At 39.1% G+C, this 524,083-nt stretch overlaps 2 protein-coding genes, 2 non-coding genes and 1 pseudogene across 7 annotated transcripts; 2 read left to right on the forward strand and 3 right to left on the reverse strand.

The window, feature by feature from the left end:
- The first annotated feature begins 7,976 nt into the window (after window positions 1-7,976).
- On the forward strand, window positions 7,977-178,208 carry CTTNBP2 (cortactin binding protein 2). Of its 3 annotated transcripts, XM_061414021.1 has the most exons (23): window positions 7,977-8,193; window positions 21,393-21,500; window positions 78,436-78,657; window positions 93,180-94,812; window positions 101,060-101,263; window positions 102,683-102,782; window positions 105,015-105,165; window positions 110,782-111,033; window positions 121,030-121,147; window positions 131,453-131,728; window positions 134,512-134,607; window positions 135,813-135,892; window positions 147,930-148,016; window positions 148,097-148,196; window positions 159,766-159,918; window positions 160,089-160,276; window positions 164,026-164,204; window positions 166,498-166,697; window positions 167,059-167,241; window positions 171,837-171,900; window positions 173,200-173,332; window positions 174,338-174,439; window positions 177,154-178,208. In XM_061414021.1, exons 1-23 carry the CDS (start codon window positions 8,113-8,115, stop codon window positions 177,367-177,369), a joined length of 4,926 nt encoding a protein of 1,641 aa, XP_061270005.1. In that variant the 5' UTR covers window positions 7,977-8,112; the 3' UTR covers window positions 177,370-178,208. The 3 variants fall into 3 exon arrangements, 2 of the variants coding, with proteins under 2 accessions (XP_061270005.1, XP_061270006.1); XR_009735897.1 differs by lacking the exon at window positions 173,200-173,332 and having other exon boundaries at window positions 8,016-8,193; window positions 177,154-177,239; XM_061414022.1 differs by lacking the exons at window positions 7,977-8,193; window positions 21,393-21,500; window positions 78,436-78,657 and having other exon boundaries at window positions 94,566-94,649.
- TRNAW-CCA (transfer RNA tryptophan (anticodon CCA)) lies at window positions 113,410-113,481 on the forward strand. Its single transcript has one exon. It is a non-coding gene; the product is annotated as a tRNA-Trp (tRNA).
- Window positions 162,239-162,318, reverse strand: LOC133246952 (U6 spliceosomal RNA; annotated as a pseudogene).
- On the reverse strand, window positions 164,507-483,240 carry CFTR (CF transmembrane conductance regulator). 2 transcript variants are annotated; one of them, XR_009735898.1, is made up of 29 exons: window positions 483,158-483,240; window positions 443,620-443,730; window positions 437,148-437,256; window positions 418,761-418,976; window positions 414,439-414,528; window positions 413,384-413,547; window positions 412,153-412,278; window positions 408,958-409,204; window positions 404,472-404,564; window positions 397,873-398,052; window positions 392,820-393,011; window positions 366,401-366,495; window positions 362,729-362,815; window positions 360,489-361,215; window positions 358,454-358,582; window positions 345,337-345,374; window positions 344,646-344,896; window positions 341,634-341,713; window positions 335,832-335,982; window positions 334,479-334,706; window positions 332,069-332,169; window positions 316,040-316,291; window positions 296,891-297,046; window positions 283,904-283,993; window positions 272,797-272,969; window positions 272,058-272,163; window positions 236,094-236,209; window positions 175,075-175,191; window positions 164,507-164,630 (listed from the first exon to the last, which is right to left on the reverse strand). XR_009735898.1 is itself a non-coding variant. In XM_061414023.1 (27 exons), exons 1-27 carry the CDS (start codon window positions 483,208-483,210, stop codon window positions 270,464-270,466), a joined length of 4,446 nt encoding a protein of 1,481 aa, XP_061270007.1. In that variant the 5' UTR covers window positions 483,211-483,240; the 3' UTR covers window positions 268,943-270,463. The 2 variants fall into 2 exon arrangements, 1 of the variants encoding a protein (XP_061270007.1); XM_061414023.1 differs by lacking the exons at window positions 164,507-164,630; window positions 175,075-175,191; window positions 236,094-236,209 and adding an exon at window positions 268,943-270,664.
- TRNAC-ACA (transfer RNA cysteine (anticodon ACA)) lies at window positions 254,176-254,248 on the reverse strand. Its single transcript has one exon. It is a non-coding gene; the product is annotated as a tRNA-Cys (tRNA).
- Window positions 483,241-524,083: the final 40,843 nt, after the last annotated feature.

Raw genomic sequence — 524,083 nt, forward strand, 5'->3', positions numbered from 1 at the left:
TCTCACTTCCACTGTATAATCATAAAGGATTTGATTTAGGTCATACTTGAGTGATCTAGTGGTTTTCTCCACTTTCTTCCGTTTAAGTATGAATTTGGCAATAAGAAGTTCATGATCTGAGCCACAGTCAGCTCCCAGTCTTGTTTTTGCTGACTGTATAGAGCTTCTCCATCTTTAGCTGCAAAGAAGATAATCACCAACAGTATTTACTTCAATTATGAATTTAAGCCAAAGACCACAGTACACCTGGTGGTAACTGTGACTTTGTCACAGTAGAAGTTATAGATTATTTAAAATCTTAATACATAAAATTGTTGTAGAACTTTGAAAGTATTATTTATATTCATGGAAAGTTCAAAATTATGTTAATTGTGGGACTACCACTGTATCTTCTTATTTACTGTGAAAGAATGAAGCACATCTGTTTCTGCGTTACAAATTTGTATTTGCAGAATTCTTGAATATAACTAGTTTTCTTCGTTGTTGTTTGGCCTACATTTTGTTTTATGCATTACATTTTCTTTTTTTCTGAGAAGAAATCAGTAAGTTGTACTGCAGTGCCAAAAGGACCATCACATGAAAAAGAAAATAATATTTCATCTGTTTATTCATCTGTCTTCCCATCTATCCACCATTGGTTTTGTTGAATTCATTTGATTAAATATGACTGACTGCACATCATGTGTTGGAGCCTGTGTTAGCTATGCAGGCTTGGAGTAATGTTCTGGCAAACCCACCGATCTTCTTTCGACCCTGAAGTCTGAAAGATCTGCTAAAGGTTCCCAGAAGGTATTGGAATCTTCACATTTGAAATACCTTTGTTCTTTGAAAGGCATTCAATTTCCATCAGTCTCTTAGCTGAGGCAAACCCAAGGCCACCCCTCACTCTGTTCTTCCTCTTCCCTTTAAATCTTTTAACTTTTTTCTTATTTTCTGAAACCTATGTGGGCATGCTACTCCCTAGAAATAAGAGGAACATTGCTACCCTTTAAAGACTAGGATTAGAATTTGTATGTCATATTAGTTCTACTTCTGCAATGTCATCCTTTATTGCCAACACAGTTTTTCATGTCTGACTGTAGATGAGGTAGCAGATCAGTGCCTGGATTCTGTTCGTCATTGGCAACTAGAGAGTCTAAATTGGCTCCACCCCAATCTCTAGACTGAGAAAACAAGTAATACGGTCCTGGAGCAATCCACTTAGGAAAGGGAACACTAGGAAGTTCCATTAATTCGAAACACTCTCTAAAAGTAGGGACATGTGTTTTTCAGTTCCAGTCATGACAGAGTCCCTAATATTGGACCAATCCTCTTACTGAAAATTAAACAAGTGAAACGACATATTGATACATGAAACGACTGTTAGAAGGCCTTGATGTGTAGTGAATACAGGCGGGATTTCCAGAACAATGATTCTTGAGTGAAGTGCTCGGGATGGCATAGAGGTCAGTTGGGGAATAAAGATGAGTTTTACTGGGCTAAAGAGACAGGTCAAGATGTGGGGGTTGCCACAGTGTCTGAGAGATGAAGAACAAAACCCCAGAGAATAAGAAACTTCAGAAAAAGAGTCCAAATATTCTGTATACAATTTCCTCTTAAACATTAGGCTGATTTCTAAGCTGGGCATGTGCATGATGAGGCTTTTAAAAAGCAACAGAAAACAGCATCTGAAAGGGGCAGGAGTTGAACAAAGATTTAATAAACAGGACACAAAACACTAATCAGAGAGGCAAAAAATTGGTAAATTGGATTGTATTAAAAGTAAGGACTTATGTTTTGATTTACAAGTTCATGAAAATATTTCCCTTTCAGAAGCTTTATTGCTTTACTTCTCCCATTTGAATCTATGATTACGTTTTTTTGTTTGGTTCTACGGCTCTAAAAATGATTCTGTAGAGGAAATAGAACCATACAATGTGGTATTTGTAAATGGAGTGCCTTTACCCACTGCTCACATTCAGGGGTTTTGAGCCGATTCTGCTCAAATTTAAAATTTTAAATTTAAATTCCCCATCACTGTCCCCATGGGTATCTGTGGCCACATGGGGTGAGGGTGGAGAGCTGATCAAAGCAGAAAATGTCAAATAAACGTGTCTTGTGACCCAGAGAGCATCATGCCTTTTGGATAGTCTGTGATCAGGAATTGGAAGCTGAACACTGACAAAGTGAGGTCCTTAGCAGATAGTAGGACTTCCCTGGTGACTCAGATGGTAAAGCATCTGCTTACAATGCGGGAGACCTGGGTTCAATCCCTGGGCTGGGAAGAGATGGAAATGGCAATCCACTCCAGTACTCTTGCCTGGAAAATCCCATGGATGGAGGAGTGTGGTAGGCTACAGTCCATGGGGTCACAAAGAGTTGGACACAACTGAGCAACTTCACTTTCACTTTAGCAGATACTACTAAAGGGAAGACATACATCTCAACTGAATTGATTTTTAACAAAGAAGAAGTTAATGCTCAAAGTAATAACTCATGAAAATCAAGTGATGTAATAAAGGGATTTTGACTGATAGTAATGGCTAGTAGGTGGCTATTTCTGTTTTCCATTTAAAAAAAAAAATCTTATTGTTAACAAAATGATTTCAGTGGTTAAATGTCTTTAATTGTTATAGTAAAATCCCAGACTACTTAAACCTTAATGTTGATTTTTCAGATGTATTTTTCTTGATTATTCTATAGGTGACTTCACTTTCCCTAGGATGAAAATAGCAACACCAATGGTTATTTTCTTTAAATTCTTGAATCATAAATAAGACCAAGCCTTCAAGTCTAGCTATGACATTGCTTTATTCATGTTTTGACTTAAATTTTATTTTGTTTGGTTAATTGAATAATGTCTGCTACGTATATTTATAGTATGCCTTTTCAAATAATGACATCATATTTTCAGGCATTTTTAAAAAAGGCCAACAGATTTGAATCAGTTAAAAAAAATGTAGACCAAAAACTATTGTCATAAAGTGAGATTTGGGGCAGTATAAGGTGGAATTTATGTCTCAAAAATTCCCAAAATATTTCAAACTCCATTAACTTGGTATATGACTAATGATGACAATTGTCTGGGAAACAGTGGTGTATTGTTTATTTCACAAGTTTCCATTAGCGAGCTATATACTTACAGCTTTTCTCTTGCATGTTTTTGTTTGTTTTACACATCTTTCCCACCCACTAACCAGCCCCCCCACCCCCCGCCCCATGCACACACAGACTGCGCAGTATGTGGGATCTTATTTCCTAGACCAGGGATTGAACCTGTGCTCTGTGCTCCTTGCAGGAGAAGCACAGAGTCTCAATCACTGAACCGCCAAAGAAGACCCTTGTTTTGCATTTTGTGTCAGAAGTAAATCATCACTAAGTCAATCATATATTCCATCTACATATTTATGAAGATTTAAGGCCATCATCTTTAGTTTCCTTATCAATTCTTCAAGTACTACATTTACCTTTGAATTGAACAATGCACACCCCATAGTGAAAAGAAAATCTCAGTTTTGATTTTAGAGCTAGCTCTGCATTCCTCATCAGAGGAGAAAAGGGTCTGCTCTCATAATCTATTTAAATAGTTTTTAAACTTTCTAAGAAAAATAAAGCTCTCTATAATTAATGCCTAATGGTATAAACACCCCTGCTTTGGTGGTTGCCTAGTAACTACATAAGGCAGGCTTCTGAGGTTGCTAAAGAGGCTGAATAAACGGAAACAGTCAGATTCATTTCCAATTCAGGTGGATGAGGGACAGCAATGGGTTAGATTTCTTTGTTAAAATTGTTTTTCCATAATAGTTTTGCACTAAACTAACTCTTGGAAATGACTTCTGCAGATAAGAGTCCAACCAGCAAATAATAGTTGAAGATTTTAACAATATTAAATGGAAGTGCTTCCCTGGTGGCTCAGACAGTAAAGAATCTACCCACAATGCAGAAGACCTGGGTTTGATCCCTGTGTTGGGAAGATTCCCTGGAGGAAGGAATGGGAACCCACTCCAGTATTCTTGCCTGGAGAATCCCCACGGATGGATGAGCCTGACAGGCTACACAGCCCATGGGGTCACAAAGAGTCGGACACGACTGAGAGACTAAGCACACAAATAGAAGTGAAGCAACACTACTGTATTCTATATTAGCCTGAGTTTCTGTTCTTAGAGTGACCAAACTGGGGAATAATGTTCTTACTAAAACCTTAACTCTTCAAAAAAATCTTGTATTTGGACATTGCTTTAGCGTTGAATGACCAAATGCAGTTCCCAACTAGAGGTGGTGTTAAAAGGGCCTGGGAGTGATTATAATAATATATTTATGTTTAGTTTTGGCTTGCGTCTACCTGGCATGTTTAATTTCCTAATTATATTTTGCTTTTAGTTTAGGTAAAATTAGCTTGCATTCCCTTGGCACACACCAACTGCAGTTGGTGGAGGCGGCCTTCCAAAACCATAGGTTGTTGACAAGAGTGGCTAACTAGATTAGGATTAAATATACTGAGAAATCCACAAAGAGCCTGAGCACATGCAGATAATGACAAGTTGACTAAGAGGGAATGTAGTTAGGTCATATGAAAACTCATTTCTGGCAATGTCTTGGTTTCAAAAACATGTGATAGATACAGGGCAATCAAAGCTCATCTGTGCTCTTTTGTTAGAATTTCTTATGTCAAGATCTGGGGCTTCCCAGGTTGGCCACCGCGGTGTAGACAGGGATAAGTATGGTCTGGAATATTTATATTTCATAACTATAGCCCTATGGATAGAGTCAGAAATGATATGCTACTCAGTAATTTTGTCATTTGGCAACAGTAAGGCATGGTAACATATGGTTTGCTCTTTGGAGTTAGCATAAATGTTGCCATTGACTGAAATTAAGAATTTTCTTATTCTAACAGGGAACCAGTTTTGATACATGTGTAAGTTCTTTCATCTTTTCACGTGGAAGGAAGCACACACTGCATCATTATGTATAAGACTCTGGGGTTTTGGTTTAGTGGGTTGGAGGATGTGGCCAGTGAGGTCAAGGTCATGGTTTAATCAGAAAACCACTTGGTTCCCCAAGCAAAGTCTGCATTTCTAGCTGCAGAAACCCATTTCCTTGGTTTTAAAAGAGAATTCTGAAGAGTGTGCTATGGCTCAGCACAAATACGTTTATTCCAGGATTCAGAAAATAATAATTCAGAAAATAATTCTGAATTCATTTGTCAGTGGATCATCCCTTTTGCTCAAAGGAGAAGACAATGTAACCAATAGTTTTCTCTGTTTGTAAAATATTCAATATCTCTCCTTCCATTTTAATGCTGAAAGAAATTTACTAATTAGAAATCATTATTCATTTTGTTATATATATTCATTGCTTTTCTTCCTGCTTATACTTTCGCCCCTTCTTTTTTCATTTTCCAGAAATGTTCATTCAAACCCTAGGATGTCTTTTTTTTTTTTTTAGTTGGGGGAAAAATTGTTTTGCAATGTTGTGTTGGTTTCTGCAGTACATTTTTTAGCTGTTTAATGAAGCTTCAAAAGATTTAATTTCTAAAGCCATTAAGTCAGTACCCTTTCAGATCTGTTTTAGTTTGACTCTAATTGAGCTTGTCTTTGTGCAAAGAGAAGTATTTCTGAAAGAGTTAATTTGCAATCTCAACAGAGGCTAATTTAGGGGAGAATTTAATCCATCAAATGTCCTCCTGGTGGAGAAGCAACCCCAGCCAGGTGACTAGTGAGGGAGTTAACTCCTGGTGTGCTACTTCTGTGCACTAGGTTGGGACATTCCTTCAACCCTTAGCAGTGTGCAGTGGCAGGTTTAAGGTAGAGACAAAAATGCTGTTTTTCTTCCCAGGTCTTGAATTTTGGCAGTTAGAAAATGCCCTGTGACTTCTTTTTCTTTCTTTCTTCCTTTCCTACTTGTTTATTTTTCATTAAAAACAAAAAATGAGAGAGGAAAGAAAACACTCAGGGATTGATTTCTTTGTGATGTGATAGTTTTAATTTTATTTAGACTAATAGAAGCTATTTATTCCCAATGATGATTTTTTTAAGTTGAGTTTCATGTATAAAATAAATGAGATTTGCTTCCCAGAAATATTGTCATGTCATATTTCTAGTTCTTAACTCCCAAGTGAAGTTTACTCTTATTTTTTCAGAAGTGAGTTGGTTAATTTCTTGGGTAGTAATTCAATTTCAGTACCAAGTATCAGTATCAAGAAAATATATTACCTTATGGTGTGAAAATGTATTTTGAAAAGAACAAGGAATGCTTTTGGTTCCAGCTTAAAATTTTTACTATCAGCTCAGCATCTACGTTTTACCATCAAATGCTTTTCTTTTATCTAATAAGGAGTCTAGTTATTCTAGTATTGAGCAATTTCAAAGAAAATATTTGATAAAAGAAAGTGGTATAATGAATAAGGATGAAAACCATGCAGATAAGAGAGGGAGGAACTACCAGAGAGAAATCAAAAGAAAATAAGTGAACATTTCTGCTTATAGGACATGCTGGAAGTGATTTCTAAACCTGTGACGCTTAACCCAGGATTCCAGGTGAAAGTTCTTTATGGATGTAGCACTCTTCTGGAAGGGAACTTTTTACAATTTATCAATTATCCCCTTTAAGGACCTTTGCAGAAAAGATTTTCTCTGTCCTGTTTTGCCTTATATTTAGATCCAATTTGGAAAGTGAAGCAATTAAAGTGCTTTCATTTAGGAGGCCGCCATTAAAAAAAAATGAACTCTGATCTGTAATCCTCAAACTAGATATTCATCTTCCAGAATTTCAAGTCCAGGATTTGGTTGTGATTTGCTTTTCCTTCTTTGAAACGTAGCTTGAATGCCTCCATTTGATTTTGTGCTTTCAACACATTTTTAGGATCTGGAGATTTGGGAAAGCCTACACCATATGGTCTTGATAAGGTGATAGATTTTCACATCCGAGGAATTGGCAGGAAAGGGTAGCAATCGAAACCGATGTGGGGAGGGAAAATGAAGAGTTTGGGCCTAACTCACACATGAAATACCTTCTGAGACTTTATAATTCCCTAAAATCACTTTTTAGGCAAGCTTTTGCTTTGTCTCGTTCTTGTCCGGTGTGTGTGTCCTCACTTCGTTGTTGTCAGTCTCTAAGTCGTGTCTGACTCTTCTGTGGTCTGATAGACTGTAACCTGCCAGGCTCCTGGGTCCATCGGATTTTCCAGGCAAGAATACTGGAGCAGGTGGCCATTTCCTTCTCCAGGGGATCCTCCCAATGCAGGGATCCAACCCGCCTCTCCTGTGGCTCCATTGGCAGGCAGATTCTTTACCACTGAGCCACTTGGGAAGCCCTACGTGTCCCCACTACATGGGGATAATTCTTTAAATTCTCTTAAGAGTAGAGAGCTGTCTTTTACAAGCAATGACACAACATTTCTTCGTTAGCCTGCTTTCACCTTTTTGGAAAGAGATTGTATAGATAGGTACAGTTGAGGGGCCCGGTAACGCAATAAACGGTAGTAGCAGACATTCTGATGGGGAATTTGATGGTTTTGGAGAATGAGAATCAAACAAAGGCAGGCATATAAACCAAACGGGTAAAAACGTCCTGGCGGCAGTGTTGGGGGAAAAAAATTTTTTTTAAGAAAAAATGAAAAGGGTGCCTTATGTGATTTCTAGACGTGGGCTTGGGGGAACTGAAGAGAAGGACCTTACTTGCTCTAATAGAGAATTCGGATTCGGGAGGCCGGACATTTAATCTGTGTGTCTTTGCACCGCCACTTTCGTGGGGCCGTGTCAGGAGAATCAGCTCCTGGGCTCTTTCTTTTCCTTCACCTCGCCCTGTGGCTTTAATTCTCCTATTTGCGCTCAGGGCCTTAAGCCGGCCTGGGCATGTGCCCAGTTCTCGTACCTCGACGAGCGGGCGGATGGCTGCCGGCCCGGCGCTGGGCGCACGGCGGGGCGGGGACCGGGCGGCGCGCCGGCGCGCAGCGGGTTAAGGCGGCGGGGGCGGCGGCTAGGGGCGGAGGGAGCGCGGCGGCGGCGGCTGCGGCCCGGCTGCGAGCGCCCGCGTCCCCGGCCGGCCGCGGGTTAAGTGCCGCCCGCGCCGGGAGGGCTGAAGCTGGAGCCGCCGCTCCGAGCTCGCCTTCGGATCCGCTAGACCAGGAAGATGGCGACGGACGGCGCGAGCTGCGAGCCCGACTTCTCCCGCGCCGCGGAGGACGCGGCCGGGGCCCCGGCGGAGGCGGCGGTAATCGAGGTCCCAGGGTGGGCATGAGATGCCGGGCTGGGCGCCCCCCGGGGCGCTCTGCACGCCCGGGCGCTTCCCGGTGCCCTCTCCTCGGAGTGCCCCCTCCACGGGGTCGCCTCATCCCCGGAGGCCGGGACGAGGCGGTCGCCTGGTCTGGGGATCTCGTTTGTCCTCTGCGCGCCTCGCGGGTAGCAACCCCGGTCCGCCCGGTTCTCCGGGCTCCATGCGTGCGTCCTGTGCGGCCCCTGCACGCACCCCCTCTGCCGCGGTCGGGTTTGCCCAGGGGCGCGGGCAGGGGTGTGTTTCCTGGCGAACTTGACCCCCTATTGTTCGCCTCTGGCTGCTCGCGTGGTTGTGGACGCGTGTCTCGGGGGTGCCTGGCACCCCTCTACGGACCCGGAAAGCTGCGTGGGGGCGGTGGGTCGGCGCCGATCCGGTGTCGGGATGCCCATTGTGTGTGTGTGTGTGTGTGTGTGGTGTGTGTGTGTGTGTGTGTGGTGTGTATTTCCGTGCCTGAGGCCCCTTGGGAGCGGCCCCATGCCCAGCTGTGGGCGCTGCTGCCGCTGAGCGCGGGCGCTTGGGTCCTAGCTGCCTGCTGCCCCATCACTTGGTGATGGTTGGGGTTGAGGCGGGCGAGATGTCCTCGTTCTTCCCAAGACCCCGGCGGGTTTGAGGCGCAGCACCTGGTATCAACACATTGTTCTTCGCTGGGATCTAGAAGCCAAATGAGCTTCCATCTATTGCTGGTCCCTCCTTTCACCCCCAGAATACCCAGTGCACAGAGGCTCAACGGTTCGTTTCCAGCCCCTACCTTGGGGGAAGGCCAGTCGCACAATACCTGCGTGAAAATGTTTTGGGGGTTTGGGAAACAGCTCGGGAGGAGCTGCAAGGATCTGCAAAGAAAGGCAGCTCTGGGAGCGCCTTCCAACCTTGGCGGGATCCCATGAGCAAGCGTGGACGCCCTGGCGTTTTTCCCACCTGTGACCTGACCAGTGTCGGTGAAGGAGTAGCAGAGGGCATGGCTAGGTGTGAACATCCAGGGCTGCTTTAACTTCCTATCCCTCTGTTTGGAGATATGGCTTTCTGGAGAGGTGAAGGAGAGATGTGGAGGAAAGCTACTTGGCCATGTGAAGAGCTGAGCCTGGGAAGGAAAAGAGAAACAGGGAGAGAAGGAAACACTGAGGCGGAGGACTGCTGTTTTCCACTTGTGAAACTGGCAAGTTTTGATTTGAAACTTTTAGGGAAATTGATGGCTCATTCTTTACGTAGAAAATGTCGTAAGATTTCATATGAAACCTACCTACCTGTGATGCAGAAATCAGTTCCCCTGTGTAAGGTACTAACTATAAAGAAGCTAGCTATTAAGACAAACCTCTGAGAAGTTGAAATGATTGGGTACCTTCATCCCCAAGAGATGGTAAGGGGAGGGGAGTGAGGGAAAAGAGGTGTGTTTCTTGTTTCCCAGAAAGGTTGAATTTGTTTGCTTAATTGACTTAAAATGGGTTTCTTTCTATACACTCAGTATTTTAATCATCAAATAATTAAACAAAAACAGCTGAGTTATGGTCCGTAGCTTCCTACTACCAAATAGTAGCTACCAAATAATCTTATTTGGTAAAATTACAAACAGAGCTTTAGACACAAGCAGATTTTTGTGTTAGGAAGGTCAATGTTCCCTTTCTGCTGTTTAAATTTTCAGGAGTCTGGTATTTTAACTGCTTAGAGGTAGAGGTTTGATCATTTCATCCTGGTGGATTAGAATAGCCATGAAAAACCTGTGAAAGTGAAACTCCTTTTTTATTTCCGTAGACTCCTATAGGGTTCTGAGGAGATGCAATAAGAATTCTTAATCTAATATTTTAAAAATGTTTGGTATTTAGTGAAATTTTAATGATGGCTTCATATGTGGTAAACTGGACATTTATCTTTGAAGTAACGTACAATCTGCGTATAGCTGCCTCTTGATCTATAGACTGATTTTTTAATTAAAGAAAAGCTAGATTAAAGAATATTTGTCATTATAATTGCCTCTAGTCTAATGATTAAAATTTAAAGGCATGATTATGCATTTTAGGTTTATGGCAACTGAGGACTTAATTATTTTAGTGGATAATTTCTTTTTTGAATTTTTGAAATTTATTTCAAGTCAGTTTATATATTATGCATTTTACATGTATATTTGGCAGTAATGAGCCAACAGAGACCCAAAGCGGTAGGCTATTTTTGAAAGTGAATGTTTTCATTAAGTTTTGACTATTTAGATTGTTGCTTAGAGACAAGTTTAATTTATAGTTTTCAGCTTAATATGATTTTCAGTGGAGTGTTTTAAATTTAGTTGTGGTCCTTGTTCTTAGCTGTTTAAATCCTGAAAGCATCCGAAGTATAAGGCTAAGGTAACAACTACATTTTTCAGTAGGATCATATTAATAGTGTTTGCTATGAACCATGCTGGAGACCTGGATTATTTTCAGCGTCTTAGCCAAATGTGATGTCTCTTCGACCATATTGCTATTCTACTTTGAAACTAACTCCTAATGGATAAAGCAGCATGGAAGACAGAAATCTTCCTGCCTTTAATTGTCACCGAAGAATTTAAGAGTAAAAGGAAAACACAGATCTTTTTAGAGCTATGTTTGGGAACTGGACCAACATTCTTATTCTTCTAGGCTTTTCTGGAGCAGTTAATATACAAAATTTTGTTGTCATGGTGATAGTGACAAAAAAAAAAAAAAACTTGAACAATGATTTTGTTAAGAATGCACAATAGTGATGTTAAACAAATTAACAGCTAGCACCTTGAAAATTGTGTTCCCAGGTGACAGTATTGAATATAAACCCAATAGAAAGAACTTTTAAAAGCCAATTTTGCTAAGCTTTCTTTAAAAATTATAGTTATGTGGCAGCTATAGAGTTTTGAGAATCTCAAGGTAATTTAGGTAATGAATTTTCTGGATTTAACACACATTACCAAACACATACAGAGGTGGAGATATTGTAACATCTTTGCTGTTCTAAAGTGAAACATTGCAGTGGTAGAAACTCACAGGCACCAGGGAATCAAATCAAAGACCATGGGGTCATGAGAGGCACAAAAAAAAACTGCAGCAAGAACCTGGGGAAAGAGTCACAGGGAGGATTCCTGGTGGAAAGCTCTGGAAGCATTCCACAGAAGGATGGAGGACTTGGACAGGAAGACTGCAGGTAGCAGCATGAAATTATGACTGGTTTCCAGGATTCCTTGAGAGGAGACTTGGGACAAAGATGAGCATAGAAGTTTCAGTCTCAACTATGTGCTTTAGAAAAAGCACTTAGAAGTTGGGAAAAATGTACGAAAATATTCCCCAAGTAAGAATATACATGATTTTATCAGGGTGCTGCTTTGTTTCTTCTTGAAAAGGTTGTATATTTCTATTTGCATCTGTTTTTTGGACTTCATTATTGTTTTCCTCATTGTTCTATTTCTCACAGGAGTAACTTAGTTGAGAGAAAAATATTTGTCCTCTTCTATGATTGAATCCATGCCTAGATTCCCACTTGGTCTTATCCTCTTGGGCTTCACATAACTTTATGCAGTGAGAAATGTTTCACAGGCTTAGTACTTAGCCGTGTACAGATATCTGCTGTTAATCATATGGACAGCAAGGCTCTCACTGGGATAGAGCAGCCTCCTTCCTCAAGAAAGAGCAGTGTGGATTTTGTTTGTGAAAGCAGAGGTTTCTTAGTACAGTTTCAGGCACATGGTAGATTGTTGTTGTTCAGTCGCTCAGTTTTGTCTCTTTGCAACCCTATGGACGGAAGCACATCAGCCTTCTCTGTCCTTCATGGTCTCCCGGAGTTTGCTTATACGCATGTCCATTGAGTCGGTGATGCCATCCAACCATCTCATCCTCTGTCATCCCCTTCTCATCCTGCCTTCAATCTTTCCCAGCATCAGTGTCTTTTCCAATGAGTTGGCTCTTAACATCAGGTGGCCAAAGTATTAGAACTTCAGCATCAGTCCTTCCAATGAATGAATATTCAGGGTTGAGAATCTGAAGGTAATTTAGGTAACAGATTTTCTGGATTTAACTTCAGGATTAACTGGTTTGATCTCCCTGCTGCCCAGGGGATCCTCAAGAGTCTTCTCCAGTACCACGGTTTGAAAGCATCAATTCTTCAGCACTCAGCATTCTTTATGGTCCAACTCTCATATCCGTACATGACTATGTGGTACATGATAGATATTCCACCAATATTTATTGAATAAAGAAAGTGAACATTCATCAAGAGCCTGGGTCATAATCCTTAATGTTGATGGGCTAACTAGAAATTTTACTTCATGTGTTACAAGATTGTAATGAAGCTGTTGGCCTGTGATTTGCAGTAATTATAGATGTTATCGAGCTCTTCTTGTTTCTTCTTCTTCTGATTCTTGTGGTTGTTAGTTTTCATTTTATATTGTTCCCTTCTAAGCTGCTTTTCTCAATGATATTTCAGCTGCTTTACATTTTTTTTAATTAAATTTCCAACATGGTTAGTTTTCCCTTTAGATTTTCCCTCATCAGAACAATAGTTGAGGCTGGGGATGTGGTGGTGGAGGGATGAAACTGCACCCCTCCCATCCTGAATTCTTCTAATAATAGAGTCAAGGCCAAATCACCCACTAGGGTGTGTGGAGGGGGAGGATGGTTGAGAAGGGGTCAAGAGAGTGCTGGAAAGCTTGGAAACAGGAAGAGGGAGTAGAAGGAAAGATTGGGCAGGAAGGACATTTGGAATTGTCTGCAGATGTCCACAAGTGTGGGACTAGAATTCAAATTTGAACATGCCCAGGAAGGATGGTGCCAGTTTCTCTCCCTCCTTCCCCTGCATACTTTACCACCTAAGCACATCTGAGCATTGCTTTAGAAGGTGGCTTTTCTTTGAATACACTTGGTTGTATTCTCTGTTGGAGCTCCTTTGCAGGACTTATATGGAAAAGGAAACTTGTCTTTGACGATTAGGTAAAGAAATGGAGAACAGGTACAAGAGAGACGATGATGATGACATTGATAGCAGAGGATTTTTAAAATTTTACTTTGTTAAAATAACTTGCTCAAAAATAACAGCATCATATTATTAATGCTGTGCACAGTGTGGTCCCATCCATGTATAAATCTTGATTTTAGAAAAAAAAAATGGGGCTTCCTTGGTGACACTAGTGGTAAAGAACCCACCTGCCAATGCAGGAGGAAAAAAATTGTTCTCTTGAAATAAATTGTTAATAAATAACCAAATACGTTGAACGTGAATGTAAAATGTTGTTACAGTAAGTGCAGTGGAGCGAAGTTAACATTGCTATGTGGAATGGATACTTGTTTGCAAATGATTTGATCCTGACATTTTTATATTTCATTGAAAGGGCAACACGGTGATGCCAAAGGCCTGAGTTCTTCTACAGAAGGGCTTTGTAACTGTAAGACAGTTCATTTAGTTGTCCATGTCTTAGCTCTTCACTTGAAAATCAGTGTGCTGATATTTGCCACCTACAGATAATCGAAGTGATAGTCTTCCATGCATTCTAAGCTTCTTAAAGGACAGTTCCTGGATCTGGGTGCCAGCTCACATGTGAAAATGACCCATGTCCCATGTGAGGTATTGTTAATATTGGAAAAAAATGAGCTACGATGAAAGTAGATGTTTGTTTTATCTGAGATGTGGTCCTTCTTTTCCAGAGTTAAAGTGGAGGTTAGAGGAATTGTGAAAGAGGGAGAAGGGAAGGGAGGTAACTGGCCTTAATTATGAAATGCTGCCACCCCTGGCTGAGCCATATTTGTGCTTTTCATTCCCCTTTTCTCCTACTTAAAATTAATTACATCCTTTACCAGGTTTCCTTCCTGACAGTCAGTCTGTTTACTTGTTGGTTTTACTTCCTTCTAATACATGGAGTTGCTTGTCTTGCATGGCAGACCCCTGGCGGCATGGTTGACTTGAGGTGCATGGCCATGGAGAGCTGAGCCCAAGTTCTCAGCATGTGGCTTTAAAGGCGCATGCCAAGTTGCCCTACTTTAGGTTACTGTAAATGATTTTTGAAAAATGAATGAAAATGACCTATCAGTTACTTAGTTGCCCCTAGAGTGGGCCATCACGCTGTGTCTTAGTAAGATTGGTGTATCTGTTAACTTGCCATTTTACATGCTTTGTGTTTTTATACTGAGCAAAAGAGGCATTTTCATACCAAAAGTGAGAGGCATGTATGTTAGGTAAAATCATTCAAAGATGGAATTGCTCTTGCTGTCCTGACGCATCTAGTAGAGGTGAGAAGATGGAGAGTTAATATGGATAAGTAAGTATAAACCAGTGAAGACACACAGGAAGCAGGGCATGATTACTTGTCAGTAAACTAACAGAACAGACTCTTAAGACTGACTTGAGAGTGAGAGACTTCTGAGTCTGAAAAGACCTAAGGAAGGGAGATTCGAGCTATGTCCTGAAGAAAATGGGATTCAGATAAATTAGAGGAAAAAGGAGAACTAGAAAGAACAAGATCAGAAGTGTGCAACTCTGGTCAGGAATACTCTTACCAGAAAGAAACCAGAAGGAATAATCTCAAAGCAAGACATAACTGCAGAGATACAGTTTTAGACCCTGAACACATGTACTTTTCATCATAAAAATCTTTATAATTGGCTACACATTTTAAAAAGAGTTTAAATATTCTTTGTACCTGGATTTAATTTTTCCATGTTAATGATAGTTTTCACATTTTGATTTTTCTCCTTGAAGTCTCAATATGAGTTTCATTGCTTTCCTCTTCTTTACAACCTTTTACATTCATTCCCAAAGCATAAATCTTGCTTACACAAAAAGTTCTAAATGCATTATTAATTATTAGTGAAAGTGAAGGTCACTCAATCGTGCCTGACTCTTTGCAAACCCATGAACTATAGAGTCCATGGAATTCTCCAGGCCAGAATACTGGAGTGGGTAGTCTTTCCCTCCTCCAGGGGATCTTCCCAACTCAGGGATCGAACCCGGGTCTCCGGCATTGCAGGCAGATTCTTTACCAGCTGAGCCACAAGGGAAGCTCACTATTAAACTGGGAGGAAAACATATTTCTGTACCTTCTAAGCAAAGAGGTAAAAATCAATTTTTCTTCAAATATTTCTCAAAGGCTTCAGGGAATGACCTAAATTTCCACAGCCCAATAATCCAGTTACTCTGATGGTATGTGAAATGAGGACATTTGGGGGCTGGAAAAGATTTCAGAGATCATTTAGTACAGCTTTCTCATTTTACTGCTGAGAAACCTGAGATCCAAAGAGATGAGGTAACGTTCTTTCAATCCATCTGCTTTCTCAGACACCCCCCTTCCTCCCTTGTAAATTCATTGATCAAATGTAGGCACAACCCACTAGATTTGAAATGGAGATGCTCTTGGTATCTGAGAAGAGCCAGAGTGCATGTCTGCCTTTGTGTCTGGTCACTAGATTATCACCATAGCTGATGCATATGGGCAAAGATCTGAGGGGTACTTCTGCCACTGCAGCTCATAATCATAACTTCTAAAGGCTCTTTTTGTACCTATCAATGTGCTGACCCCATTAATTCCTAAAGGGTCTTCTGGCCCTTTTGTGGCTCAGTGGGTTGAGAATCTGCCTGCAATGCAAGAGACACAGGGGATGCGGATTCCATCCCCATCCCTGGGTTGGGAAGATCCCCTGGAGAAGGGAATGGCAACCCACTCCAGTATTTTTGCCTGGAGACTCCCCATGGACAGAGGAGCCTGGCGAGTTATAGTCCAGTGGGTCGTAAAGAGTAGGACACGACTGAATGACCAAGTTTGAATTTCCTGTGTAAACAGAGTATTTAAGATTTGTTCTTTCAGGAAGAGTGTGGGAAGAGTGGTAGTGGAGGAAACTGGGTATTGGCCAGTGTTCAGTTCTGGCAGTTTAAGATGACAGCTCAGCCAGCTTCTATTTTCATGTTTCTCCTTTTTCCTTTTTCTTTGGAAGCTTGTAGGAGAATATTCAGGAGAATGCTGTCCTACACCTGCCCCAGATAAATTAAAGTGTTGCAGACTTTTGTGTTGAACAGTAAGAGTTTGAGGTTGTGTCTGCTTTTCCACGTATATATGTCCCAAAGAAATCTTTCTATCTGATGACCAGACTCAGGATTAGTTTAGGCTGCCTGTGCTGCATTTTCTAAACTAGATGTTAAGAAGTGCTTTTCCTAGAGTCCTTTTTCTGGCAAACATCAAACATGGTAGGCAGGAGAGTGGCCTGTGGAGTTGAAATCTACCAGATTTTTTTCTTCCTTTTCTGTCTGAGTGCCTTGCTGTCATTAAAAAAAAAAAAAAAAAAAATGAGATTTGAATTTTCCCCTGTTAATTAGGAAAAGCTATTGCAGACTTCCCTGGTGGCTCAGACGGTAAAACGTCTGTCTACAATGCGGGAGACCCAGGTTCAGTCCCTGGGTTGGGAAGATCCCCTGGAGAAGGAAATGGCAATCCACTCCAGTACTATTGCCTGGACAGAGGAGCCTGGTAGGCTACAGCCCACAGGGTTGAAAAGAGTCGGACACAACTGAGCGACTTCACTTCACTATTGCAGTGGTAATAAAGTTTAGTCTCTGAACATGTCTGCTCTGGTTTTTGGGCGACAAGGGCATGGGTATCATATTTGCTTAGGGACCTTTATGTAGATCCTGATTATTTTTTATGTGAGTGTGGCATTTAGATCTATCCTGTCTTGTATCTTCTTTTGAAAATTAGGTTTTCAAGTTAGTCTTTTCAAATATTACATGATTTATCACAAAAAAAATAGTAAAGAGGATGAGAGGAAACTTTTGTAGGTGATAGATTTGTTTATGGCATAGATTCTGGTGAAGGTTTCATGGGTGTTTACTTACCTTCAAACTCATCAAATTGTATATATTAAATATGTACAGCATTTTTTGTGTCAGTCATACCTCAAAGCAGTTTAAAGTACAATTTAAAATGATCATTTTACTCTTAAACCAAGAGACTTTAATAACTGCTTTTTCTGTATCTAAGTACTTTTGTACTATAAATGTGTCAGAGCAGATAAATGACACTTTGTATGAGATAGTAATAGAGTTTTTAATGAGTTTTTTTGGTTCTGGGCTTTATTTTTCTAAAAAAACCAAAATTCTTTGAATCTATTTGTGAAATACCTAAGACCTATAACATAATTTCATATACTTTCTTTTCCTCTTATTTTGCCAGTTTAGGAGGTGAAAACATCAAGTATTGGAGAATGACCATTTGGAAATATGCTTATAATATCTTTATTGTTGAAGGTCACAAATTAGAAGTGCCTTCAGTTTGGAAGCAAGGGTGAGAGGTAGAGGACAGAGAAGCAGGCAGATAGATGCACTAGGCTTAAAACAATGCATCACTTAATACATTAAGACAGACTTTTTTTAATATTCTTTGTAACAATTTATTGTTTAGCAAGAATCCTTGTAACATTGTTTCTTTAATGACTTTTCCTTTTTATCAATGGTAATACATTAAAAAGAATAGACATGTTGGTTGCAGGTCACATGTTGCAGTGTTGATGATGATGGAACCAGGGCAAGCTCTTCTGACTCTAATGTGAATCAAATTGTGGCAAAGTCTTTCATAATTTATTAGTTTTTAAAGTGGAGTGCTTTGCTTATGAAGCTTCGGAGAAACAAGGACAATAAAATATACAATTAATTAAAATCTGTAGAACCACTGGCAGCATTAATAAAACATTACCATCTAAAGCACATAAGAATTGCAGCTTGCTTTCCCATCTCAGTGGGAAAAACCAGGATAAACGAGTCTGTCTCTCATCATAGTCAATAAACTGAGTTTATTGGACTTGGGCTGGTAGATTTTCAAAGAAATAGGCTCATAGCCAATATCCCACTCCTCCCTTTTAAAACATCTGGGAGCTCTCAACTTTAATAATAATAACAATCACCTGCCTTTACTTCATTGATGTATTCTTTTTTTAAATTGAAGTTTAGTTAATTTCTACTGTACAGCAAAGTGATTCTGTTATACATGTATATACACACATACACACAAACGTGTGTTAGCCACTCAGTCATGTTCAACTCCTTGCAACCCCATGGACTGTAGCTTGCCAGGCTCCTCTGTCCATGGGGATTCTCCAGGTTGCCATTCCCTCCTCCAGGGGATCTTCCCGCCTGACCCAGGGATTGAACCCAGGTCTTCTGCATTGCAGGCAAATTCTTTACCATCCGAGTCACCAGGGAAGCCTATATGTGTATATATATATGCACAATATGTAGGCATATTGTATACATATGTATACAGTCTTTTTTATATTCTTTTCTATTGTACTTTTTCATAGGATATTGAATATAGTTCTCTCTGCTATACAGTAGGACCTTGTTATTTATCTGTTCCATATGTAATAGTTTACATCTGCTAATCCCACACTCCCACTCCACCTTTCCCCGAGCCCATTCTCTCTCAGCAGCCTCAAAGTCTGTTTTGTAAGCCTGTGAATCTATTGCTGTTTTGTAGGTAGGTTCATTCGTGTCATATTTCAGATTCCACGTATAAGTCATCTCATACGGTGTTTGTCTTTCTCTTAGTATGACTGACTTCACTTAGTATAATAATCTGGTTGCATCCATGTTGCTGCAGATGGTATTATTTCATTCTGTTCTATGGCTGAGTAGTATTCCATTGTACACATATGCGCCACGTCTTCTTTATCCGTTCACCTGTCGATGGACATTTAGGTTGCTTCTGTGTCTTAGCTACTGTGAATAGTGCTGCTGTGAGTGTGGGCGTGCATGTCATTGATACGCTGCTGTTTAATCTTCACCAGAACTTTGTGGGATAGATGTTGGGATTTCTGTTACACCGATGAGAAAACAGACTCAGATAAGTTACAGAATGCTTCTCCAAATGTAGTCCATGGACCAAAACCACCAACAGTAGCAGGAGCACATAGAAAGGCAAATTCACAGCCCCATCTCAGACTTTCTGAATCACACGTCAAGGATGAAGCCCAGTGGCCTGTGTTAACAAAGTCTCCAGGTGATTCTTTTGCTTGAATTTTGAGAATAACTGGGTTATAAAGCTTAAGTGACGCCACTAAGTATTGGGAGCAGAATTTGAGCTCTAATATATTGGATTTTATTTTTCACAATGAACATCTCTAAGTTAATCTTCCAAGCAGAGGTCACCCAGAACTACCCATCCTGTAGGCTTGCTACAGGTTTTCCTTTCTCTTTTTCCCACCTTAGCCCCTACCTTTCCAAATAACTGCTTTGTTGAATGTATGTGCAAAAAGAAACAATTTTAAGGGTACAATCCTTTAAAAATCTTATTCACAGAACCAGTTAGCTCTGGTCTCTGTTCCCCTTCATACCATTATGTCCTCCCAGAAGGTTCTTTTGCAACTGAGAAGTGACCAATTCACCTGGTCATACCTGTTTGGAAGTCCCTGGAGGCATTTATAGGCTTTGCTGTGTTTACTTGTTTGTCATCACAATGATAGTATGGTGTCAGATACACAGTTGCTAAACTAGTTCTCATTGGCTTATTGATAGAATAGCACTGTTTTCGTCTCTAGAATGTTGGCACCATGCTGGCAAAGGATGCAGACAAGTCATAGTTCTTGGTTGCAGTTTTGCCATTTCCTGGTTTTCTGATCTGGGTACGTTATCTGACTCCTGAGTTGCGGTTTTCTAATTTGAAAAATAGAGGGGATGATAGAGATCTAACAGGTTAAATCTGTTTCTTCAGGAGTTCTTTGGATGGTGACTGGGTTTGTCAAATGAGTCGTGACGGGAAGGAGCAGTGGGCTGCATGTTTGGAGGGCGCTGGGGCTGTGGACTCACCCAGGCCCAGAGGTCAGCATGCTAACCCGCCCTCTCTCAGCTTCGTCTGTGAGATGGCTGTCAGGAGACCTGCTTGTAAACGCTGTTGTGAGGAAAGAGGGCAGAGTTGGCAACAAAAGAATGGAAAGCCGTGGTGTGTCAGTGGGATGCAGTCATCAAGGAGGAACGGTAGAGAAGGGCACGGGGCTGCATGGGCATTGGGTAAGGATCGTGACCCCCCAGGGCCATGGTGCCGTCACCTCCTGGGATAACTGGTCTCAGCCTCAGCTCCCTATCAGGCTGGCCTTACAGAATGCAGGAAGTCAAAAGCATTGTAGAAGAAAGCATATAGCGGGGCCTTCAGAAACACCTAACCAGCAGCCCAGATGACTCCATGAGGTGGCAGGCCTGTCCTCTTAAAGTCATATTGCCTGCATGCAGGAGTGTGTGTGTGTGTGTGTGTGTGTGAGAGAGAGAGAGAGAGAGAGAGAGAGAGAGAGAACATGTGTGGTTGTGGGGGTAGCAAAGAGCATGTTCCTTCTAAAGGGGCAGCTGCTACTTGACTCTCTGACTTTTTCCCCTGTGGGAATGTGAATCTGGGGTTACCCGGTCATCTGAGTTTGGAGAAGCCAGTGATCTGGATTTTTTGGTGACATCTTGAGATTTTCTTAGTGCTGACTGGAGAAAACAAAAGGCTTTGTGGCCCAAGTAACACACATCTGTGGGCCAGATTTGGCTGTAGGCTGCTAGCTGGTGGCCTCTGCAGCAGAGTGTTCTATAAACATGACCTGTTATTATTGGATGTTCTGGAATTTATAATAACCTCCCAGGAGCCTTTATGTTGGGGCCCTTCTAGGAATATAGTCATGCTTTCTTTGCTACCCTCGTAACTTCTCCCCAACACAGACTGGGCCTGTTTTGATATAGACTCCAGAGACTTTAAATTTCTGTGGTATAATTTGAAGAGATCCTGAAGCCAGGTGGGCAGTCAGGCTGGGAAAATAGATCTCATTAGTGGAGAGACGTGGAATATTGTCTGTGTGGTTTTTACCTCTCCTCATAAAAAGTGAAAGTGTTAGTCACTCAATCATAGCCCACCAGGCTCCTCTGTCCATGGAATTCTCCAGGCAAGAATATTGGAGTGGGTAGCCATTCCTTTTTCCAGGGGATCTTCCTGACTCAGGGCTTAAATCCAGCTTTTCCTACATTGCAGGCAAATTCTTTACTGTCTGAGCTGCCAGGGAAACCCCTTCTTGTAGAAGGTCAGAACCTATGTTGTCTGCTGCTGAATGGGTCCCCAGTGTCCCCTGGGTTTGTTGAGCCATTGGGATAAATGTGATCCATTGCATACCTTTCTGAATCTTTTTCATTTTTTAAAATTTGTGTTACAGAAAAAAGAGTTTGATGTGGATACCCTCAGTAAATCAGAGCTTCGGATGCTCCTCAGTGTGATGGAAGGGGAGCTGGAGGCCAGAGACCTCGTCATCGAGGCCCTGCGGGTAAGAACCTTCTAGGGCTGAGTCCCATTTCTATGTCACTTTCTTTTCTCAGGTGGCCAATGGCAAAACTGCTGCTTCTTAATTTTTGAGTCATGTAGCTTTAAAATGTTACATCAGGTTAAAATGTGCCCCTGCTTCCGAATACCAACCCATAACCTTGATAACCCCTAACAAACCCTCAGGTCGGATGGACGTTGAAAGAGAGAATGATTCTAAACTGTCTGATTTGAGGAACTTGAGAATTAAAACTCTGTAGCTTCTGAAATTGTTTTATATTTCCCATATTTCTTTGATTAAAGACATAAGTTCTCAGGAAATTGGTAGCTTGGTATCCTACATGTTTGTGAGGCCAGTGAGGAAAAATTAAGCGAATCATTTATAAAAGAAATTGCTGGTAGTAGAGGGTTTTTTCTTCCTATATAAGCTGTAAATGATTTCTTATTTTCAGAAACTCCTGAGTTAAAAACTAAATCTTTATATATACATATGTATCTTTAAATTGTTTTATTACTTTTTTCATCTGATCTTATAGTAATTTTTAATTTTTCATAATTTGCAAAGAATTATCTTCCAGTATGTTAGAATACCTCAACAAAGTTTTGTTTTCTTTAAAAAAATGTTTTTAAACTTTCTTGATGTAGAATTTTCTAATTGGTTACTCCCAAGATTAGGTTTATAAGCCAAACTTGAGGGTTTGTTTTTTTTTTCTGTTTTATATTTAATACTTTGTATGTAAGCAGGTGTTTCCTGATTCTTGGTCATTTAATCAAGAGGGATATATTTATTATACAGGAAGTATGGATGTATTTTTTTCACCAGGAGATAGTTCCTTAAACTTTGTCTTAGGGAGTTTAACATGTGAAACTTTGTGGAATGTATCAGCAGTGTTCCCCATGTGGGTGCTAATATAGTGGGGAAAGAGGTAAGAGAGGTGAATGGTTAGACGTGATGGAGATGGGGCATGTGCTGAGAATCCAGTTGTGTGGGGAAAGGGGCAATAGTTCCTGAAGTAATGACTTAAGTCATTTTCACAGCCTGGAAATTGCTTTTCTGGGGATAATAATGATTCTTCAATCTGATGACAAAAAATGATGGTCTCAGAAAAAAATGGATTGTGGTTATAGCAACTTCATGCCAGTGATGAGTTGAGGGTGTTGAATTTTGAATGATAAGATTTGCTAAGTAAACCTGTACACAGTTCGGTAGTGAGAGGTTTCCATCCTGTTCCACATTTGGAACATTTGCATTGTTTTGTTGTTCAGTTGCTAAGTCACATCCAACTCTTTGCAACCCCGTGGACTGCAGCACGTCAGGCTTCCCTGTCCTTCACCATCTCCCAGGGTTTGCGCAAACTCATGTTCATTGAGTCAGTGATGCAGTGCAGCCATCTCATCCTATGTCGTCCCCTTCTCCTTCTGCCTTCAATCTTTCCCAGCATCAGGGTCTTTTCCAGTGAGTCAGCTCTTTGCATCAGGTGGCCAAAGGATTAGAGCTTCAGCATCAGCCCTTCCAGTGACTATTCAGGGTTGATTTCATTTAGGATTGACTGGGTTGATCTCCTTGCAGTCCAAGGGACTCTCAGGAGTCTTGCATTGTTTGCCAGTGTGTATTTTCTTGAATGAACTTTGTGGGAGAAATGCTAAGGCAGTTCATCACTCAAGGCTATGACTTTCAGCCCAAGGAGAGAATAAGGAACAGTCACCTGTAAGACCAGTTGTGCAGCTTCTTGAGACTGAAGGGATGTGAAGGCTTCAGTTCTCCCTTAGATACTTCTCTCTCCCTCTCGTGCTCAGTCTCTCAATCGTGTCTGACTCTTCTATGACCCCATGGATGGTAGCCCATTAGGCTCCTCTGTCCGTGGGATTTCCTAGGCAAGAATACTGGAGTGGGTTGCTGTTTCCTCCTCCATGGGATATTCTTGACCCAGGGATTTTAATGTGTGTTCCCTGCATTGCAGGCAGGTTCCTTACTACTGAGGGGAAGCCCCTGTCCCTATCTGTTTACCTGTAAAAGTCATCGGCACCGAGGCATTTCCCTCTGCTTCCACCCATGTTGGAGTGTTGAGTGGCGTTTGTGTTTTTATGTGTCACCTTAGCAACCACATGTATTTATCTTTTTAACTTAACTTTCAAACTTATGCAGAGGTAAAGGCTTGTTAATGATCAGGGATTGCCGAACTATAAGTTTTTCATAGAATCAAAGAGTGCTGGAGCTGCAAGGAGCCTTAGATGCTATTCTAGGTCAGGGTTTGCATATCTATCAGACCCAGTTTTTCATTTTTCATGAAATACTTTGTATTCCCCTTTTACTATGTTGCAATGAAATGTATGCTAAATTGCGTATATAAGTAGGCTATGTTAAAAATAGCCAATACATTGCCCTAATTGTGATATAAAGTGACAGGAAAGTAATTTATAATAAAATATTATTCATTTCCATATATAACTGCTGCATGACTATATTGGAAGACAAGATAAATTAGATGGGTATTCCCACCTATTCTCATGACATTGCCACGAATGCAGTCATTGCAAAAGAATCCTGATCCAGGCTTGCCATGTCTTTGACTGGGACACAGGGAACAGATTTGCCATGGGTAAAGTGATTTCTCTGAAATAGTGAATGACTCTTGGTAAAGTTCCAAATGAAAGCACACATTTACATGGGAGTTGACCATGAATAATTTAGTGTTCATTGATGAAAGTGAAAGTGGAGAGTGAAAAAGTTGGCTTAAAGCTCAACATTCAGAAGACGAAGATCATGGCATCCGGTCCCACCACTTCATGGGAAATAGATGGGGAAACAGTGGAAACAGTGTCAGACTTTATTTTTGGGGCTCCAAAATCACTACAGACGGTGACTGCAGCCATGAAATCAAAAGACGCTTACTCCTTGGAAGGAAAGTTATGACCAACCTAGATAGCATATTCAAAAGCAGATACATTACTTTGCCAACAAAGGTTCATCTAGTCAAGGCTATGGTTTTTCCAGTGGTCATGTATGGATGTGAGATTTGGACTGTGAAGAAGGCTGAGTGCCGAAGAATTGATGCTTTTGAACTGTGGTGTTGGAGAAGACTCTTGAGAGGCCCTTGGACTACAAGGAGATCCAACCAGTCCATTCTGAAGGAGATCAGCCCTGGGATTTCTTTGGAAGGAATGATGCTAAAGCTGAAACTCCAGTACTTTGGCCACCTCATGCGAAAAGTTGATTCATTGGAAAAGACCCTGATGCTGGGAGGGATTGGGGGCAGGAGGAGAAGGGGACGACAGAGGATGAGATGGCTGGATGACATCACTGACTCGATGGATGTGAGTCTCAGTGAACTCTGGGAGTTGGTGATAGACAGGGAGGCCTGGCGTGCTGCGATTCATGGGGTCGCAAAGAGTCGGACACGACTGAATGACTGATCTGATCTGATCTGAAAGCTGAATTAAGTACGAGACAGCAAAAGAGACACTGATGTATAGAACAGTCTTATGGACTCTATGGGAGAGGAAGAGGGTGGGAAGATTTGGGAGAATGGCATTGAAACATGTAAAATATCATGTATGAAATGAGATGCCAGTCCAGGTTCGATGCACGATACTGGATGCTTGGGGCTAGAACACTGGGACAACCCAGAGGGATGGTATGGGGAGGGAGGAGGGAGGAGGGTTCAGGATGGGGAACACATGTATACCGGTGGCGGATTCATTTTGATATTTGGCAAAACTAATACAATTATGTAAAGTTTAAAAATAAAAATAAAATAAAAAAAATAAAACAGCTTGTTTATGTGTGGAAAGAAGATCCTCTGTGGGCTCAGAGAGTCATCCTGAAGGTCCTAGTGAAAGGAGTGAGCAGAGGGAAAATTGTGGGGGACTTGGGACAGCTCCTGGATATGTGGCAGGCCCTAGCCCTGCTTCCTAAGTGCCACTCACTGCGACACTGTTTTCACCCGTTTCAAGAATGCCTCCTCGGGTACTAGCCTGTAGAGCACCACCAGTCTCTCTTATATATAGACTCAGACAAAAAGGAAGTCCAAAGAAATTGTGACTTACTTCAAGTTGAAAACGTGGCGTGCTTAAACTTGGTGTGTTTGGAAATTCTTAAGGTTTTTTTTGTCAGTTTTTAAAATTGGGAATCGTGATTGATTTGTGTAGATGATTGAATTTCTAGGAGTAGGTAATAATGTTGTTTTCACATACCTGTTGTAGACTCACTCTGGTGATTTACTGATTGGCTGTTCCCTTGGGGGCATTTGTTAGAGCTGGTGAAACTAGTGAAATATTTACTTGGGTCCAGATGTGTCCTTTAGTTGCCTTTTCTTTTAATAGCGGAGTATAAGTTAGTGACTGGCTAATGCCCCAGAAAGAAACTGGGAAGGAGAGAGAAAGTGAAACTTTGACTTTGTAAGAAATTTATTCCTAAATAAAAAGTCAGAATCTACTCAGTAAGTATTCAGTTGGGAGAAATACATTTTGTTTAAAGATAAAGTCAAAAGTAATTTCTCTGAGAATAGTGAAGATTTTTGAATTAATATATAAATTGTGATTTTTTTTTTAAGGTAGATGTTGCCTAATTTGTACTCTGAACTTTAAGATTTAGAAATGATTCTGTTGTGAGGCATTAAAATTCTTTAGAATTTAACAAATGTTAAAAAGGTATTTCACAAGGCAGTTCTATTTCCAGTTTTTTAAGGAGTCTCCACACTGTTCTCCATAGTGGCTGTACTAGTTTGCATTCCCACCAACAGTGTAAGAGGGTTCCCTTTTCTCCACACCCCCTCCAGCATTTATTGCTTGTAGACTTTTGGATCGCAGCCATTCTGACTGGCGTGAAATGGTACCTCATAGTGGTTTTGATTTGCATTTCTCTGATAATGAGTGATGTTGAGCATCTTTTCATGTGTTTGTTAGCCATATGTATGTCTTCTTTGGAGAAATGCCTATTTAGTTCTTTGGCCCATTTTTTGATTGGGTCATTTATTTTTCTGGAGTTGAGCTGTAGGAGTTGCTTGTATATTTTTGAGATTAGTTGTTTGTCAGTTGCTTCATTTGCTATTATTTTCTCCCATTCTGAAGGCTGCCTTTTCACCTTGCTAATAGTTTCCTTTGATGTGCAGAAGCTTTTAAGTTTAATTAGGTCCCATTTGTTTATTTTTGCTTTTATTTCCAATATTCTGGGAGGTGGGTCATAGAGGATCCTGCTGTGATGTATGTCGGAGAGTGTTTTGCCTATGTTCTACTCGAGGAGTTTTATAGTTTCTGGTCTTACATTTAGATCTTTAATCCATTTTGAGTTTATTTTTGTGTATGGTGTAAGAAAGTGTTCTAGTTTCATTCTTTTACAAGTGGTTGACCAGATTCCCAGCACCACTTGTTAAAGAGATTGTCTTTAATCCATTGTATATTCTTGCCCCCTTTGTCAAAGATAAGGTGTCCATATGTGCGTGGATTTATCTCTGGGCTTTCTATTTTGTTCCATTGATCAATATTTCTGTCTTTGTGCCAGTACCATACTGTCTTGATAACTGTGGCTTTGTAATAGAGCCTGAAGTCAGGTAGGTTGATTCCTCCAGTTCCATTTTTCTTTCTCAAGATCGCTTTGGCTATTCGAGGTTTTTTGTATTTCCATACAAATTGTGAAATTATTTGTTCTAGCTCTGTGAAGAATACTGTTGGTAGCTTGATGGGGATTGCATTGAATCTATAAATTGCTTTGGGTAGTATACTCATTTTCACTATATTGATTCTTCCAATCCATGATCCCACTGCTGGGCATACACACTGAGGAAACCAGAAGGGAAAGAGACATGTGTACCCCAATGTTCATCACAGCACTGTTTATAATAGCCAGGACATGGAAGCAACCTAGATGCCCATCAGCAGATGAATGGGTAAGAAAGCTGTGGTACATATACACAATGGAGTATTACTCAGCCATTAAAAAGAATACATTTGAATCAGTTCTAATGAGGTGGATGAAACTGGAACCTATTATACAGAGTGAAGTAAGCCAGAAAGAAAACCACCAATACAGTATACTAACGCATATATATGGAATTTAGGAAGATGGTAACAATAACCCTGTGTACGAGACAGCAAAAGAGACACTGATGTATAGATCAGTCTATGGACTCTGTGGGAGAGGGAGAGGGTGGGGAGATTTGGGAGAATGGCATTGAAACATGTAAAATATCATGTATGAAACGAGTCACCAGTCCAGGTTCGATGCACGATACTGGATGCTTGGGGCTGGTGCACTGGGATGACCCAGAGGGAGGGTATGGGGAGGGAGGAGGGTTCAGGATGGGGAGCACGGGTATACCTGTGGCGGATTCATTTCGATGTTTGGCAAAACTAATACAATATTGTAAAGTTTAAAAATAAAATAAAATTAAAAAAAAAAAAGAGACATTACTTTGTCAACAACAACAAAAAAACAAGGTATTTCAGACCAAACTGTGTTATATTACTTTTTTAATCATGTTATCCTGATGGCTGTGGATAAGTTATGGTCAAGTTAGATATGGTCAAGATATGGTCAAGTTATAAGATATAGTCAAGTTACCATAAATGTTGCATAAATCATTGAATTAATTGCCTTAGCCTTGTTAGGACAATCCATAAATACAATTTTGGGAGAAAGATGTTAGGAAATTGCAGTATATATTTTGATACTTTTACTGTTTTCATATGTTTAAGGTAAAAATATTTTTCAATAAGCTTATGGCCTTATAACATGTAATATTCAACACATTAATTTTTATTGGGGGAAATTATATTTTAAAAAGCAATATTAATGGAAAATCTGAATTGCATAAAGCTGCTTAACTGAAATGTTATAATTTCATCACATAAGAAATACTTTGTTTCTCAGTGATTTCCCTCTCATTCACATAAAGTAGAAATAAATCATTGAATAAGTATCAGATCAGATCAGATCACTCAGTCGTGTCCGACTCTTCGTGACCCCATGAATCGCAGCATGCCAGGCCTCCCTGTCCATCACCAACTCCCGGAGTTCACTCAAACTCATGTCCATCGAGTCAGTGATGCCATCCAGCCATCTCATCCTCTGTCGTCCCCTTCTCCTCCTGCCCCCAATCCCTCCCAGCATCAGGGTCTTTTCCAATGAATCAACTCTTCTCATGAGGTGGCCAAAGTACTGGAGTTTCAGCTTTAGCATCATTCCTTCCAAAGAAATCCCAGGGCTGATCTCCTTCAGAATGGACTGGTTGGATCTCCTTGCAGTCCAAGGGACTCTCAAGAGTCTTCTCCAACACCACAGTTCAAAAGCATCAATTCTTCGGTGCTCAGCCTTCTTCACAGTCCAAATCTCACATCCATACATGACCACAGGAAAAACCATAGCCTTGACTAGATGGACCTTTGCTGGCAAAGTAATGTATCTGCTTTTGAATATGCCCTCTAGGTTGGTCATAACTTTCCTTCCAAGGAGTAAGCGTCTTTTAATTTTATGGCTGCAGTCACCATCTGTAGTGATTTTGGAGCCCAGAAAAATAAAGTCTGACACTGTTTCCACTGTTTCCCCAAGTATATTCAGTATCAAATCAAGTCTAAAGGAAAATACTTTGAATTTTAATAAAGAAGGGTGCTCAGAGAGAAGCATTTGCATTTTCTGAAAACCAAGATAGACACAGAGCCTTTTGAATAAAATATAATTGAATATTCAAAATTTGAATCTACAACTTAGTCCATAAATCATTGTTTCAATGCTCAGTGTTTAGTTTGTGAATTCTTCTATCCCTTCATTTTCCCTGTTGCTACTGGTATTTTTTACCAGCATCTTAATCAAAGGGGAGACAAACACAGGGAGAAGAAAATGATGAAATTACAAAATTTAAAGAGTGAAAATTGTCTTGTGTGCGTGTTAGCCAGTGTCATTAGCATGTATGTGTTAGTCGCTCAGTGGTGTCCAGCTCTTTGCAATCCCATGGACTGTGTCTAGCCAGGCTCCTCTGTCCATAGAAGTCTCCAGGCAAGAATACTGGAGTGGGTTGCCATTCCCTTCTCCAGGGGATCTTCCCAACCCAGGGATCGAACCTGGGTCTCCTGCGTTGCAGGCAGATCTTTACCATCTGAGCCACCAGAGAAGTATGTTTATGTAAATATCACATCATTGAAACAATGAATTCCTTGGGCAGGAACCGCCAGATTTGCCTTTTTTTTCCACTTAGATTGGATAAATGAGAATTAGCACTATTAATAGACAGAACAGTTCTTCCTCTTAATCTATAGTCACTATAGAGTAACCATATCATCCAGATTTTCAGATATTACTTGCACTGGAACTTTAAAAATTAGCCAGTTTAACATTTCCCTGGATAGAAAGCGTTTGTAGCCCTTAGATCATAGTGGATATCAGATTATAGAATTGACTTGTGCAGGCTGCTGCCACGAAGGGACCTAAAGTATAATTGATTAAGTAAGTGGTTCATTTCTCACCTACAATTCTGCAGATGAATGATTTCTGCTGGAGAGACAGCTTTATGCCAGGGAGTCTTCAACCACTCAGGTGATTTCTAGCTTACTGCTCTCCTTAGGGCATTAGCTTCCTCTGTATGGTTGAAACTTGGGCAGTGCCACCTCTGCATCCCAACCTATGGCAAGGGGTGGGGGCAAGAGAGGAAATGAACAAACAGATTCCTCTAAGCAGTGCACACACATGCATTAGTGAGAACTTTTGTAGACACAGGTAGCTGCATAGGAAACCGGAAAATGGCACTGGCTGGCTACTTGCTAGTGCTAGGGAGGAAGGAGGTTAGATGGCCTCTAACTACCCAATACAGGCTTCCCATGTGGTTCAGTGGCAAAGAATCCACCTGCCAATACAGTAGACATGGGTTCAATCCCTGGGTCAGGAAGATCCCCTGGAAGAGGGCATGGCAACCCACCCCAGTATTCTTGCTAGGAAAATCCCAAGGACAGAGGAGCCTGGTTGGTCTGTAGTCTGTAGAGTTGCAAAGAGTCAGGCAGACTGAGCACAGGACAACAACCCAATACAGAGCATTATCTTGATTTAATGTTATCATATACAGTGTCCTGGGGTACAGTACAAGAAGATCCTTCTTTTTCTACTTCCCTCTGTAAATATTTGTTGAGTGCCTACTTTGTATAAGTGTGAACCGAGTATCAGTGGAGCTTCATTACATACCAAGATTGTGTTCATTTAGAGAATTCTTATATCTGGAGTTTATATAGTTCTGAGTAGTGTCATTTTGGCCTGAGTTATACTTTTCTCGGACTGTGACTCAGTATGTATTTTGTCTAGAAAATATCCCTTTTTGAAAACCTGGTCTTTCCATTGAGTTCAAAACTCAATTAAAAAACAGTTGTAATGGTTTTGCTCTAAAGCATTTTTTCCACCTCAGCATAATTGACATTTGGGACCAGGTGATGGGGATGGGGGTTGCAGGGAGGAAGCTGTCTTCTGCCCTCTAGGATGCTCCGTAGCCTCCCTGGCCTCTGTCTGCTCACCAGATGCCAGCAGCACCTCCCTAGTGTGACAGACAAGAAGGTCTCCATGTCACCCCTCCTTGGGAAACACTGCTGTAAACTAAAACTGGTTAAGGAAATGCCACTTTCAAAACTGTATTTGCTAAAATAAATGTAAGAACTTTAATGATTCAAATATATTTTGTTATGATACAGGGATTTTCCTGGGAGAGATTTTTTTCTCAAAGCTAAATATTAATCTGAAAATGTCCATTTTAACAAATCTCATGACTCTCAAAACACACCAGATAGCATTATAGTTTCTTAGGCAGAACTTAAATGTTTTATTTTTAAAATTCAAAAACCATAATGGCCATCTGGTTCAGTGCTGGGATCTTTACATAGAACAAAGTCAGTCTTTTTAAATAAAATGAAAGCGTTAAATAGAATAATGTTGCCACTCCTTTTGAAAGCAGCTACGCATATACTACAGAGTATTGTGAGGATTGTCCTCAAATGACACGTCTGCGAAATAATGATAAAAGAACAACATTCTGGTTTCAGCTAAGTAAAACATACAGCCTTTTGTATTTCAGAATTCTCCTGTGGTTGCAGGCAATTGATTGACCAAAATGTACCCTTTTTGTGCTGTTTATTTTAATTAACCAGTGAGTTTGCTGAGCAGAGCTGAATTCATGAGACATGAATTGTTTCCTTCCCTGTCTGTGGAGATAACGCCTTTTCTTCTATGTTTAGAAAAAGGAAGCGAGTTGACCAGATGTGTTCTTTTCTGCAAGCAAATGAATTTTCATAATATGTAATAGCTGATGATTTTTAAGTAGCATTGTATTTGGTTTAGTAGGGCAAACAAGAAATACCAATTTTGATTCTTCTGAGAGACTTTACTTTCCCTGATGACCAGTTACTATTAGTGAAAGGAAAAAAAAATAGAAGACTACGAGGCAAAATACTGCTTTTTTTATACTAGGGGTAGGAGATGAGATACAAACTATTAGGTATAAAATAAGCTCTAAGGATAGATTGTACAACATGACAGGGAATATATCATTATTTTATGATGACTATAAATGGAGTATAACCTTAAGAAATTGTGAATCACTGTATTATATACTTGCAACTTACAGAATATTTTACAGCAACTGTACATCAAAAAAATTATATGAGTGGAATCATATGAAAAAAAAAAGAAGGTAAAGATGCCATGAAAGCAGTGTTTTATCACTACCATTTAATAAGCAACTGAAGTCACTCAAGTAACATTTTCTTGCTGATTATTAATAAATGAGCAGGATATTGTGAGAACAAGCTAAAGAGGAAGTTTCCTAGCTCAGTAATGTACCATCTGATCCACACTGTGTGCAGGATAGACTCAAGGTTACAAATGGTATGAAACCAAGAGTGTGTTTTTCTACACTTCGAAGATTATCACAATGTGTGGAACTATCAGTTGAATTAACAGTTCGTTTTTAGAACTAGCTCCTTGAAATCTGAAAATGAAGGGTCTTCCCTTGAGGCAGTCTGATAACATTTCGGCCATCTCATCTTAACCCTCAGTGGCTAAACTACAAGTCGTGGATTCTTGTGGGAATTTGCTTTGCCACATGCATGACTAATTCTGTCTTGATTGTAAGAAGAAAAAAACAAGGGTCTAAAACAGTACTCAAAATTTTGCCCTCCTTCTCTTTGATTGTGGTTATTTGGGGAAGAAAAATGAAGAGGTTTCAGGTTTTGTCATTCAGTTTTCTGAGTTAAAAAATAAATTGTTGTTGAACAAATAAGGAAAGGCTGTATCCCATATTTCTAGTGTACTTGGACAAGGTGGGGGAAGATGAGGAGATCCAGCATCCATTCCTTCAACAGATGTTTATTGTCTTCAGACATGTCCTGGGCTTCCAGGGTGGTGGACAAAGAGATATGATTTCTTTTTCATGAATCTTATTTATTTATTTTTTTTTAATTTTTTAGTGGAGTACAGTTGCTTTCTTCCTCAAGGATCTTAGGGTCTAGTGAGAGAGATTGACATTAAACCAATGAACACAGTATCTAAGTACAAATTATGATTATGAAAGAAAGGAAAGACTATTAGGTGAAGGGTCAGAAAAGGCTTCTCTGAAGAAGTGACAGTCCCTGAGACTTGGAGAGATATTGAGAGTCCAGTTGGAAGAAGAGTGTTCAGGCAAAGGGAGCCTTTGGAGAGGAAGGAGACTGACAGGTGATGGGAGCTTCAGGAGCTCAGAGCAGGAGAGAATGGCACAAGGTCAGATGCAGATCGAGGCTGAGGCCAGACCATGCTGGAGGGTGAGGGTCATATAAAGACTGGATTTCATCCTGGGTCAAGTAGTCAGCTGTTGGTTTGTTTAAGCTTGAGAATGCCAGTGAATTGATGTGCTATGAAAGGCATCTTTTTGGCAAATTCAACATTACTGTGCATTCTATTTTTGCATACATTTTAATTTATTAAATGTAAATATTTAATGTAACTATTTTCGGCTTGTCACCATTTTCAAGGGAAAAAATGACAAAGAACACCCTAACTGCCGGGCAGACAAAAGTCTGCAGGAGAGCCATAGGAAAGGCAGACTGTCAGAGCGGTTGTCTAAGAAATGTGAACACCTCAGATGCTGACAATTATTGCCCTTTAAGAGGGCATGGAAAATGTGCTTCCTCATTAACTTTGTCACTTAGCAATGAACAGTGTTTTTCTTCAAACCGTTAAGATGAGCTGATTACAGTTTTTAGTTAAGGGCTTGTGCACCTAAAATAAGATTGATAAGGTAAATTCCCCACTTGAAATTTTTTGAAAGGCAAAATTCTATCTTCACTTGCATTTTTTCCAATCCAGTTCCCCTCCATTCATGAATTTTGCTAAAAGACCTCTTTCATAGCATAAGAGTCCTATAAATTTCTGAAGACCTGTTATAAAATCAAATTCCTTTTCAACTTTTTCACATAGGGTTGGGTAAAATAGCAAAAGATTGCTTCACATGTACTAAAGGTGACCTGGCAAGAATGTAAAATACATTTCAACATGGTCAGAATTTGTTCTGCTCTAGGACATCTATGTTGGCCTGTTTTAAGTGGACCATTACAGGGCTTATGCTCACATAATTATCCCTTACAAAAATAAAATGCTAGAGTTGAAAAGCCCTCCAGCAGCCCAGAACCCTTTTCATGACATTCTTCCATGGAAAACAGACCATGAACAGTCCTCTCTCAGTGTAGGCACTGCACTAGGCACCTTACTTAAAGTGGAATTGCATCTCCTATGGGTATTAGCCATTATCTCCTAATGGCTGAAATATTGCAAATAGGAAACCCTTGGGAAATCTTAACTTACCAGTAAAGAACATCGGACATGGCTGTGTATATACACAGCGTAGGTTGCTTCTCACCAAGTAAGAAGGAAAGGGCCACCTGTGTGCTGCTCTCTGGGTACTGCGGCTCTTCTGCCTTTATGAAAGACTTTTTTTTAAATCCCAGGTAAATGGGGTTGGATGGATGATTTCATAGCACGTCTCTTTGGCCTTAATACACAGTTGTAGGTTTGCTCGAATTGTAAGGATTAAACAAGATAATATGCTGGCAAAGGATCTGGCACAGAGTAGGTGCTTGAAAAAATTATTTGCATTTGAATCTCAATCTGTGTTGGTATAAAGATTTTCCCCTGCCCTTTCTCCTCCTCCTCACACTTTGAAAGTTATAGGATAGATCTTGGTCACCTGCTTCCTGTCTCATAAAGTGGGCATTGCTTTTTATTTCTCAGGATAGAATTCTGACTCCTGAAGTCAGACTTTGCCAGATGAAAACTAAAGTTAATCTAGTACTCTTGCCTGGAAAATCCTATGGACGGAGGAGCCTGGTAGGCTGCAGTCCATGGGGTCGCAAAGAGTTGGACACGACTGAGCGATTTCACTTTCACTTTTCACTTTCATGCATTGGAGAAGGAAATGGCAACCCACTCCAGTGTTCTTGCCTGGAGAATCCCAGGGACGGGGGAGCCTTGTGGGCTGCCGTCTCTGGGGTCACACAGAGTCGGACACGACTGAAGCGACTTAGCAGCAGCAGCAGGCTACTAATTTATCCTCACGGCAAGCCTAAGGCAGGCAGAAAAATAAGCCGTAGTAGGAAATCAGGTGGATATTTTGAATGATCATACCATAGGCTGAAAGGAGCTGGAGTCAGCATCGTTTCTGGGGGCTCTATGGTGGCCACATGGGTCCTGAGCGGAGAGGAGTTACTTGTCAAGTGTTGTCCAGACAATGTTTTCTAAAGTGGAGTTACCCACCACCACCACCCGCCCCCCTCAACCACCAAAAGAGGGCTTAGGAATTTTGAAAACTTCTGAACTGTTTTGGGAATAGGATAATACATGTTGTTAATTATTTTAAAAAGTCACTTTCTAAGTGTGTAGGAATGGTGTGATAACAGTTAGATCTATGAACTGTTATAAATACTTATCCTGCAGCTTGTCAGTCTGTTCTCCACATCTCCATATTTAGGCAGCATACTCTTTATGTTAAATCTTTGATTTTCAGTGACGTTGTTTTAAACTTGGCATGAATAATTGTTTACAACCGCCTCTGTTCCCAGCCATCTAGAAGTGAAGAGGAGGGAGGTGGTTCAGTCTTTTCAAACTAAAACAATTTCTTTTCTACAACCTCCTTCCTTCACCCCATGATTGTGGTCTAGGCAGTAGGCAAACCAAAATCAAGAAAAGGGTTGATTCCATTTGACTCATTCTTCCAAGGAATCCTGAGGTTTGCTGCAGTTTCCAGCAGGCAAATTTGGAGCAGGACATGGAGATGGAATGGGACTTAACATTATCGAATTTTTATTACATACCAGCACTTCACATATATTATCTCCTGTCATCTCTGTGAAATTGCTTGACCACATTAGGAGTGGTGAAACAGCCTCCAAGGAAAATAAGCCATCTTCTGTTTGACTCCTAACATTGGCTCTCACCATATGCCTCTGCTTCAAAGACAGCATTAATGACACTAATCATTTTACTAGAGCTGGAGGTTGTCATTCATGGAACTTTTATTTTACTTTAAATGCTGTGAATTCCCAGAACATTCCCCACACACCTGTAGTTGATTGTAAATATCAAAAGCTGCACAGAAATTGAAACTACACAGAAATTGTTATTAGAAAGTCTCCTTTTTAATCATGGGTTGTTCCCTCCCAATTGACTGCAGGTAATTATAAACAGAAATAAATCCTGCAAGACTTCTAAGATCTTATTGATTGGCATTTATGATAAGTAGAAGAGCATCATTTTTTTTTTTGAAATGTTTTCTTCTTCTCACTAGTTATCACACCAAATACAGAAAAGTTCTGTAGTAAGGGTATTCTCATCTTCTGCCTGAGAACATTATGAAGCGTGTGTGAATGCCGCGTGACCCAAATTTAAGAAAATGATGGAGATTTCTGAAACAGATGAGGAGGCAGTAGCTAAGGAACTGCTATTTCTGTCCTGATCATCTTCCCACATTTCAGTCATTGTTAAATCTGCCTCTTGTGGTTACATTTCACTTTTTGATATTTTTTTCTGTATTTGATCAACTTGTTTCTTTTTTCATCTGCATCTGAGAAAATGGCAGGTGATAAATTGAGCCTTTAGATAGGAATTTAGTTTGGTTTCCATGAACGGCTGTTATATTGAGTTATTTGACTTATATAATCCTTTGATTTTTTTTTCCAGTTAATAGCAGTTGCAAGGAATTCATAAAATGAAATTATATAGCCAGGTAATGATAGATTCACTCCCAGAGAGGAGTGTAATATTCTTAGTAACTAATGTATTAAAATGCAGATATATCATTGGCCTTGTTAAAAAGTTTAGATTTCCTTTCACAAAGGCTAAGTCAATAGAAAGTAGTTTTAGATTCAGTTCAGTTCAGTCACTCAGTCGTATCCGACTTTTTGCGACCCCATAAATCGCAGCACGCCAGGCCTCCCTGTCCATCGAGATGGGAATATCAGACCACCTGACCTGCCTCTTGAGAAACCTGTATGCAGGTCAGGAAGCAACTGTTAGAACTGGACATGGAACAACAGACTGGTTCCAAATAGGAAAAGGAGTATATCAAGGCTGTATACTGTCACCCTGCTTATTTAACTTCTATGCAGAGTACATCATGAGAAACGCTGGGCTGGAAGAAGCACAAGTTGGAATCAGGATTGCCGGGAGAAATATCAATAACCTCAGATATGCAGATGACACCACCCTTAATGGCAGAAAGTGAAGAAGAACTAGAAAGCCTCTTGATGAAAGTGAAAGAGGAGAGTGAAAAAGTTGGCTTAAAGCTCAACATTCAGAAAACAAAGATCATGGCATCCGGTCTCATCACTTCATGGCAGATAGATGGGCAAACAGTGGAAACAGTGTCAGTTTTAGATTAGATTATTTAAAATAATCCCTAAAAATTAGAGATTGACAAAGATTTTCTATTGCTGTGTCTTTCTCCATGAGTGACTGGGGCATAAGCCTTTCATAGACACTCTGAAAAGTGTGTGTGAGCTTCCTTGTATCGTGTCTTGACAAAATAATGAGACCTCACTGGTGAAATTCTGAACAAACCTTCCATCATCTCTGCTTGGTTAAATCCACAGATTTTGTGCCTATTTGGGGAATGGCAATACAATATGAATTTGGTTTGGAGGGGTGGTAAGTTGGACAATCAATGGAAGAACTTCAGAAACCCTTAATAGGAATTGTTAATACATTCACTTTTTAATAAGTTTAAATGTCAAATAGTTGCCTATTTAGATTAACTTTAGGCTTTGAAATAGGAAATGATATGATAAAAACAGTGTTTAAGGGACATTAAACACTTTTAACCACTTTTGGAAATAGATTGACAGAAAAAGGGAGAGAAGTTATCTGAGGAAGCAATTACAACTGACATTTTTAAAAGTGTGGGTTCTGTAAAACTCTGATTTCTAGGTGATGGCTCTAAATGTAGGTGAAATGCCTCATGAATTAAAGGGACTTGAATAGATGTAGAAGCGATTGTGAATATAAATAACTCTTCCAGCATAATAGAGCATTATTTTCTGACTTATGACAGCAACCAGTTACTGCTAAAGCAATTTCAGTGTCAGGGTATAAACCTTTTTTTTGTAAAAAGGATATTGTGTTTATGCCCCATGTGAATTCATACTCAGGTAAGTAGGCATCAACTCTAGTTCTCCGAACAGCTTTTTAACTGCTAATCATTCAACCTTCACCCAGCAAATACTTACTGAGTATTTTCCGTCATGCCTTGTGCTGGACACTGGAAAGAGTGGAAACTAGCCAGTCCCTTCCTCAAGGGATTTATTGTCTAGGAGAGGAGGTTAACCATAATTAACAAGTAACATTTGTGGTAAATGAAGCAAAGGAGAAATACTGGCCACTAAGATTAGGTACCATAACTGTTAGGTTTTAAGATCCATTTTAGAAGGTTATATGAAAATAGGGTCAAAATAAGAGCACTAACAATAGCAAAATAATAACATTTCTAACATATTTAATGAAAAGGTAAATAACCGTATTTCTCTCGTTTGGTCCATACTTACTATGTGTCACTAGATTTTGTGCAGCTCCCTCCAAAAGTTGTTTCACTTTGTGTATCAACTGCTATGCTCTGTCTCCTTCAGCTCTTTGCTCTCATGCAGATGGTGGCCTCATGAATTTCTTCCTGTTCAAAGTGGATGTTAGACTCCCTTATTTAGCGCTCATTGGGTTACTTGAGATTACAAAGCAGTATTGCTATTTGTACCACTGACTTTATAGAGTTATTAATTTTTAAGTTCCCTTTATAATTATTGAAGCCTCAGTTCCTTAGGGTTCTGCTGCAACTTTAGAGGGGGTTAGTGGAGATGAGGACTGAGGTTGGGTTTTTCTTCGGTTACTTTGAATTCTTTCTCAGGGAGTCCTGTGTTTACTCACAAAGAGTGATCCCCTGGGAGAATTTTCCCTCTAGGAATGTCTGAATCTTGTGATCAGCACCCTCAAAGGTCCTAACCTATGATCCTGTCAGCGGGAGAGGAGAAAGGATGCAAAGATAATACTATGTTCCTGGCTTTGTCATCTGTGGCTATGTTACAAACCACTTGGAGGCTTAATGGTTTTAAAGAATACCAGTCCTTTATTTTGCTCCTATGTCTGCAGTCGAGACTGGGCTGTGTAGGAACATTGCCATCTGCTCCTCATGTGGCAGTGGGAGGAGGAGAGAGGCCGGGACTGGAGAACCTGCTTCAGGATGGCTCCTTCGTGTGCTGGCTGCCTGCTGGGAGGGCAGTGGGACTCTCAGCTCTGGGCTTGGGTTCCTCTCCATGGGTTGCTTCGGCTTCCTTGTCACAGGATAGCTGGGATCCATCAGTAAACATCCTAGCAGACAGGAAGTAGCATCTTCTAGTGCCTTAAACTCTCGGTCACAAAGTCACTTTCCGCTGTATTCTGTCAGGCAGTCACAGGAATCAGATTCAAAGGGAAGAGATGTAGACCTGACCACCTGGCCGGAGTGGCAGAGAATTTGGGGATAATATTTGACCAACTCCAGAAAAGTGATCTTTCCTGAGCCCTGTCTGCCAGGAGTGCTACCTAGGGCTGTATGTAGATTATCTCATTTAATTCTCAGCATTGTCGCTGGAAGGCTATCTATTGTTACCTCACTTTAAGGCTCGTGGTTAAGAAATATGTTCTGTGTCATGCAGCTGACAAGTGTGGAGCCAAAACTTGAACTCTGCCCTCCCTGACTCTAAGTGCATCTTCCTAACCACTCTCCTATATAGTCTGGTGGAAGATAACTCTGCCAAGGCTACTGATTATAATGCATGGCGGGCTTGTAAAGCATAGATGTAAAGCATAGATGAAAGAGTTTTAATGAAGGTGGTTGGTTTATGGGACGAGGTGGTGTTCTAGGAGTCTTCTGAAGAATGATTAATTTCTAGAGCAAGTAATAATTAGAGCAACAAGAAGTGGATGTGAGTCAGACGACATGAGCACAGGATTTGTGTACTCTGGGCAGAGAAGGAATAAGGAGGCCTGGAGCACAGGCTATGCACTTCAGTGGGGCCTAGGACAGGATGCTGCTGGGAAAGACTGAGGGCAGGAGAAGGGGACAACAGAAGATGAGATAGTCCGATGGCATCACTGATTCAATGGATATGAGTTTGAGCAAACTCAGGGAGATAGTGAAGGACAAGGGAAGCTTGATATGCTGCAACAAGAGTTGGACACAACTTAGTGACTGAACGGCAACAAGGACAGGCTCAGTCAATGAGGTTTTGAAGGCCAAGCTGAAACATCTGTGTGACTAATAGAGTACATAGGGCAGAGTCCCTAAAGATGTCTAAGCAGGGAAATGGACTGACCCCAAAGCATTGATTTTCAAAGTGTGGTTTCCAGGCCAGCGCTTTCTGCGTCACCTAGGAACTTGTTTTAAAAGTTAGTGTGTTAATTGAAAAAAATCAGAGAAAGGCAAATACCAAACGATTTTACTCATATGTGAATCTAAAACAGATGAGCAAACAAAAAGAAAAATCTCATAGATTTGGGGACCAGGTGGGTGGGTACCAGAGGAGAAGAAAGACTCTGCTGGGCGAGCAAGATGGGTGAAGGGAGTCAACTAGATGGTGGTGGGTAACAGCTAGATCTGTGATGGCGATCACACTGTTTTGTATACAGATGTTGAATTATAATGCTGTATTCAGTTCAGTTGCTCAGTCATGTAGACTCAGTCGTTCAGGACTCTGTGATCCCATGGACTGCAGCATGCCAGGCTTCGTTGTCCATCACCAACTCCTGGTGCTTGCTCAAACTCATGTCCATTGAGTCAATGATGTCATCCAACCATCTCATCCTCTGTTGTCCCCTTCTCCTGCCTTCAATCTTCCCAGCATCAGGGTCTTTCTAATAAGTCAGATTTTCTCATCAGGTGGCCAAAGTATTGGAGCTTCAACTTCAGCATCAGTCCTTCCAATGAATATTCAGCATTGATTTCCTTTAGGATTGATTGGTTTGATCTTCTTACTGTCCAAGAGACTCTCAAGAGTCTCCTCTAAGTTCAAAAATACTGATTCTTCAGCACTCAGCCTTCTTAGGGTCCAACTCTTGCATCCACACGTGACTACTGAAAAAACATAGCTTTGATACAGACCTTTGTCAGCAAAGTAATGTCTCTGCTTTTTAATATGCTGTCTAGGTTTGGCTATAGAGTTTCTTCCAAGGAGGAAGCATCTTTTAATTTCATAACTCAGTTACCATCTACAGTGATTTGCTGTATACCTGAAATTTATATTAAAAAGGAATGCAAATATTTAGACTTACACTATAGACCAGCTAACTCAGAAACTTTGGGGGTGGAACACAGTCTACTCTGTGGTCTCACAAGCCCTTCGGGTGATTGATTGGTACTCAAGTTTTAGAGCCATTGATCTGACAAATGGTCACTCACTGTAAGGCCAGATGTGTTTTATGTAACATAAAATCAGGGTGCTCTTAAATCCTTGGTCCTGATTGAAATCCCTGGCTGAAGAGGCTTTTTGTGTAGTAAGCAGAATGGCCAGCAAATTAGGGTCTAATGCTTTTTCTAGTTGTGGACAGATTTTGATGAGAAAAAGACAGCCAGTGACTGGTCTCAGGACAGCTTCTCCAAAAACCATCATTAAGTGACTCAACCCAGACATGTTCTCAAAGAAGTTGTGGGAATTGTGCTAAAGAAGCTTTCTAGAATTGTTGGGCTAAAATAAAACATGTTATCGAAACATTAAGAACTGTGTATAAAAATGGATATTCTGTCACAGTCTGTGTGATCATTTTTATTGAAAACTTTTATACCCCTGATTGTTCCACAGAGGATTTAAGGTGGCTTACAAGAATAAAAACAGCAAGATGAAAGATACAAGCATGTGAAAATCAAGATTAGGAGCTAAAACAGGGGCTTACAAACCTTGTAGTCATCAGACCTTTTCTTCTCATGAAATCTTACGTGGGGGCCCAGTACATATAACAGAAGCTGAGCCACCAAGTTGAAGCAAAAGTTGGGGCTCTATGCTTCCTGATGGGAAAAATAAAATAGTAACAGGCAAGTTACATGATTTGTGTTGTTCATAAGAAAAAGTGCCGTGCTGATTACTTCCTCAGGGAAGACAGACTGCTGGTTGCTGGGGTTGAAAATGTCTTTCTTTTCTTTTTTATTAATTAATTATATATTTTGTTTTATGTTTGATTGCCCTGGGTCTTTGTTGCTCCACACGGGCTTTCTCTATTGCGGCAAGCAGGGCCTACTCTTTGTTGCAGTATGAGGGCTTCTCATTGCAGTGGCTTCTTTTGTTGCAGAGCATGGGCTCTGGGACACACCGGCTTCAGTAGTTGCAATGCGTGGGCTTAGTAGTTGTGGCTTATGGGCTTAGTTGCTCTGTGACATGTGGGATCTTCCCCGACCAGGGATTGAACTCATGTCCTGCCATGGTGGGCAAATTCTTACCCACTGTCCCACCAGGAAAGTCCTGAAATTTTCTGTAGTGCACCTTCAAATGGGAGGTGTGTTTATCAATGTCCACATAAAATGTGATAGGAAGAGCAAGTGACTGCTTGTGCCTAGCATCCAGGGCATGAGTAAGAGGCAGAATGCTTAGGTGAGGTAGCCAGGGTGGAAGGGAAGAGGGTCAGGTGGGGGGAGGTGGGCAGGCAGCAGGGGGTTAATGCATAGCTTCCCCCCGGGAGTTGCTTGTGAAGGAGGCAGTCAGATGATCCTCTAAATAAACAGATGGGCTGTGTAACCTTCAAACCATTTGCTAATACGATCTATCATTTACGAATGTTCCTTGTTTAATCAGTTTATTGTACACGTTTTTCAGACATAACAAATCATTTATATTCAAACATGGTTAGACAGAGCAGTAGCTATAAGAATGAATGTGGAACAGAAAAGCATGAAAATAGTTTATGTAAGTGTTTCCAAAAGAAAATGAGAATTCACATTAAATAACTTTGGCTTATAACAGTTTCTAAGAATGTCCAGCGACTGCCTGGAACAAACATTTTTATGTCACAAATTTATGAATATACTTTGTAGTTCAGGAACTGTTGGTTGACATTAAACACTGTATGTACCACATTCTAGCACTGTAATAATTTTGCTGAATATTTCCTCTAATCAACTGACTTCATTTTGGAAGTTCATCAGTTTGCAAGCTTATCAGTTTTCCACATGGTTGGTTTTAGACTTTCCAATTCCCTTTATTGTAACTGTTCATGCTTTGAAAACTAGTTTGTGCCACATTTTTTCCAGCACACCTCAAATGGTTTAAAATGTTACAAGCACTTTGGTAACCCTGCAATCTAGAATTTTGTTACTCATGTGTTTCTTCCTGCCAGTGGACTGTGTATGGATTTTTACAAGGCCTTGTTGCTACTCTCTGCCTGTCTCCAGACAGGATAGCATGTTTTCAAATTGTAACTAACCAAATGTAACTGTTGGTAAATATTCCCTGTCATATCAAGTTAGGCTACCTTACCTAAATTAAACCAACTATAGTAACCAAATTAAAAATTAGTATTTTAAGTGAAACAAAGTAGCTAGCTTTTAAATCTTGACATTTTTAACAACAAAGTGAAGATTCCCCATTAGGAATAATAACAGAACAACTTTTAAAAGGTTTTACTAGTAAAAATATTTATTAGAATTGAAAGTTTATATAAGCTTCATAAAATATGACAATTAATCATTGACCTAACTGTATCAGTAATATTGTATGATGTTTTAAAATCACAGTTTTGTTTTATTTTTGTTTTGTACATATTTGATAGGACCAGTATGGAATCAGTCTTTCTCTCTGACAGTTTTCCTCACTAATAACTGTTTTAATTCTTCAGGTACTAGAAGTTATACTAACTTTTCTTAATAGAAACATATATCATTTGATAAATTCTGACTTTAAAATTCATTGATAATCTTAACTCCATAATGTAACTGTAACCCCGTTATTCAAGATTGTTTTATATTCTTCATTTTTATCAAGCATTTTCAGTAATTTTAGGGCTTATCAATTATAGCCTTTTTGACTGTACTGTATTTTATAGGACTGAAGCAATGAAACCTAATTATTCCTCTATATTCTCTAATCTGCTATTTTTCTTTTAGTGGTAGGCAGAAATGATTTTCAAAATGTTAATAGCATTACAGAGGCCCCAGTAAATCAAGGATTCCTAACTAGCCAAGACATATGACATCCATTACACCATCTTCTGCATACTAGCTGAACAAGAGCCTTTGTGATGGGTATCTTTTAGAAATGTTTTAGCTTGGAAAGCCTTCCAAGGAGATGCACAGTCCAATCAGATACATTTGCTGTGTCATCTTAATGCATCTTGGTAACACCTGTTAATGATTTTAGAATGACCTATTCATATAAACTAAAACCTGTAATTTAAGTGGGTGCAGATTTAAGTGACAATTTACAAAAAATTTTAAGTTATGCTATTTAAAATAGTGTGCCTATTTCGTAATTATTGAAGCAACATATGTTCTTTGTAGAATGTCTTAAAAAGGCATCAAAAATGAAACTCAGCCTTCATTCAGAAGTAACCATTTGTATCTGCATTAATGAGGGTACATTGTATATATCTCTCAAAATGCAATCATGCACTACATAATAATTTGTATAACCTGTTTTTCCCAGCATATTATGTATATGTCACTAGATATTTATCAACATTGTGATTTTTAGTCACCGCATGTCGTTTATTTAATGAAACCTCAACGACTGGAAGTCTCCTTCCACGTGTTAAATTACATGAGGTCTAGCTGCAGTTCCTCCTTTGCAGATCCCCCCAGTTCCCTTGGTCTTCTCAGTTTGCCCCGTTCGCTTAGCAAATCCCCATGCTTGTTGAATTCAATTCTCTGCCGACCTCATGTCCACACCCACAGGGTAGCACAGGCTGGAGCGAAAGCATCCCGCCCTGCTGACTGGACTCACTTTAAATTCCTGACCATTTGTGCCTCACGTTGGCCCTTGGTGCTGGTTGGCGGTGGCAGCACATTTCTTAGTGCTTTCCTCACCTGTTCCTCTAGATGCTTTTGCGCTTGCTTCCCCTGTGGAGACCTGGCTTCAGCACCTCCTCCCTTTGCTTCACTCTGGGCTGCGTTCCGTTTCACTGAGAGTGTAGAGGCAATCAGAAAGAACTGCCATTCTCTCTCACCGGCGCATGGACCAACGCAGGCATCTGTCCCCACGCTCGTTTTTCCTCCTCTCACTGTGGGCAGACTGCCCTTGTTTCTGGCTCAGGCTCTGCTGGCCCATGTGCACCCACTTCCGTGCCTTCTCAAATATTCAGGGACACCTCTTCAGCAATTATTCCCAACCCTTCTGTGTCATCAAATTTTTCCTCAAATTGGCCTTGCCTCCCACTGGTGCTTCATTTCCTTCTGCTGTGTTACAGCAAAACTCCCTGAAATAGTTGTCAGCTAGCTGACGCCATTCCTTTCCTTCCACTCTCCCTCCCTTGGACCTCCTCTAATCAGGCTTTTCCCAGCACTCTCTCTACCAAGAGTCAAGCCCACTTTGTAGTTGCCAGGAAAAAAAAACAAAACAAAATGAATGAAGAAACAACCTCAGAGTAAGACTTGGTTCCTCTCTTTTCTCTCACACTCTGTATCCAGTCTCTCTATAAATCTTATTGACTCTTAACTGTAAGATACACAACCTAACTGCTTCTGCCGTCGCCGCTGATACTTCCCTGTATTAGATCCCAGTCAGAGTGCTCCTGTTAAAACAGGAGTCAGGTCATGTTATCCTTCAGCTATCATCCCTTTAGTTGCCACTTTCTGAGTAAAAGGCCTATCAGGGACCTCAAGACTGAATGATCCCCACCCCCACCCTATCTCGTAGTACCTTTTCCTGACTCTTCTGTGGCTCTACTGGCCCTGTTGCCTGTTCCAGCCTTGGGGCTTTTGCGTTTGCTGTTCTCTCTGCCCAGAAAGCTCTTCTGAATAGACCTGTGGCCTCCTTCCCTTGCCCTTTGAAGGTCTTTGTTGAAATGTCATCCGTCCTGTTCATATTGCCACCCTCTCCACATCAGATTGGTCCTCTTCCTTCTTTCTTGATTCATTTAGGTCTATTACATATATTAGCATTTGATATGGTATATATTTTTACATGTTTAACATATCTCCATGTTTGTTTTCATTTTCCCACTGGAACATAAGCTCCTTGAGAGTAAGGATTTTGTTTTGTTCACTGCTTCATGGCTCCTGGCTTGATAAATATTTGTTGAATGAATGGATTTAGATGGATGTGTACTTTTATATCAAGGGGCTTCCCTGGGGGCTCAGTGGTAAAGAATCTGCCTGCCACGCAGGAGACACAGTAGGACGTGGGATTGATTCCTGGGTTAGGAAGGATCCCCTAGAGGAGGAAATGGCAACCCAACCCATTTACAGTGTACTCGTCAGGAAAATCCCATGGACAGAGGAGCTTCATAGGCTACAGTCCCTGAGGTCACAAGGAGGCTAGATTAATAAATATTGTATAGACATAGACATATTGTATCCTGTTTTTCCTTTTTTCATGGCATACAAAAATGCTCATTTATTTTTGATTTTAGGTTAATGCATTTTTTGCTATCTCTCTCTTCTTCCATAGGTGATAGAGCCAATGGGGAGGATAGCTTTTATGTATTACTTGGTTCTCGGGTGTTGAGTCTACATTTCTAGGGAGCCTGGAGTACTTTCCTACACTGTATAGTACCTTCTTCCTGCTTCTGCCATCATTCTGTGGTAGAGATGAGTTAGTGGTTAGTGTGATTCCTTAAAGCCTGCAAGAAAGAAACTGTGCTCTGATCAGGTGTCCCTTTTACCTTGTTCTCCACCAAGCCAGAGCAGCTGTTGGTTCTTGTGTTTATTCTCTGCTTATAGCATTCATGCCATTTGCTGTCCTAGTTGTGATACTAATGGCAATTACTTCTAAATTGTTACTGTTCTGTTTTTCCTCTTTTATGCCTTGATATTCTATTCTTCTGTACCCCGTCATTTTTCAACCATGATGGAGGGAAAAAGTGATCTTTCATCTAACCACATCAGTTAGTGTCTCTAACTTTCTGCATGTGGCATATAATCATGTATTCATCAAGTTTCTTTTTCCCCATTCTTATACATGTCATTTCTGGTGGAAAGAAGGGGTTCCATGAAAAGTCTGTCTTTTTGTATTTGAGACTTAATTTATCCTTGGAGAAGTATGGAACAGACTATTTTAGGGTCCTGAGGCTACCACCACGTTGCCATTTGATGTTTGGAAGTTGCTCCTGTCTCATTAGTCTTCTGGAACAAGTGTGTCTGTAGAGGGCTCTTCATTCTCTGTAGCAAAACATACAAGTCTGAAATGTTCCAAAGACTTAATGAAAGGGTGAGGATGAAAGGGAAATAAAGACAGAGAGTAGTAGAGTTTGGAGGAGCAGCTATCAAAGTGTGGTTCATTGTCCCCAGAATCCACAAGACCCTTGTAAGTAGTTTAGGAGATCAACACGATTTTCTTAATAATAGAAGACATTTTCTTTTTTCAGTCTCATCCTATCATGAGTATACACTAAGAATTTTTCAGGCTTTATGATGTATGATTTTTGTAATAGATCAAATGAAGAAGCAGGCATGAAAATCTGATTGTTTTCTGTTATACCAGTTGTTTAAGAGGTTTGCAGAAATATAAAACAATGCCACTTTGGTTTGAAAAATACAGTGATTTTTTTTCCCATAAAAATTTATGTTGTGCAGTATGGTTTTATTATTGTTTCAAAATAATGAGTAGACATTAATGTTCTTAGTCTTAATTTCTTTTAAGATAAGTAGCAATAGCTACAGCCTGCATAAGTAGAAGCTCTTTGGGTTTTTAATAATTTTTGAGTATGAAGAGATCCGGAGATTGAAACGTAAAATCACTGGTCAGATAATTTGGGTTTTGAAATACAGCTCGTTCGTGTTTAGCTGTGACCTGTTTAGACCCATTCTTCCTCCAGAGCCCATGCTGAGCAGTCTCTCTTGATTACTTAGGGTTTGCCCACATAGCTCAAATTTCCTGCTGGAAAACATAGCTTTGTCTAATGATGCTCCAAATAATTGCCCACAAGAGAACCTCTCCAAAGAGAGAGAACCATACTCTTTGCAGCTGCAGCAAGCTACAACTGTAGACAATGACGGTGCAGTGTCCCTGGTGTGCTTAGAAGGGATGCCCCTGTGTGGCAGTAGGTTACAGGTGTGGGGAAGACACGGAGAGGGCAGAGGAGAAATCTTTTTTTGATCTTGTGACGTGCCTGACCTCGACTTGACACTGAATACTGACAGGAATCAAAAATACCCCCTCCCCCTTGCGTCTTTGACAGGGGTTGGGATTGCTAAAGGTTCTGCTTTTCACAAAAGAAAAATCTTTCCCCTTCTAGCCTGTTTCTGGAGTTAGAAATGTTTCGAAAGCCTACAGGTTCAAGAAAGCTATGATGTGTAGTGTACTTTTCACTCTTTGAAACCTTTAACATGCACCCTAAATATTTGTGGAATGTGTGAACAGGTGTTTTTTTGTGTGTGTATATGTACTTGTTTGTATACATACATATATGTTAGCATATGTGTATGTGTTTATTAATTTTTATACCCCACAAAAATTAGGATTGACTCTTTCAGAGTTGGGAGAATAATTTGAGTCATACCTTTGAAAGTTTAGACTAATCAGATTTGATTATTTTATAGTAATAAATAGTCATAAAATTTTATAGATAGAGCCTATTTTAAGAAAACATTTTAGGGTGATTTTGTAGAAGTAAAGATGGGTTATTTTGTGGGAACCCTGAGGTAATGATGCTGTAGGTGATAAAGCTGAAGTGTAGGGAGGTGGCCACGTGACCAGGGTCCGGCGGGACTGGAACCAAGTGTTGAACCAAGATCAGACTCTGGATTCCTGCCCTTTTATCATCAGGCTCCTAAAGTCAGAGGCTTGACCTTATTTCTTTTTTAGATAGAAGTAGCATTTTTTAAAACCATGTGGCTGAAAATGCTCACAAGAAGACATTAACAAAAGTGCTTGATCCCATTAACATGAATGATTTCTTAGCATACTGAATATAATCATATGTGTGTTGAAGTTTTTCATTTACTGTGATCCCTTTATCTTTTCTAGAGGATTTTACTAAGCTACAAGATGCATTATTAAGCTGTTTCCATGGTGTTAATGTGGTCTTTGCCTTTATTAGCTGTGTGACTTTAGGAAATGTATTCCCATACCTTCAATCTCAGTTTACCACTCTGACAAATGGGATATGAAACAGCTCTCAATGTGGTTTTCAGGATTTAATGAGGCTATGTGTGCAAACTCCCAATAGTTGTAGCCCTTATGGTGTGCCAGATAGGGAGATGGGGTGAGGGAAACAGACTGTGGGGAAAATTACTATTTGTGACCAGATTTTGTATTAAGAGAATAGTAGGTAGGCTCCTGTTTTAGGCAGGGTAGTTAGGAAAGGCCTGGAAATGAATTTTAATGCTTCTCTGGGAAATGAACTTGTATAAATTGTATTTTGGAGGATTTTTTTTTAAGGACTCCCATTTGTAACATTCATATACATTATTAAACAAGAATGTAGAAACACTTTAAAGAAATTAAGAAATTCTAAATAATAAAATGGTACAGTGGTTCCCAGCTGCTTCATAACTGCTTATTATTAAAAAGATTTATATAAACAAGCCTAGAGAAACTATAGTAAATCCTGAAATCTGTATTCTAGGGCAGTTTCTTTCAGTATTTTATATGTCAGTGTTCTCATGAATGTTTTTGTAAAAGGAGATTCAAAGGTGATATATAAAAGTGGAACCCTATAAATTAAATAGTAGATTTCAGAGAATTTCTGCTTCAAATCTTCCAAGCTAGATCACTTGTTAAATAGCTGGTCATTTGTTAGAAAGTCTGAATTTGAGTATATAAATCCTTTTAATAGCTAGGATAGTTTTCAAAGATTGGGCCTGTGAGCAATGCAGAGTTAATACATGTTAATGATTTTTAAAAATTCTTCTTTCTATTCTTTTTGTAATGATTAACTAATGTCTGAAGAGAAAATTTGCCCATAGCCTTACCCCCAAACAAGGTGGCAGATACGACGTTAAGCTGTTTAATAATATTAGCATTGGAGACCTTGCTTCTGTTTTGTGCCACGTATTCTTTATAACATTCCTGTTTACTCAGTGGGAAACTGTAGTTCAGCGGGTCACGTCTCTTCTGATGTTAATGGCAGATCTCTGATCTTTGGGCTCAGAGTTTGGTTTTTGTCCTTTTCACCATGGCGGTTGCTCACACCAGAGATGGACTCTTGATGCTTGGGAGGGTTTGTAGAAAGCGGTAAACAATTGAGTGTTTGTAGAAAGCATTAAACTAAGCATCTTGTTACACTGTGCTTACCTCTAGGTGGAATGTCTCCCCTTGGGAGATTGTGTCCCTTAGGGCAATATTGGGCTTCTCTGGTAGCTCAGCTGGTAAAGTATCTGCCTGCAATGCAGGAGACTGTGGTTTGATTCCTGGGTCAGGAAGATCCCCTGGAGAAGATAGGTGACCCACTTCAGTATTCTTGGGCTTCCTTGGTGACTCAGGTGGTAAAAAATCTGCCTGCAATGTAGGAGACCTGGGTTCGATCCCTGGGATGGGAAAATCCCCTGGAGGAGGGCATGGCAACCCACTCCAGTATTCTTGCCTGGAGAATCCCCATGGACAGAGGAGCCTGGTGGGCTATAGTCCATGAGGTTGCAAAGAGTCAGATATAACTGAGCGACATAGCACAGCACAGAGCAGTATTACAGTTAACTGTAGCCACATAATAAGCTATACCAACATTTTGTTGTTTTAAACAATGATTTGTTCGTGTCATGATCTGTGTAGGTTGGCTGGGTTGAACTGGGCTAGTTTAGGGGGCAGCACACTAAGGGGTGAGGCTGGAAAGGCAGGCAGAGATCAGTTGATGAGGGACCTTGTGGCTGCAGCTCTAGGTGGATGTCCCTTTCTGGGGCTTTTAGACCATCCTTTTTATAAGGATTATGCCTGATCCTTTACTTGGCATTTTCTTTACTGGAGAGACTGGTTAGGGCCAATGAGGAAGAGTTTAAGAGCAAAGAAGGTAGCCAGGTATATCAACACAAGAGAAGTAGAAATCAGAATCTGGAAGGGACTTCCCTGGTGGTCCAGTTATTTAATACTCTGAGCTTCCAATGCAAGGGGTACAGGTTTGAACTTTGGACAGTTAACTAAGATCCCACATGCTGCACTGGTGTGGCAAAAAAAAAAATCTGGAAAAGATGCTTTCAGAGAAGGTTCATGGTGGTGAGAAAACAAAGTTTATTAGGCCAGCAGATGTTAAAACAGAACATTTTGTTGTTTTATTGTTGGTGGTGGTGTTATGAAAGTGTGGAGCTCAGTGCCTTGTTATTGAGAATTTTTTTTTGTTGTTGTTACAAATGACAGAAACCAGATAATTCCCAAGAAATAGATTGGCTCATATAATTTAACAATTACAGCAGTAAGTCTAGCTTCCAGGTCGGACTGGACACAAAGATGCAAATGATGTTGATCAGAACTCAGTCTTACTCCATTTCTCAATTATGATTTATTCCTTCAGGTTAAGTCTACTCAGGCAAAGACTGGCTCTGGTCTCTCTGAAAAGTACATTGGTAAATTGGAGAATTAGGTTATCTTGTACAAGAGTTACATTTATTAACTCTTTCCATTGTATTCTTAAAGATCACCTTGTTCAGTTTTATAAAGAAAAATATAATGGGGGAAACCCCATGAAATGATACAAGTTTAGCATCATTACACACTATGAGAAGAGCCAAAATCCAAACACTGGCAATACCAAGTGTTGCTGAGGATGTGGAACAACAGGAATGCTCATTTATTGTGATAAGAATGCAAAATGGTACAGCTGCTTTTGGTACTCCACTTTGGAGGTTTCTTACAAAGCTAAACATACTTGTACCTACTCCAGAAATTATGCTCCTTGGTATTTACCCAAAGGAGTTGAAAACTTACATTCACAGAGATTTATTCATAATTTTGAAAACCAGGAGGCAGCCAAGATGCCCTTCAGTGGGTGAATGGAAAAATTGGGATACATCCAAACAATAGAATATTGTTCAGTACTGAAAAGAAATGAGCTGTCAAGCCATAAAAAGACATGGAGGAACCTTAAGTGAGGATTACTTAGTGAAGGAAGCCAGTCTTAAAAGGCTGCATTCTTCATGATTCCAAGTATACCACGAAGTTCTGGAAAAGGCAACACAGAGATGGTCAGAAGATCAGTGGTTGTGGCAGGAATGAGGAGTGGGGAAACAGGTGAAGATGCAGAACACAGAGCGTCAGAACCACTCTATATGATTCTGTAATGATCGATTTATGTCATGCATTTGTCCAAACCCAGAAAACGTACTAGACCAAGAATAACCCCACAGGCAGACCATGTACTTGCCGTCATGTTGTGTCAATACAGATTTATCAGTTGTACCAAATACGCCACTGTGGTGGGACTCGTTGATAATGGGGGAGGCTGTGCGTTCGTAGGTGCAGAAGGTGTATGGGAAATCTCTGCGTGTTCTGCTCAATTTTTCTGTGAATATAAAACTGCTTTAAAAATAATCTTTTGGAAAAACAGTCCAAGAGCATGGCTTGTGTTTAAAACTTGACATAGCAGGAAGAAGTAGAAGCATCACCTTGGTAATGAAGCCTTCTGTAACCAACTACTGGGCCCAGTCTTAGCCTGGGCACTTGGTAAGTGGTATATAAATTCTCCTCTTACTGAGAGCAACAGAACTGAACACTTGTCCTTGTGGCAAGCAACATGCTGGGCAACTGTACATTAATTATCTCTTTAAGACTTAGAGCAGTTCTGTGACTTAGGTGTCATTATCTTTATTGTACACCCGAGAAACCAAGGCTTATAGTGGTTAGCAAGCTAGGAAATGATAGGACCAACATCCAGATCCAGGCAGTTGGAGACCAGAGTCTGTATCCTGGACTGAATTATATGGCTTTCCCTCCCTAGAAGCTTCAGTGTCTGCAGTCTTAGCCAGACCCGCTCGCTTTAAGGAAGAAGAGCAGTGCAGGTTAGCGTGCCCATCTTTCTTGTGGACAAGTCACCCTCACGGTTCACTGTGCTGTCCCTGGGGTTCAGTGGGAGGCTGTCTCCTGCAAACACTGTTCAGACGGAACTTCAGCCATCCCTTGTAGGAGGCTGGGAAGTTACAGCATCCATCCGTGCACAGCAGTTTCTGGCCCTCTTGGTTTCAGAATTCCACCTGAGGATGTGAGCACTGTAAGCTGTTTTTCCTTTTATTAATGCCGGCAATTATCTGGAGAGTGGGAAAATTGGAACACTGTTGTATAACTCTGAGGCATTTCAAAGAGGCACCTCTAAATAAGTAAAACCTTAACCTTTTGCTTGTGTAGCTTTTAAAGGGCCAGAATTATTTGGTTCTGAGAAGATAGGTAGGTATGTGCTTAGTCGCTCAGTCATGTCCGACTCTTTGCCACTCCATGGACCACAGCCTGCCAGGCTCCCCAGTCCATGGGGATTCTCCAGGCAAGAATACTGGGGTGGGTTGCCATGCCCTCCTCCAGGGGAGGAGGAGCTTCCCAACCCAGGGATTGAACTCCAGTCTCCTGCATTGGAGGTGGATTCTTTACCGCCTGAGCCACCAGGGAAGCCCACAAATATTGCAGTGGGTGGCCTATCCCTTCTCTGGGGGATCTTCCTGACCCAGGAAATCAAACCAGGGTTTCCCGCATTGCAGGTGGATTCTTTACCACCTGAGCTATGAGGGAAGATAAGTAAACCCAACTTAACACCTTCCAAGTGGACCAAAGAATTAGTGTATTCCTGTTCCTGTGTTGAAAAGAAAATGGAACAAATTATAAAAGCTCATCATTTCTTGAAAGCAACAGACTTGAATGCTGTAAATGAGACTTCTACAGATGTTAAGATGGAGAAATTTATGATTAGCACTTTAAAAAGTAACACTTGTTCATTTTAAATGTTAATTTCATACTTCTTTAGTATGTTGACATACGTAAATATTCTATCCCTCAAACTATGTACTTATCTTGCATTCTTACAACCCTGCATTGAAATTTTAAATTATCTATCATGAGGAAGAAAAGAGAGATCAGTTTGTTTCACTCTGTGCTTTGTATCAGTTCCTAACTGGAGTGGATTATAAGAATCCTGCTGCTGCTGCTGCTAAGTCGCTTCAGTTGTGTCCGACTCTGTGCGACCCCATAGATGGAAGCCCACCAGGCTCCCCCGTCCCTGGGGTTCTCCAGGCAAGAACACTGGAGTGGGTTGCCATTTCCTTCTCCAATGCATGAAAGTGAAAAGTGAAAGGGAAGTCACTCAGTCGTGTCCAGCTCTTAGCGACCCCATGGACTACGGCCTACCAGGCTCCTCCATCCATGGGATTTTCCAGGCAAGAGTACTGGAGTGGGGTGCCATTGCCTTCTCCATAAGAATCCTAGGTAGGGAGAAAAAAACAAAATTAGCCTAAATTCTCAGGCAGCTCAGAATCAGTTTGTTCTCTCTAGTTTTTAGAGATATTATGATTCTAAATTTGTATCACATACTCTTAGTCAAATGTATGTACAAAATACATTCTAAAGTCCATATATTTGACTAAGCTATGTTAAGATCTGTTGTATCTATCTCTGTCTATATTTCTTTGAATAGTTTATGTGGCTGAGAATAAGCTGTGTACAAAGCTGTTACTGATTAACCTTTTTTCTTCCAGCTGGAAATTCTTAATCAGAAAGCTTTATTTCAAAGGAGCAAAGCTAGTCACTAGCACTACTCAGTACTAACACTATTGATGTTTGTGCTTAGTCACTTCAGTTGAGTCTGACTCTTTGCAACCCTGTGGACTGTAGCCTGCCAGGCTTCTCTGTCCATGGGATTCTCCAGGCAAAAGTATGGGAGTGGGTTGCCATTTCCTACTCCAGAGGATCTTCTCGACCCAGGGATCAAAGCCACTTCTCTTATGTCTCCTGTGTTGGCAGGAGGGCTCTTTACCACTAGTGCCACCTGGGAAACCCTGATGTACATTTAAACTAATTCATAAAGAATTCATTGTTTATTGTGTGCTTAGCTCAGTACTCATGATAAACATGAGGAGGGCCCAGTCTCTTTCTTGTAGTTTATAGCCTAGTCTAGGAGGGGAGTGGAGAAGGCAATGGCACCCCACTCCAGTACTCTTGCCTGGAAAATCCCATGGATGGAGGAGCCCGGTGGGCTGCGGTCCATGGGGTCGATAAGAGTTGGATACGACTGAGCGACTTCACTTTCACTAGGAGGGGAGAGAGGCATTTTTAAGTGAGTAACAGTGTTATGGTGAAATCACGGGTGTTTGGCTGAGAGCTGTATACAAAAGACAATGGCGGCACAGAGAGAAAGGACTGGGCATTGGGGCAGGCGTGGTCACGAAAGCTTTACAGAGAGAGACGAACTAGAAACTCAGTCTCACTGGACAAATACAACAGCAGCTCTGTACACGGTGCTCTGAAACAGCATGGTGAACGGAAAGCCTTGTGAATACTTTTGTGGTTGGAACTTGTTTTAAAATGTACCCAGGATTGGTTTTATTTATTTATTTTTGTCTGCGCTTGGTCTTCAGTACTGCTCGGGCTTTTCTCTAGTTGCAGTGAGCAGGGGCTACCCTCTTGTTGCCGAGCACAGGCTCTAGGGTGCACAGGCTCAGTAGTTGTGGTGCTTGGGCTTCACGTTGCTCCATGGCATGTGGGGTCTTCCTGGAAGGATTGAACCCGTGTCTCCTGCATTGGCAAGTAGATTCTTTATCACTGAGCTGCCAGGGTAGCTCACTACCCCGGATTTGTTTTAATCAGATATGATAAGATGCAGACATGGCAATGACTGCCTTGATAGAAGAAATTTTTTATGCTTAGATCCTGAGATATAGAAAGCACAGCATAGCCATGAAGGGCCATGTGGGGAAGCACCAGGGTCAGTCTGGAGGCAGAAGAGTCAGGAGGGGCAGAAAGTCTTTATTACGGTTTCTGTGGGAAGGAATGTATAAGGTGAGGAAAGTGTTGAGTAGTTGGAATTTTCAAAAAGCTCCAGGAAATAGGGACTGCCACTTGTTGTCCAAACCTGTTCCTGGAGTGATTAGAGTGGGGGATAGTGGGTTTATTAATGAGGGAGGGTTTGATAAAGGAGGTGATAAAGGTGGGGGAGGTGTGGGGTTTGGGCTGCAGATTGGTTGGTTTGCACAGGAAAGTCACATTTGCAGTCATTGGCTCTCTCTACAAACTGACTAGCCCTGAGAGGAACAGTCGTCCCCTCATCGATGAGTTAGATGTTAGAACAGCAAGAATACAGAAAATAAGAAAATATAGTTAACACAAAGCTTAGGAGGTGAAGAGAAGGAAGGTGGGCAATAGAATGTGAAAAATGAGAGGAGAGAGAGAACACGGGTCAGCTCATGGAAGACTTTGATGAGGTTTGGGCTTAATTGTTCAGTAATGAAGAGTTTTGACAGCTCTTGAGCAATACAGTGGTATCTTTGACCTGCATTTCAGGCAATCATTTTGGTCAGCAAAGAGACTGATACTGATTGGTGAGGTATCATCACTGGAGATGTGGAGACCAAGCAGACCATCGTAAGTGTTAGTGAGAAAGATGACAAGCGGCTTGAGTAAGAAAGAGGTGGCTGGGATGGTGTTGCTATTTAGTTGCTAAGTCATGTCTGGCTGTTATGTGACCCCATAGACTGTACCCCATGGATAGGCCTCTCTGTCCATGGGATTTTCCAGGTTAGATTACTGGATTGGGTTGTCATTTCTTTTTCTAGGGGATCTTCCTGACCCAGGGATCAAACCCAAGTCTCCTGCATTGGCCTGTGGATTCTTTACCACTGAGCCATAAAGAACCCGCCTGCCAATGCAGGAGAAGCAGGTTCCATCCCTGGGTCAGGAAGATCCCCTGGAGAAGGAAATGGCAGCCCACTCCAATATTGTTGTCTGGATAATCCCATGCACAGAGGACCCTGGCAGGCTACAGTCCACAGGGTCTTAAAGAGTCGGACATCAGTTAGTAACTAAACAACAACAACGTTAGGTCTTGACTGACCCCTGTGGGAACGAGAGGGATGCAATTACCTGTTGATACTCAGGTTGCATATGAAGTGTGGTGGTGCCATAACCAAAGCAGGGTGTGGTAAGAGGTGCTTGGTGGAGAAGATGAAGACTTCAGTTTGATGCTCACCAATTTTTCTAGGTTTGAAAGACCCAGGGTAAAATTTTTAGTGGCAATTGAATTTACAAGTCTGTAAGAAGTCGTCGTTTTTTTTTTAGCTACAAAGCATGCTGGATCCTAGCTCCCCTACCAGGGATTAAACCCATGCTCCCTGCAGTGGAAGCATGGAGTCTTAACCACTGGACCGCCAGGGAAGTCCTACAAGAAACTGTACTGTTCACAGAGTACTGTTGGTAGCAATTTAGAGATAAAAGGATTTGGAGAGGAAAAGCCAGGCATAGACAGACTACAGAAAAGAAGTGGGAAAAATCAATTGTTTCCTTTGAGAAAGACTGTAAGGGAGGGAACAGAACTTTGAGAGTACTAAGGGAAAAAAATGATCTCCAGCATGAAGAAGAAAGCAAGGCTGAGTGCCATGAGGGGACGAGGATTGGTTAGGAGCACAGAGAAGGTTTGGAATATCCACCATGGAACCAGAGACTCGTGGTGCATAGGCCTGCTCCAAGCTATTTTCATTCACGGAACCTCTAGTAGCCTTGACTCCTTGGGCCCAGGTGAGTTTGGAGACTTCAAGTGTGTATTGGCTTTAAAATAGGCTGTTGATGCTTCAGCACGGCTCAGCCTCCTGAGAGACACAGACGGCAGATTCTGGGTGGAGCCAAGCTGACAGTACTGAGGACTAATGGTCTGAAAAAATAGAAGCATCTGGAGAAACTTGAGCTCTACCCTGGATGGAGAGGAAAAGGGGTGAAGGCTGTTGGAGCCAAAGATATAAGGACATTGTGAGCTCCGACCCTTCTGCTCATCCATACAGTTTAGGGCCTCCTGGATGATGGCAAAGTTCTCAGTGAAGAGGGGCACTAAAATCATTGAGAAGTCATTTTATGTTTTATCTTTCTCTAAGTGTTGGAATTTAAAATGAAAGTGTCCTGTTATTGTTCAGTCATTAAGTTGTTTAATATCTGACTTTTGGTGACCCCCTGGACTGCTGTATGCCAGGCTTCCCTGTCCTTCACTATCTTCCAAAGTTTGCTCAAGTTCATGTCCATTGAGTCGGTGATGCTACCTGAAAGTGTCCTAAGTGACACATATTTCATCCACAGTTAGAATTTTACCTTACCTTACCCTATTAAAAAAAAAGCTTACATTTTGAAACATCATTAACCTTTTCCTAGCCCATAGGATTCTTTGACCATTTGGTAATCTAGGCTGTTCATTTGCAAAAGGTAGTTTAAATATCGGAGAAGGCAATGGCACCCACTCCAGTACTCTTGCCTGGAAAATCCCATGGATGGAGGAGTCTGGTAGGCTGCAGTCCATGGGGTTGCAAGCTCCTGTTACCTTCTTGTGAAACAAAAACAAAAACAATGACTACTTTCTCAGTTTATTTCCTGAGGGGATCAAGCAGCCTCCAGAGTCACTGAGCCAGCAAGGAGTGGTTCTGATGCTGCTGGCATGGCTTTATGGTAAAGGGAGAATTAAGCCAGTGCTATTGGAAAGCCGTTGGAAAGCCATCAGCAGTTTTAGTGACTCTGATGGTTCCCTGGGCCCTTTCTCCCTCCAAATAATGCATCAGCTCTGAGGACAGCATTCCTTCCAGTGGCTCTATACTTCGAGTTCTAATTCTTTACTCTTATTTTCAAATCTAGTTCTTGAAGGGGAAGAAAAGAATAGGAATGCTAGATGCAAAATTAGTTTCACTGTGTCATTGTCCTTTCGCTCAGGTGTGGGTGCACAGGTTTATTAATTGTAGGGTAGATTCTTATTGTATCGTACTGCAGAGAAGGCACTGGCACCCCACTCCAGTACTCTTGCCTGGAAAATCCCGTGGATGGAGGAGCCTGGTGGGCTGCAGTCCATGGGGTCGCTAAGAGTTGGACACGACTGAGCGACTTCACTTTCACTCTTTACTTTCATGCATTGGAGAAGGAAATGGCAACCCACTCCAGTGTTCTTGCTTGGAGAACCCCAGGGACGGTGAAGCCTGGTGGGCTGCCATCTATGGGGTTGTGCAGAGTCGGACACGACTGAAGTGACTTAGCAGCAGCAGCAGCAGCAGCTGATGATTGACCTTAGAAGACATCCATCGAGCATTTGCTCTTGGCCTCCTAGCATGACCTTGACTCAGTAGAATCACAGCAAAACCCTTATAACAGATCACTGTTCTTCCATTATTATCCTCCTGGACATAAAGTGAATTTGATTGCCTGTTTTATGCTCCATATGTGTTCTTTGTGTGTTTAAAAAAATCTGTTGTTTGCAAGGGCCATTTGAACATTGAGAAATAGTAATATTAAGACTGGTGCTAAATCAACTTCAAAAAGAATTACTGTATAAATGGGCTATGAACATTTTTCTTGCATAAATTGATATTCTGGTCATTTTGGTAGGTTTTCCTGTTGGTACAGTTGTTTATATGTAACGGAGTGGAACTGTTTCGTGGATGCTAGGCTTAATCTCAAGTGCATGTTATCATTTACTTCTCAAACACAGCTGTGAGTATCCATGTGCCTGGTACCAATATTTAAAAATAGACTATACAGGCAAAGCTGTCCGTGAGTCTACTGTCAAGCATGATGATATTTTAGAGGGATCTCCTAAATGCACCGCTGCACCGGGTCAGCTCAGACAACTATTGTGATGCCTCAGATGCTCTGAAAGCTCCTGTCTTATAAGTTCTGGTGCTTAGTAAGGTTGGTCATGTTGAAGGTCGGATGGCTATGACCAGTGCTGTGGCTGTGATTCCTATTGGGGGCATTTACTAAAGCACAGAGACAGGTAAATTATACCCAGGTCCTTTCCTGTTGGTTAGCAGCAGTGGTTGAACGAGTGTGTGTGGAAGCCTGTTCCTAGTCCTGTTGCTTCTAGGGATGTGTGTCTTCCGGGAGGTTCATAGCATCATCTGATGTTGTAGTCATCATCAGCTGAGAATGCTTGTCTTCAGCATGAATGATAGTGTTGTCTGCTCTGGCTGAGGGGCTGTGACCACAGGCTTTAGTTCTACTTGAACAGCACTTCTGTCCAATTGACCAGACTTTAAGAACTGACATGTTTTCTGCAGAGGGGGAATGACCTTAATCCCATCCTAACTTTGTTGTTTTTACTGTCCTGGTGTTCTCCAGGAACACTAATAGGAGACTAAGGGTATTAAAGGAGGGAAGCAGATGCCTTCGGCAGTGGCTCCGGGATAGAGGGGGTGGGAATGGCAGGGTCCTGACCCCCTTCCTGCAGCAGATCCCAGCGAGCGCTGCCATGTGCCACCTAGAAGGAGTGTGTCTACTCTGAGGCCCCAGACGCTTTCAGACCAGCACTCACTTTTCACTGAGAAAGTGGGTGGCATAGCTTGGAGAAGAGAAAGTGGATTCTTAGAAGAATAGGCTTTAAAAATAATAGTTTAGGTTTACTCTTTTCAGAAATTGATCACAGCCCATCATAAATCATGTTGGAGACTCAGGAAATGATTACCATTTGTCTTGGCCTAACATCCTTTGGAGGAGACGCCGTACTCTCACTGTTTCATAATGTGTAGCACATGTTTACAGCGTTCTGTAATTTACTCTCTATTACAGACTATTTAAGAAAAGCAGCAACGCTCTCCCCTTTTTGCCCACAAAGCAGAATAAAGAAGGCAGGGGTAGCCAATCGCTAGAGGAAAATGGCCCATGCATAGACGTTGCCTAATGAATTCTCAAGGAATAAATGATGTAAAGCAAAAAGAAAAATCGAGCAGAAACATAAGTAGTTGAACATTTTCATGATGTGAGCTACCACAAACCTGTGATAAATGACCTATTCAACTTTATATTAGTAATACCAAACAACCTGGGCACCATAGTTAGTAGTGTATAAAGTATTTTCACAGCTATTCTTGCATCAAATACAGTGCAGGAAGATGAAATTGTGTGGTCTTAAACAGATTCTTACCCTCTTCCTGCCAGTGAAACTTCTCCTCCTGAGATCTGCCCGTCCCTTGAAGAAGATAAGCTCTTCCCCTCACGTTTTGCCTGCTAGACCCCTGACTCTGACTTAAGAGAAACTAGGAGTGTCTGACGCAAGGTTTGCACATCTGCCACCATCTCAGAGGCACCCCACACCATCTTTCACTGCAGGCATCTGATGAACCTGCCCTCCAGGGACTCTGCTTTCTCCCAGGGCTGCCCAGAGATCTGTGTAGTGAGCCATGTTTTCTGGTTTGCTGCGGGAAGTAGCAGAAGGTACTTTCTTTTAGATTGGGAAACATTTAATGGTGGTCAAATTACTGATAGAGTTTGAATGAAGACTGCCTTCAAATCATCGACTTTCCATTTCCCTTGATGGCTGTTGATATGGAGTGAGTCATCTTCAGCTGGTAGAAGGTGAGAATGTTGAGATCTTTCTGTTTATGTTTTCCAGATGCTCAGCAGGGCTTGCATTAGTGAATTTCTCTCAGTGACCAAGGCTGGATCCATTGGAAAGTGGGAGGGGATGCAGCCCCGAGAGCACATTGTCATCATCATTCTCTCTTTATGTCCTGGGGAATTTTATTTTTAACTGCGCCAGCTTACGTTTCCTGCAGCTATAAAAGGGACCATATTTTAAATTTTTAATCACAACCTCTGCCCACAGAAATTATCTGTTATATTGTCCCTAGGAGAAAACACTGCCTTTCTTTCTTTGTTTTTCACTTTTTAAATTTTTTTGCAAGGGTAAGATTATGTTAACACTGTTCCCATACCCACTACTATTTGCACATTTCTTCACTTGAATCACAAATAAGTAGGCATTTCTGGAATTACCACATTGGTAAACTATATTATTCCAAAAATAATGAAATCCTTCAAGTAAGCTACCTTCCTTTCTCTTGAGGTTGGTCTCTTTTTGTTTGTTTGGGTAACTACTTGTATGTTCATTTTAGACAAGGTGTTTAATGCTGGTTTTGTTTTTCTTATTATGAGTCCAAAGTTCTAGGTGATTGAAGCCAAATCAGAAAATGCTTCAGTGGTCATGATAATGTGAATAACGTGCAAACAGGAGAAAAACCTGTTTGAGAATTTTCAAAACAGGAATTCGGTCCAGCAAACATGAAGGAGAGTAAATGCCAAATTCCTGCCAGTGTGCTTGGTACAGAAATATTCAGTCCCCAGAAGTGGTCACTGCTTCTCTGGATAGTCTCCGACCACTCTACAGAAGTCTTATTTGCAAACGCTTTAATATCAATGATTGAGTAAAATTTTATATTTTTTTAATCACCAGAAACATATTTTCTGACAGATGTTCTTCTAAGCAGTGTTTTCCAGCAGCTGCTGTTTTGCTAGTTCACTGTACGGTAACAAACTTTGATAGGTTTTTGATGGGGTTATATATTTTATTGGAAAAATTCTTTCAATTTATTTAATATCTAGAAACTTGTTGACTCATTGGAAAAGACTCTGATGCTGGGAGGGATTGGGGGCAGAAGGAGAAGGGGACGACAGAGGATGAGATGGCTGGATGGCATCACTGACTTGATGGACGTGAGTCTGAGTGAAATCCGGGAGTTGGTGATGGACAGGGAGGCCTGGCGTGCTGCGATTCAGGGGGTCACAAAGAGTCGGACACGACTGAGTGACTAAACTGAACTGAACTGAGAAACTTTAGAAAACTTAAAGATACGATTTACAGCTTCAGCAAATGAATGGCTAGTATACATTTGTTACTGTAAGGCTACAAATAGAATCTTTACATGTTGACATCTAAATTTACCCTGAGAGTAGAAAAATGCATTCATTAATGAGGGCAAAGCTTATCAAGTCAATAGCTCAACAGTATCTTCTCGCTGTAAATGTGGTGTTTGAGAACACATCATTGAACTTACATTAGAACCAATTTCACGTATTAAAAAGTGGTATTGAAATAGGATTCTATTGTACTTTTTCTAGGTCTTTGTATTTTGCACTGTAATCTTTTAAAAATATCTCAAAGGACTGTATTATCTATGTCTTCTCTATTGCTGGAATGTCATATTCATACGCATTTAAGTGTTGGATGGTGAGTTCATTTCCATCAACTGACATGATAAGTCGCTTTTGCTGCATGTGTAGCATCTCGTGAGCACACCCTCAGTACACGGAGGAGTGTCTAGAATAATGGACCCTTAGGAGCACAGGACATTTGCCTTAAGGATTATGATGCAATTGAAGAGGCAGAATAGTTCTAAAGGTGTGAATGCACACATGAACACAATCACCCAATGTACTAGAAGCTTGATAAATGCCTTGGAGCTATAACTAACATGGTGACTCGACTTGGTACTGGCCTCTGACTCCTAACTTCTCATTTCTCTAAGGAGATAGGCTAAAGGATACAAAAATAAGCAAAAACTTGGAAGCTAGAAAGAATGTTATCATTAGTAAAATGGCATACATTGAAGGTGTCTCAGACCATAAAGAGTCTGCCTGCAGTGTGGGAGACCCAGGTTTGATCCCTGGGTCAGGAAGATCCCTGGAGAAGGAATGGCAACCCACTCCAGTATTCTTGCCTGGAAAATCCCATGGATGGAGGAGCCTGGCAGGCTACAGTCCACAGGGTCTCAGAGTCGGAAATGACTGAGTGACTTCACTTCTTCACTTCACTTCATTATTTATTACACACACGCTATCTTCCGGACACCGAGCCAAGTGTCTTCCCTGCGTTATTTCATTTAATCTTTCAAAAAAACAGTGACGACTTCCTGGGTTAGGTATTCTTTTATGAAACCAGAGAAGACCCAAGGGAGTAAAGTAACCAGCCTGGGTGTATATACCTTGATCGCTGAGCCCACTCTCAACAGATGCACTCCCCATAACCCAAAAAATAAAGGAATATCTGCTTGGTAGAATGTTGAGATGAAGGAGAACTGACTCACTTCCTGGGTCCCTGTGATGCCCTCTCAGGAGGTGGACCTGTAACTTGGAAAGAGCCAGCCCACTCCTACCTCCTAGGATCTGGGGAGGTGAGGGCAGGCTGGGGGATAAGTAGGGAGTTGCCAATTGAAATCCCTTCTGTGACACAAAGGAGAAGTGTCAGAAAGCAAGATTGCTGCAACAACCAGAGAGCTTATCTGGGCGTCCAGGCTACTCCCTGATATTCTCTCAGGACTGAGGATGCCAAAGACATGCCCTCATACCTAGGGAACAAGTTCAGCCAAAGAGACTCCTTGTCCTTAACACGCAGGGTTGGGGCCACGCAACAGGAGCCATATCTCTCGCAGGGGCCGTCACTCTTCTCAACTGAAAGCAGCATTGCAACGTAAATTTGCACCCGTCTGCTCACTGTTCACCATATTCGAGAAGAATTTTAATAGCAGTTCAGATGGAGAGTAAAGATACTCAGGGAGCTTCTACCTACCTGCTTATGGTTAAAAACCAGATCTGGGTTGACTCCCACTGATCCAAAGATGGAGTCAGCAGATACTAGGAAAATAAAAAGAAAAATCTGTAAGGCCTATGAAGAGTTTTGCAGCGTAGAACAAGGAAGATAACACTTGAAATGCAAAGGAACAACCTCCATCTGACAAAAATTAACATGAGAAGTAAATTTTAGAGAGTAATTTTTAGAGAGCATCTGCTTTGTGTCTTAAAATTCAAGGAAATAGAGGCTCTGAAATTAGACTGAATGGTGGGTAAGCCAGATTGTGATGGAGAGACAACTGCTACAAAGCTAAGGGGAAGAAATCTCAGAATGGAGCCTGTATCTTGGAGGCTGGAGAGAGCCCTGGCTGCACCCCTTCTAGCCACACAACCCTGGACAAGCGCCTTGCCCACTCAGTGCTTCATTGTTTTTATCTATAGTGTGAAGACAGCAGTACCTACCTAATATGGTTGTCATGAGAATTTAAAATGTCCTAGGGAAATGAAAATATATGTTAGAAGTGAGAGGGGAACAAAAATTGGCACTATAAAAAAACCTGAATCCAGTTTTGAATTTCCCAGAACCCGGAGGAAGGGATTAAAGGGACAAAATAGAAATGAAGATACATGTATGTGGAGCATAGAGAATGGAGATCTGCTGGAGAAAAATTGATGCTCCTCAGAAAGGGCTCAGCAGTAAAAGTCTCCACCTGCAGTGCAAGAGACGCAGGTTCAGTCCCTGGGTCAGGAAGATCCCCTGAAGGAGGAAAAGGCAACCCACTCCAGTGTTCTTGCCTGGAAAATCCCATGGACAGAGGAGCCTGGCAGGCTGCAGCCCGTAGGGTTGCAGAGAGGTGGACATGGCTGAGCATGCACTCACGCAGAGAAGACTAGAACAAATGAAATGGATGGCTGTAACCAAGATGTAGCGGAGTGTTTAGATGAAAAAGCTACATGCCAGGATAATACCAGCCAACACCAGGAATAATCTTAAATGTTATTTCTTAATTTTAAGGATGGAGAAAGAATCGACTTAATCAGGCAGAAAAACAGGTGGCTTACGTGAAAGGGAGAAAATCCTCCTTGGCTTTGGACTTGCTCCTGTGTACTATTGGATACGGAAGGAATCTTAGGATGGCCCCTTGAGAATGTTTTTACCCAAACAATGTAAATGTAAGAAGGAAGTAGAAATCATCTAAAGACTGGTACAGATAGAAAGCATTCCCATCCAAAAGCTGCTTGAAAAGTAAGTGACCTAGAGATATGCGTAGTAGAGAATAAGCATAAAAATACTTGAAATAATGGTAGAAAAGTGTAGAGATAAGCAAGAAATTGGTTATTCTTATCCTTGACTGGGGCATCAGCATACTTAGGAGAATCTTGGTAGACTTACTGAATGTGTTGGACCAAAACCCAGTGTTTGCAGAGTTATATAGATGATTCTGACGAGCAGCTAGGACTAAGAACTACTGCTTTAGCAATTTTAATCAGTGTATGTACTATGCAGAGATAATTAGAAAAGTGGGAATATTTCCAAAGATTTGTCCAAAGTATCTTTTTATTCTCAAAGTTAGGCTAATCAATTTGAAAATAGAAAACTGTAAGATATAAAAGCAAATTTTAATAAAGGAAAAGATACTTTCCATGGCAAGAGTTAATTTTATGAAAAAGGCCCTCTGTTTTCAAATGTGTTTCTAATTTATACATGATTTCAATCAAAGTTATCATTGTTTTACTTTTTAGAAGTTTATACGTCTCAATCTCATCTGGGACAATAAACTGTTAGCATCGCAAAGAAATTTATAGAAACATATTGTGAAGGAGGCTTGTTCTTTTGGTGGGTGGCACTTAATAATACAAATTAAAACTTTTGTACTGGAGAATTATGGATAGAAAGATAAATGAAATAGAATAAAATATATAAACAAGACCCAGTATTATAAAAGTAAGGCAATTCATAATAATAAAAGGATTTGTTGTTCACTTGCTCCGTCGTGTCCAACTCTTTGCAACCCCACGGACTGTAGCCTGCCAGGCTCCTCTGACCATGGAATTATCCAGGCACGCATACTGGAGTGGGTTACCATTTTCTTCTTCAATATAACTAATAACATACCTCAAAATACATGAAGCAAAAGTTGACAGAATTCAAGAGAGAAATAGAGAATTTCATAATCACAGTAGGTTTTAATATCTCTCAGGGGAAATTCCAAATATATGTAAAGTTTTGGAAAAAAAGAAACTTCTGTGTGACAAAGACAGAATCACAAAATTGGAAAATGAGTGGCATTAAAATACAGCATCAAAATATTTGAAATATAGCTAAAACCATGTTTGTATGAAAATTGAGAGCTTTAAATGCTTGTATTAAAAAGGAGAAAGATATACAAATCGGTGGCCTGAGATTCTACTTTAAGAAACTACAAGGAGGAGAGCAAAATAAACATAAGTAGAAGGAAAATTTTTTGTTGCTAAATAGCAGCAATGAGAAAAGTACAAAATATGCAATAGAAAATTAACAAAGCTAAAAACTGGCTTGTTGAAAAAAATCAACAAAATTGACTTATTCCTGATTAAAATAAGCAAGAACAAGAGAACACAAATAACTAATTTTTGTTCTTGTTCAGTCGCTCATCCATGCCTGACTCTTTACGATCTCATGGACTGTAGCATGCCAGGCTTCCCTGTCCATCACCAACTCCCAGAGCTTACTCAGACTTATGTCCATTGAGTCCATAATGCCATCCAACCATCTCATCCACTGTCGTCCCCTTCTCCTCCTGCCTTCAATCTTTCCCAGCATCAGGCTCTTTTCCAATGAATCGGTCCTTCTCATCAGGTGGCCAAAGAATTGGAGCTTCAGCATCAGTCCTTCCAATAAATATTCAGGACTGATTTCCTTTAGGATGGACTGGTTGGATGTCCTTGCAAGTCCAAGGAACTCTCAAGAGTCTTCTCCAATACCACAATTCAAAAGCATCAATTCTTCAGCACTCAGCCTTCTTTATGGTCCAATTCTCACATCCACACATGACTACTAGGTAAAACATAGCTTTGTCTAGGTTGGTCATAGCTTTTCTTCCAAGGAGCAAGCATCTTTTAATTCCATGGCTGCAGTCACTATCTGCAGTGGTTTTGGAGTCCAAGAAAATAAAATCTGTCACTGTTTCCATTGTTTCTCCATCTATTTGCCATAAAGTGATGGGACCGGATGCCATGATCTTTGTTTTTTGAAAGTTAAGTTTTAAGCCAGCTGTTTCACTCTCCTTTTTCATCCTCAGCAAGAGGCTCTTTAGTTCCTCTTCACTTTCTGCCACGAGGGTGGTGTCATGTGTATATCTGAGGTTACTGGTAGTTCTCGCAGTAGTCTTGATTCCAGCTTGTGCTTCATCCAGCCTGGCATTTCACATGATGTACTCTGCATATAAGTTCAATAAGCAAGGTGAAAGTATATAGCCTTGACGTACTCTTTTCCCAGTTTGGAACCAGTCTGTTGTTCCATGTCCAATTCTAACTGTTGCTTCTTGACCTACATACAGATTTCTTAGGAGGCATGTCAGGTGATCTGTATTCCCATCTCTTTAAGAATTTTCCACAGTTTGCTGTGATCCCCACAAAGATTTTAGTATAGTCAATGAAGCAGATTTTTTTTTTTCAATTCTCTTGCTTTGTCTGTGATCCAACGGATGTTGGCAATTTGATCTCTGGTTTCTCTGCCTTTTCTAAAACCAGCTTGAACATCTGGATGTTCTTGATTCACGTACTGCGGAAGCCCTAACTTGGAGAATTTTGAGCATTACTTTGCTAGCGTGTGAGATGAGTGCAATTGTGCATTAGTTTGAACGTTCTTTGAAATTGCCCTTCTTTGGTATAGTAATGAAAACTGGCCTTTTCCAGTCCTGTGGCCACTGCCGAGTTTTCCAAATTTGCTGGCATATTGAGTGCAACACTTTGACAGCATCATCTTTTAGGATTTGAAATAGTTCAAATGGAATTCCATCACCTCCAGTTGCTTTGTTTGTAGTGATGCTTCCTAAGGCCAACTTCCTTCACCAATATTAGGAATGAAAAAAAGTATTATCACTACAGATCCTACAGACATTAAAGTGATAGTAAGTGAATAAGGTGAAAAACTTCAATACCCCTAGAGGAATTGGTCACATTTCTTGAAAAATAGAACTTACAAAGTTGATATAGGAAGAAATAAAATTCCAAATGGCTGTATATCTGTTTTTATAATTCATTATAAAAAACCTTCTCCTAAAAACAACTCCAAGCTCAAAGGTTGCACTGATAAATGCCATCAAACATTCAACAAATAAACAATACTAATATATACAAAACTTATCAGAAAATGCAAAAGGGAGCATCATGGCCCAAATCATTTTTTTGCAGTTGTTGTTGTTCAGTCACTAAGTCATGTCCGACTCTTTGCAACCCCATGGACTGCAGCACACCAGGCTTCCCTGTCCATCACCAACTCCCAGAGCTTGCTCAAACTCATGTCTGTTGAGTCAGTGATGCCATCCAACCATCTCATCCTCTGCCCTCCCCTTCTCCTCTTGTCTTCAGTCTTTCCCAACATCAGGGTCTTTTCCAATGAGTCAGCTCTTCTCCTCAGGTGGCCAAAGGATTGGAACTTTAGCTTCAGCATCAGTCCTTCCAGTGAATATTCAGGATTGATTTCCTTTAGGGAAAGGAAAAGGAAAAGGATCAAAACAAAGGTTTGATCTCCTTTGTATCCTAGGGACCCTCAAGAGTCTTCTCCAGCACCACAGTTCAAAACCATCAATTATTCAGCACATAGCCTTCTTTATGCTTCCAGCTCTCAGAGATCTGTACGTGATAGCTGGAAAAAACCACAGCTTTGACTGTACAGACCTTTGTCCACAATGTGATGTCTCTGCTTTTTAATATGCTGCCTGGGTTTGTCATAGCCTGTCTTCCAAAGAGCAGGTGTTTTTAATTTCATGTCTGCCGTCACCATCTGCAGTGATTCTGGAGCCCAAGAAAAGAAAATCTGCCACTGTTTCTGCTTTTTCCCCATCTATTTGCCATGAAGTGACAGGACCAAATGTTATGATCTTCATTTTTTGAATGTTGAATTTTAAGCCAGCTTTTTTACTCTCCTCTTTCACCTTCATCAAGAGGCTCTTTATTTCCTCTTTGTTTTCTGCCTTTAAAGTGGTATCATCTGCATATATGAGGTTGTTGGTATTTCACCCAGCAATCTTGATTCCAGCTTGTGAATCATCCAGCCCAGCGTTTTGCGTGATATACTCTGCATATAAGTTAAATATAATATAATATAAATATATATATACTCTGCATATAAGTTAAGATTAGAAGTATCCTAATCCTCAAACTAACAAAGAGTTTTAAAAAATAAAGAAGGAAAATATGGACCAATCTCTGTCATAACTGTAGACACAAAATCACTACTGCTGATGGGAATAAAATTGACAGACTCCCCACTAAAGAGGAATTTGGTAATGTATTTCAAAAGGTCTTCATTATGGTGAGCTATAATACCGCTATAGTACTCTATATAGAAACCTATATAGAATGCTATATAGAAATCTATATGCAGGTCAGGAAGCAACAGTTAGAACTGGATATGGAACAACAGACTGGTTCCAAATAGGAAAAGGAGTACGTCAAGGCTGTATATTGTCACCCTACTTATTTAACCTATATGCAGAGTACATCATGAGACACGCTGGGCTGGAAGAAACACAAGCTGGAATCAAGATTGCCGGGAGAAATATCAATAAACTCAGATATGCAGATGACACCACCCTTATGGCAGAAAGTGAAGATGAACTCAAAAGCCTCTTAATGAAAGTGAAAGTGGAGAGTGAAAAAGTTGGCTTAAAGCTCAACATTCAGAAAACGAAGATCATGGCATCCAGTCCCATCACTTCATGGGAAATAGATGGGGAAACAGTGGACACAGTGTCAGACTTTATTTTTGGGGACTCCAAAATCACTGCAGATGGTGACTGCAGCCATGAAATTAAAAGACACTTACTTCTTAGAAGGAAAGTTATGACCAACCTAGATAGCATATTCAAAAGCAGAGACATTACTTTGCCAACAAAGGCCCATCTAGTCAAGGCTGTGGTTTTTCCAGTAGTCATGTATGGATGAGAGAGCTGGACTGTGAAGAAAGCTGAGTGCTGAAGACTTGATGCTTTTGAACTGTGGTGTTGGAGAAGACTCTTGAGAGTCCCTTGGACTGCAAGGAGATCCAACTAGTCCATTCTGAAGGAGATCAGCCCTGGGATTTCTTTGGAAGGAATGATGCTAAAGCTGAAACTCCAGTACTTTGGCCACCTCATGCAAAGAGTTGACTCATTGGAAAAGACCCTGGGAGGGATTGGGGGCAAGAGGAGACGGGGACAACAGAGGATGAGATGGCTGGATGGCATCACTGACTCGATGGACGTGAGTTTGAGTGAACCCCAGGAGTTGGTGATGGACAGGGAGGCCTGGTGTGCTGCGATTCATGGGGTCACAAAGAGTCAGACACGACTGAGCGACTGCACTGAACTGATAGTACCTCTGTGCCCACTTTCTGGAGAGATTTTTTTTTTTTTTTAATCACAAATGGATGTTGGATTTTGTTAGAAGCTTTTTCTGCATCTATTGAAATGATCATATGGTTTTTATTCAATCTATTGATGAGGGATATCACCTTAGTCGATTTGCAGATATTGAAAAATCCTTTCATACGAAAATGGTTTTATCTTTTAACCCAGTAATTCTATTTCAGTGAATTTAATATTCCCACATTTTACCTGCAGGTATGTTAGAACAGTTGAAAGTAAAGTAAGTGATAAACTAAGATTTTTTTTTAGTATATAAGGATTCATATGTGGAATACTATTAAATATTGATATAGATCATTGAAATAGGAACTGTTTAGCAAACTAAATGAGAAAGTTTACTTGAAACATACTCCCTTAAGTCCTTGATAACTGTTTTCGGTATTAAATACATGCTTGTAAAACATAAATTGTAGAGTACCAGGAAATCTTAATAGTGACTACTTTCTGGTAATTGAATCATGGATCTTTTTGTTCCTTTTTTTTCCTTTTATTATATTTTCCAAAGTTTAGCAAACTGCATTTTAAATCAAAATGTAGAGTATGTCAAGTATGCTTATAGGTTTGGATAAGCACACTTACCTTTTTTTTTTTTTCTATTAACATTGAGTAATAATGCCTCTTTTATAAAATTTAAAATTGTTTTTTGATATGGAAGTTTTATAAGTCATTGTGCATGACTAATCCCAGTAATAGAACCATTATTTCTGCAGCCTTAAATAAATAATTGGTATACATGGGGTTTTAAACTGGTAGCTCATTGTTAGAGACATAAAAGGCATGGTTTTAACTGTCTAGCAGTTGTAGATAATCTGCCTGCCAGTGCAGGAGATCCAGGAGACCCTGATTCATTCCCTGGGTGGGGAAGATCCCCTGGAGTAGGAAATGGCAACCCACTCCAGTTTTCTTGCCTGGAGAATCCCATGGACAGAGGAGTCAGGCAGGCTATATAGTCCATGGTATCGGAAAGAGCTGGACACGGCTGATCAAATGCACAGAGGTAAAGATACAGCAGTTCGCAGCAATTAACTGCCCAGGGCAGAGTTGGCAGGTTGGTTCATCTGTGCTCCAGTTCTGATTGATGGATGGTGACTGCCTGGAGAGATGTATTAAGATAAATAGGATTTATCCTGGATTCGGCTTAAAGTGTGTTGAGAGTGTAATAATGTCTACTCTAAGCAAGAGAGCAGAACAATGAGGCATGATGTGCCATTCTTGACCTAGTTAGGGAATAAGGGTAATCTTATTTTTACAGTTGAATGTGGGCCGTATTTCTAGCTGAGATGAACACTGATGGTTATTTGCAAGGTGGTTAAGTGGCAGGCAGGGTCATAATAAAGGACTGACAGATTACTTCTGGCTCTGGTTTCTATGAAATCAAACCATTTCACAGATACTGTTAGAATGGTCTACTTGCCTGTGAGAAAATAGATCATTTATTGAAGTATGACTTCCAGATTTTAACCTCAGGCACCAGGTGAATCTAAGTCACTCATAATATATGGTTCACAATATTTATTATGTATGTAACTGGCATGACAATTTCTGCACATCCAGATTATTTTGTCCATGAGCAGGTAGGCTGTTGTGGCAGCTCCATGACATCCTCCTCCTGCCTTGCAGGCAAGTTCATGACATGCCTTCCTTTCCTGTGTCCCATGTGTGTCTTGCCACATATCAGTGATGTTTGAAATGTGCTCACTGGACTGATTACTCAGACTTTTTGACATTCTTTAGTCCAGAAAGTTACATTTTGTTCCTGGCTAGTGAATTTCTAAGCCTTTGTAATCACTGAAGGGCAATGAATGTCGTTCTCCAAAAGACTGTAGCTTTCACATGGTTGTTCCACCCTACAGTCCACTCAAGTACTATGTATGCGTGTGTGTGTGTTCACATGCACACACACTGTGTATGAATGTGTAAACTCACTCCTAGAATGACATTTATTTGCAGGTAGGATTTTTTTCCGAGTCGGGCACGACTGAGCGACTTCACTTTCACGTTTCACTTTCATGCATTGGAGAGGGAAGTGGCAACCCACTCCAGTGTTCTTGCCTGGGGAATCCCAGGGACGGGGGAGCCTGGTGGGCTGCCATCTATGGGATCGCACAGAGTTGGACACGACTGAAGCAACTTAGGAGCAGCAGCAGCAGATAAATTCTCATGTTGGCTGCTTGGAAAAAAATTCCATCCCTCTTGATATTGAATAATAGTATTTCAGGGTTTGAGAGGAGTGTAGCAGTTTAGAAGCAGACGGCCTTCTTAATTTTTGAGACTCTGCACCCACCCCATTTCTACCATTTCAGCCGATGTTTGAAACGCTGCCAGACAGATTTCACAAATCCAGTGCAGCCTATTATTACTTTGGAACAGCTTTGACCCTTAAACATTCCTTTTTATAATGGCAATAATTCTATTCCTTGAGAATAATGAAAATAGTTAAATACTTCTGTAAAGATGAAATGACTTCAGATATTGAAAGATTTATCATGCTTCTATAAGTCTTTTGAGCATTCCTGTTTTCTTTTTCTATTCAGTTCTATCTTCAGGTCCTTTTTGTATTGATCATTCTTTAAATATTTCACCCAGAAGTGAGCCCAGTAGTCCAGAGATTGTCTGCTTCTGATTGACAGATCTTTTCTGTTCATGAAGCCTGATGTGGAGTCTGGATTTGCGGTGTGGAGGGGCAGTGTTCATTTCTGGTTCACTCCTGGAAGGTAGTGTTGATTGCAGGCCCAAGTGGGTTTCATACTTGTTTCAGTGTTTCTACTCAAGCACTGCCTCACATTAATCACTGTGAAAGTCCATCTAGTCAGACTGGGCTCATCGTTTGAATCATCCCTTGTGCTTGCGTATCACTGGCACCCTTGGTAGCGGCCCCTGCCTTGTGTAGGCTGGAGCTGAAGACCGAATCCCTCCGCAGTCTTCTTGCACTTAGATCTGTATTAATGCTAGTGGGTTTTGGTGGTTTTTTTTTTTTTTAGTTTTCAGATACTCAGTGCCTTTTGATAATATGCTGCTTTGGGGGAAAAGCATATTTAGGAACCATTTTTTTTAATTGGATTGTATTTTGCACTTATGTAGTACTCTCTGAAGAATGAATCTTGAGGGGAAAAAAAACGTGTAAGTTTGATTACATTATGTTGGTGTATGGTCAGCAACTGTGAAAGTACATATAGAGCATATGGAAAATTTAATTACTTAGAATATTGTCATATTTTTGTCTTTCAAACTTCATTACTATTTCTTTGTATTGATCTGAATAATGTTGTAAGCAGTAATAATTTTTGAAGCCCTTTCTACTATTCCAGAATACTCTAGTCATAAATTACAAAATGCTTCAGAGTAGTCTTTAAAGTAATACTGCCTGGGTTGAATACTAGCTCCTGTTGAAATGACCTTAGGAGAGGAAGTTAATCTTTCTAAGCCTCAGTCTGCTTGTCTATAAAATGTGAATTGGAAAAGTGGTTCTCTCCTGAACTTAATTTTAGGAGAAAATGAATGGGAAACATCTTGCAATAAAAAATAAGCTCTTAGTAAAATTTACCTTTTACTAATACTTTTTAATGTTAACAAAATCATTCCAGCTTTTCAGAAGACAAATAGAACTGCCTTATGATCCAGCAATCCAACTGCTGGGCATACACACTGAGGAAACCAGAATTGAAAGAGACACGTGTACCCCAATGTTCATCGCAGCACTGTTTATAATAGCCAGGACATGGAAGCAACCTAGATGTCCATCAGCAGATGAATGGATAAGAAAGCTATGGTACATATACACAATGGAGTATTACTCAGCCATTAAAAAGAATACATTTGAATCAGTTCTAATGAGGTGGATGAAACTGGAGCCTATTATACAGAGTGAAGTAAGCCAGAAGGAAAAACATAAATACAGTATACTAATGTATATATATGGAATTTAGAAAGATGGTAACAATAACCCTGTATATGAGACAGCAGAAGAGACACTGATGTATAGAACAGTCTTTTGGACTCTGTGGGAGAGGGGGAGGGCGGGATGATTTGGGAGAATGGCATTGAAATACATATAATATCATATATGAAACGAGTCGCCAGTCCAGGTTCGATGCACAATACTGGATGCTTGGGGCTGGTGCACTGGGACGACCCAGAGGGATGGTATGGGGAGGGAGGAGGGAGGAGAATTCAGGATGGGGAACACATGTATACCTGTGGCGGATTCATTTCGATATTTGGCAAAACCAATACAATATTGTAAAGTTTAAAAATAAAATTAAAAATATAAAAAAAATTTTTTAAAGATAAAAAAAGACAAACTAATGTGATGTTTGTCAATATGTTCTAAAATTAATTGGTGATATGTTGTAATTGTGACCTACGATTCAAGTTTTTAGGGTCCCCCCCCCAAGAGGATTATATGCTGTAGAAAAAGCTGAATAGCTAAAGTACTTTTCCTTTTATTTTTGCTAATTGAGTCCAACCTACTTCAGTTGATCTTACAAAACAATGAAAGCCAAAAGTAGGAACTCTGTATGTCAGATCCTCCATTAATAATGGCCATGTTTTTATTTTTTGCTTACAACTTTCTCAGGATTCTATATAACTTCAGATTCTGATGAAATTATGTTTTTATTTATCAGTGGTTTAAGAGTTTGAGTCTGTTTTTATAATTATAGTTAGCACGTGGCTTCATAATGACTCATTTCCCTGAAATGCATTTCATTCTCAAGTAATTCTGATGCATAATCCAAGAAGTTATCTGCACATTCAGCTATTCCTTTTTTTTGGGAAAGGGCTCTTCAAACTCAGTATTATACACATTTCAAGTCCTTTTTATTACACAGTATCCTTAAATATTAATACTTTTATATTGATCTGCCCTTATTAAAAGTAATGTGGTACATTCAAGATTAAGAACTCTGCTACAAAGAAAGATGTACTAAGAAAGGTAGACTTCTTACAATAATGTTAAAAGAAATACTTCCATAGTTGAAAAATGAGAACCCCTGCTTAAAATGTAAGTTTCAGCAGGGGACCTATATAATAATAAATATGGATGCTAAAATGAGGACCAAGATGCCAGATTTTCAGAAGAAATTTGAAATCCACATTTGACTTTTAAACTCCTAACCCACATTGAGGGTATAAAAAATCTAATTGTTGGAGATTCAAGAGAGAAAGGATTTTTATCCAGGGGCATTTCTCTGGAGAGAATGCTGTGCATCCTGCCCCATCTAGTTGCTTTTCCCTTCATCTCAGGAAGAAGTAGTTTAAATTGGTTGTTAAAATGTAAGTTTCAGCCGGTAAGGCCAGTTTATCGACTGAACCATTCAGGTAGAGGGCTCCTGTTCCCCTCACTTCCATCTTCATCCTTTACCTCTGGTCCCTTCCAATCTGGAGAGGATGAAAATAACTAGGAAAGACAGGGAGAAAATTGAATGAAAGAAGACAGGTTTTCTTAAACACTTCCTTCCCAGGTGGTGCAGATCCTAGCTGGGGAAGAGAAGCCATCATACCACTGAAGTTGCATATTCTAAAAACCAAATTGAGATTTTTATATTTTAAAGTGACTATAGGTATTATTGGAGAGGGCAATGGCACCCTACTCCAGTACTCTTGCCTGGAAAATCCCATGGACAGAGGAGCCTGGTAGGCTGCAGTCCATGGGGTCACTAGGAGTCGGACACAACTGAGCGACTTCACTTTCACTTTTCACTTTCATGCATTGGAGAAGGAAATGGCAACCCACTCCAGTGTTCTTGCCTGGAGAATCCCAGGGACGGGGGAGCCTGGTGGGCTGCCGTCCATTGGGTCACACAGAGTTGGACATAACTGGAACGACTTAGCAGCATAGGTACTATATCAGATAGAAATGATTAGAAAAACCGTGGGGACTATCCCAAGTGTTCACTCAGGGGTGGAAGATGAATCACCACATTGAATAAAAATTAAAAGAAAAAAGTTAGGATAAAAGGAAATTGCTTTTGTAATTGCATCTCTAAAATAATACTTATTTAGTGCATTGATTATATAATTGAAGAATCTAGAAATACCAAATGTTTTTTGACTTACAAACCACTTTGATTTTTTAAGTTTAAAATAATCCTCTGAAAGATAGCTTAAATTTTATGGTGAATTGGACTTTTCTTAAATTATATTTTCTAATCTGGTAATAGGAAAAGAAATGTTACGTTTTCTCACTTGTCATTTGCATTCGTGTTTATCTACTTGTTGGCTTGCTGATAGTGGTCTTAAAATGGAAAAGTTGAGTTGGTCAGTGCAGTTGGTTTAAATTAAGGAAATGTATGTAATATTTCTTTAGAAAACATCTTTGACATTTTGGAAAATTAAGCTTGATTTATTGAAAAGTAATTTAGTTTTTCCACTGGCAGTGGCATAGAATAATTTTTTTCTAGTAGCTATTCCGAATGACCTGAGTTAGGAAAACGTTGCTCATTTTCAATATATTCCTAATACTATTTTCCTGCTATTTTCCATTTTATGCAAAGGCCATTGTAGGCTAATTATAGAAAATTGCATTTAGTGCCAAGTGGATGTGAAATTAACTTTGACGCTGATGGACTGACATTTAAAGTAAAATGAGGTTACATTCTTTCCTGGGATTCTATGAACTATATTTTAATGTCCTTCAGTTATGAGAAGACATTTGCATCTTCCTAATTTTCTGGGGTGTTTTTTTTTTTTTTTTGGTAGTTGGTCACATTTCGCAAAATGTGAATGTTGTGATTTTTGACATTAAAAAATTCATGAAATATTTTCTTCAAATATTTATAAAATTCTTTCTGACTATACAAAACTTGGAGATTTATATTTTGTGACTTAACATGGTGAAGATTATGTGAAATATAAGTTCTATAAACATTATTTTGCCTGTTTTTTATTTTTTATTATAAAAATTATTTTAATTGTTGATATTTATTTTACTTTAAATGAGAAAAGACTGCACCTAAAATTCAGAACCTTGAAGGGGTCTGCATCATGAGAAAAAAACTGTTTTTGCATCTTTTGCAATTTAAAAGACTATATTCTTAAAGGAAGAACTTTTGAACATAGCTTGGCAGACTGGCCAGGGTTTGAGGTCACAGTCTCCTTACTTCTCACCACCTGACATCACACGTAAGCCATGACTCATGACGGTTGTGAATACCATTTGGAGCAGTATCTACAAAACTTCATATAAATATTTTTCTGTATATTTTCATTTCTTTTCCTGAATACATTCCTCTGATTTTGTTCTAGGCTCGAAGGAAGGAGGTATTTATCCAGGAACGGTATGGGAGATTTAATTTAAATGACCCATTCCTGGCACTACAGAGAGACTATGAAGCAGGTGCCAGCGATAAAGAGAAGCCAGTTTGTACCAACCCCCTCTCCATCCTCGAAGCAGTCATGGCACACTGCAGAAAAATGCAAGAAAGGATGTCCACACAGCTGGCTGCTGCTGAGAGCAGACAAAAGAAGGTATTGAGACTTTCCAATAGTCTTTCTTCCCATAACACAGTGTAGAATGAGGAGACCACTTCCGAGGTGGTGGTTTTGTTCTTAAATGCTGTATTTTCAGGAATGCAAAATACCGACAAATTATGGAGACCCTTCTCAAATGTAACTCAAAAATAACACTAAATCATAAAAGAAGTATGAAAAATTATGTTTCTTATAATAGTTACTATGATGCTTTCATTAAAATAGGGATTTTTGGAGGGAGAGTCTATTTCCTAATGCCCTAAGGCATGCTTAACTGCTCAATGGGTGATCCAGTAATGCAACCAGGACTGATCATATGGTAGCATCCCCAACTTTCTTTATCTAGCTTCTGTCTCTTATATTTCTTTGCAATTAGAAATTATTATTATTTTTTAATGAAAATAGTATGAGAATAGAATGAAAGTTTGCTTAGTATAATGCAGTCTCACAACATGTCATTTGAAGTTCTGGTTCGTCTCAAACTCGCCTCTGGGGTCTGAGTGTCTGCTGCAGACCTCCAGGCTCCTGCTCACATGTGTTTCATTAAAACCAACCTCCTCCGCCTGCCTCACCTCCCCCAGCAACACAAATACACATTTATTGCACTGAGCACATGCTTCAAAGAGTCCTAAGCGATGAAAGCTTTCTGTGATCAACCATAAGGAAATAGAAGTTTAAATTTTTTGTCCTTCTGATACACTGCTGAGACGACTGATTCCCTTTATTTGAAAAGAGTGAGGAAGAAAGAGAAGGCAATGATGTCTGGTATGATTAGGATTAAAAGTAGTATGTTCTTCCAACCATTATTAAAACATAAAATAAGTCTTCTATTTGTCCTTTTCAGAGAATTTGTTATAGCTCACATTTAACACCTGATTAACAGTTAACCTGAATGCACTATACTATATAAATATTTATGATGCTGTCATTATAAATTAATGACTGTGTGGGCTTTCTCCCTGTAATTATTTCTTTGCAGTAATATATATTTGCTGGTGCTCTGGGATAGGTGTTGAATAAAATCAAACCTTTGCTCAGTATGCACATGGTAGAAAACTAAAGCATGAGTAAATAATAAAGAATAGACGGTCTTCCCTGCATGTGAGACCGAATCACACCGTTTTACTCTGGGCTCTACATACCATCTACAAAGCCCTGCAGACCACCACTGAGATCTCTAGAGCTTTTCAAAAATCCCCACAAACCACATAAGCTAAGAGCCAGTGTGTTTCCGTTGATGTCACTAAGGCTCACTTGTATGTCTTGGATGAGACACATTTCAATTACACTCTTAATGTGTCAAATGAGCTATTTCATAATAAAGTACGTCTGCTGGGGTTGTGCTGTATTATCAAAAATCAAGAAAATATTTTGTTTTTGTTGTAGTTTTCATCCAATACATACAATGCATGCTTTACCAAATTTTACTTCAGTTTTGCATTTTATCTATCATTATAAGAGAGGAAAAAAAGTTGAATCAAAGCTTTGAGTTCAATTCTGAGTTGAATCAAAGCTCTTATTATCTAGTTGATTTTTTTTTTTTTAATCAGCTTACATCCTGTTTGTTTCTGAATGCCTGGGTTATTTCCAACCTGGCTGGAAGTGAAAGGAAATTGTTTCTGTCCTATGGGTCCTGAGAGGCTGGTATGGAATGAGCCAATGATCTGTCTCCCACGTATTACGGAGACACAGAGGTCCTTTATGGCCACATTGACTGGCTGTGCCGTCTCAGTGAAGGGTCTTTCTGAATGGCAGTGCTACCTTTTGTCCCTAAAGGATATTCTATCCAGTAGCCTGTAACGTGTGAGGAGAGTAACTGTTTGTACTCTAATCCTGGATCTTTATTTATGAAGAAAATAAGATAACATAGCGGCTGATAAGACCAGAGTCATTTCAGCAATAAAATTACCTGTCACCTTTACTCTTGAGAGTAAATATAGTAACCAGACATCGTCAGGTCTCTTACATGTAGAATAAATGGCAGCTTTAGAAATCTAAAAGCATTAAGACACAGAAATCCTTTATTTTAAATGAACCCAGGTCATCAAATCACTGCCAGAGCAAAAGTCAGGGAAAGCAAAGGTCCGATTATCTTCAGTTCAAGTATTTATTATCTGACATGGGCAGAGCTCTGTGGTGATTCTAAGACATTTGGCCTGAACACTGCTCTGCTTGGCCTCTCTAGGCGGGAGAAGCTTAGCACTCATTCATGCATTGGTTCCTGCTGAGACTACTAATAGGAGGGTTAACTGGTAATTTGCCTGCCAGGAAAATTTGGGCAAGAGTCAATTTGGCAAATGGACTGAGCCTCAAGCCACTTTGCATAAACTAATGGGTAATCATCATGGGGAAATTTGCCTCTGGTAATATACCAGTTAGAGGCAGTAACCCAGGTGGTTATTATTTGGGTTTTTACTTTTTATCTTGTGCATCATCTGGTGATACAGCTTCTGTTCTAATTTATTTTCAGTCATTTTATTCATACATAGTATAATTTCTAGCCTGGAAATAGAAAACATCTTTTAATTTGAGCAGAGCTTATAAAAGAAAAAAAGCAAAAATAACAACCAGGAAATTCAGAAGGGGGCATTTTTTTTCACCAGAGGAAAAACTCAAAGTAGTTCTGTGTATTAGATAGAGCTCCTTCTAGGTAGGGCTTCCCTGGTGGCTTTGCAGTAAGGAATCTGCCTGCAATGCAGGAGATGCCGGTTCTGTCCCTGGATTGAGAAGATCCCTTAGAAAAGGAAATGGCAAACCACTCCCGTATTCTTGCCTTGGACCTCCCTTGGACAGAGGAGCCTGGCAGGCTGCAGTCCATGGGGTCGTAAAAGAGTTGGATATGACCAAAGCGACTAAAAACGAAACAGAAACAACCTCTTAGGTGGCAGCTCAGCACAGTGAGGTCAGTTGCATAACAGTAGATGCATCAGGCAGAATGTGTAGTCACAAGCAGTTCCAGTATTCATGGAGTTCATCGGAAAGAGCATTTATTTGTTGGCTACCAGCATGGTAGAGCATGGCTGGGGGAACTCGGGGACCAGCTCTTAGCAGCCAGCATCTCTGACAAATGCTCACTGTAGATCTAATCTGCAGTGGCTGATCCTTCTACTGAGCTGGATACTGAAGCTGGCTGATACCAGACGCACCACTGCCATCACTGCTCTGGGTCTTGGGTGGTGCTTCCCCTAGCCCTGCTTCTTTGCGTCACTTGTTTCCTAATTGATGCCTAAGAGTAGGTGCATTTGATTGGCCAAGCTCAGGCCACATGCGTTCTCCTTAGCTACAAGACCAGGAAAGCAACTATTGGCTGTATTTTAACTACTACAGGAGAGAACCATCAGTGCAAAGTTCCCCTGACATAGAAAGGAGTCTCAGCTGTTAGTCAACCAAAGAAATGATGAATGCACCAGAAAAGAGCAATGAAAACATGTTTTATTTCATATGTCTCTTTCTTCACATTGTAAATAATTGTAATTCATTTTGCTATTTGTACTCAGTGTTTTGTGCTTCATGGTTATAACATACAAATATAATTTAATTTTACATTGTTTTCTAGACTTTTGTTCAAGGATAACATGGTAGAGAAACATCTAAAATAACATTTTTAGGAAGAGTATATCAGCTTCTTTGTACATGAGTGATTGTTTTCAACTCCTTCCTGAGTCTGTTTTTGTATAACTCATTATTACAGTTCAAAATGCATTTTGACTCCCCAGGGAGCACTGTAGAGCAAGCATTAAGGGGAGCTGGAGACTGAGATCTGCAGCTTTGAGCCAGGACATGTAGGGGAGAATAGTTTCCCTTATCCATGTCTTCTCTTGAAACTCTAGATCAAGAGGAAGGGGCAGATGAGAAGTGCAGAGCCTAACAGCCGACTGACTGGTTGTTACAGCTCCAATAAGGAAGAAAATCTCCTGCATCTTACTGTTATGTACTTGTTTACCAGGACTGGGCAGTTGCCGGTGGGGGTGACCCTGTAGAAAAGAGGAAGAGGGTGCAGTGAGTGTTAAAAGATTTGAGGGAGCATTAAGAAATATGATTAGATGTCATAAAAGTGTTTTGTGATTGTGACAGACATGCAGTCTGCTTTCTCCTTTTACAAATGACCAGAATTGCTTTCCTCTCTCTTTTCCACTTCGAATTAGAACTAATTGCCTTTACATTGCTGCTCCGCTCCCTCCTACATAGTTTTCCCTTTCATTCTGGAAAAACAATTGTTTGGTGCCTCTTCATTCATGGCTCCCAGTCTGGGTGCTATTCTTGGAGGAACCACCCACTTTCTCACTACCAGTGAAGCTGTGTTGGCTCTTCTAAGCTCTTCCATACAACTTGCTGCTTTTTTGCAAAAGGCTTTGGTGATACTCAGAGAAGGCAATGACACCCCACTCCAGTACTCTTGGCCTGGAAAATCCCATGGATGGAGGAGCCTGGTGGGCTGCAGTCCATGGGGTCACTAAGAGTCAGACACAACTGAGCAACTTCACTTTCACTTTTCACTTTCATGCATTGGAGGAGGAAATGGCAACCCACTCCAGGGTTCTTGCCTGGAGAATCCCAAGGATGGTGGAGCCTGATGGGCTGCCGTCTGTGGGGTTGCACAGAGTCGGACACGACTGAAGCGACTTAGTAGTAGTAGTAGTTGGTGATACTGCTCCATGCAAAATTTCCCCTGAGCCATTACTTGAAAGTGGTTGTGAGTAGATATAAATTGGACAGTAGTATAGCAGAATCAACTGGAACTCGGTAATCTTTATACACAAAGGGCATGGTTCCTTCATAATCACAATTGAATGCAGTTGAATTGGGGAGAAAGTCTGTTCCCAGCCCTAACCATCAGGTCCACAGACCCTGGATCACTGCTCAAAATTGTCCCAGATTTGGCCTTTGAGAGCCCTTTTAAGCTACTCCTTTTGATATATTCCCATAATTCCTATAGCACATTCTTATTACAAAAGGATTTTTTTTTTCTTACAGGCTATCATACACTTGTCTTATCCCAACCCCTGGGATTAGCTATTACATACAGGAGCTGTTATTTTCATTCCTTTCTAATGGAAAGTAGAAGTGAATCTAGAGCTAGGAAATTATGCATACTTATAATATTCATAAACATTTTATATACACACATATCTGTATCTTCATTTATCTGTAGTGAGTTCATACTTACTGACACCTCTGATTTTAATCCAAAGGGTACATTCTTATCCTTTATTTAGAACTAGCTCTTCCAACAGTGAGAAAGCTGTCAGCTATTATACTTCACTATATTACTCATTTACTGCAGCCTAGAACCCACAGGGCTTCCCTGGTACCTTGGCTGGTGAAGAATACGACTTCAATGCAGGAGACCCTGGTTTGATTCCTGGGTCAGGAAGATCCCCTGGAGAAGGGATAGGCTACCCACTCCAGTATTCTTGGGCTTCTTTGGTGACTCAGATTGTAAAGAATCTGCCTACAATATGAGAGACCTGAGTTTGATCCCTGTGTTGGGGAGATGCCTTGAACGAGGGCATGGTAACCCACTTCAGTATTCTTGCCTAGAGAATACCCATGGACAGAGGAGCCTTAAGGGCTGCGGGTCCATGGGGTCACAAAAGGTCAGACACGACTGAGTGACTAAGCACAGCGCAACACAGAACACAGAATCCATAGCACTGTAAAAAAAGCAAAAATGCAAACCTGAAATTCACTATTGTTTATCCCCTTTAAAGAGATATTTACATTAAATCTCACTTTAAAGTAAAATTTGCATAAGTGCACAAATTGATGTTTTAAAAATGCATATACTTGTGTAACCTGTACCTCTTAAAAGATAGAAAATATTTCCATTACCACTGAAAGTTTCCTGGAGTATCTTCTCAATAATTATCTCCACCACTTCAGGCAGCCACTGAACACGCCTCTGATTTTTTTTTTTTTTTTATTGTGGATTAGTCTTATCTCTGTACTGCAACTTTAGGTAAAAAAGATGACTGCAATGAAATAATGAGCCTTCTGTGTACAAACTGTAAGTCTTTCAACTTTGTTTTTATTTATGAAAATTGTCTTGTCTGTTCTAGATTGTTTGCATTTCCATGAAAGTTTTCTTTGAAAGTTTTCAGGGATGAAATTTCATTGACCTTTAAATATGTTGAGAATTGACATCTTTAACAATATTGAGTCTTCCAATCCATGATTATAGTATTTCTCTTGATTTGTTGAGATCTTTGTGGTTTCTTTCAGCAGTGTTTTATTGTTTTTAGTTTAGTAGTATTAAATGTCTTTTGTTAGGCTTATTTCTAAATATTCGGTGCTATAATAAACACATTATTTTTGACAAACATTTGTTGCTAGTGTGCAGGTACTCAATTGATTTTTGCATGTTGACATTGTATCCTGTGATCTTGCTAAACTTGCTTATTAGATTTAGCAGTTGTTGTGTATATTTTATATGATTTTGTAGGTAAATAAGCATGTTATCTGTGAATAAAACCCATTTTAATTCTTCCTTTCCAAATTGCCTACCTGCCTTCCCCTTCTCTTTTCCCCATCATTTCACTGACCAGAGCCCAGAACCATCAGAACAATGTTGATCAGAAGCAGTGAGTGAAGACTTCAAAGGCCTTTCCTTTCCTTAGGGAGAAAACAGGCTGTTTAATGGTTAAGTATGATGCTAGCTGTGCTTTTTTATAGATGTCTTTTATCTCATTGAGGTTTCATTCTATTCTTTATTGAGTAGTTTTTATCATGAATGGGTTTTGAATTTTGTAAAATGGTTTATCTGCATCTATGGCTGTGGTCATGATTTTTCTCTTTATTTTGTTAATGCGATGAATCTTACTAATTGCTTTTCAAATATTAAACCAACTTGGATTCCTGTAGTTAACTTCAGTGGGTAACCTTTTATCATTCTTTTTAAATATTACTGGATTCAGTTTGCCTGTATCTTGCTGCAGAGTTTTGTTTCTGTGTTCACGAGTGGTAATTTTTCTGTGAATTTTAAAATAATTCTTTTGATATGAAAGTAATTCTGGATTCATAAAGGAAATTGGAAGTATTCCCTTCTCTTTTTTGAAAGAGTATATATAGGTTTGGTTTTGATGTTTGGTTGAAGTTACCCTCATATGAGTTGAGGGTTTTCTTTAGGGGAAAATTTTTATTTGTAAATTCAGTTTCTTTTGAAGATATAAAGCTATTCCATTCTTTTACTCCATCTTATGTCAGTTCTGAAAGTTGTATGCTTCAGAGGAATTTGATTTGTTGAATGTTTTGACACAAGGGTTTTCATCATTATCTTTTTAATGTTCATTTCATAGTGTTACCCCATCCTTTATTCCTGTTATTTGTGTTTTTTTATATCTGTTTCTTAATCTGTTTTTTTTTCCTTTTTTTTTTAAATTTTATTTTATTTTTAAACTTTACATAATTGTATTAGTTTTGCCAAATATCAAAATGAATCTGCCACAGATATAAATGTGCTCCCCATCCTGTTTTTTAACAATGTTAATGATATTTTAGATTAAAACCAACTTTTGGCTTTGTAAATTTCTCTCTCGTTTGTTGTCTCTTGTATTTTCATTGATTTCTTACCTGTGCTATTTCTAACCTTTGTTATTTGTTTCTTTTCACTTTGTATTTTGTTCACTTTTCCTAACTTTCTAAGGTAACACTTAGATAATTAATTTGAGACAAAACTTTTAAAAAAAATTTTACTGAAATATAGTTGACTTACAATATTGTGTTTAATTTCTGCTCTATTAGCAAAGTAAAACTCAGTTATACAGTTATATTTTCATTTTCATATGCTTTTCCATTATGATTTTACCACAGGATATTGAATATAGTTCCTTGTGCTGTACAATAGGAATTTGCTTATCCATCCTATATATAATAATTTATATTTGCTGAGGCAACGCTCCCAGCCTCCTCTCCTCCCTCCTTGGCAAGCACAAGTCTGTCCTCTGTGTCTGTGAGTCTGTTTTTGGTTTGTAGATAGGGTCATTTGTGTCGTACTTTAGGTTCCACATGTGAGTGACAGCCTATTGTATGTCTTTTTCTTTCTGACTTCCTTAACTTAATGTGATGATCTGTAGGTCCATCCATCCATGTTGCTGCAAATAGCTGAGGCCTGGCGAGCTGCAATTCATGGGGTTGCAGAGAGTCGGACACGACTGAGCGACTGAACTGAACTGAATAATTAGCAGTAACAAGCATCTTTTCATGTGCCTGTTAGACATCTGTATGTCTTCTTTGGGAGACAACTCTTCTAAAGCAATTATCAATGTAATTTTCTGTGTATTTTCTGCTTTATCTGCCTTTGAGTACTCCTTTTGCACTACATCCAACAAACTTTGATATATTATTTTATTTTCAATTAGTTCAAATGTTTTCTAATTTCCCTTGTGATTTCTTCTTAAACTTCTGTACTATTTAGAAGTGTGTTTTAATTTTGAATTTTGGGGTGTTATTAATATCTTATTGTGATTTATAATTTAATTCTCCTGCGGTCAGAGAGTATATTCTGTAAGATTTTAGTCTTGTAATTTTTTGTTGGTTTTTAATAGTGCAACGAGTGTGTCATCTGTAGTCCTTGGGTGTTCTGTTCCATAGCATCAGTCAGGCCAGGTGTTTTCCATAGTATTATCCACAGCTACTATATTCCTGCTGATATTTCAATCTAGATCTTTAGCAAGATATGATTGTTATTAGAAATTTGTTTATTTCCCCCTTTACTTCTGTCCGATCTCGCTTCATGTATTTTAGAGAATAATTCAGCCATCATCTATAATGTAGTTTCTCTGTATGTAATGTGTGTTTTTCTCTGGCTGCTTCAAGGTTATTTGTTAGTTTTGTTTTCATTGGTTTTACTATGATGTCCTAGTTATGGTTTTCTTTATATTTATCCTGCTTTGGGATTTCTGAGCTTCCTGGATATATATATATATATATTTTTTTTTAAACCAAATTTGTGAATTTTGGCCATATTTTCTTTTAATATAGTTTTATTCTATTTCTGGAAATCCAGTTCTGTGGAATTTAGACCACTTTATATTGTCCTACAGTGAGATGCTCTTCACTTTTTCAGTTCACTTTTATTGTTTCTCAAAATTGGATACTTCCTTTTGCTCTGTTTTCAAATCATCGGTTTTTTTCTGTGCTTTTTTAATTTTCCTCTTTCAAATCTTCTATTAAGCTCATTAAGACATATTTTTTCCATTTTAGATATTATTCTTTTATAGATTTTCCATTTGTTTCTAGTTTCCATTCCTATGCCAAGACTCCCATTTTGTTCCATCACCACGACCGTGTTTTCTTTGAAAATGGCTGCTTTAGGGTTCTTGTCTGCTAATTTCAGTAGAAGTCACCTTAAGCTCAGTTTCTATTTGAGTACATTTATCTTATGGATCACTTAAAACTTTTTTTGCATGTCCAATAATTTTTTAATGCATACTAGACATTGTGGATGATGTGGTACAGAGACTGTGGAGTCTGTTATCTTCCAAAGAGTGTAAGTAGTTAACCTGATTAGATTCATAGTCTAAACTCTGACTTTTTGCAGTTGGCGATAGCTAAAATATTTGCTCATTTCTGTTAGTCGCTCAGTAGTAGCCTCTGTGATTAAGTTTGGACTCTCTCCTGTGCTTGCATGCTAAGTCATGTCCATCTCTTTGTGACCCTGTGGACTGTAGCAGCCAGGCTCCACTGTTCATTGGGTTCTCCAGACAAGAGTACTGGAGTAGGTTGCCATGCCCTCCTCCTGGGGATCTTCCTGGCCCAGGGATCAAGCCCGTGTCTCTTGCATCTCCTGCGCTGGCAGCAGGTTCTTTACCAGTAGTGCCACCTGGGAAGCCTGGACTTTCTCATACAAACGTGTAACTCAAGAGTCTACCGGTGACACTGGTGAGGGTAGTTGCAGCAGCTTTCATTTCATCCTCTGGCTCCTCAGGCCAGCATCAGGGATGCTTTGTGCTTGAGCTCTTGTTGTCAGTGCTGTCAGGACAGGGAATAGCCCTCACCTGAAAAGCTGTCCATGGCACCCCACTCCAGTACTCTTGCCTGGAAAATCCCATGGACAGAGGAGCCTGGTAGGCTGCAGTCCATGGGGTCGCTAAGAGTCGGACACAACTGAGCGACTTCACTTTCACTTTTCACTTTCATGCATTGGAGAAGGAAATGGCAACCCACTCCAGTGTTCTTGCCTGGAGAATCCCAGGGACGGGGAGCCTGGTGAGCTGCCGTCTATGCGGTTGCACAGAGTCGGACACTACTGAAGCGACTTAGCAGCAGCAGCAGAAAAGCTGTCCAAGGGCAAATCTCATCCAGTGCTGTTGGTTTCTTTCTAACGGGAGGGTATACTCCTTTCCTATTTCTGTCAGTTTTATTGCTCTCCAGAGTCTTCAAACAGGTATTTTCTTAATATTGTTTCAAGGGTTTATCATTATTATCTGCATGAGTAGGTAGTCTAATAAAAGTTGTTTCACCATTACTGATAGTGAAACTTTCTCTGATGTACTTTGTATTGTTGTAATTACTGTCTGACTTATAAAGACATCATCTGTGTGTTTAGTACAGTCCATTCTCTAGCTCCTTGTTTGCATGTAAATGTCTTTTCACAGGGAAAACACTGAGCAAAACTGATGTTTTGAAATAGCACAAAGCTAACACTTTTTAGTGCCACACACAATGGTAAATACATGTGTTGCCTTGTTTAATCCTGTAATGTAGTCACTATTTTTCTTCTATTGTGCAGTTAAAAGAACCCTCCTTCAGAGGGAAAACTTACCAAGGTTACACAGCCAAGAAGGTGGGATTAGAACTTAGTATTGTACTTCTTGGCTTCCCAGGTAGCAAGTGGTAAAGAATCAGCCTGCCATTGAGAAGATACAAGAGATGCAAGTTCAGTCCCTGGGTCAGGAAGATCACCTGGAGTAGGAAATAGCAACCCACTCCAGTATTCTTGCCTGGAGATTTCCATGGACAGAGGAGCTTGGTGGGCTACAGCCCATGCAATCACAGAGAGTCAGACATGATTGAGCATGCACGCATGCTGTAACTACACTTCTTACTCTTTAAAACAGAAGAACTTTATTTTTGGGTCAGAATAGTCAAGGACATTTTTTAAATATAAAAATTATTTTTTGAGTTTTGGAGTACATTTATGTGCTTATTGGAAGGAGCAGATAGAGAGGGGGATGTTTAATGTTGATACAGAGCAGTGTGGTCACTAATGGAGCAAGTCAGAGGTGACAGGAATAATGAAGTTAATTGTTGAAGAAAGTCTGACCTTCAGCAGTTGGAAACATCTTTCCCTTAGAGTGAAAGGAAGGATGAATGGATTGATATGGCCATAAAAACGCTTAAGGGAGGAGACAGGATGTGCAGGGAATGAGTTAGTCTGAATGTTCTTGATCAAAGAGTCTGTTAGGGGAGACTGAGAGTCACTTGAGTTGTCATTGGGTGAAGTATTGGGGAGAATGACAGAGGTTTAAATATCCCCTGAAATAGTAAATGGTAGAGGAAGCTAAACAGAGTTAGGTAGAGTGATTGATGATGGGGGCTCAGAACTCAGTTGAGTTGGGAGCCATGTGTAGTAGGCACATCAATTATGTGATTTTCTCTGTGCTCTGCTATCTGTAGTGAGATTAAAAGATGCATGTTTGTCTGAGATAGGATTTATAAGGCACGAATGATGGAAGAACACAGATAAAAAAGACTAATGGCTGCTTTTCTAGAAGTATAGTTTTCTGTTTAGATACCTGAGATTAGTTGAGTTGATTAGATTAGAATTGAATCTTTAATTCGATTCTAAAATGTAAGAGATGGACGTTGTTTCAAAAATAGAGTGAGACGACCCAGTATAGAAATACCATGGGCTGCATGTGTGGTGGGGTGAGGAAAACTTGAAACAGTTGGAGCCGTAAATGAATGCCAGGATCCTGACACTGACCCACTGGACCACGTCAGGGAAATCACTGACTTGTCCTCCATTTGGCTGTTCTGTAAAGTGCAAGTGGCCCTTCAATTCTAGAAGACAATGTTTTTTTTTTCCACATCGAGGTAGGTTATGAAAATCATATATTTTAAAAATAAGATGAAAATTGACCTGATTTGTGCTTTTTTCCTACATTGGTTGCTATAAGAATTTGGAAGGGGGAGTAATACAAAACCTATTGAATATTTTCTCTATACTTCTAACTTTCTGTATGTCTTCCATAGCAACTTACTTTAATGCATTTAGAAGAATTAAAAGTGCTTTAGCTATGAATAAGTTCAACTTTCTGTGAGGCACCCAGATGAATAAAATACAGGTATAAATCAAGTATAGGACAGCACTATTGTTCTTCAAATATTACCTTATCTACTTATGAAGTCAACCCCCAAATTTCATATACAATAGAGTGTATGTGTATGGACAAGTGTCTCTGATTATTCTTGGGGAATTATTTGGATTCCTGATCACCTCTTTATAGGACCTATTGCAGTGCTATTCAGTGACTTCTTCAAAGCCAGAAGGATCCCCAAATAAATGAATAATGCCTCTGACTGTCCACTGGGCAGTGAGCCATTCTTTGCTTTTGGTCTCATGTCTGACTAAGGGGGATGGAGGAGTGGATTTAATGGTGAGGAACAGGAACACATTCTCAACTGATGGGTCATGCGAGCATTTCCTGTCTCTGTTATTGATTACTTAAAGCCAAGTTAAATAATTACTGTCTCTCTTGAGAGTATATTTGTGTTTAACCTCTGAGGATAGGTGAGTTCTTTCCATGTCTTTAATTGGGTAGATCTGCTTTTACCTTGATGATCTGTAAGCCCCTTTATGGGCCACCATGAAGACATTGTCTCTAGTTGGGAAGACAAGGCATGTGGACCCGCTTGGCTGCTGCAGCCCAGCTTGAGATGTATCCCTCACAAGCACTTCATGGTGCATTCCCTGGAGAGAAGTGAGAAACTTGGGTGAAGATGTTAGAATTGTATCTGTGTATCAGAAAGGCCCTCCCTCGGTTGTTTGGAAGATTGATGTTTCTATGAACTGTGTTAATTTCATTAATTCAGACACAGTAGCAAAGAAGACAGAGTCCCTGCCCTCATGAGTCCTGTTCTAGTTGGGGGTAGGCAGGTGCCAACCAAAGGGTGATTCACTAAAGGATGGAAAGGACTGTCTTCCACAGGGTGGTGAGGGCAGCCTCGCTGTGAGGGTGACAGTTGAGCAGAGGGCGGAAGGAGTAAAACAGCCAGGCTTTTGTGCCATTGGGTGTTTTGGTGCTTATTAGAAAAGCCCAGGTGGAGGTAAAAAGGTTTTTAAAATCTCCTTCTCTGTGCTGATCAACTAGGCAAATGTTGTTTTGAGAAGCCTAAATCCTAGGGTTTAAATCCTGCTCAATGAGCAGACAGACCCTCCTCCTGAAGGAAAAAGTGCTCTTCTTTCCAGGCAGATGCAGCCCCAGGCCTGGGCAGACAATGGTGAGAGCTGGATTTTGGTTCCTCTCACCCTTGCAGTACCCTAGTCCAGCATTCTTGCGTGGAGAATCCCATGGATGAGGAGCCTGAGGCCTACAGTCCCTGAGGTCACAGAGTCAGACATGACTGAGCATCTGAGCACCCTTGCAGCCGACCACCCTTGTGCAGTACACAAACTCCTCGGTGCAGGAGCCCTGTGTGATGGGTCATGGTGGAATTTCTATGCAGACAGACAAGACCAAAGACCCTGAGGCAGGATGACGTTCAGGAAACATCAGGGAGACCAGTGTCATGGGACCCAAGTGGGCAAAGGGGAACTGAAAGAAAGGAAGTCAGACTTGGGGTTCACTGATACTGATTATATTTTTTATTTGTTTGGTTGCACCACATGGCATTTGAGATCTTAGTTCCCCCACTACTGTTGGAACCTGTGCCTCCTGCAGTGGAAGCACAAAGTCCTAACCATTGGACAGCCAGGGAAGTCCCATGACTATATTTCTAATATTTCTTATATATGAGTTAAAATAACTTTCATATATGATTTTACATGACTCTTCCAGCAAATCCTCACTTGTAACCTCAAAGTAGATTGCCAAAAAAAAAAAAAGCTAAGTAATATGATTAGCAAGCATAGGAGTTTAGAATTTAACTGAAGTCCTCTGTTTTCAGCACTTTTCATTTTACAGTGCCTCAAAGATTAGTAATTCTAAGGCATTAAACATTAAAAATAAAAAGTTCTCTACCAGAGTTCTGTTTTTACAGAAGCAGACCTTTCTGAACTATGTGTTGTGATTTGAAGCATCAAATTACCCTTCTCCTTTTCTATAGTTAACTTACATTAAAAATTTTTTCTGTTGCTATGATTGAGATGTTTTTTATAAAACCATTAACATCTATTTTATCATTTTAATGAGTCTCTAAAATATTATCCATCATCTCCCAACTCATTTCAGAAATCTCACGCCTTAGCTAACCCAGACCATACAGTTGTTATAAAGTTTAATACAAATCTCTCCCCATCTTTGGCTGAAAAGAATCCTCTGCCTATTAATCAGGGTTGTCCTGTGCATTTCTTTCAGCTGGAGATGGAGAAGCTTCAGCTCCAAGCACTTGAGCAGGAGCACAAGAAGTTGGCTGCCCGCCTGGAGGAGGAGCGAGGCAAGAACAAGCACGTGGTCCTGATGCTGGTCAAGGAGTGCAAGCAGCTCTCCGGGAAAGTCCTAGAGGAGGCCCAGAAGCTGGAAGAGGTAATGGCCAAACTGGAAGAGGAGAAGAAAAAGACCAGCGCGTTAGAGGAGGAACTCGCCACGGAGAAACGAAGAAGCTCAGAAATGGAAGCTCAGATGGAAAAGCAGCTCTCGGAGTTTGACACGGAGCGGGAACAGCTTCGTGCCAAGCTGCACCGAGAAGAAGCACACACCACTGACCTCAAAGAGGAGATAGACAAGATGAAGAAGATGATCGAGCAGCTGAAAAGGGGAAATGACAGCAAACCCAGCCTCTCCCTCCCCCGGAAGACAAAAGATAGACGTTTGGTGTCCATATCTGTGGCAACAGAAGGCCCAATGACAAGATCTGTTGCGTGCCAGACAGACCTAGTGGTGGAGACTGCTGAGCCCCTGAAGAAGTTGCCTTTGACCGTGCCCGTAAAGCCTGCCACGGGGAGCCCCCTAGTCTCCGCCAGTGCCAAGGGGAATGCCTGCCCCAGTGCCGCCTCGGTCAGACAGGGTATCGAGAGGCAGGTTTCCCACGGTGACTTGATAGGCTCCTCTCTGCCCACTGTCCCACCTCCAAGTGCAAACAGAATTGAGGAAAATGGACCGAGCACCGGCTCAACACCAGATTTAACCAGTAGCCCAAGCCCACTACCCAGTGCAGTTTCCCCGGCCTCCGGGCACACGCCCGCACCGCCTCCGCACAGTTTACATTCACCGAGTGCCAGCGCGCCTCTACATCCGGGTCTGAACCCACGCATCCAAGCGGCTCGATTTCGATTTCAGGGCAGTAATGCTAATGACCCAGACCAAAATGGAAACACCACCCAAAGCCCTCCATCCAGAGAAGTCTCTCCTACAAGTCGTGACAACCTAGTGGCCAAACAGCTTGCTCGGAATACTGTGACCCAAGCACTGTCGAGATTTACAAGCCCCCCGGCGGGAGCACCCCCGAGACCTGGAGCGTCCCCGACGGGGGACGTTGGCACCTACCCCCCGGTTGGTCGAACCAGTTTAAAGACTCCTGGTGGGGCCCGAGTTGACAGAGGAAACCCTCCTCCCATCCCTCCAAAAAAGCCAGGGCTCTCCCAAACTCCTTCTCCACCGCACCCCCAACTCAAGGTTATCATGGATAGCAGCAGGGCCTCCAGCACAGGGATCAAAGCTGATAACAAAACTGTGGCTTCGCCTCCTTCCAGTTTGCCACAAGGGAACAGGGTAATAAATGAGGAGAATCTCTCTAAATCTTCCTCCCCTCAGCTGCCACCAAAACCATCCATAGATTTAACTGTGGCACCCGCAGGCTGTGCCGTTTCAGCCCTGGCCACATCTCAGGTGGGTGCCTGGCCTGCTGAAACCCCTGGACTGAACCAACCTGCATGTTCAGAAAGTTCCCTTGTCATTCCCACCACCACTGCCTTTCGCTCTTCCATAAACCCTGTTAGTGCCTCATCCCGTAGAGCAGGTGCCTCTGACAGCCTCCTGGTAACAGCATCAGGTAAAGGGATTGAAATGTTATATCCTTCTTTAAGAATGTGGCCTGTTCTCTCACTTGCCTTCATTTCCTTCACATTGCCTTAAAACTTTTTTTTTTTTTAATCTGATACTTTTTTTTCTATTTCTTTCCCTTCTTTTTTTTTTGTGTGTGATTTTCTTTGAAGGCTCCAGGGTATGGTGATTCATCTTGCTATATGAATTGCGGTTTTGTTATGCTGAGTGCTTTCTTCTTTTAAAAATAACCTGAAAGCAGTGGTTTGGAGCACACGGAGACCATTAATTTAGAGAAACTGAAGCATTTCCATGGGAGGAAAGACTCATCTTTCTTATAAAATATTTATCTCACAAGATTTCACTATTAGCCATCTCCAGACAGCATGTGTTCAATTCTACCCCTTCTGAGATGGCTTATTTGAAAGAATGCTTTCAGGTAGTTATTAACACTACAGTCTACTTTGGGTTATCAAATTGATTAGAGGCGTTCTGTAATTGGTATATTCTGTGTTTTAATATCAGTTTGGTGTTGCCTTTTTTAACCTCAAAAATAGTGTGTGTGCTTATAAACCTCTATTCGAAGTTTACTTCAAAAGTTGTTTTACTTTGTTTAGCGCTAACACTTAAGCACAGATGGGTGACATAGCACGTGCGCTGTATTGGAGGTTTCCATTGCAGATGTGGTTCATAAAGTCACTGAATCTGGGACTCTTGAACAACGAGTTGATGAAGAACTAGATTTTTCCCTTTTTGTTTTATAGTGCTAAAGGAAGCATTGCTTTTTATTGGCATTTCTGGAGAAGGCAATGGCACCCCACTCCAGTACTCTTGCCTGGAGAATCCCATGGACTGAGAAGCCTGGTGGGCTGCAGTCCATGGGGTCGCTAAGAGCCGGACCCGACTGAGCGACTTCCCTTTCACTTTTCACTTTCATGCATTGGAGAAGGCAATGGCAACCCACTCCAGTGTTCTTGTCTGGAGAATCCCAGGGACGGGGGAGCCTGTTGGGCTGCCGTCTATGGGGTCACACAGAGTCGGACACAACTGAAGCGACTTAGCAGCAGCAGCAGCAGGTCTTCACTGACTAAAAGTGGCTCTAAAATAATGTTACAGTGCCAAAGTTTTGATGGAACTTTGCAGGGTCTCTCCTGCCCCAGGATGTTGGTGCTTAGCAGAGGCTGTTGGATCTGAATGAGAGAGAACTTTTAAGAATTAAAGGAAGATTTGAGCTGTGTTTTTTTTTTAAGATTTAGGGAGAAGCATAGAAATAAGAAAAGAAGGTAGCACTGTACTTGCTAATTATCAGGTAGTGAGAGCAGTGTAACAAGACTGCTTGTTACAGTTATAAGCTGTCTCCTAAATAGTCAATTCCTTGAGATGTTAGGTTCATACATTAAGGGGCAAAATTGGAAATTGGAAACAGCATGGATTTGATGTTAGTTAGGTCTGCATTGGAATCTAGGCTCTGGCATTTACAGCTCTGTGTTTTGGGTGATTTTTCTTGAACTGAGCAAATTTTCTCATCCTTCATATGGAGCTTATGCTGTGCATATTGGGGAATGTGGCTGTTAGGATTTAATATCATAACATGCAAAGAATGTGGTATTGAGCTTAGAGCAGCATGACTGATGAATAAATAGAGGTACTATTACTGCTTGTATTTTGAAAATTTGCTTTAGAATTGACTTCAGTGTTGCTTTGTGATATCTTATTTTTTAATCCAAAATGGTACTATTGAACTGGATGGCCTTTCTCACGGCCCTTTTCCAGCAAGTTAAATCTACCCTCAAAGGAGGAATTTTTGCTACTATTCAGGAGCATCAGAGAATGTGCTGTATGGACCTAAGGTACTCACAGAACACAAGTTCCAAAAATGTTTGGAGCCCTGGCAGTGCTGTTGACGTAAATGCATGGACTGTGAAACACAAAACACTACCTGTGATATGTAAATTTTTTCACTTAAAAAAAAAAAAAAAAGCCATCTTTGCTTTGTACCCTGATGCTTTGCCAGTGGCTGCCTGGGTCATTACTGTGCTCCAGGGTTCAGCTCCTAGAGCCCTTTGGTTTCAGTGGAAAAGCTTTAAAATCAGGATCCATGACTGAAGAATGTTTTGTCAGCAGCATGTAAGTTAACCTCTGGAGTCATAGAATTCTAGTCCATTATATATTCACCAAAATGACCTGTCTAGGATTTTGGATAAAAGAATCATAGCTCCTCTGAAAAAAAAAAAAAAAAAGCCCTTGCTCGTGTGTAGAAAGCAAGAGAGAATAAATTGTAGAACCAAAGAAACAGCAGTCACAGAAGATCCACGAAACTGGTTCCTCATTTGCTCTTCTCTGATTTTGCAGTTCGACCACTGCAAGGTTACCTTTGGTGGCATAACAGCCTTCCATGTCATTTGATTAGAAGATGTAGTTTATTAGGAAAAAGGAGGCAGTGGAATTTGTTTAGGTATCAGCAAGCATTTGCCGAACATCCAGTCTACTAGGGGAGATAGAAATGTTATTATAGTTGCATAGTTGGGGTGTTTAACTCAGCTGTGGATGTAGGTCAACAGAAACTTTGTGAATAAGGTAGAAGATTTCAACTCTCTTTCCACTTAGATGCCCCCCTTTTGGCTGCCATGCCCATTGCAACTTGGGAAGCACCAGAGTGCCCTCCATCCTGCTTCTTAATCTGCCTCGCCTGGGTGAGCATGTACCTCTCCAAAGCATAGGCTCATTGAAGGGTTTTCATCTGGTCAACAGTTACTAGTGTCATTATGATCAGAGTAGGAAACGGGGACACATGCACCTCCTAGATACCTGGGGGATGTGTGCTCCAGGGTCAGTGGTGAAAAGAGCACTGGGCTGAGTGTAAAGAGGCAGTGTTAGTCCATTTCTGCTCCTTTCTAGGTATTACCCTAAAGAGCAGATTCTCTCTGAGTCATTAGTTTTTTCATCTAAAAATGAAAGCACTGAACCAAAAAAGTAATAATAGTTCCAAACCAAAAAGATGTGTTAAACTTGCCTGTTGAATTTTTCAAGTAGTAGTTCACTACCTCTCCCTTCTTGGAATTCTGGATCCCATTATCTTTGAAACCCTAAAAATCTACATTTCTACATCCGCTTGTATCTATGATAAACAATTATGATTAAAGCACTGAAGAGAATTGCAATGACAAAGGATATCACTTTGATGAATTGTTTTGTACATTAACTCAGTTAGCCCTTTTAGAGCCAAATGTAAAATTTTTAAAGAACACTTTATGGCCAAGTGTTAACAGTTTTATTATTTAAGTAAAATTTAAATAATTCAAAATGTTTAGAATTTAAAGTTCCAAACAGATTAGAACTTCTTGCTGCTCCTGAACTTGTCACACGGACACATTAATTGTTAGATGAACAGAAGCCTAAACCAAAAATCACTCCGGGCAACTGAGTTTCCATACCCTTGAAATTCTTTTTTTTTTTTCCTTTTTCTTAAAAAAGTTGTTTGATACATTTTATTTGATTTGGTTCAGATTTTTTTCCGTAGGTAAACATGCATTAAAAATATTCTTCTCCATGTTTGATTGGCTTAAAGACTAAGTCAGAAAATGAGATCCCTCTGAGCTATGAATGAGATTAACCTTCTCCACACTCTGAAGCTGATGCCGGAAGCTGTTCTCAACTCCTCTGCTATTGCACGTTCTGTCTGTTCCCTTCATCACTGCATGTTCTGCAAGATGCTCACTTGTACTAATGTTTGCATATGACACTGTAGCTGAATGACATTTTGCTAGGGTCATTAAAGTAGCTATATGACTGCAGGTCTGTTCAGGCATTACTTAACCATTACTTAACCAGTCAACTAAATATTATAATTTTGATCATTGTGGGGAATTTCACATGAACAAAGTCTCATGGTGAAGTTTTATTTTTCCCATATTTATAACAGGATTTATTATAGTAATTTAAGCTTCCTGAGCCTGGAGAAAATTGGAAGTGGTAGTGGAGATAAAAAATGTACTTAAGAATACATTTAAGAATTTTTAACTTTAAGAATACTTGGTATTTATAAAGCGATTTTCATTTTTAAAGACTTTTTCAATATATTTAAAAGAAGAAAATAAGAGAATTGATATATATTCTTCTGGAGTCTTTATATTACAGAACTATAAGATTCTTGGGTGGTCTAAAGATTGAGAAATTTTTGAATAAAATATTTTGTCTTTAAGATAGCTTAGCATTAGAAATCAGATTTCCCAGGAAATTATATCCATAATTGAATATTTCCATAAAAAAACAGTTAAAATATATTTATATTTTAATTGTCCCAAATGGCTAGAATCATCTGAAAAAAAAGAAAAATGAAAACAAAACTCAAAAGAATGGCAAACTATTTAATATGTACCTGTTCATATTCCTAAAAGGATATGGAGAACTGAGGACCGCCCCCACCCCCGGTTTGAGTTGGAGATACTGAGGGAGCGAGGGGACGGGGCTGGAGGTTGGGAGGAAGGAAGGCGGGGGAGCTGGACAAGCAAGAGTGTGGGGTGGTCCCTCCTGTTCACAGAGAAGCACATGCCAGTGCCCTCGGATTGCCTTTGTGCTTGCTTTGCAGTCCAGGTTTCATACCTGGGTATTTATAATTTCTCTGTTTATTATCCATTTCTAATAAGTACTGATTTAATTTTTGTGGGCTTGTTTTTTTGTTTGTTTTTAAGAAAATACAAAAGGTAAAATGTACCAGAGAGGAGCCTTCTTGTAAGTATGAAGTAAAAAATGTTACTTTTGTAAGAAGAGCTAATGAATATCAATGGGAAAATATCATAGAGTTTAGATAAATATCTAATTTTATGAGCATTTGAATTTTAATGTTATTATAGTCTGAGTAAAAGCAATAAATTACCCAGAGATCCAAATAATTGAAGATGTAATATCCAGTTTCTAATAAGCAGTCAGTTTCATTTGTAGAAACTGCTTTGGTGTTTTTCTGAAGAATTTTTAAAGTTCTGAGGAATACTTTGATATTCACCTTTTTAATCTTTACTGAAATAATTTAAGGTCAGTAATTTAAGATTCAATGATAAGTTTATTATGTATTAATATAACACCCATGTACTCAGAATATTATCCTGGTACCGAGGTAGTAAAGATGCATAGTAAAGGAATATCATTGTATCTTAACTACAGAGACTGTTACTAGACAGATGTAGAAAGTGTACCCCAGGAGTGAATATGTGCACACATACCCCCATATACACATCAACTTTACTTTCAGATTTTTGGGGCTTTACTTTCAGATTTTAAGGAAGAAGGAAAAATGACTTATTTTGAAAGTTAACTATATTTAAGCCTAAAATACACTAAATACCTATATATTACATTAAATAAACATTTTTACTTTACTGTTTTTACAGCCTTTTGATCAAGGAAGAATTCAGAAAATTTTCCATGCTATATGCAGCCGACTTCACACACTTAACAGATTCTCTTCTAAAGCTGCTAAATACTGATGAGAAATCCTTACTATGATAACTCTTATGACTTTTGTTAAAATTATATGGTAGAGTGTCCTGTTTTGTTAGCTGATTAAAAGTTTTTGGTACAAAATGTGAAGATGGCCAGATGATATAGTCTTCCTTTGTGTATTGAGTATTTGTGCTGGTATATTCTATGTATGTTGTGCTTCTATTAGTTCTTAATACTTAATAGCTGGCCGCCCACTATTTTTCTTCCCAAATAAGGGAATTCAAAGAATGTAAATATTCCTTCACGGTATTTGGTCCATCTCAATGGTTTATATAAAATTTATAAATTAAGTACCTTGGAAACGTTGTAGAAAAAAGGAAATTTTCTGTTTTTTAGAATTATTTCTGTCTTGTGCCTAAAGATATCTTTCAGTTAATAACAAAACTGAGAAAATCTGTACATAGTTTTAAAATTCAGTTTGTTTTGGAATCCTGAGGAGGAGCTCGAACTTTTAAAACAAGACAGCCTTCTTGTTTCCTGAAACCAATCACCACTTTAACACTTATCTGTACAAGACTGACAACTAAAAATAATTTGTCACTATGTATATTAATTTAACTAGCAACAGATATAAGATTGAAATAACAGTACAGATGTATGCTAAAGTAAATATTAACAGATTGGTCATATTAGAAACCACTTAATCCTCTAGGGGTACGTGTTCATGTGTCTGTGTGTGTGTAATTTGGAAAGGAATGGTTAATATCTGTCTCTTATCCTTGCTCCTACTCTCTAACTAGGGTCACTTTAACCCACAGGCTGGTCACCCTCCCTAACCCCTTTGCTAATGAGTGGTGGTCCTGCCCCCCTGGCTGGCAGGCCCACCCTTCTTCAGCAAGCTGCTGCCCAGGGAAATGTCACTTTATTATCAATGCTGCTTAATGAAGAAGGACTGGACATTAATTACTCCTGTGAAGATGGCCATTCTGCCTTGTATTCTGCTGCTAAGAATGGACATACAGGTAAAGATGGTACCTTCTTACTTCACTGTATCACCCTCTTGCAAAAGGATGATGAGTTAAAAGCACTGTAGCCATTATTATGAGCAAAATTATTATTTCACATTTTCTCTTCCAGGTGAAATAAAAAACTTTTTTTTTATATGATTTAAAGTTTTGTAAACATTTAAAAATCCAATTTGGACAGTTCAGTAACAATGTAAAATTTTGCAGCTAGCAAAAAGTTGTCTTTGTTTTATGCACAGTAAAATGTATTGTGTGCCTAGAAGTTTGGGGTCTAGTAACTGTAAAACACATTTTGAATAAAGCCCCCATCTGTGATCGCTTTGGCCAGGACAAAATAGCCCTAATTTTTCTCTTAGAAATGGCTGATGCCTGTGAAAGTAAAGCCGTAGGGCTTTAGCATATGCTGCAGTGAGGGAAAGTTTTAGTAGTTAGGAAAGATCAGGGGTCTGAAATTGTTCTGTAGTTAGAACCAATTTATAGTTATTTGAATTTTTTAAGAGAACTGAGAGGTTGTGCAACTATACACGACATATTGATGAAGTTGGGGAATTAATCTTGTTCCTTAAAAAGCAAATCTTATAGTCAAATATACTAAAACATAACAATAGTGCAAGTAAAGACATGATCTGATGGCAAATGCAAAGTTAGATAGTAGGCATATATAAGCCATGTGATCCTTGATGAATTCACATAATGTGGCTTTCTTGGAAGTTTCAGAGCTTCAGTGTGTTCCAGTGGGCTGCATAGAAGATTCTAGGGAACTACAGTATGAGAACTCATTATTTTAAAACTGTTTTGGAGTACTTCTTCCAAAGTACAGTAGGAATTTCCTCTAATATAGAGAAATGCAGTCTAGTAAATAACATGTGGAACATAGGTCTAAGTGGTATTCATGCTTGAGTCTGGTGACTTTCTAGAGGTTCTCCTTAATATTCATTCAGGGAGTTAAGTCTAAGATGACCACAACATGAAAGCATTTTAATGATTAAATTAAACACCAGAAAGTAAGATTTAACTATTTAAATACCAAGAATGGTATTTCAGTTTAGTCAAAGAATTTTATTTTCCATCCAGTAACATTTTTTTCTGGGATTGTCTCATGGAAAAACCTGGTAAAACATTCTCTGACATACGACTCTCCTTCCACTCATCAGTCACTCTTCCCCCGGGCGCCCCCCAAAAATGAAAGAAACCTTGTCTTAGTTTATGAGTCTGGGGTATATGATCCTGGGGGAAAGAGGCTTCTTTTCCTTCATAATAGCCTGTGGAATCTTATATCGACCCTGAAAGAAATGTCAGATGAGCTGTGCATGAGAGAGGTCCCTTGGGGTTAGTATCTGTCTACAGCCTGTATAGAATTTGGCTCATGGTGAATCTAAGTGGGAAATTAAAATGGCTTTCTATTAAAATCCATAGACTGTGTGAGATTGCTGCTGAATGCAGAAGCCCAAGTCAATGCTGCTGATAAAAATGGCTTCACACCCTTGTGTGCTGCAGCTGCTCAGGGACATTTCAAGTAAGTGATGCTCTTAATCCCTTTTTTTCCCTCTCATGAAAAGAGCCTCTTTATGATTTGCACATATATTTTAGTTCTGGCTGAATGTGTAAACTAGTACTTAAGATCCTTTGGCAAGTAAATTCAACTAAACATCTTTGAGAATTTAAATGCAAAGGAGGATCCTAAATTTGCTCTTCTTAATAATAGATAGTTGTATATTGGGAAGTGAAGAAGAGGAATATGCTGTTTCCAAACCTCGTGTGAATGAACTTGCTTCCGAAGAGGAAGATTATTTTTAGCCTATCAACATAAAGTCATCCCTCCTGTCTGTGGGGGATTGGTTCCAGGACCACCCACAGATGCCACAATGCGAGAATACTCTGAGTCTGTTATATAAAATGCTGCAGTATTTACATATAATTTACGCACATCCCCCTGTACACTTTAAATCATCTCTGGTTACTTATAATACCTAATACAATGTAAATGCTATGTAAATAGCTGCGAGCATGTGGCAAATTCAGGTTTTGCTTTTTGTAACTTCCTAGGATTTTTTTTCCAAGTATTTTCCATCTGGGGTTGGTTGAACTCACAAATGTGAAACCTGCACATACGGACAGTCAACTGTGTATGTGGTTATGTAATGGATTGTTACACACTTCATTGTTCACTATTTTCCACCACCTCAACACACACACACGTTATTTATTATTATAAATTGTTCGAGTATGCACCTTGCTTTATCATTTTTAAAAAAAATTGAAGCAGGAACTTACATGCTTAAAGAAGTTAGAGCACAAAATCAAAAAGAGCCTGTAATTAGAATATACATAAGTTTAGCAGTGATTTCTTCAGTTGCTTAAATAAGTCAGTTGAATAGAGAGATAACTTTTTGTAATCAAGTGATATTTTAATAATATTGATAGAATATAGCTAAATTGCTTTCTTTGCCTGTGCTGAAATGGTAGTCTGCGGAGGATGAAAGCTGTTTTCAACTTTTAACTCTTACTATCCGGACAGAAATGTTTCATTAACAAACATTAATTAGCATTAAGCAATTAACAAATCTCAGAATTCTTGACATAAGGTTTTTCAGTTTCACACTGCTGTCATTCTTTTGTAAATATGAATTTTTAAAAGTTCAAAATGCATCCTTAATATATGTATTACTTTTTTTCTGCATGTTGAACATATATCTCATCACTCTGAATTTATTATTGCTGATCAGAACTATTGATTTTGCTGCCGCCTTTTTGCATGTATTCTGAGTCCTCCAGGAAAGATTCTTCTTCTGGACTATCCTTTGCCTTTCCTGCCAGTAGGCAATCTGTAGGGCTACTTGCTTGGATAGTGTAGCAGTCATGGGAATGGAGGCACGGATGGATTTGCAAAAAGGGAGAACCCCGGGGAAAGGCAGGGAGACTTGGTTAATTTAAATGTATATGAGATACACATCAATATGTAACTTATTTTTTCTAACGTATAAACAAATAGAATGTTGCCAGAGGAAGCCAAGAGAAAGCTTGCCTCTGAGCAAAAACCCAAAGATGTTCATTGCTTCTTCATTGGGTTATGATTTATTCCTCTTTTCTAAATTTATTCTCATCTAATTTTGCAAACTGTAGTCAGTTCCTAAGTGCCATGAAGTCTTGAATTCACCTCATTGCTGTCCTTCCTGATTCTCGGGGCAATGTATTTCTGCTGAACTGTGTCTTTTTTCCTTGTAAACTAGCCCCATTGCAGGGGGGCAAAACAGCCTTTGCTGCCTTTTCTCCCCCAAATGGCCCTTTCCTCCGTCTCCCTGCCTTTTATAGTGGAGGCACATGGTGCCCTGCTGTCTGCGCTATTTATAATTATTTTCTCAAGTGAAAATCTCAGAATGACTCAGCAGCCTGACTCTTTTCCAGGTTCAAACTATTTTGAACCACAAATAATATATATGTCAAGCACAGTTAAACATATTCCAAGGACTCTACTTTTATAGGTTGTTTACAGAGAAGTGTCAAAGCTTGATCAAAGCTGTTGTTTTAAATTTTCATGGGAGTAATTAAAATATCTTCCAGCCTTCTTAAAATAGTATCTATATAATAAGACCAGTAATAATTGAGATTATATATATATAATAATTCATGTAATAAATAAAGATGCAGAATTCCTCTAGCAGTATTTGCTTTTTTTAATATCTTGGTCAGGTGGTACTTCAGACGTCAAACCGAGTTTGTATATAATTAATCATACTGTTGTGTTTAGGTGTGTAGAATTATTAATTGCATATGATGCTAATATTAATCATGCTGCTGATGGAGGACAGACACCTCTATACCTGGCCTGTAAAAATGGAAATAAAGAATGTATTAAACTCTTGTTGGAAGCTGGAACTGACCGAAGTGTAAAAACCAGAGTGAGTACCTGTATTTTGTATTTTGTCCTCTAATTACAATATGTCTCCAAACTCTGCAGTTCAAAAAATAAAATAAGTTAAAATACAGGTTGCTTTGTTTTGTTTAAAGTTTTGTTTTGCTTTGAATATGTTGGATCCTCATGGTCTGACCTCTGTTTATCTGATTATTCAAAGCTTGTTAGTTAGCCTTTCTTTTTAGAGGTAGTCGGTGTAGTACCAGGGACTTGTAAGCCATCGACAAAGGTCAGCTGTCATTCATTGAGTTGTCGTCATCATCCACAGTAGTGCTCACTTGTAATGTGTATAAACAGGAAGCAGATTTGTGGCAGGACAGTGCCCATTGGCAGGACTTAGAGGAAGGTTATTTGTGCTCACTATTCCTCACAGAGCTGACTTTTGTTTTTGCTGAGATTATGCAGCGTCTCACAGAGTTCAAGGTCATTGTTTAATTTGCCTCAGAACTTGAAGCACTGTGTGTGGAAGTCCAGTATGGAACCTAATAGGTTGAAGTAGCTTTGACTCCGTCCCACACAGTCCTGCTGCCTGCTGTACAGGGTGCACAGGTGAAGCCGGATTTAGAAATTGAAGAAATGTAGAGTCTGATTCACAAGAACAGTCCTTTGATACGACTTCTGCCTCAGCACACAAAAATGCATTTGAAACAAGTTCCTCCATTCGCCCTCCCAAGTTGGCCTTTATCATCCTATCATGATAGACTTGAAGACCAAGAATCAGCCCTTCACACCCTAACATGCATTTCTTCAGTGGGGGCCCATCTAAGGGCTGGCAGGTTTATGGGACCCACTCTTCACTGGGCTCAGGAATTTTTTTCCTGCAGTTTCCCAGGAGGTTAAAAGTATAATAATTACCACCCTATAGCATATTCATGATGAATGACAAGTGTAGACATCTTAATTGCCAAAGATTATCTGAACCTTGGATTTCTTCTGTTAATAGAGAATTAACTATACTGTGCATCCATTTCACAGGAATCACCCTTAAAATTTTCTAGGATAGAAAGGTATATTGTATATTTTAAGGTCACTCTTAGATACTGGATTTTCTTAAGTTTTCAAAAGTAAACTCACAAATAATAGTATAATAGGAATGTAATATAAGCTAGGTATAGACATTTTCCATTGAGTCCTAGGGCTAGAGCTTTTTTTCTTTACTTTCTATTTATTTTTTGAAAATCTGAGAAAATAGTCCAGTGTTACTCTTATTCATGTTGTTTTATATATTTAAGAAATCTGTGGTACTACACATACTTACGGAGGAGGCAATGGCACCCCACTCCAGTACTCTTGCCTGGAGAATCCCATGGATGGAGGAGCCTGGTGGGCTGCAGTCCATGGGGTCACTAAGAGTCAGACACGACTGAGCGACTTCAGTTTCACTTTTCACTTTCATGCACTGGAGAAGGAAATGGCAACCCACTCCAGTGTTCTTGCTTGGACAATCCCAGGGACGGGGGAGCCTGGTGGGCTTCCGTCTGTGGGGTCGCACAGAGTCGGACACGACTGAGGTGACTTAGCAGCAGCAGCAGCACACATACTTATTGTAAAATTCTACCTTATATATGAAAAAGGAATGAATTTTACATCAATATCTGAAAGAAAAGTAAGTAGTGCAACATAAAAATTGAAGTCACATCCTGTAAGTTAGAGAACACAGAAATCCATGCTCTCAAACTAATTGTCGATGAACTGAATGAAATCTTTAGAAGTACAGAGGCTCCAAAGTACAGAGATAAACAGCATAATTGATAAAGGACCTTAAGGGAATAATTAATTATTTCTCACAATTTTTAATAAGAAATCAAAGGGGAATGAAGGATTTTAAGTTTTTCTGAAATGATTACGTGGCCTTTGTAATATAAGGAAGGTCAAGAGCACTTACACTCTATTGCCTGATTAAGGCTGATTCCCAAGGACAGGTATCCACAGCCCAGCAAAGAACAAGCTATGAAACACTTTGCCTGCGTGGGATATTCCCAGGGACTATGTGATGTTCCAGCTACTGCCAGCCATGGTCTTGCCTTAGCCAAGTTGATTCTGATGATGTGAAGTACAGAACCAGAGAAAAAGCCACAACATTCAGGAAGAGCTTTAGCAAATGATCAGATGACTCAGTCTAAATGTAGATTGTTACCATTTATTGTCTCTTTTCCTCTCTGTCTTCTACCCCATTATTTTTTTTTTTTGAAGTGTACTATCAATTCAATTCAGTCCAGTTCAGTCACTCAGTCGTGTCTGACTCTTTGTGACTCCATGGACTGCAGCTTGCCAGGCTCACCTGTCCATTACCAACTCCTGGAGCTTACTCAGACTCACGTCCATCGAGTCGGTGATGCCATCCAACCATCTCATCCTCTGTCATCCCCTTCTCCTCCCAACTTCAGTCTTTCCCAGCGAGTCAGTCCTTTGCATCAGGTGGCCAAAGTATTGGAGTTTCCAGCATCAGTCCTTCCAATGAATATTCAGGACGGATTTCCTTTAGGATGGACTGGTTTGATCTACTTGCAGACAAAGGGACTCTCAAGAGTCTTCTCCAGCACCACAGTTCAAAAGCATCAGTTCTATTCATTGGAAAAAATTTAGTGTAGCAGTATGAAATACCAAATGAAAAAAAAAAAATAGGCTAGAGGGAAAATAAAACCAAAATACATATCACAGAAATAATCATCAATTCTTTTATGATAGTCTTAAAAATCTAATGAAGATGGATACCTGAGTAGAAGGCAGACATCTCTCTATATAAAAATGAGAGACTACAGAGGTTTGTGACATTGTACAGCAGACAGGGATCAAGACCATCCCCATGGAAAAGAAATGCAAAAAAGCAAAATGGCTGTCTGGGGAGGCCTTACAAATAGTTGTGAATAGAAGAGAAGCGAAAAGCAAAGGAGAAAAGGAAAGATACAAGCATCTGAATGCAGAGTTCCAAAGAACAGCAAGAAAAGAAAGCCTTCCTCAGTGATCAATGCAAAGAAATAGAGGAAAACAACAGAATGGGAAAGACTACAGATCTCTTCAAGAAAATTAGAGAGACCAAGGGAACATTTCATGCAAAGATGGGCTCAATAAAGGACAGAAATGGTATGGACCTAACAGAAGCAGAAGATGTTAAGAAGAGGTGGCAAGAATACACAGAAGAACTGTACAAAAAAGATCTTCATGACCCAGATAATTACGATGGTGATCTCACCTAGAGCCAGACATCCTGGAATGTGAAGTCAAGTGGGCCTTAGAAAGCATCACTACGAACAAAGCTAGTGGAGGTGATGGAATTCCAGTTGAGCTATTTCAAATCCTGAAAGATGATGCTGTGAAAGTGCTGCACTTAATATGCCAGCACATTTGGAAAACTCAGCAGTGGCCACAGGACTGGAAAAGGTCAGTTTCCATTCCAATCCCAAAGAAAGGCAATGCCAAAGAATGCTCAAACTACCGCACAATTGCACTCATCTCACACGCTAGTAAAGTAATGCTCAAAATTCTCCAAGCCAGGCTTCAGCAATACGTGAACCGTGAACTTCCAGATGTTCAAGCTGGTTTTAGAAAAGGCAGAGGGACCAGAGATCAAATTGCCAATATCTGCTGGATCATGGAAAAAGCAAGAGAGTTCCAGAAAAACATCTATTTCTGCTTTATTGACTATGCCGAAGCCTTTGACTGTGTGGATCACAATCAACTGTGGAAAATTCTGAAAGAGATGGGGATATCAGACCTCTTGAGAAATCTGTATGCAGGTCAGGAAGCAACAGTTAGAACTGGACATGGAACAACAGACTGGTTCCAAATAGAAAAAGGAGTATGTCAAGGCTGTATATTGTCACCCTGCTTATTTAACTTCTATGCAGAGTACATCATGAGAAACCCTAGACTGGAAGAAACACAAGCTGGAATCAAGATTGCCGGGAGAAATATCAATAATCAAAAGTCTCAGATATGCAGATGATACCACCCTTATGGCAGAAAGTGAAGAGGAACTAAAAAGCCTCTTGATGAAAGTGAAAATGGAGAGTGAAAAAGTTGGCTTAAAGCTCAACATTCAGAAAACGAAGATCATGGCATGTGGTCCCATCACTTCATGGGAAATAGATGGGGAAACAGTGAAAACAGTGTCAGACTTTATTTTGGGGGGCTCCAAAATCACTGCAGATGGTGACTGCAGCCATGAAATTAAAAGACGCTTACTCCTTGGAAGGAAAGTTATGACCAACCTAGATAGCATATTCAAAAGCAGAGACATTACTTTGCCAACAAAAGTCTGTCTAGTCAAGGCTATGGTTTTTCCTGTGGTCATGTATGGATGTGAGAGTTGGACTGTGAAGAAGGCTGAGCGCTGAAGACTTGATGCTTTTGAACTGTGGTGTTGGAGAAGACTCTTGAGAGTCCCTTGGACTACAAGGAGATCCAACCAGTCCATTCTGAAGGAGATCAGCCCTGGGATTTCTTTGGAGGGAATGATGCTGAAGCTGAAACTCCAGTACTTTGGCCACCTCATGCGAAGAGTTGACTCATTGGAAAAGACTCTGGGAGGGATTGGGGGCGGGAGGAGAAGGGGACGACAGAGGATGAGATGGCTGGATGGCATCACTGACTCGATGGACGTGAGTCTGGGTGAACTCCGGGAGTTGGTGATGGACAGGGAGACCTGGCGTGCTACGATTCATGGGGTCGCAAGAGTCGGACACGACTGAGCGACTGAACTGAACTGAACAGAGGGGATCAAGATTTTCCTTAGAATAGAGTTTGTCAAACTTCAGTGCATCAGAGTTGCCCAGACGGCTGGTAAAACAGAATGCAGGGCCCCACCCCTTGAGATTTCTGATTCAGTAGTCTGGGATGAGGCTCAACAATTTACATTTCTAACAAGTTCACAGTTGGTGCTGATGGTGCTGATCAGGGAACCACACTTTGAGAACTGCTACCCTAAAAAAAAAAAAAAATTCTGAGTCTGTTCTAACAACCAGCTAAATGGATGATTGGGGCTTCAAAGTAATATGTTCTAGAGAATGGGCCCAATATTTTAGTTGGAACAGTTTCTAAGCTTGCATTTACCAGTGTCCATCTGCAATCCCAGAGAGGCCCATAGAGACCGATAGATAAAGTTATTTGACTTTGTTTTTCCTTTATGTCTGCCTTTTCCATATTATCTAGAATCTTTCCTTCTGGAATCAGCGGCATAAAATTTTAAGATGACTAGAATTAGCACACTTCCCTATAAGTAGAGTTGGCTTATTATACTTGGATATAAATTTTTAAAAATGTGTATGCTGAAGTTCATTCTTTCATAATATTAAGTTGAGATTTTGTTTTACCATATATAATGCATATTTACCAGGCTGGGTATTACTAACTCACTCCAAATGGTTGAGTGTTAAGAAGAAACTCTTACAAAATAGCAGACATGAGTCAGAGCTATGGAAAAAGCACTAATTGACAGAGGTCTGAGAGAACCTAGCTCATCGATGATATTCAGGATTGGAATGCCTGCTTTTCCTGTCTCAGTGGTCCATGGCCAAGAATATTTAGATGTGAACTTTAAATAACACTGCTCTCAACATTCATGTTGTAATCAACTCTTTCCCCCTGGTTGTTTTATTTTCAGGATGGCTGGACACCAATTCATGCAGCCGTGGACACTGGTAATGTGGACAGCCTCAAGCTTCTTATGTACCACAGAGCCCCAGCCCATGGAAACAAGTTGCAGGAGGAGCCCGGGTTGGCCATCTTAGACTTGGATCAAGAAGAAGAGCATCATGAAGGCATATCCAAGCCTGTTGTTCCTGCAGACCTCATCAACCACGCTGACAGTGAAGGCTGGACTGCTGCCCATATTGCTGCTTCAAAGGGTTTTAAGGTGTGTCTGGTAGCAGCTGGCCTCATTATACAGTTGTAATTTGGTGAGTGGCAAAGTTGGCTGCTGTTGGCTGAGTGTATTTTGCTTGACTAATTGGAGACTGAGCAGCACTATTTTTGGAAATGATCAGCTTCCAGTAAGAACCCACTACATTTTTTGTCCAGCAGATATTTACCATCAAGCGTATATGAGATGTCATAAAAATCAGTTTGGAGTTTGTTAACAAATGTGGGAATAATTCCAGACATTTTATCTCATTAAAATTAGGAAGAGAAATTGGATATTGATTGAGGCCTCAAGATTGTTTGAGTTAGTACCAAGGCCATGCAATAATTTTGAGGGAGAACCAGGATTCAGGTACACATGTTCTGTACTCTCAACTCCCTCACTATGCACTCTCTGTGCTGTCTCATGATTCATAAGAGAGAGTTCTAGATTTCACTCATTAGAGAAAGATTGTGATTATTTTTTTTTGAAGACACGACTCTTTTCTTTATTGAACTATTACATTGATAAGAATCTATCATAATGTGATTATTAAAGAAATAACATGACATAGGAAGCCATCCATTCATGCTTCTTTTTCCATTTAAATCACTTTAGCAATATTGCTTTAACAATGAAAAGCTATCAGGAAGCTGGGTGCAAGGCATTATGGAAGCTAACATTTGTAGGAATCATTTATGTGATTAGGTAACTCCTAGTTCAGTGGCAGGAGTGCAAAATACAAGACAAGCATAGGATAAGAGAAGCACAGAAAATTTAAAACAAGGATAGTAGACATGTATTTGAAACAATACAAAAATGTAAATTCTTATTTTTTGCAAGACAGAATGCATGTATTTCAGGGAGCAGAGCTGTGGAATATTAGGCTCAGAAATGACTCATTCTGGAGGAGATAGAAATGATTTTGGCCTTGCAGGCTGGGTTACATTTGTCACCCATCACTGGGAGAGGAGAGTAGTTCAGATGCAGGGAACAGTAGGAATGGTATGGAAGTAGAGAGGCTCCAGTTGAGCTATGAAGAGTGGTGAGAAGACAAGACTAGGAGTTTCATAGTATGGCACAGGCCTTCGGTGATGCACTGAGTTTTATTTACTAGACAGAGTAAAACTGTTGAAAAGTTTGTACAAAGGAACAAAAGAATCATCTCTATAGTTTAAATTGCTTGATTGAGCAATGACATTTAGAAGATTTGGGATTATGAGAATGTTGATGGCAGGGAGAGAGACTAGGTGAAAGATGATGAGACTGGTAGAAATCATAAGAGAGGTCACAGAGTAGAAATGTCCAAGAACTGCAGACAGATTAGACGCATTGAATGAATGGGATGAATAGAAGGATCATAGTTACGTTCCCAGAAAGAGGAAAGAAGAGGTGTTGTTGTGATCCAGCAGATAGAATGTGGGTTTAGGCATGCTGAATTTAATGCTGGGACGTGTTCATCCAGATGGAGATATCTGGAAATAGCTAGAAATGTGCATTTGGAGCTCCTGGTTGGTAACTTCCTGTGTTATGATCTAGAGCAGAAGCTGTTCATCTTGGACTTGGGTGTTTTTGAAACAAGTGAGAAGCAGGAATGAGTCAGTCCAGTGTGGAGGTATTGCTTGGTAGTAGTAGTTTACTCCCGATTATCCTTTAAAAAAAAAAAAAAAAAAAAACCTACAGTAATTATATGAGCTTGATATTTGTGTATTGATTTGAATGGAATGCAATGACATTTGACATAAAAGTACTTGGAAGGCAAAGATGGGAAATATGAAAGGCTTAAATTTGAATAGGCATAAGTAATCTAGGACAGTGAATCTCATTTGATGGAGAAAATGTGTGTTGCAGTGGTGGTTTTTTACTTACCTCCCTCTTCTAGAAAATCTCAGAGTATAATGTGAAAGGTTACTGACAATGGTAGGCTGTTCATACGCTCAACCTGAAGGCAAGAAAAAAAGAATATGAAACCTGAGCATCACTGAGAGGAGCTCTCCCTCCAGGTTGAGTAACCCTTTAGGGTGGGGGCTTATGGTGCCACTCAGCTCCTCCTTTATGAACTCCTCATTAGGCTTGGTGGTTTCATGGCTGAAGATGGTATCTTCATGGATTCCCAGGCCCTTGGCAACGTGGATGCTCTGTCAAGGGAAATAGAATTTCTCATGTCTAATATGACTCTTCCAATAGTCTCTTATTTTAAGAATTTAAGATAAATTTTGAATAAGAAGAGAGATTTTAGAAAGTAAGCATGGCTGACAACATTGACACACTGCAAAGAAAAATAATAGATTAAAATAACAGGCTTTTTTTTTTTTTTTTTGCCCTGGAGTAGATACTTTGTCTTCCAGGCTTACTTCTTCATTACAATTAGGACATTTAAACTATGGAACTTCCCTGGTGGCTCAGAGGTTAAAGCGTCTGCCTCCAATGCGGAAGACCCGGGTTCGATTCCTGGGTCGGGAAGATCCCCTGGAGAAGGAAATGGTAACCCACTCCAGTACTCTTGCCTGGAGAATCCCATGGACGGAGAAGCCTGGTAGGCTATGGTCCACGAGGTCGCAAAGAGTCAGACACGACTGAACGACTTCACTTCATTTCAAACTATGGAGAGATGAATAGACATTGGGAATGAAGACCAGATTGCCTGGTTTCATTACTCTTCACACGATACCACTCAGCCTGCCTTCCTAGTCATGGGTATTGGAAGATATTTTTGCATCCTTTGCCTAATACAGTGTTTATGTCGTGGCTGAGATAGTTGTCCAGAGAGGTAATCTATTCACAACTAAGTTGCTAAGAGTAGTTTTCAGAAAAAATACATTACAATCCTGAGTTAATCATTGTGTGGGTGAAGAGATTCTACACTGACCACAGTAGGGCTTAAAAGATGTATGTTTTTTTTTTTTCTACCATAGCATACATGTGTCCGATCTACATAAGGTAGTAGCGCATTGTTACCCAAGAATATCACTTCAGTTTCCACATGTTTCTCAACTGACAAATGTGGGATTTTGGAGCTTGAAGACACATAGCTCATCTATTCCAACCCCCTTGCCTTGCAGATGAAAAAGTTTCAGTTTTGGGAAATCGCATAACTAATTCCCCAAAGTCAATTCATAGAAGATCAGGTTCCTCAGTCAGTCCTTTTTCCACTTAGTTCTTGGTCTTTTTCCCAATGACTAAGCAATTTATAATCACCATTTGGTCTTTGGTAACCAGCGTAGCTCTCTCTAAAGCTGGTCTGTGACTACTGCACGGCCGAACTCGTCACTGAGGATAAACTTGTTTTCATCACTCAGTGTGCGTAGATAGAAGAATTTCTTAGTGAAACTCTGTGTTCTGTCATGAGAACTTTGACACATCAAGTTCCTGCAGCAGAAATAGATTAGGGAGAGTATCTGGATTTGAGCATCTGGTTGTCAAAGCTCTCATACAACAGATTCTTAATTTGAGGGACTCTGCATGTTGTAAGTCCAGGAGTAGATTATAACTCTAGCTTACATATTGCCAAAGGCGGAAGCTACCTATCACTCCTGTTCTTACTCAGTCTTTCTGGGTTGTTTAACATGTTGATTCTAATGCAGACCACTCCTTGGCTTCCACAACACTGCCCCTTCCTTGCTTCCCTTCTGAATTTGATGATCAGGCTTTTTCTTTGTTTTTTTTCTGTTTTTTCTTTTTTAACCCTAGGAAACTCCCAAGCCATCCTAGCTGCCTAGTCCTATTTTTAAGAATTTATCCAGTCTTTCAACTTCAACTGTGGCTTCTACAGTAACTCTTCCCAAGCCCAGATCTCCCACCTGGCTTTTTACCTGCTTTCCAGTCATTTATTTTGCACCATCCTAGAGGTCATCCCTAAGCAGGCCCGTGGTCCTCTGGTCAGGCAGTGGTCCTCTTGTTGCCATCTTTATGCTGTTCTCGCATTGTTCTGGGATTGTAGACTGACTGATGCCTTTTTAGCTCTTAACCAGGTGAATCCCAGGCATTTCCTCCCACATTCTAGCATCCGCCCTAAATGGATGGTCTGCATGAGGTGTGTATCTTAAGTGCAGAGGCCCACATAGAGCCCTACAATGTAGATTTTCTCTCCCTAGGTCATGCCTACAAGGAAGAAAAAAAATGATAGGAGTCCTTAAAATTCTTTCTTGTCACAGAGAGTTGGGTACCTGGCTAGAAAAGACAAAGACAGGATAATTTGTGAGGTTGGACCAAATCTTTGGGACTAGATGCTAATCATGGTAAATAGAAATCCAGTCTTTGGAGTCTTTTATTTTTTGTGCTTTTGATTCTCCTTGACTATTTTCCCCTTAATTTTTATAAGATTATTTTTGAAAAGGCCAGATTGACTCAACTGTGTGTAGACAAAGGAAAGGCTCTTTTTTAAAACCTCATTCCAGAATGTCCAGTGCAGAGCGTTGCACACTTGCTTAATTTAACCACCAGTGACTCACTGACAGGATCCTAAAGGATTCTCACATAAACTTGGCCAACCAGAGTTGTGCTCCCACCCCTCACTGAAGAGCTGCACTTCCAGTGTTTTCCAGTGTTTTCCACTGACACCTTTCATGGATCTAATTTGACCCTTTTTCTGCTCTCACTCTATACTTTCCCCCTTGAATGATCTTACTGGTCCCCAGAATATAATCTGTAGAGGTTCCAAAATCTTCTCTCTAGCCACTTATTCACATCGTCAGTCCTTTCAGGAAGATCCTGTGTAGGAAGCCCACGATTTACAGGGCATCTCCTTGATAGCCCAGTTGGCCCAATACAGCCCTTGTGGATGCCCATCATCCCAATGGAACCATTAACAGTGCCCCCTTTTACTCCTAAAAGTGTCTTAGTTCAGACAGATGTACGGTAACCCTATTGATGGCCATTGCTATCTATCTATCGTGGTGATGGTGGTGTTTAGTCACTCAGTTGTGTCCAGCTCTTTGTGACCCCATGGACTGTAGCCCGCCAGGCTCCTCTGTCCATGGGATTTCCCAGGCAAGAATATTGGAGTGGGTTGCCATTTCCTTCTCCAGGGGATCTTCCTGACCAGGGATTGAACCCATATCTCCTGCAAGTCTCATGCATTGCAGGTTGCTTCTTTACTGCTGAGCCATCCAGGAAGCCCTACTGATGGCCATATTCGCATTTATTTCCACCAAACAGCTCCATGAGGATGTGTCCCCAGACTTCTGTGTTTATAATGCATCTCTGTTCCTCCTCTCTTAATCCAGTAACATCATCTGACATTTGTGTCTCTTGCTCCATCTTCCTAAGTTACTGAGTTCAAATGATGGATACAATTCTAGATTTTATTCCTTTATAAATGAGTGCATGAACAAAGAGGAGGCTGTGTTTTTAAACACATTCCAGGATGTCCCTCTGGGAGCCCTCATCACAGGCTGTCTGAACTTGCATAGGCTGCTGTGGTCTCCCCATCTCCAGTCTCACCACCTCCTTTATGCTGCTTTGAGAGGGACCTTTCTAGTTGGTCGTGTATTTTACCCCTCATCTTTCCAAGGATAACTGATCTTTCTGTCACTTCGAAGATGAGTGCCAGCCCTGTACGTGACAGTCAGGTCCCTTCCAGCTCTGGCCTCAGCCTCTTTGCACCAGCACACTCCTGGCTCCTTCTCCCCTGTGCTCTCTGCTCGAATCCTGCAGACATCCTGTGCTGTCTCCTCTCCCTGCCTTTGCATCTGCTGTTCCCATTACCCCAAATGGCCCCTTCTGTCCTGACCCCTCCCTGCCTGGAAAACATCTCAGCTTAGGTCTTGGCTTCCAGGAGTTCATTGCTCCCAGGGTACCTCTTCACACTTCACTTAGGGAGCTTGTTCTTTACTGGAATTATTTATATACCCGCTTCCCTCTCCACTGCCTCCAAAAAAATCACTTTCATCATTGTATATATTGTGCTCAGCAGCCTCTGGCCCACGGGTACTAAACGTTTGTTGAATCAAGGAGTAAATGAGTAAATTTTATGACAGTTCTCTCTTAACCGGTCTCCTTCCTGTCACTTTGTTTTTCAGTATGTCTTCCAAACTCACTAGTTGGTTTTCAGAACTGAGTTGATCACGGCACTTGTCTACCCAGACGTATCCTTCTGTCTCCTGCAAAGAGTCATGCTCCCTCACCCTCAGCCCTTCCTGGCTAACTCCAGCCACCTTCGTCTCCCCCCTAAATCTCTGCTTCCTCAGCTGTTGTTACCCATCGTGTTGTTTCTCCATCTCCCCTGCTCTGCCCAGCAGTGGGCACAGCCACATCCCAAGGTTGTTCCTGACGTGGGTGCTGGACCTCACCTGTGCATTTGCGGACTGAATTCCCTCCCACTCCCTCTGCCCAAGCTCAGTGTCTCAGGTTTCCTGCCCTGAGCTGGATCTTATCTCTAGCTCTTTGGACGTGAGTGTTCTTCTTAGTCTACCTGGCACTGGTACCTTTCTTCTCAGCTCTTAAAGGCCACTGACAGAGGTGGTTCATTGACCCTAAACATCCCTTCTCCCCTCTTCTACAATAACAAACCTCTCAGAGTTCAGCCCCAAATAAAGACTACATTTTCCAGCTTCCTGGAAGATGACCATGGCTGCCTACCTAAGTTCTGGCAATTGGGATGTGAGTGAAAATAGAAGCCGAAACCAAAGCCCACTGTCTTTTAAAGTTTCTGCTCGCTAGAGACATGTATCTATGTTGTGGTTAATAGCACTTTAACTTAGACTTAGTCATCTGGACTACTTGCTCTACATCCCTTGGAATAGTCTGCCCAGTTTAGGTCCCCTGAGAATCCGTGTCCAGAAACAGCAGTTGGCATCACAGCATTTGTTCTCTTCGCTCAGATCCCACCCATCAGTGAGAGAGCTTAGATGTTTTTCTCTACCTTTCCCGCTTCTTCTTCTGCTGAGTAAAACTTTGCCCCTCACTTCCATAGGCCCCCTTTCCTGCATGTTTTCCTCATGACTCTTGACAACATGTCATGTTTCTGCCGGAGAAACAGAACTGTTACCTTATTCATCGTCACAACCCTGGGGTCTTGACACAGCTCCTGGCATGCAGGTGCTTAGTTCCTATTTCATAACGTTGTGAGGTTTGATGAGCACTAAATACACATGCAGTCTTGTAACGGTGCCTGGCGCTTAGCATGTGCTTGAATAGTTTTTGTAGCTGCTGTTGTTAAGTGTCGGTTAGGTAAAGTTCTCATCTTCTTTGTGTTCCCCATGGAGCTCAGCAGAGTGCTGGGAAACTCACAGTTGTGGCCCCATTTGGATATGCCTTATCCTGCTGTCTTTCTGACATTCTGTGCTTCCTTATAGAGAAAGCCACTGCTTAGATTATTGCCTACTGATCTGCCTGACTATAATAATTATACACAACCCACCTTATAGGTGGACTTGAATCTTGCAAATTTTGGTTGCATCTTTTATCATTTCTGTTTCTAATTTGAACTAACATCACCTAGAATTGTGACATTTGTTGATGTGCTATAATTCCTCACCACTTACTTGAATACTTGGGCTGTTTTCTAATTAGTGATGATTATGTTGATTGTAACAAATACAGCAAGCTAATAAATATTGAGAGTGTTCTATGTGCCAAGAATATAAATTACTAGCTTTTCATTTAAATCACCTAACAACCTTTTGAAATATAGATATATGAGACACAGATAAGGAAACTGAAGCAGAAAAATGTTAAATAATTTACCAAAAGTCAGATAAAAATCATTTATATTGGCAGGATAAGACACCAGGTCTGTTTTACCTCTAACCTGTTTTTGCTACAAGTACTAACTTGTGTAATAAATGTATTATTTCTGTCTCTTATCATCTGAGAATTCATGAAGTTTAGTGCTCAGATTTCATTCTGCTTGAATCTTTCATTTGAGTCAATTTCATTAACTCTCATGCATTTACTGATGTTGTACAAATTAGTAATATCAATGGGATAAAAACTATTATTTATTTATTTGGCTTAGTTTTTAGTTCATTTCTTAGCTTAGTGATTTTTTAAAACTTGAACCCCAGATCTATGAAAGCCAGACTTGATTGTTAGAGGAGATTCCTCCAGCCTCGACAGCAGCAGTGATAAACGCTGTCAGTTAATCCCTTTGCAGGCAAACAGATTTTCTTTATTCAAAGGTCCTCTGGCTCAGCTCCTCCATTTTGCAGGTACCGAGGCCTTGTCTCCCATCCCCTCAAGCATCCAAAAAGAGCCCCTATATTAAATCAGCACTGGCTTCCTTTTCATATTTCACTTACTTGGTGATCTCAGCTTACTCTTTTTCTTTCTGACCCTTATGCATTCCTTGTATTTCCTCGTGGACTATGATTGCATTTAAAATATGTTTAGGAGGCAATAGGAAGCAACTGGAACTCAGATATACTCCTGGGGGGAGTGGAGTTTGGTATAGCCACTTTTAAAATCTCTTTGCAGTATACACAGATACAGAATGTGTGCATACCCTGTGCCCCAGCAGACCGACTCTGTATGTATACCCAATAGAAATGTGTACCTGTGTCTGCCAAAGGACACGTATCAGAATGTCCATAGTAGAACCCAAATGCCCACCAACAAGAGTAGAGATGAACTGTGGTATATCCATGTGATACACAGTAATTTTAAAATAGGATGAATTGAATTATAACTATTCCTAATACATGTATGAATTTTATAGTATTATGGTGATTGAAAAGAAGCCAGATATAAAAGTGTACCTGTAATATGGTTCCATTTATATAAAACTCTTAAAACAGGCTAAGTGGACTTCCCATCTTAGAAATCATAATAGTAGCTGCCTTTGTGAGGAGAAAGGAGGGATTAGTGGTTGAGATGGAACATTAAGGGGGCTTCCAGAATACTCCTCCCACAAGTATGTTCACTTTGTGGTAATTCTGCAAGCTTCACACTTATTTATGTACTTTTCTACATAGATATTATGTATGTATTTTCCTTACATCAGTAAGGAAAACATGTTTTATAAAACACACAAAAAAGTATCTTACAGCAAGATTAGGGAAAGCTGTTCAGACTCCTAGTTTACTGTGTTGTCAAAAGTGAAAGTCTGCCCAAAGCCTGTGTGTGTGTGTGTGTGTGTGTGTAAGTGTGTGTGTACGTGTGTGTGTACGTGTAGGGAAGTGATGAAAAGAACAGTGCTTGTTTTGGTTGTTAGTTCCTTTTCATGGTTTCTGGTTTATTCCATTTTGTGCTTACTTTGATGGGAAATCAGGAGACAAATCAGGAAGTAATAGAAGTTGAAATAGCAGAGCTCCTTGATAAATATCCCAATGTAGTATCCTGCCATGCACTTACTTGAAAATGTTTGCATATATATATATTGTCTGTCTACCACTTTGAATCGAAAAACTTTGGAAAACCAAGACCTTTCACCTCAAAGGCTAGTGATACCTTTTGAGTGGAGACTCCCTGGAGCAATACAGAAGAAACTTAAAAAGCAAGGGCACGTAACTTCCATGTCTATTGAGAGTGTTTTTCTAAAACCTCAGTCAATATGGTATTTACATATAATTTTCAAATAAAAAATAAGACAACATAAGATCCAAAATATATTTGTGGTTACAAGGACTCTGGGACAGAATTTGAACTCTGCACTTTTATGACCAGGAAGACAATACCTGGTCTAGAAGACAATGCTGGGCATTCGGTTGTAGCAGAAGTCTTTTTGTATTTCCAGATTACCATAAAAGGATACTGTCTGCCCAAGTCTTTTTTCCTTAATGGCACTCTGCAAACTGAGTGATTAGTCAGCCAGTTTTTCTCTTGGAACCTAAGAGGCTGTTCTAAGAGCAGCAGTGTTTTGATCCTGTGAATCACATGTAAATGAAGCCCTCTTTGCTTTTTACTTGGAGACAGTGTTTAGATTAATCTGTATATTTGGGTTGTTGGAAAAGAAATAAGCTTTCTGATCGAGAATTCCTGATTGGCTTGCCACAGGTCGCTGAATCTTCCCTTGGAGTTTTCACTTGAGTTGATTCATTTGGACAGGAGGTAATGGAGTTCTTGTCTTCACAGAACTGCCTAGAAGTCTTGTGTAGGCACGGAGGGCTGGAGCCGGAAAGAAGAGATAAGTGTAATCGGACCGCACACGATGTTGCTACTGATGACTGCAAGCACCTGCTGGAGAATCTGAGTGAGTGCCTGTGCAGCTGCGCGGCTTGTCCTGCATCCACAATGCAGGGGCCTCTGGGACTGTGGGGAAGATGCTGATGCAGCTTCAGTTTTCTCATTCTCTTCTTAACTTCCATTCAACACTAGCTGCTATAGAAACACTGATTATAAATGGGATACTTTTATTTTTCCATGTAGAATGGCTTTTTACAGAATTACTGAAACAGTGCTAGCTCTTTCTAGTCTTTGACCTTGGACAATATTTAATAATCATTGCTTTTTTTCTTCTGACTTAGATTATCTTTCTAGACACGAGACTAGGAAGGTACAAAAAAAAAAAAAATCATGGCCAACTAGTTTGCTATTAGCTGTCTGTGTGAATGTAGGCAGGTCAGTTATCTCTCAATATCTGGTTGCCTGCCTGTCTAGGAAGATAACCTTTTGATTCCATTGTAGCTCTAAGAGTATATGCTTCTCAGCACATGCTGTGAAAGTTTCACTTGCGGGTGTGTGAATATGGAGTTCTCAGTTCATTTCAGTCGCTCAATTGTGTCCAGCTCTTTGTGACCCCATGAACTGTAGCATTCCATGCATCCCTGTCCATCACCAACTCCCGGAGTCCACCCAAACTCATGTCCATTGAGTCGGTGATGCCATCCAACCATCTCATCCTCTGTCGTCCCCTTCTCCTCCTGCCCTCAATCTTTCCCAACATCAGAGTCTTTTCAAATGAGTCAGCTCTTCCCATCAGGTGGCCAAAGTATTGGAGTTTCAGCTTCAACATCAGTCCTTCCAGTGAACACCCAGGACTGACCTCCTTTAGGATGGACTGGTTGGATTGCCTTGTAGTCCAAGGGACTCTCAAGAGTCTTCTCCAACAGCACAGTTCAAAAGCATCAATACTTCATCGCTCAGCTTTCTTTATACTCCAACTCTCACATCCATACATGACTATTGGAAAAACCATAGCCTTGACTAGACAGACCTTTGTTGGCAAAGTAATGTCTCTGCTTTTGAATATGCTATCTAGGTTGGTCATAACTTTCCTTCCAAGGAGGAAGCGTCTTTTAATTTCATGGCTGCAGTCACCATCTGCAGTGATTTTGGAGCCCCCCAAAAAATAAAGTCAGCCACTGTTTCCACTGTTTCCCCATCTATTTGCCATGAAGTGACGGGACCAGGTGCCATCTTAGTTTTCTGAATGTTGAGTTTGAAGACAACTTTTTCACTCTCCTCTTTCACTTTCATCAGGAGGCTTTTTTTTTTGCATCCAAGTACTGCATTTCAGACTCTCTTGTTGACCATGATGGCCACTCCATTTCTTCTGAGGGATTCCTGCCCACAGTAGTAGATATAATGGTCATCTGAGTTAAATTCACCCATTCCAGTCCATTTTAGTTCGCTGATTCCTAGAATGTCAACGTTCACTCTTGCCACCTCCTGTTTGACCACTTCCAGTTTGCTCTGATTCATGGACCATTCATAGGAACATTCTAGGTTCCTATGCAATAATGCTCTTTACAGCATTGTACCTTGCTTCTCTCACCAGTCATATCCACAACTGGGTGTTGTTTTTGCTTTGGCTCCATCCCTTCATTCTTTCTGAAGTTATTTCTCCACTGATCTTCAGTAGCATATTGGGCACCTACCGACCTGGAGTGCTAGATCAAATGAAATAGTCCGACCTCTTATGTCAGGATGATCACTCACCCCATCCAGTCAGCCAGCCCTCTCAGTAGTTGGTCTTGAGCCTACATTCTAACACTGAGACAGAAAATGAACAATAAACATAAGAAATGATTCATTATATAGTATGTGAGATGATAATATGTGCTACATAAAAGACCAAGAGTGATGGGGAGTGAGAGGGTAGGTTTCAATTTTTAAAATGATAGGCAGGTAGCCTCACCACTAAGACATCTGAGCAAACACTTGGAGGTGAGGAAGGGGTAGCTCTGAGACTCTCTCAGGTAAGAACTTTCCAGGCAGAGTGTCAAATGGACTGATGCCCTAACAAGTAGGAGCCTATCTGTGTGTTTGAGGAACGGCACTCAGGGCTGAATGACCGGGTTGGAATGAGTGAGGGAAGGAAATAGGAAGACAGGTCAAAGAATTTACAGGAGGGCAGGAGGGTGGAGCCATTTGGGGGACTTAAGGTAGCTATTTCAGTGTTTGAGCATAGGAGTGATGGGACCTGGTGTACATTTTTTTTTTAAGAATTTCTGTCCTTTTTTAAATTTAGGAACATTATAAGCAATCCTACCCTATTAAAAAAGATATTTGTTAGCTATTTCATGATAGAATTTGCTTTTATTGACTTAGACATAAGTGAGTTTCTAACTAATAAAACATTGTAAATCAACCATATTCCAAAAAAATTGCTTAAATGGTTACTAAGAAAAGATAAAATCAAAGGAATCTCATAATAATTGTAAAAGCGAATCCTGGCAATGTCCCTAATAAGAATGGTGTACATTATAACGGTGTCTCTAACTGCTTTGTCAACCATCAACTAGGAAGTCACAGGCCTAATATAGCCAGTAATGACGTCTCAGTTCAGGATCGTAGTAGATAAGGACATGTGGGTTCTGGATATAGCTAAGGATAAGCCAACAGAACTTCCTAATCACTGACTGTGAATTACGAGAGAGGGGATTTATGGATAACGCCCAAGATTTTCAGCCTGAACAACTGGCAGTATAGCTTTGCCCTCAGCTGTCAAGGGAAAGGCTGTGGGTGAAGCTGATTTTGTCGACAAAAATCAGGAGTTACATTTTGAATTATGAATTTGAGACATCTTTTAGGGTGTCTCTGTAGGAGGTATCAGATAAGCAAGAATTCTGAAGATGGGTATGAGCTGGGTTTACATATCTGAGAATCAGCAGTCTAGAGATAGTTTTTAAAGTCATGGAACTGGATTAGGTTATGAAGGCAGTGAACACAGATAAAAAAAATAAGAGAAATAAATGAGCCTTGCCAGACTCTTTTATTAAGAAGTCTGCAAAATGGCACCCCACTCCAGTACTCTTGCCTGGAAAATCCCATGGACGGAGGAGCCTGGTAGGCTGGAGTCCATGGGGTTGCGAAGAGTCGAACATGACTGAGCGACTTCACTTTGACTTTTCACTTTCATGCATTGGAGAAGGAAATGGCAACCCACTCCAGTGTTCTTGTCTGGAGAATCCCAGGGACAGCGGAGCCTGGTGGGCTGCTGTCTTATGGGGTTACACAGAGTTGGACACAACTGAAGTGACTGAGCAGCAGCAAACAGGGAAGGGGCCAGCAAAGGAACAACATTAGAGGATGACCAGTGAAATGTGAGGAAATCCATGAGGAGTGAATTGAAGAGCAGAGAGATCAGTTATGTTGGAAGCTGTTGAGTAAAGACTGAAAATAAAATCTAGTAGTTGGTCATTTCCCCTTCATGGATCACAGGCTTCTTGTGGTGAAAGGGCTTGCATAACTCAGTGAAGCCATGAGCCTTGCCATGCAGGGCCACCCAAGATGAATGGGTCATAGTGAAGAGTTAAGATAAAATGTGGTCCACTGCAGGAAGAAGTATTTTTTGCCAAGAGAAGCCAATCAACAGTATGAAGAGGCAAACAGATACAACACCGGAAGAGGAGCCCTCTGTGTGAGAAGGTGTCCAATATGCTACAGAGGAAGAGCAGAGGGCAATTACTAATAGCTCCAGGAAGAATGAAATGTCTGGGCTAAAGCAGAAATGATGCTCAGTTGTGGATGTGTCTGGTGGTGAAAGTAAAGTCTGATGCAGTAAAGAACAATATTGCATAGGAACCTGGAATGTTAGGTCCATGAATCAAGGTAAATTGGACATGGTCAAGCAGGAGATGGCAAGATTGAACATCAACATCTTAGCAATCAGTGACTGAAATGGACAAGAATGGGCAAATTTAATTCAGATGACCATTGCATCTACTACTGTGGGCAAGACTCACTTAGAAAAAATGCATTAGCCCTCATAGAGTCCAATATGCAATACTTCGGTGCAATCTCAAAAATGATAGAATGATCTCAGTTCATTTCCAAAGCAAACCATTCAACATCACAGTAATCCAAGTCAGTGTGCCAACCACTGATGCAGAAGAAGCTGAAGCTGACTGCTTCTATGAAGAATTACAAGACTTTCTAGAACCAACACCAAAAAAAGATGTCTTTTCATCATAGGGGATTTGAATGCAAAAGTAGGAAGTCAAGAGAGACCCAGAATAACAGGCAAGTTTGGCCTCAGAGTACAAAATAAAGAAGCAGGGCAAAGGCTAATAAGAGTTTTCTTAAGAGAACACACTGGTCATAGCAAATACCATTTTCCAACAACCCAAGATATGACTATATGTGGACATCACCAGGTGGTCAATACCAATATCAGATTGATTGTGTTCTTCACAGACCCAGATGGAGAAACTCTATATAGTCAGCAAAAAAACAAGACCTGGAGCTGCCTGTGGCTCACATCATGGGCTTCTTATTGCAAAACTTAGGCTTTAATTAAAGAAAGTAGGGAAAACCATTAGGCCATTCAGGTATGACCTAAATCAAATCCCGTATGATTATACAGTGATGGTGACGACTAGCTTCAAAGGAGTAGATCTGATAGAGTGTCTGAAGAACTATGGACAGAGGTTCATAACATTGTACAGGAGTTAGTGATCAAAACCATACCAAAGAAAAAGAAATGCAGGATGGCAAAGTGGTTGTCTGAGGAGGCTTTACAAATAGCTGAGAAAGAAGAGAAGTGAAGGGCAAAGGAGAAAAGGAAAGATATACCCAACTGAATGCAGAGTTCCAGAGAATAGCAAGGAACGATAAGAAGCCCTTCATAAATGAATAGTGTGAAGAAGTAAACAATAGAATCGGAAATACCAGAGATCACTTCAAGAAACTTGGAAATATCAAGGGAACATTTCATGTGAGGATGGTGCATGATAAAAGACAGAAATGGTAAGGACCTAACAGAAGCAGAAGAGATTAAGAAGAGGGGGCAAGAATACACCAAAGAACTATACAAGAAAGGTCTTAATGACCCAGATAACCACGATGGTGTGGTAACTCACCTACAGCCAGACATCTGGAGTGTGAAATTAAGTGGGCCTTAGGAAGCATTACTACGAGCAAAGCTAGTAGAGGTGAAGGAATTCCAGTTGAGCTATTTAAAATCCTAGAAAATGATGCTGTTGAAGTGCTGCATTCAATATGTCAGCAAATTTGGAAAACTCAGCAGTGGCCATAGGACTAGAAAAGGTTAATTTTCATTCCAGCCCCAGAGAAGAGCAATGCCATAGATATTCAAACTACTGTACAGTTGCCCTCATTTTGCATGTTTGCAAGGTTATGCTCAAAATTCTTCAAGCTAGGCTTTAAGAGTATGTGAACCGAGAACTTCCAGATGTATAAGCTGGATTTAGAAAAGGCAGAGGAACCAGAGACCAAATTGCCAATATCCTTTGGATCACAGAAAAAGCAAGGGAATTCCTGAAAAAGCATCTATTTCTGCTTCATTGAGTATGTTAAGTCTTTGACTGTGTGGATCCCAACAGTTTGTTAAAACTTGTTAAAGAGAGGGGAGTACCAGACTCCCTTACCTGTCTGCTGAGAAACCAGTATGCAGGTCAAGAAGCATGAGTTAGAACCGGACACAGAGTAGTTGACTGGTTCAAAATAGGGAAAGGAGTATATCAAGGCTGTCTACTGTCACCCTGCTTATTTAACTTCTGTTCACAGTACTGGGCCTCCCAAGTGGCGCTAAAGGTAAATAACCTGCCTGCCAATGCAAAAGACATAAGAGGTAGGGTTTCTATCTCTGAAAGAGGGCGTGGCAACCCATTCCAATGTTCTTGCCTGGAGAATCCCATGGACAGAGGTGCCTGGCTGGCTATAGCCCATGCGGTCACAAAGAGTCAGACAAAACTGAAGCACCTTAGCTTGTACACATGCAGAGTACGTCACGCAAAATGCTGGGCTGGATGGATCATAAGCTGGAATCAAGACTGCCAGGAGAAATATCAATAAGCTCAGATATGCAGAGGATAGAACTCTAATGACAATGGCAGAAGGTGGAGAGGAACTAAAGGGCTTCTTGATGAGGGTGAAAGAGGAGAGTGAAAAACCTGGGTTAAAACTCAGCATTCAGAAAACTAAGAGCTTGGCATCTGGTCCTTTTGGAAACAGTGAGAAACTATTTTCTTGGGCTCCAAAATCACTGTAGGCAGTGACTGCAGTCACGAAGATGCTTGCTCCTTGGAAGGGAAGCTGTGACAAACCTAGACAATGTATTAAAAAGCAGAGCCATCACTTTGTCCATAGAGTCAAAGCTAGGGTTTTCCCAAAAGTCATGTATGGATGTGAGAGTTGGACCATAAAAAAGGCTGAGTGTCAAAAAATGGATGCTTTCTAGCTGTGGTCCTGTGGAAGATTCTTGAGAGTCCCTTGGACTGCCCAGAGATGAAACCAGTCAATCCTAAAGGAAATCAGCCCTGAATATTCACTGAAAGGACTGATGCTGAAGCTCCAGTATTTGACCACCTGATGGGAAATGCCGATTCATTGGAAAAGAGCCTGATGCTGGGAAAGTGAAAGTGAAAGTTGTTCAGCCCTGTCTGACTTTTTGCAACCCCATGGACAATCAGTTCAGTTCAATCGCTCAGTCATAGCCGACTCTTTGCGACCCCATGAATTCCAGCACGCCAGGCCTCCCTGTCCATCACCAACTCCCGGAGTTTACCCAAACTCATGTCCATTGAGTCGGTGATGCCATCCAGCCATCTCATCCTGTGTTGTCCCCTTCTCCTCCTGCCCCCAATCCTTCCCAGCATCAGGGTCTTTTCTAATGAGTCAACTCTTTGCATGAGGTGGCCAAAGTACTGGAGTTTCAGCTTCAGCATCAGTCCTTCCAATGAACACCCAGGACTGATCTCCTTTAGGATGGACTGGTTGGATCTCTTTGCAGTCCAAGGGACTCTCAAGAGTCTTCTCCAACACCACAGTTCAAAAGCATCAATTCTTTGGCGCTCAACTTTCTTCACAGTTCAACTCTCAATCCATACATGACCACTGGAAAAACCATAGCCTTGACTAGATGGACCTTTGTTGGCAAAGTAATGTCTCTGCTTTTGAATATGCTATCTAAGTTGGTCATAACTTTCCTTTCAAGGCGTAAGCATCTTTTAATTTCATGGCTGCAGTCACCATCTGCAGTGATTTTGGAGCCCCCCAAAATAAAGTCTGACACTGTTTCCACTGTTTCCTCATCTATTTCCCATGAAGTGATGGGACTGGATGCCATGATCTTAGTTTTCTGAATGTTGAGCTTTAAGCCAACTTTTTCACTCTCCTCTTTTACTTTCATCAAGAGCCTTTTGAGTTCCTCTTCACTTTCTGCCATAAGGGTGGTGTCATCTGCATATTTGAGGTTATTGGTATTTCTCCCGGCAATCTTGATTCCAGCTTGTGCTTCTTCCAGCCCAATGTTTCTCATGATGTACTCTGCATATAAGTTAAATAAACAGGGTGACAATATACAGCCTTGACGTACTCCTTTTCCTATTGGGAACAGGTCTGCTGTTCCATGTCCAGTTGTAACTATTGCTTCCTGACCTGCATACTGGTTTCTCAAGAGGCAGGTCAGGTGGTCTGGTATCCCCATCTCTTTCAGAATTTTCCACAGGATATTGTGATCCATACAGTCAAAGGCTTTGGCATAGTCAATAAAGCAGAAATAGATGTTTTTCTGGAACTCTCTTGCTTTTTCCATGATCCAGCAGATGTTGGCCATTTGATCTCTGGTTCTTCTGCCTTTTCTAAAACCAGCTTGAACATCTGGAAGTTCACAGTTCACATATTGCTGAAGCCTGGCTTGGAGAATTTTGAGCATTACTTTACTAGCATGTGAGATGAGTGCAATTGTGTGGTAGTTTGAGCATTCTTTGGCACTGCCTTTCTTTGGGATTGGAATGAAAACTGACCTTTTCCAGTCCTGTGGCCACTGCTGAGTTTTCCAAATTTGCTGACATATTGAGTGCAGCACTTTCACAGCATCATCTTTTAGGATTTGAAATAGCTCAACTGGAGTTCCATCACCTCCACTAGTTTTGTTCACAGTGATGCTAAGGTCCACTTGACTTCACATTCCAGGATGTCTGGCTCTAGGTGAGTGATCACACCATTGTGATTATCTGGTTTGTGAAGATCTTTTTTGTACAGTTCTTTGTATTCTTGCCACCTCTTCTTAATATCTTCTGCTTCTGTTATGTCCCTACCATTTCTGTCCTTTATTGTACCCATCTTTGCATGAAATGTTCCCTTGGTATCTCTAATTTTCTTGAAGAGATCTCTAGACTTTCCCATTCTGTTGTGTTCATCTATTTCTTTGCATTGATCGCTGAGGAAGGCTTTCTTATCTCTCCTTGCTATTCTTTGGAACTCTGCATTCAGATATCTTTCCTTTTCTCCTTGGTTTTCACTTGGCTTCTATTCACAGCTATTTGTAAGTCCTCCCCAGACAGCCATTTTGCTTTTTTGCATTTCTTTTCCATGGGGATGGTCTTGATCCCTGTCTCCTGTACAGTGTCACGAACCTCCGTCCATAGTTCATCAGGCACTCTGTCTATCAGATCTAGTCCCTTAAATCTATTTCTTACTTCCACTGTATCATCATAAGGGATTTGATTTAGGTCATACCTGAATGGTCTAGTGGTTTCCCCTACTTTCTTCAATTTAAGTCTGAATTTGGTCTATAGAGTCCATGAAATTCTCCAGGCAAGGATACTGGAGTGGATAGCCTTTGCCTTCTCCAGAGGATCTTCCCAACCCAGGGATCGAACCCAAGTCTCCCTCATGCAGGCATATTCTTTACCAGCTGAGCCACAAGAGAAGCCTGATGCTGGAAAAGATTGAAGGCAAACAGAGCAAGCAGTGGCAGAGGATGAGATGTTTAGATAGCATCACTGACTCAACAGACATGAATTTCAGCAAAGTCTGCGAAATAGTTTAGGACAGAGGAGCCTGGCATGCTACAGTCCTTGGGGTCACAATGAGTCAGATAAGACTTAGCAACTGAACAACAGGTTGGTTAGTTAATGGAAAAAGAAGAAAAGTTTAAGAAGGGGATCATAAAAATAACATATTTTTAAACATTTTGTTTTAATTTAAAACACACCAAGTAATTCTTTCATCAACTTCTAGGTGAAGCTCTTCATATTAATATGGTTCTCCTGATTGAAGTGCCATGTATTCTTACTTGAATAGATCACACCTTTAATGTTTCATCTGTGGTTTCTAGTGTTTGAGGAGTTAAACATATTTATGAAGCAAACTAATGACAATATCTGTCTCAAGACATTTAAATTTTTTTCTAATTTTATTTAGACGTCTCATCCATGTCACATTAAAAACTTTTATAGCAGCTCCTTTGTTCAGTTTTAGAAGTGTTCTGATTTTCTAGAAGTAGGAACTCATTTCTTCAGTATCTGGAATATTTAATTTACTAATTAGGGTTTGTGTTCAACAGACATGAAGATTGGGACTAAACACAAGTGGCTTCTGCACATAATTCAGTTCATGGGAACAGAAGTGCATGAGTGCTGCCCACCTGGGGGATACGTCAGCTGGTATCACAGAGAGATTGGAAGGATTATTTTAAAAGCTTCTTCTGTACTGTTCACCGTTTATCAAGTACCTACTAGTTCTTGTAAGATAGTGTGTTAACAGATAATGTGTTATACTAGTAGTGTATTAAAGCCCCTCCAAACACAAATTCATTTACTCTTTATAGCAACTCACTTGTGCCTTCCTTCCATTTTATAGAGAAATTGGGGCATAGAGCACGTAAGGCAAGGGCAGATGACTAGTAGAAGGTGATCCTGAGGCCAAGCCCAAAGCCTGTGAGCCTGAAGCCACTGTCCTCAGCACGCTGACCTATTCAGCAATAACCCCTCTTCTTCATGATGTTTCCAAGGAAGGTGAGGAGAGAGGGCAGTTGAGAGTTCAGGGTCAAGAGAGGGCTCCAATTTTCTCTGACACTTTTTGAAAGAATATGAGAATCTTGCCCAGCAAAGGAATCAGGAAGTAGAACCGGCCAAATAGACAAAGATAAAGAGCTCAAGCAACATGATTCCAAAGAAACTATGAAGAGATTGGGAGACCAAAATTTACTCCAATAAACAAACATTCATTCGATGTTTAAAAAGGACGGCTGTCCTTTGCTTTGTTTTCAAAATGTTTATATCTGTTTCTTTTTTGTGTAAAATTTTTGCTGGTTTGCTTCCTATCAGGATTTCTTTTCCCTAATTTTTTTTTTTTCTTCCAACAGATGCTCTTAAAATACCCTTAAGGATTTCAGTGGGTGAGACTGAACCAGGCAACTGCAGTGCTGATGACTTTGAATGTGAAAGCACAATATGTGCTTTAAATATTCGCAAACAGACATCATGGGATGATTTTTCAAAAGCAGTGAGTCAAGCTCTGACAAACCATTTCCAAGCAATCTCTTCTGATGGATGGTGGAGCCTGGAAGACATGACGTTTAGTAGCACCACCGACTCCAGCATTGGGCTCAGTGCAAGCAGTGTGCGATCCATCACCTTAGGTATCAGCAGTCCTGCAATGAAGGGAAAGTTAAATTTCTGGGTTTATTTATGTTTACGGGCTCCCTAACCTGATTCATAGTTCATTGATTAAATACATTCAGAGCTCACTTGTGGCAGCTGCTGGCGCTGGAAACCTCGAGTGTTCATAATGCAGCCATTACATAATGTTGCCTGTTGGTACAAAAATGCTTTTACACCTCAAATAATACCCAGAGAGTGAAGAATATGAAAGCCCTTGATGAGGCTTTGTGATTGCACTTGCTGTTTTGATAAATGCAAGAAACTAACCACATTGCAGCTGCTTGCTAATGCACAAGCTCTGAACACAGCTCCAAGTTTGTACTTGGACTGCGCCAGAGATGCAGAAGAGCAGGAACACCTTACCTTCAGGCGAGAGTTAGAAGAAGCACTTTAATGAAGAGGTAGTCAAGCCTCCCACTTGGGAGGAGTCGGGGTGATAACTGGTTGTTTCTGTTTGATGGGACTCTGAAGAATTTAAAAAGATAAGATTTGCCTTCTGGTGAGCATAATACATGTACTATAAATGTTAGTTGTCCTGGTTAGTCTCTTTCCTGTTGAACTCGGAGATCTGACATCTATGGGGAACCTCCTGTGGTGTCAGGACTGTGCTGGGAGCTATATTTATATATAGACCTCACTGAGTCCTTACAGCAGGCTCATTTACAGATAACTAGTTACAAGATAACTTGCCTGAGGTCACACGGCTAAGGAACAAAGCAGTTAATTCTCAAATCCCAGTCTGTCTGATAGGAAAGTCTGTGTATTTTCAATAGCACCATGTTGCAAAAGAAGAGTCAAGATTGAGGAAAGGGCAGGTCTCAGCATGTGATTAATGTATCAGCTTGTATTAGAAAGTGTTTCATTCTGTTCAGACATATACCCTACATCACTCTGAAAATATATACATCCACTCATTTTTGAAGCAGATTATTCACCATTTAATTTTATGGATTGTTACGATCTTAAAATGATTATTACAGAATTATTATATCATTTTAGAAGTACATTTAGAAAAGGAAGTCAAATGATTCTCAGGACCTCATTTGCCCACAGGTGCAGTGTTATTTAAAGTGTGGGTCTGCCCAGGGATCTGTGGTTCTTCTGACTTCCAATAAATGAAGTCAGTGCAGCCCTGCTTTGAAGGAAAAGGCCCTCCGTCATCAGCGCTTATCCGGCTAATCCGGAAACTGGGGGAAGGCAGGTGGTTGTTCACCGTCAGATCCATGTACTTCTGTGAGCAGCGGGTGCGAAGGCCAGTCTGTTCTGGTGTTCATTATTATCCCTGAGTACTTGGGAACCCAAGTAGCATTTCGTATCTAAAAAAATCATTGAGTTCAGTGGGCTAGGTCTTTAGTTTGGTACCTGGCTGTGGCCACTTGATGATTGGTGACTACAGGCATACCTCAGGGATACTACAAGTTCAGTTCCAGACCACAGCAATAAAAGTTTCCCAATATAAATCAAGTCACATGTATTTTTTGGTTTCTCAGTGCAAATAAAAATTACTTACAATGTACTGCAGTTTATTAAGTGTACAGTAGCAATGTCTAAAAAACTATACATACTAAATTAAAAACTTTTGCTAAAAAGTGCTTGCCATCATCTGAACCTTCAGCAAGTTATAATCTTTCTGCAGTAGTAACATCAAAGATCACTGATCACAGATCACCATAACATATATAATGAGAGTGAAAACATTTGAAATATTGTGGAAATTACCAAAAATGTGACACAGGCACAAAGTGAGCAAATGGGCTGTTGGAAAAATGGCACTGATAGACTTGATGCATGCAAGATCAAGAACCTTCAGTTTGTAAATAACAATAACTGCAACATGCAAAAAAACAAAGCACAATAAAAGGAGGTATGCCTCCATAATACTGTTATTATGTGTGTATATGAGAAACTGTACTGTATCAATAACCTAAGCTGGATTAAAGGGACCAAGGGCAACAGAGAAACAGTGAGTTACGGGTGAGCTATATATGCATTTTGGGGGCGTGCAGAGGACAGGCATTTAGGAATTGATCTATGGAAGGAAGGGATGAATGTAAGTGCTTATGACTGCTCCCTCCCCAGAATGGACACTTACAGAGCGGGGCCGTTTTTTCTGAGCAAGAGTGAGCAGAGAGCCCAGACTGTGAAAGGTTTGATATATTCTGAGCCCCTGAAGTTGCCTGTGAATCCAAAAATGTGTTGGAAAGGGTGTCAGGGACCAGATCATAAAGGATCTCTGGCCTCATTCAACGTGCTCCAGCTTTGTGAAGCAGGCACTGGAGGAACCATGGAAGGGTGTCATGTCCTTTGTTCTTAAAAACTACACCCTGGACATATTGTTTATATTTGCATTCTCGATTTTGTTCAATCCCTATAGCTTGCAGGCCTCCCACTGACTGTCAGTGAAAGTTATGCTGGAGTTAACCCTTTGTGTGACCCTTTCCATAGTCTGTGTCTCTGACAGTCCAAGCTCTAGAGTCCTCTAGGGTCTCACACAGGAGAGTGTACATTGACTCTTATAAGAATTCCTTTTAAGCGTCTCTTGATATTTCCTTTTACCTTTTTTTTTTTTAATTCAGTTTTAATTAAAAAAAAAATTATACATGTGTTCCCCATCCTGAACCCTCCTCCCTCCTCCCTCCTCATACCATCCCTCTGAGTCGTCCCAGTGCACCAGCCCCAAGCATCCAGCATCGTGCATTGAACCTGGACTGGCATCTCGTTTCATACATGACATTTCACATGTTTCCTTTTTTTGAACTAGGAAATGTGCCATGGTCAGCAGGTCAGAGCTTCACCCAGTCCCCATGGGACTTCATGAGAACGAATAAAGCAGAGCAGGTCACTGTGCTTTTGTCAGGTAAGGGTATTCCAAACTGAGGCGATGTTGAGAGTTTGCATCATGAGTGTTTCATGATTCATGATTTTGTCCTGTGTCCCCAAGCCATGCATGCATGACTCCCATTACTGAGTAGTTAGATATTTTTTGAAATATTTGACTAAGGAGAAGAAAAATCAAAAGCCATGTTTTTGACACCTGTGATGATGTCTGTTCTGATCACTGATTGCTGCAACTCTGATTGCATTTCTCATTAGGAAAAAGCTGATGTGCTGATAAGAAAGTGACAGATACCATGTTAAGAGAAGTGTCTTATTGCTGTCAAGTACAGCATATGACGAATGTGATTATTATGGTACAAGCTAATCTTCAGTGAGCATCTACTGTGTGCTTGGTCCTGCTGTTTACAGAACATGACAAGTATAAGTTCATGTAATCCTTACAACAGCGTAATTAAGATAGGTATCTCTGTTTATCCTCATTTTATGTATAAGGAAGTTGAGGTTCAGAGAGATTGATGTTCTTTTCTGAGTGTGTGCAGCTAGTAAGTAGTATAGGAATTCTCAGTTTCCCAGCCCTTAATGCTAAAAGGCTACTGATTTTATCATGTATTTCCCAGGTTTGGGAATGGAGCTTTTAAAAATTCAGTTTCAACTAATAAAGTTTTATTTGATTATTTGACCTAAGTTTTTTTTTTTTTTTTAAAAAGCCTGAGACCATTCCAGAAAATTCCTTCAGGCTCGAACGCCATGTTGAGAGAGTGGCAGGCAGCACACAGAAGGGGGTGGATGTGGGGGTCAGAATTTGGGAATGCACCTGTACATTGATGCTGGCAAAGCTAGAACTTCTGAGGATTGGTATTATACATGGCTTATAAGCAGTAGAATATTGAATCCAGCAATCAGAGAAGATACAAGCTACAGTGTTGGAACCTGGATGTGAAGGTCCTGGTCGTGATTGACAGGGGATAGGTGGGCTCCCCCTGGGGGAGTTCAGGCCAGCTGAGGAACTCTTGGGAGCCACGGCAGGGGCTGTTTCTCAGCCAGTCCAAGGTGTCAGCATTTTCACGATGGTAAACGCACACTGGTTCCTCTTGGCCACATGTCAGCTCTGCCTACAGAAGTCAATAACCATCTTGTATCTTACATTCGGCTCTGTTAGGTTTTGATCATTCTTACAGTTGACATGAAGAGCCCATCTTCCTTCTGTGTGTTTCCTTTTCTCAGGGCCTCAGGAGGGCTGCCTCAGTAGTGTGACCTACGCGTCTATGATCCCTCTTCAGATGCTGCAGAACTACCTCAGACTGGTAGGTGGACCTGCCAGGTGGAGTCTTACGCTCCTGGCCCCAGTGAGGATTAGTTGGTTGCTCAGTTTTACGTTGAGAGCTGTGTGAGCCCCTCCTTCCCCTGTGCTCTGAGCTCATGACCTTTCCAGGGCCCCCTCCCTGGAAAACTGCTGGTATCTTGCCTGGAAATTGCTGGGACCGAGAGACTGCATGTAACCTGCCAACTTTTATAGTTTGGGCAGGAGGAGGGTGTCTTTTCCTAACAAAGACTTGGCATCAAGTAATTGCTCATTAATATGGAAGAGAATGACTGTAGCTATCAAGATGCCTGGCTGTAAACCTACTCAATTTAAAATTAAGTAAATATGCTAGCGTTAGTATTATATTGGTTTGCCACTTCAACAGAAGCAATTATAGCTTGGACAGTACAGAAGTTTATTTTCTCAAACACAGGAGTCCCAGCATATGTGAGGGGCCCAGGGAGGCAGAAGGTGCAGGGTCTCAGGGTCTCAGTTCCATCTCTCTCCCAAGCTCCTCGCCCTTAGGGGTCATGTGTGGGCTTGGTCAGTCAGTCAGTGCTCCCAGGGTCCAGCCTGAGGGAGGAGAGCCAGGAGGGCAAGTCCCTGCCTTTCAGAGAAGCTGCACACACCCTTCCTGCCCAAGGAATTAGACACGTGTTCACACCAAACTGGGAGTGTGGACTTGCTGGGCAACCAGGCATTCAGCTAAAACTGTTATTAAAAGGAAGTTCTGTTATTAAAAGGAAGAAGGGAATATGATTATTAGGAAAGAGTAGCAAATTCTAGATACAAAATGGATAGATTTAATGCTTTGCATTTGTCCAGTACTTATCATGTGCCAGGCAGTATGAGGTAGCCAACACTGTCCATCTTATAGACCAGGAACCTGAAGAAGCAGAGAGGTAAGAACATGCTCAAGGCCATGAGCCACTTACCACAAACCAGTGAGTGATAAAGCCTTGTGTCAGCAAGTCCCTGACACACACATATGTCTCTGCATGTGAAATGCATCTCAAACTAATATTGAAGGTATAAAACATTGAACCATCATCTTGCCTTAATTTGGAAAGCTTAAAAAAAAAAAAAATGAATGGCTTTGACTCTGACCCTTTACACAAGTTGTTTCCATTAACTGAATTGACGTCTTTGATCCTGATGGAAAGAAGTTTTCAAAATCTTTCCATTGATCTAGCTAGGTTTACCACTGGGATTGACCTTTCTAAAAACAGCATATAAACATTCAAAGGCTTCACAATTTAGGAGACAGAGTGTCTTCTAAATCTGATACTTTCTCCGCCCACCCCACCCCCAGCCCTTCTCTCTCTCTCTCTCTCTTTTTTTTTTTGCTATTTGCTCCTCTCTCTATGAAGGATCAAAGAAAGCCTGAGGGTTACATGGAAACGGGAAAGAAAGCTGTCTTATTCCTTTGCTTCAGTGAAGGTTAAAGTTATGTGACCAACTGGATTTCAGGAATGTGAGTCTAGGCTCTCAGTAATATCAGTGGGTAGAATCAGGGCTTTTCAATCACCTGTTGAGATGATAAAATGACTAGAAAGGTGATGCAACCAGATTACAACTGTACATTAGTCTTGACTGACTGGCTCAGTCAAATGGAATTTCTGCTAGTCATACTGCATGCGTGCTAAGTCACTTCAGTTGTGTCCGACTCTTTGCAGCTCTTTGGACTGTAGCCCACCAGGCTCCTCTGTCCATGGGATTTTCCAGGCAAGAATATTGGAGTGGGTTGCTGTGCCCTCCTCTAGGGGATCTTCCTGACCAAGGGATCGAAGCAATCACTTTAAAATTTAAAGTGACCCTGGTGGCTCAGTTGGTGGAGAATCTGCAAGCCAATGCAGGAGATGTGTGGGTTTGATCCCTGGGTCGGGAAGATCACAGAAGAGTTGGACATGACTTAGCAACTAAATAAAAACAGGCAAGGATAACAAACACATAGTCATTGTGACTGTTTCTCCTTCTTTGCGTACATGCTAAGTCACTGCAGTGGTGTCTAACTCTCTGTGACCCTATGGACTGCAGCCTGCCAGGCTCCCCTGTCCATGTGATTCTCCAGGCAAAAATACTGGAATGGGTTGCTGTGTCCTCCTCGATTCTCCTTCTATAAAAGATTATAAACCCTTTATGGAGATTGGCCATCTGTGATGTATTCTTATATCCTGTTTAGTTATTTAATTTGGTTGTTATTTGTTGAGAAGCTCCTAAATGCAGGCAGTGTTTTAGAAACTTAGGATATAGCTATGTATAAGCTGCATTCCTTGACCTCATGGAGCTTACACTGTAAGCTGTGTAAGTATGTGTACAGTATCTGCCCCAGATGGATAAATACATCTGTAACGTGATATCCAGTACTAATTATAAGTGTAACGAGAAATAGAGCAGATAAGGAGGTAAAGAGCTAATGAAAGGGGTGGCAGAAAGAGCTTTTGAATGGAGTTATTAGGAGAAATCTTTCTATTATGATGCATAGACAGAAAACTAAATGAAGTGAAGGTAGAAGCCTTGAGGAGGGTATCTGAAGCAGAAAGAACAGCTGGTACAGATGTGTCTAGGCTGGCAGTGAGGTTTGAGAGATGACCAGAAGCCAGATCATGCAGGACCAAAGCAGGGACTTTGAATTTTATTCCAGTTATGATAGGAAGCCGCTGGTAGGATTTGAGCTAGAGGAACATACACCACAATAACTGAAGTGTTGACAAGCTATACAGTAGACATGGAAACCTAGTAATACCCGAGTTTTGAGTATTTATTTTAAACATACCTTGTTTTATTGGACTTTGTAGATACTGCTTTATTTTAATTTTTTTTTAACAACAAATTGAAGGTTTGTTGACAGTCCTGTGTGGGGAAGTCTGTTGCCACTATTTTCCACCAGCATTTGCTCATTTCCTGTTTCTTATGGTAATTCTCCCAATATTTCAAATTTTTTTCATTATTAGGTTTGTCATGGTGATCTGTGATCCATGATCTTTGATATTCCTACCACTACTACTGGCTGAAGGCCCAGATGATGGTTAGCATTTTTTAGCAATAAAGTCTTTTTTAATTGGGCTTCCCAGGTGGCACAGTGGATTAGGGTATGCACATTGCTTTTTAAACATTTAATAGATGACAGTATGGTGTAAACATAAATTTTATTTAAAAAAAAAACACATAAATTTTATATTCACTGGCAACCGAGAAAGTCATGTGACTTGCTTTATTGAGATACTTTACTGCAGTGGTCTGGAACCAGACCAGCATGCCTGTGTATGCCAAGCTTTGTTATAAGTATATAGATGGTTTCCTTTAATCCTTCTATGAGATGGCTACTTATACCAGTTACTCTCATTTTAAAGGTGAACAGACCAAGACTATTTGCTCAGGATCCTCAGGGAGAAAGTGGTAGCACCTAAGGAATGGAACCTAGGCTGCCTTCCATTCTTATGCATGTTATCAGAGTTTATACTAGTTATTAATCTATTGGATTAGACATAGTTGTAGTAAACGGTTTTACTGTATGTGTGTGTGGTTAGGGCTTCCCAGGTGGCGCTAGTGGTAGAGAACACGCGTGCCAGTGCAAGTAGACGTAAGAAACACGTCTTCCATCCCTGGGTCCGAAAGATCCCCTGGAGAAGGAAATGGCCGTCCACTCCCGTATTCTTGCCTAGAGAATCCCATGGACAGAGGGGTCTGAAGGGCTACAGTCCATAGAGTCTCAAAGAGTTGGACCTGATTGAAGAAACCTAGCACGTGCTCAGTCACTCAGTTGTGTTCTGCTCTTTGAGACCCCGTGGACTGAAGCCCGCCAGGCTTTTCTGTCCATGGGATTTTTTCCTAGGCAAGAATAGTGGAGTGAGTTGCCATTTCCTCCTCTAGGGGATCTTCCTTACCCAGGGATTGAACCCACGTCTCCTGCACTGGCAGATGGATTCTTTACAGCTGATCCATGTGGGAAGCACAGTATGTGTAAATGAGGTAAATAGAATTCATGTATTGAAGCACTCATGCAGAAAACCAAATGGAGTGAAACCTTTAAATCAGACTTTTTTTTATTTAAATGATGTTAATTTTATATATTGTTCTTTCGCTGAATAGTTAAAGAATACAAGTGCATTTTAAGTCTCCATCCTTGAGTTAATAAGGAGGCATTTAATTTAATTGAGTTTGAATCGCTAATAACTTATTAGTTGAATTTTTTTATCTCAAACTTTTCTCTAAGCCAGTTTGCAACTTTTATTAGCTTGTTAATAACTCCATAATTTAATAATTCAGTGACTGTGAATAACTATTAAAGTAGAAAAATACTTGAGTAGATCAGCCTTATCTGATACCTGTTTTTAAATGTAGAACTCTGAATCCCTATGAACACGATTCTTGAGAATTACATTGACTGTCCACTTCAGTATGTGCCATGCTCATCATCAAGAATCGTCACTAGGAGGTTCTACTTAATCTTCATATAGTCCCAAAATAAATTTGCTATATTCCCATAGAAATGATGCTATAAATGATGGCTATATATCTTAACATTGCCCATAAAAGCTTATCAGCCCCTTTTCAGGGCATGGAGGGACAATACTGGGTCAGGTCCTAGTGGAAAACCTGGGGCAGGAAGAGTTCAGGAGTGCTAGAGGCCAGGTGATAAGGGGGAAATTATATCTAAGAGTTATATCTTACAGTCTTTTTAAATAGTTATATACCCAAGTTACTACTTTTGTGCTAGTGTGTAATGGCCTGTCTTTATTCAAAGTTAGTAACCAGGTCTGATCTTGGCTTTTATGGTTTCCATAAGCTCATTTGTTCATACTGTTCATGGGGTTCTCAAGGCAAGAATACTGAAGTGGTTTGCCATTCCCTTCTCCAGGGGACCACGTTTTGTCAGAACTCTCCACCATGACCCGTCCGTCTTGGATGGCCCTACAAAGCATGGCTCATAGTTTCATTGAGTTAGACAAGGCTGTGGTCCATGTGATCAGTTTGGTTAGTTTTCTGTGATTGTGGTTTTCATTCTATCTGCCCTCTGATGGATAGGGATAAGAGGCTTATGGAAGGTTCCTACTGGGAGAGACTGACTGAGGGGGAAACTGGGTCTTGTTCTGATTGGTGGAGCTGTGTTCAGTAAATGTTTAATCAAATATTCTGTTGATGGGCGAGGCTGTGTTCCCTCCCTGTTGCTTGACCTAAGGCCAAACTATGGTGGAGGTAATGAAGATAACGGCGACTTCCTTCAAAAGATCCCATGCATGCACTGCTGCACTCAGTGCCCCCAACCCTGCAGCAGGCCACTGCTGACCCACACCTCTGCCGGAGACTCCTGGACACTCACGGCAAGTCTGGGGCAGTCTCTTGTGAGGTCACTGCTCCTTTCTCCTTGGTCCTGGTGTATACAAGGTTCTGTTTGTGCCCTCCAAGAGTCTGTTTCCCCAGTCCTGTGTGAGTTCTGGTGGTTCTATGGTGTGGTTAATGGCGACCTCCTCCATGACGGCTTATGCCATACCCAGGTCTCCTGCACCCAGAGCCCCTGCGGCAGGCCACTGCTGACCTGTGCCTCTACAGAAGACACTCAAACGCTTCTGGCTCAGTCTCTGTGGGTTGGGTGTGTGTTTTGTGCCCTTCCCAGGTCTAAGAAGCTCAGGCAACCAGGTGCTTGGCAAATCACCTCCCCAGTCTCGGCCGCTTGGTTTCCCGGACGTGCCGCGAGAGCACCGTCTCAGGTGTGCTGTGTGTCTCCTCTGGAGAGCTGATCTCAGGTTGCGGCCCTCCTGGTGGATGTCAGGCATCCAGGATCTCAGGAAGACAGGTTAGCAGCTGGGAGCCTGCTCACAGTTTGGTGGAAGATGTCACCTCTGGGGCTGAGATTGTAGCAGCCCCTTGCCTTCCAGCTCTGGCTGTCACAAGCCTGCCTCTCTACCTCCTGGCGGGGAGGGGCTGGTATGCAGCCAGCTAGCATGTATGCATATGAGAGTTGGATTATAAAGAAAGTTGAGTGCGGAGGAATTGATGCTTTTGAACTGTGGTGTTGGAGAAGACTTTTGACAGTCCCTTAGACAGCAAGGAGATCCAACCAGTCCATCCTAAAGGAAATCAGTCCTGAATATTCATTGGAAGGACTGATGCTGAAGCTGAAGCTCCAATACTTTGGCCACCTGATATGAAGAACTGACTCATTGGAAAAGACCCTGATGCTAGGAAAGATTGAAGGCAGGAGGAGAAGGGGATGACAGAGGATGAGATGGTTGGATGGCATCACCGACATGATGGGCATGAGTTTGAGTAGGCTCTGGGATTGGTGATGAACAGGGAAGCCTGGCATGCTGCAGTCCCTGGGGTCACAGAGAGTCAGACACAACTGAGTGACTGAACTGAACTGAAGCTCATTTTTGAAAGCATATAGTGTGGGTGTCTCTCTGTATGTGAACTGGAATTTTTCTTGAATTCCATCATTCTTTGTACCTATTCTATAAAGAGAGACCTCAGCAAATGCCTAAAAACACTAGCATGAAAGACCCCCGGCTTTGGTTATGCCTGATGCTGGATGTTCCAGTATTATTTGGGGGGATTCTACATGAGTAAGTTGACAGTAACTGTATTCTCTGTGGCTCTGAAGTCATATATAAATTAGTTCTTTAAAATTAAGTTTTCAGAGAGGTTGTAATGAAAGTCTTAGCTATAAAGCATGACCCTTTAACCTATAGCCATCCCAGTTTCATTAGCTCCGTAAAGACCTTTTATTTTTCGTTCTTTTTTGAGTTCAGCATCTCAGCACAGCTTGGCCTAAAAACTGTCTCAGGTAGTAGAAGCTTTTCCTCAGACAAGTGAAACTCTGACCAAACGTGAAGTTGATTGCTTTAAAATAATGCCACGAGTCTGAAAACACATTGCAGGTGCCACATTGGCTGTAACAGGACGACAGCCCCTCGGGTAAACTCCATTCTGCAGAAAAACACTGTGGAGGGAAACAAAGATAGAGGGATAGATGGGCCTTTGTGAAGGTCATTGTCTCCATTTATCCAGAATTCACTTGCCTCACAAAGCACTAATTGGCATGTGATGAGAGCTTCCTGAATAGGCTCTGAAGACACAAGAATAAAAGGGATTGGTACCAATTGTGATAACAAGCCCTGTGTCCCTTTACTAATAGGCAGAAATGTCACACTGTAAGCACGCACTTAGAAGATAAATCTGGGGACTACAATTCACCTTTTAGAAGTTGGGTTTCAAAAAGCAGATCTCCTTTCAACATAGTTAAAATATTTACTACCCTCGCCTCCCCTAATCTGTTTACCTTCCTGTCTACCTATCTGTCTATCTTTAGAGCTGCCCTCTGCTGGAAGCATGGAGCATGTGTATTTTTTAAACCTCAGGCCTTGCTATTTGGAGAAATAACATGGTAACTCTAAAACAGATAAATATGTTTTCTTGGCATAGTTTTGCATGTTTTCACCAGTTTAAATATAGCAAGGGGCTTCCATAATCAATTTTTCTGTTCAGCTCTTAAATGGTAACCAACACAACTGTATCATTTGATGAGCTAGAACAAAATATCATTCACAAAAAAATAGATAATGCGTGAAATAAGTAGAAACCCACTAATAGGATGCTTGCATTAGAATGTCTGAATGATCTAGAAGTCTTTTACCTTGATTTACTTACTGAATTTATTTATCTATATTCTGGAAAGGATGTAAGACTGTGTGAACAGACATGCTTACTACTAGTGAATGGCCTTTCAGTAAAATTTTTCTGTCTTTCCTGAGAACCAACAGTCTGAGAACAAATGAGGTGCTGGAATTGAAGACGGCTTATCTGTGAAGTTGGGTCTCTTGCTGTTACATGACTTCAAAGTCAATCTTAAGAAAATGTAGGCAGTTTGACAGGATGGCTAAACTTGTTTTCAAAAGTGAGACAAGATTAAATAGCAGTATTGGTTGAAAATCTCAGTGGACTTCCCTGGTAGTTTAGCTGGTAAAGAATTCGCCTGCAATGCAGGAGCCCTGGTTTGATTCCTGGGTCAAGAACATCCACTGGAGAAGAGATAGGCTACCCACTCCAGTATTCTTGGGCTTCCCTGGTGGCTCAGCTGGTAAAGAATCTGCCTGCAATGCAGGAGACCTGGGTTGGGAAGATCCCCTGGAGGAGGGCATGACAACCCACTTCAGTATTCTTGCCAGGAGAATGCCCATGGACAGAGGAGCCTGGCAGACTACAATCCATGGGGTCACAGAGAGTCAGACACGACTGAGCGACTAAGTGCAGCACACAGCACAGACTGTTCAGTAAACCTTGAAAATCTGTGCCTGTTTCACTAGTGTGAAACTATCCATTCTTGGTGAGAGAATTTCTACCCAGTAATTCATGGCAATTTGGGATTAATTTGGAGAGCTCAAGATTTCTGCTTTAAAATTGCACCTGCCAAGCAGCACCTAACACACAATTTCCCACTAAAGTACTTTTAAAAAGGGATAAAGCTTCATAGTAACAGAGAAAAATAGAACTGAGGTCTTCCTTGGGCAAGAATCTAGAAAATTTTTTCACTAACTTGAGGAGCAAGAGATTGTCAGGTTTATTTATTTGAGGCCTACCTGAGATGAGATAGGAAAATATTGTTATCTTTCTCTTATCCATCTTTACTAATGATTCAAAAAAAAAAGCAAGATTTACTAGCAGTTAGAAAATTGAGCATACCTCCTTCACTGCTTCTGCTTTTGGCAGCACCATGATACTTTGCTCCACCCCGGCAGCACAGGTCCTTCCGCAGCTGTTCAGAGGTTGGATCCTAGAAATCCCTGAGCAGAGATCACGGGCTTTGATGAGACTGTGCTGCATCGGGAAGCATATTCTATCTGCACTCTCAATGGGCTGGGTACAGGAGCATCCTGCTTCCCGGGTCTGCAGTTCAGCTCATGCACTTGTCTCCCAAGGGAAACAGCAGGACCTTAGTCCACAGCAGCCAGTGCTGGATCCTGGAGTTTAACTAGAAATGTTAGACACCAGCCTGCCATCCGTCTAGTGACCTAATTCAGCTGGAAGATCAGTGGGCAGTGAGTGAAATCAGTAATGGTCCACACATCCTGCTTTACTGCAGAATTCTTCCTGTCGCTTCACAGTAGATAAATACCCATGACAACTTAACATTATACTATGGAAGAATACTGCAGAAAAGAACAAAACCTTCCTGAAAACTGAGAAGAACACAGCTTAAAAATAACTTTTAAAAAAAGAACAAAGAACTTTGGGCGATTATGTTCATTCTCTAGAGGATGCAAGGAGGTAGATTGTGAAAGCAGAGCAAGAAAGCCATGGTGGAGGGCAGGATAAGATGAAAAGGAAAAGGGTTGGAAAGCAGATGGATGAGGCAAGGAGCTCAACAAAGAACAACCCAAAATGCAATGGCCTCATTGAAATTGTACTTGAGATCATAAAGAGCAGAACAGAGGTGGTACGAGAAAGTTCCATTAAGGGTTGTGAGTGTAGAAGAGAAGGACAGAGTTAGGGTAATGATGAAGGGACAGGTGTCCTCACAGAGCACAGCAAGGGAACTTAAGCCTTACAGGTGTGCCTTAGAACTAGAAGAGGAGAAATTAACAAAAGCATAATGGAAGACAAAATTTCCAAGCTGAAAAAAGTTTGCACATGTCCAAAGGATTTACCCTATTTCATTTAAAATTGGAAGAAAGAGACCGTAACTAGATAAATCTGGGCAATGGGCAACAATTTTTAATGACAAGAACAATCTGTGTATCCCCAAGCTTCCCCCCTATCACATAGGTACAAATGAGAACAGACTGTGCTGTAATAATTCTTCTTTAATAAAAGCTTACCCCTGAAGTCTTGTGGTGCCACGGCCTCACTACCTAGAAGCAGAGCCTCAGCTGAACTCTCTGGGATGTTATCTCTCCTGTGTCGTTGAGGGAGGCCCTGTCCCAGGCTTGGTCCTGGCTGGCACCTTTACCACTGCTTGGTTTTCAGAGTCGCGGTTCCACGGAAAACAGCCCAGGCCAGTCGCTGCTGAGCTCAGCCTCTCATTTTAGGATCCTGATGTTTGTCAGGCAGCTGCAGCCACTGCCATTCTTCTTCCAGACACGCTAGTCTCTCTGTTGCTGCCCTACCCTCACTGTGAATCCAACTCTTCCCTTTTTTATTGAAGGCTTAACAGTGGTAGAATAATATTTAAAATAAGATGAAATCACTGGCGGCTACCAGGTAAATTGTCTTTCAGAGCCTAAAACTCAGTCCCCAGTGCAACCTCAAGGGGCCCCTTTAGGATCACTTCCTTCCTCAGCCCATTGTCTGACACCTAGTGGTCAAGCCTGGTTTCCCTTCCCTTCCTAGGAGTTTGTCTAAACATGTCAGGGTCTCCTGGGAGGCCAAAGCTCAGGTCTTAAAGGCCCCAGGTAAGGAAGGAGTTCCCTTTTCCTTCCATACTAAGGGCTTTCCCTCAAGCCTTCCTTTCATATCTCAGAATCTGCCTTTTCCTGTAGGATCCAGGGGCATAGTCACTGTCTTCACGAAAGTCCACTCTGGTCACCCTCTAGGATGTGACCTTCCCTGTTATATAAAAGGGACAAACTGATCAGAGCACAGCAGAGCAAAGGCAGCACAAGGATACACATCCATGTCCTTACGTCGTCCCATCGCAGATTAAAAAGAGAAAAAAGACCTGTCGTGTCTTAACACATTTCTAAGTCTGGGTGGCTCAATCTTCAGTCCTCGTATGAACTTTGTCAACGGTACTGGTTAGGTTGGTGCTTCACTTGTGTGGGTCCTTTTCTGCCAAACCTTTCTAGGAAGAAACCTCCCCAGCATGGGAGCACAGCGCTGGATTATGGAGGTGTGGGAGGCTGATCTCCACCCCGATTTCACTCTAAACATCATTGCCCTTGTCCTGCGTAAAACATCATTCATTGACTTTCCATCTTAGCACCCACTACATCTCCACCTGTTCTTAATTGAGATATTTTTATACATGGGGATAAAGAGTTTTTAAAATCACTATAGGCTTCCAGGAAGGAGACTTTTTATTTTTTTAACAAAGGAAAAGTGGTCAGCCAGACTCTACCTAGATTTCTGAAATTCAGTGGGATCATATAAAGAGTTGATCCAAGTATTTTATTCTCATGAAGATGTCCTTTATGTAAAAAGTCAACACAAAGGTATTCTCTCATATACAATAGGTGTAAAAAGATGGCACTCCTGTATGCTTAAAAACCAAATACATGCATATCAACTGTGCAGAGAAGAAAACTGGAAGGAAACATGAACCATATTATAGTGGTTGCTTTGGTGATTTTTATTCTGCTTCTTTATTTTTCTTTGTGTTGTCTAAAATTTCCTGAAAAACATTCACTGCGATTTTAACCTCTGAAAAGTAAGAGAAGCATTGGGAAAATTTGAACTAAAGAGCATCTGTAAAGGATAATAATAAAAAAAAATTACAGAATATCTATAAGGGACAAAATACACTAGGAACTGTGTTCCCAGGTAGTATACTGAACCTCAGTGTAGAAAATGGAGGAAAGAAAGGAGTATACTTTTTCAAAGAAGGCCCTCTCTTGCTATAAACATGTAAATACTGTGTAAAATTCAGAGAAGGCAATGGCACCCCACTCCAGGATGGAGGAGCCTGGTAGGCTGCAGTCCATGGGGTCGAGAAGAGTCAGACACGACTGAGTGGCTTCACTTTCACTTTTCACTTTCCTGCATTGGAGAAGGGAATGGCAACCCACTCCAGTGTTCTTGCCTGGAGAATCCCAGGGACGGGGAGCCTGGTGGGCTGCCGGCTGTGGGGTCGCACAGACGACTGAAGTGACTTAGCAGCAGCAGCAACTGTGTAAAGTGTAAAATACTATGTTTGTCAGTGTTCACATTAAAATGAAAGGCTATATGCCCAGTGAATGAAGCCAATCCCTAGAAAAATACTTTTAATCTTTTGAAAGGCGGAAAACAATCAGAAAGGATATTCTACACAGTGTAAATAAACCAATAATTTAATATTTATCTTCTAATAGTTTTACCAAGATCTTCTCTGGGTTTATTAATAGGTCGAGCAATATCATAATGTCATTTTCCATGGCCCAGAAGGGAGCTTGCAAGACTACATCGCCCATCAGCTTGCACTCTGCCTGAAGGTATGGGTTGACCACATACCCTCTCCTTTTCTTTGAAAATTCGAAAGAGTTCAGAACTAACCACACTCTTCTTATCACAGCACAGACAAATGGCTGCAGGATTCCCCTGTGAAATAGTGAGAGCTGAAGTGGATGCTGATTTCTCCAAGGAACAGCTAGTAGATCTGTTCATCAGTAGTGGTAAGACCATCTCAGCAAACTGAATTGTGATAACCAAAAGGCATGTTTTGTCAATTAAGCCATTGCAAGGAAAAAATGTTGTGCTTAGGGATAAATTTAAGTAGACTGTTCAATTATGCCGCAGCTATGGGATGAAAACTGGGAACCCTGGTGACACTTGTAAAAAGACACTTATGTACGTGTCATTGCATCTGTTCTGCATCCTGCATTCTGTTTATAAATTATCTGTTTGAAGTGTAGTATATAACTGGCACTAGAGGATACCAAAGGAGGCAGGGTGGTGGGAGCAGTCCACCTTAGTGAAACTGTTGTATCATTGGTGCAGTTTTGAATTAATTGCACGGTGGTAATAAGCGATCGATTTTTTAGTAAATTTTATTATTCATAAATTCTGTACAACAGAGCACCCCTTGTTGTTGCGCCTGGGGTGCACTGCTTCCTCCACTTCATTCTTAGTATGCCATTAACCAGCACTTTGCTAAACACAAACCACGCATTAACTAACTCATTTGGACTTCCCCGGTGGCTCAGCAGGTAAAGAATCCTCCTGTAATGTGACATGGGTTCCATTCCTGGGTCTGGAAGATCCCCTAGAGTAGGAAATGACAACCTGCTCCAGTATTCTTGAGTGGAAAATTCCATGGACAGAAGAGCCTGACGGGCTACAGTCCAAAGGGTCGCAAAGAGGCAGACATGACTAAGTGAGCACACTCGGTCTCCACAACAGCCCTATGCAAGTTGGGTTTTTTCCCCACTCTGAGAGATTCTAGTTTAGTTTGTCTGAAGTGTGGAATGGGCACCAGCATTTAAAACCTTTTTTTTTTACTGGAGTTATAGTTGATTTACAATGCTGTGTTAGTTTCAGGCGTATAGCAAAGTGACTCTGTTATACGTGTACAGGGACCCACCCTTTTCTTCATTCTTTTTCCCGTGTAGGCCATGATAGAGTACTTACTTATTTTTGGCCGTGCTGGGTCTTCACTGCTGCATGCGCTGTAAATAGTTGCAGTGTGAGGGCTCTCTTGTTGTAGCTCGCAGTCTCTAGGGTGCCCAGGCTTCAGTGGTGGTGGTGCACAGGCTTAGTTGCCTCCTGGCATGTGGGATCTTTCCTGGCCAGAGATCAAACCCATGTCTCCGCATGGGCAGCTGGACTGTCAACCACTGGACCACCAGGGAAGCCCCTTGAGTCGGCATTATTATCTCCATTTCAAAGGTGAGGAAACAGGCATGAAGAGCTTCAGTAACTTGCCACAAACTACACAGCAGCAGAACCGTGATTTAAACATATTAATTAATGCAGCATTTTCGTGAATTCCCCATCTTAGGCTCCAGAGCTTAACACCCCCATCTCCAGCGCAGGCACAGTTAGTATAACCCTGTAGAGTATAAATGACTAGTGAAACAAAACTGCAATGGAGCAGCCTCTGGTCTCTATGGGCTCAAAACCTCAGAGAACCTGGGGATGGGGTGAAGGAGAGAGGTGGTTGTGAGCTGAGTTAGGATGCAATAAAGTGCAAATTCAGGTCTCTTCTTTAGGGGAAGGGGCAATTTTCATCTTTGGACCTGTGATCAAGGGAGATATCCTGTAGCTGGTGACCAGGCTGAGGAAGATGGAAATTACCAGGAGTTCTAAGCCAAGAAATACAATTAAGAGGCAATTTAGAGACAGACTGAGGAGTCCACAGACATAGAAGCACATTTTGGGGACAGGAAAACTCCACCAGAATCTGAATGTTGGTGTAGTGCCCAGGCGATTCTTTGCCAGAAAGTAGTGAGAGTAAGTGACAGAAAACTGTTTTCTCTGACAATACTAATAAAAGCTAATGTTTATTAAGCTTTGTCTCTGGTAAGCCCTATTTGGGGCTTCCCTGGTAGCTCAGACAGTAAAGAATCTGCCTGCAATACAGGAGACCCAGATTCAATCCCTGGGTCAGGAAGATCCCCTGGAGAAGGTAATGGCAACCCAGTCCAGTATTCTTGCCTGGAGTATTCCATGTTTAGAGGAGCCTGGCAGGCTACAGTCCATGGGGTCACATAGAGTCAAACACAACTGAGTGACTAACACACTTAAGCCCTATTCTAACCTCCCTGGTTTATAAACACTTGAGACAAGAGGTTAAGTGCTGGCCCATGGATGCCACAGCGAGGACACAGCAGTGCAGACATAAACCAAGCAGTCAGAATCCTGAACCTGACCTCAATCACTGCCTGCTGCTGCTGCTCCTCAAAAACTCATCTGCGCCCCCCATTTCTCCCCCTTAGTTTTATAGCAAAAACCCCCTACACTTTTTCAATATTCAGTCTTCATTTCAGAGTAAGAAATTAAAATATGGTGTGTCTTGTCCTATCAGGGTAAACAGCAATTAGACTGAACTCTGTTCTAAGCTTAGCTAAAAAAAAAAAAAAAGGCTGAAAACAGTGAGTTAGGTCAAGAAGGATGCTAAGGTGACCAGCTCAGCGTTTCTAAATCTTTGAGGAGCACCTTTCTAAAAATAACTCTTCTTCCTAATTTCCCAATTCAGTGAGTCTCTTGGCCCCCACACTTGGAACTCAGGTCGCGTTGGCAGACCTGAAAACCTAAATGCCCACACGTGCCGTAAGCTACACAAAGGAGTGAAGCAGGCTGGTGGGGGCAGGAGGGAGGGAGGCCTGTCCCTATCTCCATGAGAACAGCAGCTCTCAGCTCTAAGCAGCTGAGTGGAGATGCAATTTCATGGGTTTTGTGACTTGCAGGAAGAAGCAAGAAACCTAAGTTTTATGTGAAAATTTGGGAGTTTGTTCTTCAGTGTTTTCAACTATCTTAATTTTTAAAGCTATGTTAAGACCGTCTAGAACCCCCCAGGTCCTCTGATTCACGAAGCACTCATTCCTGTCACACAGCCAGTCCATGGTCGCGTCCTGCCAAGTGGGCCTCAGTGGGCCTTTTTCATCCATCCCCGTCAGGACCATCGTACTTCATGCCTCCTTTTACTCTGTCTTGTCTACTTACCTGTAAGTGGCTGCTCTGCCCTCCTTTTCTCCTCCCTGAACATCCTTCACAGATCACCAGACCCCTGATTAGAAGCTCTTCGTGATTCCTGTCCATTCTTCCATCGCCCACCGAACAAAGTCAGTGCCACTCTGTCTTCCATTCTAGGACATTGTTCCACTTAATCTGTTCATTTGACCTTTTTTAATTTTTTGAGATATAACAGTAAGTGCAAGGGATACAGGGTGTTGATATGATGCCCAAATATTACAAAATGATTACCACTGTATCATTAGCTAGAATTTCCATCACCTCATATAATTACCATTTCTTTCTTGCAGTGAGAACATTTACTGTCTACTCTCTCAGCAATTTTCAAGTATATAATAAATACAGTATTAACCCCCCCAAACTTACTCATCTTATAACTGAAAGTTTATATCCTCTGACTGTATCCTCCATACTGTTTTCCAGCCTTCATCTAGAATTACTCTGAAATTTCATCTAGAATAAACACACAAACTTTCGTTTTCCCCACCCCCTACACACACACATACCATGACTACCGCATGGCAGGTTCCCAGTAAAGTACTGTGTTGTACATGACTAGTTAAAATAAGACATGGCAGTCCCTGTTTTAAATACTCTGAAGTGAAGTGAAGTCGCTCAGTTGTGTCCGACTCTTTGCGACCCCATGGATTGTAGCCTACCAGGCTTCTCATTCCATGGGATTTTCCAGGCAATAGTAATGGAATGGATTGCCATTTCCTTCTCTAGGGGATCTTCCTGATCCAGGGATTGAACCCGGGTCTCCCACATTGTAGCAGACGCTTGACCGTCTGAGCCACCAGGGAAGTCGTACTCTAAGGACACCCCAAATAAAGGCTTGTCTGATCTCTCCAGATATGACAACTACCTCTGATGAAGAGCAGTAAGCTTTGTTTACCTCTGAGTCCCACCCAGCTATAGTTCAAGGCAGTGAGGCTTATTTGGGCTTTTATGTTCACTGACACATAGTATGAGCTCCTTGAAGGCTAGGAATGTAGCTTTTTCTTCTATTTCACTTTGTACACTGATTGCCAATAATTACTTGTTGAGTGAATGGCTGAATCTCCTAATATAAGAAATAGGCAAAGAAAAATGGAATGTTAATCACACTTAGTTGTCAGCAAGTAGAAGAGCTTGCTTACAGTGAAGCTAGAAAGAAAAAAGAGAGTGTAGGAGTTGTTGAGGCTGTACTTGATGACAGGACATAAAAACAGAATGAATTGGATTTCAGAAAGGTTTTCAAATGATAGACTGAGTCCAAAAAATCTACTCTCTTATGTAGGGAATAGTATAGCATCTCCACGTAGTAAAGGATTTTTATTCTGTATTTGGCTCAATAATTTACAAGTATCAAACATCCTTTTTTTTTTTTTTTAATAGCACAAATAAGACACAAACACAAGACTTCTACCTGCTAAGACCTTGAATGCAGTTACCCGTTAGCAAGCGGAGCATATTGGAGGTTCCTCATTCGCCTTCTTCCCCGCATCTAGTCAGTCCTCGTTCCTCTTGAATCTATTTCCCCTATCTCATCTCCACCTCCTGCTCTCCAGTCCACCTGCCACCTGTCATCTCTTGCTCAAGGGACTGTGGCACTAACCCTTCTTGTTCTTCTGCTCTCTCTCCTTTCAGAAGCCCTCTGCAGGCTTCCAGAAGGTTCACCCTAAAATGTAAAGCTGCTCATGACAATTTCCTACGATTATACTCTAGTGTCCCCAGAATAGACACTGGAGGTCTCTGCATGTCATGTCAGGAACACTGCAGTCTGGCTTCAGATCTCTGCCTCGCTGCTGTCCATCCTCAGCTTCTGAAACTCCATCCATTGTCACCGTCATTTTCACGGCAGCAGGACCCACTGCTCTTGACAGGTGGCCAATGAGGAGATCATGGGGAAGTACATTGTGAGTAGACGGGGACACCAGAAACTCCTGAGGCAGTACCAGGGAATCGCAAGTGAGCCAGAGGGAAGGATCTGGGGACAGTGTGGTGTCACTGTGTGTCGTGCAGAAAGCCCTCAGCAGGGAATTTTCTTTTGTGGTAAAAGAAAGGGTGATGAAAAAGGACAGAGTAAAGAAGGCAGAGATCTGGGTTAGAGAGAAGGAGCTTCAAGGCTATTCTACTTAAGCTTTTAGAATACTAATGGGATAGAAAATATCTATCCCCTAGTCTCTCTTTTTTTAACCAAGAAAGTAAATTGATTGAATAATACAACTGCCATATGAGGATGTGCTGATTCATAAGGTGTTCTAAACATATTCCTAGTTTTTAAACTTATTTTCTAAAAAAAAAAAAAAAAAGTTTAAACTACATAGATTTAGCTGGAGACATTATTTTGCCAACAAAGGTCCGTCTAGTCAAGGCTATGGTTTTTCCAGTGGTCATGTATGGATGTGAGAGTTGAACTGTGAAGAAAGCTGAGCGCCGAACAATTGATGCTTTTGAACTGTGGTGTTGGAGAAGACTCTTGAGAGTCTTCTTGGACTGCAAGGAGATCCAACCAGCCCATCCTAAAGGAGATTGGTCCTGGAAGGAATGATGCTAAAGCTGAAACTCCAGTACTTTGGCCACCTCATGCGAAGAATTGACTCATTGGAAAAGACTCTGATGCTGGGAGGGATTGGGGACAGGAGGAGCAGGGGATGACAGAAGATGAGATGGCTGGATGGCATCACCGACTCGATAGACGTGAATCTGAGTGAACTCCGGGAGTTGGTGATGGATAGGGAGGCCTGGCGTGCTGCAATTCATGGAGTCGCAAAGAGTCGGACACGACTGAGCGACTGAACTGAATTGAGCTGACTGAAGAATGTTGAGCTTTCCTCTTCCAATGGGCATAGCACATACATTTCCATATATGTTCCTGTCTATGATTCTGTAGAAGAAAGCCAGTGAAAAGAGACAGAGAATGAATAAAAGAAGTGTATGAGCAACAAAATACAAGAAGGAAGAGTAGCAGATTTTTAAAAATTACTAGTTTTAAGAATCTAAAACTTACATGGATTCTGAAATGGTACCAGTGAAGACAGGAATGTAGAACAGAAGATCAGTTCAAGAAGAATGACATAGCACTTATACCTGCAATGGATATTTTGTTCATTTTAAATAACATCTTCCTCCTCGTATTGACTTTTGTGAGAAACTGTCATGTCACATGGAGAAGGCGATGGCACCCCACTCCAGTACTCTTGCCTGGAAAATCCCATGGACAGAGGAGCCTGGTGGGCTGAAGTCCATGGGGTCGCTAAGAGTCGGACACGACTGAGCAACTTCACTTTCACTTTTCACTTTCCACTTTCATGCATTGGAGAAGGAAATGGCAGCCCACTCCAGTGTTCTTGCCTGGAGAATCCCAGGGACGGGGGAGCCTGGTGGGCTGCCATCTCTGGGGTCGCATAGAGTAGGACACGACTGAGTGACTTAGCAGCAGCAGCAGCAGTCATGTCACATGGCTCAGTTATTTGGTAAGGAGGGTGTGAATGTGTATTAGAATGGGTCGAACTTCTCCTCAGTATAAGGTATTGAGTTAGGTTAGCAAGACAGATATTTTTTTAAATTACATGTGACAGTAGTAGTAAGAAAAAAAAAAATAAACACTCATTTGGTATTTTAAAACAATGCTTAGAATTCCTGAGAAAACTTTCTACTTCCAAAGAAATAAAGATGGAATTACTGTAATAATATCATATGTAATTGAAGTCTACATAAATGAGATTTCCTCCTTGGACCCTACATTGCTAGAGGCTCTTTGCAGACCTTTCCCTTGCTTCTCCTCTGGACTCAGAGCATCATCCCCACAGAGCCTTGTTTTAAATGGATGGTGTAAAACATGGGCCACGTCCATCCCCAAAGAGGAGAGTGTGGACTTGGCCTCACCTTAGACATGGAGTGATTTGGGTTTAACTATAAATGTGATACATTATTTTTAAACCAGTGAGTCTTGCTCTAGGACTTAGCTATCCAGAACTTTGAAAACAAAGGTGTGCAAAACTGAACTATAGCCCTGAGCCTAGCCCAGGAGATATCTGATTAAGATTATACTGATCTCTGGGGAGGAGCAGAGATGATACACCTATCAAGTTAGAAGAAAGAAGGACTAAAAGAGATAGTTTCAGAAATGGGGTTTTGAATTAGCAGAGGACAAAGGGAATTTAAATGGTCAACTTTCCCACAACAGGCCAGAAGAAATCTCCAGATATAATATGGCATGAGAAGCCATCTTGTGTCTCCTAAACCCTGATCAAAGGCTGAATAATCCTTCAAACCCAAAGGTGTGATGAGTTTTTGCTTCTGTGGTTGGTTAATATTATAGAAATGAATCCATGTTAAATAACTTGAACTAGACATGCTATGCTATGCTATGCTATGCTAAGTCACTTCAGTCGTGTCCGACTCTGTGCGACCCCATAGATGGCAGCCCACCAGGCTCCCCCATCCCTGGGATTCTCCAGGCAAGAACACTGGAGTGGGCTGCCATTTCCTTCTCCAATGCATGAAAGTGAAAAGTGAAAGTGAAGTCGCTCAGTCGTGTCTGACTCTTAGTGACCCCATGGATTGCAGCCTAACAGGCTCCTCCGTCCATGGGATTTTCCAAGCAAGAGTACTGGAGTGGGGTGCCATTGCCTTCTCTGTGAACTAGACATGCTAATTCACAACTAAAGTGAAATTTACATTTGGACGAACTTGTTTTAGGATGTTGAACTTAGTGGTCAGATGGAGAAGGAGGAAAAATTGAACATACGCAATCGGGAGTGTTGAAGACAAAGGTTTTCACCAAAAAACAACCCAGTCTGTTTGACCTGGATCGATACCTTAGGGGAGACCGATATCAACAAAATTGAGATGGAAACCCAACCCAACTGTTGCGAACAGCACCCCATGTACTTTTTGTCTAGGGCACAAGCTGTGCGTTAAATATGGGACAAATTGAGTCACTCGCTATAAATACAATCCTCGCTTATGGACCTGGGAGAATGAGTTGGCTTCTTTTTCCAGGAGTTCTCCTACAATCCTATAAACTCATTTATCTCCAGCTTGAATCCTTCCTTGCTGCCTCCCTCCTCTGGTCCAGCCCCTGCTGGACATCTCAGGAGAGATGCCTCACTCATCAGACACTCAGGCTTGAGACATAGCCCATCACCACCACCTCAAGTGTGCTCCCGCTCATGTGCTCTCTGCCTTCATTCACTGCATGGCTGCTCCTCCAGTGAGAACTTCTGAGTTGCCTCTGATACTCCCTCTCTGCCCCTCTCTCAAGACAGTCAACCACTGAGCTTTGTTATTGTTCAGTCACTGTCGTGTCCAACTCTTTGCAACCACATAACTGCAGGATGCCAGGCTTCCCTGTCCTTCACTGTCTCCCAGAGTTTACTCAAACTCATGTCCATTGAGTTGGTGCTGCCATGCAACCATCTCATCCTGTCACCCCCTTCTCCTCCTGCCCTCAGTCTTTCCCAGCATCAGGGTCTTTTCCACTGAGCTTTGCTCACTCATCTCAGAATACCCTTTTGTTCTGAGCCTTGGCCCTGGAGGAGGCTCCTGTTACCTGCTGTCCTCACGTCAGCAGTAAGAGCCTGTAGATGTGTTCTCTTGTTTCTTTACTCTCCCATCAATTCTACTCACCATAGCAAGATCTCAGAGGAGGAGCCAAATCATGTTTCCCCCCCGCCCTTAAAGATTTCCACTGATTCCCAGAGCTGGTAGTTTCTCCCTTTCAGCATGACATCCCGGGCCTCCCACTTTGCATTTGTGGCTGGCTTCTGAGACTTCATTTCAACCAGTTGCATGCAGGCTGCCCATGAAACGCCAGTGCCCCAGGCCCAGCACTGATCGACTGCATCCCGGCCTCTGGGGATGGATCCCAGGTGACTGCAGAGTGTGGCGCAGAATGAGGACACTGCCTGCCACCCTGCTGCCCACAGATGGGGCTCCTGGATTCCACCACACTGATGTGGCTTTCCCCCGAGCTCCCAGCCCATTCTGGAGGCCTGGGTCAGCTTTGAGCTTGCCTTCATGCCACTCTTGAAACTACTCTAACCTTAGTTTGAGGTTCCAGTCCCTTCAAGGACTGAGCTCTGCCTAGAGTCCATTCTCCCACCTGTGCCATTTCTTAAACCTAGAAAGCCTTCTTCCAATCTATCAAGATGCCATTCTTCATAATGGGTCCAGTTTAAAATGCCGCATTCCCCCAGTTAGAATCAGTCACCTCCAGCACTGTGCCATAGTGCTTAGCACAGTACACAGGCAAGGGGCAGTGGAAGACACTGTTGAGATGCAATTACATGTTCCTGTAGGCACGTTCTAGCTGAACGCACAGCTTCAAAGCTGTTAGAACTAGCCAAACACGTCCCTGGTGGCTCAGTGGTAAAGAATCCGCCTGCCAGTGCAGGAAATGTGGGTTTGATCCCTGTGTCGGGAAGATCCCTGGAGGAGGGCATGGCAGCCCCACTCCAGTATTCTTGCCTGGAGAACCCCATGGACAGAGGAGCCTGATAGGCTACAGTCCACAGGGTCACAGAAGAGTTGGGCATGACTGAGCAACTAAATAACAACAAATTATGTGTTCCTGCAGACACATTCTAGCTGGATGTAGCAGCTTCAAGGCCACTGGAACTAGCTGTACACTTAATCCAGATCAAGGGAAAACTGGAGACCTTCAGTCCTTAGTTACAGAAAGCAGATACATAAGCCATTCAGCCTTTTTTTTTTTTTTAATCAATGGTTATAAAAATTTGTTAGCTTATCATTATTCTTTTTAAAAAAACTATTGGTTTATCATGTGTACTTAGTGGCTCAGTTGTGTCTGACCCTTTGCGACCCCATGGACTGTAGCCTGCCAGGCTTCTCTGTTCGTAGAATGCCCCTATACAAGAATGCTGCAGTGGGTTGCCATGCCCTCCTCCAGGGGATCTTCCTGACCCAGGAATTGAACTAGGTTCTCCTGCATTGCAGGCGGATTCTTTACCAGCTGGGCTGGTAAAGCCATCATACTTCCATAATAAGTGTAGTTCTGAAATAACACGTGACCCTGAGAAGCACAGAATGTGTTCGTGCTCTTTATTGAGGAGCCGCGTTGAGGGGACGTGGCACATGCCAAGTGCTAGTGCACCGCCCCCACAGACAACTCGATGGAGAGGCAGCCCGTTTTGTTTCTGGTCTTTTCGTTTTTAAAGCTTTGTAGCATCCAGAAAAGTTATTTCCATCTCAGAAGAGATTAATTTACAGTGTTCAAGGAGTTCTCTTGAAACTGACAATGCATTTGTGTCTAGAGTAACACAGAGGCGGAGTGGTTATAATGTCCTATCATAAGTGTTTGTGGAAAGTGGAACTACTTGACAGAATCACTGCTGAGTATTCTAAATTGATCTTTTCTCAAGGTTAGTTTAGCTAAGACTCAGGCATCTTAGAATCTTCTAAAATATTAAAAGGTGATATAAATTTTTTATTCTTTGCTATCTAGCAAGTATTATAGATGTATTTCAATTACCGGATTAACATTTGAGTGCTTAGCAGGTGCCCAGGCAATCTTTCAGTTACATTTTATCTACCAATTTGTCTAATACATATAATAATAATACTCCATTTATGCAGTTCAGGCCCCCCGTCTTTAGTGTGAGGACCCCTAAAATAAGAATCACAAGACCCAGATTATGGTCCTTCCTTATCACTGTTTCTGAAGCCTTCGTCAAATCTCCTTAACATCTCTGAGATCTATGAAATGAAAGGAGGGATCTGCTTGTCTCTGAGGTCCTGTCTCCATAATTTTATGAACATTTTACATATGTGTAATTTAAAGGATTAAATTTATTAAAATAAATTTAAAGTGTTCAATCCTCATTGAAGGATTTTGACCCTTTGTATTCTGAAATATCCATCTATAAAATACATACTACCTATTTTTATAGATCAATGAATAATTTAAAATAAAATGATAACTTAGCCACTGACCAGGTCACAAAATAGAACATCTCTAGCTTCCAGAATGGGCCCACGTGCCACACCCTTGTTCACAAACCCTTCCTTCTAGAGGTAGCTGCTAGTCTCGCTTTTGTCATCATTTCTTTGCTTTTTAAAAACAGTTTTACTGTCTACGAATTCCTAAAGTATATGTTCATGTTTTAAAGTGTATGTTTCATGAACTGTAAATGATGGTGTCATATCGTTTGTATCCTTGTGTGATTTGTTTCTTAATATACCGTTTGTGACCGTCTTCCGTGTGGCTGCTTGTAGCTACAGTTTGTTCATTTTCAAATCCATTGTAGGAACGTACTTTCTACTCTGTTGTTGGTGGACATTTGGGTTGATTCCGTTTGGGATCTGTTACGGAACTAGTTAATGTTGGGTCGTTGTGTGCAGGGGTATCCTCAGCTGTATTCAGTAATTTCAAACTGTTTCCCAGAGTCTTTATACTTTCCCAGCTATGTCAGAGCGCCGTGTCACATCTTTGCTAACACATAAACTTTTACAAGTTTGTACATTTCTGTCATTTTATGTTTTAATCATTGATCATTTAATCACTGATACATTTTAATCATTGAATTTCTGTTTTGACCCCAGCGTGTCTGATCCCAGTGAAACAATCTCCTGCTAACAAGAAAATCATCGTCATCTTAGAGAACTTGGAAAAATCTTCATTGTCTGAGTTACTGGGGGACTTTTTGGGACCTCTGGAAAATCACAGCACTGAAAGCCCCTGTACCTTCCAAAAAGGTAAAGATAGTGGAGAGACCACCCCAAGAAGCCAGCTGCTTTAAGAGCTTTCTAATCTCTCTGTCCCCTGGAGCACACGTTACGCTTCATGGCCGTCTTTCCTTCACTTGTTTGGACTTGTTCCCTGCTATGGTTTCCTGATGTTGGACTGCTGCTTTGGTTTGTTTTAGGAAACGGAATGTCTGAATGCTACTACTTTCATGAGAACTGCTTTCTGATGGGAACAATCGCCAAGGCCTGTCTCCAGGGCTCCGACTTGCTGGTGCAGCAGCATTTCCGCTGGGTACAGCTGCGCTGGGACGGCGAGCCCATGCAGGGGCTGCTGCAGAGGTTCCTCAGGAGGAAGGTTGTGAATAAGGTAACAGACCACACACAGCCCATTGTTGGGAGAGGGTCCTTGACATTCCCTGGCATTGCTGTCAGGCAACCTGGGCTTGAGCTCTGCCACTTACTGTGTGGCTTCTGGCAAGTAAAAATCAATCCCTGGGTCAGGAAGATCCCCTGGAGGAGGGCTTGGCAACCCACTCCAGTATTCTTGCCTGGAAAAATCCTTTGGACAGAGGAACCTGGCAGGCTGCAGTCCATGGGGTCATAAAGAGTTGGACACAACTGAGCGACTAACACTTTAAGGGTTAAATAGGATAATGCATGTAAAACTCATAGCAGTACCTATACTATGTCAAGTATTTTTAAAAAAACAAATAGACGTCCCTGATGGTTCAGTGGTTCAGACTCTGAGCTTTGAGTGCAAGGGATGCAGGTTTGATCCTTGTTGGGAAACTAAGATGATGGGGGCCCCCCCTCCAAAATAAGCAGATAGGTTTTACTGTTTTAATTAACCATTCTCAAGGGGTCTCCCTGAGTTTAAATGCTGAGACTAGATTAGAAAATTAATCATTCTTCTTAAGGAAAAGCTACTGTTTCCTTGGAGCCTTCATTATCCATCTACTCAATCTAGTTTTAATATTTGTTACATTGCATTATAGTAACTTTTAAAAAGTCATATGAAAAAATTAGAAATCTCTGTTGACACATTTTTAAGAAGAATAATCACTTTTAGTGATTTTTCATAGTAAATATTCTTCATTCTATCAAAATAACAAAATTAATTTAGTGTACTTACCAAATTGAGCACATTATTCTCTAATGTCGTATTCTTAAATTAGGCCAGTAGCTAAGTGTCTGGGTGGATTTGAAATAAAAGAGCTCGATTTAGCAAGATTTTATTGTTTAATCCTGCACAGTGGGCCACACTGGGAGGACAGGATCTTCATTGTATCAGCAGAGGAGTTTAAGCTGTAGGTAATATGACACCCCACTGTTAGCTGCTTCACACACAAAAAGAGGCTTTTTTCCCTTACATAACCAGATGCCTTGCGGTAGGTGTTGCTGATGTCCATTCACACCGTGATGCCAGGTCCCAGGTCTGGGTGAATCTCTTGGCCTCTCTTCAGGACTGCCTGGTTTCTGCAGGGCTTCGGGCACCACACCCTCACACAGACTTGTTCACAGGTAGGGAGCAGGATGCCGAGCTGTTCGAGAGGGAACTTAGGCTGCTTTTGCCTCCTTCTTATCAGGGGGAACAGCATCTTTTTCTGAAACTCCCAGAATCAGAAGACTTCCCCTTAATGGTTCATTAACCAGAACTGGTTTCATGCCCACCCTTCTGCCATAGACCTTGGCTAGAGCTATCTTCCCAACACCAGAGTGCGCCACCAAGTTCCTGAACGAAATCGCTGTGTCTGTTGTGTTAGAGCATGTGAATGTACATGCAGTCATAGAGGAGGGCTGGGGAGGGTGGTGGAGGGAGAAGGGTGCAGCGGGAATGCTGTTGGTAATTCAGTGACAGTCCCTACTATTGGTGATTTCAATTAGTACCTGAAGTTCCTAATTGAATCAGAAATCGTCTGCCCCAAGCTCTGCTAAAGTCAGTTGCCTGATCATAAATATATGCTTTTGACCAAAGCACATCTATTATATGACCTCAGCCAATAAGAAGAAAGGTGAGGTAAAGACAGTCATGGGTTTTGTAGCTTTTCACATCAGTGATGCTTCCATTAACTTTATCACTATTAATATTTAAATCTTACTGCTAAAAAACTCACCTAAAGAACTGCAAAAGATACCAGTATTTTTCTTAAAGACTTTATTATTTTTAGAGCAATTTTCGGTTTACAATAAAATCGAAAGGGAGATATAGAGATTTCTACCCATTGCTCCTCAAATATGCATAGCCTCCCCCATTCTCACCAGAAGGCTGCATTATTTCATCAAGGAGGAACCTACCCTGACACAGCAAAGTGCCTGGTTTATCTAAGAGAAAAACATGGAATGCTTCACCAATTTCTGTGTCTTTCTTGCGCAGGGGCCATGCTAATCTTCCTTGAAATCTTTCCTAACCCTCTCCCTCTTCCGGCTCTCTGGTAAACATAGTTTGAAAACGATTGATTTTACTTATTTTGAAAAGAAAGTTCTCTTCAAGCTCTACACTTTCCTCCATTGTGCTTGAGGATGGGCAAGTGGGGTGTGCTGTAAGGAACAGAAAGTGGGGAGGAAGGGCAATGTGTTTAATTTACCAGGAGTCACTTCAAGTAGGTTAATAAAATGGATTCCTGGGGTAGGTGTACGGTGGGAATGAAGACAACTGCAAAACAACAGAAATCGTGTAACTGCAGGATGGAGCCAAATAATGGGGGTGCTTAGAAGCACGCTGGCATGTGATCAAAATTTCTTCTTCCAGTTTCTCACAGGAATAAAAATAAACGTATTTTTTGGAGGAGACAAAGCTTCTAGTATTTAATAAAAAATAATTGTACCTTTAGTAGGAAATTGAAAGCGAAAGAAAGCGTTGGTCACTCTTTTGTGTCTGACTCTTTGCAACCCCATGGACTGTAGCCCACCAGGATCCTCTGTCCATGGAATTCTCCAGGCAAGAATACTGGAGTGGATTGCCATTCCCTTCTCCAGGGGATCTTACCCACCCAGGGATTGAACCTGGGCCTCCTGCATTGTGGGCAGATTCTTTACTGTCTGAGCCACCAGAGAAAGCCAAGGAAAGTAATATTCATCTATTAATTGTAGCCATGATCTCATTTTCACTGGAAGACTATCAGAAAAAGTGGGAGAAATATGATCCTCTTTTGAAAAAATGGGATATTATAACAGATCCCAAATCCTCGTGTGACACAGTGATGTTACTTTAATGAAGCTGCTAGAATTACTGAACCACTCTTGCATTTTTTTCTATGCCAAATTCTGTCCCTTGATGTAGGATATACAAACATTCACATATTATCCTCAGTCTTAATATCATAATTCCTTGGTAAAGTAGAGATTTACATGAATGTGTTTCTTATAAAAATAGTTAATTGCTATATCTGACTTCTAAATATTTGAGAGATTTCTCTTCGTAGTTTATAAATCTTTGTCCTTTTGTGAATCCTCTGTAGTACCAAAAAGGGGCTCTTGTATAAGATATAATTCTAAAAAGAGCTGCTCCCATTCAACCGTGTGTTACACAGCATTACTTAAACTCTTCACTTTTAAATCAGAAAACATGTCTTCATGCTAGCATAGTTGTGTGCATTTTAAGGTAGCATTTTAGCTGAGACTTTCCTTCTAGGGAAATTAAAAATAAGACAAAAGTGAACATGCCATAGATTCCAATATGCCATCTTATCACTTATCCATATTAAAATATTTAATGTCATTTTTATGTCATTTATTCAAAATCCTTTTTTGAACACCTACTATTTGCAAGTCCTTGTGAGATATTCTGTACACATGTGAAAAATGATTTCTTCCAGCACTGATGTTTAAGAATTCATCCAAGTGAGACACCTCATCCAGGGTGTCTCGCTTCGCTGTCACGTCTGCATCTTTTCATTTGATGTAACAAACTGCAGATCTGTATTTCACACTAACACACACAACAGGGTATATTATTAACTAATCCCTCTTTCACCCACCCCAAGTGAAGGTAAGACTAGATTTGGCTACAGTTTTGTTTTATAAATTTTTATAGCTTTAATTTCGAATGGTTAGAAACAACAGGACAATGAGCACTGTGCTAACCCAAGCCCCTGTCTTCCTCCTCTCTGTCTCCAGTTCAGAGGTCAGGTGCCCTCTCCCTGCGACCCCGTGTGCAAGACGGTCGACTGGGCCCTGGCCGTGTGGCGCCAGCTCAACTCGTGCCTGGCCCGCCTGGGCACGCCGGAAGCACTTCTCGGGCCACAGCATTTCCTGTCTTGTCCTGTAGTCCCGGGGCACGCCCAAGCAACAGTGAAGTGAGTGTCATCAGTCCTTCTTTGCCTTTAAAGTATTTAAAGTAGAGCCCTGGCCAGGTGGGAGTGTGTGAGAGTGAGAAAGCTATGCCACTGCTATCGTCAACATGGGAAGTGGAGCCCTGCCCTCTTGTCAGAGGACGACCATGACTTGTGTGTTGGGCAGTTCCGAAGGAAACAATTTTTGCTAAGACTAGATAGATCATAGGTTTTGTGGCTTGCTGTGCAGTGTCTCCTGAGGAAGGCCCACATAAGAAATTCAGTCAAGTACCCTGTAACCAAAAAAATAAAACACATTCTACTGATGAATTGAAAAGCTTGCTCTTTTATTAATGATACTTATACACTTACATGAGTAGTAGCTCAGATGGTAAGAATCTGCTTGCAATGCACGAGGCCCGGGTTCAATCCTTGGGTGAGGAAGATCCCCTGGAGAAGGGAATGATACACACTCAAGTATTCTTGCCTGGAGAATTCCATGGACAGAGTAGACTTATAAACTTACTATATTTTCCTTTGTAGCAGCTTATAAAAATAGACATACATATAGGAAGGTTAATGACATAGAATATCAGAAGGAAGTTGAAAGGAGGAAGGAATTTGTCACCGTCCGACTTCCTTAGTAAGGGTTCTGTGATTCGCTGTTAGATTTGATTCTGTATTTTCTGGCATCCTGGGCAGAAATCTATTTTGGAAAGCAAGGGATGCAAGTAAAATGTCTTCTCTATTGTAACACAAACTATCAATTTAATAACAGTTAATTGAGGGAGGAGTACTGTATTAAAAAAATACATAGTAATTTCTTGTTAAAAAGCAGTACATTTATTCATATAATTACCCGATTCTCTCAGTATCATGATTACATCTGAGCCTTTTTTGCCCCTGACATCCAGAATCTCAAGATTCTTAGGAGCCATATTTGGTTTTTCCTGTCTGCAGCACAGTCATTGTCAAAAACTAGAGGCTCTGAGACTTGTACCCTATTTGCAAGCTGACAGGTTAGCCTGCTGGGTGCAGGATGCTGGGTCAGAGGCCCGCTCCTCATCACTCAGAGCCCAGCCGCAGCCCAGCCATCTGAACCGTCTGCAGTGGTTTCCCCGGCTCCTCAGGTCCCACAGGGTGATGCGTAGCAGCCCAGGTGGATGCTGGCTTTAGCAGCAAAATGTGGAATCACCCCATCTTCTAATGGGGGATGCTGGTAAATCTGCCCACCCTTTGCCCTGGAAGGAACCATAACTTTCATCATCCTGGTCAGGAAACAATCTGCCCTCTGCTCCAGAAGGAGACATTATCTCTACTTCCCAAGTCTGTGTACACTGCTAACATCCTTGAAAAGACAATCCAGGAAAACAGCTGACACGAGAATACAGAAATGCCATGGAAACTTATCTCCCAACAGCCGTATTAAGGAACTGCCTTTCTAAAATTTTCTTACTTTTTTTTTTTTTTTTTTAGCCAAAGCTTATATCTTTACCTCCTCAGCACCTTTAGGAGTAACTGTTTGCTTTTCTTTTTTTTTTTTTTCCCGGAATTACATGTCACTCTACATTAACAGAGAAACTTGATACTAGGTAATAGTTTTAACAGTTCCTATTCTAGGTGATATAGTTTTGTCTACAGCTTTTAATGCTAACTGTTTTTTAATACTACAACAAAGTATAATCTTTTTTGAAGGAATTTTGATTGGCATTGAGTGCTCTAAATTTCAATTAAAGCCCTGCAACAGCTACAGCTATTAATGCAGTCCACCTGAGGCAGTGGCTGGTTGACCCCATCCCCTCTCTTTAGGGCTCACCTGCCATGTGTAGACACCAAGCCCCTGCAGAGCAGGAAGATTTAATTTGCCAGTGATCATAAAATGTATCCCAATTTCAGAAATACTAAAAACATATGTATCTTAGTAAGGGAAATGGCAAATAAGTTTAAGCTATTTAGACACAGACTTTCAGGAAATCTTTTTTCCTCCAGATTTCTTTAGTCTGTAAAGTTTTCCATGTATTTTTCCCTTTCCATGTATTTATTTGTGCATTCATTTATTCAGCACTCTAGTGCTCCAGGATCTTACAAAGAAAAACAGAAACAGGTAAACAGTTTCATTAGAAATACATTGTTATTTGTAAAGCACATTCAAACTGTTTTGGTGTTAGATAATTTCACTTATTCTGAAACAACCTGGGAAAGGTAGCCTATCCATAGAAACCCTTAGGCTTTGTTCAGGGTCTTCAGCTCTGTCCCGGGTAGAGTTGTGTGTGATTCCTGGGAGCCTGGGTCCTAACTGTGAACCCTCTCTTGGAAGGTGGATGTCTAAGCTATGGAATGCTGTCATTGCACCCAGAGTTCAAGAAGCAATATTGTCAAGAGCCTCTGTGAAAAGACAGCCCGGCCTTGGGCAAACAACTAAAAACCCCAGCCAAGGGCAGCAGGCTGTTGTTAGAGCTGCTCTCAGCATTTTGCTTAATAAAGCTGTTCTGCATGGCTGTCCCCTCCAGAGAGCAGGTATGTGGGTTTATGCTGGGAGGAGAGGAAATTCGCTATTATGTAATGCTTGCTTGAACTGGCTTTTAGGGAACTCTATTTTCTCTCTTTGTAACCAGTGAGATTATCTCCATGTAATGGATGTTACACAGCACTGCTTTAAAACTAACTCACTTGCTCTCTCTTAATTCCTGGCTCATGTTTAAATACCAGACTTCAAAGTAATGTTTGCTGGTTGACAAACCCCTGCTTGGGTATGATAGGCCCCTGATTTTGAAGAGGCTATTTCTTTAAGTGTTAGACATGTTGGATTTTGCTTGACTCTGTGTAACTGCGCTCTTGCTTCTGTCCTTCTGGCAAAATGTGGTTTATGTTGTTTCAGAGCTGGACCAGCATACAGCTGATTTCAAAGGAGGAAGCTTCCCTCTGTCCATAGTTTCAAGTTACAGCAGTTGCAGCAAGAAGAAAGAGAGTGGTGCCTGGAGAAAGGTGAGCACCAGTCCTCGCAAGAAGTCTGGCCGGTTCTCTTCACCCACCTGGAACAAGCCAGACTTGAGTGAAGAAGGTAAGGGGGGCAGGCATAAGACGTGTGTACCCATGAGGTGGTTTATGAATGCCAGTGTGCTTTATGTGTATTACTATGCATTCAACAAAGCAAAATTTTGAGGATTTCAATGTGTATTTTTCATGGAATAAAGCATGTGGTAGGTACATTCCACAAATAGTTGAGAGTCCCCTACCTGAAAAAAACCATTCATAGTAGAATTCTGAAATTAAATGTATCTTTACCATGTTAATGATCATCTGCTTTTCAGCAATTTGATTTTCTTGGGATCCACACAATTATGTAATAAAAGCTGACACATAAAAAGAAAGAAATAGGCAAATGTGCATTCAGAAGTGAACCTTAAACTTTTAGAAGTATGTGTTATTTGATTATAGACATATTTAATACCAGTTTAAGGTGTTTATAAGTGAGTCAGCTTTACATATTTCTTTCTACATGAGATGTATGCCGTGTACCAAGTTTTCTTCTAAACACTAGAAATAGAGCAGTGAAAACAGGAGATAAAAATCACTCCCCGACAGAATTTCATTCTAATAAATTATTAGACCTGTTCCTTATGGCTTTGATATTAGGATAATCAGTTGTTTAAAATATCCTCCCTCAGTTCAGTTCAGTCATGTCTGACTCTTTGCCACCCCATGGACTGCAGACGCCAGGCTTCCCTGTCCATCACTAACTCCTGGAGCTTACTCAAACTCATGTCCGTTGAGTTGGTGATGCCATCCAACCATCTCATCCTCTGTTGTCCCCTTCATCTCTCGCTTTCAATCATTCCCAGCATCAGGGTCTTTTCAAATGACTCAGTTCTTTGCATCAGGTGGCTAAAGTATGGAAATCAGAGCTTAGCATCAGTCCTTCCAATGAATATTCAGGACTGATTTCCTTTAGATGGACTGGTTGGATCTCCTTGCAGTCCAAGGGACTCTCAAGAGTCTTCTCCAACACCACAGTTCAAAAGCATCAGTTCTTCAGTGCTCAGCTTTCTTTACAGTCCAACTCTCACATCCATACATGACCACTGGAAAAACCAAAGGTTTGACTAGATGGACCTTTTTTGGCAAAGTAATGTCTCTGCTTTTGAATATGCTGTCTAGGTTGGTCATAACTTTTCTTCCAAGGAGCAGGTGTCTTTTCATTTCATGGCTGCAGTCACCATCTGCAGTGATTTTGAGGCCCAAGAAAATACAGTCTGTCACTGTTTCCACTGTTTCCCCATCTATTTGCCATGAAGTGATGGGACCGGATGCCTTGATCTTAGTTTTCTGAATGTTGAGCTTTAAGCCAACTTTTTCACTCTCCTCTTTCATTTTCATCAAGAGCCTTTTTAGTTCTTCTTTACTTTCTGTCATAAGGGTGGTGTCATCTGCGTATCTGAGGATATTGATATTTCTCTTGGCAATCTTGATTCCAGCTTGTGCTTCATCCAGTCTGGCATTTCTCATGATGTACCCTGCATATAAGTTAAATAAGCAGGGTGACAATATAAAGCTTTGATGTACTCCTTTCCTGATTTGGAACCAGTCTGTTATCCATGTCCAGTTCTAAATGTTCCTTCTTAACCTTCATATAGGTTTCTCAGGAGGCAGGTCAGGTGGTCTGGTATTCCCATCTCTTGAAGAATTTTCCACAGTTTGTTGTGATCCACACAGTCAAAGGCTTTGGCATAGTCAATAAAACAGAAACAGATGTTTTTCTGGAACTCTCTTGCTTTTTTGATGATCCAGTGGATGTTGGCAATTTGATCTCTGGTTCGTCTGCCTTTTCTAAATCCAGCTTGAACATCTGGAAGTTCATGCTTCACATATTGTTGAAGCCTGGCTTGGAGAATTTTGAACATTACTAGTGTGAGAGTTGAGTGCAATTGTGCGGTAGTTTGAGCATTCTTTGGCATTTGCCTTTCTTTGGGATTAGAATGAAAAGTGACTGTTTCCAGTTCTGTGGCCACTGCTGAGTTTTCCAAATTTGCTGGCATATTGAGTGCAGCACTTTCACAGCATCATCTTTTAGTGTTTAAAATAGCTCAACTGGAATTCCATCACCTCCACTAGCTTTGTTCACATCCTCCCCTAAAAGATATCATATTTGAGTAAGAATGAAAAGATGTTCCAACCTCATATGCATTATGGATCTCTGATACATGTAACTAACTTTACGTCTTCAGGAGCCCCTTGTACCCCACACTAAATGGCAACTCACTCCAGTATTCTTGCCTGAAGAATCCCCAGGACAGAGTAGCCTGGCGGGGTGCAGTCTATGGGGTCACAAAGAGTCAGACATGACTGAAGAAACTTAGCAGGCACGCACACATGGCAGCTTTACAGCAGTGGGGTTCCTAAGTGAAAGGAATATGATGTCTAAAATCCTAAACAGTTGCTTTTGTTACCATATTTTTCATATGGCAGATTGTATTGATTTTTAATAAAAACTAATGCGATTTTAACTATATCAATACATGCCAGAGTTGTGTGATTACCCTAAGTATGTGATCATAAGTTATGACTTAAAGTCACGTAAGTAATAAGTTTTAAAGTAATTGAATGGATAGTCACTGAAAAATATATGTAAACTCTCATTGTAAAGGTAAGTGTTATTTATACTAGGATACATTTTGATCTCCGAGGCTTGCCCTTACTTCCTAAAGTTAGAGTGTTTGCTCCAGGGAATAAAATCATTAGACTGTAGCCCCCCAATAGAGCAAAGAGACTCCCTCAGCTGGCTTTCTGTAACAAGGATTATACCTGTTTATCCTTGGAAAGTATCCAAAAGAGCTTGACAGTGAGGACTGTCGTCTCCATTTACAGATGGCACAATTGAGACTCAGATCCCTTTGATCACCTGCTCCAAACCACTGCTCCTACAAACGGGGGGTTCTGCAATCCATGTTTTTGTTTCTTATGAGTCCAGTGCTGATTTCTTCAGTCTGTGCCATTCATAATAATCCTGGTACTCAAATAAGGACACCTATGCAGGCTCTTCACTGTGTCACTTCCAAGTTCATTAGAATCCCTGTAGGATTCAGGACCAACTGCTTTCCTGAGCTAAGTGAGTACCTAAACAGTAAGCATTGTCAATATATATTGCAGTACTGTAGATTTGTCAGACAAAATCCATAAGTGAATATGAACTTTAAACAGTATTATGGAGATAAATCTAACTTGTAAATATATAATATTTATTAGTTGCAGAACTAGTGGATATATCAAATGTTCCTTCAAACACAAAAACTTAATTGAAAGGTGAATAAAACTGTATGCAACCATAGTTTGACATCAACATAGAGATTTGCAAAACGCATTGGCCAGGGTTTAGGTGAATAAACCACTGGTTGGTTAACAACCAAAGGTGGACATGCCTCTAGTTTTAATTTTCTTTATAATAGTCACCTTGTCCAATAATTGCACTTCATACAAAATTATTACAACAGTGTTTGGGTTGATATTTTTGGACATCATTGTTTTAAAAAATACCAAAATAGAACTCTCTTGCATTCCATGCAGACCACTAGGGAAGCTCATAAAATTTGATAAAGACACAGCCCTTTTCTGTCCTGACCTAAACCAGGGAGACCTAAACCTGAGATGATGGTCACTGCTTCTGGAGGGCAGAGTCCAAGCTTAGGCACTTCCGTGCTAATTAGGGAAAAGCTACTAATTAATGCTTTCTGACAGTAAGGACAAAAGTGTGGATGAGGAAATGTACAGACCTTCTGATGATCTGCTTTTAATCGGGATATACCAAATTCGACAGACTTCTCAAAATCATTCTTTAATCTATGCTAGCACCATTCATACAATTTTAGAATCTACTCAGAAGCAGCTGTATTAATGCATTTATAAAATGTAGAATATTATAGAAAGACATTTTGAATCTAAAATGGTTTAGTGTTTCTCAAACTTTTGACCATAAGCCACAGTGAGAAATGTATTTTAAAGCTGGACCAGTACACACAGACCTATGCATTTGCATGTCTCTGTAAATGGATACCAACTTATATATTTACTACATACAAGCTGTGCAATCCGGTGTTTCCTATTCTGTTTTTTTTTAAATGGGTTGAAATTTGCAGTTAGAAAAACATTGGTATGATATGCAGCGTTTGTTTTAATGCTGTGACTTTTTGTTTACTTTTCCTATTTAGTTTTCTGTAAAATGCAAAGCAATCAAAAGTTGTTTCTATACCTGCACTGTAATACATCATGGGGCCCACACATCAAAAACTGTGTTGGGTCTACACAGTCAGGATCCCTTGGAAGGCAAACAAAGGGATTACCATCTTCAAAAGGCAGGTATTAACCCTCTTTTAGGCACTTGGAGAACAAAGGCCTAAGGTTGTTGGGACTTGCCTGATTAGAATAGGATGCACTGATGCAAGTGGAGTTTAGGATTCCTGAATTGAGCCTCAGGTGGTGTGAGTTGTATTGATTTTAGTCATAAATATACATGAGGTCTTTGCGCATTCCCTAGGCTTCCACAGGGCCTCAAGAAATGGATTTAATCCAAAAACAATATGAAGAGACTATTTCTTTTAAATACAGAGTTCAAGATCAGCAGGGACAGTCTATGGAAATGACTGCTTTTTTTTCTTTAAACAGGTATCAAAAGTAACACTATATTACAGCTGAATTGTAACAGGAATGCTTCGCTGTCAAACCAAAAGTAAGTTTCCCCTGCAGATTTAACTCATAACAAACAGTACACATTCTCATCGTGTGTGTGCTAAGTCACCTCAGTCGTGTCCAACTCTTTGCCACCCCATGGACTGTAGCCCGCAAGGCTCCTCTCTCCATCGGATTCTCCAGACAAGAATACTGGAGTGGGTCACCCTGCCCTCAGGGGATCTTCCAGACCCAGCAATCCAACCCTCATCTCTTATGTCTCCTGCATTGGCAGGTGGGTTCTTTACCACTAGCGCCCCCTGGGAAGCATTAGTCTGTGCAACTGTTATGCTGTGAATATAATTTTTTAAAAAGCAATAGAGGTAATTCAAATGCTAGTATTAAGCTGAAATCGAATGAATGAAATCTAAAAAAAATACAAAGCCTATTTTGCTTTTAGTTTGGTGAAAGATTAGAAATATCATTGATTTGATTTTGTATCAAGTTTGATATTATTAATACAGTTCACAAAGATATGGTAAAATCCTGTATTTGTGAACTTTTAAACAGGCTTTAGAGGACTGATGATTTTAATGACAGAGTTACAGAAACATAACATGACTTACTTTTTTTCCTCATGCTGCTGCTAGGGAATTGTCAATTATGCTTCCAAATTTATAAACTGAAATAAAGATTTATCATAGAATAAAAATGCTTAGCTAGTTTATAAATAGGGCCTTGTATAGCCAATAAGTTGTGTACCCTGTAACTTGGCAGGTGACATTTAGGACCCTGGTTCACAGAATTACAAGAGGGGTAGGGGGTCAATGAATCTGTCACATGCTTGTTTGTGCCAGGCCCACTGTTAGATCTGTTGCATTCAACAGCCTATACAGTATTTGTAATAACCCTATGATGTAGCACAAGGCATTTGATAGAGAGAAGGGAACCCAGGAACTGAGGTGTTGAGTACAAAAAAGAAACCCAACCCATGGTCACGTTGCCAATAAAAAGTGATAAATTGACATTTACTCCATTGTCACACTGCCCCCCACACCAGCGTGTTTAGTGTCATCCTTGGGGACAGCGAAGGAAAGGGAAGAGTAAGGAGACTGGAATATTGTAAGTCAAAGTGGATTTCTTTGTGTAGTAACATTTTATCCTATTGAGAATTCTGACGGGGAGTTACCAAAATCAGATGGGAATGGGTTGTTGTATAAAGTGACATTTATGGATGCCTTTAAAGGATGTTAAAAACTTTTTTGCTCCACAAATCCCCCAGAAAGGGGTCTAGGTTTCCATATTGGAAGTTGGATGGTTGCTCTGGGTTTGAAAAACTCTTTTCTGAAATCTGTGGTAGGTCTTTAGAGAATGATCTGTCATTGACCTTGAATCTGGATCAAAGACTCTCTCTGGGTTCGGATGATGAAGCAGATCTTGTCAAGGAACTTCAGAGCATGTGCTCTAGCAAATCTGAATCTGATATAAGCAAGGTAAGCAGGACACAGTGCGGAGGGCCTTGAGTGGCTCCCCCAGCAGCAGACAGACTTCTTGGAGCCACATCATAGCTCTTTCCCTGAGAGAAATCCCTTATCAAATAGTATGACTAAAGCTCCAAATCAAAACTTCCATTACCTTGCTTAAAACACTTATACAACAAGGGAGCTCTATTTAGCACAGCTTCTCTGAAAAACCCAAAGTGAAAGCTGCATGTGGTGTGTTACCACAAATTAAACCAATACCACCTTTTCCTTTCCATATCCCTAACTTTGGCCGTCACCAATCAGTAAGAGCACGGCAGCAGACTTGCATTCTGCGGCGGGGAACAACTGTACTTATAAAATAAGAAAAAATAAGTAGCCTGTGTAATTTGCTTAAACTGTGAAATTTGAGATCCAAAGATGGAAATCAGTGACCCAAAATCTTGAAGCATTAACAGCATCAAGTTCAACCTGTTTTTGCACTCTGATATCTGCAGCAGTTTTTTACCACGCTTCCTTGATAAGGGCCTTTTGCTTGAAAGGGAGCAAAAGAAGGTAGTTATAACTTGTGCAGGTTCTACCCCAAAACTCACCTGTTGTATTTGGACAGTCTACTAGGGATAAAGAACTCACTAGCTTATTTAATCTTACTGGAAGTGAGTCGAAATAGTTAACCCTGGAAAAATAAGGTTACAATGAAAAATCTTGCAAACGTTATATCCTTTCATTTTGTGCCAAGTATTTTTTTTTTTTTTAAATAGGGCTTATCTGGTTGTCTTCTTATGACTTTAAAAGACTCTTTTTTTTTTCCCTTAGAAACTGTGTCTCATGCATTTGCTGTTAGTTTCACATGAAAGCTTAAAGTCCTTATGTGAGCATTTTAGGACCTAAGCTTCTGACAGTAAGACAAGGACCACACTTCTCACTGTGGGTTTTCCACAGTGACTTTACATCTTACCTTGAGTATGTCACAGTTTACCTGTGAAAACATGACTTGATAAATTGTGTATTTTCCAGATTGCTGATTCCAGGGATGATTTAAGGAGGTTTGATAGTTCAGGAAACAACCCTGTGTTTTCAGCAACTGTTAATAATCCAAGAATGCCAGTGTCACAAAAGGTAAGTGTCCCTTTTCCCTCCAAAATGGGACAAAGAAGGATTGTTGTAAAATTGACTTTACAAATCTTTCAATGTGCGTTACAAAGTTACTTTTACACTATAGCAGGGATATAATCAGGATAAAGGTGTAAGTGTTCACTAGGTAATCAAGGTTAGAAAAAAGTACTGTTTGTTTGGCTAATAGCTTGAAGGAATCACATAGAAAAGCATTACTTCCCCCTCTTCTATTTGATGCCAAAAAATTGGATTCCAAAATTTTTACTATCTCTTCTATTTGTTTTCACTAGTTTATGCCAAACCTAGAACTAATGTAACGTCTCTCTTCTTTGCTGTATTTTAAAATGGAACATTGAATTTCTTTTGAGTACCATTTTCAAAAACTGGAGTTAATGCTGAGTGATAACAGAAAAATCTACACATACATAAAGATTTACCTCTGATTTACTTGAACTTCCCATACCATGCATGTTTCAGAGACAGAATGTCCTTTGCAAGCAAATCAGAATGAGCCAGGATTCCCATAGAGTTCCTTACCCTCTTGAAATAACTTTTATGATTGGTTAATAAATGCCAAAAGATGAGATGGCCCAGTATGGTACTACTGAGTGAACGGAAACAATAAAAATACTTCTTACCCAGTAGTGCTTTTTTGAGGCGGTCCATTTTGTAAGACGTATTTAATAATGTGTGGTGTGCTCACCAAGCTATGTCCACTGTGGTTCACGTCCCCTCACATGGCAGCTAACACAGACCTGTGGGGAGAGGGAGTGCAAAGAGCAGGATTGAACAGCGAGCGTGGTGAGACTATCCCATTATTAATCCTCCTCTAACAGCCTGGGCTCCTGGCTTCAGTAGCTTTCAGTCCTGACTAGTTTCCTGTGAAGCTGTGTGTGTTGGGGGAAATATTAACAAGGCTGGGGTCTTATATAAAAACATACAACATGACAATCTACAAAGAAGAGCATGGCCTGTGTGGCTTACTCTATATAGTATTTGTTCCTCTCTATGATTCCCCCCACCCCTAATTAGGAATGGCTTAGAAGCACAGCAAAAGCATCGTTGGGAACAGATAAGAATGACTGAGGAGGTGACACCTGGGGTCCCTGCTGATAACTCTGGTTCTGGATGGAATACATTTTTGTTCAGGGGCTGTCCCTGAACTATGGTTCAGAACACGTTCCTTGGGCTCGCCTTCTATTTCTTTGCCCATTGAGCATTCTAAGGACTATTCCCCGATGATCAGTTGTTTTCTTAGAACCTGCCACCAGAGGGCGACGTAGTACTCATTTGGCATTTGCCAGATTCCTGAAGCCTTCACAGGCTCAGGCCTTTTCTATCCTGATAAAGGCAATGAGCATTTCTTGGTTAGATGCCCAGTTTCTTCTGTTATCAGGAAGTAATTCCCTTTAGGAGGAAAAGCTCTCTGTGTTAGCTGAAATCATTTTCTCCTGTGTGGTCAGAGAGGGGCCTGTTAATCAGGCAGCTTGTCAGCCAGCCTTCTTAAACAGAAAAGCCCATATTTACATAAATACATATTTAAGTCATCCATAGAATATATAATAATAAATGTTTTCTTCTTATGGAGATGAAAATTCAGTCCCCTAAAGCAGAAATTCCCATTTTGGTAGCATCATGAAAACTATTTGAGGATTTGTTTTTTAATCCCTTGTACCCAGACCACATGCCCTAGAGGTTCTGATATAATTGGTCTAAAGTACAACCTGGACGTTGGAGTTTTTAAAAGCTTGGTGACTCTCATGTGCAATCAGGGCTTAGACCTGTTCTGTAGCACATACCTTTGATCCATCATTCGCATTTTCTACCCATTTCTTTCCAAATTATGTCCTTGAACTTCACGTAACTTATGTTACATATAACTTACTATTTCAGACCATCCTGTACACCTCCCCATGTCCGTGTCCACCCTTCCTCCTTCCTTACTTCACCACTCACTTGAGTTCTGCAGATTGGTAAACATGAAGGGGGACCTACCCAAGTGAGCTCACGATCAGGGAAAACGCTGTGAGTAAAAGGTCTTATTGCAGCATCATGAGTTGCTCTTACCTGTCCAACTGTGTTTCCTCATGGGCAAAAAGAGGCCTGGACCAGGTGATCAGAAGGGTTCAGAAGTACTCGAAGAATGCTAGCATGCAGTTTCCAAGAATTAAAGATCTTGAGCTCCCTAGTTATAGATGCATCACCAGGAAACAGTTCACTACTGCAGAAGCTCCATTAGCACAAGGATGGTGCCCTTTTACATTCTCTACTGTGAGCCAAGCACCAGGAACAGTGCTTGTCTGATAAACATTCAGAATATGTGAGTAATAGTTCAGTTAGATCTAAAGGCAGAAAAATTCAGTGACACACTCAAGGTATATTGCATTGTAGAACTGCTTACAAATAGTTGGTTGGAGTAGTCCAGTTTGATTTCCTCAGGCCTAAGACTTCATACAACTTCTGTTGAGGAGGAGACTCCAGATTCAGGCACTAGTTTCACTGACTCTTATCTCTGGCACCACAAAGGACCTAGTGGAGATCAGACCGCGAGTCTACAGGACATTAAGCATTCAACTTCTCTCCTGTCTTCCCCCCACCACCCCCCCCATGAGAACCTATGTTAAGAGAGAAACTCATACAGAGAGGAGAAAGTTAGTACCGATCACAGAAGTTGGGAACAATGTCAAATTAAGCTGTTCTGTTTTCCTTTCTTACAGGAGGTCAGTCCTCTCAGCAGCCATCAAACAACCGAATGCAGCAACAGTAAATCAAAGACTGAGTTGGGTGTTTCAAGAGTTAAATCTTTTCTTCCTGTTCCTAGAAGTAAAGTCACCCAGTGTTCCCAGAACACCAAAAGAAGCAGCAGCAGCAGTAATACAAGGCAAATAGAAATAAACAACAACTCAAGAGATTTGGAACCTACACAAAAATGAACAAGTAGAAAAATCTAGCAAATAGGCCTGCCTACAGTATTCTCATTCTTCTGTATATTTCACACAGAAACCAAGGACAACAAGATGTAAATACCTTTAAATGAATCAAATGTTTTCACTGCAATATAAACGATGAGTGCGGGACCACTATTCAATTTTTTGTAAAGAATGTATTTATAACCAACTTTTTTTTTTCAATTCTGTCAAATTGAACTGCAATACCAAGAAGTTATACCCACTTTTCAAGTAGTTTTATAATAGAAAAGTCATAATAGTTTTACTCAAGATGTTCAGGGGTATTAAAACAACTGTGTACTGTATATCTATACATATGTACATATGTACATTTAAGAAAGCTATGCATCATTGCATACTGCATTAAAAATGTGTACAGCATTGGCTTAGATAACATGTATCATTTTAAAGAGATCATAATTTTATGTTCACTTGATGAGAAACGACTAGAACGGGGCAATAACAAATCATTTCTAAACAGTTACTTTTCTTAAAAGCCATATTAAGTATTTTGCCTGTTAAACTCTAGTTTTCAGTTTCAAAACTTTTAATGGTTGCATCATGTATATTTATGCTTATGGGTTTGTGTTATGACTCCTGTAAATATGAACTTATATAATGCAATAAAAGTGTTATCTTTCTTACAAAAGTTTTGTACCTAAGTAGATATAAAAAAGAATAACTGTAAATGCTTCAATAAATAAGTTAACTCCCTCTTCTAGTGGCACAATCGATATTTTCTAGACTTTCTTCTCAAATTACTAATGACATAACTAAAAGTTATATGCCTTGACACCAAATAAAATATTGAATTAGTGAAATAACTTGGCTGTAGTTTTTATTGCTTTTAGTAGTTTATCCATGCAAAAGATATTTGTATTCAATTTAGAGCCATTTAAACTTGTCCTCCATGTTTGTATTTCAGTAGCTATTCAGAGAAGACTTTTGTTACAAAGTATTAGTTGGTTTAAACTAGAATAAACATTTCAGTGGAGCTCTTGGAATGAAGTGCTCATTGAAAACAAATTTTTCATACTTACCAAAAAAAGTATAATTATATACCAACAATCATTTGCTTATCTTAGAGTATTTAAAGTCCTTTCTTAGCCAGAATGGTTATTTAAAGTATATACATGTGCATGAAAACTATATTACATTTTGCAAGTATCTTTAAAAAAATGTATAGTGAAGTGGAGGAAGAATCAAGGAAGAGATCGGTTCCAGTACCTGTCAGCCTAGGCTTCATCTCTGCCATCCTTGGGTGTACAGCATGGACCTTGTAACAGGAAGTAGAACTAGAGCAAGGGACTGAGGGTAAGTAGGAGAGAGAGAGGCTGGAAGAAATAGTCTTAGGCTTGAACACAATAACGCCTTTGAGCTGGACTTAAATTCTTGGTGCCCTGGTGGTATTTGATACTCTCAAGTGTTTCACAGAAAGACATTAATCCTGGGGACAAAACTCAATGCTCTCCATATCATAGATCAACATACCCAGATTGAGGTGGCTCTGGGGCATGTTGTCCTGCTAAAATACACCTTTGATTATATTGAATTTTATTTTTTTAGTGATAAGGCATTGTTTTATATTGGCAATTTTTCTGAAGATATAGATCTCATTATGATAGTCAAGGACCAGAAAAGAGAAAAAACAAATTCGCAATACATTATTAAGATGACATCTAGTAACCTATCCATATAGTTTTGACTGGTTAGTAATTCAACACATATACTTACATAATTGGATAGTAGACTGCAAGATGTCTAAAGAGGGCATTTAGATTAGGAGTTTTCAAAATACACATGAAAACCTGGTAATGGGTCATTTTATCAATTTAGGTAATCACAACTACCATTTTTTGAAAATAGAATAGAAAAGAAAATATCAGAGCACATCATGGTATCACAGTCAATAAAAGAATTTTTTTGTGAAGCTTTTGTTTAATTGTGTAGATACATGGATGTAAGCACTGGACTGTGATGTCAAATATAACTTTCTGTGGGTCATGGCCACAAGTCTTTGAAGCTCCATACCATTAATGGTGACGGTCAGGGTGCTTCAGGGGTAAAAAGGTCTTTGGTGTTATACAGCCTTGTGACTGAATTAAGCACTAACATTTATTAGCTGTGTGACCTAAGACTCTCTGACCCAGATTCCACAATAGTTACGTAGGATCATGACAAGCCTACAAGTTGTCCTTGAGCATTAAATGAGGTAACAATACAATGTTCCTAGTTACCTCCTCGCACATAAAAAGTAATGAATTATGTCCCGTAAGTCTTTGTGGCATTCCAACATCCCATCAAGTTGTAATAAACTCACAAATACTAACAGCTGTATTATGAGCATCAGATTCTACTAGAGTTGTATAAAACACCTAATTAAAAGAAATACCTACTTGGAAATTGATAACTATAACACATTAGCAAATTGTATTTTCCTTTTATGTTAACTTGATGATGAGCTTCTAAATATACCTAACACATTTTGCAGTTGCAAAAAAGAAGTACACATGTCATAAAATCTGATTATTCATGAAAAAAGCCAATTTTTATAGAAAAGGCTGAACTTTCATAATTTTTTTTCCTGTGCAGTCAATACTTAATGCAAATTAAGTTCAGTTGACTAGACATAGCCAACACCTGATTTAGGCATTTATTCCTAACAACTATGAGCTATTACACAAAACTTTCTCTATGAAGTTATGTGATACTTTCTGAATTTGATCCCTTTTGTAATATTTTTCTCAAGAGAACATTCCACAGATGTGAAAGCAATAAATTAGTGAATAGATAATCCTGTTAGTTTGGTTTTTACTACAAATAAATAGTTGTTATAGACCAAGATGCCATTGTTAATTTGAGAAAGAGGACTATGGAAATACATGGAGAAAGGATATCAGGTACATACCTTATCTATTCTGTCCTTAATATAATAGATATTAGAAGATAACATTGACTTATCAAGCCAAGAGCTGCAGTTCTAGCCAGAAGGCTAAGATACCATGTAATATCTTTGGTTTCAATGACTTCATTGGGGAAAAAAAAAAAAAAAATGAGGATTATTCTTGTTCCAGAAAGAAAAGCACAATAGGAAAATCAGAAATCCTGACAGTTGTTCCTACACATTCTGATACTTTAATAACAGTATCAGCTAAATAAATCCCCCTGAAAAAAGTTACTTGGGTTATATTTTAAGGAAATCAGGAATGTATCAGAGAAATTAAGAAATCAATTATTTTACAACTGCCCTAAAAACAACAAAATACCTAGGAATAAATCTAACCAAGGAGGTAAAAGACCTGTACACTGAAAAGACAGTAATGAGAGAAACTGAAAAGGGCACAAATAAGAGAGATTCTGTGTGCTCACAGATTGAAAATTCAATACTGTTAAAATGTCCAACTCATTCTATGAGGCCACCATCACCCTAATACCAAAACCTGACAAAGATCCCACAAAAAAAGAAAACTACAGGCCAATATCACTGATTAACATAGATGCAAAAATCCTTAACAAAATTCTAGCAATCAGAATCCAACAACACATTAAAAAGATCATACACCATGACCAAGTGGGCTTTTCCCAGGGATGCAAGGATTCTTCAATATCTGCAAATCAATCAATGTAATACACCACATTAACAAATTGAAAAATAAAAACCATATGATTATCTCAATAGATACAGAGAAAGCCTTTGATAAAATCCAACATCCATTTATGATAAAAACTCTCCAGAAAGCAGAAATAGAAGAAACATACCTCAACATAATAAAAGCTATATATGACAAACCCACAGCAAACATTATCTTCAATGGTGAAAAACTGAAAGCATTTCCTCTAAAGTCAGGAACAAGACAAGAGTGCCCACTTTCACCATTACTATTCAACATAGTTTTGGAAGTTTTGGCCACAGCAATCAGAGCAGAAAAAGAAATAAAAGGAATCCAAATTGGAAAAGAAGAAGTAAAACTCTCACTATTTGCAGATGACATGATCCTCTACATAGAAAACCCTAAAGACTCCACCAGAAAATTACTAGAACTAATCAATGATTATAGTAAAGTTGCAGGATATAAAATCAACACACAGAAATCCCTTGCATTCCTATACACCTATAATGAGAAAACAGAAAGAGAAATTAGGGAAACAATTCCATTCACCATTGCAAAGGAAAGAATAAAATACTTAGGAATATATCTACCTAAAGAAACTAAAGACCTATATATAGAAAACTATAAAACACTGGTGAAAGAAATCAAAGAGGACACTAATAGATGGAGAAATATACCATGTTCATGGATTGGAAGAATCAATATAGTGAAAATGAGTATACTACCCAAAGCAATTTATAGATTCAATGCAATCCCTATCAAGCTACCAACGGTATTCTTCACAGAGCTAGAACAAATAATTTCACAATTTGTATGGAAATACAAAAAAACCTCGAATAGCCAAAGCGATCTTGAGAAAGAAGAATGGAACTGGAAGAATCAACCTACCTGACTTTAGGCTCTATTACAAAGCCACAGTTATCAAGACAGTATGGTACTGGCACAAAGACAGAAATATAGATCAGTGGAACAAAATAGAAAGCCCAGAGATAAATCCACGCACATATGGACACCTTATCTTTGACAAAGGAGGCAAGAATATACAATGGATTAAAGACAATCTCTTTAACAAGTGGTGCTGGGAAAACTGGTCAACCACTTGTAAAAGAATGAAACTAGAACACTTTGTAACACCATACACAAAAATAAACTCAAAATGGATTAAAGATCTCAACGTAAGACCAGAAACTATAAAACTCCTAGAGGAGAACATAGGCAAAACACTCTCCGACATACATCACAGCAGGATCCTCTATGACCCACCTCCCAGAATATTGGAAATAAAAGCAAAAATAAACAAATGGGACCTAATTAAACTTAAAAGCTTCTGCACAACAAAGGAAACTATCAGCAAGGTGAAAAGACAGCTTTCAGAATGGGAGAAAATAATAGCAAATGAAGCAACTGACAAACAACTAATCTCAAAAATATACAAGCAACTCCTACAGCTCAACTCCAGAAAAATAAATGACCCAATCAAAAAATGGGCCAAAGAACTAAATAGACATTTCTCCAAAGAAGACATACAGATGGCTAACAAACACATGAAAAGATGCTCAACATCACTTATTATCAGAGAAATGCAAATCAAGACCACTATGAGGTACCATTTCACACCAGTCAGAATGGCTGCAATCCAAAAGTCTACAAGCAATAAATGCTGGAGAGGGTGTGGAGAAAAGGGAACCCTCTTACACTGTTGGTGGGAATGCAAACTAGTACAGCCACTATGGAGAACAGTGTGGAGATTCCTTAAAAAACTGGAAATAGAACTGCCTTATGATCCAGCAATCCCACTGCTGGGCATACACACTGAGGAAACCAGAAGGGAAAGAGACACGTGTACCCCAATGTTCATCGCAGCACTGTTTATAATAGCCAGGACATGGAAGCAACCTAGATGTCCATCAGCAGATGAATGGATAAGAAAGCTGTGGTACATATACACAATGGAGTATTACTCAGCCATTAAAAAGAATACATTTGAATCAGTTCTAATGAGATGGATGAAACTGGAACCTATTATACAGAGTGAAGTAAGCCAGAAAGAAAAACACCAATACAGTATACTAACGCATATATATGGAATTTAGAAAGATGGTAACAGTGCTCGCTTCGGCAGCACATATACTAAAATTGGAAAGATGGTAACAATAACCCTGTGTACGAGACAGCAAAAGAGACACTGATGTATAGATCAGTCTTATGGACTCTGTGGGAGAGGAAGAGGGTGGGGAGATTTGGGAGGATGGCATTGAAACATGTATAATATCATGTATGAAACGAGTCACCAGTCCAGGTTCGATGCACGATACTGGATGCTTGGGGCTGGTGCACTGGGACGACCCAGAGGGAGGGTATGGGGAGGGAGGAGGGAGGAGGGTTCAGGATGGGGAACACAGGTATACCTGTGGTGGATTCATTTCGATATTTGGCAAAACTAATACAATATTGTAAAGTTTAAAAATAAAAAAAAAAGAAAACAAATAATGGACACAAGCATAAAAAAAAAAAAAAGAAAAAGAAAAAACACTTGACAAAATTCAACATCCATTCATGATGAAAACTCTTACTGAATGGGTATAGAAAGAACACATGTCAATGTAATAAAAACTATCAATGACAAACCACAGTCAATATAATACTCATTGGTGAAAAGTTGAAAGCCTTCCTGCTAAAATACAGAACAAGCGAAGGACACCCACTCTCACCTCTTCTATTCAAAATATTGAGTTGGCTAAAAAGTTAGTTTGGGTTTTTTCATAACCTCTTCCAATAGTATTGAAAGTCCTAGCCACAGCAATCAGACCACAAAACAAAAATAAAAGATATCCAAGTTATAAGGGAAGAAATAAAATTGTCATTATATGCAGACGATGAGATACTATATATGGAAAAAGCTCTAAAGACTCCACACAAAAACTATTAGAAATGATCAACAATTTCAGCAAGGTAGAAGGATATAAGATTAACACATAAAAACTGGTAGCATTTCTTTACACTAACAATGAAATATCATTAAGGGAATGTAAAAGAACAATACTTTTTAAAATCACACCCACCAAAATAAAGTATTTAGGAATAAACCTAACCAAGAAGGTGAGAGGTGAAAGAATTATAAGAACTATAAAACATTAATAAAAGAAACTGAAGATAATTCAAAGAAATAGAAAGATACCCCATGCTTGTGCATTGGAAGAATTAATATTGTTGAAATAGTCATACTACCCAAAGCAATCCACATATTTAATGAGATCCCTACCCACTCCAGTGATTTGGCCTGCAGAATCCCATGGACTGTGCAGTCCATGCAGTCACAAATAGTCGGACATGACTGAGCGACTTTCACTTTCTTTCTGTCAAATTACCCATAACAGTTTTCAGTGAACTAGAACAAATAATCCTAAAATTTATATTAAACCATAAAAGACCCCCAAAATTGCCAAAGAAATCCTGAAGAAAAAGAGCAAAGCAGGAGGCATAAGCCTCCCAGACTTCAGACAATACTACAAAGCACAATAATCAAAACAGCATGGAATTGGCACAAAAACAGACGTATGGACCAACTTTCTGAGAGCCCAGAAAGAAACCCACTCCCCTATGGACAATTAATCTTTGACAACAGAGGCAAGACTATATAATGGGAAAAACAAAGTCTTTTCAGCAAGTGGTTTTGGGAAAGTTGAACAACTGCATGTAAATCAATAAAATTAGAACACACCTTCACACCATACACAAAAATAAATTCAAAATGACTTAAAGACTTAAACCTAAGATATGACACCATAAAATTCCTAGAAGGGACCATAGGCAAAACATTCTCTGACATACATCATATCAATATTTTCTTAAGTCAGTCTCCGAAGGCAATAGAAATAAAAGCAAAAATAAACTTTCAAACTTTTGCACAGCAAAGGGAACCATAAACAAAATGAAAAGCCAACCTATAGAATGGGACAAAATATTGTGACAAATTGTGAAAATATTGTGCAAATGATGTGACTGACAAGGGATTAATTTCCAAAATATACAAACAGCTCTTACAGCTCAACAAAGAAACAACCCAATCAAAAAATGGGCAGAAGACCTAAATACATATTTATCCAAAAAAGACATACAAATGGCCAATATGCCCATGAAAAGATGTTCAACACTGCTAAATAATATTAGAGCAGTGAAAATCAAAACTACAATGAGGTACCACCTCACCCTGGTCAGTATGGCTATCATTAAAATGTCTTGGTCCACTGGAGAAGGGAATGGCAAGCCACTTTAGTGTTCTTGCTGTGAGAATCCCATGAACAGTATGAAAAGGCAAACAAAATGTGACACCAAGAGATGAGCCCCCCACGTCAGTAGGTGTCCAAAATGCTACTGGGGAAGGGCAGAGAAATAGCTCCAGAAAGAAAGAAGAGGCTAGGCCAAAGTGAAAACGAAGTTCAGTTGTGGATGAGTCTGGTGGTGAAAGTAAAGTCTGATGCTGTAAAGAACAATACTGAATAGGAACCTTGATTCATGTTAGGTAAATCAAGGTAAATGGGATGTGGTCAAGCAGGAGATGGCAAGAGTGAACATCAACATTTTAGGAATCAGTGAACTAAAATGGACAGTAATGGGCGAATTTAATTCAGATGACTATTATATCTACTACTGTGGGCAAGAATCCCTTAGAAGAAATAGAGTAGCCCTCAGTCAACAGAAGAGTTCAAAATGCAGTACTTGGGTGCAATCTCAAAAATGACAGAATGATCTTAGTTTGTTTCCAAGGGAAACCATGCAACATTACAGTAATCCAAGTCTATGCCCCAATGACAAATGCCAATGAAAGTGAAGTTGAACGGTTCTATGAAGACTTACAAGACCTTCTTAAACTAACACCAAAAAATATGTCCTCTTCATTGTAGGGGGTTGTAATGCAAAAGTAGGAAGTCAAGAGATATCCACAATAACGGGCAAATTTGGCCTGGGAGTACAAAATGAAGCATGGCAAAGGCTAATAGAGTTTGGCCAGGAGAATGCACTGGTCATAGCAAACACCCTCTCCCAATAACACAAGAGATAACTCTACGCATGGACATCAACAGATGGTCAACACCAAAATCAGATTAATTATATTCTTTGCAGCTGAAGATAGAAAATCTCTGTATAGTTAGCAAAACAAGAACCAGAGCTGACTGTGGCTCAGATCATGAACTCCTTATTGCAAAATTCAGCCTTAAATTAAAGAAAGTAGGGGAGACAACTAGACCATTAAGGTATGACCTAAATCAAAACTCTTATTATTTTACAGTGGAGGTGGCAAATAGATTCAAGAGATTAGATCTGGTAGACAGAATGCCTGAAGAACCATGGATGGAAGTTCATAACAGTGAGTGGGAGGTGATGACCAAAACCATCCCCAAGAAAAACAAATGCAAGGAGGTTAAGTGGTTGTTTGAGGAGGCCTTACAAATAGCTGAGAATAGAAGAGAAGCAAAAGGCAAAGGATAGAGGGACAGATACACCAACAGAATGCAGAGTTCAAGAAAATAGCAAGGAGAGATAAGAAAGCCTTCCTAAGTGAATAGTGAAAAGAAATATAGGAAAACAATAGAATGGGTAAGACTAGAGATCTGTTCAAGAAAATTGGAGATACAAAGGGGATACATCTTTCATGCAAAGATGGGAATGATAAAGGACAGAAAGGGTAAGGACCTAATAGAAACAGAAGATATTAAGAAGAGGTGCCAAGAGTACACAGGAAAACTATACAAAAAGGTCTTAATGACCTGGATAACCACAATGGTGTGGTTATTCATCTAGAACCAAAAATCCTAGAGTGTGAAGTCAAGTGGGCCTTATGAAACATTACTATGAACAAAGCTAGTGGAGGTGATACAATTCCAGCTGAGCTATTTCAAATCTTAAAAGATGATGCTGTGAAAGTGCTGCATTAAATACATCAGCAAATTTGGAAAACTCAGCAGTGACCACAGGACTGCAAAAGTTAGTTTTTCATTCCAGTCCCAAAGAAGGGCAATGCCAAAAAAAGTTCTAACTACCATACACCTGTGCTCATTTCACATGCTAGCAAGGTAATGCTCAAAATCCTTCAAGCTAGGCTTCAACAGTACATGAACTGAGAACTTCCAGATGCACAAGCTGGATTTAGAAAAGGCAGAGCAACCAGAAATCAAATTGCCAACAACTGCTGGATCATAGAAAAAGCAAAGCAATTACAGACACAAAAATCTACTTCTGCTTCATTTACTACATGAAAGCCTTTGAGTGTGTGGACCACAACAAACTGTGGAAAATTCTTAAAAGAGATGGGACTACCAGACCACCTTACCTGCCTCCTGAGACATCTGTGTGCAGGTCAAGACACAACAGTTAGGACTGGACATAGAACAATGGACTGGTTCAAAATTGAGAAAGGAGTAAGACAAGGTTGTATATTGTCACCCTGTTTATTTGACTTACATGCAGAGTACATCATGCAAAATGCCAGGCTGGATGACTCACAAGATTGAATCAAATTGCCTAGAGACATATCGACAGCCTCGGGTATGCAGATGATACCACTCTAATGGCAGAAAGTGAAGAGGGACTAAGGAGGTTATTGATAAGGGTGAAACAGGAGAGTGAAACAGCTGATTTAAAATTAAACATTCGTAAAACTAAAGCCAAAGAATCGGTGCTTTTGAATTGCGGTGCTGAAGAAGACTCTTGAGAATCCCCTGGGTAGCAAGGAGATCAAATCAGTCTATCCTAAAGAAAATCAATCCCAAATATGCATTGGAAGGACCAATGCTGAAGCTGAAGCTCTAGCACTTTGCCCACCTGATGCAAAGATCCAACTCACTGAAAAAGACCCTGAGGCTGGGAAAGATTGAAGGCAATAGTAGAAGGGGGTGACAGAGGACAAGATGGTTGGATGGCTTCACCGACTCAATGGACATGAGTTAGAGCAAACTCTGGGAGATAGTGAAGGACAGAGAAGCCTGGCGTGGTGCAGTCCATGGGGTCACAAAGAGTCAGACATGACTTAGTGACTGAACAACAACCACGAGGTCTACAAATAAAAAATGCTGGATAGGGTATGGAGATATGGGAACCTTCCTACTCTGAATATGGGAATGTAAGTTGGTACAGCCACTACAGAAAATAGTATGGAAGTTCCTCAGACAACTAAAAATAGAATTACTAGGTGATCCAGCAATCCTATTCCTGTCCATATATCCAGACAAAACTATAATTAAAAAAGATACATGCACCTCCATGTTCATTACATTCACAACAGCCAAGATATAGAAACAACCTAAATGTCCATCAATAGATGAATGGATAAAGAAGATGTGGTCCATATATACAACAAAATACTACTCAGCCAAAACAAAGAATGAAATAATGCCATTTGCAGCAACATGGATGCACCTACAAATATCATAATAATTGAAGTCAAAACCGCTCACATAGAGAAAGACAAATACCATGTATCACTTATGTGTGAAATTTAAATTATGACACAAACGAACCTATCTGTGATTTAGACACATACTCACAGACATACAGAACAGACTTGTGGTTGACTAGGAAGGGGGAATTTGGGGGAAGGATAAAGTGGGAGGTTTAGGTTAGTAGATGTAAATTATTATATACAGAATGGATAAACAAAAAGGTCCTAACGTACAGAGAACTATTCTCAATATTCTATAGTAAATCATAATGTGAACGAATAGTAAAAAAGAAAATATGTATGTATATGTGTATAACTGAATCACTTAGTTGTACAGCAGAAATTAACACAACATTCTAAATCAAGTATGTGTGTGTGCGTGTTAGTCACTCAGTCGTGTCCAACTCTTTGTGACCCCAGACTGTAGCCCACTGGGCTCCTCTGTCCATGGAATTCTCCAGGCAAGAATACTAGGGTGGGTTGCCATTCCCTTCTCCATAAATCAACTATACTTTTAATTAATTAATTAAAAGCAGAACTACTATATGATCCAACAGTTCCAATTCTGGGTATTTACCTGGAGGAAAAGAAAATACTAACTCAAAAAAAGTATCTGTACCTCCATGTTCAGTGCAGCATTATTCACAATAGCCAAGCTGTGGATAACCTAAGTGTCCATCTATGGATGAATGAATCAAAGAAATTGTGGTAGATATAACAATGGAATATCATTCAGCCATAAAAAAAGAAATAAATCTTGCCAAGGCACCATAGATGGACCTTGAGGGCATTCTGGTAAAGGAAATAAGTTGGAGAAGACAAATATTATATACTCTAACTTACATGTGGAATCTACAAAATCAAACTCAGAAAAACAGAAAAAAGGTTGGCAGTTGCCAGAGATAAGAGCTGAGACCTTGGGGAAATAAGTAAAGGGGGTAAAAAAGTACAAACTTCCAGTTATAATATAAATAAGCCCTGGGAAGGTAATGTACAGCATGGTCCTGTAGTTAACAATAATGTATTATATATTTGAAAGCTGCTGAGAGAGTAGATCTTAAAAGTTCTTATCTCTCTCTCTTTAACACATACACAACGTAACTATGTGAGATGAAAAATACGTTAACTAAAGTTATTGTGGTAATTGTTTCAGATTGTGTACATATATCATTGTGTTGACATTAAATTTACACAATATTTTTCATAAATTGTATTTCAAGAAAGCTGGAAAAAATCAACTCAGCATACTTACTAAATATAAAAAAAAAATCAAAAGATCATCTAAATAGATTTAGAAAACTATCTCATAAAATTTAACACCGACCCACGACAGACACTTTCAGGAGACAAGGAACAGAAGGTAACTACCTCAACCTGTGAAAGGACATTTAGGAAAAACCAACAGCCAATATCACACCTAATGGTGAAAAAATCATATACTCCCCTAAAATCAAGAGAAGGTAAAGATACTCTTACCACTTTTACTGAAAATAGGTACATACAAAACAAAGCCCTACATATTGAGATGGAAGAAGTTAAACTGTCATTATTTGCAGATGACATGATCATATACATAGAAAATCCTAAGGAATCTAAAATAGAGCCTCTGTAACTAATAAGTGAATTTAGTAAGCTCCAACATATAAGGTCAGTGTACAAAAAAGTCAATTGTATCTTTATATTTTACAAATAAGCAAAAGGAAAACAATGTCATTTACTATAGCATCAAATATATAGTATACATGTTATATATTATTAATTATATATTTATTATATATAAATATATATTAATTTATTATATATTATATAATAAAATATAGGGATAAATGTAACAAATAAGTATAAATCATATATGCTGAACAATACAAAATATTGTAAAATAAATGTAGAGACACAGCATTTTAGTGGCTAGGAACACAACATTGAGTCAGTTTGTCTCAAATCTATAGATATAATGCAATCAAACAAAAAATCCCAGGAAAAATAAAGAGAGAGAGAGAGAGAAAAGGTGACAAGCTGTTTGAAATATATACCTGCCCTTTTAATCTGGAAAGTTCTGGTGTATACATTTGGCCCTCTGACCTGGAAACAACATACAAATAACTGCCACTGGTTTGGAGAATTTTCTTCTCTAAATTCCTTTGATTTCTGGGCCTCTGTGCCAAGAGGCCATTTACAATCAATGTTCTATTTTCTGCCAGACAAATCCTTCAAGGAGTGTTTACGTCAAAATATATTTTAGCTAAAATATTTTTTAAAAGCAAAAGCAGCTTGAGTTGGTCTTGTCAGATCAGCTTGTTGTTTAGCTCTTTCAGACAATTTATTCACTTTACCCTGGAACGTTCAAGACTGGCCACATAAGGAAACAGGAACCAGCATAAGATGTAGCATAAGTTGCATGGTGTCATTTGAGAGGTGAGGCAAGCTTTGCCTGCTCCACTCTTTCTCATCTCTAAACTGTCTTAAGATGTGATATATATTGTGGCATTTTGTGCTTTAGTAAAGAGAATACCTGAACTGAAGTAAAAAAATTCCTGTTGTACCCCCTTGAGTGACCTGTATCATCAGCCTTGTGACACCTAACTTTCCTTAGCTTAGGCTTTTGATTTGGAATGAAAGTAACTTCTAACTCCAGAAATCTTTGCTTCTATAATTTATCAAGTACCTCAAGTAACCTCAGATTAGTTGTTTTTCTTTTATTCTTCTCAACTGAACACTGAGGGCTGGCACCAGAATCCCTACATTTAGTTGGAAGGAAGCTATCAGATAGGATAAAGGACAAGGGTCCCTCAAAATCAAGTGATGCCCTAGGTGCCCGGTGCTGGGAGGGGAACAGTCAAAGACACCATGCTGGTACAGGAAGTGAGGAAGAAGCAAAAAATCCAAGAAGAAAATACACAAAAGCTAGAAAAGTAGACAGTGAAAAAGAAACACAGGCTGAAGATTGACGTTTTGGTGAAGAGATACTTCATCCAGCTAATCCTAGCTGAGTCCAGGAACTCTAAATGAAAATGAAATGTGACAAATATTTAATATCAACCAAACACAAGGTACTCTGTTTCCTGTAGACAAAGATGATTCATACCTTACTCATTTCTTTTTACCTCCAACACCTAGTACTACTGTATAGTAGAACAATAATAGGCATATAACTATTTCACAAGAACTGATAAAAATATGATATGATGGTGGACTAGACTAACCAGGAAGCCAAGTTCAGTTTAAAATCCTCTTAAGAAAGTATGTAATGGCTTCTTATCCTCACCACCACCACCACCACCATAGATAACAATGTTTTTCATTTGGGATTTTAGAGGTCCTTGAGTTCATGGTATGGATTAGACTGATAATAGTAAGGCAAAGACCAAAGAAAAAGAACTGGCAAGTGGAAAGTGTGAACCATCAGCCTGTAAACACCCTGCTTATCCATGTTCCTAAGCATCCAAATGAGGCCCCTTGCAATGGCTCTTCCCTCTAAACACTGGCTTCTCTTTCCAATCATGTTTCCTAGTGGACCCCCAGTTTTTTGGACTCTGGAGTTCTGCCACCCTTTCTTTGGTCTTTTCTTCCCTACTTCCATCATTTCCTGCCCACCCAAGTTCTTTTCCCTTGCAGAAGAGAAGTCTTTAGTATTTTGCAAAATTTTCATGGCCAATTAGTTTAAACTTCAAAAGCTAAAAAGTATCCATCTAAAATGGCAAAAGAAAAAAGAAAAGATTATTTACTACTAAATTAGATGTTTATTGATCTAAATATATTTATGATGGGTACTGTGTTAAATCTCATATACTATCCCACCTAACAGATTGAGAAACAGTATCATATTTTATTGTATCATATAGTTTATAATATCAAGAGTTTTGACTCTGTATATAGACTTGGGTTTGAGTAACAACTTCTTCATTTACCAAGAATGATGTTGGGGAAATTACTTACATTTCTGACTCCAAGTTCCTTATCTGAATAATGGAGATAATACTTAATTCATAGCATTTTATAAAGATCAAATGAACTGATGAAAAGTAAATACCACTGAGAATCTATTATATGGTCAAAACATTAGAAAGTGTGATCTTAAAGTTCTAGACAAATTCAGCTGAGCAAACAAAAGTCTATGGGTAAACAGATGAAATTTTATCTGCACAGATAAAATTTGTAATAATTAAACCTTACGGTTCAATGGAGAGAACAAAGGATTGATCAGAACTTGAGAGAGATTTCATAGAGGATCTTGATTAATCCTTGGAACAATTAAATCAAAGGTCTAGGGAAAGACAATAACAAATTAAAGGACTATCCTGAATGACACTGAAAGTTTCTTTCAATCATGACCTACCTGACTCTGTGACTTAAGGCTATGACTGAAGTTTTTTGATGTTTCTAAAGATGGATATTGTGGACAGAAAAAAGTTACTTGGGTGATTTCATAGTTTTTAATCTTATTTTCTATTTATACATCTAGTACGTTTTAATAATCATTTTTATAAAGACTGTTAACTACTTTGGAGCCTGTTATAAATCAGTCATGCACAACTCTTAGGTTTTTTGGTAAATACCAATAGCTACCTACAATTAAAGGTGGGTAAGGGATAATCAGGGCTTCCCTGGTGGCTGAGACAGTAAAGGATCCTCTTGCAATGGAGGAGACTTGGGTTTGATCCTTGGGTTGGGAAGATCCCCTGAGGAAGGAAATGGCAACCCACTCCAGTACTCTTGCCTGGAAAATTCCATGGACTGAGGAGCCTGGTAGGCTACAGTCCATGGGGTTGCAAAGAGTCAGACACAACTGAGTGACTTTGCTTTATTTCACTTTCACTTTCAAGGGATAATTACTTTCCTCAACCTCACTATCAGGTGATTATGAAAGAATCTTAGATCAAATTGTGCCTCATATTTAACATGTTTTAAAAAAAACCTTCATTAGAAAGTAAACACCAAGAGTTCACATAACTCCTTTTCAGAAGTTTGGTGACATCTCAGCTTTCTATCACTTGCAGGATCTAAAGTCTTGCACGAAAACATGGCAGGGTACAAGGACATGGAACTCACCTCCTCCCACAAATACATCAACAATGTATTTACAAATGGAACAGCCCTCACAGAACACCTACTGAAACCAGCAGAAGACCTCAAACATTTGAAAGGAAAAGAAAGATCTCCACACAATCAGGTAGGATGAAAGGAAAAAAGGAACAAGAAGAAGGATAGGACCTGCATCTCTGGGAGACAATTGAAAAAGAGGAAATGTTCCTGTACCCTGAGAAGCCCTCTTACTGGCAGGAAGAATGGTCAGTATAGGTCAATATAGACAGGAAGTTTCAGTGGAAAGAGCAACAACTGGTTTACAGTAGGCAGAACAGAGAGAGACCTGTACAAATGGTCCCTGCCACCACCCTGCAAGCTCCAGCTTGAGATGGGTGTGTCCATTGGTACAGGCCAGGGCTGGGTGCTGGAACTCAGGGTTTAGAGGACAGACCCAGGGAGAGAACCGCTACTGGCTGTGCAGAAACAGCCAAAAGGGGCTGGAGAGTGTAGGCCACAACTAGGGGTGTTCACAGAAGAAGCCCAGAACCACCACAGAAGCAAAGCACCATTGTTAAGTGGTGTGTGAAGGGAGGGGAGGGGCTGCCATTATAGCCTCTTTTTCCAAGTACCAGCCCCTGCCACAATGTGGACTCCCCGAGAACTTGCCTCAGCCACCACTTTGGGGCACTCCTGCCTCTGTGGGCTCTCACACCCCAGCTGCCACCTCAGCCAGCTCTGGGAGCAGATGCCAATGGGTTGCCCACTCACAGAGGTGAGGCTGAAACCACAGGTGAGCCCCAGGAGCCACATGACTTAGAAAGCAGGGCTAAAATCTCTCCCAGAAGGTTGCAAATTTACACTTCCAACACCAGCTTTGTAGATTCAACATCTGTAAGACATCCGAGCGGACAATGGGGGCTGCCACAGGGCATGTGCATGGGGGCTGGGCTGGGCCAGAATCTGAACTGCCTCAAGAGCTCCCACAGTGGGTCCAGGTGCTCGACTACTACAGTCCCAGGACATGACTTTAGTGGATCCGTGCTAGTAGACTTGTGAAAACAACAACTGAGGGACACCAAGGCCAACCACTGGCATTCTAAGGTTGAGATGGGGCCAACCGATGGAGCCAACAACGGTGTGCCTCGTGTATCAGCGCAACGAGTGACAGGTGACACAGCAGAGCACACTCGCTGGTAAACAGCTCTAGCAGAGAAACACTCTGGCTCCTCTCCCAGTGGGAGTGCTCTATTCTCATCTGCCTGGCACTGCAGCTCAGAAACAGATCTGGGGGCTTCCACTCCAACAGCTAGGGAACAGATCCAGGCAACCACAGAGCAAAAAGAAGGACCCAGTCAATAACCAGGGCAGGCTCTGATCACCACAACACCAGTCACACCTCCTACAAGGGGATAATGTCCAGCATACACCGAGAAAAGAACTGGCAGGCAAGTACACTAAAACAGTCCTCACACCAAAAAATATTAAACCCACACAGGCTAGGGCTACACAGGATACTCCCACATAAAAACAGCCCTCTAGGACCACAGTGGGAAATTGTTCCTCCTAAACTCATACAGCAAGAGAAATTTAAGTAAAATGAAGAAGCAGAGAAACTATGCCTAATTAAAAGGTCAAGAGAATTCCCCTGAAAGAACAAACAAAACAGATTTCTTCAATTTAAAATTCAATGAACTCAAAAAGGAGATAATGAAAATACTATAGGGACTAAGAAAGTCTGTCAACAGAAATGCAGAGTACTATAAAAAGAAACTAGGAGAAAAAAAAAACAGGAAAAATTTCAGCTGAGATGAAAGCTGAGCTAAAGGCATTGAACAGCAGAATGAATAATGCAAAAGAACAAATAAGGTTCCTGAAAGATAGAATAAGGGAAATCACTCAATCAGAATAGTAGACAGAAAGCCAAATGAAAAAAATGAAAGCAATATAAAAGACCTGTGGGATAATAAAAAGCACGTCAATCTATGCATCACAGTGATTTCAGAAGAAAGAGAAAAGGAGACTGAAAACATATTTGAAGAAATTATGGCCAACAACTTCCTAAACCTTAAGAAGGAAATATATATCCAGGTACAGGAAGCACAGAGGGTCCCAAACAGACCTACACCAACACATATTATAATAAAAATATCAAAAGTTAAAAATAAGAGGATTCTAACCTAGAGGATTGGGATGGGGTGGGAGGTAGAAGGAGGTTCAAGAGAGACGGGACATATGTATACCTGTGGCTGATTCATGTTAATGTGTGGCAGAGACCAGCATAAATTGTACAGCCATTGTACTCCAATAAAAAAAAAAACAAGAAAAATAAATACATTTTTTAAAAGAGAGGATTCTAAAGGCAGCAAGAGAAAAAGAGTTTAAATACAAGGGAACCCTATAAGGCTATAAGCTGATTTACCTACAGAAATGGTTGCAGACCAGAAGGGAGTAGTAAGATATATTCAATGTCCTGAAAGGGGAAAATCTGCAAACTAGGATATTCTAACCAGCAAGATTATGATTCAGAGTAGAGAAAGAGAAAGAATTTCTCAGAAATGCAGAAACTAAAAGAATAAAGTAATACCAAACCTATCCTAAAGGAAATGCTGAAAGGTCTTCCCTAAACAGAAAAGAAGTAAGAATCTATATAGAAAAGAGAAAAATACAACTGGAAAGTAAATCACTTAAATAAGCCAGTAGACAGAAGTGAAAGCAATGATAACCACAATGGGCAACAAAAGGATGAACATGAAGATGTAAAAGAGGACATCAAAGTAAGAAAATGAAGGGCAGAGGAGAATAAGAAAATATAGATTTTTTTTTTCCTAGAATGTGTTTGAGTCTATACAACTACTAGCCTAAGGCAAGTAGATATAGGAAGGTGTAAATGTACCTGAAAAAGAGGCTATCCACAAATCAAAAACATACAACATATTCATAGAAATCAAAAAGAACATAAACATAATACAAAAGAAAAGTAAACTACAAAAGGAAAAAGAAAAGGGCAAAAGAAGAAATATAAAATCAACAGACAAACAAGGTTTAAAATGACAATAAATACATCTCTACCAATAATTACCTTGAATGTCAATGAACCAAATGCTCCAATCAAAAAACACTGAATGGCAGATTGAATTTAAAAAATAAAAAAAGCAAGAGCCTCCAACACGCTGCCTACAAGAGACCCACTTTAGGGCAAAGGACACATGTTGATGAAAAGTGAAAGGGTGGGAAAAGATATTTCATGCAAACAAATAAGAAAGTGGGGGTTGCAATACTCATATCAAACAAAATAAACTGTAAAACAAAGGCTATAAAGAAAGATGAGGGCACTACATAATGAAAAAAGGATGGATACAAGGCAAGGATACTACACTCGTCAATGTAATTACACCCCATACAGGAACACCCAAATATATAAAACAAATATTAAATGACATAAAGGGAGAAATGAACCGAAATAAATCAATAGTAAGTGACTTTAAAACCCCACTTACATCAATGGACAGATCTTTGAGACAGAAAATCAATAAAGCAATAGAGATCCTAAATTATATAATAGAACAGTTATACTTAATTGATATTTTCAAGACATTACATTCAAGAGAAGTAGAATATACATTATTTTCAAGTGCACATACCAGGGCACAAAATAAGCCTCAAAAATTATAAGAATATGGAAATTATTTCAAATATCTTTTCCAACCACAATAGCATAAAACTAGAAATCAATAGAAAAATAAACGAGAAAAAAAATTACATGGAAACTAAACAACATGTTACTAAAACATCAATGAGTCAATGACAAAATCAAAGAAGAAATTTTAACATACCTTGAGGTAAATGACAGTGAAAACACAATCATAAAAGATCTATGGGATGCAGCAAAAACAGTTCTTAGAGGGAAGTTCATAGTGATACAGTCCCTTCTTTAAAAACAAACAAACAAACAAAAAAAAACAAGGAAAAATCTCAAATAAACAACCTAACCCACCACCTAAAAGAATTAGAAAAGGAAGAACAAAGAAAATCTTAAGTCAGCAGAAGAAAGGAGATCATAAAGATCAGAGAGGAAAGTAATAAAATAGAGATTAAGAACAACAGGAAAAAATAAAACCAAGAGCTGGTTCTTTGAAAGGGTAAACAAAACTGACAAACCTCTGTTCAAGCTTACCCAAAAGTAAAAAGTCCCAATTAAACAAAATATTAAATGAAAGAGGAGAAATCACAAGATACAATAGAAATACAAAAATCATAATAGAATACTATGAACAATTATTTGCCAACAGATTTTCAACTTAGAAGAAATGGACCATTTTCTAGAAACATACAGCCCACCAAAACTGAATCAAGAATAACTAAATAACTTGAAAAGAACAATCACTAGAAGAAACAGAATCAGTAATTTAAAAAAACTGCCTACAAACAGAAGTCCAGGGCCTGATAGCTTCACAGGTGAATTCTATCATTCATACAACAAAGAACTTATAACTATCCTTCTCAAATTCTTTCAAAAGGCTGAAGAGGAAGGAATACTCTCAAAGACATCCTATGAAGCCACCATCACCCCAATACCAAAACCAGACAAGGATATTATTAAAAAGATAAAAAAGTGAAGTTGCTTGGTCATGTCCGACTCTTTGCGACCCCATGGACTGTAGCCTAGCAGGCTCCTCCGTCCATGGGATTTTTCAGGCAAGAATACTGGAGTGGGTTGCCATTTCCTTCTCCAGGAGATCTTCCCAACCCAGGGATTGAACCCAGGTCTCCTGGATTGTAGGCATACGCTTTACCCTCTGAGCCACCAGGGAAGTCAAAAAAATAAAATTAGAGACCAACATCTTTGATGAATACAGATTTTAAAATTCTCAACAAAATATCAGCAAACTCAAATCCAACAACACATAAAAAAGATCATATACCACAACCAAGACTCATCCCAAGTTCACAAGGATGGTTCAACATATGCAGATTAGTCAATGTGATACACCACATCAACAAAAGAAAAGGCAAAACCTTTTACACATTCATCTCAACAGATACAGAAAACATTCAATACAATTCAACATCCATTCACAATAAAAACTCTTACCAAAGTAGGTATAGAGGGAACATATCTCAACATAATAAAAGCTATCTATGACAAAAGTGAAGCGAAAGTCACTCAGTCATGTCCAACTCTTTGCGACCCTATGGACTATACAGTCCATGAAACTCTCCAGGCCAGAATACTGGAGTGGGTAGCCATTCCCTTCTCCAGGGGATTGCCAACCCACGGATTGAACCCAGGTCTCCCACATTGCAGGCGGACTCTTTACCAGCTGAGCCACCAGGGAAACCAAATCTATGACAAACACAAGCCCATAAAATATTCAACATGAAAAGCTGAAAACCTTCCCCCAAAAATCTGGAACAAGGGAAGGATGCCTGTTCTCACTACTTCTCATCAACATAGTACTGAAAGTCTTAGACATAGCAATCAGATGAGAAAAAGAAATAAAAGATATTCAAACTGGTACAGAAAATGTAAAATTGTCATTATATGTAGACAATATGATATTATATATAGAAAACCCTAAAGACTTCACACAAAATCTACTAAAACTGACAAATGAATTCAGCAAGGTAGCAGGATCCAAGATTAACACACAGAACTTGGTTGCATCTCTTTATTAACAATGAAGTAACAAAAGGTGAATGTAAACAAGCAATCCTTTAAAAAAGCACACCCTGTCTTACACAAAATTGTAAAGCAATTATCTGCCAATTAAAATTAAAAAAAAATTTTTTTTAAACACCTTCCAAATTAAATACTTAGAAATAAACTTGAAGAAATAAACTCCTTCATCAAGGAGGTGAAAGATATATATGCTAAGAACTGAAAACATTAATAAAGGAAATTGAAGATGATTCATAGAAATGGAAAGATAACCCATACTCTTGTATTGGAAGAATTAATATTGTTGAAATAATCACACTACCCAAAGCAATCTACAGATTTAATGTGATCCCTATCAAATTATCTATGATACTTTTCACTAGAACAAATAATCCTAAAATTTATATAGAACAATAAAAGACTCATAACTGCCAAAGCAATCCTGAGGAGAAAGAACAAAGCAGGAGGTATAACCCTCCTGGACTTCAGGCTATACTACAAGGCTGCTGCTAAGTCACTTCAGTCATGTCCGACTCTGTGCAACCCCAGAGACGGCAGCCCACCAGGCTCCGCCGTCCCTGGGATTCTCCAGGCAAGAACACTGGAGTGGGTTGCCATTTCCTTCTCCAATGTATGAAAGTGAAAAGTGAAAGTGAAGTCGCTCAGTCGTGTCTGTCTCTTAGCGACCCCATGGACTGCAGCCTACCAGGCTCCTCCATCCATGGGATTTTCCAGGCAAGAGTACTGGAGTGGGGTGCCATTGCCTTCTCCAATACTACAAGGCAACAGTAATCAAAAACATGGTGGCATTGGCACAGAAACAGGCATATGCACCCATGGAAAAGAATAGAGGACCCAGAAATAAAGCCACACACCTACGGGCAATTAATCTTTAATAAAGGAGGGAAGAATTCACAAAGGAGAAAAGACAGTTTTTATAGCAAGTGGTGCTAGGAAACCCAAGAGATACCTGGAGTAATAGGAACTCTGGCCTTGGAGTACAAAATGAAGCAGGGCAAAAGCTAACAGAGTTTTGTCAAGAGAACATACTGGTCATAGCAAACTCCCTTTTCTAAGAACACAAGAGACAACTCTACACATGGACATCACCAAATGGTCAATACAGAAATCAGATTGATTATATTCTTTGCCGTCAAAGATGGATAAGATCTATACAGTCAGCAAAAACAAGACCTGGAGCTGACTGTGGCTTAGATCATGAGCTGCTTACGGCAAAATTCAGACTTCAAGGGTAGAAAGTAAGGGAAACCACTGAGCCATTCAGGAAAGCAAACCTCTTATGATTATACAGGGGAGGTGATAAACAGATTCAAGGGGTTAGATCTGGTAGATAGAGTGCCTAAAGAACTATGGACAGAAGTTCATAACACTGTACAGGAGGTGGTGATGAAAACCATCCCAAAGAAAAAGAAATGCAAGAAGGCAAGGTGATTGTCTGGGGAGAGGGAGAAAGGGACAGATATAATAAGACATCCTGAAGTTTGAAAACAAATGAGTCTTAGGAAGAATTATGACAAACAAGGCTAACAGAGGTGATGGAATTCCAGCTGAGCTATTTCAAATCCTAAAAGATGATGCTGTTGAAATGCTGTACTCAATATGTCAGCAAATTTGGAAAATTCAGCAGTGGCCACAAGGTTGGAAAAGGTCAGTTAATATTCCAATCCCAAAGAAGGGCAGTGCCAAAAAATGTTCAAGCTACGATACAACTGGGATCGTTTCACATACTAGTAAGATTATGCTCAAAATCTTTCAAGCTAGCTTCAGTAGTACGTGTACCAAGAACTTCCAAAGGCACAAACTGGGTTTAGAAAAGGCAGAGGAACCAGAGATTGAATTGGCAACATTTGTTGAACCATAGATAAACCAAAGGAATTCCAGAAAAACATCTCCTTCTGCTTCATTGACAACACTGAAACCTTTCACTGTGTGGATCACAACAAACTGTGAAAAGTTCTTAAAGATATAGGAATACCAAACTGCCTTACCTAGAAGCAACAGTTAGAGCCTTACATGTAACAATGGACCAGTTCAAAATTGGGAAGGGAGAATGACCAAGCTGTATATTGTTACCCTGCTTATTTAACTTATATGCAGAGTACATCATGAGAAATGCCAGGCTTGATGAATCACCTGCGGAATCAAGATAGCTGAGAGAAATATCAACAACCTCAGATATATGCAGATGATACTACTCTAATGGCAGAAAGTGAAGAGCCTCTTGATGAGGGTGAAAGAAGACACTAAAAGCTGGCTTAAAACTCAACAAGGAAAAGACTAAGATCATGGCATGCCATCCCTTCATGGCAAACAGATGGGAAAAAGTGGAAGCAGTGACAGATTTTTATTTTCCTGGGCTCCAAAATCACTGTGGATGATGGCTGCAGCCATGAAATTTTTTAAAAGACACTTGCTCCTTGGAAGGAAAGCTATGACAAACTGTAACAGAGCAGGATCAGCACAGCCCTTAGCAGGCAGCCATTGCTGTGCCTGATGACTCCCCACCCTGTTACCAGGCAATAAATCTTGCTCAGCCATTGGTTGCTGCCTCAGTGGGGCCTGCCTACAAGCAACCAATTCTCAATGAGAAACCATTAACTGTTCAGCTCTGTTATTGGTCAGTGACGTAGTGGGCCCTCCCCACAAGTAACTGTCAATGAGGGGCATTTAGAGAAGCGATTCAGCAAAGGGTTAGTGGTGTGGTGGTCATCAGGTAGAGAAGGAAGTAAGAGGCAGATTCAGGCCTCCTCCTGAAGACCCTTCAGCTCACCCAGGCTTGGGTCAGTGCTGGAGGCTCCAGGGACCTCACCGAGGCCCTCCACTAGCCTTGAGGAGCGGTGAACCTCTCCCCCATCCCTGTCTCTGCAACTGAATAGCAGTGGCCATATGCCTTGATCGCAGTCTGTGAGACCTGGTCTCCCCATTTGGGCATCCTGAGAAGACTGAGGGCCAGTTGGGTTGCATGCCTGGCTCCCTCAGGGGTGTCAGCTGGGCAGAATGTGGAAACTTGGTCCTGAAGGAGCTGCCAACTGAGATTTGCCTCCTCTTAGCCAGGCCTGAGATCTTGGAGGGTGAAAGTTGTACATTGGAACCATGCCCTTTCTTGTCAAGAGAGAGAATAACATTCATTTTGTATAGATTTACAGGAACATTGTTACCTGACCATGACCAGACCTCAAGATCAAAGGATCTAACACCATGAAGGTAGCAATAACTAACCATGCCCCTCCCTCACCTTTTGCTTTTAAAATGGCTTGCTGAAAGCTTGCAGTAACTTTGGGGTTCTTAGGGCATGAGCCACCTCTTTGTATGAATCTGTAATAAACTTTCTGTTCCAAAGTCTAATGTTTTAGTATCTGTCAACTACAAATTGGCACTTACCAAGAGCATTGACAATGACTGAACAACAAAGGCATTTGCCACCTGCCTCTAAGGAGATTAAAACCAGTGCCTATAGCTGTGGCCCTTCCACAACCCCTGAGGGAGGTCAGGGTGGAGTGAGGCACTCTGTGCTCCAGGGAATCTGGTGGGACAGGTCTTTAGATAGTTGGATGTTTTTAGGAACAGATTTTATGATCTCAATCCTTGCATCTCCTCATATCTAGAGAGGCACTAAATTTCTTCATGGTGACATCAGATCCTCATGACTAACAAAGAAACTTTTGTAAAACAAGTGCTTCCTGATATTGAACTCCCCCTTCACCAAAACCTTATATATTGACCTTCCCCCACTGCCACTTTGGAGCAGTCTCTCAGAGCTATCTGAGATGCTGCCTCCCGAGCAGCAGTCCTCATTTTGCCCCAGATAAAACTTAACTCGCAACTCTCAAGTTATACATCTTATTTAGTCGACATATCGATGGGCCTCGCTGTGTGTCAGGCACATGGACTTGCAATTCAGTAACAAAACCTAGACAGCATATTAAAAAGCAAAAACATCACTTTGCTGACAAAGGTCCACCTAGTCAAAGCTATGGTTTTTCCAGTAGTCATGTATGGATATTAGAGCTGGACCATAAAGAAGGCTTAGCACTAAAGAATTGATATCTTCAAATTGCAGTGCTGGAGAAGATTCTTGAGAGTCCCTTGGACTGCAAAGAGATCAAACCAGTCAATCCTAAAGGAAATCAACCCTGAATATTCACTGGAAGGACTGAGGCTGAGGCTCCAATACTTTGGCCACCTGATAGGAAGAGCCAACTCACTGGAAAAGACTGATGCTAGGAAAGACTGAAAGCAAAAGGAGGGGGGTGGCAGAGGGTGAGATAGTTACATAGCATCATCAACTCAATGAACACGAAATTGAGCAAACTCTAGGAGATAGTGAAGGATAGGGAAGGCTGGCATGCTGCAGTCCATGGGATCACAAAGAGTCACACACAGCACTGAACAACAACAAAACAAATATTTTCCTATATCAGTCTCCCAAGGTAAAAGAAATAAAAGCAAAAGCAAACAAATGGGACCTAATCTAACTTTTATGCTTTTGCACAGCAAACGAAACCATGAACAAAACAAAAAGACCATCTACCTACTGGAAGAAAATATTTGCAAATGATGTGACCAACAAGCGTTTAATATACAAACAACTCATAAAACCCAATAACTAAAAACCTCAAATAACCTAATTGAAAAATGAGCAGAAGATCTGAATAGACATTTCTCCAAAGACATATAGATGGCCAACAGGCACATGAAAAGATGCTCATCATCACTAATTATTAGAGAAATGCAAATCAAAACAAAAATGATGTAGCATCTCACACTGGTTAGAATGGCCATTATTAAAATGTCTGGTGGTGGTGGTGGTTTGTTGCTAAGTCGTGTTCAACTCTTGTGACCTCATGGACAGAAGAGCCTGGCAGGTTACAGTCCATGGGATTCTCCAGGCAAGAATACTGGAGTGGGTTGCCATTTCCTTCTCCAGGGGATCTTCCAAACCAAGGAATGGAACCTGGGTCTCCTGCATTGTAGTCAGATTCTTTACCACCTGAGCTACAAAGGAAGCTCTTAAAATGTCTACAAATGATAAATATTAGACAGGGTATGAAGAGAAGGAAACCTTCTTATGATGTTGGTGGGAATGTAAATTGGTATGCCATTATGGAAAACAGTATGGAGGTTCCTCACAAAACTAAAAACAGTATGACCATCAGATCAGATCAGATCAGTCGCTCAGTCATGTCCAACTCTTTGCGACCCCATGAATCGCAGCACGCAAGGCCTCCCAGTCCATCACCATCTCCCGGAGTTCACCCAGACTCACGTCCATCGAGTCAGTGATGCCATCCAGCCATCTCATCCTCTGTCGTCCCCTTCTCCTCTTGCCCCCAATTCCTCGCAGCATCAGAGTCTTTTCCAAGGAGTCAACTCTTCGCATGAGGTGGCCAAAGTACTGGAGTTTCAGCTTTAGCATCATTCCCTCCAAAGAAATCCCAGGGCTGATCTCCTTTAGAATGGACTGGTTGGATCTCCTTGCAGTCCAAGGGACTCTCAAGAGTCTTCTCCAACACCACAGTTCAAAAGTATCAATTCTTCGGTGCTCAGCCTTCTTCACAGTCCAACTCTCACATCCATACATGACAGGAAAAACCATAGCCTTGACTAGACGAACCTTTGTTGGCAAAGTAATGTCTCTGCTTTTGAATATGCTATCTAGGTTGGTCATAACTTTCCTTCCAAGGAGTAAGTGCCTTTTAATGTCATGGCTGCAGTCACCATCTCTAGTGATTTTGGAGCCCAGAAAAATAAAGTCTGACACTGTTTCCACTGTTTCCCCATCTATTTCCCATGAAGTGATGGGACCGGATGCCATGATCTTCGTTTTCTGAATGTTGAGCTTTAAGCCAACTTTTTCACTCTCCACTTTCACTTTCATCAAGAGGCTTTTGAGTTCCTCTTCACTTTCTGCCATAAGGGTGGTGTCATCTGCATATCTGAGGTTATTGATATTTCTCCCGGCAATCTTGATTCCAGCTTGTGTTTCTTTCAGTCCAACGTTTCTCATGATGTACTCTGCATAGAAGTTAAATAAACAGGGTGACAATATACAGCCTTGACGTACTCCTTTTCCTATTTGGAACCAGTCTGTTGCTCCATGTCCAGTTCTAACTGGTGCTTCCTGACCTGCATACAAATTTCTCAAGAGGGAGATCAGGTGGTCTGGTATTCCCATCTCTTGAAGAATTTTCCACAGTTTATTGTGATCCACACAGTCAAAGGCTTTGGCATAGTCAATAAAGCAGAAATAGATGCTTTTCTGGAATTCTCTTGCTTTTTTGATGATCCAGCAGATGTTGGCAATTTGATCTCTGGTTCCTCTGCCTTTTCTAAAACCAGCTTGAACATCAGGAAGTTCACGGTTCACATATTGCTGAAGCCTGGCTTGGATCCAGCAATCCTGCGTCTTGGGCATATACCTAGATAAACTCTAATTCAAAAAGATAGATGCATCTGTATATTCATAGCAGCACTATTTACAGTAGCCAAGACATGGAAACAACCTAAATGTCTATCAACCGGTGAACAGATAATTAATATGCGGGGTATGTGTGTGTGTTGTTGTGTGGTATGTGTGAACTACACATTGGCCCTTGCCAAGGGTATTTGTCATCTGCCTCTACAGAGACAATCTGGTGCTGCTGCAGCCATTGACCTTTGACATGCACTGAAGGGAGTTCAGGGTAGAGAATGAGACACATTGTGTTCCAGGAAAACTGGTGGAACAGGTCTTTAGATAGATATTTTCAGGAACTGATTTTATGATCCCAATCCTTTCATCTCCTTGTATCTAGAAAAGCACTGAATCCCTTCATGGTGACATTAGCTCCTTGTGACTAACAGAAAACCTTTTGTAAGGTAAGTGGTTGTGCGAACTCTCCCTTCACCAGAATCATTTATATTGACCTTTCCCCATGACCTCTTTGGAGCAGTTTCTCAGAGGTATCGGAGGTGCTGTCTCCCAACTGCAGTCCTCATTTTGCCCCCAATAAGACTTAACTTGCAACTCTCACGTTGTACATCTTTTTTAGCAGACATGTGTATGTGTATATGTGTGTGTGTGTTTATACACACATATATAATAGAATATATCTATATAATGGAATAAATAGTATATATAACTATTTGGGCTTCCCTGGTGGCTCTGATGGTAAAAAATCTGTCTGCAATGTGGGAGACCTGGGTTCAAACCCTGGTCAGAAGATTCCTTGGAGAAGGGAATGCCTACCAACTCTAGTATTCTTGCCTGGAGAATTGCATGGACAGAATAGCCAGTTCATTGGGTCTCAAAGAGTTGGACATGACTGAGAGACTAACACTTTCACATAAATATTTTATGTTATTCCATTATGTATGTAATGGAATAGCACTCAGCCATTGAAAAGAATGAAATAATGCCATCTGCAGCTACATGGATGGACCCACCGATTATCATACTAAGCAAAATAAGTCAGAAAGAGAAAGACAAATACCATATGATATCATTGGGGGTCTTCCCAATCCAGGGATCAAACCCACCCGTCCCACATATTCAGGCTGGATTTAGAAAAGGCAGAGCAACCAGAGATCAAACTGCCAATATCCCTTGAATCATCAAAAAAGCAGAAGAGTTCCAGAAAAACATCCACTTCTGCTTTACTGACTATGCCAAAGCCTTTGACTGTGTGGACCACAACACACTGTGGAATATTTTTCAAGAGATGGGAATATCAGACCACCTGACCGCCTCCTGAAAAATCTGTATGTAGGTCAAGAAGCAACAGTTAGACTGGATATGGAACAAACAGACTGGTTCAAAATCAGGAAAGGAGTATGTCAAGGCTGTATATTGTCACCCTGCTTATTTAACTTATATGCAGAGTACATCATGAGAAATGCTGGGCTGGATGAAGCACAAGCTGGAATCAAGATTGAGGGGAGAAATATCAATAACCTGAGATAGGCAGATGACACCACCATTATGGCAGAAAGCAAAGAAGAACTAAAGAGCCTCTTGATGAAAGTGAAAGAGGAGAGTGAAAAAGTTGGCTTAAAGCTCAACATTCAGAAAACTAAGATCATGGCATCCAGTCTCATCACTTCATGGCAAATAGATGGGGAAACAATGGACACAGTGATATTTTATTTTTTGGGGCTCCAAAATCACTGCAGATAGTGACTGCAGCCATGAAATTAAAAGACACTTGCTCCTTGAAAGAAAAGTTATGAGCAACCTAGACAGCATATTAAAAAGCACAGACATTACTTTGTCAACAAAGGTCTGTCTAGTCAAAGCCATGGTTTTTCCAGTAGTCATGTATGGATGTGACAGTTGGACTATTAAGAAAGCTGAGCACTGAAGAATTGATGCTTTTTAACTGTGGTGTTGGAGAAGACTCTTGAGAGTCCCTTGGACTGCAAGGAGATCAAACCAGTCCATCCTAAAGGAAATCAGTCCTGAATATTCATTGGAAGGACTGATGCTTAAGCTGAAATTCCAATATTTTGGCCACCTTATGTGAAGAACTGAGTCATTTGAAAAGATCCTGATGCTGGGAAAGATTGAAGGCAGGAGGAGAAGGTGATGACAGGATGAGATTATTGGGTGGCATCACCAACTCAACGGACATGAGTTTGAGTAAACTCTGGGAGTTAGTGATGGACAGGGAGGCCTGGCGTGCTGCAGTCCATGGGGTCAGGAGAGTCGGACACGACTGAGTGACTGAACTGAACTGAAAACTTTAGGCGACACAATCATTCTATGAAAAACTAAAGAATTGCCTTTGCCTCGCAAATATGTAAACCAGGATATGAATACAGGTCGCAAGGACCTAGACTAAGCCCCAGTTAAGCTGACAGGATCTGCAAGATTGAGGTGAAAAAAAGTGCCAGTATTAAATCGAAACTGCTAAAAATGTTTCCTCAGCCAAACCTAACATAGTAAGCCTTAATCATCTGAGCAAGCAACTTTAAGATATTCCAACTGCTAACTAATGAATTTACAACAACATTGTAATACCTGTTTAAAAAAAAAGATACCTTATATATGTAAAGCTCATATCTAAGCTTTAAGTAAAGCCATTAGATCTCATTTGTTTATGTCTGTGTACACATTATACAAACAGATGTGACAGTGAAAGATGAACTCCCCAGTTTAGTAGGTGCCCAATATGCTACTGGAGAAGACCAGAGAAATAGCTCCAGAAAGAATGAAGAGGCTAGGCCGAGGAGGAAACAATGCCCAGTTATGGATGTGTCTGGTGGTGAAAGTAAAATCTGATGCTATAAAGAACAATAGTGTATAGGAATCTGGAATATTAGGTTCACGAATCAAAGTAAATTGGAAGTGGTCAAGGTTCATGAATCAAAGTAAACTGGAAGTGGTCAAACAGGAGATGGCAAGAATGAACATCAAAATTTTGGGAATCAGTGAACTAAAATAGACTGGAATGGGAAATTTTAAATCAGATGACCATTATATCTACTACTGTGGGCAAGAATGCCTTTGAAGAAATGGAGTAGCCCTCACAGTCAACGAACAGTCTGAAATGTAGTCAGGTCAGATCAGATCAGATCAGTCGCTCAGTCATGTCCAACTCCTTGCGACCCCATGAATCGCAGCACGCCAGGCCTCCCTATCCATCACCAACTCCCGGAGTTCACCCAGACTCACGTCCACTGAATCAGTGATGCCATCCAGCCACCTCATCCTCTGTCGCCCCCTTCTCCTCCTGCCCCCAATCCCTCCCAGCATCAGAGTCTTTTCCAATGAGTCAACTCTTCGCATGAGGTGGCCAAAGTACTGGAGTTTCAGCTTTAGCATCATTCCTTCCAAAGAAATCCCAGGGCTGATCTCCTTTAGAATGGACTGGTTGGATCTCCTTGAAGTCCAAGGGACTCTCAAGAGTCTTCTCCAATACCACAGTTCAAAAGCATCAACTCTTTGGCACTCAGCCTTCTTCACAGTCCAACTCTCACATCCATACATGACAGGAAAAACCATAGCCTTGACTAGACGAACCTTTGTTGGCAAAGTAATGTCTCTGCTTTTGAATATGCTATCTAGGTTGGTCATAACTTTCCTTCCAAGGAGTAAGCGTCTTTTAATTTCATGGCTGCAGTCACCATCTGTAGTGATTTTGGAGCCCAGAAAAATAGTCTGACACTGTTTCCCCATCTATTTCCCATGAAGTGATGGGACCGGATGTCATGGTCTTCGTTTTCTGAATGTTGAGCTTTAAGCCAACTTTTTCACTCTCCACTTTCACTTTCATCAAGAGGCTTTTGAGTTCCTCTTCACTTTCTGCCATAAGGGTGGTGTCATCTGCATATCTGAGGTTATTGATATTTCTCCCGGCAATCTTGATTCCAGCTTGTGTTTCTTCCAGTCCAACGTTTCTCATGATGTACTCTGCATAGAAGTTAAATAAACAGGGTGACAATATACAGCCTTGATGAACTCCTTTTCCTATTTGGAACCAGTATGTTGTTCCATGTCCAGTTTTAACTGTTGCTTCCTGACCTGCATACAGATTTCTCAAGAGGCAGGGCAGGTGGTCTGGTATTCCCATCTCTTGAAGAATTTTCCACAGTTTATTGTGATCCACACAGTCAAAGGCTTTGGCATAGTCAATAAAGCAGAAATAGATGCTTTTCTGGAACTCTCTTGCTTTTTCGATGATCCAGCAGATGTTGGCAATTTGATCTCTGGTTCCTCTGCCTTTTCTAAAACCAGCTTGAACATCAGGAAATTCATGGTTCACATATTGCTAAAGCCTGGCTTGGAGAATTTTGAGCATTACTTTACTAGCGTGTGAGATGAGTGCAATTGTGCGGTAGTTTGAGCATTCTTTGGCATTGCCTTTCTTTGGGATTGGAATGAAAACCGACCTTTTCCAGTCCTGTGGCCACTGCTGAGTTTTCCAAATGTGCTGGCATATTGAGTGCAGCACTTTCACAGCATCATCTTTCAGGATTTGGAATAGCTCAACTGGAATTCCATCACCTCCACTAGCTTTGCTTGTAGTGATGCTTTCTAAGGCCCACTTGACTTCACATTCCAGGATGTCTGGCTCTAGGTCAGTGATCACACCATTGTGATTATCTGGGTCATGAAGATCTTTTTTGTACAGTTCTTCTGTGTATTATTGCCATGTCTTCTTAATATCTTCTGCTTCTGTTAGGTCCATACTATTTCTGTCCTTTATCGAGCCCATCTTTGCATGAAATGTTCCTTTGGTATCTCTGATTTTCTTGAAGAGATCCCTAGTCTTTCCCATTCTGTTGTTTTCCTCTATTTCTTTGCATTGATCGCTGAAGAAGGCTTTCTTATCTCTTCTTGCTATTCTTTGGAACTCTGCATTCAGATGTTTATATCTTTCCTTTTCTCCTTTGCTTTTCACTTCTCTTTTCAGCTATTTGTAAGGCCTCCCCAGACAGCCATTTCGCTTTTTTGCATTTCTTTTCCATGGGGATGGTCTTGATCCCTGTCTCCTGTACAATGTCATGAACCTCATTCCATAGTTCATCAGGCACTCTATCTATCAGATCTAGGCCCTTAAATCTATTTCTCACTTCCACTGTATAATCATAAGGGATTTGATTTAGGTCATACCTGAATGGTCTAGTGGTTTTCCCTACTTTCTTCAATTTAAGTCTGAATTTGGCAATAAGGAGTTCATGGTCTGAGCCACAGTCAGCTCCTGGTCTTGTTTTTGCTGACTGTATAGAGCTTCTCCATCTTTGGCTGCAAAGGATATAATCAATCAGATTTCGGTGTTGTTCATCTGGTGATGTCCATGTATAGAGTCTTCTCTTGTGTTGTTGGAAGAGAGTGTTTGTTATGACCAGTGCATTTTCTTGGCAAAATTCTATTAGTCTTTGCCCTGCTTCATTCCGTATTCCAAGGCCAAATTTGCCTCTTACTCCAGGTGTTTCTTGACTTCCTATTTTTGCATTCCAGTCCCCTATCATGAAAAGGACATCTTTTTTGGGGTGTTAGTTCTAAAAGGTCTTGTAGGTCTTCATAGAACCGTTCAACTTCAGCTTCTTCAGCGATACTGGTTGGGGCATAGACTTGGATTACTGTGATATTGAATGGTTTGCCTTGGAAACGAACAGAGATCATTCTGTCGTTTTTGAAATTGCATCCAAGTACTGTATTTCAGACTCTTTTGTTGACCATGATGGCCACTCCATTTCTTCTGAGGGATTCCTGCCCGCAGTAGTAGATATAATGGTCATCTGAGTTAAAGTCACCCATCCAGTCCATTTCAGTTCACTGATTCCTAGAATGTCAACATTCACTCTTGCCATCTCTTGTTTGACCACTTCCAATTTGCCTTGATTCATGGACCTGACATTCCAGGTTCCTATGCAATATTGCTCTTTACAGCATCGGACCTTGCTTCTATCACCAGTCACATCCACAGCTGGGTATTCTTTTTGCTTTGGCTCCATCCCTTCATTCTTTCTGGAGTTATTTCTCCACTGATCTCCAGTAGCATATTAGGCACCTACTGACCTGGGGAGTTTCTCTTTCAGTATCATATCATTTTGCCTTTTCATACTGTTCATGGGGTTCTCAAGGCAAGAATACTGAAGTGGTTTGCCATTCCCTTCTCCAGTGGACCACATTCTGTCAGATCTCTCCACCATGACCCGCCAATCTTGGGTTGCCCCACGGGCATAGCTTAGTTTCATTGAGTTAGACAAGGCTGTGGTCCTAGTGTGATTAGATTGACTAGTTTTCTGTGAGTATGGTTTCAGTGTGTTTGCCCTCTGATGCCCTCTTGCAACACCTACCGTCTTACTTGGGTTTCTCTTACCTTCGGCGTGGGGTATCTCTTCACAGCTGCTCCAGCAAAGCACAGCCATTGCTCCTTACCTTGGATGAGGGGTATCTCCTCACTGCCGCCCTTCTGACCTTCAACGTGGGATAGCTCCTCTAGGCCCTCCTGCGCCTGCGCAGCCACGGCTCCTTGGACGTGGGGTTGGTCCTCCCGCCCACCGCCCCTGGCCTCGGGCATGGGGTTGCTGGTTCGAGAGGAGATACCCAATGTCCGAGGTCAGGGGTGGCGATGAGAGGAGTTACCCCGCATCCGAGGTCAAGGGCAGTAAGGAGAGGAGTTACCTCGTGTCAGAGGTTAGGGGCGGTGGCCAGGAGGAGATACCCCACGCCCCTAAGCCCGAGGCCAAGGGCGGCAGCCGGGAGGATGAAAGGCTATATGATCCTATATTACTTAAGGGAGATACATTATTGCAAGGATTTAATCAAATTATTGACAAGTCATTCTAAAGTTGTTTCTGAAGCTTATCGTAGTAATCTATCCTTAAATGAAGATCAAATGTCCCATATCTTAAAATCAGGAGATTATGTATATTAGAAAAGATCTTTTAAAGGACTCCCTCCAATCTAGATGGAAGGGCCCTTATCAGGTTCTTTTGACTAGCTCATGTGCAGCAAAACTGAAAGCAATTGACTCGACTTCGTATTTCCCAACTAAAAAGGGCCCCTGTACCAGGCTGGTCTGTGAAGAGACCTGCTGACCTCAAACTCACCTTAAAGCAATACTTTGATAATAAGAAAACAGCAATGCCAGGACAAGACGATGACGATATCGGAAACAGACGGCTGTCCCAAGATGCTGGACCTGACCTGTAGGATAGTTCATAACGTTTTCTTCTTGGTTTCTTTGACTCTTACCAGTAAATCAAATGTGTTTCTATCATGGGCATGATCTTATGCAGATTTTAGAAATCAATCAAATTGTTGGGTTTGTGGTCAATCACCTGCTTCCAGTACTTCCATTTTACCTTGATGTGTCAGTACTACTGCTTTACCTTGGTGGGTTTCTCCCCTCCGAGGCTCTGATTAGATGGCTCTTAGAAAGTTTATTTTAGAAGAAAGGAATTATATTTCTGTCTGTCTACCAATGATATCACTAGAGGGGATCTACTCACTTGGCCAATCAAATATGCTTATTCTGACCCTGGACATAAATATGAATTTTCTTTTAAGGTTATTCAAGCTCAATCAGAGCAACCAACAAAATTCCAATTAAAAAAAAATGTAAACTCTAGACTATTAGGAGGGACACTTCCTCAGTTATGGGATAGATTTACCTGGTTAACACCAGGCTATGTCATCTAAGCCTAAAGGCCCCCCTATTCTGGGAACAATTAAATCATACAAATATAACCAGAAAATTAGGATGGGTTCCTTATGAAAACTACCAATGTACCATTTCTCTTAAAGACAGCAACTGGTATGGTACAGATTGGGTCAAATATCCAGAAATATACTGGCTGGCACCTAATGGGATTCAATAGCTTCATGGGATTCAATAGGTGCATGGGTTCAGTCTTTGGCCCTAGCTTCCACCAGGATAGCTGCTGCTGCTGCTGCTAAGTCGCTTCAGTCATGTCCGACTCTGTGCAACCCCATAGACGGCCTCCTACCAGGCTCCTCTGTCCCTGGGATTCTCCAGGCAAGAACACTGGAGTGGTTGCCATTTCCTTCTCCAATGCATGGAAGTGAAAAATGAAAGTGAAGTTGCTCAGTCGTGTCCGACTCTTAGCGACCCCATGGACTGCAGCCTACCAGGCTCCTCCGTCCATGGGATTTTCCAGGCAAGAGTACTGGAGTGGGGTGCCATTGCCTTCTCTGACCAGGATAGCTAGGAAGCTGTACTTTAGGATTTTCTTGGGCTCAAAGCCACTTACATACAAATTTAGATATGACTTCAGCAAATTTACCACCAATATGAGCCCAGTGAGCCAAGAGATGTGTATTTCACTGGTATGATCATTTAGCAGCTACTTTTGTGCCTTCAGTAGAATTAGAAAATGTTATTTCTCACATTGAAACCCTAAAAAAATTCACTCAGAATGCATTAAATGATAGCAACCAGACTATTAGCCTATTAAATTCTGAGGTCTCTATGATGAGAAAAGATGTCTTACAAAATTGTATGGAACTTGATATCCTTACAACATCTTAAGGGGGCACCTGTGCTATAATTCAAATAGAATGCTGTGTTTATGTACCAGATGAATCCTCTAATGTAGCACATTTAATGACTCACATGAAAAATCAGATTGCTGCCCTAGATGATCCACTTCCTAGTCTTGGTGATATTTTAGAAAAGACGGTCTGGTTCTGCAAGCTCATGGCTTAAATCCCTATTTGCAACTTTGTCAGTTATTAGCCATATTACTTGTACTCTGTTTATTTTATGACTGTTGTTTTTTGTATTACATAATGTATAACCAGGCCTCCAGCCAAAATTAATGGTAGCTAAATATCTTAGATCACATTTATAAAATAATAGTAATAGCGTGATTCTAGGTATGGGAAGAGGCAATAAAGAAAGTATCTCCTGGATCCTGTTTGGTTAAAAGGTAGAAGATCCAGAGAATCTTTCATTATTTATCCATGGGCCTAATCTGGAAATTAACACTTGGAGTGACGCATCAACGAGGACCTTTCCCTGACCTGGGATGAGCCTCCCAGTGCCAAAACAAAATGGTCATGAAATGTCTCCCAAATATGGTTGACTTTATGAACATGAAGAGGGACTGTGAAATGAAAATATCTCCTGACATATCAATAAATAAGAAATGTCACAGCCATCATTGATTTCTGGCCTCCAAGTGTGAATAAGGCCTCCCAAAACTGTGATCCAGCAGATGCCACCACCCCTCACAGTGATTGCTGAGGAGCTTGGGGGGATTCAAGAAGCAGCCATCTGTCACTCCTTAAGGTGAACAAGGAAACAGGATTTGGCCCCAGGTAGCTGAGGTGTATATGAAAGGAATGACTTCAGTGAGCCCAGAGACTTGCATCTTCCCATACACAGAATGCCAAATTCTTTAACTTGACACCTGATCTTTGATGTTCAAACTGCCTGCTCCCTTTGTTGCAAACTTATATATAGGCTGACCCCCGACCCTGCCTCTTTGAAGCAGTTTTCTCAGAGCTTCTGAGATGCTGTCCCCCCGGGCTCAGAATCCTAAACATTTCCACTAAATAAAATATCTCTCTGTTCTCAGGTTATGACTAATTTTTAGTCGACAAAGGCACTTAAAAAAGTGAAAACCATGGAGGCCTTTTAAAATGGGGACACAGGAGTTTCCTAAACTATCACCCCTCTCCCCATGGATGCAGTGAATGAACAACTACACATGGAACAATTTCTTCCCAAAGAAATCCAGAAATTAGCTGAGCGATTCCTACACATCAGACAAATGAGAAAAGCCACATGCAAACTGGTAGAAAAGGGAGTGCCATTAACCTTCCCCCAGCAGACTGCCATACAGTTGGGAGGGAGCCCTCAACTCCAAGCTTCTCCCTGAGAAGCAAAGAGTTTAGACCCCAATCTAGTACTTCAATGTTAAGTCTCCCACATGAGTGAGCCCCCAAAATACCTACCTCTGAAACCTAACAGCTCAGGTCCACAAGACCCACAAGACTCTAACAGCACAAGCATTCACTGTAGCTGTCACCAGGGTTAAGCTCTGAGGGAGCAGCAAAAAATGCCCATTTCCTAGTCTTTCCTTGAATAAAATACATTTGCAGACTTTAAAAGCTACTGCCTGAGGGCCAAAATTCTAATTTAACATACACGTAGGGCTGAATGTGGGCTTCCCTGGTGACTCAGACAGTAACGAACCTGCTTGTAATGCAGGAGATCTGGGTTCCATCCCTGGGTCGGGAAGATCCCCTGGAGAAGGGAATGGCTACCCACTCCAGTATTCTTGCCTGGAGAATTCCATGGACAGAAGAGCTTGTCGGGATACAGTCCATGGGATCACAAAGGGTCAGACACAACTGATCAGCTAACACTTTTCTATTTAATGTGGAATTACTACATCAAATAATTTATGTACATATAAATTATATATCATGTTGACTGAGCGCCTTTCACTACTCACTAGGGGTAAGTGCAATCCTTCCCAGAGATGAGAGAGGCCCAGCAGACACCTTACCCACCACCTCCTTCCTGCCTGCCCCATGTAGCTAGTAGTACCCTCGAGGGAACCAGCACACACACCTGTTCCCCAACTTTTGCAGCTGCCACCTAAAAGATGGGTGCCCAAATTGCCTTAGTTCTGATAGCAAGTATTATAGAAAAGGGAACACTTATTCACTATTGATGAGAATGTAAATTGGTACATATAGAAAACAGTATGAAGGTTCCTCAAAAAACTAAAAATAGAATTATCATATGATTTAGCAATTCCACTTGGGGAATCTTATAAAAAAATAAAATTTATGGATACAGCAAACAGGCTGGTGGTTGTCAGAGGTGGCGGGTAGGGTAGGGGATAGGTGGGTGAAATGAGTGAAGGTGGCCAAAAGGTACAAATTTCCAGTTACAAAATAAGTCAGTGCTGGGGGTGCCATGTACAGTATGGTTACTATAATGATACTTGACTATATATTTGAAATTTACTAATAGAATAGTTCTTTAAAATTCTCTCAGAATGAAAATAAATCATCTCAAAAAGCTTTCTGCACCCCCATGTTTACTGAAGTATTAATTATAATAACCAAGATAGGGAGACAACTTAAGTGACCATTAATGAGTAAATGGATAAAGAAACTGTGGCATATATACACAGTGCCACACTATTCAGCCATTAAAAACGAAGGTGATCTGCCATTTGTGACAACGTGGATGGGCCTTGAGAGGATTTTGCTAAATTAAATAAGTCAAATAGAGAAAGACAAATATCGTATGATATCATGTATGTGTGGGATCTTAAAAAAAAAACAAAAAAAAACCTCTCATCAATATAGAAAAGAGATTAGTGGTTGCCATAAGCAGAGTCAGGAAGTGAAACGGGTTAGGGATGTCAAAAGGTATAAAATTCCAGCTATAAAATTAAACAAGACCAGGAAATGTAATGTACAGCATGGGGACTATAATTAATAATACTCTATTATATATTTGAAAGTTACCAATAATTCTTAAAAAGTGCTCATCAAAAGAAAAAAAGTAATTATGTATAGTGATGGGTGTTACCTAAATTTATTGTGGTCATCATTTCACAATATATCAATACATATACATATATTGATTTTTTATGTGTTAAACCTAAAAACTAAATAATGTTATATATCAATTATATTTCAATTTTGAAAAAAAAAGAAAAGAGAAAAAAATCAATAGCAATTTTATATAGTGGCAAATGAAAATTTTAAAAGATACCTTATTTATAACATCATCTAAATGAACAAAAGTTAGAAATACCTCCAATAAAATATGTATGTAAGGCATGTACACTGAAAACTGTAAAGCAATGTGAAAATAAATGAGGACTCAGAAAAATGGAGAGTTATATACTATGCCAGTGGATGAAGAGAGCTAGTATTTTTTAGATATCCATTCTCCCCAAAATTACTCACAGATTCAAAGCAATCTCCACCAAAATCCCCATTGTTGTTGTGGTTGTTATTGTTGTTTTTAAGATTTTACAAGCTGAATATAAAACTTTTATGGAAATAGGACCAAAAAAAAAAGCCAACCTGATTTTGAAAAGTAAGTCAATGGGGAAAAGATCCTCTTTACAATAAATGGTACTGACACAATTTCATATCAATATGTAAAACGCAAAAAGGTAAAAAAAAAAAAAACCTCAATCCTTACTTTACATCATATATAAAAATCAACTCAAATGGGGTATAGACCTAAATCTAAGAAGCAAAAGCACAGAACTTCTAAAAGAAACTCTAGGCAAAAACCTTTAACTTTAGATTAGGTACAGATTTCTCAGGACATATAAAGCACTAACCATTGAATCTGACTGTTGGCTGCTTTCAAGCTCCACCACTCCCCTCTCCCCCTACCCACATCTGGGCAAGCTGATAAGAAAGCTTGGATTCTCCTTCCTTTAGCACTGATGAGAAGTTCAAATCATGTAATCCCCACCCATACAAACAAATCATTAACCATAGCCCCACCACTTCACCACCATATAACCACAAGCCCTCCCTGACTGAAAGCAGGACTTGCTCTGGGACTTGCATGGGAGCCCACCCTACTTTGCGTAGAAGACCTCATCATATAAGTAATAAACCTTTCCTAGTTTCTTGGATGTGTGTGTGTTCATCAGTTTTGATATCCGAGCCAAATTTTGGGTGGAGGGTTCCAACTGTGGAACCCTCTGTGGGGTGACCATACCACCATCTTATCTCTCTCCCTTTGAGGTGCTAATATTAATATACAACTCACTTAATCCTATAAATACTTACACAGTACTTTTACCTTTAAACCTAATGTTTACCCAAAGTACCTGAAGCACGTTACTGTACCAAGTAATTCTTCATACAGTGTTCATGCCTGGGCACTCATGTCAGTCACGGAAATCTTGTAGTATGTTTGTACACACATAAGCATTCCAGCATAAGCCTACATCTAGGTTCACGTCTACCAACTGCCCCACTTACTGGACACTTGCAGTGGCAACATGGATCATTATTTTGCCCCTTCTCACACTTTCCTTGATATATCAATACTTTATAACCACTTTAGATTTTTCAAAAACGTGGCCAAATTCATGGAAGCATATTGTACTTTGAGGGTAGACCTGAGATTGAATGCCTGCTTTTTAACTTCAAATCAAACTGTATTTCCCCTTGGGAATGGCCAACCTGGATATTGTAGAATCTGACAATATAGTGTCTTTAATGAGACACCAATAGACTTATGGACTTCCCTAGTGGCTCAGCTGGTAAAGAATCTGCCTGCAATGTGGGAGACCGGGGTTTGATCCCTGGATTGGGAAGATCCCCGGGAGAAGGGAACAGCTACCCACTCCAGTATTCTGGTCTGGTGAATTCCATGGATGGTATAATCCATGGGGTCACAAATAGTAGGACTTGACTGAGCGACTTTCACTTTCAACAGACTCATGCTTCCACGTACACCATTTATATTGAATTCCATATGAATGGTGCATTCTTTGGATTGTGAAAAATATCTGCCTACCCAGTACCTGCCATTTATGTCCAAGCTAAGAGCCTGTCCTAAATTAAAGATGTGCTTCTTTGAAGCCCCACACAAGTGACTCATTTATATCAAAGTAAAAGCCAAGAAGTTTGTTGCTAGTATTACAGACAGATGAAGCATGTTTCATTGGAATTTTTTAAAGACTCATAATTTTCTTGACTTTTAATTGATACCTGAATCTCAATGATCTAGTATTTCCATTTTTATTGAAAACTTATTTTAAAAAGGACTTTAACACCCAAAGCTAGAACCTCTAGTTGAGAAAATGAATTCATGCGCTACACCCAAACACGAGGACTGTTTCCCCAGCCCACGAAGGTCTTTCCCAGCTCCTCTCATCACATCCTGAGCTGGCCCAGTTGTCGATGCGGACTGCTCATCATGGCTCACACCAATTATTGTAAGACCCTTCTTTTCGGTTCACTCTTTTCTCCAGTTCACTTCTGCAGTTGCTAGCATATGATGATAACTCCTTTTTAAAAAAGCATATTGGAAAGTTCATTTATGCTAGCAACTTTTATCTCATTTTTCTAATTGATTTCTGCTACTTCTAAGACTTTATTGATTCTTTAACACCACAAGGGTTGACATAAACATACAGAAAGCACTGGAAGTAACATGATATCCAGTATGACTTCTAAATAATAAGGGATTAAACTTCCTTAAACTGACTGGAGAGTTCCAAACTGAGTTAGAAACCTTGCATTCCTCTAGTTAACATTCAGTATCAAAGACAGCACACAACCTCATGACTCCAGACAGAACTATGCTTGCTGTAGGCTACATTTCTATTCCGTGAAAGTCACTGTCCTGATTTTATCAAAGAAAATCAGGGTTAGTCATTTAATACCAAAATATCTAGCCAGCTCATCACTGAATTTGAATTTTAAACAGAGATCATTAAAGACTACTTATAGAAGTCTATAATTTTACAAAATTGGGAACCAATGCCTATAGAATAAGTGATGTGCTTCAGATAATAAAACTACTTAGCGACAAATAAGGCTAAAACTCAGATTTTATGAATCATACTGCAGCGGTCTTTAATCATTATCCTTTCATTTTATCTTCCCCAAAAGCATCCCCTTGATCACTTCTGCTTACGCACACAATTTCCCCTAGGAAATAATTCCTTCCCTTTTCTGTCATGTGGACCAGGCAGAGCTGACGCTCCCTCCAGCATCAAGAGTTGGCATGTGACACAGTTCAGGCCAATCAGAGCCAAAGAACACTCAATTCTAGAACAATGTTTCTGGTTCACACAGAGGTATTATCCCCACTACTAAGGTTGCTGAGAGGATATATTGTTAAGTCTGGAGCTACTGGCAGCCACCTTGCCACCTTAAGGAGCAGGTCTGCCTTAGAATGAAGTCAGCAAAGAAAAGCAGAGAGCACAAGACTGAGCCTTGCTAATAGGGTCTAAGCACCTAATATGGCAGCACCTAAGAACCGTAAGCTCACACTAGTCAGTGAATTCTCATTTTCCTCAAGCCAGTATAAGTGAGACTTCTGTCTCTTGAGATTGGGTTCTAATATAACTTGCAACTATACCATGCCAGACACAATCAAGGATCAAGTTTTGTAAAAAGGAAAGAAAGTCTATCTAAAACTAATCAGACATTCTCTACTCATTGCACAGATCTCCCTTTCCTTTTCAGTGTAATTCTTGATATAATATAGAGAGTTGAAAATTATATTTGAGGGACTTCCCAGGTCCCCAGTGGTTAAGAATCCACCTGCCAATGCAGAGAATACAGGTTTGATCCATGGCCCAGGAGAAACGCACATGCCTCACAGCATCTAAGCCCGTGAGCTGCAGCTATCGAAGCACCTGTGCCCTAGAACCTGTGCTCTACAAGAGAAGCCATCACAGTGAGAAGCCCTGCTTGCAGGAACTAGAGAAAGCCTGCATGCAGCATTGGAGACCCACTGCAGCCAGAAAGAACAAAATTGTATTCTGTTTTGCCTTAATTTTGAAATAAATTAGTCTGTTTACTTATGGGTGCTGGGCCAACTGGAGTGCAGAGAACAGGAAGCAGTGTCTGTTTCTCCACACCATGGAATTGAAACAAGGAAATTCAAGCTAGAGAATATAATAAGAAACCATTTTTAATTGTTTTTTAAAAAAGATTTTTAAAATCTTCTTACAAAACACTATGTACTTAAAAAAAAAAACACAACAATATGTAGAGACAGAGTAGATTAGCCGTTGCTTAGGCCTAGGGGAGACAGAAAATTGAGGGAGGTGATAGCTGAAGGTTGTAGGGTTTCTTTTTGAGGTGAAAAAGATATCTCAAGTTGATTTTGGTTATGGTTACAATACAATTATTAATGCACTAAAAATCACTGAATTATAATAGTTTTAAATGGAACAATTGTATGTTATCCTACATATAGGTGCATTGAAAGAAAGTAAAAGTGTTAGTTGCTCAGTCTAATGGACTGTAGTCTGCCAGGCTTCTCTGTCCATGGAATTTTCCAGGGAAACATCCTGGAGTGGGTAGCTTTCTCAACCCAGGGATCGAACCCAGGTCTCCTGCATTGCAGGGAGATTCTTTACTGCTTGTGCCACAGGGAAGGCCATAGGTGTATTATACTTCAGAAAAGTTGTTACCCAAAAAATGAAATAAAAGTTGCAGTCTAAGGATTATACTCTTCATGGACCATATAGCATTTTTTTCCTTTTAATGTGGCAATAATACTATAAATTTTTATATAGAAAAAAAAAGAGAATTCAGTCTTAACTCTACCAGAGTTTTTCAAACTTTATTTTGATTAAGCCTTCCCCAATGGCTAGTGGGTAAAGAATCCATCTGCAATGCAGGAGAAACAGGTTCTATTCCTGGATTGGGAAGATCCCTTGGAGAGGGGCATGGCAACCACTCCAGTATTCTTGCCTGAAGAATCCCATGGACAAAGAAGCCTGGATGGCTACAGCCCAGAGGGTTGCAAAGAGTTGGACACAACTGAGCAACTACACACTCACAATACAAACAAACAAGCTGGATTGAGAAAAGGCAGAGGAACCAGAAACCAAATTGCCAACATCCATTGTATCATAGAAAAAGCAAAAGAATTCCAGAAAAATATCTACTTCTGCTTCACTGACTACACTAAAGCCTTTGACTGTGAGGATAACAACAAACTGTGGAAAATTCTTCAAGAGATGGGAATACCAGACCACCTCATCTGCCTCCTGTGAAACCTATATGCAGGTCAAGAAGCAACAGTTAGAACTAAACATGGAACAATGGGCTGGGTCCAAATTGGGAAAGGAGTACATCAGGACTATATATTGTCACCCTGCTTATTGAACTTATATATGAGGAATGCCAGGCTAGATGAAGCTCAAGCTGGAATCAAGATTGCCAGGAGAAATATCAATAACCTCAGATATTCAGATAACACCACACTAAAGAGCCTCTTCATGAAGGTGAAAGAGGAGAGTGAAAAAGTTGGCTTAAAACTCAACATTCAAAAAATGAAGACCATGGCATCCAGTCCCATCACTTCACGGCAAATAAATTGGGAAGCAATGGAAATAGTGACAGACTTTATCTTCTTGGGCTCCAAAATCACTGAGAATGGTGACTGAAGCCATGAAATTAAAAGATGCTTGTTTCTTGGGGGGAAAGCTATGATCAACCTAGATAGGTATTAAAAAGCAGAGATCTCACTTTGCCAACAACAGTCCATATAGTCAAAGCTATGGTTTTTTCAAGCAGTCATGTACAGATGTGAGAGTTGGGACCATAAAGAAAGTTGAGTGCTGAGGAATTGATGTTTTTGAATTGTAGTGTTGGAGAAGACTCTTGAGAGTCCTTGGACTTCAAGGAGATCAATCCAAGACCAGTCAATACTAAAGGAAGTCAATCCTGAATATTCTTTGGAAGGAATGATGCTGAAGCTGTAGCTTCAATACTTTGGACACCTGATGCAAAGAGCCAACTCTTTGGAAAAGATCCTGAAGCTGGGAAAGATTGAGGGCAGGTAGAGAAGGGGGCGACAGAGGATAAGATGGTTGGATTGCTATGAGTTTGAGCAAACTCCGGGAGATAGTGAAGGACAGGGAAGCCTGGCATGCTACAGTCCATGGGGCTGCAGAGTTGGACACAACTAAGCAACTGAACAACAACTGCTGCTGCTGCTGCTAAGTCGCTTCAGTCGTGTCCGACTCTGTGCGACCCCATAGACGGCAGCCCACCAGGCTCTGCCGTCCCTGGGATTCTCCAGGCAAGAACACTGGAGTGAGTTGCCATTGCCTTCTCCATTGTGTGAAAGTGAAAAGTGAAAGTGAAGTCGCTCATTCTCATCCGACTTGTAGCGACTCCATGGACTGCAGCCTACCAGGCTCCTCCATCCATGGGATTTTCTAGGCAAGAGTACTGGAGTGGCTTGCCATTGCTTTCTCCGCTGAACAACAATATAGACTAAATCATCTCAGGTTCATTGGTAATGCCACGTCTGCAAATTTCTTGCTAAGGTGGTGCTTCTGGCTGTAGGTAGGATGGATAAGATGGTCATATAGGTTAAGCCATGGTGGACTGGCTCAGAAAGCAAAGCAGTGACTCATTCAGATTCTTCTCCTTGGGGCAAAAGACACTGGTTAAGGTCTCCTAGGGTCAAATTTTAGGGGTACAGAGGTAGAACTGGTCTGGGGTCATGAAGGCTTCTGGATAAGTATCCCATATCTCTCATCACATGCTGTAGCTACTGTATATTCTGCAACCACTGAGACAAATGATTGAAGGTTTGGAATGAGTCAATATAAGATAATATCCTCAAACTTAAACTTTATGGTAAATTTCTTTGGCATATTTTTAACCCTAGGCCTGAGAACTAGCCATTTACATAAACTGTAAAAATTTCTAAGAGTGACTCAGAGGAAGGAAAAAGGAAGAGGACCCAGCCACCAAAGTTTATGTTATGATGAAATTCAGGGATGAACTTGGACATGATCCACCAATGGGCTTCAGTGGTCTATAAATTGGTTGTTTTGAGACACTGACCAAGTAATCCTTTTATTATACATTACAGGTAGGAATAATGATGTCTAAAGGTAGGATGCCAGCCCAATGTCACAAGTAACCTAGCAGTCACAAGCAAACAAGAGGTGGTCAAATATTATGTGAACTTCCTATAACCATGGCTTAATCAATCATCCATGTCTTAGATGATTCTTTGTGAAGGCTGCATGGAAAGTGTTTGGCCATGCCTGTCTACCTGGCACTTAATCTAATGAAAAGGATGGTTTTAAACACTGTTTGGAAAATATTTTGAGAAGAATTGTCAAATTCTGGTGCTCTAGAGAATTACTGAATCCAAGATGCCATCATTTGTTGAAATGGAGCTCTGAATGGCCTCTGTGTGTAGACCCAGACAGTCAGAGACTCTACAAATTGAAAGTTAAAAAGGTAATAATCTTAAACCAAGGGAGGATGGCTCACCTCCCCAAACCTCAAAGAATAAAGTGCAAAGAAAAAACTTGAGTTAGACCTATGAAAAATGAAAAGTGAATTTTCATATGGGTTGGAAAAGAATCTCACATGGAAGGATGTACCACATCTAAGAAAGAAGAGCAAACCTCCTTCCAAGCCCTTTCCTCAGCTCCTCTCGGGTCCTAGCTGACTGCATCTTCCTTTCCTTTATGACATTAAGTTTCCGGCCTTTTCTCCAACACTAACAATCTCCACTTTTTGTTCTGCAGTGGCAACAACCCAGCTTGCTACCTGGGAGGAAAAGAGATCTTAATAATCCTTAAAGTAAATACTGCTAATACAAAAGGATTATTAAAATAAATCTACTCTGTGTTCTGTTGACCTTCACAAAGTTTCCTAAAAGAAAATATTTTTTCTCTGAATAAAAGGAACCCTGATAGACCAATGGTAGCTATGTAATGAGTGGAAATTAGAACTGTTAGAACTGAAATCTTGGTCCTCACGGTTTTACCTCTAAATGGAGAGCAAAATATTAACCTTCAGAAATGATGAAAAATCACCAGTTATGAAACATCTAAGCACTGGTCATCTGAGTGCTTGGCCATCAGAAAAGTCTCTTTAAGGGGTTTATGTTGGCAAGGGGTCTATAACTTTAATTTCACTCACAACTATTTACTAATATTTCTGTATGACATTGTGATGCCTAGAGTGAATTTTAATGAAGTGTGAAGAGTCTTAAACATGTTTCCTGGACTGCAGTCTACTGTGTAGCATTAACAATGAAGATAATAAGGCTAGGTACAGCTAGTTGGACTAGCTTAAGCTTAATACAGATGGGCTGTATTAAGCTTCATCTGAAGAACTTAGCAATAGCATTAAACAATCTCCATTCTGATCAGTAAGTACATTTCCCAAAAAAAATGGAGATTCATTTTTACCTTATAAGACAGAGGCCCTGGCTATACACTGTTACATTTGAATCTTGCAGTAGTTTTCATCCCAAGTTACTGAAACAATGTAAGAGGCTTTTTACTGAGGGGTAAAAACTTCAAATAGTTCCACATATCATAATACAGCTATAGTCCATACAGCCATAATCCAGTCATAACTAACTGGAGTCTCAGACACTGGGAAGCAAACACAAGGACCCAAAGTGAAGAAATGCTATAGTCCGAATTTGTGTCTCCTCAGATTCTTACGTTGAAACATAATCCCCAGTGTGATGGTTTTAGGAGGGAGCAATTTGGGAGGTGATTAGGTCTTGAAGTTAGGTTTCTCTTGAATGGGATTAGTGCTCAAATAAGAGATATCAAAGTGCTCCTTTGTCCCTTCTGCCACGTGAGGACACAGGGGTAAAAAACAGCTGTCTACAAACTAGTCCCTCATGAGACATGATTCTGCCAGTGACTTCATCTGGGACTTCCTAGGCTCCAAAACTGACAGAAACAGATTTCTGTTGTTACAAATCACCCACTCTATGGTATTTTTGTTTTGGCTGCCCAAAGGGACAAAGATAAGAACCTACACTCAAGGTAGTGGACTTACTGGTTAAGGTGAATTCGATAATATAGCAGGATTACCTACTTCCCTTCCTCTCCAAACACAGGCCTTGACTGTGATTTACAGACTCACCGGCAGTAAGACAACCAAGGGGATAACTAAGGCCCTGCACCGAGACTACAAGGTACCAAGGGTAGTTTCCTGACCATAAAGTTATCACCGCCGAAGGGAGAGAAACGAGTCGATGGAAGATGGCATTGTGCAAATATGCAAAATGTGAAAATGTGCAGGATGTACAAAATGCAGCAGCATCTGTTAAGCTCAGGAAATAAGGGATGGGAATCTGGTCCCATTATATCACGGCAAATAGAAGGGGGAAAAGTGGAAGCAGTGACAGATTTTATTTTCTTGGGCTCCAAAATCACTGGTGACTGCAGCCATTAAATTAAAAGATGCTTGCTCCTTGGAAGCTATGACAAACCTAGGCAGCATATTAAAAAGAAAAAACATCACTTTGCTGACAAAGCCCCATATAATCAGAGCTATGGTTTATCCAGTAGTTATATATGGATATGAGAGTTGGACCACAAAGAAGGCTGAGAGCCAAAGAATTGATGCTTTTGAATTGTGGTACTGGAGAATACTCTTGAGTGTCCCTGGACTGCAAGGAGATCAAACCAGTCAATCCTAAAGGAAATCAACCCTGAATATTCATTGGAAGGACTAATTCTAAAGCTGAAGCTCCAACAGTTTGGCCACCTGATGCAAAAAGCTGACTCACTGGAAAAGACCCTGATGCTGGGAAAGACTGAATGTAAAAGGAGAAAGAGGGCGGCAGAGGATGAGATGGTTAGTTGGCATCACTGACTCAGCAGACACAAATCTGAGCAAATTCCAGGAGACAGTGAAGGACAGGAAGCCTGGCATGCTGCAGTCCAAGGGGTCACAAAGAGTTGGATACAACTTAGTGACTGAACAACAACAGCAAGTGGAAGAGATCCCCAAAAGCTTGTGGGGTGTATGAACAACAATTTACCCAACTGTGCTGAAATTGGGCATGAGACAGTAGATTTAAAGAGTGAGCAGCTGATTATCAGTCTAGGAATGAGTGGTCACCATTTGGCCCAGCTCAAGTTCCTGAATTAGAAGACTGCAAATGGGGAGAAGGGTCAGCACCCATTACTATTTTAGATACCAAAGATAACAACCCAGCCACAACTCTCTGCATTCCACGAGTCCCAACCCAAAGCCATCTCCACAAATACTTTCTTGATCTACCCACTTGCCCTATTATCTCCCACCCACATGGCTCTGTACCTCTTCTGTAATCCCATAGACTTGACTTGTGCCTCTCCTAGGCCACCTTCATAGTCTCCCTTGTTCAATGTTACACATTCCTTGAGGGCAGAAAACCATCTGTATGTCTCCCTCTGTGCTTTATACACAGGAAATGCTTAATAAATATGTATATATACATACATACATATAAAATATGTATATATATATATAAGGAAATATGTGTGTACATATATAAAAAAATATGTGTGTGTTTGTGTGTGTGTGCACATGTGCTCCATCATATGCAACTCTTTTTGACCCCTTGGACTGTAGCCAGCCAGGCTCCTCTGTCCATGGAATTTTTCAGGCAAGAATACAGGAGTGGGTTGCCATTTTCTCCTCCAAGGGATCTTCCCGATTCAGGGATTGAACCCACATCTCCTACAACTGCATTGGCAAGCAGGTTCTTTACCACTGAGTCACCTGTAAAGATATATATATATATATATATATATATATTTATATTTAATTAAATGAAGGATGAAAAGTGAAAGTGAAGTCACTCAGTCGTGTCGGACTCTTTGCAACCCCATGGACCGTAGCCTACCAGGCTCCTCTGTCCATGGGATTTTCCAGGCAAGAATACTGGAGTGGGTTGTCATTTCGTTCTCCAGGGGATCTTCCCAACCCAGGGATCAAACCCGGGTCTCCCACATTGTAGGCAGACGCTTTACCGTCTGAGCTACAGAGCTCTCTTTTTCTCCTTTGATAACTTACTAATAACTTAAGAAGTCTAAACATGAAGCAGCCTTGGAACCAGAGGTGGTATTAACAGAAAAGGGATCACTCACAAGATCATCTTTCTTTGTTCTACTACATCCCTCCAGAGGAAAGTACATTTATGTCTTGTTAGTTCCACTACCCAGCACAGTCCATTACATTTCCATTCTCAATGACACCTTACTTGGCACAAAATCATTTATCTTCTCCCAGTTTCTGCTATTCTAAACCTTCAGCACACAAGTCCCTTCCCCAGCTCTGTTCGCTCCTCTTTTCTCATTTTAGCCAGTTTAAACCATAAAGCTCCACACTTCAAAGAAAAAAATGAGGCTGCCAGATGAAAATTCCCTTATCTTCCTGTTATCTTTTCTCAACATCCCAATACAGCCACAGCTGTACCAACACTTCACCATGAAAATGCACCGCCCAGGTTCCCCACTGCAGCAAGCAGGATCCCTGAGGACTCCAGCTGCTGCCCCTGGGGGTCCATGCTTGCACTGCTTTGAGGTCACAATGCCCACATGCTGCCTCTCAGGCAGGGAGTAAACTAAGATACTAACCGGCCGGTTCCTATGAGACACAGAACTTCTTTAACTAGCAACTCTGGCACTCTATAGGCTTGCCCAAAGCTTCCTTGGAATTGTGTTAGAGATGAGACACTTCCTACCTAATCCTCCTTCCTTTCACAGGTGTCAGATCACCAAGGTCTGAAAGCTCTCCCCACCTCCACTCGCTCCTCCTTATCCTTCATAAATAAGTGTCTTCCCCAGTGGATCTTACATACCCAATCACATCTTGCTGTCTGATTCTTGGAGAACCCGAACTAACATACTTCTTATCACAAAATAAGGTTTTCCCTCTCACCCATATGACTGCCCAGAACCTAGCTCCTTTCCATGACCTGCTTGGTCTCCTTGATATTCCTTCATTGCTGTTCTTGCCCTTAATCCCACATGTAAGCCAAGAAAAAAAAAAAAAAAAAACACAAACCCTCATTAAAAAAAAAAAAAAAGAACCACCTCTAGCAACTGACATCTCTTCCCATGTCTTTTCATCCAGCTTTTTTCTCCCCTAATTGTGTGCTCTGTGTTCATTCTATTAATGAAATTGCTATTTCCCAAATTGCCTATGATCTAACTCCCAGAACCAATGGGCAGTCTTTAAGCCTTAAATTACTACATTTCCATGGTGTACTTGTCACTACTGGTAATTCCTCTACCTCCTCCTCCTCCCCCACCACTGCCACCACAAAAACACTTTCTCCTTCCAGGGTCCCCCCAAAACACCAAGTTCTTTCAGTCTTCCTTCTACTGTAGTGGTTGCTTCTCAGCTTCCCTTGCTGGAATCTCTATTGATTCAACTCAAAAGTTCAAGCACAACCTCCCTTTGCACTTGCTCTTCTACTCACTAAAATTTTCCTGAAGAATCTTATTCAACTCCCATGGTGTTAACAACCAATATACTTAAAATTACTTACTTAAAATTTTTACCAAAAATTTTAAGCAGAGAAGGTGATGGCACCCCACTCCAGTACTCTTGCCTGGAAAATCCCATGAGTGGAGGAGCCTTGTAGGCCTCAGTCCAGAGGGTCCTGAAGAGTCGGACATGACTGAGCAACTTCACTTTCACTTTTCACTTTTGTGCATTGGAGAAGGAAATGGCAATCCACTCCAGTGTTCTTGCTTGGAGAATCCCAGGGACGGAGGAGCCTGGTGGGCTGCCGTCTATGGGGCCACACAGAGTTGAACACGACTGAAGTGACTTAGCAGCAGCAGCAGCAGCAACCTCAAAGATCTTGCTCTTCCACAGTGTTCCAAGACTGGCTATAAAAGGATTATGACCCTTTGGTTGATGATCCAATCTCTGGCTTATGTTTAATTGCAGTTGACCACCACCATGCCCTCTTCATCTCTCACTTTCTCATTCATGCACAAAATTGTAGAAGGAACATGGGAACTACTTCCTTACTTCAGTTCAGTTCAGTCATTCAGTCATGTTCGACTCTTTGCAACCCCATTGATTGCAGCATGCCAGGCCTCCCTGTCTATCACCAACTCCTGGAGTTTACTCAAACTCATGTCCATTGAGTCGGTGATGCCATCCAACCATCTCATCCTCTGTCATCCCCTTCTCCTCCTGCCTTCAATCTTTTCAAATGAGTCAGTCAAATGAATCAGGGTCTTTTCAAATGAGTCAGTTCTTCACTTCAGGTAGCCAAAGTATTAGAGTTTCAGCTTCAGCATCAGTCCTTCCAATGAATATTCAGGGCTGATTTCCTTTAGGATGGACTGGTTGGATCTCCTTGCAGTCCAAGGGACTCTCAAGAGTCTTCTCCAACACCACAGTTCAAAAGCATCAATTCTTTGGTGCTCAGCGTTCTTTATAGTCCAACTCTCCAATCCATACATGACTACTGGATATTTACCTAGGTCAGCTCTGTTGACAAATCTGCATCTTCACATTAAGATATTTTGGCTTCATAGTGGCTTGAGGCTAAGGCTACTACAAGATTATAGATAGGCATCATCCTCTCCAAATTCATCCCTATGTAAACACTGTAACTTTACTTTCTTCCTTTGTTTATACAAATCTAGTCATTTCAGGATTTTTTAGGAGTGGAATTTTTTTCAATGTTATTGAGGAATAATTTATGTAAAATAAACTGCATTCATTTAAAGTAAAATTCCACAAATTTTAACAGTTGTATATACTCATGAAACCAGCACTATAATTAAGATACAAACATTTCCATCACCATATAATGGGTTTTTAAAAAATCATTTTAGAATGTTACATAGCACTATGCTTTCTATTTACATATTATTTCTACAGGCCAGTCTACCACTTGAAAAAATGTACTGTGAACATTTTTCTAAGTCAGAAAATACAGATCCAATACTTTCTTTTTAATAGCTTCACAGACGTCCATCTTATATATGTACCATAATTTATTCACACATTTCCCTATTGATAGGCTTTATTCAGACTGTTCCAGGGTTTCCTCTCCTCCTCTCCTGTATTTTATCCTGTATTTTATCTCTTACTGTATGTGCCAAAATCATTACTAATATGTGATTTCTCTTTCCTTAAATGAAATTTGGGGTTTGAGTCATGGGTATATTTTCCCCCATATTTACTTTCTTGGGTTGCGTACAAGGAAAGAATTATCATTCAATTGTTCATTTAATCATTTAGTCCACAATATTACCGGCAATCAGAAGAGATCTGTAATTCATGAGCAAAGAAGAGAGCTCTTGATTCACTAAGAAAACAGACAATTTTGTGAAGCTAGCCATTTACCTGTCAAAGTGAACCACAGTGAGAAACCACTATGTACCTTCAATTATTTTCATTTATGTTTTAAAAAAGTTTTCTTTTTTTGTATTGGGTATAAGGTTGATCCATATTTTATTATATTTCAATTAGCTTTTGACAAAACTAAGTATATGAAAATATAATCAAGAGAATTAGAAAAATGAGATTAGAATGCATAGTCAACCCAGATTTTTTTAATGAGAAAAAGTCAGGAATTGAGAAAACAACGAAGGAGACTTTTTTCTTAAAATTTTTTCCCAATGTAATCAAGGACACAGTAAAAATCTTCATATTCTGTATTTGAGTATTACCAATGATGTTTCTGCAGGAGAGATTCCTGGAAATGGTTTGGCTGTGTGAAAGACATAGGTGTTTTAGAATTATGAGTTACAATGCTTTAAAGGGGGACATCCTCTAAATGAATGTATCTCAGAAACTGGTCACTCCTTCTTACATTGAGGAATGCTGCTGTGCCTTGCAATGCAGTGACTCCAAGGGCTCAGGGACAGGATCCTGGTCCTGGAGGCAGTCGCAGAGCCTCGAGCCCCCTCTAGTGCTCTGAGGAAGCTCAGGGAACTAAGACAGGACCCACAGGGCCGGCCTGCCGCTGCCCTGCCTCCTCCCCCTTGAGCCTTAGGGTGTATCTGCTGGCTTTCTAGGCTGCATCTTCCAGCTTCCAGCTGTCTTGTCTATCCTTCAACACACCAGACTTAGAGCCTTCCAATGTCTGATCCCTCAAGATTTTTAGAAGGCTGGCCACTTCGGCTTATTCACATAAGAGCTTAAGACATAAAATCCTCGGGGAGGCCTTCCCTGGCTACTAGTTGCCCAACAGAAATACCTTCCTTCACACCCCTCCTCTCCTTCAGGTCAAGATTATCTCACAGAATTTTCACTACCTGAATCCCATTGGCTCTGTAGTCAAAAATCCACCTGCCTTTCCCACCCATTACTGACACAATAGCCAAGGGGTTTCCCTATCAAATCCAAATCACTCTCCTGCTCAAAAACCCTCAGACTGCTTCTAGCACAACTGCTTTTAGTTGTGCTCTGTGTGTGCTTAGTCATGTCCCACTGTTTGAGATCCCATGAACTGTAGCCCACCAGGTTCCTCTGTCCATGGAATTTCCTGGCAAGAATACTGGAGTGGGCTCACATTTCCTCCTCCAGGGCACTTTCCTGAGCCAAGGTTGGAACCCACATCTCCTGTGTCTCCTGCACTGCCGGTAGAATCTTTTATGTTCTGCGCAATAGTATTTTTTTTTTTTTCTTTTTTAAAAAACTTTGGCTGTATAGCACAGCCTGCCGGATTTTAACTCCCCAACCAGGGATCAAACCCATGGCCCAGTCTTAAACACTGCACCACCAGGGAAGTCCCTAGAGTTATAGTATCTTATGGTCATTTACTGGGCTCTATCTCAGCTCCAGGCTATGGCTCCATTCTTTCTGTTCTTTCCTGAATGACTCCCAGAGGCCACAGTGCCTCCTGCTGTTCCTAAATGTACCAGGAACTTCCTTTACCTCCAGTTCCTCCCACTAGAACACTGAATTAAGACATTCATGAGACTCATACCCTGGCTTCCTTCAGGCTCAGATCAAAAGGACACCCCACACCACTTTTTTTTTTTTTTTTGCTCTGCCTTTTATTTCTTCATGGAATTTATCGCTAGCTAAAATGATTTTGCTTACTTATTATGCATTGTCTCTCTACCAGTAGAAGGTAAGTCCTAGGAGGGCATGGACTTTTATTCTCGTTTCCCTTTTGTCATCCTCAGAGGCCAGCACGTAGTCACTTCCCAATATATACTGCCTGTGAGCACAGTGAAATTACAGTTGTATCTCTCTCCCTCAACTATAACATAAGCTTCTTGGAAACAGGGATACCATGTCTCTGGTTTATCATTGTCTCCCTAGCGTCCATTTCTGTCCATGGCATCTGACAGATTCTAAGCATTTATTAAAAGAATATAACTGACACTTACAGAGCTTGGGATGTAACAGTGATCATTTCTGTCTAGGTATTTATTTGAGCAACATTTAGTTTAAAGGGATTTAGAATATTTAGAAGAATATCTTCAAGATTACCTGTACAAAGTTATGTCCGCCCAAAGTCTACATCCATGTGAGTGAACAAACACGTGAATGTGACCTTATCTGGAAAGAGTATCTTGGCAGGAGAGATCACCTCAAGTTGAGGATGAAGGTGGTGGTACTTAATCCGGTGCCTGGTGCCCTTATAAGAGGGAAATTCCCACACACAAAGATACAGAAGGAGAATGCCATGTGATAACAGTGGCAGAGACTAGAGTGATGCATTTACAAGCCAAGGAACACCCAGGATTGCCGGCGCCTACCAGAAGCTAGGAAGAGGCCAGGAATGATCCCCCCCAGAGCCTTCAGAGAGAGCATGGCCCTGCCAACAACTTGATTTTGGACTTTTAGCATTCTAGAACTGTGACAGAGTAAGTTTCAGTTGTTTGTTCTATTCAGTCTGTTACTTTGTTTTAGCATTCCCAGGAAACTTATAATACATGATCTCTCTTTTTAAAAATCCTGTTAATCAAAAGATACAATGGTATCAATATTAAAAATTTTTGAGAAGAATTTGATAGTGATCTAGAAGCTCTTTCATTTTGAGTGTTGGAGATTCTATTAAAGACAAGATTGTTCAAGGTGGAAACTAATGGCAAATTGGCTTGGCCTGCTAAACATTTGCCTGAAGAAATGAGAAGCTATTTCCCCATGCCAGGGGATAGGTGCTCAGTGTAACACCTGGTGAGGGGATCAAGCACACACTGCTATTAGCTTTACTGACAGAAAGCCAAGAACATAGAAGTAGTTGAGTCAGATGAATATACCCTGAGACACACTCTAGAAAAGCCAAAATTTATGTAGCATGTAACACACCTAGACAGGCACACACTCATTAAACAGCAGCATTATGTAAGGAATGATGCTTGCTTGGCCTACACTCATTATAAAACAATCTTAACTGAAATAAACAGTTAAGGTTATAGATATATATCACTAACAATACTGAAGGAGTTCCATAACCCAAGGCATGAAAAAAAAAAAATTGAGAAAAATAAACTTATCTTACGGAAAAATAATTTTGTACATGTAGAGAAAAACATCAGGAGGTCTGCCCCTACCTCCCTCTATCCCTGCAAATATATGAGGCTTGATTAGGAGAGAAAGTTGAGGCCAGTTGGGATGGAGAAGGCTGGATCCTAAGAGAGAGCCGACATAATGCTGAGATCTCATAGGATACTTCAAGGTATTTTGTGATACTGCAGAGGATGAGGAAGGGAAAAACAATTTCTTGTCTCTCCTGGGAAGAGAGCAAGTTTTACTCCTTGCTGGGAATTTCTGCTCAAGCATATGAGAAAGGAAAAAGTGGAAATGGCCACACTACCTCTTATAGAAGCTTGATTCTCTTGTGTTGAATAATATGAAATTTTTCTTTTTGGGGGGAGCAAAAGTGGTTAATATCAGCAATATCATAAGGTTCATTAAATGCATTCCACCTAGATTTCTTGGGGAGCTAGCTTTCTTCTCTGATCCTTTTGGTGCAAGGAGTAAGTTTCATATTGAGTTTCAAAGTGAAGACTTTCCCAGGGTGCATCACATTATTAAACAAGTCCCCTGATGCAGAGCCTGGGCATTTAACTCTTCCATCTTTCCATGACACATGAACAAAACTCAATAATTTCCTTAATTTCAGGAAAAAGCCTGCTTCATTCAAACCTAGAAGATGGCATTTCTTTATATTTTTCCCTCTGATTTATATATCATTTAAAAAAAAAAAAAAAAAACAAATTGTGAGTGCATGGTTGCTGCTGCTGCTAAGTCGCTTCAGTTGTGTCCGACTCTGTGCGACCCCATAGACAGCAGCCCACCAGGCTCCCCGTCCCTGGGATTCTCCAGGCAAGAACACTGGAGTGGGTTGACATTTCCTTCTCCAACGCAGGAAAGTGAAAAGTGAAAGTGAAGTCGCTCAGTCGTGTCTGACACTTAACGACCCCATGGACTGTATGTAGCCCACCAGGCTCCTCCATCCATGGGATTTTCCAGGCAAGAGTACTGGAGTGGGGTGCCATTGCCTTCTCCGGTGAGTGCATGGTAGTATTTAAATTAAAACAACACTTTATGTTTTAAAAGTACAAGAAAATAGACTCTTTATTCTCTCCAAGTTCCCCTCTAACTAAAAGAGGGGCTGCACTTCAAAGACAGATAACCTAGGGACAGGTGAGGGTCTCATGCGTGCCATTGGCCATGTTAGCCTAATGCAGTGATGCACAGTTGCACTGGCAAGCACTGTTCATTAGAGGAAATAAAACTAGTCACTGAAATAAGGCTTTTTAAAATGATTTTTGTTTTCAGAGCAAAGAAGCTTGAAAGCAATAACCCGTTTGTCCTGAGGGAAATAGCAGACAACTTCCTAGGCTCTGAGAGGATGTACTAAACAGCATGGAAATCATAAGGTAAATACCATCTGAGATGTACCTGCAGGAGAGTTACTTACATCACATTAAGAACATTCTGCCAACCCCTCAGCTTGGTGTCAGTTAGACCCTGAGGCAGCACTTGACATGGCTACTTTAAAGAAAAACCCATCCACTATGCAAGACAATGCACAGGGCAACCTACCTTCTCCCTGCCGCTTCCTGGAGGCAAAGATCTCACTGGATCCAGGAAATACTGTTTCGGGAAGATTGTCACACATTCCTTCAGGGCCTCTCATGTTTGCCATGGGTTCTTATAACCTAGACAACAAGAGCCATGAAAAGAAAATTTGGTGGGAGCTGATGAGATAATTTAGTAGAAGTTCTTCCAACAAATGGGATGTGTGTTCAAATAAAAAGAACCAAGCCCTTTAAAAACTAAACAAACAGCAATATGAAAGGTAGGATCAGCAGCAGAACTACAAAAGTTTTTAAAAGAATGCTGAGAAGATAAAATATAAAGCCAGCTGGCTGTGTTGACCTGTCTTGCCTCAAGGGTTTTCTTTCTTCTTGATTTACTATAAGAATTGTTCTAACCCTTTCCAGCTTCAGGAAGAGAAGTAAAATGTATGTCTTCTCTGCAGCTGTATTCAAGATTTATGTAGAGCATGTTATGGAAATATTGGCTTTTTTCTTTACCTTAATAGAAAATTGTAATAAAAGATTTGATCTTAATAAACATTAAAAATAATCCATCCTCCAAAACATATGCAGAAAATATAAATGAAAGCCCTAAATGCCTTTTAAACTGAAATGAATTTTCATTATTTTTTTAAAAAGACTTCAGGTTTCTTGAAGGATGAAAAGTTAAGAGTATTTATTACAGTTCCATTAATCTTTGCACGAGAAAGTAAAAAGTAAGTGTCAGTCATTCAGTCATGTTCTACTCTTTGTGACCCCATAGACTGTAGCCTGCCAGGCCCCTCTGTGCATTGAATTCTCCAGGTGAGAATATTAGAGTGGGTAGCCATGCCATTATCCAGGGGATCTTCCTAACTCAGGGGTCAAACCCAGGTCTCCTGCCTTCCAGACAGATTCTTTACCATCTAAGCCAGCAGGGAAGCACTTTCAAGAGTAAGGTCCTGCAAAAATTAGCAATGATCACTGATACCAAAGGAATTGAGCACTGACCATACCTGTTATCAACAGATTTTTCTTAAAAATTGGTAAAGACCCTCATAATATTTTCATTTTATCAAGTCCTAAACCTTTTCAGTATCAATGAACTGAAAACTCTGATGAATATATTTTTATTTCCTGGCTTCGGTTAGCTTTGTGAGGTGCTGCTGGTTAAATCACTTACAGAGTTAATGACATCAGATTGAATTTGAACCAGCATGGCGTCACTCCAAAGGAAAACAACACCCAATCTCTTTTCCACTTACTTTAGCAGAGCCCTGGTTGTGAAAGTGATTGTTTACATCCACAGGTAAGTGGAGTTGACTTAGAATAACTGACTAAAAAAACAACATGAGTTCATGTCATCCATGTCATCTTTGTAACTGAAGAAAAGCATTTGGACTTTCGTCTTAGACTCGCTATTCACTTGTTTTGATAACACTGATGATTGGGTCTGAGTAAACATTACCCAGCCATGTGTGTGTGTTCAGTCATGTCCAACTCCATGTGACCCTATGGACTGTGGCCCACCAGGCTCTTCTGTCCATGGGATTTCCCAGGCAAGCATACTGGAGGGGGTTGCCATTTCCTACTCCAGGGGATCTTCCTGACCCAGGGGGTGAATCCATATATCCTGTATCTTCTGCATTGCAGGTGCATTCTTTACCAATGAGCCATTGAGGAAACCTAAGCCAACACCAGATATAATGAAAACCCTGTTGGAGGTAAAAACTTACCTCTGCACAGAGGCATGGGCCAGAGAAACCTTTAGGATTGCCTGGAACTCTCTGTATATACAGCCGTAAAATCTTTACTACAAAGTGTGAGAGGTTGGTATCTAAACTGTCTGTTCTCTATAAAGTGAAAATCCCGGATGGCTTTCACTTATTCAACCTTGATCCTTGGGAGGAAATTAGAACTGAGTGCAGCAACTAGGGAATCCATTGTTAAGGTCATCACACAGCATCTATTTGAACACTGTGAAACTTATTTGCCATAGAATCACAGCTGCCACAGAGCGGCAGCTGCCTGGTGCTGGAGTGGCGACTGTGTGGTGCTGGAGCGACTGTGAAGAGATACCCCATGTCCAAGGGCAAAGAAGAAGCCCCAGCAAGATGGTAGGAGGGGCAAAATGATGTTTAGAATCAAACCCCATACCCGCCAGAGACGCTCAGAGGGCTCAAACAAACCTTGTGCGCACCAGGACCCAGAGACCCCACAGAGACTGAGCCAGAACCGTGTTTGAGTGTCTCCTGTGGAGGTATGGGTCAGCAGTGGCCTGTTGCAGGGGCAGGGGCTCTGGGGCAGCAGACCTGGGTATGGCTTAAGCCCTCTTGGAGGAGGTCGCCATTAACCCCACCACAGAGCCGCCAGAACTTACACAGGACTGGGAAATAGACTCTTGGAGGGCACAAACAAAACAAGGACCCAGGAGAAAGGAGCAGTGACCCCATAAGAGACTGACCCAGACTTGCCCATGAGTGTCCATAGTCTCTGGCAGAGGCCTGGGTCGGCAGGGTCCTGCGGCAGCGTTGGGGCACTGAGTGTTGAAGTGCATGTATGGAAACTTTTGAAGGAAATCCCAATTATTTTCATTACCTCCACCATAGTTTGGCCCCAGGTAAATAACAGGGAGGGAACACGGCCCCACCCATCAACAGAAAACTGGATTAAAGATTTACTGAACATGGCCCCACCCATCAGAACAAGATTGCCCCCTCAGTCAGTCTCTCCCATCAGGAAACTTCCATAAGCTTCTTATCCTTCTCCATCAGAGGGCAGACTGAAAACCACAATCACAGAAAACTAAGCAATCTGATCATATGGACCACAGCCTTGTTTAATTCAATGAAACTAAGAGCCATGCCCTGTAGGGCCACCCAAGATGGGTCATGGTGTCGAGTTCTGACAAAATGTGGTCCACTGGAGAATGCAATGGCAAACCACTTCAGTATTCTTGCCTTGAGAACCCCATGAACATTATGAAAAGGCAAATAGATAGGACACTGAAAGATGAACTTCCCAGGTTGGTAGGTGCCCAATATGCTACTGGAGATCAGTGGAGAAACAACTCCCAAAAGAATGAAGAGACAGAGTCAAAGCAAAAACAACACCCAGTTGTGGATGTGAATGGTGAGGGAAGTAAAGTCTGATGCTGAAAAGAGCAATATTGCATAGGAACCTGGAATGTTAGGCCCATGAATCAAGGCAAATTGGAAGTGGTCAAACAGGAGATGGCAAGAGTGAACATCAACATTTTAGCAGTCAACAAACTAAAATGGACTGGAATAGATGAATTTAACTCAGATGACCATTATATCTACTACTATGGGCAGGAATCCCTTAGAAGAAATGGAGTAGCCATCATAATTAACAAGAGTCCGAAATGCAGTATTTGGATGCAATCTCAAAAATGACAGAATGGTCTCTGTTTCTTTCCAAGGCAAACCATTCAATATCACAGTAATCCAAATCTATGTCCCAACCACTAATGCCGAAGAAGCTGAAGCTGAACAGTTCTATGAAGACCTATAAGACCCTCTAGAACTAACACCCAAAAGAGATGTCCTTTTCATTATAGGGGACTGGAATGCAAAAGTAGGAAGTCAAGAAATACCTGGAGTAAAAGGCAAATTTGGCCTTAAAGTACAGAATGAAGCAGGGCAAAGGCTAATAGAGCTTTGCCAAGAGAATGCAAAGAGTCAGATACAACTGAGCAACTGAACTGAACTGAACTGAAGAGAATGCACTGGTCATAGCAAACACCCTTTTCCAACAAGAAAAGAAAAGACTCTACACATACACATCACCAGATGGCCAACAACAAAATCACATTGATTATATTCTTTGTGGCCAAAGATGGAGAAGCTCTATACAGTCAGCAAAAACAAGACCCAGAGCTGACTGGGGCTAAGATCATAAATTCATTCTTGCCAAAATCAGACTTAAACTGAAGAAAGTAGGGAAACCCACTAGACCATTCAGGTATGACCTAAATCACATCCTTTATGATTATACGGGGCTTCCCTGGTGGCTCAGATGGTAAGGCGTCTGCCTGCAATGTGGGAGACCCGGGTTCAATCCCTGGGTCGGGAAGATCCCCTGGAGAAGGAAATGGCCACCCAGTCCAGTACTCGTGCCTGGAAAATTCCATGGACTGAGAAGCCTGGTAGGCTACAGTCCATGGGGTCACAAAGAGTCAGACATGACTGAGTGACTTCACTTTCACTTATGATTATACAGTGGAAGTGAGAAATAGATTGAAGGGATTAGATCTGATGGACAGAGTGCCTGAAGAAATATGGACAGAGGTTCCTGACATTGTATAGGAGACAGGGATCAAGACCATCCCCAAGGAAAAGAAATGCAAAAATGCAAAATGGCTGTCTGGGGAGGCCTTACAAATAGCTGAGAAAAGAAGAGAAGCTAATGGCAAAGGAGATAAAGAAAGATACACCCATTTGAATGCAGAGTTCCAAAGAATAGCAAGGAGAGATAAGAAAGCCTTCCTCAGTGATCAGTGCAAAGAAATAGAGAAAAATAATAGAATGGGAAATACTAGTGATCTCTTCAAGAATATTAGAGATACCACAGAATATTTCATGCAAGGATGAGCACAATAAAGGACAGAAGTGGTATGGACCTAACAGAAGCAGAAGATATTAAGAAGAGGTGGCAAGAATACCCAGAAGAACTATACTAAAAAGATCTTCATGACTCAGATAATCATGATGGTGTGATCACTCACCTAGAGCCAGATATCTTGGTGTATGAAGTGAAGTGGGCCAAAGGAAGCATAACTATGTACAAAGCTGGTGGAGGTGATGGAATCCCATTTGAGCTATTTCAAATATTAAAGATGATGCTGTGGAAGTGCTGCACTCAATATGCCAGCAGATATGGAAAACTCATCAGTGGCCACAGGACTGGAAAAGGTCAGTTTTCATTCCAATCCCAAAGAAAGGCAATGACAAAGAATGCTCCATGTACTGGAGCATTCATCTCACATGCTAGTAAAGTAATGCTCAAAATTCTTCAAGCCAGGCTTCAATAATACGTGAACTGTGAAATTCCAGATGTTCAAGCTGGATTTAGAAAAGGCAGAGGAACCAGAGATCAAAATGCCCACATCTGTTGGATCATTAAAAAAGCAAGAGACTTCCAGGAAAACATCTACTATTGTTTCATTGACTATACCAAAGTGTTTGACTATGTGGATCACTACAAACTGGGAAAATTCTTCAAGAGATGGGAATACCTGACCACCTGGCCTGCCTCCTGAGAAATTTGTATGTGCATAAAGAAGCAACAGTTAGAACCAGACTTGGAACAACAGACTGGTTCCAAATAGGGAAAAGAGTACGTCAAGGCTGTATATTGTCACCCTGCTTATTTAACTTACATGCAGAGTACATCAAGAGAAATGCTGGGCTGGATGAAGCACAACCTGGAATCAAGATTGTTGGGAGAAATATCAATAACCTCAGATATGTAGATGACACCACCCTTACGGCAGAAAGTGAAGAAGAACAAAAGATCCTCTTGACGAAAGTGAAGGAGGAGAGTGAAAAGTTGGCTTAAAGCTCAACATTCAGAAAACTATGATCATGGCATCTGGTCTCATTCAATCAGTTCAGTTCAGTTGCTCAGTCATGTCCGACTCTTTGTGACCCCACGAATCACAACACGCCATGCTTCCCTGTCCATCACCAACTCCTGGAATTTACCCAAACTCATGTCCATCGAGTTCGTGATGCCATCCAACCATCTCATCCTCGGTCATCCCCTTCTCTGCCTGCCCCCAATGAGGTGGCCAAAGTATTGGGAGTTTCAGCCTCAGCAACAGTCCTTCCAATGAACACCCGGGACTGATTTCCTTTAGGATGGATTGGTTGGATCTCCTTGCAGTCCAAGGGACTCTCAAGAGTCTTCTCCAACACCACAGTTCAAAAGCATCAATTCTTCATCACTCAGCTTTCTTCACAGTCCAACTCTCACATCCATACATGACCACAGGAAAAACCATAGCCTTGACTAGATGAACCTTTGTTGGCAAAGTAATGTCTCTGCTTTTGAATATGCTATCTAGGTTGGTCTTAACATTCCTTCCAAGGAGTAAGCGTCTTTTAATTTCATGGCTGCAGTCACCATCTGCAGTGATTTTGGAGCCCAAAAAGCAAAGTCTGACACTGCTCCCACTGTTTTCCCATCTATTTCCCATGAAGTGATGGGACCAGATGCCATGATCTTCGTTTTCTGAATGTTGAGCTTTAAGCCAACTTTTTCACTCTCCACTTTCACTTTCATCAAGAGGCGTTTTAGTTCCTCTTCACTTTCTGCCATAAGGGTGGTATCATCTGAATATCTGAGGTTATTGATATTTTCCTGGCAATCATGTTTCCAGCTTGTGCTTCTTCCAGCCCAGTGTTTCTCATGATGTATTCTGCATATAAGTTAAATAAGCAGGGTGACAATATATAGCCTTGACATACTCCTTTCCTGATTTGGAACAAGTCTGTTGTTCCATGTCCAGTTCTAACTGTTGCTCCCTGACCTACATATAGATTTCCCAAGAGGCAGGTTAGGTGGTCTGGTATTCCCATCTCTTGAAGAATTTTCCACAGTTTATTGTGATCCACACAGTCAAAGGCTTTGGCATAGTCAATAAAGCAGAAATAGATGCTTTTCTGGAACTCTCTTGCTTTTTCCATGATCCAGCAGATGTTGGCCATTTGATCTCTGGTTCCTCTGCCTTTTCTAAATCCAGCTTGAACATCTGGAAGTTCATGGTTCACGTATTGCTGAAGCCTGGCTTGGAGAATTTTGAGCATTACTAGCGTGAGAGATGAGTGCAATTGTGCGGTAATTTGAACATTCTTTGGCATTGCCTTTCTTTGGGATTGGAATGAAAACTGACCTTTTCCAGTCCTGTGGCCACTGCTGAGTTTTCCAAATGTGCTGGCACATTGAGTGCAGCACTTTCACAGCATCATCTTTCAGGATTTGAAATAGCTCAACTGGGATTCCATCAACTCCACTAGCTTTGTTTGTAGTGATGCTTGCTAAGGCCCACTTCACTTCACATTCCAGGGTGTCTGGCTCTAGGTCAGTGATCACACCATCATGATTATCTTGGTTATGAAGATCTTTTCTGTACAGTTCTTCTGTGTATTCTTGCCACCTCTTCTTAATATCTTCTGCTTCTGTTAGGTGCATACTATTTCTGTCCTTTATTGAGCCCATCTTTGCATGAAATGTTCCCTTGGTATCTCTAATTTTCTTGAAGAGATCTCTAGTCTTTCCCATTCTGTTGTTTTCCTCTATTTCTTTGCATTGATCACTGAGGAAGGCTTTCTTAACTCTCCTTGCTGTTCTTTGGAACTCTGCATTCAGATGCTTATATCTTTCCTTTTCTCCTTTGCTTTTCGCTTCTCTTCTTTTCACAGCTATTTGTCAGGCCTCCCCAGACAGCCATTTCGCTTTTTTGCATTTCTTTTCCATGGGGATGGTCTTGATCCCTGTCTCCTGCAATGTCATAAACCTCTGTCCATAGTTCATCAGGCACTCTGTCTGTGAGATCTGGTCCCTTAAATCTGTTTCTCACTTCCACTGTATAGTCATAAGGGATTTGATTTAGGTCATACCTGAATGGTCTATTTAAGTCTGAATTTGGCAATAACGAGTTCATGATCTGAGCCACAGTCAGCTCCCAGTCTTGTTTTTGCTGACTGTATAGAGCTTCTCCATCTTTGGCTGCAAAAAATATAATCAATCTAATTTCGGTGTTGACCATCTGGTGATGCCCATGTGTAGAGTCTTCTCTTGTGTTGTTGGAAGAGGGTGTTTGCTAAGTTCTCTTGGCAAAGCTCTATTAGCCTTTGCCCTGCTTCATTCCGTGTTCCAAGGCCAAATTTGCCTGTTACTCCAGGTGTTTCTTGACTTCCTACTTTTGCATTCCAGTACCCTATCATGAAAAGGACATCTTTTTTGGGTGTTAGTTCTAAAAGGTCTTGTAGGTCTTCATAGAACTCTTGAATTTCAGCTTATTCAGTGTTACTGGTTGGGGCACAGACTTGGATTACTGTGAATTCAATATCACGGTTTGCCTTGGAAATGAACAGAGACCATTCTGTCGTTTTTGAGATTGCATCCAAGAACTGCATTTCGGACTCTTTTGTTGACCATGATGGCGACTCCATTTTTCCTAAGGGATTCCTGCCGACAGTAGTAGAGATAATGGTCATCTGAATTAAATTCATCCATTCCAGTCCATTTTAGTTCGCTAATTCCTAGAATGTTGACATTCACTCTTGCCATCTCCTGTTTGACCACTTCCAATTTGCCTTGATTCATGGACCTAACATTCCAGGTTCCTATGCAACATTGCTCTTTACAGCATCAGACCTTGCTTCTATCACCAGTCACATCCACAGCTGGGTATTGTTTATGCTTTGGCACCATCCCTTCATTTTTTCTGGAGTTATTTTTCCACTGATCTCCAGTAGCATATTGGGCACCTACCGACCTGGGGAGTTCCTCTTTCAGTATCGTATCATTTTGCCTTTTCATACTGTTCATGGGGTTCTCAAGGCAAGAATACAGAAGTGGTTTGCCATTCCCTTCTCCAATGGACCACATTCTGTCAGACCTCTCCACCACAACCCTCCTGTCTTAGGTGGCCCCACACGGCATGGCTTAGTTTCATTGAGTTAGACAAGGCTGTGGTCAGTGTGATCAGATTGGCTAGTTTTCTGTGATTATGGTTTCAGAAAGCAGCCACCACTTGAGAGTACTTCAGAGGAAGCAGATCTTCAGTGGGGAGCTGGTTTCAGTAGAGCAAGTGTTGAAGGAAATGTTGGGACCTTGATGAAGACTAAACATGGGTGAAAGGGGCAGCAACCAAGAGCACCAGGCTGCAACAGCAGAGGAGCGGCCAAGAGGAGCTACCCCACATTCAAGGTGAGGGCCAGTGGCCGAGATGAGCTACCCCATGGCTGAAGCCAGGGGCAGTGGCCCAGAAGAGCTATCCCACGTCCAGGGTCGGGACGGCGGCTGAGAGGAGCAACCCCACGTCCAAGGAGCGGTGGTTGCACAGGTGCAGGAGCGCCGAGAGGAGCTACTCCAGGTTCAAAGTCAGGAGGGGTGACTTGTCCAAGGTAAGGAGCAGCGGTTGTGCTTTGCTGGAGCAGCCATGAAGAGATACCCAAGTAAGATGGTAGGTGTTGCGAGAGGGCATCAGAGGGCAGACACACTGAAACCATAATCACAGAAAACTAGCCTATTTGATCACATGGACCACAGCCTTATCTGGTCCCATTACTTCATGGCAAATAGATGGGGAAACAGTGAAACAGTGAGAGACTTTATTTTCTTGGGCTACAAAATCACTGCAGATGGTGACTGCAGCCATCAAATTAAAAGATGCCTGTTCCTTAGAAGAAAAGTTATGACCAACCTAGACAGCATATTAAAAAGCAGGGACATTCCTTTGCCAACAAAGGTCTGTCAAGTCAAAGCTATGGTTTTTCCAGTAGTCATGTATGGGTGTGAGAGTTGGACTCTAAAGAAAGCTGAGCACCAAAGAATTGATGCTTTTGAACTGTGGTGTTGGAGAAGACTCTTGACAGTCCGTTGGACTGCAAGGAGATCCAACCAGTCCATCCTGAAGTAAATCAGTCTCGAATATTCGTTGGAAGGACTGATGCTGAAGCTAAAACTCCAATACTTCGGCCACCTGATGGGAAGAACTGAGTCATTTGAAAAGACCCTGATGCTGGAAAAGATTGAAGGCAAGAGGAGAAGGGGACGACAGAGGATGAGATGGTTGGATGGCACCGATTCAATGGAGAGCTTGAGTAAACTCTGGGTGTTGGTGATGGACAGGGAGGCCTGGCGTGCTGCAGTCCATGGGGTCGCTGAGTTGGACACAACTGAGTGACTGAACTGAACTGATAGAACCAGAGAAGAAAAGTTTTCTACATCTGCTTATTGAGTCAGGGGGTGGTGTATGAGAGCATGCAGTCAGAAGGGGGGATTTCTTTGACTAACAGAAAGACTAGAGGAAACATCAGAATCCAGATTAGAGAGGTGAGAGAATTACCTCACACAGCCTATTGTTCTGTGACCAGCTACAGAGGGGTCTCTGAAGCCTCCGGTTGCTGCCATGTCATGGACCCCTATTGAGGGTAAGGATTCCAATGAACTCATTCCTGCCTACATTGTCATGTGCCATGCATAAAGTCCACCAGCCACAGTTAACTGAAGCAAGGATTAAGGGCCCTTTGGAAATAGATTATCATTTCCCAAGAAAATGCACACAGGGACAGACTTTCATTTTGGCCTATAATTCCAGAGGGTTTGTGAATCCCCAAAGCCTCAGGTCAAAAATCCCTAATACTGAAGAAACTGACCAAAGAAGTGAAATATGGGGAACCAGTTCTAGTTGCGGAACCTCCCAGTGAGAAGCTGAAAGCTGACTCGTATTGTGCAAGAGGAGTGAAGACAAGACACATTACCTCTCTGCCCTTTGATTATAGGAAAGAAGTCTATTGTGCTTCCTCATTCCAACACTGAGGCCCTGGGACCAGGAGGAACTGTGCAGCTAATGAGGAAATTTCCCATCTTACCCTAAGTTCTCACATATTCTGACAATAAAATCTCATTACTGAAGGTGATATGCTACATATAGGATTCCTTCTTCTGACCTTGAAAAGCCCAACTAATACACCTACTCAGATGGGAGTTGGGATGCCCCAATAGGATTACTCAATTGCCTGGCTTCTCTCCTCCCATTGCTTTCCTATAGCATCACAGCTAAGATGGGACCACCCCACATGCTAGCCCTTATCCTTGATACTGATTGTCTTTATTGTTTGATTCTTATTGTGGGATTAGAAGAAAGTTTCTGGGTAGTTGAACTTCAAAATGAGTAATCTGGGAACTCGGAAAACAAGTGCTAACAAAAATTGCTCAATGAACGCCTCTGAGGGTGGGGAATTGTTCCTCAACTAAAACTTGGACAGGCTCCTAGAGTTTTTGAGCTGGCCTTTAGTGCAGTGTTTTTGAAAAGAGTATTAGTCAAGATGAGTCACAACCAAAGTCACCAGGTCACAGGAATCAGAAATATCATGAAAGTCCATAGAGATATGATCTAAGGCATTTATGACACCACCTCTCCCACCCTGGCAACACACACTTTCACATACACTGGCATAACCACCCTCACCTACAGAGCAGAGACTTATGTCCTCATATGTAACACTAAGATGGAATGAGGGCTGCTAATTGTTCAAATCAAAAGGGAGACTCAGTAAAGAGGCCTTAAATAGAGTCTTAAAGAAAATGGATCATCACTTTTCTAGAATGAATTAAGGCAGGGAATTAGATAAGATTCATTTCTCATTTCTGGAATTGATAATTTTGAGGAAATTTTCAAGAAAGGGTTAAGGGAAGGCCAAGCGGTTTTCTCAGCTAGATTATGAGACAATATTTTGTCTATGGAAAGAAATACGTTATCTGATAAGTAACATGACATAACCTGCAATTGCTTGGGTAGAAAATTCTGTAGCTGCAGCTACAGGTTATCTAATGTCACTTGGTTGACAAGCTCAGTCTCCCTAGTCACTGCTGTGGTGTTCCACTGGTCTCCTGAGAATCCTAGCTCTTTTGCTTCCTTGACCGCCCAGGATACAAGGTCAATGGTTTTCAGTTGGCTGCACATTAGAATCACCTGAGGAGCCTTTTAGCTATCAACAACCTAACTCCATTCTCCCAAGATTCTTCTTTAATTGGTTTGAAACAGGCTTTGTCTCAGTGTTTCCTCAAATTCTCCAGATTTTTTTTTCATGTTCATCCAGTTTTCACAACCACCACCCTGATAATTATCATTCTCTTAGTTCAAGCTATACAAAAAAATACCACAACAGAAATTTATTTCTTACATTTCGAGAGGCTGGGAAGTCTAAGATAAGGTGCCAGCAGATCTGGGGTCTGGCAAGAGCTGCCTTCTGGTTCATACACAGCCCTCTTCTCACCGCATCCTCATCAGAAAAGGACCAGAGAGCATTCTGGGATCTTGTTTATGTGGGTACTAAGTCTCTTCATGAAGGCTCCACCCTCATGACCTCATCACCTCCCAAAGGCTCCACCTCCTAATAGCATCACATTGAGATTAGAGTTGCAACATATGAATTTATGGGGACACAAACATTCAGATCATAGCAATCATTTTTACCTTAAAGGATAGTGTGTTTTTTAAACTTTAATGTGAATAAGAGTCACCTGAAAGATTTGTTAAAACAGTTTCCTGGGCCAGTGATTCTAATTCAGTAGGTTGGGGAAGTGGAACATGAATGTCTAACAAGCTTATAGTTAATGTATGATGCTACGGGCCTCAGGCCCACATTCTGAGAAACAGTGGTCTAGTTCTTTCAGGTTACCATCTCTGTGAAGAAATGGGGGCTTCCCTGATGGTTCAGTCTGTAAAGAATCTGCCTGCAATAAAGGAGACTGCCTGTAGCACAGGAGACCTGGCTTTGATCCCTGGGTCTGGAAGATCCCCTGGAGAAGGAAATGGCAGCCCACTCCACTATTCTTGCCTGGGAAATCCTACAGACAGAGAAGCCCGGTGGGCTATAGTCCATGGGGTCACAAACAGTCAGACACAACTTAGCGACTAAACCACAACATCTCTGTGGAGACAGTTCCGATAGCTTTGCGGGGACTGGGTCTTTGAGCTCTCGGAAGGACAGAACTTTTTGCAATCCTGGTCAGATCCACCGGGCACTCACATGGGGGGACCAAACAGCAAAGGCTCTTTCATTCTCTCTCCTCAGAACTGATTTCCCTGTTTGCGGAGGGAAGCTAGACTTTGAATTGTGCATTAACTTGGTATTTAAAATATTTATTAAACTCCTATTATGAATAATGCACCCATGCTTGGCACTGGAAGATAGAACAGGGTGTTCTTGTCATGGCAAAGTTAACTACCAGCCCCAAAGTGATTTTCTCCATGTCTTAAGATCAACAGGAAGTCTGGGAGGTTATTTCAGAGTTCTCCACACAGAAATGCAGATTAGGCTTCAACAGGAAGTTGGATATACCCTCACAGAACCCTGCTTACAGCAACTCAAAATTTGCACATATGTTCTCCCTTTGAGACAAAAAGTAGGTACCATCATCCAAAGCAGACTCTAAGGATGGCAGATGGAAATACTGTTGATATGCAAGTATCTTCCAGCCATTGGTAAGGACTTCTCATACCCTTTTCTTACTGAATAAATGTTTTAGGCCAATCTTCCCTCAAAGTGTCAATGGCGTAAGGAAATGGGTCTGCACAACCAAATAAAGTGGGAAATATAGCACATGATATTCTACTCTTAATTGAAAATGCACTTTGCATGTTAAAAGCTTTGTTAAGTTCTTCAGTAACTAGTGTTAAATAACCCGCCTGCCAATGCAGGAGACATAAAAGACATGGGTTCGATCCCTGGGTCAGGAAGATCCCCAGGAGGAGGGCATGGAAACCCATTCCAATATTCCTGAATGGAGAATCCCATGGACAGAGGAGCCTTGTGGGCCAATTCCAAAGGGTCGCAGAGTCAGATATGACTGAAGTGACTTCGCACATACAACATCCCCTTAAACAGACTGAGAAACTATGGATACAAGTCCATCCAAGGCCCTTATTAGTACCTTTGAAGACTCTGGGTTATAGTAGGTAGTTCTGTGTTAATGAGTGAGTGAGTGAGGGAAAGTCGCTCAGTGGTATCCGACTCTTTGCTACCCCAAGGACTATACAGTCCGTGGAATTCTCCAGGCCAGAATACTGAAGTGGGTAGCCTTTCCCTTCTCCAGGGGATCTTCCCAACCCAGGGATTGAACCCAGGTCTCCAGCATTGCAGGCGGATTCTTTACCAGCTGAGCCACAAGGGGAGCCCTCAGGGTTAGTAAAGACTATCACAAATCAGTAATATAGCCACAAGTCTGATCTCGGTAGTGCTAGAAAACATGAGCTTTTTCCTGCTGTGAGCATTCTGTTTTTCTGAAGAGATTTTCAGCAGTTTGGGACTTAGTGGGAAGGAAATGCAGGGCTGGTAAGCTCCCTAAAGTGGAAACTGTAACTAGAAAGTGATTCTCTCTTTCTGTGGTAAACTGTCAGCTGACTTCTCTCTGATTAGAAATGAATCTAAACTTCCAATGGCTCATAATCCAGTCAGATGTGATTTTTGGAAAGACTTGTAACCTCTGAGCCTCACAGAATTATGAACCTCATCCACAGAGATTGTGTGAGGAACAAAATGAGAACTGTCTATGAACAGCACCTGGCACAAATTCAGTGGGAAAATAAGAGTTAACTGAGGGAAGAAAGATCAGAAAAGCTGAAAACCGCAGGAATTAGCATTCAGCTGGAGGACACCTTCTGGAATAGGCAGGTGATGAACTTGTGGACCTGCTCTCAGGGAAACAAAAAGGTACTGGTAAAAATGATCAAACAACCATTTAAAGTCTCTGGACTAATGGTATACAGCAAATGAAGAAACATTTATTCAAGAAAATATAATCAGTCTATTAAGAACAACAAAAGTCCATAGCTATTCAGCCATAACTTGCTCCCATATCCCTTCCTGAGCTTGGTATGACAGAAGCTGTACTCTGGCATGTTGCAGTCAAGAAGCTGGGGTTCCCTTTCCCCCCAGTTCACAGCCTAGGCCTGCAGTATGGCCCACATACCCAGAGGTGTGGGCCAGCACCATTTCACACTCTGCCAGCCTGCAGGTCTGTGTCACAGAGGCTAAATTTGAGATGAGGGCAATGGAGAGGTCAGGGGGCACCCTGCTCCCCTCCCCGCATGGTGCCCATTCTAGGGCAGAGGAGCTTCCCAGATGTGGCAGCCTAGAACCCTCTGGCCCTGAGAGCTCTCCCACTAGCTATTTCAAAGGGCAGAGGTTCTTAATCAGGCAAGGCAAGCTTAGAAGACCAGACTGAGCTCGATAACTTGCTATAAAGCTGGGTCAGTAGGAAACTGCTTGCCCCTAGCTCTGGAGCAGTGACTCAGAGACTTAGCCCAAATGGAGAGGCCACATCACCAAGACAGAACTCTCCCCAAAGGAACAGAAGCTTTGGGAACAGAAGCTCAAGCCTGAAGGCATTTTCAGAAACATCGAAGATTTAGGTGGGAAGCCATTGAGAGCAGCTTGGTAGCTCCTTAAGAACAATGAAGTAGGCAGACTAGTTTACCAGAGAGAACCAGAAAAAAAAAAAAGACAGCAAAGAAAAACCAAAGGAACCTAAACATATCTCCAGCAGGCAGCATAATCACACAGCCAGGAATTATTCCAAGTGACTGTAAAGCAAAGAAAGGTGCCTGCACCTATCTTCTGGAATATACCCTAAGATGAGGAGGAAAAAAAAAAAAAAACTGCAAGGGATAAATAGGAAAAGGAAATTAAAAGTAGTGCTGGTGTGTCTGTGTGCGTGCTCAGTTGCGACCAACTCTGTGACCCCATGGACTGCAGCCCACCAGGCTCCTCTGTCCATGGGATTTTCCAGGCAAGAATAGTGGAGTGGGGTTCCATTTCCTACTCCTGGGGATATTCCCCACCCTAGGATCAAACCCACGTCTCTTGCATCTCCAGCACTGGCAGATGGATTCTTTACCACTGTGCCACCTGGTACTATTATTTTGAAATGGTGAGCCAGAGAATAATTATGTAATACCTTAATTTTTTTTATCACTGCTAGTGTTTTTGAGAAACGGGATTCTTGGCACGGTAGAAACAAAATGTAAACAGAAGATAAAAGAAAGGTAAGTAAAAACCCTACAGTCCTGAAATTGGATGGGAAATAGCAGTATGACCTTATAACATATTTTCATTACAGAAGATATAGAAACAGAGACACAGACATAAACATAGAAAGAGAAACCGAAGTATACAGAGATGTACTTTTTTGCTCAGTTCAACTTCATTATGTATTTTATCTGTATCTATTTCTTAGCTCAACCCACTGAAAGAACCAATCCAGTGACCAATTCTATAGCAAGGAGAAACTCTAGTGACCAAATTTTGGTCTTCAAATACCATTTCCTACTGAAAGGAACCTGGGTTTCTGAAGAACTGGTGAGTCCCATGTCTGCAAGTGAGCTTAGAACATGTACAATTAAGCTGAAGATAGCTCATCACAGCAAAATGCAAGAAAACTATCATACCAATTGTTGTTCAGTCACTAAATCATGTCCGACTCTTTGCAACCGCAAACTGCACCACGCCACACTCCTCTGTCCTTCACTACCTCCCAGAGTTCACGCTAACTCATGTCCATTGAGCCTGTGAAGCCATCCAACCATCTCATCCTCCGTCACCCGCTTCTTATCCTGCCCTCAATCTTTTCCAGCATCAGGGTCTTTTTCAGTGAGTTGGCTCTTCACATCAGGTGGCTGAAATTTGGAGCTTCAGCTTCAGCATCAGTCATTCCAATGAATATTCAGGGCTGATTTCCTTTAGGACTGACTGGTTTGATCTCCTTGTTGTCCAGGGGAAGAGTCTTCTCCAGTACCACAATTCAAAAGCATCAATTCTTTGGCACTCAGTCTTCTTTACGGTCCAACTCACATATATACATGACTGCTGGAAAAACCACAGCTTTGACTTTACAAACCTTTGTTGGCAAAGTGATGTCTCTGTTGACTAGGTTTGTCATAGCTTTTGTTCCAAGGAGCAAGGTCTTTTAATTTCATGGCTGCAGTTACAATCTGCAGTGATTTCAGAACCCAAGAAAATAAAATCTATCATTGTTTCCACTTTTTCCCATCTATTTGCCATGAAGTGATGGGACCAGATGCCATGATCTTCATTTCCTGAATGTTGAGTTTCAAACCAGCTTTTTCATTCTCCTCTTTCACCTTCACCAAGAGACTCTTTAGTTCCTCTTTGCTTTCTGCCATTAAAGTAGTATCATCTGCATATCTGTTGTTGATATTTCTCCTGGCAATCTTGATTTCAGCTTATGAGTCACCCAGCTTGGCATTTCACATGATGTACTCTGCATATAAGTTAAATAAGCAGGATGACAATATACAGCCTTGACGTACTCCTTTCCCAATTTTGAACCAGTCTGTTGTTCCATGTCCGGTTTTAACTATTGCTTCCCGTCCTGTATACAGGTTCTTAGCAGACAGGTAATGTGATCTGGTATTCCCATCTCTTGAAGAATTTTCCACAGTTTGTTGTGATCCACATAGTCAAAGGCTTTAGCATAGTCAATGAGACAGAAGTAGATTTTTTTTTTTTTTAATTCCCTTGCTTTTTCTATGATCCAGCAGATGTTGGCAATTTGATCTCTGGTTCCTCTGCCTTTTCTAAATCCAGCTTGTGCTTCTGGCAGTCCTTGGTTCACATACTGCTGAAGCCTAGCTTGAAGGATTTTTAGCATAATCTTGCTAGCATGTGAAATGAGTGCAATTGTGTGGTAGTTTGAACATTCTCTGACATTGCCTATCTTTGGGATTGAAATGAAAACTGACTTTTTTCAGTCCTGTGGTCACTCCTGAGTCCTTTTTGGAGGTTACCAGTAGCCTTACCATAGAGCCTGTAGACTCCAGGATGGAATCACCTCAGGCCAAACAGCAAACAGAGAGGGAGCACAGCCCCACCCATCAGCTGACAATCAGATTAAAGATTTACTGAGCATGGCCCTGCCCACCAGAGCAAGAACCAATTTTCCCCACAGCCAGTCTCTCCCATCAAGAAGCAAGATCCATAATCCCACGGCCTCCAAAAGGAAAACCATAATCACAGAAAGCTAATCAAACTGATCACATGGATCACAGCCTTGTGTAACTTAAGGAATCTACTAGCCATGCCATGCAGGGGACCCAAGATCAGTGGGTCATGGTGGAGAGTTCAGACAAAACGTGGTCCACTGGACAAGGAATGGCAAACCACTTAATTCTTGCCTCAAAAACCTCAGTAAGTAAGTAGTAAAGTTGCTCAGTCAGTCATGTCCAACTCTTTGCGACCCCATGGACAGTAGCCAACCAGGCTCCTCCGTCCATGGGATTTTCCAGGCAAGAATACTGGAGTGGGTTGCCATTTCCTTCTCCAGGGTATCTTCCCAACCCAGGGATTGAACCTGGGTCTCCTGCATTGTAGGCAGACGCTTTACCATCTGAGCCATCAGGAAGTATGAACAGTATAAAAGGCAAAAAGTTATGACACCAAAAGATGAGCCTCCCAAGTAGGAAGATGTCCAATATGCTACTGGGGAAGAGAGGCAAAATAGCTCCAGAAAGAATGAAGAGGCTGGGCCAAAGTGGAAATGTCTCTCAGCTGTGGATGTGTCTCATGATGAAAGTAAAGTCTAGTGCTATTAAGAACAATATTTAATAGGAACCTGGAATGTTAGGTCCATGAATCAAAATAAATTGCATGTGGTCAAGCAGGAGATGGCAAGAGTGTACATCAACATTTTAGGAATCAGTGAACTAAAGTGGATAGGAATGGGCAAATTTCATTCTGATGACCATTATATATTCTATTGTGGACAAGAATCCCTTAGAAAAAATGGAGTTGCCCTCACAATCAACAAGAGTCCGAAACACAGTGCTTGGGTGCAATCTCAAAATGACAGAATGATCTCTGTTGGTTTCCAAGGCAAACCATTCAACATCACAGTAATCCAAGTCTATGCCCCAACCACTAATTTCAAAGAAGCTGAAGTTGAAAGGCTCTAACGAAGGCCTACAAGACCTAGAACTAATACCAAAAAGATATCCTCTTCATCATAGGGAATTTACAACAACACAAGAGAGGACTCTATGCATGGACAGCATCGGATGGTCAATACCAAAATCAGATTGATTATATTCTTTGCAGCCAAAGATGGAGAAGCTATGTACAGTCAGCAAAAAAGAGACCTGGAGCAGACTGTGGCTCAGATCATGAGCTCCTTATTGCAAAATTCAGACTTAAATTGAAGGAAGTAGGGAAAACCACTAGGCCATTCAGGTATGACTTAAATCAAATCAAAACCTATTACGGTTTTTCAAAAGGGCTTAGGAGCCAGCCTAAAGCCTTTGTTGATCTAACCGCTAGTTTACATGAAATGAGGAGGAGTACAGAAACTTGTTAAACAACTCTGCAGAGAAGAATACAGCAAAATCCAGACTCTGGAAAACTGTAAAAGATAAACAACCTGGTTTCTCCAACCAGCAAATTGCATGAAAAAAAAAAGAAAGAAAATGGAGAGAGAATCTAGAAAGGAACTCATAAGATACATGAACCAATTACAATAAGTAAACCTTAATTGGATCTTCATTCAGACAAACTATCGGCAGTCCTTTTTATACCATTTAGACACAAATAAATTTCCTTCACAAGAGTCTAGTTCAATAATAACAGTCCCTCAGCAGCATGGTTCAAATATCAGTTGACACAGTATATTGATGGTGAATAATTGGATAAAATACAAATATCACTACTAGCTCTTCTGTCTACAACTCTTGAGTCATCCCTCAGTATCTACACGGATCCATTCCAGGAGCCCCTGTGGATACCAAAATCCATGGCTGCTCATGTCCCTTAAGACAAAATGGCGCAGTACAGTGAATGCAGTCAGCCCTCCATATCTGCAGATTTGCATCATGCTCAGTGATCAATCATGCCCCTTCTTTTAAAGTCTGTTGGTAACAGACCTCTGTGCAACTCTTACTCAGTACACTTGAAAACAGTATGGTGTGGAGTGTGTGGTGGTGTGCCTCCTGGTCTCTCAGGGATAAACCTGCATACCACTTTACAAAAATGGAAAAGAGGGCATTGGCCAAAAAAGAGAAAAATGTAGCAGCAACAAAAAGTGATAACATGGAAGTGAAATTTCAATACTTTGTAAATAGGGTTATGGAAGAAACAGCTGACCATGGGAATGTCGAATAGCCATTTAAGAGATTCTAGATATGCAGCCAGAGGAACTTGCTGGGGGCAAACTTAGTGACATAGATGAGGAAAGTGTGATGCTAAGGACTTTATTCTTTTTAGTTGTTGCAATGGTATTGGGATATGTTTATTAAAAAAAAAAAAAGAATGAGAGAGGAAATCCTTGCCTTTTAGAGATAGATACAGTTCAAGTTGTATGATGTCTAGGTTTTGCTTAAAATTATGTAGGAGGGAAATTCAAGGGAGAATAGATAAAATAAGATTGGCAATGAGTTGATATCTATTGAAGCTCAGTGACAGGGATGTGAAGTTTATTATATTATATACCAAACTATAGGGAGGGAACACAGCCCACAGCAGAAAATTGGATTAAAGATTTACTGAGCATGGCACTGCCCACCAGAGCAAGACCCACTTTTCCGAGAGCCAGTCCCTCCCATCAGGAAGCTTCCACAAGCCTCTTATCCTTATTCATCAGAGGGCAGAAAGAATGAAAACCATAATCACAGGAAACTAACCAAACTGACCACATGGATCACAGCCTTGTCTAACTCAAATGAAACTATGAGCCATGCCGTGTAGGGACACCCAAGACGGATGGGTCATGGTGGAGAGTTCTGACAGAATGTGGCCCACTGGAGGATGGAATGGCAAAACCACTTCAGGATTGTCTTGAGAACCCCATGAACAGTATGAAAAGGCAAAAATACATGACACTGAAAGATGAACTCCTCAGGTCAGTAGGTGCCCAGAAGGGTGGAGAAACAGCTACAGAAGGAATGAGGAAGCTGAGCCAAAGTGGAAACAATGCCCAGTTGTGGATATGTCTGGTGCTGAAAGTAAAGTCTGATGCTATTAAGAACAATACTGCATAGGAACCCGGAATGTTGGGTACATGGATCAACATGAGTACATGTTGGGTAAATTGGAAGTGGTCAAATAGGAGATGCCAAGAGTAAACAATGACATTTCAGGAATCAGTGAACTAAAATAGAAAGGAATGGACAAATTTAATTCAGATGACCATTATATCTACTATTGAGGGCAAGAATCCCTTAGAAGAAATGGAGTAGCCCTCATAGTCAACAAAAGTCCAAAATGCAGTGTTTGGGTGCAATCTCAAAAAAACCCAAAATAATTTCTGTTCATTTCCAAGGCAAACCATTCAACATCACAGTAATCCAAGTCTATGCCCCAACCACTAATGCCGAAGAAGCTGAAGTTGAATGGTTCTATAAAGACCTACAAGACCTTGTAGAACTGACACCAAAAAGATGTCTTTTTCATTATAGGGGACTGGAATGCAAAAGTAAGAAATCAAGAAATACCTGGAGTAACAGGCTAGTTTGGCCTTGGAGTACAGAATGAAGCCAGACAAAGGCTAACAGAGCTTTGCCAAGAGAATTCACTGGTCATAGCAAACACACTCTTCCAACAACACAAGAGAAGACTCTGCACATGGACATCACCAGATGGTCAACAACGAAATTAGATGGATTATATTCTTTGTGGCCAAAGATGGAGAAACTCTATACAGTCAGCAAAAACAAGACCTGGAGCTGACTGGCTCAGATCACGAACTCCTTATTGCAAAATTCAGACTTAAACTGAAGAATGTAGGGAAAACCTCTAGGCCATTCAGATATGACCTAAATCAAATTCCTTATGATTATATGGTGGAAATGACATAGATTCAAGGGAGTAAATCTGATAAACTGAGTGCCTGAAGAATTACGGATGGAGGTTTATAACACTGTACAAGAGGTGGTGATCAAAACCATCTCCAAGGAAAAGAAATGCAAAAAGTCAAAATGGTTCTCTGAGAAGGCCTTACAAATAAGCTGAGAAAGTAAGAGAAGGGAAAACAAAGGAGGAAAGGAAATATATATACCCGTCTGAATGCAGAGTTCCAAAAAATAGCAAGGAGAGATAAGAAAGTCTTCCTAAGTGAACAATGCAAAGAAATAGAGGAAAACAATAGAATGGGAAAGACTAGAGATCTCTTTAAGAAAATTAGAGATACCAAGGGAACATTTCATGTAAAGATGGCACAATAAAGGAAAAAAATGGTATGAACCTCACAGAAATAGAAGATATTAAGAAGAGGTGGCAAGAATACACAGAAGAACTATACAAAAAAGATCTTCATGACCCAGATAACCATGATGGTGTGATCACTCACCTAGAGCCAGACATCTTGGAGTGCGAAGTCAAGTGGGCCTTAGGAAGCATCACTACAATCAAAGTTAGTGGAGGTGATGGAATTCCAGTTGAGCTACTTCAAATCTGAAAAAACGATACTGTTAAAGTGCTGCATTCAATATGCCAGCAAATTTGGAAAACTCAGCAGTGGCCACAGGACTGGAAAAGGTCAGTTTTCATTCCAGTTCACAGAAGGGCAATGCTGAATGTTCAAACTACCGCATAACTGCACTCATTTCACATGCTAACAAAGTAATGTTCAAAATTCTCCAAGCCAAGCTTCAACAGTACAGAACTGAGAAGCCCCAGATGTTCAATCTGGATTTAGAAAAGGCAGAGGAACCAGAGATCAAACTGCCAACATCTGCTGGATCATAGAAAAAGCAAAAGAAAAACATGCACTTCTGCTTCACTGACTATACTAAAGCTTTTGACTGTGTGGATCACAACAAACTGTGGAAAATTCTGAAAGAGATGGGAATACCAGACCACCTGACCTGTCTCCTACAAAACCTGCATGCAGGTCAAGAAGCAACAGTTAGAAGCGGACATGGAACAATGGACTGGTTCCAAATTGGGAAAGAAATACGTCAAGGCAGTATATTGTCACTCCTCTTATTGAACTTATATGCAGAGTACATCATGAGAAATGCCCGGTTGGATGAAGCACAAGCTGGAATTAAGATTGCTGGGAGAAATATTGATAACCTCAGATATGCAGATGACACCACCCTTATGGCAGAAAGAGAAGAGAAACTAAAGAACCTCGTGATGAAAGTGAAAGAGGAAAGTGAAAAAGCTGGCTTCAACATTCAAAAAATGAAAATCATGGCATCTGGTCCCATCACTTCATGACAAATAGATGGAGAATCAATGGAAACAGTGACAGACTTTATTTTCTTGGGCTCTAACATCACTGAGATGGTGACTGCAGCCATGAAATTAAAAGACGCTTGCTCCTTGGAAGTAAAGCTATGACAAACCTAGACAGCATATTAAAAAGCAGAGACATTACTTTTCCAACAAAGGTCTGTATAGTCAAAGCTATGGTTTTTCCAGTAGTCATGTATATATGTGAGAGCTGGACCATAAAGAAGGCTGAATGCTGAAGAATTGATGGTCTTGAACTATAGTATTTGAGAAGACTCTTAAGAGTCCCTGGAGAAGGAAATGGCAACCCACTCCAGTGTTCTTGCCTGGAGAATCCCAGGGATGGGGGAGCCTGGTGGGCTGCCATCTATGGGGTCGCACAGAGTCGGACACGACTGAAGTGACTTAGCAGCTTAAAAGTCCCTTGGACTGCAAGGAGATCAAACCAGTCAATCCTATAGGAAATCAAACCTGAATATTCATTGGAAGGACTGACGCGGAAACTGAAGTTGCAATATTTCAGCCACCTGATGTGAAGAGCTGACTCATTAGAAAAGACTCTAATGCTGGGAAAGACTGAAGGTAGGAGGAAAAGGGGACGACAGAGAATGAGATGGTTGGATTGCATCATCGACTCAATGGACATGAGTTTGAGCAAGTTCAGGTAGAGGGTGAAGGACAGGGAAGCTTGCTGTGCTGCTGCAGTCCATGGGGTCGTAAAGAGTCAGACACGACTGAGCAACTGAACAACAACAAATGCCTACTTTTATAGGTATTTAAAATTTCTAAAAATTTCTAAAAACCTAATTGACGAGATAATGTAAAATCATCATCAAATGTCTGGTTAGGATGTTTAATTTTACTCTGTGTCTCCATGGCCAGAGAACAGTCAGGCAACACTGCTAAGTATAAATGCAATGCCTGGTGAGGTCTCCTTAGTAGGAAAGAAGCTTAGTCTGTTCAAGGACACCCTAATGCTTTTTTGGTCCCCCCAAGGACAGTGGAGCATCCGCCCTAAATGAGACAAGACAAAATAAAGATTTCTTCTCCACAAGAGGATTACTTATGAACACAAGTTGATTTATACAACTTTTCCTGTAGAATATTAATAAGCCCCTAGTATCTGCTGTCATTGAAGAGGCAGAAGGGAAAAGAGATGGTTGTTTTGAAAATCGTCTTGTTTTTGTTAGCTTACAGAACTCTGACAAACATGATAGTCAGGCAATGTATTGTGGCTAACTATTTTTTTTTTTTACCACTTAATCTAATTTCCAGCTTTATTGAGATATAATTGCCATGAAGCACTGTGTAAATTTAAGGTGTTGATTTGATATACTTATGTATTACAAAACGATGACCATCATAGTGTTAGTTTGCTGCTGCTACTGCTGCTAAGTTGCTTCAGTCGTGTCCAACTCTGTGCGACCCCATAGATGGCAGCCCACCAGGCTCCCCCATCCCTGGGATTCTCTAGGCAAGAACACTGGAGCGGGTTGCCATTTCCTTCTCCAGTGCTAGCAACTGTCAAGTATATAACACAGTATTGTTAACTGAACTGTATTCAACATGCTGTACATCACACGCCCAGATTTATTCATCTTATTATTGGAAGTTTGCATCCTTTGACTGACATGTCCATATTTATCTTGGTCCCTGGTAACCGCCATTCTACTCTGTATTTTTTTTTAAATAAAACAAATAAAGCCTCCTCTTTATAACTTTTGGTAAATTACAACTTTAATTTCATAGGGGCTAATTGCAAGATAGATTTGTTTTTTTTTTTTTAGCATTTGTGCCAATATTTGCCAATCAAAATACAATTCAGCTCTAGTTCTGTTTATCAGCACATCTGTCATTGCTGTTGAAAATTATTCATTCTATTATTCCATCAGTGTCAAAGGTGAATCGGGAAGAACATAGTTGAAGGATTGTTTATACACCAAAATTATTTAGGCTTAAATTCCAATATTCACTATGTCTTTAGGAGAAAATGTCTTAGAGATTCATTTAAATTAGTGTGTGACCACTACATTTAAAATGGATAGTCAACAGGGACCTAATGTAGTACAGAGAATCTGCTCAATATTCTGGAACAACCAAATTGGGAATATAATTTGAAAAAGAATTAATACATATTTATGTAAATAAATAAGTGTGTGAGTCTGTGTTCGTTTCAGTAACTGGAATTTGTGGGTTTTTGTGGAAAAGCAGTTATCCTAACAATAGAACCAAATCTCTACAAGGGAGTACTGCTGCTAAGTCACTTCAGTCGTGTCCGACTCTGCGACCCCATAGATGCCAGCCCACTAGGCTCCCCCATCTCTGGGATTCTCCAGGCAAGAACACTGGAGTGGGTTGCCATTTCCTTCTCCAATGCATGAAAGTGAAAAGTAAAAGTGAAGTCGCTCAGTCATGTCCGACCCTCAGTGACCCCATGGACTGCAGCCTTCCAGGCTCCTCCGTCCATGGGATTTTCCAGGCAAGAGTACTGGAGTGGGGTGCCATTGCCTTCTCCAACAAGGGAGTACTAGTGGAAGGTTAATCTGTACTTTCTGTATCAATTTTGTACTTTGATGAACTGTGTCTTAACTTTTGATCCAAGTAATTATTTAGCATTATTGCTACATTAACTCATTTTGCTACATGAAATTAAAGGTCAGTATTAGCATATTTACTTAAAAAATTTTAGCTACATTTCTTAATGCACTACATCATTTTACAATTAATGGAAGTGATATCTCAAAAGGCAAATGAGTGGTCCAACTATGATGGATTAAGGATAAAGCCTAAACTTCTGCCAAGAAGTCTCCCTTCCCTGGGAAGGTACATAGATACTGATTCCCCAGTTTCCTGTCAACTGACAGAAAGTGACTGGGGTCTGTTTGGCTCTGAACACTAGAAGTAGCTAATAATTCACCATCTATTGATTTGGAGTTCTCATGGCCAATGCATTTGTCTTGAATTTACAGGTTTTTCTCATTATATCTTTTAATAGGGAATTGTGATTGTCTGCACCTGTTTTAACAGGTCAAACAGGTTTTTACATGGAGCTTTTTAAACCTCATTCTAAACTGTCTTCTACATAATATTTGAGGGTTCTTTCTTTAGCAAACTACTAAAATATTTACATTGGGGGTTTTATTAGCCTTTCATTCTAATACACTGCAATTACCCAATCCTGGAAGGTCTTCGGTTGTTGGAAGGAAATGCACTTGTTTCAAGCCTTAGTTTTTTTCTCATACATAATAAGGAAGAACAAAGTGAAAGGTCTGAGAAATAAATTTTAAAAGTGTAAGTCAGATGGGAGTGGGTGTAGGTTTGGACAACCGAAAGCCTGAACTCCAGACTTATATATAGAAAACAAATAGATAAAAGTAGGTAGTCTGTGGCCAAAATAATTTTTTAATAATTTATTTTGAGAATGAAACAGAAGAGAAAAAGCCAAGTGTTATGTCAGAGCGTGGGTGAACAACACTGATTTTCCCTCTTGTTTCAGTGTTTTTCTTCTTAAAGTGGGCCTTCGGAATTAGGACTTCTTTTGTCACATTTGTTTGTATTTGACTGCTTCTACCTTTGCAAAGTTTTGTTTGTTTTTCACTTAGAATGAACTAGAAAGACTTCTGGTTTCAGATCTGGTATGTAAGGAACTTTGAAGTTGCTACTCCAATGAAGAACTGATGCTTTCAAACTGTGGTGTTAGAGAAGACTCTTAAGAGTTCCTTGGACAATAAGGAGATCAAACCAGTCAAACCTAAAGGAAATCAACCCTGAATGTTTATTGGAAGGACTGATGCTGAAGCTGAAGCTCCAATACTTTGGCCACCTGATGTGAAGAGCTAACTCACTGGAAAAGACCACAGTGCTGGGAAAGACTGAGGGCAGGAGGAGAAGGGGACGACAGAGGATGAGATGGTTGGATGGCATTACCTACTCAATGAACATGAGTTTGAGCAAACTCTGGGAGACAGTGAAGAGCTGGGAAGCCTGGTGTGCTGCAGTCCATGGGGTTGCAAGGAGTTGTACATGACTGAGAGACTGAACAACAATAACTCCAACCTAACAATAAAGAAAGATTTGAGCAAACTGAAAGATCAGCAACTCCTCTAGATCTGTCAGAGAAGTAAGGTCACAGGACAATCTGCTGCTGAAGCAGGGGCTGAGTCTAGGGCGAATGAGGGTGATCCTAGTTGCCCAGCCTTCTGCCAAGAAACTGTCCTGGGATTAGAGCTTCTGTTCCCAGGGAAAGGTGTTGTCTCTCTGAGCCTCTTGTGGGCCCCATGGCATGATGCTGTGTCTGTACAAAGTACGCACAAAGGTACTGTCCTTTACCTTTGTAAACTACATTTGACATCGATTAAACTTGTATAAGGGCTTCCCTGGTAGCTCAGTGGTAAAGAATCTGCCTGCCAATGTAGGAGATGTGGGTTTGATCCCTGGGTCGGGAAGATCCCTGGAGAAGGAAATGGCAACCCACTCCAGTACTTTTGTCTGGGAAATCTCATGGACAGATAAGCCTGGAGGGCTACAGTCAATGGGGTTTCAAAAAAGCTGTACATGACTTAGCAACTTAACAATAACAACAACAACAAACTTGTATAACCAGCTTAAAAAAATTGGAGACACACAGGTATATACAGAGGATCACAACTTACCTAAGTAGAAACTACCAAGCAGAAATTTCCTTAGGGGTCAGTGCTGAGATAGGAAAACCTGACCTGTAACTGATGAGTTCCTAGAAAATCTTCAAGGAGACTCAGTCATCAGAGGAGAGAGACCCACACTTTCATGGGTTTTACCTTCCGAAACTCATTAACAGGGTCTCACAATAAAGATAGATTAAAATTCCCTTTTGCTTCCAGCAGGGGGAGGAGGAAGGTAATCATTTTGAAAAATACTAGAGAATTCTGTTTTTCTTATCAAGGCGTGCCCTCAGAAGAACCTACTATATCAGAGTCTTAACCTATCTGGGGAAACGTGCATGCTCAGTCATTGGAGAAGGAAATGGCAACCCACTCCAGTGTTCTTGCCTGGAGAATCCCAGGGATGGAGGAGCTAGGGGGCTGCTGTCTATGGGGTCACACAGAGTTGGACACGACTGAAGTGACTTAGCAGCAGCAGCAGCATGCTCAGTCACTCATTTGTGTCCAACTCTTTATGACCCCAAGGACTGCAGCCTGCCAGGCCCCTGCATCCATAGGATTATACCAGCAGGCAAATTGGAGGGGGTTGCTATTTCCTACTCAAAGGGATCTTCCTCACCCAGGGTTTGAACCTGTAGCTCCTGCATTGGCAGGCAGATTCTTTACCACTGAGTTGAAAACCCCTATCTGAAGAAGAGAAATACCCAATTCCAACCCATTCTAGCAATCCTGCACCACTAAGGAGAGGGGACAAAAAGCTAAGAAGCACTGGTGAAGTTCACTGGCCAGGGGTACAGGATCATCAGAAGGCTAAAACCAAACCATAGGACTACAGAACTCTTGTTTTCCCCTATATATTACTGTTGTATATCTAACAGCCTATTTACCAAAGCTCCTTCTCCCCAGGACATCATGTTCAGCATCTCCCCAGTATATCCCCAAAAACCACAAAGCATACACAAAGGTGAAAAAAAATAAAATAAAAAGTTAAAGAGACTGAACAGTATCAGAACTAGAGTCAGATATGCCAGGAATTATTAGCCCAGGAATGAATAAAAACATTAGATAATGTAACCAAAAAGGTAGAGATTCTAATAAACAATTAAAAGGAAATGCAGAAATAAAAAACAATATAATAGAAATGAACAATGCCATTGATGGACTGAACGTGGCTGGGATAAGATCTCTCAGCTTGGTGATACAATAGAAACCTCCCAAACTGAAAAACATAGAGGAAAAAACACCCTGAATATTCAAGAACTTAGAGACAACTACAGAAGGTCTAATATATCTGTAGTAGGAATACCAGGAGAAAAAAGAGAGAAATAAACAAAAGAAACATTTGAAGCAATAACAACAGAAAAATTCCCCCAAATTGATGTCAGACACCAAACGGCAGATCCAGGAACCTCAGTGAACACCAAGCAGGATTGATGCCCCCACAAAACCCTACACCTACGCATCATATTCAAACTGCAGAAAATCGAACACAGAGTAAACAACTTGAAAGAAGAGGAAAATACACTATACCTACAAGGAGAAAAGATAAGAATTACATGTGCTCAGAATAAGAATTACTGCTCAGAAACCATGCAGGCAAGAAGAGTGGGGTGAAATATTATCATTTAAAGTATTGACAAAAAAAACCAAACCTAGCATTCAGTACCCTGCAAAATTAACATACAAAAATAAAAGAGAAATGAAAACAGTGTGATACAAACAAAAACTGAGGGATTTGTTGCCAGTAGACCTACCTTGAAAGAAACTTTAAAAGAAGTTCTTCAGAAACTCATGCCAGAAACTCAGATCTACATGAAAAAAGGAAGACCATCAGAGAATGAATAAATAAAGGTAAACATTTGCAAAGACACATCTGATAAAAGACTGTTATCCACAGTATACAAAAAACTCTTAAAACTCACCAATGAGCCCATGAACAACCCAATTTAAAAATGTGCAAAAGACCTGAACAGACAACATACCAAAGAAGATATACAAATGGCAAATAAGCATATGAAAAATTTTCAACATCATATGTCATCAGGAAAATACAAATTAAAACAACAAGATAAAAGTATACATATATTAGAATGGCCAAATTTCCAAACATTGACAGCATCAAATGTTGGTGAGGATTCAGACACACAAGAATTCCTATTCATTACTGGTGGGAATGCAAAATGGTACAGCCTTTTGGAAAACAGTTTAAAGGTTTCTCACAAAATAAAATATACTCTTACCACAAGATCCTTAGTATTTACCCAAAGGACTTGAAAAGTTCTTTCCACACAAAAAGCTGCACAGGAATGCTTATTCATAATTGCCAGAAGTTGGACTCAACCAAGATATCCTTCATTAGGTGAATGGATAAGTAAATGGTGGTAGATCTAGACAATAGAATATTATTCTCTACCAAATGAAATATCAAGCCATGAGAAGATATGGCTTTTATATCTGAAGGAGAAAACAAATACAATTACTAAGTAAGAGAAGTCAATCTGAAAAGGCTACATACTGTATATCATTCCAGTTATGTACCATTCAAGAAAAGGCAAAACTATGGAAAGAATAAAAAGATCAGTGGTTATCAGTGCTTAGTAAGGAGGAAAGAAGAAATAAGGGTTCACCAAGAATGAAACTTAATGTAAACACTGGATTTTGGGTGATAATGTTGTGTTGATTGTAACAAATGTACCACTCTGGTGTAGTATGTTGAGAGTGGGGAAGGCTAAGGAAGGTGGAGTGTGTATTACAGGAACTCTCTGTACTTTCTTCTCAATTTTGCTGTGAATTTAAAACTGTACTAAAAAATAAAGTTTATTAATTTAAATACCTGAACTTGAAAAACTAGAATAGAGCATGCTCTGACACTGCCTTCTTGGGGTCACATGTGAAAATAAAATTTTTTTCTCCCAGTAAGAAAACAGAGTTGGAGGCTGCAGGACTCAGTAGGGATCTACAGCCCATCTATCCTCTAATGGCAACTGCATCTTTCATAATGAAACTCTGCAAAGAAGAAAAGGGGCCCCAAAAAGCCTTGTCAATGAACAACAGGGATTTGGACAAAGAAAGCCACCTAGGTTCTAGTGTAGAAATGCTATTTCTTTAATGAGATTTGCTCACGTGTCAAGAGAGTAGTAAAAATAACTACTGCTCATTGAATAAACTTTCAAAGAAATAAATGAACTCTTATGGAATATATATATATACATTATACATAATTTTTATTCTATAAGCCTACATTTTAAAACAGAAATAAGCTAAGAAGTGTCTTTATTCATGAAAGTGGGGACGTTAAGTAGATATTTGTACAACCATGTTCATAAAAGCATTCATCCAACATAGTCAAAAGATGGAAGCAAGCTAAGGTTCCATTGACAAATGTATGGAGAAGCAAAATGTCATATATATGCTTTGGGTTGGCCAAAAAGTTTGTTTGGGTTTTTCTAGAGATTGGCTCTTTAGTAATGCTTAGTTGTCCTTAACTTCATTTGAAAAAATGTTAAGATTGTATTGCTTCAGCTGTCCTATCAGTGTGCATTTAAAAAACAAAAAAACTTACTATAATTGGTGAATTTTTGAGTAGCCATTTTAATATTGAAGATGGAAGAAAAATGCAATATTTTTAGCATATTATGCTTTATTATTTCAAGAAAGGTAAAAAACACAACTGAGACACAAAGAAAGATTAGTACAGTCTACAGAGATGGTGCCGTGACTGGTCGAACATGGCTGAACTGGTTTGTGAAGTTTTGTGCTGGAGATTTCTTGTTGGATGATGCTCCACAGTTGAGTAGACCAGTTGAAGCTGACAGTGATCAAATTGAGACAGTGAGATCAACGTTATGGCACACAGGAGATAGCCAACATACTCAAAATATCCAAATCAAGCACTGAAAATCTTGTGCACCAGCTTGGTTATGTTCATCACTTTGATGTTTGGGTCTCACATAAGTTAAGTGAAAAAACCTTCTCGCCCATATTTCCATATGCTATTCTCTACTTAAATGTAACAAAAGATTCCTTTGAAAAACAATCTGTGATGGGGGACGAAAAAATGGATACTGTATAATAATGTGGAACAGCAGAGATCATGGGGCAAAATGAACCACCACCAAACACAACAAAGGCCAGTCTTCATCCAAAGAAGATGATCCCAAAGAAGGGATAGGAGGGGAGTCTTCTATAATGAGTTCCTTTGGAAAACAAAACTATTAACTCCAACAGGTACTGCTCCCAATTAGACAAACTGAAAGCAGCATTCAACGTAAAGCGTCTGGAATTAGTCAACAGAAAACACATACCCTTCTACCAGGAAGAAGATGCTAGACTGCATGTTTCTTTGACAACCAGACAAAAACTGTTACAGCTTGACTGGGAATCTATATTCATCCACTGTATTCATCAGACATTGTATCTTCAGATTTCCATTTATTTTGGTCTTTATTCAATTCTCTTAATGGAAAAAAAATTTCAATTCTCTGGAAGACTGTAAAAGGCACCTGGAATAGTTCTTTGCTCAAAAAGATAAAACATTTTGGGAAGACGGAATAATGAAGTTGCCTGAAAAATGGCAGAAGGTAATAGAATGAAACAGTTAATACACTGTTCAATAAAGTTCTTGGTGAAAATGAAAAAAATGTGTCTTATTTTTACTTAAAACTGAAGAAAGTTTTTTTCTTTTTGTCCAACCCAGTAACCTACAATGGAATATTAATCAGCCTTTAAAATTCTGACATATGCTACAACATGACAAACCCTGCTGAAGACATTGTAAGTGAAACAAGCCAGCCATAAAATGACAAATACTAATGATTCCACTCATATGAAGTGCTCAGAGTAGTTAAATTCAGAGAGACCAAAGATAGAATGGTAGCTGCCAGGAGCTGAGAGAAAGGATAAATAGGGAGTTAGGTTTAATGGTTACAGAGCTTCAGTTTTGCAAAATGAAAACATTTCTGTGAATGGATCGTGATGATGATTTCCAACAATGTGAACATACTTAGTTACTGAACTGTACGTTGAGAAATGGTTTTAAAGTAGTAAATTTTAGTTTATGTATATTTCACCACAATTTAAAAACAGAAATAACGTTTTAGACTATCTTACTGCACTTGGGATTCTCAAGAAGCTGTATCTAAAAGAAAGATGAATATTCTGTGTTCTATGACCGTTAGAGACTGAGTAAGAGATCAATGAGACACGACTAATGAACACACCTGAAAACAGCCAAGTTTCACACAAATACATGGATTTTATTGACACATGATATTCCCTTTCCATAATAAATAGAATGCAATCTTAATGGTTAGTCTGGAGTTGAGAAGGCAGTGTATTCTTGATAGGGGTGGTCAGATTTTGTGGTACCATTTTTTTAGAACTGCATCTAAGACGAAACCAGCATGTGGGCTGGGAATCACACAGGTTGTGCAGCAACATAATACATAGACCCTGGTCAATAGCCCCTCAATATTCCCCCAAGGTTTCCTCCCATCCCAGTTTTAATGTAATGTATCATAAAAATAGCTAGTGCCATAAAAAGTCAACATTTCAAATATAAAAATTCTTTTATACAAATATAATTCATAATATAATCATTCTTAAAATACAGCCATTTATATATGTTTGAAACATTATTAAAATAAATATTTCCTAGAGAAAATTTCATTTGCATTGCAAAACTATAAAACAGAAGAATATAAAATTCACGATTGACTCTTCAGTGTTCAGTGTGCCCATTATTTCTCCCGCTCAGTATGTACAGCATGAAGTGCACATAGGTAGCCTGAAAACACACATCACCCTCTCTATACCTAGATCTTTGAATTTCATGTACATCTACATGGAGTGCCCACGGTCTTTCTGCCTGCACACTCTGTACCTGGAACTTCTGTGTTATGAAGGGTTTTCCTGTACCAATATGCATTAAAGCATTTTTCCAGCCATCCTTCAGTTCAGACATCTTATAAGTTTGCTACTTTCTGGAAGCAGAACCGTTCACTGACAAATCAAGGGAGCTATATCTTTGTTCCCTGCATGGGACTGTAATAGCCCGTAGCCCAATTAAGGGATGTTTTCTGATTGTCTAAATTATTTGGAATTGGGTATTGCTGAACAGTACTAAGCCTAATTTCCAGGACTGGGAAGTTCTGTCTCCTGACACTAAGATCTTAGTGTCCCCTGACACTTAGATGTTGCATGGTGCATATTTGATGTGCTGTCTTGAGCCTCTCACAGCATTCCATTCCTTGCTTGGAAATAGGACTGTTTGAATCCTTAGTAGGCAATATATCTGTGTTTTTAAATACCATGGAGAGAGTAGAGAAGAAGGTACATAAACTGATACAAGCCACTCAAGTTCCAGTTAGCACTACTTAATTGTATCTCTAAATAGTATAATTACAGTTCTTCTCTACTATTACAAATGAGTAAGTCTGACTAAACAGTAAGCTGAAGAATTAATCTGGCTGACGTTTACAGCCACTTTTTCAGTGACCACCAAAGGGAAAAGTTTTCAGGAAAGGCTGACTGGTGAACACAAGTGGTAAATCTTCAAGGATTTGAAGTACCTGTCACACAATTTGACCACTGCCAGGAAGCCATGGATCCGGACCCAAAGGAGTGTCCTTAATTCCTCTTACCCCAATTTTTCCTTCTGTTTTCAAAAAAAATCATTCCTCCTTGTTTTCTGAGGCAGAAACTTTTTCCTTCAACTCCCATGTGTGAACGTCCCAGGCAAACGTTTGTTCTGCTCTCTAAAGCTTTGTTTCTTGCACCTCTTCTTCTGTCTCCTCCTTCAGAGCCGCGATGTTGGACCGAGACCTCTGCCTGCTCGAGTTCCGGTGGGGCAAGAGCTTCAAGCGGTCTGCGGGGCTGATGGCCTGCCGGAAGAGGCTCTTCTCGCTCAGCATCCTCTGGATGGAATCATACTGCCGCACCTTGTTCTCCTCTATGACCTAGGGAAGTGGCCATTAGTGAGATCCTGGACAAGGAGGCAGGGCGGGCCACAGTAAGGCAAGAGCAGCACCAGCTCAGAGGAGGAGGAAAGCCAGGAAGAACACAGCATCCAGAGGCTCATGGTTTGAACAGCCAGGGACTGTTCATTTCACTGCTGAGTCCTTTTGCTTTATAGAGCTTCTACCATTTGTGATATTAGCTGTAATTTTCTACTTAGAAGCTGATTTTTTTTTTTTTAATTGGTACGGTACTAAACAATGTGCTTCTTCAGAGAAACTTGGAGGAACTAAGTGGGCTTTGAAATCAAGAATTATTTATGTTAGATCCCTTACGTATTAACCTTAAAAATGAGTATAAGTCCACAGCACCATAATGAGTTGGATGTCTTCAACAGTGGATTTAAAGCTTAATAATTTGGAATTGGTCAGGGTATGCCTGAGTTTGGGCTTCCCTGGTGGCTCAGTCAGTAAAGAATTCACCTGCAATTCAGGAGACCGCCTGCTATAGAGGAGACCCAGGTTTGATCCCTGGGTCAGGAAGATAACCTGGAGAAGGAAATGGCAACCCACCCTAGTATGCTTGCCTGAGAAATTCCATGGACAGAGTAGCCTGGTGGGCTACAGCGCATAGGGTCGCAAAGAGTCAGGCACGACTTAGGGACTCACACATGCGTGAGTTTACTGTGCCTCCTTCACATCTTCAAGCTGAACAAAGAGGTTGTGAGTCGGCCCCCTAATTTGTCACTTGAAGCTTATTAATAATAATGGTAATAACTATCCTTCATTAAGAAAAGCATTTACCTCGAGGAGCCCCAAAATTCTTAATAGAAATGATGTGATATATCATCCCCAGAGTTTCCTTCTGACTAAACCCAAGGAATTTGTACACATCACTTGAAAGAATCTGTGGCAGTTTGGAAAGCACAAAGAGAAGGTGGTTTGAGAGGCACAAAGATGAGCTCCACATAATGGCTAAAAAATGAAATAAACCTTTTGCCAACTGCATTGAAATCATACATCAGATTGCAAGACAATCCAGGCCTGGCCTAGATCACATCCAAGGGAGATTTAGTTTCTGAAAGCATTGGGACTTACTCTTTTTTATGACTTAATTCCCAAATAAAAGACTCAATAAGTATAGATATTCTAATTTATTAATGTAACAGTGATAAGCTGTTATTTTAGATTTGCTGAATTCCAACCTCACCTTGTTGCTCCGATCAAAGTGAGAAACTTGGGCAGGTAGGTATTTTGAGTAAAGCTGGATGGTTGTGTGACATATGTTATAAGGAAGAGCTTGTACATTGCTGTGACTTGCAGGAATGATCACATTGAAGATTGTTATCAAGAATAGAAGGAGAGATGAAATCTAAGGTAAATTATAAACACTCACCAAAAATCGTTGACATTCCAACATTGCTTCTATCCTGTGTTCAGAGAGGATTACTGTGCAATTAGCAAATGCTTGTTTTAGGGTTCTTCGAATGATCTGGTATGTTCTAGAAAAAAAAATATATATATATAACATCACAGAACATTAATAATCTGTCTCTATCCTTGATAACAGACCTATTGTTCTATCAATTTAATTCTTTAAATTACTTCTCTTTTCTTGAATCCTTTTAACATAATATTGAGAGACAGAGTCAGCTACAATCAAGTTTCCAACCATGGCATAGATCCTAAGTTTTCATAAATAAATAGGACAAATATTTGGGAAAAAAATTTCACAAAGTTTGAAAAACATTTCCCAAATAAATGTTTTTAATTATGTATAATCACTAGTAGTTTTTGTTTTGTACTATAAATATTTCCTATGGTATAAATGGGATAGTAAGGAAAACCATAAGGATTCAATTACACCTGCGTAACTAAATATTTCACCATGTGATGATAAAGGGGAAGAAATTCTACAATTACACTTAGAAGAGAAAACACAGCTCTTATACTGGGAAATAAGTACCTGTACTCATGTTAAGTAGTAATTTTTCTACTGGGCAATTATTTTATATCTAGAGGGTGGTCTGCTTGCAGACATGACAGCCTGATGGAAATTTGTGTCAATATGAAATAGGTCTCAATGATTCTTTCTCCTCCCTATATTAGTAAATGACAGGAATTCTGAAACTCACATTGGATCCAAATGAGCACTGGGTTCATCAAGCAGCAAGATCTTTGCTTTACTGAGAACAGATCTGGCCAAGCACATCAACTGCTTGTGGCCGTGGCTTAGAACACAACCCCCATCCACAAGGACAAAATCAAGCTTCCCAGGAAACTGCTCTATCACAGATCTGAGTCCGACCTGCAGAAAAGAGGGAAAACGCTGTGCTTAGGAGGGATAGTTCATGTACTACAGGGTTAAAAACATTTAAGAGGCTGACAATCTGAAAAGACACACAGGAGTTCTAAAAGTTTAAATTTCATACCAATTCCCCTCCACCACCACCATTCTTGCTACTTGGCTTTAATTGAACAAAAGACTGTATAATCTTGGCAGTTCTAAATCACTGGTCTACAGAATATTTCAGTTCTGTACTTTGTCTTTCATGAGATTTTCAATGAGTTCCTATTCTGTGTCAGGTCCTGAAATAGGGTTTAAAGAGATGATGACTGGCAAAGTTCAGGGTTTATAAAGATATACACAGATAAGTTAACACAGTTGAAGGCACGATAATATAACAATAGATAAAGAAAAGATAATATATACAGAATGCAGTTACTCTATCCTAACAGAGTCTTTTATGCCACCTTCCATTCTCTGCTCTGCCATAATAGAAAAATGAAATGTAGCACTAAAAAAATCGGCAAGCCATTGAGGGATGGGGGACACATGTACATCCATGGCTGATTCATGTCAATGTATTGCAAAAACCACTACAATATTGTAAAGTAATTAGCTTCCAATTACAATAAATTAATTAATTAATAAAAACAAAAAAACTGACTTTAAGAAAGTGATCAAACTATGAAGCAAAAGTTACTGGATGTAAAGTAGTGATATATTGGGAATTCACTGGTGTCCAGTGGTTAGGAAACCAACCTTCTACTGCACAGTACAGCTCCCCTCCTCCGCCAAAAACAAACAAACAAACAAACAAAAACTAGCGGTGTATAACTGGAGATTTAAAGGTGCCTAGATATTAGAACAGAATATGAGAATTCTGTTAGGGTCAACGACTTTTTTTAAAGCTAGATAGAAAAAAAATAGGTTGAAAGTGCAAATGAGATACAGAAACCCATTCTTTCAAAATAAAACAAAAATGAAATCTTGCCTCATCATGCCACTTATTCAAATACATGTGAACTGGCATACATATTTTTGCCAAGTGTTGCTGAGTGTTTGAGAGCTAAAGAGATACATAAATTATTATCCTGCCCTTGGGAAGTCTGAGATTTAGTATTGGAAGGTGAGATATGCTCCCACCTACCTGTAATACAGGCAGAAAGAGATAATGGCCTAAGACAGACTTTCATGAGTTCAGTGATGAAGTCAGAGATGGCCCACATCACTGTGTTTTTCAGGAAATATTAACTGTGTGCCCATGATATGTATTGTAGACAATATTCCTTGACTGGATTTCTCATTCAAGCAGCCTCACTCTATGAGAATTCATCAATGTTTGAAAAGTTTCTGAGATGGCAGGGAATGTAAACACATTAATTAGACAAAGGGGATGACTCTGAGGTATTTTGAAGACTCAAACATAAAGCTAATTTGGGATCTGAATAGCTGAGAATGTGAACGAGGGCTCTGGAGTGAGGAGCTGGAGGACTTGTGTTCTTTCTCTCTTCAGCTTGCGCTTTTCATTGGCTTCAGCCTGTGAACCTGCTACATCTCTCCCTTCTTAGAAATAAAACATGCTGGAGAGGGTGTGGAGAAAAGGGAACCCTCTTACACTGTTGGTGGGAATGCAAACTAGTACAGCCACTATGGAGAACAGTGTGGAGATTCCTTAAAAAACTGGAAATAGAACTGCCTTATGATCCAGCAATCCAACTGCTGGGCATACACACTGAGGAAACCAGAAGGGAAAGAGACACGTGTACCCCAATGTTCATTGCAGCACTGTTTATAATAGCCAGGACATGGAAGCAACCTAGATGTCCATCAGCAGATGAATGGATAAGAAAGCTGTGGTACATATACACAATGGAGTATTACTCAGCCATTAAAAAGAATACATTTGAATCAGTTCTAATGAGGTGGATGAAACTGGAGCCTATTATACAGAGTGAAGTAAGCCAGAAGGAAAAACATAAATACAGTATACTAATGCATATATATGGAATTTAGAAAGATGGTAACAATAACCCGGTGTACGAGACAGCAAAAGAGACACTGATGTATAGAACAGTCTTATGGACTCTGTGGGAGAGGGAGAGGGTGGGAAGATTTGGGAGAATGGCATTGAAACATGTAAAATATCATGTAAGAAACGAGTTGCCAGTCCAGGTTCGATGCACGATACTGGATGCTTGGGGCTAGTGCACTGGGACGACCCAGAGGGATGGTATGGGGAGAGAGGAGGGAGGAGGGTTCAGGATGGGGAACACATGTATACCTGTGGCGGATTCATTTTGATATTTGGCAAAACTAATACAATTATGTAAAGTTTAAAAATAAAATAAAATTAGGAAAAAAAAGAAAAAAAACCCTCACTTGGCTCCAGCTTTTCCTTTAGCTATTATTTAATATTTACCCTTTGTCATCTAGAAATCTTAAACAAGGAGTGCGCATCTATTGTCTCTACTGCCTGAGACCACAGAACATTTTTTTTTCCCCTTCTTCAAACATCTAGTCCTTGGCTTATGAGAAACCACACCCTCTACAACCATTCCTTCCTATTATCATGTGTAGGTAACTCTCTCTTCCTGTCCCTTGAATATTAGTTTTCCTCATTGCCAGCTCTCCAAATACTTCTTCCAAGATCTCATTCATTCTTAAGGTCTTGACTACCACTGATAAACGAATGATTTTTCACCTCTATCTCCAGCCCCAGGCCTCTTTCAAATACTTCTTAATCTTATTCATTCTCACTAGCCCCAAACTGAATAACAACTGAATCCAGGCCATTATCATCTCTTAAACTTCATACTATAGATCTCAAGTTGATTGGTCACCCCAAAACCCCACATAGTGAAGTCGCTCAGTCGTGTCTGACTCTTTGCTGACCCCATGGACAGTAGCCAACCAGGCTCCTCCGTCCATGGGATTTTTCAGGCAAGAGTACTGGAGTGGGGTGCCATTTCCTTTTCCACCAAAACCCCACAAGAACCCTTCTAAAATAGAGGTTTGACCCTATTGCTTCTCTGTTTTAAAACCTACAGTGGCTGTTCTGACAGAACAACTGAACTCTCTCACATGGCAGATCCAGCCCTCTCTACCTTTACTTCCAGTAGCACTAAACACACATCTTCTAGCTCCCTCTACACCTTGACCTTCTCAGGTCTGTGCCATAGCTTAGCAAGGGGTATCCTTCCAAATACTCCTGATCAGCTTCTAGGTCAGTCAGGCACATAGTCCCAGAAGCATGGGTGCGAGTTCCCTTGTTAGACTGTCAGCTTCCTGAGCATAAAGACATGTGCTCAGTGACCTCGCTGGACTCATTGCCAGCCTCAACACATCCATCCATTTGTTCAACAATGTGCACTGAGCCCCTAGAATGCTGACCAAACAAGACAAACACAGCTTTGATGAATGATTCTTAAAAATCCAAATTTAAAGACGAATGACAAATGGTAAATGGTGCCTGGTTTAGCTCTGCCACTATAGACCATGACCTAAGACCAGTCACTTCATCTGCATATCTCTGTTTTCTCATTTTTCAGATTCTATAAAACCTCTTTTTAAAAAGTATAAAAGAAGAAGTTTTTTAACACTGTAAGTCAGTATTTTCTTCAGATGAATCAGAAATACTGGGGAATTTTTTATAAGTCAAATTAAGCATCAAGAAAACTACTAATAAAATACTAGAGCTTGGATGTCACACACAAGTAGCTTTCAGTCTGCACTCCACCACTCCTTTGCTGATGATGTCAACTGTATTACTGGAAGTCTCACCTAGCTCATGGGGAAGATATGGGGAAAATAATAGGATAGACTATAATGAGGATTATAATGGGGATTAAATGAGACAACCTGTGGAAAGATCTGGCCACAAAGTGTAGCACAGGGTAAGCACCTAATCCACCCTAACTATTAGTATTGTTAGAACCTGGGGAATTCCAAGTCATAGGCCTGGTCACTGAAACACTTCACAGGTATGACAGCATGATTTGTAAGATTTCCTCTTTGTAAGTTACCGTAGAAAGCAAGTTAACAGGAAGTATTACAATACTAACGATTTACATCATGCCCCTAGTAACAGGGTTAGGATTTTGCTAAGAATGTTTCTCAGTATGTAGTCTCCCTTTTTAGATTCAGATCACTCCTACCCTTATCTATTAAGGCCACACTGGGAAAGCTACTTTAGTGAGTTATACTCTGTACTTTCCTGTGATAAAGAGCTGAACAAAGTCTGTAGTTTTTACCCACATGAAACTTAACACAATAAATAAGTACCTAAATACACAGCACTGTTAATATTTAGAGAACAAAACTATGCAATGAGTGATGGAGAGGCAGACCAATCTAGGGTGCATTTGGCCACATTTCTATCTCTCTGATCAACTCCCTACCAAGTATAGTAAAAATCTTTTAAAACCATATTCACTAGAGAAAGGTAAATATAAGTTAGTAAAACTTTAAATTTGAAGTCGGTGAATATTTAATGTATTAATTACCTATTTCCTGCCTGATATGGTGATAGGCTTTAGAGAGAAAATAGGAAGCAAGACAGACTAGTAATTAGTTTTGAAAAGATAACAAAGCTCTTATTACCAATTCCACGTGCCAATAAGAATGGCTTAAATTAACCTCGTGATTTATTATTTTTTTTTTTTTGGTGCTTAGTAATAGATTCCTTAATAGACTCTTAATGGGAGTTTATTAAATTCTAGGTACTATGGCAGACCTGGGAATTCAACGATGAATTAAACCAGGCTCTGCCCTTAAGGAACTCATGGTTCAGATGTGGAGAAAACTAACAAGTGGGAAATTATTTCTCAAAGTGAAAAGTGCTATTGTAAAAGAAAAAAAAAAAATACTGAAAGGGAACTTGATACAGAAATCATATAATTTAATGATCTTTAACAGCAGAATTTTTAAAAAATAAATAATAAAAATAAAATAAATAAATTTATTTTATTTAAAGAATAAATTCTTTAAAAATAAAATAAATAAATATACATGCATATGCACATATATATGTGTGTGTGTGTGTGTTTATATTCTATGTTATTTGCACTATTGCCACAAACCATTTTTCAATAGATTAAAAACAAATATAAACTTTAGCTTAGTCTGTCCAAACTAAGGTGAATTTTAAATATATGGAATCTCAACTTTCTAATTATTTTCATTCCAACTTAGCATTGCAAATAACTTAAAGCATCCACAGTTTGTAGATATAAAGAACTTTAGGAAAAAAGCATTTGCCAGCTTTCTGTGGCTGAACTGATAAATCATACATACTTCCAAACTGCTATTTACAAAGAACAAATTTTATTTTGTGACATATCAAACTAAAAAAATGTGTTATAGTCTGAAAAGGAAAAGTATTGACTTTTGCAATTGTTGTACTCTGAAATGTTATAGAGCAAGAGTTAGTTCTTGTGACAAGGAAACATGAAAAAAAAAATAAGGAAAGTAAAGTGTTGGACTGGGAAGTCCATTGGCAGGTAGTTACAAAGATAGAGTCTGTCAGCTCCTTCAGACATTTCTTTTGCTACTCTACAGGTTTTCCAGGACAAACTTTCAACCTAAAAGGCCACTATTTCTACTATTTAGCTTGCTCTCTAAAATAGCTCACCTGACTATTGATGTGTAAAGAAAGAAACTATTTTATAAGCAATCTAAGGAGCAAACAATTACCAAAAAGTCTCCATTCTATCAGTTTGGATAACACTGAGTAACACTGAGACTGAGGTGAAGGAGCTTGAGATGATAGACAACATCAGGGCACCTCACTGTGGGGAAAGAGTCTGTGAACCAGAAACCAAGGGAGGGAGCTGCACCCACCCATCCCAGCCAAGCCCCAGCATGCTCTTGACAAACAGTGATACCCGTGTGGATGGATCACAAGGCTGCCTTCACGACACATTACACATGGACAATTTATTTTTTTCATTTACATAAACGAATCAAATCACTCATTCATTCATTCAGTCCATATTCACTGATCACTATCCACATGCCCCACCCTGCTCTAGGCACTGGAAACACCACAGAGACTCATCCCTACCCTCGAGGAACTTACAAGCCCGTGGGGGGAGTGCACAAGTTAAGAGGCGAATCTCTCTCTCGTGTGGAGAAAGCTGTGACAGGCATGGAGGTACAGGAGACACGTAGGAGGGGCTCCTCATACCTGGAGCTTCGGGGCAGGTTTCTGAGAAGAAGTGAAGTGTAAGTAGAGGCCTGAATGATGAGGAGGGGCAGGTAGTGAAGGGCTAGCAGGATGTCCCAGCCACAGAACATGTGAAAAAGCCTCTGCAGAACAGAGAGCACAAGGTGCCTTAGAGGAACCAAATAAATTCAGTGTAGCTGGATCCTGGTAAGCAGGGACAGTTGGGGAGGGAGTTTAGAGACAGGCAGAGACAAAATCACATCAACTATGAGCAGTGTGGACTTTGCCTAAAAGACAATAAGAAGCCATAAGAAGGGGAGAAACAAGCAATCAGATGCAAGGCTGCAAAGGGCAGAATGAGCCAGTAAGAGAGAAACTGGAAAGAGGTCTATTTCAAAAATCCACAGAAGAATTAGGAGTGGTGTGAGATGAGGACAGAGAAAAGTGAATATATTCTAGATATTTGCAGGAAACACCCTTGACAGAACGTAATAGGTGGAGACAGGTGGAGAAATTGGGAGTCAAGGATGAGCCCCAGATCTTGGCTTTGGGCAATAAGAAGCTGGTGATGCCATTCACTAAGACTGGAAATGCAGGGCAACTGTGTGGCTGGTGCAGCTAAGAAACTCACTTATGGACATAAGATGCCTGTCCAGGCTGAAACGTCAGTGAGGGAGCTCTGGGAACAGGTAGATTTGGGAGTCAGTAGCATAGAGGCGGAGGAGCCTAGTAGGCTGCAGTCCATGGGGTTGCTAAGAATCAGATACAACTGAGAGTCTTCACTTTCACTTTCATGCATTGGATAAGGAAATGGCAACCCAGTCCAGTGTTCTTGCCTGGAGAATCCCAGGGACGGGGGAGCCTGGTGGGCTGCCGTCTATGGGGTTGCAGAGTCGGACACGACTGAAGCAACTTAGCAGCAGCAGCAGCAGCACAGAGGAATTAGTTAGAGCTATGAAGATGCATGATATTTTCCAGGAAGAGTAAGTAAAGTAAGACAACAAATAGGATTCTGTCAAACAGCAACATATAAAAGCTGACCAGATAAAGACCACATGAAAACATGACTATAACAGCTAATGTTCACTGACTGTTACTTGCCAGGCCCTAGGCTGGGCCTCTTATACATACTAGCCTGAAAATTGATAGCAACCCTACCAATTTATTAGTCCACAATGCTAGGGGTCTATTTTTTTTTTCTCCCTCAAGACTCAGCCTCCTTTGAAATGCTCTTGGTCTACACAGCTGGTAGTCAGGGCTCCTAGGTAGAAGATATCTGGTCCTCAGTGGTTTAGGGGTGGGGAATTTAGACTTTCATAGTTCCAGGTCATAGACAAAAACTCTTTCTCTCCCTTGGACTTGCTTTAAATTCATCCATTGAATGATAAGGCGTACAATGCCAGGATGAAGGTCTGGGCCAGGGCACAAAGGGTGAAAGAGCTGCTTTGGCCACCAGTTTTGCTCCCAAGTCTTAGAGCTTGTAACTAGGCATGTTCCTCATGGCTTCACATGATCCAGTCCAGATGTGCAAAGGTTCCACACTGTAGTGTAGGACCAAATCCAAGGTAGAAATAGAGTATTTCTTGGCCTGACACTGTCTTCATGAGCTCTTTTGATTTCCCTTTCAGGGAAAGGGGAATTACAAAGAAGGTGCTCTTGGGATAAGATTCAAGTGTTTAACTCTCTGCTATAACTCACTTTATTTCCCTCTAGAGAAACGAGTCACACTAAGGTCACAGAGAGGACCGGATGAGATGACATTCAATCCCAGTTTTCCCTGGCCAGTCCTGGTTGACATCTTTCATCCCAGTCTCCTGTCCAGGTAAGTAATGGACACATCCCCGAATGGTCCTATTTAAGCAAAGTGTATGATCAACCATACAGGATTAAATGCAGACCCCTTAACTTGTAAGCCAATGTATTTTCTGCTTCTCTGGGCTTTTGCTGCTTTGTCTGTGCTCTATTCTCAGGATACTTCAACAAAAATTTATCACTACTCTTCAAATACATGACATTAATAAAAGGACAGCAGCAGTAACTTTATGAACAGCAAATTATTTTAAAAAGACCAGTAAAAAGATATACCTAAATATGAGCTGATCAAATAAAAATCTAAACAGGTAAAATTTTTGCATTATACTGGCATTTAAAGTGCTTGTGCTATGCCCAGGTCTGCTGCATCCAGAGCCTCTGCCCCAGCAGCAGGCCACTGCTGATCCATACCTCCACAGGAGACACTCATACTCAAAGGCAGGTCTGGCGCAGACTCTGTGGCATCTCCTGGTGAGCCCAAGGTTTTGTTTGAGCCCTCCAAGCATCTCTGGCGGGTACGGGGTTTGATTCTAAATGTAATTTCGCCCCTCCACCTGTCTTGCTGGATGTGGGGTATCCTTTTTTGGTGGGATCCTTCATTCTCCTGTCAAAGGTTGTTCAGCAGCGAGTTGTAATTTTGGAGTTCACAGGAGAAGATGAGCCCCTGACCTTCTACTCTGCCATCTTGGGTCTATCATTACAGCTGGGTGTTTATGCAGTGAGTTTTGGGGCATGGGGATACATAGATTGTCTCCATGTCTTCAGATAGTTAGATTCTCATAGGAAAAGATTAGATTGTATACTTTTAACAAAGAAAAATGCCCAAAGGATTTTATTTTTATCTTTAGGAAGAAAGGAAGACATTAAAAGGGAATTGTCATTTAAGTCATATTTTCATAGCTAATATAAAGTAATGGTAATTTTGCTATACTATATAAACGTCCTGGTTGAAAATGTATATGCATATACAAACATATTGTAAATGTATATACACATACATACGTAAAATTAGTTTTAGGGATATAGATAGGATAATTTCTTTTTAAAAATATATTCATTGCTTTACATTTTTTCTTTTTGAAAAAAATACGGAAATGGAATTTCAGCTATGACCTTAATTGTGTATAAACTTGCTTCATTTATATCTAAATGAATGTTAATTTTTATATAAAATGTTTAAGTGGCTATGTATTTTTTTAATGTTTCCATATATACTTCTGTGAGAACAGAATTTCTGTGATTTTGAGTATTTTTTTTTTCTGAGAGCTTTTGAAAATTTTCTGGTGGGTAGTTAAATTTGTATACTATAATCAGTAACCAATGTCAGGAGTATTCTCAGTTGCCTATAATGTAAATAATTATTTACATAATATTACATTACAAATATTACATTACAAAATAATTTGAAGTATCATTAGTATATCTTATTTTGTGTAGCAGTTTGGCAATGACAATCAAAATTTGAATATGTAAAACTTTTAAAATGATACAACTTGCTGATGGGATTTTACCTATTACTGTTCTCAAATTCATAAAGAATAAAATATGTTAGAGATTGTAACATAACTTGAATGTCTGAAATATATATCATTAAAATAAGAATTGTAATGATAAAAAAAATCTTAACCATGTCTTCTAAAACTTTAGACTATTTTTATGACCCTGATTTCCTGTAAATTTTATTGTGACTTGGCAATACTTGCAGATTTTATAAAGTATTCTGTCTTCCTTTCAAAGTTTCTCTCCCACCACATTGTGTTCCTATAGTTCATTCTCTGAAGTCACATCAAAGACATTAAAATGTGTCACTTGCAATTTAGTTAATGTTTTCTTTAAAAACCCTGTTTGTTCAGTAATAAGGAAACTTTGATAATGAAGACGGTTAATCTAAGTGCATTTTATTAGGGGCATGTTAAGGTTAGACATTCAATGGGTAAGTGTTTAAACTCATGGGCATGTCAAAGCTCCTGGCAAGATCCACTCTGAAGGGAGGCAGACAAGGAAAGAAAATTTGGAATAAAAAGGTTTCCAAATATGTTGGAAACAGTGTTCTCTAAGAAGGCCTTTGCATTTAATGTTCTTAAGTCCCATAATTGTAGTCAGGCACCATTCAGATCTTTGGACATAAACCTCAAGTTTAATAAACTAGAACAACTTATGTTCTCCTTTCTTAAATACGATGCCTGTATTTCAAGAATTATTAGTTAACAGCTAGAGTGTCTATCAAGCAAGCCAAGATTTCCATTTACACTCTCCACCAACTCTAAATTCCTCTGTATAATACCTTCAATTATAATGAACCACTTGTTCTTTATAAACAGGCTGTTATTTCATTATGATACAGGTTGTTATTCAGGAATTTAGATTCCATTTCAAACCATGTATTTCCTATGGTGTATTAATGACCTCAAAGAATATAGCATGCCATATCTAGGTCATTTAGTATCATATTTTGCATAGAGATGCTCATGACAAATGCTCCCGAAGGCAATTGACTCCTGGTGACTTCCAGAGAAGACTGTAGCCACCTGTAGGTCCTCTAAAATTATCATCTCCCTTTTGCTAAACCTGTGCTTTCCAGAGAAGTGTATCATACCAAACCAAAGCTTTGTTTTTGTGCTGGGAAACCTTCAGAACCCAGATGGGGAATAGATGAGAAGGTATGGACAGAAGCTTCTCTGGATTGTGAATAATCCTGGTGTGCTGTAGGTGTCTAGGTCTCTCCTAGTTCATGCCTCAGTGATGCACATTCTGGAGGAAGGCTAAAGTAATGCTGGCCCTGGAGCCTGACTGACCACTGAGAAAAAGTCTAATCCAAAGAGGTGGGTGATCCAGGAATATTAGAGTTTTCCATTTGAAATTTATACACACACGTGTACCGACACGCACAAAGGTAAGTAACAAAATGATCTCAGCTATGATAACCAATCGTGTGTATATGAGCAACCCTTTCCAAAACTACTTCAGTTAGCTTCCTTACCTCGTCTGCAACTTTCCATATTTCTTGATCACTCCACTGTCCATAGGGATCCAAGTTTTTTCTAAATGTTCCAGAAAAGATGAATACTTTCTATAGTAACAAAAAAAAAAGAGGAAAGCATGAATAACCTAAACATCTTTGTGTATTTCCCTTATTTTATTGTGAAATATTCGAAACAGAAAAAATATTTTAAAATAATAAAACATCCATGTACTTACCACTCAGTTTTAATTTAAAAAATTTTTATATTTGCTTGGTATCTTTTTTAAAGAAATAAAATATTATAGCTACATCTGAAACCCCTTGTGAATACTTATCTAACTTCCATGTCCTTAGGATAAAGAAACTGAGATCACTTTAAGTTGTGGGAAATTAAAATGTTTTATTCAGAGCAATATTATTATAAGCAAATATAATATAAAATTAAACAGTTAAAAATTATGCTTATGAGAATTTCCCTAGTGGTTCAGTGGTTAAGACTTCATATTTCCACAGCAGGGGACATAAGTCTCATTCCTGGTCAGGGACGTTCCACATACCGTACAGTGTGGCCAAAAAAAAATTATGTTTATGAGTTATAATGAACTTGTTAGAACAAAATTCTTATTTTGTACCGGTATTTTCCTTGGATTTCTTTTATAATCCTACCTTCCTAAGGGATTTTGAAACTGTGTGAATTTACAGACACTCAAACACATATGTTCATATGGTGTATAAACCAAGGCACATGTGTAACTAGACGGGCACAGGAAAGGGTTACAACTTAGAAGTCAGTGAAAGAATGAAAATCAAATATTTGTGTAACTGACTGCATGTCACAGAGGGAAGGAGGGCAGACGAGATGGATGGTGCTGAGGTGGCAAACTGACAATCTAATTTCCTGTTAAGGAACACTACACAGCTATCGCCCTTGCTTGCTACATCACTGTCTACTTAAGTCTGCCTATATGAATAAAAAAAAAATTAAGAAAATCACTGTCTCATTGGGAAATGCAACAACAATAATAATATTTAGGTCTCTCTCTGTATATATGGGTGAACTGAAAAATACTTCTGATGTTAACATTCAGAAAATTTTTTTCTTTACCTTTTTTCTTTTGTCTTTGGTTAATGACACAATCAAGAGAGCTGCTAACTACATTTTTTGAATATTTAATTTTCACTAGCTGCCTTAGACTAAGAGAGAATGCTCAGCACCCATCTGATCTGTGAGGAACTACAGAAGGTAAGTTGGTCCCAGATGAATGGTGTCTGTGCCTTGCCATGGCAGTCAAGTTCAAGGATAGTCCTATTGGAGACCTCATTCCCTGGGGCATAATCTATGGCTTAAGGAACAAGGTTGTTGCCAAATATCTCAGGAACCCTCTGCAGAAGGCAACAAGATTATGCTGGTATTTCTTAATTTGCATCAAATCAGTTCCTAAGGGATGCTTCCACTGCTTTACAGAAGTGAACATAAGAGACAATATATGACTCATGGGCTCATAAGAGGTGATGGATATATTTTTGGTATATCCTCCTCCAAGCTCCCAAGTAAATGAAAGCAATGTCCAAATAAGCTAAAGAGAACAGACAATGTATGCTATTGAGAGATTCTGATGAAGAGAATTAAATAAGAAGTGGCTCTGGGAATGCCAATTTATTACTGAAGCAATCAGGTTTATTTAGTATCTACAGTTCAAAGGCTTGCCAATGGAATTTTGCCATTTACTGTCTTTCACATACTTTCTTTTAATGTTTTCTTTATATGAAAGTTTCTAGCATTACTGAGAAAGATGTGAAATAACAACTGTAAGGGTTTATGAAGTATCAAACAATGCATCACTTCACTAAAGTTATCCTACCAGGAACTCAGAGGCTACAACAGAGTCTATGGCCGGCTTACCACAAGCCAGATAAGACTCTTTACATGTGTTGTCTCTTTTTATCTTCATATAAATGTAATAAGACAGATCTTACTGCTGTTCATGAAGAAATCACACTTGGGACAAGTTAAGTGACTAGCCCAAGGTTACTGAGCTAGTAATTGTAGAGTTGGAATTCAAACCTTTAGAGTGCTCCGCAAATTCATAGCAAAATGCCTCAAGTCCTGGGCAGACCAGTTTTGATTACTGGTCTGGAGCTTAGGAAAGATTAAAGGTTGGGCAGAAGCAGCCCAGTGGGTCCATAAAGAGCCCATTTGCACTCAGCAGCACAGTTGTCAATTCAAGCACTGCTATCCATCCCTCAAGCCACAGGCTCAGTACCCACACTGTGAATTGAGAGTTTAGCTTTCTCTTCCTATGCAAGTCCTGATTCAAAGGCTTTTATTTGGGCTACAGTGTCCTTGTAACTTTCATGGGGACTTACATATCCAATGGAACAGCACAATATGAAATCTTACTTTGGCTAAATGGAAAAATGTCAGTGTTCTGGAGGACCATAGGTAGAGGCTGAAGGTATTATAACATCAAAGCAAACACAGAAGTTTGTTAAGGGCAAGGTGCGTTGCGCAGATGCTGTGACAATGCAGCTCTTGCCCGGCGAGTGTACCTATGAACAAGAACCCAATCTTTTTAAGTTTCAATGTTACCGTAAAATGGGGGAGATGTCACATTTTTTGATTTTCTAAAATCTACTCTATCCCTGGGCTTTTCCATTTTGACAGATAGTACCTTTATTTTGAAAATGAAAGCCACTCAGTCATGTCTGACTCTTTGTGAACCCATGGACTGTAGAACAGTGATCAATGCAAAGAAATAGAGGAAAACAATAGAATGGGAAAGACTAGAGATCTCTTCAAGAAAATTAGAGATACCAAGGGAACATATCATGCAAAGATGGGCACAATAAAGGATAGAAATGGTATGGACCTAACAGAAGCAGAAGATATTAAGAAGAAGTGGCAAGAATACACAGAAGAACTATACAAAAAAGACCTTCACAACCCAGATAATCATGATAGTGTGATCACTCAACTAGAGCCAGACATCCTCGATTGTGAAGTCAAGTGGGACTTAGGAAGCATCACTATGCACAAAGCTAGTGGAGGTGATGGAATTCCAGTTGAGCTATTTCAAATCCTAAAAAATGATGATGTGAAAGTGCTGCACACAATATATCAGCAAATTTGGAAAACTCAGCAGTGGCCACAGGACTGGAAAAGGTCAGTTTTCATTCCAATCCCAAAGAAACGCAATGCCAAAGAATGTTCAAACTACCACACAATTGGAGTTATTTCACATGCTAGTAAAGTAATGGTCAAAATTCTCTAAGCCAGGCTTCAACAATACGTGAACCATGAACTTCCAGATGATCAAGCTGGATTTAGAAACGCAGAGGAACCAGACATCAAATGGCCAATATCTGTTGGATCATTACAAAAGCAAGAGAGTTCCTGAAAAACATCTACTTTTGCTTTACTGACTATGCCAAAGCCTTTGACTGTGTGGATCACAATAAACTGTGGAAAATTCTGAAAGAGATGGGAATACCAGACCACCTGACCTGCCTCTTGAGAAATCTGTATGCAGGTCAGGAAGCAACAGTTAGAACTGGACATGGATAACAGACTGGTTCTAAATAGGAAAAGGAGTATGTCATGGCTGTATATTTTCACCCTGCTTATTTAACTTATATGTAGAGTACATCATGAGAAACAGTGGACTGGAAGAAACACAAGCTGGAATCAAGATTGCCGGGAGAAATATCAATAACCTCAGACATGCAGATGATAAAACACTTATGGCAGAAAGCAAAGAAGAATGAAAGAGTCTCTTGATGAAAGTGAAGGAGGAGAGTGAAAAAGTTGGCTTAAAACTCAACATTCAGAAAATGAAGATTATTGCACTTCATGGCAAATAGATGGGGAAACAATGAGAGACTATTTTTTTGAGCTCCAAAATCACTGCAGATGGTGACTGCAGCCATGAAATTAAAAGGTGCTTGCTCCTTGGAAGAAAAATTATGACCAACATAGATAGCATATTAAAAAGCAGAGAAATTACTTTGCCAACGAAGGTCCATCTAGTCAAAGCTATGGTTTTTCTAGTAGTCATGTATGGATGTGAGAGTTGAACTAAAAGAAAGTTGAGCACCAAAGAATTGATGCTTCTGAACTGTGGTGTTGGAGAAGTCTCTTGAGAGTCCCTTGGATTGCAAAGAGATCCAACCAGTCCATCCTAAAGGAAATCAGTCCTGAATATTCATTGGAAGGACTGATGCTGAAGCTGAAACTCCAATAGTTTGACCACTTGATATGAAGAAATGACTCATTGGAAAAGACCCTAATGCTGGGAAAGATTGAAGGCGTGTGGAGAAGGGGATGACAGAGGATGAGATGGTTGAATAGTTATCACCGACTCAATAGACATGAGTTTGAGTAAACTCCAGGATTTGGACAGGGAGGCCTGGCATACTGCAGTCCATGGGGTCGCAAAGAACCAGACCATAACTCAGCAATTGAACTGAACTGAACTGGACTGTAGCCCTCTAGGCTCCTCTGTCCATGGAATTCTCCATGCCAGAATACTGGAGTGGGTAGCTGGTCCCTTCTCCATGGGATTTTCCCAACCCAGGGATAGAACTCAGGTCTCCCACATTGCAGGTGGAGTTTTAACAATTTAAGCCATCATGGAAGCCCTTCATTTTATCAATCCACAAAATTCAGAGTTATGCATGACTTTTCTTTCTCCCTGATTATCCCAAAAGGAATTAATCATCAGTCCTGTGGATTGTTTACCCAATATATCTCAAAGCCATTTATTTCTTTATCACTTCGGCTACCACATAGTTCAAGCCACCAGCATCTTTCTCTGAACACTGTAAGAATCTCCTATTTCCTTGCTTTAGAAACCAAAGAAATCACAATCAATATAAACTGGATCATGTCATTAACCTTTTAAAAAAACCTTCAGTGGGGACTTCCCTGGTAGGTCCAGTGGTTAAGAATCTGTCTGCCAGTGCAGGGGACATGGGTCCGATCCCTGGTCCAGGAAGATCCCTCAGGGAAAATAAGCCTGTGCACTACAAGCACTGAGCTCCAATACTGGAACTACTGAAGCCTGCATTCCCTAGCTCCTGTGCTCTGCAACAAGAGAAGCCACCTCAATGAGAAGCCCATGAACAGCAGCTAGAGAGTAGCCTCCACTCGCCGCAACTAGAGAAAGCCTGAATGCAATAATGAAGATCCAACAGGGTCAAAAATAAACAAATTTTTTTAATTAAAAAAAAAGAAAACCTTCAATGGTTTTCCATTACATTCAGGGCAAAATGTAAAACCCTTAAGATGACCTACAGATCCACCATTGTACAACCTCTTTCACCTTGTCTGGCTCATCCAGTGCCTTGTCCACTCCACTCCCTTTTTCACTCCAGCCACCTGGCTTTCTTTCAATTCCTCAGTTCACTTCACACGTTCTATCCTTCCTGCATGGGAATCTCATCTCCTGTCTTCTTCCTATGGCCAACTGTATTTTTCAGGTCTCAAGTTCAATGTCACTTCCTCAGAGAATCTCTCTTGATTCTTAAAACCAAATAAGGTCCCTCAATATAGGATATCATAATATCTATACTTTACTTTCACAGCTTACAGTGAATATTATTAATAAAATTAAATATGTATTATGAGCATTTTGTTTTTAACGTCTGACTCTTCTCCTAGACCATGGCTGCTGTGTAACCTGTCATTAGCAAACAGGCTTTACATGGTGTATGCTCAGTAAATATTGTCTGAAGAAATAAATGGGCTGATGGGAACATCAGAAGTAAAATTATGAAAATATCAATAGAGTTCAGCAAATATTATTTTTCTTCCTTATGGAAAAATAGCTAACAAAACCCAGTGTCTTTAAATGAATAATAATAACAGCCCATTAAAGCTTTCATGTTTCTTTGTAACAGCTTGAGAAAAGGTACACCTTTTTCACAGTAGCCTGATAATTTACATGTAATATTTATCAAACATATGGCAACATGTTATATATTAATTACTTTTATGCAAAATAGATACATATTCAAAATTATGAAGGAAGAAAGTTATTTGTTGAAACTAGACTAAGCCTTGGTGGCTCAGTTGGTAAAGAATCTGCTTGCAATGCAGAAGGCCTGGGTTTGATCCCTGGGTCAGGAAGAACCCCTGGAGAAGGGAAAGGCTACCCACTCCAATATTCTTGCCTGGAGAATTCCATGGACAGAAGAGACTGGCGGGCTACTGTCTATGGGATCGCAAAGAGTCAAACACAACGGAGTGACTAACACTTTAACTTTTCAATTTCAGACATCCAAAAATTTTAGATGTAGTGGAATTGATACCATGCTTCCCTAGTGACTCAGATGGTAAAGAACTTGCATGCAATGAGGGAGACCTGGATTCGATCCCTGGAGGAGGAGGAGGGCATGGCAACCCACTCCAGGATTCTTGCCTGGAGAAACCCATGGACAGATGAGCCTGACGGGCTACTGTCCATAGGATCGCAAAGAGTCAGACATGACTAAAGCGACGAAACATGATGTGACATGACAAATTTTATAGGTCTTTTGTTTAAAATTTATAGTCTAGCACTAAAATAGTATCAATACTTTCATTTTAACTTTAAAGAAAAGTTAAGAGTAGTTCAGTCAGAATTCAATTTCATACAGTTAATCAAACATGCCACTCTAGTCTTATAAATAGTATCTGGCACTCACTTGTTTCTGAGGGGTGCCAGTGGGTATCTTATTGTTTTCTATACTACTGAAATTTGTGTTCCAACAAACTCATCTCTAAAGGTGAGATGTCCTTGGAGGTCACTCATGTCCTTTCCCTAGTGTATGAATGAAACAGCCAGAGTCCTGAGAAGTTATATGGTTTGACCAAGGTGGCACAGTCTGTCTGTGCAGCAAAAAAAAAAAAAAAAAAATTGAAACTATAAATCACAATGATCTGCTACCTCTCTTTCAAGAAAGTGTTCAGCAGTAGGAAAATCAGAATGTACAAATATTTGATGTTTATTTAATGTCCTGTATGTACACTTTGGCCACCTTATGCGAAGAGCTGACTCATTGGAAAAGACCCTGATGCTGGGAGGGATTGGAGGCAGGAGGAAAAGGGGACGACAGAGGATGAGATGGCTGGATGGCATCACCGACTCAATGCACGTGAGTTTGAGTGAACTCTGGGAGTTGGCGATGGACAGGGAGGCCTGGAGTGCTGCGATTCATGGGGTCGCTAAGAGTCAGACACGACTGAGCGAGTGAACTGAACTGAACTGATGTACACTACAAAGAGCAATACTTGGGACTCAAGGAAGAACAAAGAGAACACCATCGGTCACCACCTGACTTATCTCTTCCCTGAAGCTCACTCCTCAACCACTCAACTGGAGATGGCAAGCCTGGGTGGAATGCTCGGAGCTGGTCACGCATCACAGCAACAGGTATCATGCTTTAGTCTTGGATGTCAGATGAAAAACAAAAAAGGATTTGGCTTCTGTGGTTACTAAATGTACGATAAATTAAATAAGTGGGAGGAATGACTTATCTTTAAGAATATAGTATTGTTTTGTTTTGGCTCAGAAGGGAAATATGTATATGTATAGTATATGAAGTCATTTCAGCCATGTCTGACTCTATGTGACCCTATGGACTACAGCTCACCAGACTCCTCTATACAAGGGATTCTCCAGGCAAGAATACTGGAGTGGGTTGACATGCCCTCCTCCAGGGAATCTTCCTGACTTAGGGATCAAACCCGAGATTCTTATATCTCCTAAACTGACAGGCAGGTTCTTTACCACTAGTACAAAACTGTGAAGCCTACATATATACATACCTTCATACATATATATATATGTGTATATATACACATATGTACAAAGACCATATATAGCTTCATTAAAATGTGATCCAGATTCTTATAAGCATCACAGTGTCTGTGAGCTCACCTTTTGGCAATGTCTGCAAAACTCCATTATAAGTTAAATTTGTACAATTAAAATCCATCCAATATGAACAAATCAAGATCCTAAGGTGGCATTACAGAATGTCTAAAAATAAATGCTGCTTTGCTTTTAGGAACATCGAGTAACAAAAAGTAGGTGAATTATATTGGTCAAAAGTGTTTAAGGTTGATAAAAATAACTATCATTTTGATTATAAATCATTTATTTGTATATATATGACAACTTATGTTCAAATTATGTTTCTGTAAAGTCATTTTTCACAACATTTTACACTACAGTGTTTTAATATACACTTTCAGAAATAACATCAAAACATGATTTCCAGATCTGACCAAATTACCATAAATTTCCAATTTTTAGGCTCAGAAACAGTACAATTATGTTGTATTAATACCCAGACTAGTCATTTTCCTTATCTCCCTTAAATTCGGCACTCCACGCCCAATGCTCTACGTCCTATTCACTTTAGTTCAGGCTCTTACACATCACAGCTAGGGGGTTTCTGAGCCCATCTCCCTGCTCCCTGTCCTGCCTACTGAAATCCACTGTCCACTAGCTGCTAGCATGGCATACTCTTCTGCTGCCCTTTACCACCTACCTCCCAGCTCAAGAAGACTCAACCCACTCCTCACTAGACCACTTTAGTACGAATCAAGTCTCCCTCTTTCTCCTAATGCTTCCTAACAGATGGTCTTCTCTCCCCATTGTCCCCCAACTCTTATTCTAGTTGTCATTTCTGTAGTGGCTTATAATATGCCTCTCTGGGATCCTGGAATATCCTCTCCACAACTCCCTGCCACACACGTTTCTAAAACCAAGACATTTTATGACCCTTTAAGGCCCACTTTCATCATCATGTTCTCTGTGAAACTGTCAATACTTATTCATTCATTTCCTTTCCAATACATAAATGAAAGAGACATGAATCCCTATTCTTAAGGAACTATAAATAAAAGTAACAACTAGAACAACAGAGTGTATTGTATTGTACTTAACACATGCCAGGAAGTAGTTTAAGTACTTCAACTTATTTGAAGTTGAAGTTCCTTTACTCATTTAATCCTCATAAACCCCCAATAAAGTAGTTACTACCATTATACCCATTTTACAGACAAGGAAATTGAGGCTCGGAGAAATTAAATAACTTGCCAAAGATTATAATACTAGTAAAATACAGATCCAGGCAGAACCACAACCTGTTGGAAATGACAGCAAGCATTTCATGACTCAGCCAAAAAATGTGGGTAATGAGTCCTACCATGCAAGCTATTGTGTGTGCTATATAAGAGATAGAAAAAACAGTAAGAGGAAAAAAAAATCTATGCTTTATTTTGCATTTCTACTACAGCCTTCTTGCTAATCTTCTGACTGCTTATGACTTCATGTTTAAATCTGCTTCCTTAACTAGAATGTCTACAAAGTGTTTACAATACTGGGTGGAAATTAAATAAATACGTAAATAATTCCAATATAAGACATAGAGAAGTGCCAGGAGAGATTTATAAACAAAGTTCTCGATCCCACTTGGGACTGGGATGCGGGAGTGGAGAGTTGGGGTTAGAGTCAGGCTTAAAGGGAGAAGGGAAGGAGCTAGAAAAGGCTACCTGGTAGAGTTAATCTCTGAGATGCCAAAGTGACTCAGCTGAAGAAAGATCATCTCAGACAGAGGAAATGCAGGGACAGAGGAATGAGCGAGAAAACTGAGGTATCTCCCATGGCACAAGTCCTGCTTGACTGAAACTTAAAAGCGCCAGGTGTGAAGAGTGGTGGACCTGACTAGAAAGCTTGTTGAAACCAGATTATCAGGGACCTAAACCGCAAATGGAAAAATCTGGACATTATTCGTGAAGAAAGGGGTGTCCTAGAAGGTTTTTGACTTGACAAAGCACAGAGCTGGAATGGTGCTGTAAAACATTTACTTTGTGTGCAATAGAAAATTTAAGAAGATGAGAAAAGCACAGAGGTGGGAGCAAAAGATGGAAGGATACAGTTTGTGATGGAAGCAGCCATGACAGAGCTTGGAGCTGGATTCTCTCTCAGCATGTGAATGATTCTCTCATTGTTCACCACTACACTTAATTACCTCTATTTATCATTTTGGCTTCTTCCTCTGATCCCTGACTTAAGCAATGAGTTCTCACTGAAAGTTCATGGGCTGGACTGAGACCTCAATATCTTATACTGTAAGTACAGAACCCATGGTACTTATTATCATTTAAAGCATGTGGAAGTAGTTTAATGACTAAGTATTAAATTGTTAATTACTGTGAAATTGAATGAGAAGTGCTGCACATACAATATCATTGTTCAGCTCTACAGATACATGATTTGACCCTATCTGATAGCCCTCATAGCAAAAGATACTATGCTGTGTTGGTATAGATTATTTTCAGATCAAAGAGTCTCACTGCAGGAGTAGGCTGAGTCATCCCCTAATAATAGTTTGCAGCCTTTCAAATTTGTATCTGAAGCTCTAAAAATTAACTTATTTTTCTGCTTTTCTTGAATTAAGTGATTAACAAGGTTCAAGGTGAATGAACAATTTTAAGTCTTGGTATTCAACTGGCTAAGTCAATGGGATCTGACAATAGGCCTCATTGTCTCCTCTTCATGCTCTCAGAGCTTAGAGGTAAAGTAGAACAAATTCAAAAAGGCGCCACCTCAAATGTACACAATGTACTGTTTTCTACGCTGGTACCTTTTCTAAGATTTCTAGCTACAGGAAGAAAGAACACACACACACGCGTGCACACACACACACACAGAGTAACAACTTGCCAAAACTAAAGACATCTTGTGATTCCACAGCTGATATCTCAGGATCACTTTGAGGGAGAGGAAAGTTTCCTGTTCAAAGTTTCCTGTTTCATGTATCTGGATACAAATGACTAACTGACCTAGAGATCTCTGATATCTCAAGTGTCAGAGGTCTTGGGGAACTATGGCCTTGCAAGGTCAAGACGACAGAAGGGGGGAAAAAAGATGGAAAAGCAAAGAAAAATACTTCCTGGATTTTTAATTTCTTCCTGCTGCTTTTTAAAGATCAAACTCTAGGAAAGAAAAAAAAATTGCTTAATTTGAACTTTTAAAGGAAAGTTGGGAAAGTAAAAGCATCTCTTGATTTGGATGTTAAAAAGGTCTGAGGAGTTTGCCCTCTTTCTCTCTTGGGCATTCATTTATCATTCTCAAGATGTCACTATAGAAGAAATAATACTTTCTGTCCTACAGACATCCTTGTGATACTGGAAGACTGTCCCAGAAACCAGGGTTGTAAACATGTATATTGAGAAACATTTATTATTAGCATGATCACACATTTATAAAGGCATAGCTTAAAGTATTTCTTGTTTAGTTTATAATAAAACTTGATGCCATGGAAGAGGGGAAAAGAAGTTTGGAAGATTCATGTTGACAGAAAGTCAAGATAAAAAATTTTCATAACTCTAGCCTTCTTAGTTTTCCTCCATACTTTACATATTTGGGTTCCTAAATAGAACATGTGCGTGCTCAGTAACTCAGTCATGCACAACTCTTTGCAATCCCGTGAACAGGGGCCTGCCAGGCTCTTCTGTCCATGGGATTTCCCAGGCAATAAAACTGGAGTGGGTTGTTATTTCCTTCTCTAGGGGATCCTCCCAGCCTAGGGATGGAACTTGCATCACTTTCGACCCCTGCATTGGCACGCGGATTCTTTCCTACTGTACCACCTGAGAAGCCCTAAATAGAACATACAATAAAACAAAAATCTCTCTATCACAAGTGAGATAAACAAAGGACTCCCAATGAAATGAAATTATTTCTTAGAGCTTTGGTTACTCTAACAAGCAGATCTGTATAAACAAGAACAACAAAGAAGAACAAAAGCTTCACTATTGTCGTTTAAAATTGGATCAGAAAACAGAGAGTCAATTGAATGGCAGTGCTTCTTAGACAACCAGATTCTATCCCCAGCTCTTCAACATTGTTATCTTGCCTAATGCTGTCACCACGGGATACTTGTATTCCCAGGGTTTCTTCATCTTCACACCCACTAACAATCCCTCTTTTTTTCCTGAAGAAACAATACTGTTTTTCAAAAGTTCAACCAGGATGAAGCTTCTGGCACCATGACAAAGTCTAGACAAATGAATTAAAAGCATCTGTCTAGCAGTCACAATATTTAGTGCCTCATTAGATGAAAGGGGAAAATGTTCCACAGAGGTAATCTATCAGGAAATACAAGCCATTTTCTCTGGTTAGATTTGTAGTCCATCTACCCAGAGATGCTCCTGGCATTTTAATTTTGTGTTTAAAGCAGAGAATTGTTAGAACCATGGTAGTGGAATGGACTTAGTGCCCATTAGTACAAAGAGATCATAAAACAGAGACTATATCCATAGAGATGAGAACAAATACTAGTAGACATACAGTTCATGCCTTTCAGACTTGGTCCCAGTAAAGACATTTCTTGGTTTCCATTAAGGTCATTGAAAAATGGAACTATTGCTATTTCTTACATAATTAAAAAGCCCTTTTGCATAATAACACAGATAGAATGATATTAAACCAGTGAGGCTGAAGATCCTTTGTAACCCAAATCAAAGAGTGACATTTTTGAAAAAAAGCTACAGATTAATCCGACATGGTTCATTCTATTCAAAGAACAAAAAACAATCATTACACTTTCTATTTTCAATTACACTATATAATGCTTCCGAGTTTGTTATTTCAGCAGCATACTTCACTTGCAAAACATTTCTCAATCTGCTGTGAGTGCTAACTTGGAGACCATTGAGGCAGGAATAAAAAAAGTTGCTAAGTACAAAAGCCCCATGTTCCTACTCTGGCTTATATCTTCTGAAAAAGCTATCAAAGTTATTAATATTTTAACAACTGTATGTCAGAGAATTCCAAACTTCTAGAAATACTTTTACTCCCTATAAAAAGACTGCATAACAGAAAATAAAGACAGCAATACAAAGGGAATATGTTTTGCAGGGAAATGTGAATTTATTGAGTTCAAGTGTCAAATAATGGGAAAATGTACTTAGTTAGTTTTTTACTAGTTAAGTCTTTCTGTATTGCTTACCTGTGGTATGACTCCAAAGGCCTTCCTCCATTGTTGCAAAGTAATTGAATCCCAAGACACACCATCTATTTGGATTTCTCCTTTGGTATTCAGCAGTCTCAAAAAAGCCAGTAACAAAGTGCTCTTCCCTGATCCAGTTCTTCCCAAGAGGCCCACCTAGAATATTAGAGTGATGGAATTACTCCTGTGACACATAGATACAATACCATAAATGCAATCTGATATTATACATGAATTTTAAAAACCCATGGAAAACATTTTTTTTTAATCATCACCCAGGAAGTCTCACTTATTCATTCAAAACTTTGTACATACTTCCAATTCTGATTAAAACTGATTTGGAACACAGCAACTCTGGAAGACAATATAGAAACTGGCCATAAGGGACTGGATCCCTGATGCCGAGTTCATTTATCTCTGATTTTTACTAATGGCAAAAAGGTTAAAATAAGGTCCATTTCACATCGAAGAAAACAAAGGGTGTCTTAAAGCACATAATTTTTGAGAATGGGATCAAGCCAGAAGCAGAGACCTACAGCTTGATCTGCTGCTGCTGCTAAGTCGCTTCAGTCGTGTCCAACTCTGTGCGACCCCATAGATGGCAGCCCGTGAGGCTCCCCCGTCCCTAGTCAAATGTGAATACAAGCTTGAAGATGAATAAATCCACAGGAGTTCTAACATTCATATACTGTCCATAATAAAATAGGTGAATGCCAAGTTCAGGCCTGACAAGACGGAATAAATTCAGTGAGCTACACATTATCTCAAAAGACAGGTTGGGCCTTGCCACTTCTCAGTGGGTAAGTACCTGGACAGTTGTCAAATCAACTTCTTCCATCCATTCTGATTGGCAAGAACAGAATTTTAGGAAGCAAAAGGGATATTAAGGGAAAGAGAAAAAATAACCTGTTCCTGTGACTTAAAGACTCTACGAACACAGCACGGAACTGAGAAGGCTGTGCACTGCAAGGTGACAGCGAGTGTTTCGGGTGGCCCACACGGAGCCGGCTCTCTGACGCCAGCTCAGACCAGCACTTGGAGGAAGATGCTCAGAGCGAGGCCATTAATGAAGCCCTGAATAAACTGCTCAGCATTTAGTGGCACTGAACAGTTCTTTCTTTCCCCTTGCATTATTGCTATTTCTTTTTTCTCATTTTGCCTTTTTACAAGAGAGCTGAACAGTCTTGTAGAATCAGGCTTTTTACACCATTTGGGGTAAACACTTTCATTTTGTTTGGTGTTTGACTTTCCAATCCATAGCTAAGTATAAAATCAAACATGATTTTCTGAATTCTTACTCTCAGTTTCTATATTTATCTCATTACAGACTAGTAACAGTTTCTAAATCAGAACTAATTAGGGACTACAATAAATGCTTGAGAGCATACACAAATCAACAATAGTAATAACATACTGAATACCAATTAGGAACTTTAACATATTAAATACCAATCAGAAAGGCCTAGGAAGTAAACTAGGACTTTGGGGTAAGCCAATAAACAATTGTGATGCATCTGCCTTTCTGTCCATTATAAGAGCCCTATAATGGGACTTGCACACATGCCTATTTTCTGAGACAACAGAAATCAGATAAACAACATGTTACACATGAACACCCTGTTGAGGTTCTTCATACTATGGATCACAATTGGTAATTATTTTATTTATTCTTTTCTTGATTATTGCTTGTGTTCACCCCAAGAATATCAGTTCAACAGGATAGGGTAATCCATCTTGTTTTCTATTGAGTTCTCAGCACCTGGCATAGTGGTTGGTTCACATAAGTGCTAAATAAAAAACTTATTTGGACTGACTGAGAGACAGTCAGATGAAAGGATGGATGGATGGACAAATTGGGGGGTGAGTAGGTGGCAGATAAATGGAAGAAATGAAAGAAGGGAGGGAAGGAGGAAGACGAAAGAAAGGAAGGAGGAAAAGAAGAGGGAAGGGCAGAATGAATAAACTTATTTAGTAGAATATGAATAAACTTATTATAGTAAATCTAAACAAATAGATATAGTCAATTTTGGTTAACTCAATTTAAAAATCTTGTTGAATTTTATATGCACACTTCTATTTCTGAATCAGCCCATTTTGTACAAACACATTCACCATACTTGATGATTTTCCAAACACAACAGTAAAGCTTTGTAGAAGCAATCTGAGTATGCCTTGTACAGGGAGGCATGAACAAAAAGAAGGTAAGGGAAATTCAAGAGCAGGAAGTGACCTGCTCTAAAGTCATATCAAGAGCTTTTGATGATAAGTTCCTTGAGCTTCAGATTCTTAAATCATTAGCCAGGATTCTAATGATTAGGGTACATGACTACATTCTTTTTCCTTAAGAAGCAAATATTTAAATGTTTAGAAAACCAAGGTTTTATACTAGGATAAAACTGGATTAAGGCAATTTGTAAATCTTTATTTCTATAAAGTTTTAGCTATCTCTCTGGTTTCCTTATATTGCTGGTTTCCTTATATTGCATTAAGTCAGACATGGCTTTCAACAACATGTCTAATTGATTCATGCCTAACAAAGTCTTCTGTTGTGTATATACTTGGCACATAATAATTCTTTTCCAGGATTTGTTTTAAGAAGGCCAGACTACTTCCCGCAAATAAGCCTTTAAGACAGATGCTAATTCTAAGTCAATGTTTTCTAGTAACTTCAATGTACCTCCTCTTTGATAATTTTGGATCAAGATAAATCACAATGTTATGTGGAGAGTTAAACAGTGTTGAATTTGGTGCTAGTTGTAATTCCATTGTACCATGAATAGAACAGTTTCAGTACATTCTTCTCAGAGAGTCTTATTCACAATTTTAATACTGTAATAGATTGAAAACTGTTATAATTATCATCTATCTTCCTGTGGTCTCTATAAATCAAATGTCAAATCAAATGAAATTTAGATCCCTAAAGTTACAATAATTGTAATTTTATATGTTGATTGATCTGTTTATTATTAATAAAACATAATTTATAATGTAATAAGTTCTTGAGACTCTACTCTTCACATAACCGGTATAAGTAACTGAATGATTCCAATACTTCACATCAGTTTTTATCAAGTCAGAATGTCATATGTGTTTAAAAAAATCAAATAGATATTAGGTGCTTATGCTGCTATGATCTGAGCCCTTGATATTATTTGAATTGTTTCTAGCATCTCAGTATTTTAGAGAGACTACAAATGGAGAAAGCAGATAAGCTCACCCAGATTAGGTCTTGAAGTCTGATTAAATATATTTAATCAGAGGACTACCCAGTACTGTAATATATACAATATGTCATCTGAGGCATTTTGATAAATCTAGGTTTATCATGAATGACCTACCTCCAAATTAAAATCCTAGCCTATACTTTGAGATGAAAAAGAAAAGGAAAAAGAAAAGAGAGATACTAGTTAGGGGAAAGTGACGTTAAAAACTTAGGCAAAAATCAAAAGCTTTTAAGAAAAAACTATTTGAGACTGAAAAGAAAAATAAGTTTTCTTTTTTAAAGTTACTCTTTTTAAGTTAAACTTGTGAAATACTTGCTACATTACTCATGCACTGAAAATAAAATTTAAAGTACAGATTCTGTAAAGTAAAAGCCTAAATTAAGAGCCTAAAGAGTAAAAGGATTTCTCAACACTAAAGTAATTTCTATGGACAAAGTGCTTTAATAAGAAGATTGAACAATTTTTCTGCACAAAATATTATTTTGTCTTTTTGCCATGTAATGGGCTGAATATTTGTATCTCTCCTACATTCATATATTGAAATCCTAACCCCTCAATGTGACACTAGTAGAGGTAGGGTGGCTGGGAGGTGATTTGGTCACAAGAGTGGAGCCTTCATGATGGGATTCAGTAAAGTTCAGTTCAGTCACTTAAGTCATGTCTGACTCTTTGTGACCTCATGGACTGCAGCACACCAGGCTTACTGTCCATCACCAATTCCCGGAGCCTGCTCAAACTCATGTTTATCGCGTTGGTGGTGCCATCCAACCATCTCATCTTCTGTCATCACCTTCTTCTCCTCTCACCTTCAATCTTTCCCAGCATTAGGGTCTTTTCCAATGAGTCGGTTCTTCACATCAGGTGGCCAGAGTATTGGAGTTTCAGTTTCAAATTCAGTCCTTCCAATGGATATTCAGGACTGATTTCCTTTAGGATGGACTGGTTGGATCTCTTTGCAGTCCAAGGGACTCTCAAGAGACTTCTCCAACACCACAGCTCAAAAGCAACAATTCTTTGGTGCTCACCTTTCTTTATAGTCCAACTCTCACATCCATACATGACTACTGGAAAAACCATAGCTTTGACTAGATGGACCTTTGTTGGCAAAGTAATGTCTTTGCTTTTTAATATGCTACATATGTTGGTCACAGCTTTTTTTCCAAGGAGCAAGCGTCTTTTAATTTCATGGCTGCAGTCATCATCTGCATGATTTTAGAGCCCCCCAAAATAAAGTCTCTCACTATTTCCATTATTTCCCCATCTATTTGCTATGAAGTAACAGGACTGGATATTGGAGAAGGAAATGGCAACCCACTCCAGTGTTCTTGCCTGGAGAATCCCAGGGACGGCGGAGCCTGGTGGGCTGCCGTCTGTGGGGTTGCACAGAGTCAGACACGACTGAAGCAACTTAGCAGCAGCAGCAGCAACAGGACCGGATGCCATGATCTTAGTTTTCTGACTGTTGAGTTTGAAGCCAATTTTTCACTCTCCTCTTTCACTTTCATCAAGACGCTTTTTAGTTCTTCTTTGCTTTCTGCTATAAAGGTGGTGTCATCTGCATATCTGAGGTTGTTGATATTTCTCCCGGCAATCTTGATTCCAGCTTCTGCTTCATCCAGCCCAGCATTTCTCATGATGTACTCTGCATAGAAGTTAAATAAGCAGGGTGACAATATACAGCCTTGAAGTACTATTTTCCTGATTTGGAACCAGTCTGCTGTTCCATGTCCAGTTCTAACTGTTGCTTCTTGATGTGCATACAGATTTCTCAGGAGGCAGATAAGAAGGTAAGGTATTCCCATCTCTTAAAGAATTTTCCACAGTTTGTGGTGATCCACACAATCAAAGGCTTTGGTGCGGTCAGTAAAGCAGATGTTTTTCTGGAACTGTCTTGCTTTTTTTGATGATCCAACGGATGTTGGCGATTAGATCTCTGTTTCCTCTGCCTTTCTAAATCCAGTTTGAACATCTGGAAGTTCACGGTTCGCGTACTTTTGAAGCCTAGTTTGGAGAATTTTGAGCAATACTTTGCTAGTGTGTGAGATAACCGCAATAGTCTGAACATTCTTTGGCATTGCCTTTCATTAGGATTGGAATGAAAACTGACCTTTTCCAGTCCTGTGGCCACTGCTGAGCTTTCCAAATTTGCTGGCATATTGAGTGCAGCACTTTCACAGCATCATCTTTCAGGATTTGAAATAGCTCAACTGGAATTCCATCACCTCCACTAGCTTTGTTTGTAGTGATGCTTTCTAAGGCCCACTTGACTTCACATTCCAGGATGTCTGGCTCTAGGTGAATGATCACACCATCGTGATTATCTGGGTCACGAAGATCTTTTTTGTACAGTTCTGTGTATTCCTGTCACCTCTTCTTAATATCTTCTGCTTCTGTTAGGTCCATACCATTTTTGTCCTTCATTGTGCCCATCTTTGCAGGAAATGTTTCCTTGGTATCTATTTTTCTTGAAGAGATCCCTAGTCTTTCCCATTCTATTGTTTTCCTCTATTTCCTTCCATTGATCACTGAGGAAGGTTTTCTTATTTCTCCTTGCTATTCTTTGGAACTCTGCATTCAAATGCATGTATCTTTCCTTTTCTCCTTTGTCTTTTGCTTCTTTTCTTTTCTCAGCTATTTGTAAGGCCTCTTCAGACAACCATTTTGCCTTTTTGCATTTCTTTTTCTTGGGGATGGTCTTGATCACTGCCTCCCGAACAATGACACAAACCTCCATCCATAGTTCTTCAGGCAGTTTGTCTATAGGATCTAATCCCTTGAATCTATTGAATATAATCCCTAGAATCAGCCATAGGTGAACCCATGTCCCCACCCTCCCGAACTTCCCTCCCAGGCAGGGAGGTTCTTTACCACTAGTGCCACCTGGGAAGCCCTAGGGAAATCTAAACAAACCGCTGGAGGCTCAGTGTGGTAAAGTCTGAGAGTAAAAAACTCCCAGGGAGCCATTCATAGGGAAGACGCACACACTTTTATAAGTATTACCTCCAAGAGCCCCCTACCAACAGTTAATCTCACAATGAAGTACACAGAAATATTTTCTGATATCCTCAGGAAAAGGTGAGAACAACAATTTTATAATATTCCAGAACATCCTGTTTTTCTTAACAAAGCCTCCTTCAAGAGAAACTATTTTACCAGAACTGAACCTACTGGTTTTTTTTTTTTTTTTTTAAGAACCTAACCGATCAAAGAAAGGAAAATATTCAGCACCAGCCCACACAAGTGTACTACTGCATCTAAAAGGGGAGAAAAATCTGAGAAGCACTTGTGCAGCCCAAGGGCACAGTCTCAGTAAAGGACCGAGACATAATTATAGAGCAATAGAACACTTCCCTTTACCCCAAACCCGACACGAGTGAAGGCCTAATTATTTGAGTTTTTTTTATCTAGAATATAATGCCATTTGTCAACAAAAAATTACAACATATACTAAAAGGCACAAAACACAGCGTGAAGACACTGAGCAAGCACCAAAGCCAGTCAGATATGCCGGAAATGTGACAATTATCAGTCTGGGAATTTAAAACAACAATGAACAATATGTTAAAAGCGCTAAGGAAAAAAGTAGAAAACATGCAGGAACAGGTATTGTAAACAGAGAGGAGGAAATGCTAATAAAATTCAAAAAGAAATGCAAGAGAGAAAATACAACAACACCATGGTAACAGAAAAGAAGAATGCTTATGGTGGGTACAGGAGACAGAACATGGTTAGGGGAAAAAAATCTGTAAGCTTGAGGATATGAGAACAGAAACCTCCAAACCAAAAACAAAGAGAAAAAAGCCTGAAAGGAAAAATTCAAAATATCCAAAAACTATGGGACAATTACAAAAGGTATCATGCGCCAATAATGGAAATACCAGAAAGAAAAGAAAGACAGAAAGGAACAAAAATATTTGAGACAATAATGAATGAGAACTTCTCCAAATTAATGTCAAAGACTAAATCACAGGTCCAGGAAGCTCATAGAACATCAAGCAGAATAAATGCCAAAAACCAAATATCAGATCAGTCGCTCAGTCGTGTCCGACTCTTTGCGACCCCATGAATCGCAGCATGCCAGGCCTCCCTGTCCATCACAAACTCCCGGAGTTCACTCAGACTCACGTCCATCGAGTCAGTGATGCCATCCAGCCATCTCATCCTCTGTCATCCCCTTCTCCTCTTGCCCCCAATCCCTCCCAGCATCAGAGTCTTTTCCAATGAGTCAACTCTTCGCATGAGGTGGCCAAAGTACTGGAGTTTCAGCTTTAGCATCATTCCTTCCAAAGAAATCCCAGGGCTGATCTCCTTCAGAATGGACTGGTTGGATCTCCTTGCAGTCCAAGGGACTCTCAAGAGTCTTCTCCAACACCACAGTTCAAAAGCATCAATTCTTCAGTGCTCAGCCTTCTTCACAGGCCAACTCTCACATCCATACATGACCACAGGAAAAACCATAGCCTTGACTAGACGAACCTTTGTTGGCAAAGTAATGTCTCTGCTTTTGAATATGCTGTCTAGGTGGGTCATAACTTTCCTTCCAAGGAATAAGCATCTTTTAATTTCATGGCTGCAGTCAACATCTGTAGTGATTTTGGAGCCCAGAAAAATAAAGTCTGACACTGTTTCCACTGTTTCCCCATCTATTTCTCATGAAGTGGTGGGACCAGATGCCATGATCTTTGTTTTCTGAATGTTGAGCTTTAAGCCAACTTTTTCACTCTCCTCTTTCACTTTCATCAAGAGGCTTTTGAGTTCCTCTTCACTTTCTGCCATAAGGGTGGTGTCATCTGCATATCTGAGGTTATTGACATTTCTCCCAGCAATCTTGATTCTAGTTTGTGTTTCTTCCAGTCCAACGTTTCTCATGATGTACTCTGCATAGAAGTTAAATAAACAGGGTGACAATATACAGCCTTGACGAACTCCTTTTCCTATTTGGAACCAGTCTATGGTTCCATGTCCAGTTCTAACTGTTGCTTCCTGACCTGCATACAAATTTCTCAAGAGGCAGATCAGGTGGTCTGGTATTCCCATCTCTTGAAGAATTTTCCACAGTTTATTGTGATCCACACAGTCAAAGGCTTCGGCATAGTCAATAAAGCAGAAATAGATGCTTTTCTGGAACTCTCTTGCTTTTTCCATGATCCAGCAGATGTTGGCAATTTGATCTCTGGTTCCTCTGCCTTTTCTAAAACCAGCTTGAACAACAGGAAGTTCACGGTTCACATATTGCTGAAGCCTGGCTTGGAGAATTTTGAGCATTACTTTACTAGCATGTGAGATGAGTGCAATTGTGTGGTAGTTTGAGCATTCTTTGGCATTGCCTTTCTTTGGGATTGGAATGAAAACTGACCTTTTCCAGTCCTGTGGCCACTGCTGAGTTTTCCAAATGTGCTGGCATACTGAGTGCAGCACTTTCACAGCATCATCTTTCAGGATTTGGAATAGCTCAACTGGAATTCCATCACCTCCACTAGCTTTGTTTGTAGTGATGCTTTCTAAGGCACACTTGACTTCACATTCCAGGATGTCTGGCTCTAGGTCAGTGATCACACCATTGTGATTATCTGGGTTGTGAAGATCTTTTTTGTACAGTTCTTCTGTGTATTCTTGCCATCTCTTCTTAATATCTTCTGCTTCTGTTAGGTCCATACCATTTCTGTCCTTTATTGAGCTCATCTTTGCAAGAAATGTTCCTTTGGTATCTGATTTTCTTGAAGAGATCCCTAGTCTTTCCCATTCTGTTGTTTTCCTCTATGATATTCAGATGACAGAAAACCAGAGATAAAGAAAAAAATCTTGAAAGAAGCAAGAGGAAAAAAACACCTTACTTATAAAGTAACAAAAAAAAGAACTAAATCCAACTATTCTTCAGAAAACATTCAAGCCAAAAAAGAATGGAGTGAAATATTTAAAGTGTTGAGAGAAAAGCCACCAACTTAGAATTCTGTACCTTGTGAAATTAGTGAGAAGTAAAGACTTTCTCATTTTCAACTAGTCCAAATCACCTTTTAACAAACAGTACTGGAGTACTTCACAGGTAATAGAAGTATGTTATCATAACAAAATAAAGTTGCCCCTTCAACAGGGTGGGTGTAAGGGGTACCCACCCTCTGTGCAGTCAATAAATATTCGCTCTATTTATCCATAGTCCCTTTGTATCTATGATTCTACATCATCTGATTCAACCACACGTGAAAGTTGTAGCACTGTAGTGTTTACTATTGAACATGATCTGGGTGTAAGTTCAAATGTGTGTTGTTCAAGGGTCAGCTGTATTTCCACTTCCTCCCTCTTGTCCCTTGTATTGTTGCTGCCATTTATTTTACTTATAGAGAAACATAAACATACATAATTGAATACAGTGTTGCCATTATTATTTTGAGCACAATGCTATCAACAGATCTACATAAATGAAGAGTACCAGAAAATGAATAGTAAAGGAGTACCATATAATGATAAATGGGACAATAATAGTCCAGAAAGATATAATAATAATGTTTAATATGTATATATCTAACAGCAGCATGTCAAAATACATGAGGCAAAAACTGACAGAACTGCAAAGAGAAATAGATGAATCCACTGTTATACTTGAAGACTTCAATATACTATCAAAAATGGACAGACACAGAAGTGAAAAAATTATTAGAATTTTACATTCACCAAGATAAATCACATTATGGGCCATAAAACACAATATAAAGAATTTAAGAGAATGCATCTCATATAATGTATGTTCTCAGACCACAGTGGAATTAAACCAGAAATCAAGAACAGAATGACAGTTGGAAAATCCCAAAACATTTGGGCATTAAACAGCACATGGTTTAAAAAAGAAATCTCAAGAGAAACTTAAATATATTTTGAACAGATGAAAATCAAAATGAAATTTATCAGATTGTGTGGTATGTAGAAAAAGCAGTGCAGAGGGAAATTTATAACATTAAATGCTATAGAAAAGAAGAAATACCTAATATAGCTAAGGGGGTGTGTGCTAAGTCACTTCAGTTGTGTCAGACTCTTTGCAACCCCACAGACTGTAGCCTGCCACTCTGTCCATGGGATTATCCTGGTTAGAATACTGGAATGGGTTGCCATGCCCTCCTTCCCAGGATCTTCCCAACCCAGGGATCAAACCCACATCTCTTGCATCTCCTGCATCCACAGGTGGGTTCTTTGCCACAGGTGGCATCCACTAGTGCCACCTGGGGAGCCCAAATATACTAATGCAATAGTAAATATTTATAGTATCATACAAATATCTAGTATAGAAAAGAATATAATATGTAATATAGAGAAGAATATCTAAAATCAATAGTTTAAGCTTCTATCATAGGAAATCAGAAAAAGAAGAGCAAATTTAATTCAAAATAGGCAGACAACAAATAAATAAATAAAAATTAAAGCAGAATCAACCAATTGGATTGAAAACAAAATCAGTAGGGAAAATCAATAAAATATAAAAACTGGTTCTTTGAAAAGACAGTAAATTTTATGTTTCTAGCCAGGCCAACTAAGAAAATGAGAGCGATGACATAAACTACTATTGAAAATGAAAGAATAGTTACATTATTTAGCATAAGGAATACAGTTAATATTGTTATAACTTTGTATAGGGATGGATGGTTTCTAGACTTCTTGTGGTGAACATTTCATAATGTATACAGATGTCAAATCACTATGTAGTACACCTAAACCTTACATAATATTGTATGTCAACTATATTACAATTAAAAATATTTTTAAAGAAACGAAAGAGGAAAAATCATTACATCTGAGCATGTATTATTAAGAGAGTAATAAGGAAATACTATGAACATCTCCATGCCCAGTAGTTTCATAACAGGTGAAATGAACAAATTCCTCGAAACATACAAAATCTGCCAAAACTCATAACAAACAATCTGAATAGGCACATATTTTTAAAAAGAGATTGAACTGCTAATTAATAATCTTCCAAATCAGAAAGGACAAATTCTAGATAGATTCATGGTAAATTCTACAAGATAGTTGAAGCAGTAATTCTACCAGTTCTCTACAATCTCATTCAGAAGATGGAAGCAAAAGTGATACATCCTAAGTCATTCTATGAGAGTAAAAAGTGAAGCTGCTCAGTTGTGTCTGACTCTTTGCCATTCCATGGACTATAGTCTTCCAGGCTCCTCCATCTGTGGGATTTCCCAGGCAAGAATACTGGATTGAGTTGCCATTTCCTTCTCCAGGGTATCTTCCTGACCCAAGGATTGAACCCAGGTCTCCTACATTGCAGGCAGACTCTTTACCATCTGAGCCACCAGTGAAGGCCGAATTGCCATAATACCAAAACTAAAGACATTAGAAATCAATATTTCTCCTAAACTTAGTTGTGAAGTGCTTAAAAATATTAACAAGTCAAATCCAGCAATATATACAGAGAATTATATACTATGAGCAAGTGGGATTTATCCTAGATATGAAAGGTTGGTTCAACATTTGAAAAATCAATGAATAAAATCTATCATATATCAACAGGCATGAAAAATCATATTACCATATTAACAGATGCAGAAAAAACACAAGATAAAATCCACCACCAATTTCTGATTTAAAAAAACTCTTAGCAAAGTAGGAATAGAGGGGGAAGGTCATCAACTTGATAAAGAACATCTACAGAAATCCTACAGTTATTACTTAATGATGAAAAACTTAGCTTTCCTACTAAGATCAACTAAAGGCAAGAATTCTCCTCTTATTACTTTCAACATCCTACTAGTGTGTGTGTGTGTGTGCTAAACCACTTCAGCTGTGTTCAACTATATGCGACCCTATGGACTGTAGCCCCCCAGGCTCTTCTGTCCATGGGGATTCTCCAGGCAAGAATACTGGAGTGGGTTCCATGCCCTCCTCCAGGGAATCTTCCCAATCCAGGGATAGAACCCACATTTCTACGTCTCCTGTAGTCTTAGCTAATGCAACAAGACAAGAAAAGGAAATAAAAGGCATACTGATTGAGAATTAAAAAAATAAAACTGTTCTTCTTTGCAGATGAACTTACCATCTATATAGAAAGTACAAAAGAACAACACTATAAACTCCTAGAACTACTAAGTGATTATAGCAAGGTTGCAGGATACAGGTTTATATACATAAGTCAACTGCTTTCCTACATACCAGCAATGAAGAAGTGGAATTTGAGAACAAAATACAATTTACATTAACACTCCCCAAAATGAAATACTCAGGTATAAATTTGAGAAAATATATACAAGACGAAGATGATAAAAATACAAAACTGATTAATTTAATCAAATAAGACTTAGAGAAATGGAAAGATGTTCCACGTTCATGGATAAGAAACTCAATATGAACCAAGATGTTGGTTCTTTCCAACTTGATCTATAGATTCAATGCAATCCTAATCAAAATCCAAGCAAGTTATTTTATGAATATGGAAAACAGATTCTAAAGTTTATATGGAAGTGCAAAAGAACAGTCAACATATTATTGAAGGAGAAGAACAAAGACAGAGGACCGACACTACTGAACTTCCATGACTTTGGAAGTTGACTGAAAAGACTGCTGCTGCTGCTAAGTCACTTCAGTCGTGTCCGACTCTGTGCGACCCCATAGACGGCAGCCCACCAGGCTCCCCTGTCCCTGGGATTCTCCAGGCAAGAACACTGGACTGGGTTGCCATTTCCTTATCCAATGCATGAAAGTGAAAAGTGAAAATGAAGTCGCTCAGTCACGTCCAACTCCTAGAGACCCCATGGACTGCAGCCTACCAGGCTTCTCCACCCATGGGATTTTCCAGGCAAGAGTACTGGAGTGGGTTGCCATTGCCTTCTTTGCTTGAAAGATTAAGACAGCCTAATAAAAACACCTTCAGTTTTTCAGCTGTTTGCTCAATGGTTCTCTTTAACTTCACTTCTCTTTAATTCCACTTATCTCCTTTCCTCTTGTCTCAAAAACAAAAACAAACAAAACCAAAACCAAACAAACCCAAGTACTCTACAGTACCAAGATAATTCCATCTATGTATCCATCCTCTTAGACAAGTGTTCTTGCTTTCTCTTTCCCACCACTGACATTGTTGTTCTACATGACCCCTCATTTCAGGACTCACCCATTCCCTAAGCCTTTGCAATTAGGCTTCTACTCGCACTCGTCTACACCTAATGACTCAGACCACTGTCCCCACTCCTTGGCCAGTAGGGCTCAAGAACATGCATTTCTCACAAGTACTCAAGTGATACAGGTGATGCTGGTGCAGGAACCACACTTTGTGAACCACTGCTCTCAAAGACCCTGAGATAGAAAATCAATTAGGGTTTTCTGAGTTATCAACTCCCTTCATTGCTTTGGCTCTCAAGATCCATAATCTGCATCATTTGCACAAATCTTGGCTTCGGTTACATCCTTTATGCATCCTCCAGTTACTGAACGACTGAACCAGTCATTGTTTTCTGTACATGCCTTGTGCCTCATGTTATTCCCTCTGCTTATAGCACCCTTCTTCACCCACATTTGATCATTCAAATCACAGTTTAAGTCTTAAGTCTCATTCTAAAGGCCAGTTCCTCTGGAAAACCTTGCCTGAATAGCCCAACTCCCAGCCAAATGGTAACAACTGGCTTTGAAAGTGGCTCAGCCAAATGAAGTCCTTTGAAGCCTCAGCTTTGTTAGCTTCACAGTAAATCTGTTTCAGCTCTTGCTGGATCTAGCATTTTGCCTTTTAGTCTGACATCTTCTGTGACAGATCTCTCTCTCTTTCTCTCCTCTTTCTTCTGCTTTTGCTTCTCATTCTTTTAAGAGAAATGAGTGAAAAAGAACTTTGAGGTCAGAGAGATCTGAGTTTGACATCCTCGCTATGTCACTCAATTGAACATTGTTTCTTCCACTATGCAGAAAAAGGGTAATAACAACTACCTTTGGGGTTATAATCAGACCTAATGTTATAGAAAATAAAGGTTTTTAAACACAATGTTAAACACAATGCTTAAGACACAATGTGCATTTGATAAACATTTACAGTCTTATGTAAATAATTTTCAATTCCCCCAAAGCACCTAGGGAGTGTCTTGCAAATACACACAGCCTGCTTACTGCATAAACATTCCAAGAAGATGGAATGCCTGAACATATTGCTCCTTCCTCATTTTACACTATCTCTGATCACTATTGTCAGATCAAGGAAACTACCTACAGAAATGAGGGCTCTAAAACTCTGTCACTCTATTAGGACTTGTTTGAATTTACTTTAGTGGGCAAGTAAGCACTGGAAAAGCAAATGGATGAAAGGATGCCAGGGAGAGTGAAAGAAAATAATTTACCAAATCTGTCCTTGCTGTGTATCAACCTATCTGTTGCTATTATCATAAAGTCACAGTGCCTTTGGCATCCATCCTGGTGACCGTCAGCTGCCTATGGCATTCAAGATGTGTAAAGCAAAAAAGAGTAACTAATTATGCTTTTCTCAATGGAAAGGAAGAGTGAAGGCAAACCACTAATTTTACTTAGTTTCAAGGTGTAACTTTAAACATTCTCACTCTGATACTAGATAAAAATTCAATCTAAAACCTATTCATTCCATTTATGCCCATTTATACCTGTTTTCTGTAAGAAAAGGAAAAAAATTAATTCTTGATGAACATGAATGTAGGAGAGAGCTAATTTTAGTAGTATGTGAATATATTTTTCCTAACTAGAGTAAAAGTTAAGTCAAAATTTCCACTGTGCCACTGCAAGCCAATTAGCACAATATGTAGAGAATTTTTGCTCACTCTATGTATTTTTCTTCTTAGAACTTTGTCTAATATATCAAATGATCAAATCTTCTAAAGCTACGGGCCAAGGCAAGGGAAAGTAGTCAGTTTTTACGTAGGTGACAGTGACGGTGGACTCTCACCAGTGTAAAAAGCAGTCTGTTTGAAATTAAACCACAAAGAGATGAAGTTTTAAATTTCAGTTTTCATAAAACTTGGCTCAATGGTATTCCATTTCAATTGTAAAGAAAAATAAAATAGTCAAAACAATATACCACTCCTGTCTAGACTTAGAGGGTCGCAGAATAAGGAATCTGGAGAGAATGTAAAATCATATTTACAAAGCATAAAATGTGGGAGAATGACCATCCCCTTCTCAAACAATCAATTCTAGACTCTGTATTTGAGTAACTTCTGCAAATTCAGCCCAGCTGGGATCCATAAGAGACACTTCAAAATAGTGCAAGGTTATTTCTTATTAAATAATAGAAATGCTTGCCTCATAAATAATTATTCCTTAGCAAATTACTGGGGAAAAAAGCTTTACAATCCATACCATGATGAAGACTCCAACCAGAAAAAATGAAAAAAGTGAAGGAAAAAAGTACCACTTGTTTGAAAGACTGTCAAATAGGTAAAATTTTAAGTCTTTAGATGGAGTTAGCAACAAAATATTTCCCTCACCTGAAATGGAGGATAGTTTCAAGATGCAAAATCTAGAACTAAAATTTGGTTTATGTAACAGTTTCTTTAGTTAGTAAAGTAGCAATCAATTAGATATTCTGCAAGTATAACAACACTTAAAATGGTCCCATTATATGCCCAGGAGTGGGACTGCTGGATCATATGGTAGCTCTATTTTTAGATTTTAAGGAACCTCTACACTGTTCTCCATAGTGGCTATATCAATTTATATTCCCACCAACAGTCTAGGAGAGTTTCCTTCTCTCCACACCCTCTTCAGCATTTATAGATTCAGACAGGTGTGAAGTGATACCTCACTGTGTTTTTATTTCAATTTCTATGATAATTAGTGATATTGAACACCTTTTGGTAATCTGTATAACTTCTTTGGCAAAGTATCTATTTAAATCTTCCATCAATTTTCTGATTAGGTTGTTTTTTTCACATTGAGCTGCATGAGCTGTTTGTGTATTTTGGAGATGAATACCTTGTTGCTCACTTCATTTGCAAATATTTTCTCCCACTCAGAAGGTAGACTTCTTGGTTTTGTTTATGGTTTCCTTTGCTATACAAAAGAGAAGCAAAAGACAAATGAGAAAAGGAAACATATACCCATATGAATGAAGAGTTCCAAAGAATAGCAAGGAGAGCTAAGAAAGCTTTCCTAAGTGTAAACACAGCAATGGCCACAGGACTAGAAAAGGCGAGTTTTCATTCCAATCCCAAAGAAAGGCAATGCCCAAAAATCTTCAAACTAATGCACAATTTCACTCATCTCACACGCTAGTAAAGTAATGCTCAAAATTCTCCAAACCAGGCTCAACACTATGTGAAACATGAACTTCCAGATGTTCAAGATGGATTTAGAAAAGACAGAGGACCCAGAGATCAAATTGTCAACACCCACTGGAGGTGGGGATACTTGTTAATTTATGTTGCCTTAGAACCAGCCTCTTAGAGGAGGCTATTAGGAGTAGGAGCGGAGGGTGGGCAGGGGGCTGGAGAGAAGGGCGTCTTGGAAGCCCGCTCTGCTGCGGCCCCACACAGACCCCGCCACCCTGGGGCCCCAGTGTATCCCCTAGAAGTTTAAAAAAAAAAAAAAAAAAAAACATCCACTGGATCACAGAAAACGCAAGAGAATTCCAGAAAAATACCTACTTCTACTTCATTGACTATGCTAAAGCCTTTGACTGTGTGGATCACAATAAACTGTGGAAAATTCTGAGAGAAATGGGAATACCAGACCACCTGACCTGCCTCCTAAGAAATCTGTATGCAGGTCAAGAAGCAACAGTTAGAACTGGATATGGATAACAGACTGGTTCCAAATAGGGAAAAGAGCACATCAAGGCTGTATATTGTCACCCTGCTTATTTAACTTATATGCAGAGTACATCATAAGAAATGCTGGGTTGGCTGAAGCAGAAGCTGGAATCAAGATTGCCAGGAGAAATATCAATAACTTCAGATATGCAGATGACACCACCCTAATGGTAGAAAGTGAAGAAGAACTAAACAGCCTCTTGATGAAAGGAAAAGATGAGAGTGTTGGCTTAAAACTCAACATGGCCAATAGATGGGGAAACAATGGAAAATTGAGAGACTTTATTTTCTTGGGCTCCAAAATCAGTACAGATGGTGACTACAGCCATGAAATTAAAAGATGTTTGCTCCTTGGAAGAAAAGCTATGACCAACCTAGACAGCATATTAAAAAGCAGAGACATTACTTTGCCAACAAAGGTCTGTCTAGTCAAAGCTATGGTTTTTCCAATAATCATGTATGGATGTGAGAGTTGGACCATAAAGAAAGCTAAGCGCCGAAGAATTGATGCTTTTGAACTGTGGTGTTGGAGAAGACTCTTGAGAGTCCCTTGGACTGCAAGGAGATCCAACCAGTCCATCCTAAAGGAGATCAGCCCTGGGTGTTCACTGGAAGGATTGATGCTGAAGCTGAAACTCCAATACTTTGGCCACCTGATGTGAAGAAATGACTCACTGGAAAAGACGCTGATGCTGGGAAAGATTGAAGGAGGGAGGAGAAGGGGACGACAGAGGATCAGATTGTTGGATGGCATCACCAACTCGATGGACATGAGTTTGAGCAAGTTCTAGGAGTTGGTGATAGACAGGGAAGCTTGGCACACTGCAGTCCATGGGGTCGTAAAGAGTAAGATATGACTGAGCAACTGAACTAAACTTGCTATACAAAAGCTTTTAAGAATAATTAGGTTCCATTTGTCCATTTTTGCTGTTATTTTCATTACTTTAGGGGGTGGATCAAAAAAAATCTTGCTCCAACTTATGTCAAAGAATAGTCTGCCTATGTTTTTCTCTGATTTATAGTACATGGCCTTACATTAAGGTCTTTAATCCATTTTGAGTTTATTTTTGTGTATGGTGTTAGGGAGTGTTATAATTTCATTCTTCTGTATAGAAAACCATAATGTGAAAGGATGCACGCACCTCAATGTCACTGTAGCACTATTTACATTAGCTAGGAAATGGAAAAAACCTAAATATCCATCAACAGAGGAATGAATAAAGAAGATGTGTTACAAATATATATGGAATTTTACTCAGCCCTTAAAAAGGAATAAAATAATGCAATCTGTGACAACACAGATGGATCTAGAGATTATTATACAGAGTAAAGTAAGTCAGAAAGAGAAAGACAAATATTGTATAATATCTCTTAAATGTGACTTACTTGCAAAGCAAAAATAGAGTCACAGATGTAGAAAACAAACTTATGGTTACCAAGGGGAGATGGGATGAACTGGTGGATTGAGACTGATATATATACACTGCTGTATATAAAATAGACAGCTAGTGAGAATCTACTGTATAGCACAGGGAACTTTACTCAGTGCTCCGTGGTGACCTAGATGGGAAGGGAATCCAAAAAAGTTGGATATGTGTATGTATGTAACTAATTCACTTAGGTGTACAACAGAAACTAATGCAACATTATAAGGCAACTATACTCCAATAACTTGGAGAAGGAAATGGCAACCTATTCTAGTGTTCTTGCCTAGAGAATCCCGTGGACAGAGGAGCCTGGTGGGCTGCTGTCCATGGGGTTGCACAATCAGAGATGACTGAAGTGCCTTAGCATGCAGGCATGCACTGGAGAAGGAAATGGGAACCCACTCCAGTGTTCTTGCCCAGAGAATCCCAGGGACAGAGGAGCCTGGTGGGCTGCCATCTATGGGTCGCACAGAGTCGGACATGACTGAAGCGACTTAGCAGCAGCAGCATACTCCAATAAAAAAATAAGTAAGATGGTTCCATTATATAGATTCAGGACTCTGCAAAATAAATTTCACATGAAACAATACTGACTCCATATAATAACTTGAAAATATTTGTGTTCAACATCCTAGTCAACAATAAGAGTTACAAATGGATTCTGTCCACACATTGCTTTAGGCTACTGAGATTCACCTACTGAACACAGGTTTAACAAAGCAAGCAATGTTTAAATCTTACCCTCTGGCCGGGACTTATTGAGAAGGATATGTTCTCTAGTATGGCATTCCCTCCATCTGTATACTTTGCTGTGAGGTCTTTGACAGTCATTTGGCCCCCTGAGGGCCAGATGTCATCTTTCTTCACATGTTGATTCTCAATGATCATAACTTTTGAGGGCTGACTATCCTTGGATGGTCTGAATGAATTGTTAGGTTTACCATCTTCTGTTGGCATATCAATAAACTTAAAGACTCGGCTCACAGATCGCATCTGAAATAAAAATAATATTTTATTTTTTAAGAGTTGCAGAGAATGTCAAAATTAGTTTAATGTTTCCTAAAATATAACTGTAGGATGTGATACTAGCTAGTCATCAGTTGGTTATTTGTTAGGTTTCTCAATGAAGTAACAGGAAATAATTGGATAGAACTAAAAGCTTAACCAAGAGAATTAACTAGGATTTCTATAAATGGGCTCTTTATAAACCTGTTTATTTTTGTGATCACTTAACTCTCAGTTATGCAAGCCACACATAAATAGCCAAACTTTATTCAATGGAATAGATGATGTCAAGGGGAAACTTTTTTTCTACCATTGTGTAGTACAATGTTCTACAACTGATAAGTTACTATAAAATGTTTCAAACTTCAAAATCACTATATAAAAGGCTTTCCTTATTCTTGCAGTGCATTAATAACTATCAACAATTCTATGTCAGCTGGGTGGTAAGTGGACTCCTGAGGCTCAGTAAATTTTGAATAACTTCACAGTAATCTTCAAACAAATTTGAAGTCACTGGCATATATCTGTAGTTAAATATTACATTTTTAATCTAAATTACTTAAAGATCCATGTCCACTGCTGAGCAAAATGTGACTGTGTATAAGGGCTGTATTTGAAATTCAACCATTTAAAAAATTAATTTATTTTTAACATTTTATTTTATTGACGTATAGTTGATTTACAATGTTGTGTTAGTTTCTGCTATCACAAAGTGATTCAATTACTCAAATGTATACAAATCCTTTTTCATACTCTTTTCCATTACAGTTTATTGAATACAGTTCCCTGTGCAACAATAGGACCTTGCAGTTTGTCCATTCTGTATATAATAGTTTGCATCTGCTAACCCCGATCTCCCAATCCATCCCTCCCCCTTGGCAACCATAAACCCATTCTCTGTGTCTGTGAGTCTGTTTGTTTTGTAAATAAGTTCACTTATGTCATATTGTATGTCTACATGTGATATCATATGGTGTTTGTCTTCCTCTTTCTGACGTACTTTGCTTAGTGAGATCATCTCTAGTTGCACCCATGTTGCTGCAAATGGCATTATAAAATTCAACTATTTTGCACGAGTGCTTAAATTCTTTAATGACAGCATATTTCTCTGAACAATTATAACTTACAAAATTTGGAAAGTGATTTTTAAAATAGCCTGGCATATAATAGGCATCCAATACATAATTGAAAATATTTAAAGTAAATGTACCTGTGTGCTCAGTTGTGACAAAATCTTTGTGTCCCCATGGACTGTAGCCAAGCAGGCTCCTCTGTCCATCGGATTTCCTAAGCCAGAATACTGGAGTGGGTTGCCATTTCCTTCTCTAAGGGATCTTCCTAACCCAGGGATCGAACCTGCATCTCCTGCATTGGCAGGCAGATTCTTTACCACTGAGCCACCAGGTAGCCCATTAACAGCTTACTAGACAGAAAATTTTTTGTCTTAAAAGTAATTGCTGATTCTGCCTTTACCCAGTTGAGAATTTAACCCTCTTCTTTACAATGTTAATTTATTATCATCGTAGTTATTTAGATATTAGAAATATTTCTTTCAGCAAAAAAAAAAAAAAACTGGTGAGATGAAATGATATGGGTATTCATTTCTATTATTTTTATTTTTCATTATGAAAAGGTGAAATGGGAAGAATTCTTCATCTTTAGTATGAAATGACTCATAGATGAATCAGAGAAGTTCAGATATTTATCCTTAATTGAACATTTAAAGCTTCATCTTAGAAAATCATATAGCATTGCCTGTTTTCACATGCACTGATCAAGACTGATATTTATAAAGAGCTTTATTCTATCTAGTAATTGTGTGCTTCAATTTCCCTCATCTTGAATATATCTTCAAATTATCTTCAATAATTATTCAAGATTCAAAAAGAGAATCCTTTTAAGCCAAAACCCACTAGAAATGGAAGTGAAAAATATCCAAAGCTGATGTCCATCATAAATAACTCAGGAGGAAATAAATGGCATATTATAATTATTCCTCTGACATAATATTTTAAATTCCAAATTATGGGTGATTTTCAGAGTTTATTAAATCCTGACTCAGTTTTTTTATTAAATTTGAATTGAAACACACTATTGACATTTCTGCATGTCAGTGCTGTGAAGAATTTTATACTAGTCTTTGTTAAGTGCTTTAACACGTCAAGGAAGGAACTGTATAACAAAAATCCATCCTATTTCAACACTTTCAAGCATCAAAAAACATTTAAATATTGCTATCAAAACTACTCAAAATTACATGTGTTATTATTAGAAAATGACATCAAAATGACTATTTTGACAGCACTAAAATGCCATGCACAATTTTTCTTTGTAAGCATTTGTCTGAGTACAGCAAATTACATTCTTCATTAGCAAGGGTGAACCCAGGACTTCTTTTGTTGTTGTTTTCTTGTTTTTTGAATTCCGAATTTCTAATGTCAGCTTTGGTATACAGAATGCACCTATCAAATTGAGAAAACACAATTTTCCACTCATCACCTTTCATATAATCTACTTGCTTAAAGTGACCCCGAGACAGGTTATTATAGTTATCCACAGCATGGTCAAATATCCCTGACCAAGAACAAGTTCACCTTAACAACAGGCACTCATCTACAGCCCATGAACTCACTCAACTCAATGGGCTAAAGTATTTTCTGACAGGAAGGAAAGGTGGCCAATGCAGACACTTGCATTATGGTTAGGTTTTCAGCCACTGAAATAGTGAATAGACGATGTGGCCAGATAATATTATGAATTACTAACTCCCTGTGCCTCACAGGCTCTCCAACTCACACATTACTTCCACTGCCTGTCAAAGGAGAAGGGACACAGAACCAGTGCACAGAAAATCATTTCTGGTCTTGCAAGTTGCAGAAAACTGCCTTTGTAGTCAGAGATTGATAGTTCAAAAATTTTGAGCCACAAGAATATTGCCTGTTAAGATTCAAAAACCAAAGCCTGAAGGACAGGGTTTATCTAAAAACCAGTAGTCAAGGATGATCTTCTGATGGACAAGAATCAGCTTCTCTCCTCACCCCACAATCTGACTCACAAATGGGCTGAAGCACCGTTCCTCTAAAAAGAAGCACTGCCTTGCAACTGAACTCTGGTTCTATCCTCAAGTAGATTTGAGTGATTTTAGAACTTCGGAGGCCTGTGCCTCAGTTCTAAGGTGGATACAGGAATGGGGCAGGGCTTAGAGAAGCTTCCAGTGCCTGTATGGCATAGGAGCATAAGAGTGGACATGCCTGCATGGCATGTTGAGACACAGATGACTTGACAGAGCTTTGGATTTTACTTGTGTTTCCAGAATGATGATGAGGGGGAGCCAAATAATCCCAATGCTTTGACCCCCTCGGGGTCTTCCATTCCTCAGGGATGTGGAAGCAGCTGAGAGAGTGCAGGCTCACCAAGGGAGAGCTAACAGTCAGGACCAGAAGGAAGACCCAATGTACCTGGACTGTACACCTCTAGGTCAGAGACAGCCCTGGATCCACTGAGCACAACAAGGGACAACCTAGGGCCAGACACGCCCCACCCCCGCCCCGCCCCCACCCCCGCCACCCCCGCCTCGGTATCTTGGTATCCTGTAAACGCTGCTCACAATTGATTATAGAGTCACTTCTAGTAAGATCTCTGAATTCGCGGAGGTTTCTTCTACTCGGTGGAAGGCATGCTCAAATAGAAAATAAATATGACTATAACACAAGTAGTCGTATATCTTCTACACTTGATTTAACAACCAAAGATTCCTATCTGTAGTCAGGGATGGATCCAGGTGTGGTGGAAAGAGACTTAAGTAATGTGGGAGATTCTTCTTAAGAGAAGGTCTTAAGAAGACATCAATACTATATCAATACAATGAAATATTATTCAGCCATAAAAAGGAGGAAACATGAAATATTGTCATTTGCAACATTGATGAACACAGAGATTATGATACTAAGTGAAATCAGACAGAGAAAGATAAATATTATATGATATCATTTGTATGTGAATTCTAAAAAATCCATTTACAAAACAGAAACAGACTCACAGATACAGAAAACAAACTTATGGTTACTAAAGTGGGGGATAAATTAGGAGCATGGGATTAACAGATACACACTACTATAAATAAAAAGAATAAGCAATAAGGATTTACTGTATAACACAGGTAACAATATTTAAAAAAGAGAAGAAAGAAAAAGAAATAAAATTCTATATAGAAAATTAAGTACAGGATCTTCAAAAGGTTCCATGCAAGTGGCAGAATGTGAGCTTATATCTAAGGGGCTTCAGTTAAACCCACTGTGCCTATTACAGTAAACTTACTCAAGCACTGTTTATATATCTTCCCCACCAAGTGTTTAGCATCATGCAGTCCCTTAATAAATCTCTGTTCATAATGAATTAACCCATTGTTCCACCTCACATGCAGAAAGCGGTTTCTGAGCAGGGAGAATGGCAGTGCTGTAACTTAGTAGGAAATCCAGGCTGCAGTTGTAGCCTCAGCTCTCACCCTAAAAATATACATTGCTATTTGGATCAGAAGGACGTTGTAACCTATCAAATTATTTTTAGTCTCATCTACTTGTTTTCATTAATCTTTTTAACCTAACTGAATCCTATCTCTAATTTGGGATGTCTAAATATTTTAAGGTGATTTATAAAAACTGCTGTGCCATTGTCCAGCTATGTAGCTGGAACTGGATGGAAATTCAGATTTGACCATTTTCTAAGTTCTGTAGATGGAGTTGGGCAAACTCTTTAACCTGAAGCTGCTGCTTCTGTGCATAGAAAAGTGTTTCCTACAGAGGAATGAGGGGGTATCGCTGTTTAGCTCACAAACAGCAAAGTCTCGATGTAGCCATTACCAGCTTAGGTAGGAACACATGTCTTAGATTTTAAGAAGTAAATGATGAAGCCAAAATGAGACTCAGGCACTGAAACATCAAATCATCAATCAAATCATCAAGTTTTCTGGAAAACTTCATATAATTTGCATAGGCTTTCCACAAAATTAGAGCTTAGTCAAAATGAAGTGGGGTTTTTGCTTGAGAAGCATCTCATTTAAAATTTTGGCATGATTATTTATATCATGTATTATACTCAAAAATTCTCCTGAGCCCATCTTTAAAAATCAATTTCATTATCTTTATGATAATGTCTGAATTACTTATCTAAGCATCAGGAGAACAAAGTCTTTTGGAGAAAGACTGCTCCATAGCCTCATCTCAACTTTACTTTGTAACAGATATACTTAGTGAAAGAGAAAATGATTCCTGATTTTCCTTTTCACCTTTTGTTAACAAAGAGGCAAGAAAAGGCTTAAAGACCTCTTTTAGGGCAAGTCAGGAAACCAGACTCTTTTCCCTGCACAAAATATTTGTTCTATTTCCTTTCATCCTTTCGGTTGTTTGGAAACCAGGCCATCAAATTTGTTCATTAACACCTAAACTACATGTAATACCCACAAAGTCACAACAATAGAAAATACATTGCACAAGTCTGAGATCTGGCTGGCAATGTTGTAAAGAGTGTTCATAACTGGTGGTTACAGGAAGATTACAATAAATAAATGTGAAGACAATCATCTATTAATAGAAAACTGACACCATGTGAAAACAGCATACATTTTGCAAGAGAAATTTTCAAAACGTGAAGTACATAAAAGGGAGGATTAAAGTGTTTTAAATCTTAGATTCTTCCTGGTAGGCCCAAACTAGATGCTTTTCATCAAGCAACTGACAAGTGTCAACTGACAGTGACCTGAGACCCAAGGCCATGTTAGAGTGATTAGCATAATCTTTAGGCCATGGATATAGACTTAAGAGATAATGGTTATCATGGAAATAGACTCTCTACCCAAAACATATTTTTGAAACTCTGATCTATCTTTCTGCACCAATTACTTATGCTCCTAGAGCCCTTAACAAGTCAATCAGGACTGTATTGCTATAAATTATTAACAGCATAAGTGAGTTACTTACAGTATACTATAGATTCTAACCCTTTAGAAATTATTATAGCTTGCTACCTAATCTGTGACGAATTATATGGCAAGTCAATTTGACTTTTTCTGACTGCAGGATGTGCAAACACACACACATACACACACACACACACAATTAATGTCAAAAAGGCATATCTTAAATAAACACAGAGGTATCAAATATATTGGTGCCTATTTTCAATAATTAAGAGCTTCAATAATTATGGTACCAAGTACCAATAGGCAAAGGAGGACTCTGATTTATCTATCTAAAAAGGTCTGATATATCACTTATTACATCTACTACTCAAACTTGAATTTAGATGCTTCTGGAGTTACTATTTTCTAAAAGCATATGATAGGCTATCAACAAGTGCTTGGTGAATACAACTGAGCCTATGAGGTGTCCATTAAACATATTTCAAAGGAAATCTCAAGAAGAGGAGATTTACTAGACAAAAAAAAATTAAAACAACAGATCAAAATATTTTCCCAAGGTTTTGACTATTTTAATAAGATTTTTTCTAAGCATCTTAACTTTGAGACAGCACAACTTCCCCAAGTTCTCTATCATTAAGCACCATTCTTTACACATCTTTCAGGCTTATATCTATCACTGGTCGATATACAGGATAAAAATAATTTGCTGATAGTCCATCAGTTCCAAAGTAAATTCTATCCCATAGACCAGAGGTGAGCAAAACTATGGCCCAATGGCCAAATCACACCATATCCATTTGTTTACATTCACTTTGCCCTACAAAAGTTTAGGTTTCCCAGGTGGTTCGGTGGTAAAAAACCCACCTGCCAGTGCTGGAGCTACAGGAGATGCAGGTTCAAACCCTGGGTTGGGAAGATCCCCTGGAGAAGGAAATGGCAATCCACCCCAGTATTCTTGCTTGGGAAATCCCATGGACAGAGGAGCCTGGTGGGCTCACAGAGAGCCCACGTCCATGGCATCACAAAGAGTTGAACAGGACTGAGTGTGTGCACATGTGCACACACACACATACACACACACACACACAAGCTTAGTTGAATAACTGCATAGAGACCACATAGCTCACAATGTTGAAAAAGGTACTACCTAACCCTTTACAGGAAAAATTTGCTGGCTCCCTGCCATGACTCACAGAAAACTGGGGTGAAAATGAACCTTCGAGACCCTCAAATCCAGTGAATCACAAGTCTATATATACCAGAATAACCTGGAGCACTTTTTAAAAGATAGACATCATGCCTGGTCACTTTGCCCTCAACCAAGAGAACTGCTTTAATCAGTCTCAGAGGACCCTGAGTAATCTCTCTTTTTATAAAGGTTCCACATGTGCTGTCAGGTTGGGAACCTCTGACCTAATCCATCCCTTCTTGGTACAAATGAAAAATTTTAAATCCAGGAAGTTTAAGTGATAAGCACACAGCTCCACAAATTTCCCAAACTTTCCTACACTCTCACAATCCCGTCAGGTTCTCATAAGCCTCTCCTACCAATTCAAGACTCAACAACATCTTAATGGAGCTTTCTTTGTCTTTGTTGGTTCCAGTAACACACTGGTTAAGAGTTCTTTGATCAGCTCTGACAACTGCAGTGGTGAGTGACCTAATCACTGGACCGGAGCCTTCAGGGCAGTGGCAGACCCCTGGGACTCCCAAGAGCACCCGGAACAGTGCCTGCATATGTGCCAATGAGGATATCTTGAGATATCTCAGAGATTCAGAAGAGAATGTCACAACTAACAGAACCTTAAAAAATTTCCAACCAAACTATTTCATTTACAAAGGAGGAAAAAGCCCTCATGCAGGTTATGACTTATTTGCCTAAGGCTGCACAACTTCTTGGTGGTGGCTAGAGTGGAACATGGCATAGAAAGCCACTTTATAGGATGGAAATAGAAAGGCTGGGTGAAACGAAGTCTTGGAACAGACGTCATAAGTGGAAAATACACCCCCAAAGACTCATGAGAACAGAAAAACAAAGAAAGGTATTATCAAGAAGCCATTAAAAGGAGGTTAAAAAAATATAAGAAATGAAGCCTCCCCTCAGATTCTCAGGGCAGAAACTATTTTCAATCCAAAAGAATTGGGCATCAGGAGAACTGAGAATTGAAGAAAAGCCAGGTTCCCCACTTCTCCTCGCATCAGGTTTCTCATTGGTCACTGTACAATCAGTCACTTGATCTTTACTGGAACCCAAAATAAACACAGGCAATAAAAGGACAAAGGAGAAACAGAGGGAGTTTCTATTGACAGAAAACTCTTCTCAGATTACATCAACCTTGTAAGAACTTTCTGGAAACTCATTAACTGGAATCTAAATGTGAACCCTGCAGAGGTGCAGTCTTCCTTACTCATCCTGGAGGCTTCCACCCTCTTGTGTTACTAAGAACACACTATGCAACAGGGATGGTTTATTGGCTGCTACGACTGGAGAATTAAGAAAGTGGGTACTAGTCATATGCTCAGATATTTTAGTTTTGCTCACCAGGACGCAGACAGTCCTGAAAATAGATGAATTGTCAACTGCCTCATTCGAACAATGATACTCTTAGCGTGAGCAATTCACCAGTCACCAGATGGCTTGATACAACTAAGTCTGAAACATTACCTTTGGATCCTTTCTAGCTCTCATTTATTTAATTTTCACTCATTCATGGAGGCAAAAATCTAGGTATACACTGACTATTTAAGACAGTGAAGTGAAAGTATCTCACTTGTGTCTGATTCCTTGCGACCCCAGGGACTATACAGTCCATGGAATTCTCCAGGTCGGAATACTGGAGTGGGTAGCCATTCTCCAGGGGACCTTCCCAACCCAGGGACTGAACCCAGGTCTCCCACAATGCAGGCGGATTCTTAACCAGTTAAGCCACCAAGGAAGCCCATTTAAGATATATGAAGTTTAAATAGTTAACAATAGGAGACAGAGAAGCTTTATGTTGTTAAAAATGGCAGGCATCTTATGAATTCATACACAATAAGTACACAACTTTGTTAATTAATAACACAAAATGTTTTAAGATTGAATTTACTTTAATTCATATAGTACTGGAGGAATGGAGCTAAAAAGAATTAATACTTCTCTTTTCATCCCATCTACAGAATAGTATAAGCTTTGCAACTGAAATGAACAGAGAGACATACACATGTGCTGTGCTATGCTTAGTTGTTCAGTCGTGTCCAACTCTCTGTGACCCCATGGTCTGTAGTGTCCTAGGCTCCTCTGTCCATGGGGATTCTCCAGGCAAGAATACTGGAATGGGTTGCCATGCCTTCCTCCAGGGGATCTTCCCAACCCAGGGATCGAACCCAGGTCTCCCTCAGTGCAGGTGGATTCTTTACCATCTGAGCCACCAGGGAAACTCATGAATACTGGAGTGGGTGGCCTATCCCTTCTCCAGGGGCTCTCCCCAACCCAGGAATCAAACCAGGGTCTCCTGCATTGCAGGAGGATTCTTTATCAGCTGACGTACCAGGGAAGCCAGATATACACATAAATTATGTTAAAATTAAGAGAGAATTAGAAGTAATAGTTTTTAAAACACTGTGGTATCAATTGAAATAACTGGAAATCCTCTAACATGGGAGTTTAAATGGGAATTAAGTTGGACTCTGATAATTTTACTATTTTTAAAATCTCTGGAATTACTCATGACCTATTATACTACACTGTTCATAAGGTGACAGATGAATTTTTTCCCAAACTCCTATATAAAGCTAGACAAACTAGTAGGCAGAATAGAAGTTTTGTTCACTTTTAATGGTCTCTTGATACCACAAGTATATTTCCAGGAGATTCCAAATAAGAATTTAAGAACTAAAATGTCAAGTCTACTGGAAGACAGTTTATCACTGTGTTTTATAAATACATGGAGGTGTCAAGTTAGTAGTTGAATATATATAGAGAGAGAAAGAGCAGAGGAGTGGTCTTAACTGGAGATATGAATGTGTGATTCACTGAGAGATGATTTCAGAAGCACGGAGTTAGATTATAACAGCCAAAGAAAGTGTAGATAGAAGAGGGCTAGCATACAGCTAGGAGAAGGCAATGGCACCCCACTCCAGTACTCTTGCCTGCAAAATCCCATGGGTGGAGGAGCCTGGTAGGCTGCAGTCCATGGGGTCGCTAAGAGACAGACACGACTGAGCGACTTCACTTTCACTTTTCACTTTCCTGCATTGGAGAAGGAAATGGCAACCCACTCCAGTGTTCTTGCCTGGAGAATCCCAGGGACAGGGGAGCCTGGTGGGCTGCCGTCTATGGGGTCACACAGAGTCGGACACGACTGAAGCAACTTAGCAGCAGCAGCAGCATACAGCTGGTGTTTAGCAATCTGAAAGAAGATAAGGGGTCAGCAAAGAGAACTAAGCAGGAACCAGTGAGGCAGCAGGAAAACCAGGTGTGAATAACATTACCCTAGTGAAAGAAGAAAGGATAACAAGAAGGATGTGTCCATGGCATGAGTACTACTGAGAGACTGAGAGATATAAAGATGCTGGCTCTGGAAAGATATAGGTTATGAGTCTGAGGGATGATGGAAATAAAATGAAGTAGGGTATGGAAAGAATTTCCATATTTCAAATCCTAAAAGATGTGCTGTTAAAGTGCTTCACTCAAGTTGCCTGCAAATTTGGAAAACTCAGCAGTGGCCACAGAACTGGAAACGGTCACTTTTCATTCCAATCCCAAAGAAAAGCAATGCCAAAGAACATTCAAACTACCACACAATTGCACTCATTTCACATGCTAGCAAAGTAATGCTCAAAATTCTCCAAGCCAGGCTTCAACAGTATGTGAACCATGAACTTCCAGATGTTCAAGCTGGATTTAGAAAAGGCAGAGGAACCAGAGATTAAATTCAACATCCATTGGATCATCAAAAAAGCAAGAGAGTTTCAGAAAAACATCTACTTTTGTTTCATTGATTATACCAAATGGTGTGGATTTTGATGGTGTTGATGGTGGGGATCACAACAAACTGTGGAAAATTCTTCATGAGATGGGAATACCAGACCTCCTTACCTGTCTCCTGAGAAATCTGTATGCTGGTCAAGAGCCAACAGTTAGAACCAGACTTGGAACAACAGACTGGTTCCAAATTGGTAAAGGAGTATGTCAAGGCTGTATATTGTCACCCTGCTTAATTAACTTATATGCAGAGTACATCATGCCAAATGCTGGGCTGGATGAAGCACAAGCTGGAATCAAGACTGTCAGGAGAAATATCAACAACCTCAGATATGCAGATGATACCACCCTTATGGCAGAAAGTGAAGAAGAACTAAAGAGCCTCTTGATGAAAGTGAAAGAGGAGAGTGAAAAAGTTGACTTAAAGCTCAACATTCAGAAAATGAAGATCATGGTGTCCAGTTCATCACTTCATGGCATAATAGATGGGAAAACAGTACGAGACTTTATTTTCTTGAGCTCCAAAATCACTACAGATGGTGACTGCAGCCGTGAAATTAAAAGACACTTGCTCCTTGGAAGAAAAGCTATGACCAACCTAGATAGCATATTAAAAAGCAGAGACATTACTTTGTCAGCAAAGGTCCACCTAGTCAAAGCTATGGTTTTTCCAGTAGTCATGCATGGATGTGAGAGTTGGACTATAAAGAAAGCTGAGTGTCAAAGGATTGATGCTTTTGAACTGTTGTGTTGGAGAAGACTCTTGAGAGTCTCTTTGACTGCAAGGAGATCCAACCAGTCCATCCTAAAGGAGATCAGTCCTGAATGTTCATTGGAAAGACTGATGCTGAAGCTGAAACTCCAATACTTTGGGCACCTGATGCAAAGAACTGACTCATTGGAAAAAACCCTGATGCTGGGAAAGATTGAAGGCAGGAGGAGAAGGGAACAACAGAGGATGAGATGGTTGGATGGCATCACCACCTCGATGGACATGAGTTTAAGCAAGTTCCGAGAGCTGGTGATGGACAGGGAGGCCTGGTGTGCAGCAGTCCATGGGGTCACGAAGAGTCGGAAACAACTCAGTGACTGAACTGACTGACTGATGGAAAGGACTGGGAGGATGACATGGAGTAAAACACTGTTTCAAGAATTTCTTCTGAAAATAGGTCAAAGAAAAGGGGTGTTAGATCAAGGGATGGTATTTTTATGCTAGGGAGAAAGGTACCACAAAGAGGAGTTAATTGCATATACTGGCCTTTACACAGGAGCAAAGACACAGAGGGAACTGGAGCATATGAGCAGTCGTGCAGAATGGTGTTACAACTAGTGGAAAGGAAGGAAGAAATTCTTCCTGGCTCCACCTTTTTTTTTCTATGACATATATAGCAAGATCATTGACTGAAAATGCAAGGCGTAGAATTATTAGAGCACCTGAGAAGAGACAAGAAGGTGATAAAGTGCTATCTTAGGGAATAAAACAGAGAGAACTTATCAGGAAAATGTATTAAAAGGTTTGTTGACCAGTTTTGAGTGCCAACCTCTGAGATGTGTAGTTAGTCATAAATACAAAGCTACCTGAGGCTGTGATGAGGAAGTGTTATCATCCAAATATTATTAATACCTTCACTGGCTGAAAGCTAAGGAAGTCTGGGCACCCGAGTTAATGAATGGATGAGCAGTAAAAGGAAAGTCATATTCTTGTAACTTCATATTTCTATTGATGTTTGATGTTCATGCTTAAACCCAGCCAGATGGGTAAATGAAATATTCTTTCCCAGTCTAAAGATATTTTTTTCCTGGCTATCTGTGTACTAAAAAACAAAAAGTGTTAAACAAAACACCCTGTTTATTGAATTTAAACTCAGCTGGAGGGACGTCCCTGGGTCCAGTGGTTAAGACTCCATGGTTCCAATGGAGGGGGTGCAGGTTCAATCCCTGGTCATGGAACTAAGATCCTACATGCCGCAAGATGTGGCCAAAAAAAAAAAAAAAACATACCTGAGGTCTAAATTCATTTCAGAACTCAATAAAATAAAATGAGTTTTTATTTCAGAGGTTACAAGGACCTTTAGTGTTAACATATATGTAAACATGAAATTTGAGGTTACAGCTCTCTCTCCTCCAACTTTCAACATATGCTAGGTAAAAACTAACAAATCACTGGACAGCTGTAGCAGTTGCAGGGGTGGAAGCAGCAAGATGGAGTTAATAACTAGATAAATGCCAGCAAAGACTCAGGCAAGACCACTTGTGCTATTTGGCAGCGAAATGCAAACTAACATGATCACTTTGATATTCAAACAAAAGAATATAACTTTTAAAAATATGATGAACTCCAAATATTGATACTTTTCACAGACCATATTATAACATAATATTTTATTGCAAAGATCCTCTTATGCCAGGAGATGAAAGAAACAAAGTCAAAGCGCAGGTCACAAAGTCTAGGATGACCATGTGAAAAACTAGCTAAATAAAAAAGCTTGAAAGAAACTTTAATGGAGATTAGACATGCAAAAAAGACAGGCACCAAACAAAGAGAGGCTGTAGAGGCTGTTACATAAACCAAGGAAATTAATACAATAAAGAGAAAAGAATTGTGCATGTACAAGGCGAACAAATGCTTCCAGATAAAGAAAAAGAAGTACATGAGGATTTTAACTGTAATGTCAAAGTTGAGGAAAGTTCGAACAAAGAATTAAATAGCCAGTACAATATTTACTTAGTATTCTCCTGCTATTTTCCAACAGAAACATTTTAAAGTACATTTACAAGACACAACCACAAACGTATACAAGCTAAGAGAGGAGATAAATAGAGTCACTAAAAGAGCTGGTCAAACTAAAATGAAACTCTGCTATAAATCATATTAAGGTTAAATAACCTTTCAATGAATTATTAAAATGCTTTTGTTAAATAAAATATTGTCACAAGGGCAAGAAGAGGGCAGGAAAAAAATTGGTTTTTCCCTAGATGTATATTTTATAATGATATTTATTCTGACAGGAATTGATTATACACATTTCAACAACTGAATGAATATGTGCATTTTGAGAACATGTCAACTGTCTCAGAGAAAAAGAAAAAGACCATAAACCAAAAGGTCAGGAAAGAACCTAAACCAAAAGAGTAATAAATGATGGGGAGGCTGTGGAGAAAAGTGAACCCTCCTACACCCTCCTATTAGTGGGAATGTAAATTTGTGCACCCACTATGGAAAACAGTATGGAGCTTTCTTAAAACAAATTAAAAATAGAGCTACCATCTGATGTAGCAATCCTGCTCCTGGGCATATGTCTGAAAAAGATAAAAACTAATTTAAAAAGATATATGTACCCTAATGTTCACAGTAGCACTATTTACCATAACTAAGACATGGAGGCAACCTAAGTGTTCATGGACAGACGAATGGATAAAGATGTGATTCATACATATAGTAAAATACTACTCAGCCATAAAAAAGAATGAAATAATGCAGTTTCCAGCAACATGGATGGACCTAGAGAATAACATACTAAGTAAGTCAGTAGAGAAATACAAATGCTATATAACACATACATATTCTATATGTGGAATCTAAAAAGCAATACAACTGAATCTATACAAAACAGAATCTAAAAAGAATCTAAAAAGCAATACAACTGAATCTATACAAAACAGAAATGACTCATAGATACAGAAAACAGTTACAGTTACCAAAAAGGAAGGAATGGGGGAGAAATAAAGGAGTTTGGGATTAGCAGATACAAACAACTATATATAAAACAGATGAGCAACAAAGTATCCACAGGGAACTATGTTCAATATCTTATAATAATTAAGAATTGAAAATAATCTGAAAAAATACATACCATTGAATCACTTTGGTATACACCTGAAACTAACACAATATTGTAAATCAACTATACTTCAATTTTTTAAAAAGTCTGACATTATCAAGTGTTGTATATAATACCTATGGACCTCTGAGAATTCTTACACTCTCTCTTTTTTAAAAATACTTATTTATTTGGCTGTACAGGGTCTTGGTTGCAGCATGTGGGATCCAGTTCTCTGATCAGGGATCAAATCCAGGCCTCCCTGCACTGGGAGCGTGGAATCTTGGCCACTGTACCACCAAAGGGAAGTGAAGTGAAGTCACTCAGCCGTGTCCGACTCTTTGCAACCCCATGGACTGTAGCCTACCAGGATCCTCCCTCCATGGGATTTTCCAGACAAGAATACTGGAGTGGGTTGCCATTTCCTTCTCCAGGGGATCTTCCCGACCCAGGGATTGAACCCAGGTCTCCCACACTGTAGGCAAACACTTTACCATCTGAGCTACCAGGAAACCACCAAAGGGAAGTCCCCTCTTATACTCTTGTTGATGGGAGTATAATCTGGTACAATGGATCTTAGAACAATTTGGCACCATCTAGAGACCTCACTTTCACTTTTCACTTTCCTGCATTGGAGAAGGAAATGGCAACCCGTTCCAGTGTTCTTGCCTAGAGAATCCCAGGGACGGGGAGCTTGGTGGGCTGCCGTCTATGGCATCGCACAGAGTTGGACACAACTGAAGCGACTTAGCAGCAGCAGCAAAGTTGAACATGGGTGAATTCTATGACCCACCAATACCACTCTTGGGTGTCTATCCTAGAAAAATCCTAGGCAAGGAACTGCAAGAATGTTCATAGTAGCACTAGATCTTGACTGTGGCTATTTATATGGAAGAAAGAAGAGATATGGGTTTAATAAGAGATACAAACAGTGAACTTCAACTCATCTGCAGTGTTTTATTTCTTAAGCTGGGGTTGGGTATATAGTCATCCCTTATGCTATTATCTATACTTTTTGGTTTGTCTGAATTTTTTTCATAAAAGTTAAAAAAAATACTTACCAAGCTATCCACATCTATGCTAGAGTTTACAGCCCACTGCAATGTACCCATGATATTCATGGCTAAAGTTAGAATAATCCCAACTCTTCCTTCTCCTTCACCTACAGGTGGAAAAAATATATAAACATACTTTAGGCTACTTCTCTTTTCTGTGAACCGCTTTATGTATACTTAGAAGACAGATTATGTTAAACTTACATTTAGATTCTGTGCCAATTTAAACCATTTTTCATCTCAGTTCCCCAAAGCATGCATCACTAGTGATAATATGCCCTGTTAGTATTCAACCAATGTTTTAAATCAAAGAGTGACTGCATATTAGTAAAGAGTTGCCTTTTTTTTTAATGCTTCAGATATTGAAGGCGATGTTGGTGTTGGGTAATATTATTTTTAATGTCTTCTACTATTACTCTGTAAGTAATAATATCTTCAAAGACTACAATGGAAAGACTTTCTGTGTCTGAATAATCTCCTCTACAAAGAAGTCAAAAGCAGGAGAGAGGTGTGTGAGCAGCATCCAAAAGATGTTTAGATGTGCTTCATGTCTTCGTAAGGAGGACTTTTCTCTGTCAATAAGATGCTGTTGGGAAGAACTAAGAGTTTCATGGAGAAGTCAGAACTCATGGGTCTGCCATTTGGAAAAAGAGAAGACTGCCTTTTGAATTAAAAATTGATTAGTTCAGATAGGAAGAACAATACTCAAATGCTTAATTAGAGTAGTTAGTTTTTAAGGGCTAGAAGGGACCCCTAATTAAAATTTACAAATACTCTGTATTCATGGCCCTAAAGTTTTTCTAATAAGAATGTCCTTAAATTGTTATAAATTTATGTTATCAAGTCCTAATTGATAATCAATCCCTGCAGCTGTAATGCATGATAAAACAATTTTAGGGCTCGAAAATTGGGAGAAATAGTCATCCTATTATTATGAATTGAAATTTTTGTTTACATAATTATTCTAATAGAAGATAAACCACAGAAAGCAGGTATGTGGTTTTAGTACTAAATCACTTATTTTAAACAGGTAAAATTTATCCAGGGCCCAATACATTACTCATTCTGAATATTAAGATGAGAGTAAGATAAAATTTTAAAAATAATAACAATAATAAGTAACATAAAATTTTTGGGTACCTACTATGGACTAGGCACTACAGTAAGTGCTTTGCACAAATTATTACATTTAATACTCACCACAAACTTATGAAACAGGCACTATAATGTTTATTTACACATGAGGAAAATGAGGGCTTTAGAGTAGTTGACTAAAGTGTACAAGTCACCACAGCTGAAGACCAGCAGAGGCAGGGTTGATACTAGCTGTGTGGCTAACATTCACTCCGGCTGAGCATCTGATTTCATGGATAGGTCCTGGGCGATACTGGTTCTTGAACGCTCTATCATGCCTAATAAGCCAGGACTCAATCGGATCCTTAATCATTACATTAGAGCACATGATATATTGGTGTGATTTCACTGTTAACAAATCCTTGTTCATTCAGCCCTTTTGGATCCTGTTTCAAATAACTTAATTAAAAAATTGTTTAATTCTGAACCACAAAAGAAACTTTATTTTGTTTTAAGTTTGCCCCAAACTATTGTACTGCTAAGGATTTACTTAAGGATTTGCCTGCCCCCTTGAATCCTTTTGCAGAGTCATTTCCCAAAGCCTTGGGCTGAGGGAACGATGAAGGTGAGGAATCCACTACTCTCTCAGCACCTGTGGGACTGCAGGTGGACCAATATAAGCCTGTTCCCTGTTCTTGTCAATACTTGGTAACTGGACAGAGGAACTCAGCTGTTTACTCAAGGGCCCTGACTGGAAAGGCCATACCAGGTCCTGTTGCACAGCCCTGGCACATTAGCCAAACCAGTCTTTAGAGAAAGAGAAATGAATGAAGTGGCCACAGAAAGGAATGGGTATGGCTGGCATCTGGCCTCCAGAGATGGGAAGCTCTGAGTATGACTCTCCATGACTGTTCCATTTCCCGTGGAGGTGCAGTGTGCCTTCTGCCCACAAGGCCCTCCTGGAACTCTCCAACATTTGCTTCATTTTGTTTGAACAGAATTCTGTTCTGTTTGGCAGTCCCTCGGAATCTTCATCCACTGTAACATATATATCTCAACACTTCTTAAAGCTCAGTAATTCAACTTTTTTCATTAGAAGAGCTCACTTGTCTATATAGGTCTTCATTTTACTTGTGATGAAATATATCTATCTAAGTTTTTCAACTGCATACAGCTCTAATTCAAAGAAATCATTCATTCAACAATAAACAAATTTTTGATTAATAAACTAAAAAAATCTATTTAATGATACCTAAAAATGTTAACTTACATGAATGCAGCATTTTACTGGCTGACAAAGCTTTAAATTAAATGCTTAGCTAAACAGTTGAGTTCATAGTACCTGTTGTTAAAATGGAAATGAAGGTAACAGCAATGAAGAAGATGACAAAAATCATTTCTATTCTCATTTGGAACCAGCGCAGTGTTGACAGATACAAGAACCAGTTGGCAGTATGTAAATTCAGAGCTTTGTGGAATAAAGTTTCAAAGTAAGGCTGCCGTCCAAAGGCACGAAGTGTCCATAGTCCTTTTAAACTTGTAACAAGATGAGTGAAAATTGGACTCCTGCCTGTGAAATATTTCCATAGAGAACAATGTAAGTCATGTAAATACATAATGCAAATTATTACTTTCGAAACATTAACTTAATGAGTAATCAAACAAGTAATCAAACAATGGACATCATTGGAAAGGCTTTTCATTGTGACTCAAACTTTGAATAGATGCAATCTGTTATTTTTTTTAATGAGTTACCTTCCTTTTTAACTTGGTTACCGTGGATGGAAACTTATTATAAAATCGTTGCCATTATTAATTCATATTCCTTGGCTACCACTGGGTATTGTTTATCTGACTAATCCTAAATTAATCACTGCTGAAAATGTTTTTCTTTTGAGACAATTCATTCAATGCCTCAATTAAGAAAGTCCGTGTGACTTAATTTAGCAAATAACCTTCAATGTAGAAGAACACTGGAAATATATCCCCTGAAAATGCACCTAAGCAAAGGCTGTTATTGAACAATGAGCTTTCCAAAGAGCTCAAGCAGTGTTTGGGTGTGCACCAAAAGGCAGATCCCTGGAGAGAAAGCAAAGGTGTCTGGAAAGAACTTTGTCCAGTCTCATTTAGGAACACAGACAAACCTTTAGAAATAGTGGCACTATGGTTTCAATTTTTAATTTATAGAATTAAGAACAGATATCATATACATCCAGCCTCCTAAGACTCCATATACTCGTTTTAAATTCAAAATAAAGTCACATAGTCATTAATTCATAAAAATAATCTACATGTGTTTTATAATTTACTGTTTCCTTTTATATACTTAGATTTTTTTGCAGAGTTTGTGGTTTAACACTACATTTTAAATCTGAAAGAAGGCAATGGTCAAATTCTAAAAAATAATATTTAATAACAGTTTTGTTAATAAATTTGCTATTTATTAATAAATTTGCTATTTGTTAATTACTTGTTATAATAAAAATTATTTATTAACAAAATATAAGAACCAGGAGAGGTATATATGATGAGAATGTACAGAAATGGCCCTGAATCAAAGTTGAAATATACATTTTATAAACTCATTGTCATATCATGCAAGTTTAAAAACAGGAAAAACGTTTTGAAAACTAGATGCATTGCAGATAAATATCCACAGGTAGCTCTTGTGGGCATGTCACTAGCTGTACCATACCTTCAGATTCCAGCTGCTTGAGTTGTTGGGAGGTGTGGAGGAAGTAGGCTCTCAAGAGAATAAAAGCCGCTATCACTGGCACTGTAGCTAGGAAGATGTAGGGCTGTAAAACTGAGACGACCACCACAGCTCCGATCACAATTAATAACAACTGTAGGATCAAAGACAACACAGGGATAAGTAAATATTTCCATGTTGCAAAGGGACAAGGTATGTTACCAATGTTTTCTAAACAAGGTTTTCACGCTCTGTTCCATTTTAAAGACAGGGAAGGTATCTTTCTACTGGGAAAGTGGTCACATTAAAGCACATTTTTCATAAGTTCTATCAAAATTCCAAAAATTGCTTAGGTTGCTCATAATAATATTTTAGAAAACATGGTATTCTTGTATCTTAGTATATTTTCACTTCCTATACCCTTTAAAGTGTTGTATGACAAATTTTAAATGAATGTAATTTTTTCTTGCCTGGGCTTCTTTTATTTTATTTTATTTTATTTTTTTATCTCAGGTATACACGTGGTCCCCATCCTGAACCCTCCTCCCTCCCCCCTCCCCATACCATCCCCCTGGGCCGTCCCAGCGCACCAGCCCCAAGCATCCAGCATCGTGCACTGAACCTGGACTGGCATCTCGTTTCATACATGGCATTTCACATGTTTCAATGCCATTCTCCCAAATCTTCCCACGCTCTCCCTCTCCCACAGAGTCCATAAGACTGTTCTATACATCAGTGTCTCTTTGGGCTTCTTTTAAAATAAACTTTTTATTTTAAAATAATTTTAGTATGAATGGTCATCTAGGTAAGCTACTTGATTTCTCTGAATCCAGATGATTAACATTTAAGATTGAAAAAAATTATACTTGAATTTTACTCCACTTTCTGTTTTTGTTCTTGGCCCTTAAAACAACTGAAGATGACCCTGATGCTCAAAAACAAAAGGAAGATTTTGGGGGTAGGGCTGATTTAATTTGAAATCAGATCATTTTTTCTCTTGTGTATTATCAAATTAATTTTGTGTTTAAGTCAAGCCCATTCACTAGAGATAGTTCTTCACATTATCCACCCCAAAAGTGAAGCCATGTGGGCAGTCTCAGAAACAAGTTGATTACACTGGTGTTCTTCAGATCAAGTTAAAGGCTTAAATTCTATATTTCCAAGTGACACTAAATCCATATGTATAAAAAAGTAAAAAAAAATCTGCCAGCATTTGCTCCCTAATAACCCATGTGAATAAAGTATAAAGTAACTGTCACTATAAGGGTTGAAAAATAAACCTATCATAACATCTATCTGACAATCAGCAATCCAGTTCTCTACCAGCTCCCATGGGTGACACATACACTTTCCAGCTGATGCAGAAATACAGAACATTTTGGCAGATGGAAACATGAATGAGGGTGTAACATCTGCATAAATCTTCTTTGAATGGGTTGCTATTTTCATCTAAAGCCTCAGATGATCATATCTCAATGATAGGTTTAATAGAGAAAATGCCTCTAATGTGTCCATCATCAAATTCTACAGTACCAGCCCTTCACTCATTTTTGTTCAACAAATACTCAGAAAAATCTTTGCTGTGCCAGACCCTGGACCAACTGCATATGACGACAATAATTTAAGGAAAGTAAAAGTGAAAATCACTCAGTCATGTCTGACTCTTTGCAACCCCATGGACTATACAGTCCATGGAATTCTCCAGGCCAGAATACAGGAGTAGGTAGCCAGCCCAGGGATCAAAGCATGGTCTCCTGCATTGCAGGCGGATTATTTACCAACTGAGCTATCAGGAAAGCCAATTTAAGGAAAGTCCTCTCTTCTGCTCTTGCCCTACAAGAGCCACCAGTACAATGAGAAAGCCTCAATCACCCTAGTTATTACACGACAAGACTTCATCAATGCAAAGGATTCAGTTTTTTAACTGAGGATATGCGTTTCTCAGAAAGAGAGTCTTACGGAAAAAAAAAAACAGAAAAATTAACTTCCAAGCATTATTTACTAGGAACTACATTTTAAGTTAAATGGGCCACTGTATTAAACACCAGTATGTCTGAAAGATAAATACTGTTGCATTTGCAGCACAGAAACATTCAGCTGTTTCACTAGGATCAGGCTTTGTTCATCTGTTTACTGTTGACAATTGTAAACAGCACTATGTTCATTTGTCCGCTGCTATTTTTACCGTTAATTCAAATCAGGAGCTTTGTGTTATAACAATGGGTGGGGAAAGTGATCATTGTTTTTTAAATTATTGCTGATATGGTTGATATTCTTAGGAATGAATTGTAACTGTGTTACAATACAACAGGAAGAATTGTGTAGCCGACCCAACCAATACAACAGAAGGTTTGAGAATAATGGAAAAGGTGGGAACAACTGGAAGTGATGAAATAGTCACAAGGTAGACTTCCAGTGATTATAATCATTTGTAATATAGCCCTAACTGAGAAGTGAAAAACTAAGTCTAAGCTTTGAGGAAAACAACTCAATCTGCTCTGTAAGGAGTCATCCTTAGGCACTGAGGTCAGAAGGTAATAATTTAGCACTTATGCAAAACTAAAGGCACTAGTTTAATATGCCTTGGTATTCTAACTACACAAAGAAACTTCAAATTCTGTCCTAGCTTGTAATTCGTAGTGAATAAGAAACAAGTCATACCAGACCAGGGGTATTAAAGAGAGGACAGCAAAATAAATAAATAGATTTAAATACAAGATGGAAATATGAGCACAGATCTTAATTCCCATTCAAGCTTATCAAAGTCCTAAAATTCTAGGGGAAAAAATATCAACAGACTATAAAACCTGCAAGGCACCATTTTCATCCACCAAAAATGGCTTCAAAGTATTCCTGACACAGAAGGGCACATGCTGTTGCCTGCGTAACTGGAGCAGATGATAAGAATGAAGGATCACTTCAAAACCATTTAGAAGGTGCATTAAGTAACTGACTGACTGATAAATATCTATTTAAAACCAGGCAATGAACACCAGATCTGCAATTTAGTTCGTAATTGATAGCCCTTGAGAATTTTTAAGTAACAGATTATTGGAATTAATAGAATGAATAAGGGGGGGAAAGATGTAAAAGACAGCAGAGATCAAAGTAGAAGGGCTCACTGTATTAAGACAGAAGAAATAAAAAAACCTAAAGGTTTTGAGGTTGAAAAGAGAAGATTTGCACATTTTAAGATGTACAGGCTTCTGTTTCATGAAAAAAAATCTGGCACTCAAACATAGAGATAAATTCTACGTGTGCTCAGTTGTGTCCGACTCTTTGTGACCCTATGGACTGTAGCCTGCCAGGCTCCTCCGTCCATGGGGATTCTCCAGGTAAGAACACTGTGGGAGTGGGTTGCCATGCCCTCCTCCAGGGGATCTTCCCAACCCAGGGATCAAACACACGTCCCTTGCATTGCAGGTGAATTCTTTACCCACTGAGCTACCTAGGAAGCTCATAGATATAAATAGGATGCTAGGATACATTTTTTTTCTGTGTGGCTTCAAGTTCAAATTTGTCACATTATGATCCATTTCCAGTATGACAATCTGAAGCATATGACTTTGGTACTGAAAGTGATCATCATCAGACATCTTCCTCATTTTAGAAACCTGAGATCCTTAGAGATTAAGTGTCTTACTCAAGGTAAAATAAATAGTGTTATTTGCAAAACAGAATCTGGATCTTTCATTTTCACTATACAATGTCCAAGCCAGAAAGCAAACTTCCCAGAATATTATCAAATGTTAAGAACTAGAGTTAGTATAAATTATACTTTTTTGGAAAAAAGAAATTCATAGGTGTGCCTTATTCTGTGAAAAACCTGTTTCTGAAATGTGACTAGAAAGGAATTTCATTAACTTGAACATAAGTATAACCAACAGACCTCACAATTTAAAGGACCTCTCTAATGCATGCATTTTTTAATAAAATCAATCAGATTTTTATTGTATTTGATTTCCATATCATGCTTCCATAATGTGAGACCCTCTTCTAAACAAAATAGGGAAATCAACATAAAGGAACCCTGCCCAATCACTTATGAGGCAATGACTAGTGAACCCCAAAACACTAGAAGTTGAGCAGAAACTATTCAAATTGCTGTAAGAGAAAGGATGAGACCATCACATGTGTCAAAAAGTGCTAATTCATAAAATACATGTTCAAAAAGAAACTCTCCCAAAGGATTTCTGAAATCAATCTTACACTGATTCAGAAAATACTCTGCAGGCTACAAAAGTTTTTAAAGAAAAAATTAGCAAGGGCTAACATTCACGAATCGTTTTGCAATCATGTCAGGATGTCCACGTTCCATTTTTTAACTGATTTAATATTATATTTCAGTCCGGTTATTTATAAGCATAGAACAAGGAAGAAATGTCCAGAAATTAAAGACATGGGCAACACTTCTTTACATGATGAACTCAAAGCTTTTTTTTAATGAATTCCAGCAGCAGCTGCTGAGTTATATCCCTAAACAGAGTAACTGAAGGAAACTCAAAATACTAAAGTTCACTTGGAATGGTTAATGTGTTTGGCTGTGCCAATCATTTCAGATGAGGCAAACTGGCAATCTGGTTTTTGTGCACCTGCCAATATTGTTGTATATACAGACAAAAGTGGCAGCCTTTATTTTATTTCACAGGTTCTCAGTGGTGGGATTGGGAGGAGGGATGGGGGATGAGGAGAAAGGGGCCACTCATCCCGAGATGGGTAGCATCCTGTTCCAACTATCTCCAAGGAGGTCACTGAGACTGCTTTGTCGTTTACTCCCTGAGGCTCAACCCAAGCCAGCCAGGAATCTGCTTTCAAACCTGGTTCAATAGCCAAGGTTATCAACTTACAACACTCAAGTTCTATCACTTAATGGAATCCTAATGTGGTTACCCCTAGGTCACCTTTATCTTCTTCCCTGCTCCATTTCACCATCAGTCTTCCCATCCCAGGACACATGCTCAGAGTCAGCCTGTGCTGGAGATGCCTTCAGATCTATAACCCAGGGATAATCCTCACTAATCCTGAATTTTTCCTTCCTCCCTCACCTGCCTGAAAACTTACCTATACTTCTGTCCCAGCATTATGGTCCTTACTGTGAGACTGCTAACTAGCCATCTGTGCCAAAGTTGTTCATGGATGAGCTTGGGTGAAACTATAGCCCACCAGGAAACCAATTGATCGTCATTGTAACCTAGGCCATCTGAATGTAGGTGACTTCTATCAAAGGTGATGCCAGTGTCAAAAACGTCACACTTCATGGACAGTGATTTGGGGGAAAGTAGTCTGTTATAAGTCTTAAATCACTTCTAAGTAGAGAGCTATTATATCTAAATGAGGAATTGCCTTAGGTTCTGGTCAAGTAAGGGCTTCCCAGGTGGCACTAGAGGTAAAGAACACACCTGCCAATGCAGGACGTAAGAGACTTGGGTTCAATCCCTGGGTTGGGAAGATCCCCTGGAGGATGGCATGGCAACCCACTCCAGTGTTCTTGCATGGAGAATCCCATGGACAGAGGAGCCTGGTGGGCTACAGGCCATGGGGTTGCAAAGAGTTGGACATGACTGAAGCAACTTAGCACAACAGCACACATTGGTCAGGTAAACAGTTTTGACTTATTATTGAATTTACTAAATTTATGACTATCTTGAAGATTTTTTTTAATATTGAAAAGATTCATATACTAGACATGGTTCAAACTCTTAACCAAATGAAAAATAAGCAAGAATTTACTCTTTATAATTTTTCTAAATACTTTTAAAAAGTGCAACAAAGTGAAGTCACTTAATAATACTTATTTTTACAAACCTGAACAAAATCAAATATGGTAAGAGGCAGAAGATCATCCAAAACTGCTATATCTTTGGAGAATCTATTAAGAATCCCACCTGCAAGGTAAAGAAACATTCTTCAAAAACTAGTAATCTTAAAAGATATATCAAAATTTGATAAACTTGGATCATAGCAGAAGGACTCAGAACTCAAATACAAATGAACATATAATCAGAAGTATAAGGCTATAGACAATTTCAGTGTTCTACAAGGATTCTCTGATGCTGGGAAAGACTGAGGGCAGGAGGAGGAGGAGGCATCAGAGGATGAGAGGATGGTTGAATGGTAACACTGACTCAATGGACATGAGTTTGTGCAAACTCTGGGAGACAGTGAAGGATGGGAGCCTGATGCATTGCAGTCCGTGCAGTCACAAAGAATCGGACATGATTTAGTGACTGAATGACAACAAACAGCAAGGATTCTAAGAAATTTTTTATACAAAGACTCTAAATAACTCTGTGTTCAAATTTTTGTCTCTACCTGTAAACTTTTATGAAATAAAGATTGCTGTAAGATTCATGCAAAGCCCAACGTCTCTAACAGAGCCCTATCACAAATTACGTCAGGAACAGGCACCCTTCTACTACTGTAATTCCACACTTACAAGCCTGAGTTTTGTGATAATTTTCTGGCTGTGCTTTCATCATTCCCTTATTTCGTAATGTAGAGCCTCCCTAATTTTCAACTTCCACACCTTTCTGACACACCTCAGCACAACCTGTTCTCAAACCCTCCCTGCCCACCATGTGGCCCTCTTTGGCCATGTTCTCCTTTTTTACCGTCTTCACTGACAATTTAACTTCAGCCTGTCTTCTAAATTACAGACTCACATTTGTAAGTCTGATCATTTTTTCCTTCAGTGAAAACAATGTCACACATGGAGTGTCTACAGGGCACTGGGCACAATGCTAGGCACTGAGATAACAGACGTGGATCAGCCAATGCTCCTTGCCCTTAAGGAATTCATCGCCTAGGGGTTAGTTAGACATACAAATAAAGTATAATAATACTGTACAGATTGTTTTTGATAAGATTGAATCTTATCATGTACCCTCCCCCATGAACTGCAGGATAAAGTCGTAATTTCTTAGTTTAATACTTAATAACTTCCATGATTTTGACCTTAAGTCACCCGAGGAACAAGCTTCCTCTTTTCAAACATTCTGTTTCAATCAATCTGGTTTATTCTTTAAACACACTTTACTCTCTCCTATTTCTTTGCACTTTCCATATGGTTCCCTCTGCCTGAAAACCCTTTCCCCTCATCTCTACTTGCTAAAAAATATTGTCTTCTTCATGGCCCTATTCAAAATGCCTCTCTGGCAAGGACACATCAATGTTTGCACCAGTTCAAATTAATCCCTTCCTCCTCTGGGCACACTGAATACCTTTGATATATCTTGTCAGCACTTCTGTGTTATAATAATTATATACACGTTGTATAGTTGCTTGTACACATGTCTTATCTCTTTTTTCTAGATTGCAAATTTTGAGAGGTCACTGGGACCATGTCACATTTATTTTGTGTCAATCTGAGCCCTCAGCAAAAAGCTTTATGTAGGAATTATCCAATGCTTATTTTCTGTCACTATTTCCTAGTCCTTACTAATGATACATTATTTAGCATATTTAATCAATCATATTTGTATACCTTTTCATAAATAAAAAATTGTGGGGGGAGTAGCCTATGGTATTTATTTTGTGTAGAAAATGAAACTCACTTTGGTAAAAAAAAGAAAAACATCATTCTGGTGCTTAGTATATTTCAGATGGGAAACAATAGAAAGGGAATAAGAGTGGGTAATTGGCATTGACCCGATGTTGGCTATGTAATGGCCAGTACGTGATGACCTTGTTTCATTTCACAATGGTCTTTTGAGATAAGAATTCCTTTCTCATTTTACAGATGTGGATGCAAGTCTCAGAAGAGTAACTTGCCCATGATGATCACCCTTAAGAGGACAAGACAGAGCTCAAACAATGCCCATGCTCCTTCCATTATATCTCATTGCCTGTTTCTCACTGCTAGAATCTTGGGTAAAACCCCTACCTTCTCTGGAGCTCAGCTCTCCCATTGAAAAAAAATGAAATCACTGGATGAAGGTAATTGGACATTCCCTTTTAGGTCTAAAACATCTTAGCTCTAAAATGGAAGCATGGTGATGAGTATATCCAAATGGGGCAAGACTTTGGTGACACACGAGGGCTTCAGAATAAATATAAGGAAGATCCTCTTGAATATTAACACTGAAATGTTATTACCCAGAAAAAAAATGATGGTTAATTTTTATCTTGAGGTTTTTAGATACAAATTACTCTAAAACTCTGACTTGGAAATTATTTTTTCCTTTATAATCAAATATTCCAGTTCTTATCAATTATGGTCACCACATTATACACTAGATCTTCAGACCTTACTGATCTTATAACTAAAAGCTTGTACTCCTTTACCAACCTCTATGATAGTGTCAAAAGTATTTTTAAAATATATCTGGGATACCCCAACCCATTTAAAATAAAACCTGGAATGAATTTATGGGATTATCTTTGAACAGTTATATGAAACTAGATTACTCTATCTCATCAAAATACTTCATTAGTAAAAGAATTTTGCTTTTTGGATCTCTTCAAATCATCTCCCCTTTTAAACAGCACTATACATTGACAACAAGATACCTAGAAGGGAGCTAGCTCAAATACCTGAAGAGAGAAGGATATTTGACTCAGAAGGGGCTGCTTCTGCTGCTATAGTCCCATCAGCATCATGTCCTAACAAACTGTGCTACTCTAATAAACAGAAATATGAAGAGTGACAGTACCTGAGAGCCTATAATACCCGAGACAGGCCCACGCCCAACATAAGGAAGCTCAACGAAGGGTAAATGCCTCCATGCAAAAGCCAGTGTTATCACTACAAAATCAACCAACTTATAGGCCCTCTTTGTGGAGGAGCAGCAGCTTCATCTTGTACATCTAGTTAAGTACCTGTTTTCAACGTGTTGAGGGTTGACATAGGGGCTTGAAGAACAGACTGTAGCATTTTGTGGTGTAAAGTTTTTGACACTGTGATTAGAGTATGCACCAGTGGTAAACCTCTGAAGAGTCCTAGAGCAAGCAAAGTGTCAGCCACTCCCACATAAATGTAAAAAATATAATACGAGCTGGTGCTGGTGATGATCACTGCATAACTGTTATTTGCACTCTTAGTACTGTTTCCTTTGTCTTGAAAAAATATTCTGTAAAGCAAAAGGAAATTATTATTTGACAACCAAACTTTTCCAATGAATTACCAATACATGTAAATGATGCTGAATTTGAGTCCAAAGAAATACAACATATTTCATTAGCAGAATTTATGCCTTTAACCTGAAGGACTTACTATTGCAAGAAAGCAGACTAAGCTTTCCACCACTGAAATAGATAAAATTTCAAATACTAACTGTGCAAGGTCATCTCAAACATTGTTATTGCATTTTATGGAAACTAAACACGACTAAATCTTTTAAAAATTGATAATGAGCTACAAAAACTGCACACACAATTTTAAACAAAAGAACTCAATTCTCTACTACATTACTGTGGGGAAATGAAGCAGAGTAGAAATTACAATGTTTAATAAAACCCAAATAATCAACAGAAACAAAATACAATCCACAATAGGACATGGAATACTCACTTCGGAAATAGGCACAACACAACCAAAGAAGCGGCCACCTGGAAGGGAACAACACACACTTGACTTTTTCCATCCTCTTTTCCCATTTTTCCCACACCCACCTCTAATTCCATCATGACCAATATCAAAATACACGCAATTTTATTTTCCTTGGCTTTACTTTCCTGGGTCCAAAAGCTGCCATAATTGTTCTAGGAACTATTTGAGGTGAGACCATGTTAAGCTAATGGAATTCAAATTTCACCGAATAAAATACTTATTCATTTCTCTCCTTCATTCAACAGGAACTATTCATTGAACCTCACAGAAGAGCTAACACTGCAGTTAAATGTTTTAAGTAATAAAGTTTGTTTCTTATGAAGAGATTACTCTCAGCCTGCTGGCAGATAATTGATCTCGTTGGTGGCTATAAATAATTTAATTTGTCATACAATGATTATGAGGGACTCATAACTATAAGTCCAATTAGTTATGAGAAAGGATGAGATACATATTCAGGAAACTTGGTTAACATTTCAAAAGGGCAAAAATTCACAGTGTTTTAATAAAGTGCATTCACATTAAAACATACTACTGGCACTATGTGGGCTTTCTCATGGTGGAAATTTTTGGCTGAGGAACATATATTCTATATCATAACTAAAAAAAATGAACTATCATTTGTTTATTATCTGAACTCTGTTCTATTTCAATTTGGCATTCCAATTTCCTAAAACACTGTGGGGAAACAATCTTGCGATGATACCAACACAATCATAATACTAGAAATATTTACACAATTATAAGACTGATAGTATGCAATTAGGCCAATAATAACTTTAACAAAGAATCAAATAGAAAAATAGGAGAAACTGTAAGCAAAATAAAAAAATTTGAAAATGAACACAGACCAAAAACAAATAGGGGAGAAACAAATATGCTTGCTATAAGAAATCTATGTATTATTTCATAATCAACTTAAGCATTTAACAGTATCACATAAAAACTATGGAGAATAGTTAGCAGTAATTAAGAAATTACATTATGAAGTCTTAGAGTCTAAATAGTATATAGTGGTGGTTTAGTCATTAAGTCGTGTCTGACTCTTTGCAACCCCATGGACGGTAGCCTGCCAGGCTTCTCGGTCCGTGGGATTCTCCAAGCAAGAAGTGGAGTGGGTTGTTATTTCCTTCTCCAGGAGATCTTCCAGACCCAGGAATTGAACCGATGTCTCCTGCATTGCAGGTAGATTCTTTACTGACGAGCTACGAGGGAAGCCCCACTTTACGTAAATTTGCCTATCAGATTGGAGTATCATAATGAAAAAGCTAATGGCATCATTCACAATTTCCTACTTTTTCATTACACATGGCCTCCATGCACCTATTGACAAAAAGTACCTTTGTCTCCTTGAAATTCAAGTGAATTCAAAATGACAAGAAACTGAACAATAATCTTGCTACTTCAAAAGTCTCTATTCCAGTAAAAATGTTTTCTGATTTCCCAATACTAATCAAATTACTAATCAAATCAAAGGGTATATTTCTCAGTTACCCTTTGGTTATTGTAGTCCCTCTTTGTTCCAATGAAAGAAGTGTCAACAATGTTGGCATTCCAACTTCTCTGAATGTGAGTAAATCCAAGAAATAAATATTCTATAATATTTACTATGGAACAACCAAAGCAGTTGTTCAAAGACCCTGGTCTAATCTGTGCAATATAAAGGTATTTCATGGCTCTTGTCAACAGAGACCACTTATGGAACTACCAACCCAAACTGCTTTTACTGACTGGAACACAAACGTTTCCAAGGACTTGACATAATGACTTTAATAAAAATGTCTGGGGCATGTATAAACAATTGAGCAGGCAAGTTCTAGCATTTAATTTCTAAAATGTCTGAGGTTATAAAGTTCATGCAGTTTAAGATAGAATGACAAGTCCTGAAAGACTAAAGAACAAAAGTAAAAAGGTCATTATTTTCAGCTTTGTTAGGGTTTGAAGAAGCATTCCTTATGTTGAAAAGGGTATAGTCTAGATCAGCAATGTCCAACAGAAACTTCCACAAAAATAGAAATGTTCAATATCTGCACTGTTCGGTGTCATTACCACTTAATACAAGTGGCACTTGATCCCTTGAAATGTGGCCAGTGTGGGTGACTGGGGAACTGAATGTTATATTTTGTTTCATTTTAAATAACTTAATTTACATTGTCACACATAGCAGGTGGATACTGTACTGGACAGTGCATGAATAAACTAAGCCTATTAGCTCCGTAGGGTTTTAGCCAGAGTACTTATTCCCAGGTGGCTCAGTGGTAAATAACCTGCCTGCAACATGAGATATGTGGGTTTGATCCCTGGGCTGGGAAGATCCCCTGGAGGAGGAAATGGCAACCCACTCCAGTATTCTTGACTGGAAAAGTCCATGAACAGAGGAGCCTGGTGGGATGCAGTCCATGGGGTCGCAAAGAGTTGGACACACTCACATGCACATGCTCACCACCTGCATACACTTATTCTATACCCGTCTAATCATCAGGAGCCTGATGACAGTGTTCTCTAAGGATAGATCCATGAACAGTCAACATGATCACTCACAGACTTTGCAAGTGACCACAAATGAAAAACTAGTAGTCAGTATTTAGAAGCTAAATCATGATTTAAATTATATAGATGATTTGTCTGTATGATTTAAAAAATAATGGCATGTTGGGACTAGAGGACCATAGTATATATATATTCAAAGAGAAGCCAAGTGCCTATATCTGAAAGACTTATTATGATAAATTAACTAGTAAACATCCTTGGAGATGTGATAGATAAAGGTTGATGATGTATGTAGTAAAACTCCAACAGTATGGTTTCAAAAACAAGATGTGATGGAGAACTAGAGCAAGAATATATTCAAGACATAGGAGGAACCTACCATTACATAACCGGGCCAGTACAAGTCTGACACTCACCACAAAAGAAAATAGGCATGAAAAGAGAACACTGCCAAGATTGGGTATAGAAAAGGTTCAGAAATGTGAATATAACCAAAAGAGGTATAATGATCCAACATTCTATCATGAAGAACTTCAGTTCAGTTCAGTCACTCAGTCATGTCCAACTCTTTCAGACCACATGGACTGCAGCATGCCAGGCTTTGCTATCCATCACCAACTAACAGAGCTTGTTCAAACTTATGTCCATTGAGTAGGTGATGCCATCCAACCATCTCCTCTTCTGCTGTCCCCTTCACCTCCCGCCTTCAATCTTTTCCAGCATCAGGGTCTTTTCTAAGGAGTCAGTTCTTCGCATCTGGTGGCCAAAGTATTGGAGTTTCAGCTTCAGCATCAGTCCTTCCAAAGAATATTCAGGACTGATTTCCTTTGGGATGGACTGGTTGGATGTCCTTGCAAAGGGACTCTCAAGAGTCTTCTCCAACACCACAGTTCAAAAGCATCAATTCTTCAACACTCAGTTTTCTTTATAGTCCAACTCTCACATCCATACACGACTACTGGAAAAACCATGTTTGGCAAAGTGACCTTTGTTGGCAAAGTGACGTCGCTGCTTTTTAATACACTGTCTAGGTTTGTCATGCAAGCATCTTTTAATTTCATGGCTGCAGTCACCATCTGCACTGATTTTGGAGCCCAAGAATATAAAGTCTCTCACTGTTTCCACTGTTTCCCCATCTATTTGCCATGAGGTGATGGGACCAGATGCCATGATCATAGTTTTCTGAATGTTGATATTGAAGCCAGCTTTTTCACTCTCCTCTTTCACCTTCATCAAGAGGCTCTTTAGTTCCTCTTCACTTTCTGCCATAAGGGTGGTGTCATCTGCATATCTGAGGTTATTAATATTTCTCCTGGTAATCTTGATTCCAGCTGGTGTGTCATCCAGCGTGCCCTTTTGTATGATGTACTCTGCATATAAGTTAAATAAGCAGGGTGACAATAAACAGCCTTGACATACTCCTTTCCCAATTTGGAACCAGTCTGTTGTTCCATGTCCAGTACTAACTGTTGGTTCTTGACCTACATACAGATTTCTCAGGAGGCAGGTCAGGTGGTCTGGTGGTCCATCATGAAGAACTTCAATGAACTTCAAAGTAGATACTCTTAAATATTTCACTGAAATATCTGTAGACTTTTAAATATGCCTTAAGGGTCTGAACACTGTGGCTGTTTAGCCTAGTTAATAAGAGCTATCTTTTCCTGTCATAACAGATGTTCCTACCTTCCCTCTTGTCCCTATCCAATCCATTTTCCATATACCACAGTGATCTTTTTTTAAACATAAAAAATCATATCATACCTTGAAAGAAGGCGTTCAAAGTTTTCCTATTGCACTTAAAATAAAACTGAAGTTCTTCAGCGAATGCTTCTGCAGACCTGGCTTTGATTTACTTTTTCAGTGTCACCACATGATATGCCACTCACCACTTTCTCCCATTCCTCCAAATGTGCTGGCCTTCGCTTAGTTTCCACAATTCACCAAACTTCTCCAAGTCCTTTGTATTTGCCCCAGTTTCTGCATGTCTGGAGTACTTTTTATGCTTCAGGTGTCAACTAAATGTCATTTCTTCAGGAAGACCTTCCTGTCCTCTCTGTCCAGCTTTATTTTAGCCCACTATTTATCTCTTTATGGAACTCACTACATTCTGTGATTATTTCCATCAAAACTTATTTACCATCTGTCTTCTCCCTCAGAAAGTGCTTCATAAGATCAAGGAGGAGCCATCTGTCCTCTTTCCCATTGCATGCTTAGCTTAGTGTCTATAACAATATCCAAGAGATAGTAGGCATTCAGTAAATCTATCCTTAATAAACAAAGGAAGGGATGAATAAGAAGATACTTAAAAAACACAAATGTTTTTTATTTTAAAACATTTAAATACAAAATGGAAATTATATAATTTTATTTATAATTATATAAACAGAAAGAAATTATATACTAAACAGAAAGGAATTATATACTAATCACATAAAATATTTTTAAAATGTTTTAAAAACATTTTAAAATGCAGATGACATTTTATGTAGTATAAAGAACCAGAACCAATTCATAAGTTCTGTACATCTATAGAATTCAGAGCTACCTTCCAAGCCACACAAGAAGATCTATGTTTAAATGAAGACCTGTTAAAACAGTATTGGCATTTTGAGCTTTCACCAAAGGAATATAGTATTGTGAATTCTGTTTACACTGTAAACATAAGTACATTGGTGTAATCCATTGGTATGTTCTGTTTTGTCTTCGCTGTAAACAGAGCATATAGAATCATGCTTGGCATATTGAAAGAACTTGAAAAATATGTGTTGAATGAGTAAGTGGCTGAATGAATGAGTAAAGAGTAAGAGGCAGTAAGAGTAAAGTGACACCTTGTCAAGACTTAATCACAGATTTCAATGCTTTGCAGGTTAAATCATGCCCTAAAACATAGACCCTTGCTAAGCAATACTGCCTTGAAAGTATTACTATCAATAAAGGTATAACTATCATTAAGGTATTATGGGAGCATAATATATATTGAGGGATTCCTCATTAAGAAACAAAGAGGACAGACTTTGCTGCAGCACAGCACACAGGCTCTTCCCAGAGCAGGGATTAAACTCCTGTCTCCTACATCACCAGGAGGAATCTTTACCACTGAACCACCAGGGAAGCCCCTACTAAGCCTGTGCTCTAAAGCCCGGGAGCTACAATTACTGAGTCCATGTGCCCTAGAGCCTGCAATCAGCAACAAGAGAAACCACTGCAATGAGAAGCCCATTCGCTGCAACTTAGAGAGCAGTCCCAACTCACCACAGCTATGCACCAAAAAAGCCTCCACACCAATGAAGATGCAGAATGGCCCAAAATTAATAAATTGTAAAAAATAAAAATAACATACTTTTTAAAAAGAAACAGAGAGGAAGTCATTTAAGAATAGTACATAGCAGTTCTCTAACACATTTCTTAAAACACAGGCATAAAAGGACCAAATGTGATCTTTAGTTATTTGAGGCAACAATAATATACTCTGGTTGTTGCAAAAGAAAAGGTGGGCACTGCCTCCTACCTTATTATTTGCATTTCTTTTCTATCTAGTCAATGATGCACTGCCAAATAGAAGCACTAGAAAGACCAACATAATAGAAATTCTAAAGCCTGTATCCTTGGTTCTAATATCTAAGAACTTAACAGAAGATACTATGCTATCATAAAGAAAACAGCACAAAAATATAAAGGTATACTGATTCACTTAATAAATTAACACACTATAGATAATTTGTTGTTGTTCAGTAGCTAAGTCATGTCTGACTGCAACCTCATGAACTGCAGCAAGCCAGGCTTCCCTGTCCTTCACTGTCTGCTGGAGTTTGTTCAAACTCATGTCCATTCAGTGAGTAATGTCATCCAACCATCTCATCCTGTCACACTCTTCTCCCTTATTGCCCTCAATCTTTCCCAGCGTCGGTCTTTTCCAGTGAGCTATCTAATTGTAGTAGGTAGCAAAAGTATTTTGGAGCTTCAGGTTCAGCACCAATCATTACAATGAATATTCAGGTTTCATTTCCTTTAGGATCAATTGATTTATCTCCTTGCTGGAGAATCTTCTCCAGCACAATTTGAAAGCATCAGTTCTTCAGTGCTCAGCCTTCTTAGCAACTCTCACATTCATACATGACTACTGGAAAAACCATAGCTTGGACTACAAAGACCTTTGTTGGCAAAGTGATATCTCTGCTTTTTAATATGCTGTCTAGGTTTGTTTGGCCTTGGAGTACAAAATGAAGAAGGGCTAAGGCTAACAGTTTTGCCAAAGAACATGCTGGTCATAAAAAAACACCCTCTTCCAACAACACAAGAACTGTCTCTGCACATGGACATCACCAGATGGTCAATACCGAAATGAGGCTGTTTACATGCTTTGCAGCCAATGATTGAGAAGCTCTGTACAGTCAGCAAAAACAAGACCGGGAGCTAACTGTGGCTTAGATCATGAACTCCTTATGGCAAAATTAAGACTTAAATTGAAGAACATAGGGAAAACCACTATGCCATTGAAGAACCTAGGGAAAACCACTACGCCACTAAATCAAATCCCTTATGACTATACAGTGGAAGTGACAAATAGATTCAAGGGATTAGATCTGATAGAAAGAGTGCCTGAAGAACTATGGACAGAGGTTTGTAACACTGTACAGGAGGCTGTGATCAAACCCATCCTTAAGAAAAAGAAATGCAGTAAGGCAAAATGGTTTTCTGAGGAGGTCTGACAAATAGCTGAGAAAAGAAGAGAAACTACAGGCAAAGGAGAAAAGGAACTATATGAATGCAGAGTTTCAGAGAATAGCAAGGAGAGAAAAGAAAGCCTTTTAAGTGAAAAATGCAAAGAAATAGAGGAAAACAACAGAATGGGAAAGACTATATGAATGCAGAGTTTCAGAGAATAGCAAGGAGAGAAAAGAAAGCCTTTTAAGTGAAAAATGCAAAGAAATAGAAGAAAACAACAGAATGGGAAAGAAATGGGAAATTTCTTCAAGAAAATTAGAGATACCAAGGGAACATTTCATGCAAGTTTGGGCACAATAAAGGACAGAAACTAAATGGACCTAACAGAAGCAGAAGATAATAAGAAGAGGTGGCAAGAATGCACAGAAGACCCACTTGACTTCATATTCCAGGGTGTCTAGCTCTAGGTGAGCAATCATACCATCGTGATTATCTGGGTCATGAAGATCTTTTTTATACAGTTTGTCTGTGTATTCTTGCCACATCTTCTTAGTATCTTCGGCTTCTGTTAGGTCCATACCATTTCTGTCCTTTACTTTGCATGAAATGTTCCCTGGTATACCTATGGCTGATTCATGTTTATGTATGGCAGAAACCAACACAATATTGTAAAGAAATTATCCTTCAGTTAAAAATAAATACATTAAAACAATAAAACCTCTGCAAAAACCCATTCTATAAAATTATAATTATATATACTACAAATCTACACTGAAGTATGACCCCTGTGAAAATTAAAAATGGATACATCACTTTCACAAAGGAAGAAGTGGATCTTAACTTTTCTCTGGGACTCTGATCATGTTGAATATGAAGCTCTATTAAACAATATTTAAAAGATCTAAACTATCTTCCTGGATTAGTACCTGTACTATGATGCAAAGCACACATGAAATATTTCAGTGGTAATGAGAAAGGGCCCACTAGTATCAAGAAAGGAGCTTAGTCGAACAGAAAAATTATGTAAATTTTGATTCAAAGAATATGAGAGAACTGTGAACATCTGAATGATTTGTTTAGCTGTATAACTATGCACATAATGAAAATGGTCACTATTTGTCTACTATCACTAAGTTTTTGTTATTCAAAATTTTGAGAGTCAGTTAATTGGAAATGCATTCAGGACACTGACCTGAAAAGACTCATCATTTATCTATTATTTCTTGCCTAGAAAATTACGTTATCAATTTTTTCCTACAAAAAGACAAGTTTTTGCAATAATTGTGAGTTCAATTAAAAATGGGAAGTTATACAACATTTACATCCTGTGTTGTAGTTTGGATTCCAGCCTGAAGACAAAGGACCACTGTCATCTTGAGTAAGTGAGCTAATAATATTGTACATATGCTCAGAGGCTCTATGCTCAGTCACTAATTAATTAACTATACACTGTTTTTTTGGGCTCCAAAATCACTGCAGATGGTGACTGCAACCATGAGATTAAAAGACACTTACTCCTTGGAAGGAAAGTTACGACCAACCTAGACAGCATATTCAAAAGCAGAGACATTACTTTGCCAACAAAGGTCCGTCTAGTCAAGGCTATGGTTTTTCCTGTGGTCATGTATGGATGTGAGAGTTGGACTGTGAAGAAGGCTGAGTGCCGAAGAATTGATGCTTTTGAACTGTGGTGTTGGAGAAGACTCTTGAGAGTCCCTTGGACTGCAAGGAGATCCAACCAGTCCATTCTGAAGGAGATCAGCCCTGGGATTTCTTTGGAAGGAATGATGCTAAAGCTGAAACTCCAGTACTCTGGCCACTTCATGCGAAGAGTTGACTAACTGGAAAAGACTCTGATGCTGGGAGGGATTGGGGGTAGGAGGAGAAGGGGACGACAGAGGATGAGATGGCTGGATGGCATCACTGACTCGATGAATGTGAGTCTGAGTGAACTCCGGGAGTTGGTGATGGACAGGGAGACCTGGCGTGCTGTGATTCATGGGGTCGCAAAGAGTCGGACACGACTGAGCGACTGAACTGAACTGAACTGACACTGTTTTGAAAGGTGTATAAGTTCAGCTCTACAGCTTTGCATGGGCAAGGGTCTTATAAGTGAATATAAATCGCTACCACATTCACAGAACCATTTTTTCTCATAAAACTAAAGACATTCAAGCAATGTTGATCTTCAAGGAAGGGGTTCAGATTATTAACAAAGTGCTGGTTTGAGATTAAATGTGACACAGGAATGAGTTTCATTCACATTAATGCTGGTCATTTGGCATAACTGGCAGAGATTAATGAGGTAAATTAAAAATACTTTTCAGTGCAATTTGTTACTCATGTGAGAGTGTCAAGTTACTCAGCCCATATTTTCATTAAAGTATAAAAGGGATTCTTGAAAATTTCATTCTATCTCTGCTGTGGATTTGTTCACTTCAAATTAGCTTGAGCTTTATAATGATGATAGATGTTAAGGATATTAGTCAGAATAGCAACTAACATTGCTCACTATGTGCCAAGCCCTACAGTAAGTGCCTTATAATCATCTCTTCACTCACAGAAATGACCTATGAAATGGGTACAATTACAATCTCCGTTTTATAGATGAGGAAACTGAGGCTTAAAAGAGGTTATCTAACTTGTTCGGTGTAAATGGTGTTAAGAACACAGAAACAAAATTCACAGTCAGGTCAGTCTGATTCCAGAGGTGACACTCTGCTGTATTGTACCTCACATCCAGCCTCCATTTGTTTTATTAATGTAAAAATAATAGGAGAGCAAAAGATAAGATATCATCAAAACTCAAAGACCAATTGGAAACCAACACTTTATAGGTAGAGTGGTATATAAAACTTTTGGTATATACCTTTAGATATTTTCCACTACTTGGTCAGGGAAGAGTGATAAAATTTTATGTAGACTTCTTAACTGAGGTTAGAAACAGCCTAATAAGACAACAGGAACTTCTCTGGTGGCTCAGTGGTAAAGAATCTGCCTGCCAATGCAGGAGATGTGGGTTCAGTCCAGGAGTCAAAAAGATCCCTTCAAGGAGGAAATGACAACCCACTCTAGTATTCTTGCCTGGGAAATCCCATAGACAGAGGAGCCTGGCGGGCTATAGTCCGTGGGGTCGCAAAAGAGTTGGACACGACTTAGTGACTAAACAACAACAAGACAATGACGGAGTTTTAAGCTTGGGTTTCATGTATGCATAGAACTATATGCGCTCAGGAGAGGCAATACTTCACCCAAGTCATATCTCCCCTGAAGGCAACCTGGGTTTTTATGCTGGACTCAGGCTCTGCAGTGGGAGACATCCAGCAGTATCCTCTGAGATTTACCTAGTGTGGTCATACAAGGCCGAATCCAATCCAGATGTGTTTTCTCGTATGCACATAGTGTTCATCTGCTTGTTTTACTTTAACCAACGACCCACATTAAAAAAGTAGAAAATGTTTACAGGAAAAAAAGAAATCTGTATCTTCATCTTATGTTGTTAAATAAGTTTTAGTGAAACTGATCCCAGATTTCCTTATGGGAAGCCATTGACTGGTTTTGAGTTACAATTGCCTCCTTTAGACAATCGAAGGGTATTTTCCATCCTGCCTCAAAGCCACTTTACCACAGACATCCTCTGCCAAGCCTCTTTTAACATTTAAGTGGCTCCTCCTGACCTAGAGAAAAACCTCATCCACCAACCAGATTCGGAAACCTCTTACCTGGTGCTGAACTGGTGATGTACTACCCCCTCTTTTATTTTAACCTAGTGATTTGATGTGTCTCTTTTCCAGGGGCATGGTAAAGAGATCACAGCAGTGGCGTGAAAACAAAAGAATTCTGAAGCAAATGGGTGATCTGAATCTTTGAAAGGCTTGTTTAAAATGGTTGCAAAGCCACTAATATATATTTATTTAATTTTGTGAGGAAGTAGTATTTTAAAGCTGGCGATTCATCATCAGCATATTTAATAAGAGTTAAATGAGTTTAAAATTTAGTACAAATAATTTTCTTTGTTAATTTCAATTCATACAGAGCGTTCTACTTTGAGGTTTTGAATCACTCTATTAAAAACTCTTCATATAGAAGATATGTGCTTAAGTATATTTTATATACTATGTATGAAGTAACAAAATAATTTTATAATATAAAATTACATATATACATATACACTTATATTTATGTATATGTAGTGGGCCTTAGAAAGCATCGCTATGAACAAAGCTAGTGGAGGTGATAGAATTCCAGTTCAGCTATTCCAAATCCTGAAAGATGATGCTGTGAAAGTGCTGCACTCAATATGCCAGCACATTTGGAAAACTCAGCAGTGACCTCAGGACTGGAAAAGGTCAGTTTTCATTCCAATCCCAAAGAAAGGCAATGCCAAAGAATGCTCAAACTACCGCACAATTGCACTCATCTCACATGCTAGTAAAGTAATGGTGAAAATTCTCCAAGCCAGGCTTCAGCAATATGTGAACCGTGAACTTCCAGATGTTCAAGCTGGTTGTAGAAAAGGCAGAGGAACCAGAGATCAAATTGCCAACATCTGCTGGATCATGGAAAAAGCAAGAGAGTTCCAGAAAAACGTCTATTTCTGCTTTATTGACTATGCCAAAGCCTTTGACTGTGTGGATCACAATCAACTGTGGAAAATTCTGAAAGAGATGGGAATACCAGACCACCTGATCTACCTCTTGAGAAATGTGTATGCAGGTCAAGAAGCAACAGTTAGAACTGGACATGGAACAACAGACTGGTTCCAAATAGGAAAAGGAGTAGGTCAAGGCTGTATATTGTCACCCTGTTTATTTAACTTATATGCAGAGTACATAATGAGAAACGCTGGACTGGAAGAAACACAAACTGGAATCAAGATTGCCAGAAGAAATATCAATAACCTCAGATATGCAGATGACGACCCTTATGGCAGAAAGTGAAGAGGAACTCAAAAGCCTCTTGATGAAAGTGAAAGTGGAGAGTGAAAAAGTTGGCTTAAAGCTCAACATTCAGAAAACGAAGATCATGGCATCCGGTCCCATCACTTCATGGCAAATAGATGGGGAAACAGTGGAAACAGTGTCAGACTTTATTTTTCTGGGCTCCAAAATCACTGCAGATGGTGACTGCAGCCATGAAATTAAAAGACGCTTATTCCTTGGAAGGAAAGTTATGACCAACCTAGATAGCATATTGAAAAGCAGAGAGATGACTTTGCCAACAAAGGTCCATCTAGTCAAGGCTATGGTTTTTCCAGGGGTCATGTACAGATGTGAGAGTTGGACTATAAAGAAAGCTGAGTGCCGAAGAATTGATGCTTTTGAACTGTGGTGTTGGAGAAGACTCTTGAGAGTCCCTTGGACTGCCGGGAGATCCAACCAGTCCATTCTGAAGGAGATCAGCCCTGGGATTTCTTTGGAAGGAATGATGCTAAAGCTGAAACTCCAGTACTTTGGCCACCTCATGCAAAGAGTTGACTAATTGGAAAAGACTCTGATGCTGGGAGGGATTGGGGGCAAGAGGAGAAGGGGACGACAGAGGATGAAATGGCTGGATGGCATCACTGACTCGACGGACATGAGTCTCAGTGAACTCCAGGAGTTGGTGATGGACGGGGAGGCCTGGAGTGCTGTGATTCATGGGGTTGCAAAGAGTCGGACACGACTGAGCGACTGATCTGATCTGATGGAGAAGGAAATGGCAACCTACTCCAGTAGTCTTGCCTGGGAAACCCATGGACAGAGAAGCCTGGCGGGCTACAGTCCACAGGGTTGCAAAATGTCAGACACAATTAAAGCAACTTAGCACACATGCACACATACAAGTATACATAAGTATACATGTGTGTACATATATAAGTTCTTCCAAACTATTCCCAAATAACTTTAAATCACATTAATATGTTATAATAGAAAATTCTTACCTCAACCAGAAAAACGACTAAGCACCAAATTAGCACAAACATTAAGCTCTTGTGGACAGTGATATATCGAAGGTATGTGTTCCATGTAGTCACTGCTGGTATGTTCTCCACATCATCAAAAAAGCAATCCTGTAAAAAAAAAAAATCCTGGTTATTACAATGAGGCAATATAATTTCATACAACAATTGTGGTCTTATTTTGAAAGTGAGGAAATAAATATTACTATCTGAAACTAAGTGAATTTCAATGAATATAAACCATTATGAATGACACATGCTATGTCACTTTACAGCCAGTAAAACTGGAGCAAGATAGCTTTTTGCAAAAATGAGAAACACTGCAATTCTTTAAACTGTGAACATAGTATCACTGATAATACAACTGTACTGTTTTTGGACAATTTTACCATCTTAATGCTTAACAGTGTCACACATTTTATCAATAAATGGTACTAGTAAATTGAAGCTTCCCAGAATCCCCCTGATTTAACTCCTTCCTTTGTGGGGGGTGGTCCATGGAAAAATATAGTTTGGAATTTTGCCAGCTCTAGTGGTCTTCCAATAGACCTGAAGGCTGCCTGATGCTTCTACATTCCGTAGTAGCTAGGATTCTCTTTCCCAACTATGACTTAAGTTACATAAATCTAACCCTCAGTCTTCATCTGTTATTTGAGAGCTATAGTTCAATAATTTGAAATAGAGAAATTCCAGATATTTCAAACGGAAAGGATAGTTTTTTATTACCAACAAAATTTACAGATGAAGTGCTAGAACCTCAGAGAAAAGAACCCTATGAAATCAGAATATGGCACTCTGGTTAGGTATAAAGATTTCTAAAGTCAAATAAACCTGGTTTTGATATTGGACTCTACCATTGCCCTCCTAGGAGCTGCTTGAATTCAGGCAGCTAAACTTTCCTAAAATTTAGTTTTCTTATCTGTAAATGAGGATAATGACAGGTCCCTTCTATTCTATGTCATGGCACTAGAAGCAATCAACAAATACTATTATCAGTCAAAGTGATCATCTTTACCATTCAATTTATAGAATCCAGTTTGAGAAATTCAATCAGATTGATAATTACAACCATACAGATAAATTATCTTTTAGGAAACCTTTTTCAAAATTATAGAAACACAAAGTAGGTACTTGAGAGATCACCTATTCTGTTCCCTCATTTAACAAAGAAGAAAACTTTGGCCCTGAGACATTAAATGACATGCGACTTGCCAAAGTTCACACTACTCTTAATTGATCTAAGCTATTAAACATATCAATTGATTATAACACTATTTCATCCAAGGCACTGAAGAAACTCTTCTAGTAAAACTAAAAAATTAAAACTTCCTCTTTCTACTGCTTCCTATTTTAAGAAAGAAAGCATTTTATTCTTTAGAATTTAATATAAAGTACTTTCTACCTGAAAGTTGGCAGTAGTATATGTTGAATTTCACAAACCTTCTTTAAAAGAAACCTGCCCAGAAATCCTATGTATAAAGCCAATTTAAAAGATGAAAAAGCTCAGGTTTAACTAAGTTCAGGCAAGACTGATGTATAAACCAGAAAATTAGTCCTGCTGAGAGACTAGATGTATATATGCCTTGGAGAGGCTACCTGCATACAGAAACATTTTTTAGGCTCTCAATAACTGAAGCTACTATTTGTTTATGTATTTATTTTCACTCCACCTCTTCCTACAGAGGTTTTAAGGGGGTAATGAAACAGATTTATAATAATTTATAATTTTTCTAATTGATAATAATGATTATTACTGCTTAGAAAAGGAACCAATAATAGCCCTTGCTTTGACTTACATCTTATGGTAAGAGACAAAAGGAAATCACAAGGGGAAATAGTTGATTCCTCTACATTTTGAAGTTGCTTACATAATGTACATACTTTGGACTTTGGGAATCTTAAAAATAAACCTCATCCTAAACTCAAATTTAAGTAACTTTTGCTATTTACTCTGTATTTCATTCCACTCTGTGGCCAAAAGAAAAAACCAAACACCACACTGATAATTTATACACACCCTTAAATCTTCTTCATTAATTTCTTCACTTATTTCCAAGCCAGTATCTTGAGATAACCGTCTTGAATATATATCTATTTCGGCTAAGCTTGCCTGAGGAGCCAGTGACATTTTTCTTGTGGATGTCGCTGTCTTTCGATGAATGCTTTGACCTTGGTTCACTGAGGAGCCGGTCATAAGGTTCAGAACGGACTGCCTTCTCCCTCCCAGAAATGTGGGGCCACTGTTGACTGCATTGCTCCGAGGCAGGATCCCCTCTCCAGGTTCAGAATGGGGAACTAAGGATAGTCTTCTCTCTAAAGGCGCATCAGCAGCTCCTTCGATACCATTCATTTGTAATGAAGTCTTTTGTACAACTGAAAATTTCCTTATAGAGTTGATTGAACTGAGAATGGAGTTCTTCCTTTTTTCACCAAACTCTCCAGTCTGTTTAAAAGAAGGCTTTTTCGTTTCATTCCAGGACACAGAAGTATCTCCTTCTAATGAGAAACGCCGTAAAGTCTCAGTTATGATTGAATTTCTTCGTTCTGCAGTAAACTGGTCGAAAGTGTCACATCCCATGAGCTTCGAGCTTAAGTCGGGCCGCTGATTTTGTAATTCAGAAAATGTCCCATAAAAATAGATGCTACCTTCATGTAAAATTAATATTTTGTCAGCTTTCTTTAAGTGCTCCATTTTAGAAGTGACCAAAATCCTAGTTTTGTTAGCCATCAATTTACAGATACAGCTTTAAGAATATAAAAATATATAAATATTAATTTTATAAACATTTTATTACCATAGTATATGTATTATATTTTAACACTTTATTAATGTACTCCTGTATATTACTTCTATTATAAAATGTTATTATTACACTTAAATAATTCTAAAAGTAAATATTCAATAGTAATTAAGTTGGTACTTCTGGATTAATTATGTCATGAAATATTGTGTTATTTAATTATTATAGTATGCTACACCATAAAGTTAAGTGTTAATAGACCTAAAATGAAATTAAATACCAGACATTAAATAAACATTTGACTTTGAACAAACTAGTTACCCTTTGGGCTGTGGCTGATTCATCTAGAAAAGGAGAGAATTGGATGACCTTTAAGATTCCTTAGCGGCTATATTTCTACATGCCTTCTAAAATGTCAGAACTTTCTTGTTCTTTAAGTTTTCTGCTCCTTTTCTTTTATATTTTAAGTTGATCACTAATTTAGACCTCAAAGTTTATACTGTAAGCAGGACCTAACACATCATAAAGTAACTATATGCCAGTAAAAAGTTAATTTTAAAAACCTTAAGACTAATTTACTTGTTAAAAACACAACAATAACCTGAGAATTGTATAAGAAATCTGAACTTCCTCCAACAAAATTTCCCTCTAGTGTAGAATTAAATCCTGACTAGAACCATCTAAGGAAGACCAATTTCTTTTAGGCATTAAAACATTATATATTTTATAGAAAGAGCCATAATTCTAGACTACACTTTAACATACTAATACAACTAGCAAAGTTTATATAGGTAAGAAGGTATTTATAATTACAGGATTGTAAAAACAGTATCACAGGTATTAAATTTAACCAAATTCTAGGAAAGGTGCTTCTAGGAATAATGTGGTAATTTAATACACACATACATCTACATCCTTACTGATTAAACTACTTCATAGTCTACAAAATCATTTTGATACCTTAAAATCAAGTCATATAGCCAACTGTTCCTCTTAGAAACTTCACATACATTGAGCCCTAATGGGAGCTCCAAGAAAACGTACACCCCAAGCTCTGTATGACTGAGAAAGAGGTTCTGAAGGAGGTATTGAGGTAGACGAATAATTAGAGCATTCACCTATATTAAAACATCAAAACATTCAACTTCTTTGGTTCCTTAAGACATTTACTATCTAAGGAGTAAAATACACTAAAAAGTAAATTTAAAAAATTGAGTAAAATAATCAATTAAAATAATATAAGCTGTGTCACAAGACAGTAATACTATCAAAACTCCATAGACAGTGACAGTTAAAGTACCAGCGATGGGAGACATTGGTTCAGCATAAGGTGGACAGAAAAGGGAAGTGATCTTGACCATGGAGGGAAGATCAGATTTAAGCAGCTAAATTACATAATGCCACACTGAGTCACAGTGGTGGACCTATTTCTCAAAGAATAATATGTAGCCTATGGTGGTATAGTCATTCTTTCTTGTCTCTTAGAATGAGTATTATAAATTATTCAAGAACATACCTTTCAAATATTTCTTTCTCTGTTAAAACATCTAGATATCCAAAAGGAGAGTCTAATAGGTACAAATCAGCATCTTTGTATACTGCTCTAAAAAAGAAAAAGAAAATCAAATTAGATTCCTTCAATATTTACCATTTCATTTGGTGTAGATGATTCTAAATAAATTTAAAAAGATAAGTCACATAGGATTTTTACAATTTTGCACAATACTCCAAAAACTTCTGAGGTCATTTTGCTAAGTGTAAGTGACATACACTTGCAAAAGTTACAAACTAAATCACACCATACATAGAATTTTAAATATTGCCTTAAAAAAGAAAAAGGAAGAAAGAAAACCTTTCAACAATAGTACCTATTTTCAGCAAGCACTATGCTACATGCTGGGAATATAATGGTAAAAATTACACAAGCCCTGTTCTCAGCAATTTTGCATTTTGGTGGGGAAACAAGGAAAAGAGAATGTTTCAATCCTGTAAAGTGTCAGAGACAGCAACTAAATCTCAGCACTTAAGTGAAATTATTTTTTTATTTTTTTCACTGTTGACTGTTACCAATAAACCGATAGCAGTACTGTTACAACTGTATGATTGATATTGCTCTTTGCTCATTATAGTCCTAATTTAAGGACCATACTCACAAAAATTCCACAAAAGTGCAGGATGCAAAATTTGTGATAACAATGTATACCCATATTATTTTATATTCTAAGTTAAAAAATAAAATTTTATGAGCAAGTAAAATCTTCATTAAGTTCATCTTAGGGCAGTAATAAAATGAAGATATGGTCCCATACGAATGTAAATGAGGTAATTTCTTCAGAACATCTAAATTTCTCAGCTGCGGTTGTGAGTAACCCTATACCTATACCAACCACATACAACTCAATGTTTACATGTAATTCTGAAAAAAAGAAACTATGTTTAGTCAGCAGGTAACTAAGAGAAATAAAATAATTAAAAACAGAAATAGCAAAAAGTCAAAGCAAAATCTAGAAGGACATTTGCAATGTAAATTATCTTTGAAAACAACATTCAGGAATTAGATAAAAGACCCCCAACAAAATGTACCCTCAAGAGCTTTCTTCCCATACTCAATTCTTCTCTCTCTCTCCTTCACATTTATGACCAGGTGCTCAATCACTTCAATTGTGTCCAACTCCCCGCGGACCTTAGCCTGCCAGGCTTCTCTGTCCATGGGATTCTCCAGGCAAGAATACTGGAGTGGGTTGCCATTTCCTTCTCCAGGGAATATTCCCGACCCAGGGATCAAACCCAGGTCTCCTGAGTCTCCTGCATTGCAAGCAGATTCTTTATCTGCTGAGCCACCAGGGAAGCCCCATTTATGACCACAGTTTCTCAAAAGATTAGAAATAATATACGCATCATCCAAAACTGGTCAACACATGACACATTCAGATCAGAAGAGCAATAAACAACGATTTTCTTTAATGCAGCAAACCATATTTTATAATATATAAATATATATATAATATATATATATAAATATATATAATATAATAAACCTGAATCTTCAACTGGTAAATACAGACTTAATTTTATGCTAAGGTTTGAAGCCGTATAGCATGTTATCCTAAATTTGAAATGAAATATTTAAGACAGTCTTACTTTGGCTCACAGATTAATCAACTTTCCTTTACTTAGAAACCATTATTTTGTTTGTGAATTACTCATGTCTATATATGGGCTATATAGATATATTGGGCTTCCCTGGTGGCTCAGTCGGTAAAGAATCTACCTGCCAATGTAGGAGACACTGGTTCAACCCCTGGATGGGAACGATCCCCTGGAGGAGTAAATGGCAACTCACTCCAGCATTCTTGCACGGAGAATCCCATGGACAGAAGAGTCTGGTGGGCTACAGTCCACGGGTTGCAAAAGAGTTGGACATGACTTAGCAACTACACAACATCATTGATTTATTACTTGATATTGTAATCCCAAAGTTGATTCACGGTTTAGTGTTAAGTCAAGATGACCTGATTCAAACTGTAACTCTACCATTTCCCAGTGTGGCTTTTGGCAAGTTAAGATCTAACCACCTCAATTACCTCATGATCTCTTCCATAAAAAGTGGGGAGAACAATTCTTTTTTGGCAGACTGATATGTGGATTAAGTAAAATTACACATGTACTCACGCACACCCCGCCCAGAATAGTACTAGGCAATTATAGGTGCTCAGTGAGTGAGTTTCCTGTCCCAGCTTTTGGAAACATGAGAAAATAAGGGGGATAAAGGCCAAAATATCAGTAAGTCATTGTGATTTCTTGTTAATAACTTCAGCAACACAGTAAGAAGAATTTTATTCAAATAAACCTGGAGGAACATTTAATATCCCACATCATCAATATTTTTTTAAACTGAATGTTACATTTTAACCACAAATTAACTTATACACACACACACACACACACACACACACTTCTCTTTGACAGCTCAAAATGCTTAGACCAAGAATGTCTCTACTAAGAGACCACCATACCCCGCACAATATTAGATATGCTTGTCCCATTTGTTTTTCTTTGAAGATTACAGACCTTAAGCTTAAGTACATCATCTGCCTTGCTATTTCTGTTGTGAGATTAATTAGTTATGTTGAAAATTTTGAAAATTTATGTTTATCTAAGATGGGGAAACAGTGGAAACAGTGGCTGATTTTATTTTTCTGGGCTCCAAAATCACCGCAGATGGTGACTGCAGCCATGAAATTAAAAGACGCTTATTCCTTGGAAGGAAAGTTATGACCAACCTAGACAGCATATTAAAAAGCAGAGATATTACTTTGTCAACAAAGGTCCGTCTAGTCAAGGCTATGGTTTTTCCAGTGGTCATGTATGGATGTGAGAGTTGGACTGTGAAGAAAGCCGAGCGCCGAAGAATTGATGCTTATGAACTGTGGTGTTGGAGAAGACTCTTGAGAGTCCCTTGGACTGCAAGGAGATGCAACCAGTCCATTCTAAAGGAGATCAGTCCTGGGTGTTCATTGGAAGGACTGATGTTAAAGCTGAAACTCCAGTACTTTGGCCACCTGATGCGAAGAGCTGACTCATTTGATAAGACCCTGATGCTGGGAAAGACTGAAGGCAGGAGGGGAAGGTGACGACAGAGGATGAGATGGTTGGATGACATCACGGACTCAATGGACATGGGTTTGGGTGGACTCTGGGAGTTGGTGATGGACATGGAGGCCTGGCGTGCTGCATTTCATGGGGTCACAAAGAGTCAGACACGACTGAGCGACTGAACTGAACTGAACTGAAACCAAGAAACAAAACCAGAAGCCTAAAGCAGATGTGTACATTTTGGGATAGGGTGAGCAGGCAACTGTCTGAAAGACTAAATAAAAGTATACATATTCTCTTCCCTGTGCTAGGCAGAATATTAGGGTTTTCCATTTGTAGGGAATCATAAAGCAAACAAACATATGCACACTAACAAAAGGGTATGCATTTTAAAAAAGCCATGAGCTTTATCAGATATAAATATTATATCATTATCTATAGTTCCGAAAGGTTAGTCTTAACCTGCTAGCTATAAGATCCTGGGCATTTTTTCAATTACAGAAAGAGGATATAAAGAAACAGAGAACTATCTATAATGTTTTACACTCATTTATACAACAAATGCTTGCTGGACCCATAGGCAGATATTCACCTTGCTAAAGAAATTCTCGCTCGCTGACCTCCACTCAGTGTGATTCCACCTTCTCCGAGAACTACGTTGTCTTTCTCTGCAAACTTGGAGATGTCCTATTATCAAAAATAGAAAGTTAGGAAAAAAAGAAAAACACAGAAAGTTAGGAATTGTCAGAATGTCAGATCTGAATTTAAAAGGTACATTTTCCTTCAAATATAATCATGTATCAGACTTCCACTTTAACCACAGCAGAAACTGTGAACACCGCATCTCAGCTATTTCAAATGCATTTCAGTTGGTCAAAACATTGCTGAAATTTCATAAAGTTTTTCTTTAATATTCCAATTGCTATTTATGATCATTAAATAAGAACTGGAAAATATAAAAAGTAAAGCATATGTAAATCTATGATATGTAAAGATGTGCCATCCACTGACCATTACAAAAACCCAGTGCTATTAACATGCTAATATGCACTTCCTTCCAATCTAAACCCACTCTTTTAAAAGGAAATCTCCAAAGATGAATAAACCTCCTAATAAGGAAACAAAAAGAATATCATTTACATCTCCCTGCAGTATCTAAGCATACTCAGTGGGTGACCATAAGTACAAGGCACCTCCTTTCTACACCTCTCTCACCTACTCCCCTCTGAAACAACACAGCTTTCTTTCTCATCCATCCTCCCATCTCATCCTTCTGTCCTCTCCCCATCTACTCTGCCCCTCCTGTCACCTTCCTGCCACATGTGTCCTTTCTTCAGTTCATGAGATTTTCTGTGGCAACAACCATGCTAGACATTCTAAAAGATTAGAATTTATAAGAAATTGTGTTCAAATTGCTATCATTGTAAGCCTAACTCAGAAGATAAGCCATAATTCTGGAGAAAGCTAGGAAACATCCCAAAGAATCAATTAACCATTTTAAGACAAAACAATACATAATTAATTGGCACATTAATTCTTCTGAATATAGAAGTATTATAAAGTAGGTAGAAAATGCTAGAAGGCTTTCTGGAATAGATGAGGTTTGCCCTGAGACTTGAGAATGAGAAGAGTCAGGTGAATAGTATTCAGGTGCTCAGTGGTAAAGAATCTGCTTGCCAATACAAGAGACACAAGTTCGATCCCAGATTGGGAAGATCCTCTAAAGAAGAAAATGGTAATCCACTTCAGTATTCTTGCTTGGGAAATCCCATGGACAGAGGAGCCTGGCAGGCTACAGTCCAGGGCTGCAAGAGTTGAATACGACTTAGCAACTAACCAACAACAATTCTTTAGTTTAAAACAAGGTCTTTGCCTTTTATTTTCTCATCCCCAAATAAAATCTCTTTTCTTTTGTTACTACCTTCCTCTCTCTTAAAAATACTCTTCCATTTAAGTTTTCTTTTTTCTTTCACAACCCAGAAGTAGTTCATCTGTTCTCCTTGATCTGACACTAGCATTATCTATATTTAAACTGCCAAAATGGTTACTTTTATTGTTTCTGTTATATACCACATGAAAGTTAAATAGAACTTCATATACAGGTATAAATTTATAGCTGGTAAATTAGTAATCATTTATATTATGAACTAGCTTGCAGCTCCTATAGGCTGAAACCATGCCAGCCACTGCCTCCAAGGAACTGCTGTTGTCAATACTCTTGACCTAAGAGGACCAAACATGATTTTTTTTTTTCATGTGGTAAAAAAAAAAAAAAAAAAAAAAACACTGACATGTAAGAGAAGATACAGCAGGACCCAGGGGAGCTGGCTACTCAGGCACTGGAGGAGACCAATGAGACCCATATAGCACTGCAGAGAAGAGGACCTTCCATAGTTAAAGACCCAGGAAAACAAGTGCTTGATTTCTTTCTACTGGACCAAATTGTTTTGGTTCAACTTATGAACCAGACCACATACCTATGATTCCATCCAAATAACAAGGATTGCAGCTGAATTCCACACCCCTGTTTTAAATCTCAGTCTTGCTGAAGGAGCACACCCAGGAGCACCTCTATCTTGAAGCCTTACCTGAGCTGTTCTACGCAGCACATCCTCTGCCCTCGATCTAGAGCAACTGGTAAATCAACTCACAGGTGTATTTCTTCTCTACTGTACCGTCTTTCCCTTACCCATATTCCATTCCCTTTTAGAAAATTAAATATTTTAGAGGAAAAAAATGGATACTTTTTTGTATATGAATAAATTGAGTGTAGGCTTTTGTAAAGGAGACACATTTTCTAACACAATATGAAAAAACCAGAGGTTGCCAAAATTATTGGAGCTTATTTTTTTTCTCCAAATTTGAATTCAATACAGTTTTAGTTAAATCAGATAAATTTTCTAATTTTCAAAATTTAGAAATATCACTAGTTATCTTGATGGTATGATTATAACACAGTTATAGATTTGGAGGGTGCAGAATCCTAGCCCAGTGCAACAATTTAACAAAGATTTGTGGAATGAAGGAAGAAAAGAGGAGAGAATGGAGGAAGGGAAGGTAAACAAATATTAAGCTACAAAGAAAGAGGTATATATAAGAAAAAGAAAATGAAGAAAGGTGTACAACCTAGAGAAAAAAAGAAAATGGGGATAAGAATAATTGTCAGAAGCAGCATAGATCAGTAGGAAAAAGCAGGAAGATAGTGGCAGTATAGAGACAAGAAAAATGAAGGGGAAGATAGGAAATGACAGAAGACAAGGAACCAGAGTTGACACTTCAGCAAATATCCCTGGTGAATTCAAATGTGCAAAGAATACAAATGCAATTTATTACAATAATTTTCTTAAGACAATATATAAGAGATTGTTTCAGCCAAATATCTCTCACAGGAGCCGGTAATACTCATCCTTTCAACAAGCTAAGGAAATAGGAGGGAGAAGGAAACTAAAAAATCTCTTCCTTCTTTCCTACATGAACAGGCTGAAATGTAACACTAGAGAAAGAAATCAGAAGATCCTCAAGTGAGCTCAAGCTTTTTACACTCAGACTGAATGGAATATCATCAAATTCCTCCAAAAAAGACCAGAAATAGCATTTCCTTTGAGTATCACTCCTCAAATCCTGACTTGGAGCTGGTCCAGGGAAAGGAGAAAATGCATTAAGAAAATGAAGATTCAAGGAAGGAACTGCTTGAATGGTTTCTCAGTACCAAGTTAATCTATTTCAACTATAATACAAGCTACTGTTTCCTTTTTATTTTCAGAACAGTATCAAATTTTAAGCTCCTATGACAATGAACTCTGCCCTGTGCCTGGGATGCTCAGCACTCTCAGTCAGTAAGCTATGCCAGCATCCCTGGGATGCCCAGGCCTGCCTGGAATGATGCCTGGTGAGTCAGTCACCTTCTTTGGCCTGGCTTAGACAGAATGGGATTTCTCAGTGTGAAACTTCCACTCATACTTGGGAGAATTTCCAGGTTGGGTGCATTCTTGGAAAATGCCATGAAGAATTGAATCTAAGCATCCTTGCCCCCCAGGTCACTAGTGAGCTGAAATCTGAATGATTTGTGGTACCCATTTAGAAAGCAGTTGGGATGTCATGTAAACCATGCTAGAGGTGACTGTTCAATAAAGAACAAAGCTGGAATACTCAACTGGATGGCATGGGACCCAGGATTTGAACCCTGGTCTATAAGCTATTATGAAATCTCAGTTACTTAAAAGCTTTGTAATTTAATTCTCTTAAGCATAACCTGGGTGCAATTATAGCCCATCTTTTATAAAGGTGCCCAGTATGAGAATTAGAAATATGGTATATACAAAGAAATTCAATAAATATAAATAAAAGAGATGAAATGTGCCGATCTAAATGGAATATTTTTAATTCTAAAATAAAGCTTAAAACAAAATAGAAAATATGAATGGCAACATTGACCACAGAACACAGAGACCTATTTTCCAGCTGTTTCCGTTAATAACTAGATAAGTAGCTTTGGGCAAGTCTCTTCTGGGCTTCAGTTCTCCATCTATAAAAGGGGATAATAGTACCTTCCCTTAACAGGTTCAAAAATTTGACGTAATTTAATATAAAGAGCTTGGTCCATAAATCACACTCAAACATTGGTAATGTACAGTTTTAGAATGAGGTATTTACCAATGATTTGTATACATCATTCATTTCCATTTGGCCTTGAATAAAATGTTCACCTGATGTAATACTATGCCCCACTCTCCTACTAAAGGAAAAGCAAATTCTAATTAGTCTGAAAATATAGCCTTTATTCATATTATCATAAAAAATGTACAAGGGATAATGCAGGGGGAAAGAATTGGACTGAGAATTGGAAGTCCTATGCTCAAGTCCTAACTTTGTATGTCTTCACCAAGTGTACTTTGGTTGAGGTTGCTATGTACACATATTTTGAAACTTACAGTTCAAGGTTCTTAAGAGTGACACCATATTCTTAAGAGTGACACCAGATTAGATCTAGATACTTTCCAAATGCTACCACTTTGAAGATGGCTGTTTAATTTTATTTAACATTTTGTTGTTGTTGTTCAGTCGCTAAGTTATATCCAATTCCCTCACGACCATATGGACTATATAGTCTGCCAGGCTCTTCTGTCCATGGGATTTCTCAGGCAAGAATACTGGAGCAGCTTGCCATTTCCTTCTCCAGGGGATCTATCCATGCTATATTGTGCTATGATAGTTTTATTCATTGTATTATCTCCTCAATATAAAATAATCAAGGGGGGCTTAGGGAAGGCCAATTCTTTACCTTCTATTTTCCAAGAAATGTTTTCACACTTTTAGGATGATTCTGTAGTATTTGATTTGAAATTTCCACTATCATATGTTTTTAGCAGTACAAATAAACAAGAAGACTATTTTTAAATCCCTACATTTTTCTGCTAATTAAGATACTACTGAATGAACACCTAGTTAGACAAATAAATACTTTAGTAATCAACACTACAGTAACCTTCTTCATGAGTCAACATAAGAATTCTATAAGAAAATAGATGGACACAAGCTGCTTTCAAGGAAGCTCTGTGCTCAAATTCACTTCTCCAAATTTTTTTCCAGTCTGGACTAGACTGGACTGGAAGTATAAGATTTTGTATTTCAAATTATATAGTTCTATCAAATGTTCTATGACCTTCCCTGGCATTTAATACCAAAAAAGAAAACACACACACACACACTCTAATAAAACCATTGTACATAAATCATTGAGATTTTGTGATTTTTATTTCTATAAGATATATTCTTATTAGTAGGATAGCTTGGCCATTGGTATGTCTTCTTTCTTTTTAAGAGAGGCTGTTGCCAGAATCCTTACCAAACCACATTTAAAAGTTAGACTTCCAAAGTTGCAGTTTTCCCAGCAAGATCTGAGAGTTCCCTTTTCCTCAAATCATCACCTACAATAGCTATTATATTTATACAAGGTATGAGATAAACATCTAGTCTTATTTTCTTTTACTATTATAGTAAACATGATTTATTAAACAAATGATGTTTCCAATTAATTTACATATCATCTATCATCATCTCACATTTCCAAAGATCTGCTTCAGGACTATTTGGTTCCTTCTATTTCTACAATAATATTCTGCTGAGTTTTTGGTGTTTAGGTGTTTTAATGGCTTTAAGTAAGATTTAATACCTGACAAAGCACAATCCTTCTTCATAAATTGTGGTCTCTTTTTGCTCAGTCTCCTATATAACAATATTAACAATAAAAACAATGTAAGTAAGAATGCTAATAAGAGCTAATATATATTGAGTGTTTACTAGGTAACAGGTACTATTTTAAGTCCTTTATGAGTGTTAACTTTTTTAATGCTCATCACAATTCTATCCCTCTTATAAACATGAGAAAATTCAAAGTTAGAAAAGGTAAATGTCATTCCAAAGATAACACAGCCAAAAAACAATAGAGGCAGGATTCAAACTAAGGCAATTTGTCTACAAAGCGTGGACTCTAAACTCCTTTTGGTATTTCCTCCCACATGAAATATACTTTAGTAAAATTCTGAAAACAATCTTATTCAGATGTATTTGCAGTTTCATTAAATATAAACATAAGTTTGAGTGCAATTTGCATCTTAGAATGCTGCTGGTGCTACTCAGTCGCTTCAGTCATGTCTGACTCTGTGTGACCTACAGACCGGAGCCCACCAGGCTCATCTGTCCGTGGGAGTCTCCAGGCAAGAACAGTGGAGTGGGTTGCCATGCACTCACTCCTCAGGGGATCTTCCCAACCCAGGGCTCGAACTCACAGCTCTTCTGTCTCCTGTACTCTCGGGGCCGGGCAGGGGGTTGGGGGGGTTTCTCACCACTAGCACCACCTGAGAAGACCCTCTTAGGATGCTAACTCTTATTAAAAATCATGATCTTTCCATTAATTCAGTTCTTGTTTTGGATCTTTCAATAAGATTTTCTGATCTTCTATATACATGTTCTGTAAATTTCCTATCAGATTTATCCTTAAGTATTTTATCATTTTCTACTAGTGTGAACTGAAGAGCTTTTTATTTCCATTTCTAGATTGTTATTGCTAACATAGAGAAGAGCTAATTATTTTTATATGTTTATCTACTATTCAGCCATCTTATCATATTCCTTTATCAATCTGGCAGAGTTTTGCTCTCTGCTTTTGCTAGAATCTCTTGGGGGTTTTTTAGGTGAACTTTTTTTTTTCAGAAACATGTAACGTTCTTTTTTTAAGACAAACAATTAAATTTTACCATTTAAAATAATGCTTACTTTGGAATGTTTGGTTAAAAAAGTTACGAAGTTTTTTAAAATGAAGTTTTCTTCTATTCTTACTTTGAATTTTTATTACAAATCACTGCTAAGTTTATGTAAGATTCTTTTAGCATCCACTGACCTTGTTACATGGTTTTTGTTCATTGTCAATATACAAATTATTAATATATCATATTTATAAATTGTTTATATTGAAGCACTCATATTTCTATTCATGAATCTTGCTTGATCATCTTTTCATACCATGCTGAATCCTATTTATTAATACTTCATTTAATAGTATTTTATTTAAATATCTATATTCCTAAGTATGATTAACTGCAGTTTTCTTTTTTATATAACTTTTCAGATTTTGATACAAATAATCTTCTCGCTTTAGAAAATGAAGAGTTTTTCATTTTTGTCTATAATTTGGTATAGTTTAAATAATATAGGAAGTTATGCTATTAAAGGTGAAATATAATCCAGCTATGCAATTTTCTACTGATAGTGTCTTTTTAAGTAATACACATTGAACTATCTTTACAGTGATAATCTGTCTATTCAAGTTTTTTTGTTTCTTTTTTCAATTTTGATCATTTGTATTTCCTTAGTAAATCATCCAGTTCCTCTAAGTTTTAAATCTGTTTCAACAGAATTGCACTAACTTTTAATAATAATTTTAATCTTGCTCATATTTTTGCTAAAGCTTCTTTGTTATTCCTAATATTGTAAGTCTTTTCTTGACTACAAACAAGGATAGATTCAACAATTTTATTGATCTTTTCAAAGAACTGGCTTTAGGAATTATATTGTCTTTCATTTCTCTGTTGGTTTTCTCCTTCATTAAATTAAAATTTGATCATTACTTACTCCATTATAACTTTTTATTTAGTTCCTTCTTTAAAATTCTCAAGAAAAATATAAATGTTGTATATTTTTAGCCTTGTTTCTTAATAATAAAGGTATTTAGAGCTAAAAATCTACTGAGTGCAGTCATGTTCTACAGATTGTTATATGAAGCATTCTAGGTTTCAAATAATTTATAGTCAGTCAGGAGATTTTACCTTTCCAAGTATTTGTCTTCAACTTACCTGGCTTAATTATATCTAAATAGATGTAATTTTTACCAAGCATAACATGTTTTGTCATTCTCATTAGAACCTATGACTTAAGAAGAAGCTAAGCAACTATAAAAAAAAAAAAAGTTTGAGTGGACAAAGAGTAATATTAGAAGGCCTTACATGTATTTCCTAAAATTTTAATGGATTTTTACAGATCTTCAATAGCAAAACTGAAAAAATTGGGGCTTGGGCTAAATTTAGCTTAAGAGGAGAGATCTTCAAACATATTTTAAAAAGATCTAATCTGATATGAAATGTAAAGGTATTGTTTGTTGTTTTAGCAAACTGAAGTTGTTTTAAGTATTAGATAAGACTTTATCCTCTAGCACTACTTTCCTCAATAATATTTTAATGGTATATAAAATATTTTCATTTATTAGTATATCTAACCAGAAGCTATTACAACTGCTATCCAAAATATTCATTATAATGACTGGAGTATAGAAATACACATACATTTGAATATACATACATATATAAACACATATAGATTGCATTTTTACACATCTGTATATATGTGCATATACATGTACATACATGTGCATATAATACATATGTGCCTGTGTATGTATGGCATGCATACAAATATGCAGGTGTTTATTCAGCTTGATCTCTATCATCCACTATTATTGTGCTAAGAAAAGAGAAGTCTGCAATAAGTAAAAGAGGATTATTATTTTATGAATTAGATTACTATTTCTCTCACCAAAAAAAAAATTTTAAATATGTGAAAGATAATGGAGTTCTTAACAAACAAGTTGTCTCACTTTCCAAAGGTTTATTCTCTTCAATCCTATTAATATAACATAATGAGAGCTGACTGACCAAGAAGGCTTATTGTATCCCATGACCCTAAAATACAGAAAAGTTAAATTTTTTCTCACTTGATAGAGGACAGCTTGACCAAAGAACATGTAATCCAAAGTACTCTAAACAATTCAAGTTCATTCAATCCAACTGATCGTGTCACACCCCTGTTTATAACATCACAAAACAAACAAACAAAAAAATATACTGGATCCTTGTGAGCTCCAGAATAAAATCCAAGCTTCAAAAGATGGCATACAAAACGTTTCCCAGCTCACTTCTTCATCCTCACCTCCCAGCACGCTTCCAAATGCATCTTGACCCCTGGCCACACTGAAGTTTTATTGTGCTCCAAATTTACCACCTTCCACCATCTGCACCTGCTGGTTCCTCTATTGAGATGACTTTCCTCTACTTCTTAATCTGGCAAATTCCTTTAAGGTCAATAAAAATTTAATATCCTCCATAAAGTCTTCCATTATGTTAAAAGGCATGTTCCTATGTGTTTTAAGAGCTGTTTATGTTCCTATGAAAGAACTTTCATCTCTTTTCTTATTGTCTGTTTACATTATCTTTATCCTCAAAGACTGCAAGCTTCTCAAGGACAAAGACAGAATTATTATTTGTTCTATGCTTTGGGAACCAGGACAGGTTTAAGATATTATTGGTATATGTTCTAAACAGTGAGTAAAGTATTTTAGGCAACTTAGAGATGGTTAAGATTAATCCTCTGCCTTCAGAAGCTTACAATCTGCAGCCTACCAGGGACAACTTAATGAAAGACCTGGATTTTGAGTTAAGATGTGGCTCCATGCCTGAGAACTTCGTGTCTTCCTCATCCAACTTTACCAAGTCTGCCCCCAACTTACCTCTCTGGCCAGGTTGACAAACTGTAATAAGACACCAGAACACATTCATTAACCCTCAACCCTGAATATTCATTGGAAGGACTGCTGCTGAAGCTCCAACACTTTGGCCACCTGATGTAAAAAGCCAACTCAATGGAAAAGACCCTGATGCTGGGAAAGACTGAAGACAAAGGGAGAAGGGGATGACAGAGGATGAGATGGTTAGATAGCATCACTAACTCAATGAACATGAACTTGAGCAAACTCCAGGAGATGGTACAGGACATAAGAACCTGGCATGCTACAGTCCATGTGGTTGCAAACATTCAGACATGACTTAGCAACTGAACAATGACAATAAATACTGTCATTTTAAAAGTAGATTGTGATGTGAGATTAAACAGATAGATGAATGGAACAGAATAAATATTTCACAAACAAACATGTAGATCAGAACCGAGCATAAAAGTGTCAGAATGACAAATTATAGAGAAAGGAGAAACTGCTCAAAAAATGATCCTGGGACAAATGGATCTCCCTATGGAAGATAAAATTAGACCCCTAGCTCACACCAAATACAAAAATTAATTCCAGCGGTTTTTAGTCCTAAATGTAAAAATTGAAGCTAAAAATATTAAAAATATATAAAAAATATATTTTTATCATTTGTGTTAGAATGTCTTAAAGAAAAGATAAAGAACAAACCATAAAGAAATACACAGATACAATTTGTTATATGAAAATCAAAAGTCTATTTAACAAAAGGCTTAGTGCAAAATATACATTGCATCATCTCCCATCCATAAAGGATAGTAATGCAATGTATTTAACTGTCTTAGTCCAGTCCTTCCAAGCTGTAGATACCAAGAAAGTATTAAACATGAAATTATCTTATTATGGGAAATACTTGTATAACAGAAAATAGGAAGGAAAGCAAGGAAGGCTGGGAGAGGTGTCAGACCTCGATGCAGTTTCAACCCTCCAAGTGAAGGAGAGAAGGACAGAAGCTTGAATGGAAAGACATCAAAACACAATCTAAGCAAGATTTGACAGAGCCGTCTAGAAGTCTCTGAGCCAAAATCCGTTAATAAATAAGTCCCATGTCTTTCAGACACAAGATCTGCTTCAGTATCCATGCCATACTTGATCAATCAGGGAAAGGAGCCTGTGGAAGGAGTAGTCTCAAAACAAACTCTGAAAATGAATGATTTCAACTCACAATGATGGACTCTCATTCAATTACATTCCCTACAACAGTGGTGCATAAGGCACATCTCTCAGCTACTATGAACTTAGCAAAACAATTGACATAGGATATGAAGTCAAACAGCTAACAAATATAACCTCACAAGCAGTCAGGGAATTGCAAATTAGAACAGTAAAGAAATATGGGGACTTCCCTGGTGGCACAGTGGACAAGAATCTGCCTGCCAATGCAGGAAACACAGATCCAATCCCTGGTCCAGGAAGATTCCATATACCATGGAGCAACTAAAGCTCATGCGCCACAACTACTGAGCCCATGCACCACAGCTACTGAAGCCTGAATGCTTTAAGGCCTGCAAGTCACAACCAACGAGCCCCGTAAAGCAACTACTGACACCACGTGCCCTGGAGTCAGCGATCTGCAGCTACTGAGCCCACATTCCACAACTACTGAAGCCATGTGCCTAGAGCCTGTGCTCTGTAACAAGATAAGCCACTGCAATGAGAAGCCCGTGTACCCCAACGAGAAAGTAGCTCCCAATCTCCACAACTAGAGGAAGCATACATGCAGCAACGAAGACCCAGTACAGTCAAAAATACATAAAAGTTAAAAAAAAAAAAGAAAGAAAGACAACTTTTTACAACTTAGAATGGTAAAACTTTAAGTCTCTGTTAGTAAGAAGCATTTTCAAAGATTGAGGAAACAGGAACACTCATAAATGGCTAGTGGTAGTGTAAATCAGAACAGCTGCTTTAAAGTGCAATTTGGCAGTGTCTAGTGATATTGGCAGAAAGTGAAGCGGAACTAAAAAGCCTCTTGATGAAGGTGAAAGTGGAGAGTGAAAAAGTTGGCTTAAAGCTTAACATTCAGAAAACGAAGATCATGGCATCCGGTCCCATCACTTCATGGGAAATAGATGGGGAAACAGTGTCAGACTTTATTTTTCTGGGCTCCAAAATCACTGCAGATGGTGACTTCAGCCATGAAATTAAAAGATGCTTACTCCTTGGAAGGAAAGTTATGACCAACCTAAATAGCATATTGAAAAGCAGAGACATTATTTTGCCAACAAAGGTTCATCTAATCAAGGCTATGGTTTTTCCTGTGGTCATGTATGGATGTGAGAGTTGGACTGTGAAGAAGGCTGAGCGCCAAAGGATTGATGCTTTTCAAGTGTGGTGTTGGAGAAGACTCTTGAGAGTCCCTTGGACTGCAAGGAGATCCAACCAGTCCATTCTGAAGGAGCTCAGCCCTGGGATTTCTTTGGAAGGAATGATGCTAAAGCTGAAACTCCAGTACTTTGGCCACCTCATGCAAAGAGTTGACTCACTGGAAAAGACTCTGATGCTGGGGGGGATTGGGGGCAAGAGGAGAAGGGGACGACAGAGGATGAGATGGCTGGATGGCATCACTGACTCAATGGACGTGAGTCTCAGTGAACTCCAGGAGTTGGTGTTGGACAGGGAGGCCTGGTGTGCTGCGATTCATGGGGTCACAAAGAGTCAGACACGACTGAGCGACTGATCTGATCTGAGTGATATTGGAACTTGCCTGGAGAATCCCAGGGGTGGGGGAGCCTGGTGGGCTACTGTCTCTGGGGTCGCACAGAGTCGGACACAACTGAAGCAACTTAGCAGCAGCAGCAGCAGTGATATTGGAAAGCAAAGACATTACTTTGCCAACAAAGGTCTGTCTAGTCAAGGCTATGGTTTTTCCAGTGGTCATGTATGGATATGAGAGTTGGACTGTGAAGAAGGCTGAGTGCCGAAGAATTGATGCTTTTGAACTGTGGTGTTGGAAAAGCCTCTTGAGAGTCCCTTGGACTGAAAGGATATCCAACCAGTCAATCCTAAAGGAAATCAGCCCTGAATATTCATTGGAAGGACTGATGCTGAAGCTGAAACTCCAATACTTTGGCCACCTGATGCAAAGAACTGATTCATTGGAAAAGACCCTGATGCTGGGAAAGATTGAAGGCAGGAGGAGAAGGGGAAGACAGAAGATGAGATGGTTGAATGGCATCACTGACTCGATGGACATGAGTTTGAGTAAGCTCCAGGAGTTGGTGATGGACAGAAAAGCCTGGTATGCTGCAATCTATGGAGTCACAAAGAGTCAGACACGACTGATCGACTGAACTGGCTTAGTAAAATATTAGAACAACCTAAATGTATGTCAATAACAAGGTGAATAAATAAAATGTTACACATAAGCACTATATAGCAAATGAAAAGAATGAAATAGAATTTCTACATCTAAATAGTATAGCTAGACCTCAAAAAGGTAATAGGAGCAAAGATAGCAAGCTGAAGAATGATGTGTACAAATTATACTATTTACACAAATTTTGAAGCCACACAAAACTATTAAGTATTGTTTATAGATAAATATATTTAGTGTAAATTCATTTAAATGCATTGGAAAAATATGTATCACATTTGTAATAATGACTGCTCGAAGCTTGGGGTTTATGAAGAATGATGTTGAGGATTTAGGGAAATGTTCTTCAAATTCATCCAGAGCTCTAACAATAAAGAAAACAGGGATATTGTCAAATGGATGTTTCCAAATCTAGAACAGATGCTAGTGATACAGATTACATTGTAAAACACAAAACTAAAGATTCCTGCATCTGAAAAAGATTTGATGTTCTCAACCAACACATTTGACCTTCTTTTCTGGAATGAAATCATTTTTGAAGAAAAATGCATCAATGTGGATAATTTAATAAGTATGTCAAAGATTATAATAGAAAGCTGTTCAGATTGAAGTGAAACAAAATAGTCAGGCTAGACTGAAGAGAACTGTGAATAAGCCTTGTCCTTTAAGATCAAATACATTAATAACATCAATATCCTGCTAATGTGAGTACTTATTCTGATTACTTTATTGTTCATTTGTAGAGTTCTTTATTAGTATTTAGCTTCTATTTGATTTAACATAAAACACTTTGTTTTGAATACACTGTTAAACATTTATCTTTGCTGACTACTAAAGGCACTCCAATCTGGTGCTATATTTATCTTAAGGGTGTTGGTTTTCAGCCTTGGTGCTATCATGAGTTTAAAAAGCAGTACAGAGCATGAGCTGCTCAGAGAAGCTTTGTACCCAGAGACAAATGGTTTCTCTTTGCCTGCACTGCAACTTCTCTGGAGTTCTCTTGGAGTTACCCATAAAAACTGTTGGAGGAAATCATTGATTGGAATTAAAGTACAGGGCTGGGCTTCCCAGGTAGCTCTAATGGTAAAGAATCTGCCTGCAATGCAGGAAACCATGGTTCGATCCCTGGGTTGGGAAGATTCCCTGGAGCAGGGCATTGCAACCCACTCCAGTATTCTTGCATGGAAAATCCCATGAACCAGAGGAGCCTGGTGGGCTACAGTCCATGGGGGGTCGCAAACAGTCAGACACGACTGAGCACACACACACACACAAGCTAGAGGACATGATTTGATTACTTATACAAAAATTAGCTATTGAGATTTTTTAAACCTAAGTCAAAATAAATCAAATTTAAAAATTGTGATCAATTAATTTTCTTATTAAAGGAGACCTTGAAAAATATTTCTTTGTAACCACCCTACACTGCCATTTTAATAAATTTCTCAGCAGTTTACCTAAAAATAAAATCAAATATCTGGATCATTGGTTTTCAAAGTTATTTATTTTGACCAATTATTTTCATAATTATTTCAGAATCACCTAGGGAGTTTGTAAAAACTGCTGCACCTATTCTTACTCAGAAGAAATAGACCAGAGCGCAGGAATCTGCATTTTAACATGTGATTTTCATGCCTGCTTGAACCTGTTCTTTTGGCTAACTTCCTTTACAGCATGCTGGTCAGAAAAGCAAATGTCAACTTCAAAGGATTCTGTGCACATAATATATTAAGTCTGCTTGAGATTGTAAAGCACTTGAAAATGCTTCGATAAAGAGTACCAGAGAGGGTCAAAGTAATATTATAATAAAAGTCCAATAAAGATTAACTTATTTTATTATTTAGAAGTACATAACATACCCCATGTTATGGACATACTTTTTACACAAATGTGTATCACTTTATTTTTTTAAATGCATCTAAATTTCATCACCTGATATTATTCAACTGAGGCAGACAAATCAGAAGCTATTAAAAGAGGAACTGCTAATACAAAGCTCATTAACTCTGTCTTGAACATATCAGAGAAACAGTAGAGGGTATTATATTGAGAGAGAAAGAACTTTAAAAAAAGGGTGGAGTGTTACATTAACTGGCCCTGTGCAATTATGCAATATTTGCTGAGTACATTCGAGCTTCCTGTGACTTTGTAGATAGGAAAATACCATAAACCTTGTTTTATACCTGTATTATCACTCTTCAGAACAACCTTGACAATATAGCTGCTTGTGGTAAGGGAGGATGGTAAGAAGCTTGGGTTGACGGAACATGAACTTTAGAAGCAGTGCTATTCAATAAGGAATGTTTGTAACCAATCTTTAGACAGGTAATGCCACTGTTATTAATGTTTAGTAATTATTAAGCACTTGTATCGTGCTTTATGTACAAGGACACTAGGCAAGGAGGAGGAAGGAGAAAAGAAGTGTTGGAGGAACAGAGGAAAGGGGAAGGGAAAGGAGAGGAAGAAGAGAATTTGAGAAAGCCCAAGAGCACACTGTAAAGAGAAAAAGAATGAACTAACCATTTTTGCACAAAGCTGCTGTAAACGTGGATGTAGCTCTGCATGATATGTATCAACACAGGGAAGTTAACTTCTACAGCAGGAAATATACACGAACAAATTCATGAAGTAGCCTGTTCGCCTAAGTCAAACTTGATTACAAATAACTGTGCATACAAATATTGGCTAAAGATTAGTCCTTATCAGAAAGTGTAGGAAGTAAGAACTTTTTATCAACTTGAAATATAAAAGCTCTTCTTTCACTGGGCTTTGGTACTAAGTCATAGCAGAAAACTGAAATAAACTGAAATTCCAATGTATTTGTTATTGGACCCAACACAAGTACAAAAAGCACTATTATAATAGATGTTACAGTCTTTGTCACCAATATTAAACTATTGTTTAATACTCAGAGATATATATATAAACACATACATGGTTTTATATATGAATTTGAAAGTATATACATAATTCTATTAATATCTCTATGCCTTTGATGTCTATTTCTGTATGTGTGTAGGCCTATATTTGTATTTGAAAACTAATAATGTAAGCATTTTTAAAGGAATAGCTTTGAAATGCAGGGCTTTAAGGTATTTCAGGGTAAGTGTTTCCAAGGAAGTAAAGTTAGAAAAGATACTTGAGACAAATAATTTTATTTATTGTATTCTAGCTCTACGTTAGACTCATTTAACCCCAGATTTCTGAACTCCAGATTTCAGATTCTCTGGAATGACCCTTAACAACCTAGTTTTGAAAAGCTCTCTACATGATTTTGATTCAATTGGTCTAAGAATTGGCATTTAAGAATCTACTCATTCCTTAACTATCTCTTCCAGGTCTACCCACCCAAGATGCTGGGACAAATCCAATCTGTGAAAAGCACTCCTTTCTTAGAACTTTGCTGGCACATGACTGTGCTGCCCTGCAGCTGATCCTGCTCTGGAGTTCCTCACAGGTCTCCCAGGTCTCTAGAACTAGGACTCCCCAGGAGCTGAGCTTGTGTACTACCTCACCCATCACCTCTGAAGAAATCCTATGAACATCCTTATTCTTTCTACAGGTGACTTTGGAGAACCAGCTGTTCAACTTGCCCTGATCGGGCTTCCTTCCCAAACTGACTGCCCTTCTACTTGGCCACCTACCGTATTTTAAATTTGAGGTCATGAGGCATGAAGAAAAGATTCTGCCCCAGTGGCAAGAAGAAAAAAGTTTACTTGGGAGAAGATGAAAAAAATTTTCCTGACCTTTAAATTTCAAATGTGTTTTTTTATGTTCTTTATCAAGCCTTTATCAAGTGTAGTAGAAAAGCTTCTGTATACTCCATATATAAATAATATGTATAATATATATTTTAGAAAACTTATGAATCTTTGCCTAACTAAAAAACTTATTACATTTTGATTCCACTTGCTGGACTTAATATGAATAGAATGCTAGATTCTATTTAGAAATCTAGAATCTAGAATGCTAGATTTCTATTTAAAAAAGAAGATATGCATCAAGCAACAAAGGTTTACTGTATAGCACAGTGAACTAGTCAATATTTTATAATACTTTACAAAGGAAAATAATCTCAAAAATAATATATGTGTACATGTATAACTGAATCATCTTGCTGTGCCCTTGAAAAATTGTAAGTCAACTATACTTCAATAATACATATATGTATACATATTAAGAAAAAAATAAAAAATACATTTCAAGTGTTAGGATAGGTGATTTTCCCAAGATCCAGGAGTACAGATTTTATGAATATGGTAGCTTGATACGTCATTTATAGGAAAACAAGTCATAACCTCCTCTTTCACAAAGGCAGCCTTACAATCCCAATGGTTTAATAATACTGTTACAATCATAGTGAGATTAACCAGTCTAAAGTTCTAACTCAAAATCTGCAGTGTTCAATGCAGAAGGCATTAGCGTCTAAGAATTTCTAATACACAATCCTAATCAAGCATAGCAAAAAAAAAAAGGTAAGTCAGAAGATCTGGATTCTCTCACTGGTCTCATCAATTATGAGACATATGATTCCAATAAGTCTCTTAAATTTTCACTTCTTACACTTTAAAATGTGAATAACAATATTTCATAAATGTCTAACCACATCTCCATTATCTCCCTCCAGTTTGTGTGTTACACTGGATAAATCTTCCTAAAACACTGTTTTTATTATGGCACTCCCCCCAGTGAGGGAAGTCACCATGCAAGATACTGTGGACCCACCTGCTCCCTGCCCAGGGTTCCTACCTGTGCTCCCACTAAGCACCATGTTTCGCCAAATCCTCTGCAGCTGGAGTGTTGCATGAGAATTGGATTGCCCCAGGTATATGTAATATGAAAGTCAAGTGTGGAGGACTCTGCCTTTCTGCCTTTTTTGGCTATTTGGTTTCATTGCTGGCAAGTGCAGAGACAGAAATCATGATCTGCGTGTTTTCTCCCAGTTCAGCTCTCACCATAGACCCCTTCTTTTCCAGACTCTACCCTTGCTGCACTGCCTAGAGTTCCCCTTAAAGTGCACTGTTTTTGCTCGACTCCAGCCCATTTCATCCTATACCCCAGCCACACCAAACTGACTCTAGGTACAAAGGTTCAACAAACGTTCTCTGCTAGCTCCAGGTCTTGTACATTCTGTTCTCTTTCTGGAATGTTCTCCTGTTCTTCATTCAGATGATTCTTACTCATCCATCATCTCTCACCTTAGCTGTCACTTCCTTCAGGGAAACCTCATCTACCCATCTAAGACCAGATTAAGTGCTGTTTCCATATACCACATGAGAATCTTACATTAACCAATATCCTAGAACTTAACAAACTGCACTGGCTTTACTTGCTTATCTTCACCAGAATGAAAGACCCTTGAGGACAGGGATTGCTCCTATTCACCAATAATCCCCAGAGTTTGATGTCCTTTGTTCAATAATTGCACTCACAGATATTTACTACACAAGTGAATATATATATGTGTGTGTGTGTTTTGTGTATGTGTATATACATTTTCCCCCAAAATACTGTAAGTCAAAAACTCATAACAAACAGGATCCTTGTTATACTTGCACGCAGTATTCAGAGTGCCTAACATATACTGTGTCCACAGGGGAAACTCAATAAATATTTATTGAGATCAAAATTTTAATTTATGAAATTTGAATCATGGATACTTAAACTTTCTAAATAAAAATTAGGTATTGCAGATTTGGCCTCAAATATATTCTTGATAATACAATTGCTGTTTCAAAGGCTATTTTTGTCTAGAGAATACTTTTACACTCAATTTTTAGAAAAACTAAGTTTCCCTTCCTGGAAAGGCCTTTATGAATATTATTACCAAGTTCTAAGTTTCTAGTAAAGTCTAAAGTTCTCTTAAATATAAGTGTAAGATCTTCTCTCAATCTTGTCTAATTAGCCATTGCTACAAAACAGAAAACTCCAAGGGTGTGGGGTCCAGAATACTAATTCTTCAAGAGGATGAAACATCAGGCTTATCTATAAGATACAGCATGGCTTTGACCTTTGGAAAACTTAGCTAATTTTTTTGTTTGATTTTTAATATGAAAGCCTGGCTTAACTTTCTGAATTTCATTATCTATTCATGAGCTAGCTTGATCCCACACAGTTATAATTAAATTTTTATACGACTGTTCTGTGGATTTGCCCACCTCTTAGGAAGAAGGGCAGTCTTTGGGTTATTCTGGATTTAGAGATGTCAGAACTGTCATTTAAGTTAATAATTAGTTCCAGAATTGCAATCGTAATTCCTAAAAGTTAGTTCATACTTTTAGAATTTAGCACAGGCTCATCTTGATTGCAAACTCTACAGAAAGCTGTCACTAGATAACTAGAAAGTGACAATTCAAAGGACCATGTGTGCAAAAACACTCGGCACAGCACTACTGACTTGAGCCCTCCCAGTGGATGTTAACTAGTATTTATTTTTTAAGTTTCAGGGTTCAAATGATGTGAAATAACAGTCAGTTCAGGAAACACTATGGTGTTCCTGCTTGGTCCTGGTTCCATAGTATTATAAAATAAAGGTATTTGCTTCATATTACAATAAGTAAATGGCAGTGCTTTCAAACTTAATTACCTATCAGTAGAAAATGACAGGTGGATCAAGGTACAGTCACTTGGTGTGGTTTATTCTGGTTTAGGGAACGTAGTTCAGTGTGTTTCAAATATCTGTTTTCAATGTTTATTATATCTTGGCTACTACTGAATGCAAATGTTAATTTGTATGGTATCTTTTTATTTACACATCTCCCAAGTGAACATTCCTGAATTCTCCTACAATTGTGGATTGACCACCCAAAAGTTAAGCCTCTGTTCAATGCAGGTTAGTTTTGGCCACATGTGAAGATCCAGGGGTCAAATTCAAATATAATTAGTCTTGTGGTATGTGTAAGATGGAATTTATTTTCCAGAAGAGTTAACTCATTTCTTTGCTTCCTTCCCTCCCAAGTTTTTCATATTTCTTGCCAATTTCCCTCCCAAGTTTTTTTTCCTCTTAATAATTTCTTGCCAACTTCCCTCCCATTTTTTTTTTCTTCTAGTGACTTAAATATGAAGACTGCATAGTAGAAGGGAAAACACAAACAGATTTTACATCTTCAACTTACACAGTAAATATTTTTATTACAATGTGTATGTAATGGCTGTCTTGACAAATATTTACCTAATGAAGACCATTTTGTGGTTACAAAAGGATTGCAACAACTTTGTGGAAACCAATTACATATACTAAGCCTCTGATCTTTTCTTACACCCCCCACCCCACACAATTATAAAAGCCAATTACTGCTCCAAACCAGGTACTTTTACATAAGAGTGAGTCACTAAATACAGTCCAATTATTTGGTATCCAAATGCTGGCCTGCCTAGAATCTGTTGCTGTCAGTTGTAGGGTAGTATGGTAGGATAAGGTATTGAAGAATTGCAAATGGTTGGTATTCTGGAAATTTTAAGAAGGTAAGAGAATAGTGAGATATTACTCTTACAGTACGAAATATGATTAAACTCTCCTTAACGGAGAAGTAAGTTAATGTGGGGCCAATTACATTAATTCCTCTTTTTGGGCTAGCAAAATCTTCAGTGCTGGTTACAAAAGTCACAAATATTTAGGAGGATTTTAAGGGAAGTTTGGGTACATAGAAAGTAAACAATGGGAGGATAAGTCAATGGACACAAGGATACACAATGGTATTTTAAAAGAACTATTAATTTGTCTAGAAATCCTTTTACTATAATTAAGATTTGAAGTATGACATATAAGCAAGACTTGGAGAAGTTCCTGAAAGAGGAGATCTCAGGGTAAAAAATCTGAGCAGAACTTGCTCACTCGTGTCTGCTCGTTACAACTTTTCTATCAGCATAGCCCTGTCTCCATGCCCTTCCCTGTGATAAAGTCTTCATGCAACTCCACTGACTGAATATTTTCAACCACAGACTGAAATCAGGAAACTATGTGAACTATGTTGTGCGTGCTTTTTCCTATCCAAGAAAATTTACACATACCTGCCTAATCCTATGACACCAAGCATCATTACACACGCAAGTACTTTGTGGGTATTAAAGCTGAAAAGAAACACCAAAATGAGGAAGAAAATACTCCGCCTCATCTCCAGTTCCAGATCTAGATGTAGTATATTAAGAAACAGAACAGCTTTGGCAGTCAAAGTGAAAACATACTGGATCACGTATGTTTGTATTTGCAGATGGGGCTACAAACAGTGCACAGAGGAAGTCTCAGCTGATACCAGCTGTTAACCCTCAAGGACTCTGTAGGTATTTTGTGCTCCTGTGCTCAAAATTCCCCCATGCTTAAACATATAAAACCTTCATTTTTGGAGGTTCTCACTGGCCTTTTTCAAAGGTGTGAAGACTTGCTTAACAATAACAAAAATTGGAAACTCTGAAGTCACTGAAAATAGGAAAAAACTTTCATTTTGACTGTCAGGATTGTCTAGCACTTTTAATTATTTTTATTTGTCCCTCACAACAACAACTTGCTGTTGTATAATCATCTCCTCAAATTCTGAGACTGAGAAGCTCAGAAAAGAACATTTTCTGAGTAAAATTCTTGCAACTGACATGCCTACTTCAAAGCTTATCTCTGAAACAGTCAACCAATAAGAACTTATCCTTATGCCTATCCATGTGCTTGGTAGAGTATCCCAAAATAAAATTTTTAGAATCACCATTCTCAAGAAATTTACCATGTAGTTGGATAGATAACAACATACAGGAAACATTCAGAAGGAGTCATATACTAATGTACTCACCATACTCACTGCGTTTATCAAAGTACAGGAATTTAGGAGATGCTGGATGTTTTTGCCTATCATAAGATGAGTAGGAAGATCTAAATCAGTTGCAAAAGCCAGCAGAACAGTAAGGAGCTGGGACTCGGGGACTATTAAAAATAGAAAACTAAGTGTTTTATTTGATATTTGAAAGCAAAGAGGATGAAGAATGAATTAAATGGTGGTCATCATTGTCATTACAGCTGATCTAGTGGTGTCCTCCACTGGTACTCTGTTAGCAAGACCAGTGGTCCCTCTGCTTGATCAGATATCTCAATTCTATGTAACTGATCTCCACATCCTTCCTTTCTAAACCCATGGCATTTCTACTTGTCCTTCTTTCCAGTTCCTGTTATACAAGGAATCCTTAATCCTAAACCAACTACTCTTCTCTCTTAATTTCTTGAGGAAAAAAAATATTCACTATTTCTCAAAGGCTCATTTTCCCTGATGCCGTTTGTAAGGATGCAAACAGTACACAAAGAGATCCCTATCTTCTCACAATTCCTCTGCTACTTTTGTCTCTTGTCCATCGTTGACATTAGCTGGATTATTGAAATAGCTTCCTATTAGTCTTCGTCCTTCTAGTCACAATAACAAACAGTACAGCTCCTCCGTCCATGGGATTTTCCAGGCAAGAGTACTGGAGTGGGTTGCCATTGCCTTCTCCGAAACAGTACTACAACTACTACTATTAATAATAATCACTGATTTATTTAGTGTTTGCTATGTGCTAGAAGAATCCACAAAACTGTACAAATTAGGTAATAATATCTTCATATTGCAGAGGATAAAACTCAGTATATAGCAAGGTTAAGTAATGTGCATCAGCAACCCACCCTGTTAGATTTCAAAATCTCTTTTCCTTCTGCTACCCCAAAAAAGTGTGAATCATATCCACCTTAATTCTGCTTCACATTTCATAGTCAAAGAGATATATCTAAATTGCAAAGCTGATTACATCACTCCCCTGATTAAACCTCTGCAAGACCAAATTCCTGAGACTTGTACACAAGCTCCCAAGACATGGCCCTCCAGTTTCCTTCCTCCCTACTCACTGTCCCCCAGTTATACCCTCATTCTGTCAAGATGCTTGTGGTTCCCTGCACTAACCAAGTGGTTTCATGTCTGGTATTTCTGCTCATAGTTTTCTCTGTCCAGAATATCTTTTCCATTAACCTTAATGGAAATAGAAATTTTCAATTTTCCGTTAAAATTTCCTTAATTCCTTCTACTTATCCTTCAAGGTGTTTTTAGAGAAAGCCTCCCTGAACTGACCAGGCAGGCTGAAAGTCCTCAACTGGGCTTCTGTAGTGCCGAGAGAGCTTCTATCCCAACATTTGCTATATTATATTGAAATGGTCTCTTGGCATATGTTTTTCACCAATCAGCCTATAAGCTCTTTGAGTGAGGGAATAATCAAGTTTTCATTCTGCACCTACCCTGCCTCCACCACAGTGAAGAGAGTCTGGTAATCACAGAAGTCATGCTGTGAGATCCGAAAGGGAAAGAGAAACTGGAATCACCTCCCAATCCCATGGCCATTTCTGGAGCATGGAACCAATGGGCCAATGCTCCAAACTTTCAGGATTGTATGCCAACTCTTTTCTTCCAGAGAACACTCAAACTTCTGTTACTTTGGTCATACAGACCAACTATAGATGACCACTTTTAAAGTTTTCTCTCAGAACTACTTTTGTCAACATTAAAATTCATACGGATGACTTTTTCATGATTCTGATTCACGGTTCTCTTCAATTATGCCAAACCCCACCTTGTTTCCATAGCACTCACTAACAAGAACTGGCTTTGAGACACATGCCTTGTGTCATGCTCTCTAGCAGTATTCTCTACCTCCAAAGGAAACAGAAGTTAGCTACAGCTCACTGAGTGGCAAATATGCACCAAATGCTGTGTTAGGCACTTTCTATTTATCTCTTTTCTCAACAATCCAGTGACTATCACTTATCAATCTTCACTTCTCATATACCTAACCTTCTCTCTATTTTACTGGCAACTCCAATGTTCTTAATAAAAAAAAATTCCTCCAACACCATAAGTTCCATTCTTGTCACCATTAGAATTCGACAGGGAATCATTCCATCAGAAAAATGGCCTTCTGCCTCCTCTGAAGGTTATTTCATCATTAGCAGACCCAGATTTCTCCTTTTACTCCTTTAGAAATGCCTCTTTTTTTTTCCCTGTTAGAGTTACCTTACATTCTTTATTGATATATTTTCCTATTGGCCCATGAACTTCCAAAGTATATATATTTTATTCTATTCATATTTTCATAAAATGTCTCAATAAATGTTTTCAAAATTAATACCCCCTACTTTCTTCTAGTTTAAAAGCTTAATTAGGCACAGAAAATTATGTTATATGATTACATTTTTGTGAAATATCTAGAATAGGAATATTTTAGAGACAAAAGGTTGCTTACAGTTAGGTAGAGAGGTTAGGGATGAGAGAATGTAAATTGATTGCTAATTGAGGTTTCTTTTAGAGGAATTGAAAATGTGATGGCTATACAACCTTGAGCATATGAAAATAAAAACTACAATGAATTATACACTTTAAAAATAATTTTAAGACTAGTCATGGAATCGGAAAAAAAATAAAATGATTTTACTCTTCCCCTGTTTCTCTTGTTATTTTAGCAGTTTTATCATGGTCCAATTCACATACTATACAACCATTCATTAAAATACAGGTCACTTTATTATGCACTCTTTAGAAAACAGACCACACCCTATTCACCCTGGCATTCTCAGAACCTATTCAGAAGACAGCAAATGTACATTCTATGAATTAAGTACCTATACCTCTGAATTTACTACTACTAACGTAGCTCCGTCATGCATGCCTGCATGCATGCGTGCTAAGTCGCTTCAGTCACGTCTGACTCTTTGTCACCTTTTGGGCTGTAGCCTGCCAGATTCCTCAGTCCAGGCAAGATCACTGGAATGGGTTGCCATACCTTCCTCCAGGGAATCTTTCTGACCTAGGGATCAAAACTACATCTATTATGTCTCCTGCATTGGCAGATGGGTTCTTTTTACCACTAGTGATACCTGAAAAGCCTATAGTTTTGCCATATTTAAATTAAATATATTTTTAAAGGTTTACTTGGGGGAATCAGGACAGCATTTATAAAACTATTTCTATGAGAAAAGATATATTTAAAAGCAATAAATAAAGGTACCAGAAGCTTTCTAACACCTTTGCACTAATAAATAAACAGAGCTCATGCTTTATCTTGCAGGACATTGAGTATCACTCCTACAGCCTAGCCCCTCATAGACAAATACCTACATTCTCTAGAAACATGCAGAATTTTTTTATAACAAATTTAATGAGTGTTCCAACCTCCAGGTTGTGAAATACTATTCTTGGAAGAAGAGCTTTTGAGGAATGAAGAATGTTTTCTTCAAGGTAAATCAAATATTTTTCAGAATAGCTTTTATTTCATTATGCTTTCAGAGTGTGAAAATAAGAGAATTAAGCCTTTAAAAGCAACTGTTGAATGAGTCTGTATATACATAAAGAGTCATTTGTTCAAGCATGTAGCTCTCTTTTATAAGGACTGCAGTTTCTATCTAATCCACAATCAGCCTTTTTTTTTCCTATTTTTCATATGCTGTATATTAAGCTTCATTTTATTCCCAGTGCAATTTTTTTCATAGAAGTTGATTTAAAGGGTACTACTAGTATCAAATGCCACCTATCAAGGAGAGTGATTTTGAATCAAGATCAGTATTCAGACAATACCGCTGACAAACCTCATAACATGATATTTTCCCTGCTGATAAAACTCATCATGGTACTTTCCCTACCCTACCATTAACATCATAATGACACTTTCCCTAACATTAAGATCCAGGGGATCTTCCCAACCCAGGGATCAAACCCAGGTCTCCTACAGTGCTTCCAGAGTCTTTACTGTCTGAACTACCAGGGTGAAAAGTGAAAGGTTGCTCAGTCCTGTCCCACTCTTTGTGACCCCATGGACTATACAGTCCATGGAATTTTCCAGGCCAGAATACTGGAGTGGGTAGTCTATCCCTTCTCCAGGGGACCTTCCTGACCCAGGAATCGAACCAGGGTCTCCTGCATTGCAGGCGGATTCTTTACCAACTGAGCCATTACGGTGTGAACACTTTATCATAAAATTTATGTGCTGAATAGTACGAGATCCATATATTGGCTTTACTTGGAATACTTTCTGTATTTCTAGATGATGAACTCAGTCCTCAATATTGTTATGAAGTGATTCATTATAATTTTGCCACTGTTTCAGAGGATTACAGACACTAAAGGTTATACTACAGACACTACATGTCCAAGGTCAAAGGATGAGATATAATCATAACTTTATCTTAGATTCCCTATCGGCAGGTGTTTGTTTCTTTAGGCTATGGTGTTATTAAAATACTTAAAATTCTCTTATGTAATTCTGAAGTACCTTTAAAAAATGCATCCTATACAAATGCCCATTGAGGACATTTGTCTCACTAATAAGTGAACAAAATTCTTGCCATTTCATAGAGTTTTTATTGTAACCAAACCAGCCCATCATTTAAAAAATGAAGTGCATATTAAATTCATTAAAAAATGAATTATATCTTTATGTTTTTGCAGGCTTCTTGTAGCAGGGGTCATATATTTTATCAATTACTTTACTCACAGTAGTTTACTCATAGTGGAAATGGGATTAATATATGTAGACTTATTAAAACATTAAATATATAATTTAGGTAGTTTGAAGGTTTCATATGCATAACCAGAAGTTTTTCACATAATTACTTACCTCTTCTAGTTGGCATGCTTTGATGACACTTCTATATCTATATTCATCATAGGAAACACCAAAGATGATGTTATCTTTAATGGTTCCAGGCATGATCCAGGAATACTGAGAGCAGAATGAAATTCTTCCACTGTGCTTAATTTTACCCTCTGAAGGTTCCAATTCTCCCATAATCATCATGAGAAGTGAAGTCTGGAAATACAACTAGTGTTATTAAGTCAAATCATTTGATCAAATCATTCTCAGGATGCAGGTGCCACCAACTGTCATCCTAAGCATAGGTATCCTAATTTTTAAAGATTCTGTATTCATTCAATTCAAAATTTATGAAGCACTTCCTATTTTGGGTATGCTGCTATGCACAAAAGATACAAAGGGAGACAAGAGACAACTACAACAGAATGTGATAAGTACTACACTAGAGGCTCACAGAGATGGGGTGCTGAGTTCAGATTGTTGGGATGGGGTTGGAAGAGGTCAGGGAAAGATTAGTAATAACTGACATGTATTGAGTGCTCATTAGTTTTCTCACATGCCTTGTTCAATCTAATTCTGTTGTACCTTTCTTGGAAACATGTGCAGAATCTGACTGCTACTTCCATTACTATCCAGATTAAGCTAACAACATCTCTTGCCAGAATAAATAGAATAGCTTTCTAACTTTCTCGGAGAAGGGTTCTAACTCCTTGCTCCACCCTTGTCTTCCTGCAGTCTATTCTCAAAGGGGCCCTGTCAAAATGTATGTCAGATCATGTTACTTTTCTGCTTAAAACCCTCCAATGGCTTCTAAAGTTCTCAGAAAAAAGGCCTAACTCGTTACAAAGCCCTTTATGAGGCTCGCAGGGCCCTTATGTAATGGTCTCGCCCCCATTACTTCTCTGACAGCTCTACTCTCCATGGCTCGCTCTGAGCCGACCCCACTGACCTCCCTGCTGCTCTGTGAACCAGACAGTCCCATTTCAAGGGTTTGCTCCACTCTCTACCTGGAAGACTCTTCCCCAGATGATCATATGACCTAACCTCTCACCTCCTTCAAATCTTTTCTCAAATGTTACCTTTCAATGAGGCCTCCACTGCTTAAAATTGCACCCCATCATCAATCTTTCTTTCTGTTTTATCTTCAAAACATTTATCATCGTATGACATTATATATACATATATATATATATAAACATTTTACTCAATAATATAATGACATTATTGTTTGTTGTTTAGTCATGTCTAACTCTTTGCAACATGATACACTGTATTATACATTTTAAAATAAGGGTTCAATAACTTTAAAAAGTGAATTATTGGTACATAAATAGACAAATCAATAGTATAGAATTAAAGCTACAAAAGTAGATCTAAATGCATAAAAGAACTAGTATTTGATAAAGACGGCATCTAAAATGAGTGGAGAAAAATAGACTATTCAGTATATGTTGTGGGACAACTGAACAGCCATGTGGAGGGCAGACAAAAAACCGTAGCCATATGCCACACCCAACACGTGATGAATTTCAAATAGGTCAAAGAATAAGTACAAAAATAAGACTGTAAGAATACTTAAAGAAAACACTGAAGGATGTCCAAAAGAAAAGAAAAACAACTACCATAGAGTAAGAAAGCTTTCTATATGAATCAAAATCCAGAAGTCATAAAATTAAAAAATAAATCACATTATAAAGGAAAAAAAAGACTTGGGCACAGAAAACAAAAGGAAAAAACATCAAACTGAAGTAAATGTTTGCAAGTTATATGACACAAAGGAATAATTTCCTTCTTGAGTGATATTAAAGTCAAAAAGAAAAATAACAATAACTCATTAGAAAACAGTACAAAGTATACAGATATTTCACCAAAAATTAAAATAGAGGTGAGCTTTAATCATATGATAAAGTTTTTACTTTATTCCTAATAAGAGAAATGCAAATTTAAAAAAAGACTGACATATGACTTTACCCAACAAGACTGGAATAAATTCAAATGTTAGATAACATATGCTGGGGATGCTGTGGGGAAACAAACCTATAATCTACATGGACTGTAACACATACACACAAATTGATGCAGCCTTCAGGTAAGAAAGTTTCGCAGATATACAGAAATACTAGTAGACGTGCTAAATGACATATATGCAACATTATTCATAGAGTCATTCTTCATATTAGCAAAACACTGGCAATAACCCAACTGTCAATCAATAGGTGATTCATTATATTACAAACATCTATCCAAACAATGAAATACTATGTATAAAAGTATATACATTCAAAAAACTAACAAGAGTGTCTGTCTGAATTGGGAGAAAGAATGGTGAAAAGTGGAAAATAACCAGAGGAGAAAGAGAAGTGAGAGAAAAATTTTCGAATTTTTTTGCACTTAAAATTTTAACTTTAACAAACAGTAATACCACCTAAAATATATTAGGAAGAAAGAAGGATCAAGAGATAGACACTTTTTTGATACCTATTTCAGTAAATTTTAAAATTCTTATTGTATATGGAAAATATTCAAAATTCCTTCAGTTCAGGTGTTCAGTCATGTCCGACTCTGAGACCCCATGGACTGCAGCACACCAGGCTTCCCCGTCCATCATCAAATTCCTTACTTCTACATATAATTCTTCCGTATAATTGAAACTGTAAGTATTATTTTCATATAGAACAGATTTTTAAACCCCAACAATGGAATGGATCTGATTACATATAAATATATACACACATATTACATGTATATATATATACACACATACATATATGTATACACAACATATATATATATGTATACACAATATACAGGTTTGGCTCTATGTAAGTTTGGATCTATATCAAATACAAAGGTTAAATATATATTTAACAATATTTATCTATATAAACATATAAAATTTATCAATATTTTGGTATTTTGAGAGATGCAAAGTTAAACTGAATTAATATATATAAAATGCCAAATATTGATAAGACCTTGGTTTGTTCCCTGGGTCAGGAAGATCCCCTGGAGTAGGAAATGGCAACCTGTTCCAGTTGTCTTGCTGAAAAATTCCATGGACAGAGGAGCCTGGTGGGCTACAGTCCATGGGGGTCACAAGAGTCAGACATGACTGAGTATGCATACACATACATATGTATACTGATTGAATAACATGCCATTATATAACTACACCAAAATTTACCTAATCAATCCCCTATTATGAGATATTTAGGAGTTCTCCCAATTTGCAGCTATTGAAACAACGTGAGGAATATCTTTATATAAAAATCTCTGCAAATATACTAGGGTAGATCATACAAATAGAATTGTTAATTGGTTATTTTTAAGGCTTTTAATACACAAATTACCAAATTGAGTGGTTCAGTATTTATCTTGAAATGTGAGTATTTGCAATTATTCTATCTTATATTTTAGCTAGCTCTTTTATCTAATAAGAGTATAAAATGCTCCATTCCTACTGAAATGAAAGGACGTCCTTGTAGACTTAGTTGCCAAACTCTATTTCTCAGAGGGGTTTAATTATTCCTAAGGAACAACTGCCTCCATCTGACTCTGTCTTCATATCTACTTCTCAGAAGATGTAGCTGTAACTCCAGCCAACAATTATCTGCTCATCAATTCTTAATAGAGTTGCCTGAAATTTAATTGCTGGTTAAGTCCCATATTTTGTAATTCCAAAGCTGTTTGTTTACACCTTTCAAAGAAGTAATTTTAAACACATAAAATTAATTTTAAAAAATTCGGTGAAACACAATTACTGTCTTCCCATAAGCAATCATTCTCAGTCAAGTCATCTGTGATTTCTTTATTAGCAAATCCTGCTATGGTATCATTTTCTTTTAATAGTGAAAATTTCTAGTTATATAAGAAATAGAAGGAAAAAGTAGCACTTTAAGAAGAAATACATTTTTCAAAGAAGAAAACGTACAACTATAGCTGCTTTATTGAAAGGCCTATTTTACAGGTGGGAAAACACATAGAGAGAAAAAAGCAAATTGTATATTGCTACAATTATGAACACCAAATTCAATGACTAGAAATTTTCTATAGTATTTTGTTTCCCGAGTCTCAGACTAAATTCTTTAAAATGTGATTCTTCCTTAACTAGACATTGATAAATAACTATTTTTCAGGGGTATTTAATTTCTGTTTATATTTACATTTTTATCTTACAGTGGCACTGCTCCTTCCTTCCTTCTTCCTTTTCTTTCATCATTCTGAAGAGTTTTAAGAGGACACTAAACTTTTTTAATTTTTCCAGAAAGTATTGTAGCTAAAATTACAGTCAAGTGGGAATAAGAACCTCCTTTTAATAGACTTCCAAAGCAAATATCTATTATCCTTAAGTAGTCCATTTCAAAGCCAAGAGACCCTTTCTTATCTCTGATTGTATTCCTTCATGCCCTTTGAATGTATTTCCCAGATAAAGAGAACAAGTGTTTATCATTATCTGAACAATAGCTCAAATCATTCAAGACTAATATAAAGTCTTCTCCTGACAATGAAATTTGACCCTTTAGTTTTTTAACCTCTTAATTTTTGTCAGATGTATCTCCAAATATCCATGGTTTATAATTAAATGAGGCAGGGTGGAAGGCTGATCAGCACAGAATACAGATTCCTATGTACTGTCATCAAAAAACTATCCCACTCAATAATTTTCCCTCATAATAAATTATAAGCAAGCCTGAGTCCATTCTCCAAAAAAATTCTTTGTCAACAAAATGGGGATCTTTTGCCCATGTGGTTACTAAAGTAAAATGTAAGCCATAACTGTCCTGGACCAGCTCTGAGAAAATGTCTTTGCCACAGATTGGCAAAAAGGGATGCTTTACTTGTTCAACAAAGTTATTAAACGCTCACCATGTATGTGCGTGACACTATACTGAGTGATGCCCATAATATAAATATATAAAAGTTACTGAAGATATCAGAAAGAAATGAAAGGCTAGAGGACACTATCAGTGGAATAATTATACAGAGTATCCAAGTATTCTCCTTTTACAAACTAGAAAAAGAAAGGAGAAAAGCATGTCAGGTTAACATCTTCACGGTGAGGTATAAAAGAGACTACCTTGCCTGCTCCCGTAGATCCAGCAACTGCCAACAACTGTCCTCTTTCTATCTTGAAACTGATATCTTTCAGGACAGGAGTACCAAGAAGTAAGTTACTGAAGAAGAGGCTGTTATCACCATTGGAAATTTTTCTATTGTTATTATTTTCTTTTGCTTTCTCAAATAATTTACTAAATCCCTGTAAAAAAGAAAAAAACACAGTAAATAAGAAGGTATGTTTCTCAGATATTTTCAATGTGTGTGTGCGGGTGCAGTTGTGTCCGATTCTTTACAAACCAGTGGACTGTAGCCTGTCAGGCTCCTCTATACATATAATTTTCCAAGCAAGAATATTGCAGCAGGCTGCCATGTCCTTCTCCAGGAGATCTTCCTGCCCAGGGATCGAACCTGCATCCCTTCTGTCTTCTGCATTGGCAGGCAGGTTCTTTACCAGCTGAGCCACCGGGGAAGCCCAATATTTTCAATAGCTATTTACATGATGTATTATTAGTTTGAAGAGTATGTGGACATGGTCCATACTTTATAGCACACAAGTTATAGCACATGATTTCTAGAGCACATGACCCAAAATATTTCAAAATTATAATAATAATTTCAATTGCTGATTGTTGCTCAACATCAAATTTAATTAAAGATATCTAGCTGGCAACCCACTCCATTGTTCTTGCCTGGAGAATCCCAGGGACAGGGGAGCCTGGTGGGCTGCCGACTATGAGGTCGCCCAGAGTCGGACACGACTGAAGCGACTTAGCAGCAGCAGCAGCAGCTATCTATACAAAGGTATCTATCTCCTCTCCCATAGGCTGAACACATACACATATTTATTCAATCTTCAGCAGAGTAACAATATATGAGGTAGACTTTATAAACTCTTTCATTCAAAGTTGTAGACTTTGACTCAGAGAGGTTAAGTAACTGAAGTCATTTAAGTAGTAGGCCTGAGTGGAATTACAACCCAAATCTTCTAACTCTATCATGCTGGCACCTTACTCTGAGAAGCTCAAAGTATTTTAGTAGTTATTACTAAGTGTAAATGTGATGATACTGCCATTTAATTTGAATGAATTCCATTCTTGCAAAAGTGCTGGGAGAAGGAGTTCTTTTTTGAAAGCTCCCTGCTTCTGGACTGCCCTATGGGATGCGTTAGAGTGTGTGCATGTGCCTAGTCACTCAGTCGTGTCCAACCCGTTTGTGACCCCATGAACCATAGCCCACCAGGCTCCTCTGTCCATGGGATTCTCCAGGCAAGAATACTGCAGTGGGTAGTCATTCCCTTCTCCAGGGGATCTTCCCAACCCAAGGATCAAACCCAGGTCTCCTGCATTGCAGGCAGATTCTTTACCATCTGAGCAGTCTTCAAATCACAGTTAATAGCACTGCAGGTGATCAGGAGGAAGGTAGTTGTTCACAGAGTTTTAAGAGAATGTGTTTTCACAACCTCAACATCCCGAAGTACTCCTTCCTAAAGTTAATCATCTGAGAATTCGCTTGCTCTGTCACTTCTCTTTCCTACTTTCTGCTTCTCCCCTCAGAGAAGAGGCAGCCTTCTCACCAGTCCTAAGTTTAGCTAGGCTGCCCTTTCCGGAGTGTTAAAACTCCATGATACGAACATGGGGACCATAAGAGAATGATTTTCTCTTGATAGGGGATCCCATAAAAGCAAAGCCAGAAATACTGAAGGAGGTAATATTGTGTTTCACCAGGTTTCAAAGTGATGGCACTTTGGAGATGAATTGAAGAAAAAGTTATTTTAATTAACTTATTATTTATCTAATTTTAGTAATTTAATAAATTAATACAAATTATTATCTGCACTTTAAAGTTACATTTTCCTGATATAAAGCAAGTAATACTTATCTGATTGACTTAGCAATCAGACTTGACTCTATAAATTCATTTTATTTTCCATGAAATTGAAAGTACTGAAATGGCAGCTCCCAAGTTTTGACAAAAATCCATTTAACATATGAAGACACTATACAATAGACAAGAATTACATTCTTTACCACCACTTAAACCTATGTTGAAAATTCATAAGTCAGCTTAAAATGTATCAGCGGTATACAGATTTTCAGTACTATCAAACCTTTAGGGCATACATAAGCAATTAAGGTTTAAGACTACTGCTTGAATTCTTATGAGATGGATAGCTAACATCTCTTTCAGTCATCAAATAACTAAAAGCAAATTTTTAAGAAGTAGGCAATGAAAATTCTTCAAGTGAGACAAAGGCATTTTTTATTCTATTATTAATTTATTGAGCATCACCTGTATAGTAAAGACCACCTCAAAAGTCTCAAATAGGAGAGTAACAAATGGGCAGATATTAATATTGTATCGTGTTTAGGGCTACAATGGAAAACTCACACCAAGTCCTATAGGAGCACATTACATAAAGCAAGTTACTCAGTCTGGAGCTTGTCCAAGTAATTAACCCAGTATTAGGCTATGAAGGATATAGGTGGTATTTCACAAGACCAAGAAATAGTATAGGCATTCCAGGAAGAAGGACCTGCATGCATGATGATTTAGGCTTAAAAGGACAACATACACCTCAGGAGTGGTGAGTGGCTAGGTGAATGTACATAGTAAGATGACAAAGGACATCCTCGATAAACTGGGCAGTGCAGACTGTTAAGGGGCTCATTTTCCATGCTTAGAAATAGGGCTTTTATCCAACAAACACTTGGACCAATGGAAGGTTGCTTTTACTTTACTTTACTTTAATTTTAACTCCTGATTACAGAAGTCAAAACTTACTTCAGAAAATTTGGAAAACAGATAAAAGCAGCAAGAAGAAAAGAGAAATCAGCTGTAGTCTTAACACTGAGAAGAAATCATGTTTAACATTTCAGTGAGATCCCTCCACTCCTTCGCATATACATAAAATCATATATAATTTACATTAAAGAAAAATTATACATGAGCTTTGTGATCCTCTTTTTCTGACTTACAATATAAATCATAAATATTTTCACATACCATTAAACACTCTTTTTGATATAATTTTAAGTTGCAAGATAGTATCAAAGAGTGTGGATAAACTATAAATATTAATAGTTCTCATTTTTTACATTATATGACTTTCTTTTTAACTTAATAATTCTGTGATGTGTGTACTTTGCTATAAATCTTGGAACAAATCTCTGGTTTTTTTAGTATAAATTTACACAAGGGAAATTTCCAGAGCAAAGGTATAGCAAACATTCCAAGTCTTTGGAAAAGTAGTTTCAAATTCTCTTCCATCAAGGTATGAGAGTGCTAGATTTCAGGAACCATCATTAACAATGTTGATTTCTGATTTGGGATTTATTTTGTTTTGTTCTATTTTTGTGTGTTTTGTAAGTGAAAATGGAATCTCAGTATTGATCTTATTCTTATTTATTTGATCCCTACTCTGGCTGAACACTTTCTGTGTTTACAAGCTCCCTGTAGTTGTGAGAGAAATGATTATGGTATCCTTTGTCTTTATTTCAGTATCTGTCTCATCTTCTCAACTAGCTGCATAATAATTGATAAATTATGACATTCTGAGCTTTAGGCTCCTGGACTGTTGAGGATCTTAAGTGAGATAATATAGATGAAAGTATTTTGTATACAGTAAAACAGTAGTCCATTTTTTTCATTAGACACAGGATGGTGAGTAGAAAAAACATTTAGAGTCAGAGAAGCCTAGGCTGACCTTTATGTCCTAACCAGTTGTATAATCTTGTTCTAGTTACTAAAATTCCCTAAAGCTCAGCTTCCTGATATATAAATAGAAATTGTCCCTACTCACAGGTGTGAAGTGAGGGAGGAGTCATATATAATTCATCAGGGACATGCCTCTTGAGTCACTGGGTGAATGGTGAAATCATCAAATGAAGCAGAGAAGACACTGGAAGAAGCGGGTTTATGAAGCTTGGGAAGTGATGAATGTGAAGTGTTTGAGGACCTTGCAGGGAATTTGGAAATAATGTATGAAGTTCAGGAAAGAAACTGGGGCTGAAGATTTGCCTTTGAGAGTCATCAGCACATATATGTCAGTTGAGCCTGGGCTGAGTCACCCACAGAGAGCATGAAATACCAGAAGGCAGTGGGGACCCTATGGCCGACCGCCACTTCAGAGGCAGGCAGCCAAGACTGAGAAGTCATGGTTGGAATATAAGATTACATGGAAAGAGTGGTTCATGAAAGCTAAGTTAAATAAATATTTCAAAAGAACAGTTTTTAATGCATTGGTAAAGACAGAATCCAGATTGCAGAAGGCAAAATTCAAAAGATGAGGAAGTAAGAACAGTTTTAACAACAAAGGGAAGGAGAATGATAAGGCTTGGATGATGGGGTTCGGGGGGGCAAAAGTCAGAAAAGAAATTTCTTTAACTTGAAAATATTTAGATATTAAAAGAAGTCAGTTGAAAAAAAAGGAATTGCGCTTCTTGACTGAGAATAGTTGCTGGCTCCATGTCCTGAGAAGATGAAGCAAAATAACAATAGTTCAGCTAAGGGCCGGGGGAAGCATACATCCTTCTCTTAGACAAGAAAGAAGAAAATAATAATCTCAAGGGTGAAGAAAGAAGCTGTAAGCATTCATATATGACACTCTATATTTTATAGCATCTATATACTTTCCCTCTGTATTACAGAAGTCAAGGCCATCTGCTGGGGGTGAGCATATCTGGGAGAGATTGGGAGTTTCAGGAAACTGGTAAAAATCTGGAATTGCTTTTAGGGAAATGGTAAATAAAATTAAGTAAAGACAAATGAAAACATTTCCCAAGAAAGTTTACAGGCCCATTTGAAGTTGAAACAGTAACTGTATAAAACTTATAACTGACTAGAGTATTTGATTTTCCCAGATAGCATTCCCTTCACCAAAGCTGTTAAGAGAATGTCTTACAGCAAACGATTCAGTGAAAAGAAAAGGGGATTGAGGGTGCTGCTGTAGGAACAACTGAAGTGACTGATGGAGGTTAAACCAGGAGGAGTCCAAAAGGGAGAACTAAGGAGACTAGAAATCTTCATGAAATTCGAAGGCGGTAAAGGTGGGATTAAGAGACTGAGAGAGCTAGGATTAGGAAACTCTAAACTGAGAAAGAGATTCCAGAGCAGGACATTTCCAAAGTGCAGTAAGTCTCGGCAATCACCAAGCTCAGCATATGAGCATGAGAGGAAGCTTCTGAAGAAGTAACTGTAAACAGAAGTTCTGAGGACAATATTGGAAGGATTTCTCATGTGGGTGTTAAAGTCTTAGACACGATGAGAGCGGTTTAACCAGCACCACTGTCCTGGGTAAATATCATCAAGGAGTGTCCAGAATTTGCTAGGTGACGGTGAGAGTCGGGAGGACGAGGATACAGCCAGATGGAAGGCAATGGTTCAGTGAAAGGGTTGTAGACCGTGACATTTGGTCCAAAACTTAGCTTCATCCCTTGCCTGGTACATGAGCTGAGCCAGGTCCTATAACCTTCCTAAGCCTCCATTCCCTTATCAGCAAAATGGAAATATTAAGATTACATCATAGGAATGTTGTAAGAAATAAGACAAAACATGTAAAGTGCTTATCTAGTACCTGGCACATAGTAAGGGCTCAAGCATGCTATCTATTTCATTAGATGAAAGGAGAATGAGATGGAGATTAGAAAAACAATTGTCTGCCAAACTCCTTGCTTTTCTTTCTGTCTAGAAGGGCATTTGAAATTCCTAAAATCAAAGAAGTAAAATCAATCTAACACACACACTTCTCCATAATTTTTCTAGGCAGATAAAGAATTATTCTCTTACCTCTATCTTAAAAAAAGAATTACAGTGACGCCCTTAGGATCAACTTACTTATATAAATAAAACCAGTTTAAGATATTGTGAAATATGTAGAAATAGGACATTGCTTGCATAATGCCTATGTTTACTCAACAGAAAAAAGTGATAAGGAAAGAGGAACTCCACTGGTATTCTCTATAATCAAATATTAGTCCTTTAGAAGCTGAAAAATCATTAATAACATTTTTTCTGACCATGAGAAATGAGAATTTTTAATAGTGAATTAAAATAAGTGAAAATAGTAGAAAACAATACATAGGTCTACCCCATATACACCTTTATGTTTACTGGTATATGCAAAGCACGTTGGACTGGAACTTGAGATCAGAGAGGGTAGCATTTACTGAGGAACTATTAGGTGTGCGGTACTATGCTGAATACCTCCCATAAGTTATCTCACTCAAACTTCACAACAACCTTGTAAGGTATATATTAATATTCCCACTTTACAGATGGAGAACCAGAGGTTCCACAAAATTCAGTAACTTGCACTAGAGAGTAAATGGTAGAAACAGTACTCAATTCCAGCTCAATTTGGCTCCAAAACCTATGAGCACTGCATTACTTCCTAATTTATTATGTGAAACAAATTACATGACTTAGAAAAACATGAAGAGGCCTGTCTGTCATATTTCATATTCCTGGGCCTCCACCTCTTAAACTACAAAATAAGTGGAGTGATTCCTCTTTCAGTTCTAACAATTCTATCATCATTCTAACTTTATCGCCCATTAAGATGAAAACCAGAATCACAAATAAGAAAAGCTTAAATATTTAGAGCAAACAAAAAATTCTGACCTCCTCCCAGAAGGCTGTTACATTCTCCATCACTACATCTGTAGTTGTTAAGTTATATTCCAATGTCTTATATTCTTGCTTTTGTAAGAAATCCTGTTCACAAAAGAAAGCAAAAACATATTATACAACTAGGATACTGTTAATACATTATTACATCTATTTAAACTCTAATAAGTGCTGCATTTTGTATTTTATGAATTATATTAGAAATTTTTTCCTAAAAAATAATTTTATAAGTGTTCTAAAGTTAATTGTCAAGTACTAGGATTCATTATATTATAAACGCATTCTTTAAATATGTGACATTTTACAGAACTTCAGTTCAGTTCAGTCGCTCAGTCATGTCCAACTTTTGCGACTCCATGAATCACAGCACGCCAGGCCTCCCTGTCCACCAACAACTCCTGGAGTTCACTCAAACTCATGTCCATTGAGTCGGTAATGCCATCCAGCCATCTCATCCTCTGTCGCCCCCTTCTCCTCCTGCCCTCAATCCCTCCCAGCATCAGAGTCTTTTTCAATGAGTCAACTTTTCACATGAGGTGGCCAAAGTATTGGAGTTTCAGCTTCAGCATCAGTCCTTCCAATGAACACCCAGAACTGATCTCCTTTAGAATGGACTGGTTGAATCTCCTTGAAGTCCAAGGAAATCACAATAGTCTTCTCCAACACCACAGTTCAAAAGCATCAATTCTTTGGCGCTCAACTTTCTTCACAGTCCAACTCTCACATCCATATACGACTACTGGAAAAACCATAGCCTTAACTAGACAGACCTTTGTTGGCAAAGTAATGTCTCTGCTTTTGAATATGCTATCTAGGCTGGTCATAACTTACCTTCCAAGGAGTAAGCGTCTTTTAATTTCATGGCTGCAATCACCATCTGCCATGATTTTGCAGCCCCAAAAAATAAAGTCTGACACTGTTTCCACTGTTTGTCCATCTATTTCCCATGAAGTGATGGGACCAGATGCCATGATCATAGTTTTCTGAATGTTGAGCTTTAAACCAACTTTTTCACTCTCCTCTTTCACTTTCATCAAGAGATGTTTTAGTTACTCTTCACTTTCTGCCATAAGGGTGGTGTCATCTGCATATCTGAGGTTATTGATATTTCTCCTGGCAATCTTGATTCCAGCTTGTGCTTCTTCTAGCCACTGGAGAAGGGAATGGCAAACCACTCCAGTATTCTTGCCTTGAGAACCCCATGAACAGTATGAAAAGGCAAAATGATAGGATACTGAAAGAGAAACTCCCCAGGTCAGTAGGTGCCCAATATGCTACTGGAGATCAGTAGAGAAATAACTCCAGAAAGAATGAACAGACAGAGCCAAGGCAAAAACAATACCCAGTTGTGGATGTGACTGGTAACAGAAGCAAGGTCCGATGCTGTAAAGAGCAATACTGCATAGGAACCTGGAATATTAGGTCCATGAATCAAGGCAAGTTGGAAGTGGTCAAACAGGAGATGGCAAGAGTGAACGTCGACATTCTAGGAACCAGCGAACTAAAATGGACTGGAATGGGTGATTTTAACTCAGATGACCATTATATCTACTACTGTGGGCAGGAACCTCTTAGAAGAAATGGAGTAGCCTTTTGGTCAACAAAAGAGTCCGAAATGCAGTACTTGGATGCAATCTCAAAAACGACAGAATGATGTCTGTTTCCAAGGCGAACCATTCAATATCACAGTAATCCAAGCCTGTGCCCCAACTAGTAACGCTGTTGAAGCTGAACAGTTCTATGAAGACCTACGAGACCTTTTAGAACTAACACCCAAAAAAGATGTCCTTTTCATTACAGGGGACTGGAATGCAGAAGTAGGAAGTCAAGAAACATCTGGGGTAACAGGCAAATTTGGCCTTGGAATTTCGGAATGAAGCAGGGCAAAGGCTAATAAAGTTTTGCCAAGAAAATGCACTGGTCATAGCAAACACCCTCTTCCAACAACACCAGAGAAGACTCTGCACATGGTCATCACCAGATGGTCAACACCAAAATCAGACTGATTATATTCTTTGCAGCCAAAGATGGAGAAGCTCTATACAGTTAGCAAAAACAAGACCAGGAGCTGACTGTGGCTCAGATCATGAACTCCTTATTGCCAAATTCAGACTTAAATTGAAGAAAGTAGGGAAAACCACTAGACCATTCAGGTATGACCTAAACCAAATCCTTTATGATTATACAGTGGAAGTGAGAAATAGATTTAAGGGACTAGATCTGATAGAGTGCCTGATGAACTATGGAATGAGGTTCGTGACATTGTACAGGAGACAGGGATCAAGACCATCCCCCTGGAAAAGAAATGCAAAAAGCAAAATGGCTGTCTGGGGAGGTCTTACAAACAGCTGTGAAAAGAAGAGAAGCAATAAGCAAAGGAGAAAAGGAAAGATATAAGCATCTGAATGCAGAGTTCCAAAGAATAGCAAGGAGAGATAAGAAAGCCTTCCTCAGCAATCATGCAAAGAAATAGAGGAAAACAACAGAATGGGAAAGACTAGAGATCTCTTCAAGAAAATTAGAGATACCAAGGGAACATTTCATGCAAAGATGGGCTTGATAAAGGACAGAAACTAAATGGACCTAACAGAAGCAGAAGATATTAAGAAGAGGTGGCAAGACTACACAGAAGAACTGTACAAAAAAGATCTTCATGACCCAGATAATCACGATAGTGTGATCACTAACCTAGAGCCAGACATCCTGGAATGTGAAGTCAAGTGGGCCTTAGAAAGCATCACTAGGAACAAAGCTAGTGGAGGTAATGGAATTCCAGTTGAGCTATTTCAAATCCTGAAAGATGATGCTGTGAAAGTGCTGCACTCAATATGCCAGCACATTTGGAAAACTGAACAGTGGCCACAGGACTGGAAAAGGTCAGTTTTCATTCCAATCCCAAAGAAAGGCAATGCCAAAGAATGCTCAAACTACCGCACAATTGCACTCATCTCACACGCTAGTAAAGTAATGCTCAAAATTCTCCAAGCCAGGCTTCAGCAATATGTGAACCATGAACTTCCTGATGTTCAAGCTGGTTTTAGAAAAGGCAAAGGAACCAGAGATCAAATTGCCAACATCCGCTGGATCATGGAAAAAGCAAGAGAGTTCCAGAAAAACATCTATTTCTGCTTTATTGACTATGCCAAAGCCTTTGACTGTGTGGATCACAATAAACTGTGGAAAATTCTGAAAGAGATGGGAATACCAGACCACCTGACCTGCCTCTTGAGAAACCTATATGCAGGTCAGGAAGCAACAGTTAGAACTGGACAAGGAACAACAGACTGGTTCCAAATAGGAAAAGGAGTACATCAAGGCTGTAATTGTCACCCTGCTTACAGAACTTATTTATACATTAAATTTTAACATACCACTGACTCATCCTTGTACTAGACTACATGTTAACCTTAGTAATGAATTTAAAAAGCACACCTGAACTACCCACTAATCGCCTCAATTCAACATTAAGAGAGAGAAAACTGGTATTTTCATCTTTGTAGCATCCTTCTTTTATTAGTCCCTGGTCCACCATTGGCAAACTCTGTTGGTGGTTTAGTTGCTGGTTCTTGTCCCACTCCTGTGACCCCATGGACTGTAGCCTGCCAGGCTTCTCTGTCCATGGGATTTTCCAGGTAAGAATTCTGGAATGGCTTGCCATTTCCTTCACCAGGGGAATCTTCCTGACCCAGCCAGCGATCGAGCCCGGGTCTCTTGCACTGCAGGCAAATTCTCTACTGACTGAGGTACTAGGGAAGTCAAACTCTGGCCTAGGTTAAATAATGGCAGAACTACCTTAAAGTGGCTCACCCTTCCCCCTCATTTTTTTACACTTATGGCACACTGATTTATTTTCTGGATTAAATATTTAAATATACATCACAACAGCATAATAAAACATTTTGAATTGTATACTAATTCTAAAAATTATAACCACATCCAAGGTCCTGGTGGTGATTCTGTTAGCTTGGCATAAATTGAGTCTAATAACCGTAAGGACTTTAGAACTTCTCTTCAAAATTAACAGCTACGTCAGAATGCTGAGATTTTAAGGTAATTAATGTGGCATACATTGTCATTCTCATCCATCATACTGTTCAGAAAAATACTTGGAAAAGTTTAAGGTAAACATTCCTAGCATTAGCTAGAAAATTTAATAACTTCCTGATGAATCTGCCACCATGATTTTGCACATTTGCCAAGTTCATTAGAACTATTCGATTGATTGATTACTTGAATAATAATCTCCAGAATACGGAAACAATATTTTTTTCAATTTCTCTGACTAAAATCTCATGGGCTCTCATTTTATTTCACTAGGCTTTACAAGGGCTTGTTGGACCACATATAGACATCAAGAGAGGAAATACTGTACATCAAACAGGTCCAAGGCCAAGAATTCATCTCTAGAGAGTTTGCTCAGGACAAAAGTTCTAAACTGCTCTAAATTCATGGAGTCAGAGGACCCATTTTGGTACGCTACCTGTATTTTGTTTATTGCTCCCAGAGAATCATACCAAGTTTGTACAGCCCAGGGGAACTGCCGAGTAACTGCCATGCGCAGAACGATGCAGAATGAGATGGTTGTGAATATTTTTCGAAGGATGATTCCTTTGAGCAGTGCATAAGGAAGCACAGATAAAAATACCACAAAGAACCCTGAGAAGAAGAAGGCTGAGCTATTGAGGTATCTCACATAGGCTGCCTTCCGGGTGAGTTTCAGTTCTGTTCTAAAAAAAAACAAAAAAACAAATAGTAAGATTTGGGGTGCTTATATATACTTTCCAAAATATCAGGCATCTTGGAATAAAAAATCTGCACATAGACTCTCAAAAGCTTTCTCTCTGCTTTCTGATTCTGGTTCTACCCTAGATGAGCTGTGTGACCTTGAACAAGTTATTTAACCTCTCTGGGCCTCAGTTATCTTTTCTGAAAGAGGGGTGGATGACAATGAATATACCAGCATATAATACGTATAAATATTATTTTTAAATAATCTCAATAATTATTACATTATTTTTATATCTTCATTCACATCATTATTAATTTATAGATTAATGAAACTAGCAATTTTTTATTGATTGGTGTTTTAAGTATTTAAGTACAGATATGAGAATAATTTTGAAAGATTTATAGAAGGAAAAGACAATTCTGGGATTCCCTAATGGATTGTCAACATTTTAGAAGTTCTGGATTGGCTTTGGAGAACCTTTAAAATAACATATGAGCCAAAGAGAAGTGGTTCTCAAGGCTTAGCACAGGTAAAAATCACCTGAGAAACTTTTTAAAATGAAGTGTATCAGGATCACCATTCAGAGATATTGACTGAGTCTGCAGTAGGCCTCCAGAATCCGCTTTTTAAAAAAGATTGCTGCCAGTAATTCTTGGAAAATTACAAGAGAATAGATATTGCATCCACCCTCTCTCCTTTCAGGATAATTATTTGCAATCATACTTTTTTTCAGTCTGAACTGCAAATGTGAACTATTTTTTCAACACAAACAGAAGAGGTTTAAATGCACCAACAGGCAGAAAACAGGGAGTGCAGAGCTGGCAAAAACAGAAGACAATGCTTCCTTCGACCTTCATCCCACCCTCACAGGATCATCAAAACTGGAGTCACTTGTGATCCTTCCGTTCAGCTCTTGTGAGGGAAAGAGCAGAGATGAGTCAGACAAGTAGAGCATGCTGGTGGGAGGGGGCGATAGCTGTGCCTGGCATTTGGGTGCTAGTTCCACATGCTTGTACAACTCAGAAAAGTTCTCATTCTCAAGTGGTAGAATTCAGATGAAATCTTTTTTTCAAGTCTGAAAAAAAATGTAATCCTCAGCACTCTGATGAAGAAAATGAAGTTCAGTGCTCCCACCTACATTGTGATTCCCAGTCTAATGTGGTTTAGCTTACCTATTTTAATTATTTGGCATTAAAGGCAGATTATGATTTTGGAATCTAACTGGGGTGTGACTCAGCTCTGCTGGTTATAGCTATGCCATCTTAAGCAAGTTGCTCTTCCCTCTGTCCCTACAGAATCCACATCTACAGAAGAGAAATGTAACATCTCCCTTGTGGAGTTGTCGCCACAATAAACGACAGCACAGGAACTTGCACTTAGAACTTTCATGTCTCTTTAATCTTCAACTGAAAGAATACTGTTGGCTAGGCTTATATTTTTTTAATGCTAGAAAATGCTGATTACCAAAATGTTAATAAATCTGTCAAAACTGTCATTGTATATAATAAACAGTTGAGGAAAATGAAGGAATGATACTATAAGAAAAGAATAACGGGCTCAAGAACATGTATTGATATAAGAATCACCCAGAAAGCAGCACTCCCCATAATAATAACACTAACACTTTGAGTCATAAAAACATTTTATCTTATTATGATTAAAAAAATTGAAAGTGACTTTATTACCAGAGAGCAGTAAAGAAGTAGATTTTCAGGGAGCACTGCATAGCCTTTTACCCAGTTCATCAATGACCCTTGAGAGCTAACTCAGTTGTTAAAGAGAAACATTTCAACCAACTAAGCAAGATCTTTACGGATGTTTCTGGAAAGAAAATATAATTCCTTTCCTGGATTTGTCTTGAAAGGCATAATAAAAACAGGTGACCAATCATGTTTGGGCAATAAGTAGTCTTTTACTCTTTCTATTTACATGGCAAAGGACTTACCATTTCAGCATCTCTTTTGTTGTTCCAATCACACACCTGCAGCTCAGTTACCACTGTCTCCTGGACTCAGCAGCCTGAATCCCTGATAATCATATTCATATCATCTAAAATGGAACTCTTCTCTTTAGTATCTTTTCTTCCTTTGAAATTCTCATGAGCTAATTCATTCTGAAATTATTTGCCCTTTAACAGAAGATCTATGCCCACTGAGTCTCCTTAGAACCCTTTTTTAAAATTGCAATTTGTAGAACATGGAACTTGACTAAAGAAAAATGGTCTTAGGGCTACAGAAATACCTTGGTTTATATCATGTTCAAAATTTTCTCAGCAACAGTATCCCAGTCTGTGCTGTACTTTTTTGCTGGCTATAATCTTTACTAACCAGTGAAAGAAAGTTATCTGAGGCAAAACAAGACCAGAGATCAAGATGGGTGCCAAGTACTGATTCTACTTTAGGCGGTGGCTTTCATTACTTGAATTGATTTTTCAAGTGGAGGGTTTATAGAACACAATTTATAGATATTACCCTGGCATTGCTCTTAAGTAAAGGAAGAACAAACATATTTTAAACAAACAGAAGGGTTTTTTTTTGGTTTTCTTTTCATGAGCCATAACATACAAATTAAGGAAGTTATAATACTAGAGAATCATTTATTTGGCTCAGAGTTGTATCTTTTTTACTCTAGCAGCTCTATTTAAGGTTTCATTCAGTCTTTAGCATCATGATCATTAGTTTAGTCTATTAAGCAGCTGTAAACACAAATAGGCAGTTCTTTGTAAGATATCCTTGTAGTGCAAAAATAGCTCACCTATGTAAAATGCCAGTCCCATGAAAATGACATTAGACCACTAACACATGAATACTGATATAACTTAACACAACTATTTGGTTGTCAGAAATTTCAAATATGAGCTGAAGTCCACTGTGACATACTCCTTTTAAATATATTAAACCTTAATTGACTAATTTAACTGATATTAACATTTTTCGAATGACTTACTGTCTTAGGTTTTCAATGATTTTTTCCATTGCTTCTTCCCAGCAGTATGCCTTAACTGATTGGATATTTTCAATCATTTCTGACGTTATCACCAGTCTTTCATTGATCTTTCCAGCTCTCTGATCTCTGTAAATTATTTCATCCACAAATCAAATACTTAGTAAAAATAAGGCAAGCCGCCCACTAAGAACTGCCCAAGCTTTTAAGAAAAGCCACATTTCTTTTATTAAACAGATGGATGCTTATTTTATTATCAAATACACAGTGATAAAAATAGTAACACTCAATCAGTAAATGCCTCCCATGTGCAGACCATGTATGAGATGCATGTCATATACTATGCCTAATCCTCCGAGGGAGGCGACTATTTCATTTTCAAAACTGAAAAAACCAGAAACACAAAGGTTGAAGCAGCTTGACACAGGTCATATGTCTAGTAAGGTGCAAAGTGGGATTCAAACTAAGAACTATTTGACTCCAAAATTTGAACACTTTCCTTCACACTCTAGCTGGCAAACTCCAGAAGTCCTCTTTCATAAGCAGTGATTGGGATCACTGAATCATTCAGTAAAAGAAAGCCACTAAGGCTGTGATGTGATGATTCAAGAACCAGAGTAGAAAAAGCTCATGAACTTTACCTAAAATGTATGCATTCCCTCCCATTCACAATGTTTTGAATACAATGTTTGGATACAATGTTTTATCCATTGTACCTAAATCTCTGATGTGCAAAAAAGCAAAATGGATGGTAACATACTTATAAAGAAATTCTATAGACTGGCAAGCTAAAAAATGTACCATTGATATAGAAAGTATCATTTATATCCAGGTCCCCAACCTCTGGGATCTAATGTCTGATGATCTGAGGTGGAGCTGATATAATAATAACAGAAATGAAGTGTACCCCTCTCCCCGTCCATGGAAAAACTGTCTTCCACGAAACCAGTCTCTGGTGCCAAAATGGTTGGGGACCTCTGATAACATCATGAAAATATTCCTTTTTGCGACACCTAGTAAGAAGATCCAAGGTTCAGTACATAGAGAAGTTCTGGTTTTACCTGAGTGGGCTAGTATGTCATACACTCTGCCTAATCCTTCTGACAGCCTAAGGGAGATGATTATTTCATTTTAAAGATGAAAAAAACAAACACAGTGGCAGAAGCAGCTTGACACAAGTCATATAACTAGTAAGAATGCAATCTGTGTTTCACACTATTTAAAGAGTTTATACCTGTACTTCATCATCATTTTCCCTAATCCGGCTTGAAGAAGGGCGAGGACTATGAGGAAAGCAAGCCCACAGAAGGTGAAGGCCTGCAACAACTCCCAGAGCAGCCCCATGAGCAGCGTCACTTGCAGAGGAGCGATCCACACAAAATGTGCCAGTGCGAGTCCCTGAAAAATAAAATCACAGTGAAAACCATGGACATTTTATCCTCCACCCCCAAAACAAAGAGAAAATCAAGAACAGGAGAAAGAAATCAAGCACAGTGAGTTCATACAATCATGGTTCTGAATGCACTAAAATCTAGGTATTCATTATATGGAGCACACAGCAATGTGCTTAAACATTCTACACAGAGACTAACTGCAAGTTAGTCCAAACCAACTGCAAGTCACTGTGATTTTTTCCAGTGGATATGTGTAGTGATTGGATATCACCACACCACTTAGGTACCGTGTCTAGAATTCTTTAAGTAACTTATTCCTCTGTGAATAAAGCAAGAGCCATGACACAGAACATGAGAAGACAAGACTCTCCTGAATTTCAGTCTATAAAATTGCACAACCCTATTACCTGACCAAATACTCAGAAAACAACATGCACACTCAATTCAAAGTAAATTACTTAGCACTTGCTGAGAGTCTGATAGCATGCTAAATACTAGAAATGCAAAGATAAATACATTGTGTATAAAATACATAATCTGTCCTCAAGGACCTTGAATTTTATTGTGACAGAAGACAGCCCTAAACAAGAATTTTTCAGAGTATCATACTCAGCCAAAGGAAATAACTGATTTAAAGCATTAAAATGAAACAAGATCTGATAAGGATTTAATTTTGAAAAACCACACCAAATAAAAAGCCAGCTGAGGTGCCCTTGAGTTGTCTGGTTCTGTGAGATCCCAAAATGGCACTCTGCTACACAAGTCGGTTTTCAGAAATAGGGAAGCTAGGAATGCTTACGACATAACCACTCACTAGTTATCTGACTCAGAAAATCTTTGGGGTTGTATGATTTATAACAAAGGTGCATAAAAGAGTAAATCAGTAGGTACATACTTCATCAAATTTGTTCAGGTTGTTGGAAAGGAGACTAACAAGTTGTCCAATACTTATTTTATCCAGAACACGGCTTGATAGCTTCAAAGTCTAAAAGGAAATTAGAAGTTAGATGATGTCACTGCACAGTAGACATATTTATAAGCATGTTATAATACAGCTGAGGAGTTAGGTAACTATGCATGCATTTTTTAAGTAAACCTAATAAAATTATCTTATGTTCATTTAATTTAGTATCTTCTCAGATTTATAAATATTTCTCTTTACAACAAATATAATGGCATGCCTCTACTTATATTATTTAACAGTATCTATGGGGTCGCAGAGTCGGACACGACTGAAGCGACTTAGCAGCAGCAGCAGCAGTAGAGAGGGTTAACAATTGTTTCTAGTCCAAAATGGGAAAAATATTGTACTTAAATATTCATTTATATACTGCAGAGGTTTGCTTGTTGTTTTTTTATTTTTGTTTGTTTTTATTACAGATGAAACTAAAGGCAAGTGAAATTTGAGATTAAAACTTCAGTCTCATAGGGAATTATATTCAATATCTTATAATAACCTATAGTGGAAAAGAATCAGGAAAAAAAAGATATATATATATCTGCATCACTTTGCTGTATACTTGAAACTAATAATAATGTAAGTCAATATATTCAATAAAATTTTTTAAAATAAAATCTTGGCCTTAAATTTTTCATGTACTCTATGGTGACTATTGAATAAAATTACAGTTAAAGTCAATACAAGTATATTATAAATAATTATTAATAATTGTCTGAAAGATTACATTAACAACAAAAAATTCTTAAATTTTACAACGAAAAATACATCCATATAGACAAACAGGATTGTAAGTAGATAAATTAATTATTATTATGAGTGGTCACAGGCACACTTCACCTACAAAATTTAATAAGAATTGGCTTTGACTGAAGAGTACCCATTTAACATTTGCTTCAACTGACTCTCACACATGTATTGAGCACTTAGATACAAATCACTGTATTCAGGGTTTCAGGGATTATTATTAGTTATTAAAAAAATTATTACCTCAAGACACCTAACAAATACATAACTAAATATGATAAACTAGTTAAAGGGAGTGGAATATAATAGGGTGGTTAAGAGCAAGTTTACATATCTGGTTATAAAAATCTGTAAATATTTCACTGAGGGAGAATTTAAGATGGTGTGGAATAACAGATAGTGTTTAGATAAGCACAGATGAAGAAAGAATAAAGCTGTTAACTCCAAATGCTATTAGAGTAGTATGTCGGGGCAGGGTCCATTGAGCTAGATGATACATGCTTTAGTAACACACTCAGTCTCAGGTGACCCGAATTCTATAGTGCTTAACATGGAATGTACGTGCACAGTAAATACTCAGTGAATATCTACTCACTATATAGTTATCTTTCTCAAAATTCACAGGCAAAGTTCAACCTAGTTTGCATTTAGATTCATTATTTAAAATCTAATTTGAATGTATCATGTTGCAGATTTTGGAACAAAGAAGATGATGCTCTATGACAAAATCTATAATAATCTGGGGAGAGTCAGTGGCTGCCTGCCACATGGATAAAACTGGTCAGATAAGGCACTAGTTAACTTTAATGACCAAACCACACATGGAGATGCAATTGTCTTCTTAGATGGTGATGTCAGTGCAGGTCAGTAGGTATGGCTAGAGGGGTAAAGTAAGCTGGGTAAGAGCACATATAAACAACACTGAGAAAGAACAGACATAGCTTCCAACTTTTCATTAACGCATCCTGGGTTTGAAGGAACATATATTGCTGTATTTGTGCTAAACATAATATAAGAACTAATCCACAAACTAAACAACTCTTTGCCCTCCCTTCCACTTTAGCCCTGAGGGCTTCATGTCTCTCTTTCTATTAACACAATTTGACTTGCGACATTATTTCAGTACCTATCTTATGTTCTCTAGTAACTGGAAAACCCTTAACTTCAAGAGGGAAGCCCATGTGGCACAGTGGTAAAGAATCTGCCTGCCAATGAAGGAGACATGAGATGTGGGGTTTGATCCCTGGGTTAGGAAGATCCCCTAGATAGGAAATGGAAACCCACTTCAGTATTCTTGCCTGGAAAATTCCATGGACAGTGGAGTCTGGCAGGTCCATGGGGTCATAAAGAGTTGGACATGACTTCAAGGATTGTGACTTATCCACTTTAGAAATTTTGAAGCAGTTCTTGCACAGTGTTCTATACTTTTTAGGCCTTTAGTTTATCAAAATATTTTATTCATAAAATAGGAATAATAGTTTCTACCATATAGAGTTTTGAGGAGGATCAAATGAAATGATATACCTAAATCACTTAGAAGTTTGTCATGAACATCAATTATCACTATAATAATCGCTTTTATAACTGTTTTTATTTTTTTTTATTTTTTTAAGCACAGAGTATAATTTTATTTATTTATTTATTTTTAATTTTATTTTTAAACTTTACAATACTGTATTAGTTTTGCCAAACATCAAAATGAATCTACCACAGGTATACCCATGCTCCCCATCCTGAACCCTCCTCCCTCCTCCCTCCCCATACCCTCCCTCTGGGTCGTCCCAGTGCACCAGCCCCAAGCATCCAGTATCGTGCATCGAACCTGGACTGGCGACTCATTTCATACATGACATTATACATGTTTCAATGCCATTCCCATATCTCCCTACCCTCTCCCTCTCCCACAGAGTCCATAAGACTGATCTATACATCAGTGTTTCTTTTGCTGTCTCGTACACAGGGTTATTGTTACCATCTTGCTAAATTCCATATATATGTGTTAGTTATAACTGTTTTTAAACTGGATTCAACTTTCTTTTATATGCATCTTGTCTAAATTCTATCTTCTAAATGATACCTAATAATTTATTCACTTATATAAAATTTCTGGATCAAGATAAGATTTTTATTGATTTATCACCTGTGCTTTCCTGGCACTTGTAAACTGATGAGATTGCAGCTGGGGTGATATGGTACACTGTGGACTCGGTTTTTCACTTGGGTCTCCATAAAAGGTCTTTTTGAACACTAATGTATAACTATCAAGGTTTTACAACACCACTGACCTTGCATGTATATTATGGAAATGTTAATGGGTTATTTGTAGAGGGAATGTCAGGTCCACAGCTCTTATAAGCCAAATATATAAAGTTTTTATATTGGGGTATATAAGAAAGAGAAGAAGGGTAAAGAAAATAACCAAAATAACCAACAAATTATCTATTAAAAAAAAAAAAAGAAATCTTTAATCTTGGTAAATCAGAGAGTCACACATAAATCAGGTTGGTGAAAGCATGTATCATTGTGTCACTAAGATGACCTTAAAATGTGTTTGTAAGGTAAGAAATTTCTTTTGTCCCCCCACTGTGATGCATGCATGCAGGATCTCAGTTCCTCAACCAGGGATCAAACCTGGGCCCCATGCAGTGGAAGTGTAGGGTCTTAACCACTGGATCACCAGGGAAGGCCTGGTAAGACAGTCTTAATTTGAATCCACCCAAAGCATGGTTTAGCAACTTGGGCTTTTGACTTGACAATGCATACGGAAAAGTAGAAAAGGTTCTTATGGTTGCCGTGTATGTGTTATTTCAAAATTTTTAATTTCCAAGACTTAGGATGACAAAAATCTAACTCAAAATAAGGCAGTGGATACTATCATTGTGTCATAACTAGTTAAAAATAGCACGAAGTCATGTCCAACTCTTGTGATCCCATGAACTGTAGCCTGCCAGGCTCCTCTGTCCATGGGATTCTCCAGGCAAGAATATGGGAGTAGGTTGCCATTCCCTTCTTCATGGGAACTTCCCAACCCAGGAATTGAACCCATGTCTCCCACATTGCAGGTAGATGCTTAACTGAGCGAGCTATGGAGGAAGCCCCCATAACAAGTTAAGGTAGAAATATCAATTGCTTGGTTGATCAATAACAATTACACACTATATTCTTGTTATTGCACATAAAGACAAATGGCATTTTACCATAAGATGATATTTTGTCAATGACATTTATGCACACAGCAAGAATCATTTCAACAGGGAGCCATGGATTCCAAAAATTGATGATATGGAAAAAACAAATATGAAGCTTAAAATACAGGCAGTTTACAGAATTACTCAATAATTATTAGTTGAAGGGAAGTATCAAGGAAAAATGAGAAATATTCATTATTCCTGCCATTTACTTCACAGCCCTACAAAACTGATTTTAGCCTTTATCCCTTACTTGTACTAGTGTAGCATTTAAAACACAATGCCACTAACAAGTAGCATCAAGACTGTGCAAGGAAGTATTACCTTCTTATAAATCAAACTAAACATAGCTATTCTCATCTGCATTCCAATGTGATGGAGACCAAAAATGGCTGGGTGCAGGAGCAGTGTCCTCACGATAAAGAGAAGGCATAGGCCTATGCCTAAGTAAATGGCAATGGAGCGTTCCACCTTGTTATCTGGGTCATAGGAAGCTATGATTCTTCCCAGTAAGAGAGGCTGGACTGCTTTGGTGACTTCCTGCAGAAGATGGAAAACAGAAAAATGAAATTTTATTTTTCTTTCATAAAGTGTCCTCACAATGTCAACACAAGCAGTTTCATCTTTACAGGAGGATTTAAAATGGGCTTACACAGCAGGCCATGCCATACGTGAAACTCTTGATGTCCTTTGTAATATCTTTATACTATGAAATAAGACTTTATTTAGGTTTTAGCAAAAATCATTTGGAAACATTTATGTATGAGGTGTTTTCTTTCTTTTTTTTTTACTAAAAATATATAGCAGCCATAAAGTAAAGGTCCAATTTCTAAAGTAGTGTGTTAATTGGTAACATCTACATTGCACTTAACACTTTATAAAATATTTTTCATTTGATTTTTATGACAACTTCAGGAGTCAAGAGTAGGCATTATTAGTTTCACAGTGCAGATGAAAAAACCAAAGCCAAAGAGACCAAGCGATTGATGTGATTTCAAAATAGAACTCTCAAAAGTACTTTCTGAGTGATAGAATGAACAGCAGAATGAACAGCTTCTTGAGACAACCACATAAAGGGGAGCTGGCAACAGGAGGGAGGAGCAAAAAGGCACTGGTGCTATTGACAGTCCAATGCTGTATCCTTCCCAGTCTGGGATAGGTGGTGACTTTTAGGAAGAAGTGTGTCAAAAAATTGCAGCCTCAGGCCAGTTTCCAACTATTCATCAAGGGCTCAAAGGTCTATGAGTTAACAAGAAAGAAAAGAAAGTGAAGTTGCTCAGTCGTGTCTGACTCTTTGAGACCCCGAATCCTGAAAGATGATGCTGTGAAAGTGCTGTACTCAATATGCCAGCACATTTGGAAAACTCAGCAGTGGCCACAGGACTGGAAAAGGTCAGCTTTCATTCCAATCCCAAAGAAAGGCAATGCCAAAGAATGCTCAAACTACCACACAATTGCACTCATCTCACACGCTAGTAAAGTAATGCTCAAAATTCTCCAAGCCAGGCTTCAGCAACATGTGAACAGTGAACTTCCTGATGCTCAAGCTGGTTTTAGAAAAGGCAGAGGAACCAGATATCAAATGGCCAACAGCTGCTGGATCATGGAAAAAGCAAGAGAGTTCCAGAAAAACATCTATTTCTGCTTTATTGACTATGCCAAAGCCTTTGACTATCTGGTTCACAATCAACTGTGGAAAATTCTTCAAGAGATGGGAATAGCAGACCACCTGACCTGCCTCTTGAGAAACCTATATGCAGGTCAGGAAGCAACAGTTAGAACTAGACATGGAACAACAGACTGGTTCCAAATAGGAAAAGGAGTTCATCAAGGCTGTATATTGTCACCCTGTTTATTTAACTTATATGCAGAGTACATCATGAGAAACGCTGGACTGGAAGAAACACAAGCTGGAATCAAGATTGGCAGGAGAAATATCAATAACCTCAGATATGCAGATGACACCACCCTTATGGCAGAAAGAGAAGAGGAACTCAAAAGCCTCTTGATGAAAGTGAAAGTGGAGAGTGAAAAAGCTGGCTTAAAGCTCAACATTCAGAAAACGAAGATCATGGCATCCGGTCCCATCACTTCATGGGAAATAGATGGGGAAACAGTGGACACAGTGTCAGACTTTCTTTTTTGGGCTCCAAAATTACTGCAGATGGTGACTGCAGCCATGAGATTAAAAAACGCTTATTCCTTGGAAGGAAAGTTATGACCAACCTAGATAGCATATTCAAAAGCAGAGACATTACTTTGCCAACAAAGGTCCATCTAGTCAAGGCTATGGTTTTTCCAGTGGTCATGTACGGATGTGAGAGTTGGACTGTGAAGAAGGCTGAGTGCTGAAGAATTGATGCTTTTGAACTGTGGTGTTGGAGAAGACTCTTGAGAGTCCCTTGGACTGCAAGGAGATCCAACCAGTCCATTCTGAAGGAGATCAGCCCTGGGATTTCTTTGGAAGGAATGATGCTAAAGCTGAAACTCCAGTACTTTGGCCACCTCATGCAAAGAGTTGACTCATTGGAAAAGATTCTGACGCTGGGAGGGACTGGGGACAGAAGGAGAAGGGGACGACAGAGGATGAGATGGCTGGATGGCATCACTGATTCGATGGACGTGAGTTTGAGTGAACTCCGGGAGTTGGGTGATGGACAGGGAGGCCTGGCGTGCTGCAGTTCTTGGGGTCGCAAAGAGTTGGACATGACTGAGCGACTGAACTGAACTGAACTGAACTGGACTGTAGCCCGCCAGGCTCTTCTGTCCATGGGATTCTCCAGGCAAGAATACTGGAGTGGGTTGCCATTTCCTTCTCCAGGGGATCTTCCCAACGCATTCCCAGGTCTCCCGCATTGCAGGCAGAAGCTTTATCCTCTGAGCCACCAGGGAAGCACAGGATGAGTTAACAAGGCAAGACCAAAGTTGTGTTTTCCAAATCCACTTTGTCTGATCCTCAACTGACCACTGAATCAAACTGTTCACCAAATCATTACCACTTTGCCTGGATATGTAAGAACAGATTTGAACACATGGATTTGAATCCAGACGGTCTAAGTCTTAACCATCTTGCTAAACTGCCTTCAAAAGAAAAAGACATAATTCTTGTTTCATGGTGGTCTAGTGAAATGGGGATATGAGGCTAAACCTTGCCTGGAAATAATGCTATGCTAATTGAGTCTATTTCATATGTATATTTTCAACCAGACAGCCCCTCCCCCCTTTTTGCCTAGCGTTATTCTCCCTCAGCTGATAATTTGCTCCACCCACCGCACCCCCACCCCCATTTTCTACAATGTCTTTTCTAAACCTCAGTGCCCAACTCCATCAGCCCACTCATTCTCAATAGGTAAAGTGCTTTCCTATAACCACATCATCCCCACAAGCTATAAGCCATAGTGCCATCCTTGACTGACTACAGGCTTTACATAGCTACTCATTCAATACTTGGTATTCAGTACCTCATTTCAAATTAACTACATAGACCAAGGTTCTGAATGTAAGAAAAAGTTCAAACCTTTTTAAAAACTTTCCAAACTAATCACAAACATGGAATATTAGAATTCTCTCATCCCATATAGCCACATTTGAATATAAGTTTGAATTGTACCAAACAGACAGATACTAAAAAAAATAAACAAACATGCTAACAACCTACCCAGATAAACCAGGTAAATAGTTGGCCATATCTACTAAAGAGTCTATTTATCTTCCCAGGTGGCTCAGTGGTAAAGAAGCCACCTGCCAATGCAGGGGGCATAAGAGATGTTGAGAAGATCCCCTGGAGAAGGAACTGCAACCCACTCCAGTACTCTTGTCTGGGAAATCCCATGGATAGAGGAACCTGGTGGGCTGAAGTCCATGGGGTCGCTAAAGACACAGGACTTAGCGACTGAGCACACATGCACACAGAAGAGTACCTTCTATCTAAAAGGTAAATAAGTGCAGAAATTACTGCTTGTTGGCATGTACCATTTTATGCATGCTTTGTACTTTTGTTACGTGTACATTCATTTTTACAATATATAGAATTGTTTTTGAGGCTGTAACCTTTATATAAATGGTATCATATTGTGCTGCTTGCAACTTTCTTTTAACTTTTTAAACACAGTTGTGTTTCTGACATGTAGCCCCAATGATACTTATATATCTACCTCATTTATTCTAAGTGCTGTTTATATGACATCCTGTGAATAAATCAGGATAATCACCCCATTCCCTATGCTGGGGAAGATGGGCTGTTCCCATTCCTCAACTATTAAATCTGTGCAAGTGCTGCCCTGGCTGTTTTTATTAAGTTCTATAGATTCATGCCAAACTTTCTCTAGAATAGATCATTTATTTCAAAATAATTCCTTAAACTATGAAAATGTACAGTCAACATGAACCTTAGATTTGAAACTACATGTATAAATATATCCATAATACAAATATAATTTTCATAGTATGCTTATAGTGGCACTATTTCATCCTCAAACTTAATTTTACATCAATGTTTTATCCTAGAATTTTTCCATATTATGTCTACATTCTTCATAGACAAATGTCAATGCCACATCTATACTGATTTATTTTTACACTAATATTGGGTTTGCATTTGGTTAAAATGCTCTCTTGATTGCAGTCAAGAGGAATGAACTCATATGTGCCACCCATGTTGGATATACTGTGTGTGGCCATGAAGCAGAGAATAAGTTGGGAGCACTACCAGACATAACAGATAAAATGTCATTTCTTGTTCATTATAAGACTTTAGCCAGAAGACTATGATGTGTGACAACTTTCCATGAATCCAGCTGCTTGTATCATAATTAGCATAATCACCTTCCTTTTTCCAGGACTAGTAGATACTATTATTGAATATAGAACCACTGATAAAAACCACCATGCATATTTCTAAGGAGTGACTCTTATCTATGGAATGCCAAAAAAGAATATTCTGAGGGAAAAGAGAAATATTTTAGTAATTGAGCTGTACACAGAATTTTTAGAGTTAGAAATATATGGGTTTACTTAAGTTTTCTCCTACTGAGTAATCTGAACTAAAGTCCCTGCCACTGTATCACCATTATTTTTTTTCCATAACCTGTCACCTCACAACAGAACTATTTGCAGAATTGGAATTCAGTTGTGACTTATAACAAAATAAATAAGACTGTGTTAATCTGATTCAGATACCTATTCTGCAGGTTGCATGACTGAATTAATTAGCTGTCCCCTTACCTCAAACAAAAAGAGAACATATTCATCCTTTGAACAACAATGGCTATTCCACAATGACATTGGTAGCATTACTCTGGGAGGGTACATGTTCACAGAAAAAAGAAAAGAAAAATGCAGGAAATTTTTGGTAGAGAAAATTTTAATAATTTGACCATCTGCCAACAGCAAAACATAAACCTCACTGCCACATGGAACCCATCAACATTCAAGGACAAAATCAGCACCCCAGACCCCTCCTCCTATAGTTTTCCATGCTCTGTTTTAAGCAGCATGTTCTCTAATATTTATAATGAAAGCACTTACAGACATCACCTGATTTTATTATTTGGAAAGGAAAACAATGGTAACTGATACCTAGGCTTAATCTATGTGTGCAGTCCTTTAAAAAACCATCCTCGTAATGACTGGGAGAAACACAGTCCTCTATTCTTACTTCGTGTGAACCCTGTTGCCAGACTATTTTCATTACACAAGAAAAGTCCCAATTTGCGACCATGTAAAATAGTGCAAGCTGACTAAGGCTTGAATGTAATGAGGTAGAATGCAAATTTATTTAAAATTTGATAAAATATTTTATTTTTAATCAGACACAAATCAAGATGAAATTAAGAGTTCACTTAGATAATGGGAGAAGCCTGATACCAATCTTTAAGTCAGCGCGACAAGGCAATAAACACTGAAGTGAGAGTCATGAAATCCAAGTTCTTATCCCAGCATGTTACCTACACTCTGTGTCACCTTAGTCACTTCCCTCCTCTTGACAGTTTCCTCACTCATAAACTAAGTGGTGGAGCAAGCTTATCTTAAAGATCCCCTCCAGAGCTAATATCTCAGATTATATGATCTGAGTTCAGGGAATCCCACAGCAGAGGCTGAGGATTCCCTGGACAATTGTCTAGCACACATCCTGACGTTGCTATGTGTGTTTTCTACTCACAGGGATGCAGGTATGAATAGTATGAGTTCAGAAGACCATCTGGGTAGAGGGGGTCAAGCTAGAGAACAGCACAAGTGACTACCTTCCTGCTGGGAATATATTTAGATTAGCCTGCCAAGAAAAAATTAAGAAGCCTGAAAATACCTCCTGGGAAATACATCTGGTCTCTCCCAGGATCCTCTAGACCTCAGCTTAAATGAACTGTAGTGGAGTCTGAATCCTTTAACCATTTTGTTTTATCTGCACACTTAGGACAGCGTCAGATGTTTCTAGAGATACGAACGTCCGCTGGATAGTTAAACCAAGAAAGAAAGTTCAGGTGAAAACAGAAAACTTGGTTCATGCTTGCAATTACATTAAATTAATTAATCCCAAGATTACTTTAAAAATTATAATTGCAAATCCAAAGCATAGTTGTTTCTAATACAGGAGGAATCAGTTGAAAAACCTCTAAGGTTACATTGTTTTCTATAGTGTACAGTCAGTAAAATCATCATTATCATCTCGACTTGCTTTATATATATTTTATGTATCTTAATACCAGAAATGTAGAAAGAAAACAGAAATTATATAAAATAAGAAAATAGGTTCCTAGATACCAAGAGTAATAATTAAGTAAGCATCCCATTTCTAGTAACAATACAACAAATGATACATTGAAAATACCAATAATTAATATATACATATCTTAAAATATATTCTAAAAAACATTACTAAGACATATTTTTAAAGTCTTAAGTAAATGGAGAGACTGTAAACTTTCTAAAAAGAAAAAATGAATATTACAAAGCTAACATTCTCTTTCAAGTTATTGTATAAAATTAATACAATCTTCATCAGAATTCCTAGTGGATATTTGGGCATGAACCATAAGAGCAGGGACTGTCAGCTTTTCTGAGAGTCCCAACATCATGCACCATACCTAGCACAGAATATCCATTCAGCAAATACTTGAATCAACAGATAAAATGATTCAAAATTTCATTTGGAAAAAAGAGACTAACCAAAAACATTTGGGGAATAAGAATAATGTGTGAGAAGATCTACCTTACTGGGTATTAAATTATATTATACAGCTCTAATAGTTTGGGGAATGACAAAGAAATAGACTGATTTGTCTGGAATATTCAAGAACAGGTCCAAGTACAGACAGCAATTTTATATGTAATAAAATATGTCATTTTATTTCAGTGCAGAAAGTACAATAAACAATGGAGACACTCACACTTATTTTTTAAAAATTAGATTTCTATCTCAGACATGGGCTTCTCTGGTGGCTCAGACAATAAAGAATCTGCCTGCAATGCTGGAGACCCAGGTTCAATTCCTGAGTCAGGAAGATGCCCTGGAGAAGGGAATGACTATCACTCTAGCATCCTTGCCTGAAGGATTCCATGGACAGAGGAGCCTGGTGGGCTATAGTCCATGGGATCAAAGAGTCAGACACAACTGAGCAACTCGCACTTTCACCTTCATTTCATACATACATCCAAATAAATTCAAATGGATTCAATAATTACACATAATGCCGGATGCTTGGGGCTGGTGCACTGGGACGACCCAGGGGGATGGTGTGGGGAGGGAGGAGGGAGGAGAGTTCAGGATGGGGAACACATGTATGCCTGTGGCGGATTCATTTTGATGTTTGGCAAAACTAATACAATTATGTAAAGTTTAAAAATAAAATTTAAAAAAAGAAAAAAAAAAGATGAAAAAAAATTTTTTTAAGAAATATGCACTTACAACTCTGGGTAGAGAAGATTTTTTAAATGTCAAATGCCAAAGACAGAAAACAAACCTAAAACAAAAAGTACAGGTATGGGCAGCAAGTTTTTAAAAATTGAAACTTCTGATCATTAAGAAAATAAAAAATTAACAAAACCCACTAGAAACAAATAACAGGCTGAGGAAAATAGCCTTTCAAAAAGCAATAAGAAAATAAAAATAAACAAATAATATTAAAAGGCAATCAATTTACACCCCTCAAAAACATGTATATATAAATGCTTAATACATGTGCGTGCATGTTAAGTCATTACAGTCATGTCTGACTCTTTGAGACCGCACGGCCTGTAACCTGCCAGGCTCCTCTGTGCATAAAAACTGTTTAAACTCAGTAGGAGACAAAAATAATTCAAATAAAAATGATAATACACTTTTTAACAATTTGGAAATGTTTTTAGAATTATAATACCTATTGTTAGGACTGAATTTTCATACTTTAGTTTAAGGAAAGTAAATTAATACATCTTTTCTGGAAGGCAATTGGAAAATCTACTAAAATTTAGCTTTTAAAGAGATGTGCATTGAAAGATTATTTATAACAGTGAAAAATTGGAGGCAATCTAAATGTTCAATGATGAGGAACTGATAAAATAAATTATGGTACAGCCACATGAGTCATTAAGCATTAAAATGACTAGGTAGAAAAGTATCTAATGATATGAAAAGGCATTCATAATGCATTAAGAGAGGTAAATTTATAATGCATTATTTAAAGTAATGATTCACATCCCTTCGTTAAGTATATATATTCTTATCGGAAAAAGTTGGAAGATAAGCATCAAGTTTATCAATAATTATCTGATAATTTTCTTAATCATAAAAACACTCGAAATTAATAAACTTTAGATAGAAAGTTGTATATACCTTATGATAGTAAATAAATGATAAAAAGAAAACACACATACAAAAAAATGGAAGTGTAAACACACAGGCAGGGATATACCCAGAATTTACCATAAAATACAAACAGTACTGGCTTACATACCAAAGGAAAGGCTTATGATTTGAGAGAGTAAACAAAAGTGTCAAATTTTTATTTATCTTGATACACTACAGTCTGATGGAAATTTTTGACTTTATACTAACTGCTAAACAAACATTTTACATATTTGACATAGAAAATAAAACCTACCCACTGTTCCAACTATGCAATTTTTGCAAAAATGTATGTACACCAACACCAAGAACAGAATTCAAAAGTATCATCATAGTATCTGTCTACCCTGAAGCATGTTTTTAGATTCAATGCCTAACTGAAAATGTTTTGCTTTTGGTATTTTCCTTTGAGTGTTTATTGATTTAATAACTATTACTAGCAATGTCTTTACTAGAAATCTAAGCTATGTTCTTCATGTTTTATAAGAACATGTTCCTGGACTTGCTGATATAGTAGCAAGAGTAGGCTTAATTCAGAAAATGGAATACTATAAGATATGTTAAAATATTAATTTTAATTTCTGAAATAATAGTTAGAGTCTAGGTATTTTTATATGCTCTAGAAATATGAAATTGGTACTCTAAGACTTGCTTCTAGAGTATGGAAAAATAAGTAAATGCAAATAATAGGAGTATTTGTAAAGGTCGGTATAGACTATATTTAATGGTACAGTAACAGGTAACACTTATGAAGCACTTTCTTTGTACCAAGATATACTCTACATGCTTAACTTTAATTTGCACAATAATTCTATGAAGTAAGAGCTATTATTGTCTCCATTTACAATTTTAAAAAACTGAGACAAACAGTCTAAATAACTTGTCCAGTGTCAGACAGCTAGCAATTGGTTAAAACTAGGATCAAACCAGTTTGGTAACAGAGCCTCAACTCTTATTTATAACCTTAAATCAAAATGAAAACTGTTATAACATGACCTGGTTTTCCCCAAGATGATCATCAGTACAAGCATTGTGATTTGTTCAACATTAAACTACCAAATCAAGTTATGGTAATATCACTGCAATTTAAAATAAATACTATTTTTCTAGGCCCCATATGATAGACACATAATTTAAAAGTTAAAAGGAATCATAGAAACTGTACACCATCACCACATCACACTCATGAGTCACCACTCGATACTGGTTAACTAGAAGACATAAAGAGGCCCCAAGCTCACAGCAAGAATGAGGAAACTGGGCCACCGGTCCCAAAAGAGTCGGACATGACTTAGTAACTAAACAACAATAAACATGCAGTTTAAGCTGTTAAGTACAATACATGATCACAGAAAATTCCTAATTTATAAATCAACTTAATTCTAAAGTTTCACATGTGAGAACAGATGCATTTTGCCCCAGAGACAATATCCTATGAGACATGGTGTTGGATTCCTAAATTCGTCTTTAAAACCACATGTAATGCTAAATGCTTGTGCAGCAACTTTGTGTTCAATAGTACTGTAAAAGCCTAACCAACCCACATAATATTGTTTTTAACAGAAAGAGATTGGATCATCTCTCCATGCAATCTTGAGAGTACCTCCTAGCTACACCTTTGCCCTCTCCATGCACACTGTCATCTACTCTCCAACAGAGTCTTGAGAGAGAGTGCCAGAGTAAGACACAGAAAGTTAATAGTTAACATTGGGACATTGAAATAAACCCTTCAGTTCAGTTCAGTTCAGTTCAGTCACTCAGTCGTGTCCGACTCTTTGCGACCCCATGAATGGCAGCACGCCAGGCCTCCCTGTCCACCACAAACTCCCGGAGTTCACTCAGACTCACGTCCATCGAGTCAGTGATGCCATCCAGCCATCTCATCCTCTGTCGTCACCTTCTCCTCCTGCCCCCAATCCCTCCCAGCATCAGAGTCTTTTCCAATGAGTCAACTCTTCACATGAGGTGGCCAAAGTACTGGAGTTTCAGCCTCAGCATCAGTCCTTCCAAAGAAATCCCAGGGCTGATCTCCTTCAGAATGGACTGGTTGGATCTCCTTGCAGTCCAAGGGACTCTCAAGAGTCTTCTCCAACACCACAGTTCAAAAGCATCAATTCTTCAGCACTCAGCCTTCTTCACAGTCCAACTCTCACATCCGTACATGACCACTGGAAAAACCATAGCCTTGACTAGATGGACCTTTGTTGGCAAAGTCATCTCTCTGCTTTTCAATATGCTATCTAGGTTGGTCATAACTTTCCTTCCAAGGAGTAAGCGTCTTTTAATTTCATGGCTGCAGTCACCATCTGCAGTGATTTTGAAGCCCCCAAAAATAAAAGTCTGACACTATTTCCAGCTGTTTCCCCATCTATTTCCCATGAAGTGATGATCTTCATTTTCTGAATGTTGAGTTTTAAGCCAACTTATTCACTCTCCTCTTTCACTTTCATCAAGAGGCTTTTTAGTTCCTTTTCATTTTCTGCCATCAGGGTGGTGTCATCTGCATATCTGAGGTTATTGATATTTCTCCCAGCAATCTTGATTCCAGCTTGTGTTTCTTCCAGCCCAGCATCTCATGATGTACTCTGCATAGAAGTTAAATAAACAGGGTGACAATATACACCCTTGACATACTCCTTTTCCTATTTGGAACCAGTCTGTTGTTCCATGTCCAGTTCTAACTGTTGCTTCCTGACCTGCATACAAATTTCTCAAGAGGCAGGTCAGGTGGTCTGGTATTCCCATCTCTTTCAGAATTTTCCACAGTTGATTGTGATCCACACAGTCAAAGGCTTTGGCACAGTCAATAAAGCAGAAATATTCCTGTTTGTTTCCAAGGCAAACCATTCAATATCACAGTAATCCAAGTCTATGCCCCAACCAGAAACACTGAAGAAGCTGAAGTTGAACGGTTCTATGAAGACCTACAAGACCTTTTAGAACTAACACCCAAAAAAGATGTCCTTTTCATTATAGGGGACTGGAATGCAGAAGCAGTAAGTCAAGAAACACCTGGGGTAACAGGCGAATTTGGCCTTGGAATATGGAATGAAGCAGGGCAAAGACTAATAGAGTTTTCCCAAGAAAATGCACTGGTCATAGCAAACACCCTCTTCCAACAATACAAGAGAAGACTCTACACATGGACATCACCAGATGGTCAACACCAAAATCAGATTGATTATGTTCTTTGCAGCCAAAGATGGAGAAGCTCTATACAGTCAACAAAAACAAGACCAGGAGCTGACTGTGGCTCAGATCATGAACTCCTTATTGCCAAATTCAGACTTAAATTGAAGAAAGCAGGGAAAACCACTAGACCTTTCAGGTATGACCTAAATCAAATCCCTTATGATTATACAGTGGAAGTGAGAAATAGATTTAAGGGCCTAGATGTGGTAGATAGAGTGCCTGATGAACTATGGACAGGTTCGTGACATTGTACAGGAGACAGGGATCAAGACCATCCCCATGGAAAAGATATGCAAAAAAGCAAAATGGCTGTCTGGGGAGGCCTTACAAATAGCTGTGTAAAGAAGAGAAGCGAAAAGCAAAGGAGAAAAGGAAAGATATAAGCATCTGAATGCAGAGTTCCAAAGAATAGGAAGAAAAGATAAGAAAGCCTTCCTCAGGGATCAATACAAAGAAATAAAGGAAAACAACAGAATGGGAAAGACTAGAGATCTCTTCAAGAAATAAACGCTTAGCCACACTTAATCTCAGTGGGATTCCTGTCCCTTTCATTCAGGGACTCCTTGGCCATGATAAGTCCACCTAGTTCTTTTCTCACAACTGTAACTTCTAACTAGCCTTTCTCTTCTTCTATGACCCTGCAAGTCCCTGCTACTCAAAGTATAGTGCTAGGAAAAGAGCATCTTCACCTGGGAGCTTTTTTCTTTTTTTAATTTTTATTGGCATATAGTTGATTTATATTATTGTGTTACTTTCTTGTGAAGTGAAGTGAAGTCGCTCAGTCGTGTGTGACTCTTTGCGACCCCATGGACTGTAGCCTACCAGGCGCCTCAGTCCATGGAATTTTCCAGGCAGGAGTACTGGAGTGGGTTGCCATTTCCTTCTCCAGGGGATCTTCCCAACCCAGGGATTGAACCTGGGTCTCCCACATTGCAGGCAGACGGCTTTACTGTCTGAGCCATCAGGGAAGCCCTTTCTTTTAGAGATGAAGAATCTTAGGTTCAACTCAGAAACTTCTATATTTTAGCCAGGTGGGAGGAGCCGCTGCCTAGTATGTATATAAAAGTTTGAGAAACATTGTCCTTCTGTCATTAAGGGAGCTAATAATTATTTCTATGTTTAAAAATTTTTGATATCATCATTTTAAAAAATTCAACTAAAAAGTTCCAAAAGTACCACCCCACCCCCTATATCCTCACCTTAGATTCTAACGAAAGTCAGATGCATTCAGTGAAAATGTTCATGCCAGTCTACCTCAATCAGAATCACTGGGGGAATTTTATTCCAGAGTCCATCTCAGACCAAATAAACCACTTTATGTAGGGTCAGACTGGTTACACTAAAGTAAAAATAACCTGTTTCAAAGAAATCTAAACCATATAATTTTCCAAACCTTGTCACAGGAACTGGATAGTACACTATGGGCTGCACAAGTAAGTATAGCCATGTCTTAGGAATGGGGGTTCTAGTAGAGGACGGAAATATTCAGGATACAGGGTGAGTGTAGGCAGTATAGCATTCAAGACCCCAATGGGGTAAGAGAAGAAGTTAGATAGAGGGGATGGGAAAGGAAGCTGAAAAGAGTCCTCCATGACAGTCATCTAGATTTGCTGGAGGTAGCTGACCTTTACCATCTGAGCCACCAGGGAAGCCCACTTCCCTGGTGGCTCAGATGATAAAGCATCTGCCTACAATGTGGGAGACCTGGGTTTGATCCTCTGGAGAAGAAAATGGCAACCCACTCCAGTATTCTTGCCTGGAAAGTCCCATGGATAGAGGAGCAATGGTAGGCTACAGTCCATGGGGTCACAAAGAGTTGGACACAACTGAGCAACCTCACTTTCTTTTTGACTTTCACTTTCAGCTGACCTTAGGTTAAAGGGACATGCTAGTAAAAGTTATGCTTAAAGCTCTTCAAGCCAGGCTACAGCAGTATGGAAACCAAGAACTTCCAAATGTACAAGCTGGGTTTAGAAAAGGCAGAGCAACCAGAAATGAAATTGCAAACATTCCCTGGATCATAGAGAAAGCAAGGGAATTCCAGAAAAAAAAAAAAAATCTACTTCTGCTTTATTGACTACACTAAAGCCTTACAAGCACAACAAACTCTGGAAAATTCTTAAAGAGACGGGAGTACTAGACCACCTTACCTTTATGCAGGTCAAGAAGCAACATACAAACTTGTACGCAGGTCAAGACGCAACAATTAGAACTGGATATGGAACAATAGACTGGTTCCAAACTGGCAAAGCAGTACATCAAGGCTGTACATGCAGAGTACATCATGTGAAATGCCAGGCTGGATGATTCACAAGCTGCAGTCAGGATTTTTGGGAGAAATATCAACCTCAGATATGCAGATAATATCACTCTAATGGCAGAAAGTGAAGAGGAATTAAAGAGCCTTGTGATGAGACTGAAAGAGAAGAGTGAAAACGCTGGCTTGAAACTCAACATTCAAAAACCTAAGATCATGGCATCTGGTCCCAACACTTCATGGCAAATAGAAGGGGAAAAAGTGGAAGCAGTGACAGATTTTAGTTTCTTGGGCCCCAAAATCACTTCGGATGGTGACTATAAGCATGAAATTCAGACACTTGCTCCTTGGAAGGAAAGGCATGACAAACCTAGATAGCGTATTAAAAAACAGAGGTATCACCTTGTCAATAAAGGTCTGTATAGTCAAAGCTATGGTTTTTCCATATGGTAGTTATGTAAAGATGAGAGAATTGAATCATAAAGAAGGTTTAGAACTAAAGAACTTATGCTTTCATACTGTGGTGCTGGAGAAGACTTTTGAGAGTCCCTTGAACTGCAAGGAGATCAAACCAGTCAATTCTAAAAGAAATCAACCCTGAATATTCATTGGAAAGACTGATGATGAAGTTCCAATGCTTTGGCCACCTGATGCAAAAAGCTGACTCAGTGGAAAAAACCCTGATGCTGGGAAAGATTGAAGGCAAAAGGATAAGAAAGTGGCAGAGGATGAGATGGTTAGATAGCATCACCAACTCAATGGACATTAGTTTGAGCAAACTCAGGGATATAGTGAAGGACAGGGAAGCCTGGCGTGCTGCAGTCCATGTGGTTGCAAAGAGTCAGAGTCATAACTTAGTGACAACAACAGCAACAATGAAAAGGGACATAAGTAAGTCAAAGTGCCTACACCAGAGACTACTCATGTGTAGAATTTCCCCAAACACTCTCTTCATTAGCAGTATGCCTGAACTCAAACACCTACCCAATGTCTTTGTCCAAACATGACGACAAAGATCTTCTTTGGCAAGACAGACTATGGGACTTGACAACTCTAGCACCACAAGTCCCAAGACATCTTTATGCCCCTTAAACTTCTGGGGCTTAAGAAATTTAAATAATAAAAGTAGTTTGACCCAAGTTTTACTGATGTGTATCTCAATTTGATGATGGAAATATGCCCAGAGCTGCCTAGGAGTCAAAAATATATTTGAGCACGCACTTGTAAATTTCTTATCATAATAAAAGTATCATGATAACCATATTCTCTAAGTAATCTGCTTATAGAACTCCCTTCCCTTGACTCCCTCTAACTGTCCTTAATTGACTCACATAATTTTTCAACAGTGAGTTTCTCTACTATGCTCAGAGTCTTAGATGTTAAAGGCAATTTTGTATCTGGCTGCTGAGTCAAATGCAGAAAAGAAAAAAAAAAACAAAAAAACAAGTACATAGTTAATGAGGAGAGGCCATAGCTAATATGACTTAAAATTACATCACTATTGCAGAGAGACAAACTCTTTCCTGATGGCATTTCCTTTTTTTTCTTAACCTTTCACAGTCAACAGCAAATTTTATAGTACTTTTTCTATCAGTCCTGAAACCAATCAAACCTTCTTTACACCATAATTATTCTGGTTTAGAGGGACTAAGAACACACAGGACATCTTGAAAGTATGTCCATCTTTTACCAAGAGTAATGTTATAGCAGGTTCGAGAATCCCTGCTCATTTAATGAAACAAAAATTACCAGAATGACACACACAGAGGAAAGAAGAAACACCCAGAAAGAATACAATAAATACCAAGGCATTTGGTACAAGTTGTTTAAAAGGAGAGAGGTCTTATTAGAATAGTGAATTTTTCTCTCCTTCTTTTCTTCCTGTAACCGATAAAAAGAATGGAGTAGAGAGATCAGATGCCCTGAGAAGCTACAATCATCTTAATGACCACCATATAAATTCTTAAAGACTTAACAGTTTTCAACATTTTCACTGCTTAAAACTGCACAGTGAGGCCATGAAGGCTTTACTCTGTGACAAGCCTGAGAAACCCACAGCCTCAGCACACCTGTGCCAATAAATATTCTCTCCCTGCCTTCCCACCATACACATGTCAATTGCTTTCCCCATCAGTCCTTTTCCTCACCCATATTCTGCTGGTTATCAGCAGAAGTTGCGCTGATGGAAATCAACTTTGCCCTTTAAACGTGCTGTCAGTTCCAGACCAGGGGCTTTGGGCCCGGCTTAGCTCAGGAGCATCCATCACTCCTCACTCCCACCTCTGGGTAGTTAATTAATACACCTACAAAGGCTTTAAGATTCCTTTTGCTGGGATATTTTTAGGCTTGAGACATTTAAGAACAAGCTAGTCTTTCTCCACATTCACTTCATTCTTCTACTACTTAATTTTTTCTGTATCTTTGACCCTTAGCACTTCTGGCTCTTGGGTGGATTTCACACAATTCCTTTCCAAGTATAAGCGGAAACATTCCAGTTGGTTCCCCTGTCCTGCCACCAAAATCTGAATTTTCTTCAGATTTGTCCCTGAGGTGACCCTAGAAGAATCCTCAACCTTCAAACTTTTAACCTGTATCTCCTGAGAAGATGCAGAGTAGATCAGCAGGCCCAAGACTGATTACTACAGCCACCATTCTATTTAGTACTGACATACAATCATTATATAGTGATAGAGCAATTATAATCTGATCTAATGGAAGGGTCACAGGCTTTGGAACCAAAGAGACCTGGCTATCACCAAATTTGCCATATGCATAACTTTGGAAAAGTTAATTTCCTGCATCTCAATTTTCCTTTCTGTTGGAGACACTAATGCCTGCTTCATAGCATTACTAGGAGAATTAAACAAAATAATCTTTATAAAGGGCTTAATGCTGAACCTGGAATAGCTAAGATACTCAATAAATATTAAACTATATTTTGATCTGTGTATATCAGACCAAACATAAATTTTATAAATATGTTCATGCATCATCTAAATTTCCATGTTTAGATGAGGGCTTTTGTTCACATGAAACTTCTATCCTGGTGGAATCTAGAGGAACAAACTATCTCACAAGTCAGGCAGAGCATAAAAAGGACTTAATAATTCAGCCTTTCTCCCAGCTTCTACTCAGTTGTGTTTATGTTAATCAATGGAAGCAGCATGTGATGGAGAACATGAAGAAAAATGAGTTTCACCACGGCCTTAGTAATGGCATAACAATTATCTAAAGTAGTCACTTTGATCCAAGGATGACCATTATATGTTATGGCCAGAGAGAATTGTACTTTTAATACTCTGATTCAAAGGCAGAGTTTGTAGTCAGCAAGGCAATCAACACATTTTTTTAAATAGATAAAACTGTTTCCCAAAGTCTGGGTGCTCACATTAAGAAAAATCACCTCAAAAATATCTTAAAAGATAATGAATTCCTCAGCTGCCTTATTCATATTTACAAATAAAATAGCATCACCCCCAAACTACTGCACATTTCCATACAGATAGATAAACAGATAATTTCAAAAGGCAGAAGAATGTCTTCCATGAGGTCATCAAGAGGATTATAAAACATGTGATCATCCTTGTCAAAACAAATGTGGAAACATACTTATTTGGTATGCATTAAGCACAAGTTCTTAAAGCAATGCAACTTGCTGGGCACCTCTTGGGGAGCACTAATGCACTCCTCACTTCCAGAGACATAAAGACCAATATAATTGCAACACAAATCCATCCAGTTGGTACCTAACCTCCCAAAGTAAATATTGTACAGTAAGTTTTCAACTTGCCATCACTTTTACAGGTTACAATCAAGGATACAAAATGATGCTCTGGTGATGTAAAAAGTAATAGATTAGAGTCACATTTGACAGCAGCTGGGGAACATAGACTGCACTTGAGCACCATAAAGCCTGGAGTCCTCACACATGGAGATCTCTTCACAATGCAGGTGACACAGAAGATTGAGAAAACATACTGCAGGAGTACTTCACTGCTGTATTTTTAATTTTTGCTATTTAAAACAATTCAGCATGCAGATATGATTTCAAAATATTACAAATACTTATGTATGAAATTAGCTGAATTTTACCTAATTCTCCTGATACTGTCTCCTGACCTTCTTATGTAGAATATAGGAAAATAAAATCACCCGCAATCTTATATTCCAGTACAATAATGTGATTTGTGATAACAGAAATGATTTTTTTAAAGATTTATTCTACTGAACCCATTTTAAATTATAATACGCCACCTGTGTTCCAGTATCTCTTAGTTCCAAAGCACTTTTTACTTGTCTCCACTAAAGTTTTAGTGGTTTCTTTGTATTTGGAGTTAGATTAGTCCTTTTTCCTGTGTCCCAGATTACCCTATTCCTTTTACAATCTTAAAAATGAATGTAATTATTTTAACTACAGTGAGTTTACAAATAAAAGCCTTACCCCTAAATATAATATGATTCCATAGAACATAAATCTCCAGAAAAAGCATCGTCGAAGGGCATTTATGAGTTTGGGATTTTTCTTTGAAGCCAGTTCTCTGTCCCATTCTCTGCAAAAGAATAAAAAGTGGGACCAGTAAGTTGCATGTGCAAATATTTGAATTCTCTATTTCCCTTAACATAGTTTTATTCACACAAGTACATCCATGGAGATTAACCCAAGTGACCAGAGAGACAAAAACTTGTGGAGGAGCTTCCAACACTTTCTCAGGCAGATATTTGGCTGAATTCAATGCTCCACCATACACTAATTTTCAAGGAGTTGACTTCATGACAAGTCCACATTATATATGCTAAAGAAATGTTCTGGGATTCTAAAAATCAATGAATGTGAGAGTTGGATAAATAAAATACAACTCTTATGAATACACATAACCATGCTTGGAACAAGGTGAAAAATAAATACTTAATTTTTTCCTTTACATCTTATTCTTTATCTATTTGTAACTGTAGTGGATTGTACAAAATTTTGCTGTAAAACCAAAAACAAGGTTAAAAGTCAGGTGGATTTTTCTGTGATTTAACATTAGAAAAACTTATTATTTGGATTTTGTTTTTAAATGTAGGAGTATGGAACAAATATCATCAAATGTCACTTTCATATAAAAGTCTTTGGAAAATTGGGATATAATCAAATTCTGTATTTTCTGGTAGAACAGAAATTTAAAAGTATGAAAAATGGTTGGTATTAAATAAATGTTGCTTTTTCTTTAAATACTATACATCCATAACCTGATTATATTTAAGGTTTTGCCATTACTTTCTGTTAATAAAAACCTTCTTCTTTCCAAGTGGTTAAAATATATCCCTAAATGTTACCCTTCATCTTCCTTTTTATACTGTACAGAGATGAGAAATTTCACAGGAAAGAACTATATAAAGATTCTGCATTTTTTCAACAGCTATTCTCATCACTGGCTTTCTCTACTAGCTCAATGGTAGAGAACCTGCCTGCCAAAGTTGGAGACTCGAGTTCAATCCCTGGGTTGCGAATAACCCCTGGGGAAGGAAATGGCAATTCACTCCAGTATTCTTGCCTGGGAAATCCCATGGACAGAGGAGCCTGGTGGGTTACAATCCATGGGGATGCAAAAGAGTCAGATGCAACTGAACAACAAATTCTCATTACTATCCATCTACCTTTATTAGAGGTGTTCTAAGTTATTCCAAAGGAAGCTCACACATCTGAGATATGAAGGCAGATTTGGCAATCATGGGCATTGTACATGGACACTCGCTTTCCTGAGAAGCTTACTATCTATCATGCCTAACCCCTATGCCATCCATCTATCTGCTCACACTCTTTCCACTCCTTACTCACACACAGTACTTGCCTCCCTTCCATGTCATGCAGTGATTCACAACAGGGTAAGAAGCAAAATATGGAGGCAGAATCTGCCTCTTTCAACGGAAGAATGAGTCGGATGAGAAAACCAGGAAGACAGGTGGTACATAAACCAAAGAAACGATTTCAAGGTAGGAAGAAGTGGTCAACCCTGAAGTCATGGTAGGAAGATGTCATTATATTTCATATTAAGAGACCTCTGGTGAACATGGTCAACATCATTTTAATAACATGGTAAACACAAAAATTATAGTCAGGGAGCTGGGATGTAAAGGAAAGGAGGAGAAGTGGAGAAACCAGGAGAGCAGAGAATATTAAGAATGAAAAAAATTAAAAAAAAAAAAAAGAATGGGGTAGTGATCTGAGGGGGAAAACAAAGTTGCAGAATTTTTTTTAGTGGATGGGACTTGTACTACTGGAATGTGAAGGAATTGGCAGTGAGGGTAGATGCTGTGTTAGACCCAGTAAGCATTCTGAACACCAAGAGCTGAATCACAAGGGAAGAAATTTTATACTTAGCAAGTACCTAGCTGAGTTATACTCATGAAATGGATGTGTGGTTTGCACACAGGAGAGTTACACAGAGTTCAAATCCAAGGTCACAAGCTGAGCCAGATGGACCAATGTACTTCAACTGCAGGGTAACTGCCTGAGGGCCTTTGTCACAGATCAGTTTTCGAAATATGAGGCAGGGTCACTTTCCAAGGGTGTAGTGGAAACAGTGACTGACTTTATTTTGGGGGCTCCAAAATCACTGTAGATGGTGACTGCAGTCATGAAATTAAGACACTTACTCCTTGGAAGGAAAGTTATGACCAACCTAGACAGCAGAGTTGGACACAACTGAAGCGACCTAGTAGCAGCAGCAGACAGCATATTAAAAAGCAGAGACATTACTTTGTTAACAAAGGTCCATCTAGTCAAGGCTATGGTTTTCCAGTAGTCATGATTGGATGTGAGAGTTGGACTATAAAGAAAGCTGAGCGCAGAAGAATTGATGCTTTTGAACTGTGGTGTTAGAGAAGACTCTTGAGAGTCCTTTGGAATGCCAGATCCAACCAGTCCAACCTAAAGGAAATCAGTCCTGGGTATTCATTGGAAGGACTGATGTTGAAGTTGAAAATGCAATATTTTGGCCACCTGATGCGAAGAGCTGACTCATTTGAAAAGACCCTGATGCTGGGAAAGATTGAAGGCAGGAGGAGAAGGGGACGACAGAGGATGAGATGGCTGGATGGCATCACCGACTCAATGGACATGAGTTTGGGTAAACTCTGGCAGTTGATGATGGACAGGGAGGCCTGGTGTGCTGCGGTTCATGGGGTCGCAAAGAGTCGGACATGACTGACTGACTGAACTGAACTGAGAGTTACAAAGTACCATAAGCGTATGTTACTCTTCCAAAATGTTTGAATAAACTCTAAGTAACAACTTTTATTTAAAAAAAAATACATAAGAGAAGAAAGAAGAAATACCCCCCAAAGACAAAAATATTAATAGGGTTTATGGACTTATGCTGGCACACAGCTGTTGAATTGGAAAAAAGTGGGTACATTTGATATGAAGACAATGAAAACTGAGGAGAAAAAAATGTTAGACCAGATAATACTACAAATTCAGGTATATGTCCTCTATTCAGCCACAGATAAAAATAAACCTGGAGTAAACAGGTTTTGAGTAGCCTAGTCCTACTGTGATTAATCTTTTGTTCAGCATCCATTTAGAACTTAGATATTCACTATCTACTAGATTATTTGGAACTTGCTGATAAAACTACAATGTATTATGTTTATATATTTTATCCCTGCAGCAGTGTTACAGGTTTTTGCATAATGTCAGCCATTTCACATTCAATCATGATTTATTCATTCAACAAATATTTACTAAGCACCTACTATCATGGCCCTACATGTCTTCAGGTTCCACATCTGTAGATTCAACCAACGGGGGAAGGAAAATATTCACCAAAAAAAATTTTTCAAAAAGTTTCAAAGAGCAAAACTTGAATTTTTCATGTGCTGGCAACTATTACATAAAATTCACATTTTATTAGGCATTATAAGTAATCTAGAGAGATAATCATGATGGTGTGATCACTCATCTAGAGCCAGACATTCTGGAATGTGAAGTCAAGTGGGCCTTAGAAAGCATCACTACGAACAAAGCTAGTGGAGGTGACAGAATTCCAGTTGAGCTATTTCAAATCCTGAAAGATGATGCTGTGAAAGTGCTGCACTCAATATGCCAGCACATTTGGAAAACTCAGCAGTGGCCACAGGACTGGAAAAGGTCAGCTTTCATTCCAATCTCAAAGAAAGGCAATGCCAAAGAAAGCTCAAACTACCACATAATTGCACTCATCTCACATGCTAGTAAAGTAATGCTCAAAATTCTCCAAGCCAGACTTCAGCAATACGTGAACCATGAACTTCCTGATGTTCAAACTGGTTTTAGAAAAGGCAGAGGAACCAGAGACCAAATTGCCAACATCCCCTGGATCATGGAAAAAGCAAGAGAGTTCCAGAAAAACATCTATTTCTGCTTCATTGACTATGCCAAAGCCTTTGACTTTGTGGATCACAATAAACTGTGGAAAATTCTGAAAGAGATGAGAATACCAGACCACCTGATCTGCCTCTTGAGAAATGTGTATGCAGGTCAGGAAGCAACAGTTAGAACTGGACATGGAACAACAGACTGGTTCCAAATAGGAAAAGGAGTTCATCAAGGCTGTATATTGTCACCCTGCTTATTTAACTTATATGCAGAGTACATCATGAGAAACGCTGGGCTGGAAGAAGCACAAGCTGGAATCAAGATTGCCAGGAGAAATATCAATAACCTCAGATATGCAGATGACACCACCCTTATGGCAGAAGGTGAAGAGGAACTAAAAAGCTTCTTGATGAAAGTGAAAGTAGAGAGTGAAAAAGTTGGCTTAAAGCTCAACATTCAGAAAACGAAGATCATGGCATCCAGTCCCATCACTTCATGGGAAATAGACGGGGAAACAGTGGAAACAATGTCAGACTTTCTTTTTTGGGCTCCAAAATCACTGCAGATGGTGACTGCAGCCATGAAATTAAAAGATGCTTACTCCTTGGAAGGAAAGTTATGACCAACCTAGATAGAATATTCAAAAGGAGAGACATTACTTTGCCAAAAAAGGTCCGTCTGGTCAAGGCTATGGTTTTTCCTGTGGTCATGTATGGATGTGAGAGTTGGACTGTGAAGAAGACTGAGCACCAAAGAATTGATGCTTTTGAACTGTGGTGTTGGAGAAGACTCTTGAGAGTCCAAGGGAGACTGCAAGGAGATCCAACCAGTCCATTCTGAAGATCAGCCCTGGGATTTCTTTGGAGGGAATGATGCTAAAGCTGAAACTCCAGTACTTTGGCCACCTCATGTGAAGAGTTGACTCATTGGAAAAGACTGATGCTGGGAGGGATTGGGGGCAGGAGGAGAAGGGGACGACAGAGGATGAGATGGCTGGATGGCATCACTGACTCGATGGACGTGAGTCTGAGTGAACTCCGGGAGTTGGTGATGGACTGGGAGGCCTGGCGTGCTGTGATTCATGGGGTTGCAAAGAGTCAGACACAACTGAGTGACTGAACTGAACTGAACTGAAAGTAAATATATGTAGGTTATTTGCATATAATATAACATTTGGTATAAGGGACTTGAGCATCCATAAAGTTTGGTATCCATAGGGGATCTACCAAGGGACAGACTTTATTCTGTTTATTTATCATAACCAGAACGAACCAAACAAAAACAAAAAACAAAAGTAATACTGCCTTAATGGCACTTACATATACTAAGTGCTCAATAATAGAAGCTGGTGCTTGATCTTGGAAATGTGAATCTGCTACTTTCACTATCCTAATTCTTTGAATAAAACCAAGAAACAATAAGGCTAAACACCTTATTTGCCTTGAAACTTCAAAAGAAATTCAATGAGTTTAATGAAAATAAAGTAAACGAATTATAAGTCTACTCGACTATTTTATTTTGGTGCTGTTAAAAAGTAGTTGCTTCTCTTTCTTTTTTGCCAACTCCCTTTCCCTTTCCCCCTCATCTGGTATCAGATCCTGTACTGCTGGCACAAGACTCTGTCCAGCTCATTCACAGATTGTTGTTGGTCCAAGAAGTAAGCATGTGACTCAAAAGTTTCTGGGATTTTTCACTTTTGGAAAAAAGACTCTTTCCTCAGTGGTCTGTAAAGACATGAAAAAAGCGTTCTGAGGACCACTGCATGGAGGAAGCCAATCTGAGACAATAAAACCAGTTCCTGGTTCCACTGAGTCCCTAACGGCAGTTCTGTCCCTAAGCTTTTACACAGATAGACTACATGAGTCAATACATTTCCTCTTTTTATTTACTTAAGCTACTTGATTGGATTCCCGTCACTAGCAATCAAAAGGATTGTAACCAATACTCTTTAAAAAGAAGACTTCTTTACAATGGGAAACACTGTTTTTGGGGAAGCTGGGAGTATGGACCCAAGTTTGAATCAGAGCTCAGCCATTTATTAGCTGGAAAATTTATCTCTCTGAGCCTCAATTTGCTCTTCTATAAGATAGAGATAATGATACTTTCCTTCCAGAGAGGCTAAGAGGAGATACCATACCTGGCATTCAACATGTGCTCAAAAATATGAAACTTCTACATATTCTTGACATCCAACTGCCTTTACCCTAAGATTTCTGAGTATGCGTATCTGTATTCACGATTTAAGATTCTAGAGGCAAATATACACAACTTGCTTCATAAAGATGTTGTTTCGGTCTTCACAAAATCCACTTAATGTTCTTTAAGTGACAGATAGCTTCTCAGAATTCCAATATGTATTTTTCAAAAAATAAAAAAGATCTTTTCCCAGGGAAATGGTTTTCTTTCATCCCTTCTATGGTTAATTCTTAATTGATCAAGACTTCATCAAGAAAATAGGATGTTCCTATTATAAATACCCCATTTTAAGAATTAGGCCCTCCAATAGTAGTTCTCTAGTCTCTAATAATATTAATTTCTCTCTTCAACTAATAAACAATGTTCATGAACATACCTTTCCAATTTTTCAGATAGATTGTCAGCAGAATCAGAAGAAGAGATATGGTATATGTCTGACAATTCCAAGCGCTGTCTGTATCCTTTCTTCAAAATTGGTCTGGTCCAGCTAAAATAAAGAGAGGAGAAACAGATATAACTGTTAACTTGATCTCCAATGTAGACTTGAAATCAGATAAAGTTTCAAATTTTCTAGCATGTGGAAAAGAGCCGCACATAAATATGAGAATAAAGTAAGGCATCTTCTATGAATATCAGAGATTCATATCTCACAGAACTCAACTGTATAAAACATCAACACCTCTGAACTGACATGACTATAGCTTTTTCTAAAAGGATTAGGAATGGTGGTAGAATCTTTCCCAGAGAGGAAAAAAAAGAAAACTGCTAAACATTCTATACTAAAAGTATAAAAATCTGAAAGGAAGGGCGGGAAGGAGAGAGGTGGGAAGAAATTTCCCTAAAATAACCAGATATTAAAAGTTTATAGTTTGTTGAAGTCCAGCCTCTACAAAATGATCTATGAATGATAAGACAGACACTCAAACAACACCCAACATATCATAGTACAAACTCCTCAGCAATGTGCTATTTGTGGAATGAACTAACTGTAGCTGGAGGGCTAATGAGTAGTGTGTGTCAATTTGTTGACTTAATCATCACCCCTGAATGACGGTGGGGATCATAATTTTCTTGTGTTTGTCTCCTCATCTTACAACAGTTACGCACTTTGGCCCGCTACATATCTAATAAATAACAATTTATGATGGAAGCTGGCCTGGTAAATGATTAGGCAGGATACTGCAGTTATTTTCAAGTACACGTTTCTAACTATTGTGAATAAGGCAAAATAATCTTCACAGAGAGGCTTTCCAGGTGGCTCAGTAGTAAAGAATCTGCCTGCCAATACAGGAGATGTGGGTTTAATCCCTGGGTGGAGAAGATTCCCTGGAGAAGGAAATGGAAACTCACTCCACTCTCCTTGTCTGAGGAACCCAATGGACAGAGGAGCCTGATGGGCTACAGTCCATGGGGTTGCAAAGAGTCAGACACAACCTAGCAAATAAACAACAACAACAATCTTCACAGAGGTGAGAAAATCTAAAAACAAAACAAAGAAAAGGGAAAACAAAGAGGAAGGAGGGAGGGGCAGGAAAACTGTTAAAGAAATTATGTACAAAAAGAGACTTCTAAATGAAAGTTGTTGAGCAAATGAGACCTTTCTCATGTGAAATGTCATGTATTTATTAACAAAATGAATTGAAGTTGAAATTAGTGATTCTCTGGAATCAAGATTGCTGGGAGAAATATCAATAACCACAGATATGCAGATGACACCACCTTTATGGCAGAGAGTGAAGAGGAACTAAAAAGCCTCTTGATGAAAGTGAAAGAGGAGAGTGAAAAAGTTGGCTTAAAGCTCAACATTCAGAAAACAAAGATCTGGCATCTGGTCCCATCACTTCATGGGAAATAGATGGGGAAAAGGTGGAAACAGTGTCAGACTTTATTTTTCTGGGCTCCAAAATCACTGCAGATGGTGACTGCAGCCATGAAATTAAAAGACGCTTACTCCTTGGAAGAAAAGTTATGACCAACCTAGATAGCATATCAAAAAGCAGAGACGTTACTTTGCCAACAAAGTCCATTTAGTCAATGCTATGGTTTTTCCAGTGGTCATGTATGAATGTGAGAGTGGACTGTGAAGAAAGCTGAGCGCTGAAGAATTGATGCGTTTGAACTGTGGTGTTGGAGAAGTCTCTTGAGAGTCCCTTGGACTGCAAGGAGATCCAACAAGTCCATTCTAAAGGAGATCAGTCCTGGGTGTTCTTTGGAAGGACTGATGCTAAAGCTGAAACTCCAGTACTTTGGCCACCTCATGTGAAGAGTTGACTTACTGGAAAAGACTCTGATGCTGGGAAGGATTGGGGGCAGGAGGAGAAGGGGACAACAGAGGATGAGATGGTTGGATGGCATCACTGACTCGATGGACATCAGTTTGAGTGAGCTCCGGGAGTTGGTGACGGACAGGGAGGCCTGGTGTGCTGTGATTCATGGGGTCGCAAAGAGTCAGACATGACTGAGCGACTGAACTGAACTGAACATATGTTTTTACTCTTACTATCTTTCTTTTCTTCAGAGAGTTCTAAAGTTCGGTGTCACTGAGAATTTGGTAATATCAAGGCATGTCACCCATCAAAAATTAAAAGAGTGTTTTAGCAGTATCTGAGAGGCCAAATAAACTCATGACAGCAAAGTATTCTAGCAAAGCTATTCTGAATAAAAAGAAGAAATGCTATGCCAAACACAAACATTTTGACATTGTTTCAGGGCAAAACTACAAAAGGCTCTATGTCTACCTTCGCCACTCCCACCCAACGGGTCCAGATTCTTGTTTACACTTCCCTGGTCTTCACCCCTTCCCTGCATTCCTGGTGTATCTACAACTTGTCCTTCCTTAAAATTCAACTGAATTACAACCCAGCTCAAAGGTTCAGGAGTTTCACCAACCATTTCTGACCAAGATATCAACAAGTGACAATGGCTTAATATGTCAGGTTTTTTTCATTTTTACTTGCAATGTTTGCATCTTAACAAGAGCCTTCAAATCTCAACAAAGGATGATAGTAAGGTTCATCTTTATTGCCCATTGTGATCCATTGCCAGTTTTTCAGAGAGAACAAGAACAAAAATATTGAGGACAGTCTGAACACAGTAAAGAAGTCCCATGATCTAGCATCTACAGTGGGCATTGTCTGAGAGAGTGTTGGCACACCCACCTGGTGCTTGCCATCCAGTAGCAAGCATAAGCACTGGAGCCACATTTGCTGATACAGGGGTCGGTGAGAGTGTGAAAAATCTGGGGCAGCAATTTTAGGATATAAACTCTATTCTGTTAGTTATAAGCCTTTGTAAAATAAAGTCAATAAGTGAAAAGCTGAAGCAAGTGTTTACTACTAATAAAAAAATTATGTGTGTACAGCACTTTCACAAACACTAGCATATTGTCATTTTAATTTGAAAGTCTTGATAGGTAGGCAGAACAAAGAGATGACTGCCTTACTTTAACCATAAAGGAATGGAGGCTCAAAGATGCTAAATTTGTTTGTTACTAAATGGCAAAAACTATATTTTACCACATTCTTCTGACATCATCCCTTCCTTTACCATGTTCAGCTTTTATTGTCTAGGAAAATTAAGCTTGGTGGGTTATTCTGGACAGAGTATGGAAGGAGGGTCTAGCAGCAGGGAAATCAAAAGCTAGCAAACTGCAGGCAATGATATGGTGTGCTAGCATGTCTTCACCCATGCCTTCCTCAGAAAAACAAAAGGTGACTTATGGCATCGGCCAGTTTCTGTGTTGTAAATGCTCCCACCATGACCAGTTTCAAGCCATCAAATGTGAAGTCACTGAGCACCAAGTTGGGAAGAGATACACAGTTGCATATTATAATATAGTGTGATTACCATTCAGATACAATCAACTAACCTCAGTAGCATAGATAATAATGAATAGGCAGCAATAACTTTTGAGTTTTTATTATCTTTATTTAACATAATTTATTTCAATTAATTTTTAATACTAGTTGTGCTTAACAACCAGCTCACGAAGTTCCTGAAAATTTAACAATCAGCTCAACCAGAAAAGGGCCAACTTGACCTCGCGGATTCAATCTCTGGGTCAGGAAGATCCCGTGGAGAAGGAAATGGCAACCCACTCCTCTAATCTTACCCAGAAAACCCCATGGACAGAGGAGCCTGGTGGGCTGCAGTCCATGAGGTCGCAAAAGAGTTGGATAGACTGAGTGACTAAACAACAACAGCAAAAAATGGAAAATTTAGAAGAGAAAAATATACTCCCTCTATTGCTAAAACTTTCATTTTCAGTATGTTTAAAATTGTTAAAATATGAAACTAAATTTACAAATAAAGAGAATCTCACTAACTGTAAATATTATAATACCATAGACATTTGCAGGAAGTTTAAAAACAATTTTTTCTTTTAAAAACTAATAAACATACATCTTTTGGTCCATATCTAAGACCTGATCACCAATTCCATAAATGACTTTCTAGCTCATTTTAAAGTAACACAATTTGATGGCTACGTTTATAAAAAGCTTCCTTGTGTTATCTGTGCCCATTTTAATACATATATTATAACATTACCTCTAGTCTTGATTATAAAGAGCTCCATAGCCCAGCACCATCAAATCAAACATATTCAGTAGTATTAAGAGTTAGCCATTAATAATGATTAATACAGTTTAGTGTTTCTGACAGATTCATTACAGTAAACCTATATTCATAACCTGAAACAGAAACTTAAGGTTAATTATGAAACCTAAAATCAATTAACTTTAAGCTGCCTGGTAATCAATCACCAGTTAACTGAAAGAATTTATTTTGTGAGATTAAGCCAAAAACAACTGAACAAAATCTCTGCTCCATCATGGAGGTCCCCCTGACTACCTCAAACCAATCCTAAAAATAAAAACAAGCAAATAAAAAAATCCCAGTTATCTATATCTAGACACTCAATGAAATATTAGTTACTGTAAAATTCCAGCCACTGTTTCTTTTGAGTGAGCTTGAGTATGTTCAACATACTTGGATAGAATTTAGGATGACAACTCAGGATACCTACCTCAAAATTTCTTCCATTAAAAAATGAATGAGCATGCAAGTGTTTCATAATAGCTATGGAGGTACACCTGCAATAACCAAAAGCAATAAACCCTGTTCTTCCTCATTTTCCTCAAACCTGCTCTCACCATCCCTTCCCTCATCTCTAACTGATCTTATCCTCCTTTTTTGTTCATAACCTGTAACTGCATATTGAAAATGGATTTATAAATTGAACTTAGAAACTGTGACAGTTTCCAAAGTTTTCACTATTTCTAACAGAAACTCACTAATCATTAATTACAGGGCTGCAGAGATTCTTAAGGTATACAGTTCTTTATATCCTAAAGTTTTCAGTTCAGTTGCTTAGTCATGTCCGACTCTTTGCGACCCCATGAATGGCAGCACACCAGGCCTCCCTGTTCATCACCAACCCCGGACTTTAGTCAAACTCATGTCCATCAAGTCAGTGATGCCATCCAGCCATCTCATCCTTTGTCGTCCCCTTCTCCTCCTGCCCCCAGTCCCTCCCAGCATCAGGGCCTTTTCTAGTGAGTCAACTCTTCGCATGAGGTAGCTAAAGTACTGGAGTTTCAGCTTTAGCATCAGTCCTTCCAAAGAACACCCAAGACTGATCTCCTTTAGAATGGACTGGTTGGATCTCCTTGCAGTCCAAGGGACTCTCAAGAGTCTTCTCCAGCACCACAGTTCAAAACACCACAGTTCTTCGGCGCTCAGCCTTCGTCACAGTCCAACTCTCACATCCATACATGACCACTGGAAAAACCACAGCCTTGACTAGATGGACCTTTGTTGGCAAAGTAATGTCTCCACTTTTGAATATGCTATCTAGGTTGGTCATAACTTCCCTTTCAAGGAGTAAGCGTCTTTTAATTTCATGGCTAAAATCACCATCTGCAGTGATTTTGGAGCCCAGAAAAATAAAGTCTGACACTGTCTCCACTTTCTCCCCATCTATTTCCCATGAAGGGATGGGACCAGATGCCATGATCTTCGTTTTCTGAATGTTGAGCTTTAAGCCAACTTTTTCACTCTCCTCTTTCACTTTCATCAAGAGGCTTTTTAGTTCCTCTTCACTTTCTGCCATACAGGTGGTGTCACCTGCATATCTGAGGTTATTGATATTTCTCCTGGCAATCTTGATTCCAGCTTGTGCTTCTTCCAGCCCAGCGTTTCTCATGATGTACTCTGCATATAAGTTAAATAAGCAGGGTGACAATATACAGCCTTGATGTACTCCTTTTCCTATTTGGAACCAGTCTATTGTTCCATGTCCAGTTCTAACTGTTGCTTCCTGACCTGCATATAGGTTTCTCAAGAGGCAGATCAGGTGGTCTGGTATTCCCATCTCTTGAAGAATTTTCCACAGTTTATTGTGATCCACACAGTCAAAGGCTTTGGCATAGTCAATAAAGCAGAAATAGATGTTTTTCTGGAACTCTCTTGCTTTTTCCATGATCCAGCAGATGTTGGCAATTTGATCTCTGGTTCCTCTGCCTTTTCTAAAACCAGCTTGAACATCTGGAAGTTCACGGTTCACATATTCCTGAAGCCTGGCTTCGAGAATTTTGAGCATAGACCAACACAAAAAATAAAAGTCTAGCACCCAGACCCATTGCACATTTAATAAGAGACTTCAGGTTTTATTAAGAAAAAAATCAATCACTTGATTAAAAAATAAATACACACACAATGAAACTGTATTTAGTTTCATTTCTTAGAATAAAATTTCTGATTTTTGCACAGATGTAGAGTGACTTGTACTTCCTTATGATGAAAAGAATTTTCCAATTATAGACATTATTAAAGCTGTGATTTTTCAAGAAACCTATCCCTGTAAAACCACATAATTAAAGCTTATAATCACCTTCCCATTTGACATTTGGCTTTATTAATCCACCAGAGGCAACTGACATTTTCATCTGCTATAATTTAAGATGAAGGTCAAGTATCAGATCTTTTCAGTTTAAGATGATTTTGTTTGTATAAAACAATGTCTCTACATTATGTAACATTATTTTTTATTTATATAGCCAAGTGAAATAAACAGCAAATTCAAATCCATGGTTGCATGACACATCTCCCAAATACTGACAAATCGATAAACTCAAATGACGAAGACTTTTTCCTTTCTGCATGAAATGATACTTAAGGAACTAATAGAAATTATTGTAAACTGCTTAGTATAGACAAATTTAAATACACTAGAGGTTTTCTCCTCATCCAGTGTATTTACCATGGTTTGAAATCCCTCAAATATGTTGGATAGTCCTAAAGAAAATGCTGAAGTTTAGGAAGAGGAAAGGAGGGGAATCATTTGAACAGACTGTGACAATAAATCTCAAATTTCTGCAGCACGTTTTGCCAGTTTGCTTTAGCTTTTTGAAAAATGGCTATGATGGGAAGAATTGGTTTCCGACCAAAAGTTATTTCATCTCTACAAGGATGTCGTTTTCAATTCATGTAAATAACACTTTAAATGTCACAACTGTTTAACCAACTTAGATCCAGGGTTATTTGTGTCAGATGTGTTTTTCCTCAATGAATTTTAGTAAAGATAAACCTTGAGAAAGTAATGGCATCTAGCCCTCAAAAGTCCTACATAAAACTTGTAGGTTTCAAGAATGTACCTCACAGCTGCAGCACTGGGGTGCAGGTCAAGTCAGTGAGTCTGTCCTCTGACTCCACAAGGTAATTAAACAGTGTTTGCCTTCTTGCTTGCTAAACAAGCTATTTTTGTGTTTGAGAGTTAATTTCTCATGAGGCACTTACCAACAGAACTGTAGAAATTCTTTTTCTTCGTGCAGATGAGTTAACAGTAAATAAATGTAGTCAATGAATTTTAGAAGATTTGGAAAGATGATTATTTGCTGCTCAACAAAAGCCTACAAACCAATCTGAAAAATCTTCCAGAGGCCCACAATTTAAAGCCATGATACAAATCAATTTAACTTCATGCCGAATGAACCTAAACTTAAATAGAAAATTGATAGACCTATTTTATAAGATGCTTCTAAATATAAATGTATCAGGAATGCAAGCATATTAAAACATCTGGCAAAAATACTTTCTTTTTGCTTATCTATATTCAGTAATGTCTAACGGTAAGTATGTATAACTTGAAATAAGAAAGAAGTTCTATTTAATTAAAGAAGAAGGCATATATAATTAGTACTCGCTATGGCTATCTATGCCGGAGAAGGCAATGGCAACCCCCTCCAGTACTCTTATCTGGGAAGTCCCATGGACGGAGGAGCCTGGTGGGCTGCAGTGAGCCTAACGACCATGGGGTCGCTAAGAGTCGGACACGACTGAGCGACTTCACTTTCACTTTTCACTTTCATGCATTGGAGAAGGAAATGGCAACCCACTCCAGTGTTCTTGCCTGGAGAATCCCAGGGACGGGGGAGCCTGGTGGACTACCGTCTATGGGGTCGTACAGAGTTGGACACGACTGAAGCAACTTAGCAGCTGCAGCAGCATGGCTATCTATGCAAATAAACTTTCTAGTCAAATATACCTTAACTCCATGATTTTCACGTAATTTTCACTATAAATTTTAATTCCTATAAACTTTCATTTCTTTCCCGATATAACTGTCTGAGGTAAAACTACCATGAAGACTAAAAAAACTCCACTTAATTTCTACTATAAATCTGTTCTGAAAAAACTGAACTAGTGATTTTAAGTGGAGAAGGCATTGGCACCCCACTCCAGTACTTTTGCCTGGAAAATACCATGGATGGAGGAGCCTGGTAGGCTGCAGCCCATGGGGTCATGAAGAGTCGGACACAACCGTGAGACTTCATTTTCACTTTTCACTTTCATGCATTGGAGAAGGAAATGGCAACCCACTCCAGAGTTCTTGCCTGGAGAATCCCAGGGACTGGGAGCCTGGTGGGCTGCTGTCGATAGGGTTGCACAGAGTTGGACACGACTGAAGCGACTTAGCAGCAGCAGCAGCAGTGATTTTAAGAAGAAAATTTTAAGTTTTAATTCTATTATTTCCCAGGCATGTGACCTTTAAAAAACTCTTATTAAGATCTCTTAGCTGCAGCTCCTCCTGGAAATAACAACTATGACTATTTGGTTTTCATGGGGGTCAGATTCAATGTTGTTCATAAAATATTATAGTTGTAGATTATTATATTGCTTCTTCATAGAATCTACATGGCTTTAATTTCCAGAGCACTAGAGTTTATTATTGGGACTATAACAAAAGTAATAGCTTACATTAGTAGACTATTACTATAATTCTGTAAAATTCTAAGTATTTCACATTCATTATTTCATCTGATCCCCACAATGATTCAAGTCCTAGTTTTATCTAGTTAAGTCCTAGTATTATCTTCATTTTACAGATGAATAACAGGCTGAAGGAGCTTAAATCATTTATCCAGGGCAGAGTTAGAATTTCAAAACAGGACTGTGATACCAAAGCCTACACTTGTACCAAATTTGCCATATTAGGACTAATTTTAGGAAAACAAAAATAATATACCCTTAGGTATAATATGAAAAGCATAAGCAACAACAGAAAAAAAACAATATATTAGACATCATCAAATTATAAAAATTTTATGCCTTAAAGCAGACCATCAAGGAAGTGGAAAAAATAATCCAAAGAATGGGAGAATTTTTTTGCAGATCATACATCCAGTAAGAGATCTGTATGTAGAATATATAAGGAACTCATAACTCAATCATAAAAAGACAACCCAATTTATAAACGGGCAAAGGATCTGAATGGACATTTCTCCAAAAGAGATATATGAACACCCAAAAGCATATGAAAAGATGTTCAACTTCATTAGCTGTTAGAGAAATGCAAATCAAAACCACAATGAGATTCTACTTCATAACCATCAGAATGGCTATAATCTAAAAGACAGGTAACAGGAGGGCGGTCCTAAGATGGCAGAGGAATAGGATGGGGAGACCACTTTCTCCCAACAAATTCATCAAAAGAACATTTAAATGATAAGTAAATTCCACAAAACAACTTCTGAAAGCCGGCAGAGGACATCAGGCACCCAGAAAAGCAGCCCACTGTCTTCGAAAGGAGGTAGGAAAAAATATAAAAGACAAAAAAAGAGACAAAAGAGGTAGGGATGGAGCTCCATCCCAGGAAGGGAGTCTTAAAAGAGAGAAGTTTCCAAACACCAGGAAACACTCTCACTGCCGAGTCTGTGGCGAGCCTTGGAAGCACACAGGGCAACATAACAGGGAGGAAAAAAAAATAAATAATTAAAACCCACAGATTATGAGCCCAACAGTAACTCCCCCAGTGAAGAAGCAGCACAGACGCCTGCACCCGCCACTAGCAAGCAGGGGCTGGGCAGGGAGGCACGGGCTGCATTGCTTAGAGTAAGGACCGGGCCTGAATGCCCTGAAGGCAATCTGAGTGAACTAACTTGGGCTAGCGATAAGTTGCAGCGACCACGCTCTCCAAACACCTCATCACCTGAGCTGCTCGGACCTGGAAAGGGCACAAAAAGCAGGCCCAACTAAGTCTGCGCCTCTGAGAACTACCCAAGTGCCTGAACCTGAGTGGCTTAGAACCGGGAGGTGCATGCAGCCCAGGGCCAGCCTCGGACAGTTCCTGGTAGAGCAACCTAGAGCCTGAACAGTGTGGGCAGGGAAGGCACATGTGCCGTGAGTGGGGGCAGGCCCAGTGTGGCTGAGACACTGCAAGCACACGCCAGTGTTATTTGTTTGCAGCGTCCCTCCCTCCCCACAGCGCAACTGAACAAGTGAGCCTAAAAAAAGTGTCCACCACCACCCACTTTGTGTCAGGGTGGAAAGCAGACACTGAAGAGACCAGCAAACAGAAGCAGCTAAAACAGAGGGAACTGCCTTGGAAGTGACAGGTGCAATAGATTAAAACCCTGTAGTTAGTACTGACTGCATAAGAAGGGGCCTATAGATCTTGAGAAATAGAAGCTGGACCAAGGAACTATCCAAAAATGAACTGACCCCACAATACCCACAACAATACCAGAGAAAGACCTAGATATATTTTTACTATTTTTATGATCATTCTTTTTTTTTTTTAATTTTTAAGTCCTCTATTACTCCTTCAATTCTTTAATTTTCACTTTTATAACCTACTATTACTTTGCAATAAAAAGACCCTATTTTTTAAAGCAAACTTCATATATATATATTTTTTAAATAATTTTTGTGACTTTGTTTTTTCTTTTTTTTCTTCTTTTCTTTAATATTGTATTTTTGAAATTCCAACCTCTACTCTAGATTTTTAATCTTTGCTTTTTGGTATTTGTTATCAATTTTGTACATTTACAAACCCAATCTTCAGTACCCATTTTTCACTTGGGAGCAAGATCACTGGCTTGACTGCTCTCTCCCGCTTTGGACACTCCGTTTTCTCCACCAGGTCACCTCTGTCTCCTCCCTCCCCCTTCTCTTCTCTACCCAACTCTGTGAATCTCTGTGTGTTCCAGATGGTGGAGAACACTTAGGGAACTGATTACTGGCTGGATCTGTCTTGCTCCTTTTGATTCCCCCTTTTATCCTCCTGGCCACCTCTGTCTTCTTCCTCCCTCTTCTCTTCTCTGTTTAACTCTGTGAACATCTCTGAGAGGTCCAGTTGTGGAGTGCACATAAGGAAGTGATTACTGGCTAGCTTGCTCTTTCCTCTTTTGATTCACCTCATCTCATTTGGGTCACCTCTAGCTCCCTCCTCCCTCTTCTCTTCTCCATGTAACTCTGTGAACCTCTCTGGGTGTCCCTCACTGTGGAGAAACTTTTCATCTTTAACCTAGATGTTTTATCAATGGTGCTGTATAGAAGGAGAAGTCTTGAGACTACTGTAAAAATAAGACTGAAAACCAGAAGCAGGAGGCTTAAGTCCAAATCCTGAGAACACCAGAGAACTCCTGACTCCAGGGAACATTAATTGACAGGACCTCATCAAATGTCTCCACACCTACACTGAAACCAAGAACAATCCAAGGGCCAACAAGTTCCATAGCAAGACATACCACACAAATTCTCCAGCAACACAGGAACACAACCCTGAGCTTCAATATGCAGGCTGCCCAAACTTACTTCAAAACCATTGACATGTCATAACTCATTTCTGGACACTTCACTGCACTCCAGAGAGAAGAAATTCAGCTCCACCTACCAGAATACTGACACAAGGTTCCCTAACCAAGAAACCTTGACAAACCACCCGTACAACCCCACCCACAGCGAGGAAACTCCACAATAAAGAGAACTCCACAAACTGCCAGAATACAGAAAGGCCACCCCAAACTCAGCAATATAAACAAGATAAAGAGAGAGAGGAATACCCAGCAGGTAAAGGAACAGGATAAATGTTCACCAAAGCAAACCAAAGAAGAAGAGATAGGGGATTGACCTGATAAAGAACTCCAAATAATGATAGTGAAAATGACCCAAAATCTTGAAATCAAAATGGAATCACAGATAAATAGCCTGGAGACAAGGATTGAGAAGATGCAAAAAAGGTTTAACAAGGACCTAGAAGAAATAAAAAAGAGTCAATATATAATGAATAATGCAATAAATGAGATCAAAAACACTCGGGAGGCAACAAATAGTAGAGTAACAGAGGCAGAAGATAGGATTAGTGAAGTACAAGATAGAATGGTAGAAATAAATGAATCAGAGAGGAAAACAGAAAAACGAATTAAAAGAAATGAGGACAATCTCAGACCTCCAGGATAGTGTTAAATGCCCCAACATTCGAATCATAGGAGTCCCAAAAGAAGAAGACAAAAAGAAAGACCATGAGAAAATACTTGAGGAGATAATAGTTGAAAACTTCCCTAAAATGGGGAAGGAAATAATCACCCGAGTCCAAGAAACCCAGAGAGTCCCAAACAGGATAAACCCAAGGCGAAACACCCCAAGACACATATTAATCAAATTAACAAAGATCAAACACAAAGAATAAATATTAAAAGCAGCAAGGGAAAAACAACAAATAACACACAGGGGTATTCCCATAAGGATAACAGCTGATCTTTCAATAGAAACTCTTCAGTCCAGGAAGGAATGGTAAGATGAAAGAAAATAACCTACAGCCCAGATTACTGTACTCAGCAAGGATCTCATTCAAATATGAAGGAGAAATCAAAAGCTTGACAGACAAGCAAAAGCTCAGAGAATTCAGCACCACCAAACCAGCTCTCCAACAAATGCTAAAGGATATTCTCTAGACAGGAAACACAAAAAGGGTGTATAAACTTGAACCCAAAACAATAAAGTAAATGGCAACAGGATCATACTTATCAACAATTACCTTAAACGTAAATGGGTTGAATGCCCCAACCAAAAGACAAAGACTGGCTGAATGGATACAAAAACAAGACCCCTACATATGTTGTCTACAAGAGACCCACCTCAAAACAGGGGACACATACAGACTGAAAGTGAAGGCTGGAAAAAAATATTCCATGCAAATAGAGACCAAAAGAAAGCAGGAGTAGCAATACTCATATAAGATAAACTAGACTTTAAAACAAAGGCTGTGAAAAGAGACAAAGAAGGACACTACATAATGATCAAAGGATCAATCCAAGAAGAAGATATAACAATTATAAATATATATGCACCCAACATAAGAGCACCACAATATGTAAGACAAATGCTAACAAGTATGAAAGGGGAAATTAACAATAACACAATAATAGTGGGAGACTTTAATACCCCACTCACACCTATGGATAGATCAAACTAAACAGAAAATACAAGGAAACACAAACTTTAAACAATACAATAGACCAGTTAGACCTAATTGATATCTATAGGACATTTCACCCCAAAACAATGAAATTCACCTTTTTCTCAAGTGCACACAGAACCTTCTCCAGGATAGATCACATCCTAGGCCATAAATCTAGCCTTGGAAAATTCAAAAAAATTTAAATCATTCCAAGCATCTTTTCTGACCACAATGCAGTAAGATTAGATCTCAATTACAGGAGAAAAACTATTAAAAATTCCAACATATGGAGGCTGAACAACACGCTGCTGAATAACCAACAAATCACAGAAGAAATCAAAAAAGAATTCAAAATATGCATAGAAACAAATGAAAATGAAAACACAACAACACAAAACCTGTGGGACACGGTAAAAGCAGTGCTAAGGGGAAAGTTCATAGCAATACAGGCATACCTCAAGAAACAAGAAAAAAGTCAAATAAAAAACCTAACTCTACACCTAAAGCAACTAGAAAAGGAAGAAATGAAGAACCCCAGGATTAGAAGGAAAGAAATCTTAAAAATTAGGGCAGAAATAAATGCAAAAGAAACAAAAGAGACCATAGCAAAAATCAACAAAGCCAAAAGCTGGTCCTTTGAAAGGATAAATAAAACTAACAAACCATTAGCCAGACTCATCCAGAAACAAAGGGAGAAAAATCAAATCAATAAAATTAGAAAAGAAAATGGAGAGATCACAACAGACAACACAGAAATACAAAGGATCATAAGAGACTGCTACCAGCAAGTATATGTCAATAAAATGGACAACGTGGAAGAAATGGACAAATTCTTAGAAAAGTACAACTTTCCAAAACTCGACCAGGAAGAAATAGAAAATCTTAACAGACCTATCACAAGCACAGAAATTGAAACTGTAATCAGAAATCTTTCAGCAAACAAAAGCCCAGGTCCAGACGGCTTCACAGCTGAATTCTACCAAAAATTCAGAGAAGAGCTAACACCTATCCTACTCAAACTCTTCCAGAAAATTGCGGAGGAAGGCAAACTTCCAAACTCATTCTATGAGGCCACCATCACCATAATACCAAAACCTGACAAAGATGCCACAAAAAAAGAAAACTACAGGTCAATATCACTGATGAACATAGATGCAAAAATCCTGAACAAAATTCTAGCAATCAGAATCCAACAACACATTAAAAAGACCATACACCATGATCAAGTGGGCTTTATCCCAGGGATGCAAGGATTCTTCAATATCCACAAATCAATCAATGTAATACACCACATTAACAAATTGAAAAATAAAAGCCATATGATTATCTCAATAGATGCAGAGAAAGCCTTTGACAAAATTCAACATCCATTGATGATAAAAACTCTCCAGAAAGCAGGAATAGAAGGAACATACTTCAACATAATAAAAGCTATATATGACAAACCCACAGCAAACATTATCCTCAAGGGTGAAAAACTAAAAGCATTTCCCCTAAAGTCAGGAACAAGACAAGGGTGCCCACTTTCACCACTACTATTCAACACAGTTTTGGAAGTTTTGGCCACAGCAATCAGAGCAGAAAAAGAAATAAAAGGAATCCAAATTGGAAAAGAAGAAGTAAAACTCTATTTGCAGATGACATGATCCTCTACATAGAAAACCCTAAAGACTCCACCAGAAAATTACTAGAACTAATCAATAAATATAGTAAAGTGGCAGGATATAAAATCAACACACAGAAATCCCTTGCATTCCTATACACTAATAATGAGAAAATAGAGAAATTAAGGAAACAATTCTATTCACCATTGCAACAAAAAGAATAAAATACTTAGGAATATATCTACCTAAAGAAACTAAAGACCTATATATAGAAAACTATAAAACACTGGTGAAAGAAATCAAAGAGAACACTAATAGATGGAGAAATATACCATGCTCATGGATCAGAAGAATCAATACAGTGAAAATGAGTATACTACCCAAAGCAATCTATAGATCCAATGCAATCCCTATCAAGCTACCAATGGTATTCTTCACAGAGCTAGAACAAATAATTTCACAATTTGTATGGAAATACAAAAAAACCTCAAATAGCCAAAGCAATCTTGAGAAAGAAGAATGGAACTGGAGGAATCAACCTGCCTGACTGCAGGCTCTACTACAAAGCCACAATCATCAAGACAGTATGGTACTGGCACAAGACAGAAATATATATCAATGGAACAAAATAGAAAGCCCAGAGATAAATCCACACACCTATGGACACCTTATCTTTGACAAAGGAGGCAAGAATATACAATGGATTAAAGACAATCTCTTTAACAAGTGGTGCTGGGAAATCTGGTCAACCACTTGTAAAAGAATGAAACTAGAACACTTTCTAACACCATACACAAAAATAAACTCAAAATGGATTAAAGATCTAAACGTAAGACCAGAAACTATAAAACTCCTAGAGGAGAACATAGGCAAAACACTCTCTGACATACATCACAGCAGGATCCTCTATGACCCACCTCCCAGAATATTGGAAATAAAAGCAAAAATAAACAAGTGGGACCTAATTAAAATTAAAAGTTTCTGCACAACAAAGGAAACTATAAGCAAGGTGAAAAGACAGACTTCAGAATGGGAGAAAATAATAGCAAATGAAGAAACTAACAAACAACTAATCTCAAAAATATACAAGCAACTCCTGCAGCTCAATTCCAGAAAAATAAACGACCCAATCAAAAAGCGGGCCAAAGAACTAAATAGACATTTCTCCAACGAAGACATACAGATGGCTAACAAACACATGAAAAGATGCTCAACATCACTCATTATCAGAGAAATGCAAATCAAAACCACAATGAGGTACCATTTCACACCAGTCAGAATGGCTGAGATCCAAAAGTCTACAAGCAATAAATGCTGGAGAGGGTTGTGGAGAAAAGGGAACCCTCTTTCATTGTTGGTGAGAATGCAAACTAGTACAGCCACTATGGAGAACAGTGTGGAGAGTCCTTAAAAAACTGGAAATAGAACTGCCTTATAATCCAGCAATCCCACTGCTGGGCATACACACCGAGGAAACCAGAAAGGAAAGAGACACGTGTACCCCAATGTTCATTGCAGCACTGTTTATAATAGCCAGGACATGGAAGCAACCTAGATGTCCATCAGCAGATGAATGGATAAAGAAAGCTGTGGTACATATACACAATGGAGTATTACTCAGCCATTAAAAAGAATACATTTGAATCAGTTCTAATGAGGTGGATGAAACTGGAGCCTATTATACAGAGTGAAGTAAGCCAGAAAGAAAAACACCAATACAGTATACTAACGCATATATATGGAATTTAGAAAGATGGTAACAATAACCCTGTATACGAGACAGCAGAAGAGACACAGATGTATAGAACAGTCTTTTGGACTCTGTGGGAGAGAGAGAGGGTGGGATGATTTGGGAGAATGGCATTGAAACATGTATATCATATATGAAACGAGTTGCCAGTCCAGGTTCAATGCACGATAGTGGATGCTTGGGGCTGGTGCACTGGGACGACCCAGAGGGATGGTACAATACTTTTAACTTTACAATACAATATTGTAAAGTTAAAAAAATAAAATTAAATTAAAAAAAGAAAAATAAATAAACATCAAAGTAAAAAAAAAATAAAGAAAGCTGTGGTACATATACACAATGGAGTATTATTCAGCCATTAAAAATAATAATTTGAATCAGTTCTAGTGAAACTGGATGAAACTGGAGCCTAGTATACAGAGTGAAGTAAGCCAGAAAGAAAAACACCAATACAGTGTACTAATGCATATATATGGAATTTAGAAAGATGGTAACGATAACCCTGTATGTGAGACAGCAAAAGAGACACAGATGTATAGAACAGTCTTTTGGACTCTGTGGGAGAGGGAGAGGGTGGGATGATTTGGGAGAATGGCATTGAAACATGTATAATATCATATATGAAATGAATCCTCAGTCCAGGTTCGATGCATGATACTGAATGCTTGTGGCTGGTGCACTAGGATGACCCAGAGGGATGGTATGGAGAGGGAGCAGAGGGGGGTGTTCAGGATGGGGAACACGTGTATACCTGTGGCGGATTTGTGTTGATGTATGGCAAAACCAATACAATATTGTAAAGTAATTAACCTCCAATTAAAATAAATAAATTTATATTAAAAAAAAAAGAAATATACAGCTAGCAGTGGAGCGCTTTGCTGAATGTGCTCTTTACCCCTTGGCCTGCTGGGCATATCTTAAACCAATTTCCTTCATATTTTATGGTTGTACCTATACCTTAAGAATGTCAATTTTCCTTCTTTGTGCTTATTTCCTCTCAAAGATATTAACCTAACAACAATATTACTTTGGACAAACCATTCACAGGCCTTGGTTTTCCTATCCATAAAATAACTTGATTTTTGGTAGAGAACACCTAACTTTCTTTCAGCATTATATTTCCAATTGTCTAATGTCACAAAAGAACCTCAGGCTATACTCTTTCTGAAAAGCAATTTAACAATAATTTCTAAAAAACTTTAAAAGTAACTGCACTTTAAGAACTTTGTTTTAAAGAAACAGTCATAAACTTTAACAGAGATTTATTCACAATGATGTTTATCTTAGATTTGTTAATAATAATTTAAAAGTCAGAACCAGCTTAGATAAAAAACAGTAAGAAAAACTAAATTCAGATACTTATATATTTGAATATTATAATGTTGGGATATATTTAAATATTGGAATAAAAATTTCAAGAACCATTGAAAATAAAGATTTCCACCAAAATATGATAATGAGGAAAAAGTTTTACAATCCAGTGTTAAATTGTTTATAAACTCAATCTGTAAAATACATATGTTCATGGGAAGAAAAGTTGGAGGAAATAAAAATGAAACTTGTAATTACCAAAAATAAATAAATAAATAAATAAAAGGCAGGTAATGGTACGTACTGACAAAGATGTGGAAAAGTGAGAGCCCTCATACCCTGCATTCTAAAATTAGCTACAGTGATAGTTACACATCTCTTCAAAAAACATTGACTTGTATACTTTGAGTTAATTTTTTGGCATGTGAATTATATCTCAAAAAATCTGGTATTAAGACAAACAAAGGTGGTATAAAGAAATCAATTGTCAGTGTGGATTTAGGAAAGTTTTCCCAAATGTTTGATTTTCACTCCTAAAATTGGTAAAATGCAAAAATTTATTATGTTGACTTTGACATCATAAACCCTTTCATAGTCAGTGCCTGGGTAGCTGCTACAAGGGATTAAGACTATGAAGAGCCCACAAATGGATCCAAGGACTGGCAACACGCAACATGAGACATATAAATTACCTCCTGGGTCCCAGAAGCAAAGCAATTAACTGCTGCAACCATAATACTATGAACACAGAAAAAGTGAGAATGTTGATAGCACACTGAAGAAACTGAGGAATGAGTAGCATTGGCATAAAAAGACCATGTGTAACAGCTGTACTTAATTCATTCACAAGTGCTGGATTTCAGGGACTCAAGCAACTGAGAGATAATAAGCAATGCTACCAAAAAAATAGCCAAGACTGTATACTTCAGAAAAGCAGCCTCAGAGTATTGTTTCATGATTTTAATTTTTTATCCTATCTTGGCATGAAGCCAAAAATAAGAGACCCAGAATTAATTGTGGCTGCAACAACTGGCTAGGAAGCTAGGATGATTAACTGTTCTATAAAATTGTGGCATCTCCTATGAGTTCACTTTCAGGAGCCCTTTACTAATCAAGAAAGACAAGTGATAACATTGCTCTCTGATTTCTAATTTTTATTTCCATTGGTAAAAAGAAACATATTTGAAACCAAGAAAATAAGGAAGAAGGGAAATGGACTGGCCTCCAGATTTTACAGCAGAAATGCCACTGGATTTCTAGCTGGCATTTGTAAAAATTACAGAGAAACTTGTGCAACTATCAGAACTTCTCCACTATTACTGTTGTTTTAGACAATTCCATACTAGCAAAAAGAGCAGGGAGGCAATTTCAAGCATGCCCAGTGGTAACTGGGAAAGAAGGAAAATGAGTTCTACATCATTTTCTAAGGTAGGAACAAAATATATTTCACTTCACTACACTTCACATAAAATTCAACATTCAAAAAATGAAGATCATGGCATCTGGTCCCATCACTTCATGGCAAATAGATGGGGAAAATGTGGAAGCAGTGACATATTTTCTTTTCTTAAGCTACCAAAATCACTGCAGATGGTGACTGCAGACACAAAATTAAAAGATGCCTACTCTTGAGAAGAAAAGCTATGGCAAATCTAAACAGTATTTAAAAGCAGAGACATCTATTTACTGACAAAGTTCTGTATAGTCAAAGCTATGTTTTCTCCAGTAGTCATGTACAGATGTGAGAGTCAGATCACAAAGGCTGAGCGCTGGAGTACTGATGCTTTCAAATTGTGGTGCTAGAGAAGATTCTTGAGAGTTCCTTGGACAGCGAGGAGATCAAACCAGTCAATCCTAAAGGAAATCAGTGCTGAATTCACTGAAAGGACTGATACTGAAGCTGAAGCTCCAATATTTTAGCCACTTGATGCAAAGAGCCAATTCACTGGAAAAGACCCTGATGCTGGGAAAGATTGAGGGCAGAAGAAGGGGGCAACAGGAGATGAGATGATTGGATGGCATCACCGACTCAATGGACATGAATTTGAGCAAACTCCGGGAAATAGTGAAGGACGGGGAAGCCTGCCATGCTGCAGTCCATGGGGTGGCAAAGAATAGGACATGACTTAGTGACTGAACAACACACATGATATATTGATTTAACTGGTATTTGCTTTATATTAATAATTATCCCACTTATTTGATATTCCCTCCTTTTTTTACAGAACTCTGAATCCCTTCCTGAACTTCTTTGTTTACCTAGTTTGTTCAGATACCATCACTACGACCCAAAGTCGGAGAAGGCAATGGCACCCCACTCCAGTACTTTTGCCTGGAAAATCCCATGGACAGAGGAGCCGCGTAGGCTGCAGTCCATGGGGTCGTTGAGGGTCGGACATGACTGAGCGACTTCACTTTCACTTTTCACTTTCCTGCATTGGAGAAGGAAATGGCAACCCACTCCAGTGTTCTTGCCTGGAGAATCCCAGGGACGGGGGAGCCTGGTGGGCTGCCGTCTATGGGGTCGCACAGAGTCGGACACGACTGAAGTGACTCAGCAGCAGCAGGACCCAAAGTACACACTCTCTAAGAGGCTTCTCCATCCTTCAGCAACTAAAAACCCACATCTTTTGGAGGCACGCTTGTCATTCTAGAATTAATTCAACATCTGGAGTCAAGGCTACTTGATACTTCTCTGTTAAAGTCTTTCTCACAATATGGAGATGACTTTCCTCTCTTGGAGACAGAAATCCTGAGAGGCTCTGGGATGTGGAGTCAGGGATCTGTTTGGTATGAGCTGCTATAGGCAAATCACATGCTAGATTCACGACCTTCAACCTCCAAATTACTTAATTATTCCTTACCATGTGTACCCCCCCAAAAAAAAAGCACTACTTATTAAATCCTCTGTGACATCTGCTTGCCAATTACTGCCTCAAAGCAACATTTTTCCCCAAAATTTTTAAAATGCGCTATAATTCCACCCAACATAGTTTGAGGATGTTTACTTCTTTATTTTGCTTGGTAGATAGAATGGTGAAACGGAGGTTGGTGGCAACTTCAGAAATGTTTTAAGATGAAGGTGTTAAGATGTAATCATCCTCCAAGGGAAATATTCAAACACGATACATTAGGAAGACAAAGCTGATAATTTTTAATTTAATCATGATGAAGCTGGTCTCTTGGGTTTCACTTGGAATTCCCTAGCCAGATAAATGCTTGGTCAAATTCTAGAATTTTTCTCATTTATCTTCTTTTCACTCTAATTTGTTTACACTGTATGCTCTGCTATACTGTTATCCTACTGTTACTTTTAGAAGGATTCAAAGAGCCATATGGCATTGTATACAGACGTCTCAGCAGCAGATGATTTCCCGTCTTCAAACTATATATGAAATTTGGTCATTGGTGGCATTTTAACCTTTATTATCTTCCATTGTTATTATTTCACCCTCTAAAATACAAATCACAAATTACACATTGAAAGATAAATTTAGCATCTTCATTTCTCCCTGCTTTGGCGAGGTGGGGAGTGTTGTAGATATACTGTATGACTAAGGATTTACATTTCAGATCCTGTTCCTGAGGTTGTGGAGCAATGCTAATGTTATTTTTCATTTGCTTAGAGCCTTGATATTACTTAGAGGAGAGGAGCACTGACGGTAAAATTCCTAAGAGGTGTAAGGAGAGAACATTGTGGCTGAACCCTCACTCATCCCAACTGTGAACCTCAGAAAAAAAGAAGCCAGACAAAAGCTGAGAACAGAGACAGCCACTCGTTTAAGGTTTATCATGGAAATAAGACTTTACTGCATGAGCCTTACTTTAAATCCCCTTCACTTAATCTTTCTATCTTTCTTTCATTTAGGCAATATCTAAGCAAATAAAGACCCACAAAATATCCTGTTACTTTTTCCCCCCAATAGCAAAAAAACAGGATAATGGATGACTGAATCAGTAACTGAACCTAATAAACAATTTAACAGTTCAAAACAGTCACCTTTGCAAACGGGTCCTTAAAAATAGAAATCATAACACAAACGTTGATAGTTTAGTGAAAATCATTTTATAGGCATTTAAGAATTATTGTGACTTCAAAATGTCATAATCTTTTGCTTGCAGACACACTTTAGGAAAAAGAACTTTAAAATAAACATCAAGTCAAATTCTCTTCTGTTTGAACTCTGCAGGAGCTCCCAGTGGATGAAGCCATTGATAATAAGGTGGCTCTTAATTTTTTAAAGGATTCTTCTATTTCCATAATTTGATACCGTATTTTTTTGTTTTTATTCCAACACCAACCAAACAACAGGTGACGCTGAAGAAAAATTAACAACTATCTCAAAATAAAACCTGACCTCTATTTCCCAAAAATCTCAAATGTATTGAAATAATTTCATATGAATTATGTATGGGAGTGGCTCACATACATAATTCATTTAATTTTCCTCCCATGTGTTCCATTCGCTTCCATACTTCCTCCACCTGAGCTATTACTAATTGTCTATTTTCTTGTCTGCCAATCTATCATGTCTCCAAACTCACTAGATTGTAAACTCCCCAAGGGCAAACACCTTAGAGATATATTTTTTTTTACTGCTATATACCCTGTACCTACTATGAAGTATAGCATATAACTGTCACTCAATTATTTTTTAATTGTTAAATTTATGTTATCACATTAATGTACATGTCATATATATTTTTATATGTTCATTGTCTTGTCCAGTGCCTAAGGCAGTGATTACAAAAGCTGAATGAATTAATGTGCTAACTAATTAATTACTCAAACCTGATATTTATAGCCCATGTTAGGACACTGATACGACTGCAAATAGGTGTTGCCCAGTCATTACTCCTGGTCCAATGTATTAAAAATGAAAAAAAAGTGAGAATATGTTTCAAGTTGATGATAAAAGCAATGCAAACATGAGGGTGTCAATAGTTTTCCACCAGCCATTCTTTTAATAACAGTTATGCCCCCTTTCTGAATCATTACTTAAAGCCAACAATCTTAAAACTTCCAGCCAAAATTACTGAATTCTGCTCTAAAAATGTTTTCATTTTTAACATTCTTCATTACCAAAACATTCTAATGTCTGGTCTGGCTTTCATTCTACTTATTCTCAGTGGCTGCTGCTGCTGCTAAGTTGCTTCAGTCGTGTCCGACTCTGTGCGACCCCATAGATGGCAGCCTACTAGGCTTCCCCGTCCCTGGGATTCTCCAGGCAAGAACACTGGAGTGGGTTGCCATTTCCTTCTCCAATGCATGAAAGTGAAAAGTGAAAGTGAAGTCACTCAGTCGTGTCCGACTCTTCAGGACCCCATGGACTGCAGCCTACCAGGCTCCTCCGTCCATGGGATTTTCTAGGCAAAAGTACTGGAGTGGGGTGCTATTGCCTTCTCCGATTCTCAGTGGAGATGTACCAAAACTTCATAAATGGAAAGTCATTCTTCAGTCTATTCAAGAGCAATCAGTCCCTTTTTTTCTGACCCTTCTTGACAGTTCCCATATCATATCACTTGACATACTCTGCACTGTTCCCATGTTACTTGTGTTCCACCACAGATGAAAAATTTTATAAATTAATGTAACTCTCTACATATATTATACTTTATTGCTTCAGATTGCTTCCATATCTGTTTCTGTTCCTGAAGACCGTTACTATTAAGAGTTGAATCCTAACCCCCAGTACTTCATAATGTGATCTTTACAGAGGTGAACAAGTTAAAATGAGTTCATTAGAGTGGGCCCTAACCCTATATGACTGGTGTCCCTGGAAATAAAAAGGAAATGTGAACACAGAGACAGGCACACAGGGAGAACGCCACGTGAAGATGAAGGCAGAGAGCAAAGTGAGGTGTCTACCAGTCAGAGAGTGCCAGCAAATCACCAGAAGCCTGGGAGCTCATGAAACAGAGTCTCTCACAGCCCCAGAGGAAACCACACACGCTGACAACTTGGTATCAGACATCTAGCCTTCACAACTGTGAGACGCTGCATTTCTTTTTTTTTTTTTTTAATTTTTAAATTCAACTTTTAATTTAAGATTCATATACAGTTGTAAGAAGTAATACAGAATGCTCTCAGGTACATTTTACTCAGTATACTGCAAAACTCTAGTGCAACCAGGATCTTGACGTTCATATAGTTAAGATACAGAACATTTCCATCACCAATACTTTCCTCCCACTTCCACCCCTTGCCTTAACCACTGGAAACCACTTGTCTCTTCCCCATTTCTACAATTTTATCACTGCACGAATGTTATAAAAATGGAATCATATTTTTAAACCTTTTAAAATTGAATTTTTTCACTCAGCATAGTCTCTGGAGATTAATTCAGGTTTTTACATGTATTAATAGCTCATTCTGTCTTTTTTTTTTTTTTGCTATACCATAGTCTGTTTAGCCATTCATTCATTCATTGGAGGACATCTGTGTTGCCTTCGGTTTGCTTCTACGAGACGCTGCATTTCTGTTGTCAAAGCCAGTCAGTTTTGGGTACTTTGTTAGAGCAGCCATAGCAAACTAATACACTGGCTTAAAAGAGTATGACGGTAAGACAGTTAAGTCACAGAGCAAGGATTCCAGCAGGTTCTCCTTGATTCCAAAGTACTTCTTTCTTCCCTTATACACTGCTACTAAGAGTTGACAGTAAAGATAGAGACAAAGTAAATGTGAGATCATTTTGTAAGAGTATAGGATAGGTGAAAGGACTCAAAGGAAGGCCGTCGATGACAACCAATATGAGGGAACCAATATTTCAGTGGTTTTCAAACAATGGACCCCAACACCTAGTGTTTCTCTGTGATACTTCCTGAAGTTCACCAACTTTTGGTTTGAAATGTCAATATTTAAAACTATGTTTTATTATTTTAAAAATAGGAACAGAAAACATTACACATTCCCAAATGTGTTATATGAAAATTTTATCACACTGGATCCATCCAATCATCATCCTGGAGTTCAAGGCTAATTCAATTTTGTGTCCACTATGTAGGAAAGCTTCCCCTGACATCTCTTTGAACCTATTTAAACATATTACAACCTGTCACTGGGTATATCCACACTGCATCAGTGAGCATATCACTGCAGACACATGTGAGCCAAGCTCAGTTACAGCCCATCCTATCTCTGACATACCTGCTCACACAAAGCTTCATCTCAGCATAACAGAGAGTTGTGCAATCCCAAGAGAAAGATAACAAAAAGCATATGATATTATCTTGGTTTTACAATACGTTACCGTGCTTACTCAACAATTAGGTGACATTGATTAATTACAAGACTCATCATCATTGTAGTAATAGCCTTTCAAAAAAAAAAAATCCTACTACATTAAATATACATGGTTTAAATTTTTTCAATATTATATACTTATTCACACAATTACATATCACTTTCTTCTTCAGTATCATAAAGTTTTCGTCTAAGCCTCCTTCACATTCAGATAAAAAATATTCTTTTGAATTATTCTTGACTACTTAAAGTTATAAATAAAGTTACAGTGACAATCACATTTACACACCAGCAGGATGTGTGCGTGTTCAGTAGCTTCAATCATGTCCGACTCTTTGCGACCTTATGGACTGGGGCCCACCAGGCTCCTCTGCCCATGGAATTCTCCAGTCAGGAATACTGGAGGGGGTTGCCATGCCCTCCTTAAGGGGATTTTCCTGACCCAGGGACTGAACTCGCGGTTGTCTGCATCTCCTGCACTGCAAGCAGATTCTTTAACCACTGAGCAATCTGGGAAGCCCACAGGTAGTATAATTTCGAAGTATAGTGATGTGCTGAGCTTGGGCAACTTCTACTTTAATTACTGTCCTTGGTATGCCAGACAAACTTGAGACTAAATATTAACTGTTCTTTTAAAATCAGATCACAGAGTAATCTTTCTCAAGAAATTTCAAGCAAGAAACTAAATTTAAGTTCAAAGTCAACCTTGTGGGGTACAAGCAATGCAAACAATCAGCTGAGGTTACAGATACTGTTGTTCAGTCATTAAGTCGTGTCTGACTCTTTGCGACCCCATGGACTACAGCATACCAGGCTCCACTGTCCTTCACCATCTCTTGGAGTTTGCTCAAATTCATGTCCACTGAAGTCAGTGATACTATCTAATCATCTCATCTTCTGCCGCCCCTTCTCCTTTTGCCTTCATTCTTTCCCAGCCTTAGGGTCTTTTCCAATGAGCCAGCCCTATCCTCCATGAATTGCTAAGTTAATAACTACAAGTTATTTCTAGGCCTGATGGCTGACAGGTTTCTTTTGACATCAGTTACAAGAGGCATCTCAGTTTCAGAAGTATAATGTGAAAAGCATTAAGCGTACATGACTAAGAAAAGAGCATGCAAATGTTACATAATCATTTCAGCCCTTATTTGGGCACAGGAGGTTAACTATATCTTTGTATTTATGGAGGGTTTACTGTCTTTTATTGTCACTTTTATTTGCATACATTGCAGCTCCATGGAAGAGTACATTTGAAGTCTGGATTCACTGATTAAATGTATTTAGACAAAAAAACTATAAAAGAAATTTCCCACTGCACTAGAAAACTCCAAGGTTTATATATACGAAGTGTCAAATATCAAGTTGAAGAACCACCTGACAGGTGACTCTGACTTTTCCTTCAGCCCCAGGAAATAGAGCAAGAGTAAACATAAAGAAACAGATGACAGGAAAGATGGACAACCAGGGACTGGTGATGAGAGCAGGACACCAAAGAGAGTGGGTGTTGAACCTGCAACTCAGCAGAGGGGGTTAAGTTGGTAAGGTAAGAAGAGTAGATACAAAAACTCAACAGAAGCCTAGGTTTGACACAATGGAAGAAGACAAGAAGCTAGATTTGGAACATGAAAAAGATGAAGTGAGATGATTAGTAAATGATTAGTACTTGCATGGAACAAATCAAGATAAAAAGTACAGTCTGGGTCAGTTTTATAAAACTAAGCTGTTTCCGTGGAACAATGGTTGGCTACTGACATGCTTTTGGCTTACCACATCTTTCACTCTTCAACTGGACATTTAGGATTTTAAAAACCTCATTAACCTGCAACAATACCCTTCCCTCCTCTCTTCAACGCTATCCTCCTCAAGTAGTTTGTCACATAGACCTCTGCAAAACACAGTGAGAAGGCATGCTTCCAAGAACTGAATCTAATGCCTTATTTAAATAACATTATTTATTATCTATGTATAAAAAATAAATTTCAGAGAAAAGAAAATTAAGAAAACAAACTAAGTGAAATAACAATTTCATTCAAGATTTTTGGATAGTATAAAATACTGGTCACAAAAGAGTCAGAATTGACTTAGTGACTAAACAACAATAACAACAAATACACTAGTTAAAAGCAGAGTTCTAGAGATCTAAGCTCATGGCTTGACTTCACAGTAACTAGCTAGGTGACCTTTTACAAAACACTTTCATCTTTGTAAACTACATATTTTTAACACTATTTGAAGATTTCATTGAGATAATACATATAATCTCTGGCACAAAGAAAGTACTTAGTAAGCCTGTGGCAAAATTCAAAGATTTTAACAACTATTTAAGAGAAGACTGAATTCTGCGCCAAGTTGAATGATACCTCTTGTTAACTTACAAAAAATGTAGTCTTTCAAAATTCTCCTCCTTGGACCCTAAGGTTACAAAAGAAGAATGTTAGGATGCAACTAAAGATTATCATACTAAGTAAGGTAAGTCAGAAAGAAAAAGACAAACACCATATCATATCACTTATCAGATCAGATCAGATCAGTCGCTCAGTCATATCCCACTCTTTGTGACCCCATGAATCCCAGCACGCCAGGCCTCCCTGTCCATCACCAACTCCTAGAGTTCACTGAGACTCACGTCCTTGGAGTCAGTGATGCCATCCAGCCATCTCATCCCCTGTCGTCCTCTTCTCCTCTTGCGCCCAATCCCTCCCAGCATCAGGGTCTTTTCCAGTGAGTCAACTCTTTGCATGAGGTGGCCAAAGTACTGGAGTTTCAGCTTTAGCATCATTCCTTCCAAAGAAATCCCAGGGCTGATCTCCTTCAGAATGGACTGGTTGGATCTCCTTGCAGTCCAAGGGACTCTCAAGAGTCTTCTCCAACACCACAGTTCAAAAGCATCAATTCTTCGGCGCTCAGCCTTCTTCACAGTCCAACTCTCACATCCATACATGACCACAGGAAAAACCATATCCTTAACTAGACGGACCTTTGTTGGCAAAGTAATGTCTCTGCTTTTGAACATGCTATCTAGGTTGGTCATAACTTTCCTTCCAAGGAGTAAGTGTCTTTTAATTTCATGGCTGCAGTCACCATCTGTAGTGATTTTAGAGCCCAGAAAAATAAAGTCTGACACTGTTTCCCCATCTATTTCCCATGAAGTGATGGGACCAGATGCCACGATCTTCGTTTTCTGAATGTTGAGCTTTAAGCCAACTTTTTCACTCTCCACTTTCACTTTCATCAAGAGGCTTTTTAGTTCCCCTTCACTTTCTGCCGTAAGTGTGGTGTCATCTGCATATCTGAGGTTACTGATATTTCTCCCGGCAATCTTGATTCCAGCTGGTGCTTCTTCCAGTCCAGCGTTTCTCATGATGTACTCTGCATATGTTAAATAAGCAGGGTGACAATATACAGCCTTGATGTACTCCTTTTCCTATTTCCATGTCCAGTTCTAACTGTTGCTTCCTGACCTGCATACAGATTTCACAAGAGGCAGGGTCAGGTGGTCTGGTATTCCCATCTCTTGAAGAATTTTCCACAGTTTATTGTGATCCACACAGTCAAAGGCTTTGGCATAGTCAATAAAGCAGAAATAGATGCTTTTCTGGAACTCTCTTGCTTTTTCCATGATCCAGCGGATGTTGGCAATTTGATCTCTGGTTCCTCTGCCTTTTCTAAAACTAGCTTGAACATCAGGAAGTTCACGGTTCACATATTGCTGAAGCCTGGTCTTAAATTTTGAGCATTACTTTACTAGCGTGTGAGATGAGTGCAATTGTGTGGTGATTTGAGCATTCTTTGGCATTGCCTTTCTTTGGGATTGGAATGAAAACTGATCTTTTCCAGTCCTGTGGCCACTGCTGAGTTTTCCAAATGTGCTGGCATATTGAGTGCAACACTTTCATAGCATCATTTTTTAGGATTTGAAATAGCTCAACTGGAATTCCATCACCTCCACTAGCTTTGTTTGTAGTGATGCTTCCTAAGGCCCACTTGACTTCACATTCCAGGATGTCTGGCTCTAGGTCAGTGATCACACCATTGTGATTACCTGGGTCATGAAGATCTTTTTTGTACAGTTCTTCTGTGTATTCTTGCCACCTCTTCTTAACATCTTCTGCTTCTGTTAGGTCCATACCGTTTCTGTCCTTTATCGAGCCCATCTTTGCATGAAATGTTCCTTTGGTATCTCTGATTTTCTTGAAGAGATCCCTAGTCTTTCCCATTCTGTTGTTTTCCTCTATTTCTTTGCACTGATCGCTGAAGAAGGCTTTCTTATCTCTTCTTGCTATTCTTTGGAACTCTGCATTCAGATGCTTATATCTTTCCTTTTCTCCTTTGCTTTTCGCTTCTCTTCTTTTCACAGCTATTTGTAAGGCCTCCCCAGACAGCCATTTTGCTTTTTTGCATTTCTTTTCCATGGGAATGATCTTGATCCCTGTCTCCTGTACAATGTCACGAACCTCACTCCATAGTTCATCAGGCACTCTATCTATCAGATCTAGGCCCTTAACTCTATTTCTCATTTCCACTGTATAATCATAAGGGATTTGATTTAGGTCATATCTGAATGGTCTAGTGGTTTTCCCTACTTTCTTCAATTTAAGTCTGAATTTGGCAATAAGGAGTTCATGGTCTGAGCCACAGTCAGCTCCTGGTCTTTGCTGACTGTATACAGCTTCTCCATCTTTGGCTGCAAAGAATATAATCAATTTGATTTCGGTGTTGACCATCTGGTGATGTCCATGTGTGTAGGGGACTGGAATGCAAAAGTAGGAAGTCAAGAAACACCTGGAGTTAACAGGCAAATTTGGCCTTGGAACACGGAATGAAGCAGGGCAAAGACTAATAGAGTTTTGCCAAGAAAATGCACTGGTCATAACAAAACTGTCTTCCAACAACACAAGAGAAGACTCTATACATGGACATCACCAGAATATGTGGAATCTAAAATATGACACAAACGAACCCATCTACAAAACAGAAACAGACTCACAGACACAGAGAGCAGACCTGTGGTTGCCAAGAGGGAGAAGGGAAGGAGAGGGACTAACTGGGAGTTTGGAGTTGGGTGATGCAAACTATAACATTTAGAATGGATGAACAGCAAGATCCTAAATGTGTAACACAGGGAACTACACTCAAATCCTGTGATAAACAGTACTGGAAAATAATACAAAACTAAAGAATGTATATATGTATATAACTGAGTCACTTTGCCATGTAGCAAAGATTGGTACAACACTGTTTTTAGTACACAAAAAGAATCACCTGAAATGGGGGGCGGGGAACTATAGTTGACCTCTCCTGAAGATTCTGGATTTAGTTGGTACGGAGTGGTACCTAGGAATCTGCATATTTAATGTAAAATGTATTATTTATAGATAGATCTTAATATATTTTTGAACAGGTGACTGGCACTTTGAGACACACTTATCTAAAGCTATGGAAAGTACTGATATTTATGAAAGGGTTCTAATTTTAAGAGCCTAAGTATTTACCTAAAGAATTTCTTAATCCTGTTTCTAGTTAGACTTCTTTCTCAACTGAATAACTAAACTTTGATCAAAGTTTCATTAATAGCAGATTTGGTGGCTCCTTGCTTTTTAACAATAACATACATGTCTACTAATCCCAGAATCTGAATCGGACTGTGCTCAGCATTAAGGGTGGCTGGAGTGGCAGACTGTGACTCAGGAAAGACAAGAGGCATGTCGTTACCCTTGGCAGTAACAGAAACTACTAAATCAGCAAAACCTGTATGAGAGCTCAAAAAGGCTGCCAAGTTACAAGTTAACACCTCAAGGGATCCAAAGACTGTCTTCAAAGACTAAATCCAATACACATTTCTAAATGTGATGATCTTATATTTACATTTCATAGGAAGTATTTTGTAAATACATCAAACAAGTTTTGGTGTCAAGGAATTATGTTGTTGACTTGAGAAAAGTTTATTATGTGAGATGATCCTTATTTAGTAATTTTCTAAATTTCTAAATAAAAAATTTAGACATTTTATCTTCAGAAAATCCAAATGGGAAGTTTTTTAAAAATTTCATAAGTCAATTTTTACATTTCCATCAAAAATTAAATTTTAGAAGCACAATAAACTGAATTAGTCAAGTTTTACCCATTCAACAAATATATGTTAAAGAACCTACTATTCAACAGGGAGTCAGACAGGTGCTGGGTACAAAAAGATGGATAAGGTAGAGCCTATACATTAAAGGATACATCAAAAAAATATAAGCAAAAGAGAAGTAAAGATGAAATGGTCACTAGGTTCCTACATGACAAAACTGAGAAATTATCTAATAATAGCTAAACTATTATTTCTTTCTTCTGAGAAGTCCATTTTGCATGTCTAAATTTTTCACTTTTTAAATTACTCAATTACTGAATACACTAATGTTAATTACAAATGAACCTTGAAATTTTTTCTAGACCTTTATTTAAACTAAATAATTTTAAAGCTATAAATTTTGAAGCTTATTGTAAAAGAATTTTTTTAAAGAAAAATATTTTATGATGTGTGAAAATTATATGAAACTCAAATTTCAGGGTCCATAAAGTTCTATTGGAACACAGCCATGACCATTTGTTTGCATCCTGTCTATGGCTGCTTTCCTACAATGGCAGAGACCATGTAGCTCATGGTCAACATTGAAAATATTTATACGCTATCTGGCCCTTTACAAAAAAAGTTTGCCAATTCCTGATTGAAAGTATAACAATAGATTTTGGCTGGAGAAAAGTACAGCTTTGTTTTTGTTTCTCTATTTTCCAGAATTCATAGAGATGCTTAAATAAAATATGCAAAGAACACTTACTATAAAGTTTCTCCAGTATGCTGCCTCTAGACAAGGATTGCTAATTTCGGTCAGCAGGGCTTCATTTTCTTGTTTCTCCCATAACCAATACTGGGCTTCAGTGTCTGGCCTTGAATCTTCTGGAAACCCAGCTGTCAGGACCTCTAGGATTTTGCTACTTATTAAGCCTAATTTTCACAGAATGGTCTGACTCGTAATAGATGAAAAACTCTTAGATCCCTTTTGAAGTTATCAACTTCAGTTAAAAATTTCACTAGGTGTTGGGGCTGGGTGTGAAGTTAGGTAGAAGGCTGCTGTACCTCTGTAGACAACACTAAGAAAGCAAGCTATGTGCTTTAACAGCTCAAAGTTTTAACATAAAACAATGGTACATAATTGTATGAGAATCTTTTTTTTAGGTTAATAAAATTTAATAGTGTTATTATGCCTCAAACTAGACTTTAAAATATATATCAGAGCCACAGTGTTACCCATGGGCTTTCACATTCTACATTATATATTTCTTTAATTTTGAAATACTTTTTTGGGGTAATGATCAGTGTATTACCTTCTTTAGTTATATATTTTTTTCAGATTATATTCCAGAAAACTGTTTTTCTTTAACACACCAAAAAAAACGAGTTCATGATAGTAGGCGTGCTCTTATTTACTCAATCACTTCAGACAATACCTGAAGCCCCAGATTTTTATACCTCCTTAAATGTCTATGATCACAGAAATCAGCTGTGTAAAAACTACTATTTAAAGGTATGCGGTTAGGGTGAGGCAAGGGCACTTCATATATGAGTGGGTGGATTTGTAAGGTAAGGTAGTGGGAGAATTCTAGGTAGAATTTAACCGGTGCTGTCCCTAGTATACAGTTTCTTGTTTCTGACACTCTCTCAGGTGACTCCATATCACAATGAAGCCTAAAAAGTGGGCACTTTCAATTCTTCCCTAGGTACCACCCTGGGCTTCACCGAACAATGTGAAGGAAGTATTTACAGTGCTTACTATCATCTCAGAAATCCAAATATCTCTTACCTAAAGCTCTAAATCACTTCAATGTTTTCACACAATCACATTACTTGGCCTTGAGCCAAATGCATCATTTCCATTTTTATCTTCAAGAGAAAGCTGAGAGTCTGCATAGACCTTCACCTCCACTCTGAGTCACCTCCTCCAACTGTATCTCCTCACTCAGTAAGCAGCACCATCACCCACTGCTACCCAAGTCGGCAAATCTAGGCAGTATCCTTGATTCTTCTCTTTCACTTTCCACATCTAACCAATTGCCAAACCTGTTGATTTTATCTCCTAATGTCTTTCAAATCCATCTCTTTTTCCTCTATCCCAATTGATTTCTTTTGCAAACTTGCAACAGATTTGAACTGGACATGTCACTTCCCTGCTTAAAATCCACAGCTTTTCATTTCCAATATGATAATGCCCAGACAAAGCTCACCAAGCCCCTTGGATCTGGCCCTTGCCACAGTTTCAGACCCAACCCCCACAAACCTCTATCATACATCTTAGACTCCTGTTATAGGGAACTTCTTTGACTCCTTTGAAGGTGCATGCTCAATCTTGCTGTCAGTCTTACACATAGTCTGCTGCTTCAGTTTTCACATTTTTCCTGACCCATCCCAACCCTTTTTATCTGGATGATCTCCTTCAGGTGTCAACTTAGTCACTCCTGCAGCAAGGCTTCCTTAACCAGTCTAAGACTGGATTGAACGTCCAGGGGACAGCTGCTATAAGCCATTGAAAATCTGGCTTTGAGAGAACTCATTCCATCAAGACAGCACCAATTTCTTCCTTGTCCATCTCAACATTCATACTGCCTCACATAGAATACAAAAGGTGGTGAATTCATGAAATAAGGCGCCCTCCAAGCTGACCTGAATCATAACCTACAGAGAAAGTATTGCTCTGACTCAGTCCTCTGAAGCAACCTAAGGGAGAATTCTCTGATTATAACGGAACCCAGTTGTCCAGTTTGAGGGCTAATAATCCTAACCACAAGGACTTAGCAAAAATGTTCAAATCTATTTCTTGATCCCATTAGCAAGGTATTAGCAAGCAGGTCTTCACACAAGGCAAAAGCTTAGTTACAAAGGGAGATAATAAATATTTCATAGATTAGCTAGTATAAGTATTTTAAAAAATCTGTCCAGGGTTCTGCTGGCTTTGCTTTGACATCTCTTTTTCAGAATAATGTTCCATTACAGGAACTGTTGAATGTAAGCAATCTACAATATCTGTAAGTCTCCACAGATCACCATGGAATTATCAGCATCACAAATATTTACTGAACCACTACATGCAGGAGTCTTGAAATGTTCTGAATACTCTACTAAACAAGTCATAGAAGGCCCTGACATCCAGGACTTTACAATATGAAACAGTCATTGATGTTAAAAGATAGTAATAAGCTAACAGAGCTGCACAAAGAATAGCAAACTAGACAAATCTTGTAACTTGGATACAGCAGTGAAAACAGATAGTTCAGGACCCTGTAAGAATATATTCATTCTTTACATCAAACAAGTTAATTGAATTTCTACAGTTTTCTTGCTACAAGAAGCCTAAACTCTCAGGCTCAATAGCAAAGCCGCTTTGTAAGGCTAATTTTACTTTCAAACAGCCACAAGGTAAAATCTTAGGAGCTGAAGAGAAGCACCTGAAATAGTAATGTTTTGTTTCGTGATAACCCACTTAACATATATATAAAATAAGCCTTCAGTCTGGGTCCCCAAACAACCAGACATCTATCATAATCTGTTTTCCCTTCTTGGTCTCATTGCATCGCAGGGATTTTGCTCCAGGGAAGAGCCCTACAAAGATGTGTCTGGAATCAGTGGAATCAAAATTGCCAAAATTGCTACTGAGTCAGAGGTGTTTTCAAAGTTTTGCCAAACAACACACAGCTCCATGCTAAATGGTTAACACCCTTCCCTGATGGTTTTGCAATCCTATATTTATATTGTAGTTCTATCACTGAAATTACAGGTTCCTGTGAAGTGACACTGACAATAACAACACATTTTATAGTCAGGATCATTTAAGGGCCTTTTAAACAAGTTTTAACATTTATGCATTGAATATTATCACACTAAGTTCTACTTCTTCCTATGAAACAAAAGGGAAAAACCATGATTTCCCCAGTGTATCAGTTGTCTCTAGAGGATATTTTGACCGTCACACCAAACATAAAATATTGATGAAGCAGTTAAGAAAACTGATTCCACTTCTCACTTTAACAAGGAATAGAAAATTACATTACACTGTATGTTATGTGTTATGAGTTTTCCCAGAGAGTTAATTAAGTAATAATTTGAACTAACATATAAAAACTATTGGAATACACTTCATAACCAAGGATGAATTTTTTAAACTTGCAAAACGAACTAAAAGAAAATTATATATATATACACATATATACACATACATTTTATATAATAAAACATAATTTTAGTAATATCATGCAAAAGAGGTACTTCAAGAACTCTTGAGAGTTGAATCAATCAAAATTGACACATATCCCAAGTTAAAAATCTGTATCATAAGAACATGATTAGCAAAACACAGATGGATAGAAAGGAATTTTAAGGGACTGGTGTAAGGAGTCAGCATTTGTCAGTGTTCAGGCAACACTGTTCAAGAGGGAGGGGTCCCTGTCCCCAAAGTGGTATTCCTACAAGAGACAAAGTCAAGAGAATGTATAGGAACCCTGGGCTGTCTTCACTGGATGGTGTTTGCCCACTGATTGACTAAATGAACTTGTGGTATTAAGTGTCCCTTAGCAGCTGTCCATCTCAATATGAATTGTGCATCTCATATTGGCCTTCTGTTTCATGCAGCTGTTTCTTTACATTTGGATAGTCAAAGCCTTGTTTGAGAGGCAAACCTGAGATACTATATGTGTATTGATCAGGACAGAACAGGCCCTTGTTTGAGTGGACAACTAGTCTCCTTTGGCAAAATTTCTATAAATTCCCCTGATGAACTGCAAAAATACTGATGACTCTGCCATAATTTCAGATTTCCTCTTGCCTTGCAGAAAGTAAATATAAAGTCGTTGTGATGGATTTTTTTCAACATATACTGTAACTCATATAAGCAAATAGGTGTGGTCCTCTTCAAAACTGTTATCTTTATGGGTCTTTGATTAAATATTTATTATAATCATCTTCTGTTGCTCAAAGCACTTATGTTTCTCTTCATTAAGAAATGTCTTTAAAGTTTGCAATACACTTTTTGAATAATACCTAAACTTAAGTAGCCCTTGACTCTTAACAAATTACGATTAAACATCTTTATACTTTTTTGAGTCTAACATTGTTTACTTTTTGGTCTTATTTGAGATTCATCTGTGGAATTTATTGGGGTCCCTAAATCCAGTCTTGTAAGAAATTTGTGGCATTGTATACATGGATTCTGCAGGTATATTCCTCAAGTATAGATCTAGACTTCTGGTATAAAAACCACGATCAAAATTCAAATTGTGTCATCTGACACATGGCTTGATACACAATAACATCTAAAGAAAATATGGGAAAATCAGGGCATAGGAGAAGGGACAGAATAACATACTGCTAGAAAGTGTAAACTTGACAAATTGCTCAAAAATGAAAAACATAATCTCTCTTGGAAAACATTTGTAAATCAATTGCACTAGTATATAAATTATAAATTCTATGCAAATATTATCACCTCTAGTTTAAAAAACCTTTGTATTTCATAAAAGCTTTATGTTAATGTAACTTGGTCTCTGAGATACAAATAATTTGAATTTTTGCAGTGGAATTATCTTTTGGATTATATTTATAATACTGACACTATAACATTATTATTATTTTATGCATTATGCCACTTCGGGTGTCTTTCAAATTTCATACTTGATGTAAAACTCAAGCAAAATTAAGAAAAGTATTTAAATTTTTCCTAAACTTTATTAGTCTTTTCAGTAACAAAATCCAGACAATAAAAGAGATACTTGATATAATCTATAACACAGCCCATAACAGCTGTACTCTTTTATGACTCTGAAACTGACTGGATCATACTCAAAAAGTTAAATTCTAAGACATATAACAACATATTACACAAGCATATGACTTTTTTCCCTGTGTACTTGGTAAGGCCATGTTAGATGAGATTTTTACCTAAATTCTCATCTAGGCCATTCATTGCATATGCAGGTGGATTGTCATAAACTTATTTCAACAAAGATGAATTGAATATTTATATAAACAAGGTTCACAGTAAAGAATGTAAAAATATCATAATTAATAAGAGTAATAGTAGCAGTAAACATTTACTAGGCTAACTACTTTACATGCATTTTCTCAATAAACTAAGCTTCCCTGGTGACTCAGATTGTTAAGAATCCACCTGCAATGCAGGAGACCTGGGTTCAATCCCTGGGTTGGGAAGATCCCCTGGAGAAGGGAACAGCTACCCACTCCAGTATTCTTGTCCGGAGAATTCTATGGACAGAGGAGCCTGGCAGGCGACAGTTCATTGGGTCGCAAAGAGTCAGACAGGACTAAGGGACTTTCACACACTTAACATCAGTCCTATCCGTCTCCAAGTTTTCAAGGTTAAGTAACACAAAATAGAGATGTTAAGGGACTTGGCCTCCGGTCACAGAACTACTAACTAGCAGGTTGGGGATCTGAATGGAAAAAAAAAATTTAATCCAAAGCCTTCCAGTATTGTATAATCCAATGCAGAAAACAAGTTTCTTACCCTTCCAGAATAACCACCCAGAAGGAAGTTTATAATCACTGGTGCTTTAGGTGATTGTCAGTTCCTATAAATAGTAGGACCTAAACTTTTTCAAATATACCTATTCTTAGAGCAACTTATAAAGTAGTTTGAAGAACAGGACTGAGTATTCTCTTAACAAATTTAGTAGCCTTTATAATATTTACCTTTTAACAAATTCACCTGAGAGCATTTTTAAAACTAAACTGTATAGGGTGATCTGTTTTAAAAACAGAAAATACTTTGATAGACCAACAATGATCTAACTTAAATCAACAATGAGCTAAAGTTCCTTAGAATTTAGACATAGCCATGAGGTATGCAGTCTTCTGAAAACTGATTTTTTTAAACTGCATTTTTTAGACAGAATGGCTTTTAAATTCTTCCAAGAGCTCTACTAAAATAGCTACAATTTATGCCAATTAACATTCTGATTTCATAAATAACAGGAAAACAGAAGAGATAATCCCACTTGTATAGATGGAATAACATAACAAAAGGCGCAGAAAACACAAACCCCAAAGGCAGTTCCAAAGTGTAAAGTCCTTCTCTCCCATCCACAGGGAGGAGCTCTCCTTCAATGGTCTAGGCCCTCTCCTTAGCACCTGAGTTCAGCACTTGCTGCCCATTCAGAGAATAAAATATTAGAAAGATGTGAAAGCCAAGTTCCTTCCCCACATACACATATGGGCATACTTATTATGTATTTTGCTTTTCTGATACCTAAGTATGCTGATTCATTGGCTACTTATGAATTAAGTAATAACCCATGAGATATGAATATACCTATTCATTCATTCATACAAGTATAACAGGAATACAGTAGATACAGTATCCAAAGAACACTTCAAATATGAAATGCTACATCTAATTACACTTTGCCTAAGACTCTGAACTTTTAAATTCTCATTAGATGAAGTTCACAAGATGAACTTGTGCTTTATGGCTCATCACAGGCAAAGTACGCTAAGAGGACAATTGATTAAATGTCAGTGGGTTTAACTTCACTATCTATTCCCAAGGTTTCACATTTCCATGGTAATTCTGACCCCTCTTTTAAAATGTATGGCTTGTAGAATTGGCTTTTTTTTTTTTTTTTAAGGTATTTCAAAGGATTTGCTCTCATTCGTAAAATAAAGAATAATGGAATTGTGGCAAATACTTGTTAGATATATTCAGTATCATAACAATAAAAACTTTAAGTACATACTACCCACTTCATACTTCTCCTCTAAAAACGTTCAAAATTCAGTCAACTGAGCACCTATCACACACAGGCATGGCACTTGTAGGTGAACCAAGATTTCTAAGTTTCCAAGGCATGAAGAGGGGGAAAATAGGGGCCAAATTTAAGTATTTGTTACTAACAAGTTTATAATCCACATATTTCCTAGAAAAATCCAAGAAAACAATTGCACAGCAGCACATTTGGGTCTTGAGAGGATGATTTTCAGTTGCAAGTAGTTAAAACTTCAGTGTTAAGCTAAGACTCTATTCAAACAATGAGCTTCAGTTTATTATCTTTTCCTAATGTTTTCTATCTTATTCCACAAAATCCTCTATAACAATGAATGATACGGCACCTTTTTAAAAAAAAAAAAAAACTAATCCTCTTTCCCCAAAACCCAACCCATACACGCGTCCTCCTCTTTCCTGGGCACGTGTGATTCCAAAGCTCAACTGGACACCCTCTCACCTGAAAAAAAGTTTGGAGACGACGCTGGCCTTTTCCAGAGGCGACCTCTGCATGGTCTCTGGGGGCACCGAGGTCCCTGCCGGGGCAGGCCGGGCAAGAGCTCCTAGTGCCAAAAGCCCTACTCTTCTCTGCCTGCCGCTCGCCCCTTTTTCTCTGACCTGCTGTGATGTCACTTGCTTCCAACTCCCCCCACCCACCCCTACCGCACACACCTCCCCTTTCCTTTCGCTCCTTTCCCCCGCCTCCACTGCCCAGGTTAAAAGCTGGGCGCTGCCCGGCCGGGCCTCAAATCCGCTCTAGCGGCTTTCTCCACCCCGACCGCTCCTTGCTTCTTGCCTCCCTCCCTCGCGCGCGCGCTCCTTCCAGGTCGGCGTCCCTACCATCCGGCCGAGCCCAGCCCGCAGGTGGGGGACACCGTCGCGGCCGCTCTCCAGGTCCAGACTCGGACGCGCGAGGACAGAAGGAGCCACCGGCAGGAGCAGCAGTCAGTGCCCCGGGGAGCCTTCTGCGCGCCGGGCTCCGCGGGATCCGCGGCACGCCGAGGCCAACTCCCCCGAGCCATTTGCCTCCTCCCTTTTCCCGAGATCCTAGCCGCGTTCGGGTCGCGTTTGCAAGGTGCATTTTGAAAGGGGAACGAAAATCTGTCCCTCCGGTTATCAAAAGGCAGCCTCAGAGAGCCGGAGGGTTCCGCAACAGCGGCAGCTGTGTTCACCTTAGCGCTTACTTTGCGAGTCAGAGGGAAGAACCAAGCTTGTTAGTCTCAGACTTAGGTGAGTGCCAAGTGTGGTCCCTTAGGAGACGTACTTACTACAGGTGGAGGCAATTCCTGTAAGGTGAGAATTACCGCTTTGTCCACTACCCGCCCAGGATTTGTTCCTTGTCTGCCCTAAGTTTTTTCAGTCCAGTTTGCGTTTTTTAAGAAGTCTTTTGTGCGTGTTAGCAACTACGAGGATGACGAGCGGACAGAATGTAAACTCACCCGCCCTCATACAGAGTTCCAACTCTCGGTCAGCAAAACATCATGACTAATACACTGAAAGGAATCCAGTCTTTGAAGCGAAGGTAGCGCGTTAACTCTGACCTGACTCATGGAAACGCCATCTTCAACTCTTGAAGGGCATCTCAGCTTTCCCAGGTGTGGGCGCACGAACTTCCCCGAGTTTTTGCTTCGTGGACCGTGTGCCTGTTTGATGGCTTTTAAAGAGCCAAACCTTTAATTCCTGAATCCTGTTGTGTAAAACCAAGGGCACACCGAGTTTAAACTGAAAAATTCAAATGGAAGTGAAATTTTTGGTCTGATTACAGTTAATGCCTCTACACCTAAAGCAAGGACATTTACTTATGAATTGGTTATCGCTGATTTGTGGTCACCCAGATACAGTACAAATGAAATCGTGCACTTCTTAATAACAGACAGGAACACGTATTTAAATTAATAAATGGGTTCATCCGGTCTTTATAGCTCCCCTTTGCATTTCCATGTCACCATGTTTTAAATCTTAAAGTGGTTTAATAAACATATAAATTTTGTTATCCTAAACTTTAACAGTAGATAAAATAACACCAGAGAGATAGGCAAACTGCATAAACATCAGGAGAAAGCAATTTCTAATTCATAATCCCTGCTTCATATCCTGCACCTGTGTTTTCTTCTCTTCAGTATGGCATACAAATTCAGGCTCTGCCTTCATTATTGACTTTTCCCAGGTATGTGATTGAACTCACTTCATCCACTTCCCCAACTCCCACTCTACTGTTTGCTTTATAACTGCTAATGTAACCCATCAAATGTAATACACACATTTTGAAATGAAGCGGTAGTCAGTTCCTCTTTGTTCTCAAAGAACAAGTGACAATAAAAAGATTAAGAATTAAATTCCAAATAAGATCATAGAAGCTAACCAAGTATTATGCTTCAGAGACCCCAAATATTTGTCAATCTCATTCCTCTAGAAAGAATAAATAACTTAGTGACTCTTTCTTGATTTCTTACTGTTTGCTAGACATCATCTCGTGGAAATCTTACCACAACCATGTAAATAGGTGTTATTCCCCCCAATTTTCAGTAGAGGAAACAGAAAAGAGAAGTAAATGCCTGTAATGGTAGAGCTAACATTTAAACTCATGTCTGATTTCAAACCATCACTCCTATCAGTGGGTAATACTGCTGCTAATCGAATCATCCCTCATGTATTTATATACTATCACGTACACTGGTGTAACCAGTCTTTCCTCTCACATTAGTTTCATGCCGTCATAATTGCTAGACCTGTTTAAGAATGAGACAAGAAAGCAGAAAGCTGAAAACCAAGTAGCTACTGGAGTTAACACACTTTTAATAAATGACATCTGACTATAATATTCCATTTTAAGTATGTATACACACATGTACATTGGAAGACCCTAGATATTTATCATAAAAGCTTACCTCCCAAATTTGTTCTTGGCATCAGTAAGACATCACCATTGTTCAGAACATTAGCATGGTTAGCTTACATGAACAAATGAACTAACTGAGACATGACTTTTAAGGCTTGCATACAGGTACATACCTAATGTGGGAATGTAGATTTATGCACCAGGGAATTGTTCAAATATGGCTGAAGGTCATGACTGAATTCCTAATTGTGTCTTTGAGATGTCAAGAATTGGTAGTAAGAAATAGTGAAGCTCTTGTCTCCAAGCTGCTCAAATATCAGCTCACAAAATTGCATTTAATGTTGTAATAGCTTACATTTGTTAAGCACTTACCATATACATAAGGTGCCATGCTAAATACACAGAATGCTTTGCCTTTTTTAATCCTGATAACACCTTCATGAGATATTACGTTTGTCATTATCTATATATTATAGGTGAAGAAACTGGGGTACAAAAAGTTTAGAAAATTTCCCAAGCGAGTTTCACAGTAAATAGTAACAGAGAAAACTGAGATTTCAACCTAAACTGACTACTGTCTGAGACCAAGCATGTAACCACTACATATACTTTCCCCAAAGAATTTCCTGACATTTTAAGCAGAACTGATCTTTGGTAGAGAAGATTAGGTGGTCATTTGTATGATTTCTTTATTGTAAAATACATACAACATAAAATTTGCTATCTTGAGCCATTCTTAAGTGTACATACAGTTCGGTCACACATTCACATTGTTGTGCAACAGCCACCACCATCACATTTTTATCTTGTGAAACTGAAACTCTATACCCATTACACAATAACTCCCATTCTCCCTTCCCCCCAGCCCCAGCAACCACTGGTATACTTTCTTATTTTTATGATTTTGACTCTAATTACTTCATATAAGTGGAATTTTGTGGCTGGCTTATTTCACTTAGCATAATGTCCTCAAGGTTTTTCCATGTTGTACCATGGTCCAGGATTTCTTTCCTTTTTAAGGCTGAACCAGTTCATTCTAAAGGAGATCAGCCCTGGGTGTTCTTTGGAAGGCATGATGCTAAAGCTGAAACTCCAGTACTTTGGCCACCTCATGCGAAGAGTTGACTCATTGGAAAAGACTCTGATGCTGGGAGGGATTGGGGGCAGGAGGAGAAGGGGACGACAGAGGATGAGATGGCTGGATGGCATCACCGACTCGATGGATATGAGTGAGTGAACTCCGGGAGTTGGTGATGGACAGGGAGGCCTGGCATGCTGCAATTCATGGGGTCGCAAAGAGTCGGACATGACTGAGTGACTGAACTGAATATGGCATTATACATATATTTGGCTTATCCATTCATTTTCTGATGGATGGGTCTTAGCTATTGTGAAAAATGCTGTGAACATTGGTATAATAGTGCAGCATCATTTTCAAGGTATATTAAAAAGAAGCAAGAAGAGAAGAAGGAGAAGGAAAGGAAGTCAATTATTTAGTACCTACTATATGTTCAGCAGTGTGCCATGTGCTTCCTTAAATGATCTCAAGATATGAAAGTTCACGAGATACCCTTCATCTCATGTTCCTATTCTACATTATTCACTCTGCCATCACATGATGGCTGAAGTTTCATCATTAGATATCACCAGAGAGAAAGTGCACTATGGTTATTCATTATGTTCAGTTTCATTTGAGTATGTTCCTCAGATTCTTCCCTGAGAACAGGCTTTAATAGTGATAAGCAGAGCATGACTGTGAGGGCACTAAGACCTGGAAAAGTAGGAGTAAGGACAAAGTCGCAAAACAAGAGAGGGGCAAAGTCTTGTCAGCTTCACATGCATAGACTGGCTCTGCTTATAAACATATCTAACCTAGAAGAGTAAGAGCAGCTGAGGCTCTTCCTGTGCCCCTCAGGAAGTGATGCCAACACACACTGAATCTCACAAAGATGTTTCAGACTCAGAGAGAGGTGTCTTGGTACATGACTAAGCCAGATTATCATTTATTTGTTACCACTTCTAACATTCTGTTTGGTCTGAAAATCATGTTTATAAATGCACATGCACGAATACTTCTGTTTATATCCATACATAACCTTTCTTCCCCACAACCTCCTTGGACACACGAATTGTGTCTTCTGTTTTCCTTTCAACTCATCTCTTATTTAGTAATACTGTGTACCATCAAACAATTTTCTCTAGGGGTTACTGACCTAATAGTTGAAATGTCATTCTAAAGGGGAAATCTGAAGATGGCCAAGAGATGAATCATTGCCATTAATCTGTCAGCAAGCAAGCGCTCAATGCTAAGGCAGGGATATGGAATTAAAAAGGATCTCCACCCTCCAAAACTCAGAATCTACACATGGTCGTCAAAATTCCCTTAAAAGAGAGCAACAGAATATAGTGGAAAGAGTTTGGACTTTGAGGCAATAAAGAGCTAGTTTTTCAATCTTGGTACCACTGCTTTCTTAGCTGTGTGGCCTTGGGTAAGTTACTTAACCTTTCTGTGTCTCAGTTCCCTTTACTGAAAATGAGGTTAATAATACCCACCTCCAAGGGTTGTTGAATGTCTTCAGTGATGGTGCTTTCTACCTCAGCACTATTGACATTTGGGACTGAATAACTCTTTGATGTGGGGGACTGTCCTGTCCATTGGAGGAGGGTTAGCAGCATCTCTAGCTTCTTCTACACCTTAGATGACAATATCTACCCTTCCCCCAAGTTATGACAATCAAAAGTGTCTCCAGAGATTGCCCAATACTCTCTTGGGGGAAAAATTACCCCCACTGAGAGTCGCTGGATGAAATTAATTGAAGGGGGTGCATACAATAGACATAAAGGAGTCCATAAACTTTACAGTTTATTGTTACATATCACTAGTGATAAATCAGAAATCAGTGCAGCACTGCATAATAGACTGCTACAAAAAACAGAATTGCCTGAAGGCTTTCAGAATTCCCAGGAACTCTTGGGTTCTCTCATTCCCTCTGAAGTTATTTGCTTATATTCAGAATAGATAACGGAGAAGGCAATGGCACCCCACTCCAGTACTCTTGCCTGGAAAATCCCATGGATGGAGGAGCCTGGTAGGCTGCAGTCCATGGGGTCGCTAAGAGTCGGACACGACTGAGCGACTTCACTTTCACTTTTTCACTTTCATGCACTGGAGAAGGAAATGGCAACCCACTCCAGTGTTCTTGCCTGGAGAATCCATGGGGGAGCCTGGTGGGCTGACATCTACGGGGTCGCACAGAGTCGGACAGGACTGAAGTGCCTTAGCAGCAGAATAGATAAAAGCAGGAAATTGAGATACCCTTCCAATTGTAAGCTAATTTTGATTTAGAGGCAGAACTCTATTTTTATATTGTGGAACCATTCTTACTCCTTTTGCACTGAAATGACATCTGAAAGCTCAATTTTTTAGTCCCTCTCATTTTCAGCTCATCACTAGTGGTATACTCTTAACAACTGTATCCAGCTGGAGTCTGGCACCCTGACGGCTCTTCTGTAACTTAGAAGTGCTTCCTAGTACTTTTAGGGGAAGCCTTGTGTGTGTGTCACTCAGTCATGGCCGACTCTGCGACCCAGTGGACTGTAGCTCGCCAGGCTCTTCTGTCCATGGAATTCTCCAGGCAAGCATACTGGAGTAGTTTGCTATTTCCTTCTCCAAAGTGAAGCCTTAAGGATCCTCAATCTGTACAAAGCAGGAGCTTATTAATATCACTAATGAACTGGAACAATTATGAATAATATTCAAAATATAACTTTGTCATGAATGTGAAAGCCAATGGATCTGGGATTTTCTAAAATTGATTTTTATAAAAAAAATCATTATTTTTTTTATTATTTTTTAGGTGCTTTTACATTTTTCCTGCTAAAACCTTTTTAGAAACAAGAGAATTTATAACACCAGATTAAATTTTTATTGATGATATCCTGAAAGCCAAATGTTCTCTGCAGAATTAAAACTGTGGTTTAGTATATTTGAACCCTAAGAAAAATTTTCTTCAGATGAAGTCTATACCAATCTATGTACTACATAAAAGAGTTCCATTTAGAAAGGCAATAGAGCACAGTAAGTAGAACAGTAGGCTATTTACTTATTTGTAACTATTTGCCCCATGATAGTTTATAATTAAAATCTATAAATCAAGAGAATGTTTGAAATAGAAAAAAATAGAAGAGAGAGTAGGTGGGAATTTGTTATTGTATCTGGGAACAAAAAGCAATTCAGAATATATTGTCTGTCAAAGTCTAAAAGGTTATTTATTCTTATAGTCTGATATTTGACAGAAGTCGACATCCAAGTTTACCTGGGGAAAAAAATCCTCCCTCCACCCCGGTCTTGGAAAAGTTTGTTATTCAAAGGTTCACAGAATTATTACTGAATGACATCATGGTCATTATTTTCAGCTATAATTTTTTCCAAAATATCTATTTGATGGTCATTTCTTATACCAATTTGGAGAAGGAAATGGCAACCCACTCCAGTATTCTTGCCTGGAGAATTCCATGGACAGAGGAGCCTGGTGGGCTCCAGTCCATGGAGTTGCAAAGAGTCGGACACGACTGAGCAACTGTCACTCACTCACTCTTATACCAATTCATAATTAAAGCCAAGGACACAACATGAGGTCACATGAGTTACTCAGGGACACAACATGAGTTAGGACACAACACAAGTTACTCACGGAAGGCTGTTTAGCCTGGGAAACTAAAATAGAAGAATTCCCAGGTTCAGAGTTTCCTTTCTGTTTAATTTTAATTTACCCTATATAGACAGAGTCTATGAGATCTTGTTGTTTAAGACACCATGATAGCTACTTATTGATCCACAAGTTCAATGTGATTGGTGAAACTATGGTGATTAATCTGTATGGTCAAAAGGACAACCAATACCTAGTTCAGCGACTCTGGCTCACTGGCCTCTGTAGCCTGCATCCCTAAGGCTGCATCCCTGTATCTCCTAGAGTGACTGGAACCTCCTTACTTCAAAAGCTGTGGAGAAGCAGCACTGATGAAATGACGCAAAGCCCTTTGGAATTCTTATTGCTCAAAAATTACATTTAGTGATGTATATGAAAATCATCTAAATCCTTTCTAGAATAAAGTGTTATTGTTGTTATTCAGTTGCTCAGTTGTGTCTGACCTCTTTGGGACCCCATGAACTGCAGCATGCCAGGCTTCCCTGTCCTTCACTATCTCCCAGAGTTTATTCAAAATCATGTCCATGGTGTCAATGATGCTATCCAACCATCTCATCTTCTGTTGCCCCCTTCTTCTCCTCCTGCCCTCAATCTTTCCCAGCATCAGGGTTTTTCCTAACTGTATATACTTTCCTATACTGTATATACTTACTTGCTGCATAAACAATATGATACATCTCAGAAAAATCCTATGAATCAGCTCTTTGCATGAGGTATCTAAAGTATTGGAGCTTTAGCTTCAACATCAGTCCTTCCAATGAATATTCAGGGTTGATTTCCTTTAGGATTAGCTAGTTTGATCTCGTTGCAATCCAAGAGACTCTCAAGAGTCTTCTTCAGCCCATGATTCAAAAGCATAAGTTCTTTGGTGTTCAGCCTTCTTTATGGTACAACTCTCACATTTGTACATAACTCTTAGAAAAACCATAAGCTTTGACTATATGGACCTCTGTCAGCACAGTGATGTCTCTGCCTTTTAACGCAGTCTCTAGGTTTGTCATAGCTTTCCTTCCAAGGAGCAAGCATCTTTTTATTTCCCTGGCTACAGGCACTGTCCTCAGTTATTCTGGAGCTGAAGAAAATAAAACCTGTCATTGCTAACACTTCTTCCCCTTTTATTTGCCAAGAAGCAATGGGACAAGATGCTATGATCTTAGTTTCCTGAATGTTGAGTTTTAAGCCAGCTTTTTCACTCTCCTCTTTCACCCTCACCAACAGACTCTTTAGTTACTCTTTGCTTTATGCCATTAGAGTAGTATCAGCTACATGTCCAAGATTTTTTATATTTCTCCCAGCAATCTTGGTTCCAGCTTGTGGTTCATCCAGTCCAGCATTTCACAATAAAGTGTATACCATGCTAACTAAATTGACTTATCAAATTGATAAGTATGTATCAGAATTCTCATCTAAACAAATTTGACAGTCACAAAGTTTTACCTAAAGCTAATTGAAATTTTTATAATAACAAATTAAGTTTACCATGATCCTGTTTTACAAGAAAAAGTGTATGCTGTATATACTTACTTGCCGCATAAACGATACATCTCAGAAAAATCCTATAAAATTGGTATATTTTATTTTCACTGTTGTTGCATTCCCCATATGAAGAAATTGAGGTACAGAAGGTTAAAGGCCATGCCCAAATTCAAGAAATCTAGAATTTGAACAAACCTAGTGGTTTGGTTCCAGAGCTTTTAATTATGGTGCTCTGTGTGTAACTGGACCATACAGAATGGTTTTGTTTGTTTAACAGGAGTTATTTTTTATAATTTATCCACTTGCTTCTCTGTTTAGGTGAAAACAGGGGCTTATTACAAAGAACCTGTTTCTTCTTTATCTTCATTTCTTCAGAATCTGTTGAGTGGTCTCTTCATTATAGGATTATAAACTAAGTAGGTATCCATGGAGAAAAAGGAGAGAACAAAATGTTTTCCTTTTTCATTTGAGATCCAGCATAGTTAGAATCTATTTGATGAATCAAGATGACCCCAATTGAAATGCTCAAATATGGCACAAATGGTCCCTATGGAGAACCAGACACACTATGAGAGGAAAAGTTCAATGTCAATATCTTCTTCTGGGCGGGAGACAGGCCACTTTGCAGCTGAAACTGGAAGGTAGTCTTTTCCTGCCCATCATGGGATGCTGGGTGGGTCTTGGCAACTACTGGAGAAATACTGGAAATCCAATTGTAATGCCCTATCCGCCAAGGCAAAGGAGTAAGCTTCATCTTCTTCTGGGAATCGCCATGACCTGAGCAGAGACCTATTCCGACAGGGTGATGACTGCAGCAGTGCACCAGGATGCATCAGACCCTGTGGGAGGACCTTTTGCTCTAGTAACACAATGTTGTGGTGACTGAGGCTGCTGCAGCAGAAAATGAGGTGGGGCATTTGACAGTGTACTGGTCACGTCCTCCATATCCTCCATCTCTCTGTCTTTGGAAACAGAAATGACCCCTTTGGACGACATAAACCCTGGGGTTCTTGGACAGTTGGGGGTGAAGGAAGAAATGCGTACTGTAAACTAGAGTGACTTTCTGACTCCATTGCACAAATGATTTTGGAAAGCCTATAGCATTTCAGCTCTATGCCAGGAAGGGGAAAAAGTTGTAGAATTCTCCTGCAACTTTCAAAGGGTTTCAAAGGGTTGTTACTTAAACTGACAAAACAAAGCATTAGTTGCCTGGGCCAAGAGGAAATGACCAGTGTCCTTGTCTCTTTTTCATTTAGTCTGGATTCTGCAAAATCACAGTGATTCCCCTAAATCTTCTTCAGCAATCTTTGTTTTGCCCCTACCCCAGGCCTGTGTTGTTCCCTCATTCCCAGTTTTAGGATATAGTTACAAAGATGCCCTGTCAGGAGTAGTCAAAAAATAATTTCCATCAGGTAATTTTAAACATTTCATCCAGAGTCAGCTTCCTCTGCCACTAGCTAGTTCATTAAAATTTAATATTCTTAAATCCTGTAAATGTTATGTGCCTTATGCAAGTGCCACAGTTATACAGCATTTCATTTTTTGCAGATTAAAAGCAATATTTTTTAAATGTAGAAATGCAAGATAAAATATAATTTCTAAAACTCTAATTTGACATTTTTTTCTTTAAAAGAGCCAAAACAAAAAACTCTAACACCAGAAGCCTCCAAAATGGAAGTGTCTCAGTCCTATTTCTCCAGAGGACCCTGCAAACTCCACTGCTCACAGAAGCCAGGCAAAGGAAGACCCTGGAGGAGCAGCAGTTCTCACAGCCCTGTCAACACAGTGCTCTCCACAAACCAGAGCGGGAGCTCCACTCCCCTTGCGCCTGGGCTGAGGGGTACTCCTCCTGTTTCCTGTCAGATGACCTGCATGCCCTCAGCACTACTGGGGAACAGAAACCTTGAACCTTTCTGCACCTGCCGAGTGCTTGGCACTGTGGGAACCCAGCAACTGACAGCTCCCTGGAGGGGAGCCAAGCCTAGTGGAACACCCAGTCCCACGCTGCAGGCTGCTGGCCAGCTCAGAGCCCGCCGCCAGCTGCGATTGCACTGCTATGTTTTTCAAGGCCCAATTTGGTCATGATTCTAATTGTCTTTAGGAATTCTTTTCCTTAACACCTATCTAATAACAAAGCAAATGACTCTTGGAAATTATTTGTCTGTTCCAAAACGGGGTTACATTGTATCTTGCTCACTTTCAAGAAAGTGAAGATTAAAAGAATGATAAAAAAATAGATTTTGAGGTCTGGGGGGAAAATGTGAACGGAATAGCGATTTAATCACCTGAATGTGTTCTCACACAAATCCAAATTTGAGGCTTGTAAATAATCTGGAGTATTCAAGAAAAATTGACTTTTCTTCTGGAATCTGTTTCTATGTTCACTTATAATTAAATTTAAAATATATTTGCATTTTCCTGTGTAATAAACTTTAGATCATCTCACTTTAAAGACTGTTGTCTATCAGAGACCATGGCATAGGGGTTCAGAGCTTTTCCTCTGGGAGCTGAGATTTCCTTATTTGTAAAATGGGGGAAACAAGAGCTTTTATTACACAGGGTTGTAGTGAGAATTAAATGAATTGATACAAGCAAAAAATGTAAAACATTCCCTGACATAAGTTAAACTCAATAAATAGTGTGTTTGAGTGTTTCAAATTTCATATCCTTACATCAGTGATTCTCTGAAAGCTGAAGTGGTTCTTCCCCGTTTTTTTTCCTTTTCTTTTTACATGAAAGAATGTGATGGGCATGGGATAGTTCTTTTAATGTACATCTTCTCACCAGGTTTTGTTTTTTATTTACTTCCTTCAAAAGTAAGGGAAATGAAACTCAACAATAAGAAAACAACCCAATTTAAAAAACAAGCCAAATATCTGAACAGACACTGCACCAAAAAAGATATACAGATGGCAAAGAAGCATATGAAAAGATGCTCATCATCATTTGTCATTAGGGAATTGCAAATGGCAACAACCAGGAGATACCGCTGCTCACCTTCTAGTGTGGCTGAAATCCAAAAACCTGACAATACTATATCTTGATGAGGATTGCTGGTGGGAGTGCAAAATAGTATAGCCACCTTGGAATACAATTTGACAGTTTGTTACAAAGCTAAGTATACTCTTACTAGACAATCTAGCAATCACATTTCTAGGTATTTATCCAACTGATTTAAAAACATATCCACACAGAATCTGCATGCAATATATATAGTCATTTTATTCATAATAGCCAAAACCTGAAGCAAACAAGGTTTATTTCAATTGGCAAGTAGATAAACAAATTGTGGTACATCTAAATAATGGAATACTACTCAGAAATTTAAAAAGAATGAACTATCAAGCCACAAAAAGGCATAGATGAATCTTAACTTCAGTGCTAGTGAAAGAAGCCAGAGTGGAAAGTCACACTGTTTGATTCCAATCATGTGCATTCTGGAAAAGGTACAACAATATAGAGATATTATGTGTATCACTTGTTACCAGGAGTTTGGGAGGAGGAGAAGGTTAAATTATTGAGGCACAAGAAATAATTTTTAGGGTAGTGAAACTATTCATTATAATACTGCAATGATTAAAAAAATCATTTAGGTGATCAGAATGAGCGGATTTCTAGGATGGAACACAGAATATGACAAAAGAATCTAACTATGTTACAGATATATGAAACAACCTCACTGAAGGGAATTGGGGGAGGAGAGGTGTGGAGTGTCTAAGTAACTTGGAAGTAGTGGAGTCTAAAACTGAAGGTAAAAGACTCTATATAAGCACTCCTCTAGTTGATAAAGTTTATCCCACAGGGATGAATAATTCTGAAACCACTATACATGTATACTGGAAATGAACAATTAAGTAAATAGATAGTGGATAGTGGAAGTCAGGTTTCTCACTGTTAGAATGGGAAGCTACAGATAAGCAAGGGGGAAGAGATTAGAATGATCCATATGGTAATTGATTAGAGAGACACCAATATTAACTCATTATTAGTTTAATAAAGATACAGATGGTTATATTTAGAATTATTTATAGACGTGTCTGGCAAAAAGCAAAGAGGAACTAAAGAGACTCTTGATGAAGGTGAAAGAGGAGAGTGAAAAAGCTGACTTAAAACTAAGATCATGGCATCTAGTCCATGGCAAATAGGGGGAAAATGGAACAGTGACAGATTTTGTTTTCTTGGGTTCCAAAATCATTGCGGATGGTGACTACAGCCACAAAATTAAAAGACGCTTGCTCCTTGGAAGAAAACCTATGACAAACCTAGACAGCATATTAAAAAAGAAGAGATATCACTTTGCTGACAAAGGTCCATATAGTCAAAGCTATGGTTTTTCCAATAGTTATATATGGATATGAGAGTTGGACCAAAAAGAAAGCAGAGCACTGAAGAATTGAGGCTTTCAAACTGTGGCACTGAAGAAGATTCTTGAGAGTCCCTTGGATAGCAAGGAGATCAAACCAGTCAATCCTAAAGGAAATCAACCCTGAATATTCACTGGAAGAACTGATGCTGAAGCTGAAGCTCTAATACTTTGGCCACCTCATGCAAAGAGCCAACTTATTGGAAAAGACCCTGATGCTAGGAAAGATTGAGGGCAGGAGGAGAAGGGGGTGACATAGGATGAGATGATTGGATGACATCACTAACTCAATGGATATGAGTTTGAACAAGCTGCAGGAGACGGTAAAGGCTGGGAAGCCTGGTGTGCTGCAGTTCATGGGGTTGCAAAGAGTCAGGCACAACTTAGAACAACAACAACAACACAGACGTTTGTATATACTAGTTAGCATACACATATTTTCTTGCTTTGTCAAATGAGATAGCCTAGAAACTATGATACCTTAATAGCAGTCTTATACCCTAACATCCAGATCTTGGTATTAAATGCTATTCCTCAATAAAAGAAACCAGGATTCCTTTTAGGACTGGGGCAGAAAGTATTAAAATGAGCCTGGAAAATCTTGTAGTGCCAGAAAGTAAAGAAGTGCTAAAACAAAACAAAAATAAAATTGGGGGTATTTCAAAGAATATCTAAGAGTCAGGTAAAAGAGCACACTAATGATCAAAGCTGGAAAAATTTGAGCAAAAAAATAATTATAACCCAGTTGAATCATAACCCAAGTATAAAATAAAAATCCACAAGTCCATAGCAGCAGAAATAAATGATTGAATAAAGTAATGGTAGAGAATAGACAATTTCCTGCACAGAAGAATTTCACATAATTTATGCAGATATTTCACTTTTAAGGAGGCAGAGCTCAACTCCCCACTCAAGTGTGGGCAGTGCATGATGACTTCCTTCCAAACAATACAGTATTGAGGGCAGAAAAGAGTAACTATGTCGAGAAAGAAGCTGAGAACCACTATTTCAGCCAGGTGATCAAGGTCAATGTACAGGATGATAGTATGTACCCTTGATATAATATGATGAAGATGGCACTTTACCTCTGTGGCCTTCTCCCTAAAACTCATAACCCTAGCCTTCTTATGAAAAAAAAAAAAATCAGACAAATCCCAACCTGTCAAGGTCACCAAAATTAAGGAAAATCTGAGTTGTTACAGTCAAGAGAAGCCTAATAAAGCACCAAGACTAAATATGGTGTGTTAACCTGGATGAGATCTTAGAAGTGAAAAAGATCATTCAGTCAAAACTGGAGAATTCTGACTAAGGTAGGGACTTCACTTAATAAGGTATCAATATTGGTTCATTAATTATGACAAATGTACCCTATGAATATACAATGTTAATAGCAGGGAAAATCGAGTGTGTAATGTATGGAACCTCTCCGTAGTATCTTCACAATATTTCTATAAACCTAAAACTACTTTAAAATTTTATTTTAAAAATAATGAAAAAATGATTGATTTTTGGCACATTTTCCATGCAACCCCAAATTACTAACAATTTAAAACTTTTGATATTTAATAATAATATCTCAAGCCCAGTCAGGTCATTTTATCTCATATATATTTAGCACTTTCAAAGTTGATACTTTTATACTTATTCTTATTAATTTTTTCTCTTGCAAGGGTGAGCATAGGATCTAAGACTTAGAGTATGAGCTACACAAGTCTGGAAAATTGGCTTGAAATTGGATTACTCAATGACCTTAAAAAACTTTACTCCCAGTGGGAAATAAATCATGTAAAAAATAATAGTCAATGAATATGTCTTAAAAACTAATTTCAAAAATACTGATAAATTTCTTGATTCCAAAAAACTCACAAGAAAAATAGTCTTCATGTCCTTTTGTCAACTCAGAGCCATCAAACTGGCCCGCAATTATTCAGTAATCTGTTGCTATTATTAAGAAAATGGAAGTCATCATTAATATCAAATTTTCAAAGTAGTATTAACTACTAACTATGAAGTTTGCGTGACTTGAAAATAAAAGTGAATTGGTCACAGAGTGGTGATAAATTTCTACCTCCATTGTACTGTGTAAAAAACATTTGGATTCTAAAAAAAATACTGGATTCAACTTTAAGGTACTATTGTTTATTTTTTCTAAGAAAATATATTACTGAAATAATTATATCCCATCTGTGTGATTACATCTCTTCACATGCTCTGCTCTCTCATTCTTCTACAGTTAACATTGCTGACTTTCAGCTTTAAATTTTGTGTAAGATTGCTGTGAATTAACAGAGTTGTCCACATTTTACTCAAAAAACAAAAAAAGAGCATTTTGGAAAATGTGTAGTAAAGCATGCTTTGAAAATAAAATACTTTTCTTTGTGGAACAACTATTGTTTTAAGACATTGAGGCATAAAACATGCATCTTTATTCCTCACTTGATCTTGTCCCACTTTCCAATCTGAATTAAACCCACAATGTATCCAGGATAAATGAAAATGCAAGAAATTAATTGGTATTGATTTCCTAATGAATCCCCCACTATTTAATTTTCTCAATATCCTTATGAGATGATTATTATCATAGAATTTTACTCTCAAGGAAAATATGATTCAAAATAATACTTAATATACCTATGTATAGCCTTTTATCTAGTAGAGGTAGCCCTGGATTTCATTCCAGGACTACTCTCTGACTATACTGTTATGGGGTAAAATGTCATTCAGTAAACTAAAATCATTGGAAATAGGACATTGTTGAATTCATTCCCAATATGTTTTTTAATAAGAGACCTTCATTAATTAAAAAAAATAAGCTTTTACTGTGTAATATCAGCAAAATAATTTGTACTGGAAAATTCAGCTAGTTTCTTAACATCACAGAGATTTTTGGCAGTTGGAAGGGGAGATGCTGGCTGTTCCCCTGAGTATCACGAGGTCCTACTTATAGAGCAAAGGGTAAGGAGGGAAAGAATTATAAGACAATACTCTCTTCTTACACTTGCACACTTAGAAGAAACCCAGTTGATGGGACATCTCTTCATTCAACAATTTAGGCCAGAGCTGAAACCTGTGGCTGCTCAGAGTCTGTGGTTGGCAAAAAGGGTTAAGATTAAACTACATGTTTTTAGAGTAATGAAAGTTTTGTTGCCCTTGAACATGGAATCCCGTGTGGTTGTGGAATAAATAAGGACTGTAAATAAAGACAGTCTGTATGTGTCTGTAAATAAGGATACATAACTGGGCTTTGTTTTGTAACATTGCACAGAAATACAGGGTGTTGTTTTTTTTTATGAGACAAATTCTAAATTCTTGTTGGATCTTTTGATATAGTTAGGACTACACCATGTGTTTCACAACCTCATAATTGAGAGTTTTGCACACAAATAAATGTGTGTTTTCAGATAACCGTTGGCCATGTATATATTCCTATTCAACTGGAAAGTGCTGGTCATTAGGTCATTATGAGAGCTATCCTTCAGACATATCTTTATATGTGCAAACTGTCCTCCTGATATTTTTCCTTGGCCTTTAAAAAGCTATCTGTACTCTTTTCCCATAAAATTCTACACTGATAACATTGCATGTTACTATTTTTCCTAAGTTTAAGTTATATTGGTAATTATTTTAAATGTCTTCATGTGCTATGCTTATAAACAAATTGTAGGTTATCAAAATGCTTTTAACTTTTGGTAAATTTTAACATTTATAGGTAAAAAAATGATAATATGAGAGATGTATGGGTAAGGGTTATATTCATATTGCAATTTACTTCTAGTCATTAAAAAACCTTTAGAGTTATTATAGATTTGTAAATGTTTTTTTACTGCATAATCCAGTTTAAATAAGTGTAAGTTAATATATTTAAAATAAACTAATCAATAAACTTGACAAATAAGTTTATCTTTCAAGTTTTCATATATTTAATTCTCTATCTCTTAGGAATGATTCTTGAGAACATATCAGAATCGCTTCATTTAATATAAATTATTAATTCTAACTTCACCACTCCTTGGTCCCTGATATTTATGAAAATGAAAGTGTTAATCACTCAGTCGTATCTAACTGCTTGCAAATCCATGGACTGTAGCCCACCAGTCTGCTTCTTCTGTTCATGGAATTAACCAGGCAAGAACACTGGAGTGGGTAGCCATTCCCTTCTCCAGGAGCTCTTCTCAACCCAGGTTTCAAACCCAGGTCTCCTACACTGCAGGTAGATTCTTTACTGCTGAGCCACCAGGGTATATATCAAATAAATCAAATACATGGGAGTAGGATAAAACAATACCCATTGCTTAAAGAACCAAATTTTCTTCTTTCTTACTACTGAATTATCACAACCAACTGGGTCCTTGGCATTTCTTCTTTTCTTTTTCATTATACAATAATTTTCTAGAAAAGGTTGGGTTCATAATAATTTCACAAAGAGGGCCTGAAACACATCATTCTACTAATTAGTCTAGGAAAATGAGATTATATTAGAAAAGAATATCTAAATGCATATACTTCAAAAAACAATGATAATTCTAATAATGAGTCCATGCTCCCAGCTATACCTGATTTCTATGCAATGTATTAGAAGGAGAATTATAGAGAAAGGTTCATGTATCAACATTTATGCACCTCAGAGTGGGGATATTTCTAACTGGGCAAATTTAAGCTATATTGTCTAATAATAGTAGAGAATGATTTACTACTGATATCAACTTTAACTCACATGGAAATGAATTCCAAATATTTTTGGAATCATTATTTTCCATCCCTAGCCTAGTTTCAAGTAATAAATTATGCTAATTCTCATCATGTTGATTTTTGATGCTAAATCAAGAGTCAGAGACACAGCTCTCTTTGTGTCTAAAAGCACAGTAAAATATGCACTGACTCACTCAATCACTAAGAATGAATACTTTTTCTCCCTCCTAGTGTCTAGTTCTTTGATCTAACAAGTATAAAACAACTAGAAGTTAAATTATAGGCATTAAGTTAGCAGTTAGTATTAGCTTTCAGTTTATTTCTGAATAATATTCTAATCAAATTAAAAAATAGGAATTAATGCAATATATGTATATTCAGCACCTTTTTGGCATATAATTAAATTTAACTCACTTCAGTAAATATTTATCAGGGCCTCTCACACAGAAAGTCAGAGGGTCCTTTGGTGCAGGCCTCAGATGGTGCAGTCCCAGAGATACCCTGACAAGACTGAAAGAAGACAGTCACTACAAGGTTAAACTCACATTCAGTTACTAGACCACATCAACTGAAGTATGGTGGTGGTGGTTTAGTCACTAAGTTGTGTCCGACTCTTGTGACCCCATGGACTGTAGCCTGCCAGACTCCTCTTCCATGGGATTCTCCAGGCAAGAGTACTGGAGTGGGTTGTTATTTCCTTCTCCACAACTGAAGTATAGTGTGAATAGATTGTTTCAAAAAATTCATGAACAGCACAATTACTTTGGGGATTACTGTGGACATGTATATGTTTTAGTTAGATCCATTTATCAATGGATAAATGTAACATTTTAAATACACCACAATTTTGTAACCCTGGCATTTCTTCCATTTTTAATATACCGAGTGCCTCAAAAATGCAAATGGCGCTAGCCTCTGAATATCTGACAGGTTCTTCGAGTTGCAAGGCACCATGCTATTCTTTGAGAATAGTTCTTACCCTCAACAAGCTTACTGTCAGTAGAAAAAAAGAATCAGATACAAACATTACCTATTAGGGGCCATTGTAGAGATGCCAAAAGCCATGAGATTCAAAGCACCAAAGATCCTTTCCAGTTAAGAATTAGAATATCTTTAAGAGGAGGTACCACTGAAGATGGATCTTGGAAGACAAGGAGGTAGTGATAGTCAGAGATGAGTGAGAAAGACGTGAATGGAGAGACATGTTTAGAACAGCACCATTTGGTTGGTGTGTAAAAAGCAGAAGAGGAAGCGTACGTGGAAGGTCAGACTCAGGCCACATAGTTCAGAGTCACAAATGGCAGGATAAGGAGTCCACTCCCATTCTCACTGGCAAAAGAATGTGAGTATGGGGTTTTGAGCAAGGAAGTAACATCATGTTGCCTTTTAGGAAGATAAAACTGGAAAAAATTTACACAGTGGCCTAATATAGCAGGAAGAGAGAGTACGGGAAATCAGTGAGGCGGTTGTCACGCAACCCTGAGCCAAAGATTCATTGCTCTTTGCCTTACCAGAAGAATTTCCTTTTCCCTCAGTCCTGAAGACCCTTTCTTGTTTATTTTCCCTGTATCTAAACTATAAGCTTAGGTTCAAGGGTGATCAGAAGTTCTCTTCTGTTCAGTGATTTGAAACATTCCTTATTAAGACCAGGGGGATTTCTCATCAAAAGACTTTTATTCCTCATCTAGCTTGGTTCCTTTAAAAGAACTAGATCTTATCCTATTATATATTTATTACACATAGTTAGGAAATTCAATACCAATTCACACGACACCAGGAAGCATTTAGTCCAAGACAACTAAGTGACAGACATTACTGCTCGCATTTGCTTGATAAAGTTAATGATAAGCATCACTCAAGTCAAAGGTTTTTTTTTCATCGAATAAATGCAGAATAAAATTATCCCTTCTGATAATGAGACTATGTTTCTAGCTTTCCTTTTTATTGAAGAATCAATTTTTTTCAATTCTACATGATCCCCAAGGCTAAATTTAGAGTAAATCTATGACTTTATCATTATAGCTAACACTTACAAAGCACTCACTATGTGCCTATAGTGTTCTAAGCACTATATATAACTTTACCTGACAGTTTTTGGAAAAAAAAAAAAAAAGATTCTTACATATGAGGTTCACAGAAGAGGAAAGAAGGAGCTCCTAGCACTTAAAATAGGAAGCATGGAGATTTCTCTTCCTAATGGCAGAACTTATTCAGTTTCTCCTTGCTCCTGTACTTCCAGAACAATGGTGTTATTCAAGAAGAGACGGCAAAAATCCAAGCTGCCACTTGACTTTTGATTTAACAAAGGTTATATGGAAGTTGTCCTGAGCTGTTAAGTTACATAGTTTATCGTATCATCTAGTGTTTTGAAAAGGATGCTTTATTATTGGTTAAACAAATCTAAAGTTGCAAGATAAAACATCTTAATATACCTACCAAACCTATATTCAAACATTCCCATGAGGTACACTACTACAAGAAAAAAAGAAAAAGAAAAGCTCTGTTGCACTGCACTTGAGTTTCCTTCCATTTTGTTTTAAAAGACACATTAGTTGATTAATAAAACTGCAAACTATGCTTAACAACCCTGCATATTGAAGTATGACCAAATAATTGTATTAAGATACATATGTAAAAGACACATAAGCATATCCATAACTGAATTAGAAAATCAATATAAAAGAGAGCTAACTAATCATTATTACCCAAAATAAGAAAACGCATTTTAGACATATAACCTCAAAACACAAATTAATTCATATTTTTCAATATAATCACTGATTAATAAGCATAAAAATTCAAAGTACTAATTTCATTTGAAATTCATTAAGCTAAATATACCTGTAGGATATGGCAACCCACTCCATTGGTCTTGCCTGGAGAATCCCAGGAACAAGGGAGCCTGGTGGGCTTCCATCTATGCGGTCGCACAGAGTCGGACATGACTGAAGCAAATCAGCAGCAAAAAGTAAAAGCTATACTTAAATCACTTTCAAAATAGAAAAAAAAAAAAAAAAAACCAAATGACCTTCTTTGTAAATATTTCAGAAAAATGTTTAAATAGTTTGAATCAAGACCAGAAAATAAATCTTTATTTTCTTCTCTCTTCCTAGCCTGCCCTCTGCTGGCAAAAAAAAAAAAAAGAAAAGTGTAGTAAAGAAGCCTCACAAAACATACTGAAAAATACATTTTTAAACAAAAAAATGTATGTTGTTGCTGTTTAGTCGTTAAGTTGTGTCCAACTGTTTGCAACCCAATGGACTGTAGTCCACCAGGCTCTTCTATCCATGGAATTTCCCAGGCAAGAATACAGGAGTGAGTTGCCATTTCCTTCTCCAGGGGATCTTCCCAACCTAAGGATCAAACCCATGTCTCCTGCATTGGCAAGTGGATTATTTACCATTGAGCCACCAGGGAAGCCAAGAAATACAGAGTTATACAATTTTGCATAAGATTAATTTGCCATCATATTATCTTACCACACATATATGAGCTAAGATTGGAGTTAAAAAAATAGAACTTGGAAATATTTCACTATTTAACATAATTCAGATCAATGACCACATTTAAATAAGAATATAAATATATAAACATGTCAGAATGAGCAATACTTTATGTCATTTATATCCTTGTATCCTTACTGACAAATTAAACATGGACTGGGTGAGTTTCATTAGCAGCACTCATAATTGTTTGAATGACCATGGCCAAAAATGTCTGACAAGTGAATCACTGTGAGCCAGGACAGAGGTTAATGAGGGTGCTCTGCAAGGCTTTTCTCTAGTCCTTCCTGAAAAACATACCCATTATGTTGAAAATGAAGAATAGTAAATTACAATCCATAAAGATTTCAACAGACTGGACACTAAACCGATTTTACCACAGTAAAACAGAAATTACTACATTGGTACACAAGTTGCAAAAACATGAAATTCATAGTGGCACCATCTGTAAAAGAGACATGCACATTTGAGATATTAGTGAAGTCAAAATAAGTCTTCAGTGTGATGCAAGTTTCCCCTCAAAAGTTAACGTGTTTTTATTGAGTGCTTATGGTGTGCCAGATCTATATTAAGCTCATCACATATTTCATAAAACCCCAGAATAATAATGAAAATTTGGGTTTGTGATTGACTCCTTTATTGCCCAGCTATTGTTTACCAAAAAAAAAAAAAAAAGGCAGAAGAAGAGAGCAGAGAGAGAGCTAGTATTCTTTTACTGGGGAAGGATGATCATGAAATGACAGTTTCTTGATATTTTCAAACTTTCTCAATAAAAATTAAATTTGTAGTATGCAACAGAAAGTTCCAATCTCTTTACTCTTGTGCTTATCATGAAAATTCAGACTCATTAATGGTACAGTATGATAGCCCTGTGTTTTCAGTTCAGTTCAGTTCAGTCGCTCAGTCGTGTCCAACTCTTTGCGACCCCATGAATCACAGTACGCCAGACCTCCCTGTCCATCACCAACTCCCGAAGTTCACTCAAACTCATGTCCATTAAGTTGGTGATGCCACCCAGCCATCTCATCCTCTGTCATCCCCTTCTCCTCCTGCCCCCAATTCCTCCTAGCATCAGGGTCTTTTCCAATGAGTCAACTCTTCGCATGAGGTGGCCAAAGTACTAGAGTTTCAGCTTTAGCATCTTTCCTTCCAATGAACACCCAGGACTGATCTCCTTTAGGATGGACTGGTTGGATCTTCTTGCAGTCCAAGGGACTCTCAAGAGTCTTCTCCAACACCACAGTTCAAAACACCACAGTTCTTCGGCGCTCAGCTTTCTTCACAGTCCAACCCTCATATCCATACGTGACCACTGGAAAAACCATAGCCTTGACTAGATGGACCTTTGTTGGCAAAGTCATTTCTCTGCTTTTCAATATGCTATCTAGGTTGGTCATAACTTTCCTTCCAAGAAGTAAGCGTCTTTTAATTTCATGGCTGCAATCACCATCTGCAGTGATTTTGGAGCCCAGAAAAATAAAGTCTGACACTGTTTCCACTGTTTCGCCATCTATTTCCCATGAAATGAGGGACCAGATGCCATGATCTTCGTTTTCTGAATGTTGAGCTTTAAGCCAGGTTTTTCACTCTCCTCTTTCACTTTCATCAAGAGGCTTTTTAGTTCCTCTTCACTTTCTTCCGTAAGTGTGGTGTCATCTGTATATCTGAGGTTATTGAGATTTCTCCCGGCAATCTTGATTCCAGCTTGTGCTTCTTCCAGCCCAGCGTTTCTCATAATGTACTCTGCATATAAATTAAATAAGCAGGGTGACAATATACAGCCTTGATGTACTCCTTTTCCTATTTGGAACCAGTCTGTTGTTCCATGTCCAGTTCTAACTGTTGCTTCCTGACCTGCATACAGGTTTCTCAAGAGTCAAGTGGTCTGGTATTCCCATCTCTTTCAGAATTTTCCACAGTTTATTGTGATCCACACTGTCAAAGGCTTTGGCATAGTCAATACAGCAGAAATAGATGTTTTTCTGGACCTCTCTTGCTTTTTCAGTGATCCAACAGGTGTTGGCAATTAGTATCAAATCATAATTTATACTCTACCAACAGCATATGGGAGTTCCAGTTTTCCCAGATTTAAGACAACACTTGGCATAACCAGGTTTTTTTTCCTTCTTTAATTTTAATCATTTTGGTGAATAGTGGCATCTTATCATGGTTTTTGATTATTTATGAATTTGAGTCCATTTTTATATGTTTATTGACCAACTGAATGCGTTTGCTTGAGAAACACTTGTTCAACTCCTCTGCTCATCTTTTCCACTAGATTATGTGTTCTCTCTCTCCCAGTTGATTTTTAGGAGTTCTTCATATATCTGGATATAAATCCTACGTCTGATATAACATACTGCAAATATCCTCTTCCTTTCAGTTAGTTTACTTTTCACTCTCTTAATGATATCATCAAATGAATGATATGCCCAAGTTTAATGAAGTTCAATTATTAATCTTTTCCTTTTTGTTGAGTACTTTTGTATCCCATTAGAAATACACCAGAGTCTTTTGGGCAAAAGCCAGGTTTACTGCTCCAAGCATTTTGGCCTATCAAGTCCTAACTGTTAATCATATTAAGCAGAAAAGGAAAGGGTAGGAAACATGACATTGTCTTCAAATATTTGAAGGGTTATCATAGGGTTTGCCTCTGTATAGTGCCGTGAAAGAAATAAGACCTTTAGGATGGAAAGTTATCAACATAAAATTATACATCTGACTAGCCCAATGATGAAAAGAGATTGTACTTTCTCCCTGTTACTGGAAGTGTCTCAGTACAGACTGACGTATAGTTCTCTGGAAACATACACAGTAATAGATAACCTTTAAGCCAATCCATCAGGCTTTAAGAAGAAAGTGGTTATAGTATCTAATGTAGAACAGAATAGTTGTCCTTAACACCACTAGCTTAAAGAAATTAGGGTTGGACTTGTATAATATCGTTATTTTTTCCCTAATAGAATCCACAAATCTTTGCAAATTCATACTTGCAACTATTTATATTTTCAGTCTCTATGACCTCCACGTTTACAAGAGTACAGTAATTCCCTTCACTTTAAATTTCCATTTGGAGAGTTTTTAAGCAAAAATCTATACCTCTAATATTCCAAAATTTGTCTAATAAAATTCTATTTATCCTAAGAAGAGGCTCCAAAGTTTAACTCTGGTCCTTTCCCTTTCTATCTACATCTATCCAGAAGAAAAAAAATTTTCTGCTAACTGCTAACATGGCAGTAAATGTCCTTCAAGTCTTTGTTTATTCTAAAATGTATTCTCCAACATATTCTCTAAACATTCAATAGCTCTATGTATTCCTTGAAGTTCAGTATCAAAAATAGATAAATATTATAAGACAGAATATACTACTGAGGTAGCAGTGTACTGTTTGCTTAAGCGATAGAACCCTAGAGATAGATGAACCTAATCCAAATTCCATCTCTACCATATTCTAAACTATGTTACTTAAACTTTCTAGGCCTCAGTGTTCTGGAGATAATAATATTACCTACCTCATTGTTTGTTGTTGAGGATTAAATGAGATATTGCCCATAAAATTCAGTATAGTGCATGACTGATAGCATACTCTTTCCTTTGGGAAAAAAGTACACACGGTTCAGTTCAGTTCAGTCGCTCAGTTGTGTATGACTCTTTGCGACCCCATGGACTGCCTCATGCCAGGCCTCCCTGTCCATCATCAATTCCCAGAGTTTACCCGAACTCATCTCCATTGATTCGGTGATGCCATCCAACCATCTCACCCTCTGTCGTCCCCTTCTCCTCCCGCCTTCAATCTTTCCTACCATCAGGGTCTTCTCCAATGAGTCAGCTCTTCACATCAGGTGGCTAAAGTATTGAGTTTCAGATTCAACAAGAGTCCTTCCAATGAACACTCAGGACTGCTTTCTTTTAGGATGGACTAGTTGGATCTCCTTGCAGTCCAAGGTACTCTCAAAAGTCTTCTCCAACACCATAGTTCAAAAGCATCAATTCTTAGGCACTCAGCTTTCTTTATAGTCCAAAGTACACACAATGGTATATTATTCAATTGTTAGAAGAATGACTCTGATACATGCTACAACTTGGATGAACCTTGAAAACATTATGCTAAGTGAAATAAGTCAGACACAAAATGATCAATATTGTATGATTCCATTTACAGGAGGTGTCTGGAATAGGCAAATTCCTAGAAACAGAAAGTATTGTAGAATACAGGTTAGCAGGGGCTGGGTGAGAGAGAATTGGGAGTTACTGTTTAATGGACAGAGTTTCTATTCAGGATAATAAAAATTTGTGGATGTGGATAATGAAGATGTTTGCATAACATTGTGAATGTACTTAGTGCCACTGGATTACATCATTAAAATAATTTAAATGGTACATTTTATATGTGTGTTTTACCAGAATAAAATAATTAAAAATTTTTAATGAGCCATCATTTTTAACGTCCCAGAATCTCTCAGGAAGGTCCATGGTGACCCTAAGATCATGTCCCTACAGTGATCATTTGGATTCTTTCCAGGTTTAGACATTATCTTATACCATGGGGTTGCAGAGAGTCAGACATGACTGGGCGATTGAACAACAGCTGAAGTTTAGCTCTCTTCTTTCTGTCCTCCTTCCCATCATTCCAGACTTTTAAAATCTCTTTAATTTTTTTCTGCATCTATGAAGCATTTATTATGTGATTGTGAACTTAGACATTTAAGAACCTCATCTATAAAATTCTTAAATTAACATCAGCACTTATTATGCAGAGAGTCAACTACTAAACTTTTATTTTTGAATAAGTGTTCTGACACTTTATTACTGGTCTCTAAATGTTTCTAAATAGAGCAAAGCTTTTCCTCCAACCCTATAGCAACCCTATAGTGTATGTTTTAAGGAACAGTTTCTGGTGTGTGTGTGTATGTGTGTGTCTGTGTCTGTGTATGTATGTGAACGAGGTGGGCATAGCAAGGAGAATGAAGACTTTGTCAAAGTTATTTTTTCTAACGTTAATAAGTTATATCTGTTTGTTCCTCTTTTTTCTGATAGGTCTTTATCATTCCACTGAACTCAACTTGATTGGCTGGCATGACTTCCCATTACGTAAATCATACCGTTCATCTGCAAATAGATTGTGTTTGGTTAAATGTTCAACAATTATACTATTCATTACAAATTCTACCAGCTTTCCAGACCTTGAAGTAAAAGTAAGCAATTTGTAATCAAAAAGGACCTCCACTGAAATGCTTTGTGTGGATCGATTACACAGAAGTTATTTGTAATGATAAGATATACACTTAGTCAGCTCACGTGTGCTCAGTCACTCAGTCATGTCCAGCTCTTTGCTAGCTTGCCAGGCTCCTCTGTCCATGGGATTTTCCAGGAAAGAATTCTGGAGCTGGTTGCCATTTTCTACTCCATAGTCAGCTAATATTAATAGATTAGGAAAAAAGAATTCCTTCATGAGTGCCACCTAGCTAAATTATTTTATTTCTTAATCTTGTTATTTCCTATTCTTGCTGCTAAGTTGCTTCAGTCATGTCCGACTCTGTGCAACCCCATAGACGGCAGCCCACCAGGCTCCCCCGTCCCTGGGATTCTCCAGGCAAGAACACTGGAGTGGGTTGCCATTTCCTGCTCCAACGCATGAAAGTGAAAAGTGAAAGTGAAGTCGCTCAGTCGTGTCCGACTCTCAGTGACCCCATGGACTGAAGCCTATCAGGCTCCTCCATCCATGGGATTTTCCAGGCAAGAGTACTGGAGTGGGGTGCCATTGCCTTCTCCGTTCCTATTCTTAGTCAGATATAATATATCTTATTATCATATATACATTTAAAAATCCTGGATGTGCATGTAATCTGCTCCACAAAAACTATATATTACTACTAGTACTCAAGAGGTACCTAAAAAATTAGAGGCAAAAACTTGTAACACTTTGAGATACAAAAAATATATGCTCTTCCACAAAACCTAGTTTTATGATATCAGAAAATATTCCAATTTTGCTTTTAGTGATGTAGATTCCATTAACAGAAAATACACAAAATATTACACCTAATTTTAGCCAGAGTATTACATTCTCAAATTTCTACTGGACATCCTTGGGCTAGCAGATCACATGAGAGAGCACAAAAATTTATCTATGTTCAGCTTTAAAATACTCTCAGTAAAAAGAACATAGTGCAAGAGTAACTGTGCCTGATCACAAGCGTCCTTCATCACAGGGATTTAATCTATTGTCCTATCCTTTACATCTTACATGAACCTTATGGGAGAGAATTTAAGGAAAGAGAGAACTGATTAAACTCTCCTGGTACCGAAAAGAAAAAAAAAAAAGGCAGTGTATTATGGTGATTAGAAATTGGGATTAGAGGTCTTAGGTTCCTACAAGGGCCTTAGATGAATTTATTGGTATGTACTCTCAAAAGTGAAGGATAGGCTAGATCAGGGGAAGCAAGAAAGGGGCTCAGATATAGACGAGATTCAGTGAGACCCCATTAAGCTCAGGAGCACAAATCGCACCATAGAATTATCCTGACCTTGAGGCAAACGGTCAGTCCTTTGTAACCCTGATAATCTAGTCGTTGATCAAGAGCTACTGGGAGGGATATGAGGAATCAGTCTCCAGGAGAGAGTAACTTGCTGAGTTAGCAGCCCACAGTCATATCAGCTGGGGATGGGGTGGCCGGCAGAGTAAAGTGGATCCAGCTGCAGCATCAACATCTACTGCAGGGTCCAGCTGGTCAGGTTTTGAGTCCCACCACAGATGGCTCAGTTAGTAGAGAACCCCCCCGTAATGCAGGAGGCTTGGCTCTGTGCCCTGGGTTGGGAAGATCCCCTGGAGAAGGAAATGGCAACCCATTCCAGTATCCTTGCCTGGAGAATCCCATGGAGGATTCTCAGGGGAGCCTGGCAGGCTACAGTCCATGGAGTCGCAAAGAGTCAGACATAACTTAACAGTTAAACCACGACCATACAATGCTTGGAAATTATTTGGGCTCTCTGACCTTGGGTTCTTTATCTATAAAATTGGGGAGAATAACACTTCTCTCTCAAGGTTGTTTGGAAAAATGTTTTAATGTATATATAGTACTCGGGATGGTATTGATCAAAATGCCCAATAAATAAATGCTTTTAAAAATGCTAAACAGCTAGAAGGCCAGAGTGATTGAAAGAACAGCACGGTTTCTTTCAAATGCATATTATACTTGGTAAGCTCTACAAGTAGGAAAATATTTTGGGGTGCCCTTCCAACAGAGCATTACACAGTGAAGCTATTCTTGCCTGTTTTCACAGATGTCTGTAATCACCAAGTCTCCAGTGACTCGGTGGTAGTGGTCAGTGAAAGAGCTGAAGTTGTGAGGTGAGTGATGTGATTCTCTTGAGAGCAACTGCGGGCTTGGTAGACAAAGAGTAACCAGCAGAAGTTGCAACATTCAGCAGAAAGGAAATAGAACAGGAAGGAAAAGAGGTTGAACCTATGCCCTAGCTGACCAAACTTGTTAGTCAGGACATAAGAGGCACAGGATGGAGGGGGAACCTGGCACAAGACTCTGATCCTACAGTACCAAGGGTGGTGATGGTAAGAGTTAACCAAAGAAGAATAGCACTAGATCCCAAGGGGCCACTGCTCTGTCATATTTATTGATGTAGGACATGTTTGACTAGCTACAGGGTCAGGGAAAATATCTGTGATTGGCATCAACCGCAGTAGGCTTGCCTGGAGCAATATTCTAGGGTCTTAAGCTACACCATGGGGAATAAAACACAGATGCATGCTACTGGAGTTTATAGTCTAGCAGGGAATAAACATAATAAGTAAGCAAATAACATATACTGTAGTATGTTAGAAGGTGGTAACTGGTATGGAACAACAAATATGGAGTAGGATAAGACATGTCAGAGGGTGAAGGAGTAGGAGTATGAAACAGGGCGATCATGTAATAGACAACATGGGATACAGGTAATAATACTGTGTTTTATATTTGAAAGTTGCTAAGAGAGCAGATCTTAAAAGTTCCTATCATAAGAAGACAAATGTAATCGTGCATGTGTGTTGAGGGATGTGAACTGAACTTACTGTGGTAATCATTTCTTAGTGTGTATATATATATATATATATATATATATATATATATATATATAATAACCATATGTTAGACATCAAAAACTAACACAAAGTTATATGTCAATCATATTTCAATTTTAAAAAATACAGGTTGGTCATGATAAGCCCTAGGGAGAGGGTTAAATTTTGAGCAGAGACATAAAGGAAGTGAAAGTATTAGTTTCATAGATATCTTGGGAGAGCATTTCAGACGGAAGAAACAACTACAGCAAGGAACATTAAGTCAGGAGAGACTAGCGTGTCTAAGGAAAAACACAAGAGGAATAAGCAAGAAAGGGAGTGATATGAAAGGAGGTCACCAGGTAAGAAGAAAAAGTAACAAGTGTAGCAGGGGATTCAAAGTGGAGGGACAATTTACAGGGTGTTGCTGATCCTCTCTTCTGTGGGGACATACCTGCCAGATTAGAAAAAGCCACCACCACCACGTTCTGTTGTTGAGTATCATCTCTTGTCTGCACTAGCCTTTTGTCTACTGGATTAAACTCACCATCCTCTCTCCTCCCCTAGTGCTAACTCCTTCTCAAGTCTGTGACCTTGAGATTTTCCTACGACTAGGACATTTTTCTCCTTAGCCTTCCCAACTCATGACCCTGCCACCATTGCTTCACCTCTGTGCTCTTCTGGTTCAAGTGTCTTTTCCTCTTGCATTCTTCACCATGCTATTGACTATTGACTGGATCCTGCAATCTGATTTTTGAGTCCACTCCCATTAAAATGTGAGTGAGTGAAAGAGGGCTTTTATTTGTACCTTCAATCAGCAATAACAGCCACCTTTGCTAACTAAAACTGGAGAATTTGATGAAATGACTGTAGTTCAACATGAATTTTTTTTTTTTTTACTTTTTTTTTTTATTATTTTTTTTCTAATTTTATTTTATTTTTAAACTTTACATAATTGTATTAGTTTTGCCAAATATCAAAATGAATCCGCCACAGGTATACATGTGTTCCCCATCCTGAACCCTCCTCCCTCCTCCCTCCCCATACCATCCCTCTGGGTCGTCCCAATGCACTAGCCCCAAGCATCCAGTATCGTGCATCGAACCTGGACTGGCAACTCGTTTCTTACATGATATTTTACATGTTTCAATGCCATTCTCCCAAATCTTCCCACCCTCTCCCTCTCCCACAGAGTCCATAAGACTGTTCTATACATCAACATGAATTTTTAAAGTGTAGTAAATACATTTACAATAAAGGCTTCCCTGGTGACTCAGATGGTAAAGAATCTGCCTGCAATGCAGAAAACTTGGGTTCGATCCCTGGATTGGGAAGATCCCCTGGAGAAGGCATGGTAAACCACAGACTGAAGGGCTACAGTCCATGGGGTTGCAGAGTCAGACAGGATGACTGAGTGATTAACACTTTAAAAAACATTTACAACATAATAGTAAATAATCCTTCTCTGTGTTTTCCAAAGCCTCTTTTCATGTCAAGCAATATTTGGACAGGTCTGGGACAAAAGAGACTTGGGTTCAAGTCTAAGTTCAGACTCAGTGATTCTCATCAAGGTAATTAAATTTTCTGAGCTTCAGTTTTCTCAACTGAAAAACAAGCAAAAGTGAACTGAAAGCCGCTCAGTCATGTCTGACTCTTTGCAACCTCATGGACTGTAGTCCATGGAATTCTCCAGGCCAGAATACTGGAGTGGGTAGCCTTTCGCTTCTCCAGGGGATCTTCCCAACCCAGGGATCAAACCCAGGTCTCCTGCATTGCAGGTGGATTCTTTACCAGTGGAAAAACAAGGCTGACACATAATTCTCAGGGTGACTTTCAGACTCAAATAAAATAGCATGAAAAGGTCTCACATAGAGATAGGTAGATAGGTAGGTAGGTGCTCAATGGTAATTCCATTTCTACCTTAAATATGTTTCCCTCTTTGTGTTATTCCTTTTCTTCCATTTATCTTGCTCATAACATTCAGCATAAATCTATGAAACTTCTGAAAATCTATTCATTGCATACTAAAAATTCAGATAGGTCAATCTAGATCCTATAAGAACTTAAGATAAGCAATGGCCCTAAAGTCAGGTCAGAGCAGGGAGAAAGCTGCTTCTCTCTTCCAAAACATAGTAAATACCATTTAAATAGCCCATTTTAAGATCTGTTTGTTCTCCAAATAACAAATTATGAGAGGCAAGTTTCTGAAAATTTTCTTGCAAGCTAAAAAATTTCCATCTATATTACTGATTTATTTAATGTGACAATTTCATAGTTTTAAGCCAAATACATACAGGTTATAATTAGCTTAAATTACTGCATATTTATAAATAAAAACATCAAAATTTTTAATAAAAAAGATATGTGCAAGAGATCATTTTTTTCAAGTTCATAAAAACTGTTTTATTAGTATTCTATGGCAGCAATGACTGTATAAATCCACCTTTTAGAATTAAATTGATAGGAAAGCTATTTAATATAATACAAAAACAAGAAGTCTATTAAAAGGAAATAATCTCAGTACTGTTTATTTATGAAACATAGTGCTGAAACCATAAAACTCCTAGAAAACAACCTATGCAGAATACTCTTTGACAAAAATTACAGCAATAGTTTTTGGATCTATGTCCTAAAGCAAAGGATATTTAAACAAAAATAAACAAATGAAACCTAATTAAACCTAAAAAGCTTTTGCACAGCAAAGGAAACCATCAACAAAAGCAAAAGGACAACTTACTGCATGGGAGAAAATATTTGTAAATGATATGACATGTTAATATCCAAAATATATAAACAGCTTACACAACTCAATATTATGAAATGAAGAACCCAATTTAAAAATGGGTAGGAGAATTGAACAGACATTTTTCCAAAGAAGATATATAGATGGCCAACAGGCACAACACGAATCATCAGAGAAATGCAAATCAAAGCTGTAATTAAATATCACCTCACATCTGTCTGGTGGCTCAGTTGGCAAAGAGTCTTCCTGCAATGCAGGAGACCTGGATTCCATCCCTGGGTCAGGAAAATTCCCTGGAGAAGGGAATAGCAACTCATTCCAGTATTCTTGCCTGGAGAATTATTTGAACAGAAGAGCCTGGTGGGCTACAGTCCATGGGGATACAAAGAGTTGAATCCGACTGGGTGACTAACTCTTTCTCACTTTTACATCTCTCAAAATGGCTATCATCAAAAGTCTACAAATAAAAACTTCCCTGGTGGTACAGTGGATAAGAGTCTGCCTGCCAATGCAGGGGACACTGGTTGAATCTCTGGTCTGGGAGGATTCCACATGCCGTGGAGCAACTAAGCCCATGTGCCACATCTACTGAGCCCCCATGCTACAACTGCTGAAGCCCATGCACCTCGAGCCTCCTCTATACAAGAGAAGCCACGGCAATGAGAAGCCCATGTACTGTGATGAGGAGTAGCTCCTGCTTGCCACAACCAGAGAAAGCTCTTGCACAGCAACAAAGACCCAGCACAGACAGACATTAAATAAAAAAATGTATATTTTTTTAAGTCTACAAATAACAAACGGTAGTGAGGATGTGGGGAAAATGGAATCCTAGTACACTCTTGGTGGGAATGTAAAATGTTGCTGTCACTATGAAATCAGTATGGAGGTTCCTCAAAACAGTGAAAACAGAACTACTATATAATCTGGCAAGTCTACTCCTAGGTATAATATCTTAAGAAAATAAATCATTAATTAAAAATATACATGTGCCCCAATGTTCACAGCGGCATTATTTATAATAGCTAAGATATGGAAGCAACCTAAGTGACCATTAACAGATAAATGGATAAAGAATAAGTGTGTGTAGATACTGCTCAGTCATGTCTGACTCTTTGCCACCCCAGGACCTGCCAGGCTCCACTGTCCATGGAATTTTCCAGGAAAGAATACTGCAGTGGGTTGCCCTTTCCTACTCCAGGGGATCTTCCCCACCCAGGGATTGAACCCATGTCTCTAGAATTGGCAGGCAGATTCTTTACTGCTGTGCCACCTGGGCTTCCCATATTCATAAGAATATAAATGTATATAGTATGTATGTGATCAGTCGCTCAGGCATGTCTGACACTTTGGGACCCCACAGACTGCAGCCTACCAGGCTCCTCTGTCTCTGGGATTCTCCAGGCAAGAATACTGGAGCTCGTTGCCATTTCCTACTCCAGGGGATCTTCCCAGCCAAAGGATCAAACCCACATCTCCTGCATTGGCAGGTGGGTTCTTTACCACTGGTCTTCCCTGGTGATTCAGACAGTAAAGAATCTGCCTGCAATGTGGGAGCAAAGGAGACAAAAGCACAAATCTGTTGGAACTTCTAGGAAAGCTTTGCCTACCTTGATGAAAGGAGACAGATGTAGCTGAGACCACCCTCTGTCCTTTTTCTTGCCTTCAACACAAACACACTGCTGGGAGAGACATCTTACAAATATGAAAACAAGGTCAAGGGAATGGGATGCTGTTAGAAACCATTTTATCACTGATTCAATGCCGTTTGCCAGAATCCTGTTAATATGAAAAAATGAACTGTAAATTTTTAACTGACTGATATTGAATATTGTTACCTGCAGCTAAAACTATTCCTAAAATACACAGTATGTATCCACGTGTATAAACATGTGGAATGCTTTGAATAGTTCTTAGCCATGATTAATGCTTAATAAATTTTAACTGTATTATTTTCCAGTTGATCATTTGTTGTATGTCATCAATTTGATATTCATTAAGGCTATGGTTTTTCTAGTAGTCATGTATGGATGTGAGAGCTGGACTATAAAGAAAGCTGAGCGCCGAAGAATTGATGCTTTTGAACCGTAGTGTTGGAGAGGACTTTTGAGAGTCCCTTGGACTGCAAGGAGATCCAACCAGTCCATCCTAAAGGAAATCAGTCCTGGGTATTCATTGGAAGAACTGATGTTGAAGCTGAAACTCCAATATTTTGGCCATCTGATGAGAAGAGCTGATTCATTTGAAAAGACCCTGGTGTTGGGAAAGATTGAAAGTGGGAAGAGAAGGGGACGATGGTTGGATGAGGAGAGGATGATATAGTTGGATGGCATCACCGACTCAATGGACATGAGTTTGGGTAAACTCCAGGGTTGGTGATGGACAGGGAGGCCTGGTATGCTGCGGTTCATGGGGTTGCAAACAGTCAGATACGACTGAGCAACTGAACTGAATGTATGATATGTATTTGTGTGGTTTATGTACCTTATCTTATAATTTCAACATAGTTGTAATATTATTTAAATATTATTTTAAATTCACTGTATTTTAAACACATGATAAATTTAATCATCTTATAGCAATTAATCTGTCTAAATGGCCATTTTTTTTGCTATCTACTTTGATTCAAGAGCCCATTATATCTGTTGAACTCTTCTTGCTGTTCATTAATATGTTACTAACTTAAAATTTTTGGAAAAGATGCTCTGGAACTTCACCATTTGCTACCTTTTCATCCATTGCTTTAGAATTTCTAATTTTGTAACATTTTGTAACATAAAAATACTCAGGCACTTATGAGCTTCTACTATTTTCTGCTGCTGCTGCTGCTCCTGCTGCTAAATCGCTTCAGTCGTGTCCGACTCTGTGCGACCGCATAGACAGAAGCCCACCAGGCTCCCTCGTCCATGAGATTCTCCAGGCAAGAACACTGGAGTGGGTCGCCATTTCCTTCTCCAATGCATGAAAGTGAAAATTGAAAGTGAAGTTGCTCAGTCGTGTCCGACTCTTTGCAACCCCATGGACTGCAGCCTACCAGGCTCCTCCGTCCATGGGATTTTCCAGGCAAGATTACTGGAGTGGGTCGCCATTGCCTTCTCCTAGTAGTATACAAATACAATGTTCTTTTTGAATAAGGGTTACTCTTACGACACTTTCTTCCACCATGCCTATCTGAAATGCAGTAGCTTTATAGATATACACTAAAAATGTAGGAAGAAAAAATAAATTATAAGAGCAATTTAAAAATCTACAAGTTCTAAAACTTACTTTATAAGCTAAGTAAATTATTGAGTAAATTTCTTAGTTAATGCAAACAAAAAACAGATATCAAGTCAAAGAAAATTATTCCAGGGAACCATTCAGTTGTGAACATGTATCCAACTGTACAGAACATTCCATTTTAGAGTTTATTGACACTCCCTACATTATGAAGAGTAAACCAATACTCCTGATTTCAATACTCCTTGACATATATACCTCCACATATACAGATACATCCCTGCTTCTCCTCACATTTTCCTTCACTAGAGTAAATTTAGCCACCATTTACCTAATATTTCAGGCTTAAAACTTGGATGTCATATTAGCAGTTCTTATCTGCTATCTCCACAAAACACATATATACCCTACCTCTGGCATCTAGCCACCTCCAAAGATAACTCCTCTTGACCTATCCTCTACAATCATTTTCAAACCTAGGTAATATATTAGAATATTTGAAGAAATAAACATGACACAAACATTTTCATTAACCATTACTTCCTTGTATTATATTGGTTAATGCTTCTTTTAACAAATACCCATTTCCATCATTTCCTGATGAGTTTTAACTCTGTTTAAGGATTGGTTTAGTTCTCTGGTCTAATCATATTCCTTAAGGAAGAAAACAAATCCAAATAAGAATCCATTCCTGTATTAATAGTTTAACCTCATCATTATGGATTTTTATACTCTCCCACTGGACAATGATAAGTGCCCTAGAGCTAGCTTGGCATCTTTCTTGTACAAACCTTGTGTAATCATCTTGTACAACCTTGTGTAATGTTAAAATCATCATAGGAGCCTTGAGAAATATCAACTCCCAGGGATTTTTATATAATTGGTTTAGACTGGGACTGGCTAGAATCAACTCCAGAAGACACTAATATACAGAGAAACCAGACTATTGTGGCAGACTATTCTTAATTGGAGCTTCTGATTCTCCTCTTTCTCCCCTACATACAGTCTTTTCCCCCTTTAGCCAGAATGACCTTTGAAAATGGGAAGTCAAATCCTTGTAACTCCTTATAACACTATGAATAACACTTCAGAGAGACCTTCTTTGAAATCCCTATTTCAAATTCCCATTTCCCTCCACTAATGTCTCTTCCTTTCACCTAGTTAAATTTTCCTTATAGAATTAATTATTACCTAATATATAATTATGTATTTGTTTCTTTTTCTTACTAGACTATAAGCACCCCAAGGTCAAGAATCTTGCCTTTCTTACATCCTCCGTGTCTAGAAAGTATTCAGTTCAGTTCAGTTCAGTTGCTCAGTCGTATCCGACTCTTTGTGACCCCATGAACCACAGCACACCAGGCCTCCCTGTCCATCACCAACTGCCGGAGTCTACCCAAACCCATGTCCATTGAGTTGGTGATGCCATCCAACCATCTCATCCTCTGTCATCCCCTTCTCCTCCTGCCCTCAATCTTTCCCAGCATCAGGGTCCTTTCAAATGAGTCAGCTCTTTGCATCAGTTGGCCAAAGTATTGGAGTTTCAGCTTCAACATCAGTCCTTCCAATGAATACCCAGGACTGATCTGCTTTAGGATGGATTGGTTGGATCTCCTTGCAGTCCAAAATATAGTATACTCTATATATTGGGTTGGACAAAATGTTTGCTTTTTTCCATAAGATGGCTCTAGGAGTGCTTAGTTGCCTTTAACTTCATTCTAAACAGTTTATTTAGATTGTATTGTGACAGTTGTCATATCAGCTAGCATTAAAAAAAGAAGCACCAAAACTGATGAATTTTTACATAGCCATTTTAATATCAAAGATGGAAGAAAAAGGCAACATTTTCAGTATATTATGCTTTATTATTTCAAGAAAGGAAAAACACCACTTCGGACACATTCCATCAGTCACAGCACCTTCTCCACACGCTGCATAAATTTTTGTGTTTCAGCTGTGCTTTTCCTTTCTTGAAATAATAAAGTGTAACATGCCAAAATGTTACTTTTTTCTTCCATCTTCAATATTAAAATGGCTATGTAAAAATTTATCAGTTTTGATAAGTTTTTTAATGCATGCTGAAACGATAGCTGTCACAGTACAATCTAAAAAACTGTTTTGAATGAAGTTAAAGACATCTAACCACTACTAGGCCAGTCTTCATCCAAAGATATGCTGTGTATATGACGGGATTGGAAAGGAATCCTTTATTATGAGCTCCTTCCGGAGAACCAAATGATTAATTCTAGTAAGTAGTGTTCCCAATTTGACCAACTGATAGCAGCACTCAACGAAAAGTGTCCAGAATTAGTCACAGAAAATGCATTATCTTCCATCAGGATAATGCAAGACTGCATGTTTCTTTGATGACCAGGTAAAAACAGTTACAGCTTGGCTGGGAAGTTCTGATTCATTGGCTGTATTCACCAGACATTGCACTTTCGGATATCTGTTTATTTCGGTCTTTACAAAATTCTCTTAATGGAAAAAATTTCAATACCCTGGAATACCATAAAAGAAACCTGGCACAATTCTTTGCTCAAAAAGATGAAAGTTTTGGGAAGACAGAATTATGAAGTTGCCTGGAAAATGGGAGAAGGTAGTGGAACAAAATGATGACCATGTTGTTCAATAAAATTCTTGGTGAAAATGAAAAATGTGTCTTTTATTTTTACTTAAAAGCCAAAGGAACTTTTTGGCCAACCCAATATTATACTATAGAAAATAAGCAAGAATTATAATGATGGGATAACATTAAATTTAAAACAAGTTCCCCACAAATATGGAGAAGGCAATGGCACCCCACTCCAGTACTTTTGCCTAGAAAATCCCATGGACGGAGGAGCCTGGTAGGCTGCAGTCCATGGAGTCGCTAGAGTCGGACACGACTGAGCGACTTCACTTTCACTTTTCACTTTCATGCATTGGAGAAGGAAATGGCAACCCACTCCAGTGTTCTTGACTGGAGAATCCCAGGGACGGGGAAGCCTGGTGGGCTGCCGTCTATGGGGTCGCACAGAGTCGGACACGACTGAAGTGACTTAGCAGCCCCACAAATATAGCATCATCAAAGGTACTGGTAAAATAAACTGTATTAGTTAATCATCACTAACGTCTGAATCAAAGCTTAAAAGTTAAAACAAAGCAAAGCAAAACAAACAAACAACAAAACCACCCAGGAACTAAGGGGAGCCTAAATTTGAGTAATATTTATTTCTCAGATACTGCTGGTTTCCTGCCCTCTTTGTTTTACCAGGCTCCTGTCATCAGTGAACCAAGCAGAACACTGTGGTCATTAACAAACAAGGTAGGTGGCTTTCTGACCCACTCCAGGAAGTCACCCTGGGGGAATTCCCAAATCTTTTCAGACAAAAATCAAATGACCCATTTCTTATCTGGACAGGAATGAAGTGAAGCTTGTGATTAACCTGTAAAAATGAATCGAGGTTTATTCTGAGTATGGTTTACTAAACGGAAGATGAAATCTGCTTTGCAACAGAGTGCTTTAGAGAGGGGGTGACAGTGTGAAACACACGGGAGAAACAAGTATCGTTCTAGGGAGTGAGTGCTTTTGTGGGTGTCACACTTCCCTGAGTTAAACCTGAGCCCCATTCCAGACCCAGAGAGTCTGCTGTGAATTCTGACCACCCATCTACTGGTTGTATAATCTGGACTGTTTACCTAATCTTTCTGTACAGAAAGTACTTTCTGTACTTTCTCACCTGTAAAATGGAGACAATACTACTTACCTCAAAAAGTTATAGTGAGGCGTACATGAAATTAATGGATGTAAGGTACTTAGAGGGACTTCCCCGGTGGCTCAGATAGTCAAGCATCTGCCTACAATGTGGGAGACCTGGGTTCAATCCCTGGGTCGGGAAGATCCTCTGGAGAAGGAAATGGCAACCCACTCCAGTACTCTTGCCTGGAAAATCCCATGGATGGAAGAGCCTGGTAGGCTACAGTCCGTGGGGTCGCAAAGAGTCACACACTTCTAAGCGACTTCACCTTTACCTTAAAGGTACTTAGAAAAGTGTCAGGGCACAGGAAACTTCTACATAAGTGTTAGAACGTAATGACTAAAAGTATGAATTTCAGAGCTGTTTCCAGCATTTGAATTCCAGCCCTGACAAGGTAAGTGACTTTGAGCAGGTGACTTTACTTTCTGTGTCTCCATTTCCTCTTCTGAAAAATTGACTGGCATATAGGAAGTACTATAAAATGAATTTAGTTTCATTATTATTGCTGTTACTATTATCTTAGGTTATAATTCAGTGCAAGATTTTTGAGACATTGATCCCTTCCAAGTCTCCTGCTTCTTTGATCATTATTTCTCAGGCCCCTTGATTGCTTCCTTTTTTTGGTGGCTTTCTAAAAGAACAGTCATTCCACAAGGATGTATTATTGGCCAACTGATCTCATCAGCCTACCCATTTTCCATGGTAAAATGGAGCAGGACTCTATGGTCCTTGCCCCCACCCCCAACCCCATGTCCTCTGCCTATCTTTTGTCCTTGGAAAACTTTAGTCAAAGAATAAGTTTAATCAGAGAAATGAGAAATGTGGAAACAAAGGAAAACAGTCAAAGGCAACTAAATAATAATAATATTAAGCCAAGTCAAGGACCTTAAGTTCCTTCTCGAGGGCTAAAGATAATATTCTGAGCCATATCCTGTAAGCTATCTTATAGATACTGAAACCCCAGGTGGAGAAGTTAACTACATGATGACCAGACCGTACCCAGGACATGAGCAGCCACAATTCTGAGGGCTGGCCTCAAAGAAATGAAACAAACCGACCCTGGAACGGAAGATTAACAGTACCTAAAACAATCAAGATGACACTGGTCAGACCATCTATGACCAATCTGAAGATGACTGTTAGAGATGACTGCTATTTCTGCATGTAGCCCCTTCCTTCTGTCTGTAAAGACTCTTGCTCCACTGGTTGCCAGCTGGGGGGAGTCAGCCTTTCGACAGATGTGCCCTCCCCCCACCCCACCAGTTGCTGGCATCTAAAATAAAGTAAAGCTTCCTTTCCACCAACCTGGCCTGTTTGTTGTCTTTTCAGCGGCAAGCAGCCAGACCCATCTCACCTTTTGGCAAGAGTGGCAATATCATTCCTTTAATATATTCATTATCACCTCTTAGGAAGATGGTTTGTAAAGCTGAACTGATAGCTCAGGACTCTCTGGGAGCTTTCCACCTTATCTGGACATGGATGTTCCTCAGACATTTCAGACTTCATGCAAAACAAAACTTCTGTTCCCTCAAAATGTTTTCTTCTTCTAAAGCTCTTGTCACAGTATCTTTGACTCCTCTGTCCCTTTGTCCTTCATATACAGTCACCAAATCCTACCGATTCTAATTCACAATAAATTTTGAATGCATCCTCTTTTCTCCATCTTTCCTGCCACTTCTCCAACTCACAGTTACAGCAGTCTTATAATGGGTCCTGCCACCTCCTAAAAACTTCTGAAATCAATACCACAGCTTATTCAGCATAAAAGGGAATGAAGTACAGATATATGTTACAATGTGGATCTTGAAAACATTATGCTAAGTGATATATATGCTATATCAGGATAAATTGTGCCCCCTCCAATTCATGTCCACCCAAAACCCGTTAATGTAACCATGTTTGGAAATAAGGTCTTTGAAAATATAATCAAGTTAAGGAGAGGTCACAGTGAATTTGGGTGAGCCCTAATCCAATACAATTGATGTCCTTACAAGAAGAAGGGAATTTAGAGACAGAGACATTTAGAGACACGGATGCACAGAAGAGACTACC

This window comes from Bos javanicus, chromosome 4, assembly GCF_032452875.1.
Source record: "Bos javanicus breed banteng chromosome 4, ARS-OSU_banteng_1.0, whole genome shotgun sequence".
NCBI lineage: Eukaryota > Metazoa > Chordata > Mammalia > Artiodactyla > Bovidae > Bos > Bos javanicus.

What these genes read in the sequence shown, in the direction of transcription:
- CTTNBP2 (XM_061414021.1), top strand. Translation starts at nt 8,113, where the DNA reads ATGGCGACGGACGGCGCGAGCTGCGAGCCCGACTTCTCCCGCGCCGCG. An exon ending in TCGTCATCGAGGCCCTGCGG is followed by an intron (nt 21,501 to 78,435) that starts GTAAGAACCTTC and finishes ATTTTGTTCTAG; the next exon opens with GCTCGAAGGAAGGAGGTATT. An exon ending in TGCAGAACTACCTCAGACTG is followed by an intron (nt 135,893 to 147,929) that starts GTAGGTGGACCT and finishes GTTTATTAATAG; the next exon opens with GTCGAGCAATATCATAATGT.
- CFTR (XM_061414023.1), bottom strand. Translation starts at nt 483,210, where the DNA reads ATGCAGAGGTCGCCTCTGGAAAAGGCCAGCGTCGTCTCCAAACTTTTT. An exon ending in GTGTTGTGCCTATTTCCGAA is followed by an intron (nt 344,897 to 345,336) that starts GTGAGTATTCCA and finishes TTTGCTTTACAG; the next exon opens with AATATTTTTTCAAGACAAAG. An exon ending in CCTCAACACGTTGAAAACAG is followed by an intron (nt 341,714 to 344,645) that starts GTACTTAACTAG and finishes TTTACCTTGCAG; the next exon opens with GTGGGATTCTTAATAGATTC.